The sequence below is a fragment of the Pleurodeles waltl genome, chromosome 10 (assembly GCF_031143425.1).
Source record: "Pleurodeles waltl isolate 20211129_DDA chromosome 10, aPleWal1.hap1.20221129, whole genome shotgun sequence".
NCBI classification, from domain to species: domain Eukaryota; kingdom Metazoa; phylum Chordata; class Amphibia; order Caudata; family Salamandridae; genus Pleurodeles; species Pleurodeles waltl.
Window position 1 is genome coordinate 6768038 of NC_090449.1, and position 576716 is coordinate 7344753.

At 48.4% G+C, this 576716-nt stretch overlaps 2 protein-coding genes and 1 pseudogene across 11 annotated transcripts in view; 1 reads left to right on the forward strand and 2 right to left on the reverse strand.

Moving 5' to 3' along the window:
* Positions 1–8136: 8136 nt before the first annotated feature.
* Positions 8137–249415, reverse strand: LOC138260684 (mucin-2-like). Its single transcript, XM_069209183.1, has 13 exons — positions 249159–249415; positions 227810–227975; positions 227320–227576; positions 222528–222667; positions 203050–207346; positions 175890–176058; positions 168310–168572; positions 164477–164607; positions 158524–158764; positions 145971–146136; positions 131104–131363; positions 122193–122341; positions 8137–8655 (listed from the first exon to the last, which is right to left on the reverse strand). The coding sequence occupies exons 1-13, from the start codon at positions 249208–249210 to the stop codon at positions 8368–8370; spliced, it is 6579 nt and encodes a 2192-aa protein (XP_069065284.1). The 5' UTR covers positions 249211–249415; the 3' UTR covers positions 8137–8367.
* Positions 249416–254099: 4684 nt separating this feature from the next.
* LOC138260685 (heat shock 70 kDa protein-like) lies at positions 254100–255779 on the forward strand (annotated as a pseudogene).
* A 79665-nt stretch (positions 255780–335444) lies between these two features.
* The window catches only part of HUWE1 (HECT, UBA and WWE domain containing E3 ubiquitin protein ligase 1), a 1403674-nt gene continuing 1162402 nt past the window's right edge, over positions 335445–576716 (reverse strand). For 8 of the 10 annotated variants that reach the window (XM_069209338.1, XM_069209335.1, XM_069209339.1 and 5 more), the window contains 17 exons: positions 571252–571768; positions 492380–492495; positions 447103–447259; positions 439776–439908; positions 422730–422962; positions 421626–421753; positions 420594–420690; positions 420238–420393; positions 404948–405193; positions 404479–404596; positions 404155–404295; positions 403520–403807; positions 387495–387600; positions 354999–355116; positions 349984–350165; positions 349666–349856; positions 335445–336859 (listed from right to left, as the gene is read on the reverse strand). In XM_069209338.1, coding sequence (XP_069065439.1) covers positions 336757–336859; positions 349666–349856; positions 349984–350165; positions 354999–355116; positions 387495–387600; positions 403520–403807; positions 404155–404295; positions 404479–404596; positions 404948–405193; positions 420238–420393; positions 420594–420690; positions 421626–421753; positions 422730–422962; positions 439776–439908; positions 447103–447259; positions 492380–492495; positions 571252–571768 — 3030 coding nt within the window. In that variant the 3' untranslated portion in view covers positions 335445–336756. The remainder of the gene's footprint in view (positions 336860–349665; positions 349857–349983; positions 350166–354998; positions 355117–387494; positions 387601–403519; positions 403808–404154; positions 404296–404478; positions 404597–404947; positions 405194–420237; positions 420394–420593; positions 420691–421625; positions 421754–422729; positions 422963–439775; positions 439909–447102; positions 447260–492379; positions 492496–571251; positions 571769–576716) is intronic. The other 2 variants (XM_069209342.1, XM_069209334.1) reach the window with 1 other exon arrangement.

Below are 576716 nucleotides of genomic sequence, written 5' to 3' on the forward strand. Positions count from 1 at the left end.
CTATGCAGCTCAGCTCAACCGGCTGCACCACTCCCTGTAGATATTCCAACAATTTTGACAGTAAGGGAATTTAATCCATCTACTCTCAGAAATCTTGCAGTCCCTTTTACCCTGCTTGGATCACCAAAAGAGATATGGGATCAGACTTTTTAAAAGAAGCAGCGTGTCCTGGGTAAATCAACAAAGCACTTCTGACACCCAAACAATCTGACTCCTCTTCCTGGGAAGAAGGCGAGAAGAGAAAGTTGGCAGAAAAATCTGCTGGGCCTTAGGTGCCAGAGAAGACACCTTGAGTAGAGTTTGGTGTCAGAACAACACCATCCTCCAACATTCTACAATACGGTGGTTTACACAAAACAGCCCGGCTCTCCTATTCTCCTCTCAGATTGTATTGCAATCGAAAATGTCACCTTCAGTGTAAAAAGCCATTTCTACTGACTTACGAGGTTGAAAAGGGATTCTCCTTATGGAGTTAAGAACCTCTGCTAAGTCCCAGGGAGGAAAGAAAGATCTAAAGATAGGTCTGGATAAGGAAAATCTCTTGGGTAATGTAAATCTCAGATATTCCTCAGCTTCAAATCCTCCCCAAGGCTCACAGAAAGCTCCAACAGGCCGCCATTGAGCTCCTAATGTGGAAACCACCAAACCTTTGTGGAATCCGTTGGACAAGAAGTCTAATACCATATTAATGTCACATTCAACACAAGACTGACTTCCCTCGCATCATCCTTGAAGAGTCTACCAATGCCTGGCATAGGCCTTTAAAGTAGAACAACACCTGGATTATTAGATGGCCACAACAACTGAGCAGAGATTCCCTTTTTATGAGCCCGACCCTCTTGTCCGCCAAGCTGAAAGGGCTGACTACTGAAGAAGACATCCCAGTGAGAACAAGGAGAAAAAGTCATAGCGAGCTTCAAATGCGAGAAAAAAGCCATTGGACGAAGCGGGAACTAGGATCCCGGAGGCGAGTATAGAATAACTACTGTTGCATCGGCTGCTTCCCTCTGAATGTTCACCACCGGACAAGAAATGAGAGCAAAGGGAGGAAAGGCATAGAGTGAAATAGAAGTCCAAAAAAAAGGTAAAACACCCACTCCTCAGCACGGGTAGTTCAAAACTGTAAACAGAAACCTTGTGCATTGAGTGCTCTCCTGGAAGATCAACAGGTCTATCATAGGAGCCCCAAATATCCGGCATAACCCCCTGAGTCTTATGGGAGATAGGCACAGTTCTCAAGAGGTTAGAAAGTTCTGACTCAAGTGTCTGCTGAGACGATGAGAAGCTCCTGCTATGACCACATTCCTATTTTCACTGCAATCAAAATGAGGGCTGACAATCTTATCCACCCTTGTCTGTTCACATAGGCCATAGCTACCTGATTGTCTGTTCTTACTAGAACACAGTGGCAACTGAGACAATCCTGCAAGTGAATGAATGTTTTAAAGATAGCTATCAGTTCTCTCCAGTCTGACGAGCTCCAACACAGACCACCTGCGCTTTCTGATACTTCAACAGATGAACTCTACAAGCTCTTAGATGTAGCCCCGGCCTTGTTACCGGGAAGACACATGAGGCCATACTGTCATCCAAACCTTGCTGTCACTTGGCTCTGAGGTGTCCGCTAAAAGAATGTTCCTCAATTTCTCTTCTTTGATGGTCACCATTCCCACATCAGCCTTGAAATGTGCTCCTAGGAAGATTATGTCCTGAGAATGGATGAGATGAACCTACCCCCTGGTCGCATATCCCGAAATCTGATTTCTTCTCCTTACACTTTGACATTTCTTTCTATAACAACGTGACGCAGAGTAGGAGACTTTTGTTGTGTTGGTCCTCACGAAACGCCATTAGATCCAAAGGGACTGGTTAGGTGTGAAACATGTTGACCCAGGATTTTGATAGAGGGTAATTCCCTTGTCACGCACTTTTTTTCCTTCGTTGGTTGAGTGCTGGAAAATTATTTCCATTTCACTCCTGTGTTTTCTTTTTTAATCTTGACCGAGACCCCGTCTACCCAATAAACTTTAGGCTGTTTGAAGATTTCAAGCCAATTTTATCACTTTTTTCTTCAGCTCCTCTCAGGATGTAGGTTTAGAGTCTTTTCCACGTCTACACTATCACGGCACACATCATTATTGAATATCTCCGGCAAAGAGCCCCATAGAGGGGCCCGTCAGATATTGCAGCACCAGTCTGATGAGGAGCAGACCCTATGATGAAGCATGGCATCCACTGGATGTGTGAGGGTTCTGGCTTCTACTTTGGTATGTGCCTAGTGGAGTTACGTTTTCCTTTTTCATTTTGGAACAGTGTACTTGTTTGATTTATATGACATTTGGGAGATTGTACACTGGACCACGTAACCTCCCTATCCCTCGTTTTGGTTATATAGAGGAAACCACATGACCAGGCATGGAGTCTCTGCTGGGTTGTTAACCATTCTGTTGACCATTCTCCAGACTGGGCCAAAGCCTGCAGAGTCACCTGTTTGCAGTGACCTGGGAGTCGAATAATTATCTCAGCAGTTTGTCATGGGGCTAGACGGTGCCTGCCAGGAGGAGCTGTCTTGATTCCCAGAAAGAACTGTACAAGGCCCAGCTGACTGGAAGCATCTGGTGAGTACGGCTGAGAGACACAAGGTCACCACAGACCAGCTACACAGGAGAGAAAGGAGAGTGCGACTGGAGCTAAGCCGTAGGGACTGGAGACTCTGTGTTGTTCTTCCACAGATTCCATTGGTGTAGGTGCCCATATGCCCCCTTGCTTTAGGCACAGCAGTACTAGGGGACATCATTCTTAATGCCCGCGTCATGAGGTTCAGTTCCACTCACTAGAGGACTTCATCCTAACTTCAGAACCATTGTCGCTAGTAACGCTAAGATATCTCTGCTGGCGTCTTACCTACTGCGGTTGCCCCAGTCTCTGTGACGGTAACACAGACTGGTGCCCCGCCATCGGAAAAACTCCATCGCAGCAGGTAGGTGAGGATACTGAGGCACATACGGCACTCTTAGCATCATACAGTGGTAACTGCAGCACTATAATCCATTGTACCAAAAGAAAAGGGACCACTTGGGCACTATCTGGTCCCTGAATCCAGTAGAATGGGCTTCGTAGGCATGTAGATACATATATGGTATTTTTATGGCATGAACCCAGCCAAAGGGCAGCAAAATACTGTATATACTTAAACACAGGCATAAAGTCAATGAGTAAAAGGAGGTGGAACTGGGTTGGGGATGATTAATGAATTGTGATGGGGAATTCTTAGAAGAGGTGAGTCTTTAATTGGACACCAGTCACCCTTTTTCACTGTGGGCACATAGAAAGTTTTTCTAAGGAGGAGAAACTTCTTTGAGTAGTAATTGTTTAATTAGAGGAAAGTACATCTTCTATCTAATCGCAGACTATTTTTCCTTCCAAGCCTTTCTCAGGCACCAAATTAGTACATCAAAATAGAGCTCCCATTTTAGTCTCCTTAACCATATCCCATCAATCATTCCCTCTACAAGCTGCAGAGACACACTTCCGAAGGTCCCAGGGATAACCCCATAGGATTCCATAGGGCCAATGCACCTGTCGCGGAAGAGCTACGGAAATCATTTGGGTCATTTACAGACAGCTGAAGGTAGTACTGCCTTTTAATTGTCTTGTATAGAACTTTCTTCTAGTCGCACACTACCCAGTAACCTTTGACTGTCACATGAAGAGGCCTCATTCATGGGGAACCGAGGAGATCTCTAGATTCCAGAGATCAAGAGACATTTAATACACCAGCTTTTGGACACTCTCAAAATAATGGGTCTGAGCCAGTCAGAGTCTGCTACAGCACATTTAGCCAGTCATACTTTGGAAGGGATTTCTTCCAGTTCCCCTCTATTAACCGTGGACACTCCTAGTATCCAATCTTGGATGGACCACTTTTTCATTCCGTTTAAATTTCTGATCAAGCCCCCTATCCCCTCATCCTCCACTACTAAGATAAATGATTTTTTTAACAATATGGAAATGAAACAAAATGATGACCAATTCCAATTTGACCAATCACTTATCTTACACTATCCTGTCTCTTACAGGAAGTTTGGAAGACGACCTTAATTCATTTAATCATTGTATTTCTAATGCTGCCAACCAGTTAGCCCTTCCCATTTGGCCCAAGAAACGCCAATCAAGACCCTACGCTTCCTTGTTCTCCACAACAGTGGCAGAGAAGAAGTTATGCTGCAAACAATTTGAACGTAAGTGACATCATGTCTATAAACCTGAGGACCTTGCCCCCTTTAAAACTGCTATCAAATCTTACCATAAGTTAATTAGAGCTACTAAGAAAACTTATTTTACTTCCCTTATTAAAGAAGCCCACCCGGACCCTAATACATTTTTTAAAATTGCACAATCTTTTCTAAAACCTTCCCCCGTTGCAAGACCTTTGTGATCGGATCTCTGTCTTTTTTGAGGGCACGCTCTTAAACATTCAGCAGGTGTTTCCAACACTTTCATATTTTGTTTTGAATTGTGACTCTACTGTCATGAATGCCAAAATGGACTCCTTCCAGGAAATCACATGAACACAGTCCCCTCAAGCGATTTTGCTATGCAAGTCTGGTTCTCCGTTTGACTCCTGTCCACCTAAGATTCTTCATAAGGCCTTTGAGATAGTCAATCCTGTCATCGATTATATTCTCAATGTATCCTTATCAACAGCAAAAGTCCCTAAAGCTTGCAAATTAGCAGTGGTGAAACCCTACAAAAGAAGCCTTTGGCAGATCCTACTACGCAATCCAATCAGTGGTTTATTTCACAACTGCTAACCAAACTGCTAGAAGGGATTGTCAATGGTCAATTTACTTTGTATTTGGAGAATTTCAACTTATTGAATCCTTAACAATCTGGTTTCAGACCAAAACATTCAACAGTCAGCCTTGTTGGAGGTATCGGAGATGATCGAAATGACTCTGGATGCGGGGAATATTGCTGTTCTGATCTTATTAGATCTCTCTGCAGCTTTCAACACCAGTTCCCACCCCATACTTCTCCAATGGATTCAAGATTGTGGGATCTCATATAAGGCACTTTCTTGGTTTACATATTTTTAGCAGACAGAAGACAAATTGTCTCCTTAGGCAATTTTCTCTCAGGTAAAAGAACTGTGGCTTCGGGAGTCCCACAGGGCTCTACTTTGAGCTCTGCATTGCTCACTATTTATTGGCTCCTCGTATTTCTCTGATTACTTCTTCTGGCACAGCCACCGCTTTCTACGCCGATGACACTCAGTTAATTTTAGCCCTAGGTAAAAACTCAGTTGGTTCCAAACAAAACTCTCAAAAGTGCCTCACTAGTGTCATTCTTTGGATGCAAAATAACCATCCGAAATGTAAGTCGGATAAAACCGAAATTCTCTTATTTGTTAAGTCCAATCTTTTTTCACCCATTCAATGGTGGCCCAATTCATTCCCTCCTTCCCGGCCAATGTGGAAGTTGCTAAGAATTTTGGGGTTAGGTTTTCCACCTGCAAGCTGTTTTCAGTTGGCACCTCTTTTCAGTTGATACGATCACTCAAGAACTTCATAGATTTCCTCCCTCTTACTCCAAGGGAAACGGTTGCCTTTCTTCTAATAACCTCTAGACTAGACTATTGCAACAGTCTAGTCCAGGCACGTCCACGCAGCTACTACACCAGCTTCAAGAGGTTCAACTCGCAGCTGCTAGACCGGCGCTGAAACTTCCAGAACGAAGCTCTGCCTCTACCCACTAAAGACCCTCCACTGGTTGCCTCTCCATAAGAGCGCCCCCCTTAGGATCCTTCTGTTGGCTTTTAGGGCTTTTAACTCTAGCGGACCTAAATATCTTACGGACCGCTTCACTCACCACAAAGCTCAAAGGTGTTGAGATCTTATATTGCAAATCTTTAAAAGCCCCCTTCTTTTGGATTAAAATCACGTGGGGCGAAATCTTTTACGGTTCTTAGGGCCAAAGCTTGGACTCAACTTCCGAACTTCCTCCGATTTATAGACAATGAAGCTCTCTATAAACAACACCTTCAAACTTGGCTTTTTGGTGCCTCCGACCCTCTCTGCCTCGCTTTGTTTAAACCTACCTTTACATTTTGGTCATAGTTTTTGTTAGCCCCATGCTCAGCTCCAGGATGCTCAACTGTTTGTGCTTTACAAGCTTCCATTCATTCACTTGATCACTAGTTCACTATCACAGGTGGAGACACAGTAAACAAGGCAGGTAAAGCTGGAAGTGTGGCTGAACTGAAACCCAGGCAGCAGATCACTGATAAGGACTTGTGTGTCCAGTGGTCTGGACTTGCACACCCTTCATTAGTCTCTATATGAAGATAGAAAGTCAGTGAAGCTTGAGCGTGTAGCAGTGTCTTACCAGCATAGTGCCAATCCTACACTCAATTGCTGTATTAACCACCTGTATAGAGGCCAGAGTAACCTTTAATCCAAGAAAATGCATTGCGGACAAGTGGGCAAAGGCTACTTATTCCTGCCTAAGGTTGCATCCATCTCCACCCACCCTCCAAGCCCAGGTGAACCATCAGGTAACATTTTGTCATCAGAGAACACTGGTTGACGGACCACCATGGTGTCCTAATCCCTTCCAGCCACCCATGGTTCTCACCGGTTGCACCGCACCAGCCGCCTAGCCTTATTCATCTTCCATAAATCAAATCCTCGACCCCCTTCAGCTTCTCTAAGACTTGTAAACACAGAGGTCAGGAAGTCTATGGACTCAGACTCTCACCCATGAAGTATAACGATCCCAGGCATGACACGCCATTACCACGCGTGAGAGATTGGGAAAGGGCGACTGCTGAATGAGGATATGGCTTAAGAGGTGTAAGAGGGAATGAGGCAGCGATGGAGATCGAAGGGACACAAATGACAAAATATGTCATTCAAACAATCAGACATTTCCCTCAGGAAAATGACACTTCCTCACTGTTCGGTGGAGAAAATTGGATTGCAATGAGAGAGGTGTGAGGGGCATCACTGAGAAATGTTTTTTGTGTTTATTAAGAAGTTGATAACAAGTTTACATAAAGTTTATAAATACACATACCATCCTAAAAAAACAAAAAAATGACAAACAATAATAACAAAATGTACATGGCTCCTAGCGTTTAACAGCCCTAACATAAGCTCACGTAGAAACATATCCATTCTTTCCCCCCCGCCCACTCTTCTGCGCTGACACAGAGGCAAGTGCAGCATTTGGGACTTGGAAGAGCAACTCCCTCTCACATCTCTAGTCTGATCCTAAGGTCCTTTCACCCTGCATGTGTACTCTGCAATGCTGAGCATCTCACAAGTAGCACTGAAGAGCCTGTGAGAAAACAAATCACTTAGGACACACTGACCAACACCCATCACCTACCCACATATCCAACAACTAAACATTAAACTAATTAACAGACACTGTCCACAGCTAATACCCAACTCCAGGGTGCTCGCTACCCCAGTTTACTGGTACCCACCCTCTGCAGTTCCTGGCTAACACCATATACCTAACACCTACGACAAACTGCAACCATCCACAGCCCACATGCAACACCAACCAACCACAACCAAATCAATTAACACTGGCTGCCAAGGCCACAACCAGCACCAACCAACCACAACTAATTACCAAATATGCATCATCCACAGCCCCCATCCAACACCAAGCACACATCTCAACCAATTAAAACATACCCAGCAACCATCAACAGCCCCAATCGACTACCAACTATAGGGCCAACCAATGAATCAAATCACACTAACTTCATAGCCACCGTTAGCACAACTCCAGGGAGACAGGATGCACCTTTGCTGCAACCAACTGTTCATCTCCAGCCAGGCCCCAGTGTTCCCATAGCTGCCATCCCACAAGAAGTGTTCTGGAAAGAACTACCCTTCTCATTTTAGAAGATGACTTTTATTACCCAAAATAAACTGTTTCATCTGGTTAAAGTGGCTAGGATCACTGGGGATACAGGGGTGAGAGCTGCCAGGGGGCACGGGGCATGAGAGACTGGGCAGGGCAGGATCTAGGTAACAAAGGGCATGGATCTGAACAGTGGGATCGAATGTCAGGTGATGAGATCCCCTCAGGATCGGATCTGGCACCCGTTTCTCTCTCCTTCTGTTAATGATGTACCAGACTTCAACTTTAGCTTCCAGTTGCTGTTGTCCGAAGGACCCGCGCAATGGGTCCTCAGCCTCGACAATGGGACCGAGCCTGCATTCGGGGGGCACAGGTGCCTGCCAGCCCATGCCACCCCAAGTGGATGCACTAGTTTCCACCCAAGACACGCCATGGACCAGAGAGGGCAGAACTAGGGAGTATTTTAAGGTTATGAAAATAAATGTGTTAACATGAGTCTTGGGTTGCTAAAGAGAGGAGGGCCAGGGCCAGAAGCAAGAGGGCATCTGGGAGGTCTGCAGAGCGCGCCAGGGTGGGCCGGGCTGAACTCAGCGGTGGCAAGTTCAGAGGCCTTCTGGCACTTCTGGACGTCTTGTTGATCCAGTGGGCATAGGCAGTGACCGTGGTACACATTGCTGACACGGGCACGCCTGGCAGAATATGCGCCAAGGTGCCCACTTGGGACCACTTTGCGGTGACCCGGTCCTGGCACAGAATAGGGCTTCCCTCAAGGACCTGGAAGACAAGGAGAGAAAAAACTACCTAAGCCAACAGTTCTTTGCAGGATCCACGCAGCACACCTTTCTGGTGGACAGCATGGTCTACAGGTGTTATCTTCAGACCTTACAACAATTTACAGACAGGTCACCCTCGCACCTTCTATCAGACCTTATAGCACTTACAGAGAGGTCATACAATGCACACTGCTCTTTCCAACAGGCCACGCAGAACATACAGAAAGGTCATACTTCATGTTGCTCCTTCCACAAGACCTCTCAGCACTTTACAGTAAGGTCACCAGATCTCACAGCACCTTACAGAACCGGTTACACATTACACTGCTCCTTCCATCAGACCCCACATCACTTACACAGAGGTCACAGTGCTCCTCCCATAAGGCCTCTCAGCACCTTACGGAACAGGTCACACAGTACACTGCTCCATCTATCCTACCTCACTGTGTTTTAGATAGGGCACATATTACGCTGCTTTTTCCATCAGACCTTTAATTGCCTCAGACAAGGTCACACATTACACACCTCTTTCTATCAGACCTCTCAGTTGTAGGAAAGTACCATCTTTCTTGGCATGTTACCCCCAATTTCTGCCTGTTTGTCAGTGTGTTTTGCCTGTGTCACTGGGATCCTGCTAGCCAGGACCCCAGTGCTCATAGTTTGTGGCCTACACGTCAGTATGCTTGACTGTGTCACTGGAGTTCTGCTAACCAGAACTCCAGTGTTTATGCTCTCTCTGTTTACCAAATTGGTCACTATAGATTAGTGATTCCATATTCCAATTCTGATTGGCACACTGGACCCCCCCCTTATAAGTCCCTAGTATATGGTTCCAGGAGATCGTTATGGGCTGCAGCATTTCTTTTGCCACCCATAAGGAGCTCATACAAACCATTTTTCAGGACTGCCACTGCAGCCTGAGTGAAATAGTGCACATACTATTTCACAGCCATTGTTCACTGCACCAGGTAACTTATAAGTCACCTATATGTCTAACCTTCATTTACTGAAGGCTAGGTGCAAAGTTACTGTGTGTGAGGGCACCCTTGCACTAGCAAAGGTGCCCCCACGTTGTCCAGGCCAGACTTCGTGAGTGCGGGGACAGCATTATAAGCGGGCATTACATATATGACAATACATATATGTAGCTTCACAATGGTAACTCCGAATATGGCCATGTGAGGTGTCTAAGATCATGGAATTGACCCCCCCAAATCCAAATCTGGTATAGGGGGGCCAATCCCATGCACCCTGGGGGCTCCACCATGGACCCCCAGTGCTGCCAAACCAGCTCTCTGAGCTTTCCACTGCAGCCCCAGCTGCTGCCACCTCACAGACAGGGTTCTGCCCTCCTGGGGATTGAGCAGCTCAGTCCCAGGAAGGCAGAACAATGCATTTCCTTTAGGAGAGGGGTGCTACTGTGACCTGCAACTTCAGCTCCAGCCAGCAATTGCAAACGTTTCCAAGGTGTGTACACTGAGGACTGCCTGTCTTCATCCCGCACCAGAAGAACCAAATGAATCTTTGGGACTCCTCTCCTGTCGACAAGCATGATCCCTAGAACACGGGTGGTGGACTGAAGTGACCCAGACTGTCCAAAGGTCCAGCTGTCCAAATTTGGTGGAGGTAAGAGCTTGCCTCCCCGTGCTGCGACAGTACAACTGTGCACTGCGTCTTCTGCAGCTTCCTGGGCTTCTGTGCACTTCTTCCAAACGTTCTTCATGCACATGGTAGCCCAGGTCCCCAGCACTCCATCCTGTGACGCTCAGCTCCCTGAGTTGTTCTCCAGCGGCGTGTGATCCTCCAGTGTAGTGCTGCGTTAACCGTACTTTGCATCTCCTTTGTCCCCGTGTTCTGGGACTCCTGTAGGCGCTGCCTGGTCTTCTGAAAGCTCTCTGAAGTGCTGAGAGCCCCCTCTGTCTTCTCAGTATGAGTTGAGACCCCCAGGTCCCTCCTGGGTCCAGGCAGCTTGTCTTTGACGCAAACTGCATACTTGCATGAACCAAGGCTTGTTGGCAGAATCCAGCGACGCAAACAGCCTGCATCCAACAACTGGACGTGGGAGATCTCTTGCACCAAGCAGGAACTTGCAGCTATCTTCTTTGGTGCATTTCTGTACTTTTCTTCCAACCGGAGAATCCACTTCTGCATCTTCTTCCAGGTTGGCAGGCGCTCCTGTTCTTCCTGGACTCTTCCTCGACTTCTGGACTTGGTCTCTTCTCTCCACAGGTCTTCAGGTCCAGGAATCCATTGTTTGTTGCTTGCAGTCTTGCTTGGTTCTTGCATGATTCTTCATCACGACTTGTAGTGTGTCCCGAGGAAACTTGCTGTACTTTACTCCTGCTTTCCTGGGCACTGGGGTGGGGTACTTTACTTACCTTTGGTGTTTTCTAACACTCCCAACGCCCTTCTACACACTACTCTTGCCTAGGTGGGAATTTGACATTTGCATTCCACTATTTCAGTATATGGCTTGTGTTACCCATAGGCCTATTGCAACCTATTGTGTTTTTCACTGCACTATTTTCTTACTGTGTACGTATCTGATTTTGTTACTAGTGTATATATTGTGTATAATAATTACCTCCAGAAGGAGTATTGCCTCTAAGATATTTTTGGCCGTGTGTCACTAAAATAAAGTACCTTTATTTTTGGTAACACTGAGTATTGTCTTTACTTGTGTATAAGTACTGTGTGACTATAGTGGTATTGCAAGAGCTTTGCATGTCTCCTAGTTCAGCCTACGCTGCTCTGCTACAGCTACCCCTAGACAGCCTAAGCTGCTAGAACACTACTACATTCACTAATAAGGGATAAGTGGACCTGGCGTAAAGTCTAAGTACCCGAGGTATCACTACAAACCAGGCCAGGCTCCTACAGTGCTCCTCAGACACGTCACACATTACACTCTTTCTATCAGACCTCTCGTCGCTCCTCAGACACGTCACACATTACACTCTTTCTATCAGACCTCTCGTCGCTCCTCAGACACGTCACACATTACACTCTTTCTATCAGACCTCTCGTCGCTCCTCAGACAGGTCACACATTACACTCTTTCTATCAGACCTCTCGTCGCTCCTCAGACAGGTCACACGTTACACTCTTTCTATCAGACCTCTCATCGCTCCCCAGACACGTCACACATTACACTCTTTCTATCAGACCTCTTGTCGCTCCTCAGACAGGTCACACATTACACTCTTCCTATCAGACCTCTCGTCGCTCCTCAGACACGTCACACATTACACTCTTTCTATCAGACCTCTCAGTGCTCCTCAGACAGGTCACACATTACACTCTTTCTATCAGACCTCTCAGTGCTCCTCAGACAGGTCACACATTACACTCTTTCTATCAGACCCCTCGTCGCTCCTCAGACAGGTCACACATTACACTCTTTCTATCAGACCTCTCGTCGCTCCTCAGACAGGTCACACATTACACTCTTTCTATCAGACCTCTCGTCGCTCCTCAGACAGGTCACACATTACACTCTTTCTATCAGACCCCTCAGTGCTCCTCACACAGGTCACACATTACACTCTTTCTATCAGAGCTCTCGTCGCTCCTCAGACACGTCACACATTACACTCTTTCTATCAGACCTCTCGTCGCTCCTCAGACAGGTCACACATTACACTCTTTCTATCAGACCCCTCGTCACTCCTCAGACAGGTCACACATTACACTCTTTCTATCAGACCTCTCGTCGCTCCTCAGACAGGTCACACATTACACTCTTGCTATCAGACCTCTCGTCGCTCCTCAGACAGGTCACACATTACACTCTTTCTATCAGACCTCTTGTCACTCCTCAGACAGGTCACACATTACACTCTTTCTATCAGACCTCTCGTCGCTCCTCAGACACGTCACACATTACACTCTTTCTATCAGACCTCTCGTCGCTCCTCAGACACGTCACACATTACACTCTTTCTATCAGACCCCTCGTCGCTCCTCAGACAGGTCACACATTACACTCTTTCTATCAGACCTCTCGTCCCTCCTCAGACAGGTCACACATTACACTCTTCCTATCAGACCTCTCAGTGCTCCTCAGACACGTCACACATTACACTCTTTCTATCAGACCTCTCGTCGCTCCTCAGACAGGTCACACATTACACTCTTTCTATCAGACCTCTCGTCGCTCCTCAGACAGGTCACACATTACACTCTTTCTATCAGACCTCTCGTCACTCCTCAGACACGTCACACATTACACTCTTTCTATCAGACCTCTCGTCGCTCCTCAGACAGGTCACACATTACACTCTTTCTATCAGACCTCTCGTCGCTCCTCAGACAGGTCACACATTACACTCTTTCTATCAGACCCCTCGTCACTCCTCAGACACGTCACACATTACACTCTTTCTATCAGACCCCTCGTCGCTCCTCAGACACGTCACACATTACACTCTTTCTATCAGACCTCTCGTCGCTCCTCAGACACGTCACACATTACACTCTTTCTATCAGACCTCTCGTCGCTCCTCAGACACGTCACACATTACACTCTTTCTATCAGACCTCTGGGCGCTCCTCAGACACGTCACACATTACACTCTTTCTATCAGACCTCTCAGTGCTCCTCAGACACGTCACACATTACACTCTTTCTATCAGACCTCTCGTCGCTCCTCAGACAGGTCACACATTACACTCTTTCTATCAGACCCCTCGTCGCTCCTCAGACAGGTCACACATTACACTCTTTCTATCAGACCTCTCGTCGCTCCTCAGACAGGTCACACATTACACTCTTTCTATCAGACCTCTCGTCGCTCCTCAGACAGGTCACACATTACACTCTTTCTATCAGACCTCTCGTCGCTCCTCAGACAGGTCACACATTACACTCTTTCTATCAGACCCCTCGTCGCTCCTCAGACAGGTCACACATTACACTCTTTCTATCAGACCTCTCGTCGCTCCTCAGACAGGTCACACATTACACTCTTTCTATCAGACCTCTCGTCGCTCCTCAGACAGGTCACACATTACACTCTTTCTATCAGACCTCTCAGTGCTCCTCAGACAGGTCACACATTACACTCTTTCTATCAGACCTCTCAGTGCTCCTCAGACAGGTCACACATTACACTCTTTCTATCAGACCCCTCGTCGCTCCTCAGACAGGTCACACATTACACTCTTTCTATCAGACCTCTCGTCGCTCCTCAGACAGGTTACACATTACACTCTTTCTATCAGACCTCTCGTCGCTCCTCAGACAGGTCACACATTACACTCTTTCTATCAGACCTCTCGTCGCTCCTCAGACACGTCACACATTACACTCTTTCTATCAGACCTCTCGTCGCTCCTCAGACAGGTCACACATTACACTCTTTCTATCAGACCTCTCGTCGCTCCTCAGACAGGTCACACATTACACTCTTTCTATCAGACCTCTCGTCGCTCCTCAGACAGGTCACACATTACACTCTTTCTATCAGACCCCTCGTCGCTCCTCAGACAGGTCACACATTACACTCTTTCTATCAGACCTCTCGTCGCTCCTCAGACAGGTCACACATTACACTCTTTCTATCAGACCTCTCGTCGCTCCTCAGACAGGTCACACATTACACTCTTTCTATCAGACCTCTCGTCGCTCCTCAGACAGGTCACACATTACACTCTTTCTATCAGACCCCTCGTCGCTCCTCAGACAGGTCACACATTACACTCTTTCTATCAGACCTCTCGTCGCTCCTCAGACAGGTCACACATTACACTCTTTCTATCAGACCTCTCGTCGCTCCTCAGACAGGTCACACATTACACTCTTTCTATCAGACCTCTCAGTGCTCCTCAGACAGGTCACACATTACACTCTTTCTATCAGACCTCTCAGTGCTCCTCAGACAGGTCACACATTACACTCTTTCTATCAGACCCCTCGTCGCTCCTCAGACAGGTCACACATTACACTCTTTCTATCAGACCTCTCGTCGCTCCTCAGACAGGTCACACATTACACTCTTTCTATCAGACCTCTCGTCGCTCCTCAGACACGTCACACATTACACTCTTTCTATCAGACCTCTCGTCGCTCCTCAGACAGGTCACACATTACACTCTTTCTATCAGACCTCTCGTCGCTCCTCAGACACGTCACACATTACACTCTTTCTATCAGACCTCTCGTCGCTCCTCAGACAGGTCACACATTACACTCTTTCTATCAGACCTCTGGGCGCTCGTCAGACAGGTCACATATTACACTCTTTCTATCAGACCTCTCGTCACTCCTCAGACAGGTCACACATTACACTCTTTCTATCAGACCTCTCGTCACTCCTCAGACAGGTCACACATTACACTCTTTCTATCAGACCTCTCGTCGCTTCTCAGACACGTCACACATTACACTCTTTCTATCAGACCTCTCGTCGCTCCTCAGACACGTCACACATTACACTCTTTCTATCAGACCCCTCGTCGCTCCTCAGACAGGTCACACATTACACTCTTTCTATCAGACCTCTCGTCCCTCCTCAGACAGGTCACACATTACACTCTTCCTATCAGACCTCTCAGTGCTCCTCAGACACGTCACACATTACACTCTTTCTATCAGACCTCTCGTCGCTCCTCAGACAGGTCACACATTACACTCTTTCTATCAGACCTCTCGTCGCTCCTCAGACAGGTCACACATTACACTCTTTCTATCAGACCCCTCGTCGCTCCTCAGACAGGTCACACATTACACTCTTTCTATCAGACCTCTCGTCGCTCCTCAGACAGGTCACACATTACACTCTTTCTATCAGACCTCTCGTCACTCCTCAGACACGTCACACATTACACTCTTTCTATCAGACCTCTCGTCGCTCCTCAGACAGGTCACACATTACACTCTTTCTATCAGACCTCTCATCGCTCCTCAGACAGGTCACACATTACACTCTTTCTATCAGACCCCTCGTCACTCCTCAGACACGTCACACATTACACTCTTTCTATCAGACCCCTCGTCGCTCCTCAGACACGTCACACATTACACTCTTTCTATCAGACCTCTCGTCGCTCCTCAGACACGTCACACATTACACTCTTTCTATCAGACCTCTCGTCGCTCCTCAGACACGTCACACATTACACTCTTTCTATCAGACCTCTGGGCGCTCCTCAGACACGTCACACATTACACTCTTTCTATCAGACCTCTCAGTGCTCCTCAGACACGTCACACATTACACTCTTTCTATCAGACCTCTCGTCGCTCCTCAGACAGGTCACACATTACACTCTTTCTATCAGACCTCTCGTCGCTCCTCAGACAGGTCACACATTACACTCTTTCTATCAGACCCCTCGTCGCTCCTCAGACAGGTCACACATTACACTCTTTCTATCAGACCTCTCGTCGCTCCTCAGACAGGTCACACATTACACTCTTTCTATCAGACCTCTCGTCGCTCCTCAGACAGGTCACACATTACACTCTTTCTATCAGACCTCTCGTCGCTCCTCAGACAGGTCACACATTACACTCTTTCTATCAGACCCCTCGTCGCTCCTCAGACAGGTCACACATTACACTCTTTCTATCAGACCTCTCGTCGCTCCTCAGACAGGTCACACATTACACTCTTTCTATCAGACCTCTCGTCGCTCCTCAGACAGGTCACACATTACACTCTTTCTATCAGACCTCTCGTCGCTCCTCAGACAGGTCACACATTACACTCTTTCTATCAGACCTCTCGTCGCTCCTCAGACAGGTCACACATTACACTCTTTCTATCAGACCCCTCAGTGCTCCTCAGACAGGTCACACATTACACTCTTTCTATCAGACCTCTCGTCGCTCCTCAGACAGGTCACACATTACACTCTTTCTATCAGACTTCTCGTCGCTCCTCAGACACGTCACACATTACACTCTTTCTATCAGACCCCTCAGTGCTCCTCAGACAGGTCACACGTTACACTCTTTCTATCAGACCCCTCAGTGCTCCTCAGACAGGTCACACATTACACTCTTTCTATCAGACCTCTCGTCGCTCCTCAGACAGGTCACACATTACACTCTTTCTATCAGACCTCTCGTCGCTCCTCAGACACGTCACACATTACACTCTTTCTATCAGACCTCTCAGTGCTCCTCAGACACGTCACACATTACACTCTTTATATCAGACCCCTCGTCGCTCCTCAGACAGGTCACACATTACACTCTTTCTATCAGACCTCTCGTCACTCCTCAGACAGGTCACACATTACACTCTTTCTATCAGACCTCTCGTCGCTCCTCAGACAGGTCACACATTACACTCTTTCTATCAGACCTCTCGTCGCTCCTCAGACACGTCACACATTACACTCTTTCTATCAGACCTCTCGTCGCTCCTCAGACAGGTCACACATTACACTCTTTCTATCAGACCTCTCGTCACTCCTCAGACAGGTCACACATTACACTCTTTCTATCAGACCCCTCAGTGCTCCTCAGACAGGTCACACATTACACTCTTTCTATCAGACCTCTCAGTGCTCCTCAGACAGGTCACACATTACACTCTTTCTATCAGACCTCTCGTCGCTCCTCAGACACGTCACACATTACACTCTTTATATCAGACCTCTCGTCACTCCTCAGACAGGTCACACATTACACTCTTTCTATCAGACCTCTCAGTGCTCCTCAGACAGGTCACACATTACACTCTTCTATCAGACCTCTCGTCGCTCCTCAGACAGGTCACACATTCACTCTTTCTATCAGACCTCTCGTCGCTCCTCAGACAGGTCACACATTACACTCTTTCTATCAGACCCCTCGTCGCTCCTCAGACAGGTCACACATTACACTCTTTCTATCAGACCCCTCGTCGCTCCTCAGACACGTCACAGATTACACTCTTTCTATCAGACCTCTCGTCACTCCTCAGACAGGTCACACATTACACTCTTTCTATCAGACCCCTCGTCGCTCCTCAGACAGGTCACACATTACACTCTTTCTATCAGACCCCTCAGTGCTCCTCAGACAGGTCACACATTACACTCTTTCTATCAGACCTCTCGTCGCTCCTCAGACAGGTCACACATTACACTCTTTCTATCAGACCTCTCGTCGCTCCTCAGACAGGTCACACATTACACTCTTTCTATCAGACCTCTCGTCGCTCCTCAGACAGGTCACACATTACACTCTTTCTATCAGACCTCTCGTCGCTCCTCAGACAGGTCACACATTACACTCTTTCTATCAGACCTCTCGTCGCTCCTCAGACAGGTCACACATTACACTCTTTCTATCAGACCCCTCGTCGCTCCTCAGACAGGTCACACATTACACTCTTTCTATCAGACCCCTCAGTGCTCCTCAGACAGGTCACACATTACACTCTTTCTATCAGACCCCTCAGTGCTCCTCAGACAGGTCACACGTTACACTCTTTCTATCAGACCCCTCAGTGCTCCTCAGACAGGTCACACATTACACTCTTTCTATCAGACCCCTCAGTGCTCCTCAGACAGGTCACACATTACACTCTTTCTATCAGACCTCTTGTCGCTCCTCAGACAGGTCACACATTACACTCTTTCTATCAGACCTCTCGTCGCTCCTCAGACAGGTCACATATTAAACTCTTTCTATCAGACCTCTCAGTGCTCCTCAGACAGGTCACACATTACACTCTTTCTATCAGACCTCTCGTGGCTCCTCAGACACGTCACACATTACACTCTTCCTATCAGACCTCTCGTCGCTCCTCAGACAGGTCACAAATTACACTCTTTCTATCAAACCCCTCGTCGCTCCTCAGACAGGTCACACATTACACTCTTTCTATCAAACCCCTCGTCGCTCCTCAGACACGTCACACATTACACTCTTTCTATCAGACCTCTCGTCGCTCCTCAGACACGTCACACATTACACTCTTTCTATCAGACCTCTTGTCGCTCCTCAGACACGTCACACATTACACTCTTTCTATCAGACCCCTCGTCACTCCTCAGACAGGTCACACATTACACTCTTTATATCAGACCTCTCGTCACTCCTCAGACACGTCACACATTACACTCTTTCTATCAGACCACTCGTCGCTCCTCAGACACGTCACACATTACACTCTTTCTATCAGACCTCGCGTCGCTCCTCAGACACGTCACACATTACACTCTTTCTATCAGACCTCTTGTCACTCCTCAGACAGGTCACACATTACACTCTTTCTATCAGACCTCTCGTCGCTCCTCAGACAGGTCACACATTACACTCTTTCTATCAGACCTCTTGTCACTCCTCAGACAGGTCACACATTACACTCTTTCTATCAGACCTCTCGTCACTCCTCAGACAGGTCACACATTACACTCTTTCTATCAGACCTCTCGTCGCTCCTCAGACAGGTCACACATTACACTCTTTCTATCAGACCTCTGGGCGCTCCTCAGACAGGTCACACATTAAACTCTTTCTATCAGACCCCTCGTCACTCCTCAGACAGGTCACACATTACACTCTTCCTATCAGACCTCTCGTCACTCCTCAGACAGGTCACACATTACACGCTTTCTATCAGACCTCTCGTCGCTCCTCAGACACGTCACACATTACACGTTTTCTATCAGACCTCTCGTCGCTCCTCAGACAGGTCACACATTACACTCTTTCTATCAGACCTCTCGTCGCTCCTCAGACAGGTCACACATTACACTCTTTCTATCAGACCTCTCGTCGCTCCTCAGACAGGTCACACATTACACTCTTTCTATCAGACCTCTCGTCGCTCCTCAGACAGGTCACACATTACACTCTTCCTATCAGACCTCTCGTCGCTCCTCAGACAGGTCACACATTACACTCTTTCTATCAGACCTCTCGTCAGTCCTCAGACAGGTCACACATTACACTCTTTCTATCAGACCTCTCGTCGCTCCTCAGACAGGTCACACATTACACTCTTTATATCAGACCCCTCGTCACTCCTCAGACACGTCACACATTACACTCTTTCTATCAGACCCCTCAGTGCTCCTCACACAGGTCACACATTACACTCTTTCTATCAGAGCTCTCGTCGCTCCTCAGACACGTCACACATTACACTCTTTCTATCAGACCTCTCGTCGCTCCTCAGACAGGTCACACATTACACTCTTTCTATCAGACCCCTCGTCACTCCTCAGACAGGTCACACATTACACTCTTTCTATCAGACCTCTCGTCGCTCCTCAGACAGGTCACACATTACACTCTTTCTATCAGACCTCTCGTCGCTCCTCAGACAGGTCACACATTACACTCTTTCTATCAGACCTCTTGTCACTCCTCAGACAGGTCACACATTACACTCTTTCTATCAGACCTCTCGTCGCTCCTCAGACACGTCACACATTACACTCTTTCTATCAGACCTCTCGTCGCTCCTCAGACAGGTCACACATTACACTCTTTCTATCAGACCTCTCGTCACTCCTCAGACAGGTCACACATTACACTCTTTCTATCAGACCCCTCAGTGCTCCTCAGACAGGTCACACATTACACTCTTTCTATCAGACCTCTCAGTGCTCCTCAGACAGGTCACACATTACACTCTTTCTATCAGACCTCTCGTCGCTCCTCAGACACGTCACACATTACACTCTTTATATCAGACCTCTCGTCACTCCTCAGACAGGTCACACATTACACTCTTTCTATCAGACCTCTCAGTGCTCCTCAGACAGGTCACACATTACACTCTTCTATCAGACCTCTCGTCGCTCCTCAGACAGGTCACACATTCACTCTTTCTATCAGACCTCTCGTCGCTCCTCAGACAGGTCACACATTACACTCTTTCTATCAGACCCCTCGTCGCTCCTCAGACAGGTCACACATTACACTCTTTCTATCAGACCCCTCGTCGCTCCTCAGACACGTCACAGATTACACTCTTTCTATCAGACCTCTCGTCACTCCTCAGACAGGTCACACATTACACTCTTTCTATCAGACCCCTCGTCGCTCCTCAGACAGGTCACACATTACACTCTTTCTATCAGACCCCTCAGTGCTCCTCAGACAGGTCACACATTACACTCTTTCTATCAGACCTCTCGTCGCTCCTCAGACAGGTCACACATTACACTCTTTCTATCAGACCTCTCGTCGCTCCTCAGACAGGTCACACATTACACTCTTTCTATCAGACCTCTCGTCGCTCCTCAGACAGGTCACACATTACACTCTTTCTATCAGACCTCTCGTCGCTCCTCAGACAGGTCACACATTACACTCTTTCTATCAGACCTCTCGTCGCTCCTCAGACAGGTCACACATTACACTCTTTCTATCAGACCCCTCGTCGCTCCTCAGACAGGTCACACATTACACTCTTTCTATCAGACCCCTCAGTGCTCCTCAGACAGGTCACACGTTACACTCTTTCTATCAGACCCCTCAGTGCTCCTCAGACAGGTCACACGTTACACTCTTTCTATCAGACCCCTCAGTGCTCCTCAGACAGGTCACACATTACACTCTTTCTATCAGACCCCTCAGTGCTCCTCAGACAGGTCACACATTACACTCTTTCTATCAGACCTCTTGTCGCTCCTCAGACAGGTCACACATTACACTCTTTCTATCAGACCTCTCGTCGCTCCTCAGACAGGTCACATATTAAACTCTTTCTATCAGACCTCTCAGTGCTCCTCAGACAGGTCACACATTACACTCTTTCTATCAGACCTCTCGTGGCTCCTCAGACACGTCACACATTACACTCTTCCTATCAGACCTCTCGTCGCTCCTCAGACAGGTCACAAATTACACTCTTTCTATCAAACCCCTCGTCGCTCCTCAGACAGGTCACACATTACACTCTTTCTATCAAACCCCTCGTCGCTCCTCAGACACGTCACACATTACACTCTTTCTATCAGACCTCTCGTCGCTCCTCAGACACGTCACACATTACACTCTTTCTATCAGACCTCTTGTCGCTCCTCAGACACGTCACACATTACACTCTTTCTATCAGACCCCTCGTCACTCCTCAGACAGGTCACACATTACACTCTTTATATCAGACCTCTCGTCACTCCTCAGACACGTCACACATTACACTCTTTCTATCAGACCACTCGTCGCTCCTCAGACACGTCACACATTACACTCTTTCTATCAGACCTCGCGTCGCTCCTCAGACACGTCACACATTACACTCTTTCTATCAGACCTCTTGTCACTCCTCAGACAGGTCACACATTACACTCTTTCTATCAGACCTCTCGTCGCTCCTCAGACAGGTCACACATTACACTCTTTCTATCAGACCTCTTGTCACTCCTCAGACAGGTCACACATTACACTCTTTCTATCAGACCTGTCGTCACTCCTCAGACAGGTCACACATTACACTCTTTCTATCAGACCTCTCGTCGCTCCTCAGACAGGTCACACATTATACTCTTTCTATCAGACCTCTGGGCGCTCCTCAGACAGGTCACACATTAAACTCTTTCTATCAGACCCCTCGTCACTCCTCAGACAGGTCACACATTACACTCTTCCTATCAGACCTCTCGTCACTCCTCAGACAGGTCACACATTACACGCTTTCTATCAGACCTCTCGTCGCTCCTCAGACACGTCACACATTACACGCTTTCTATCAGACCTCTCGTCGCTCCTCAGACAGGTCACACATTACACTCTTTCTATCAGACCTCTCGTCGCTCCTCAGACAGGTCACACATTACACTCTTTCTATCAGACCTCTCGTCGCTCCTCAGACAGGTCACACATTACACTCTTTCTATCAGACCTCTCGTCGCTCCTCAGACAGGTCACACATTACACTCTTCCTATCAGACCTCTCGTCGCTCCTCAGACAGGTCACACATTACACTCTTTCTATCAGACCTCTCGTCAGTCCTCAGACAGGTCACACATTACACTCTTTCTATCAGACCTCTCGTCGCTCCTCAGACAGGTCACACATTACACTCTTTATATCAGACCCCTCGTCACTCCTCAGACACGTCACACATTACACTCTTTCTATCAGACCCCTCAGTGCTCCTCACACAGGTCACACATTACACTCTTTCTATCAGAGCTCTCGTCGCTCCTCAGACACGTCACACATTACACTCTTTCTATCAGACCTCTCGTCGCTCCTCAGACAGGTCACACATTACACTCTTTCTATCAGACCCCTCGTCACTCCTCAGACAGGTCACACATTACACTCTTTCTATCAGACCTCTCGTCGCTCCTCAGACAGGTCACACATTACACTCTTGCTATCAGACCTCTCGTCGCTCCTCAGACAGGTCACACATTACACTCTTTCTATCAGACCTCTTGTCACTCCTCAGACAGGTCACACATTACACTCTTTCTATCAGACCTCTCGTCGCTCCTCAGACACGTCACACATTACACTCTTTCTATCAGACCTCTCGTCGCTCCTCAGACACGTCACACATTACACTCTTTCTATCAGACCTCTCGTCACTCCTCAGACAGGTCACACATTACACTCTTTCTATCAGACCCCTCAGTGCTCCTCAGACAGGTCACACATTACACTCTTTCTATCAGACCTCTCAGTGGACGTCAGACACGTCACACATTACACTCTTTCTATCAGACATCTCAGTGCTCCTCAGACACGTCACACATTACACTCTTTCTATCAGAGCTCTCGTCGCTCCTCAGACAGGTCACACATTACACTCTTTCTATCAGACATCTCAGTGCTCCTCAGACACGTCACACATTACACTCTTTCTATCAGACCTCTTGTCGCTCCTCAGACAGGTCACACATTACACTCTTTCTATCAGACCTCTCGTCACTCCTCAGACAGGTCACACATTACACTCTTTCTATCAGACCTCTGGGCGCTCCTCAGACACGTCACACATTACACTCTTTCTATCAGACCTCTCGTCACTCCTCAGACACGTCACACATTACACTCTTTCTATCAGACCTCTCGTCGCTCCTCAGACACGTCACACATTACACTCTTTCTATCAGACCTCTCGTCACTCCTCAGACACGTCACACATTACACTCTTTCTGTCAGACCTCTGGGCGCTCAGACAGGTCACACATTACTGTCGCGCCGCACCGCGCGGCGCGAGCCGAGCGTTCGGCACAAGCCGCGCTCCGCGTCTCTAAGACGCGGCGCGCCCCGAGCCTTTCTTGCACCCTGCGAGGCCCCAGGACTTACTAGGGGCCTCGCGCTGCGCTCTCCCTCCGTCTTGTTGGGGTCTCCTGACCCCTCTTACCTGTTTGGGGCTCCTTTTTCTTCTTTTCTGTCTTTCTTCCTTTTTGGGTCTGTTTTCTCCTCTGTCCTTTATGTCTTTTCCCCTTCCCAGGTTACCTCTGTCTTCCCAGCATTCCTCCTTCCCTATTCTCTATGGTTTCTGCTCCAGTCTATTCTATCTACTTTTCCCTATTCAAGATGGTGTCCTTTTTCTTCCTGTGGGTCACTTCCTGTTTTATGGTATTTAAGGGTGGTTTTTCTTTTCCTCTTTGCGCTGCAACACTCTCTGTTTCAGTTAGTGTCCTCGCTCCTGATTTCCTAGCCCTTGGCTCTGGATTTCGCCATTTCTGTGTTACGTCAGTTCCTTTGATTCCTGTTCCTCTGTTCTTGTTCCAGGAATCCCCTGCGAATCATCTGGGAGGTTTTTTCCTCTTCTTCTGAAGGTTTTTTTTTTCCCTCTGGCGCTACTTTCTCACGGTCACGGTCTGTCCTTGGCGTTTCCTCGCCTACAGCACCGTGGCTACCAGAAAGAGTCGCCCCTTTTTGGGCCAAAGTCGAACCCTCAAGATCCACGCCTCAAGATCTGCAAACTCCAGGCGCAAGCAGCACGTGAGTCGTGACAGATTGCAGCGCCCAACCATCCCGACGTCTTCTAACACCATGGAAGACACTGTGGTAGCTGCTGCGGATCCGGATCAAGCTCTGCTAACTACAATTCAGCAACAAGCTCAAGAATTACAGCAACTACGCAGTGAGAATGCTGCGCTGCGACAGGCCTTGGCTTTCCGCAGTGGTGATGTCCCAACGCTCTCCGCCTCTACCCATCGTTTTTCGGGTGAACCAACCAAGCTGCGAGAGTTCCTTGACTCCTTGACAGTGTACTTTGCCTTCCGACCCACCCAATTCTCCCATGACAGAACAAAGGTGGGTTATCTCATCAGTGCCTTATCTGGTCCTGCCTTGGCCTGGGCAACCCCGATGGTATCATCTAACGATCCGGTATTGTCGGATTATTCCGCCTTTGTGAACCGCTTCAAGCTGATGTTTAGTCGTCCGGGATTGGAGGCTTCAGCAGAAGAGGCCTTATGCGATATTCATCAAGGTTCACAAGATGTCCTTCAATACATTACACGCTTTCGTCAACTAGCGGCAGAGACCACGTGGGTGGAACGTACTTTGGTGACTTTGGTTCGTAGAGGACTCAAAGAAGAAATCAAAGACGATCTAGTACATTCCACCAGAGTGGAAGATCTTCGTGGCCTGATGGATCAAGCCCTCTCCATCGAGTATCGCCTTCAGGAACGGAGAGCAGAGAAGAGAAAGAGCAGAGGGTCTTTTCAACCAAGCACCTCACGAGTTTTTCCGCATCGTTCTGAGGAACCTCACCCTCCTGTCAGAGACACCGAAGGAGAACCCATGCAGGTGGATACAACTCGAGGCCCTCTCTCCCCTAGCGAACGAGAAGATAGACGAAAGAAGGGTTTGTGTTTATACTGCGGATCTGCCGGCCACATACTGCGTACCTGTCCAGTACGTCCATCAAGGCCATCGGGAAACGCCGCTTCCCGTCCTCTGTAAGAAGGGAGGGGACGGGATTAGCAGCTATACCTTCCATCAGTTCTTTCAACGACAATACCACATCCTTGTTCATTTTACCAGTAATGTTACAATTACCTGATGGCCGTCAAGAGAAGACTATGGCACTACTAGATTGTGGAGTTAGTGGCATTTATATGGATAAGAAGTGGGCCACCACTCAACAAGTTCCTATACAACCTAAGGAGGTTCCAGAACAAGTTCACACGGTGGATGGATCTTTGATATCATCGGGTCCAGTAGATACAACTACCCTGATGCTGAATCTACAGATCAGTAACCATCAGGAACACATTTCCTTTGATCTTATAACTTCCCCCAACCATACCATCATTCTTGGAATCCCGTGGTTCATCAGACATAATCCATATGTGAACTGGGCTACCCGGACGGTTTCCTTGTCTTCACAGTTCTGTCACGAGCACTGTTTTGCTTCAGACAAGTATTGGTCGCCTAAGAGGTCAATAATCACGGAGGGTACCACCGGTTCGACCATAAATACAGTCCAAGGAGTTCCTGAACACTATTTGGATTTTCAAGACGTCTTCCAAAAACCTTCCAAACCTGTGTTACCTCCACATCGAGATTACGATTGTGCTATTCCCTTGGAACCTGGCACTATCGTTCCTTTTGGCAGGATGTATTCCCTCACGGAAACTGAAAAGGAAGTACTAAAGGAGTATTTGGATGAAAATATTCAAAGTGGTCTTATTGTTCCATCGTCTTCTCCGGCCGGGGCTCCTCTCTTTTTCGTACCCAAGAAGACAAAGGACCTTCGCCCTTGCCTGGATTTTCGAGGCCTGAATAAAATAACTATTAAAGATCGTTATCCTTTGCCTCTCATAAGGGACATTTTAGAGGCAGTCAGAGGGGCCCAACGGTTTACCAAACTAGATCTACGGGGAGCCTATCACCTCTTACGCATTAAAGAAGGAGATGAGTGGAAAACGGCCTTTAGGACTCCATTTGGTCACTTTGAATACAGGGTAATGCCTTTCGGTCTTACTAATGCCCCGGCAATTTTTCAGAGATTTATGGACTCAGTATTCTCGGATCTCCTGAATCAGACAGTTGTAATCTACCTTGATGATATTCTTATTTATTCCAGAAATCCCGAACTCCATTCTTCCCATGTTAAACAAGTCCTTCAACGACTCCGGGCACATCAACTATTTTGCAAACCCGAAAAGTGTGAGTTTGACCAGACGGAAGTCAAATATCTAGGATATCATTTAAGTACCACCGGAGTAGCCATGGATCAAGAAAAGGTACAAGCTATCCTAGATTGGCCTTCTCCATCTTCCATTAAAGAAACACAATGCTTTCTAGGATTGGCGAACTTCTATCGACAATTCATCGCAGACTTTGCTAAACAAACTAGCCATATAACCCACACTTTAAAGAAGGAAAATCTTATTAAAGGGTTTGTCTGGACTAAAACTGCTGAAACAGCTTTTCAGGAATTAAAGAAGGCATTTACACAAGCTCCCATCTTAAGACATCCAGATACCAACAAACGATTTATTGTCGTCACCGATGCTTCTGAAAAAGCCATTGGTGCCGTTCTACTCCAACAACAAGAGGACGATGGTCTTGAACATCCTGTTTTCTATTTGTCTCATATACTCTCTATTGCAGAACAACATTACTCAGTATTGGAAAGAGAATTGTTGGCTCTGAAAACAGCTTGTATTGAATGGAGGCAGTTTCTGATGGGTTCCAAGGAACCTTTTGAAGTGAGAACAGACCATCGAAACTTACAATGTTTACGAAATTTCGTATGCCAAAATAGTCGTCAAGCTCGTTGGGCCTTCTTCTTCAGCCAGTATGATTTCTACATTACATATATTCCTGGCTCCCAAAACATTCTGGCTGATGCTCTATCGCGTCGTTATCCAGATTGTACTCCTGTCCCAGCTCAACCCCTACTGGAACCTAGTAAGATCATTGGGGTAGCCCAGTCTTTTCTGGAGGAGGTACAACTGGAGTACCCCAATCTATCTGATGATGAAATAGAGAACTTAAGGCCTCTTTTACATAAGAGACAAGGATACTATTATTATCACGATCTGTTATTCATCCCCACTAACAGAGTGAGAGAAAAGGCATTACAAATGTGTCATGATTCACCGGTTGCTGGTCATAGAGGCATCAAGGCCACACAAGAACTGTTATCACGATTTTTCTGGTGGCCTACTTGGAAAAAGGATATTGAAACATACGTTCAGGCTTGTCCCACATGCGCTCAAGTCAAGATTCCCCGAACCAGACCTGCGGGTTTACTCCAGCCCTTGCCGGTTCCGCCAACTCCATGGCACACCATCTCCACCGATTTCATGTGTTCGTTACCACTCTCAGCAGGAAACCGGGTAATCATGGTCACTGTGGACTCTTTTACTAAGATGGCTCACTTCACTGCCTTGAAAAAGCTACCTACATCCCAAGAATTAAGCCAGATATTCATTGAACATATCTTCCGTCTTCATGGACTTCCTCATACTCTTATATCTGATAGAGGACCTCAGTACATTTCCCGGTTTTGGAGGTATTTTTGTAAGACACTAAACATCGATAGAGCTCTGTCATCGGGCTTCCATCCTCAGACCAATGGACAGACCGAGCGTCTGAACCAAGGCTTAGAACAATACCTTCGTTGTTTTTGCAACTCAACTCAAAGCAACTGGAACACTTATCTCCCTATCGCTGAATTCTCTTATAATAACTCAGTCCATAGTGCCTCCAAGACCACTCCTTTTTTCTGTTCTTATGGTTTTCATCCTACCTCTTTTCCTACTTCTTCTCTGTCTCCCACTCCCTTACCCGCTATTACTCATTTTTCCAAACGTCTTCTACAAATCCATAGACTGATTCGTTCTAATCTCTTACACACCAAGAGATATATGAAGAAAGTAGCAGACAAGAAACGTAGGGCCACTCCGGACTACCATCCACAGGATAAAGTTTGGCTTTCTTCTAAATTCTTACCCTCACGTCTTTCTCAGAACAAATTCACACCTCGCTATTACGGGCCTTTCCGTATTCTCCAGTTGCTTAATCCTGTCACTGTCCGTCTTCACTTGCCTCACACATGGAAGATTCATCCAGTCTTCCATGTCTCCCAACTCAAACCTTATGTACCAGATCCGTACTCCCGTCAGTTTTCCTGTCCTCCTCCTGTCTTAGTGGATGATGTTCCTGAATATGAGGTTCAGGAGATTTGTGACTCTCGTCTTTTTCACACCCGTCTGCAGTATCTGATTCATTGGAAGGGTTATCCTCTCAGTGAGTGTTCTTGGGAAGATGCATCTTCGGTTCATGCTCCTCTTCTGACTCAGCGCTTTCACCGTTTATTTCCTTTCAAACCAGGGCCTTCGGGAGGGGGGCCTACTGTCGCGCCGCACCGCGCGGCGCGAGCCGAGCGTTCGGCACAAGCCGCGCGTTCGGCTCGGGCCGCGCTCCGCGTCTCTAAGACGCGGCGCGCCCCGAGCCTTTCTTGCACCCTGCGAGGCCCCAGGACTTACTAGGGGCCTCGCGCTGCGCTCTCCCTCCGTCTTGTTGGGGTCTCCTGACCCCTCTTACCTGTTTGGGGCTCCTTTTTCTTCTTTTCTGTCTTTCTTCCTTTTTGGGTCTGTTTTCTCCTCTGTTCTTTATGTCTTTTCCCCTTCCCAGGTTACCTCTGTCTTCCCAGCATTCCTCCTTCCCTATTCTCTATGGTTTCTGCTCCAGTCTATTCTATCTACTTTTCCCTATTCAAGATGGTGTCCTTTTTCTTCCTGTGGGTCACTTCCTGTTTTATGGTATTTAAGGGTGGTTTTTCTTTTCCTCTTTGCGCTGCAACACTCTCTGTTTCAGTTAGTGTCCTCGCTCCTGATTTCCTAGCCCTTGGCTCTGGATTTCCCCATTTCTGTGTTACGTCAGTTCCTTTGATTCCTGTTCCTCTGTTCTTGTTCCAGGAATCCCCTGCGAATCATCTGGGAGGTTTTTTCCTCTTCTTCTGAAGGGTTTTTTTTCCCTCTGGCGCTACTTTCTCACGGTCACGGTCTGTCCTTGGCGTTTCCTCGCCTACAGCACCGTGGCTACCAGAAAGAGTCGCTCCTTTTTGGGCCAAAGTCGAACCCTCAAGATCCACGCCTCAAGATCTGCAAACTCCAGGCGCAAGCAGCACGTGAGTCGTGACAATTACACTCTTTCTATCAGACCTCTGGGCGCTCGTCAGACAGGTCACACATTACACTCTTTCTATCAGACCTCTCGTCGCTCCTCAGACAGGTCACACATTACACTCTTTCTATCAGACCCCTCAGTGCTCCTCAGACAGGTCACACATTACACTCTTTCTATCAGACCCCTCGTCACTCCTCAGACAGGTCACACATTACACTCTTTCTATCAGACCTCTCGTCACTCCTCAGACAGGTCACACATTACACTCTTTCTATCAGACCTCTCGTCGCTCCTCAGACAGGTCACACATTACACTCTTTCTATCAGACCTCTCGTCACTCCTCAGACAGGTCACACATTACACTCTTTCTATCAGACCTCTCGTCGCTCCTCAGACAGGTCACACATTACACTCTTTCTATTAGACCTCTCGTCGCTCCTCAGACAGGTCACACATTACACTCTTTCTATCAGACCTCTCGTCGCTCCTCAGACATGTCACACATTACACTCTTTCTATCAGACCCCTCGTCGCTCCTCAGACAGGTCACACATTACACTCTTTCTATCAGACCTCTCAGTGCTCCTCAGACAGGTCACACATTACACTCTTTCTATCAGACCTCTGGGCGCTCCTCAGACAGGTCACACATTACACTCTTTCTATCAGACCTCTCGTCGCTCCTCAGACACGTCACATATTACACTCTTTCTATCAGACCTCTCGTCGCTCCTCAGACAGGTCACACATTACACTCTTTCTATCAGACCTCTCGTCGCTCCTCAGACAGGTCACACATTACACTCTTTCTATCAGACCTCTCGTCGCTCCTCAAACAGGTCACACATTACACTCTTCCTATCAGACCTCTCGTCGCTCCTCAGACACGTCACACATTACACTCTTCCTATCAGACCTCTGGGCGCTCGTCAGACACGTCACACATTACACTCTTTCTATCAGACCTCTCAGTGCTCCTCAGACAGGTCACACATTACACTCTTTCTATCAGACCTCTCGTCGCTCCTCAGAGAGGTCACACATTACACTCTTTCTATCAGACCTCTCGTCGCTCCTCAGACAGGTCACACATTACACTCTTTCTATCAGACCTCTCGTCGCTCCTCAGACAGGTCACACATTACACTCTTTATATCAGACCCCTCGTCACTCCTCAGACACGTCACACATTACACTCTTTCTATCAGACCTCTCAGTGCTCCTCAGACAGGTCACACATTACACTCTTTCTATCAGACCCCTCAGTGCTCCTCAGACACGTCACACATTACACTCTTTCTATCAGACCTCTCGTCGCTCCTCAGACACGTCACACATTACACTCTTTCTATCAGACCTCTCGTCGCTCCTCAGACACGTCACACATTACACTCTTTCTGTCAGACCTCTCGTCGCTCCTCAGACAGGTCACACATTACACTCTTTCTATCAGACCTCTCGTCACTCCTCAGACAGGTCACACATTACACTCTTTCTATCAGACCTCTCGTCACTCCTCAGACAGGTCACACATTACACTCTTTCTATCAGACCTCTCGTCGCTCCTCAGACAGGTCACACATTACACTCTTTCTATCAGACCTCTGGGCGCTCCTCAGACACGTCACACATTACACTCTTTCTATCAGACCTCTCGTCACTCCTCAGACAGGTCACACATTACACTCTTTCTATCAGACCTCTTGTCACTCCTCAGACAGGTCACACATTACACTCTTTCTATCAGACCTCTCGTCACTCCTCAGACACGTCACACATTACACTCTTTATATCAGACCCCTCGTCACTCCTCAGACACGTCACACATTACACTCTTTCTATCAGACCTCTCGTCGCTCCTCCGACAGGTCACACATTACGCTCTTTCTATCAGACCCCTCGTCGCTCCTCAGACAGGTCACACATTACACTCTTTCTATCAGACCTCTTGTTGCTCCTCAGACAGGTCACACATTACACTCTTTCTATCAGACCCCTCGTCGCTCCTCAGACAGGTCACACATTACACTCTTTCTATCAGACCTCTTGTCACTCCTCAGACAGGTCACACATTACACTCTTTCTATCAGACCTCTCGTCGCTCCTCAGACAGGTCACACATTACACTCTTTCTATCAGACCCCTCGTCGCTCCTCAGACAGGTCACACATTACACTCTTTCTATCAGACCTCTTGTTGCTCCTCAGACAGGTCACACATTACACTCTTTCTATCAGACCTCTCGTCGCTCCTCAGACAGGTCACACATTACACTCTTTCTATCAGACCTCTTGTCACTCCTCAGACAGGTCACACATTACACTCTTTCTATCAGACCTCTTGTTGCTCCTCAGACAGGTCACACATTACACTCTTTATATCAGACCTCTCGTCGCTCCTGAGACAGGTCACACATTACACTCTTTCTATCAGACCTCTCGTCACTCCTCAGACACATCACACATTACACTCTTTCTATCAGAGCTTTCGTCGCTCCTCAGACAGGTCACACATTACACTCTTTCTATCAGACCTCTCGTCGCTCCTCAGACAGGTCAGACATTACATTCTTTCTATCAGACCTCTTGTCACTCCTCAGACAGGTCACACATTACACTCTTTCTATCAGACCTCTCGTCACTCCTCAGACAGGTCACACATTACACTCTTTCTATCAGACCCCTCAGTGCTCCTCAGACAGGTCAGACATTACATTCTTTCTATCAGACCTCTTGTCACTCCTCAGACAGGTCACACATTACACTCTTTCTATCAGACCTCTCGTCGCTCCTCAGACAGGTCACACATTACACTCTTTCTATCAGACCCCTCAGTGCTCCTCAGACAGGTCACACATTACACTCTTTCTATCAGATCTCTCGTCACTCCTCAGACACGTCACACATTACACTCTTTCTATCAGACCTCTCGTCGCTCCTCAGACAGGTCACACATTACACTCTTTCTATCAGACCCCTCGTCACTCCTCAGACAGGTCACACATTACACTCTTTCTATCACACCTCTCAGTGCTCCTCAGACAGGTCACATATTACACTCTTTCTATCAGACCTCTCGTCACTCCTCAGACACGTCACACATTACACTCTTTCTATCAGACCTCTCGTCGCTCCTCAGACAGGTCACACATTACACTCTTTCTATCACACCTCTCAGTGCTCCTCAGACAGGTCACACATTACACTCTTTCTATCAGACCTCTCATCGCTCCTCAGACACGTCACACATTACACTCTTTCTATCAGACCTCTCGTCGCTCCTCAGACAGGTCACACATTACACTCTTTCTATCAGACCCCTCGTCACTCCTCAGACAGGTCACACATTACACTCTTTCTATCACACCTCTCAGTGCTCCTCAGACAGGTCACATATTACACTCTTTCTATCAGACCTCTCGTCACTCCTCAGACACGTCACACATTACACTCTTTCTATCAGACCTCTCGTCGCTCCTCAGACAGGTCACACATTACACTCTTTCTATCACACCTCTCAGTGCTCCTCAGACAGGTCACACATTACACTCTTTCTATCAGACCCCTCGTCACTCCTCAGACACGTCACACATTACACTCTTTCTATCAGACCTCTCGTCGCTCCTCAAACAGGTCACACATTACACTCTTTCTATCAGACCTCTCGTCACTCCTCAGACAGGTCACACGTTACACTCTTTCTATCAGACCTCTCGTCGCTCCTCAGACAGGTCACACATTACACTCTTTCTATCAGACCTCTCGTCACTCCTCAGACAGGTCACACATTACACTCTTTCTATCAGACCTCTCGTCGCTCCTCAGACAGGTCACACATTACACTCTTTCTATCAGACCTCTTGTCACTCCTCAGACAGGTCACACATTACACTCTTTCTATCAGACCTCTTGTCACTCCTCAGACAGGTCAAACATTACACTCTTTCTATCAGACCTCTCGTCGCTCCTCAGACACGTCACACATTACACTCTTTCTATCAGACCTCTCAGTGCTCCTCAGACAGGTCACACATTACACTCTTTCTATCAGACCTCTCGTCGCTCCTCAGACAGGTCACACATTACACTCTTTCTATCAGACCTCTCGTCGCTCCTCAGACACGTCACACATTACACTCTTTCTATCAGACCTCTCAGTGCTCCTCAGAGAGGTCACACATTACACTCTTTCTATCAGACCTCTCGTCGCTCCTCAGACACGTCACACATTACACTCTTTCTATCAGACCCCTCAGTGCTCCTCAGACAGGTCACACATTACACTCTTTCTATCAGACCTCTCGTCACTCCTCAGACAGGTCACACATTACACTCTTTCTATCAGACCTCTCGTCGCTCCTCAGACAGGTCACACATTACACTCTTTCTATCAGACCTCTTGTCGCTCCTCAGACAGGTCACACATTACACTCTTTCTATCAGACCCCTCGTCGCTCCTCAGACAGGTCACACATTACACTCTTTCTATCAGACCTCTCAGTGCTCCTCAGACAGGTCACACATTACACTCTTTCTATCAGACATCTCGTCGCTCCTCAGACAGGTCACACATTACACTCTTTCTATCAGACCTCTCAGTGCTCCTCAGACAGGTCACACATTACACTCTTTCTATCAGACATCTCGTCGCTCCTCAGACAGGTCACACATTACACTCTTTCTATCAGACCTCTTAGTGATCCTCAGACAGGTCACACATTACACTCTTTCTATCAGACCTCTCGTCCCTCCTCAGACAGGTCACACATTACACTCTTTCTATCAGACCTCTCAGCGCTCCTCAGACAGGTCACACATTACACTCTTTCTATCAGACCTCTTGTCACTCCTCAGACACGTCACACATTACACTCTTTCTATCAGACCTCTCAGTGCTCCTCAGACAGGTCACACATTACACTCTTTCTATCAGACCTCTCGCCGCTCCTCAGACAGGTCACACATTACACTCTTTCTATCAGACCTCTCGTCGCTCCTCAGACAGGTCACACATTACACTCTTTCTATCAGACCTCTCGTCACTCCTCAGATAGGTCACACATTACACTCTTTCTATCAGACCTCTTGTCGCTCCTCAGACAGGTCACACATTACACTCTTTCTATCAGACCTCTCAGTGCTCCTCAGACAGGTCACACATTACACTCTTTCCATCAGACCTCTCGTCACTCCTCAGACACGTCACACATTACACTCTTTCTATCAGACCTCTCGTCGCTCCTCAGACACGTCACACATTACACTCTTTCTATCAGACCTCTCGTCGCTCCTCAGACAGGTCACATATTACACTCTTTCTATCAGACCTCTCGTCGCTCCTCAGACAGGTCACACATTACACTCTTTCTATCAGACCTCTCGTCACTCCTCAGACACGTCACACATTACACTCTTTCTATCAGACCTCTCGTCGCTCCTCAGACAGGTCACACATTACACTCTTTCTATCAGACATCTCGTCGCTCCTGAGACAGGTCACACATTACACTCTTTCTATCAGACCTCTCGTCGCTCCTCAGACAGGTCACACATTACACTCTTTCTATCAGACCTCCCAGTGCTCCTCAGACAGGTCACACATTACACTCTTTCTATCAGACCTCTCGTCGCTCCTCAGACAGGTCACACATTACACTCTTTCTATCAGACCTCTCGTCACTCCTCAGACAGGTCACACATTACACTCTTTCTATCAGACCTCTCGTCGCTCCTCAGACAGGTCACACATTACACTCTTTCTATCAGACCCCTCGTCGCTCCTCAGACAGGTCACACATTACACTCTTTCTATCAGACCCCTCAGTGCTCCTCAGACAGGTCACACATTACACTCTTTCTATCAGACCCCTCAGTGCTCCTCAGACAGGTCACACGTTACACTCTTTCTATCAGACCCCTCAGTGCTCCTCAGACAGGTCACACATTACACTCTTTCTATCAGACCCCTCAGTGCTCCTCAGACAGGTCACACATTACACTCTTTCTATCAGACCTCTTGTCGCTCCTCAGACAGGTCACACATTACACTCTTTCTATCAGACCTCTCGTCGCTCCTCAGACAGGTCACATATTAAACTCTTTCTATCAGACCTCTCAGTGCTCCTCAGACAGGTCACACATTACACTCTTTCTATCAGACCTCTCGTGGCTCCTCAGACACGTCACACATTACACTCTTCCTATCAGACCTCTCGTCGCTCCTCAGACAGGTCACAAATTACACTCTTTCTATCAAACCCCTCGTCGCTCCTCAGACAGGTCACACATTACACTCTTTCTATCAAACCCCTCGTCGCTCCTCAGACACGTCACACATTACACTCTTTCTATCAGACCTCTCGTCGCTCCTCAGACACGTCACACATTACACTCTTTCTATCAGACCTCTTGTCGCTCCTCAGACACGTCACACATTACACTCTTTCTATCAGACCCCTCGTCACTCCTCAGACAGGTCACACATTACACTCTTTATATCAGACCTCTCGTCACTCCTCAGACACGTCACACATTACACTCTTTCTATCAGACCACTCGTCGCTCCTCAGACACGTCACACATTACACTCTTTCTATCAGACCTCGCGTCGCTCCTCAGACACGTCACACATTACACTCTTTCTATCAGACCTCTTGTCACTCCTCAGACAGGTCACACATTACACTCTTTCTATCAGACCTCTCGTCGCTCCTCAGACAGGTCACACATTACACTCTTTCTATCAGACCTCTCGTCACTCCTCAGACAGGTCACACATTACACTCTTTCTATCAGACCTCTCGTCACTCCTCAGACAGGTCACACATTACACTCTTTCTATCAGACCTCTCGTCGCTCCTCAGACTGGTCACACATTACACTCTTTCTATCAGACCTCTGGGCGCTCCTCAGACAGGTCACACATTAAACTCTTTCTATCAGACCCCTCGTCACTCCTCAGACAGGTCACACATTACACTCTTCCTATCAGACCTCTCGTCACTCCTCAGACAGGTCACACATTACACGCTTTCTATCAGACCTCTCGTCGCTCCTCAGACACGTCACACATTACACGCTTTCTATCAGACCTCTCGTCGCTCCTCAGACAGGTCACACATTACACTCTTTCTATCAGACCTCTCGTCGCTCCTCAGACAGGTCACACATTACACTCTTCCTATCAGACCTCTCGTCGCTCCTCAGACAGGTCACACATTACACTCTTTCTATCAGACCTCTCGTCAGTCCTCAGACAGGTCACACATTACACTCTTTCTATCAGACCTCTCGTCGCTCCTCAGACAGGTCACACATTACACTCTTTATATCAGACCCCTCGTCACTCCTCAGACACGTCACACATTACACTCTTTCTATCAGACCCCTCAGTGCTCCTCACACAGGTCACACATTACACTCTTTCTATCAGAGCTCTCGTCGCTCCTCAGACACGTCACACATTACACTCTTTCTATCAGACCTCTCGTCGCTCCTCAGAGAGGTCACACATTACACTCTTTCTATCAGACCCCTCGTCACTCCTCAGACAGGTCACACATTACACTCTTTCTATCAGACCTCTCGTCGCTCCTCAGACAGGTCACACATTACACTCTTTCTATCAGACCTCTCGTCGCTCCTCAGACAGGTCACACATTACACTCTTTCTATCAGACCTCTTGTCACTCCTCAGACAGGTCACACATTACACTCTTTCTATCAGACCTCTCGTCGCTCCTCAGACACGTCACACATTACACTCTTTCTATCAGACCTCTCGTCGCTCCTCAGACACGTCACACATTACACTCTTTCTATCAGACCTCTCGTCACTCCTCAGACAGGTCACACATTACACTCTTTCTATCAGACCCCTCAGTGCTCCTCAGACAGGTCACACATTACACTCTTTCTATCAGACCTCTCAGTGGTCCTCAGACACGTCACACATTACACTCTTTCTATCAGACATCTCAGTGCTCCTCAGACACGTCACACATTACACTCTTTCTATCAGAGCTCTCGTCGCTCCTCAGACAGGTCACACATTACACTCTTTCTATCAGACATCTCAGTGCTCCTCAGACACGTCACACATTACACTCTTTCTATCAGACCTCTTGTCGCTCCTCAGACAGGTCACACATTACACTCTTTCTATCAGACCTCTCGTCACTCCTCAGACAGGTCACACATTACACTCTTTCTATCAGACCTCTGGGCGCTCCTCAGACACGTCACACATTACACTCTTTCTATCAGACCTCTCGTCACTCCTCAGACACGTCACACATTACACTCTTTCTATCAGACCTCTCGTCGCTCCTCAGACACGTCACACATTACACTCTTTCTATCAGACCTCTCGTCACTCCTCAGACACGTCACACATTACACTCTTTCTGTCAGACCTCTGGGCGCTCCTCAGACAGGTCACACATTACTGTCGCGCCGCACCGTGCGGCGCGAGCCGAGTGTTCGGCACAAGCCGCGCTCCGCGTCTCTAAGACGCGGCGCGCCCCGAGCCTTTCTTGCACCCTGCGAGGCCCCAGGACTTACTAGGGGCCTCGCGCTGCGCTCTCCCTCCGTCTTGTTGGGGTCTCCTGACCCCTCTTACCTGTTTGGGGCTCCTTTTTCTTCTTTTCTGTCTTTCTTCCTTTTTGGGTCTGTTTTCTCCTCTGTCCTTTATGTCTTTTCCCCTTCCCAGGTTACCTCTGTCTTCCCAGCATTCCTCCTTCCCTATTCTCTATGGTTTCTGCTCCAGTCTATTCTATCTACTTTTCCCTATTCAAGATGGTGTCCTTTTTCTTCCTGTGGGTCACTTCCTGTTTTATGGTATTTAAGGGTGGTTTTTCTTTTCCTCTTTGCGCTGCAACACTCTCTGTTTCAGTTAGTGTCCTCGCTCCTGATTTCCTAGCCCTTGGCTCTGGATTTCGCCATTTCTGTGTTACGTCAGTTCCTTTGATTCCTGTTCCTCTGTTCTTGTTCCAGGAATCCCCTGCGAATCATCTGGGAGGTTTTTTCCTCTTCTTCTGAAGGTTTTTTTTTTCCCTCTGGCGCTACTTTCTCACGGTCACGGTCTGTCCTTGGCGTTTCCTCGCCTACAGCATCGTGGCTACCAGAAAGAGTCGCCCCTTTTTGGGCCAAAGTCGAACCCTCAAGATCCACGCCTCAAGATCTGCAAACTCCAGGCGCAAGCAGCACGTGAGTCGTGACAGATTGCAGCGCCCAACCATCCCGACGTCTTCTAACACCATGGAAGACACTGTGGTAGCTGCTGCGGATCCGGATCAAGCTCTGCTAACTACAATTCAGCAACAAGCTCAAGAATTACAGCAACTACGCAGTGAGAATGCTGCGCTGCGACAGGCCTTGGCTTTCCGCAGTGGTGATGTCCCGACGCTCTCCGCCTCTACCCATCGTTTTTCGGGTGAACCAACCAAGCTGCGAGAGTTCCTTGACTCCTTGACAGTGTACTTTGCCTTCCGACCCACCCAATTCTCCCATGACAGAACAAAGGTGGGTTATCTCATCAGTGCCTTATCTGGTCCTGCCTTGGCCTGGGCAACCCCGATGGTATCATCTAACGATCCGGTATTGTCGGATTATTCCGCCTTTGTGAACCGCTTCAAGCTGATGTTTAGTCGTCCGGGATTGGAGGCTTCAGCAGAAGAGGCCTTATGCGATATTCATCAAGGTTCACAAGATGTCCTTCAATACATTACACGCTTTCGTCAACTAGCGGCAGAGACCACCTGGGTGGAACGTACTTTGGTGACTTTGGTTCGTAGAGGACTCAAAGAAGAAATCAAAGACGATCTAGTACATTCCACCAGAGTGGAAGATCTTCGTGGCCTGATGGATCAAGCCCTCTCCATCGAGTATCGCCTTCAGGAACGGAGAGCAGAGAAGAGAAAGAGCAGAGGGTCTTTTCAACCAAGCACCTCACGAGTTTTTCCGCATCGTTCTGAGGAACCTCACCCTCCTGTCAGAGACACCGAAGGAGAACCCATGCAGGTGGATACAACTCGAGGCCCTCTCTCCCCTAGCGAACGAGAAGATAGACGAAAGAAGGGTTTGTGTTTATACTGCGGATCTGCCGGCCACATACTGCGTACCTGTCCAGTACGTCCATCAAGGCCATCGGGAAACGCCGCTTCCCGTCCTCTGTAAGAAGGGAGGGGACGGGATTAGCAGCTATACCTTCCATCAGTTCTTTCAACGACAATACCACATCCTTGTTCATTTTACCAGTAATGTTACAATTACCTGATGGCCGTCAAGAGAAGACTATGGCACTACTAGATTGTGGAGTTAGTGGCATTTATATGGATAAGAAGTGGGCCACCACTCAACAAGTTCCTATACAACCTAAGGAGGTTCCAGAACAAGTTCACACGGTGGATGGATCTTTGATATCATCGGGTCCAGTAGATACAACTACCCTGATGCTGAATCTACAGATCAGTAACCATCAGGAACACATTTCCTTTGATCTTATAACTTCCCCCAACCATACCATCATTCTTGGAATCCCGTGGTTCATCAGACATAATCCATATGTGAACTGGGCTACCCGGACGGTTTCCTTGTCTTCACAGTTCTGTCACGAGCACTGTTTTGCTTCAGACAAGTATTGGTCGCCTAAGAGGTCAATAATCACGGAGGGTACCACCGGTTCGACCATAAATACAGTCCAAGGAGTTCCTGAACACTATTTGGATTTTCAAGACGTCTTCCAAAAACCTTCCAAACCTGTGTTACCTCCACATCGAGATTACGATTGTGCTATTCCCTTGGAACCTGGCACTATCGTTCCTTTTGGCAGGATGTATTCCCTCACGGAAACTGAAAAGGAAGTACTAAAGGAGTATTTGGATGAAAATATTCAAAGTGGTCTTATTGTTCCATCGTCTTCTCCGGCCGGGGCTCCTCTCTTTTTCGTACCCAAGAAGACAAAGGACCTTCGCCCTTGCCTGGATTTTCGAGGCCTGAATAAAATAACTATTAAAGATCGTTATCCTTTGCCTCTCATAAGGGACATTTTAGAGGCAGTCAGAGGGGCCCAACGGTTTACCAAACTAGATCTACGGGGAGCCTATCACCTCTTACGCATTAAAGAAGGAGATGAGTGGAAAACGGCCTTTAGGACTCCATTTGGTCACTTTGAATACAGGGTAATGCCTTTCGGTCTTACTAATGCCCCGGCAATTTTTCAGAGATTTATGGACTCAGTATTCTCGGATCTCCTGAATCAGACAGTTGTAATCTACCTTGATGATATTCTTATTTATTCCAGAAATCCCGAACTCCATTCTTCCCATGTTAAACAAGTCCTTCAACGACTCCGGGCACATCAACTATTTTGCAAACCCGAAAAGTGTGAGTTTGACCAGACGGAAGTCAAATATCTAGGATATCATTTAAGTACCACCGGAGTAGCCATGGATCAAGAAAAGGTACAAGCTATCCTAGATTGGCCTTCTCCATCTTCCATTAAAGAAACACAATGCTTTCTAGGATTGGCGAACTTCTATCGACAATTCATCGCAGACTTTGCTAAACAAACTAGCCATATAACCCACACTTTAAAGAAGGAAAATCTTATTAAAGGGTTTGTCTGGACTAAAACTGCTGAAACAGCTTTTCAGGAATTAAAGAAGGCATTTACACAAGCTCCCATCTTAAGACATCCAGATACCAACAAACGATTTATTGTCGTCACCGATGCTTCTGAAAAAGCCATTGGTGCCGTTCTACTCCAACAACAAGAGGACGATGGTCTTGAACATCCTGTTTTCTATTTGTCTCATATACTCTCTATTGCAGAACAACATTACTCAGTATTGGAAAGAGAATTGTTGGCTCTGAAAACAGCTTGTATTGAATGGAGGCAGTTTCTGATGGGTTCCAAGGAACCTTTTGAAGTGAGAACAGACCATCGAAACTTACAATGTTTACGAAATTTCGTATGCCAAAATAGTCGTCAAGCTCGTTGGGCCTTCTTCTTCAGCCAGTATGATTTCTACATTACATATATTCCTGGCTCCCAAAACATTCTGGCTGATGCTCTATCGCGTCGTTATCCAGATTGTACTCCTGTCCCAGCTCAACCCCTACTGGAACCTAGTAAGATCATTGGGGTAGCCCAGTCTTTTCTGGAGGAGGTACAACTGGAGTACCCCAATCTATCTGATGATGAAATAGAGAACTTAAGGCCTCTTTTACATAAGAGACAAGGATACTATTATTATCACGATCTGTTATTCATCCCCACTAACAGAGTGAGAGAAAAGGCATTACAAATGTGTCATGATTCACCGGTTGCTGGTCATAGAGGCATCAAGGCCACACAAGAACTGTTATCACGATTTTTCTGGTGGCCTACTTGGAAAAAGGATATTGAAACATACGTTCAGGCTTGTCCCACATGCGCTCAAGTCAAGATTCCCCGAACCAGACCTGCGGGTTTACTCCAGCCCTTGCCGGTTCCGCCAACTCCATGGCACACCATCTCCACCGATTTCATGTGTTCGTTACCACTCTCAGCAGGAAACCGGGTAATCATTGTCACTGTGGACTCTTTTACTAAGATGGCTCACTTCACTGCCTTGAAAAAGCTACCTACATCCCAAGAATTAAGCCAGATATTCATTGAACATATCTTCCGTCTTCATGGACTTCCTCATACTCTTATATCTGATAGAGAACCTCAGTACATTTCCCGGTTTTGGAGGTATTTTTGTAAGACACTAAACATCGATAGAGCTCTGTCATCGGGCTTCCATCCTCAGACCAATGGACAGACCGAGCGTCTGAACCAAGGCTTAGAACAATACCTTTGTTGTTTTTGCAACTCAACTCAAAGCAACTGGAACACTTATCTCCCTATCGCTGAATTCTCTTATAATAACTCAGTCCATAGTGCCTCCAAGACCACTCCTTTTTTCTGTTCTTATGGTTTTCATCCTACCTCTTTTCCTACTTCTTCTCTGTCTCCCACTCCCTTACCCGCTATTACTCATTTTTCCAAACGTCTTCTACAAATCCATAGACTGATTCGTTCTAATCTCTTACACACCAAGAGATATATGAAGAAAGTAGCAGACAAGAAACGTAGGGCCACTCCGGACTACCATCCACAGGATAAAGTTTGGCTTTCTTCTAAATTCTTACCCTCACGTCTTTCTCAGAACAAATTCACACCTCGCTATTACGGGCCTTTCCGTATTCTCCAGTTGCTTAATCCTGTCACTGTCCGTCTTCACTTGCCTCACACATGGAAGATTCATCCAGTCTTCCATGTCTCCCAACTCAAACCTTATGTACCAGATCCGTACTCCCGTCAGTTTTCCTGTCCTCCTCCTGTCTTAGTGGATGATGTTCCTGAATATGAGGTTCAGGAGATTTGTGACTCTCGTCTTTTTCACACCCGTCTGCAGTATCTGATTCATTGGAAGGGTTATCCTCTCAGTGAGTGTTCTTGGGAAGATGCATCTTCGGTTCATGCTCCTCTTCTGACTCAGCGCTTTCACCGTTTATTTCCTTTCAAACCAGGGCCTTCGGGAGGGGGGCCTACTGTCGCGCCGCACCGCGCGGCGCGAGCCGAGCGTTCGGCACAAGCCGCGCGTTCGGCTCGGGCCGCGCTCCGCGTCTCTAAGACGCGGCACGCCCCGAGCCTTTCTTGCACCCTGCGAGGCCCCAGGACTTACTAGGGGCCTCGCGCTGCGCTCTCCCTCCGTCTTGTTGGGGTCTCCTGACCCCTCTTACCTGTTTGGGGCTCCTTTTTCTTCTTTTCTGTCTTTCTTCCTTTTTGGGTCTGTTTTCTCCTCTGTCCTTTATGTCTTTTCCCCTTCCCAGGTTACCTCTGTCTTCCCAGCATTCCTCCTTCCCTATTCTCTATGGTTTCTGCTCCAGTCTATTCTATCTACTTTTCCCTATTCAAGATGGTGTCCTTTTTCTTCCTGTGGGTCACTTCCTGTTTTATGGTATTTAAGGGTGGTTTTTCTTTTCCTCTTTGCGCTGCAACACTCTCTGTTTCAGTTAGTGTCCTCGCTCCTGATTTCCTAGCCCTTGGCTCTGGATTTCCCCATTTCTGTGTTACGTCAGTTCCTTTGATTCCTGTTCCTCTGTTCTTGTTCCAGGAATCCCCTGCGAATCATCTGGGAGGTTTTTTCCTCTTCTTCTGAAGGGTTTTTTTTCCCTCTGGCGCTACTTTCTCACGGTCACGGTCTGTCCTTGGCGTTTCCTCGCCTACAGCACCGTGGCTACCAGAAAGAGTCGCCCCTTTTTGGGCCAAAGTCGAACCCTCAAGATCCACGCCTCAAGATCTGCAAACTCCAGGCGCAAGCAGCACGTGAGTCGTGACAATTACACTCTTTCTATCAGACCTCTGGGCGCTCGTCAGACAGGTCACACATTACACTCTTTCTATCAGACCTCTCGTCGCTCCTCAGACAGGTCACACATTACACTCTTTCTATCAGACCCCTCAGTGCTCCTCAGACAGGTCACACATTACACTCTTTCTATCAGACCCCTCGTCACTCCTCAGACAGGTCACACATTACACTCTTTCTATCAGACCTCTCGTCACTCCTCAGACAGGTCACACATTACACTCTTTCTATCAGACCTCTCGTCGCTCCTCAGACAGGTCACACATTACACTCTTTCTATCAGACCTCTCGTCGCTCCTCAGACAGGTCACACATTACACTCTTTCTATCAGACCTCTCGTCGCTCCTCAGACAGGTCACACATTACACTCTTTCTATTAGACCTCTCGTCGCTCCTCAGACAGGTCACACATTACACTCTTTCTATCAGACCTCTCGTCGCTCCTCAGACATGTCACACATTACACTCTTTCTATCAGACCCCTCGTCGCTCCTCAGACAGGTCACACATTACACTCTTTCTATCAGACCTCTCAGTGCTCCTCAGACAGGTCACACATTACACTCTTTCTATCAGACCTCTGGGCGCTCCTCAGACAGGTCACACATTACACTCTTTCTATCAGACCTCTCGTCGCTCCTCAGACACGTCACATATTACACTCTTTCTATCAGACCTCTCGTCGCTCCTCAGACAGGTCACACATTACACTCTTTCTATCAGACCTCTCGTCGCTCCTCAGACAGGTCACACATTACACTCTTTCTATCAGACCTCTCGTCGCTCCTCAGACAGGTCACACATTACACTCTTCCTATCAGACCTCTCGTCGCTCCTCAGACACGTCACACATTACACTCTTCCTATCAGACCTCTGGGCGCTCGTCAGACACGTCACACATTACACTCTTTCTATCAGACCTCTCAGTGCTCCTCAGACAGGTCACACATTACACTCTTTCTATCAGACCTCTCGTCGCTCCTCAGACAGGTCACACATTACACTCTTTCTATCAGACCTCTCGTCGCTCCTCAGACAGGTCACACATTACACTCTTTCTATCAGACCTCTCGTCGCTCCTCAGACAGGTCACACATTACACTCTTTATATCAGACCCCTCGTCACTCCTCAGACACGTCACACATTACACTCTTTCTATCAGACCTCTCAGTGCTCCTCAGACAGGTCACACATTACACTCTTTCTATCAGACCCCTCAGTGCTCCTCAGACACGTCACACATTACACTCTTTCTATCAGACCTCTCGTCGCTCCTCAGACACGTCACACATTACACTCTTTCTATCAGACCTCTCGTCGCTCCTCAGACACGTCACACATTACACTCTTTCTGTCAGACCTCTCGTCGCTCCTCAGACAGGTCACACATTACACTCTTTCTATCAGACCTCTCGTCACTCCTCAGACAGGTCACACATTACACTCTTTCTATCAGACCTCTCGTCACTCCTCAGACAGGTCACACATTACACTCTTTCTTTCAGACCTCTCGCCGCTCCTCAGACAGGTCACACATTACACTCTTTCTATCAGACCTCTGGGCGCTCCTCAGACACGTCACACATTACACTCTTTCTATCAGACCTCTCGTCACTCCTCAGACAGGTCACACATTACACTCTTTCTATCAGACCTCTTGTCACTCCTCAGACAGGTCACACATTACACTCTTTCTATCAGACCTCTCGTCACTCCTCAGACACGTCACACATTACACTCTTTATATCAGACCCCTCGTCACTCCTCAGACACGTCACACATTACACTCTTTCTATCAGACCTCTCGTCGCTCCTCCGACAGGTCACACATTACGCTCTTTCTATCAGACCCCTCGTCGCTCCTCAGACAGGTCACACATTACACTCTTTCTATCAGACCTCTTGTTGCTCCTCAGACAGGTCACACATTACACTCTTTCTATCAGACCCCTCGTCGCTCCTCAGACAGGTCACACATTACACTCTTTCTATCAGACCTCTTGTCACTCCTCAGACAGGTCACACATTACACTCTTTCTATCAGACCTCTCGTCGCTCCTCAGACAGGTCACACATTACACTCTTTCTATCAGACCCCTCGTCGCTCCTCAGACAGGTCACACATTACACTCTTTCTATCAGACCTCTTGTTGCTCCTCAGACAGGTCACACATTACACTCTTTCTATCAGACCTCTCGTCGCTCCTCAGACAGGTCACACATTACACTCTTTCTATCAGACCTCTTGTCACTCCTCAGACAGGTCACACATTACACTCTTTCTATCAGACCTCTTGTTGCTCCTCAGACAGGTCACACATTACACTCTTTATATCAGACCTCTCGTCGCTCCTGAGACAGGTCACACATTACACTCTTTCTATCAGACCTCTCGTCACTCCTCAGACACATCACACATTACACTCTTTCTATCAGAGCTTTCGTCGCTCCTCAGACAGGTCACACATTACACTCTTTCTATCAGACCTCTCGTCGCTCCTCAGACAGGTCAGACATTACATTCTTTCTATCAGACCTCTTGTCACTCCTCAGACAGGTCACACATTACACTCTTTCTATCAGACCTCTCGTCACTCCTCAGACAGGTCACACATTACACTCTTTCTATCAGACCCCTCAGTGCTCCTCAGACAGGTCAGACATTACATTCTTTCTATCAGACCTCTTGTCACTCCTCAGACAGGTCACACATTACACTCTTTCTATCAGACCTCTCGTCGCTCCTCAGACAGGTCACACATTACACTCTTTCTATCAGACCCCTCAGTGCTCCTCAGACAGGTCACACATTACACTCTTTCTATCAGATCTCTCGTCACTCCTCAGACACGTCACACATTACACTCTTTCTATCAGACCTCTCGTCGCTCCTCAGACAGGTCACACATTACACTCTTTCTATCAGACCCCTCGTCACTCCTCAGACAGGTCACACATTACACTCTTTCTATCACACCTCTCAGTGCTCCTCAGACAGGTCACATATTACACTCTTTCTATCAGACCTCTCGTCACTCCTCAGACACGTCACACATTACACTCTTTCTATCAGACCTCTCGTCGCTCCTCAGACAGGTCACACATTACACTCTTTCTATCACACCTCTCAGTGCTCCTCAGACAGGTCACACATTACACTCTTTCTATCAGACCTCTCATCGCTCCTCAGACACGTCACACATTACACTCTTTCTATCAGACCTCTCGTCGCTCCTCAGACAGGTCACACATTACACTCTTTCTATCAGACCCCTCGTCACTCCTCAGACAGGTCACACATTACACTCTTTCTATCACACCTCTCAGTGCTCCTCAGACAGGTCACATATTACACTCTTTCTATCAGACCTCTCGTCACTCCTCAGACACGTCACACATTACACTCTTTCTATCAGACCTCTCGTCGCTCCTCAGACAGGTCACACATTACACTCTTTCTATCACACCTCTCAGTGCTCCTCAGACAGGTCACACATTACACTCTTTCTATCAGACCCCTCGTCACTCCTCAGACACGTCACACATTACACTCTTTCTATCAGACCTCTCGTCGCTCCTCAAACAGGTCACACATTACACTCTTTCTATCAGACCTCTCGTCGCTCCTCAGACAGGTCACACATTACACTCTTTCTATCAGACCTCTCGTCACTCCTCAGACAGGTCACACGTTACACTCTTTCTATCAGACCTCTCGTCGCTCCTCAGACAGGTCACACATTACACTCTTTCTATCAGACCTCTCGTCGCTCCTCAGACAGGTCACACATTACACTCTTTCTATCAGACCTCTCGTCGCTCCTCAGACAGGTCACACATTACACTCTTTCTATCAGACCTCTTGTCACTCCTCAGACAGGTCACACATTACACTCTTTCTATCAGACCTCTTGTCACTCCTCAGACAGGTCACACATTACACTCTTTCTATCAGACCTCTCGTCGCTCCTCAGACACGTCACACATTACACTCTTTCTATCAGACCTCTCAGTGCTCCTCAGACAGGTCACACATTACACTCTTTCTATCAGACCTCTCGTCGCTCCTCAGACAGGTCACACATTACACTCTTTCTATCAGACCTCTCGTCGCTCCTCAGACACGTCACACATTACACTCTTTCTATCAGACCTCTCAGTGCTCCTCAGAGACGTCACACATTACACTCTTTCTATCAGACCTCTCGTCGCTCCTCAGACACGTCACACATTACACTCTTTCTATCAGACCCCTCAGTGCTCCTCAGACAGGTCACACATTACACTCTTTCTATCAGACCTCTCGTCACTCCTCAAACAGGTCACACATTACACTCTTTCTATCAGACCTCTCGTCGCTCCTCAGACAGGTCACACATTACACTCTTTCTATCAGACCTCTTGTCGCTCCTCAGACAGGTCACACATTACACTCTTTCTATCAGACCCCTCGTCGCTCCTCAGACAGGTCACACATTACACTCTTTCTATCAGACCTCTCAGTGCTCCTCAGACAGGTCACACATTACACTCTTTCTATCAGACATCTCGTCGCTCCTCAGACAGGTCACACATTACACTCTTTCTATCAGACCTCTCAGTGCTCCTCAGACAGGTCACACATTACACTCTTTCTATCAGACATCTCGTCGCTCCTCAGACAGGTCACACATTACACTCTTTCTATCAGACCTCTTAGTGATCCTCAGACAGGTCACACATTACACTCTTTCTATCAGACCTCTCGTCCCTCCTCAGACAGGTCACACATTACACTCTTTCTATCAGACCCCTCGTCGCTCCTCAGACAGGTCACACATTACACTCTTTCTATCAGACCTCTCAGTGCTCCTCAGACAGGTCACACATTACACTCTTTCTATCAGACATCTCGTCGCTCCTCAGACAGGTCACACATTACACTCTTTCTATCAGACCTCTCAGTGCTCCTCAGACAGGTCACACATTACACTCTTTCTATCAGACATCTCGTCGCTCCTCCGACAGGTCACACATTACACTCTTTCTATCAGACCTCTTAGTGATCCTCAGACAGGTCACACATTACACTCTTTCTATCAGACCTCTCGTCCCTCCTCAGACAGGTCACACATTACACTCTTTCTATCAGACCTCTCAGCGCTCCTCAGACAGGTCACACATTACACTCTTTCTATCAGACCTCTCGTCGCTCCTCAGACAGGTCACACATTACACTCTTTCTATCACACCTCTCAGTGCTCCTCAGACAGGTCACACATTACACTCTTTCTATCAGACCTCTCATCGCTCCTCAGACACGTCACACATTACACTCTTTCTATCAGACCTCTCGTCGCTCCTCAGACAGGTCACACATTACACTCTTTCTATCAGACCCCTCGTCACTCCTCAGACAGGTCACACATTACACTCTTTCTATCACACCTCTCAGTGCTCCTCAGACAGGTCACATATTACACTCTTTCTATCAGACCTCTCGTCACTCCTCAGACACGTCACACATTACACTCTTTCTATCAGACCTCTCGTCGCTCCTCAGACAGGTCACACATTACACTCTTTCTATCACACCTCTCAGTGCTCCTCAGACAGGTCACACATTACACTCTTTCTATCAGACCCCTCGTCACTCCTCAGACACGTCACACATTACACTCTTTCTATCAGACCTCTCGTCGCTCCTCAAACAGGTCACACATTACACTCTTTCTATCAGACCTCTCGTCGCTCCTCAGACAGGTCACACATTACACTCTTTCTATCAGACCTCTCGTCACTCCTCAGACAGGTCACACGTTACACTCTTTCTATCAGACCTCTCGTCGCTCCTCAGACAGGTCACACATTACACTCTTTCTATCAGACCTCTCGTCGCTCCTCAGACAGGTCACACATTACACTCTTTCTATCAGACCTCTCGTCGCTCCTCAGACAGGTCACACATTACACTCTTTCTATCAGACCTCTTGTCACTCCTCAGACAGGTCACACATTACACTCTTTCTATCAGACCTCTTGTCACTCCTCAGACAGGTCACACATTACACTCTTTCTATCAGACCTCTCGTCGCTCCTCAGACACGTCACACATTACACTCTTTCTATCAGACCTCTCAGTGCTCCTCAGACAGGTCACACATTACACTCTTTCTATCAGACCTCTCGTCGCTCCTCAGACAGGTCACACATTACACTCTTTCTATCAGACCTCTCGTCGCTCCTCAGACACGTCACACATTACACTCTTTCTATCAGACCTCTCAGTGCTCCTCAGAGAGGTCACACATTACACTCTTTCTATCAGACCTCTCGTCGCTCCTCAGACACGTCACACATTACACTCTTTCTATCAGACCCCTCAGTGCTCCTCAGACAGGTCACACATTACACTCTTTCTATCAGACCTCTCGTCACTCCTCAAACAGGTCACACATTACACTCTTTCTATCAGACCTCTCGTCGCTCCTCAGACAGGTCACACATTACACTCTTTCTATCAGACCTCTTGTCGCTCCTCAGACAGGTCACACATTACACTCTTTCTATCAGACCCCTCGTCGCTCCTCAGACAGGTCACACATTACACTCTTTCTATCAGACCTCTCAGTGCTCCTCAGACAGGTCACACATTACACTCTTTCTATCAGACATCTCGTCGCTCCTCAGACAGGTCACACATTACACTCTTTCTATCAGACCTCTCAGTGCTCCTCAGACAGGTCACACATTACACTCTTTCTATCAGACATCTCGTCGCTCCTCAGACAGGTCACACATTACACTCTTTCTATCAGACCTCTTAGTGATCCTCAGACAGGTCACACATTACACTCTTTCTATCAGACCTCTCGTCCCTCCTCAGACAGGTCACACATTACACTCTTTCTATCAGACCTCTCAGCGCTCCTCAGACAGGTCACACATTACACTCTTTCTATCAGACCTCTCGTCACTCCTCAGACACGTCATACATTACACTCTTTCTATCAGACCTCTCAGTGCTCCTCAGACAGGTCACACATTACACTCTTTCTATCAGACCTCTCGCCGCTCCTCAGACAGGTCACACATTACACTCTTTCTATCAGACCTCTCGTCGCTCCTCAGACAGGTCACACATTACACTCTTTCTATCAGACCTCTCGTCACTCCTCAGATAGGTCACACATTACACTCTTTCTATCAGACCTCTTGTCGCTCCTCAGACAGGTCACACATTACACTCTTTCTATCAGACCTCTCAGTGCTCCTCAGACAGGTCACACATTACACTCTTTCCATCAGACCTCTCGTCACTCCTCAGACACGTCACACATTACACTCTTTCTATCAGACCTCTCGTCGCTCCTCAGACACGTCACACATTACACTCTTTCTATCAGACCTCTCGTCGCTCCTCAGACAGGTCACATATTACACTCTTTCTATCAGACCTCTCGTCGCTCCTCAGACAGGTCACACATTACACTCTTTCTATCAGACCTCTCGTCACTCCTCAGACACGTCACACATTACACTCTTTCTATCAGACCTCTCGTCGCTCCTCAGACAGGTCACACATTACACTCTTTCTATCAGACATCTCGTCGCTCCTGAGACAGGTCACACATTACACTCTTTCTATCAGACCTCTCGTCGCTCCTCAGACAGGTCACACATTACACTCTTTCTATCAGACCTCCCAGTGCTCCTCAGACAGGTCACACATTACACTCTTTCTATCAGACCTCTCGTCGCTCCTCAGACAGGTCACACATTACACTCTTTCTATCAGACCTCTCGTCACTCCTCAGACAGGTCACACATTACACTCTTTCTATCAGACCTCTCGTCGCTCCTCAGACAGGTCACACATTACACTCTTTCTATCAGACCTCTCGTCGCTCCTCAGACAAGTCACACATTACACTCTTTCTATCAGACCTCTCGTCGCTCCTCAGACAGGTCACACATTACACTCTTCCTATCAGACCTCTCGTCGCTCCTCAGACTGGTCACACATTACACTCTTTCTATCAAACCTCTTGTCGCTCCTCAGACAGGTCACACATTACACTCTTTCTATTAGACCTCTTAGTGCTCCTCAGACACGTCACACATTACACTCTTTCTATCAGACCTCTCGTCGCTCCTCAGACACGTCACACATTACACTCTTTCTATCAGACCTCTCGTCGCTCCTCAGACAGGTCACACATTACACTCTTTCTATCAGACCTCTCGTCGCTCCTCAGACAGGTCACACATTACACTCTTTCCATCAGACCTCTCGTCGCTCCTCAGACAGGTCACACATTACACTCTTTCTATCAGACCTCTTAGTGCTCCTCAGACACGTCACACATTACACTCTTCCTATCAGACCTCTCGTCACTCCTCAGACAGGTCACACATTACACTCTTTCTATCAGACCTCTTGTCGCTCCTCAGACACGTCACACATTACACTCTTTCTATCAGACCCCTCAGTGTTCCTCAGACAGGTCACACATTACACTCTTTCTATCAGACCTCTCGTCGCTCCTCAGACAGGTCACACATTACACTCTTTCTATCAGACCTCTCGTCGCTCCTCAGACAGGTCACACATTACACTCTTTCTATCAGACCTCTCGTCGCTCCTCAGACACGTCACACATTACACTCTTTCTATCAGACCTCCCAGTGCTCCTCAGACAGGTCACACATTACACTCTTTCTATCAGACCTCTCGTCGCTCCTCAGACACGTCACACATTACACTCTTTCTATCGGACCTCTCGTCACTCCTCAGACACGTCACACATTACACTCTTTCTATCAGACCTCTCGTCGCTCCTCAGACAGGTCACACATTACACTCTTTCTATCAGACCCCTCGTCGCTCCTCAGACAGGTCACACATTACACTCTTTCTATCAGACCTCTCGTCACTCCTCAGACAGGTCACACATTACACTCTTTCTATCAGACCTCTCGTCACTCCTCAGACACGTCACACATTACACTCTTTCTAGCAGACCTCTCGTCACTCCTCAGACAGGTCACACATTACACACTTTCTATCAGACCTCTCGTCGCTCCTCAGACACGTCACACATTACACTCTTTCTATCAAACCCCTCAGTGCTCCTCAGACAGGTCACACATTACACTCTTCCTATCAGACCCCTCGTCGCTCCTCAGACAGGTCACACATTACACTCTTTCTATCAGACCTCTCGTCACTCCTCAGACAGGTCACACATTACACTCTTTCTATCAGACCTCCCAGTGCTCCTCAGACAGGTCACACATTACACTCTTTCTATCAGACCTCTCAGTGCTCCTCAGACAGGTCACACATTACACTCTTTCTATCAGACCTCTTAGTGATCCTCAGACAGGTCACACATTACACTCTTTCTATCAGACCTCTCGTCGCTCCTCAGACACGTCACACATTACACTCTTTCTATCAGACCTCTCGTCACTCCTCAGACAGGTCACATATTACACTCTTTCTATCAGACCTCTCGTCCCTCCTCAGACAGGTCACACATTACACTCTTTCTATCAGACCTCTCGTCCCTCCTCAGACAGGTCACACATTACACTCTTTCTATCAGACCTCTGGGCGCTCCTCAGACACGTCACACATTACACTCTTTCCATCAGACCTCTCGTCGCTCCTCAGACAGGTCACACATTACACTCTTTCTATCAGACCTCTCGTCGCTCCTCAGACAGGTCACACATTACACTCTTTCTATCAGACCTCTCGTCGCTCCTCAGACACGTCACACATTACACTCTTTCTATCAGACCTCTCGTCACTCCTCAGACAGGTCACACATTACACTCTTTCTATCAGACCTCTCAGTGCTCCTCAGACACGTCACACATTACACTCTTTCTATCAGACCTCTCGTCGCTCCTCAGACACGTCACACATTACACTCTTTCTATCAGACCTCTCGTCGCTCCTCAGACAGGTCACACATTACACTCTTTCAATCAGACCTCTCGTCACTCCTCAGACACGTCAAACATTACACTCTTTCTATCAGACCCCTCAGTGCTCCTCAGACACGTCACACATTACACTCTTTCTATCAGACCTCTCGTCGCTCCTCAGACAGGTCACACATTACACTCTTTCTATCAGACCTCTCGTCGCTCCTCAGACAGGTCACACATTACACTCTTTCTATCAGACCTCTCGTCGCTCCTCAGACAGGTCACACATTACACTCTTTATATCAGACCTCTTGTCACTCCTCAGACATGTCACACATTACACTCTTTCTATCAGACCTCTCGTCACTCCTCAGACACATCACACATTACACTATTTCTATCAGAGCTTTCGTCGCTCCTCAGACAGGTCACACATTACACTCTTTCTATCAGACCTCTCGTCGCTCCTCAGACAGGTCAGACATTACATTCTTTCTATCAGACCTCTTGTCACTCCTCAGACAGGTCACACATTACACTCTTTCTATCAGAACTCTCGTCACTCCTCAGACAGGTCACACATTACACTCTTTCTATCAGACCCCTCGTCACTCCTCAGACACGTCACACATTACACTCTTTCTATCAGACCTCTCAGTGCTCCTCAGACAGGTCACACATTACACTCTTTATATCAGACCCCTCGTCACTCCTCAGACACGTCACACATTACACTCTTTCTATCAGACCCCTCAGTGCTCCTCAGACAGGTCACACATTACACTCTTTATATCAGACCCCTCGTCACTCCTCAGACACGTCACACATTACACTCTTTCTATCAGACCTCTCGTCGCTCCTCAGACAGGTCACACATTACACTCTTTCTATCAGACCTCTCGTCGCTCCTCAGACAGGTCACACATTACACTCTTTCTATCAGACCCCTCGTCACTCCTCAGACACGTCACACATTACACTCTTTCTATCAGACCCCTCAGTGCTCCTCAGACAGGTCACACATTACACTCTTTATATCAGACCCCTCGTCACTCCTCAGACACGTCACACATTACACTCTTTCTATCCGACCTCTCGTCGCACCTCAGACAGGTCACACATTACACTCTTTCTATCAGACCTCTCGTCGCTCCTCAGACAGGTCACACATTACACTCTTTCTATCAGACCCCTCGTCGCTCCTCAGACACGTCACACATTACACTCTTTCTATCAGACCTCTTGTTGCTCCTCAGACAGGTCACACGTTACACTCTTTCTATCAGACCTCTCAGTGCTCCTCAGAAAGGTCACACATTACACTCTTTCTATCAGACATCTCGTCGCTCCTCAGACAGGTCACACATTACACTCTTTCTATCAGACCTCTCGGCGCTCCTCAGACAGGTCACACATTACACTCTTTCTATCAGACTTCTCGTCGCTCCTCAGACAGGTCACACATTACACTCTTTCTATCAGACCTCTCGTCGCTCCTCAGACAGGTCACACATTACACTCTTTCTATCAGACCTCTCGTCGCTCCTCAGACAGGTCACACATTACACTCTTTCTATCAGACCTCTCGTCGCTCCTCAGACACGTCACACATTACACTCTTTCTATCAGACCTCTCGTCGCTCCTCAGACAGGTCACACATTACACTCTTTCTATCAGACCTCTCGTCACTCCTCAGACAGGTCACACATTACACTCTTTATATCAGACCTCTCGTCGCTCCTCAGACAGGTCACACATTACACTCTTTCTATCAGACCCCTCAGTGCTCCTCAGACAGGTCACACATTACACTCTTTCTATCAGACCTCTCAGTGCTCCTCAGACAGGTCACACATTACACTCTTTCTATCAGACCTCTCAGTGCTCCTCAGACAGGTCACACATTACACTCTTTCTATCAGACCTCTCGTCGCTCCTCAGACAGGTCACACATTACACTCTTTCTATCAGACCTCTCAGTGCTCCTCAGACAGGTCACACATTACACTCTTTCTATCAGACCCCTCGTCACTCCTCAGACAGGTCACACATTACACTCTTTCTATCAGACCTCTCAGTGCTCCTCAGACAGGTCACACATTACACTCTTTCTATCAGACCTCTCGTCGCTCCTCAGACAGGTCAGACATTACATTCTTTCTATCAGACCTCTTGTCACTCCTCAGACAGGTCACACATTACACTCTTTCTATCAGACCTCTCGTCACTCCTCAGACAGGTCACACATTACACTCTTTCTATCAGACCCCTCAGTGCTCCTCAGACAGGTCACACATTACACTCTTTCTATCAGACCCCTCGTCGCTCCTCAGACACGTCACACATTACACTCTTTCTATCAGACCTCTCGTCACTCCTCAGACACGTCACACATTACACTCTTTCTATCAGACCTCTCGTCACTCCTCAGACAGGTCACACATTACACTCTTTCTATCAGACCCCTCGTCGCTCCTCAGACACGTCACACATTACACTCTTTCTATCAGACCTCTCGTCGCTCCTCAGACAGGTCACACATTACACTCTTTCTATCAGACCTCTCAGTGCTCCTCAGACAGGTCACACATTACACTCTTTCTATCAGACCCCTCAGTGCTCCTCAGACACGTCACACATTACACTCTTTCTATCAGACCTCTCGTCACTCCTCAGACACGTCACACATTACACTCTTTCTATCAGACCTCTCGTCGCTCCTCAGACACGTCACACATTACACTCTTTCTGTCAGACCTCTCGTCGCTCCTCAGACAGGTCACACATTACACTCTTTCTATCAGACCTCTCGTCACTCCTCAGACAGGTCACACATTACACTCTTTCTATCAGACCTCTCGTCGCTCCTCAGACAGGTCACACATTACACTCTTTCTATCAGACCTCTCGTCGCTCCTCAGACAGGTCACACATTACACTCTTTCTATCAGACCCCTCAGTGCTCCTCAGACAGGTCACACATTACACTCTTTCTATCAGACCCCTCAGTGCTCCTCAGACACGTCACACATTACACTCTTTCTATCAGACCTCTCGTCACTCCTCAGACACGTCACACATTACACTCTTTCTATCAGACCTCTCGTCGCTCCTCAGACACGTCACACATTACACTCTTTCTGTCAGACCTCTCGTCGCTCCTCAGACAGGTCACACATTACACTCTTTCTATCAGACCTCTCGTCACTCCTCAGACAGGTCACACATTACACTCTTTCTATCAGACCTCTCGTCGCTCCTCAGACAGGTCACACATTACACTCTTTCTATCAGACCTCTCGTCGCTCCTCAGACAGGTCACACATTACACTCTTTCTATCAGACCCCTCAGTGCTCCTCAGACAGGTCACACATTACACTCTTTCTATCAGACCTCTCGTCGCTCCTCAGACAGGTCACACATTACACTCTTTCTATCAGACCTCTTGTCACTCCTCAGACAGGTCACACATTACACTCTTTCTATCAGACCTCTTGTTGCTCCTCAGACAGGTCACACATTACACTCTTTATATCAGACCTCTTGTCACTCCTCAGACACGTCACACATTACACTCTTTCTATCAGACCTCTCGTCGCTCCTCAGACAGGTCACACATTACACTCTTTCTATCAGACCTCTCGTCACTCCTCAGACAGGTCACACATTACACTCTTTCTATCAGACCTCTCGTCGCTCCTCAGACAGGTCACACATTACACTCTTTCTATCAGACCTCTCGTCGCTCCTCAGACAGGTCACACATTACACTCTTTCTATCAGACCTCTCGTCGCTCCTCAGACAGGTCACACATTACACTCTTTCTATCAGACCTCTTGTCACTCCTCAGACAGGTCACACATTACACTCTTTCTATCAGACCTCTTGTCACTCCTCAGACAGGTCACACATTACACTCTTTCTATCAGACCTCTTGTTGCTCCTCAGACAGGTCACACATTACACTCTTTCTATCAGACCTCTTGTCACTCCTCAGACAGGTCACACATTACACTCTTTCTATCAGACCTCTTGTCACTCCTCAGACAGGTCACACATTACACTCTTTCTATCAGACCTCTTGTTGCTCCTCAGACAGGTCACACATTACACTCTTCCTATCAGACCTCTTAGTGATCCTCAGACAGGTCACACATTACACTCTTTCTATCAGACCCCTCGTCACTCCTCAGACAGGTCACACATTACACTCTTTCTATCAAACCTCTTGTCGCTCCTCAGACAGGTCACACATTACACTCTTTCTATCAGACCTCTTGTTGCTCCTCAGACAGGTCACACATTACACTCTTTCTATCAGACCTCTCGTCACTCCTCAGACAGGTCACACATTACACTCTTTGATCAGACATCTCGTCGCTCCTCAGACAGGTCACACATTACACTCTTTCTATCAGACCTCTGGGTGCTCCTCAGACAGGTCACACATTACACTCTTTCTATCAGACCTCTCGTCACTCCTCAGACAGGTCACACATTACACTCTTTCTGTCAGATCACTCGTCGCTCCTCAGACACGTCACACGTTACACTCTTTCTATCAGACCTCTCGTCGCTCCTCAGACAGGTCACACATTACACTCTTTCTATCAGACCTCTCAGTGCTCCTCAGACACGTCACACATTACACTCTTCCTATCAGACCTCTCGTCACTCCTCAGACAGGTCACACATTACACTCTTCCTATCAGACCTCTCGTCGCTCCTCAGACAGGTCACACATTACACTCTTTCTATCAGACCTCTCGTCGCTCCTCAGACAGGTCACACATTACACTCTTTCTATCAAACCTCTTGTTGCTCCTCAGACAGGTCACACATTACACTCTTTCTGTCAGACCTCTCGTCGCTCCTCAGACAGGTCACACATTACACTCTTTCTATCAGACCTCTCGTCACTCCTCAGACACGTCACACATTACACTCTTTCTATCAGACCTCTCAGTGCTCCTCAGACACGTCACACATTACACTCTTTCTACCAGACCCCTCGTCGCTCCTCAGACAGGTCACACATTACACTCTTCCTATCAGACCTCTCAGTGCTCCTCAGACAGGTCACACATTACACTCTTTCTAGCAGACCTCTCGTCGCTCCTCAGACAGGTCACACATTACACTCTTTCTATCAGACCTCTCGTCACTCCTCAGACAGGTCACACATTACACTCTTTCTATCAGACCCCTCGTCACTCCTCAGACACGTCACACATTACACTCTTTCTATCAGACCTCTCGTCGCTCCTCAGACACGTCACACATTACACTCTTTCTATCAGACCTCTCGTCGCTCCTCAGACACGTCACACATTACACTCTTTCTATCAGACCCCTCGTCGCTCCTCAGACAGGTCACACATTACACTCTTTCTATCAGACCTCTTAGTGATCCTCAGACAGGTCACACATTACACTCTTTCTATCAGACCCCTCGTCACTCCTCAGACAGGTCACACATTACACTCTTCCTATCAGACCTCTCAGTGCTCCTCAGACACGTCACACATTACACTCTTTCTATCAGACCTCTCGTCGCTCCTCAGACAGGTCACACATTACACTCTTTCTATCAGACCTCTCGTCGCTCCTCAGACAGGTCACACATTACACTCTTTCTATCAGACCCCTCAGTGCTCCTCAGACACGTCACACATTACACTCTTTCTATCAGACCCCTCGTCGCTCCTCAGACAGGTCACACATTACACTCTTTCTATCAGACCTCTCGTCGCTCCTCAGACAGGTCACACATTACACTCTTTCTATCAGACCTCTCGTCACTCCTCAGACAGGTCACACATTACACTCTTTCTATCAGACCTCTTGTCGCTCCTCAGACAGGTCACACATTACACTCTTTCTATAAGACCTCTGGCGCTCCTCAGACAGGTCACACATTACACTCTTTCTATCAGACCTCTTGTCACTCCTCAGACAGGTCACACATTACACTCTTTATATCAGACCTCTCGTCGCTCCTCAGACAGGTCACACATTACACTCTTTCTGTCAGATCACTCGTCGCTCCTCAGACAGGTCACACATTACACTCTTTCTATCAGACCCCTCGTCGCTCCTCAGACACGTCACACATTACACTCTTTCTATCAGACCTCTCGTCGCTCCTCAGACAGGTCACACATTACACTCTTTATATCAGACCTCTCGTCACTCCTCAAACAGGTCACACATTACACTCTTTCTATCAGACCTCTCAGTGCTCCTCAGACAGGTCACACATTACACTCTTTCTATCAGACCCCTCAGTGCTCCTCAGACAGGTCACACATTACACTATTTCTATCAGACCTCTCAGTGCTCCTCAGACAGGTCACACATTACACTCTTTCTATCAGACCTCTCGTCGCTCCTCAGACAGGTCACACATTACACTCTTTCTATCAGACCTCTGGGCGCTCCTCAGACAGGTCACACATTACACTCTTTCTATCAGACCCCTCGTCGCTCCTCAGACAGGTCACACATTACACTCTTTCTATCAGACCTCTTGTCGCTCCTCAGACACGTCACACATTACACTCTTTCTATCAGACCCCTCAGTGCTCCTCAGACACGTCACACATTACACTCTTTCTATCAGACCCCTCGTCGCGCCTCAGACACGTCACACATTACACTCTTTCTATCAGACCTCTTGTCACTCCTCAGACAGGTCACACATTACACTCTTTCTATCAGACCTCTCGTCGCTCCTCAGACACGTCACACATTACACTCTTTCTATCAGACCTCTCAGTGCTCCTCAGACAGGTCACACATTACACTCTTTCTATCAGACCTCTCGTCGCTCCTCAGACAGGTCACACATTACACTCTTTCTATCAGACCTCTCGTCGCTCCTCAGACAGGTCACACATTACACTCTTTATATCAGACCTCTCGTCACTCCTCAAACAGGTCACACATTACACTCTTTCTATCAGACCTCTCAGTGCTCCTCAGACAGGTCACACATTACACTCTTTCTATCAGACCTCTCGTCACTCCTCAGACACGTCACACATTACACTCTTTCTATCAGACCTCTTGTTGCTCCTCAGACAGGTCACACATTACACTCTTTATATCAGACCCCTCGTCACTCCTCAGACAGGTCACATATTACACTCTTTCTATCAGACCTCTCAGTGCTCCTCAGACAGGTCACACATTACACTCTTTCTATCAGACCTCTCAGTGCTCCTCAGACAGGTCACATATTACACTCTTTCTATCAGACCTCTCAGTGCTCCTCAGACAGGTCACACATTACACTCTTTCTATCAGACCTCTCGTCGCTCCTCAGACAGGTCACATATTACACTCTTTCTATCAGACCTCTCGTCGCTCCTCAAACAGGTCACACATTACACTCTTTCTATCAGACCTCTCAGTGCTCCTCAGACAGGTCACACATTACACTCTTTCTATCAGACCTCTCGTCGCTCCTCAGACACGTCACACATTACACTCTTTCTATCAGACCTCTTGTTGCTCCTCAGACAGGTCACACATTACACTCTTTATATCAGACCCCTCGTCACTCCTCAGACAGGTCACACATTACACTCTTTCTATCAGACCTCTTGTCGCTCCTCAGACAGGTCACACATTACACTCTTTCTATCAGACCTCTCGTCACTCCTCAGACAGGTCACACATTACACTCTTTCTATCAGACCTCTCGTCGCTCCTCAGACAGGTCACACATTACACTCTTTCTATCAGACCTCTCGTCGCTCCTCAGACAGGTCACACATTACACTCTTTCTATCAGACCTCTCGTCGCTCCTCAGACAGGTCACACATTACACTCTTTCTATCAGACCTCTCGTCGCTCCTCAGACAGGTCACACATTACACTCTTTCTATCAGACCTCTCGTCCCTCCTCAGACAGGTCACACATTACACTCTTTCTGTCAGATCACTCGTCGCTCCTCAGACACGTCACACATTACACTCTTTCTATCAGACCTCTCAGTGCTCCTCAGACAGGTCACACATTACACTCTTTCTATCAGACCTCTCGTCGCTCCTCAGACACGTCACACATTACACTCTTTCTATCAGACCCCTCAGTGCTCCTCAGACAGGTCACACATTACACTCTTTCTATCAGAGCTCTTGTCGCTCCTCAGACAGGTCACACATTACACTCTTTCTGTCAGATCACTCGTCGCTCCTCAGACAGGTCACACATTACACTCTTTCTATCAGACCCCTCAGTGCTCCTCAGACAGGTCACACGTTACACTCTTTCTATCAGACCTCTCGTCGCTGCTCAGACAGGTCACATATTACACTCTTTCTATCAGACATCTCGTCGCTCCTCAGACAGGTCACACATTACACTCTTTCTATCAGACCTCCCAGTGCTCCTCAGACAGGTCACACATTACACTCTTTCTATCAGACCTCTCGTCGCTCCTCAGACACGTCACACATTACACTCTTTCTATCAGACCTCTTAGTGATCCTCAGACACGTCACACATTACACTCTTTCTATCAGACCTCTCGTCACTCCTCAGACAGGTCACATATTACACTCTTTCTATAAGACCTCTCGTCACTCCTCAGACAGGTCACACATTACACTCTTTCTATCAGACCTCTCGTCACTCCTCAGACAGGTCACACATTACACTCTTTCTATCAGACCTCTCGTCAGTCCTCAGACAGGTCACACATTACACTCTTTCTATCAGACCTCTCGTCACTCCTCAGACAGGTCACACATTACACTCTTTCTATAAGACCTCTCGTCACTCCTCAGACAGGTCACACATTACACTCTTTCTATCAGACCTCTCGTCGCTCCTCAGACAGGTCACACATTACACTCTTTCTATCAGACCTCTTAGTGATCCTCAGACAGGTCACACATTACACTCTTTCTATCAGACCTCTCGTCGCTCCTCAGACAGGTCACACATTACATTCTTTCTATCAGACCTCTCGTCGCTCCTCAGACAGGTCACACATTACACTCTTTCTATCAGACCCCTCAGTGCTCCTCAGACAGGTCACACATTACACTCTTTCTATCAGACCTCTCGTCGCTGCTCAGACAGGTCACATATTACACTCTTCTATCAGACCTCTTGTCACTCCTCAGACAGGTCACACATTACACTCTTTCTATCAGACCTCTCGTCTCTGCTCAGACAGGTCACATATTACACTCTTCTATCAGACCTCTTGTCACTCCTCAGACAGGTCACACATTACACTCTTTCTATCAGAGCTCTCGTCGCTCCTCAGACAGGTCACACATTACACTCTTTCTATCAGACCTCTCGTCCCTCCTCAGACACGTCACACATTACACTCTTTCTATCAGACCTCTCAGTGCTCCTCAGACACGTCACACATTACACTCTTTCTATCAGACCTCTCGCCGCTCCTCAGACAGGTCACACATTACACTCTTTCTATCAGACCTCTCGTCGCTCCTCAGACAGGTCACACATTACACTCTTTCTATCAGACCTCTCGTCACTCCTCAGACAGGTCACACATTACACTCTTTCTATCAGACCTCTCGTCCCTCCTCAGACACGTCACACATTACACTCTTTCTATCAGACCTCTCGTCGCTCCTCAGACAGGTCACACATTACACTCTTTCTATCAGAGCTCTCGTCGCTCCTCAGACAGGTCACATATTACACTCTTTATATTAGACCCCTCAGTGCTCCTCAGACACGTCACACATTACACTCTTTCTATCAGACCTCTCGTCGCTCCTCAGACAGGTCACACATTACACTCTTTCTATCAGACCTCTCGTCGCTCCTCAGACAGGTCACACATTACACTCTTTCTATCAGACCCCTCAGTGCTCCTCAGACAGGTCACACATTACACTCTTTCTATCAGACCTCTCGTCGCTCCTCAGACAGGTCACACATTACACTCTTTCTATCAGACCCCTCGTCGCTCCTCAGACACGTCACACATTACACTCTATCAGAGCTCTCGTCACTCCTCAGACACGTCACACATTACACTCTTTCTATCAGACCTCTCGTCGCTCCTCAGACAGGTCACACATTACACTCTTTCTATCAGACCTCTTAGTGCTCCTCAGACAGGTCAGACATTACACTCTTTCTATCAGACCTCCCAGTGCTCCTCAGACAGGTCACACATTACACTCTTTCTATCAGACCTCTCGTCGCTCCTCAGACACGTCACACATTACACTCTTCCTATCAGACCTCTCGTCGCTCCTCAGACAGGTCACATATTACACTCTTTCTATCAGACCTCTCGTCACTCCTCAGACAGGTCACACATTACACTCTTTCTATCAGACCTCTCGTCACTCCTCAGACACGTCACACATTACACTCTTTCTATCAGACCCCTCGTCGCTCCTCAGACACGTCACACATTACACTCTTTCTATCAGACCCCTCGTCGCTCCTCAGACACGTCACACATTACACTCTTTCTATCAGACCCCTCGTCGCTCCTCAGACACGTCACACATTACACTCTTTCTGTCAGACCCCTCGTCGCTCCTCAGACAGGTCACACATTACACTCTTTCTATCAGACCCCTCGTCACTCCTCAGACAGGTCACACATTACACTCTTTCTATCAGACCTCTCGTCACTCCTCAGACACGTCACACATTACACTCTTTCTATCAGACCTCTCGTCACTCCTCAGACACGTCACACATTACACTCTTTCTATCAGACCCCTCGTCGCTCCTCAGACAGGTCACACATTACACTCTTTCTATCAGACCCCTCGTCACTCCTCAGACAGGTCACACATTACACTCTTTCTATCAGACCTCTCGTCGCTCCTCAGACACGTCACACATTACACTCTTTCTATCAGACCCCTCGTCGCTCCTCAGACACGTCACACATTACACTCTTTCTATCAGACCCCTCAGTGCTCCTCAGACAGGTCACACATTACACTCTTTCTATCAGACCCCTCGTCGCTCCTCAGACAGGTCACACATTACACTCTTTCTATCAGACCTCTCGTCGCTCCTCAGACAGGTCACACATTACACTCTTTCTATCAGACCTCTCGTCGCTCCTCAGACAGGTCACACATTACACTCTTTCTATCAGACCTCTCGTCACTCCTCAGACAGGTCACACATTACACTCTTTCTATCAGACCTCTCGTCGCTCCTCAGACAGGTCACATATTACACTCTTTCTATCAGACCTCTCGTCGCTCCTCAGACACGTCACACATTACACTCTTTCTATCAGACCTCTCAGTGCTCCTCAGACAGGTCACACATTACACTCTTTCTATCAGACCTCTCGTCGCTCCTCAGACAGGTCACACATTACACTCTTTCTATCAGACCTCTTGTCGCTCCTCAGACAGGTCACACATTACACTCTTCCTATCAGACCTCTCGTCACTCCTCAGACACGTCACACATTACACTCTTTCTATCAGACCTCTCAGTGCTCCTCAGACAGGTCACACGTTACACTCTTTCTATAAGACCTCTCGTCGCTCCCCAGACACGTCACACATTACACTCTTTCCATCAGACCTCTCGTCGCTCCTCAGACACGTCACACATTACACTCTTTCTATCAGACCTCTCGTCGCTCCTCAGACAGGTCACACATTACACTCTTTCTATCAGACCTCTTGTCACTCCTCAGACAGGTCACACATTACACTCTTTCTATCTGACTTCTCGTTGCTCCTCAGACAGGTCACACATTACACTCTTTCTATCAGACCTCTTGTCGCTCCTCAGACACGTCACACATTACACTCTTTCTATCAGACCTCTCGTCGCTCCTCAGACAGGTCACACATTACACTCTTTCTATCAAACCTCTTGTCGCTCCTCAGACACGTCACACATTACACTCTTTCTATCAGACCTCTTGTCGCTCCTCAGACACGTCACACATTACACTCTTTCTATCAGACCTCTTGTCGCTCCTCAGACAGGTCACACATTACACTCTTTCTATCAGACCTCTCGTCGCTCCTGAGACAGGTCACACATTACACTCTTTCTATCAGACCTCTCGTCGCTCCTCAGACAGGTCACACATTACACTCTTTCTATCAGACCTCTCATCGCTCCTCAGACAGGTCACACATTACACTCTTTCTATCAGACCTCTCAGTGCTCCTCAGACAGGTCACACATTACACTCTTTCTATCAGACCTCTCGTCGCTCCTCAGACAGGTCACACATTACACTCTTTCTATCAGACCTCTCGTCGCTCCTCAGACAGGTCACACATTACACTCTTTCTATCAGACCTCTCAGTGCTCCTCAGACAGGTCACACGTTACACTCTTTCTATCAGACCTCTCAGTGCTCCTCAGACAGGTCACACATTACACTCTTTCTATCAGACCTCTTGTCGCTCCTCAGACACGTCACACATTACACTCTTTCTATCAGACCTCTCAGTGCTCCTCAGACAGGTCACACATTACACTCTTCCTATCAGACCTCTCGTCGCTCCTCAGACACGTCACACATTACACTCTTTCTATCAGACCTCTCGTCGCTCCTCAGACAGGTCACACATTACACTCTTTCTATCAGACCTCTCGTCGCTCCTCAGACAGGTCACACATTACACTCTTTCTATCAGAGCTCTCGTCGCTCCTCAGACAGGTCACACATTACACTCTTTCTATCAGACCTCTTAGTGCTCCTCAGACACGTCACACATTACACTCTTTCTATCAGACCTCTCGTCACTCCTCAGACAGGTCACACATTACACTCTTTCTATCAGACCTCTCGTCGCTCCTCAGACAGGTCACACATTACACTCTTTCTATCAGACCTCTCGTCGCTCCTCAGACAGGTCACACATTACACTCTTTCTATCAGACCCCTTGTCGCTCCTGAGACAGGTCACACATTACACTCTTTCTATCAGACCTCTCAGTGCTCCTCAGACACGTCACACATTACACTCTTTCTATCAGACCCCTTAGTGCTCCTCAGACAGGTCACACATTACACTCTTCCTATCAGACCTCTCGTCGCTCCTCAGACACGTCACACATTACACTCTTCCTATCAGACCTCTCGTCGCTCCTCAGACAGGTCACACATTACACTCTTTCTATCAGACCTCTCGTCACTCCTCAGACAGGTCACACATTACACTCTTTCTATCAGACCCCTCGTCGCTCCTCAGACATGTCACACGTTACACTCTTTCTATCAGACCTCTCAGTGCTCCTCAGACACGTCACACATTACACTCTTTCTATCAGACCCCTCGTCGCTCCTCAGACACGTCACACATTACACTCTTTCTATCAGACCTCTCGTCACTCCTCAGACAGGTCACACATTACACTCTTTCCATCAGACCCCTCGTCGCTCCTCAGACACGTCACACATTACACTCTTTCTATCAGACCTCTCGTCGCTCCTCAGACAGGTCACACATTACACTCTTTCTATCAGACCTCTCAGTGCTCCTCAGACAGGTCACACATTACACTCTTTCTATCAGACCTCTCGTCGCTCCTCAGACACGTCACACATTACACTCTTTCTATCAGACCCCTCAGTGCTCCTCAGACAGGTCACACATTACACTCTTTCTATCAGAGCTCTTGTCGCTCCTCAGACAGGTCACACATTACACTCTTTCTGTCAGATCACTCGTCGCTCCTCAGACAGGTCACACATTACACTCTTTCTATCAGACCCCTTGTCGCTCCTCAGACAGGTCACACATTACACTCTTTCTATCAGACCTCTCGTCGCTCCTCAGACACGTCACATATTACACTCTTTCTATCAGACCTCTCGTCGCTCCTCAGACAGGTCACACATTACACTCTTTCTATCAGACCCCTCGTCACTCCTCAGACAGGTCACACATTACACTCTTTCCATCAGACCCCTCGTCGCTCCTCAGACAGGTCACACATTACACTCTTTATATCAGACCTCTCGTCGCTCCTCAGACAGGTCACACATTACACTCTTTCTATCAGACCTCTCAGTGCTCCTCAGACAGTTCACACATTACACTCTTTCTATCAGACCTCTTGTCACTCCTCAGACAGGTCACAGATTACACTCTTTCTATCAGACCTCTCGTTGCTCCTCAGACAGGTCACACATTACACTCTTTATATCAGACCTCTCGTCGCTCTTCAGACAGGTCACACATTACACTCTTTCTAGCAGACCTCTCGTCGCTCCTCAGACAGGTCACACATTACACTCTTTCTATCAGACCTCTCGTCACTCCTCAGACACGTCACACATTACACTCTTTCTATCAGACCTCTCGTCACTCCTCAGACACGTCACACATTACACTCTTTCTATCAGACCTCTCGTCGCTGCTCAGACAGGTCACACATTACACTCTTTCTATCAGACCTCTCGTCACTCCTCAGACTGGTCACACATTACACTCTTTCTATCAGACCCCTCGTCGCTCCTCAGACACGTCACACATTACACTCTTTCTATCAGACCTCTCGTCACTCCTCAGACACGTCACACATTACACTCTTTCTATCAGACCCCTCGTCGCTCCTCAGACAGGTCACACATTACACTCTTTCTATCAGACCTCTCGTCACTCCTCAGACAGGTCACACATTACACTCTTTCTATCAGACCTCTCGTCGCTCCTCAGACAGGTCACACATTACACTCTTTCTATCAGACCTCTCGTCGCTCCTCAGACAGGTCACACATTACACTCTTTATATCAGACCCCTCGTCGCTCCTCAGACAGGTCACACATTACACTCTTTCTATCAGACCTCTCGTCACTCCTCAGACAGGTCACACATTACACTCTTTCTATCAGACCTCTCAGTGCTCCTCAGACACGTCACACATTACACTCTTTCTATCAGACCTCTCAGTGCTCCTCACACAGGTCACACATTACACTCTTTCTATCAGACCTCTCAGTGCTCCTCACACAGGTCACACATTACACTCTTTCTATCAGACCTCTGGGCGCTCCTCAGACAGGTCACACATTACACTCTTTCTATCAGACCTCTGGGCGCTCCTCAGACAGGTCACACATTACACTCTTTCTATCAGAGCTCTCGTCGCTCCTCAGACAGGTCACACATTACACTCTTTCTATCAGACCTCTTGTCGCTCCTCAGACAGGTCACACATTACACTCTTTCTATCAGACATCTCAGTGCTCCTCAGACAGGTCACACATTACACTCTTTCTATCAGACCTCTTGTTGCTCCTCAGACAGGTCACACATTACACTCTTTCTATCAGACCTCTTGTTGCTCCTCAGACAGGTCACACATTACACTCTTTCTATCAGACCCCTCAGTGCTCCTCAGACAGGTCACACATTACACTCTTTCTATCAGACCTCTCGTCGCTCCTCAGACAGGTCACACATTACACTCTTTCTATCAGAGCTCTCGTCACTCCTCAGACACGTCACACATTACACTCTTTCTATCAGACCTCTCAGTGCTCCTCAGACAGGTCACACATTACACTCTTTCTATCAGACCTCTTGTCGCTCCTCAGACAGGTCACATATTACACTCTTTCTATCAGACATCTCGTCGCTCCTTAGACAGGTCACACATTACACTCTTTCTATCAGACCTCTCGTCGCTCCTCAGACAGGTCACACATTACACTCTTTCTATCAGACATCTCGTCGCTCCTCAGACACGTCACACATTACACTCTTTCTATCAGAGCTCTTGTCGCTCCTCAGACAGGTCACATATTACACTCTTTCTATCAGACATCTCGTCGCTCCTCAGACAGGTCACACATTACACTCTTTCTATCAGACCTCTCGTCACTCCTCAGACAGGTCACACATTACACTCTTTCTATCAGATCCCTCTCAGTGCTCCTCAGACAGGTCACACATTACACTCTTTCTATCAGACCTCTCAGTGCTCCTCAGACAGGTCACACATTACACTCTTTCTATCAGACCCCTCGTCGCTCCTCAGACAGGTCACACATTACACTCTTTCTATCAGACCTCTCGTCGCTCCTCAGACAGGTCACACATTACACTCTTTCTATCAGACCTCTCAGTGCTCCTCAGACACGTCACACATTACACTCTTTCTATCAGACCTCTCGTCGCTCCTCAGACAGGTCACACATTACACTCTTTCTATCAGACCTCTCGTCGCTCCTCAGACACGTCACACATTACACTCTTTCTATCAGACCTCTCGTCGCTCCTCAGACAGGTCACACATTACACTCTTTCTATCAGAGCTCTCGTCGCTCCTCAGACACGTCACACATTACACTCTTTCTATCAGACCTCTCGTCGCTCCTCAGACACGTCACACATTACACTCTTTCTATCAGACCTCTCGTCGCTCCTCAGACAGGTCACACATTACACTCTTTCTATCAGACCCCTCAGTGCTCCTCAGACAGGTCACACATTACACTCTTTCTATCAGACCTCTCAGTGCTCCTCAGACAGGTCACACATTACACTCTTTCTATCAGACCTCTCGTCGCTCCTCAGACAGGTCACACATTACACTCTTTCTATCAGACCTCTCGTCACTCCTCAGACAGGTCACACATTACACTCTTTCTATCAGACCCCTCGTCACTCCTCAGACAGGTCACACATTACACTCTTTCTATCCGACCTCTCAGTGCTCCTCAGACAGGTTACACATTACACTCTTTCTATCAGACCTCTCAGTGCTCCTCAGACAGGTCACACATTACACTCTTTCTATCAGACCTCTCGTCGCTCCTCAGACAGGTCACACATTACACTCTTTCTATCAGACCTCTCAGTGCTCCTCAGACAGGTCACACATTACACTCTTTCTATCAGACCTCTTGTCGCTCCTCAGACAGGTCACATATTACACTCTTTCTATCAGACCTCTCGTCACTCCTCAGACAGGTCACATATTACACTCTTTCTATCAGACCTCTCGTCGCTCCTCAGACACGTCACACATTACACTCTTTCTATCAGACCTCTCGTCACTCCTCAGACAGGTCACACATTACACTCTTCTATCAGACCTCTTGTCACTCCTCAGACAGGTCACACATTACACTCTTTCTATCAGACCTCTCGTCACTCCTCAGACACGTCACACATTACACTCTTTCTATCAGACCTCTCGTCACTCCTCAGACACGTCACACATTACACTCTTTCTATCAGAGCTCTCGTCGTTCCTCAGACAGGTCACACATTACACTCTTTCTATCAGAGCTCTCGTCGCTCCTCAGACAGGTCACACATTACACTCTTTCTATCAGACCTCTCGTCGCTCCTCAGACACGTCACACATTACACTCTTTCTATCAGACCTCTTGTCGCTCCTCAGACAGGTCACACATTACACTCTTTCTATAAGACCTCTCGTCACTCCTCAGACAGGTCACACATTACACTCTTTCTATCAGACCTCTCGTCACTCCTCAGACAGGTCACACATTACACTCTTTCTATCAGACCTCTGGGCGCTCCTCAGACAGGTCACACATTACACTCTTTCTATCAGACCTCTCGTCACTCCTCAGACAGGTCACTCATTACACTCTTTCTATCAGACCTCTCAGTGCTCCTGAGACACGTCACACATTACACTCTTTCTATCAGACCTCTCGTCGCTCCTCAGACAGGTCACACATTACACTCTTTCTATCAGACCTCTCGTCCCTCCTCAGACAGGTCACACATTACACTCTTTCTGTCAGATCACTCGTCGCTCCTCAGACACGTCACACATTACACTCTTTCTATCAGACCCCTCAGTGCTCCTCAGACAGGTCACACATTACACTCTTTATATCAGACCTCTTGTCGCTCCTCAGACAGGTCACACGTTACACTCTTTCTATCAGACCTCTCAGTGCTCCTCAGACACGTCACACATTACACTCTTTCCATCAGACCTCTCGTCGCTCCTCAGACACGTCACACATTACACTCTTTCTATCAGACCTCTCGTCGCTCCTCAGACAGGTCACATATTACACTCTTTCTATCAGACCTCTTGTCACTCCTCAGACAGGTCACACATTACACTCTTTCTATCAGACCTCTCGTCGCTCCTCAGACAGGTCACACATTACACTCTTTCTATCAGACCTCTCGTCGCTCCTCAGACAGGTCACACATTACACTCTTTCTATCAGACCTCTCGTCGCTCCTCAGACAGGTCACACATTACACTCTTTCTATCAGACCTCTCGTCGCTCCTCAGACAGGTCACACATTACACTCTTTCTATCGGAGCTCTCGTCGCTCCTCAGACAGGTCACACATTACACTCTTTCTATCAGACCTCTCGTCGCTCCTCAGACAGGTCACACATTACACTCTTTCTATCCGACCTCTCGTCGCTCCTCAGACACGTCACACATTACACTCTTTCTATCAGACCTCTCGTCACTCCTCAGACAGGTCACACATTACACTCTTTATATCAGACCTCTCGTCACTCCTCAGACAGGTCACACATTACACTCTTTCTATCAGACCTCTTGTCGCTCCTCAGACAGGTCACACATTACACTCTTTCTATCAGACCTCTCGTCCCTCCTCAGACAGGTCACACATTACACTCTTTCTGTCAGATCACTCGTCGCTCCTCAGACACGTCACACATTACACTCTTTCTATCAGACCCCTCAGTGCTCCTCAGACAGGTCACACATTACACTCTTTATATCAGACCTCTTGTCGCTCCTCAGACAGGTCACACGTTACACTCTTTCTATCAGACCTCTCAGTGCTCCTCAGACACGTCACACATTACACTCTTTCCATCAGACCTCTCGTCGCTCCTCAGACACGTCACACATTACACTCTTTCTATCAGACCTCTCGTCGCTCCTCAGACAGGTCACATATTACACTCTTTCTATCAGACCTCTTGTCACTCCTCAGACAGGTCACACATTACACTCTTTCTATCAGACCTCTCGTCGCTCCTCAGACAGGTCACACATTACACTCTTTCTATCAGACCTCTCGTCGCTCCTCAGACAGGTCACACATTACACTCTTTCTATCAGACCTCTCGTCGCTCCTCAGACAGGTCACACATTACACTCTTTCTATCAGACCTCTCGTCGCTCCTCAGACAGGTCACACATTACACTCTTTCTATCGGAGCTCTCGTCGCTCCTCAGACAGGTCACACATTACACTCTTTCTATCAGACCTCTCGTCGCTCCTCAGACAGGTCACACATTACACTCTTTCTATCCGACCTCTCGTCGCTCCTCAGACACGTCACACATTACACTCTTTCTATCAGACCTCTCGTCACTCCTCAGACAGGTCACACATTACACTCTTTATATCAGACCTCTCGTTACTCCTCAGACAGGTCACACATTACACTCTTTCTATCAGACCTCTTGTCGCTCCTCAGACAGGTCACACATTACACTCTTTCTATCAGAGCTCTCGTCGCTCCTCAGACAGGTCACATATTACACTCTTTCTATCAGACCTCTCGTCGCTCCTCAGACAGGTCACACATTACACTCTTTCTATCAGACCTCTCGTCGCTCCTCAGACAGGTCACACATTACACTCTTTCTATCAGACCTCTCGTCGCTCCTCAGACAGGTCACACATTACACTCTTTCTATCAGACCCCTCGTCACTCCTCAGACTGGTCACACATTACACTCTTTCTATCAGACCTCTCGTCGCTCCTCAGACAGGTCACACATTACACTCTTTCTATCAGACCTCTCGTCACTCCTCAGACACGTCACACATTACACTCTTTCTATCAGACCCCTCAGTGCTCCTCAGACACGTCACACATTACACTCTTTCTATCAGACCTCTCGTCGCTCCTCAGACAGGTCACACATTACACTCTTTATATCAGACCCCTCGTCACTCCTCAGACAGGTCACACATTACACTCTTTCTATCAGACCCCTCGTCACTCCTCAGACAGGTCACACATTACACTCTTTCTATCAGACCTCTCAGTGCTCCTCAGACAGGTCACACATTACACTCTTTCTATCAGACCTCTGAGCGCTCCTCAGACAGGTCACACATTACACTCTTCCTATCAGACCTCTCGTCGCTCCTCAGACAGGTCACACATTATACTCTTCCTATCAGACCTCTCGTCGCTCCTCAGACAGGTCACACATTACACTCTTTCTATCAGACCTCTCGTCACTCCTCAGACAGGTCACACATTACACTCTTTCTATCAGACCTCTCGTCGCTCCTCAGACAGGTCACATATTACACTCTTTCTATCAGACCTCTCGTCGCTCCTCAGACACGTCACACATTACACTCTTTCTATCAGACCTCTCGTCGCTCCTCAGACAGGTCACACATTACACTCTTTCTATCAGACCTCTCGTCGCTCCTCAGACAGGTCACACATTACACTCTTTCCATCAGACCCCTCAGTGCTCCTCAGACAGGTCACACATTACACTCTTTCTATCAGACCTCTCAGTGCTCCTCAGACACGTCACACATTACACTCTTTCTATCAGACCTCTCGTCACTCCTCAGACAGGTCACACATTACACTCTTTCTATCAGACCCCTCGTCGCTCCTCAGACAGGTCACACATTACACTCTTTCTATCAGACCTCTCGTCGCTCCTCAGACAGGTCACACATTACACTCTTTATATCAGACCTCTCGTCGCTCCTCAGACAGGTCACACATTACACTCTTTCTATCAGACCTCTCGTGGCTCCTCAGACACGTCACACATTACACTCTTTCCATCAGACCCCTCGTCGCTCCTCAGACAGGTCACACATTACAATCTTTCTATCAGACCCCTCGTCGCTCCTCAGACAGGTCACACATTACACTCTTTCTATCAGACCTCTCGTCACTCCTCAGACAGGTCACACATTACACTCTTTCTATCAGACCTCTCGTCGCTCCTCAGACACGTCACACATTACACTCTTTCTATCAGACCTCTCGTCGCTCCTCAGACAGGTCACACATTACACTCTTTCTATCAGACCTCTCGTCGCTCCTCAGACACGTCACACATTACACTCTTTCTATCAGACCTCTCGTCGCTCCTCAGACAGGTCACACATTACACTCTTTCTATCAGACCTCTCAGTGCTCCTCAGACAGGTCACACATTACACTCTTTCTATCAGACCTCTCGTCGCTCCTCAGACAGGTCACACATTACACTCTTTCTATCAGACCTCTCAGTGCTCCTCAGACACGTCACACATTACACTCTTTCTATCAGACCTCTCGTCGCTCCTCAGACACGTCACACATTACACTCTTTCTATCAGACCTCCCAGTGCTCCTCAGACAGGTCACACATTACACTCTTTCTATCAGACCTCTCAGTGCTCCTCAGACAGGTCACACATTACACTCTTTCTATCAGACCTCTCGTCACTCCTCAGACAGGTCACACATTACACTCTTTCTATCAGACCTCTCGTCGCTCCCCAGACACGTCACACATTACACTCTTTCTATCAGACCTCTCAGTGCTCCTCAGACAGGTCACACATTACACTCTTTCTATCAGACCTCTCAGTGCTCCTCAGACAGGTCACACATTACACTCTTTCTATCAGACCTCTCGTCGCTCCTCAGACACGTCACACATTACACTCTTTCTATCAGACCTCTCGTCGCTCCTCAGACAGGTCACACATTACACTCTTTCTATCAGACCTCTCAGTGCTCCTCAGACAGGTCACACATTACACTCTTTCTATCAGACCTCTCGTCGCTCCTCAGACAGGTCACACATTACACTCTTTCTATCAGACCTCTCGTCGCTCCTCAGACAGGTCACACATTACACTCTTTCTGTCAGATCACTCGTCGCTCCTCAGACACGTCACACATTACACTCTTTCTATCAGACCCCTCAGTGCTCCTCAGACAGGTCACACATTACACTCTTTATATCAGACCTGTTGTCGCTCCTCAGACAGGTCACACGTTACACTCTTTCTATCAGACCTCTCAGTGCTCCTCAGACACGTCACACATTACACTCTTTCCATCAGACCTCTCGTCGCTCCTCAGACACGTCACACATTACACTCTTTCTATCAGACCTCTCGTCGCTCTTCAGACAGGTCACACATTACACTCTTTCTATCAGACCTCTCGTCACTCCTCAGACACGTCACACATTACACTCTTTCTATCAGACCTCTCGTCACTCCTCAGACACGTCACACATTACACTCTTTCTATCGGAGCTCTCGTCGCTCCTCAGACAGGTCACACATTACACTCTTTCTATCAGACCTCTCGTCGCTCCTCAGACAGGTCACACATTACACTCTTTCTATCCGACCTCTCGTCGCTCCTCAGACACGTCACACATTACACTCTTTCTATCAGACCTCTCGTCACTCCTCAGACAGGTCACACATTACACTCTTTCTATCAGAGCTCTCGTCGCTCCTCAGACAGGTCACACATTACACTCTTTCTATCAGACCTCTCGTCACTCCTCAGACAGGTCACACATTACACTCTTTCTATCAGACCTCTCAGTGCTCCTCAGACACGTCACACATTACACTCTTTCTATCAGACCCCTCGTCACTCCTCAGACAGGTCACATATTACACTCTTTCTATCAGACCTCTCAGTGCTCCTCAGACACGTCACACATTACACTCTTTCTATCAGACCCCTCGTCACTCCTCAGACAGGTCACACATTACACTCTTTCTATCAGACCTCTCGTTGCTCCTCAGACAGGTCACACATTACACTCTTTCTATCAGACCCCTCGTCGCTCCTCAGACAGGTCACACATTACACTCTTTCTATCAGACCTCTCGTCGCTCCTCAGACAGGTCACACATTACACTCTTTCTATCAGACCTCTCGTCACTCCTCAGACAGGTCACACATTACACTCTTTCTATCAGACCTCTCGTCGCTCCTCAGACAGGTCACACATTACACTCTTTCTATCAGACCTCTCGTCACTCCTCAGACAGGTCACATATTACACTCTTTCTATCAGACCTCTCGTCACTCCTCAAACAGGTCACACATTACACTCTTTCTATCAGACCTCTCGTCGCTCCTCAGACAGGTCACACATTACACTCTTTCTATCAGACCTCTCGTCACTCCTCAGACACGTCACACATTACACTCTTTCTATCAGACCCCTCAGTGCTCCTCAGACACGTCACACATTACACTCTTTCTATCAGACCTCTCGTCGCTCCTCAGACAGGTCACACATTACACTCTTTATATCAGACCCCTCGTCACTCCTCAGACAGGTCACACATTACACTCTTTCTATCAGACCCCTCGTCACTCCTCAGACAGGTCACACATTACACTCTTTCTATCAGACCTCTCAGTGCTCCTCAGACAGGTCACACATTACACTCTTTCTATCAGACCTCTGAGCGCTCCTCAGACAGGTCACACATTACACTCTTCCTATCAGACCTCTCGTCGCTCCTCAGACAGGTCACACATTACACTCTTCCTATCAGACCTCTCGTCGCTCCTCAGACAGGTCACACATTACACTCTTTCTATCAGACCTCTCGTCACTCCTCAGACAGGTCACACATTACACTCTTTCTATCAGACCTCTCGTCGCTCCTCAGACAGGTCACATATTACACTCTTTCTATCAGACCTCTCGTCGCTCCTCAGACACGTCACACATTACACTCTTTCTATCAGACCTCTCGTCGCTCCTCAGACAGGTCACACATTACACTCTTTCTATCAGACCTCTCGTCGCTCCTCAGACAGGTCACACATTACACTCTTTCCATCAGACCCCTCAGTGCTCCTCAGACACGTCACACATTACACTCTTTCCATCAGACCTCTCGTCGCTCCTCAGACACGTCACACATTACACTCTTTCTATCAGACCTCTCGTCGCTCTTCAGACACGTCACACATTACACTCTTTATATCAGACCTCTCGTCGCTCCTCAGACAGGTCACACATTACACTCTTTCTATCAGACCTCTCGTCGCTCCTCAGACACGTCACACATTACACTTTTTCTATCAGACCTCTCGTCGCTCCTCAGACAGGTCACACATTACACTCTTTCTATCAGACCTCTCGTCACTCCTCAGACACGTCACACATTACACTCTTTCTATCAGACCTCTCGTCACTCCTCAGACACGTCACACATTACACTCTTTCTATCAGACCCCTCGTCGCTCCTCAGACAGGTCACACATTACACTCTTTCTATCAGACCCCTCGTCACTCCTCAGACAGGTCACACATTACACTCTTTCTATCAGACCTCTCGTCGCTCCTCAGACACGTCACACATTACACTCTTTCTATCAGACCCCTCGTCGCTCCTCAGACACGTCACACATTACACTCTTTCTATCAGACCCCTCAGTGCTCCTCAGACACGTCACACATTACACTCTTTCTATCAGACCCCTCGTCGCTCCTCAGACAGGTCACACATTACACTCTTTCTATCAGACCTCTCGTCGCTCCTCAGACAGGTCACACATTACACTCTTTCTATCAGACCTCTCGTCGCTCCTCAGACAGGTCACACATTACACTCTTTCTATCAGACCTCTCGTCACTCCTCAGACAGGTCACACATTACACTCTTTCTATCAGACCTCTCGTCGCTCCTCAGACAGGTCACATATTACACTCTTTCTATCAGACCTCTCGTCGCTCCTCAGACACGTCACACATTACACTCTTTCTATCAGACCTCTCAGTGCTCCTCAGACAGGTCACACATTACACTCTTTCTATCAGACCTCTCGTCGCTCCTCAGACAGGTCACACATTACACTCTTTCTATCAGACCTCTTGTCGCTCCTCAGACAGGTCACACATTACACTCTTTCTATCAGACCTCTTGTCGCTCCTCAGACAGGTCACACATTACACTCTTCCTATCAGACCTCTCGTCACTCCTCAGACACGTCACACATTACACTCTTTCTATCAGACCTCTCGTCGCTCCCCAGACACGTCACACATTACACTCTTTCCATCAGACCTCTCGTCGCTCCTCAGACACGTCACACATTACACTCTTTCTATCAGACCTCTCGTCGCTCCTGAGACAGGTCACACATTACACTCTTTCTATCAGACCTCTCGTCGCTCCTCAGACAGGTCACACATTACACTCTTTCTATCAGACCTCTCATCGCTCCTCAGACAGGTCACACATTACACTCTTTCTATCAGACCTCTCAGTGCTCCTCAGACAGGTCACACATTACACTCTTTCTATCAGACCTCTCGTCGCTCCTCAGACAGGTCACACATTACACTCTTTCTATCAGACCTCTCGTCGCTCCTCAGACAGGTCACACATTACACTCTTTCTATCAGACCTCTCAGTGCTCCTCAGACAGGTCACACGTTACACTCTTTCTATCAGACCTCTCAGTGCTCCTCAGACAGGTCACACATTACACTCTTTCTATCAGACCTCTTGTCGCTCCTCAGACACGTCACACATTACACTCTTTCTATCAGACCTCTCAGTGCTCCTCAGACAGGTCACACATTACACTCTTCCTATCAGACCTCTCGTCGCTCCTCAGACACGTCACACATTACACTCTTTCTATCAGACCTCTCGTCGCTCCTCAGACAGGTCACACATTACACTCTTTCTATCAGACCTCTCGTCGCTCCTCAGACAGGTCACACATTACACTCTTTCTATCAGAGCTCTCGTCGCTCCTCAGACAGGTCACACATTACACTCTTTCTATCAGACCTCTTAGTGCTCCTCAGACACGTCACACATTACACTCTTTCTATCAGACCTCTCGTCACTCCTCAGACAGGTCACACATTACACTCTTTCTATCAGACCTCTCGTCGCTCCTCAGACAGGTCACACATTACACTCTTTCTATCAGACCTCTCGTCGCTCCTCAGACAGGTCACACATTACACTCTTTCTATCAGACCCCTTGTCGCTCCTGAGACAGGTCACACATTACACTCTTTCTATCAGACCTCTCAGTGCTCCTCAGACACGTCACACATTACACTCTTTCTATCAGACCCCTTAGTGCTCCTCAGACAGGTCACACATTACACTCTTCCTATCAGACCTCTCGTCGCTCCTCAGACACGTCACACATTACACTCTTCCTATCAGACCTCTCGTCGCTCCTCAGACAGGTCACACATTACACTCTTTCTATCAGACCTCTCGTCACTCCTCAGACAGGTCACACATTACACTCTTTCTATCAGACCCCTCGTCGCTCCTCAGACATGTCACACGTTACACTCTTTCTATCAGACCTCTCAGTGCTCCTCAGACACGTCACACATTACACTCTTTCTATCAGACCCCTCGTCGCTCCTCAGACACGTCACACATTACACTCTTTCTATCAGACCTCTCGTCACTCCTCAGACAGGTCACACATTACACTCTTTCCATCAGACCCCTCGTCGCTCCTCAGACACGTCACACATTACACTCTTTCTATCAGACCTCTCGTCGCTCCTCAGACAGGTCACACATTACACTCTTTCTATCAGACCTCTCAGTGCTCCTCAGACAGGTCACACATTACACTCTTTCTATCAGACCTCTCGTCGCTCCTCAGACACGTCACACATTACACTCTTTCTATCAGACCCCTCAGTGCTCCTCAGACAGGTCACACATTACACTCTTTCTATCAGAGCTCTTGTCGCTCCTCAGACAGGTCACACATTACACTCTTTCTGTCAGATCACTCGTCGCTCCTCAGACAGGTCACACATTACACTCTTTCTATCAGACCCCTTGTCGCTCCTCAGACAGGTCACACATTACACTCTTTCTATCAGACCTCTCGTCGCTCCTCAGACACGTCACATATTACACTCTTTCTATCAGACCTCTCGTCGCTCCTCAGACAGGTCACACATTACACTCTTTCTATCAGACCCCTCGTCACTCCTCAGACAGGTCACACATTACACTCTTTCCATCAGACCCCTCGTCGCTCCTCAGACAGGTCACACATTACACTCTTTATATCAGACCTCTCGTCGCTCCTCAGACAGGTCACACATTACACTCTTTCTATCAGACCTCTCAGTGCTCCTCAGACAGTTCACACATTACACTCTTTCTATCAGACCTCTTGTCACTCCTCAGACAGGTCACAGATTACACTCTTTCTATCAGACCTCTCGTTGCTCCTCAGACAGGTCACACATTACACTCTTTATATCAGACCTCTCGTCGCTCTTCAGACAGGTCACACATTACACTCTTTCTAGCAGACCTCTCGTCGCTCCTCAGACAGGTCACACATTACACTCTTTCTATCAGACCTCTCGTCACTCCTCAGACACGTCACACATTACACTCTTTCTATCAGACCTCTCGTCACTCCTCAGACACGTCACACATTACACTCTTTCTATCAGACCTCTCGTCGCTGCTCAGACAGGTCACACATTACACTCTTTCTATCAGACCTCTCGTCACTCCTCAGACTGGTCACACATTACACTCTTTCTATCAGACCCCTCGTCGCTCCTCAGACACGTCACACATTACACTCTTTCTATCAGACCTCTCGTCACTCCTCAGACACGTCACACATTACACTCTTTCTATCAGACCCCTCGTCGCTCCTCAGACAGGTCACACATTACACTCTTTCTATCAGACCTCTCGTCACTCCTCAGACAGGTCACACATTACACTCTTTCTATCAGACCTCTCGTCGCTCCTCAGACAGGTCACACATTACACTCTTTCTATCAGACCTCTCGTCGCTCCTCAGACAGGTCACACATTACACTCTTTATATCAGACCCCTCGTCGCTCCTCAGACAGGTCACACATTACACTCTTTCTATCAGACCTCTCGTCACTCCTCAGACAGGTCACACATTACACTCTTTCTATCAGACCTCTCAGTGCTCCTCAGACACGTCACACATTACACTCTTTCTATCAGACCTCTCAGTGCTCCTCACACAGGTCACACATTACACTCTTTCTATCAGACCTCTCAGTGCTCCTCACACAGGTCACACATTACACTCTTTCTATCAGACCTCTGGGCGCTCCTCAGACAGGTCACACATTACACTCTTTCTATCAGACCTCTGGGCGCTCCTCAGACAGGTCACACATTACACTCTTTCTATCAGAGCTCTCGTCGCTCCTCAGACAGGTCACACATTACACTCTTTCTATCAGACCTCTTGTCGCTCCTCAGACAGGTCACACATTACACTCTTTCTATCAGACATCTCAGTGCTCCTCAGACAGGTCACACATTACACTCTTTCTATCAGACCTCTTGTTGCTCCTCAGACAGGTCACACATTACACTCTTTCTATCAGACCTCTTGTTGCTCCTCAGACAGGTCACACATTACACTCTTTCTATCAGACCCCTCAGTGCTCCTCAGACAGGTCACACATTACACTCTTTCTATCAGACCTCTCGTCGCTCCTCAGACAGGTCACACATTACACTCTTTCTATCAGAGCTCTCGTCACTCCTCAGACACGTCACACATTACACTCTTTCTATCAGACCTCTCAGTGCTCCTCAGACAGGTCACACATTACACTCTTTCTATCAGACCTCTTGTCGCTCCTCAGACAGGTCACATATTACACTCTTTCTATCAGACATCTCGTCGCTCCTTAGACAGGTCACACATTACACTCTTTCTATCAGACCTCTCGTCGCTCCTCAGACAAGTCACACATTACACTCTTTCTATCAGACATCTCGTCGCTCCTCAGACACGTCACACATTACACTCTTTCTATCAGAGCTCTTGTCGCTCCTCAGACAGGTCACATATTACACTCTTTCTATCAGACATCTCGTCGCTCCTCAGACAGGTCACACATTACACTCTTTCTATCAGACCTCTCGTCACTCCTCAGACAGGTCACACATTACACTCTTTCTATCAGATCCCTCTCAGTGCTCCTCAGACAGGTCACACATTACACTCTTTCTATCAGACCTCTCAGTGCTCCTCAGACAGGTCACACATTACACTCTTTCTATCAGACCCCTCGTCGCTCCTCAGACAGGTCACACATTACACTCTTTCTATCAGACCTCTCGTCGCTCCTCAGACAGGTCACACATTACACTCTTTCTATCAGACCTCTCAGTGCTCCTCAGACACGTCACACATTACACTCTTTCTATCAGACCTCTCGTCGCTCCTCAGACAGGTCACACATTACACTCTTTCTATCAGACCTCTCGTCGCTCCTCAGACACGTCACACATTACACTCTTTCTATCAGACCTCTCGTCGCTCCTCAGACAGGTCACACATTACACTCTTTCTATCAGAGCTCTCGTCGCTCCTCAGACACGTCACACATTACACTCTTTCTATCAGACCTCTCGTCGCTCCTCAGACACGTCACACATTACACTCTTTCTATCAGACCTCTCGTCGCTCCTCAGACAGGTCACACATTACACTCTTTCTATCAGACCCCTCAGTGCTCCTCAGACAGGTCACACATTACACTCTTTCTATCAGACCTCTCAGTGCTCCTCAGACAGGTCACACATTACACTCTTTCTATCAGACCTCTCAGTGCTCCTCAGACAGGTTACACATTACACTCTTTCTATCAGACCTCTCAGTGCTCCTCAGACAGGTCACACATTACACTCTTTCTATCAGACCTCTCGTCGCTCCTCAGACAGGTCACACATTACACTCTTTCTATCAGACCTCTCAGTGCTCCTCAGACAGGTCACACATTACACTCTTTCTATCAGACCTCTTGTCGCTCCTCAGACAGGTCACATATTACACTCTTTCTATCAGACCTCTCGTCACTCCTCAGACAGGTCACATATTACACTCTTTCTATCAGACCTCTCGTCGCTCCTCAGACACGTCACACATTACACTCTTTCTATCAGACCTCTCGTCACTCCTCAGACAGGTCACACATTACACTCTTCTATCAGACCTCTTGTCACTCCTCAGACAGGTCACACATTACACTCTTTCTATCAGACCTCTCGTCACTCCTCAGACACGTCACACATTACACTCTTTCTATCAGACCTCTCGTCACTCCTCAGACACGTCACACATTACACTCTTTCTATCAGAGCTCTCGTCGTTCCTCAGACAGGTCACACATTACACTCTTTCTATCAGAGCTCTCGTCGCTCCTCAGACAGGTCACACATTACACTCTTTCTATCAGACCTCTCGTCGCTCCTCAGACACGTCACACATTACACTCTTTCTATCAGACCTCTTGTCGCTCCTCAGACAGGTCACACATTACACTCTTTCTATAAGACCTCTCGTCACTCCTCAGACAGGTCACACATTACACTCTTTCTATCAGACCTCTCGTCACTCCTCAGACAGGTCACACATTACACTCTTTCTATCAGACCTCTGGGCGCTCCTCAGACAGGTCACACATTACACTCTTTCTATCAGACCTCTCGTCACTCCTCAGACAGGTCACTCATTACACTCTTTCTATCAGACCTCTCAGTGCTCCTGAGACACGTCACACATTACACTCTTTCTATCAGACCTCTCGTCGCTCCTCAGACAGGTCACACATTACACTCTTTCTATCAGACCTCTCGTCCCTCCTCAGACAGGTCACACATTACACTCTTTCTGTCAGATCACTCGTCGCTCCTCAGACACGTCACACATTACACTCTTTCTATCAGACCCCTCAGTGCTCCTCAGACAGGTCACACATTACACTCTTTATATCAGACCTCTTGTCGCTCCTCAGACAGGTCACACGTTACACTCTTTCTATCAGACCTCTCAGTGCTCCTCAGACACGTCACACATTACACTCTTTCCATCAGACCTCTCGTCGCTCCTCAGACACGTCACACATTACACTCTTTCTATCAGACCTCTCGTCGCTCCTCAGACAGGTCACATATTACACTCTTTCTATCAGACCTCTTGTCACTCCTCAGACAGGTCACACATTACACTCTTTCTATCAGACCTCTCGTCGCTCCTCAGACAGGTCACACATTACACTCTTTCTATCAGACCTCTCGTCGCTCCTCAGACAGGTCACACATTACACTCTTTCTATCAGACCTCTCGTCGCTCCTCAGACAGGTCACACATTACACTCTTTCTATCAGACCTCTCGTCGCTCCTCAGACAGGTCACACATTACACTCTTTCTATCGGAGCTCTCGTCGCTCCTCAGACAGGTCACACATTACACTCTTTCTATCAGACCTCTCGTCGCTCCTCAGACAGGTCACACATTACACTCTTTCTATCCGACCTCTCGTCGCTCCTCAGACACGTCACACATTACACTCTTTCTATCAGACCTCTCGTCACTCCTCAGACAGGTCACACATTACACTCTTTATATCAGACCTCTCGTCACTCCTCAGACAGGTCACACATTACACTCTTTCTATCAGACCTCTTGTCGCTCCTCAGACAGGTCACACATTACACTCTTTCTATCAGACCTCTCGTCCCTCCTCAGACAGGTCACACATTACACTCTTTCTGTCAGATCACTCGTCGCTCCTCAGACACGTCACACATTACACTCTTTCTATCAGACCCCTCAGTGCTCCTCAGACAGGTCACACATTACACTCTTTATATCAGACCTCTTGTCGCTCCTCAGACAGGTCACACGTTACACTCTTTCTATCAGACCTCTCAGTGCTCCTCAGACACGTCACACATTACACTCTTTCCATCAGACCTCTCGTCGCTCCTCAGACACGTCACACATTACACTCTTTCTATCAGACCTCTCGTCGCTCCTCAGACAGGTCACATATTACACTCTTTCTATCAGACCTCTTGTCACTCCTCAGACAGGTCACACATTACACTCTTTCTATCAGACCTCTCGTCGCTCCTCAGACAGGTCACACATTACACTCTTTCTATCAGACCTCTCGTCGCTCCTCAGACAGGTCACACATTACACTCTTTCTATCAGACCTCTCGTCGCTCCTCAGACAGGTCACACATTACACTCTTTCTATCAGACCTCTCGTCGCTCCTCAGACAGGTCACACATTACACTCTTTCTATCGGAGCTCTCGTCGCTCCTCAGACAGGTCACACATTACACTCTTTCTATCAGACCTCTCGTCGCTCCTCAGACAGGTCACACATTACACTCTTTCTATCCGACCTCTCGTCGCTCCTCAGACACGTCACACATTACACTCTTTCTATCAGACCTCTCGTCACTCCTCAGACAGGTCACACATTACACTCTTTATATCAGACCTCTCGTTACTCCTCAGACAGGTCACACATTACACTCTTTCTATCAGACCTCTTGTCGCTCCTCAGACAGGTCACACATTACACTCTTTCTATCAGAGCTCTCGTCGCTCCTCAGACAGGTCACATATTACACTCTTTCTATCAGACCTCTCGTCGCTCCTCAGACAGGTCACACATTACACTCTTTCTATCAGAACTCTCGTCGCTCCTCAGACAGGTCACACATTACACTCTTTCTATCAGACCTCTCGTCGCTCCTCAGACAGGTCACACATTACACTCTTTCTATCAGACCCCTCGTCACTCCTCAGACTGGTCACACATTACACTCTTTCTATCAGACCTCTCGTCGCTCCTCAGACAGGTCACACATTACACTCTTTCTATCAGACCTCTCGTCACTCCTCAGACACGTCACACATTACACTCTTTCTATCAGACCCCTCAGTGCTCCTCAGACACGTCACACATTACACTCTTTCTATCAGACCTCTCGTCGCTCCTCAGACAGGTCACACATTACACTCTTTATATCAGACCCCTCGTCACTCCTCAGACAGGTCACACATTACACTCTTTCTATCAGACCCCTCGTCACTCCTCAGACAGGTCACACATTACACTCTTTCTATCAGACCTCTCAGTGCTCCTCAGACAGGTCACACATTACACTCTTTCTATCAGACCTCTGAGCGCTCCTCAGACAGGTCACACATTACACTCTTCCTATCAGACCTCTCGTCGCTCCTCAGACAGGTCACACATTACACTCTTCCTATCAGACCTCTTGTCGCTCCTCAGACAGGTCACACATTACACTCTTTCTATCAGACCTCTCGTCACTCCTCAGACAGGTCACACATTACACTCTTTCTATCAGACCTCTCGTCGCTCCTCAGACAGGTCACATATTACACTCTTTCTATCAGACCTCTCGTCGCTCCTCAGACACGTCACACATTACACTCTTTCTATCAGACCTCTCGTCGCTCCTCAGACAGGTCACACATTACACTCTTTCTATCAGACCTCTCGTCGCTCCTCAGACAGGTCACACATTACACTCTTTCCATCAGACCCCTCAGTGCTCCTCAGACAGGTCACACATTACACTCTTTCTATCAGACCTCTCAGTGCTCCTCAGACACGTCACACATTACACTCTTTCTATCAGACCTCTCGTCACTCCTCAGACAGGTCACACATTACACTCTTTCTATCAGACCCCTCGTCGCTCCTCAGACAGGTCACACATTACACTCTTTCTATCAGACCTCTCGTCGCTCCTCAGACAGGTCACACATTACACTCTTTATATCAGACCTCTCGTCGCTCCTCAGACAGGTCACACATTACACTCTTTCTATCAGACCTCTCGTGGCTCCTCAGACACGTCACACATTACACTCTTTCCATCAGACCCCTCGTCGCTCCTCAGACAGGTCACACATTACAATCTTTCTATCAGACCCCTCGTCGCTCCTCAGACAGGTCACACATTACACTCTTTCTATCAGACCTCTCGTCACTCCTCAGACAGGTCACACATTACACTCTTTCTATCAGACCTCTCGTCGCTCCTCAGACACGTCACACATTACACTCTTTCTATCAGACCTCTCGTCGCTCCTCAGACAGGTCACACATTACACTCTTTCTATCAGACCTCTCGTCGCTCCTCAGACACGTCACACATTACACTCTTTCTATCAGACCTCTCGTCGCTCCTCAGACAGGTCACACATTACACTCTTTCTATCAGACCTCTCAGTGCTCCTCAGACAGGTCACACATTACACTCTTTCTATCAGACCTCTCGTCGCTCCTCAGACAGGTCACACATTACACTCTTTCTATCAGACCTCTCAGTGCTCCTCAGACACGTCACACATTACACTCTTTCTATCAGACCTCTCGTCGCTCCTCAGACACGTCACACATTACACTCTTTCTATCAGACCTCTCAGTGCTCCTCAGACAGGTCACACATTACACTCTTTCTATCAGACCTCTCAGTGCTCCTCAGACAGGTCACACATTACACTCTTTCTATCAGACCTCTCGTCACTCCTCAGACAGGTCACACATTACACTCTTTCTATCAGACCTCTCGTCGCTCCCCAGACACGTCACACATTACACTCTTTCTATCAGACCTCTCAGTGCTCCTCAGACAGGTCACACATTACACTCTTTCTATCAGACCTCTCAGTGCTCCTCAGACAGGTCACACATTACACTCTTTCTATCAGACCTCTCGTCGCTCCTCAGACACGTCACACATTACACTCTTTCTATCAGACCTCTCGTCGCTCCTCAGACAGGTCACACATTACACTCTTTCTATCAGACCTCTCAGTGCTCCTCAGACAGGTCACACATTACACTCTTTCTATCAGACCTCTCGTCGCTCCTCAGACAGGTCACACATTACACTCTTTCTATCAGACCTCTCGTCGCTCCTCAGACAGGTCACACATTACACTCTTTCTGTCAGATCACTCGTCGCTCCTCAGACACGTCACACATTACACTCTTTCTATCAGACCCCTCAGTGCTCCTCAGACAGGTCACACATTACACTCTTTATATCAGACCTGTTGTCGCTCCTCAGACAGGTCACACGTTACACTCTTTCTATCAGACCTCTCAGTGCTCCTCAGACACGTCACACATTACACTCTTTCCATCAGACCTCTCGTCGCTCCTCAGACACGTCACACATTACACTCTTTCTATCAGACCTCTCGTCGCTCTTCAGACAGGTCACACATTACACTCTTTCTATCAGACCTCTCGTCACTCCTCAGACACGTCACACATTACACTCTTTCTATCAGACCTCTCGTCACTCCTCAGACACGTCACACATTACACTCTTTCTATCGGAGCTCTCGTCGCTCCTCAGACAGGTCACACATTACACTCTTTCTATCAGACCTCTCGTCGCTCCTCAGACAGGTCACACATTACACTCTTTCTATCCGACCTCTCGTCGCTCCTCAGACACGTCACACATTACACTCTTTCTATCAGACCTCTCGTCACTCCTCAGACAGGTCACACATTACACTCTTTCTATCAGAGCTCTCGTCGCTCCTCAGACAGGTCACACATTACACTCTTTCTATCAGACCTCTCGTCACTCCTCAGACAGGTCACACATTACACTCTTTCTATCAGACCTCTCAGTGCTCCTCAGACACGTCACACATTACACTCTTTCTATCAGACCCCTCGTCACTCCTCAGACAGGTCACATATTACACTCTTTCTATCAGACCTCTCAGTGCTCCTCAGACACGTCACACATTACACTCTTTCTATCAGACCCCTCGTCACTCCTCAGACAGGTCACACATTACACTCTTTCTATCAGACCTCTCGTTGCTCCTCAGACAGGTCACACATTACACTCTTTCTATCAGACCCCTCGTCGCTCCTCAGACAGGTCACACATTACACTCTTTCTATCAGACCTCTCGTCGCTCCTCAGACAGGTCACACATTACACTCTTTCTATCAGACCTCTCGTCACTCCTCAGACAGGTCACACATTACACTCTTTCTATCAGACCTCTCGTCGCTCCTCAGACAGGTCACACATTACACTCTTTCTATCAGACCTCTCGTCACTCCTCAGACAGGTCACATATTACACTCTTTCTATCAGACCTCTCGTCACTCCTCAGACAGGTCACACATTACACTCTTTCTATCAGACCTCTCAGTGCTCCTCAGACAGGTCACACATTACACTCTTTCTATCAGACCTCTGAGCGCTCCTCAGACAGGTCACACATTACACTCTTCCTATCAGACCTCTCGTCGCTCCTCAGACAGGTCACACATTACACTCTTCCTATCAGACCTCTCGTCGCTCCTCAGACAGGTCACACATTACACTCTTTCTATCAGACCTCTCGTCACTCCTCAGACAGGTCACACATTACACTCTTTCTATCAGACCTCTCGTCGCTCCTCAGACAGGTCACATATTACACTCTTTCTATCAGACCTCTCGTCGCTCCTCAGACACGTCACACATTACACTCTTTCTATCAGACCTCTCGTCGCTCCTCAGACAGGTCACACATTACACTCTTTCTATCAGACCTCTCGTCGCTCCTCAGACAGGTCACACATTACACTCTTTCCATCAGACCCCTCAGTGCTCCTCAGACACGTCACACATTACACTCTTTCCATCAGACCTCTCGTCGCTCCTCAGACACGTCACACATTACACTCTTTCTATCAGACCTCTCGTCGCTCTTCAGACACGTCACACATTACACTCTTTATATCAGACCTCTCGTCGCTCCTCAGACAGGTCACACATTACACTCTTTCTATCAGACCCCTCGTCGCTCCTCAGACAGGTCACACATTACACTCTTTCTATCAGACCTCTCGTCACTCCTCAGACAGGTCACACATTACACTCTTTCTATCAGACCTCTCGTCGCTCCTCAGACACGTCACACATTACACTCTTTCTATCAGACCCCTCGTCGCTCCTCAGACAGGTCACACATTACACTCTTTCTATCAGACCTCTCAGTGCTCCTCAGACAGGTCACACATTACACTCTTTCTATCAGACCTCTCGTCGCTCCTCAGACAGGTCACACATTACACTCTTTCTATCAGACCTCTCGTCACTCCTCAGACACGTCACACATTACACTCTTTCTATCAGACCTCTCAGTGCTCCTCAGACAGGTCACACGTTACACTCTTTCTATCAGACCTCTCGTCGCTCCTCAGACAGGTCACACATTACACTCTTTCTATCAGACCTCTCATCGCTCCTCAGACACGTCACACATTACACTCTTTCTATCAGACCTCTCGTCGCTCCTCAGACACGTCACACATTACACTCTTTCCATCAGACCCCTCGTCGCTCCTCAGACAGGTCACACATTACACTCTTTCTATCAGACCTCTTGTCACTCCTCAGACAGGTCACATATTACACTCTTTATATCAGACCTCTTAGTGCTCCTCAGACAGGTCACACATTACACTCTTTCTATCAGACCTCTTGTCACTCCTCAGACAGGTCACACATTACACTCTTTCTATCAGACCTCTCGTCGCTCCTCAGACAGGTCACATATTACACTCTTTCTATCAGAGCTTTCGTCGCTCCTCAGACAGGTCACACATTACACTCTTTCTATCAGACCTCTCGTCACTCCTCAGACAGGTCACACATTACACTCTTTCTATCAGACCTCTTGTCGCTCCTCAGACAGGTCACACATTACACTCTTTCTATCAGAGCTCTCGTCGCTCCTCAGACAGGTCACACATTACACTCTTTCTATCAGACCTCTCGTCACTCCTCAGACAGGTCACACATTACACTCTTTGATCAGACCTCTCGTCGCTCCTCAGACAGGTCAGACATTACACTCTTTCTATCAGACCTCTTGTCACTCCTCAGACAGGTCACACATTACACTCTTTCTATCAGACCCCTCAGTGCTCCTCAGACAGGTCACACGTTACACTCTTTCTATCAGACCTCCCAGTGCTCCTCAGACAGGTCACATATTACACTCTTTCTATCAGACCTCTCGTCGCTCCTCAGACAGGTCACACTTTACACTCTTTCTATCAGACCTCTCGTCGCTCCTCAGACAGGTCACACATTACACTCTTTCTATCAGACCTCTCGTCGCTCCTCAGACACATCACACATTACACTCTTTATATCAGACCTCTCGTCACTCCTCAGACAGGTCACACATTACACTCTTTCTATCAGAGCTTTCGTCGCTCCTCAGACAGGTCACACATTACACTCTTTCTATCAGACCTCTCGTCGCTCCTCAGACAGGTCACACATTACACTCTTTCTATCAGACCCCACGTAGCTCCTGAGACAGGTCACACATTACACTCTTTCTAGCAGACCTCTCGTCGCTCCTCAGACAGGTCACACATTACACTCTTTCTATCAGAGCTTTCGTCGCTCCTCAGACAGGTCACACATTACACTCTTTCTATCAGACACCACGTAGCTCCTGAGACAGGTCACACATTACACTCTTTCTAGCAGACCTCTCGTCGCTCCTCAGACAGGTCACACATTACACTCTTTCTATCAGACCTCTCGTCGCTGCTCAGACAGGTCACATATTACACTCTTTCTATCAGACCTCTCGTCGCTCCTCAGACAGGTCACACATTACACTCTTTCTATCAGACCTCTCGTCGCTGCTCAGACAGGTCACATATTACACTCTTTCTATCAGACCTCTCGTCGCTCCTCAGACAGGTCACACATTACACGCTTTCTATCAGACCTCTCGTCACTCCTCAGACACGTCACACATTACACTCTTTCTATCAGACCTCTCGTCACTCCTCAGACACGTCACACATTACACTCTTTCTATCAGACCTCTCGTCGCTCCTCAGACAGGTCACACATTACACTCTTTCTATCAGACCTCTCGTCACTCCTCAGACAGGTCACACATTACACTCTTTCTATCAGACCTCTCGTCGCTGCTCAGACAGGTCACATATTACACTCTTTCTATCAGACCTCTGGGCGCTCGTCAGACAGGTCACATATTACACTCTTTCTATCAGACCTCTCGTCGCTCCTCAGACAGGTCACACATTACACTCTTTCTATCAGACCCCACGTAGCTCCTGAGACAGGTCACACATTACACTCTTTCTAGCAGACCTCTCGTCGCTCCTCAGACAGGTCACACATTACACTCTTTCTATCAGAGCTTTCGTCGCTCCTCAGACAGGTCACACATTACACTCTTTCTATCAGACACCACGTAGCTCCTGAGACAGGTCACACATTACACTCTTTCTAGCAGACCTCTCGTCGCTCCTCAGACAGGTCACACATTACACTCTTTCTATCAGACCTCTCGTCGCTGCTCAGACAGGTCACATATTACACTCTTTCTATCAGACCTCTCGTCGCTCCTCAGACAGGTCACACATTACACGCTTTCTATCAGACCTCTCGTCACTCCTCAGACACGTCACACATTACACTCTTTCTATCAGACCTCTCGTCACTCCTCAGACACGTCACACATTACACTCTTTCTATCAGACCTCTCGTCGCTCCTCAGACAGGTCACACATTACACTCTTTCTATCAGACCTCTCGTCACTCCTCAGACACGTCACACATTACACTCTTTCTATCAGACCTCTCGCCGCTCCTCAGACAGGTCACACATTACACTCTTTATATCAGACCCCTCGTCACTCCTCAGACAGGTCACACATTACACTCTTTCTATCAGACCTCTCGTCGCTCCTCAGACACGTCACACATTACACTCTTTCTAGCAGACCTCTCGTCACTCCTCAGACAGGTCACATATTACACTCTTTCTATCAGACCTCTCGTCGCTCCTCAGACAGGTCACACATTACACTCTTTCTATCAGAGCTTTCGTCACTCCTCAGACACATCACACATTACACTCTTTCTATCAGACCTCTCGTCACTCCTCAGACAGGTCACACATTACACTCTTTCTATCAGACCTCTCGTCACTCCTCAGACAGGTCACACATTACACTCTTTCTATCAGACCTCTCGTCGCTGCTCAGACAGGTCACATATTACACTCTTTCTATCAGACCTCTGGGCGCTCGTCAGACAGGTCACATATTACACTCTTTCTATCAGACCTCTCGTCGCTCCTCAGACAGGTCACACATTACACTCTTTCTATCAGACCCCACGTAGCTCCTGAGACAGGTCACACATTACACTCTTTCTAGCAGACCTCTCGTCGCTCCTCAGACAGGTCACACATTACACTCTTTCTATCAGAGCTTTCGTCGCTCCTCAGACAGGTCACACATTACACTCTTTCTATCAGACACCACGTAGCTCCTGAGACAGGTCACACATTACACTCTTTCTAGCAGACCTCTCGTCGCTCCTCAGACAGGTCACACATTACACTCTTTCTATCAGACCTCTCGTCGCTGCTCAGACAGGTCACATATTACACTCTTTCTATCAGACCTCTCGTCGCTCCTCAGACAGGTCACACATTACACTCTTTCTATCAGACCTCTCGTCGCTGCTCAGACAGGTCACATATTACACTCTTTCTATCAGACCTCTCGTCGCTCCTCAGACAGGTCACACATTACACGCTTTCTATCAGACCTCTCGTCACTCCTCAGACACGTCACACATTACACTCTTTCTATCAGACCTCTCGTCACTCCTCAGACACGTCACACATTACACTCTTTCTATCAGACCTCTCGTCGCTCCTCAGACAGGTCACACATTACACTCTTTCTATCAGACCTCTCGTCACTCCTCAGACAGGTCACACATTACACTCTTTCTATCAGACCTCTCGTCGCTGCTCAGACAGGTCACATATTACACTCTTTCTATCAGACCTCTGGGTGCTCGTCAGACAGGTCACATATTACACTCTTTCTATCAGACCTCTCGTCGCTCCTCAGACAGGTCACACATTACACTCTTTCTATCAGACCCCACGTAGCTCCTGAGACAGGTCACACATTACACTCTTTCTAGCAGACCTCTCGTCGCTCCTCAGACAGGTCACACATTACACTCTTTCTATCAGAGCTTTCGTCGCTCCTCAGACAGGTCACACATTACACTCTTTCTATCAGACACCACGTAGCTCCTGAGACAGGTCACACATTACACTCTTTCTAGCAGACCTCTCGTCGCTCCTCAGACAGGTCACACATTACACTCTTTCTATCAGACCTCTCGTCGCTGCTCAGACAGGTCACATATTACACTCTTTCTATCAGACCTCTCGTCGCTCCTCAGACAGGTCACACATTACACGCTTTCTATCAGACCTCTCGTCACTCCTCAGACACGTCACACATTACACTCTTTCTATCAGACCTCTTGTCACTCCTCAGACACGTCACACATTACACTCTTTCTATCAGACCTCTCGTCGCTCCTCAGACAGGTCACACATTACACTCTTTCTATCAGACCTCTCGTCACTCCTCAGACACGTCACACATTACACTCTTTCTATCAGACCTCTCGCCGCTCCTCAGACACGTCACACATTACACTCTTTCTATCAGAGCTCTTGTCGCTCCTCAGACAGGTCACACATTACACTCTTTCTATCAAACCTCTTGTCGCTCCTCAGACAGGTCACACATTACACTCTTTCTATCAGACCTCTCGTCACTCCTCAGACAGGTCACACATTACACTCTTTCTATCAGACCTCTGGTCGCTCCTCAGACACGTCACACATTACACTCTTTCCATCAGACCCCTCGTCGCTCCTCAGACAGGTCACACATTACACTCTTTCCATCAGACCTCTCGTCGCTCCTCAGACAGGTCACACATTACACTCTTTCTATCAGACCTCTCGTCGCTCCTCAGACAGGTCACACATTACTCTCTTTCTATCAGACCTCTTGTTGCTCCTCAGACAGGTCACACATTACACTCTTTATATCAGACCCCTCGTCACTCCTCAGACAGGTCACACATTACACTCTTTCTATCAGACCTCTCGTCGTTCCTCAGACAGGTCACACATTACACTCTTTCTATCAGACCTCTTGTTGCTCCTCAGACAGGTCACACATTACACTCCTTATATCAGACCCCTCGTCACTCCTCAGACAGGTCACACATTACACTCTTTATATCAGACCCCTCGTCACTCCTCAGACAGGTCACACATTACACTCTTTCTATCAGACCTCTCGTCGCTCCTCAGACACGTCACACATTACACTCTTTCTAGCAGACCTCTCGTCACTCCTCAGACAGGTCACATATTACACTCTTTCTATCAGACCTCTCGTCGCTCCTCAGACAGGTCACACATTACACTCTTTCTATCAGAGCTTTCGTCACTCCTCAGACACATCACACATTACACTCTTTCTATCAGACCTCTCGTCACTCCTCAGACAGGTCACACATTACACTCTTTCTATCAGACCTCTCGTCACTCCTCAGACAGGTCACACATTACACTCTTTCTATCAGACCTCTCGTCGCTGCTCAGACAGGTCACATATTACACTCTTTCTATCAGACCTCTGGGCGCTCGTCAGACAGGTCACATATTACACTCTTTCTATCAGACCTCTCGTCGCTCCTCAGACAGGTCACACATTACACTCTTTCTATCAGACCCCACGTAGCTCCTGAGACAGGTCACACATTACACTCTTTCTAGCAGACCTCTCGTCGCTCCTCAGACAGGTCACACATTACACTCTTTCTATCAGAGCTTTCGTCGCTCCTCAGACAGGTCACACATTACACTCTTTCTATCAGACACCACGTAGCTCCTGAGACAGGTCACACATTACACTCTTTCTAGCAGACCTCTCGTCGCTCCTCAGACAGGTCACACATTACACTCTTTCTATCAGACCTCTCGTCGCTGCTCAGACAGGTCACATATTACACTCTTTCTATCAGACCTCTCGTCGCTCCTCAGACAGGTCACACATTACACTCTTTCTATCAGACCTCTCGTCGCTGCTCAGACAGGTCACATATTACACTCTTTCTATCAGACCTCTCGTCGCTCCTCAGACAGGTCACACATTACACGCTTTCTATCAGACCTCTCGTCACTCCTCAGACACGTCACACATTACACTCTTTCTATCAGACCTCTCGTCACTCCTCAGACACGTCACACATTACACTCTTTCTATCAGACCTCTCGTCGCTCCTCAGACAGGTCACACATTACACTCTTTCTATCAGACCTCTCGTCACTCCTCAGACAGGTCACACATTACACTCTTTCTATCAGACCTCTCGTCGCTGCTCAGACAGGTCACATATTACACTCTTTCTATCAGACCTCTGGGCGCTCGTCAGACAGGTCACATATTACACTCTTTCTATCAGACCTCTCGTCGCTCCTCAGACAGGTCACACATTACACTCTTTCTATCAGACCCCACGTAGCTCCTGAGACAGGTCACACATTACACTCTTTCTAGCAGACCTCTCGTCGCTCCTCAGACAGGTCACACATTACACTCTTTCTATCAGAGCTTTCGTCGCTCCTCAGACAGGTCACACATTACACTCTTTCTATCAGACACCACGTAGCTCCTGAGACAGGTCACACATTACACTCTTTCTAGCAGACCTCTCGTCGCTCCTCAGACAGGTCACACATTACACTCTTTCTATCAGACCTCTCGTCGCTGCTCAGACAGGTCACATATTACACTCTTTCTATCAGACCTCTCGTCGCTCCTCAGACAGGTCACACATTACACGCTTTCTATCAGACCTCTCGTCACTCCTCAGACACGTCACACATTACACTCTTTCTATCAGACCTCTCGTCACTCCTCAGACACGTCACACATTACACTCTTTCTATCAGACCTCTCGTCGCTCCTCAGACAGGTCACACATTACACTCTTTCTATCAGACCTCTCGTCACTCCTCAGACACGTCACACATTACACTCTTTCTATCAGACCTCTCGCCGCTCCTCAGACAGGTCACACATTACACTCTTTATATCAGACCCCTCGTCACTCCTCAGACAGGTCACACATTACACTCTTTCTATCAGACCTCTCGTCGCTCCTCAGACACGTCACACATTACACTCTTTCTAGCAGACCTCTCGTCACTCCTCAGACAGGTCACATATTACACTCTTTCTATCAGACCTCTCGTCGCTCCTCAGACAGGTCACACATTACACTCTTTCTATCAGAGCTTTCGTCACTCCTCAGACACATCACACATTACACTCTTTCTATCAGACCTCTCGTCACTCCTCAGACAGGTCACACATTACACTCTTTCTATCAGACCTCTCGTCACTCCTCAGACAGGTCACACATTACACTCTTTCTATCAGACCTCTCGTCGCTGCTCAGACAGGTCACATATTACACTCTTTCTATCAGACCTCTGGGCGCTCGTCAGACAGGTCACATATTACACTCTTTCTATCAGACCTCTCGTCGCTCCTCAGACAGGTCACACATTACACTCTTTCTATCAGACCCCACGTAGCTCCTGAGACAGGTCACACATTACACTCTTTCTAGCAGACCTCTCGTCGCTCCTCAGACAGGTCACACATTACACTCTTTCTATCAGAGCTTTCGTCGCTCCTCAGACAGGTCACACATTACACTCTTTCTATCAGACACCACGTAGCTCCTGAGACAGGTCACACATTACACTCTTTCTAGCAGACCTCTCGTCGCTCCTCAGACAGGTCACACATTACACTCTTTCTATCAGACCTCTCGTCGCTGCTCAGACAGGTCACATATTACACTCTTTCTATCAGACCTCTCGTCGCTCCTCAGACAGGTCACACATTACACTCTTTCTATCAGACCTCTCGTCGCTGCTCAGACAGGTCACATATTACACTCTTTCTATCAGACCTCTCGTCGCTCCTCAGACAGGTCACACATTACACGCTTTCTATCAGACCTCTCGTCACTCCTCAGACACGTCACACATTACACTCTTTCTATCAGACCTCTCGTCACTCCTCAGACACGTCACACATTACACTCTTTCTATCAGACCTCTCGTCGCTCCTCAGACAGGTCACACATTACACTCTTTCTATCAGACCTCTCGTCACTCCTCAGACAGGTCACACATTACACTCTTTCTATCAGACCTCTCGTCGCTGCTCAGACAGGTCACATATTACACTCTTTCTATCAGACCTCTGGGTGCTCGTCAGACAGGTCACATATTACACTCTTTCTATCAGACCTCTCGTCGCTCCTCAGACAGGTCACACATTACACTCTTTCTATCAGACCCCACGTAGCTCCTGAGACAGGTCACACATTACACTCTTTCTAGCAGACCTCTCGTCGCTCCTCAGACAGGTCACACATTACACTCTTTCTATCAGAGCTTTCGTCGCTCCTCAGACAGGTCACACATTACACTCTTTCTATCAGACACCACGTAGCTCCTGAGACAGGTCACACATTACACTCTTTCTAGCAGACCTCTCGTCGCTCCTCAGACAGGTCACACATTACACTCTTTCTATCAGACCTCTCGTCGCTGCTCAGACAGGTCACATATTACACTCTTTCTATCAGACCTCTCGTCGCTCCTCAGACAGGTCACACATTACACGCTTTCTATCAGACCTCTCGTCACTCCTCAGACACGTCACACATTACACTCTTTCTATCAGACCTCTTGTCACTCCTCAGACACGTCACACATTACACTCTTTCTATCAGACCTCTCGTCGCTCCTCAGACAGGTCACACATTACACTCTTTCTATCAGACCTCTCGTCACTCCTCAGACACGTCACACATTACACTCTTTCTATCAGACCTCTCGCCGCTCCTCAGACACGTCACACATTACACTCTTTCTATCAGAGCTCTCGTCGCTCCTCAGACACGTCACACATTACACTCTTTCTATCAGACCTCTCGTCGCTCCTCAGACAGGTCACACATTACACTCTTTCTATCAGACCTCTGGGCGCTCGTCAGACAGGTCACATATTACACTCTTTCTATCAGACCTCTCGTCACTCCTCAGACAGGTCACACATTACACTCTTTCTATCAGACCTCTCGTCACTCCTCAGACAGGTCACACATTACACTCTTTCTATCAGACCTCTCGTCGCTCCTCAGACACGTCACACATTACACTCTTTCTATCAGACCTCTCGTCGCTCCTCAGACACGTCACACATTACACTCTTTCTATCAGACCCCTCGTCGCTCCTCAGACAGGTCACACATTACACTCTTTCTATCAGACCTCTCGTCCCTCCTCAGACAGGTCACACATTACACTCTTTCTATCAGACCTCTCGTCGCTCCTCAGACAGGTCACACATTACACTCTTCCTATCAGACCTCTCGTCACTCCTCAGACACATCACACATTACACTCTTTCTATCACACCTCTCGTCGCTCCTCAGACAGGTCACACATTACACTCTTTCTATCAGACCTCTCGTCGCTCCTCAGACAGGTCACACATTACACTCTTTCTATCAGACCTCTCGTCACTTCTCAGACAGGTCACACATTACACTCTTTCTATCAGACCTCTCGTTGCTCCTCAGACACGTCACACATTACACTCTTTCTATCAGACCTCTCGTCACTCCTCAGACAGGTCACACATTACACTCTTTCTATCAGACCTCTCGTCGCTCCTCAGACAGGTCACACATTACACTCTTTCTATCAGACTTCTCGTCGCTCCTCAGACAGGTCACACATTACACTCTTTCTATCAGACCTCTCGTCACTCCTCAGACAGGTCACACATTACACTCTTTCTATCAGACCCCTCGTCACTCCTCAGACACGTCACACATTACATTCTTTCTATCAGACCTCTCGTCACTCCTCAGACACATCACACATTACACTCTTTATATCAGACCTCTCGTCACTCCTCAGACAGGTCACACATTACACTCTTTCTATCAGAGCTTTCGTCGCTCCTCAGACAGGTCACACATTACACTCTTTCTATCAGACCTCTCGTCGCTCCTCAGACAGGTCAGACATTACATTCTTTCTATCAGACCTCTTGTCACTCCTCAGACAGGTCACACATTACACTCTTTCTATCAGACCTCTTGTCACTCCTCAGACAGGTCACACATTACACTCTTTCTATCAGACCCCTTAGTGCTCCTCAGACAGGTCACACATTACACTCTTTCTATCAGACCTCTCGTCGCTCCTCAGACAGGTCACACATTACACTCTTTCTGTCAGATCACTCGTCGCTCCTCAGACAGGTCACACATTACACTCTTTCCATCAGACCTCTCGTCGCTCCTCAGACAGGTCACACATTACACTCTTTCTATCAGACCTCTTGTCACTCCTCAGACACGTCACACATTACACTCTTTCTATCAGACCTCTGGGCGCTCCTCAGACAGGTCACACATTACACTCTTTCTATCAGACCTCTCGTCGCTCCTCAGACACGTCACACATTACACTCTTTCCATCAGACCCCTCAGTGCTCCTCAGACAGGTCACACATTACACTCTTTCTATCAGACCTCTTGTCACTCCTCAGACAGGTCACACATTACACTCTTTCTATCAGACCCCTTAGTGCTCCTCAGACAGGTCACACATTACACTCTTTCTATCAGACCTCTCGTCGCTCCTCAGACAGGTCACACATTACACTCTTTCTGTCAGATCACTCGTCGCTCCTCAGACAGGTCACACATTACACTCTTTCTATCAGACCTCTCGTCGCTCCTCAGACAGGTCACACATTACACTCTTTCTATCAGACCTCTCGTCACTCCTCAGACACGTCACACATTACACTCTTTCTATCAGACCCCTCAGTGCTCCTCAGACACGTCACACATTACACTCTTTCTATCAGACCTCTCGTCGCTCCTCAGACAGGTCACACATTACACTCTTTATATCAGACCCCTCGTCACTCCTCAGACAGGTCACACATTACACTCTTTCTATCAGACCCCTCGTCACTCCTCAGACAGGTCACACATTACACTCTTTCTATCAGACCTCTCAGTGCTCCTCAGACAGGTCACACATTACACTCTTTCTATCAGACCTCTGAGCGCTCCTCAGACAGGTCACACATTACACTCTTCCTATCAGACCTCTCGTCGCTCCTCAGACAGGTCACACATTACACTCTTCCTATCAGACCTCTCGTCGCTCCTCAGACAGGTCACACATTACACTCTTTCTATCAGACCTCTCGTCACTCCTCAGACAGGTCACACATTACACTCTTTCTATCAGACCTCTCGTCGCTCCTCAGACAGGTCACATATTACACTCTTTCTATCAGACCTCTCGTCGCTCCTCAGACACGTCACACATTACACTCTTTCTATCAGACCTCTCGTCGCTCCTCAGACAGGTCACACATTACACTCTTTCTATCAGACCTCTCGTCGCTCCTCAGACAGGTCACACATTACACTCTTTCCATCAGACCCCTCAGTGCTCCTCAGACAGGTCACACATTACACTCTTTCTATCAGACCTCTCAGTGCTCCTCAGACACGTCACACATTACACTCTTTCTATCAGACCTCTCGTCACTCCTCAGACAGGTCACACATTACACTCTTTCTATCAGACCCCTCGTCGCTCCTCAGACAGGTCACACATTACACTCTTTCTATCAGACCTCTCGTCGCTCCTCAGACAGGTCACACATTACACTCTTTATATCAGACCTCTCGTCGCTCCTCAGACAGGTCACACATTACACTCTTTCTATCAGACCTCTCGTGGCTCCTCAGACACGTCACACATTACACTCTTTCCATCAGACCCCTCGTCGCTCCTCAGACAGGTCACACATTACAATCTTTCTATCAGACCCCTCGTCGCTCCTCAGACAGGTCACACATTACACTCTTTCTATCAGACCTCTCGTCACTCCTCAGACAGGTCACACATTACACTCTTTCTATCAGACCTCTCGTCGCTCCTCAGACACGTCACACATTACACTCTTTCTATCAGACCTCTCGTCGCTCCTCAGACAGGTCACACATTACACTCTTTCTATCAGACCTCTCGTCGCTCCTCAGACACGTCACACATTACACTCTTTCTATCAGACCTCTCGTCGCTCCTCAGACAGGTCACACATTACACTCTTTCTATCAGACCTCTCAGTGCTCCTCAGACAGGTCACACATTACACTCTTTCTATCAGACCTCTCGTCGCTCCTCAGACAGGTCACACATTACACTCTTTCTATCAGACCTCTCAGTGCTCCTCAGACACGTCACACATTACACTCTTTCTATCAGACCTCTCGTCGCTCCTCAGACACGTCACACATTACACTCTTTCTATCAGACCTCTCAGTGCTCCTCAGACAGGTCACACATTACACTCTTTCTATCAGACCTCTCAGTGCTCCTCAGACAGGTCACACATTACACTCTTTCTATCAGACCTCTCGTCACTCCTCAGACAGGTCACACATTACACTCTTTCTATCAGACCTCTCGTCGCTCCCCAGACACGTCACACATTACACTCTTTCTATCAGACCTCTCAGTGCTCCTCAGACAGGTCACACATTACACTCTTTCTATCAGACCTCTCAGTGCTCCTCAGACAGGTCACACATTACACTCTTTCTATCAGACCTCTCGTCGCTCCTCAGACACGTCACACATTACACTCTTTCTATCAGACCTCTCGTCGCTCCTCAGACAGGTCACACATTACACTCTTTCTATCAGACCTCTCAGTGCTCCTCAGACAGGTCACACATTACACTCTTTCTATCAGACCTCTCGTCGCTCCTCAGACAGGTCACACATTACACTCTTTCTATCAGACCTCTCGTCGCTCCTCAGACAGGTCACACATTACACTCTTTCTGTCAGATCACTCGTCGCTCCTCAGACACGTCACACATTACACTCTTTCTATCAGACCCCTCAGTGCTCCTCAGACAGGTCACACATTACACTCTTTATATCAGACCTGTTGTCGCTCCTCAGACAGGTCACACGTTACACTCTTTCTATCAGACCTCTCAGTGCTCCTCAGACACGTCACACATTACAGTCTTTCCATCAGACCTCTCGTCGCTCCTCAGACACGTCACACATTACACTCTTTCTATCAGACCTCTCGTCGCTCTTCAGACAGGTCACACATTACACTCTTTCTATCAGACCTCTCGTCACTCCTCAGACACGTCACACATTACACTCTTTCTATCAGACCTCTCGTCACTCCTCAGACACGTCACACATTACACTCTTTCTATCGGAGCTCTCGTCGCTCCTCAGACAGGTCACACATTACACTCTTTCTATCAGACCTCTCGTCGCTCCTCAGACAGGTCACACATTACACTCTTTCTATCCGACCTCTCGTCGCTCCTCAGACACGTCACACATTACACTCTTTCTATCAGACCTCTCGTCACTCCTCAGACAGGTCACACATTACACTCTTTCTATCAGAGCTCTCGTCGCTCCTCAGACAGGTCACACATTACACTCTTTCTATCAGACCTCTCGTCACTCCTCAGACAGGTCACACATTACACTCTTTCTATCAGACCTCTCAGTGCTCCTCAGACACGTCACACATTACACTCTTTCTATCAGACCCCTCGTCACTCCTCAGACAGGTCACATATTACACTCTTTCTATCAGACCTCTCAGTGCTCCTCAGACACGTCACACATTACACTCTTTCTATCAGACCCCTCGTCACTCCTCAGACAGGTCACACATTACACTCTTTCTATCAGACCTCTCGTTGCTCCTCAGACAGGTCACACATTACACTCTTTCTATCAGACCCCTCGTCGCTCCTCAGACAGGTCACACATTACACTCTTTCTATCAGACCTCTCGTCGCTCCTCAGACAGGTCACACATTACACTCTTTCTATCAGACCTCTCGTCACTCCTCAGACAGGTCACACATTACACTCTTTCTATCAGACCTCTCGTCGCTCCTCAGACAGGTCACACATTACACTCTTTCTATCAGACCTCTCGTCACTCCTCAGACAGGTCACATATTACACTCTTTCTATCAGACCTCTCGTCACTCCTCAGACAGGTCACACATTACACTCTTTCTATCAGACCTCTCAGTGCTCCTCAGACAGGTCACACATTACACTCTTTCTATCAGACCTCTGAGCGCTCCTCAGACAGGTCACACATTACACTCTTCCTATCAGACCTCTCGTCGCTCCTCAGACAGGTCACACATTACACTCTTCCTATCAGACCTCTCGTCGCTCCTCAGACAGGTCACACATTACACTCTTTCTATCAGACCTCTCGTCACTCCTCAGACAGGTCACACATTACACTCTTTCTATCAGACCTCTCGTCGCTCCTCAGACAGGTCACATATTACACTCTTTCTATCAGACCTCTCGTCGCTCCTCAGACACGTCACACATTACACTCTTTCTATCAGACCTCTCGTCGCTCCTCAGACAGGTCACACATTACACTCTTTCTATCAGACCTCTCGTCGCTCCTCAGACAGGTCACACATTACACTCTTTCCATCAGACCCCTCAGTGCTCCTCAGACACGTCACACATTACACTCTTTCCATCAGACCTCTCGTCGCTCCTCAGACACGTCACACATTACACTCTTTCTATCAGACCTCTCGTCGCTCTTCAGACACGTCACACATTACACTCTTTATATCAGACCTCTCGTCGCTCCTCAGACAGGTCACACATTACACTCTTTCTATCAGACCCCTCGTCGCTCCTCAGACAGGTCACACATTACACTCTTTCTATCAGACCTCTCGTCACTCCTCAGACAGGTCACACATTACACTCTTTCTATCAGACCTCTCGTCGCTCCTCAGACACGTCACACATTACACTCTTTCTATCAGACCCCTCGTCGCTCCTCAGACAGGTCACACATTACACTCTTTCTATCAGACCTCTCAGTGCTCCTCAGACAGGTCACACATTACACTCTTTCTATCAGACCTCTCGTCGCTCCTCAGACAGGTCACACATTACACTCTTTCTATCAGACCTCTCGTCACTCCTCAGACACGTCACACATTACACTCTTTCTATCAGACCTCTCAGTGCTCCTCAGACAGGTCACACGTTACACTCTTTCTATCAGACCTCTCGTCGCTCCTCAGACAGGTCACACATTACACTCTTTCTATCAGACCTCTCATCGCTCCTCAGACACGTCACACATTACACTCTTTCTATCAGACCTCTCGTCGCTCCTCAGACACGTCACACATTACACTCTTTCCATCAGACCCCTCGTCGCTCCTCAGACAGGTCACACATTACACTCTTTCTATCAGACCTCTTGTCACTCCTCAGACAGGTCACATATTACACTCTTTATATCAGACCTCTTAGTGCTCCTCAGACAGGTCACACATTACACTCTTTCTATCAGACCTCTTGTCACTCCTCAGACAGGTCACACATTACACTCTTTCTATCAGACCTCTCGTCGCTCCTCAGACAGGTCACATATTACACTCTTTCTATCAGAGCTTTCGTCGCTCCTCAGACAGGTCACACATTACACTCTTTCTATCAGACCTCTCGTCACTCCTCAGACAGGTCACACATTACACTCTTTCTATCAGACCTCTTGTCGCTCCTCAGACAGGTCACACATTACACTCTTTCTATCAGAGCTCTCGTCGCTCCTCAGACAGGTCACACATTACACTCTTTCTATCAGACCTCTCGTCACTCCTCAGACAGGTCACACATTACACTCTTTGATCAGACCTCTCGTCGCTCCTCAGACAGGTCAGACATTACACTCTTTCTATCAGACCTCTTGTCACTCCTCAGACAGGTCACACATTACACTCTTTCTATCAGACCCCTCAGTGCTCCTCAGACAGGTCACACGTTACACTCTTTCTATCAGACCTCCCAGTGCTCCTCAGACAGGTCACATATTACACTCTTTCTATCAGACCTCTCGTCGCTCCTCAGACAGGTCACACTTTACACTCTTTCTATCAGACCTCTCGTCGCTCCTCAGACAGGTCACACATTACACTCTTTCTATCAGACCTCTCGTCGCTCCTCAGACAGGTCACACATTCCACTCTTTCTAGCAGACCTCTCGTCGCTGCTCAGACAGGTCACATATTACACTCTTTCTATCAGACATCTCGTCGCTCCTCAGACAGGTCACACATTACACTCTTTCTATCAGACCTCCCAGTGCTCCTCAGACAGGTCACACATTACACTCTTTCTATCAGACCTCTCGTCGCTCCTCAGACACGTCACACATTACACTCTGTCTGTCAGACCTCTGGGCGCTCCTCAGACAGGTCACACATTACACTCTTTCTATCAGACCTCTTGTCGCTCCTCAGACAGGTCACACATTACACTCTTTCTATCAAACCTCTTGTCGCTCCTCAGACAGGTCACACATTACACTCTTTCTATCAGACCTCTCGTCACTCCTCAGACAGGTCACACATTACACTCTTTCTATCAGACCTCTGGTCGCTCCTCAGACACGTCACACATTACACTCTTTCCATCAGACCCCTCGTCGCTCCTCAGACAGGTCACACATTACACTCTTTCCATCAGACCTCTCGTCGCTCCTCAGACAGGTCACACATTACACTCTTTCTATCAGACCTCTCGTCGCTCCTCAGACAGGTCACACATTACTCTCTTTCTATCAGACCTCTTGTTGCTCCTCAGACAGGTCACACATTACACTCTTTATATCAGACCCCTCGTCACTCCTCAGACAGGTCACACATTACACTCTTTCTATCAGACCTCTCGTCGTTCCTCAGACAGGTCACACATTACACTCTTTCTATCAGACCTCTTGTTGCTCCTCAGACAGGTCACACATTACACTCCTTATATCAGACCCCTCGTCACTCCTCAGACAGGTCACACATTACACTCTTTATATCAGACCCCTCGTCACTCCTCAGACAGGTCACACATTACACTCTTTCTATCAGACCTCTCGTCGCTCCTCAGACACGTCACACATTACACTCTTTCTAGCAGACCTCTCGTCACTCCTCAGACAGGTCACATATTACACTCTTTCTATCAGACCTCTCGTCGCTCCTCAGACAGGTCACACATTACACTCTTTCTATCAGAGCTTTCGTCACTCCTCAGACACATCACACATTACACTCTTTCTATCAGACCTCTCGTCACTCCTCAGACAGGTCACACATTACACTCTTTCTATCAGACCTCTCGTCACTCCTCAGACAGGTCACACATTACACTCTTTCTATCAGACCTCTCGTCGCTGCTCAGACAGGTCACATATTACACTCTTTCTATCAGACCTCTGGGCGCTCGTCAGACAGGTCACATATTACACTCTTTCTATCAGACCTCTCGTCGCTCCTCAGACAGGTCACACATTACACTCTTTCTATCAGACCCCACGTAGCTCCTGAGACAGGTCACACATTACACTCTTTCTAGCAGACCTCTCGTCGCTCCTCAGACAGGTCACACATTACACTCTTTCTATCAGAGCTTTCGTCGCTCCTCAGACAGGTCACACATTACACTCTTTCTATCAGACACCACGTAGCTCCTGAGACAGGTCACACATTACACTCTTTCTAGCAGACCTCTCGTCGCTCCTCAGACAGGTCACACATTACACTCTTTCTATCAGACCTCTCGTCGCTGCTCAGACAGGTCACATATTACACTCTTTCTATCAGACCTCTCGTCGCTCCTCAGACAGGTCACACATTACACTCTTTCTATCAGACCTCTCGTCGCTGCTCAGACAGGTCACATATTACACTCTTTCTATCAGACCTCTCGTCGCTCCTCAGACAGGTCACACATTACACGCTTTCTATCAGACCTCTCGTCACTCCTCAGACACGTCACACATTACACTCTTTCTATCAGACCTCTCGTCACTCCTCAGACACGTCACACATTACACTCTTTCTATCAGACCTCTCGTCGCTCCTCAGACAGGTCACACATTACACTCTTTCTATCAGACCTCTCGTCACTCCTCAGACAGGTCACACATTACACTCTTTCTATCAGACCTCTCGTCGCTGCTCAGACAGGTCACATATTACACTCTTTCTATCAGACCTCTGGGCGCTCGTCAGACAGGTCACATATTACACTCTTTCTATCAGACCTCTCGTCGCTCCTCAGACAGGTCACACATTACACTCTTTCTATCAGACCCCACGTAGCTCCTGAGACAGGTCACACATTACACTCTTTCTAGCAGACCTCTCGTCGCTCCTCAGACAGGTCACACATTACACTCTTTCTATCAGAGCTTTCGTCGCTCCTCAGACAGGTCACACATTACACTCTTTCTATCAGACACCACGCAGCTCCTGAGACAGGTCACACATTACACTCTTTCTAGCAGACCTCTCGTCGCTCCTCAGACAGGTCACACATTACACTCTTTCTATCAGACCTCTCGTCGCTGCTCAGACAGGTCACATATTACACTCTTTCTATCAGACCTCTCGTCGCTCCTCAGACAGGTCACACATTACACGCTTTCTATCAGACCTCTCGTCACTCCTCAGACACGTCACACATTACACTCTTTCTATCAGACCTCTCGTCACTCCTCAGACACGTCACACATTACACTCTTTCTATCAGACCTCTCGTCGCTCCTCAGACAGGTCACACATTACACTCTTTCTATCAGACCTCTCGTCACTCCTCAGACACGTCACACATTACACTCTTTCTATCAGACCTCTCGCCGCTCCTCAGACAGGTCACACATTACACTCTTTATATCAGACCCCTCGTCACTCCTCAGACAGGTCACACATTACACTCTTTCTATCAGACCTCTCGTCGCTCCTCAGACACGTCACACATTACACTCTTTCTAGCAGACCTCTCGTCACTCCTCAGACAGGTCACATATTACACTCTTTCTATCAGACCTCTCGTCGCTCCTCAGACAGGTCACACATTACACTCTTTCTATCAGAGCTTTCGTCACTCCTCAGACACATCACACATTACACTCTTTCTATCAGACCTCTCGTCACTCCTCAGACAGGTCACACATTACACTCTTTCTATCAGACCTCTCGTCACTCCTCAGACAGGTCACACATTACACTCTTTCTATCAGACCTCTCGTCGCTGCTCAGACAGGTCACATATTACACTCTTTCTATCAGACCTCTGGGCGCTCGTCAGACAGGTCACATATTACACTCTTTCTATCAGACCTCTCGTCGCTCCTCAGACAGGTCACACATTACACTCTTTCTATCAGACCCCACGTAGCTCCTGAGACAGGTCACACATTACACTCTTTCTAGCAGACCTCTCGTCGCTCCTCAGACAGGTCACACATTACACTCTTTCTATCAGAGCTTTCGTCGCTCCTCAGACAGGTCACACATTACACTCTTTCTATCAGACACCACGTAGCTCCTGAGACAGGTCACACATTACACTCTTTCTAGCAGACCTCTCGTCGCTCCTCAGACAGGTCACACATTACACTCTTTCTATCAGACCTCTCGTCGCTGCTCAGACAGGTCACATATTACACTCTTTCTATCAGACCTCTCGTCGCTCCTCAGACAGGTCACACATTACACTCTTTCTATCAGACCTCTCGTCGCTGCTCAGACAGGTCACATATTACACTCTTTCTATCAGACCTCTCGTCGCTCCTCAGACAGGTCACACATTACACGCTTTCTATCAGACCTCTCGTCACTCCTCAGACACGTCACACATTACACTCTTTCTATCAGACCTCTCGTCACTCCTCAGACACGTCACACATTACACTCTTTCTATCAGACCTCTCGTCGCTCCTCAGACAGGTCACACATTACACTCTTTCTATCAGACCTCTCGTCACTCCTCAGACAGGTCACACATTACACTCTTTCTATCAGACCTCTCGTCGCTGCTCAGACAGGTCACATATTACACTCTTTCTATCAGACCTCTGGGTGCTCGTCAGACAGGTCACATATTACACTCTTTCTATCAGACCTCTCGTCGCTCCTCAGACAGGTCACACATTACACTCTTTCTATCAGACCCCACGTAGCTCCTGAGACAGGTCACACATTACACTCTTTCTAGCAGACCTCTCGTCGCTCCTCAGACAGGTCACACATTACACTCTTTCTATCAGAGCTTTCGTCGCTCCTCAGACAGGTCACACATTACACTCTTTCTATCAGACACCACGTAGCTCCTGAGACAGGTCACACATTACACTCTTTCTAGCAGACCTCTCGTCGCTCCTCAGACAGGTCACACATTACACTCTTTCTATCAGACCTCTCGTCGCTGCTCAGACAGGTCACATATTACACTCTTTCTATCAGACCTCTCGTCGCTCCTCAGACAGGTCACACATTACACGCTTTCTATCAGACCTCTCGTCACTCCTCAGACACGTCACACATTACACTCTTTCTATCAGACCTCTTGTCACTCCTCAGACACGTCACACATTACACTCTTTCTATCAGACCTCTCGTCGCTCCTCAGACAGGTCACACATTACACTCTTTCTATCAGACCTCTCGTCACTCCTCAGACACGTCACACATTACACTCTTTCTATCAGACCTCTCGCCGCTCCTCAGACACGTCACACATTACACTCTTTCTATCAGAGCTCTTGTCGCTCCTCAGACAGGTCACACATTACACTCTTTCTATCAAACCTCTTGTCGCTCCTCAGACAGGTCACACATTACACTCTTTCTATCAGACCTCTCGTCACTCCTCAGACAGGTCACACATTACACTCTTTCTATCAGACCTCTGGTCGCTCCTCAGACACGTCACACATTACACTCTTTCCATCAGACCCCTCGTCGCTCCTCAGACAGGTCACACATTACACTCTTTCCATCAGACCTCTCGTCGCTCCTCAGACAGGTCACACATTACACTCTTTCTATCAGACCTCTCGTCGCTCCTCAGACAGGTCACACATTACTCTCTTTCTATCAGACCTCTTGTTGCTCCTCAGACAGGTCACACATTACACTCTTTATATCAGACCCCTCGTCACTCCTCAGACAGGTCACACATTACACTCTTTCTATCAGACCTCTCGTCGTTCCTCAGACAGGTCACACATTACACTCTTTCTATCAGACCTCTTGTTGCTCCTCAGACAGGTCACACATTACACTCCTTATATCAGACCCCTCGTCACTCCTCAGACAGGTCACACATTACACTCTTTATATCAGACCCCTCGTCACTCCTCAGACAGGTCACACATTACACTCTTTCTATCAGACCTCTCGTCGCTCCTCAGACACGTCACACATTACACTCTTTCTAGCAGACCTCTCGTCACTCCTCAGACAGGTCACATATTACACTCTTTCTATCAGACCTCTCGTCGCTCCTCAGACAGGTCACACATTACACTCTTTCTATCAGAGCTTTCGTCACTCCTCAGACACATCACACATTACACTCTTTCTATCAGACCTCTCGTCACTCCTCAGACAGGTCACACATTACACTCTTTCTATCAGACCTCTCGTCACTCCTCAGACAGGTCACACATTACACTCTTTCTATCAGACCTCTCGTCGCTGCTCAGACAGGTCACATATTACACTCTTTCTATCAGACCTCTGGGCGCTCGTCAGACAGGTCACATATTACACTCTTTCTATCAGACCTCTCGTCGCTCCTCAGACAGGTCACACATTACACTCTTTCTATCAGACCCCACGTAGCTCCTGAGACAGGTCACACATTACACTCTTTCTAGCAGACCTCTCGTCGCTCCTCAGACAGGTCACACATTACACTCTTTCTATCAGAGCTTTCGTCGCTCCTCAGACAGGTCACACATTACACTCTTTCTATCAGACACCACGTAGCTCCTGAGACAGGTCACACATTACACTCTTTCTAGCAGACCTCTCGTCGCTCCTCAGACAGGTCACACATTACACTCTTTCTATCAGACCTCTCGTCGCTGCTCAGACAGGTCACATATTACACTCTTTCTATCAGACCTCTCGTCGCTCCTCAGACAGGTCACACATTACACTCTTTCTATCAGACCTCTCGTCGCTGCTCAGACAGGTCACATATTACACTCTTTCTATCAGACCTCTCGTCGCTCCTCAGACAGGTCACACATTACACGCTTTCTATCAGACCTCTCGTCACTCCTCAGACACGTCACACATTACACTCTTTCTATCAGACCTCTCGTCACTCCTCAGACACGTCACACATTACACTCTTTCTATCAGACCTCTCGTCGCTCCTCAGACAGGTCACACATTACACTCTTTCTATCAGACCTCTCGTCACTCCTCAGACAGGTCACACATTACACTCTTTCTATCAGACCTCTCGTCGCTGCTCAGACAGGTCACATATTACACTCTTTCTATCAGACCTCTGGGCGCTCGTCAGACAGGTCACATATTACACTCTTTCTATCAGACCTCTCGTCGCTCCTCAGACAGGTCACACATTACACTCTTTCTATCAGACCCCACGTAGCTCCTGAGACAGGTCACACATTACACTCTTTCTAGCAGACCTCTCGTCGCTCCTCAGACAGGTCACACATTACACTCTTTCTATCAGAGCTTTCGTCGCTCCTCAGACAGGTCACACATTACACTCTTTCTATCAGACACCACGTAGCTCCTGAGACAGGTCACACATTACACTCTTTCTAGCAGACCTCTCGTCGCTCCTCAGACAGGTCACACATTACACTCTTTCTATCAGACCTCTCGTCGCTGCTCAGACAGGTCACATATTACACTCTTTCTATCAGACCTCTCGTCGCTCCTCAGACAGGTCACACATTACACGCTTTCTATCAGACCTCTCGTCACTCCTCAGACACGTCACACATTACACTCTTTCTATCAGACCTCTCGTCACTCCTCAGACACGTCACACATTACACTCTTTCTATCAGACCTCTCGTCGCTCCTCAGACAGGTCACACATTACACTCTTTCTATCAGACCTCTCGTCACTCCTCAGACACGTCACACATTACACTCTTTCTATCAGACCTCTCGCCGCTCCTCAGACAGGTCACACATTACACTCTTTATATCAGACCCCTCGTCACTCCTCAGACAGGTCACACATTACACTCTTTCTATCAGACCTCTCGTCGCTCCTCAGACACGTCACACATTACACTCTTTCTAGCAGACCTCTCGTCACTCCTCAGACAGGTCACATATTACACTCTTTCTATCAGACCTCTCGTCGCTCCTCAGACAGGTCACACATTACACTCTTTCTATCAGAGCTTTCGTCACTCCTCAGACACATCACACATTACACTCTTTCTATCAGACCTCTCGTCACTCCTCAGACAGGTCACACATTACACTCTTTCTATCAGACCTCTCGTCACTCCTCAGACAGGTCACACATTACACTCTTTCTATCAGACCTCTCGTCGCTGCTCAGACAGGTCACATATTACACTCTTTCTATCAGACCTCTGGGCGCTCGTCAGACAGGTCACATATTACACTCTTTCTATCAGACCTCTCGTCGCTCCTCAGACAGGTCACACATTACACTCTTTCTATCAGACCCCACGTAGCTCCTGAGACAGGTCACACATTACACTCTTTCTAGCAGACCTCTCGTCGCTCCTCAGACAGGTCACACATTACACTCTTTCTATCAGAGCTTTCGTCGCTCCTCAGACAGGTCACACATTACACTCTTTCTATCAGACACCACGTAGCTCCTGAGACAGGTCACACATTACACTCTTTCTAGCAGACCTCTCGTCGCTCCTCAGACAGGTCACACATTACACTCTTTCTATCAGACCTCTCGTCGCTGCTCAGACAGGTCACATATTACACTCTTTCTATCAGACCTCTCGTCGCTCCTCAGACAGGTCACACATTACACTCTTTCTATCAGACCTCTCGTCGCTGCTCAGACAGGTCACATATTACACTCTTTCTATCAGACCTCTCGTCGCTCCTCAGACAGGTCACACATTACACGCTTTCTATCAGACCTCTCGTCACTCCTCAGACACGTCACACATTACACTCTTTCTATCAGACCTCTCGTCACTCCTCAGACACGTCACACATTACACTCTTTCTATCAGACCTCTCGTCGCTCCTCAGACAGGTCACACATTACACTCTTTCTATCAGACCTCTCGTCACTCCTCAGACAGGTCACACATTACACTCTTTCTATCAGACCTCTCGTCGCTGCTCAGACAGGTCACATATTACACTCTTTCTATCAGACCTCTGGGTGCTCGTCAGACAGGTCACATATTACACTCTTTCTATCAGACCTCTCGTCGCTCCTCAGACAGGTCACACATTACACTCTTTCTATCAGACCCCACGTAGCTCCTGAGACAGGTCACACATTACACTCTTTCTAGCAGACCTCTCGTCGCTCCTCAGACAGGTCACACATTACACTCTTTCTATCAGAGCTTTCGTCGCTCCTCAGACAGGTCACACATTACACTCTTTCTATCAGACACCACGTAGCTCCTGAGACAGGTCACACATTACACTCTTTCTAGCAGACCTCTCGTCGCTCCTCAGACAGGTCACACATTACACTCTTTCTATCAGACCTCTCGTCGCTGCTCAGACAGGTCACATATTACACTCTTTCTATCAGACCTCTCGTCGCTCCTCAGACAGGTCACACATTACACGCTTTCTATCAGACCTCTCGTCACTCCTCAGACACGTCACACATTACACTCTTTCTATCAGACCTCTTGTCACTCCTCAGACACGTCACACATTACACTCTTTCTATCAGACCTCTCGTCGCTCCTCAGACAGGTCACACATTACACTCTTTCTATCAGACCTCTCGTCACTCCTCAGACACGTCACACATTACACTCTTTCTATCAGACCTCTCGCCGCTCCTCAGACACGTCACACATTACACTCTTTCTATCAGAGCTCTCGTCGCTCCTCAGACACGTCACACATTACACTCTTTCTATCAGACCTCTCGTCGCTCCTCAGACAGGTCACACATTACACTCTTTCTATCAGACCTCTGGGCGCTCGTCAGACAGGTCACATATTACACTCTTTCTATCAGACCTCTCGTCACTCCTCAGACAGGTCACACATTACACTCTTTCTATCAGACCTCTCGTCACTCCTCAGACAGGTCACACATTACACTCTTTCTATCAGACCTCTCGTCGCTCCTCAGACACGTCACACATTACACTCTTTCTATCAGACCTCTCGTCGCTCCTCAGACACGTCACACATTACACTCTTTCTATCAGACCCCTCGTCGCTCCTCAGACAGGTCACACATTACACTCTTTCTATCAGACCTCTCGTCCCTCCTCAGACAGGTCACACATTACACTCTTTCTATCAGACCTCTCGTCGCTCCTCAGACAGGTCACACATTACACTCTTCCTATCAGACCTCTCGTCACTCCTCAGACACATCACACATTACACTCTTTCTATCACACCTCTCGTCGCTCCTCAGACAGGTCACACATTACACTCTTTCTATCAGACCTCTCGTCGCTCCTCAGACAGGTCACACATTACACTCTTTCTATCAGACCTCTCGTCACTTCTCAGACAGGTCACACATTACACTCTTTCTATCAGACCTCTCGTTGCTCCTCAGACACGTCACACATTACACTCTTTCTATCAGACCTCTCGTCACTCCTCAGACAGGTCACACATTACACTCTTTCTATCAGACCTCTCGTCGCTCCTCAGACAGGTCACACATTACACTCTTTCTATCAGACTTCTCGTCGCTCCTCAGACAGGTCACACATTACACTCTTTCTATCAGACCTCTCGTCACTCCTCAGACAGGTCACACATTACACTCTTTCTATCAGACCCCTCGTCACTCCTCAGACACGTCACACATTACATTCTTTCTATCAGACCTCTCGTCACTCCTCAGACACATCACACATTACACTCTTTATATCAGACCTCTCGTCACTCCTCAGACAGGTCACACATTACACTCTTTCTATCAGAGCTTTCGTCGCTCCTCAGACAGGTCACACATTACACTCTTTCTATCAGACCTCTCGTCGCTCCTCAGACAGGTCAGACATTACATTCTTTCTATCAGACCTCTTGTCACTCCTCAGACAGGTCACACATTACACTCTTTCTATCAGACCTCTTGTCACTCCTCAGACAGGTCACACATTACACTCTTTCTATCAGACCCCTTAGTGCTCCTCAGACAGGTCACACATTACACTCTTTCTATCAGACCTCTCGTCGCTCCTCAGACAGGTCACACATTACACTCTTTCTGTCAGATCACTCGTCGCTCCTCAGACAGGTCACACATTACACTCTTTCCATCAGACCTCTCGTCGCTCCTCAGACAGGTCACACATTACACTCTTTCTATCAGACCTCTTGTCACTCCTCAGACACGTCACACATTACACTCTTTCTATCAGACCTCTGGGCGCTCCTCAGACAGGTCACACATTACACTCTTTCTATCAGACCTCTCGTCGCTCCTCAGACACGTCACACATTACACTCTTTCCATCAGACCCCTCAGTGCTCCTCAGACAGGTCACACATTACACTCTTTCTATCAGACCCCTCGTCACTCCTCAGACACGTCACACATTACACTCTTTCTATCAGACCTCTCAGTGCTCCTCAGACAGGTCACACATTACACTCTTTCTATCAGACCCCTCGTCGCTCCTCAGACAGGTCACACATTACACTCTTTCTATCAGACCCCTCGTCGCTCCTCAGACACGTCACACATTACACTCTTTCTATCAGACCTCTCAGTGCTCCTCAGACACGTCACACATTACACTCTTTCTATCAGACCTCTCGTCGCTCCTCAGACACGTCACACATTACACTCTTTCCATCAGACCCCTCGTCGCTCCTCAGACACGTCACACATTACACTCTTTCCATCAGACCTCTCGTCGCTCCTCAGACAGGTCACACATTACACTCTTTCTATCAGACCTCTCGTCGCTCCTCAGACAGGTCACACATTACACTCTTTCTATCAGACCTCTTCTCGCTCCTCAGACACGTCACACATTACACTCTTTCTATCAGACCCCTCAGTGCTCCTCAGACAGGTCACACATTACACTCTTTCTATCAGACCTCTCGTCACTCCTCAGACAGGTCACACATTACACTCTTTCTATCAGACCTCTCGTCGCTCCTCAGACAGGTCACACATTACACTCTTTCTATCAGACCTCTCGTCGCTCCTCAGACAGGTCACACATTACACTCTTTCTATCAGACCTCTCGTCGCTCCTCAGACAGGTCACACATTACACTCTTTCTATCAGACCTCTCGTCGCTGCTCAGACAGGTCACACATTACACTCTTTCTATCAGACCCCTCGTCACTCCTCAGACAGGTCACACATTACACTCTTTCCATCAGACCTCTCGTCGCTGCTCAGACACGTCACACATTACACTCTTTCTATCAGACCTCTCGTCGCTCCTCAGACAGGTCACACATTACACTCTTTCTATCAGACCTCTGGGCGCTCCTCAGACACGTCACACATTACACTCTTTCTATCAGACCTCTCGTCACTCCTCAGACAGGTCACACATTACACTCTTTCTATCAGACCTCTCGTCGCTCCTCAGACAGGTCACACATTACACTCTTTCTATCAGACCTCTCGTCGCTCCTCAGACAGGTCACACATTACACTCTTTCTATCAGACCCCTCGTCGCTCCTCAGACAGGTCACACATTACACTCTTTCCATCAGACCTCTCGTCGCTGCTCAGACACGTCACACATTACACTCTTTCTATCAGACCTCTCGTCGCTCCTCAGACAGGTCACACATTACACTCTTTCTATCAGACCTCTTGTCGCTCCTCAGACACGTCACACATTACACTCTTTCTATCAGACCTCTCGTCACTCCTCAGGCACGTCACACATTACACTCTTTCTATCAGACCTCTCGTCACTCCTCAGACAGGTCACACATTACACTCTTTCTATCAGACCTCTCGTCGCTCCTCAGACACGTCACACATTACACTCTTTCTATCAGACCTCTCGTCGCTCCTCAGACAGGTCACACATTACACTCTTTCTATCAGACCTCTGGGCGCTCCTCAGACAGGTCACACATTACACTCTTTCTATCAGACCTCTCGTCACTCCTCAGACAGGTCACACATTACACTCTTTCTATCAGACCTCTCGTCGCTCCTCAGACACGTCACACATTACACACTTTCTATCAGACCTCTGGGCGCTCCTCAGACAGGTCACACATTACACTCTTTCTATCAGACCTCTCAGTGCTCCTCAGACACGTCACACATTACACTCTTTCTATCAGACCTCTCGTCACTTCTCAGACAGGTCACACATTACACTCTTTCTATCAGACCTCTCGTCGCTCCTCAGACAGGTCACACATTACACTCTTTCTATCAGAGCTCTCGTCGCTCCTCAGACAGGTCACAAATTACACTCTTTCTATCAGACCTCTCGTCGTTCCTCAGACAGGTCACACATTACACTCTTTCTATCAGACTTCTCGTCGCTCCTCAGACAGGTCACACATTACACTCTTTCTATCAGACCCCTCGTCGCTCCTCAGACAGGTCACACATTACACTCTTTCTATCAGACCTCTGGGCGCTCCTCAGACAGGTCACACATTACACTCTTTCTATCAGACCTCTCGTCACTCCTCAGACAGGTCACACATTACACTCTTTCTATCAGACCTCTCGTTACTCCTCATACAGGTCACACATTACACTCTTTCTATCAGACCTCTCGTCGCTCCTCAGACAGGTCACACATTACACTCTTTCTATCAGACCTCTCGTCGCTCCTCAGACAGGTCACACATTACACTCTTTCTATCAGACCTCTGGGCGCTCGTCAGACAGGTCACACATTACACTCTTTCTATCAGACCTCTCGTCACTCCTCAGACAGGTCACACATTACACTCTTTCTATCAGACCTCTCGTCGCTCCTCAGACACGTCACACATTACTCTCTTTCTATCAGACCTCTCGTCACTCCTCAGACAGGTCACACATTACACTCTTTCTATCAGACCCCTCGTCGCTCCTCAGACAGGTCACACATTACACTCTTTCTATCAGACCCCTCGTCGCTCCTCAGACAGGTCACACATTACACTCTTTCTATCAGACCTCTCGTCGCTCCTCAGACAGGTCACACATTACACTCTTTCTATCAGACCTCTCGTCACTCCTCAGACAGGTCACACATTACACTCTTTCTATCAGACCTCTCGTCGCTCCTCAGAAAGGTCACACATTACACTCTTTCTATCAGACCTCTCGTCGCTCCTCAGACACGTCACACATTACACTCTTTCTATCAGACCTCTCAGTGCTCCTCAGACAGGTCACACATTACACTCTTTCTATCAGACCTCTCGTCGCTCCTCAGACACGTCACACATTACACTCTTTCTATCAGACCTCTCGTCGCTCCTCAGACACGTCACACATTACAGTCTTTCTATCAGACCCCTCGTCGCTCCTCAGGCAGGTCACACATTACACTCTTTCTATCAGACCTCTCGTCACTCCTCAGACACGTCACACATTACACTCTTTCTATCAGACCTCTCGTCGCTCCTCAGACAGGTCACATATTACACTCTTTCTATCAGACCTCTCGTCGCTCCTCAGACACGTCACACATTACACTCTTTCTATCAGACCCCTCGTCGCTCCTCAGACACGTCACACATTACACTCTTTCTATCAGACCTCTCGTCGCTCCTCAGACACGTCACACATTACACTCTTTCTATCAGACCCCTCGTCGCTCCTCAGACAGGTCACACATTACACTCTTTCTATCAGACCTCTCGTCACTCCTCAGACAGGTCACACATTACACTCTTTATATCAGACCTCTCGTCGCTCCTCAGACAGGTCACACATTACACTCTTTCTATCAGACCTCTGGGCGCTCCTCAGACAGGTCACACATTACACTCTTTCTATCAGACCTCTCAGTGCTCCTCAGACACGTCACACATTACACTCTTTCTGTCAGACCTCTCGTCACTTCTCAGACAGGTCACACATTACACTCTTTCTATCAGACCTCTCGTCGCTCCTCAGACAGGTCACACATTACACTCTTTCTATCAGAGCTCTCGTCGCTCCTCAGACAGGTCACAAATTACACTCTTTCTATCAGACCTCTCGTCGTTCCTCAGACAGGTCACACATTACACTCTTTCTATCAGACTTCTCGTCGCTCCTCAGACAGGTCACACATTACACTCTTTCTATCAGACCCCTCGTCGCTCCTCAGACAGGTCACACATTACACTCTTTCTATCAGACCTCTGGGCGCTCCTCAGACAGGTCACACATTACACTCTTTCTATCAGACCTCTCGTCACTCCTCAGACAGGTCACACATTACACTCTTTCTATCAGACCTCTCGTTACTCCTCATACAGGTCACACATTACACTCTTTCTATCAGACCTCTCGTCGCTCCTCAGACAGGTCACACATTACACTCTTTCTATCAGACCTCTCGTCGCTCCTCAGACAGGTCACACATTACACTCTTTCTATCAGACCTCTGGGCGCTCGTCAGACAGGTCACACATTACACTCTTTCTATCAGACCTCTCGTCACTCCTCAGACAGGTCACACATTACACTCTTTCTATCAGACCTCTCGTCGCTCCTCAGACACGTCACACATTACTCTCTTTCTATCAGACCTCTCGTCACTCCTCAGACAGGTCACACATTACACTCTTTCTATCAGACCCCTCGTCGCTCCTCAGACAGGTCACACATTACACTCTTTCTATCAGACCCCTCGTCGCTCCTCAGACAGGTCACACATTACACTCTTTCTATCAGACCTCTCGTCACTCCTCAGACACGTCACACATTACACTCTTTCTATCAGACTTCTCGTCGCTCCTCAGACAGGTCACACATTACACTCTTTCTATCAGACCTCTCGTCGCTCCTCAGACAGGTCACACATTACACTCTTTATATCAGACCCCTCGTCACTCCTCAAACAGGTCACACATTACACTCTTTCTATCAGACCTCTCAGTGCTCCTCAGACAGGTCACACATTACACTCTTTCTATCAGACCTCTCAGTGGTCCTCAGACACGTCACACATTACACTCTTTCTATCAGACCTCTCGCCGCTCCTCAGATAGGTAGCTCCCATCAGGCTTCACAGCGCTTTGCAGACCGGGTCCATCATTCTTAAGTAATGCCTACCTTAGCCAGCTGCACTCCCGGGCTTGGCTCAGTGATGCAGAAGGAAGTGCGGTTTTGCACTGATGGCTCTTGGGGGCAGTGGGTGGCACTCTGCACATTAAGGTTAGTTTCCGCCACATCCGCTGCCCCTGTCTCCGACTCATCATCAACTGGTGAAAAAGACAGGTGTGGGTTAGACAAGCAGGCCCTAGGCAAAATCATTTTATTCATTTTGTGTTACACACATGTTGTTCGTGGGGTAGTGTCTCTTTGTTAAGATTTGTCACAAGTATTAATTCAGGTGGAAAAAGGGTGCTATATGGTCTCAAGTGGCCCAACACTCTAGGGCAGGTCACAAAGCCGTTTACAAGTATGTGTAATGATGCTCCTGTGGTACCAATGCAGGACTCACAAATGTCGATTCGGGCCTCTCCACAATGTGCAGAGTTCTCTGTGAATGGTGTGTAGACCTCTGCAAGGGTAGTCCTGTGTTTAGGTGTAAATGTGGGAGCAGCAAAGAGGAGAGGCTGGATAGTGGGGGTACCTACCACAAAGTGGGAGGAGGAAAGGGAAATCCAAGGAGGCCCGGGGAGGCATAAAAATACAACACTACACCCACAAAATGGTAAGTCAGTGGCAGTTCACAGAAGTTACGCCCACATCTACCCCTGTAGTGCTACAAGCAGGTTCAGATCTACTCTAGCCAAAGCTTGGAGTAGTTCACACACCAGGCCACCCTCAGGTACCGAAGAGAACCACACAGAATGACTGAAGTTATGGAATAACACCACCCACAGAAAGACCCTACTCCTAGAAAGATAAAGAATATCAATTAAAGGAAACATTGTAATATATACGTTTAGACATTGCATTGTTTTTAACTTTCTAGAAGGTAAATAAACTTAATTTAAGATGTAACTTTGGACACGTAGGGCCTGGTTTAGAGTTTGAAGGACGGGTTATTCCGTCACAACAGTGATGGATATCCCGTCTGCCGAAATATAAATCCCAGTTATACTGATCGAGTGACCCGTCCGGCACGCTCTAAACAGGCCCATAGTGTGCATTGTAAAAATGGGAACACATCAGATGCAGATAACATAGAAAATGACACATATGCAAATTGTTGATGACTTATAAATAAGAACATGTGACTCATCTTACATCTAACAATGCTCAACACACTCTGAAAGACTTATTATTAACCTCTTTATGTCATGTAACACACATGACGCACACAACTGTGGCCCGTGTCTAGCTGCATGTCTCGCAGCACAAGGGGAAGCGGGTGAGGCCAGGACATGGGCTGTATCTATGTGCTCCCAGTAATGTTTGTTAGGTATGCCTTTATTTCGTCAGGTCATGCCTGCTTCCCTAGTTGCAATGCCTAGTTCAATACACGTAGCCACAGAGCTCTGTCTACGCTGCATAGAACTACGCGTGGTGGATTTACAACTGAATGGTGTCCCTCATATTCTGAGTTCTGCATGTCCCCTGCGGAAGGCAGGGACACAAAGCCCTACTACTCAGTATGCACCTCCAGATGAGGTTTCAGAACTGCCTCCAGGTAGCGATTTATGTATTGATGGAAGCGTAAATTTACTCTTGTGGAGATCTCCTCCTGTAGATTGACCTTTGTGAACTGGACCCTGCATTTATTCATTTTTACCTGGTGCAAAAGCCTTTACGTAATGGAGAATGGTGCAGAATCTTTCCCCATTCAGTTTCACAGGAGTGGAGAATGGCTTTGCCCTTCTTGACGTGCCAGAGGAAAGGTTCTGTAATGGAGCTCCAGGAGGTCAGTAGGGCAGGAGGGCTGGACCATGAAGGGCTCAGTCTAAAGGAGCTGTGGTTTCACCTGTAGTTGTAAGGAGGCAGCCACAGGGACCTGAATAATTAACACATTTAGGGCCTGATTTCTATTTTGGCGGGCGTATTACTCGGTCACAACGGCGACGGATATCCTCTCCGCTGACATATAAACTCCATTATTTCCTATAGGATTTATATTTTGGTGGATGAAATATCCATCACCTCTGTGACGAAGTAACTCGTCCGCCAAAATATAAATCAGGCCCCTAGATTGAAATAACTGCTTAGTTCTGTTGCACCAAGTGTGTGATTATTGGTTGTGTCGAGGGGTAGAGTAGCCCTTCCCCCGCCCCGCCCCCCTCCTGTTCTGCTCCAATCCCTGCCCCATCCCCCGAGGCCACTCCTGGTTGCTGCTATTGGAGCCCAGGAACCTGCCTGAGTTCCTCAGTCTGACTAACCTCTTTCCCCAAAGGGGGGAGGTTGGGAAGCTTCAAGTCCTTCCCAACCCCTGCCACGTGGAGCCTTCCAACACTATGGCGCCTTTGAGGTGCTAGAGGGCTTTTTCCACTCTTTTACCTTTGTTTAGTTGTAGACTCATACATGAAAGAGGTGTGTGACTTAAGTATGAATGAAGTTAAAGTTTTTAACCTGCTGTTGAAGAGTCACACACAAGCCTCTTACAGGAGAACACCATTTCCAACTTTTATGTCTTCAGTTGGACTGAAGTTGGGCACTCTTGGGTATTTCTTGGCTTTGATTCTCTTGGATGTTTCAGGATTTCGGACAGATGGCTGCCGTGTGAGATGTGCTGAGATTGTGTTTTTCATTTGGTGGCAAAATAGCATTCCTCGTGGCAGGTTTCTGTATCCCTATAGGAATTCTTAGAAAGCCCCTTCAACATTCTCTTATTCAACTTCTAGAACCTGCAGCATTTTGGTTAGTGTCTTCATGAAAAGGCCAACATCTGACTTCACTTGCGGCCACATCTGCATCATCTTCCAATGGATTATTTGAAAAGATAAGTACGAGGCAAACCCCTTTCAATCAATCAATCAATTAATTTCTTAAGCGCACTACTCACCCAGTAGGGTTTCAAGGCGCTGGGAGGGATTGGGGGGGCAGTTACTGCTCGAAAAGCCATGTTTTTAGGTGCTTTCTGAAAGTTAGGAGGTCCTGGGTCTTGCATAGGTTGGTGGGGAGGGAGTTCCAGGTCTTGGCGGCGAGGTGGGAGAAGGATCTGTAGCAGCAGGTGGTGCGTTTGATGCGGGGGACTGTAGCGAGGGCGAGGTCTGCGGTTTGTGGAAGTTGACTCGTTTGTTGAGGTAGGCCAGTCCAGTGTCGTGGAGGGCTTTGTGAGCGTGGACAAGGACTTTTAAGATGATCCTTTTGTTGATGGGCAGCCAGTGTAGGGATCTGAGGTGAGCGGAGATGTGTTCGTGGCGAGGGAGGTTGAGGATGAGACGTGCAGCTGCGTTCTGGATTTGCTGGAGTTTTCTTTGAAACTTGGCTGTGGTCCCTGCATAGAGGGTGTTGCCGTAGTCAAGTCTGCTGCTTATGAGGGTGTGGGTGACTTGGAATGGTAAACCTTTGTCCATATACAGTTTGTGTGGGATCCCATGTAAAGCAACCATTTTTTTCAAACTTCAGGATTACCTCATTAGGTGATGTTGGTAATTTGTTTTCAGAAGATTTACTGTGATCACCCACCACCAAGACCAGATGCCGCCATCAGGCAGGCTTGAGAAAATTGTGCTACTTTGTGACCAGAGGAATCTCAGAATGTCTATTTTCAAAGTAGGAGAAGGCAGTTAATTTGACCTCATTGTTTGTCATCCGTATTAGGTTTTCAAGGAAATCAAAAGGGGCGAGAGGCATACATTTTATTCAGGAGGACAGTGGTTCTTGAGTCAGATTGAACACATGCGTCTTGTCAAGCGGACTGTCGTGCGGCGCATCCTCGGCCAGGAGAATCATGGGCCAGGGCTCAGCTGTGTGTCACCTAGAGACTAGAAGTATCATATGCCATCCAACAGGGACCTGAGGCGTGAGGCGCATCCTCAGCCAGGAGAATCATGGGCCAGGGCTCAGCTGTGTGTAACCTAGAGACTAGAGGTATCATACGCCAGACAACAGGGACATTAGGCGTGAGGTGCATCCTCGGCCAGGAGAATCGTGGGCCAGGGCTCAGCTGTGTGTAACCTAGAGACCAGAAGTATCAAACGCCAGACAACAGGGATATTAGGCGTGAGGCACATCCTCAGCCAGGAGAATCATGGGCCAGGGCTCAGCTGTGTGTAACTTAGAGGCTAGAAGTATCATATGCCAGGCAACAGGGACATCATGAGTCAGGGCTCCCCTGTGTGTAACCTAGGGACTAGAAGTATCATACGCCAGACAACAGGGACATTAGGCGTGAGGCACATCCTCAGCCAGGAGAATCATGGGCCAGTGCTCAGCTGTGTGTAACCTAGAGACTAGAGGTATCATATGCCAGACAACAGGGACATTAGGCGTGAGGTGCATCCTCGGCCAGGAGAATCATGGGCCAGGGCTCAGCTGTGTGTAACCTAGAGACTAGAGGTATCATACGCCAGACAACAGGGACATTAGGCGTGAGGCACATCCTCAGCCAGGAGAATCATGGGCCAGTGCTCAGCTGTGTGTAACCTAGAGACTAGAGGTATCATATGCCAGACAACAGGGACATTAGGCGTGAGGCACATCCTCAGCCAGGAGAATCATGGGCCAGGGCTCAGCTGTGTGTAACCTAGAGACTAGAGGTATCATACGCCAGACAACAGGGACATTAGGCGTGAGGTGCATCCTCGGCCAGGAGAATCGTGGGCCAGGGCTCAGCTGTGTGTAACCTAGAGACCAGAAGTATCAAACGCCAGACAACAGGGATATTAGGCGTGAGGCACATCCTCAGCCAGGAGAATCATGGGCCAGGGCTCAGCTGTGTGTAACTTAGAGGCTAGAAGTATCATATGCCAGGCAACAGGGACATCATGAGTCAGGGCTCCCCTGTGTGTAACCTAGGGACTAGAAGTATCATACGCCAGACAACAGGGACATTAGGCGTGAGGCACATCCTCAGCCAGGAGAATCATGGGCCAGTGCTCAGCTGTGTGTAACCTAGAGACTAGAGGTATCATATGCCAGACAACAGGGACATTAGGCGTGAGGCACATCCTCAGCCAGGAGAATCATGGGCCAGTGCTCAGCTGTGTGTAACCTAGAGACTAGAGGTATCATATGCCAGACAACAGGGACATTAGGCGTGAGGTGCATCCTCGGCCAGGAGAATCATGGGCCAGGGCTCAGCTGTGTGTAACCTAGAGACTAGAGGTATCATACGCCAGACAACAGGGACATTAGGCGTGAGGCACATCCTCAGCCAGGAGAATCATGGGCCAGTGCTCAGCTGTGTGTAACCTAGAGACTAGAGGTATCATATGCCAGACAACAGGGACATTAGGCGTGAGGCACATCCTCAGCCAGGAGAATCATGGGCCAGGGCTCAGCTGTGTGTAACCTAGAGACTAGAGGTATCATACGCCAGACAACAGGGACATTAGGCGTGAGGTGCATCCTCGGCCAGGAGAATCTTGGGCCAGGGCTCAGCTGTGTGTAACCTAGAGACCAGAAGTATCAAACGCCAGACAACAGGGATATTAGGCGTGAGGCACATCCTCAGCCAGGAGAATCATGGGCCAGGGCTCAGCTGTGTGTAACTTAGAGGCTAGAAGTATCATATGCCAGGCAACAGGGACATCATGAGTCAGGGCTCCCCTGTGTGTAACCTAGGGACTAGAAGTATCATACGCCAGACAACAGGGACATTAGGCGTGAGGCACATCCTCAGCCAGGAGAATCATGGGCCAGTGCTCAGCTGTGTGTAACCTAGAGACTAGAGGTATCATATGCCAGACAACAGGGACATTAGGCGTGAGGTGCATCCTCGGCCAGGAGAATCATGGGCCAGGGCTCAGCTGTGTGTAACCTAGAGACTAGAGGTATCATACGCCAGACAACAGGGACATTAGGCGTGAGGCACATCCTCAGCCAGGAGAATCATGAGTCAGGGCTCCCCTGTGTGTAACCTAGGGACTAGAAGTATCATACGCCAGACAACAGGGACATTAGGCGTGAGGCACATCCTCAGCCAGGAGAATCATGGGCCAGTGCTCAGCTGTGTGTAACCTAGAGACTAGAGGTATCATATGCCAGACAACAGGGACATTAGGCGTGAGGTGCATCCTCGGCCAGGAGAATCATGGGCCAGGGCTCAGCTGTGTGTAACCTAGAGACTAGAGGTATCATACGCCAGACAACAGGGACATTAGGCGTGAGGCACATCCTCAGCCAGGAGAATCATGGGCCAGTGCTCAGCTGTGTGTAACCTAGAGACTAGAGGTATCATATGCCAGACAACAGGGACATTAGGCGTGAGGCACATCCTCAGCCAGGAGAATCATGGGCCAGGGCTCAGCTGTGTGTAACCTAGAGACTAGAGGTATCATACGCCAGACAACAGGGACATTAGGCGTGAGGTGCATCCTCGGCCAGGAGAATCGTGGGCCAGGGCTCAGCTGTGTGTAACCTAGAGACCAGAAGTATCAAACGCCAGACAACAGGGATATTAGGCGTGAGGCACATCCTCAGCCAGGAGAATCATGGGCCAGGGCTCAGCTGTGTGTAACTTAGAGGCTAGAAGTATCATATGCCAGGCAACAGGGACATCATGAGTCAGGGCTCCCCTGTGTGTAACCTAGGGACTAGAAGTATCATACGCCAGACAACAGGGACATTAGGCGTGAGGCACATCCTCAGCCAGGAGAATCATGGGCCAGTGCTCAGCTGTGTGTAACCTAGAGACTAGAGGTATCATATGCCAGACAACAGGGACATTATGGTGGTCATTACGACCCTGGCGGATTACTTCCGCCAGGGCCGCGGGACGCGGTGGCACCGCCGACAGGCCGGCGGTGCCCCGCGGGGCATTCTGACCGCGGCGGCTTAGCCGCGGTCAGAGAAGGGAAACCGGCGGTCTCCCGCCGGTTTCCCGCTGCCCCCAAGGAATCCTCCAAGCCTGCGCAGCTTGCTGCGCCGGCTTGGGGATTCCGACTCCCCCTCCCGCCATCCAGTTCCTGGCGGTTCTCCCGGGAGGGGGAGTCGCGGGGCCCCTGCAGTAGCACCCGTCGCACCTTCCCACTCCGCCGGCTCGATTACGAGCCGGCTTCATGGTGGGAAGGTCGTTTTCCCCTGGGCTGGCGGGTGGCCTTTCAGCGGCCGCCCGCCAGCCCAGGGGAAAACTTGGAATACCCTCCGCGGTCTCTGGACCGCGGAGCGGTATTCCTGACGCGCAACGTTGACGGGCGGCCTCCGCCGCCCGTCAATGTTGGAATGAGGGCCTATGTGTGAGGCGCATCCAACGCCAGGTGAATTAAGAGTAAGGCTCCATGCTTTTCGTTTTTACTAGTTTTTATAGATTAATACAGACAGAAAAACATTTATTTTCCTGTCAGTATTTATTTTTAAGTGCAGATAAAAACTGAAAACGTTATTGTTTCTGTACCTGTGCTGTGAGAATCCTGACTGGCTACAGAGTACAAGGCAGGAGTACCAGGGCTATACTGAGGCTGTGCTCTGGGTGAAAGTACTGACTACAGAGTACAGGGCAGGAGTACCAGAGCTATGCTGAGGCTGTGCTCTGGGTGAAAGTACTGACTACAGAGTACAGGGCAGGAGTACCAGGGCTATGCTGAGGCTGTGCTGTGGGTGGCCTCACTGGCTACAGAGTACAGGGGAGGAGTACCAGAACAAGGGTTATGCTGAGGCTGCGCTGTGGGTGGCCTCACTGGCTACAGAGAACAGGGCAGGAGTACCAGGGCTATGCTGAGGCTGTGCTGTGGGTGAAAGTACTGACTACAGAGTACAGGGCAGGAGTACCAGGGCTATGCTGAGGCTGTGCTGTGGCTGAAAGTACTGACTACAGAGTACAGGGCAGGAGTACCAGGGCTATGCTGAGGCTGTGCTGTGGCTGAAAGTACTGACTACAGAGTACAGGGCAGGAGTACCAGGGCTATGCTGAGGCTGTGCTGTGGCTGAAAGTACTGACTACAGAGTACAGGGCAGGAGTACCAGGGCTATGCTGAGGCTGTGCTGTGGGTGAAAGTACTGACTACAGAGTACAGGGCAGTAGTACCAGGGCTATGCTGAGGCTGTGCTGTGGGTGAAAGTACTGACTACAGAGTACAGGGCAGGAGTACCAGGGCTATGCTGAGGCTGTGCTGTGGCTGAAAGTACTGACTACAGAGTACAGGGCAGGAGTACCAGGGCTATGCTGAGGCTGTGCTCTGGGTGAAAGTACTGACTACAGAGTACAGGGCAGTAGTACCAGGGCTATGCTGAGGCTGTGCTCTGGGTGAAAGTACTGACTACAGAGTACAGGGCAGGAGTACCAGGGCTATGCTGAGGCTGTGCTGTGGGTGAAAGTACTGACTACAGAGTACAGGGCAGGAGTACCAGGGCTATGCTGAGGCTGTGCTGTGGGTGGCCTCACTGGCTACAGAGAACAGGGCAGGAGTACCAGAACCAGGGCTATGCTGTGCCTGTGCTGTGGGTGGCCTCACTGGCTACAGAGTACAGGGCAGGAGTACCAGGGCTATGCTGAGGCTGTGCTGTGGGTGAAAGTACTGACTACAGAGTACAGGGCAGGAGTACCAGGGCTATGCTGAGGCTGTGCTTTGGGTGGCCTCACTGGCTACAGAGTACAGGGCAGGAGTACCAGGGCTATGCTGAGGCTGTGCTGTGGGTGGCCTCACTGGCTACAGAGTACAGGGCAGGAGTACCAGGGCTATGCTGAGGCTGTGCTGTGGGTGAAAGTACTGGCTACAGAGTACAGGGCAGGAGTACCAGAACCAGGGCTATGCTGCGCCTGTGATGCGCCTGTGCTGTCAGTGGCCTCACTGGCCACCCGAGGGCCCCGACATGCATGGGCCGCCAACTTCTCTATGCTCTCGTGGCCAATGGATTGCATTAACAGAAACTTGTATATAGTGCTGTGATGCCCTTCGTGTGCCCCCATGGCTCAGTGTGGTGCAGCGTAGATTCAGACCTGGTTGCAGGGAGCGCATTCCTGTCAATCCGCAGTTTTCCACGGTGGACATGTTGCTGCGGAGGTTCATCCAGAGGGACAGGATGCCGATGTCATCACGGAATATGATGGGGCCCCTCAGCAGGATGAGCGCTATGTTGTGGGCGCTGCTCGACTTGGGCCTGTACAGCTCATGCGGAAAGATGCGGTCTGCCCTCACATCCTCAGGTATGTGGTCGCCTCCCCTGAGGCCAACGTAGACCATGATGTCATCTGGCTCGCTGCAGAGGGACAGATGAGGAGGACAAAATGAGGGCTCTGGGCTAACTGCACCACACAACCACTTTAGAGGAACCAAGAGATGTGAGAATAGATCAAATACACCAACCAGTCACCTGCCGAGTGTGAGAAGAAACTTATGTGCCAAGCAACCACCTCAGAAGAAGCAAGAGAGGTACCCACCAGCCAAACATCTTGGAGAGTAAGGGAAACAAGAGTGAACCAACCATCATAGAAAGGGCAACAAAGAGGTATGGGATAGCCAACCACCTCAGGAATAGCAACTGAGGTAGGTGTACACCAACCAGCCACCTTCTGAGATAGTGGAAGGGTGTGAGAAGAAGCGTAAATGTCATGCAATCTCCTGAGAAAAAGCAAGAGAGGTACCCACCAACCAGACACCTTGGGAAGAGAGATAAACAAGTATGTACCAACCAACTACCTGAGAAAAGGCAACAAAGAGGTGTGCGCCAACCAACCACCTCAGAAGAAGCAAGAGAGGTAGGTATACATCAAATACATCAACCAGCCTTCTGCAGAGTATGAGAAGAAACGTATGCCATGCAACCACCGGAGAAAAAGCAAGACAGGTACCCACCAACCAAACACCTTGGAGAGAGAGATAAACAGTATGCACCAACCTACTACCTGAGAAAAGGCAACAAGGAGGTGTGCGCCAACCAACCACCTCAGAAGAAGCAAGAGAGGTAGGTATACATCAAATACATCAACCAGCCTCCTGCCGAGTATGAGAAGAAATATATGTGCCATGCAACCACCTCAGAAGAAGCAAGAGAGGTACCCACCAGTCAAACACCTTGGAGAGAGAATGAAACAAGTATGCACCAACCAACTACCACAGAAAGTGCAACAAAGAGGTATGGAACAGCCAACCACTTGGAAGAAGCAAGAGAGCTAGGTTTACACCAACCAGCCACCCTAGGAGAAGGTAGGTATAAACCAACCAGCAACCTACCGAGACGGCGGGTGATGTGTGAGAAGAAAAGTATATGTCATGGAACGACCTCAGAAAAAGCAGAGGAGATACCCACCAACCAAACACCTTGGGGAGAAACTGAAACAAGCACCAACCAACTACCACAGAGAAGGCAACAAAGAGGTATAGGACAGCCAACCACTTAGAAGAAGCAACAGAGCTAGGTCTACATCAACCAGTCACCTGCCGAGATGGCGGGAGGGTGTGAGAAGAAAAGTATTTGTTATGCAACCAACTTAGAAAAAACAAGGGAGGTACCCACCAGTCAAACACCCTGGGGAAAAAAGGCAAACAAGTATGCACCAACCAACTATCACACAAAAGGCAACAAAGAGGTGTGTGCCAACCAACCATCAGGAGAAGCAACAGAGGTATGTATACACCAACCAGCCACCTCCCGAGGTGGCGGGAGGGTGTGAGAAGTATAGTATGTGTCATACAACCACCTCAGAAGAAGCAACAGAGGTAGGTATAGATCAAATACATCAACCAGCCTCCTGCTCAGTATGAAAAGAAACATATGTGTCATGCAACCACCTCTGAAAAAGCAAACAAGGTACCCACCAGCCAAATACCTTGGAGAGAGAGTGAAACAAGTATGCACCAACCAACTATCACACAAAAGGCAACAAAGAGGTGTGTGCCAACCAACCACCTCTGGAGAAGCAACAAAGGTATGTATACACCAACCAGCCACCTCCGAGGTAGGGGGAGGGTGTTGGAAGTATAGTATGTGTCATGCAACCACCTCAGGAGAAGCAACAGAGGTAGGTATACATCAAATACATCAACCAGCCTCCTGCTGAGTATGAAAAGAAACATATGTGTCATGCAACCACCTCCGAAAAAGCAAACAAGGTGCCCACCAGCCAAACACCTTGGAGAGAGAGTGAAACAAGTATGCACCAACCAACTAACACAGAAAAAGCAACAAAGAGGTATGGGACAGCCAACCACTTAGAAGAAGCAAGAGAGCTAGGTATACACCAAGCAGCCACCCCAGGACAAGGTAGGTATACACCAACCAGCAACCTCCCGAGATGGCGGGTAGTGTGTGAGAAGAAAAGTATGTGTCATGCAACGACCTCAAAAAAAGCAGAGGATGTAACCACCAACCAAACACCATGGGGAGAAACTGAAACAAGCACCAACCAACTACCACAGAGAAGGCAGCGTGAGAGCAGGTGTACAGTGAATACAGAGAAGGCAACAAAGAGGTATGGGACAGCCAACCACTTAGAAGAAGCAAGAGAGGTGGTTGTACATCAACCAGCCTCCTGCTGAGTATGAGAAGAAATGTATGTGTCATGCAACCACCTCAGAAAAAACAAGAGAGGTATCCACCAGTCAAACACCTTAGAGAGAGACTGAAACAAGCAGGCACCAACCAACTACCACAGAAAAAGCAAGAAAGAGGTATGGGACAGCCAAACAATGAGAAGATGTAAGAGAGGTACTCACCAACCAAACACCTTGGGGAGAAAGAGGAACAATCATGCACGAACCAAGTAACACAGAAGAGGCAAAAAGAGGTGTGCACCAACCAACTACTCAGGTGCGAGAAAATTGTATGTACAAACCAAATAGACAGAGAGCAAGAAAGAGATATATGCCAAACAACCACCTCAGAAGGAGCGAGAAAGACATGTACATCAACCACCGAACATGGAGTCAAAGTGGTGTACATGAACTAACCACTCCAGAGGCAAATGTGTGAGCCTAGCAACCACTTCAAAAGGAGGGGCACAGATCCTCACATCAATCACCTTTGAAGGTGCAGGACAGAGAGGTGGACGTCAACCACATGAGAGAGAGAGTGAGGGAAAGAAAAACACTGACAGGTGAGGGAAATGCAAGAAAGAGGAGTGCATCAACTAGCACAGAGAAAGTAAGAGAGAGGTATCCACCAACGGAGGTCCTCCGAGCCAAGCAACCACATCAGAAGGAGCCACACAGACAAGTACCTCATGTGGAGTGAGACACCTGTGTGTGCCACCGACCACCCCAGAGAGGGAGACAAAGGTATGCACCATCCAACAACCTCAGAAGTAGCAAGAAAGATGTATGCCCCAAAAAGCCAGCTTGGATGGAGCGAGACAGACGTACATCAATCACTGGCCAGCACCTAGGCAGCCCATGTCGGGGTCCAGTGATCGCTAGGGATCGAGGTGGACAGTGAGAGCAGGTGTAAAGTGAGAGCAGTTGTAAAGTGAGAGCACAGTGAGAGCGGGTGTACAGTGAGTGCAGGAGTACAGTGAGAGCACCGTGAGAGCAGGTGCAAAGTGAGAGCACCATGAGAGCAGGTGTACAGTGAGTGCAGGTGTACACTGAGCGCAGGTGCAAAGTGAAAGCACCGTGAGAGCAGGTGTACAGTGAGTGCAGGTGCAAAGTGAGAGCACCGTAAGAGCAGGTGTACAGTTAGTGCAGGTGCATAGTGAGAGCACCATGAGAGCAGGTGTACAGTGAGTGCAGGTGCAAAGTGAGGGCACCGTGAGAGCAGGTGTACAGTGAGCACAGGTGCAAAGTGAGAGCACCGTGAGAGCAGGTGTACAGTGAGAGCACCGTGAGAGCAGATGCAAAGTGAGAGCACTGTGAGAGCAGGTGCAAAGTGAGAGTACCGTGAGAGGAGGTGTACAGTGAGTGCAAGTGCAAAGTGAGAGCACTGTGAGAGCAGGTGTACAGTTAGTGCAGGTGAAAAGTGAGAGCACCGTGGGAGCAGGTGTACAGTGAGTGCAAGTGCAAAGAGTGAGCACCATGAGAGCAGGTGCAAAGTGAGAGCACCGTGAGAGCAGGTGCAAAGTGAGAGCACTGTGAGAGCAAGTGTACAGTGAGTGCAGGTGTACAGTGAGTGCAAGTGCAAAGTGAGAGCACCATGAGAGGAGGTGTACAGTGAGAGCAGGTGCAAAGTGAGGGCACCGTGAGAGCAGGTGTACAGTGAGCACAGGTGCAAAGTGAGAGCATGTGTACAGTGAGTGCAAGTGCAAAGTGAGAGCACTGTGAGAACAGGTGTACAGTTAGTGCAGGTGCAAAGTGAGAGTACCGTGAGAGCAGGTTTACAGTGTGTGCACGTGCAAAGTGAGAGCACCATGAGAGCAGGTGTACAGTGAGTGCAGGTGCACAGTGAGAGCACCGTGAGAGCAGGTGTACAGTGAGTGCAAGTGCAAAGTGAGAGCACAGTGAGAGCAGGTGGACAGTGAGAGCAGGTGCAAAGTGAGAACACCGTGAGAGCAGGTGTACAGTGAGCGCACCGTGAGAGCAGGTGTACAGTGAGTGCAGGTGCAAAGCGAGAGCACCGTGAGAGCAGGTGTACAATGAGTGCAGGTGCAAAGTGAGAGCACCGTGAGAGGAGGTGTACAGTTAGTGCAGGTGCATAGTGAGAGCACCATGAGAGCAGGTGTACAGTGAGTGCAGGTGCAAAGTGAGGGCACCGTGAGAGCAGGTGTACAGTGAGCACAGGTGCAAAGTGAGAGCACTGTGAGAGCAGGTGTACAGTGAGAGCACCGTGACAGCAGGTGCAAAGTGAGAGCACTGTGAGAGCAGGTGAAAACTGAGAGTACCATGAGAGCAGGTGTACAGTGAGTGCAGGTGTACACTGAGCGCAGGTGCAAAGTGAAAGCACTGTGAGAGCAGGTGTACAGTGAGTGCAGGTGCAAAGTGAGAGCACCGTGAGAGCAGGTGTACAGTTAGTGCAGGTGCATAGTGAGAGCACCATGAGAGCAGGTGTACAGTGAGTGCAGGTGCAAAGTGAGAGCAGGTGTACAGTGAGCACAGGTGCAAAGTGAGAGCACCGTGAGAGCAGGTGTACAGTGAGAGCACCGTGAGAGCAGGTGCAAAGTGAGAGCACTGTGAGAGCAGGTGCAAAGTGAGAGTACCGTGAGAGCAGGTGTACAGTGAGTGCAAGTGCAAAGTGAGAGCACTGTGAGAGCAGGTGTACAGTTAGTGCAGGTGAAAAGTGAGAGCACCGTGAGAGCAGGTGTGCAGTGAGTGCAAGTGCAAAGAGAGAGCACCATGGGAGCAGGTAGACAGTGAGAGCAGGTGCAAAGTGAGAGCACCGTGAGAGCAGGTGCAAAGTGAGAGCACTTTGAGAGCAAGTGTACAGTGAGTGCAGGTGTATAGTGAGTGCAAGTGCAAAGTGAGAGCACCATGAGAGGAGGTGTACAGTGAGAGCAGGTGCAAAGTGAGGGCACCGTGAGAGCAGGTGTACAGTGAGCACAGGTGCAAAGTGAGAGCATGTGTACAGTGAGTGCAAGTGCAAAGTGAGAGCACTGTGAGAACAGGTGTACAGTTAGTGCAGGTGCAAAGTAAGAGTACCGTGAGAGCAGGTGTACAGTGTGTGCATGTGCAAAGTGAGAGCACCATGAGAGCAGGTGTACAGTGAGCACAGGTGCAAACTGAGAGCACTGTGACAGCAGGTGTACAGTGAGTGCAGGTGTACAGTGAGAGCAGGTGTAGAGTGAGAGCAGGTGTACAGTGAGAGCACTGTTAGAGCAGGTGTACAGTGAGTGCAGGTGCAAAGTGAGGGCACCGGGAGAGGAGGTGTACAGTGAGTGCAAGTGCAAACTGAGAGCACTGTGAGAGGAGGTGTACAGTGAGTGCAAGTGCAAAGTGAGAGCACCGTGAGAGCAGGTGTACAGTGAGTGCAGGTGCAAACAGAGTACCGTGAGAGCAGGTGTACAGTGAGTGCAGGTGCAAAGTGAGAGAACCGTGAGAGCAGGTGTACAGTGAGTGCAAGTGCAAAGTGAGAGCACCGTGAGAGCAGGTGGACAGTGAGAGCAGGTGCAAAGTGAGAACACCGTGAGAGCAGGTGTACAGTGAGCGCACCGTGAGAGCAGGTGTACAGTGAGTGCAGGTGCAAAGTGAGAGCACCGTGAGAGCAGGTGTACAATGAGTGCAGGTGCAAAGTGAGAGCACCGTGAGAGCAGGTGTACAGTGAGAGCACCGTGAGAGCAAGTGTACAGTGAGTGCAAGTGCAAAGTGAGAGCACCATGAGAGCACGTGTACAGTGAGTGCAAGTGCAAACTGAGAGTACCGTGAGAGCAGGTGTACCGTGAGAGCAGGTGTACAGTGAGTGCAGGTGTACAGTGAGTGCAAGTGCGAACTGAGAGTACCGTGAGAGCAGGTGTACAGTGAGTGCAGGTGTACAGTGAGTGCAGGTGTAAAGTGAGAGCACGTGTGCAGTGAGTGCAGGTGTACAGTGAGTGCAAGTGCAAAGTGAGAGCACCGTGAGAGCAGGTGGACAGTGAGTGCAAGTGCAAAGTAAGAGTACTGTGAGAGCACGTGTACAGTAAGCGCAGGTGCAAAGTGAGGGAACCGTGAGAGAAGGTGTAAAGTGAGTGCAAGTGCAAAGTGAGAGTACCATGAGAGCAGGTGTACAGTGAGCGCAGGTGCAAAGTAAGAGTACTGTGAGAGCACATGTACAGTGAGTGCAGGTGCAAAGTGAGGGAACCGTGAGATCAGGTGTAAAGTGAGAGTACCATGAGAGCAGGTGTACAGTGAGTGCCAAGTGAGAGCACCGTGAGAGCAAGTGTACAGTGAGTGCAGGTGTACAGTGAGTGCAGGTGCAAAGTGAGAGTACCATGAGAGCAGGTGTACAGTGAGTGCCAAGTGAGAGCACCGTGAGAGCAAGTGTACAGTGAGTGCAGGTGTACAGTGAGTGCAGGTGCAAAGTGAGAGCAGCGTGAGAGCAGGTGTACAGTGAGTGCAAGTGCAAAGTGAGAGTACCATGAGAGCAGGTGTACAGTGAGAGCAGGTGCAAAGTGAGAGCACCATGAGAGCAGGTGTACAGTGAGCGCACCGTGAGAGCAGGTGTACAGTTAGTGCAGGTGCAAAGTGAGAGCACTGTGAGAGCAGGTGTACAGTGAGTGCAGGTGCAAAGTGAGAGCACCGTGAGAGTAGGTGTATAGTGAGTGCAAGTGCAAAGTGAGAGCACTGTGAGAGCCGGTGTACAGTGAGTGCAGGTGTAGAGTGAGAGCAGGTGTACACTGAGCACAGGTGCAAACTGAGAGCACTGTGACAGCAGGTGTACAGTGAGTGCAGGTGTACAGTGAGAGCAGGTGTAGAGTGAGAGCAGGTGTACAGTGAGAGCACTGTTAGAGCAGGTGTACAGCGAGTGCAGGTGCAAAGTGAGGGCACCGGGAGAGGAGGTGTACAGTGAGTGCAAGTGCAACCTGAGAGCACTGTGAGAGGAGGTGTACAGTGAGTGCAAGTGCAAAGTGAGAGCACCGTGAGAGCAGGTGTACAGTGAGTGCAGGTGCAAACTGAGAGTACCGTGAGAGCAGGTGTACAGTGAGTGCAGGTGCAAAGTGAGAGCACCATGAGAGCAGGTGTACAGTGAGTGAAGGTGCAAAGTGAGAGCAGAGTGAGAGCAGGTGTACAGTGAGTGCAGGTGCAAAGTGAGGGTCCTGTGAGAGCAGGTGTACAGTGAGAGCACCATGAGAGCAGGTGTACAGTGAGTGCAGGTGCAAAGTGAGGGTACCGTGAGAGCAGGTGTACAGTGAGTGCAGGTGCATAGTGGGAGCACCATGAGAGCAGGTGTACAGTGAGTGCAGGTGCAAAGTGAGAGCACCGTGAGAGCAGGTGTACAGTGAGCGCATGTGCACAGTGGGAGCACCGTGAGAGCAGGTATACAATGAGTGCAGGTGTACAGTGAGTGCAGGCATACGGTGAGAGCAGGTGCAAAGTGAGGGCACCATGAGAGCAGGTGTACAGTGAGTGCAGGTGCAAAGTGAGAGCACCGTGAGAGCAGGTGTACAGTGAGTGCAGGTGCAAAGTGAGAGCACCGTAAGAGCAGGTGTACATTTAGTGCAAGTGCTAAGTGAGAGCACCGTGAGAGCAGCTGTACAGTGAGAGCAGGTGCAAAGTGAGAGTACAGTGAGAGCAGGGGTACAGTGAGCGCACCGTGAGAGCAGGTGTAAAGTGAGTGCAGGTGCAAAGTGAAAGTACCGTGAGAGCAGGTATACACTGAGCGCACCGTGAGAGCAGGTGTACAGTGAGCGCAGGTGCAAAGTGAGAGCACCATGAGAGCAGGTGTACAGTGAGCGCACCGTGAGAGCAGGTGTACAGTGAGTGCAGGTGCAAAGTGAGAGCACCGTGAGAGCAGGTGTACAGTGAGCACAGGTGCAAAGTGAGAGCACCGTGAGAGCAGGTGTACAGTGAGAGCACCGTGAGAGCAGGTGCAAAGTGAGAGCACTGCGAGAGCAGGTGCAAAGTCAGAGCACCGTGAGAGGAGGCGTACAGTGAGTCAAGTGCAAAGTCAGAGCACTGTGAGAGCAGGTGTACAGTGAGTGCAGTTGCAAAGTGAGAGGAGTCGTACAGTGAGTGCAGGTGCAAAGTGGGAGCACTGTGAGAGCAGGTGTACAGTGACTGCAAACTGAGAGTACCGTGAGAACAGGTGTACAGTGAGTGCAGGTGCAAAGTGAGAGCACCATGAGCGCAGGTGTACAGTGAGCGCAGGTGAAAAGTGAGAGCACCGTGAGAGCAGGTGTACAGTGAATGCAGGAGCAAAGTGAGAGCACCATGAGCGCAGGTGTACAGTGAGCGCAGGTGAAAAGTGAGAGCACCGTGAGAGCAGGTGTACAGTGAGTGCAGGTGCAAAGTGAGAGCACCGTGAGCACCGTGAGCGCAGGTGTACAGTGAGCGCAGGTGAAAAGTGAGAGCACCGTGAGAGCAGGTGTACAGTGAATGCAGGTGCAAACTTAGAGTACTGTGAGAGCAGGTGTACAGTGAGTGCAGGTGCAAACTGAGAGCACCGTGAGAGGAGGTGTACAGTGAGTGCAGGTGCATAGTGAGAGCACCATGAGAGCAGGTGTACAGTGAGTGCAGGTGCAAAGTGAGAGCACCGTGAGAGCAGGTGTACAGTGAGCACAGGTGCAAAGTGAGAGCACCGTGAGAGCAGGTGTACAGTGAGAGCACCGTGAGAGCAGGTGTACAGTGAGAGCACCGTGAGAGCAGGTGCAAAGTGAGAGCACTGTGAGAGCAGGTATACAGTGAGTGCAGGTGTACAGTGAGTGCAGGCATACGGTGAGAGCAGGTGCAAAGTGAGGGCACCATGAGAGCAGGTGTACAGTGAGTGCAGGTGCAAAGTGAGAGCACCGTGAGAGCAGGTGTACAGTGAGTGCAGGTGCAAAGTGAGAGCACCGTAAGAGCAGGTGTACATTTAGTGCAAGTGCTAAGTGAGAGCACCGTGAGAGCAGCTGTACAGTGAGAGCAGGTGCAAAGTGAGAGTACAGTGAGAGCAGGGGTACAGTGAGCGCACCGTGAGAGCAGGTGTAAAGTGAGTGCAGGTGCAAAGTGAAAGTACCGTGAGAGCAGGTATACACTGAGCGCACCGTGAGAGCAGGTGTACAGTGAGCGCAGGTGCAAAGTGAGAGCACCATGAGAGCAGGTGTACAGTGAGAGCACCGTGAGAGCAGGTGTACAGTTAGTGCAGGTGCATAGAGAGAGCACCGTGAGAGCAGGTGTACAGTGAGCACAGGTGCAAAGTGAGAGCACCGTGAGAGCAGGTGTACAGTGAGCACAGGTGCAAAGTGAGAGCACCGTGAGAGCAGGTGTACAGTGAGAGCACCGTGAGAGCAGGTGCAAAGTGAGAGCACTGCGAGAGCAGGTGCAAAGTCAGAGCACCGTGAGAGGAGGCGTACAGTGAGTCAAGTGCAAAGTCAGAGCACTGTGAGAGCAGGTGTACAGTGAGTGCAGTTGCAAAGTGAGAGGAGTCGTACAGTGAGTGCAGGTGCAAAGTGGGAGCACTGTGAGAGCAGGTGTACAGTGACTGCAAACTGAGAGTACCGTGAGAGCAGGTGTACAGTGAGTGCAGGTGCAAAGTGAGAGCACCGTGAGAGGAGGTGTACAGTGAGTGCAGGTGCAAAGTGAGAGCACCGTGAGCGCAGGTGTACAGTGAGCGCAGGTGCAAAGTGAGATCACCGTGAGAGCAGGTGTACAGTGAATGCAGGTGCAAACTGAGAGTACCGTGAGAGCAGGTGTACAGTGAGTGCAGGTGCAAAGTGAGAGCACCGTGAGCACCGTGAGTGCAGGTGTACAGTGAGCGCAGGTGAAAAGTGAGAGCACCGTGAGAGCAGGTGTACAGTGAATGCAGGTGCAAACTTACAGTACTGTGAGAGCAGGTGTACAGTGAGTGCAGGTGCAAAGTGAGAGCAACGTGAGCGCAGGTGTACAGTGAGTGCAGGTGCAAACTGAGAGCACCGTGAGAGGAGGTGTACAGTGAATGCAGGTGCAAACTTAGAGTACTGTGAGAGCAGGTGTACAGTGAGTGCAGGTGCAAAGTGAGAGCACCGTGAGAGCAGGTGTACAGTGAGAGCACCGTGAGAGCAGGTGTACAGTGAATGCAGGTGCAAACTTAGAGTACTGTGAGAGCAGGTGTACAGTGAGTGCAGGTGCAAAGTGAGAGCACCATGAGAGCAGGTGTACAGTTAGTGCAGGTGCATAGTGAGAGCACCATGAGAGCAGGTGTACAGTGAGTGCAGGTGCAAAGTGAGAGCAGGTGTACAGTGAGTGCAAGTGCAAAGTGAGTTCACTGTGAGAGCAGGTGTACAGTGAGCGCAGGTGTACAGTGAGTGCAAGTGCAAAGTGAGTGCACTGTGAGAGCAGGTGTACAGTGAGCGCAGGTGCAAAGTGAGGGCACCATGAGAGCAGGTGTACAGTGAGTGCAGGTGCAAAGTGAGGGCACCGTGAGAGGAGGTGTACAGTGAGTGCAGGTGCAAACTGAGAGCACCGTGAGAGGAGGTGTACAGTGAGTGCAAGTGCAAAGTGAGAGCACCGTGAGAGCAGGTGTACAGTGAGCACAGGTGCAAAGTGAGATTACCATGAGAGCAGGTGTACAGTGAGCGCAGGTGCAAGGTGAGAGCACCATGAGAGCAGGTGTACAGTGAGCGCAGGTGCAAACTGAGGACACTGTGAGAGCAGGTGTACAGTGAGTGCAGGTGCAAACAGAGAGCACTGTGAGAGGAGGTGTACAGTGAGTTCAGGTGCAATGTGAGAGCAGGTGTACAGTGACTGCAGGTGCAAAGTGAGGGCACCATGAGAGCAGGTGTACAGTGAGTGCAGGTGCAAAGTGAGAGCACTGTGAGAGCAGGTGTACACTGAGCACAGGTGCAAAGTGAGGGCACAGTGAGAGCAGGTGCAAAGTGAGAGTACCGTTAGAGCAGGTGTACAGTGAGCACACCGTGAGAGCAGGTGTACAGTGAGTGCAGGTGCAAAGTGAGAGCACCATGAGAGCAGGTGTACAGTGAGCGCACCGTGAGAGCAGGTGTACAGTGAGTGCAAGTGCAAAGTGAGAGTACCGTGAGAGCAGGTGTACAGTGAGCACAGGTGCAAAGTGAGAGCACCGTGAGAGCAGGTGTACAGGGAGAGCACCGTGAGAGCAGGTGCAAAGTGAGAGCACTGTGAGAGCAGGTGCAAAGTGAGAGCACCGTGAGAGGAGGCGTACAGTGAGTCAAGTGCAAAGTGAGTGCACTGTGAGAGCAGGTGTACAGTGAGTGCAGTTGCAAAGTGAGAGGAGTCGTACAGTGAGTTCAGGTGCAAAGTAGGAGCACCGTGAAAGCAGGTGTACAGTGAGTGCAGGTGCAAAGTGAGGGCACCGTGAGAGCAGGCATACAGTGAGTGCAGGTGTACAGTGAGAGCACTGTATTAACAGGTGTACAGTGAGAGCACCGTAAGAGCAGGTGTACAGTGAGTGCAGGTGCAAAGTGAGAGCACCGTGAGTGCAGGTGCAAAGTGAGGGCATCGTGAGCGCACGTGTACAGTGAGTGCAAGTGCAAAGTGAGTGCACCATGAGAGCAGGTGTACAGTGAGCGCAGGTGCGAAGTGAGGGCACCGTGAGAGCAGGTGTACAGTGAGTGCAGGTGCAAACTGAGAGCACCTTGAGAGGAGGTGTACAGTGAGTGCAAGTGCAAAGTGGGAGCACCGTGAGCGCAGGTGTACAGTGAGTGAAGGTGCAAACTGAGAGCACCGTGAGAGGAGGTGTACAGTGAGTGCAAGTGCAAAGTGAGAGTACCGTGAGAGCAGGTGTACAGTGAGTGCAGGTGCAAAGTGAGAGCACCTTGAGCGCAGGTGTACAGTGAGTGCAGGTGCAAACTGAGAGCACCGTGAGAGGAGGTGTACAGTGAGTGCAGGTGCAAAGTGAGAGCACCGTGAGCGCAGGTGTACAGTGAGCGCAGGTGCAAAGTGAGAGCACTCTTAGAGCAGGTGTACAGTGAGTGCAAGTGCAAAGTGAGATCACCGTGAGAGCAGGTGTACAGTGAGTGCAGGTGCAAAGTGAGGGCACCGTGAGAGGAGTTGTACAGTGAGTGCAGGTGCAAACTGAGAGCACCGTGAGAGCAGGTGTACAGTGAGTGCAAGTGCAAAGTGAGAGCACCGTGAGAGCAGGTGTACAGTGAGCACAGGTGCAAAGTGAGAGCACCATGAGAGCAGGTGTACAGTGAGCGCAGGTGCAAACTGAGGACACCGTGAGAGCAGGTGTACAGTGAGTGCAGGTGCAAAGTGAGAGCACCGTAAGAGCAGGTGTACAGTGAGCGCATGTGTACAGTGAGTGCAAGTGCAAAGTGAGAGCACCGTGAGAGCAGGTGTACAGTGAGTGCAGGTGTACAGTGAGTGCAGGCATACGATAAGAGCAGGTGCAAAGTGAGGGCACCATGAGAGCAGGTGTACATTGAGTGCACCGTGAGAGCAGGTGCAAAGTGAGAGCACTGTGAGAGCAGGTGCAAAGTGAGAGCACCGTGAGAGCAGGTGTACATTGAGTGCAAGTGCAAACTGAGAGCACCGTGAGAGCAGGTGTACAGTGAGCGCACCGTGAGAGCAGGTGTATAGTGAGAGCAGGTGCAAAGTGAGAGCACCGTGAGAGCAGGTGTACAGTGAGAGCAAGTGCAAAGTGAGTGCACCATGAGAGCAGGTGTACAGTGAGCGCAGGTGCAAAGTGAGCCCACCGTGAGAGCAGGCATATAGTGAGTGCAGGTGTACAGTGAGAGCAGGTGCAAAGTGAGAGCAGTGTGAGAACAGGTGTACAGTGAGAGCATCGTAAGAGCAGGTGTACAGTGAGTGCAGGTGCAAAGTGAGAGCACCGTGAGTGCAGGTGAACAGTGAGCGCAGGTGCAAAGTGAGGGCACCGTGAGCGCAGGTGTACAGAGAGTGCAAGTGCAAAGTGAGTGCACCATGAGAGCAGGTGTACAGTGAGCGCAGGTGCAAAGTGAGGGTACCGTGAGAGCAGGTGTACAGTGAGTGCATGTGCAAAAGTGAAAGTACTGTGAGGGCAGGTGTACAGTGAGTGCAGGTGTCAAGAGTGCAGGTGTACAGTGAGAGCAGGTGCAAACTGAGAGCACCTTGAGAGGAGGTGTACAGTGAGTGCAAGTGCAAAGTGAGAGCACTGTGAGCGCAGGTGTACAGTGAGCGCAGATGCAAACTGAGAGCACCGTGAGAGGAGGTGTACAGTGAGTGCAAGTGCAAAGTGAGAGTACCGTGAGAGCAGGTGTACAGTGACTGCAAACTGAGAGTACCGTGAGAGCAGGTGTACAGTGAGTGCAGGTGCAAAGTGAGAGCACGGGGAGCGCAGGTGCAAAGTAAGAGCACTGTTAGAGCAGGTGTACAGTGAGTGCAAGTGCAAAGTGAGAGCACCATGAGAGCAGGTGTACAGTGAGTGCAGGTGTACAGTGAGTACAGGTGCAAAGTGAGGGCACCGTGAGAGGAGGTGTACAGTGAGTGCAGGTGCAAACTGAGAGCACTGTGAGAGGAGGTGTACAGTGAGTGCAGGTGCAAAGTGAGAGCACCATGAGCGCAGGTGTACAGTGAGCGCAGGTGCAAAGTGAGAGCACTGTTAGTGCAGGTGTACAGTGAGTGCAAGTGAAAAGTGAGAGCACCGTGAGAGCAGGTGTACAGTGAGTAAAGGTGTACAGTGAGTGCAGGTGCAAAGTGAGGGCACCATGAGAGGAGATGTACAGTGAGTGCAGGTGCAAAGTGAGAGCACCGTGAGAGGAGGTGTACAGTGAGTGCAAGTGCAAAGTGAGAGCACCGTGAGAGCAGGTGTACAGTGAGCGCAGGTGCAAAGTGAGATTACCATGAGAGCAGGTGTACAGTGAGCGCAGGAGCAAAGTGAGAGCACCATGAGAGCAGGTGTACAGTGAGTGCAGGTGCAAAGTGAGGACACCATGAGAGCATGTGTACAGTGAGTGCAGGTGCAAAGTGAGAGCACCGTAAGAGCAGGTGTACAGTGAGTTCAGGTGCAATGTGAGAGCACCATGAGAGCAGGTGTACAGTGAGAGCAGGTGTGGAGAGTGCAGATGCATAGTGATTGCAGGTTCACAGTGAGAGTACAGTGAGTGCAGGTGAAGAGAGTGTAGATGTACAGTGAGTGCAGGTGTAGAGTGTGCATGTTTGCAGAGAACAGGTGCACAGTGAGTGCAGGTGTGGAGAGTGCAGGTGTATAGAGTGCAAGTGTAGAGAGTGCAGGTTCACAGTGAGAGCAGGTGTAGACAGTGCAGGTGTAAAGTGAGTGTAGGTGTGGAGAGTGCTGATGTACAGTGAGTGCAGATGCAAAGTGAAAGTAGTGTGAGTGCAAGTGTAGGGAGTGCAGATGCACAGAGAGTGCAGGTGTAGAGAGTGCAGCCCTTACATGTCCAGCACACAAGCAGCCGAGGTCAGTATCCAGTACTCGCTGACGATGGAGCCGCTGCAGGGGTTCCTCACGCAGGTGACCACCAGGGACTGCCAGGGCGCCTTCACATCCAGTGAGTTAGGGTCCTCGGAGGCCTCCACGCTCAGAGTGGGATTGTAGGGAGCTGATGAGCACCACAAATAGAAAAACAGAGAAAAAGCATCTGTGAGTGAATTGTCAGGACTGGAGGGAACAGAGGGGTGCCTGTGCCTCCGAGGACACCAGCACACTAAACACACACCGGGGCCTCGCTAGCTTGTGGAAGAAACACCCCAATACTCACCATAGGGGGAGCACGCCCCAATCCCACCATTCGTGCTCCACCTGCTCTTTGTATAGGGTCCTGAGCCAGTCCCTCCCTGCTGCTGTGGTCAGAGCTCTGCTGCCTCCTCGCTATATTTGTGCTATAAAACTTCCAGTGTCTACATACGAATAACTCAGATGCCTCAAGCCTCACTCATTGTGAGTGAGACTCACACATCTGGAATTTGGTTGAATTGTTAATTCCAAAAGAACTAAGGGCCTGATTTACAGTTTGGCAAAGAGGGGACTCCACCGACAGAGAACCGTCTCCGCCAAACTCAAGGTCCACCGCTTCATCTACAGACAGGCGGACCTTAAGTACGTTAGCGACGAAGACTACACCACCTCCATCACTGACATACTTCTCCGACGGCCTGATGCAGTAAGGGCTGGGGCAGGTCTGGCCATTCAACTGCCAGCTTTCACTGTCCGTCATCGACACCCCACACCGGAGCAGACATTTGTTATTGTATTTTCGAAAGTAATGCCAATGTTAGTAGATGTCTGTTCAGCCGGCGGACATCTCTAAATTTGACGGACGTAAGACCCTGGCAGGAGTAAAGTTCTCCGCCATACCGATGGTTTCACCTCTGTCCACAAAACTCTAAATCAATCCTTTAATGTGACAAGGTGAGAGGGGCTAGAAATGAAACTCTCTTGACCATATTTATGAGCCGGTTTGCGTTGCGTTTGCACCACGTACCGTAGCACATGCACGATGTAAGCCTTAAGTGAGATTTTTGAAGCCATGCAAACCTTGCGTAGCCCTGAGTGGGTTCATAAATCTCGTGTAATGAAAAGCATTGCAAATCACTGCGTTGCATTGCTCAGTGCCAGGCGGGCACTTCCACGAGTGTTGCAGTGGGTGTTCCCACGCCTCCACCTATGGATTCCGATGCTGCCCCAGATTCACCAGCAGTGGTAGGCCTGGGAATGCACCAAACGCCTCCGCCTCCCAGGAGAGGGGTACCGAAGAGAAATACCGTTCTTTCTTCTTCTTGTTTTCTCTTTGTATGTGCGCTGCGTTCTGCAGCACGCATAGAAAGAGGACAAAGCCCCTCAGGATCGTTTTTGTGCAGGAAGTTGCTCCTACCTGCACAAAAACAATCCCCCCTTACAATGCAGGCACCCTCGCACCAGGGTGCCTACGTTGGTGCTAGGCTGCCGAGAGGGTGCCACTGCAGGGGAAAGTACAGGAATTAACATATTGCCTTAAATATGGTGCATTCATGCCCTTTCTCCTTGTGACGCAGCGCGGCGACTAGTTGTGCTCCACCACAATTTCTTAACTATGCCCCTCAGTGCGACTGCGTGCAGTTCACCTCCCGAGAGCTGTGGCTGTTTTATGAAGTCATCTCAGTGGAGGAGAATCCCTCATTCAACCACTTCAGTTGACAGGAGAAGCTGAAGTGCCACCTTTTCCAGACAGGAGGCTACTTCACTGAGGCTCTGCTGTGTTTGTTTTCATTTTACATTATTTTGTTATCAGCTCAGTGATGTCACGTCTTATGTTCTCAATGATGTAAAAGCTTGTGTGACATCACTTCCTGTGATTCTATCGTTGCATCATGTGCTGCTGTAGATTCACATGCTGTGCACACTCCTGCCAGTGCTGCGCTTGGAATGTCACAAGTTGTTTTTCTCCGAAGAAAGGGTTTCTATCACAAGGCAACTTGGGATATCACCCTGAAATCCACAATGCACCAGGACCCAGATTCCACTTCAGACTGTATTTTCAGCCACTGGTTTCAGATTTGAGTGCTACATTATACAAGTATGCCTTGACAAAAGTTTCTCAATGCTGAAGGACCTGAAAATTGAACGTCCACAGTGATATGGAAAAGACTTTTCCACCATCAACTGCCTTGGGATGGCGCTGAAGGGTGTCAGGCCAGGTCTTAAGAGAATGACTCGTTATGAGGGAGACTCTGGTCAGACCAGGATAGGGTCTGCAGCCTCTGTCTAGTGAGGGAGCACAGTAAATTCTTTCCAAGAAGGCCATCTGGCACTGAAGGAACAGAAGGTGGGTGCGCTACGAAGTCATGAGGCACCAGGACTCTATAGAGGCCCCTTCTCGCGAGGTTATGGCGGGCGCTGAAAGTTTCGAGTCTGACAACAATTTAGGAGGGCTGTTTGTTATCTCAGAAGCTCAACAAGAGCAGAACCCAATCTGTGTCCCCGGGGGTCTCTGGGTCTTCAGCAACCCCAATGAAGCATGCACGCGGACTGCGGCTACACCTAGGATTTCAGGCTCCAGTGCTGTGGACGGTTTGCAACACCTCCAGCCTCAAAAGGACACCGTCCCTACAAACACTTAGGACACCGCCACACTTGAAGATCAGCCTCGAAAGAAGCCTCACTTTCATGGCAAGGATCAGTCTCAGGGAAAGAGCCATGCTGGACTAAGGGACCATTTCCACTGAATTCTCAACAGTTGGCAACACCCACGGTGGTGTAGACTTCTTGATGTCGAAAGTCATCTCAACGTTTAGAATGCCTTGCATTTCTTTCTGGGTCTGCAACACCCTGAAATAAATTCACAACATCCACGATAAGGCACAAACCTGGAGTTGGTTGGGGCAGCAAAGCTGGCGATAGAGGTGGTGAAGAAGAAGGGCCCAGCATTGATTTCCCACTGGTATGGCCGTTCAAAAGACAGTGTGGCAATGTCAGAAAAAAAACACACGCCTTTGAAAACGGTAGTCCCCCATAGGTGACTCCTTGTCATAAGCCCTCCCAAATACAATTTGACCGCCACAACTGAGGAACTTGAATATCTTTTAGCAACAATGGAAAGTGACTTTTTGCATGGAGACTCTGGAACACCTGCAGGTCTCCTATTAATGTGCACTGATGTCTATATTCTATGCCATATTGGTCGGGTGGGGGTATTCTGATTTGGGATTTCATGCTTTCAAGTTTTTTTAATCAAGTATCCAAAAATGCTCTCGTTGACAATCCAATTAGAGAACCCCATGGTTTTTGTTAATGTATGGGTACATGTCAATCTAAACTTCAATAAAAGCTTCTTTAAAAACAATACCTTCAACAACTTCATAATAAGCGTTTACTTGGAAGTGAACAAAGTCTTTGACGCCCTCTAGGGATCCAAGCTCCAGACCGAGACACAACACAAAGAGAGTTTTACCAACAGCACAGTCAGACATCAGAGAGAGCTCAATAGACATTGAACCAAACACAGGCAAATTGCTGCCTGTCTTCCTCACACTTCTCAGCCCACTCACTCGCCAGGAGTGAACACAGCCTGGAAAAGGCACTCCTACAACGTCGCTGGAAGACGCTCCCCCTCAAAAGGAAAGCAAGAAAACTGACCCCACTGGGAAGTGGTTGATGCTGGAAGCAGCGTCACTCTGGCACATTGTCATTTCCATGACCCTGTTATAACGGTACTACAGGTCTCAGTGTGAAAAGCTCTAGGAGCTGTTTAACACCTCCCTGATCTATGCAAGACGGAGGCACGGGAGATTGGGCAGGAGAGAAACATCATCTCCAGCGCCTGTATTAGGTAAGACCAGGGCACCGTGGGCATGGCCACCGGGCATAGTAACACAAGCATCCTTCTGCACATCCTGCCTGGCTCCGAGTTTGGGATTCCAATCAGAAGTTCTGCAGCATCTCATTGGTTTGTCTTCTAATGGTCAACATTTGTTTAGACCACACATGGATGAGATGCTAGAAAAGACTAAAAAAAGACACAAATATAGCGAAAGCAATGGGTGTCCTTCCTGTCCAACAATAAAATGTGCCTTTTCAGGGGTGACAAACCCACCTAGCACCAAAGATGGTCAGAGGCACTCCAAGGCAGCCATAATAACCATAGCTGTCCCCTCAGGAAAACAAGCAGCGATATCGAACGCTGTAAGGCCAGAGTTCCCAGGAAAGAGGCACCTCTGCCACCAACAGTGACCTCCACCGTATTCCCCCTCAACTATCCAACACTTGTTGGGGGAAGAAAGAGATGATACCTCCCTCAGGAGGAGACTGAAATAGTGTATCAATGGGTGCTCTCCGCCATTGACTTTGTTTATTTCCTGAAATCTCAAACAACTCCATAAAATGACCGGCATGGTCCCACAAACTCAACAAGGACCATCAGACGCTCTTGTTGAAAGACTTGCAGACACTACTTCTCAAAGAGACAATGGAGACAGTGCAAATGGATCAGTCAGGCCAAGGGATGTATCCCCTGTGTTTCCTAATTACCAAAAGGGATGAGACCTTGTGAACACTCGTAGATCAACGGGCCCTCAATCGCTACATCACACTGCTTCCAATTGACAACCCTTCAGGACAACTTACCACTTCTGAGGACAGGGGACAATATGGTGATCCTCAATCTGAAAGAAGGGTCTTTACATAACCTTTTACACATGACTCATTACTGGGACCTGTTGTTTGTGGTAGGTTAAACACATCATTATTTCTACAGCCCCATGTGTTCACAGAATGCCTGGCCCTAGGGGCAAGTCATTTTAGGGCACAGGCAAATATATGTGTTTTCCTACCTGGATGACCAGCACGAAAAGGGGATGAATCAAGCTCAGTGCTTCCCCGTCACTCGATAGATGATTCTACTTCTCCATCAACCAATGACAAAAAGCCCTCAACAGACCTAGGTTTTATCGGAAGCCACACTCAATACAGCCATAGTGAAAGCTCACTGTAGGAGGCTGGCCTGGCTTATAGCGGGTACCAGAGGTACGTACATCTTATACAGATCCAGTTATCCCTTATTAGTGAAATGTAGTCAGTGTCTAGAAGCCAGGCTGTCTATAGGTAGCTGTAGCAGAGCAGCCAAGGCTGAACTGGGAGACATGCAAGGCCCTTGCAATACCACTGTAGTCACAGTACTTATACACACAAAAGACAATACTCAGTGTTACAAAAATAAAGTTACTTTATTGTAGTCACATAGGCCCTGATTATGACCTTGGCGGACGGCGGAGGCCGTCCGCCAAGGTACCGCCGCCAAATGACCGCACCGCGGTCAGAAGACCGCGGCGGCCATTCAGACATTTCCTCTGGGCCGGCGGGCGCTCTCCAAAAGAGCGCCCGCCGGCCCAGAGGATATGCCCCTGCAACGAGGACGCCGGCTCAGAATTGAGCCGGGTTAGTTGCAGGGGTGCGACGGGTGCAGTTGCACCCGTCGCGTATTTCAGTGTCTGCTTTGCAGACACTGAAATACTTTGCGGGGCCCTCTTACGGGGGCCCCTGCAGTGCCCATGCCATGGGCATGGGCACTGCAGGGGCCCCCAGGGGCCCCGCGGCACCCCCTACCGCCATCCTGTTCCTGGCGGGAGACCCGCCAGGAACAGGATGGCGGTAGGGGGTGTCAGAATCCCCATGGCTGCGGAGCGCGCTCCGCAGCCATGGAGGATTCTGTAGGGCAGTGGTAAACCGGCGGGAGACCGCCGGTTTACCCTTTCTGACCGCGGCTGAACCGCCGCGGTCAGAATGCCCTCGGGAGCACCGCCAGCCTGTTGGCGGTGCTACCGTGGTCGGTGACCCTGGCGGTCACCGGCCGCCAGGGTCAGAATGACCCCCATAATGCCAAAAGTACTTTGTAGGCTATACTTCCTAGGAGGTAAGTAAATTACACAATATGTACACTAGTAACCAGAAACAGGTAAGTACACAGTAGGAAAACAGTGCAAATAGTGAAAAACACAATAGGTTGCAATGGGCCTAGGGGGAACACAAACCATATACTAAAATAGTGGAATGCGACAGTTGGTTTCCCACCTAGGCAAGTGTAGTGTGTAGAGAGGTGCTGGGAGTGTAAGAAAACACCAAAGGTAAGTACAGTACCCCACCACAGAGCCCAGGAAAGCAGGAGTAAAACCCAGCCAGTTTCCTAAAACACACTAGAAGTCGCGATAGAAGATAATGCAAGAACCAGAAGAGACTGCAAGACACCAACAATGGATTCCTGGACCTGAAGACCTGTGGAAGAAGGGGACCAAGTCCAAGGAGCATTGAAGAGTCCAGGGAGAACAGGAGCCCCTGCTAACCCAGCTGAAGGTGCAAAAGAAGAACCACCGACGTGAAGACAAAGTCAGTATTGCACCAAAGAAGACAGATCAGGCTCCTGGTTGGTGCAGAAGATGTCCCACGCCAGATGAATGAATGCAGTCTGGTTTGCATCACTGGATTCCGCCAACAAGCCTTGGCACACGCAAACCATGCGGTTGGCGGAAAATGGCGCTACCGGGGATCAGGAGGGACCTGGTGGCCTCTACCCAGAAGGGGGATGCAGAGAGGGCTCTCAGCAACTCAGAGAGCCCTCAGAAGACCAGGCAGCGTGCACAGGAGTCCCACAGCATGAGGACAAAGGAGATGCAAATGGAGGCCCACACAGCACGACACAAAGGGATCCCACACCGCCGGAGAACCACTCAGGAAGCTGTGCGTCACAGGATAGAGTGCTGGTAGCCTAAGCTGTGCTGTGCACGAAGAACTTCTTGGAGGGTCGCACACAAGCTTTAGCAACTGCAAGTCATGCGGTGCACGGGGGTACTGTCTTGCGTGGGGGGGTAAGCTCTTACCTCCACCAAAGTTGGACAGCTGGACGTTGGGACTGCCAGAGTCACTTTAGTCCACCTCTTGTGTTGCTGGATCCAAACCGGACATCTGGAGAGGAGACCCAAGCCACTGGCTGTCGCTGCAGAGAGGTGCCTGCTGAAGCAAGGAAGTGACTCTGTCACTCCATGGGAGATTCCTTCAGTTCTTCTGGTGCAGGATGAAGACAGGCAGTCCTCGGAGGATGCACGACCTGGAAACTGTTGCAGTTGCTGGCAGGAGCTGAAGATACAATGTTGCAGAAGTCATCTTAGCTTCTTTGTTGCAGATTTGAAGAGTTCCTGGAACAGTTTGCGGTTGATCCATCTGTAGAAGATGAAGTAAAGGATGCAAAGGATTCCCACCGGAGTCTTACAATCCGAATCTGAAGAAACACCCACAGGAGAGACCCTAAATAGCCCTGAGAGGGGTGATTGGTCACCTAACCAGGTAAGCTCCTATCAGGAGGGGTCTCTGATGTCACCTGCTGGCACTGGCCACTCAGATGCTCCCAGAGTTCCCTGACCATCCTGAAAACAAGATGGCACAACCCAGGGCCACTCTGGAGGAGCTCTGGGCGCCACCCCTGGGGTGGTGATGGACAGGGGAGTGGTCACTCCCCTTTCCTTTGTCCAGTTTCGCACCAGAGAAGGGACTTGGGGTCCCTGAATGGGTATAGACTGGATTATGCAAGGAGGGCACCATCTGTGTCCTTCAAAGCATTTCCAGAGGCTCTGGGAGGATACCCCTCCCAGCCTGTAACACCTATTTCCAATGGGAGAGGGTGTAACACCCCTCTCCTAAAGGAAATGCATTGTTCTACCTTCCTGGGATTGAGCTGCCCTTGCCCCAGGAGGGCAGAAGCCTGTCTGTGAGGTGGCAGCAGCTGGAGCTGCCGTGGAAACCTCAGAAGGCTGGTATGGCAGTACTGGGGGTCCACTGTGGAGCCCCCGGAGTGCATGGGATTGTGCACCCAATACTGGAATCAGTATTGGGGTACAATTCCCAGTTGTTAGACACCTTATTTGGCCATATTCAGAGTTACCATTGTGAAGCTGTGCATAGGTATTGACCTACGTACAGTACACACTTAAAATGGCATTCCCGCACTCACGAAGTCCGGGAAAATGGGCCTGGATGAAGTGGGGGCACCTCTGCTAGTGCAGGGGTGCTCTCACACACAGGGACTTTGCAACCAGCCTTCAGGGTTGGAAGACCTGATATATAGGTGACTTATAAGTGACCTGGTGCAGTGAAAATGGCTGTGAAATAGTGCATGCACTATTTCATACAGGCTGCAATGGCAGTCCTGAAGAAGTGTTTGTATTGTCTCCTTATGGGTGGCAAAATAAATGCTGCAGCCCATAAGGATTCCCTGGAACCCAAATTCCCTGGGTACCATATACTAGGAACTTATAAGGGAGGGTGCAGTGTGCGAATTTGGAGTGAAATACAGAGTCACTAGTATGTAGTGACAAATTTTAGAAACAGAGGGAGCATGAGCACTGGAGTTCTGATTAGCAGGACCCCAGTGACAATTTAGAAAACAGTGAAACACACTGCCATAAACCATAAGCCCTGGGGTCCTGACTAGAAGGATCCCAGTGACACAGTCAAAAACACACTGACATGCAGAAATTGGGTTGTAATATGACAAAAAGAGGGCACTTTCCTACACTCATTCCAGAAACGAGAGGCTGAAAGCCTTTCAGAAGGTGCTCTCCCTTTCCCAGACTTTGCATTTTCAGACAGTGAAAATCACAATGAATCCTGGGAATGATGGCTTTGTTCACTACTCTGGTCTCAAACACAAGGTTGCACAAGTGTCCTCCTTAGGAATATCTTGCCAGACCAGACAATGCTCACAAGTGAGTATAGTCTGGGAGGATCTAGTATTGGGAGATCCCAGTGTTCAGCACAAAAAACAAAAAAAATGTTTATTATTGGGAATATTGTTTCTTCACCCAGCACCACTAGTGACCATCAGCACAGATGCATCCCCCACAGACTGCGGTGCTCATGCGACCACACTCACCGTCAGTATTAATAGTCCCCACAGGAGTGCCCCTCCACACTTGATGCAGGTCTCCACAACAAAGCAGTGCTGAGCCAAAAAGACCAGGCCTCAGGTGGACCACAACTTTGCTGATCACTTCAGCAGACGGCAACAAGAGACTTGCAAATCGGAGATTGACTTCCAGGTTCTCAACCACTACTTTCGCTGATAGGGACTGCCATTCATGTATCTGTTCAATGCCCACGCAAACACAAAATGCCTCGACTTCACCTCCAGCTGCCCGAACCAGCAGTCCCCGGGCGATGCGCCACGGATGAGGTGGTCAGAGTTGTTCATATACGCTTTAATCCCAAGGCTATGGAGTCAATATTGAGTGGGCAAAAAGCATCAGGCACCAGAGACACTCTGCATCATCGCACCGACATGGGATGGTCAGCTCTCTCTCGTTGCAGATGCCCTTTCATCTACACGAGAAGCTGCTGAGGTTGTTTCGTCCAGGCTTGCTCAGTCAACAACCGAGTGAATGGCTGAATCCCAGTCTGAAGTTTCTCAACTTTGTGGTTTGGCCCCTGAATGTCCGGCTATTTGCATCTCTCTGAATAATAAATGCTATATATGAAAGAACCTACACAGCCCACCACATACACATCATGCACCTAAATGGGAAGACTTTCTGGCCTGTTGTACTAACCTCAGTTTACAGAATTAGAGGTTCCAGCACAAGGCACCGGCCCCACTACACGTTGTCTGGAGCGGTCCCTTGTGGGGTGATGCTCTGGCAGGTACAGCGTTACCAGAGACTGCAATCCTGGCATTATTAGTTCCACAAACTCAGGAACCAACGATGCTGGGTTTGAAGACCCGGCCCATTGTGCAGAGCTGCAGAGGATGGAGGTATCGGCTCCTGGCTCCCGTCTGCCCACATACTCAGCATGGGGAGCAGAAAGAGCTCTCCCAGCTGAATGGCACCTGCCATCCCACCATTCCCATCAACCAAATCCTCCCAGCCGAGGAAAAAACAAAACCCTCACACATTTACCACATCATCCAAGCAGGTGGTTACCATCTGTGGTGGATCCAGGTGCATTATTGCTCCAGAATGGGGGAAAACACAGAGACCTTTCCTGGTTATGCCTGGATCCATAGCATCAGATGGGGCGATACTGGGCAGACTCGTTAATTCCGGCCGTGGTATCTCCTCACAGATAACGGGACTCATACGTTGGGGCATCCGTGGCTACCTGTGCAGCTTGGTCTTCCATAGAGGTGCATCACGCAACAATAGCTGCATAGATTACACCGGCCTGTTGTCAGCATCCATGTCACTAAGGCCTTTATGGAAGGGCTAAAAAGAGTGATCCCTCTACCTTCTTGGATCTTAATCTTGTTCTCACTAGCCTTCTGTGGACCACCTTTGAGTCACTTCATCAATGTTCACTCCAATGTCCCTCTTGGAAGGCAGTTTTCCTTGTGGCTATCACCTCTCTCCGAAAAATAATGAACGCCAGGCTTCACCAGCTGAAGAACCTTTTATGCAGGTACACAGACTGAATTGTGGTGTGTGCACATCCTCATTTCCTGCCCAGTTGTCTCCTCATTCCATGTCAGTAATCTGCATATTTACTATTTTTTCCTGGGCCGCAATAAACCTGCAGAAAAACTTTCACACCCTTTAGATGTGCAAAGAACCGTCATTTACTATGTAGATCATGCTCAATCTATCAGGGAAACAAAACTATTTACTACGTTTGCCCAACTACACATAGTGGCTCATCTCAAAGCAGGCCTTGCCAGGAGGATTCTTCGGTGCATTCAGTGTTTTTACGCCTAAGCGAAGCCTACACTGCTTGCTGTACCTCAAGCACACTCCAAAAGAAACACACCACAAAGACGTTCCAGGGGGTATCTGACGTCTGTAAGGCTGCTTACTTGTTTAATCAATTCACATCTTTACTTAACAATGGGCCTGATTTAGATATTGGTGGGCGGGTTACTCTGTCACAATGGTGACGGATATCCAGTTCGCTGAAGTCTAAACCCCATTATATATCTTAAGGGGTTTAGATTTTCGCAGAAAGGATAACGCAGCCGCCAATACCTAAATCAGGCCCACTATTGTGCGGTGTTCATGCTCATCCAGAGGTGCAAGTCTGCCAAACTGTGCCTAAACATTGTTCCAGACGTCTTCCACTTCTGCTCGCGAGCCTACAGTTTTGGGATCTGGATACCGCTGCTTACCTGGACACTGCCGGTGGCCTACGCAGCGTATAATGCAAACAGAAGAGGTTGCTTACTTGTAACAATGTGTCACATCTACAAAGGCAATCGCTAGCAATGACTAAATAGCTAATGTTTGCGATTCCCTATGTGGGAAACGCAAACACCAATGTACAAACGTGTCTTGGACCCATTTTGCGATTCCCTGTGGGTTGCAAATGGCAAGAACTCATAAATATTAATGAGGTAGGTCCCAATTGGGATATATTGGGAATCATTAAAATCACCTGCTGGGCTTAGCAGAGAACCATGTCTGTGATTGCTTTTAAATAAAGCAATCTTCTTTGTTTAGAAATGCGCCCGTTTTCATTAAAGGGAAACGGTATGCGTTTCTAAAAGAAAAGTGAAAGGTTTTCTTTTCATTTTTTTTCAGAGTGAGCAGTGGTCCGTGGGACCTCCTGCTCTCAGTGGGGACCCTTCTCATTTGCAAATGGGTTATCACCAACCTGAAGTTGGAGGTAAAATGCAAACGTTTTGCAACCGCATTTCAGTCACAACAAATTCACACATACCACTACTATTCGGTATTAGGAAGCTACTCCCTAAACACGCCGCTTCCTAACAGGTTATCGAATCACAAATAAGGCTTTGTACATGCCAAAAAGCATTTTTTCTGGTCACAAATGGGCCACTTGTGTGCAGAAATATCTTTTGTATTTCTGGCCCAATTAGTTTGTGGCCTGTACTGTTGCAGATTCTCATGCCCCCCAACCACCTCCCTGCATGCGCGCAGACAAGAAGCTGCCTAGTTCACTGCAACCACCTTTTTCTACTCACTGGTAGTACAGTGTCCCCTGTACCAGCCCAGAAATCACATAATGCTTTGCACTTACCTCTGCACAGACACTTACCCTTCGGGAGGAAAACATACTCTGAGGAGGAATCTGTGTCTTGATGCGTTGTGGGTTTGGGGGGAAGGTTATTATAGGTCTCTGCCAAACCAAACGCCCTCTTCAGAGAAAAACAACTTGCTATGTTTTGAGCCCAACACTAGAAAGCTAGAATGTTCACAGCATGTGAATCTATAGCTCTATAGGCTGGAAAAATGTAGCTCTCTTAAGAACTGTCAAAACGTGAGTGCTGAGTTAAGAACTTCAATCCAACCCTACGGACATCTCTAGCTGGCCTGAGTGACCCTTTCCCCCAACAAACCCTCTTCTCTGCTAGTAGTGTTGCAATCTACAGACCTGTTTGCATTTAGGTAAATTAACTACACATGGTTTTGCTATCAGAGGTGGTAACCCCAGAGTTATTAATCACCAGAGGGAATAACACCTGTACCACTCATTAGATCCAACCTTTGGAAGCACTGTACGACACATCCGGCAACCCTACCTTTAGGCAGGTCCCATTCCTTGGGAAGAGGCTTGGGGAGGGGACTGATCCAGGGAGCATCCGGTGGTATGTAAGGCTTGCCCGCCTGTCGGGTGGTTCTCTCCACCCAGGTCATGTAGTGTGAGAGCTTCATGAACACAAAAGGCTTCCGGCAATTCACGTCAAAGTCACTCAGGACGCCAATCTGTAGCCAGGACTTGCTGTAGGGGTCTTCACACACCAGCGGTGACCCGATGTCTGCCTAGAGGGGATGGAAGGAGAGTATCAGTGTAAAATAGCCTTCAGTGACAGAAAATGGCCCTCTCATCCCCTCACCAAAGTGGGACTCAATGTCGTTCTAGAGGTTAATGGTCAGTGTCAGCCATGGTCCGTGTAAGAGGTTGGAGTATTAGCTGACAGGGTGAGAACCCACTTCAAATAATAATCCAAATCTTTGTCAGGGTGTGTAAGGAAATGCCTCCTTGGCATGGTTACCCCCTGACGTTTTGCCTTTGCTGATGCCAAGTTATGATTTGAAAGTGTGCTGAGGCCTGCCAACCAGGCCCCAGCACCAGTGTTCTTTCCCTAACCTGTACTTTTGTTTCCACAATTGGCACACCCTGGCATCCAGGTAAGTCCCTTGTAACTGGTACCCCTGGTACCAAGGGCCCTGATGCCAGGGAAGGTCTCTAAGGGCTGCAGCATGTCTTATGCCACCCTGGGGACCCCTCACTCAGCACAGACACACTGCTTGCCAGCTTGTGTGTGCTAGTGGGGATAAAAAGACTAAGTCGACATGGCACTCCCCTCAGGGTGCCATGCCAACCTCACACTGCCTAAAGGTATAGATAAGTCACCCCTCTAGCAGGCCTTACAGCCCTAAGGCAGGGTGCACTATACCATAGGTGAGGGCATAAGTGCATGAGCACTATGCCCCTACAGTGTCTAAGCAAAACCTTAGACATCGTAAGTGCAGGGTAGCCATAAGAGTATATGGTCTGGGAGTCTGTCATGCACGAACTCCACAGCACCATAATGGCTACACTGAAAACTGTGAAGTTTGGTATCAAACTTCTCAGCACAATAAATGCACACTGATGCCAGTGTACATTTTATTGTAACATACACCCCAGAGGGCACCTTAGAGGTGCCCCCTGAAACCTTAACCGACTACCCGTGTAGGCTGACTGGTTTTAGCAGCCTGCCACACACCAGATATGTTGCTGGCCACATGGGGAGAGTGCCTTTGTCACTCTGTGGCTAGTAACAAAGCCTGTACTGGGTGGAGGTGCTTCTCACCTCCCCCTGCAGGAACTGTAACACCTGGCGGTGAGCCTCAAAGGCTCACCCCCTTTGTTACAGCACCCCAGGGCACTCCAGCTAGTGGAGTTGCCCGCCCCCTCCGGCCACGGCCCCACTTTTGGCGGCAAGGCCGGAGGAGATAATGAGAAAAACAAAGAGGAGTCACTGGCCAGTCAGGACAGCCCCTAAGGTGTCCTGAGCTGAGGTGACTCTGACTTTTAGAAATCCTCCATCTTGCAGATGGAGGATTCCCCCAATAGGATTAGGGATGTGCCCCCCTCCCCTCAGGGAGGAGGCACAAAGAGTGTGTAGCCACCTTCAGGGCTAGTAGCCATTGGCTACTAACCCCCCCAGACCTAAAAAAACACACCCCTAAATTGAGTATTTAGGGGCTCCCAGAGCACAGCAAGATAGATTCCTGCAACCTAAGAAGAAGAGGACTGCTGAACTGAAAAACCTGCAGAGAAGACGGAGACACCAACTGCTTTGGCCCCAGCTCTACCGGCCTGTCTCCCCACTTCCAAAGACACTGCTCCAGCGACGCGTTCCCAGGGTCCAGCAACCTCTGAAGCCTCAGAGGACTACCCTGCATCTAGAAGGACCAAGAACTCCCGAGGACAGCGGCTCTGTTCCCCAAAGACTGAAAGTTTGCAACAAAGAAGCAACTTTGAAACAACACACGTTTCCCGCCAGAAGCGTGAGAGTTTGCACTCTGCACCCGATGCCCCCGGCTTGACTCGTGGAGAACAAACACCACAGGGAGGACTCCCCGGTGACTACGAGACCGTGAGTAGCCAGAGTTGACCCCCCTGAACCCCCACAGCGATGCCTGCAGAGGGAATCCCAAGGCTCCCCCTGACCGCGACTGTATGCTTCAAAGACCCAATGCCTGGTAAAGACTCTGTACCCGCAGCCCCCAGGACCTGAAGGATCCGACCTCCAGTGCAGGAGCGACCCCCAGGTGGCCCTCTCCCTTGCCCAGGTGGTTACCCCGAGGAGCCCGCCCTTGCCTGCCTGCATCGCTGAAGAGACCCCTTGGTATCCCATTGAATCCTATTGCGAACCCGACGCTTGTTTGCACACTGCATCCGGCCGCCCCCCTGCCGCTGAGGGTGTACTTTCTGTGCTGACTGGTGTCCCCCCCGGTGCCCTACAAAACCCCCCTGGTCTGCCCTCCGAAGACGCGGATACTTACCCGCTGGCAGACTGGAACCGGGGCACCCCCTTCTCCATTGAAGCCTATGCGTTTTGGGCACCACTTTGACCTCTGCACCTGACCGGCCCTGGTCCTGGCTAGCAGGATCCCAGTGAGACAGTAAAAACACACTGACAAACAGGTAGGAATGGGGAGTAACATGCCAAGAAGGGTGATTCTTTACTACATGGTCTTGAGATAAGCTGCTGTTAGCCACAAGTGATGCTAGAGTGATGGTTTCGAGATAAGCTGCTGGTGGACCCCACTGATGCTAGAGTGATAGTTTCGAGATAAGCTGCTGGTGGACCTCACTGATGCTAGAATGATGGTTTCGAGATAAGCTGCTGTTAGCCACAAGTGGTGCTAGAGTGATGGTTTTGAGATAAGCTGCTGTTAGACCCCAGTGATGCTACAGTCATGGTTTAGAGATAAGCTGCTGGTAGACCCCAGTGATGCTACAGTGATGGTCTTGCAGTTCTTTACTCCTGCTTTTTTGGGCTCTGAGGTAGGGTAATTTACTTACTTTTACTTTATTCTTACTCTCCCAGTAATTCTCCACACACTACACTTGTCTAGTGGGGAATTTGTGATTCACATTCCACTTTTTTAGTATATGGTTGGTGTTGCCCCTAGACCTATTTTCTCCCATTGCATTCTATAGGATTTCCTACTGTTTGCATTGTTCTTTGACTATTTACTTGTCTAATTTTGGTGTCTAGTGTATATATTGTGGATAATACTTACCCCCAGAAGGAGTATTGCCTCTAAGATATTTTTGGTACTGTGTCACCCAAATAAATACCTTTATTTTTGGTAACACTGAGTATTGTATTTACTTGTGTATAAGTACTGAGTAACTATATGTGGTATTGCATGAGCTTTGCATGTCTCCTAGTTCAGCCTAAGCTGCTCTGCTATAGCTACCTCTATCAGCCTAAGCTGCTAGAACACTGCTACTTCACAAATAAGGGATAATTGGACCTGGTATAAGGTGTAAGTACCCAAGGTACCCACCACAAACCAGGCCAGCCTCCTACAATAAGCTGCTGTTAGCCCCCAGTGATGCTACAGTGATGGTTTAGAGATAAGCTGCTTTTAGCCGCCAGTGATGCTAGAGTGATGGTTTAGAGGTAAACTGCTGTTAGTCCCCAGTGATGCTAGAGTGATGGTTTAGAGGTAAACTTCTGTTAGCCACAAGTGATGCTAGAGTGATGGTTTAGAGATAAGCTGCTGTTAGCCCCAAGTGATGCTACAGTGATGGTCTTGAGAGAGACGGCTGTTAGCCCCCAGTGATGCTAGAGTGATGGTTTAGAGATAGCTGCTGGTAGACCCCAATGATGCAACAGTGATGGTTTAGAGATAAGGTGCTGGTAGACCCCAGTGATGCTACAGTGATGGTGTAGAAGTAAGCTGCTGTTAGCCCCAGTGATGCTACAGTCATGGTTTAGAGATAAGCTGCTGTTAGCCTCCAGTGATGCTAGAGTGATGGGTTTAGAGGTAAGCTGGTGGTGGACCCCAGTGATGCTACAGTGATGGGTTTAGAGATAAGCTGGTGGTGGACCCCAGTGATGCTAGAGTGATGGGTTTAGAGATAAGGTGCTGGTAGACCCCAGTGATGCTACAGTGATGGTGTAGAAGTAAGCTGCTGTTAGCCTCCAGTGATGCTACAGTCATGGTTTAGAGATAAGCTGCTGTTAGCCTCCAGTGATGCTAGAGTGATGGGTTTAGAGATAAGCTGGTGGTGGACCCCAGTGATGCTAGAGTGATGGGTTTAGAGATAAGCTGCTGGTGAACCCCAGTGATGCTAGAGTGATGGTTTAGAGATAAGCTGCTGGTGGACCCCAGTGATGCTAGAGTGATGGTTTAGAGGTAAACTGCTGTTAGCCACAAGTGATGCTAGAGTGATGGTTTAGAGATAAGCTGCTGTTAGCCGCCAGTGATGCTAGAGTGATGATTTAGAGATAAGCTGCTGTTAGCCCCTAGTGATGGTCTTGAGATAAGCTGCTGTTAGTCCCCAGTGATGCTATAGTGATGGTTTAGAGATAAGCTGCTGTTAGCTCCCAGTGATGGTCTTGAGATAAGCTGCTGTTAGCCCCCAGTGATGCTAGAATGATGGTTTACAGATAAGCTGCTGTTAGCCACAAGTGGTGCTAGAGTGATGGTTTTGAGATAAGCTGCTGTTAGACCCCAGTGATGCTACAGTCATGGTTTAGAGATAAGCTGCTGTTAGCCACAAGTGATGCTAGAGTGATGGTTTAGCGATAAGCTGCTGTTAGCCCCCAGTGATGCCACAGTGATGGTCTTGAGATAAGCTGCTGTTAGCCCCCAGTGATGCTAGAGTGATGGTTTTGAGATAAGCTGTTGTTAGCCCCCAGTGATGCTACAGTCATGGTTTAGAAATAAGCTGCTGTTAGCCACCAGTGATGCTAGAGTGATGGTTTAGAGATAAGCTGCTGTTAGCCCCCAGTGATGCTACAGTGATGGTTTAGAGATAAGCTGCTGTTAGCCACAAGTGATGCTAGAGTGATGGTTTAGCGATAAGCTGCTGTTAGCCCCCAGTGATGCCACAGTGATGGTCTTGAGATAAGCTGCTGTTAGCCCCCAGTGATGCTAGAGTGATGGTTTAGGGATAAGCTGCTGTTAGCCCCCAGTGATGCTACAGTCATGGTTTAGAGATAAGCTGCTGTTAGCCTCCAGTGATGCTAGAGTGATGGTTTACAGATAAGCTGCTAGTAGACCCCAGTGATGCTACAGTGATGGTTTAGAGATAAGCTGCTGTTAGATACAAGTGATGCTAGAGTGATGGTCTAGAAGTAAGCTGCTGGTAGACCCCAGTGATGCTACAGTGATGGTCTTAATATAAACTGCTGGTAGACCCAGTGATGCTACCGTCATGGTTTAGAGATAAGCTGCTGTTAGCTCCCAGTGATACTCGAGTGATGGTTTAGATATAAGCTGCTGTTAGCCCCCAGTGATGTTACAGTGATGGTCTTGAGATAAGGCTGCTGGTAGACCCCAGTGATGCTACAGTCATAGTTTAGAGATAAGCTGCTGTTAGCCCCCAGTGATGCTGAAGTGATGGTTTAGAGATAAGCTGCTAGTAGACCCCAGTGATGCTACAGTGATGGCTTAGAGATAAGCTGCTGTTAGCTACAAGTGATGCTAGAGTGATGGTCTAGAAGTAAGCTGCTGGTAGACCCCAGTGATGTCACAGTGATGGTCTTGAGATAAGCTGCTGTTAGCCGCCAGTGATGCTACAGTCATCGTTCAGAGATAAGCTGCTGGTAGACCCCAATGATGCTACAGTGATGGTCTTGAGATAAGCTGCTGGCAGACCCCAGTGATGCTACAGTGATGGTTTAGAAGTAAGCTGCTGTTTGACCCCAGTGATGCTACAGTGATGGTTTAGAAGTACGTTGCTGTTAGACCCCAGTGTTGCAGAACTGTAAAGGTGTGGGCAGCCACCCATTGCCGTACCTTGCATGCGGTGTCGTGAGGCTCATCGATCGTCATGCAGAAGATGAACTCCGAGAAGCCGCTGTAGAAGCTGTTGCAGGCGGTCCGGAGTAGGGGGTCCATGCGGTGCTTCACCATGACTGTGGGGCCACCTGAACAAAAAGCAAGACATTAGTTTTAGGATGCAGAAGATCCCTGAATGTGCCGGGATAATGGGAGTTGGAATCGTTGATTCAAGCCAGAATCCTGCACTCAAACGCCTCAAAATGAGAAAAAATGTTGTGGAGCTGCAAATACCCATTCAAATTCCACATGTTCACCCATTTCCAAGACTATTCTTCTGACACTGGCCACCTGGCCTGTGCGAGTTGGGGCACAGAGGGGGTCATTCTGACCCCGGCCGGCGGCGGAAGCCGCCGCCCTGGCTGGGACCGGCAGAATACCGCTGTGCCAGCCCAGCGGGAAACACCCTTCCATGAGGATGCCAGCTCCGAATGGAGCCGGCGGAGTGGAAGGGGTGCGACGGGTGCAGTTGCACCCGTCGCGATTTTCAGTGTCTGCATGGCAGACACTGAAAATCTTGGTGGGGCCCTGTTACGGGGGCCCCTGCAGTGCCCATGCCATTGGCATGGGCACTGCAGGGGCCCCCAGGGGCCCCACGACACCCCATACCGCCATCCTGTTCCTGGCGGCCAAAACCACCAGGAACAGGATGGCGATATGGGGGTCGGAATCCCCATGGCGGCGCAGCAAGCTGCGCCACCATGGAGGATTCCCCAGGGCAGCGGAAAACCGGCGGTACACCGCCGGTTTTCCGTTTCTGACCGCGGCTGTACCGCCGCGGTCAGAATGCCCAAGGGAGCACCGCCAGCCTGTTGGCGGTGCTCCCGCGGTCGTTGGCCCTGGCGGATTTTACCGCCAGGGTCAGAATGACCCCCAGAGGGAGCACCAGTGGAAGTGTCAGTCTGTGCCCTTGCGGGGGTGGGGGGCACTGCCTGGTACACCCTTGGTGTTGGTCAAGACTGGATGTGCTTGTGCCCACAGTTCATACTCTGCAGCTGGTAGAACAGGGTTCTTTCATCTGGTGGTACAGTTTGCCCCAGGTACGCCAGTCTACTAATGAGCACCAGGGTGGGACCCGGACAGGAAATAGGCCCGGACACGAAAATAAAAGTGGCCCCAGTTGGCGAATCAGATAGCTGAAAACGTGGCCAATGTTTGCACACAGGGGCAGCTTTGAACTTGGAAAGGCATGCTGTGTTTTGCAAGCTATGGGAGACTGCATGCCTTCCTGCTTTCTCCAGACAATGATGGTGAAATGATTGGAGAAATCAACAGTATAACCCTGCCCACCAGGCCATAAAACAAGCCCTCAAACTGCAAAAAAACAGCCCACACACTGACATGTCAGAGCAGCCCTCCTAGCATTTCTAAAATCCACCCTAGGCCAGTCCAACCCTGAGGGGCACCTACGTCTTTACAGGCCTCCACTGAGTCCTTGAAACACACCCCTGAGTCCTGCAGCCCCTAAACACACTACTGAGTCCGTGAAACACACCCCTGAGTCCTGCAGCCCCTAAACACACCACTGAGTCCTGCAGCCTTGAAATGCACCCACTGAAACCTGCAGCCCCTAAACGATCCCCTTAGTCCTGCAGCCTTGCAACGCACCCATAAGTCATGCAGCCCCCAAAGAGACCACTGAGTCCTGCAGCCTTGAAATGCACCCCCTGAATCCTGCAGCCCCTAACCACACCGCTGAGTCCTTTAAACTCACCCGGAGTCCTGCAGCCCTAAACACACCCCTGAGTCCTTGAAACACACCCCTGAGTCCTGCAGCCCTTAAACAGACCACTGAGTCCTGCAGCCCTTAAACAGACCACTGAGTCCTGCAGCCTTGAAATGCACCCACTGAATCCAGCAGCCCCTAAACACACCCCTGAGTCCTTGAAACACACCCCTGAGTCCTGCAGCCCTTAAACAGACCACTGAGTCCTGCAGCCTTGAAATGCACTCCCTGAATCCTTCAGCCCCTAAACACACCCCTGAGTCCTTGAAACACACCCCTGAGTCCTGCAGCCCTTAAACAGACCACTGAGTCCTGCAGCCTTGAAATGCACTCCCTGAATCCTGCAGCCCCTAAACACACCCCTTAGTCCTGCAGCTTTGCAAAGCACCCATAAGTCGTGCAGCCCCCAAAGAGACCACTGAGTCCTACAGCCTTGAAATGCACCCCCTGAATCCTGCAGCCCCTAACCACACCCCTGAGTCCTTGAAACTCACCCAGAGTCCTGCAGCCCTTAAACAGACCACTGAGTCCTGCAGCCTTGAAATGCACTCCCTGAATCCTGCAGCCCCTAAACACACCCCTTAGTCCTGCAGCTTTGCAAAGCACCCATAAGTCGTGCAGCCCCCAAAGAGACCACTGAGTCCTACAGCCTTGAAATGCACCCCCTGAATCCTGCAGCCCCTAAACACACCCCTGAGTCCTGCAGCCTTGCAATGCACCCTGAGCCCTTCAGCCCCTTCTGACCCTACAAACTACTGCTGAGCATGCTCTGCTCCCAGTCACGTCCTTGCAGTCCACGACAGAGCACCTCCAGATCCCTGCTTAGTTACTATATCTACTGGTAACCCCTCAGAGCCCCCTGATGAACACATCCAGTGCCCACTAAGGGGGTGATTCTTACCTTGGTGGGCGGCGGAGGCCACCCGCCAAAGTACCCCCGCCAGAACACCGCACCGCGGTCGTCAGACCGCTGCGGTGATTCTGGGTTTTCCACTGGGCTGGCGGGCGACCGCCAAAAGGCCGCCCGCCAGCCCAGTGGAAAACAACCTTCCCACAAGGACGCCGGCTCTGAATGGAGCCGGCGGAGTGGGAAGGTGCGACGGGTGCAGTTGCACCCGTCGCGAATTTCACTGTCTGCAATGCAGACAGTGAAATTCAAAGTGGGGCCCCCAGGGGCCCCACGACACCCCATACCGCCATCCTGTTCCTGGCGGCAGAGCCGCCAGGAACAGGATGGCGGTATGGGGTGTCAGAATCCCCATGGCGGCGCAGCGAGCTGCGCCGCCATGGAGGATTCTTTTGGGCAGCGGAAAACCGGCGGGAGACCACCGGTTTTCCACTTCTGACCGCGGCCAAACCGCCGCGGTCAGAATGCCCTGCGGGGCACCGCCAGCCTGTTGGCGGTGCTCCCGCCAACCCTGGCCCCGGCGGTCCATGCCCGCCGGGGTCAGAATGACCCCCTAAGTTTCTTCATCACACTGCTGACCTCTGTCAGCTGCCCACTCGCGCTTTGCATTATATGCCAAGCATTATCAGCTCCCCAAGCTAACACAGCCCATAATCACAACCTGCAGTCCATGCTGAACACTTGCAGCACCCCGGTATGTCCCTGCAGCTCCTGCTGACCTCTTGCAGTCCATGCTGAACACTTGCAGCACCCGCTGTGTCCCTGCAGCTCCTGCTGACCCCTTGCAGTCCATGCTGAACACTGGCAGCACCCTGCTATGTCCCTGCAGCTCCTACTGACCCCTTGCAGTCCATGCTGAACACTTGCAGCACTCGCTGTGTCCCTGCAGCTCCTGCTGACCCCTTGCAGTCCATGCTGAACACTGGCAAGCACCCCCCTATGTCCCTGCAGCTCCTTCCGACGCCCTGCAGCCCATGCTGAACACGTGCAGCATCCACTCTGTCTCTGCAGCCACTGCTAACGCCTGAAGCTCCTGCTTTAGACTTGCAGCCCATGCATAGCTCACCCAAGCTCCTACTAAGCCCATGCATCCCTCCACAGAGTGGTGGCAGCCCCTTCTGAGTTCCTGTAACATGTCGCTGGCTCCTGTACTCTCACCTTGCAGGACGGTCCAGCCAGGCAGCCAGCAGTTGGTCAGGTTGAGCTGCTTCTCCTGGGACATGTTCTCAGCCACGCAGATGGCAGAGGACAGTGGCCGCATGTGCAGTGGCTCCTGCAGCAGCACGAGGCCCAGGTTGTGTGACTCGTGGTTCTCCTGGTAGTCCTGGTGGGTCAGCACCATCTGCACCCGCGCCGACATGGTCTCGGACTGCAGGTTCAGGATCCCAGCGTGCACCATGACCGATGACTCCTCGTTCTTTCTGAGCCAGGAGACAAAACCCAGAAAAACCCGCAATTTGATTCAGTAAAGTGACTTTGCTTGGCTCCCAAACCATTGCAACCAGAACACCTGACCATAAGTATGTATCTGGCCAAGCGGGTCATGGACCCATCACGTCTTGATGGGTTTATGTCTTCTACAGGCAGGTACAGGTGTGCCATAGTAAGTCACATGTCACAGTTGCAAGTGACAAGGGGCGTTCTACAGATACACCGTACAGTTAGTCAATCAATCAATCAAGAAAGATTTAACCAGTTATAATATAACAACCATAAACGCATACATCACAGTAAACTCATGAAAGGAATAAAACAGACATTAGTTAAGGAGAGTGTAGGAGGCTGGCCCTCTATGTAGTGTGCAAAGCTAGGTACACTGTGCAGGGGGTCCAGGCAACCACACGTTGGTGTGTCACTGGCTAGCAGGATCCCAGTGACACAGTAAAAACACACTGACATACATGCACAAACAGGCCAAAAGTGTGGGTAACCATGCTCGAAAAGGCTACTTTCTCACACATGCCCTGGGTACCTAAGTACCATTTACTAGGGACTTACATTGGCAGCTAAAGGTGTTGCCAACTGTGCCAATGCATGTCAACGGTTTTAGGGAAAGATCTGGCCCAGGGAACCTGGTTAGCAGGGGCCCTGGTGTGAGGAGGGGCCTCTTTTTGACATGGTTAGCCCCCACTTTTTGCCTGATGTAGCCTAGAAGTTGTAGTGCCCAGGCCCTGCCCCTTGAGTCCCTTGAAGGCACCACTGACTTTAAAAAGTTGGCAATATGGAAAACAACATCTTCTGAAAACATTTTCAGAAATAAAAGTGCAATTGTAACCTGTGTAAAACCTCGTTCTTTAAGAAGGGGAACTAAAGACGCTGTCCTCGGAACCTCATAGTATTTGCACAAGAGGGTAAAATGCATGGTATCCTGCGGAGACCTTTGGTTGCAGCCACAGGGTGCTGAAGAATGAAATTCATGCTACTGTCAGGGAAAAGCTAGTAACTGTGGCAACAAATTCAGCCTAAATCTGGCTAACGTATCCCGTGTGTGGCTAGAACTTACCAATGTAAGATAGGGCTCTATAAATAGGCTGGTTTTCAACAGTGCATATTTCTGCCCTGAGGTCTTCTGCTGGGCCTCTGCTTCCTCAGCTAACATTTTGTGTCTTAAGAAGTTATGTTTGACCCAAATCCGATCAGCCTTACAGTTAGTCAGATATGAGAGTCACAGGTGACAAGCAGCACTCTACAGATCCACCTTACTTTACATTACAGTAGATCTGCAGGACACTGCCCTCAACCCACCAACATCCTCAGTTCCAGTGGCCAACCCAGCCCTGGGCAGCTTGGAGCACTGTGTGTACTATCAGGCAGTCCCACAGGGCAGTTGCATCTGTAATCTACTCTCTGTCAGGCTGTAGTCTGACAGAGTCCCCTTGAGGGATGCATGAGAGTGGGGGAGGCGGGTGGTCACTTGCTAGGTCCCACGGTGACCCTAGTGAGGATGGAATGGCTCACACAGCTGTGTCTGAGTGATGCAGAGCTGCTGTAGCGTTTCTGCTTGGGGGTATGTGTTTTACTGCTTGTTAAGATCGCAACCTGTACGTATATGCAAGTGTCAGGCATGTGTACATTTTACAAATCTTATTCTGATGGATCCAAGCTGACTAAACATTGATAGTTCTGATTGGACATGGATGTATCTAGGTTCACAAATACTATCTGCTGAATGCCCGTTCCCCAAAAAGAATGGGTGTGCTTCATTTACAATGGGAGAAACCCCCATACCTTCTTTTTGCTTTTTATGTTCCCTTTCTTCTCTTGTTCGTTCCCTCACACCCTGAGTAATCTTCTCATCTTTACCTTCTGACCACATTTTTGTTTAATTGTAAGGTGGGAACACATACCACAGCAATTCCTCACACACTGCGTGTTTCCAGCCTTCCTTCTTGTCCCCTGCTCAGATCACTTCTTTTTATTTGCCTTTTTGTTGAGAGAGCAATATTTTTGTCTCTCCCAACTTCAGACCCATCTTTTTACATCTTTGCCCAGTGCTTTCTGTCCTGTTCCTCCTTACCTGTATTTCCTGACAACCTAAGCAAGCTCAAGCCCCTCTTTTTGGAAACCTGTCTATCCCCTCTTTGTTGATCAGCCCAGACTCTCCTTCGGCCATTGCCCTAATCAGATCAGCTACATGGCTCCTGATGCCACTGCTCCTGTGACTGTGGAGATGTGGAGTTAGTCGTAGGTTCAGCCTGTCTTCCATCAGCTCAGAAGAGAGCGCTGGTGCCTTACTCCTCTAAAAAGTATGATACGTTATACTAGCCAACTTATGTCTCATATTCTGGCCATTAATCCAAAATTCTTCCTTTTTTGTTTCTAATGGTGTTTTGGACCCATTTCAGCTGGGTTCAGGTGCTCAGTTTATGAGGACAGTTGGGATCTTGTTCTGCTTTGCTTTTTAATTACATTTCATGGGCATTGGGCTGTCTGTATTGGCCATCACTTGAGTATCCTGCTCCCTTGGCAGGAACTCTCAGAGGACAGCAAGCCTGAGTGGTGTGCTGTCCAATCAAAAATAACAGAGTGGGACAGAAGAGTCCTGACAATACACTGATAACTTTGACAATAGATAAAGGCCTTGGAAAATGCCAAGAGGCCAAAACATGTGCTGGCTGAGATCAAAGTGATGGATGTACTTCAATTATAGGACCTGGAGTCTAAACGTGAAATAATATTTAAAGAAAGAACTCGATTTATTTAAACTGTATAAATGAAGCAAAATCTGTAGCTCTTGATTCAATTTCACATATAGGGGGTCATTCTGACCCTGGCGGTCATGGACCGCCGGAGCCAGGGTTGGCGGGAGCACCGCCAACAGGCTGGCGGTGCCCCGCAGGGCATTCTGACCGTGGCGGTTTTCCGCGGTTTTCCGCTGCCCAAAAGAATCCTCCATGGCGGCGCAGCGCGCTGCGCCGCCATGGGGATTCTGACACCCCATACCGCCATCCTGTTCCTGGCGGCTCTGCCGCCAGGAACAGGATGGCAGTATGGGGTGTCGTGGGGCCCCTGGGGGCCCCTGCAGTGCCCATGCCAATGGCATGGGCACTGCAGGGGCCCCCGTAAGAGGGCCCCACTTTGAATTTCACTGTCTGCATTGCAGACAGTGAAATTTGCGACGGGTGCAACTGCACCCGTCGCACCTTCCCACTCCGCCGGCTCCATTCAGAGCCGGCGTCCTCGTGGGAAGGTTGTTTTGCACTGGGCTGGCGGGCGGCCTTTTGGCGGTCGCCTGTCAGCCCAGTGGAAAACCCAGAATCACCGCAGCGGTCTGACGACCGCGGTGCGGTGTTCTGGCGGGGGTACTTTGGCGGGCGGCCTCCGCCGCCCGCCAAGGTAAGAATCACCCCCATAGTCTGTCATACATTACAAATGTTCTGCTGTACGTTTTTTCAAGAAATATACTCTGATAATGTCTTCAGTTTAGTCTGTATTTTAGTGAACAAGGTAACTTAATAAATTCCAGGGTGACTTCAAATTGTGATAATATATAATGGATCCCAGGAAGGGATTGCCATGAGCTTTAGTGTCAAATTATTTCCAGGTCATTGCAATACTGGGATGTGATGAGCCATTCACCATAAAGACCAATTATACGATCAGTAACTAGTGATGAAGGATACAGCTTTATAAGTGCACATATTAAAATCATTGCCAGCTAGAACTATTGCTGTTTAGGTGCATTCTTTGTCCTGTTTTCTGAAAGAGAGATGCTGCTTGACTTTAGAAACTGAGTAATGATTACCCACAAGCTATCATCCACAGAATAATAGGCAAAGAGATTGAAAAAAGCACAGTCTAGAACACTGTCTTTGATATTATCAGAGAAGATCATTGAATGAAAGTATTGTCATGTAGTGCTTACAGTTGAATTCATATACCATACATCCATTTGTAGTAACTGTACTTTCTGAAAAATATTTACATCTTAAGTAGGCTGTCCTCTTTTCAGTGTTTATTTTGTTGATGATTTCAGTTCTGTTTACTCAGTGTTTTCCAAACCTTTTGAAATTAGTGTTTATCAGTGTTCATTTAGCTGAGACCTAACCCCAAAATAGATACAACTGTGCCTTCGCAGTGTTTACAAACGTGTTGTTTTTTGCAGTGATTGTTATAAATGTGCATATTTAATTTGAAGGAGAAGCAATGCAGGATATATAGGGGGTCATTCTGATCCTGGCGGCCTCGGACCGCCAGGGCGCAGAACGACGGAAGCACCGCCAACAGGCTGGCGGTGCTTCAATGCCCATTCCGACCGCGGCGGTAAAGCAGCGGTCGGAAAACCGGGGCCGGCGGTTTCCCGCAGTTTTTGCCCCGTCTGGGCGAATCCGCCAGGGCAGCGCTGCCCTGGGGATTCCGACCCCCTTCCCGCCAGCCTGTTTCTGGCGGTGTACACCGGCAGGAAGAGGCTGGCGGGAACGGGTGTCCAGGGGCCCCTGGGGGCCCCAGCAGTGAAAAGGGCGACGGGTGCAACTGCACCCGTCGCACACCTGCAACACCGCCAGCTCCATTCGGAGCCGGCTTCAGTGTTGCAGGCCGCCTTCCCGCTGGGCCGGCGGGCGCTAACAATGTTAGCACCCGCCGGCCCAGCGGGAAGGTCGGAATGGCCCCAGCGGTCTTTTGACCGCAGAGCGGCCAAATGGCGGTTCCCGCCTGGCGGGCGCCGCCCGCCAGAGTAGGAATGAGGGCCATAGTGTCTTCCTGTAGGCAGTGTGTCCAATGGACTTATTGTAGACAGGAGTAGAAAGCCTGTTTACTGTACTCTCACTCATATCTCATTACCTTCTCTCATCTCATTAGCTCTCACGCTCACTCTGTCAGGGTTCTGTCTGGCTTACAGGACACTTAGGCCCTCATTCTGACCCTGGCGGTCAAAGACCGCCAGGGCGGAGGACCGCGGGAGCACCGCCGACAGGCCGGCGGTGCTCCAATGGGGATTCCGACCGCGGCGGTAAAGCTGCGGTCGGACCGGCACCACTGGCGGGCTCCCGCCAGTGTACCGCCGCCCCATTGAATCCTCCACGGCGGCGCAGCTTGCTGCACCGCCGCGGGGATTCCGACCCCCCCTACCGCCATCCAGATCCCGGCGGTCCGACCGCCGGGATCCGGATGGCGGTAGGGGGGGTCGCGGGGCCCCTGGGGGCCCCTGCAGTGCCCATGCCACTGGCATGGGCATTGCAGGGGCCCCCGTAAGAGGGCCCCTACATGTATTTCACTGTCTGCTGCGCAGACAGTGAAATACGCGACGGGTGCAACTGCACCCGTCGCACAGCTTCCACTCCGCCGGCTCGATTCCGAGCCGGCTTCATCGTGGAAGCCTCTTTCCCGCTGGGCTGGCGGGCGGTCTGAAGGCGACCGCCCGCCAGCCCAGCGGGAAAGTCAGAATTACCGCCGCGGTCTTTCGACCGCGGAACGGTAACCTGACGGCGGGACTTTGGCGGGCGGCCTCCGCCGCCCGCCAAGGTCAGAATGAGGGCCTAAATGGGTTGGAAAAGTAACAGTGTTTTACTCAAATGTTTAATAAACACACAACTGGACAGAGTGAGGGGTCATTCATCTACTCCTTACTGAATACTGTGACATTGTAAAGGTGGTGAACACTGCAAAAACCGTAGTAATTTTAAATCCTTTAACATTTTAAATTACACCAGGTTAATTTGTAGCCTTGCTTCTTAATGCACCTGAAACGTGACGATTTAAGAATGCTTGCCACTGTTTTTTGCACTCTTGTCAAGCTACATTAAGGTGGTACTGCTGTTACCTGGACATGTGTTCCCATGGCAAGTGTCCCAGGTTAAGTCAGCCCTGACCGTTTAACAGACATCACATTGTATTTTGGGTCTTGAAATTTTGCTGTTAACCTTCCAACTATGGACTCAAAGTCAGCAACAATGAAGTACATTTGGGTAAAAAGCTAAGATTAGCTGAAGTGTCCCACAATATAATGGAGCGCCTTGCTGATATGAATCTTGCTGGTATGTGGATAATCTTGTGCCGTGTTCTCAGCATTATCCCATCTGTATGGTGACAGCTCTCTTTTCACATGCACCTGTCACTACACTTTGCATTTAATGTTCAAAGCCTGGGGTGTTTGACAAATTACCCGCTACCTTTACTGACTTATTAGAAAAGGGGGCTCATGTGTCAAAGAGGTTTACCCATTCTGTGCTGTGGATAACTGTGACAATACATGATGGACAAGCTTCATATGAACCACCCATTACACCAATCAGTGAAAGAGAAATAAACACTGTCAACAGATCAAGTAGGTTTTTAGTAGTCCCAGCTTCTCTGTAGTGTGTACAATAATTAGTTCAGATATAAAAGATGCTTCTGGACCTGCACCTTTATTCCACACAGACAATAAGCAGGCAAAAAAGGAAGAAGAAACAATATTTGAATGACATTAAAAATCAACTAAACTCAAGACTAGTCTTTCTTGTTCTTACATTGTATAAGAAAATTATATTGTGTTGACCTCTTGAGAAATAAATAAAAATGACTCATTCTCTTCCACATCCTTTCTTTGAAAGGCAGTATTGTTTGTGGTTGGGCAAGTGCTTATATGCTTACACAGATGGGTGCTGTTTCCCTTTCAGTGGGGTTTTATCAGTTAAAACACAATTAAACCTAGTACAGGACAGTCTGAGCTTAAAATATCAAGAGACCTAAATACAGGTGTCTCTCTTTGTTTGAGTGATACGCAGATTAAACAGAGTTTTTATGTGCATTGAATTCATCCTTTAGGCCCTTGTCACCAAGTGGGTGATAAAACATTACTAGCTCAGAGTCCTATAGGAAATGTACTCTGTGTTTGTAGATCCAGTGCTGGTCTACAACTGCTCACCCAAATAGACTTTTTGTGTGAATTTTCTATGCATTGATAAAGCCATTCAGCTTTTAACACTGTATCTCTAAACCTTGAAACTGCTGATTGAGGTAGGTTCCTCAACCATTATTTATAGACACTGTGAGACGGCCCAGCCAGCTACTTCAAGCATGTTGAGGCCCCACATGGTTTTGCCTGATAGTTATTCTTTGTTGACCTTTGTGTCCTTTGCTTTAAGTCGATGAATGTGAATGGACATCTGTGGACAGGACCACAGCATCCTCAGGGGCACCGTTTCCACCTCCAGAAGCATACCCCACATCTCTTGAGAGAAGTGCAGTGTGGCCGATTTCACTGTGTGTGCATCTCACCCCCTCCCCTCCAGTCAAAGTGAAATTGGGGGACTTACATGATGTTGGCACAGTTAGCCGTAGTCAGGATCCACCATCGGCTCAGGATGGATCCTGCGCAGAAGTGGTGGACGGACAGCTTCAGGGACACCACCCAGGGGAATTCTCCAGCCTGGGCCTCCAGACTGTCAGGGTCACTGAGGATATAGAAAGGCCGCTGACCACACGCTAGAAACAAAAGCAAGAAAATAATATATAAACATTGTTATTAAACACAGAAACACACATGCCCCTACTGATCACGAGGGGTAGAGGAAGAAACCTCCAAGACTTTAGGGATCTCACTCAAAGTTTTATTTTCATCTGGTGTACCTGGCTTAACTTTTTTTCTTCATAGAAATGCTGTGTGCAGGGTTCAGAACATGGGACATAAAAGGATGAAGGAGCATGAAAATTGCTGGTAAGGGAGCAACAAAACAGTAAAGAATTTTATACATAGAAGTTCAGGAGCTGGTGGTGGGTACGCATCTTGAATCCTTCGGTTTATAAAGCAATGGCTGGTGGTGACTGAGGACACCTTCCACTTAGAGGCTGGGGCCTTGGAAAGCTGTTGGAAGATGTTGATGGTGCAGTCTCAGGTTAAGACATGGGGCGTCGTAGTAAACCAGCGCCAGGGATGTACACCTGGACCTGGCACATGGGAGCTAAGGAGTTATGAGGAAGTCTCCAGGCCTTGGGAGTGAGGGGAAGGTGTAGCAGGAGATGTTTGGGGACAAGGAGAGTAGAGAAATAAGGACATGGCTAAATGTATACTGTATGGTTAGAAATTTGAGTAGGTGTCTGTTTCTGCACTGACAGCAGCTGTTTTTTGCAGGAAAAGAACAGAGCTGCATCTGTAGATCTTCTTGTGGCAAACCTTGGGCCTGGAATGCACAGGATTGAGTTGCAATTAAGATGCTGATGGAAAATCCTCCAATTTCTCCAAGTAGCAAGTACTACTTCCAGAAAAAGATTCCACGGGAGGAATACCCCCATCGGGAGAATAACTGAGCTCCCTGCAGAAAAAATAATTTGTGACACATCCTGAGCCATTAGGGATCTATAGAGAAAGTGAGATGCCGCATAAGTGGCCTTGACGGGTACATGGAGACAAACTTGCCTTACAAGATTATAGAGTGGGAACGCCACTATGCGCACCCAGGATATTACTAAACTAAATTGTCCTGATTTGAATGTGTAATCACTGAAGGCTCATAGAGTTGACATCCATCATTTTATATCTCGAAGATACCTCAATATTGGTACTCTTACTGAAACATGGTTAGAAGAAACTGCTGGTCCTAATTCTGTGCTGGCATTACCAAATGCATATTACATATTTAAAGCCAACAGCCAGGAGAGTAAAGAAGCAGGAAATGCAAATATCTTTAAGTAAAAATGAGAATTATTTATATGCAAAGCTGGCAAGATAAGTTCTTTAGAACACCTTATTGCCAAGGTGAAAATTAGCTGGACCTAAACTGTAATTATATCACAGATTTTTCAGTTTGAGATACTTGATCATCTTATCCCACTGCTGCTTTCACACAAATCTTAGTGATATGAAATGTAACTTGGGGTCAAAGGCGAGACGGATGGAAGGGCTGATAAGCCTTGGGCCACCTGCAGCCCCAGGGTTTGTCCCTGCCATGCAGCGCTCTCATCAGTAACGTCATTGCAAATGTTGCCCTGATATTATCAATGATGCAGTTGACATGTCATCTGTGATGTAATAGGTTGGATAATTAGCAGCGCATGGCGAGGGTGCGAGTTACAGTTACCAAAGGGCACGAGTCAGTTACTTGAGTTCAGTGTAACTGGTGAATTTCAGTGTTTTTGTACATTTAAAAAGTGACATTTTCGCTGAAATTTTAAACTAACTACCCAGTTACTTTGACCTTTGGTATCTTTCAGTGAATTTCTATTTTTGTACTGTAAAATAATACTTTATTACGATAGGTAACAGCAACCACCCCCCCCCCCCCCCACACCATCCTAATATCGATATGATTCACAAATCTAAAAAACTTTAAGTAGCTTGGTGTAGGAAAATGACCCTTATTGCAGTTACCCCCCCCCCCCCCCCCCACTTTTTGCCTGATATTGATGCTGACTTGACTGAGAGTGTGCTGGGATCCTGCTAACCAGGCCCCAGCACCAGTGTTCTTTCACCTAAAATGTACCATTGTTTCCACAATTGGCACAACCCTGGCACACAGATAAGTCCTTGTGAAAGGTACCAGTGGTACCAAGGGCCCTGTGACCAGGGAAGGTCCCTAAGGGCTGCAGCATGTGTTGTGCCACCCTAAGGGGCCCCTCACCTAGCACATACACACTGCCAGTGCAGATTGTGTGTTGGTGGGGAGAAAAAGGCAAAGTTGACATGGCATCCCCCTCAGGATGCCATGCACACAAAATACTGCCTGTGGCATAGGTAAGTCACCCCTCTAGCAGGCCTTGCAGTCCTAATGCAGGATGCACTATACCACAGGTGAGGGCATAGCTGCATGAGCAATATGCCCCTACAGTGTCTAACTCTATTCTTAGACATTGTAAGTACAGTTGTGGCCATATTAAGTATATGGTCTGGGAGTTTGTCAAAAACGAACTCCACAGCTCCATAATGGCTACACTGAATACTGGGAAGTTTGGTATCAAACTTCTCAGCACAATAAACCCCCACTGATGCCAGTGTGGGATTTATTAAAAAACTGCACACAGAGGGAATCTTAGAGATTCCCTGTATTTTACCCAATCCTTCAGTGCAGGACTGACTGGTCTGTGCCAGCCTGCCACAAACAAATGAGTTTCTGACCCCATGGGGTGAGAGCCTTTGTGCTCTCTGGGGCCAGAAACAAAGCCTGCACTGGGTGGAGGTGCTTCACACCTCCCCTCTGCAGGAACTGTAACACCTGGCGGTGAGCCTCAAAGGCTCAGGCCTCGTGTTACAATGCCCCATGGCACTCCAGCTAGTGGAGATGCCCGCCCCTGGACAAGCCCCCACTTTTGGTGGCAAGTCCAGAGTGATAATTAGGAAAAGGAAGGAGTCACCACCTCAGCCAGACCACCCCTAAGGTGTCCAGAGCTGAAGTGACCCCCTCCTTGCAGAATCCTCCATCTTGGTTTGGAGGACAGGGTCCAATAGGGAAAGGAATGTGCCCCCCTCCCCAAAGGAAGGGGACACAAGGAGGGTGTAGCCACCCTCAGGGACAGTAGCCATTGGCTACTGCCCTCTGACCCCTTAAACACCCCTAAATCTTGTATTTAAGGCCTCCCTGAACCAAGCTATTCAGATTCCTGATGACCTCACAAGAAGAAGAAGGAATGCTTAGCGGAAACCCCAGCATAGACGAAAAGGAGACAACTGACTTGTCCCCAGCCCTACCGGCCTGTCTCCTGCTTCAATGAACCTGCAGAAGAAAAGCGACGTGTCCTGCAGGTCCAGCGACCTCTGAAAAACCTCCAGAGAACTGCCTGCATCACTGAGGATCAAGAAACTCCCATAGACAGCGGTCCTGTCCAAAAGAAAAGAAGAAGAAACTGCTTCTAAAGGCTCTCACCTCACTCCAGAAGCGTGAGTCCTAACCACTCTGCACTCGACACCCACGGCCTGAGTCCAGGTGGCTCAACCACCAGAGAGGGCCCCCAGGCAACGGTGACCAAGTGCCCACCCTGGGTTGACCTCCCCACCCCTTTACGATGATGCCTGCAGAGGGAATCCCGAGGACCCCCTTGACCGCGACTGCCCTGGACAAAGATAACCGACACCAAATGACCAACTGCACCCGCAGCCCCCAGGCCTTGGAGAAATCGACACCCAGTGCAGCGACAATCAACAGGTGGCTCTCTTCCCTGTCTGACTGGTGGTGTGCCCGAGACACCACCCCTCCCACCCCCCAAGACCTTGCCTGCAGCTCCTGAGTGACCCCCGGGGTTCCCTCATAGAGTTTCATTGGACACCCTGTTTGCACCCTGCACCTGGCCTCCGCTGAAGGTGTAGGATTGGTGCCTACTTGGGGCCCCTCCACTGCTCCTCTAATCCCCCCTGCTCTGCCCTCCAAGCCGCGGGTACTTACCTGCTGATAGACCGAATTCTGAGTACCCTTGTCACCATAGGGGCCCAGGTTAAAATTTCTCAACTTTGACCTCTGCACCCGGCCACCCTGTGTTGCTGGTGGTGGGTGTTTGGGTTTAACTTGAACCCCCAACGGCGGACTACCTATAACCCGGAGACTGGAACTGTAAGTCGTGTACTTACATCTAAAACCGTACTTTATTTTCTTCCCCCAGGAACTGTTCAGAAAATGCAGTGTCCACTTTTAAAATAAATATTCTCTGTTTTCTTGAAAACTGTTTACTTGACTAAAGTGAAAGAAAGTGACATTGATGTCTAAGTTCCTACCAGCAACAGTATTTACTCCTGAACTGAGTCTTGTGGTTCTAGTAATAAAGTAACAAAAATATATTTTTCTATATAAACTCCTTTTGGTCTGGGGTTAAGTCATTGAGTGTGTGTTTCTTCTATTGCTTGTGCGTGTACAACAAATGCTTAACACTATCCTCTGATAAGCCTAACTGCTCAACCACCCTACCACAAATAGAGCATTAGTATTATCTATTGTTGCCTCTGTCAAGCCTCTTGGGAAACCCCTGGACTCTGTGCGCACTATATCTCATTTTGATATAGTATATACAGAGCCAGCTTCCTACACTTGGTATGACTGAGAAATCTGAACAAATATGAGGAACTCTGTATGACTGAGAAATCTAAAAAACTGTAGCTTGGTATGATTCAAAAATCTAAAAAACTGTATCTTGATATGCTTCAGAAATCTAAAAAACTGTAGCTTGGTATGATTCAAAAATCTAAAAAACTGTATCTTGATATGCTTCAGAAATCTAAAAAACTGTAACTTGGTATGATTCAGAAATGTAAAAAACTGTAACTTGATATGCTTCAGAAATCTAAAAAACTGTAACTTGGTATGATTCAGAAATCTAAAAAACTGTAACTTGATATGCTTCAGAAATCTAAAAAACTAACTTGGTATGATTTAGAAATCTGAAAAACGAACTTGGTATGATTTAGAAATCTAAAAAACTAACTTGGCGTGATTCAGAAATCTAAAAAACTAACTTGGTACGATTCAGAAATCTGAAAACTGTAACTTGGTATGATTCAGAAATCTTAAAAACTGTAACTTGGTATGATTCAGAAATCTTAAAAACTGTATGATTCAGAATTCTAAAAACTGTAAGTTGGTATGATTCAGACATCTGTAAGGAATTTGGAGGATTGCTGCATTAAAAAAGATGTTGCCTGGAGGTCTGATGTTCCATGACAACATTATTGTTACAGTAGAGCCACGATCACTCAGTCGCCCTCAGGTCTGGTAGCAGCTATACCTGAAGGAACAGATTAAAGGCAGATGTGTTCTGTGTGAATATGAAGCTTGTAATACAAGTAAAGCTAGTTACTGTTTCCCTGCAGGATTGATGCTTGTACATTCGATATGTCCAACCTCAGGAACACCATTTTCATGGATCTTGTGAATGATTTAACTGAGTGACCTACTTCATAAAGATCTTCCAATATATAGTTTGTTTTTTAATTTCTCCAACTTTGGATATTTTATATATGCACATGCTTGAATCAATTGCCGTAATCAGGTTGGGAAACCCTGGAACATTACTACTGCAGTAAACAGTGTAAGCGACCTCTGACCTGTTTTTGGTCCAGAGCTCGCCCCCCACGTCCGCAGCACCAACCTGCTGTCTCCTGCCTCTGACCCCCGCCCACGCTGCTGCTAGCGTGTTCGAGGCCCTCCTCCACCCGCAGGCATCCTCCTGCGCCTCATCCCTGGTGTCTAGTGGGCTCTAGTAAGCTTCACTTGACCCGTGTGCCGCTTTCCGCTGTCCAGTAAGTGTTTTCTATTTTTTCAGCGCCTTGCCTCCTTGCGCTTCTGCCCCCGTCGTGCCCCTTCTGATTGTGCCACTTTTCGCCGTCTTGTAAGTGCTTTCTATTGTTTTTTTCAAGCGCCTCGCTTCCTGCGCATCTGCCCCCGTTGTGCCCCTCTGATTGCTGTACCCCGACTGTATTTTGTGCCATTAGTGTATTTTTGTGACTGTTTTTTCAATTTGTGCCCGACTTGTTTCTGCCTTGTTTTTCTTGTTTTTGCCCCTTGTGCGCTCCCCCTTGCAGTCCTCTCCCTGCCACCCTGCGGCCCCGCCCCCCTCGTGCCCCCATTCGCCACTCCCTCCTGCCTCCCGCCTCCCAGCTGCTCCTCCCTCCTCCCTCCCTTCTTAATGGCTGGCGCTGCGCGTCGCGAGTGAGCGACCTCTGACCTGTTTTTGGTCCAGAGCTCGCCCCCCACGTCCGCAGCACCAACCTGCTGTCTCCTGCCTCTGACCCCCGCCCACGCTGCTGCTAGCGTGTTCGAGGCCCTCCTCCACCCGCAGGCATCCTCCTGCGCCTCATCCCTGGTGTCTAGTGGGCTCTAATAAGCTTCACTTGACCCGTGTGCCGCTTTCCGCCATCCAGTAAGTGTTTTCTATTTTTTCAGCGCCTTGCCTCCTTGCGCTTCTGCCCCCGTCGTGCCCCTTCTGATTGTGCCACTTTTCGCCGTCTTGTAAGTGCTTTCTATTGTTTTTTTCAAGCGCCTTGCTTCCTGCGCATCTGCCCCCGTTGTGCCCCTCTGATTGCTGTACCCCAACTGTATTTTGTGCCATTAGTGTATTTTTGTGACTGTTTTTTCAATTTGTGCCCGACTTGTTTCTGCCTTGTTTTTCTTGTTTTCGCCCCTTGTGCGCTCCTCCTTGCAGTCCTCTCCCTGCCGCTGCCTCCCTGCGGCCCCGCCCCCCTCGCGCCCCCATTCGCCGCTCCCTCCCGCCTCCCAGCTGCTCCTCCCTCCCCCCTTCCTTCTTAATGGCTGGCGCTGCGCGTCCGCGCCGCTGGCGTGCCGTAGTCGCGCCAGAGGCAAGCCCGTCTGCGCCCGTCCGTGCCTGGACCGCGCCCAGCGCCACCCCCCCTGGCCCTCACGCCCCCCACGCCCCATGCCTTCGCTACTCGCCCAGCGAACTCCTTGCCCTCAACCCTGGCCCCTCCTCAGAGTGCTTCCTGGCCACCCCGAAGCACACCAAAGGACCTTTTTCCTGCCGCACCTGCAACTTCACCTGCAACAAAACAACGAAACCAGCAACAACCAACACAAACCACCTGCACTGCATCCTCCTCAACACACGCTCCGCACGAAAGCACGCCATCGAACTCTGGGACCTGCTCGACACCACCGCCCCAGACGTAGCCTTCCTGACCGAAACCTGGTGGAACGACTCCTCGGCCCCTGACATCGCCATCGCCATCCCTGACGGCTACAAGATCACCAGAAGAGATCGCCCCAACGGAATCGGCGGAGGAATAGCCATCGCCCACAAATCTACCCTTAAGATCCACACCCACACGGACGACACCCTCAAGACAGCCGAACACCTCCACTTCCAGATTCACACAGACCCCAACACTACCCTCAGAGGAACCCTCATATACCGCCCTCCAGGACCTAGAGCCCTCTTCAGCGACGCTGTCTCCGACCTCGCAAGCACCCACGCCCTCGCCTCTCCAGACTACATCCTCCTGGGAGACCTAAACTTCCACCTGGAGAACAAGAATGACGTCAATACAGCATCGCTGACCACCAACCTCTCCAACCTCGGACTCCGTCAGCTGGTCAACACTCCCACCCACATCGCCGGCCACACCCTTGACCCACTCTTCACTTCAAGCAACCACATCTCTTTCAGCCACACCTCCGAACTCCACTGGACCAACCATCACTGCGTCCATTTCTCCTTCAAGAAAAACACCGAACACCACCGCACTCCTCTACCGCCGCACCGCCGCTGGGGAAAAGTCACCGAAGATCAACTTACCAACACCCTCGCCAAAAACCCACCACCCGACCCCACCGACCCGGACTCCGCCGCCATCAACCTCCAACAATGGATCCTCGACTGCGCCAACATCCTAGCCCCGCTCAAGAAACCCACCACCAACCAAGAAAAGAAAAAAACAGCCTGGTTCACAGGCGAACTAACCACCTCCAAACGCACCTGCCAGAAACTCAAGAAAAAATGGATCCTCGAGCGCACACCCGAGAACCTCGCTACCCTCAAGGAAGCCAACCGTGAACACCACCAACGGATCCGACTCGCGAAGCGCTCCCACTTCACAGAACGCCTCAACAACAACGCTCACGACTGCAAGGAACTCTTCGGCATCGTGAAGGAACTCGCCAACCCCAGCGCCATTGTCAACGACATCCCTCCATCCCAGAAACTCTGCGACGATCTCTCCACCTTCTTCTACCAGAAAATTGCAGCCATCCACGACAGCTTCAACACCTCACCTCCGCCAGACCCCACCCCCATCAACTCCTCCCACGCCGACCACATCACCACCTGGACCCAAGTAGACGACGCCGAAACCCTAAAGACCATGAACTCCATCCACTCAGGATCTCCCTCTGACCCCTGCCCACATCACGTGTTCAACAAAGCCGACGTCACCATCGCCCCCGCACTCCAAAAGATCATCAACCTCTCCTTCAACACCGCTACCTTCCCGGACAGCTGGAAGCACGCAGAAATCCAACCCCTCCTCAAGAAACCTAAGGCTGACCTCAACGATCTCAAAAACTTCCGACCGATCTCCCTCCTCCCTTTCCCAGCGAAAGTCATCGAGAAGATCGTCAACGCACAGCTCGCCCACTACCTAGAAGACAACTCCATCCTTGACCCCTCCCAATCTGGCTTCAGATGAAACCACAGCACAGAGACTGCACTCCTCGCCGCCACAGATGACATCAGACTACAAATGGACAACGGGGAAACCTCAGCCCTGATCCTCCTAGACCTATCAGCCGCCTTCGATACAGTCTGCCACCGCACCCTACTAACCCGCTTACACGAAGCCGGCATCCAAGAAAAGGCCCTCAAATGGATCTCCTCCTTTCTCTCCGGCAGAACCCAGAGGGTCCGACTCTCACCTTTCCGCTCCAATGCCACCAACCTCATCTGCGGCGTACCCCGAGGCTCCTCACTAAGCCCAACGCTGTTCAACGTCTACATGGCCCCCCTCGCACAACTGGCCCGCCAGCACAACCTCAGAATCCTCACCTACGCCGACGACACCCAACTCGTCCTCTCCCTGACCAAAGATCCTCTCACCGCCAAAGCCAACCTCCACGAGGGACTGAAATCCGTCGCCGAGTGGATGAACAACAGCCGTCTGAAACTCAACTCCGACAAGACGGAAGTCCTCATCCTCGGGCGCACCCCCTCGGCCTGGAACGACTCGTGGTGGCCCATCGCCCTGGCCCCCCACCCAACCCAGCCAGCCACGCACGAAATCTCGGCTTCATCCTCGACTCCACCCTCACCATGTCCAAACAGGTCAACGCAGTCTCATCCTCCTGTTTTAACACCCTCCGAATGCTCCGCAGGATCTTCAAGTGGATTCCAACAGGAACCAGAAAGACAGTGACCCAAGCCCTCGTCAGTAGCAGACTCGACTACGGCAACGCTCTCTACACAGGCATCCCAACAAAAGACATCAAACGACTCCAACGCATCCAGAACGCATCCGCCCGCCTGATCCTCGACATACCCCGCCGATGTCACATCTCCCCTCACCTGAAGGACCTCCACTGGCTCCCCGTGGACAAGAGGATCACCTTTAAACTCCTCACCCACGCACACAAGGCTCTACATGACACCGGACCCGCCTACCTGAACACCAAACTCAACTTCTACATTCCCCCACGTCAACTGCGCTCTGCCAACCTTGCCCTCGCCATCGTCCCCTGAATCCAGCGCAAGACCTCTGGCGGCAGATCCTTCTCCTACCTCGCCGCCAAAACCTGGAACTCACTCCCGACCTCACTGCGCCAGACCCAGGACCTCCTCACCTTCAGGAGACTCCTCAAGACATGGCTCTTCGAACGATAGCAGCAACCCCTCCCCTAGCGCCTCGAAACCCTAACGGGTACATAGCGCGCTTTATAAATTATTGATTGATTAATTGAAAAATACACAGCATACAATATACAATGCAAGATGACCATTGGCCTACAACTACATAGTTTCTTTAGTAACACTTTCACCTCATTTGAAAGAACCCAAACTTCAAGCAATGAGGTGTAAGCTTAAGAACTACTACTCCACGTAGAGGCCACCACAACTCATGTTCTATCGCACGTCATGTGTGAGGGAGTCCCCTATCAAAGCTCTGCCCTAACTTTTCAATGAACCTGAAATTGTTACATTTTGGTCTGAACGAGGATGCAAACCAGCCCTGTCTTCAGGACTGCGGTACTGAGAGTTGGTTTTAGGGTACCTTATTGTATTTTCTGGCAGCCACCTCCTCTGGTAACCAACCAGATAAGTATGACTCTCAGAGGATACAACTATAGTAAAGAAGACATTTTCAAAAGATTCAGCTTCAAAGGAAGCCTTGTCAACGATGAGACCGTCGTTGTTGAAGACATCACCTCTGCTGTCGACGATGATATCGTCAATGACAACCATCCCGTCAACTATACCGCTGATGGGGAGCATACCATTGATGGCGAATATATTGTCAACTGTGAACATACCATCAATGACAACCATACCGTCAACAACACTAATACAGTCAACAACAAAATCACCATCAAGAGCCACACAGTCAACAAAAAACATAGAAGGACATGTTGTTTCACCATTAATGCTGGCAAATTTACCTCCAGCTCAAACATTGCAGTCAGATCAAGAAGAAGAGGCTGGTGATTATGCTTCACTGACAGATACAGCACAACACAATTAGATGTAAGATGTGTCCCAGATTTCGAGAAGAAGAAATGGATGATGAGGGATCTCACAAGAAATATGTTTGCCAGCAGGAGTACATCTCTGAGAGTACCCGAAAAGATATGAGGCAGAGACCACCAAGATATCATAGAGAACCAGATGTTGTCCAAGTGCCAAAGGCATTTTATCAACATTTCAACATATGATGAATACTTTTAAGAAGTTATTACCACAGCCACCAACCAATATCAGTAACATGGGGTTTCTGCTACCCCCACTCTGCTTCCGCCTCAATCTGCTCCTTCACCCGTTTTGCCTCCTCGCCAGCCATTGTCGCTCTTTCCTCCTCCAACGCTGAGGGGATCTGTGCATGAAGATATGATGTTTACTCTAATGGCTCACTATGTTCTGATAGAGATGAGGAGGAAGGTAAGATTCCCCCAGATGGTGACAAACAGGATGATAGTTGAAGGGAATTCATTGCGTCAAGCGGAAATGATGACAGGCCAATTCCACAGGATTCTACAGACGATATCTCTAAATTAAATTAATTAATTGAAAGAGTTGTTAAGAAATTCAACCTACCAATGGCATCTGTAGCTCAACCAGGTTTTCTCTATGACTTTAAAGAGCAACCTCGGAAATCTTCTAAGTGCATACCCATTCTTAATTACGTCTGGTCGGAAGGTTTGAAATTAATGAAGACACCTGCTACTGTCCAGCAGTGGCACCTCACCCAGAGGGAAAAATATATGGCTCTGGATTCAGCTCCAGCTTGCCTCAATGGTCACAGTAAACCAAATTCAGTGATGTCTTCAGCAGCTTGGTGGAGAACCAAGAAATCAATAACACCATCCTCTAGTCCTCCCGACAAGGATAGCAAACGCATTGATAATGTGAGTTGAAGAATTTCACCTATGGCAGCCACTACAATTAAGACAGCCAATGTCCTTTCAATTTTAGGTCGTTATGATCACCAGATGTGGCATGACATCACTCCATTAGTGGAACTCATTCCTGAGAATACGAGGGAAGAGACAAGAGCTATCCTAAAGGAAAGAAAGCCAACTTCTTCCTTCATTATTGATGCAGCAAAGGATTCCTTGACAACAGTCTTTCGCCAATTGGCAGGAGGTACTGTACTAAGAAGACAAGGAGCCTGGCTAAAGTCTACAGTCTTCCTTAGATATCCAATCTAAGATCCTAGATGTGCTTTTTTATGACCTCACTCTTCTTGGTAAACATGTTGAAGAAGCTTTGGAAGGTTTTAAAACTGACACTGACACCAAAAAGGTGCCAGGACTTTTGCAGTATCACAGATTTGTGACTTCTAGTTTTTGTGCCCCAATTTCATAGCAGGATTCAATCAGATGGCAGGGGCATTCATATTGCCCTCAAAGACAGTCTGGGCACGATCAAGGATTCACCGCCAATTGGAACTAAAGACAGTCTTACAGGAGGTCTTCAGAATGGAAAAGAGGTACTTCACAAGCACAAAAGAATGACAATCGCAAAGGAGCTTGACTCCAGGCATGTAACCCCCTTTTCTGTCTGGTCCTCGGAAGTTGGAGGGAAAATTTCCCTTTTTGCTCTTGCATGGAAGAACATAGCATCGAACAATCAGGTCATATGATGGAGCTCATCGAGAGACCCACAGGAGCTATAGAAACTGTCCCCAGGTCACAAACAAACCAAGGATTTTACTCCAGGTTCTTCCTAATCAAAAAGAAGAAGGGTGAATGGAGACCAATACTAGATCTGAGGCATTTGAACAAGTTTCTAAATAAACAGTCATTTTGGAAGATTATTTTACAAAATGTCCTCCAGATGTTGCAGAAAGGAGAATGGACCTTTTGGATGCATTCTTCCACATACCTATTTATCAAAAACACAGGAAGTACCTTGAATTCTCAGTAGCAGGGCAACACTAGCAATTCAAGGCACTTCTTTTCAGGCTAAAATCAGTGCCTTGAATATTCACCAAATGGCTTGCCTCAGTTGCTGCTTTTCTCAGACGAGAAGGTCACCAGGTGTCTCCATAGATGAACGACTGCCTCATCAAAGTACCAACCAGTGAAGAAAAAAGTCTTCTACAAAGGCCTGCACCAGTCTTTTCTGACGAATGGGTCTCACCTTAAACAGAGAGAAATCTTCAATGGAGCCTTGGACAAAAGTCAATTACTAGGAGCAATACTCAACACGTAGTTGGGAAAAGCTTCTGCATCAGCGGAAAGCTGAGAAAGCTGCAGACTGTGTTAAGGATGATTGCTGTAAAACAATCAGTCCCAGTAAGGCAGTATAAGTCCCCGCTGGGCCTGAAGGCGTCACGGACAGGCCTCATTCCATTTTGTATGAAACCTGTCCAGCAAGATCTGGATTTGCAATGGAAACAGACAGAAGGCTCCTGGGAAGATACGCTTCGTGTCACAGGGCACCTGAAGCAAGCATCAATATGGCATAGGACCCCGGTGAATCTAAATGCAGGACTTTCTTTTCTGTTGGTTACAGAAACGATGATACTTACTAAAGGTGTATCCATGGAGGGTTGGGGAGGTCACCTGCAAGAACTTTCAACCAGAGATCTCTGGTCTGAAGTAGAGAAGAAACCTAACATCAATCTATAAGAACTCCATGCCACACAACTAGGTTTACAAGTATTCCTCCCCAGAATAGCAGATCTACCAGTTCTGGTCAGGACGGTTAACACAACGTCTTTTTTCTAAATAGCTAAGCAAGGAGGAACACGGTCCAGAGGATCAGCTGCTGTGGAACAGGGACATTTCTCACAGAATAGACATTGCTGTGGAACATCTGTCGGGCTGCCAGAATGACCAGGCGGATGCACTCAGTTGGCAAATGTCAGATTGTCACGAGTGGGAACTAGAACAGAAACAGGTGAATTGCATTTTCAATCAGTGAGGTTATGCCACAATCGATCTGTTTGGCTCTCCGACCAACAAGAAATGCCCATGCTTCACAAGCAGGTTTTGCCATCCTGGGATGATTGGCAATGGTCTTTCGATCAGTTGGTCCAAGATATTTGCGTATGCTTTCCTCCTTTTCCCCAGATCCCCGGGATGCTGATGAAGGTAAAGACAGATCAATGCCCTCTGATCGTTATTGCTCTGGCGTGGGCCTCACCAGTATTGGTAGAGCAAGCCAAAACAGTTATTGGCACATCCAGCCATTCCTCTGAAGGTGCATCCCAGGATACTTTTCAGATATCATGTAGAGATTCTCCTCCACGATCCCAGGTCGCTGAATTTTACAGCATGGTTCCTGAGCACTTAGAATTTAGCCATTTAGATCTTCCACAAGAATGCAAAGATATTGTGCTGCAGCCTCGAGCCCCAGCGACCAAAAACACTTACAACACTAAATGAAAGCCTTTCGGTGTCTAGTGCAGGAATATGGGTCATCATCCGCTTCAAGTAACTCCTATTCAAATCTTTCCATATTGTTAAATTTAGCCAGGAGTGGGCTCAAATATTCTTTAGGTAGTGTCCATCTTGCTGCAGTCTTGAGATTTAGGAGAACGGAGACGCCGGCGTCTACTCTGTTTTCTCAAAGAATCATTAAACAGTGTATGAAAGCGCTCTTCAGGGCTTTTCCACCTCTACGACATCGTCCAGTTCCATGGGAACTTATTACAGTCCTCGTCAGCTGATGTTACCTCCTTTTGAGCCTGTACATTGAACAGGCTCGACATTTATTTCCTGGAAAACAGCAGTAATTCTGGCTCTGGCATCCGCTAGGAGAGTGGGAGAGGTTCAAGCGTTCACCGTCAGAGAACCTTTTCTCCGGTTCACGAAGGACAAGGTAATTGGTAACCCTAAGTTCATTCCAAAGGTTCCTATTGACTTTCACTTAACTGAGCCTGTCACTGTTATTCATGGTTTAATATCCTGATTGGAGCATGCTGACCAATGCTCAGTGCGAAGACTGTAACTGGTTGAGAAATTATATTGGGGGTCATTACAACCTTGGTGGGTGGCTGAAGCTGCCCGCCAAGGTTGGAGCGCTGGGCGGCCGCCAATGCAGCCGCACTCCCGCCGCGGCCATAATGAGAAACCTGGTTCCCGCCCGCCGGCCCAGCGGGGATCTCGGCCGCAACACAGGAGCCGGCTCCAAATTCAGTTGCACCCGTCGCGCTTTTCACTGTCTGCATCTTGGAATGGTTTAGGCTATCTGATTCCCTTGGATATGGGACACCTTAAGGGTCAACTAGGAGAAAACACAGGTTGAGGCAGAAGAGAACACATTTACCTCTGTGAAGAAGGCATTATTGAAATCCATTAAAGCATTACACACTGGTCTTAAAACCAAACTGAAGAGTAATCTGACTGCGTGCCAGGCTACTGATGTGAAGCTGTAGGGTCTGATTGAGAGAAAAGCCGGGTTTGAGGAATCCTGAAGAGCAGCAGAATTGTCTCCTTAGAAAGTTGATCGGCGATACACCGGGTTTAGAAAGATAATCTGCAATGCAGAGTCGTGCGGCGTCCTAAGAATACCCAATACAAAATGAAGTCCACAAGCTCAGACTTTGCTTTGTTGACTGTGGGTTGCTCAGGGCACAGAAGATTTCTCTCTTACAAGGAATATTGTTAAATTCCCAGGGAAGGGCGAGGACCATCTGGGGCTAGTGGGAGCTACCGTCATGGTGATTTTTAAAGGTCACTGAAATGAGATTTTGAAATCGGCTACCCAGTTGGGGAGTATTTCTGGTGACAATCAAGTTGTCCTCTCTTTCTCTGACCTGAGCCGTGAGGCACTACAACGCAAGACTGCCCGGTCCGCAGTAAAGATGGAACTGAATGACCTGGAAGTTTGAGCTTCTCATTTGCACCCTGTGAGACTACGAGCAGACTATTGTGGGAAAAGCTACTCTCCCACACAGACAGAGAAGTCTAGGGTGTTCCTCTAGAAGATAAGGGACGGAGCGGAAAATTTGTCGGCCAAGTCCAGTGTTTTTTTGCTCCTTTGGTAAATGCCTTGAGCAGGGCGTGGTTTTGTGGGTCGAGTCATTCTCCATCACCACTGATTCTCGGTGTGGGGGGAGCACAAGGGTAAACGTCAATCTTTCTTGGGTACTCTTTTTATACATTTAATTTTTCGGTTTTATCTTCTCCTCTCTTTGAATAATGGTTGCCCAGCAGAATCTGCTTAATTGTTTGTGTTGTTTATGTGCCAGTTAATCAAAATTATGTGATTTTACACTGTAGCTTGTTACTTGCTGACTCTCAAGTGATTTCAATGAAAAGTATTTAACCCATAAATTATCCTTGGTTCCAGTGGCTTCTGTGCAAGGCAGGACATATGTGCATGGCTTGATGAATCTGTGTTCCCACTGCTTAAAGGCAAAATAGGTATGAAGAAATTTGCGGCTAGACGTAAACGATCTTCACCTAATTTTATGCACCAAAAGATCAGGACAGTGTATCTTGTTTTAGGATTTTTCCAGAAAAGTGAACGCTTGCTTTATTGATTCATACCAGTTCAGAACATGTGAAGTCTGGGTGCAGTAAAGTTACCGCTTAACTCTTGGTGTGGTAGAGCAAGGAGAGTGGCTCCGTCAGTATCCTAAGAGTTGCGAATGAGCATCCTCCCATGACGCATGCACACTTGGAGATGCTCCTACTTCCTTAAGAACCATACAATCATGGATGTGCAAGGGAGCAGGCCTTCGCCGCAGATGCCTCCATTCAAGTGTGTGAGAAGTTCACTGCTTCAGGTAAAATATCAAACTGAGCACTTCTTGATTTGGGGGTCGCCTGAAGTGATGTTGTAAACAACAAGAAACACATTGTCTTCAAGAGGGTTCATTAGTTATACCACAGCAGAGCTTCTATCTTGGTGTTCCATGCAATATTTTCCTGTTGCAGCTATTTATGTTCCAGAGCGGGTGCAATATTTAATTGCTCGTGGGTGCACATCTTGGTGAATCAGAATCTGCTCAAAAGCCTCACAGATACCATACTTCTGCTCTTGAAAGACATCCTACAGACTGCAGCATGTCTCATATAGAAGACATTCAACCGCCTCACGGCAACGCAATAGGAAATACACCGGCCTCCCCTGCAAGCCCACATCCTCTTTGAGGACAGCCTCATCACCTACAAGCACATTGGAAATGACACCCGCAATGTACAAGGCCAAGGAACTAACCACCTTTGGCTGACAGTGCCACGCCAGGATGCAGGACATTACCAGACTGGAGACCAAAGGATATAAGATGGAAAAAAACAGAAGACCGATCTTCTCCATTGACGTACCAAAGGTCTCTAGCAGAGCCTTCTCTGACATCAGAACTGCTCTGACCTTCCTGCAATTTACGAAGAAACTCAAGACTTATTTCTTCAAAGAATATTATTCCCAAAACTTGTTTCCTACCTCCCATAACAAATGTAGCCTTCCCGGGGCGTCCAGCCTTGTTCTTGGATTCCTTGATTCCCCGTTAGGTTTGTACTGTGTAAGTACCAGCACATATGTACACACCGTCTGCTCTGTTGTCTTGATGTGTCTCCGGTGAAGGTGTTAATGGTGGACTTGTTAGTAACCGGCCTCTATTTCCTTGCAGGTCCTTGTAGAATGGCCTCTGTTTTGTAGCTCTCATGCTGGATCCTTATATTTAAGGAGTCTGGGTTGAGGGGAATTCCTGATTCAGGTTGAGGTGTTCATGTCACATCTATGAGTCTTGTTCTGGTCTGATCTTGACACATTATTTCTGAATTCAGCTATATTATGTTTTTTATTCCAAGTTGATTGCAAACTTTTCATTCACCTAAATCGGATTAAAGAACCAGGAGGTTGTCTGGCGATTCTCATTAAAACTATTCAGTGCAAAAGTTTGAAACAGACAATTCTCTCCTCCTCGCAGTGCTGTGCATCTCGAAAAAAGCAGAGGGAATCCCCATCAACTTCCGCTTTTTTCCCCTTGAAAAAGACCCTCAAATTTCTGTTGAACAGATCATTAGACTTATTTTGTAAAAATAACCGTCTTCATCAAATCACATCTTTACTGTGGACTTCACCCTACACCGGAGAGACCAACATGGCTGTCATGTTTTGCCACAATCTACATTCTTGCTTGCTCAGCAAAGCCCTTCCACAATGAGTGGCCATCCATGTACTCAAATGGTGGCCAATTCCAGACCCTTCAGAACCAACAAAAACTCAACGAAGGCTGACGCGAGATCCGTTGACTGGTCAGATCCCATCCAGGTACTGATCTCCACAACATAATCTAGGGCGATAGTCAAAGATCAACAGAGGAAAACAAAGCAATGCGCAAGACATCAACACTGATCCGCTTTTGACTAGAAAGTCATTCCTGCAACGACAGAAAGTGTCACTAAAATACAGAGGACTTGAGCACGAGCCTGCCCCTCTGAAAATGAAGTGATAGACATCTCAGACTTTCTCTTGTTGGAGACAAATCAACTAAGACTGAAAAGCCTCAGGATGGTAGAACAAAGACAGCAGCTTGAGGTAGCTCAGTGGGCCCTAGCTTTACCGCACATACAGGCATATTACCGCCCACATTAGTTAATGCTCTGGTTTTATTACCAGCAGCTTCCCCAGACAATGACAATTTTTATTTGTTCGTATGATCACAGAAAGCGCTTAAATCACCGGTTTACTTGCGAACAGCTAAATGTCCCAAGAAAACTCGCCACAAAGTGGTATCGCCCTAGCTTCTCGTATCCAGGTGTGTTCCACAAAGTGGAGCGTGCCGGCCTGCCATAGCTACACCCCAATACAAGGCTGTGAAAGTTGGGGTCTGAGTCTATCCAGAGGAAGGCGTTGGGTGTGGGAGAATAGGCAGCTTTGATAATGCTGCTGATTTAGTTCATGGGATTCCACAGGTACAGTTTGGCTCTCAGTGCTGGATGTTTGGTTCAATTTTCATCAAAGGTGCAGTTTTCTCAAGAATAGTTATGTGATAGAGAGGGACGATGCCCGCGTGTTGGGTCAGGTATTAGTGGCACTAAGCTGCCAGGGATGGGAAACGGGTATCATCGGCTCCATCAGCATCTTCATCAGAAATTGCTACCAGATCTGCTCCAAAGGATTTTCCAGAAAACTGGGTGTACCTTTAACACCAAAGATTGGCAGTATCTCAGTGAATAAAATCATAAGCCCTTAAGAGCTGCACATGTTAAAAGAATGCCATTTCTCTCAAGGTGGTTAGCCTATTACACACCACAGACTACATAAGAGGTTCCCCACATGTCCGCATTGTTGCTTTACATGTAAGGTTAATGGGGGGGGCTTGGGTACACACCTTCGATTCCCCCAATGTACACTCATTTTGGGATGAAGCTTTTCACGTGTTCTCCACTGAGGTTTCCAAATATTGCCCTGCAGAATATCTAGGTCTGTCCAAACTGGGGCATGGCCAGAAATCAAAATTCAGCCAAGTTCCGAATTCACCAAACGTCGAACCATACATTTATTTGTAAATAAATAGATTAAGAGCGGCAGAGTAAACAGAGACCTCTTGGAGATCTGGGTTAAACAGTCTCTAGGAGTCACATAGGAGCTCTGTGAAATGCCATTTTAAATGCCTTCTGAGCACTGCAAGGAACAACCCTAGCTGAGGAACGCCCATCAAGAAGGGGGTCCATTCATCCATTACAATCCCCACCTAGTCGAAAGTCATCACCAGAGTGTTCAACTCTTTTCTGTTGAATGAGTTCAAAAAGTTGACCAGGATGAGTAGGGCCAGATACATTCATTAGTGGAAGGATGTTATCCTTTATTTTGAGTTTAACCGAAATCCACCACTTTCCTTGTGAAATAAGAGAAGTGGACAAATCCTTCTGACGCCGTGTAGCAGCAGCAGCGTTTGTATTAGGGCTAGAGGAGACACATGCCTCCCCGACCCTCTGCTTCTGAAGCTCAACAGCCTCAATGTCAGGAAGATGTGTTTCTTCTAATGAAACCATCCGACCCTTGAGACAAGCCAGGTGCAACGAGACTCCTTGGGCCGAACTTAAGAAAAGTGGTGCTGCACCCATTGCAGCGCCCCCGTAATGCCACCATGTGTGCGGCGTATTTAAGATATGGCGCATCATGGCGGTAGTGAGGGAACCAGCACCAGAATTTTTGACGCTAGGTTGGCCCTTTGCAGGATTAGCGTTAAAGATGTTGACACTAATCCTGCAAAGCCCATTGAGGCCACTTGTAACCAATGGAAACCTCCTTTTAACGCCTGCTCTGAGCAAGGGGTTACAATGCATGCGTTACGCCACTTCGTAAATATGGCGCAGTGTTTTTGCCATAATATCGCCACATTAGCGTCAAAAACATGATGCTAATGTGGCAATATATGGCGCTATCGGCTCTTAAGTCAGGTCTTTGCCTCTTAATAGGAGTTTTTAAGCCCTTTACAGTCCACGTAACAATTCTACAATTCTCTCCAAATAATATGACTGTGAAAGACAGAAGGGGGCAGGGGAGGCAAGAAAACAACGCAGAAGAGAGCAGCACAGACATGACTGACGCCAACGAGAAGAAACTCCCCAGTCGCAGCTGAAACAACCCAGATGTGAACTGAACACACCAAAGGCGCGAGAGTGAGACTCACACGGACGGAGAAGGAAAGAGAAAACATGTACCAGAGTGACGAATTAATGGGAAAATAAAAAACAGAGGCAGGGCAAGGGAAACAGGCGACGCACGACTCAGTACTGAACAGTAGGCACAGAGAAAATCAGCAACATGACAATTTTACAAAAGTCTTAGCAGCAATGACACGAGGATGAGTGAAAAACAAACCAACACCAACAACAACAAGAGACCACTCAACAGCCCGGCCTGAAATACAAGAGCCGCGCTCCATCCTGCAAGCAAGTCCTTTACTTACAAGTGGAGCATCGGCGCGGAGACCTCCCGCAGGTTGAAGGGACGTGCAACATCCCTGGCATGGAGTTTCATCAGTCACTCTCCTGATCGCGGCCTGTTCTCCCCGCCTGCGCCTCAGGACCAATGGGTGGTCTTTGTGGCTCCTGTGCGCTCAGTCCTCCGCACTCAGTCACTTGAAGCGTCTTCCAGCGGCTTGGAGTACAGTCAGGGCATGGGTGATGCCTACAAACCGCCCTACTCATTTACTGCAACTGCGACATTCATTCTGCATAGTGCTTCACGTTTGGCAGGTGTGATCATGTGGACGGGACTGTAAAAACTGATCTATAAAAACCCCAGGTGAGGGCTGGTTTCTAAGCGCCTCCTGATCGCAGATTCCTCCCCTTAGGATCATCTCCCAAGCATCAGACTGGGTTCGGAAACCCTTGGGCAGCACCTCTGCGCAGTGAGTGGTTTCCGCACTGATGCCACCCGCCCCAGAAGTGAGCCACAGAGCCAGTATCAGTGCCATCGCCACACACTGACATCAGATCCTTTGTTTCTGCGTCACCAGACATGATCCCGAGCTACCTCCTGCCTCGTCAAGACCACTTTACTTCAAAACAATCTGAACAAAACCGGTGTGTGAGAGAAAATGTCACCTCCCGGGGCAGCAGGGTCCAAAACATGCAGGGACTGTTGCAAACAAATGCCTGTGACGGATCCCCATCAGCCTTGCCAGGGGTCGGCTCATGACTCTAAGAGCTGCAGTGACTGCGCATCAATGAATCCAGAGCTCCTTCAGGACTGCAAAGTGAAACTCCACATCCCTAAGCATCAGAAGCCCCGTGTCGGGCCCACTCCAAAGGTCATCTCAATCCTGGTCCTCGCCCAGACGTGGGTCCTGAACTCCGTCATCATCATACTAGAAATCATGAGATCAGTCAAAGAAAAGCACAAGAAAATCAATCAGTGCTCAGCGCCTTACCACCACTCTTGCTGTCCAGAGAAGCCACGAGGGCATCTTCGTGCCTCTGGATCTCGCTCCCAAAGTCTGTCGACATCAGAGAACTTGTCCCCACACAATCGGCGTTTCCCGGGCCATGAGGCAAATCCAAGAGCTCTGCAAGGCCATGCTTCGACTCTTGGATCCCTTCTGATTTCCCACAGAGCCGAGCACACTCCATCTGGGATCCCGCCACTGTGTTCGTCCCGTGCTAGATGGAGACTGGCACCGTTTTTAACACCATGTTCCACGCCAGTCCCCTAGACATCAACGCTGCTGTGGAATTTATTGCTCAAGGAGGACAAGCCACTACCCGTTGTGCTCTCTGATCCAGAGTTGGTAATATCCAGACCTCGATGGAGTCACGCTTCATGTCCATCGAGCCGCAGCCCTTGCCTGCTCCGCCTGAGCCTCTCAGCGCCCCAGTTCCACGGACAGACCCCATGCACTGCATTCCCCATTCGGGACAGACGCTGACAATGAGTGTCATGCAAGAGACAAGTTTGGGTAACCCTACCATGAACACTACTGGTATGAGGTCCTCTAGTTTGCCAGTGGCCTCAACACCTCTCCAATTACTGGCCTAATCCCCCTCCAGGCCCTACCAGTGAGGAGACTGACTTCTTGGCAATGGTCATGCAGAGGGCAGCTGACAGTCTTGACCACCAGGTCTCCACCTAGGATGTGAAAGCTAACCTGCTAAGGGAAGTTCTCCAACGAGAGCAGACCAGTATTGCACCGTGTTACCCTTTAGTAGGACCCTCAATGACACTATTTTAGCGGCCTGGGCCAAGCCTTGCTCTGGTCCCAAGAGAACTGCCAGATTGCGTGGCTACCTCACCGCCCCCCGCGACTCCACCTTTCTGACTCAGCAATATACTCCAGAGAGTTTGGTGGTGCAAGCCTCCACCAGCAGGAGAAACCCAAGTACCTTCTCGACTGCTCCTCCAGATAGGGAGCGTAAGAGGGAGAGACCTTTAGGAAGAGGGTATTTTAGCTCTCAGGTAGGTCAATCCAGCTGCCTTTTAGGCTGCTATTTCCAGGCTCTATGGGACTCTGTAGCTCAAGTTCTCCCAGTGGTCCAGAATGCGTTCCGCTGCTGATCGAAGCCATACAAGATGCTTAGATGTCCCACTGTTTATTACCCACTGTGGCCTGGATACCATGGATTCCATTAGTCGAGCCACTGGCACTAGCAGCACCATTCCTCAACATGCCTTTGATGGGACTCATCGTTTTGGGGGCAAAGCAGATTCTGCCCTGGTGCATTTCAAAGAAAGTAGGGCCACCCACAGCACGCTCCTTTCAGGGGTGTATTTTCAGAGCGGTGTTTGGGGTGTTACACCCCGCCAATAAATGTATTTTCTGTTAAATAGGTGGGTACGAGTGCTTTCAGTCGGGTACAATGGGGTGTCAGCAGTCGCAGCTCGTGGGTCTTACATAGGGTGGGGCGGCGAGGGGATACTAATACAATAAAAAAAAATAATAATAAACTTACCTGCACGCAGGCGATTGCGCTCCTCTGTATCTGCTGCAGCCGGCTGCATGCACAGGCTCCTAGCCTGCCCTGCGGCCAATCCTGACGCAGCTCAGAGCAGAATCAGGATAGATTGGCTGGGACCGTCTAGCCAGGGCGCTACCAGGCAGACTGGGGGCCAGTGTAGGATCTCTCCAGCCCGGGACAGCATACCAGCCTACTGATCCCCCACCCCCTTGGAGCCCCACCTGTCAGACCCATATAGCATGTCCTTAGTGGAGCATAGCCACCCAGCTGAAGGCACGATTCAGAGACTTTTAGCAGGAGGGCAGGCCTTAACATTGGACAGGTGGGTCCTGCTAATTCTACATGAGGGAGATGGCGTACCCTTCTGGCTGTTCCGGAGTACTTTCCACCATCCTCGGATTGGCTAACGGATGACCATATGTCCACCTTAGGGCAGGAAGTGCAAGCTCTTTTGGCTAATGGGGTTATGGAGAGGGTGCCTGCATCAGAGGTGGGTGATGGTATTTACTCCTGCAACTGTCTGGTGCCAAAGAATGAAGGAGGATTTAATTTAATTTTAGACCTGCATCCTCTCAACACCTTCCTTTGGAAGGACAAATTCAGGATGCTCACCCAGGTCCTGTCTGCCTCGACCCTGCAGACTGGATAGTAAAGATGGACCTGCAGTGTGCTTATTTTGATATCCCCGTCCTTCGGGCCTAGAGGCGCTAACTGCAGTTCATAGTGGGACCGGAGCATTTTCAGTTCACTGCTCTTCTCTTTGGTCTCACCTGCCCCCCCTCGGGTGTTGAGGGCGGTGGTGGCAGCTCAGCTTCAGTGGTCCGGGATCCCAGTCTTACCCTGCCTTGACGACTGGCTGCTAAAGGTGGGCTAACCCAAAGCAGTCATCACTGACCTCCATACTACGGCGGACCACCTAACATCCTTGAGGTTCACTATCAACATGCTGAAGTGCCACTCAGCGCCCTCTCAGACACTCTCTTTAGCAGAGCCATTCTGGACTCTGTCTGGTTTCGTGCCTATCCCCTGGAAAGGGAGTCCAGCACATTCAGCCTATGATCCTGATGTTTCAGCCTCGGTCCTGGATGTCAGTGAGGTCGACTCTGACGCTGCTGGGACTGATGGCCTGCATCCTGCTAGTCAAGCACGCCAGGTGGCATATGGGGGGGACTGCAGTGGGAACTGAAACCTCAGTGGGCCAAACATCAAGGGGGCCTCTCCAACCATGTCCAGAACTTAGAGGAGACAGCACAAGACCTGCAGAGATGGTTGCTCCACCACAATTGGGTCAGCAGCAGACCTCTCCCCTTCCCCATTGAGAGCAGTGGTGACAGCCCTATTGCCTCTGGGTTGTGGTGGCCACGGGAAGAGATGGAGATCAGAGGTCTCTGGTCTCGGTGGATGCCCAGCTCCAAATCAACCTTCTAGAACTGAAAGCCATTTGCTTGACATTGAAAGCCTTCCTACCCTCCATCAAGCAAAGGCTGGTGCAGGTGCTCTCAGATAACATCACCACCATGTGGTATTGCAGCACATGGGGTGTGGTGGATTCGTGGATCCTGTGCGAGGAAGCTCTGCACCTCTGGGAATGGCTGGACCACCAAGGAATCTTGCTGGAGGTGAACCACCAATCGTTGAATGCTAGAGCAGGAAAATCAGCTGTGGACCCCTAGCATGTCACGAGTGGCAGTTACACCTGGAGTTGGTGCAAGATCTCCTCCATGCATGCGGAGAACCTTGCTCGATCTCCTCACCACTTCAGCACCTCATGTCAGCATTTCGGCAGATTGGAATATCCTAAGCATCTCTCTCACGCATTCTGCCTATTTTGGGACTCAGAACTCCTGTATGCCTTCCCACCGATACCTCTCCTGTCCAGAGTTTGGAAGAAGATCAGGAAAGACTGGGTCCAAGGCATTCTAGTGGCCTTGGATTAACCATGGAGTGTATGGTATCCACAACTTCTGTGCATTAGCATCTGTCCTCATTCAGGCTGCCCCTCCGGGAGCATCTGCTGTCGCAGCAACAGGGCAGGGTTTTACAACCGGGCCCACACAATCTCCATCTTCATGCTTGGAGATTGACCTTTGGCCTTCCTCCTTAGGTGGCTAATGTCATCTTGGCAGCTAGATGTATCTAAAAAAAAAAACTAAACTATCATTGAGACACATTTGTGCAACAGATAGGCCCCCTCCAGGACAAGTTGTATGATGTTTTGTTGTTTTTTCTCTGCCTCGCCTGGCAGGGCTTTGCTTTCGGCACAGCGAAAGGGTACCTTTCGGCTCTTTGAGTCTTTTTACAGCAGGTGGACCAGCCCTCTTTATTTAAATCACCTGTTGTGATGCATGTTTTTTAAAAATTACTCCAGTATTTGTTTCCTTCTTCTTCCTTTATTACGCTGCAGAGGGAACATAACCTGGTCCGCACATATTTGATGGGCACTCCTTTTGGGCATTTACACAGCTGTCCTCTGGACTCCCACTTTCAAGAAAGTGTTCCTCGCTGCTGTAACATTAGCACAGTGGGTGAGTAAGCTGCAAGCTCTTTGTGTCAACCTGCCGAATACCACCCTCTACTTAGACAAACTGGTTCTGTGGACCACGGCATCCTTTTCTGCACAAATGAGTAATGTCATTCCACATCGGACAAACCATCACCTTACTGGCATACCATGCTCCACCTTACTCTTCTAAGGAGGAGGAGAGTCTCCATTGTCTAGACCCAAAAGAGCGCTGAGCTTTTATGTCGAATGAACCAGACAACACCGAGTGGACGATTAGCTCTTTGTGGTGTTCGCTGGAGTGAAGAAGGGAAAAGCCGTGCAGAAAAACACCGCCTCTCGCTGGATTATACTCTGCATAAAGAAGAAGCAGCCTCAGAAGGTTTAAGGGCTCATTTCACCAGAGCTAAGGCTGCAACCACTGCTTTGGCACCTGGAGTTCTTATCCTGGACATCTGCCAGGCAGCTATGTAGGCGCCAGACAGAAGTTCATAAAGCACTACTGTCTGGGCACCCAGGTTCGCCAAGAGGGATAGTTGACCTGCTCAGTCCTAGAGGACTTTTTGGTTTGAGTTCATTTGCAGACCCACCTCTAATTGGGTATTGCTTTGGCATTTGTTCAAAAAGTTAGAAATCTGCAGTTAGAAGTCTCCATCAGAAGAACAAGTTACTTTTGGTAATGCTCCTTCTGGTAGGGACTCTATCTAACCATGGAAAACTCACCAACTCTGTTATTTGGACTCTGTAACTAAAAAGAGCAAACATCTATGAATCCACACAGTGGTTGATGCCAATTTATGGTTGTGGCTCTGCATCCAGGGACATGGACTGTCTCAAAAGCAACTGATGTCTGCACACAGGAGTGGCACTTTTATTGGTTCAGACATCATTTCCAGAGTGGAATGGCTTTAGTAGAGAGACGCATGGCACCAAATACCAGCGTGCAGATGTACTATACAAATGTTTCCAGATCCAGTCTGACAACGGGAAATATTCAAAAGGTTAAGAACCTGTGGTTCGCTGGAATCTTTATCAGAAAGAGCTTTATCAGAGGTAAGTAACTGGTTTGTCTGCGGCTTGAGTAGGGGTTCACAAAGGTCTCACTCAGGTCAGAATTGGACTCCTATCACATACATTGCCCAAAAGAAAGTCCTAAGCCTTTTCTTATTTTGGGAACAAATATTCGGCACAGTCATTCCACATTCCTAATGCCAATTTACAACCAATCATCCTGGCGAAGTCACCCAATCATGCGTTGCACTGCGATTGGATGCCACAGATAGTAGCATCTTGGCTTCAGCACAAGTACAACCCTGAGAGGAAAAACTAACGGCACTAGAGCACTATACAAATCTTTGTTAAAATAATATAGCTAAAGGCCTGTGGAAGGTGTCAATCCTACTGACACAAGTGGTGGATGTATTAGGAGAAAACACATTTCCACAACGCCCAATCCAATTAAAAATAGAGTCTGCTTACCCATGACATCATCGGGAGCTTGCAAGGTACTGCGAGAGAGGTGGAAGGCTTGTGTATAGATGTTCCACTCCAGGGACACCCCACAGTGAGACAGGATCACTGTCATATCATCACCGTGGGCCATGTCAGTTGCACTATAGGTCTTGGATGGGGCAAATCTGGTCCAGGATGTTGGTATTCTGGTTGATTCAGAGGTGATCTGGGTGGTGGGCCTCACAGTTGAATCGGAGGAGGTTGAGATCTCGGGGATTCCTGTCGTTTCAGGGCTGGTCAGCATTGTTGAGATGTCTGTTGAAGCAGGGTTGGTTGAGATCCATGGGATGCTGGTTGTTTCCAATCTGGTCAAGGCAGTGGGGATTCCTGTAGGTTCAGAGCTGGTCCAGCTCGAGGGGACTGCAGTTGTTTCTGAGCTGGTCCAGATGGTGGACACTCCTGATGAATCAGAGCCAGCCCAGAGGACGGGAAATCCTGATGAATCAGAGCTAATCCAGATTGTGGACATCCCTGGTGAATCAGAGTTTGTCAAGACTGTCGGGAATTCTGTTGAATCTGAATTGATCCCTGTGACAATGCCGCTGGTTGGACCAGAGGAGGGCTGGGTTTTGGGGATGCTGGTCTCTTCAGAAACGGTTAAGATTGTGGGGATGCTGGTCACAGCCGAGCTGGGTAGAGTTGTGGTGGTGCTGGTCTCAGTTGTGGGCACATTGATCCAGGTGGTAGCAATGCGCATTGGAGAGGGTGTGCTATTCACAGTGGGGCTTGGACTGACCTCTGTGGCACTGTCAAAAGTGTAAGGATTGCCCACTGTGATCACAGGAGGACTGACCAATATTGCAGGGAATCTGACCATGTTAGGGGGAGGGCTGGCCATGTTGGCCAAAGTTCTAGTTTGATTCGGAGGAAGGCTTGCTTGGGTCCCAGGAGTGCCGCCCAAGATTACAGAAGGGCTTTTCCAGGTGATGAGAGGAAATGTCCACATTATGGGATGGCCTGCCCAGGTCGCAGCTGGGTTGGCCAAAGTCACAGGAGGGATGATCCAGGTCAAGGGCGCACTAGCTAAGCTCTCAGTAGGCCTGGTCGAGGTTACCGGCAGACCAGCCCAGGTTGTCAAAGGGATAGTCACAGAAGGGCTAGCTAAGGTTGCAGGAGGGCTGACTGAAAATGCAGTAGGGTTGGCCCAGTTAAAAAAAGGGATAGGGTTTGGCCAGGTAGCAGGAGGAATGAGCCATGTCACCGGAGGGATGGCAGAGATCGTGGCAGAACTGGTTGTAGAACGTCTGCCCAGGGTCATCGGTAGGCTGGCCAGGATCAAGGGAGGTCTGGTCCAGGTCATGGGCGAAGACGGATTTGCAGAGGCAGCTACAGTTGCAGTTGCAATAACAGATCTCTTGGCACCTCGAAAAAACCTGTTAGTCTGAGGTCCTACACCAGAAGGGGATGCTGCTGGGGATACAGAAGGCGGGCCCAGTCCTGGGACCCTCAGATATGATTGCAGCGGCTTGAGATAGGGCAGCTGTGACACTTCGTACATAAGGGGCTGGAAAGACCCAGGCATCATATATGAGGCAAATGATACAGACTGTCTGTTTGCTGGAAAAGTTATAGTTTGGACATGCTGCAAGTAGGCTGATGGAGGTGTGTTTTCCTCAAACTGAGAATAGCCAGGAGGCGGAATACCATGGTCATCGGGATGGAATACAATATTTGGTATTCCAGAGCCATATGGAGCTTTCACGGGAGGTGGCATGCCTTTTTCAAGAGGAGGGTGTACTGGAAGTGGCATGCTTCTGTCAAATGGAGGGTATGTAGGAGAAGGTATGTGGTGGAAATGTGGAGAGTCCACAGCAAGTGGCACACCTCTGTCGAATGGAGGGTATACAGGATGTGGCACACCTATGTCTAATGGAGGGTATACAGGAAGTGGCACACCTCTGTCTAATGGAGGGTATACAGGATGTGGCACACCTCTGTCTAATTGAGGGTATACAGGAAGTGGCACACCTCTGTCTAATGGCGGGTATACAGGAAGTGGCACACCTCTTAACGGAGGGTATACAGGAAGTGGCACACCTCTGTCTAATGGAAGGTATACAGGAAGTTGCATGCCTCTGTCAGATGGAGGGTATTCAGGAGGTGGCATGCCTTGCTCATATGAAGATGGTGGTATGTGGTGGTCAGGTGACGGGTGTACAAGAGGTTGTATTCCTCTGTCTGGTGGAGGGTATTCAGGAGGTGGCATGCCTCGCTCAGATGAAGATGGTGGTATGTGGTGGTCAGGTGACGGGTGTACAAGAGGTTGTATTCCTCGGTCTGGTGGAGGGTATACAGGAGGTGGCATGCCTTGCTCAGATGAAGATGGTGGTATGTGGTGCTCAGGTGACGGGTGTACAAGAGGTTGTATTCCTAGGTCTGGTGGAGGGTATACAGGAGGTGGCATGCCTCGGTCAGATGAAGGAGGTTGTATGTGGTGGTCAAGTGAAAGGTGTACAAGAGTTTGTATGCCTCGGTCTGGTGGATGGTTTCCTGGAGGTGACATGCCTTGGTCAGATGGTGAGTGCACTGGTGGTGGCATACCTTGGTCAGATGGCGAGTGTGCTAAAGGTGACATGCCTCGGTCAGATGGAATATATCCTGGAGGCGGCATGCCTTGGTCAGATAGAAAGACTTCGGGAGGTGGCATCCTTTGGTCAGACGGAGGGTGTATAGGAGGTGGGATGGCTCTACCATACTCAAGATATCCGGGGTGTGGTAAACTTTTGCCTGACAAAGGGTTTGTAAAAAGTGGCTTGTTTTTGCCAAACGGAGAATATACAAGAAGAGGCATGTTTCTGCCAAATGGAGGAGATGCAGAAGGTGGCATGCCAGTGATATACAGGGGGTATGCATTAGGTGGCATGATGATGAATGGTGGCATTACAGGATTGGGCAACACATATGGAGGGATGTGCATACTAGTGGAAGGTGGCTTGGTGTAGGGCAGCAATCTAGGAGAAGGCGGAGGGCCTGCAGAATGTGCCAGTAATGCAGACGCTGGTAAGACCTGGGAAGGTTGCTTTGCTGAAGCAAGCAGCTGGTTGCTGGAGGCTGGTCGGATGGTTGACACTACCAGAGCAGATCGATTATATAAAAAGGTTGGCAAGATTGCCAAGATGGGTGTGCCAACTGTTAAGGTAGAAAGAATTGGCCATCGAGTCTTAATCCAAACTGATTGTATTTGGGGAGACGTTTTGATGGTGGTGGTTTTGGTGGAAACTGTGGTGCTGATGGTGGTGGGGCTGTGTGTGCTGCTGTTGGTGGTGCTAGCAGCTGTGATTTCAGATGTGGGATTGCTCATGAATGTTATTTTTTCACCCAGTACTGAAGATTTGATTAGCTCTTCCGAAAGAGTGGGGTTCAGCAGAACACTTGTACTGCTGCTTGTGCCTGCCGCAGAAGGTGGCATTAGAGTGGAAAGGCTTATCGTAGAGATCGTGTTAGATTCTGTGGATAAAAAGTAAGTCCTGGCTGGAAGGGTGTGTAGATTCTGAGATGTTTGTGGTGGTATCCTTTGCTTGGTGCTGCCCACCTGGCTTTCAAAGGTTAGCACTGCAGAACGCCTCCTTCTAAGAAGCGAGACTCGCATGAACCTGGAAGGTTTTACCCACACAGATGGTGGAGGGTGGGGAGAACGTGGTACTTTAGAAGGCGGGGTTGCCTCAATGGGCGCTGGAGTAATGTGTGTGTGTGTAGATAATGGCAGCACTGTGGCCGTTTTTCTGGTCTTTTGGTTCAGCAGAGAATTGACCACAGGAATCCCTTGCCGCCTTGCACTACCCTCAGAAGTGAACATGGCTGAATTGTACCGTCTGAAGTCTAGGCGGACAGCTAACAAACGGAGCTTGTTAAAAATAAGTTTCATAAGTGGGCTCAAGAGTCTGCCTCTTTGTAACTTGGTCCTCTTAGATCGGGGCAGTTGGTCACCATCCAGAGGCCATCCCGACCAAAGGCGCGCCTTGCAGGATCTGCTTCCAGGATATGTACAACGTGCAGCTGAAAAGAGATTCACACCCTGTGACACCCATTCCTCAGCACCAGAGAACTTCAGCTGAGTTCGGTGTTTAGAAGCCAGCATAAGAGTTGTAGGGTAGAATGGATGTCTAGCTGTTTTTGTCTCTCGGGTGATCCACTCGGTGAAGGTTGATGCTCTGGTGGCTAGGGCAGGCCCGTGGCAGTCTTTCAACGCCCGCCCTACTAAACCAACTAAGAACCATTTGGTGTGGAAAATGTCAAAGCAAACGAGTGGGCTTCCACGACGGATCTAAAGTAAAAAGAGAGAAAAAGCACTGTTAGACAGGTCTTTACATGCAGGAATTCAGTCAACCTAAACACCGCCATTCAGCCACCCACTCCTGTATTCCCTTTTCCTGAAGAATACCTTAGTACAGTCAACGACTCTACATCTATCTTTTTGTTTTTGATAGTCAGGAGGACTTAGCAGGGGCAGCCTCTCTATTTCTAAAACCTGCTCCTTGGTTGTCAGAGGCATGGATATCTTCTCCCACTTTACTGTGCTTCACGCAACAGATGAAGGAATATTTTATGGATGCCTTATTGGTCCACTTTTGCCACAGGAAATAGAGAATACAGCCACTTGTTACATTTCTTTCTCCTCAGTGGTCAAGTATCTCTAGATCTCTAACTCTTTGTTTGTTGGCCAAAGGATTGGCACAGTCAATCTCCATCTCTACTAACGGCATTGTACAGCCATTATCTCGGTCTCTCTTACTTTGTCCTCAATGGTAGGTCTACTCTCTCACTCTACCAGGCGTTCCTCAATGGTCAAGAATCTACGAGTCCAACCTCCATCTCTACTAATGGCATTGTACAGCCATTATCTCTGTCTCTGCTACTTTGTCCTCGATGGTAGGTCCACTCTCTCACTCTACCATGCGTTCCTCAAAGATCAAGAATCTGCGAGTCCAACCTCCATCTCTACTTATGGCATTATACAGCCATTATCTCTGTCTCTGCTACTTTGTCCTCGATGGTAGGTCCACTCTCTCACTCTACCATGCGTTCCTCAAAGATCAAGAATCTGCGAGTCCAACCTCCATCTCTACTTATGGCATTATACAGCCATTATCTCTGTCTCTCTTACTTTGTCCTCGATTGTAGATCCACTCTCTCACTCTACCAGTGGTCCCTCAATGATCAAGAATCAATGAGTCCAGGGGGCGCTGTCTGGCCGTGCTTGCCGTAGCATGCAGATATCAGAGCTTCAGGAAGGGACGGAAGCTCAAGGCTCATAAATCCTGTAAATATGGATGAGTAGACCAAAGACACATAGATTTGGTCTCCTGAAAACACGTTGCCTGGACAGAGATGCAATGGTGCCTGGAGAACGGTAGAAAACGGAGTGTGAGATCCGGAGGCGAGCGGCGTGGCCGAAAACAAAATGGTGGCCGCCCAGAGCCACTGATACAGAGACAGACGGAGCAGATGTGGACGAAGATGAAAACGGTCACAATTGTGAGCAGAAAGGCAACTGGAGGTGAGACACCGAAAGAGGATGGTGAGATAGGCTTGCAGGGTGAAGAGCCACAGAGTGGAACGGATCGACTCCAGAGGTGAGGAGAGCGCAGAGAAGGCGCGCTCAGTAGACATTGGCAACCGAGGAGTGATCCCTTCTCCCCTGCACATTCCCGAGTCATGGAGGGAAAAGTGGGAGTCCTGGAATTGGGTAAAAGGACAGAGGCGGAAGCACCACAATGAGGCAGGCAGGGGGCACCCCAGAGGGGAAACACAGAGAATCGATTGCCCATCAACCGTGCAGAGGCATCAGAGCCTTCATACGGAGGAAGCGCAGAATTAATCAGTGCTCCAGACGTTCTGTGGGAAGACCACAGGACGAAAAAGCCTGACAAACACCGGCGTTAAAGGAAAGAGGGCCTTTGGCGGGCAGAGCACAACATAGCGATGTGGCCTAAGCAGGAAAATGGTGAATAAACAGATGAGAAATCCCCCCCCCACGGATCCGATAGGCACGAATAGCCTGTGCCAAGACACCTAATGAAATGGTGAGACCCCCGCATATCAGGGAAAAGCATCCCGCCGGGGGCGGACGAGACGGACAAAGAGAAGAACCCGGGAGTAATGGAAACCCACACAGCGACTATCTTACAGGCCATCAAAGACACAAAACAGTCCTTGGAGACCCAACTAGCAGTGGTGGCGAGTGAAGTGGGACTGCTACGAGACGACCACCAGGAATTAACGGACTGTGTCAAAGAAATGGAGGAGCAGATAGAGACGACAATACCCAAAGTAGCGGCTCTTATAAAGAAATGCAAGGAACTGGAATTGGGGCTACAACAGGGGATAACTAGACTGAAAGACGCAGAGGGGAGGTCAAGACGCCCCAATGTGAAGCTAGTGGGGGTGCCAGAAAAAGCAGAAGGACATAATACCGAGCTAGATGGGGAAGACTGGCTAATAAACAAAGTACTACAATGCAAGCATCTAAATTCTTTTCCGTAGAAAGACCCACAGAATCTCAACCAGGGCTGTGCTATCAGGAGCTCCCCTAGACCAATAATAGTAAGACTGATGAATTTCAGGGACAGAGACATCATCCTACAGACGGCAAGAAAACACGGCCCTTGGCTAATTGAAAACGCCGAAATCCACATATATCCAGACTACACAAACCTGGTACAACGCCAAAGAGGGGTGTACGTACCAATAAAGAAAGTACTGCGACAACACGGCATAAAATATTCACTTATCTACTCAGCAAAACTATGAGTGGAACTAAAAGAGAAAACATATTTTCTGCAAACTGCACAGGACACTTGGACATGGCTAGAATACCAGGGCTTAGGAACGGGTCCACCACTGAGGACAAAAAGGGGAGAAAGGAGAAATCACGCATCAGTCAAATGCTGGGACACAGAAAACAGGAAGAGCGCCGCAACACCAAATAAAGAACATATAAAAGAGACACAGAATAAGGGTATCAAAGAACTGCAGCTACACGTGCTCACCCAAATGGATAAGAAATGGAGAGTACTACCAGCTGAGAGCAACAAAAGCGACTCTGACTGCACGGGAATAGGCCAGAAAACAGAAGAGGAACAACTAACAGTAGTAATGCCTAAGACATTAGAACACTTGGGGTAAAAAGAGACGAGAGCTGGAAAGGGACAGATCAGGCCTTGGGCTCCGATCCCCCCACCAGCAGATTGGTTGGAACACATAGATGTTTGATACAAAATGGGGGAGATGAGATCTACCTCTTATGGACATGTCGTCAATGGGGGGCCATCACGCCCAGGTGATGAAAGCACAAAATGTTTGTTTGGTTTTAAGGTTGGGGACAACACATGCCGTAAGTTGAGTAAGTGGTTAGTTCAGGAATCACCGTACAGTAAGGTAGGGAGGGGGGTAAGTTACAAGGGGGTTCAGTGAACCAAGTCTCACAACAAAACTAAACATGGTCCCTCACCAAAACACAGAGGAGGCTGCGCAAACACACACAGAACACATCCACCATGATGCAGCTACAAAGTGTATCGATACAAACATGGAATGTTAACGGACTGGGAAACAGAGTAAAGCGGAGCCCCGTTCAAAGAGTGCTCAACAGACAAAAAAACGGATATAGGGCCTCATTACAACCCTGGCGGCCGGCGGTAAGCTGACGGTAACACCGCCAACAGGCTGCCAGTGTTCCGCCAGCTATTATGACCGTGGCGCTATAGCCACGGCCATACCGCCGGCTGCTCCACTATACCGCCAGGCTTTCGCCCGGTGGTCATAATCCCCGACCGCCAGGCTGGCCATGGCGATAAACACCGCCATGGAACAGCTGGCGGTAAGGGGGACTTGGGGTGCCCCTGGGGGTGCCTGCACTGCCCATGCACTTGGCAGGGGCCCCCAGGCATAGCCCCATCGTTAATTTCACTGCCCGAAATTCGGGCACTGAAATGCGCAACGGGTACCACTGCACCCGCTGCACATCAGCATTGCCGCCGGCTCTATTACGAGCCGGCAGCAATGTTGATGTGACTTTTCCGCTGGGCCAGTGGACGGTAACACTGTAACCGTCAATTTACGAAATAGTAGAGCACACCATATGTAACATAGAGCACATATAACTTGTAACAAACTAAAAAAATTAAATCTAGAAAAATAACATTAGTGGATCCACTAATAGTGGGATAGTTAATCAAAAAACAAAAAAGGGTGTTCATTCTTCTATCTTTCTAAACAACAAAAAAACTAATTTGTTGGTACAAAACCAGACTTTTTAATATATCCATATCAAGAATAAAAATTCTAACAATCATACAGACTTATAGCACACGTAATATAAATGTACAGGACAATAAAGCAACATAGACACATAAGACGAAATGTATATACAGATCACTTAGATCCCAAATGTTTGGAAAGAGGGCCAAAGAATGTATAATTCGACCCCTTCGTAGTAGAACTTCAGCCTAGTAGAACTTCAGCCAACACATGTTTCGTCCACAAATGGACTTTTTCAAGGCTGATAAATCACAATGAGGAAACAACATATTAGTTACAACAAACTACACAATACTGTAATTCATTTCCATTTTTAAAATTCATTATTATGACCAATTTGCAATGGCAAAGGTCTTCAAAGGTATAACCCTGATACAACACTGCGAACCATAAAAGAAAGAACACCCAGTACCCCATACCAAAACACAACTAACATAGTGCATATTATGTGGTGCACAACCTATAAAGTCTTGTAACAAAGCATGCACCCAGAGTGTGTAAAAGAAAATCAAACTTGTGGGAAGCAAAACATGCACAATTTTATTCACAAAGACTCTTTTGAGAGCAAACCTCCAATAGACTAATGGAAGACAAAGCCCAAAAAGACAAGAGTAATTGTACCCTAAGGGCCATGCACAATGAGTACCTAGTATATTAGAACTGACCTTAATTCATAAGAAGAGACCTACAATGTATAAAAACATAATTAGGTTCAATGCCACAACCATGGCTGATATTATTCAAAATAGTGACCTAGAGCAATTCTACATACCGGTCTTTCCCAGAACGTCCACTTATTAATTAATGGCAGTATCATCTCAGCCAGATGGAACTTAATAGTCTTTCCAATCGCCCCGTCCAAAATGCGGTATAGAAGCTGGCATATAGTAAGCTTAACATCAACCTCTTGGGCAAAGCCAACAACAAGTCAATCCCTTTTATATCTGAAAACAAAAGCACTTATGAGCCAAATAATGTACACCAAGATTCCCATTTTAGACTGTAAGCGCACTTTAAACCAGTTTCTTTCTTTGGAATCCAAGACTAATTGAAACTAATTTCTTTTTAAAGTATCCCAACTGTATTATCGATTCTGACCAAGACAACACTGTTACCGTCCACTGGCCCAGCGGAAAAGTCGAAATAGGGAGCCAGGAATACCGCCAGCACTGGCGGTATTCTGGTGCCCGCTGCCTTGGCGGTCTTCTCAGAAGACCGCCGAGGTTGTAATGAGGGCCATAGTGTTCCTTCAGGAGACACACCTGATGGATCAACAACATCCGTGCATGGATAGAGGGAGATACAGACTGGGCAGCTGAGCACAATCCACCTCTGGGTCAAGAGGAGCGGCAACTTTGATCAAGAGGTCACTGGCATTTCACGAAAAACAAACCTGGACAGACAGACAGGGAACATAAACAGCTATAGTGGTGGGACTGGAAGGAAAGGATATACTGTTAGTGAATGTGTTTGCCCCACCAGGTCTTCAAAACGGGCTGATTAAAAAGGTGGGAGAAACACCAGTAGAGGCCCCATGTGCCCTGGTGGTACTGGGAGGCGATTTTAACCTTGTAATGGACACCAGTAGAGATAGAAATAGCTCCTGTCAAGAGGGAAGTGGGACAAGAGGGAGGCTAGAAGGGTTTATGCAACAACAGGTTTATGTGACATATGGAGAAGTCGACACCCAGAGGAAACATGCTACTCCTTCTGCTCAGGGGCATACTCAATGCACTTACGATTAGACTGCTTCTTCACCACAGGCAGCACACTCAGCAGATTTAGGGAGGCAAAATATTTGGCTAGAGGAATAAGCGATCACTCCCCATTATGGACGTCGCTCGACCTCCAAACCGAAAGGCCCAAACAGCCATGGAGAATGGATGTATGGCGACTTACTAACAAACAAGAGGTCAAACATTTGACCACAGCCTCGGAGCTCTACTTTACTGAAAATAGAAATCTGGTGCAAAGTGAAATGATACTAAGGGAGGCATATAAGGCAACCATAAGAGGTACAATTATTTCTGGAGGGAAACAGGATAGACAGGAGAGGAGGGCAGCACTAAATAAACTAGAGGAAGAAATAATACGCCTAGATGAGACATATGCGGAGAAGGGGGATCCCATTAATAAGAGTGCGCCTGGCTAGAAAAGAGTTGAATACCAAGCACTCGCAAAAAATGAGACAAAAACCTCCTACACAGCAAAACAAAAAATAATTTATGAAGGAGGGAATAAGACAGGGAAGCTTCTGGCGTGGCTGGGAAGAAAGGAAAGGGACAAAATGAAGATTAAAGAAATTAGGCAAACATCAGGGAATCTGATATAGCTGAAGAATTTTCCACATATTTGGAACGCTTTTATGACTCCCACATAACAGCCCCCGAAATAGAAATTTGAGCGTTCATTGAAGACAGCCCAATAACGAAACTGAGTGAAAAGTAGCTTTAGACGAAGATATTACAGTGGAGGAAATCACACAAGCTTTGGGGTGGATGCAAATAGGTAGAGCTCCCGGACCGAACAGACTCCCAATCGAATTACTGAAAAGACTACGAACACAAGTGAAGGTTCCACTTCATAAGGCTCTGATGGAAGCGTACAGAACAGGTAAACTGCCAGAGGACATGGACACAGCGACGGTGACATTAATCCCAAAGGCAGGGAAACTGCTGGACAGATGTGACTCAGATAGGAGCATATCAGTAATTAATGGGGACATAAAAATACTGGCTAAGGTATCGGCGAATAAGTTAAAAACTGTGATCTTAGAATTAGTACACCAGGACCAAAATGGATTCATGCCAGGGCGATCAACCAGGCTGAACCTCTGGTGCCTACACAAGAACATGGCTCTTGCACGAGAGGCACCGGTGGGTAAAGCAATTGTACCCCTAGATGCAAACAAAGCTTTTGATTCGGTGGAGTGGAGCTATCTGTTTGGTGTTTTAGCCAGGATGTTTTAGGTCGAATTATATAAGCTGGGTCAGACTCCTCTATGACCGCCCTATCGCTAGGGTGCGGGTCAACAGCCATCTTTCTCAGAAGTTTGCTATCATGAGGGGCACCAGACAGGGGTGCCCACTATCTCCAATGTTGTTTGCATTGAATCTGAAGCTCTGGTGGCTTGGATAAGAGTGGACCCACTAATTTGGTGCTGGCTGGGTAGTCAGGGGCCAAAGGACTGCATGTTGTTGTACGCCGACGATATCCTACTATACTTATCCAACATGATGCAAACAATGGATAGGCTCCAACAAATATTCACCAAATTTGGCAGACATTCAGGCTTTGCAGTTAACTGGGATGAATTGCTAGTGTTCCCCTTGGAAGATGATGATAAGTACACACCTTAGATTGCCACTCCGGATGGAGCAAACCAAATTTAAATACCTAGCGATATGGATAACGCACTCTCAGGTTGAGTACTATGAGGCGAATATGAGACCCCTACTGCAATGACTAGAGCTAGACGCAGAACATTGGCAGACGTTGCCACTATCCCTATTAGGGAAAGCAGCCATATATAAAATGATGGCTGAATCATGCTGTATGTTATACAAAATACACCATATAAAATACCAGATAGGTTTTTCACTAAGATAGATAGCCTGGTAAGACAGTTGCTATGGGTGGGTTGGAAACCCAGAATATCACTGAAAACTCTGCAAAGATCTTGCTTTGAAGGGGTAATTGCACTGCCTAATGTGCGGAAATACTACGAAGCAGCGCAAGTCAGTGTAGTCAATGATCGGGCATATACAGAGGCTGATAATCCGGAATGGGGACACAGTTATCTGCATGCACTATATGGAGGAAGAACTCCTGCGAGTGTGTACCCGGCAACACAAAGAGTGATTGATGTTTGGAGGATACTGACGAAGGAGATGGGATGGGCTGGGCTGGGAGACTAACTCCCAAAACCCCATTATGAGAAGGTACAAGGCTACCAGAGGTCTAATCACTGCAGGGATTCAGAGGATGGAACGACATTGGCATATCCACGATAGCGGAAGTATGGGATGCAAATGGGATAGTCCAATTCTCATACCTACAGACAGAATATAAGATGACCGGGTCCCATTGGCTCAAATACAGACAACTATCCCACGCCCTGAAAAACAGCATCCCTCCAGATGAAGAGACGCAATAAAATTCCCCATTAGAAAATAGGTTGCTGAGAGGAAAAGTTGACAAAAAACTGGTATCAATAACATATGAAGAACACACAGGATACATTGAGGAAACTACAGCATAGGTGGGAAATAGACGCAGGGAACCTAGAAGACGACGATTGGGCAGAGGCATTATAATTCCCCAAAAAGTGGCAATAAAAGCTAGCTTTCAACTTATCCAGCTTAAAATACTACACAGGGGCCTTTTCATACAAGATAGGATGGATAGACAGTGAGAATGCTCGAGAGACTGCGGAATGGAAGGCTCTTTTCTGCACAATATATGGAGCTGCCCACGCCTTCGAGGGCACTGGGGGAAGGAGGAAAGTACGCTGGCGACTGCAATCATCAAGGACCTCTGCCTGACACCAAGGACAGTGTTACTGGGCACATGGGAAACCTCGGACTATACATGCCATCAAAACCACTCATCAAGATAGGTTGCGTGGTAGCCAAGGGAGATATAGCCCTGAGATGGGGCTCGACAACGCCCCCTACACATCCGAACTGGGAAATAGGAATGGAATATTGTAGAATTATAGAAAAAGAAGTGTACAAGAGTAGAGGATGTATGAAGAAATATGAAAAAATATGGGGAGGATGGGAAACTGAATTATGAAGGAAACAGAAGTGGAACGGTGATGCGCCTCTAATGATAACATGTACAGAACCAGACAGAAAAAGCACGGCAAAAATGGCAATAGAGGAATCCTATAACTCTGGATTAAATACATTTGTGAGTGGGACCAGAAGCAGAAGGTGAGACGAACTGTTAGAGATGTTGATTATATGCATGAATGTACTAACTGCTAATAACTGGCAATAAAATAATAAAAGTATAAATTAAAAAAAATCTATGAGTCCAACCTGCATCTCTACTAATGGCATTGTACAGCCGTTATCTCTGTCTCTGTTACTTTGCCCTCGATGGTAGGTCCACTCTCTCACTCTACCAGGGGTTCCTCAATGGTCAAGAATCTATGAGTCCAAGCTTCATCTCTACTAATGGCATTATACAGCCATTATCTCTGTCTCTCTTACTTTGCCCTCGATGGTAGGTCCACTCTCTCACTCTACCAGGGGTTCCTCAATGGTCAAGAATCTACAAGTTCGACTTTCATCCTACCTGGTGAACTCAGCTTCCATCTCGATGATCAAAAAGATCCCCACTACATGGACCTCTTCGAGAGCATCAAGATCCTAGGACTCATCCAGGTCATCCAGGGCACCACTCAAGGCACGACACACCCTTTGCCCCATTTTTACAGCCAGCAACAAGGTCAAGTTCAGCCACCTCACTACGCTGACCTGGACATACCACTCTATCGTTCCCTTCTTCATTGACGCACCCCAACTCTCCTCCGCCAAGACTACCGATAACCTCAGATGTAGCTGGAAGAAGATAGAGGACACAGACTTGACCACCATTCTTACTGCCCTCCAACCAAACCTCACTGGCAACATGCAAGCCAACATCAAAGCCTTCAACAATTGGATTGCTTACAGTGCAGACACCCTAGCCACCTGAAGAAAGTCAGACTCTCGCGAACGAACACACGAACCCGCTTGTGCACCGAAGACCTTAGGAACTTCAAATGACTCTGCAAACAGATGGAAAGAAAATGAAGAACCAGTCAGGACACCACCCCAAAAAACTCTTACAAATCCGCGTTCAGGTAGTACCACACCCAACTCAGCGAGGCAAGAAAAACAGCATAGCTCTCAGACTGGGAAACAGCTCCAACAACTGCAACGAGCTCTTCAACATCATCAAAGAATTCTCCAACACCTCAGCTGCTGCCAACTCAATCACCCCTTCTCAAGACCTCTGAAACAACCTCTCTGATTTCTTCCACAACAAAATCCTCAACATCTACACCAACTTCGACCCCAACGCATGACACAAGAACTCATCAAACATCTGCCCACCACCACAACCTGGAAACCCCTCACACTAGAACACACCACTGAAATCATGAGAATAATCCATTCAGGGGCCCCAGTGACCCCACCATATCTTCAACTTTGGAGGAACTCTGATCAGGTCCCCACTCATTAGCAGCTCCATCCAAAGTGGAACCTTCCTGGACAACTGGAAATACGCATAAATCACAGCTCTCCTGAAAAAACATCCACGGCAGACCCAAAGGAGCTCTGTAACTACAGACCCATCTCACTCCGGCCCTTCCTATCCAAAGTCATGGAGAAAGCCATCAACACACTAACCCAAAAAGAAGGAGAAATGAGCTCGCTCAACTTCCCCAAACAATATAGATAACAAACAAGAGCGAGTACACTACCACAAACATTGGTAACTAAGTTACCCTCCTATTCTATCCACAATACTGTAAGTACCTTTTACTTAGTAAAAGACCCCTCTCCCACCAACCTAGTTGGTGGCATGCTTTATCATGGGAGTCCCACCACTGACACCTAGTGCCTCAGGGGTGTGCTTTAATGCTCGATTTCAACAGATCAGGTATTAGTATTGTGAAGGATCAACACCAAAGAAAATAGTGAATCAAAATTGCCTAAAGGATACCCACCGGCAGTCTGTTGACAAGATTAAACAATAGTGGATGTACTCTAAAGATCAATGCCCGAACACATCCTCAATCTTTATCGGTTGACATGTTTCAGCCAAATCCTCTCAGCTGCCCCTAAGGGTCAGTTTGGCTTTCTTCAGGACCTGGGTTGCATGCACCCTAAGGGATGTGCATAAATTCTCAATCCATCACTCACTGGTTAACTGGTCTTCACTCCATTCGAGTATACTTACCTGTCAGTAATTTAGCGGCTCAAGGAGCCTCCAGCAGGGTGTGCCCTGTAGTCACACATTCATCAAGGTGGATGCCCGCCAATGCATTTACTCACATCCCAGGAGCTCCTCCCACCCTTGGTGAATGCGTGACTACAGGGGTTTTACTCAAGATTTTTCCAACTACACAAAAATAACGGACAATGGAGGCCCATTCTGGACCTCAGAGGTTTGAACACATTTCTGAAAAGCAAGGACTTTGTTGGGTTAGCCAACATGTAACCTCCCAATTCTACTGAAAGATGAGTTTGTGGCCTCGATACACCTGGAGGACGCATACTTCAATATCCAAGAACATTTGAAGTGCAGTCAGTTCCTGAGGTTTCTCAGGGATGGAGAAGTTATCAATTCAAGACCCTTCCATTCGGCTGAAAGGGATCTGCAGTCAAGCTGGTCATCCCAGTGGAGCATGTGTCAAGGATACACAACCCATGTGCTGATAGGCTTCGCAGACTGCAAACAGTTACGAGAGGGAAGTAAGTAAAGGATAAATGAGGTCACTGTCTTGGCAAAGGAGTAGGCCAGAGTCAGATCTATTTGCAGCATACTCCAACAAGCGAAGCCCATTATTTACACGATGGCGGCAATGTCCAGGCTCTCAAGGAGATGATTTTTTGACACCGTAGGTAGGGAAATTTCCTTCAGACCTTCTAGCCATTTCCAGTGATACCCAGGCTGCTGCGCAACATGAGGAAAGAGCCTTGTCTAGTGAATCTGGTAGCCCCATCACGGTAAAGGCAGCAGCAGCATCCAGAACAGGTTAGTTCGCAGAGCGATCAGTTCCATCTGATGCCGACACTGCTATCTAGGAGTAAAGGACAGGTTTTCCATCCAAACACAGACTCGCTCCATTGAACAGCTTGGCTGCTGAGGACTTCGAATTTTGGGTCTTCACAAATCCTCTCTGATTGTCAAAGAATCTTGAAAGCGGCCAGAGTGTGCCGACACTTAAAACAAATGCTTGTAAGTGGATATGTTTTTTTTATTGGGCTCAGGAAAGCAACCTAAACCCACAGTCTATGGCGCCAAATGAGTTCCTTCCTTATGCACTATATGCTGCTGCATCAGCCCTCAAATATTCATCTGTCAGGGTCCATGTGTTAGAGATTTCTGAGGACTTGAGAAACTAAGGAAGGGATCATTAATCTCAGTTAAAACGAGGAAGGCGTCTAACAGTGGTCTGCTCCGGTGCATGCAGCAGCCCTGATCCGTTCTAGCTGCTTAGATGAAGGAACCTTTTATTATCGATTAATTAGCACTCATCATGAAGGTCAATGTGATAACTCCTAGGAAAGTAAGTGAAACTCAGGCTTGTTCTATTCCAGAACCACATCCACATCAGAAAAGGTAACATTATCTGTAAAACTAACCCAAACATTGTGGCTAAAGGTCCTAGGGACAGACATTTTCACCTAATTCTTTTCCATAACCTACAGCTCAACCATTCTCTTGATGTCAAACAATGTCTCAAGTTTCCTCAGAAAAGAACGAAAACTTTCTGTAAATCTGGCCAATTACTTGTAGCCTCCTGAAATGCAAACAAGGATATCTCTTTGTCACAAGGTGTCCCCAGGTGGATCGTCTCTTGCATCTCAACACCATGTTCCTGAGAAGGGAGACAGTCATTCCTCACTCCTCCAGAGTAACAGCAGCCACAACAGCCCTGTTCACACTGGTTTCGAGCTCCCAAAAAGACATTTCCACAGAATACAAGATACCGGAGTGTCACCGTTATTTGTTTGTAGAAGATTGAATAAGCTTAGGATAGTTGGTCCCAAGTACAGAGATTAGTAGATGAAAGAATTTGGGATATTATAGGATTGCTAACAGAAGATTGGCTGAGGTCGTAAGGATTGGCATCAGTTAGGGGGGCCTCCAGATGGTGATGGAAGGGTAAGGGTTTGACTTATTAACATTTGGAAAATTCCTCATCAATTTTCCACCAGCAATAGAGATCTCCCTGATGACATTTTGCAAAGGCTATTGAAACCAAATGTGATAGGGGTAGGGTGCTGGTTCAGGGTTCTTGGCTTCAGTAAGCAAACCTTTCTCTTACCATCACATCTGGATAGAGTTGAAAAGGAGACAAGGCTACGACTGACTTTAAGAGAATGTGGTAGGATCTCACAATTTAGTTATAAAGTGTTTAGAGCAGCAAATCTGAGAAGGATGGAGTTTTTCTCTAGGTGACTACTTTATAATACCCCCTACATGTATTAATAAGTATTATCCGCCTTCTCCTAACAGCTGTTTTAGATATCAGTAAATGAGGAGGGGGCAGTGACATATAATAGCCACCTGTCCACGACTTCTGGCTTTCCGGGATCAAATTTTCCTGTTTTGCGTGATAAACGGAATAATGTTTTTTGTACTGATGTTCATAATATCTTCTTTAGTCATCTTAGGAACAAGACAGTTCTCTCGGGGACAGAGCACATGTACATCTCTGTACCAATGGCTACAGCTTGTTCACTGATATTGTAATTGCGGAGACCGGCGGACACTGTTGTTTAGGAAACTGGACTCTATGGAGTATTTTGTGACAGTCTATGCATAAAGGAATAATCAAATAGATTAATATTGGGGAATTTGGCAACATTTGGTTTTGTAAACTTACTGTTTTGACTTCACTTTATTTAATTTATTTATTCAAAGCTAGAGACTCACGGATTTATTAATATATGAAAGCATTTTAGGGCTTTAGTATTGATTCTTTAATTTCTCATTCTATACAATATATCTCTCTGAGGAGATTGGTGTTTCCAATAATCAACAGAATTTATTTGTATGTATTTTTGAATGACTTTGGCATATAAATACTAAATAAAAACATACAAAAGAGAGATAAAGGATATTGCAGAGCAGCAGCACTCCCTCTAAAATGAAAAAACTGACCAAACTGCAGCTATAGTTTTTCAGCGTTGGTATCGTTCATAGATTCACTTGCAGCCCACGTGCCTCTCCTAATCGTGAGGCATATTATAAATGTGCACAGCGCTAGCTTTGAGACTTAGGAGGAGATGTAGGGGGCGCTCTCTCTCTCCAACTCACTGGCCAGAGTTAGGGGCACATAATGAGGCGGAGAGGATGTATATGTTGTATGATGTTGTTCAATGTTATTGAAGGTAATAGAAAGACTGCAGTTTATCATTAGGGCACTGAGTGCGCCCAGCCTGGCGACCGGGAAGTATTCAAGAATTCTGGTATCATTCAATAAATCTGCATTATATACTGAAGTTTTCTAAATATGTTTCATCTAGTTTGGTATGGAAGGTTTCATTCAGATGTGGCACATATATATATATATACATATATATATATACACTGCACACACACACACTCACAGGGCTAACTTGTCAACCAACTCCTTCATCTCTAAAACTTTTTTCTCATGACCAACGTCTCCTGCCACTCCCTCTCAGTGGCTACCGGTATTAACGTGTTCAACCTCTTCATCTCTACCCCTCTCAGTTCAATGCTAAAAGGTTTTATGGGGCCCATCTCTATAGACGTACTGCTGTCTCCTCAGTGCCAACACAGCCAACCTCCCTATCGCCACCATCAAGGGTTCTGCAAGGCCAGCCTCAACTCTAATCAGTGGGTGAAGGTGCTAACACAGACAGCACTCTATCCCAGAACTCACTCTGTTCCTACCATTTCCAGCTTCAAGATGATCCCATCACTGTGACTGTAGTCATAGGGTGCTGTTGGCAGGATCCTCACCCTTCACGAGGCCAGTGTGTCCAGCCCCACCGCTCCCTCCTCCAATACTGAAGAGTTACCCACTCTAGCTCTCCCATGCTCTTCTCAAGGGGTGAGGGTTTTACAAGGCCACTCTGTGCTCTACCATTCCCTACTGATAGCACGTGTGTTTAAAAACAGCCAACCTTGTCATCGCTACCACTCTCTTCTCAGCCGTTGATGGTGCATCTATAGCCAAAGGGGCTTCCAAATAAAGGCTTTGCCAGACCAGCTTTTCCAACTCTGTGATGTCACTTGACAGGAGGGAGTCGCGTCTGACCGTCCCTCGCTACCTCATTAGAGGCGAGTGAATTGCAAACTCTCTTAACTGGAACCTTCCCATCTACAGAGCTTAGGCTCATCCTCCTCCCTCTGGAAAGCAGTGCCAGTGGTGGACAAACTAGCTGTGTTCTTAAAAAATGGTGCAGTCCAGCGGTCTCAAACTTTACCTGGCAGTGCCCTCTAGTCGTTGCTTTATTCCTGGCACACAGGTCCTGTTGAGTTATGTCAGGCCAGTACCAGAGGCATTCCGACGGCTCCACCAGCTGCACCTGGATGCGGCTGACACCCCCACTCCAGCGCCATGGCTCTGGGAAACAGAAAGGGAGAGACTTTTTTGAAACATCACAGCGCCCTGGGCATTAAGAAAAGGAGAAAGGTATCTTACAGAGCTTACTTTTACACATAAGTTATTCCTGTGGGTACAAGAACAAATCTGCAAGTGCTGGACCGCCTCTCTGTATGCGATGTTAGCATCGTTTCTCATTAGACTGTGCGAACGCATCAGCACCTGCTCAAACATTTAAACAAGATTCCTCAATGCAGAAGCTGGCGATCATGGGCTCTGTACAGAGACGAATCAGAAAGCATATGATCCTTCAGTTAGGGGTCATGTGTGCACATCAAGGGCAGAGAGGGCTGTGGAGCCATCTATAAGCCCCCTCGCCTGAATGCTGCAACTCCCTACTCTGTACCTAATGGACAGATTGGCTTTGGTCACCCTATCCATGCCCCACACCCATTCCTCCTTCGGATTTCGACCCCATCATCCTAGTATAAGTAGTTGTTACCACTGTAAGAGGAAGTCCATGGAAGATGAAACTGACACTTCTGGGAGAAACACAGCTTAGACGAATGCACCAGCAATGGCGCTGATCTAAAGATGGGTCTTCAGAAGATACTTTTAGGTGACATCTATCACTCTCCTTCAGCGCCACTGGAAACAAGGCTGAAGCTCCTGCTCCCTGTTCTTGAAGCTCTTTTTCAGGTGAGTGGTGGTTGACAGATGTCCTTCCTTCGGACAGCCTTCCAGGTAACGGTCTTCTCATGAGCACTGGGTGATGCTCCTTGTGTCGGTGACCTTGGGAGTGGTTCTTTGTGCTGTTTCATACAACTTTTATCTGCCCTGTAGGGTAGACTTGGGGTGTGAATTAGGCATTGGTGGAAGGGAATTATCCATCACAAATTTTATGGATATGCCACCCACTTTATCACGATTCTGTGATATTCTATGGAGATGGTAATAAAGCAGACAGGATATCTGTCAAGTTTGTGACAGAGTATTCCCTCCACCAAGATCGAAATCAGGCGCTTGGTCTTTCCTCATGTTCAGGGTTCACCCCAGATTACTTGTGGAGTATGCTTCCTTTCGATTCTCCTTAATTCTTGCATTTTGTTGCATATTTCTCAGCCCACCATAGACATGTCTCCTGCTGTCTTGAGTACAGACCTTCTAGATTGTAAGTAGCTCTAATCATTTTTTTCATTTTTCATGTTCAAATTATTACCCATACCACCATACTGATCTTGTGCGTATCACCTGGTCCAGCACTGTTAAACAGTTTGGGGAGGATATGGACTTAAGAAAAAACATCATAGTAAAGTCCAGGCAAAGAAATACACAATAAGCCAACTTTCTTTAAGTCTTCAATGATGATGACACTGAAATAGTCAAACTGTGCATATACTCAGAGGGGCTTCGCTGTCTCGCTCTTAAATGCACAGAAGTAGCAGCTGATGAAAAGTGATCTTCAGAATTATGCAGAAGAAATAAGCAAATGGAAAAACCAGCTATGCCATGCAGACTGGATATTCAGGGCTTTCAGAATTCCCCAGGACAGAGGAAGCCCCTCATACCTAACCAGAGAAAGACCCCAATATAAACCCTCAAGCTAGTGTGGTTGTGCCATGAAAGGGAAGCCTGGAGTGACCTCCATGGGAAGAGTCAAAATCAAGTGTTAGTACAGAGGATGACCAAGAAACCCCTTCACACTCAACCCTTCAAGGAAGAAAAAAGGAAGGTGCCGAAGGGTTTCTGCTGTTGCTCCGGCCAAAATCCTGAAGACGACAACAGAGGGGTAGGGCTGGCATGGTCTACGCTCCCTTCAGAGGGGTTAATGCACAGCTGTGATGCGTGGTTTCCTCACTGTGTCACGGCCAACTGTTGGACCTCCTGTGTCACTGTGGACCTTCTGGATTCGGAAGGTGAGAGAGAAGCTCTGGGGCAGGTTGGTCGATGCACCTTCTGCTCCAGCATCAGTCCAGTGCAGATGTATTTGGGAGGCAGCACACAAAAGGTGATGGGAAGAATGCTTGCAATCTGTCTAACCACCGCCCACGTCTGGGCATACCCATGCTACTAAGGGCAGTACATGAAACACAGAAAAGGTGATGGGAGGAATGCTTGCAATCTGTCTAACCCCGCCCACGTCTGGGCATACCCATGCTACTTAGGGCAGTACATGAAACAGAAAAGGTGATGGGAGGAATGCTTGCAATCTGTCTAACCACTGCCCACGTCTGGGCATACCCAAGCTACTTAGGGCAGTACATGAAACACAGAAAAGGTGATGGGAGGAATGCTTGCAATCTGTCTAACCCCGCCCACGTCTGGGCATACCCATGCTACTAAGGGCAGTACATGAAACACAGAAAAGCTGATGGGAGGAATGCTAGCTTTTGTGAGTTCCATGTATCGCCCTAGGTGGCGTGGCTGTGCCCAGACGTGGGTCCTGTGCACACTGTGTCACTGGGATCAAGCTGCACCTGACTGAGGAGCCCTAACTAGGGTGAAACTGGACCTGGGTTGCTTGTGTTCCAGTTCAGGGAGGACCTGGCCGGGCAGTTAACGTTGGAGCATTCCCACTGGAGCAGCGTCAAGGCTGATTTGCGTATGGCTGGGTCTGATCTGAGGTGGCGTGGTGGGCAAAAGAACAATGGGTTGGGATGCGACCCGAGCGATTGCCAGTGGTTTCACCTGTTGCAAGCATCATCCCATCACCTTCTGTGTGTTTCATGTATTTGGGATGCAGCACATAAAAGAGAAGAGCATTTGCAGCCGTGTGCTGTACAACGATTGTTCATCCTGAAAACACTGAGTAGCCCTCACTTAATTTGTTGCAGCAGGCGTTCAGATTCTGTAAGGATTCTTTAGGGTAAAGCTTAGGATCCCTCTGGGGATTTCAATACAATACTTAAGGAAATCTGTGGGGTTTCCAGGTATTCAAGACTGTGTTAGGAGTTAAGGATTTAGAATTGATTTAGAGACTGAGGGGGTGATTTATATGTTGGCGGTATGTATACCCGGTTGCAACAACGAGTATACACACCACCGACATGACAGGCTGCCCGCCCGATTTAAATGCAGACCTTAAGTTTGGACACGGTGGAGATGACACTGCTTCTGCTGTGGCCAAACTTCTCCGACAGCCCTGAGAGTAAGAGCTGTTGGAGAAATGGCTACCTTTCCACCTGCCCAATTTAGAAGGGCAGACATGTAGCCAGCATAAAAACATTACAATGCTCCCCATGCCAAGGGAGAATATTCCCATGGCGGGGAAGTACCATATTTTTCCTTTGCAAAAAGATAATCCAGTTTTGGGATTTTCTTTTTGTAAAGATAAAAAGTACTCTGTGCTACAGGGCTGTGTCCTGCTGACGCAGCTCTAAAGCAAACTGAAAAACGCACAGGCAGGAGCAGCCATGCGAGTGTTTGCTGCCAATGCTTTTATAAATGACTGGCTGCTTGGTGGTCATGTATGAATTAGATAGGTGGTCCCTCGTCCCTCCGTCAGGGGACGGCGTAATTTACTCTGTCCACATGGTGGAACGGCAGGCCATCTGCCTATATATAAATCGCCCCCTAAGGGTTGACAACAGCCAACCCTGCTCAAGAGAAAGTCTGACTGAACTGCAGCCCTGTGCCCACATCTGCCCGCTGCTAGCTCACCTCTGCTCATGAGGCCTTTGTCTGCCCAAATCCATTTGCCCTTGGCCTTTGCATTCCTTTTTGCACAGGATACCAGTTTTTCAGCAGTGGGTCCTCGCCTCACTCCTGCCTTTCTTGAGGGAGCAGGCAGTTCTTCACCAGCTGTCCACACCGCAGCAGGCCTGTCTTGGGCACTGCTGGTCCACTGACAGCAGACAATGAGGGTTCCCAAGGCTTGACTGTCCCTGGCATCCAGCACACCCCTGGAAGCAGGAGGGGAGGTGGGACACTGCAGGCAAACAGACTAAAGTCTCCAGAAGACCCTGGCCTCCAAGATGTTGTGTTTGCCATCATACCCAGAATAAACATCCAAACCTGAACGCTGTTTGTGTGTGGAGCAAGGAGCAGCCTGGGGTGTGGGCAGATACAAAGGTGTGCATGGGGGCACCTTATGCCCAGGTCTATTTGGGAAGCAACGGTGCACTGAACATAGAAGTAGGAACCGCGCATCCATTTACACCGCATGCATTTACGACACAGTCACTACTTAGTCTGCAGTCTTTACTACGCAGCTACTACCCCGACTGCGACATTACCACGCAAGCCGTTACAGCAACTCGCCTTAGGGGGCGCTAGACTTTGGAATAGTATAAATTACTCCAGTCTGCGCAACAGTAGGGAGGGTGCTGGATTTAAAAATTCTACAACAGTCCAACAACGCGCCGCTGAAAACAAGTCATTGTAACGACTTGCAGGTTAAAGGAACACGTGTTAACGTCGCTGTCGGGGTAGGACTGTGTTGTAAAGGAAGGTCATTGTGACTGCCGGCAAAGGACGTTTCCCTGGCAGGACAGAGTATGAGTAAGCAGCTTGGAGGTTTATGCTCAGCTTCCTGAACAAATACTTTACAGCTACTCTACTTGGCATCCTACATTTGTCAGTAAATGAAATCCCCTTCTTTGACAGAGTCAGGCAGGCTGTTCTTGGCTCCAGACTGAATTCAGAGCTGTGATCAGTGCACGGTGGTCACCTACCTTCGTCTAGGGCCTGTACTCCCAGGATCCAGCAGGTGTGTGTGGCTCCCAGCAGGTTGTGGTCATCTGCAGGCCAACAGGCTGGCCATAGGTTCTGGTGGAAGGCCAGCGGCTCCCTCAGAAGAATGAGGCCAATGTCAAACATTGATGGTCTGTCCCCAGGGCCGGAGGTGTATTCCAGGTGGATGATGGCGCGGTCCACCTGCATGCCCGGCACACCACTTAGGATTCTGCTTCCCGACACTCGACTCTGCTTCCTGGTAGAGAGAATACAGCACAGTGTGAGGATACAAGCTCTCAAAGACTAGATGCAGTGCCAGGACCACAGTAAGAAAGCCTTCTTCCCCAGAAGATATCTGACACCTGAGCTCTGTCTCAGAGACCTTGAGAACTGGTGGTTGCCAAGGACCCTGTGAGTTCATGCCCATCCTCCCTCCTACCCCAGGCCATGTCAGACCCTGCCAACTGTTGACAACTGACTTGTACTCACGTCATGACAAGGCAGCTGGCAGCTGTTATTATCCACCACTTGTCAATGATGGAGCCTTCACAGATCTGCCCGTTTCCAGCCACTGAGACCAGCCAGGGGATGTCCGAAGCTGCTGGGTACTTCCTGCCGGAGAAAGCCCTTCCCCGGTGGTTACGGATGCCGCAGTCTGAAAGGAACAAGGAAGTGATCACATGACTCAGAAGTGCTTGCTCTCCTCTTAAAATTTCAGATGGCACGAGGCACCATATCTTCATTTAGTCGAATCTGATGAAAATGTAGGCGTAAGCTCTGCCTAGTATCATGTGAAGTCCATCTCTGTCAAAACCTGAGCTCTGGGGGCAGCAGCCCTGAAGCATCTGAGGCCTTCCGACACCAGCTCTCCCAAGGCCGCAATCCTTCAGACACCAACTATGCCAACATCTCAGGTCTTCGGACACCAAGAGCCTGATTTAGAGTTTGGCGGAGGAGTTACTCCACAAACGTGACGGATATCCTGTTCGTCGTATTACAATTTCGATAGGCTATAATGGAATCGTAATACGACGGACGGGATATCCGTCACATTTGTGATGGAGTTACCCCTGCTGACAAACTCTAAACCAGACCCCAACTCTGCAGACAACTGAGGTCTTCAAGAAGACAATCTTCTTACATCTTCAGACACCAAAGTCTGTCAATAACTGGTCTGTACCAGACACCACTTGTGGCCCCACAGCAAGACTTCATACATCAGAATAAGAAGTGTACAAAAGGAAAAAAACAAACAAGGTGGCACGCCTTTTCCATCTACGCAACCGGGATCTGGCACAACATCCCTTTATCTATCTGGACCGGCCCAACGCTACCTCAATCTAGAAAGAGTTGAAGACACCTCTTTAAAGAACAGAACATCACAATGCATCACCCATCCACGACCCAGCTTCCTCTCCTCTAACGCTCGTGGGCTTCATGCTTGTCTCTAACGAGGTATAGTGCTCCCTACCTTTTGGCTTGGGTCTCTATCGCAATCCTATATACATACGCCAGCTGAGCCCTTATCGATGCTCTTCATCTTGATTCAAACTTTGCACAGACAATAGCTCTGCCAGCAGTGGCTCAACCCGGAGCTCTTCAGACACCACCTGTGCCTGCCTTTGAGTTCTTCAACTAGAGCTGGTCACACAGTAACTACACCGCTATCTCACTTCTTCACCCAGACACCTAATCATCAGCACCGGAAAACCTGTTCAGACACCAGCTCTGCAAATCCACAACTCTTCAGTCCCCGACGCTGCTGTGTTTTTTACCCATTCACTAAGTCTAGTGAGTCCTCAGATTTTTACACACCAACCCTGACAACACGTGAGCTCATCATCCACAACCCAGCTCTATCCATTAATCAGCGCTTTAGTCAGACACAAACTCTCCTAAATCTTCAGATCTTCAGAAACCTTCCCTGTCAATACCTGGTCTCATCACCCTGAAACCAGCTCTATCCAGGACCCACCTCTTCATCCAGGCACAAACTCTACATAATCCTCAACTATTACTCCACCAAAGCTCAATTCTTCACACTTCATCCGTTCGAAAACATCAGCCCTTCAGTAAACACCTCTTCCAATGAACGGGACCTTCACTGTGCCCAGAGCTCAGCCCCTAGCTGAGAAATTACATCCAGCAAACTTCACCCAACTCAACCCATGAAACGGTCCCCTCGCCTCACCTGTCATTCCATGCGGCAGCCCCAGGTTTTAATTTTGTTTGGGCTCACCTGCACACTTGAACCTTAACACTGGGACACTGCTGTCAATACAAAATGTAGGGGCTCTGACCCCTAAAACATGTTGAAATTTGCTTAAAGCTTGAGTGTTACATTTAATTTTCATATAAGGCCTTAGTGTATGGGGCAAAAATACACCCGAGGCATGCAAAGTTAAAGGACTATAGCACCTATTGTGCCATCAACTACAACTGCAGTGAAAACGTGGCTTCAGGCCAGCTCTGTGCAGCCTGACAACAGCAGCTGAAACACTGCTGCCTACACCTGTCAAAACACCCTTTCAACTAATAGGAAATCTTATTTTAAATATTAAATAAATCTCCCCTAATCGCACCATGCTGCCCACAAGGCAGGTATTACCTACTGGCGGTCGCCACTAGGTAATGATATATATATATATATATATAAATATATATGTGTGTGTATATATATATATATATAAAATCTCCATCCCTGCAGGCGATCACCACTAGGTATAGTTACAACCATGTTTCCATTGAAAAAGCGCTTTTTGACTTGCCTATATTTTTGGCACCGTTTGACAAATCTCAATTAAATGTTCCCCAAAAAAGTGCCCCAGTGATTCTTGTTGCGCAGGGAAAGTTTTGAAGTGATCCGTCAAGTGAGGGGCGGGATAAAGGGTGGTAAAAAAGGTGCATTTCTCATGTTAAATCCCATAGGAGCTTTGAACACCACTACAGCCCGAACCACTGACCGTAATTACACCATATTTGGCAGAAAGCTCTAGCTGTTGGTGCACAGATTATACCTTTTGGTATTTGGTGTAAATCCGTTCAGTAGTTTTTGAGATATTAAAGGAAATCCAAATTTGTATATATATGGCAATGACAAGTTTGTGAATAATGACAAGCTGGTGCAGGGAAATGCAGAGCTCTGATTGGCTGCCAACACTTCAACCAGGAAGTGTTGGCAGCAGTCTTGGGACTCGGCTTCAGCTGAGTCCCAGAAAAGAAAAAACCCACAAAAAACAAAAAGGGACCAGGATAGGTACACCCTGACCCCTTAGCTCTGGTGTTAGAATCCCATAGGGACCCCACCGGAGCAAAAAAGCACTTTGAAAAAATAGTTTGACCCCAATTCGCAGTGAATCTGTGAATTTGCTGCAAAAATGTAAGAAAAAAACAAGCCCAGGCTCCTGTGCTTGTTTTTTTTGTTTTTTTTAAGCCCCTGAGTGGCGCAGATCCCTGGGGCATGTTAAAAATAAGGAGGGGGTGCACGGGGCCACCTCCTGGACTTATTGTTGCCCCGGGGATTGCAACCTCCCCAATGCTTTATTGAAATGTGATTGAGGGTGCTACGCGCCCCCCCAGGGACCGTCACCTCCTCTGGGCTACAATAAAAAAATTGAAGGGGATCCGTTGCGGACCCCCAAGCACCAGGGACCACCACTTCCTCAGGGCAAATAGAATGGTGGAAGGGGGCCATGCAGCATCCCTTTAGGAGCCATTGATGGCCCTGGGAGTTGCCAATCCCCAGGGCCGGCTCCTGCTATGTCCTGGCATGCCCACCCCCGTGACATAGCTGTTTGCTTTTGCTTGGTGGGAGCTTTGACACATCCTGCCAAGCAAAAGCAAAGAATGTCTGCTTTCTCACCACGGGAGCTGTCAAACAGCTCCCGCTAGCAGAAAGCAGAGTTTTCATCTCTTTCCCTGCTCGAATATGTGTGTGCAGGGAAACAGATTAAAACATTGCTTCCACAAGCAGGCATGTGGGAACCCGGCTAGGACCGTGGGGGCCTTGAGGCTCCTCCCGTGGTCCTATCACTCTCTCTCTCTCTCTTCCATCCCAGAAGATCGTCATTGCAATGGTCTCTCCATGAAATGAATTCAGGGAGTCAGAGTAGCAAAATGTTTGGTACAAATGTTATAGTTACATTTGTATGCAGAGCAGAACATAGTCACTTCTGGCCTAATGGTCAAGGTCTTGTGCTGTCACTCAGTAGGCTGAAGGTTCTAATCCTAGCATCGCTTGGCAGCGTGCTTGTTTATTTACCAGTGTTTTGACTGTTAAACCTTCTAAGTGATAAAACATTCACGTTTCTTTCCAATCACATGTGTGGGTTGACTGTCATAGGTGTGTCTGGAAGCATGATAGTAAGGACTCACCTATGGCCTAAAAGTTAAGGTGGCAGACCCTCACGCTGAAAATTGAGGGTTCTACTCCAGGTGTGCCCGTGGTTGTTTCCCTTCTTTAATTTCTTTTAAACTTCAAAAGTTTAAGGTTCATTCTGAAAGGTGATCTGACTCTTTAATTGACAAATACATTTTTCTTTTCAATGTTTCAATGTGTTCAAAAATATCTCATTCTAAGTATATCATTCATCAAAGCCTAAAAAACTCTCTATCTCTCTCCCTCTCGTGCTCAGAAGCTGTTGAGGCCCTTTTACCTCCGCTAGATCTGCTTTCGCCAAGACGAATGCACAAAGTGCATTCCCTGTTTGGCACAAAGTCTATAAATTACTACGATGCAGGTGATGAGATTGGCCAACCATATCACAAGGACAGTTCGTATGACAATCTGCAGAAGGCTAGCAGCCTTAACCCCTCTTCTGAGTCAGGGCTCCTCTCACTCTCTGGTCTTGCCACAGAGGAGAGCGGTTCTTACACTGTGGTAATGCATAGGGCGGTCAAAGCCCTTGACTCCCAGCTCCCCGCATTGGAGGTCAAGATTGCTGTCCTCACAGAAGTCCTTCAGCCAGTGCAAGCATCCACTAAGCTCCTCTTACCTATTAACGATGCCCTCATGGATACTTTGTTGGGAGCATGGACCAAACCTTGTTTATTTCCCCTGCAGTCAACCACCAGATTGCACAATGCCTATGCCTGGCCATGGGCGACCTTGTGTTTTAGTCTCAGCATCCCTCTCCTGAAAGCTTGGTGATGCAGGTGAGTGCAAGCATGACTAACCCAAATAAGTTACCTACTTCTATGACTAATAGGGGGTTAAAGCAGTTGAGACGTTTGGGAAAAGAGTCTTCTCATACACCAGCTTGGCTCTTTGATCACTGCATGCCAAATGCCCTTTGGAATGCTATTCCCATGTCCTTTGGGATTTGGTGGCTCAATTCCTCCCAGATGTCTCTCAAGATCTTCAACCTGTCCTCATCCCGACCGTACAGGATGGTTGTTTAATTCTCTGTGGCCTGGACACCACTGAATCCACTGGGCAGACCATTGGCAAGTGTCACCATTCTCCACCATGCTTGGCTGCTGTCGACCAGGCAATGTACAGTCGTCCCTCATAGACATGTTGTTCAACTGGACTGGCATGTTTGGGGACAAGGCAGACTCTGCTCTCGAGTGGTTCAAGGAGAGCAAGGCCACAGCACAGTCCCTCAACTTGTCTGCCCCACTTCACCAAGTGCATCAGCCATAATGCTCATTTTCTGGCATTCGCAGAGGTGCCCCATACCACCAACCAATCCAACCTCCACAAGGTGCCCAGCAGTTTCGTGGTTAAGGCCATGGTGCCCACTCACCCCTGCAGTCAAGGTCAATGGATCACCTAGTCCACTACACCCCTACAGCTCTAACTGCCAAACCCTTTTTGCACTTAAGGGAGGACTGTTTCCCTGTGGGAACCAGGAATCAGATCAGATGATTCTTGCTGGGTTGGCAGGTCATAACATCGGACAGGTGGGTCCTGCAAGTTGTTTGGAAGGGCTATGCCCTACCCTACCTTTCAATGCTACTGCACCTTCCACCAACCTGCCAGCGACTGATGGAGGACCATGGCTCTGTTTTGTGGCAAGAAGTACAAGCTTTTGGTCAAAGGGGCTATCAAGTGGGTGCCCATGTCAAAAGTAGGACATAGTTGTAATTCCCACTACTTTCTGGTGTTCAAGAAGGAAGGAGGCCTACGCCTGATTTTAGACTTGCGCCCTGTCAATGCATTCAACCAGTCAATCAATATTTGTAAAGCTACTCATCTGTGAGGGTCCCAAGGCGTTGGGGGGGGAAGGGAGGGGCTTCATCCGATGAGCCACATCTTGAGGTTCTTCCTCAAGATGGTGAACGACGTGCTTTGTCTGAGGTGCAGGGGGAGGTTATTCCAGCTCTTTGCTGCAGTGTAGGTGAAAGATCGTCCTCCAGCGATTGTTCTGCGGATGTGAGGGACGGTGGCCAAGGCCATCTGGGCAGAGCAGAGGGATCTGGCGGGGTGTAGAAGGAGACGTAGTAGTTCAGGTAGTCTGGTCCTGCATTGTGTATGGCCGTGAACGTGTGGGTGAGAAGCTTGAAGGTGATTTGTTTCTCGACAGTAGCCAGTGGAGGGTCCTTAGGTCTTGGGAGATGTGTTGTCTGCGAGGAAGGTCCAGAATGAATCTGGTGGTGGCGTTCTGGATGAGTTGAAGTTTTCTTGATGTTCCTAAATGAGATGCCGGTGTAGAGGGCATTGCCGTAGTCAAGCTTGCTTGTGACTAAGGCGTGGGTGACTGTCCTGCGACAGTCTGCTGGTATCCATCTGAAGAACATCAGAAGTTTGCGAAGTGTGTGCCAGCAGCAGGAGGCGACTGAGTTTACCTGGCGGGTCATGGATTGGTGAGGAATCGAAAATGATTCCTAAGTTGCGGCCTTGCTCGGTCGGCGCAGGGGGATGGGGGTGCTTAGGGATGTGGGCCACCAGGAGTCGTCCCAAGCTGAGGTGGAGTTTCCGAAGATGATGCGCTCCGTCTTGTCAGAGTTGAGCTTTAGGCCGCTTTCTCTCATCCAGGTGGCGACGGCTTCCATTCCTGAGTGAAAGTTCCTTTTGGCCGTGTCCGGGTCTTGGTGAGGGAAATGATGATTTGTGTGTCATCGGCCTATGACGCAATGTTCATACAGTGGCTCCTGATGATGGCAGCAAGAGGGGCCATGTATAAGTTGAACAATGTGGGACTCAGTGAGGACCCTTGGGGTACTCTGCAGTTGACTCCTATGGGTCTGGAAGTGTAGGATGGGAGTCTGACCCTCTGTGTCCTCCCAGAGACGAATGAGTGGATCCGTTTTCTGTGGATTCCTATGTCGTGGAGTCTGGTGCGCAGAGTGCTGTGGGAGACCATGTCAAATGCTGCTGAGAGGTCGAGGAGTATGAGTGCTACGGTGTGGCCACGGTTTAGGAGTAATCGGACGTCATCAGTGGCTGCCAGGAGTGTTGTCTCCTTGCTGTGATTACTGCGGAAGCCAGATTGGGAGCTGTCCAGGGAGTTGTTGGCCTCAATGAAATTCCGTAGTTGTGCGTTGATTGCTTTCTCAAGTACTTTGGTGGGATAGGGAAGCAGCGAGATGGGCCAAAGGTTTCTTTAGGAGAGGGTGTATTTCGGTGTGTTGCCAGTCCTCTGGGAAGGAGAAATTTAAAATGCTTATGGTGGCTCGGGTCTCGTCCACTCCGACTCTGGAGACTAGATGATGGCTTTGGACCTGCAGATTGTCTATTTCCATATACCAGTCTTGTAGGCCCATTGTCGCTACCTGCAATGCATGGTGGGGCAGGAGGACCTTTAGTTTGCTGTGAACCCCTTTGGTCTTACTAATACCCATGGGGTGTTCACAAAAGTGATGGCGGTGGGACCAGCACATCTTGAGCGGTTACAGGTCATGGTCTTTCACTATCTCAACGACTCGGTTTTTAAGGAGGCCTTAACTACTTCCAGACGACAGTGAATCACCTGGCATCTTTGGGGTTCACTATCAGTCACACCTGACTCCTGCTCAGACACTCACCTTCACGGGAGCCATTCTAGACACAGTTGTGTTTCATTCTTTTCCCTGTGAACGTGAGCCCAGGACATTCTGGCTATGATCCCAATCTTTCGGCCTTGGACCTGGATGTCATTGAGGTCAACTCCGAAGCTGCTCGAAATAATGGCCTCCTGCATCATGCTAGTCAATTATGCCAGGAGGCATACAGGGGCTGTGCAGTGGGATCTGAAGTCTCAATGGACCCAACCTCAAGGGGACCTCTCAGACCATATTCAGATTTCAGAGGAGACTGCAAAAGATCTGCAGTGGTGGTTACTGGACCAGGATTGAGTCAGAAGCAGGCCCTCCCTTTTCCATACCCAAAGCCGACAGTGGTGACAGGTGCATTGCTTCTGGGCTGTGGTGGCCATCTGAGAGAGGTAGAGATAAGACGCCTCTGCTCTCCAGCAACGGCCCGGCTCCCTATCAAACTTCTGAAGTTGAGGGCCATCCACCTGGCCTTGAAAGCCTTCCTTCCATCCATCAAGGGAAGGCTCGTACGGGTACTCACGTACAGCACCACTGCCATGTGGCACTGCAACAAACAGGGAGGAGTGGTATCCTGGGCCCTGTGCCAGGAGGCCTTGTGCCTCTGAAGCTGGCTGGACCACCAAGGAACCTTCCTAGTTGTGAACCACCTGACAGGATCTTTGAATGCCGGGGTGCATGAGCTCAGAAATCAGCGTCTAGTGGATCACAAGTGGCAGTGATACCCGTAGGCGGCGCAAGGCCTCTTCTGCGAATGGGGCGAAGCCTTACTCGATCTGTTCACCATTGATGAGAACGCACAATGTCAGCAGTCATGCACGTTGGAGTTTCCATGGTGTTTCTCACCCAGAGATGCATTCCACCTTGAGTGGACTATATGCCTTCCCATTGATATCACTACTACCACGAGTTCTTGAGAAGATCAGGACCGGATTAGCCAACTAGATCCTAGTGGCCCTGTGTTAGAAATTGGTTTCTGGTTGGCTATGGTATGCACCTCAACCAGGCAGAACCCACCACTCTAGTCAGGGCAAGTGAGTTAAACACCAAAGATAATCTAATCTGTGCTCACCCCATGGTAGCTTGGCACAGAGCGGTCAGGTTTATCCCCAGAGGCAATGTGACAAGCATTTGTGCAACACACCCACACCTCTGACACAGTAAATACACGACAAAAGAGACTCCATGCAGGATTGTATCTCAAAATATGCTTCTATATCGTATATCTCCTTAGATAGAAAATGACATAAACCATAAATGCATGAATCATAAATACTTTGCATCGAATGCCATTCAGATTATGAAAAAGTAGGTGAATTACCATAAGTCATTATCAAATCATAAATACTGTGCAGATTACATAAATACTGAAGTTGTATTCGTTAGCCTGACAGGGGTAAGACAAAAATGGCATTCATTATGCCATTAATGCAGGGGATGCACGCTAGCTTGGGGAAAATCACATAACTTGCAGCGAGGGCTGTTGGAGGCTGGCCATCTATGTAGTGCACAAAATCGAGTACACTATGCAGAGGGTCACGTTGGCTTCCAGAGGTAAACATTAGACCACCTAATAAAAAATAAAAATAAAAATAAAAATTTGCACTTGTATAGCGCACTACTCACCCGTTAGGGTCTCAAGGCGCTGTACTCATACCGCTATGGAACCCCTCCTGGCTTTTCCCTGTGAGGTGCCCACTCCTGGGCACCCCCAGGGTGAAGCCAGGCATCCAAGCGCTGTTGGGGCCGTTGTGGAGATTAAGCAAGCTATTGCCCAGAGTTGCAGAGTGGGACCCATTAATTAGATTAGGCACCGAGGCGAGAATTATCTGGTCCAAGGGAATTGAGCCCAAGACCTGCCGAAGCGGGACTTGAACCCTGGTCTTGAGCCAGATCTCTGCTTCAGGGTCTGCCGCTCTAACCATTGTGCCACACTTCTCCACTAATGCTCCAATTGTTAAGGTAGCTGGTCGAGCAGTTAGGCTAATCAAGGGACTGTACGACGAAACAACGACTTCAAAAACAACTACTGCCTTAACAACGAGGTCGGAACACCGACCTCGTTGCTACTACTAATGATTTTACCACGAATGCCTTAACAACGATATTTCGTTGTAAAGGCATTCCTGATAAAATCATTAGCAATAGGCACCATTCACCCTACATCCCTCACCCCACCCCGCCCAACCCCACCCCAAAACCTAAAACCCTCTGACCCCCCACCCACTTCCCAAAACCAAAAACGCCCCACCCCCCCAACCCCACCCCAAAACTTAAAACCCCCTGACCCCCACCCACTCCCCAAAACCAAAAATGCCCCACCCCCCCAACCCCACCCCAAAACCTAAAACCCCCTAACCCCCACCCACTCCCCAAAACCAAAAACGCCCCACCCCCCCAACCCCACCCTAAAACCTAAAACCCCCTGACCCCCCACCCACTCCCCAAAACCAAAAACGCCCCACCCCCCCAACCCCACCCTAAAACCTAAAACCCCCTGACCCCCCACCCACTCCCCAAAACCAAAAACGCCCCACCCCCCCAACCCCACCCCAAAACCTAAAACACCCTGAGCCCCCACCCCCTCCCCAAAACCTAAACCCACCACTTACCTTCGCCAACTCACTTCTTTGTACCTTAACCACGCATGTTCGTTGTTCAGAACATACGTAGTTAAGGCACAAAAAACCGGAGTCGTGGTTAAAAAAAGCATTGTTGCGCTTTCGTTAACCATGACTTTCGGAGAAAAAAAAGTCGTAAAAAAGGATGTTCCCCTAATCAAGGAGATGTGCTGAGCATTTGCTGTACTCACAAATCCAAACATGCACCACACACACTCAATGAATAACTCAAGACCAGAATTTATAGAAATACTTCAGACTTTTATATAAATTTTAAGATCAACATCTTTAGAATACGTTAAGTACTTTTCAAGTTATGACTTTTTGACGTTTTAGCAACATTTGTCTTTCTGTGCGTAATTACACACATTGGAATCAATGCACAGTCACCTTTAAAAATGCAGTAAACATCACACAGTTGAGTTACCAATCTCTTTTCTTGCAGGGTGGCCGGAGTGGTCGGTGGGCACACTGTGCCAGCTGGAGAGTCTCGGGGAGTTCCTGGTTCCGGCAGGAGCAGCATTGGAGAAGTTCTTGGCACAGGGCCACCTGGAGAGGCCACTTGGAAAAGGAGCTTGTTTGCAGAGTTAAAGATGGTACCTTGGGGTCCACTTGGGCTGTCGAGGTTGCACAGGGTTGGGGACCCGGGGCACACAGTAGATCCTGCGATGCAAGGCCCAGGGCGGCCAGGTGCAGGGCGTTTTGGAGGTCTTGGGTGCTGTGCGCAACTGAGTCCTCTGGAGCTGGAGGTGAGTCTCTTTGAGGGCGGCTTACAGGTCAACGAGGGCACTCTGGTTGGAGGTCCAGGATGTTCCTGAATTCCCTCGACTGGGGCTTCCTCCTGATCCCTTTTCAGCTCTGGGGGAGCTGGTTTTCTGCTTGTCCGACGTCAGCTGACCAGTACCCAGGGTATTACTGTAACTCGGACACTAGAGGGTGCAGTGTCACCAAACTTGGCACAGCTGTGGGTCACATCTGGGCAGTCATCGGGGTGTCATCGGGTCTGGCTGTGACTTCCAGTCGCGGAGATATCAGCCGGTCAGTGAAGTGACCCTCACTGGTTTGTTGGTCCTTTGCAGTTTTCTTGATTTTCTTGAGTGGTGCCTCCACTCAGGAGGGAGATTTAGGCTATTTGCAAAGCCTGGAGGTCCTCTGGGGCTTTTCAGGTTGGTCCAGTGATCAGCTGCTCCGCATTGAGGATTGTTGGGCTCTGATGCAGCAAGCAGGGATCTTGGAGCAGCAGGTCCTCGGTTCTCGTCCTGGCGAGTTTTTTGGTGCGGTCTTCTTTCTTCCTGTTCAAACTACATATTTGGTCTAGGGGAGCCCGCTAAATACTGAATTTAGTGGGCGTTTTAGGGGGACCTGGGTAGTGTCCAATGGGACACTTACCATTGGGTGGCTACACCCACAGCAGTGACCACTTCCTGTGGGACGGGTCACTTCCCTAAACCTCATTGGCTACTTTCCTCCATTCCAACATGGATATAAATGAAACAGAGGGTCCACTTCGCATGCAAGCCCTTAGGGTTCGTGCATGCTCAGTGATGCCACTCCTCCTACCCTTTGTCTGGTTTCCCACCTTTGCTCCCGCCCAAAGTGGGGGGGTTCAAAGGGGGAAGCTTTCTGCTGCTAGCAGCAGGCCTGGGGGCTCGATTTTCAGGGAAATTAGCCCTTTGAAGCTCACTGCCAGGGTGTTGCACGTTCCTGAGGAAGTGGGGTTAGCTCCTCCACCCAGGAAGGGCATTGTCTTACAAACCAGAGAGCCAGGGCTCTCCCCCAGGATGGAACCAGTCAGCAACTATGCCAGTTAGGGTTAGCTTTTGTAGGGGGCACCTCTAAGGTGACCCCTGGGTACATTTAGGGTTAAATCCAACACTGGTACCAGTTTGGATTTAATATTCTGATTTGTTTGATAGCAAACAACCCAGGGTGCAGAATAGCCATCACGTAACTGGGAAACTCGTGTTTGACCAGTGTCCAGTACATATATTTAAAATGGCTGCTCTGTTCACTTACAATGTCTTGGGTTTGTCAAGGACACAGTGGGAGCATATTGGCCATGCAGCTATGCCCTCACACATAATATGGAGCACCCGTCTTTAGGGCTGGAAAGCCTGCCAGAGGGGTGACTTATCCATAGTAAATGCAGTGGAAGGTGGACAGGGCACACAGAGGGTGTGGCATGTCGAGTATGTATTTTGGGTTTGCCCCAGAACACTCAGCCTGCACTGGCAGTGCTGGGTGCATCTGGATGCAGGGCCCTAGAGGGTGGCACAGTCAGTGCTGCTGCCCTCAGGGGCCTACTCCTGATACCCCATGCCTCGGGTACTGGGTACCCATTACTAGGGTCTTACAGTGATAGGTAAGAGTGTATCCAACTGTGCCAAGCATCACAACCGATTTCGGGAAAGAGCTCTGGCCCCGCGGACTTGGTTAGCAGGGGCCCTGGGCACTACCACCTTCTAGAACACATCAACATCAGGCAAAAGTGGGGGATAACCATGCAAAAAGAGGCTTCCTGTCACAAGAGCCTAGGACAAAGAGGACCTGCACTCCTATTACACTTTATAGGGTAACTTCAGTAGTAATGTTCCAACATTCCACTAAAAGGCCAGGCTTTTCAAGTCATGCACATTGTAAGTAATAAGGCTGCACCATCAGGAATGCACTCAGCGCTATTTAAACATGAGGCACAGGACCCACTGTGCTCCTCTTAGGTTTTCTACAGAAAGTAGGCACCACGATTCCCCCAGGATTAGAGATGTGGGTGCTCCCTTCAGGGATATTACGCTAAAGCTCCTCAGATAAGTGCTGGAAAAGCACTTGAGGTTTTGACTCCGGTGCGGTCCTCCAGCCAGTCAGGACCTAGCCAGTCCTTGTAAAATGGCCCCGGGGCTGGCCAGAGCAGATCTCACCATGCACAATCCAATACATCTGGGAGGGCCTTTGTAAATAGGTGTTTACAAAGGCCTTGCAGGTACCAACTTAGAGGCACAATGCCTTGTGTGGCCGGGATGCCCATGGCGACACTGGGGATCCCCTCAGCCCCTCCACACAGGGCAACGCTGAGCCGAGTGAGGATCAGCTGCAACTCTACTAGACTCCTCCCTGCGGCAGAAGCACGGCTCCGTTAATTGAGGCATAAAAGAAAGGCCCAGTTGCCACAACAAGGTGGGGATGAGTTCAGGGAGAGCTTCCCTCCCATCGGTGGTACTCTTCTCTACAGTGAGGCACACACGCTGACTTAAGGGAACCACAAAGCGATATGCACGCGCAGAACATTGAGAGGTGAGGGCACGCTTCAGCATGCACTGGGCAGGCACAATGATTAGTTTGGCAGTTTACAAAGCTCTGGTGTGGGGGGGTGTAATACAACCACACAGCTGCAGGAAAACAGCACTCATCACATGCTGAATGTTTCAAGAGACCAGTAGCAGGAAAATGAAAAATGAACTGCTCACCAGGTGCTGATCAAAAGACTGGGACAAATGAAGCGTGCACCATGCATTGGATAAAAAGTAACTGCGGGGCCGGAACCAGAGTCCCACGGCCAGTTCTGCAGCAGCCACGAGTCCCAGGAGGACATTTGGGAGGGACACAAAGCAGGAGGCAGCAGGAAGGCAGGCCAGCATAACAAAACCAGAAGTTCCAATGCCGATCTCTCCTGGTAACCGTGCCTAGTAGAGCCAAAGTCAGGGAACAGCTGGCAGCAGGACAGCAAACATAAAAGCAATCCAGTGAGTCCCTTAGGCTACCAAAGAGGTAACAGGCAGCAGGGCAACAGCAGCAGAGCAGTCCAGATGAGTCCTTTGTGCAGCGCAGCAGTCCTTCTGGCAGAGGTTCAGTCTCCGTTCCAAAAGTGCTCTAACATAATGGGGTCAGGGCCTCTTTACTTATACTCTAAAATGTCTTTGTCTGGGGAATGACTTCAAAGGAACCCTTTCAAGTGTAACACAACCCCTTTCAACCCAGCTCTGGCTCCAGACATCAGTATGGGGTAAAGCAGCCCTTTGTGTGAGGGCAGGACACAGCCAATGGACATGTGAGTGCGTCCCACCTCCCGCTCCCAGCCCAGGAAGACTGTCAGTATGTAGATGGAAGCAGATCCCTCGCCTGTCACATCCAGCCCCTCCTGTGTTGTGGCTGTCTGGAGAGTATGCACAAAGTGCAGCTGTCACTCTGCCCTAGATGTGGATTGGAGTCAGGCTGCAAAATTGTAGTTATATGTAAAGAGAAATGCCCACATTCCAAAAGTGGCATTTCTAAAATAGTATTGGAAAATCTGACTACACCAGTATGTAGGATTTCTCACTACCATTCCAAACATACCAAACCTGGCAACGCTACTCCTTTCAGATCAGGAATTCCCAGTGCTGACCTATGAGATGAGCAACCCTCACAGTAGTGAAAAACAAAATAGTCTGTTTGTCACTAATAGAACATGTAAAACAAAGGTAGATGATCTACCTGTTACATACACAGCACACTGTCCAGAGGGCTACCTAGGGCTTACATTAGGGGTGACGTAGGTGTAGTAAAATGGGAGTTAAGGCCTTGGCAAGTAGTTTGAAATGCCAAGTCAAGTTGGCAGTAAACTGCACACGCAGGTCCTGCAGTGGCAGGCCTGAGACAAGTTTTAAAGGCTACTTCTATGGGTGGCGCTATCAGAGCTGCAGGTCCACTAGTAGCATTTAATTTACAGGCCCTGGGTATATGGTATACCACTTTACAAGGGAAGGGATTTACCAGTAAAATAAATATGCCAGACAGGTGTAAGCCAATCATACCAAGTTTTAGAGGAGACTGCACCTGCACTTTGGCACAGATTAGCACTGGTAAAGTGCACAGTCACAAAGCCAACAAAAAGAGGGCCAGAAAAATAGAAGGAGTAAGGCAAACATTACATACAATATTATAATGTTAGACTTTTTCCAACACTGCCATCCGACCTTTATGCCAAATGTTACATTTATTATGTTGGGGACAGCATGTTGACATGGATGCCATCCTGACATATGCTACGGTTCGCCATCCTTATGCCAAGAATTTCTGCCAATGCGCCAGTGCAAACATTTTGTACATTCAGGCGCCATCTATGGCAAGAGGTTCCTCCACTATGCCAGTGCCTGCATTTTGTACATTCAGGCGCCATCTATGGCAAGAGGTTCCTCCACTATGCCAGTGCCTGCATGTTGTACATTCAGGCGCCATCTATGGCAAGAGGTTCCTCCACTATGCCAGTGCCTGCATGTTGTACATTCAGGCGCCATCTATGGCAAGAGGTTCCTCCACTATGCCAGTGCCTGCATGTTGTACATTCAGGCGCCATCTATGGCAAGAGGTTCCTCCACTATGCCAGTGCCTGCATTTTGTACATTCAGGCGCCATCTATGGCAAGAGGTTCCTCCACTATGCCAGTGCCTGCATGTTGTACATTCAGGCGCCATCTATGGCAAGAGGTTCCTCCACTATGCCAGTGCCAGCATGTTGTACATTCAGGCGCCATCTATGGCAAGAGGTTCCTCCACTATGCCAGTGCCAGCATGTTGTACATTCAGGCGCCATCTATGGCAAGAGGTTCCTCCACTATGCCAGTGCCTGCATGTTGTACATTCAGGCGCCATCTATGGCAAGAGGTTCCTCCACTATGCCAGTGCCAGCATTTTGTACATTCAGGCGCCATCTATGGCAAGAGGTTCCTCCACTATGCCAGTGCCAGCATTTTGTACATTCAGGCGCCATCTATGGCAAGAGGTTCCTCCACTATGCCAGTGCCTGCATTTTGTACATTCAGGCATTTTTTCCACAGCCGCCACTTGCCAAGATTTTCCTCCAATATGCCAGTGTTTTTCCACAGGTGCCACATGCCAAACTTGTAGGAGGCTGGCCTGGTTTGTAGTGGGCACCTAAGGTACTTACACCTTGTGCCAGGTCCAGTTATCCCTTATTAGTAGAGTGTAGTAGTGTTCTAGCAGCTTAGGCTGATAGAGGTAGCTATAGCAGAGCAGCTTAGGCTGATAGAGGAAGCTAGAGCAGAGCAGCTTAGGCTGATAGAGGAAGCTAGAGCAGAGCAGCTTAGGCTGATAGAGGAAGCTAGAGCAGAGCAGCTTAGGCAGATAGAGGAAGCTATAGCAGAGCAGCTTAGGCTGAACTAGGAGACCAGCAAAGCTAATGCAATACCACTTATAGTAACACAGTACTTATACACAAGTAAAGACAATACTCAGTTTTACCAAAAATAAAGGTACTTTATTTTAGTGACACAAGGCCAAAAATATATTAGAGGCAATACTCCCTCTGGACATAAGTATTATACACAATATATACACTAGTATCCCAAATCAGGTAAGTAATAGAATAGTGCAAACAGTAGAAAATACAATAGATTGCAATGGGCCTAGGAGCAACACAAAGCATATACTAAAATAGTGGAATGCAAATGTCGAATTCCCCCCTAGGCAAGTGTAATGTGTAGTGGGGCGCTGGGAGTGTAGGAAAACACCAAAGGTAAGTAAAGTACCCCACCCCAGAGCCCAGGAAAACAGGAGTAATTTACAGCAAGTTTCCTCTGGACACACTACAAGTCGTAATGAAGAATTATGCAAGAACCAAGCAAGACTGCAAGCAACCAACAATGGATTCCTGGACCTGATGACCTGTGGAGAGAGGAGATCAAGTCCAGAAGTCGAGGAAGAGTCCAGGAAGGACAGGAGCGCCTGCCAACCTGGAAGAAGATGCAAAAGTGGATTCTCTGGTTGGAAGAAGACTACAGAAATGCACCAAAGAAGAGAGCTGCGGGTTCCTGCTTGGTGCAAGAGATGGTACACGTCGAGTTGTTGGATGCAGACTGTTTGCGTCGCTGGATTCCGCCAACAAGCCTTGGCTCAAGCAAGTATGCGGTTTGCATCAAAGACGAGCTGCCTGCACCCAGGAGGGACCTGGGGGTCTCAGTTCAAACTGATGAGCCAGAAGGGGCTCTCAGCACTTCAGAGAGCCCTCAGAAGACAAGGCAGCGCCCACGGGAGTCGCATAACACAGGGACAAAGAAGATGCAAAGTGAAGTCATCGCAGCACTACACAGGAAGGTCCCACACCGCCGGAGAACAACTCAGAGAGCTGTGTGTCGCAGGATGGAGTGCTGGGGACCTGGGCTACGCTGTGCACAAAGAACTTTTGGAAGAAGTGCACAGAAGCCCAAGGAGCTGCAGAAGACACAGTGCACAGGGGGACTGTCGCAGCATGGGGAGGCAAGCTCTTACCTCCACCAAATTTGGACAGCTGGACCTCTGGACAGTCTGGGTCACTTTGGTCCACCGCCCGTGTTCCAGGGATCATGCTCATCGACAGGAGAGGAGTACCGGTTGTCATCGCAGAAGGGTGCTTGCAGAAGCAGGTAAGTGACTCCGTCACTCCACGGGAGATTCCTTCAGTCCTTCTGGTGCAGGGTGAAGACAGGGAGTCCTCAGAGTGTGCACACCATGGAAACTGTTGCAAAGCTGGCTGGAGCCGAAGTTGCAGTCACAGGAGTCGTCCTGGATACTTTGTTGCAGTTTCAGCGGTTCCTGGAGCAGTCTGCAGTTGATCTGACAGTCAGAAGCTGAAGCAGAGGATGCAGAGGAGTCCTGGAGGAATCTTGCAAACCGAATCCGAGGAAACACCCAGAGGAGAGACCCTAAATAGCCCTGAGAGGGGGATTGGCTACCTACCCAGATATGCACCTATCAGGAGGGGTCCCTGACATCGCCTGCTGGCACTGGCCACTCAGAGGTCTCCAGAGGGTCCCCACACACTCTGGAGGAGCTCTGGGCACCACGCCTGGGGTGGTGATGGACAGGGGAGTGGTTACTTGTCCAGATTTGCGCCAGAGACGGGACTGGGGGGTCCCTGAACAGGTGTAGACTGGATTATACGAGGAGGGCACCGTTTGTGCCCTTCAAAGCATTTCCAGAGGCACTGGGAGGCTACCCCTCCCCAGCCTGTAAAACATATTTCCAATGGGAGAGGGTGTAACACCCTCCTCCCAAAGGAAATGCATTGTTCTGCCTTCCTGGGACTGAGCTGCTCAGACCCCAGGAGGGCAGACCCCTGTCTGTGAGGTGGCAGAAGCTGGGACTGTAGTGGAAACCTCAGAGAGCAGGTTTGGCAGTACTGGGGGTCCATGGTCACTCATCCTAACCTAACCCAGGGTGCATGGGATTGGCCCCCAAATACCAGATTTAGATTGGGGTTCAATTCCATGATCTTAGACACCTCACATGACCATATTCGGAGTTACCATTGTGAAGCTACATATATGTATAGACATATATGTAGTGCACGCTTATAATGGTGTCCCTGCACTCACAAAGTCCGGGGAATCGGCCCTGGCTAGTGCAAGGGTGCCCTCACACACAGTAACTTTGCACCTAGCCTTCAGTAAATGAAGGTTAGACATATAGGTGACTTATAAGTTACTTAGTGCAGTGAAAATGGCTGTGAAATAGTGTGTGCACTATTTCACTCAGGCTGCGGTGGCGGGACCGAAGAGAGGTTTGTCTGAGCTCCTTATGGGTGGCAAAAGAAATGCTGCAGCCCATATGGATCTCCTGGAATCCCAATGTCCTGGGTACCTAGGTACCATATACTAGGGACTTATAAAGGGGGTCCAGTGTGCCAATCAGAATTGGAATATGGAGTCACTAAACTGTAGTGACAAATTTGGTAAGTAAAGAGAACTTCAGTGACACAGCCAAGCATACTGACAACACATACAGGCCACAAACTATGAGCACTGGGGTCCTGGCTAGCAGGTTCCCAGTGGGACAATAAAAACACACTGACAAACACTGACAAACAAGCCAAAAATGGGGGTAACCATGCTAGAAAGAAGCTACTTCCCCACAAAGTTTTACCTCCATTATGGCAGTGCCAGCCTTTTGACATGGGTGCCTCTATAAACCGAGAAGCATGCCAGGACCAACAGCAGACTTACAAACATAACAACACATTCTCACTCATGCTCACGTACACTCACTTATTCACACTCACACTCATTCATGTTCACTCACTCATCCTAACCAGGGCTGGCTTTAGGGGAGTGCGACTGGTGCGGCCGCACTGGGCACTGACCTGGAAGGGAGGCACCGACCTCAAAAGGGGGGGAGGGCGTTTCTGGCCTCTCTAGTGAAGCATATATTTAAATACAATATGAAAGTAAAACATTTTCTGCACAACATTTTCCGAGTGAAAGTTATGCACTTTGAAAAGCCCCACTGCGCCTGCGTGAGTATGTGGCTGAAAGCTGCACAGTAGGGCTGACAGGGCTTACCCACGCAAAGCCCTTACGTTTTCTCAGAACGCAGTGACGTCCCTGGCTTATCTCCTCCTCCACCAGAAGCCCTGATAGTAAACAGCCTGGAGCGTTTTTTGTTCAGCCTGGGTTTCTAAAAACTTCATGTTACTCCAATATTATTCTCCACCCTTTCCTATTCACTCAAATGGTGGGGTGTGACCAGAAGGCCTTGCTGACCACGCCCCACTCTATGACGCAATGGTTAAGGGTGGTTGAGTAGCATGTTACCAGAGGTCACATTATATTAAAAGAATATGGCATTGCGCAAAAGAAATCCCCTTTTCCTGCATTACAAGGAGTCTGTGGCAGAGAAAAGGAATAAGTACAATAAATAACTCCACCCAGGGCTCTCTGTGAGACAGGAGTGTGACCTGAAGACCTCAAGTCATAAATATGCCAAAGACAACCCTGCACACAAGTAAGTTGGAGCTCAATCTTTTTTACAGACAATAAGAAAAGAATCTGTTCTCTCTCTCAGCTCTCCTCTCCCTTCACTGCCTCTGTAGGTGATTTCCTCTCTCAAGGGCAGTAATGGTTCCAGTAATGTATCATGGCTAGTTATGCTTGTTTCATTTCTTCTGCAGACTAATGACGTCATATGTCATATTAAACATGTAATCTGCAGCTCAAATAAAAGCGCAGCTTTTATCACTGAAACTGCTGGATACTGGATGGTGAGGCAATGTTTGTTTGAATGTGTTTGCAGGGCTGGAGTGAGTGGCTGAGAAAATGTGGGTGTCTGTATAAGAGTTGTGTGAATGGCAGTGATTCACAATGTGGATGAGTAAATGGGTAGGTGACCAAAGGCCGTGGGTGAGTAGGTGAATGGAAATACGTGGGTTGTGAGGCTCACAAGGTGCAATTCCGTCTTGTATTTGTGCCCCACCACTGCTTTCAGCCACCAGCCACCACTGCTCTGTAGTCCTCGTTTTGTCGACCTCAGAAGGTTCAAAAGGCCGCATTGGCCCTGCTGGAACTCAAACCGAAGTCCTGCAGTTAGAATGCAGGCCGGAGCATCAAGTGTTTAACTGGCTGAGTTACCGCAGACCCTCCCTGTGCCACGGAGGCACCTGTGACAGTGTGGGGCGGATCCACCAGGAGGCAGTAGAGCTGGCCCTCACACTCAACACCGAAGAGGGAGTTACTTGTGAGGTAGTGGGAGTGAGGGTCCCCAGCCCACCTCTCACCACCAGAGGGGTCTGTCCCTGGCAGGACTGAGGTCAGACTTCCTCTCGTCCCACCACCAGAGGGGTCTGTCCCTGGCAGGACTGAGGTCAGACTTCCTGTCGTCGCACCACCAGAGGGGTCTATCCCTGGCAGGTCTGAGGTCAGACTTCCTGTCTCACCACGAGAGGGGTCTTTCCCTAGCAGGTCTGAGGCCAGACTTCCTATCTCACCGCCAGAGATGTCTGCTCCTGGGAGGCCTGAGGTCAGACCCCACTGTCAACCTGTTCCTGCTGTCCCTCACAGCCATAGGTGTCTGCTCCTGGCAGGTCTGAGGTCTCAAGAGGACTGAGGTCAGACTTCCTGTCTCACCACCAGAGGTGTCTGTCCTTGGCAGGACTGAGGTCAGACTTCCTGTCTCACCACCAGAGGGGTCTGTCCCTGGCAGTTCTGGGGGCAGACATCCTGTGTCACCGCCAGAGGTGTCTGTCCCCGGCATGCCTCAAGTCAGACCTCACTGTCCCTACCAGCCGTGTCTGTCCCTGGCAGGACTGGGGAGCTTCAGAGGCCTGAGGTCAGACATTCTATGTCACCGCCAGAGGTGTCTGTCCCCGGCAGGCCTGAGGTCAGACCTCACTGTCCCCACCACAGGGTTCACCCCCTGTCATACCAGGGCTCTTGGACAGTCTGTGCCCTCCCTTGGAGCCTGCAGGAGTCCCCCCAACCCGCAGGGGGTCCCCCTACTCACAGGCCTGGCAGCGGTGCAGTCCCAGGATGAGCAGCAGCAGCATCAGTCTCATCCTCCTCCAGGGAAGAAGGGGGCGGCCAGGGCCTCTGCTGGGGCTGCATCCAGGAAGCAGCCATTGGTCCTCGGCGCCTCCCAGAGGGACGTCACCGCCCCATTGTGAGGTCACACAGGTCCTGCAGACATCACCGTGACGTCACACTCCGGAAGAGGCCGCCCTCACCCGACTGAGAACATCTACACAAGACCACAAGAGGTCAGCGCTCTAGATGGTGTCCGCCCTGTGACGTCACCGCCCCATTGTGAGGTCACACAGGGTCTGCAGACATCACCGTGACGTCACACTCCGGAAGAGAGGCCGCCCTCACCCGACTGAGAACATCTACACAAGACCACAAGAGGTCAGCGCTCTAGATGGTGTCCGCCCTGTGACGTCACCACCCCATTGTGCGGTCACACAGGTTTAGAAAGGCATCACAGTGACGTCATACTCCGGAACACAGGTCTGAATCCTCCCCACTAAAGAGTATCTACACAAGACCACACGAGGTCAGCGCTCTAGATGGTGTCCGCCCTGTGACGTCACCGCCCCATTGGGAGGTCACACAGGGTCTGCAGACATCACAGTGACGTCACACTCCGGAAGACAGGTCTGACTCCTCACTGAAGAGCACCTACACACGACCACAAAAGGTTAGCGTTGCAGATGCTGTCTGCCCTGTGACATCACCGCCCCACTGGGAGGTCACACTGGGCTTAGCCAGGTCACAGGGTCCACACACATAAGTGAGGTCACACTGGGCTCAGGGGGCCATAGGGCCTGGACACATTAGTGATGTCACTCTAGGCCCATCAGGCTACAGGTTCTGGACACATCAGTGATGTCACACTGGGCTTAGCAGGGCACAGGGGGTGGGAGGCTGGCCTGGTTTGTAATAGGTACCTTGGATACTTCCACTTATCCCTGGTTAGTGAAGTAGCAGTGTTCTATCAGCTTAGGCTGATACAGGTAGCTATAGCAGAACAGCGTAGGCTGAACTAGGAGACAAGCAAAGCTAATGCAATACCATTTATAGTTACACAGTACTTATACACAATAAAAGACAATACCCAGTGTTACGAAAAATAAAGGTATTTATTTGGGTGACACAAGGACAAAAATATCTTAGAGACAATACTCCTTCTGAAGGTAAGTATTACACACAATATATACACTAGACACCAAAATAAGGTAAGTACTTAGACATAGGATAGTGCAAACAATAGGAAATGCAATAGGAGAAAATAGGTCTAGGTGCAACACAAACCATATACTAAGAAAGTGAAATGCAAATCACAAATTCCCTCCTAGACAACTGTAGTGTGTAGAGAATCGCTGGGAGAGTAAGAGTACAGTAAAGTTAAGTAAATTACCCCACCCCAGAGCCCAGGAAAGTAGGAGTAAAGTACTGCAAGTTTCCTTAGGACACACTACAAGTCGTGATTAGAGTTATTGCAAGAACCAAGCAAGACTGCAAACAACAAATGGTGGATTCCTGGACCTGAGGACCTACAAAGGAAGGAGACCAAGTCCAGAAGTCAGAAGAAGTTCCAGGAAGGACAGGGGCCCCTGCCAAACCAGAAGAGGGTGCAGAAATGCACCCAAGGAAGATGTCAGAGGGTTCCTGCGTGATGCAAAAGATGTCCCACAAAGAGAAGTTGGATGCAGGCGAGGTTTGGCGCTGGATTTGTCCAACAAGCCTTGGTTCCGGAAAAGTTGCGTTTTGTGTCAAGATGGCGCTGTCTGGACCCAGGAGAGACCTGGGGCCTCAACTCTGTGTGAGGAGGAAGAGGGGGCTCTCAGCACTTCAGTGCGCCCTCAGAGCACCAGATAGCACCCACAGGAGTCCCAGGACAGGGAACAAAGGAGGTGCAAAATGCGGTTGGTGCAGCACTACACAGGAAGGTCCCACGCCGCTGGAATACAACTCTGCGAGTTGAGCGTCAGAGTGCTGGGGACCTGGGCCAGGCTGTGCACAAAGGAATTTTGCAAAGAGTGCACAGAAGCCTTAGGAGGTGAAGAAGACGCAGTGTACAGGGGTACTGTCGTACTCAGGGAAGGCAAGGTCTTACCTTCTCCAAATTGGGACAGCAGGACCTCAGGACAGTCTGTGTCGATGGGGTCCACCACCTGTGTTCCAGGGAGCACGCTCGTTGCCAGGAGAGGAGTCCAAGAGAACCGGTTGTCGACTTAGAAGGTGCTTGCGTGAGCAGGGGAGTGACTCCGTCACCCCACAGGAGATTTCCTCGGTCCTTCTGGTGCAGGGTGTAGACAGGGAGTCCTCAGAGCGTGCACACTGTAGAAACTGTTACAGTTGCTGGCTGGAGCTGAAGTTGCAGAGGAAAAGTATCCCTTCTGGATACCTTGTTGCTGTTACAGCGGTTCCTGGAGCAGTCTGTGGTCGATCCGAGGTCAGAGGATGAAGAAGTAGTTGCAGAGGATTCCTGCTGGAAATGTGCAAGTAGAATCTGAAGAGAACGCACAGGAGAGACCCTCAATTGCCCTGAGAGGGGGATTGGCTACCTCATCAGGTATGGACCTATCAGGAGGGGTCTCTGACGTCACCTGCTGGCACTAGCCACTCAGAGCCCTCCAGAGTGCCCCCACACCTTGGAAAGCAAGATGGCTGATGTCTGGGACACACTGGAGGAGCTCTGGGCACCACCCGTAGGGTGGTGATGGACAGGGGAGTGGTCACTCCCCTTTCCTTCGTGCAGTTTCGCACCAGTGCAGGGACTGGGGGTCCCTGAACCGGTGTAGACTGACTTATGCAAGGAGGGCACCATCTGGGCCATTCAAAGCATTTCCAGAGGCTGGGGGAGGCTACACCTCCCCAGCCTGTTACACCCTCTTCCTTTGAAAACAGGTGTAACACCCTCCTCCCAAAGGAAATGCTTTGTTCTGCCTTCCTGGGACTGAGCTGCTCAGACCCCAGAAGGGCAGAACCCTGTCTGTGAGGTGGCAGTAGCTGTAGCAGCAGTGCAAGCCTCTGGGAGCTGGTTTGGCAGTACTGGTGGTCCATGGTGGAGCCCCCAGGATGCATGGAATTGGCTCCCCAACATCAGATTTGGAATGGGGAGACAATTCCATGATCTTAGACACCTTACATGGCCATATTCGGAGTTACCATTGTGAAGCTACATAAAGGTATTGACCTATATGTAGTGCACTCGTATGATGGCGTCCCTGCACTCACAAAGTCCCGCCAATTGTCCCTGAACTATGAGGGGGCACCTTTGCTAGTACAAGGGTGCCCTCACACATAGTAACTTTACAGCTAACCTTCAGCAAGTGAAGGTTACACATATAGGTGACTTATAAGTTACTTAAGTGCAGTGAAAATGGCTGTGAAGTAGTGTGTGCGCTATTTCACGCAGGCTGCAACGGCATGTCTGTCGCAGGGTTTTAAGGAGCTCCTTATGGGTGGCAAAAGAAATGCTGCAGCCCATAAGGATCCCCTGGAACCCCAATGCCCTGTGTACCTATTTACCATATACTAGGGACTTATAAGGGGGGACCAGTAGGCCAATTTTGGGTGAAATACTGGTTTACCAGTAGGCAGTGACAAAATTTAGAGGAGAGAGAGAGCATAATCACTGGGGTCCTGGTTAGCAGGATCCCAGTGAACAGTTAAACACACTGACATCAGGCAGAAATCGGGACTAACATGCCAAAAATGAGGGTACTTTCCTGTAGTCTTGACAACTGCGCCAGGCACGGTCTAATCCCTTCTTTGGATCCTTAGCGAATTTCCTCAAGAAGATCTTCATATTTACATCCAGTTCTGGCGTATCTGCCACCTTCCCCAGGAGGGAAGGGCGAGGGCATTGAGATCTTAAGGTGCTGCTCACATCCTTGTAGCTTTGCGCAGGTGATCCTGCACGTAGTTTGTGACCTCCACACAAGGGGCCCACTCCATGGATCTTGGATGAACAATGTTCTCCGGCTCAAACAGGAGATTCGGACTCTAGGCCCCGGGATATCAGAAGACAGATAGTGCTCTTTGTGCTTTTTCTTTGAGAGTGGAAAGTCTTTCTGTGACCCCTTAATTGTTTTTTCTGAGTTAGACGAGGAAGAAGGGTCGTAAGATACCCCCTGAGGTTGGAGAGGTCTTCGGAAAAAAGCATCTGTGACTCCCAGAGGAGGTGAGTCCTCGTATTCATGGTTGCACGGTACTGAGGTAGACATTTGCGCCAATATATCTGCTGAGGAAGAGCCACCTGCACGTTGTCTCTGGGAGGGGGCCGAGGAGGCAGACATCATTTGAGGGATCAAGCTTGATTGGCTGGGATCACCCAGCAAGTCACGCCTGCCATAGTTAGCCAGAGGCTGGGTAAATGGGTTAAGGACTTTGATCAGGGCCCGGTTCATGGAGTCTTGCACATGGTAACCCAGTGCCTCCATCTGGTGCATAATGGGCTCTTCAGCTTCCTCCTGGTATTGGTCATCTTCATCATTGGTGTAGTACGCTATTGCCACTTGGCTAATGAAAGGAAGAGGTTTGGGGTAGGGGCAGTGCTTAATTTGTGCTTGTTGTTTCCAGTGCTGAGCACCGGCACTTTTTTTTTTAGGTCCGGCGCTTAGACTTCTGCCTCAAGCATTTGCTGCGAGCAAAGGACACATATGGGAAAGCCGAAGGAAGAGAAAAATGAAAAAGCGCAACAATGAGAGAAAGCAGAAAGCTGCAAGAGTGAGCTGAAGGGGCAGGGAGTGACTTTATATGGATTGAAGAGGCCCGAGATGGCTTTGGGATTACGCTGCCTCAGTATTCCGTGTTCGCACTGCAGAAAATGAGTGCACCCAAAGGAGTCGCCATTGGCCTCGACCTGGGCACCACCTACTCCTGTTTGGTTTTTTTTCCAGCATGGCAAGGTGAAGATCATTGCCAACGACTAGGGCAACCGCACCACCCCAGCTACGTGGCCTTCACAGACACTGAGAGGCTCATTGGGGACACTGCCATGAACCAGGTGGCCCTTAAACCCCCGAAAAACCGTCTTTGATGTTAAGAGACTGATTGGCAGAAAGTTTGATGACACAGTTGTGCAGGCTGACATGAAGCACTGGCCCTTCAAGGTGGTGAGTGATGGTGGGAAGCCCAAGGTGCAGGTGGAGTACAAAGGGGAGAACAAGACGTTCTCCCCCGAGGAGGTGTCTTCCATGGTATTGATCAAGATGAAGGAGACTGCTGAAGCATACCTGGGCCACCCAGTCTCCAATGCTGTCATCTCTGTGGCTGCGTACTTCAACGACTCCCAGAGGAGGCCACTAAAGATGCCGGGGTTATCGCTGGTCTGAGTGTGCTGAGGATCATCAATGGGCCCACAGCAGCTGCCATCGCCTATGGACTGGACAAAAGCAGCAGGGGAGAGCGCAATGTCCTGATCTTTGACCTCGGTGGAGGTACCTTCGCTGTCTCCATTCTAACAATTGATGTTGGCATCTTTGAAGTCAAGGCTACACCTGGAGACACCCACCTGGGAGGCAAACACTTTGACAACCGAATGGTCAATCATTTCATTGAGGAATTCAAGAGAAAGCACAGGAGGACACCAGCCAGAACATGAGGGCAGTCTGGAGTCTGAGAACTGCTTGTGAGCGAGCCAAGAGAACCCTGTATTCCAGCACTCAGGCCAGCATCGAGATTGACTCCCTGTTCGAAGGCATTGATTTCTACACTTCCATCACAAGAGCACGCTTTGAGGAGCTGGGTGCTGACCTCTTCAGAGGGACCCTTGATCCTGTGGAAAAGGCCTTGAGAGATGCTAAGTTGGACAAATCTCAGATCCATGACATTGTGCTTGTTGGAGGGTCCACTCGCATCCCCAAAACACAAACAATGCTGCAGAAAGTATCAATCCAGACAAAGATGTGGCCTACGGTGCAGCAGTGCGGGCTGGTATACTGATGGGGGACAAGTCTGAGACTGTTTAGGACCTGCTCCTCCTGGATGTAGCACCTCTCTCACTGGGGCTTGAGACAGCAGGGGGTGTGATGACTGTTCTCAGCAAATGCAACTCTACCATCCCAACCAAGCAAACCCAGATCATCGCCACCTACTCTGATAGCAAACAAGGTGTCCTCATTCAGGTGTATGAGGGTGAAAGATCCATGACCAAGGACAACAATCTCCTGGGGAAATTTTATTTGAGTGGAATCCCACCTGCCTCTCAAGGTGTGCACAGATCGAGGTGAGTTTTGACATCAATGGAAATGGTATCTTGAGCATCTGTGCTGTAGACAAGAGTTCTGGCAAAAAGAACAAGATCACGATCTCCAACGACAATGGCTGGTTGAGCAAAGAGGAGATCGAGAGGATGGTGCAGGAGGCCGAGAGGTACAAAGCAGGCGATGAAGCCCAGAGAGAGAAGGTACTGGAGTCATACACCTTCAACATGAAGAGCACAGTGGAGGATGACAACCTTAAAGACAAGATCAGGGAGGACGACCGGAAGAAGATTGTGGACAAAAGTAATCAGACCGTCTTCTGGCTGGAGAACCACCAGCGGGCAGAGAAGGAGGCGTGTGAGCACCAGCAGAAGGCGCTGGAGAAGGTCTGTGATCCCATCATCACCAAACTTTAACAGGGCGGGATGCCAGGTGGGAGCTGTGGAGCTCAGGCTCGCCAAGGAGGCTCCAGCGCTGGGCCCACCACTGCGGAGGTAGGTTAAGGATGGCCAATAATGGATTATTTTCATGGACTCCCACCTGTGGTTTAATTACTGAATGGACAGAAGATTACGGGGGTGATTCTCCGCCGCCCGCCAAAGTACCCCCGCCAGAACACCGCACCGCGGTCGTCAGACCGCTGCGGTGGTTCTGGCTTTTCCACTGGGCTGGCGGGCGACCGCCAAAAGGCCGCCCGCCAGCCCAGTGGAAAACAACCTTCCCACGAGGACGCCGGCTCTGAATGGAGCCGGCGGAGTGGGAAGGCGCGACGGGTGCAGTTGCACCCGTCGCGAATTTCACTGTCTGCAATGCAGACAGTGAAATTCAAAGTGGGGCCCTCTTACGGGGGCCCCTGCAGTGCCCACGCCAGGAACAGGATGGCGGTATGGGGTGTCAGAATCCCCATGGCGGCGCAGCGAGCTGCGCCGCCATGGAGGATTCTTTTGGGCAGCGGAAAACCGGCGGGAGACCGCCGGTTTTCCACTTCTGACCGCGGCCAAACCGCCGCGGTCAGAATGCCCTGCGGGGCACCGCCAGCCTGTTGGCGGTGCTCCCGCCAACCCTGGCCCCGGCGGTCCATGACCGCCGGGGTCAGAATGACCCCCTACATTTTTAATTGAACGTGTGCTGCTAAATGAAGATCCCAATCTTTACATAAAGATATATATATATATATATATATATATTTTTTTTTTCTAACTTTGTCTGGTATTGTGAGAGGTGATATGTTGTTAACAATTTAAAAGATGTTACCTGATTGGGTGTAACATTTCAAAGCTGGTATTTTGGATGTGTGAAATAAAATGCTGTTTTAACTTTATCTTCAAATGTGTTCGTTTCTTCCTTGTGAATAAATTGCCCTCTGTTGTGGAAACGTCTATGGCTGAACATGTGCACATTTTGACATAATAGATATTTTCATGAATTCCACCTCTGATTTTCAATTGTTTTCTTGATGCTGTTTCCTGTCCAAGTGTTGTTCTGTAACTCGTCAGCATGGATCTGGCCGCCTCTGATCCGAGGGGGGGATCCTTATTAAAGGTGCTTGTGATGGGGAAGCGTAACGTCAAAAAAATGTATATCTGGGGAGAGCTAGCACAGTTCTTCCACTCTCACCTCAGAGCACATCTCCCGTCCAGCTCCGTGTCTCAGCAATCCAGCTCAATCCAGCTCTCATTCTAGGATTGTATCCCCCCCCAGCTCCCACAGCAGTGCAGGGCCTCTGTCCTTCTAGTACCTCACTGTCTGTCCCCATTTCACTGAAGCATCCCACCGAAAACCAGCCCCTTTACTCAACTCCCAAACTGCCTGCATCTAATATCCCAGAGGAGGATATTCCTTCAACTCCTGACCACTGTCCAGGGTGTGCCATACATCCTCTGTTCAAGTGCAGAATGTTCCATTAAGTCCTGACCACTCTGTGCCATACATCCTCTTTCCCTGTGCAGAATCTCTCAGTAGTTTATCTTTCTTGCAGTCTCACCACAGTCCAAGATATCTCTGAGGCGCTCTATAACCCATCTCAGTACAGTAATCCCCCCTAGGGTAAGATTTTTCTTCCAAATTACTCGAGAGAAACATTCCCAGTTGCACCCACGTGCAATTTCGGAAGCCAATTGCAACCAGTTTTATATTTAGTAGATGTAGCCCTTCCTATGTAACTCCTACCCTGTGGCTAATATTCACTCCAGCACCCCAACCCAATAATCACTCTGTTCATGCTAGAAGGATGTCTCCCTTGCACATGACCTGGAGCTCCTACCTCAACGATGGTGTCTCTCAGAGCTCTTGGAGAGGCTTGAATGGTGTTTTCCCAGATCTAGAGCCCTGGGTGAGATCCAAATGTGGACCCCAAAGAAAGACGGTTCTGAGTCACAGAGACATGTGAGGGGGAGAGGACTGCAGGACAGGACTCTGAAAGTCCAGGTGAAACTCAGACACTCCCCCAAGGAATAGTTTTGGGGCCCCTGAGGAAAATACTTTGGATGTGACCCCTGGTTCGAGCTCATAGACACCACAAGTAATCGGATGTTAGGAGAGATTCAGAGCTAAGTAGCACTCAATCACTCTAAAGGGGCCCAAGGTGATGATTCTGAGATTTCTGCGTGAAGGCCCTGGGGACCCCCAGGTGATGGAGCCCAGAAGACTCCACAAGTGACGGCTGTGGCACCCACATACATAATCCTTGGGAGAAATCCCAAGGTATCAGAGACAGACACCATCAAGAGGGAGGAAGCACTTTAGAGGATTATAACTGCAACAGACATGCATGATGGTGAGAGACCACTCTGGAAGTGACTGAATGAGAGTTCTGTGACACCCAGGGTAGACAGACCCCGATAAACAGGTCCTTAAGAAATATCCTCCACGTGTGCGATGAGGGGCCACCTAGTATAGAACTCTGAGAGACACCTTGTGTGAGGATCGGGAGACTGTAGAGAGGGGTCCCTAGGTGCTACAACCCAGGTGAATGAACCATAGAGATAGGAATCAGAGAAAGACCCAAGGGAAGGTTTGGAAGACAACTATGGAGAAGACTGAGTGGGACACAACATGTGATGGGGCAGAGAGACCACATGTATGTGCTGTGGGAACTCCTGGGATAGGCCTGTGGCTCTCCCCCTGTGGTCTACAGGAAAAACCACAGGGGAGAACTCAGATACCTAAGTGAGGAGCTCAAAACATTCTGTGCTAGGACGTTCAGTGAGGCCCGAAGGCAGAGGAGAGACATGCCCAGTCACAGAACTCTTGGAAGAACCCCCGGAGAGGCCTGAGGGACACTGAGGGACTGAGTTTACTGGCAAGTTCCTAGTTGTGAGCTCAGGACCCTCTTGGGAAAGGGAAGTTCCCTGCGTGGTTTGCAAGAGTACACCTCTGCTCTAAGATACCCAACTGCAAACATCCACTGTATTTATAATTGTTGGTGCCCAGTATAATCAGCAGTCATTCATGAGTGTTGAGGCCTTTTATGTGTAAAGAAACTGAAGGCCCAGATTAGTGCTCCGTGGTCTGTAGGATGCTGGCCCTCTATGTAGTGTGCAAAGCTAGACACACTGTGCAGGCGGTCCAGGCAGCCACACGTTGGTTTTCAGAGGTAAAAATCAGATCACCTAATGCTCAAATTTTTGAGGTAGCTGGTCGAGCAGTTAGACTAACCCAAGAGATGTGCTAAGCATTTGTTGTACTCACAAATCCAAACATGCACCACACACACTCAATGAATAACTCGAGACCAGAATTTATAAAAATACTTCATACTTTTATATAATTTTTACGACCAAAATGGTTAAGATACGTTAAGTACTTTTTGAGTTATAATTTTTCAAAGTTTTAATAAAGTTACCTTTTCTGTGCATAATTACGCACCAACGGAATCAATAGGCAGTCACTTTTAAAAATGCATAAAAAAAATCGTACACTTGGGTGACCAGTCTCTTCTTTTGCAGGATGGTTAAAGCAGTCAGTGGGCACACTGTGCCAGCTGGAGAGCCTCAGGTAGCTCCCGGTTCCGGCGGGAGCTCAGCTGGAAAGTCTCTTGGCGCAGGGCCACTTGGTGGGGCAACCTGGAAAAGGAGATGGTTTGCAGGTTTGAAGATGGTGCCTTGGGGTCCCCTTGGGCTGTTGAAGTCACAAGGGGTTAGGGAACCATGGCACTTTGCTGGCTCCTTGATGAAGGGCTCAGGGCGGCCAGATGCAGGGCGAGTTAGAGGTCTTTGAGGCTGAGCAATGGAACCCTTTGGAGCTGGAGGTAAGTCTTCCTTCGGGGGCCTAGCAGGATGACGAGGGTGCTCTGGTGGGAGGTCCAGGGTGTTCCTTAAGTCCCTTGACTGGGGCTTCCTCCTGGTCCAGTTGAAGCTCTGTGAGAGCTGTTTTTGCTGGGGTCTGACGTGCACTGACCAGTACCTGGGGTATTGGCACAACTCGGCCACGGGAAGGCGCAGTGCACCAAAGTTGCCACACTTGTAGGTATCGTTCGGGCTGTTGGTGTGTCATCGGGTCCGGCTGCGACTTCCAGTTGCGGAGATATCATCTGGTCAGTGAAGTGACCATCACCGGTTTGCTGGTTCTTTGAAGGTTACTTTGGTTTCTTGAGTGGTGCTTCCACTCAGGAGGGAGATCTTCAGCTATTTGCAAAGCCTGGAAGTCCTCTGGTCTTTTGAGGTAGGTCCAGGGATCAGCTCCTCCGTATCGGCAATTGTCAGAACTCTGGTGCGGCAAGCAGGGGTCTTAGAGCCTCTTCTGGTGCAACAGGTCCGCTGTTCTTGTGCTTTCAGGTTCTTTGGTGCGGTCTTGTTTTCTTCCTGATGAATCTGATTTCTAGGTCTAGGGGAGCCCACTAAATACTGAACTTAGTGGGTGTTTTAGGGGGAACTTGGTAGTGTTCAATGGGGCACTTACCCTTGGGTGGCTACACCCATTACAGTGACCACTTCCTGTGGGAAGGGTCACTGCCCTAAACCTCATTGGCTATTTTCCTGCCATCCAACATGGAGTAAAATTAAATGGAGGGTTAATTTCACCTGCAAGCCCCTATGCGTGGTGCATGCTCAGTGAGACGCCTCCTCCTACCCTTTGTGTGGTTTCCCACCTTTACTCCCACCAAAAGTGGAGGTTTGCAAGGGGGGAAGCCCTCTGCTGCTAGCAACAGGCTTGAGGGTTGAGTTTCAATGGCGGTAGCCCTTTGAAGCTCACTGCCAGGGGAATGCACATTCCTGAGGGAAGGGGTGTTAGCTCCTCCACCCAGGAAGGGCTTTGTTTCACAAACCAGAGGCAGGGCGCTCCCCTGAGTTTTGTGCATTGGCTGTCAGGAGGTGGCATGCTGGATGGAACCAGCCAGCAACCATGCCAGTTAGGTTAGCTTTTTAGGGGGCGCCTCTAATGTGACCCCTGGGTACATTTAGGGATACATCCAACACTGGTACCAGTTTGGATTTATCATTCTTAGCTGTTTGATACCAAACAACCCAGGGTTCAGAGTGTCTGTCATGTAGCTGGGAAACTTGTGTTGACCAGTGTCCAGCACATGTATTAAAATAGCTGCTCTGTTCACTCTCTATGTCCCAGGTTTGGCAAGGTCACAGTGGGGGCCTATTGCTCATGCAGCTATGCCCTAACTTATAGTAAGGTGCACCCTGCCTTAGGGCTGAAAGGCCTGCCAGAGGGGTGACTTACCCATAACATATGCAGTGTAGGGTAGGCAGGGCACACAGGAGGTGTGCAGTGTCCAATTTGTCGTTTTAGGTTTGCACCAGAACACTCAGCCTGCAATGGCAGTGCTGGGTGCATCTGGGTGCAGGGCCATAGAGGGTGGCACAATCAGTGCTGCTGCCCTCAGGGGCCTACGCCTAATATCCCATGCCCTGGGTATAAGTGTACCCATTTACTAGAGATTTACAGTGATATTTAAGTGTATCTAATTGTGCCAAGCATCACAACAGATTTAGGGAAAGAGATCTGACCCAGGGAACCTGGTTAGCAGGGGCTGTGGGCACTACAACTTCTAGGACACATCAACATCAGGCAAAAAGTGGGGAATAACCCTGCAAAAAGAGGCCTCCTCTCACAAGGAGCTCACACAATAGTTTTACATGGGACTAATGTCTCTAGGACCTAATGGACCATCTTCCTGTCCCTGATACTGAGTAATAATCCTACTGGCCTCACACTCTAATCTTCCACTAAAGTGCTGTGACAACGGGCCCTTCGCTGACATTGAGAATACACTGCAGGTGTGCAAGACGTAACAGGTGACTGGTATTAGGAATCTGTACGTCAAGCAGGTGCATGGGATCAGTGAGATTCTTGTTGGCGTTCCCCTAGTAGAGCATGGTATAAAATGGAGGCTGTGTTACCACCTCCCACACAAGCGAAGTTTATTGCTGGCATTCCTGAAGCACCATGCACTAAGGGGTGGAGGTGGAGACAGTGCTCCCTGTAGACATGTAGCAGTGGCTTTTCAACACCGGCTTGTCTGATTATTCCTTCCTTAGCACTCACGTTACTATAGATGGATAGTGTTGAGAACGTGGTCTCCTATGTAAGTACAGGGTGGACCCTTTTGTCGAAGCCTGCGTTTTGTCTCTCCCAGGGGAGCTACTTCAAAAGGCTTATGGCTGTCAGGTTCCCTCATTGCATTCTTGTTTGGGGGGGGGGGGGTGCTCTCCCTTGAGACACCCCTCAACATTGGATGCTGTGGAACTGTAAGACAAAGACTGTGTGTGCTCTTAGAAGATGGATGCGTAAACTGAGTGACCTGGCACAAACCAGTTCCAGACCCGTGACAGTGGAACCAGCGTTTCCTGTCTGGCAAAGGACTATGAGAGAAAACTTGAAAAATCCAAGAATTTCTCATTGACAGAAGAGTGATGTAGCATGTCATGGAAACTCTTGATATTTATGAGTCTACTTAGCATGCTGAGAGAGGGGAGTGATGGCCCACTACAGGAGAAAATCTACCCAGAAGAGGTGCTCATCTGCAGTGACCTGGAAGAGGGAGCCAGCCAGCGCAGTGGACTGGTTGGAGGTACATTGCGTAACTGCAATGCAACCACACTGTGCCCCCTATTTGAGCCTGGCGCACTGTGCTGACAGTGTCAAGTGAGACAGCCGCCCGTGGTCGCCCACAACCTTGAGGTATTTTTAAATCTACCTGCCTCTGAGTCTTTCTTGTGCTGTACCTCAGAGAAGTGTGATGTGTGCTGGCTACTGTAGGAGGCAGGCCTGGCGTGTAGTGGGTACCTTGTGGTACGTACACCCTGTGCCAGGTCCAGTTATCCCTTATTAGTACAATAGAGGTGTTTCCAGCAGCTTAGGCTGAACTAGGAGACATGCAAAGCTCCTACTATACCACTTACCACTGCATGTCTCCTAGTTCAGCCTAACTAATAAGGGATAACTGGACCTGGCACAGAGTGTAAGTACCACGAGGTACCCACTATAAGCCAGGCCGCATCCTTCAAGGATGCAGAGTTGCTTCCACGCAGAAAACTGCAAACAAGCCTTGCTAGCTGCAAGAGTCGCGGTTGAAGATTATGGGTGCTGCCAGGGCTCAGGAAGGAGCAGGAGGTCGCCCCTTGGAGGAGGAGACAGAGGGGGCACTCAGCAACACAGAGAGCCCACGCAGAAGCAGGCAGCACCCAGAGAAGCACTTGAACAGGCGTTCAAGAATCTGAGCACAGTGGTCGTCTCAACACAACAAAAGAGGGTCCCACAAAGCCGGAGGTCAACTCAGAGAGTTTGGCAATGCAGGACAGCTGTGCTGTGCACGATGGAAGTCTTTCAAAAGTGCACAGAAACCCTACCAGCTGCAGGTCACGCAGTACACAGGATTACTGTCTGGCGTGGGGAGGCAAGGACTTACCTCCACCAAATCTGAACAGAAGGACCACTGGACTGTTGGGGTCAATTAGATCCAGCTCCTGTGTTCCAGGGACCACGCTCGTCAAGATGAGAGAGGACCCAGAGGACCGGTGATGGAAAAGTTTGTTGCCTGCGTTAGCAGGGGGAAGATTCCGTCGACCCACGGGAGATTTCTTCTTTGCTTCCAGAGCAGGGTGAAGGCAGACAGCCCTCAGAGCATGCACCACAAGGAAACATTCGAGAAAGCCGGCAGGATTAGGCGCTACAATGTAGCTGGTAGTCGAATTGCTACTTTGTTGCGGTTTTGCAGGTGTCCTGGAGCAGTCAGCGGTCGATCTCTGGCAGAAGTTGAAGAGAGAGATGCAGAGGAACTCTGGTGAGCGCTTCCATTCATTATATGAAGAGAAACCCACAGGAGAGACCCTAAATAGCCCACAGAGGAGGATTGGCTACCTAACCAGGTAACAGCCTATCAGGAGGGATCTCTGACGTCACCTGCTGGCACTGGCCACTCAGAGGTCTCCATTGTGCCCTCACACCTCTGTATTCAAGATGGCAGAGGTCTGGGACACACTGGAGGAGCTCTGGGCACCACCCCTGGGGTGGTGATGGACAGGGGAGTAGTCACTCTCCTTTCCTTTGTCCAGTTTTGCGCCAGTTTCGCACCAGAGCAGGGTCTGGGGGATCCCTGAACCGATGTAGACTGACTTATGCAAGGAAGGCATCATCTGTGCCCTTCAAAGCATTTCCAGAGGCTGGGGGAGGCTACTCCTCCCCAGCCCTTAACACCTATTTCCAAAGGGAGAGGGTGTAACACCATCTCAGAGGAAATCCTTTGTTCTGCCTTCCTGGGACTGGGCTGCCCAGACCCCAGGAGGGCAGAAACCTGCCTGAGGGTTGGCGGCAGCTGCAGAGAAAACCCCAGAGAGATAGTTTGGCAGTACGCGGAGTCCATGGTAGAGCCCCGGGGATGCATGGGATTGGCACCCCAATACCAGATTTGGAATGGGGGGACAATTCCATCATCTTAGACATGTTACATGGCCATATTCGGAGTTACAATTGTGAAGCTACACATAGGTATTGACCTATATGTAGCGCACGCGTGTAATAGTGTCCCCGCACTCACAAAGTACGGGGAAATTGCCCTGAACAATGTGGGGGCACCTTGGCTAGTGCCAGGGTGCCCTCACACTTAGTAACCTTGCACCTAACCTTCAGCAAGTGAAGGTTAGACATATAGGTGACTTATAAGTTAGGTAAGTGCAGTGAAAATGGCTGTGAAATAATGTGTGAGTTATTTCACCCAGGCTGCAAGGTTTGTCTGAGCTCCCTATGGGTGGCAAAAGAAATGCTGCAGCCCATATGTATCTCCTGGAACCCCAATACCCTGGGTACCTAGGTACAATGTACTAGGGAATTATAAGGGTGTGCTAGTATGGCAATTGAAATTGGTAAAAGTGGTCACTAGCCTATAGTGACAAATTTAAAGGCATGAGCACTGAGGTTCTGATTAGCAGAGCCTCAGTGACACAGTTAGGCACTATACAGGTATACACATTCAGGCCACTACACAGGTATACACATTCAGGGCACAAACTATGAGCAGTGGGGTCCTGGCTAGCAGGATCCCTGTGTGACAGGCAAAAACATACTGACATACATGTAAAATTGGGGGTAACATGCCAAGAAAGATGGTACTTTCCTACAGCCATGTCCACAAACCACTTTGTGTGGCATAGGTAAGTCCCCCCTCTAGCAGGCCTTACAGCCCTAAGGCAGGTAGTACTATACCACAGGTGAGGGCATAGCTGCATGAGCAATATGCCCCTTCGGTGTCTAAGTCCATTCTTAGACATTGTAAGTTCAGTGTGGCCATATAAAGTACATGGGCTGGGAGTTTGTCATTACGAACTCCACAGCTCCATGACGACTTCACTGAAGGCTGGAAAGTTTGATATCGAACATCTCAGCACAATAAACCCACACTCATGCCAGTGTTGGATTTATTGTACAATTCACCCAGAGTGCATCTTACCCTTTAGTGTAAGGCTGACCAGTCTGTGCCAGCCTGCCACTAAAAGACATGTTTCTGACCACATGGGGTGAGAGCCTTTGTACTCTCTTGGGTCAGAAACAAAGCCTGCACTGGGTGGAGTTGCTTCACACCTCCCCCTGCAGGAAATGCAACACTTGGTGGTGAGCCTCAAAGGCTCAGGCCTCCTGTTGCAGTGCCCCAGGGCACTTCAGCTGGTGGAGATGCCCCACCCCTCCCCCGCAGACAAAGCCCCACTTTTGCCAGAAGGTCCGGTGGGAAGAATTAGGAAAAACAGGGAGGAGTGACCACTCCACCTAGGACCACCCTTAAGGTGTCCAGACCTGAAGTGACCCCCTCCCTGCAGAATCCTTCATCTTGGGTTGGAGGACAGGGACCAATAGGGTTAGAATGGGCCCCCCTCCTCAAAGGGAGTGGGTACAGGAAGAGTCATTGGCTACTGTCCTCTGACCCATGCAAAACCCCTAAATCTATTGTTTAGGGGCACCCCGGAACCTTACTCACCAGGTTCCTGGCGACCTCAGAAGAAAGAAGCACTGCTAAGCTGACCTCAGCAGTGAAGACTCCAGACGACAACTGACTTGGCCCCAGCACTACCGGCCTGTCTGCAGCGTCAAAGAACCCTGCTCCAAGAATACAGCACATCCTGCAGGACCAGAGACCTCTCCAAACCCCCAGAGGACTGCCTGCGAAGCGAAGGATCAAGAACTCCTGAGGACAGAGGTCCTGTCCACAAGAAACTCCAACAAGGACTTTAGAACCATTCCGGATCCGTGAGGCCTGCCCACTCTACACCCGACGCCCACAGCCTGTGTCTAGGTTGCCTATTAGTCCAGAGCAGAACCTAGGTGATTATGACCTTGTGTCCAACCTGGGTTTACCCCTCCTAGCCAACACAACAACGCCTGCAGCCTTAAACCCAAGGACCCCCCCTGACCGCTACGGGATCTGACGAAGATTCCAGAAGCCTAAAGGTACCCCTGCACCAGCAGCCCCCAGGGCTTTGAGGAATCCAACCGATGGTCCAGCGATGTTCAGCAGGTGGCCCTACTCCTTGCTCAGCCTGTGCTTTTCTGGGACTGACCCCCTGAGCCCAGCCTGAAGAATCTTTTGTGACCCCGGGGTCCCCCTATTGAAAAGCATTGAGAGCCCAGCACTGTGTTTGCACCCTGCCGCCCCTGTGCCGCTGAGGGTGTGTGTTTGGTGTGATCCTGTGGTCCCCCCGGTGCTGACCTAAACCTCCCAGGCCTGTCTTCTTACCTGCAATCTGCTTTCTAATGAGCACCCCCAGTCCTGATAGGATTCCATTGAAAACCTGACACCAACTTTCACCTCTGCACCTAGCCGGCCTGTGTTGCTGGTGGTGCACTTTTGGGGTCAGTCTGAACTTTGACCTGTGGCCATCCTAAATCCCAAAGACTGGAATCGTAAGTCGTGAACTTACTTGTTTTCTGTGCTAACACTGCTCCCCCCACCCCTCCATTACCCCGGCCTCTATCGACTCCTTTGAAAAATTGCACTTTGTCAACTTGAAATAGAAAATTGCTACTCGTAAACTGTTTTATTTGCGAAAACCAAAGTACATTTGATACATACACGTAATACATACTTACAACTGTACTTACCTGCAACAAATTTCCTCTGGTTCTAGTAATAAAGTATCAAAATATATTTTTGCTATATAACAACAATTGGCCTTGTCTGTGTGTGCACAAGTGCTTTGCACTACCCTGTGATAAGCTTAACTGCTCGACGGCACTACCACAAATAGAGCATTAGTATTATCTATTATTGCCTCCTTCAAGCCTCTTGGGGAACCCCTGGACTCTGTGCACACTATCTCACTTTGATATAGTATATACCAAGCCCGCTTCCTACAGTTAGTAGGTGGTTAATAGTTGTCTTGGCACTGTCATTGGCAGTGGCCTCCTAACAAGAGCCCTGGCACTTATTTATTTACAAATTAGGCACTGGTGACTGCATAACCATACGCCTCTTCTAGCCTGGTGTGAGGGCACGCATCCCCATCACATACAATGCTCCGTACACACAGCCATCCTACACAACACGACTGAGGTGGATGGCTTGAAATAGCAAAGGCACTTCATGCACAGAGCCATTCTATATGACATGACCGTGAGGAAGTTAGCTTGCAACAGCGCTGGCCTTTTAAAAAAATCTGTAGCTTACGCCACTGGAAGGGCCTTTTGGATCTGACGCTTGCAGAATGGCTAACAGAGATGGTTGGGAAGCCTCACGCAATAAAGGCACTGACACCACGAAAGACCAGCTAGCTTACGCCACTGCAAGGGCCTTTTGGATCTGACACTTGCAGAATGGCTAACAGAGATGGTTGGGAAGCCTCACGTAATAAAGTCACTGACACCACGAAAGACCAGCTAGCTTACGCCACTGCAAGGGCCTTTTGGATCTGACGCTTGCAGAACGGCTAACAGAGATGGTTGGGAAGCCTCACGCAATAAAGGCACAGACACCATGAAAGACCAGCTAGCTTACGCCACTGCAAGGGCCTTTTGGATCTGACGCTTGCAGAATGGCTAACAGAGATGGTTGGGAAGCCTCACGCAATAAAGGCACTGACACCACGAAAGACCAGCTAGCTTGTATTTATAAGATATGGCTGCCTTTCTTAAAATAAGCAGATAGTGATACCTGGTACCTGTGTTGAGATGATATAATCCCACAGAGAGCAACAGAAGATTTCAGCCACATGGCAGTACAAACGCTTATGGTAGCTTCGTAGTTGATGGTACTACTACACTGATAACTGATTGCATTTAATAAACATAACACAAAGTCAAACCATGTACGAGACTGGCCTGGTGTGTGGTGGGTACCTGTGGTACTTACACCTTATACCAGGTCCAGGTATCCCCTCTCAGTGAAGTACAGGCAATGTCTAGGAAGCCAGGGCTCTCTAGAGGTAGCTTTGGATGAGCAGCCAAGGCTTATCCAGGAGACATGCAAAGCTCATGCAATACCACTGTAGTCACGCAGCACTTACACACATGAAAGAAAATACTTAGTGTTACAAAAATAAAGGTACTTTATTTTGGTGACACAATTACCAAAAATACCATAGAGTCTATACTCCCTTAGGAGGTAAGTAATACACAAATTATATACACTAGTATGCAGAAATAAGCATAAAAACAGTTAGAAAACAGCGCAAATAGTGAAAATCACAATAGTTAGAAATGGGCCTAGGGCAAGTGCAGTGGGTAGGGGGGAGCTGGGACTACTAGAAAATCCCAAAGGTAAGTACCACAACCCACCCCAGCGACCAGGAAAAAAAGGAGTAAATCACAGTAAGTTTCCCAGGACACACACACAGAAGAAAAGAATACTACTGCAAAACCCAGAAGAGACTGCAAGACACCAACAGTGGATTTCTGGACAAGAAGACCTGTGGAGAAGGGGGCCAAGTCCAAGAAGCACAGCAGAGGCCAGGAAGGGTAGGAGCCCCTACCCACCTGGATGAAGGTGCAAAAGGAGAACCAGCAGTGAAGAAGAAGAGTCAGCACTGCACCCAAGAAGATGAAGTCTGGTTCCTGGGGGGTGCAGGTGATGGCAGATTGCATTCGGGTTGCTGTCATCAGAATCCGCCAACAAGCCTTGGCACACGCAAAGCTTGCAGTTAGCGGAAAATGGCGCTGCTGGGGACAAGGAAGGACCAGGTGGACACTACCAAGGAGGCAGAGTCAAAGGGGGTCCTCAGCGACACAGAGAGCCCACAGGACGGGGACAGGAGAGTCGCAGAAGAGCCTAACGCAGCACTACGGCAAAGGCTCCCACGCCGCCAGAGAACCACTCAGGGAGCTGTGCGTCGCAAGATGGAGTGCTGGAGCTTCAAGATGCACGAAGATCTTGAAGGAAGGATTCCAGCAAGCCTAGGCAGCTGCAAAGGACGCGGGTCATGTGGGTACTGTCTTGCATGGGAAGGCAAGGTCTTACCTCCACCAAAGTTGGATAGATGGAAGAGAGGACTGTTGGGATCACTTCAGTCCAACACCTGTGATGCAGGATCCACGCAGCTCAGCAGGAGAGGGGATCCACCCAGCCAGTCATCGTTGCAGCTGGTGCCTGCAGATGCAGGGGAGCGACTACTTCACTCCAAGGGATATTCCTTCTTTCTTCTGATGCAGGCTGAAGACCGACTGTCCTCAGAGTACGCACAATAGGGGAAATGTTGCAGTTGCTGGAAGGAGCCAAGATACAATGTTGCAGAAGGCATCTTGCTTCTTTGTTGCAGCTTGTAGGGTTCTGAAGAGTCCAGGTGCAATTCTTTAGTCAGAAGTCAAATTGGAGGGTGTAGAGGTTTCCTGCTGGAGTCTTGCAATCCAAATCTGAGGAACCACGCAAGGGAGGGACCCTAAATAACCCTGAAAGGGGGATTGGTTACACAGCTGGGTGACCACCTATCAGGAGGGGGCTCTGACATCACCTGCTGGCCACTCAGATGCTCCCAGAGTTCCCTGCCAACCTTGAATCCAAGATGGCAAAACCCAGGAACTCTCTGGAGGAGCTCTGAGCACCATACCTGGGGTGGTGATGAACAGGAGACTAGTCACTCCCCTTTCCTTTGTCCAGTTTCACGCCAGAGCAGGGACGGGGGGTCCCTGCACTGGTGTAGACTGGTTCATGGAAGGAGGACACCAAATGTGCCCTTCAAAGCATTTACAGTGGCTTGGAGAGGCTACCTCTCCCAAGCCTGTAACGCCTATTTCCAAAGGGAGAGGATGTACCACCTCTCTCCCAAAAGAAATCCTTTATTCTGCCTTCCTGGGCTAGAGCTTCTCAAGCAACAGGAGGGCACAAACCCTTTCTGGGAGGTGGCAGCAGCTTGGGCTGCCTAGAAACCCTCATAAGTCTGTAATGGCAACACTGGGGGTCCTCTAAGGAGGCCCCCAGAGTGCATGAAATCATACAACCGATGCTTGCAAAAACCTTGGGGTATGATTCCAACATGTATGATACCAAACATGCCTATGTTCGGAGTTACAATTATGTAGCTGGGCATAGGTAGTGATCTATGTCCAGTACACGAGTAAAATGGCGTCCCCGCACTCACAAAGTCCGAGAAAATTGGCCTGGAGTTCATGGGGGCACCTCTGCTAGTGCAGGGGTGCCCTCACACACAGGTACTTTGCACCCTCCCGTCTGGGCTAGAAGGCCTGCCATAGGGGTGACTTATAAGTATCCTGGTGTAGTGAAAAATGGCAGTGAAAGGGTGTTTGAACCTTTTCACACAGGCTGCAATGGCAGTCCTGCAGAAGCCTTTGTTTGGCTCCCTATGGGTGGCAAAATATATGCTGCAGTCCATAGGGATCCCCTGGAGCCCCATGGACCTGGTACCTAGGTACCATATAATAGGGATGTAGGAAGTTGGCTCTGTATGTACTATTTCAAAGTAAGAAATAGCATGCACAGAGTCCAAGGGTTCCCCTTAGAGGTAAGATAGTGGCAAAAAGAGGTAATTCTAATGCTCTATTTTGTGGTAGTGTGGTCGAGCAATAGGCTTATCAGAGGGTAGTGTTAAGCATTTGTTGTACACACACAGGCAATAAATGGGGAACACACACTCAATGACAATTCCAGGCCAATAGGTTTTTATATAGAAAAATATATTTTCTTAGTTTATTTTAAGAACCACAGGTTCAAGATTTACAAACAATACTTTAAATGAAAGGTATTTCACTTAGGAACTTTAGGAACTTTGAATTAGCAAAATAGCATATATAGTTTTCACACAAATGGCAATAAGCTATTTTAAAACTGGACACAGTGCAATTTTCAACAGTTCCTGGGGGAGGTTAGTTTTGCAGGTAAGTAAACCACCTACAGGGATCAAAGTTGGGTCCAAGGTAGCCCACCGTTGGGGGTTCAGAGCAACCCCAAAGTTACCACACCAGCAGCTCAGGACCGGTCAGGTGCAGAGGTCAAAGGGGTGCCCAAAACACATAGGCTTCAATGGAGAAGGGGTGCCCCGGTTCCAGTCTGCCAGCAGGTAAGTACCCGCGTCTTCGGGAGTTCTTGGTCCTTTTAGATGCATGGTAGTCCTCTCAGGCTTCAGAGGTCACTGGACCCTGTGGAACGCGTCGCTGGAGCAGTTCTTTTGAAGTGGGGAGACAGGCCGGTAGAGCTGGGGCCAAGGCAGTTGGTGTCTCCGTCTTCTCTGCAGGTTTTTCAGCTCAGCAGTCCTTCTTCATCTTAGGTTGCAGGAATCTGATTTCCTAGGTTCTGGGGAGCCCCTAAATACTGAATTTAGGGGTGTGTTTAGGTCTGGGAGGGCAGTAGCCAATGGCTACTGTCCTTGAGGGTGGCCACACCCTCTTTGTGCCTCCTCCCTGAGGGGAGGGGAGCACATCCCTATTCTTATTGAGGGAATCCTCCAAAATCAAGATGGAGGATTTCTAAAGGCAGGGGTCCCCTCAGCTCAGGACACCTTAGGGGCTGTCCTGACTGGTGGGTGACTCCTCCTTGTTTTTCTCATTATCTGCTCTGGACTTGCTGACAAAAGTGGGGGCTGTGTCCAGGGGCGGGCATCTCCACTAGCTGGAGTGCCCTGGGGCATTGTAACACGAAGCCTGAGCCTTTGAGGCTCACTGCTAGGTGTTACAGTTCCTGCAGGGGGGAGGTGTGAAGCACCTCCACCTAGAGCAGGCAGGCTTTGTTTCTGTCCTCAGAGAGCACAAAGGCTCTCACCACATGGGGTCAAAAACCAGTCAGTCCTGCACTGAACAATTGAGTAAAATATAGGGGGCATCTCTAAGATGCCCTCTGTGTGCATCTTTTAATAAATCCAACACTGGCATCAGTGTGGGTTTATTATTCTGAGAAGTTTGATACCAAACTTCCCAGTTTTCAGTGTAGCCATTATGGTGCTGTGGAGTTCGTTTTTGACAGACTCCCAGACCATATACTCTTATGGCTACCCTGCACTTACAATGTCTAATGTTTTGCTTAGACACTGTAGGGGCATAGTGCTCATGCACCTATGCCCTCACCTGTGGTATAGTGCACCCTGCCTTAGGGCTGTAAGGCCTGCTAGAGGGGTGACTTACATATGCCACAGGTAGTGGGAGGTTGGCATGGCGCCCTGAGGGGAGTGCCATGTCGACTTACTCATTTTCTCCCCATCAGCACACACAAGCTGGCAAGCAGTGTTTCTGTGCTGAGTGAGGGGTCCCTAGGGTGGCATAAGACATGCTGCAGCCCTTTGAGACCTTCCCTGGCATTAGGGCCCTTGGTACCAGGGGTACCAGTTACAAGGGACTTACCTGGGTGCCAGGGTTGTGCCAATTGTGGAGACAATGGTACATTTTAGGTGAAAGAACACTGGTGCTTGGGGCCTGGTTAGCAGGGTCCCAGCACACTTCTCAGTCGTCCGCATCAGTATCAGGCAAAAAGTGGGGGGTAACTGCAACAGGGAGGCATTTCTTTACAAGGGACTTATAAGGGGGCACCAGTGAGCCAATTTTGGGTGAAATACGGTGATAACAGTTACCAACAACTAAAGTTAAGGGAGAGAGCATCACTACTGGGGTCCTGGTTAGCAGGATCGCAGTAGAGACTGTCAAACACACTGACAAACAGGCCAAAAGTGGGGGTAACCAAGCTAGAAAGAGGCTACCTTCCTACAATCCATAGTTTTCCTTTTTATGTGTTTTCAGACAAAACTACCTTTTCTGTTAGACTAGTATGTAATTTTTTAGAACCTGTCATTGTGACCTTCCCCAGAAGAGCTTGCTTGTCTCGTCCATCCAAGTGTCTATCCATTCATCTTTTCATCCACCATTTCATCTTTACATTCTGTCATCTGTTCAGTCTTTGATTCAACAATCTGCCAATATTCAGCCCATTGGTCCACCCATCCAGATCCAAACCTCTCCATCTATCTTTAAACCTATCCATTACACACATCCATCTTTCCACTCATTCATCCATCTTTTCACGTTTCAATCCCCTTTTATTTATTCATCTATCCTCCCTTTCACTCAGCCATCCACCCTTTGACCATCCATCAATTAGTTTATCCTTTCACTCATCCATCCTTTCACATCCTCATCTATCTACCCTTTTACTAACTTGTCCATCCATTCACCCTTTCACTCATCCATCATCCAGCCATTTATCTACCCTCCCATTCACTCATTCATCCATCCATGGCCGCGTGGGCTCTCATTATCCTAATGAGGCTGCTGGATTCGGGTGGCACTAGCAATTACTCTGATGACCAAATGCGTTTTTTTGTCCCTTGTGTGTGTTTAGCTGCAAGCCTGTCTTGTTGCAATGCTTTGAGAATGCATGTATGTTTGACTGTCCAATATTTGCTTGAAACGTCAGAACATATTAAGTCATATAATGGTTTAATGTGTTGTGCATAATCAGGAAAGTATGTCCTGCCAAAGTTTAAAAAGCCCAACAGTGATTCTAGCTCGAGATGGTGTGTGGGGATTGCAGTTGTGCACATTTTTCTAGAAATTGGGTGATAGGCTCTAGCCTTCATCTGATAGTTCATATGCTAAAAATAGGACACTACGGAAGCCTATTTAAAAAAAATTTAATTTGTAGCCTAATTCGGCAAACCCCACAGCAATGCAGCTGACCCGTCTTACATGTTGAACGAGATCATCATCCGTAAGGTAGATGTCATCTACGTAGGACAATGCCTCAGGGTCAATGCTATGTAAAATTGAAGTAACACAAGCTGAAAACAATCCTGGACTGCTTTTATACACTTATGGGAGGTGGCATTTTTTTTTCCTGTGAGCCTAAAGCGCTAAAACTTGTTAAATCCCTACTTTGAGGTGCTATATTTTGGTAGAAAAACCCATTGGAAATATCCATGGTCGTTTTGTATCTTTGGCGCACTATACTGTTTATAAGTGCTGTGCTATGTTCACGTTGTATGGCAAATGTGCGTGTATGATTGTTTAAATGTCTGCAGTCTAAGACTATTCTGTATGAATGGTTTGATTTAGCTACAGGGAACACAGGCTTGCTCATTGGCAAGACACAGGGTTCAATTACGCTCCGGTACTCTAGTTGTGTGAGGATTTCCCTTACAGGTGCCCTCGCTTCATACTTGACTGGGGTTGGTGTCTGATTGGTATTACGTGATAGGGGAAATCTTTATCCTACCCTATATGGTTGTAATGTAATGCGGGTGCCTGTGCCTTTGCCCAATTAATGGAGCAAGCTTCCCCAAGCTCTCGGGGAAGAAGGGGCAAGAAAGAGGGTTCAATTACCGCTTCCACATAGTGAAGATTACAGACAAATTCTGGTGGCTAGCCCTTTTTGGCCAATAAAATATCATAAATGGTAACTATGGGATCCCAAAAGATAGCGTCTATTGTGCACTCAATGTCTCCTTCTAATTGTATTTTTAGTTTATACACCCTATCGGATGTGGAGACGTGCATGTCCGCAGTCTCGACTTTAAGAATTTGTCCGTTGTTTTCACCTCCAGATGCTCTTGAAGATTCCGGCAAGCTATTGTAACCTCTACCACGCTATCTAGCAGGACCAGTGCCCACTTCCTGTTCTTCAGTAAAGCTCTCATCTTGAGTGGCATTTCATATAGAAATTGCTGCCACTTTTTTCTTTCTGAATTCGGGTTTTTGTTGGGAAAGTTTCTCTTCTTTCTTAACAGAAACTTCTGACTAACTTTGTGTCTCCTTTCTTGGTTTCACAAACTCAGATTGCTGCTCGGACAACCCACCTCTCATTGCATTTATCTGGTGAATCCTGAACAGAACAACATTGGCGTGTATCAGTATAGAGATATCTATCAGGTGTTTTTATATTATCTTTATTTTGAAGATTATAGCGGTTTTGAGGGGGTCTCCGAATGCTGAGATTCTCCCCTTTCTTTTTCAGGTGTTTGTTTATCCCAGCATTTTGTAGAACCCTCAGGTGATTGCTTGGTAGAATCCTTGTTGGATTTACCCTGTAATTGTGGTTTGATAGGTCTGGCTCCCAGACTATCCTGACCTACACTATAGAAGGTATAGGCGATAATCTTTGGCAGCTCAAGTTTTTGATCCTGTACAGGAACGTCCCGCAGCCACATGCGCACTGTTAGTGCAACTGCTTCCCCTTCAAGAATGCTTATTATTATTGACGATACAGTGGCAAAATTGCCCAATAATTGCATGCCCAAATCCATGAACAGGGCAGCCCGTATTCATCTTGAATTTGTTTTAACAATTTTGGAAGATTGGCAAGTGTTGGTGTACTGTGTGCGGTAGTATAGAGCGTGGCAAATACCGTGCCCAAGTATTGCAGTTGTCTACTGTGGGAACCATCCCAAAGGGCAAGCACATAGTGAGAATTCTATGTTTATCTTGAGGTCCTGTATGGGGAAATACTGCTTCCAGTACGTTAATTTCTTTGAGCTAACCAAAACAACATTTCTTCTCGTTTGGCGGGTACTTTACCAATGATTGAATGTACAGTCGCAGGGTTAATGCCTGTTGTGACTGCATGCAGCTGCGCTGGGGCAGCACGTGCTGGATTAGTGGTTAATGTTTGCATTACAAACTGCATTAAGAGTCTATATATTGTTGTAAGCTCAACATATAAGCGGCGGACCTCAGCTACCACTAAGGTGCCTACATCAGGATGCGGTGAATATGTGGCCAGTAAAGGCCAGGTAAGACCATCACTGCTCAGAGGACCTAACCGAACATGTAATATTGTGTGTGGTGGAGCGTCATCAAGCCAGTTATTGTGGTCTTGAATAGATAGATGTATCTCTAAATATGCATAAGCATGTTTTGTGCAGGTACGTTGGCAGGTGTGTAGTAATGAAATGTATTAGTGTTCCCATCGACTGCTGGAAAGGTGACCCAAGAGTAGAATATTTCTGTTCTGAAGGCTGGATGAGTCAACTACAAATATTACAGCACCCCCCCCCGGGATGTAAAGCCATTAGCTAGCAAATGAGCAGTTAGGGGAGGTCGCATGTTTACTGCAATTGCTACGCGTTGTGGGTTCACCATAATAGGTATAGTTGTTCAGAGATAAGGACACCAAATGGGGATCGATCCTTTTAAGGTTCAAGCTTGAACAACCTACAGCATCGGATAGGTACTACATACCTAGCTGAGGGGGAAATCCTCAATACCACGGATGTTTCAGTTTAGAGTATAGTCTTGAGGTACCTTTATCACGTAGTGAGACAGAGGTACTCAGGAGGATCACAAAATCAGTGCCTGACCAAACGCTGGCGGCGCCATGTCGTGTGGGCTCTCATTATCCTACTGAGGTTGCTGGATTTGGGCCGCAGCAGCACCTGAACTGTGGGAAACCGAGTTCAATCCCACACCATGTGACAACTGTCAGCCTAATCTGTTTCCGTCCAACTAGCAGCACCTCATCCCTGTCAAAGAGCAGCTCCACTTTTGCTCCACTGCGACTTTTGCCTTTGCCAAGGTTTGTTGGTGGCTTTTCCACACTGCTGATCAACTGTAATCATCCATCCGGCATGGGACATCAACTGCATCCTCCAGGAACTCTTCACCTGTTCCGGGCTGCATTCCTGACTGTCTTCGTCCTATCGTCAACCAACTCCTGCAAACACAGCTGGTCCCCCTTTTGCACACACGTCTCCGTCTTCAGGAATCCACCGCTGGTTTCTTTCAGTCTTGTCAGGGTGTTGCAATATCTTTTTTCTGTCTTTTAGGTGGTTTGAGGAAAAACCAGTAACTTACTCCTTTCTTCCTGGTCGCAGGGAGGAGGGGGGGGGGGCACTGTGGTACCTACCTTTGGGGTTTCTTAGTTCCTCCAGCTCCCCTCTAAACTTCCACTTACCTAGGTGGGAGTCCTCCATTCACATTCCATTTTTATTTTATTTTAGTATATGGTTTGGGCTTCTCCCTAGGGTCCCTATTGTCTATTTGCATTTGCATTGTTTTCTATGGTTGTCTATGCCTATTTCTGATTAGTAGAGTACATATCTAGTGTGTTACTTACCTCCTATCGGAAGGTTGCCTCTCTAGTACTTTTTGCTAATTGTAGGAAAGTAGCCTCTTTCTAGCTTGGTTACCACCCACTTTTTGCCTGTTTGTAAGTGTGTTTGACTGTGTTCACTGGGTTCCAGCTAACCAGGACCCCAGTTGATTATGATCTCTCCTTTTAAACTTGGTTGCTGGAACCTTTTTCACCCCACATTTGGCATACTGGTATCCCCATTTAAGTCCCTAGTATAAAGTACATAGGTACCCAGGTGTAAAGAAATGGCTCCCTGTTGCAGTTACCCCCCCACGTTTTGCCTGATACTGATGCTGACTTGACTGAGAAGTGTGCTGGGACCCTGCTAACCAGGCCCCAGCACCAGTGTTCCTTCACCTAAAATGTACCATTGTATCCACAATTGGCACACCCTGGCATTCAGATAAGTCCCTTGTAACTGGTACTTCTAGTACCAAGGGCCCTGATGCCAAGGAAGGTCTCTAAGGGCTGCAGCATGTCTTATGCCACCCTAGAGACCCCTCACTCAGCACAGACACACTGCTTACAAGCCTGTGTGTGCTAGTGAGAACAAAATGAGTAAGTCGACATGGCACTCCCCTCAGGGTGCCATGCCAGCCTCTCACTGCCTGTGCAGTATAGGTAAGACACCCCTCTAGCAGGCCTTACAGCCCCAAGGCAGGGTGCACTATACCATAGGTGAGGGTACCAGTGCATGAGCACTGTACCCCTACAGTGTCTAAGCAAGACCTTAGACATTGTAAGTGCAGGGTAGCCATAAGAGTATATGGTCTGGGAGTCTGTTTTACACGAACTCCACAGCACCATAATGGCTACACTGAAAACTGGGAAGTTTGGTATCAAACTTCTCAGCACAATAAATGCACACTGATGCCAGTGTACATTTTATTGCAAAACACACCCCAGAGGGCACCTTAGAGGTGCCCCCTGAAACTTAACCGACTGTCTGTGTAGGCTGACTAGTTTTAGCAGCCTGCCACAAACCGAGACATGTTGCTGGCCCCATGGGGAGAGTGCCTTTGTCACTCTGAGGCCAGTAACAAAGCCTGCACTGGGTGGAGATGCTAACACCTCCCCCAGGCAGGAGCTGTGACACCTGGCGGTGAGCCTCAAAGGCTCACCCCTTTGTCACAGCCCAGCAGGGCACTCCAGCTTAGTGGAGTTGCCCGCCCCCTCCGGCCACGGCCCCCACTTTTGGCGGCAAGGCTGGAGGGAACAAAGAAAGCAACAAGGAGGAGTCACTGGCCAGTCAGGACAGCCCCTAAGGTGTCCTGAGCTGAGGTGACTCTAACTTTTAGAAATCCTCCATCTTGCAGATGGAGGATTCCCCCAATAGGGTTAGGATTGTGACCCCCTCCCCTTGGGAGGAGGCACAAAGAGGGTGTACCCACCCTCAGGGCTAGTAGCCATTGGCTACTAACCCCCCAGACCTAAACACGCCCTTAAATTTAGTATTTAAGGGCTACCCTGAACCCTAGAAAATTAGATTCCTGCGACTACAAGAAGAAGGACTGCCTAGCTGAAAACCCCTGCAGAGGAAGACCAGAAGACGACAACTGCCTTGGCTCCAGAAACTCACCGGCCTGTCTCCTGCCTTCCAAAGATCCTGCTCCAGCGACGCCTTCCAAAGGGACCAGCGACCTCGACATCCTCTGAGGACTGCCCCTGCTTCGAAAAGACAAGAAACTCCCGAGGACAGCGGACCTGCTCCAAGAAAAGCTGCAACTTTGTTTCCAGCAGCTTTAAAGAACCCTGCAAGCTCCCCGCAAGAAGCGTGAGACTTGCAACACTGCACCCGGCGACCCCGACTCGGCTGGTGGCGATCCAACACCTCAGGAGGGACCCCAGGACTACTCTGATACTGTGAGTACCAAAACCTGTCCCCCCTGAGCCCCCACAGCGCCGCCTGCAGAGGGAATCCCGAGGCTTCCCCTGACCGCGACTCTTTGAACCTAAAGTCCCGACGCCTGGGAGAGACCCTGCACCCGCAGCCCCCAGGACCTGAAGGACCGGACTTTCACTGGAGAAGTGACCCCCAGGAGTCCCTCTCCCTTGCCCAAGTGGAGGTTTCCCCGAGGAATCCCCCCCTTGCCCGCCTGCAGCGCTGAAGAGATCCCGAGATCTCTCATAGACTAACATTGCGAACCCGACGCCTGTTCCTACACTGCACCCGGCCGCCCCCGCGCTGCTGAGGGTGAAATTTCTGTGTGGACTTGTGTCCCCCCCGGTGCCCTACAAAACCCCCCTGGTCTGCCCTCCGAAAACGCGGGTACTTACCTGCAAGCAGACCGGAACCGGGGCACCCCCTTCTCTCCATTCTAGCCTATGTGTTTTGGGGCACCACTTTGAACTCTGCACCTGACCGGCCCTGAGCTGCTGGTGTGGTGACTTTGGGGTTGCTCTGAACCCCCAACGGTGGGCTACCTTGGACCAAGAACTAAGCCCTGTAAGTGTCTTACTTACCTGGTTAACCTAACAAATACTTACCTCCCCTAGGAACTGTGAAAATTGCACTAAGTGTCCACTTTTAAAACAGCTATTTGTGAATAACTTGAAAAGTATACATGCAATTTTGATGATTTGAAGTTCCTAAAGTACTTACCTGCAATACCTTTCGAATGAGATATTACATGTAGAATTTGAACCTGTGGTTCTTAAAATAAACTAAGAAAAGATATTTTTCTATATAAAAACCTATTGGCTGGATTTGTCTCTGAGTGTGTGTACCTCATTTATTGTCTATGTGTATGTACAACAAATGCTTAACACTACTCCTTGGATAAGCCTACTGCTCGACCACACTACCACAAAATAGAGCATTAGTATTATCTATTTTTACCACTATTTTACCTCTAAGGGGAACCCTTGGACTCTGTGCATGCTATTCCTTACTTTGAAATAGCACATACAGAGCCAACTTCCTACATTGGTGGATCAGCGGTGGGGTACAAGACTTTGCATTTGCTGGACTACTCAGCCAATACCTGATCACACGACAAATTCCAAAATTGTCATTAGAAATTGATTTTTGCAATTTGAAAAGTTTTCTAAATTCTTAAAAGACCTGCTAGGGCCTTGTGTTAGATCCTGTTTAGCATTTCTTTTAGAGTTTAAAAGTTTGTAAAAGTTTGAATTAGAACCTAGAACTAGTTGTAGATTCTTAAAAAGTATTCCAACTTTTAGAAGCAAAATGTCTAGCACAGATGTGACTGTGGTGGAACTCGACACCACACCTTACCTCCATCTTAAGATGAGGGAGCTCAGGTCACTCTGTAAAATAAAGAAAATAACAATGGGCCCCAAACCTACCAAAATACAGCTCCAGGAGCTTTTGGCAGAGTTTGAAAAGGCCAACCCCTCTGAGGGTGGCAACTCAGAGGAAGAGGATAGTGACTTGGAGGAAAATTCCCCCCTACCAGTCCTATCTAGGGAGAACAGGGTCCCTCAAACCCTGACTCCAAAAATAATAGTCAGAGATGCTGGTTCCCTCACAGGAGAGACCAACACCTCTGAAATCACTGAGGATAACTCCAGTGAAGATGACCCCCTGTTAGCCAGGATGGTCAAAAGATTGGCTTTGGAAAAGCAGCTCCTAGCCATAGAAAGGGAAAGAAAAGAGATGGGCCTAGGTCCCATCGATGGTGGCAGCAACTTAAATAGGGTCAGAGATTCTCCTGACATCCTAAAAATCCCCAAAGGGATTGTAACAAAATATGAAGATGGTGATGACATCACCAAATGGTTCACAGCTTTTGAGAGGGCTTGTGTAACCAGAAAAGTAAACAGATCTCACTGGGGTGCTCTCCTTTGGGAAATGTTCACTGGAAAGTGTAGGGATAGACTCCTCACACTCTCTGGAAAAGATGCAGAATCCTATGACCTCATGAAGGGTACCCTGATTGAGGGCTTTGGATTCTCCACTGAGGAGTATAGAATTAGATTCAGGGGGGCTCAAAAATCCTCGAGCCAGACCTGGGTTGATTATGTTGACTACTCAGTGAAAACACTGGATGGTTGGGTAACTGGAAATGAAGTGTATGACTATGTGGGGCTTTATAATTTGTTTATGAAAGAACACATTTTAAGTAACTGCTTCAATGAAAAGTTGCATCAGTATCTGGTAGACCTAGGTCCAATTTCTCCCCAAGAATTGGGAAAGAAGGCAGACCACTGGGTCAAGACTAGGGTAACCAAAACTTCCACTGGGGGTGACCAAAAGAAAGGGGTTACAAAAACTCCCCAGGAGAAAGTGGGTGACACTAGAAACAAAGAAAAAGAGTCCTCTGTAGGCCCCCAAAAACCAGAACAGGTGGGTGGGCCCCAAGACACAACCCAAAACAAAGGTGGGTACCAGGGTAAGAACTGGGATGCCACTAAGGCATGGTGCCACAACTGTAAACAGTCTGGGCACCACACCAAGGACACTTCTTGTCCCAAAAACAAACCCCAGAACAAAATTTCAGGGGTAACCAGTGTAGCCATTGGAGATGACTCCTCAGATGAGGAGGTCTTCATAGCTTTCAACTGGAAAATGGGCCCAACAGGTGAGTTGGAGATTCCAGAGGGAAGTAGACACTTCCACCACCTACAGGTGAATGGAATCCCAGCCACTGCCCTGAGAGACACTTGTGCCAGTCACACTATTGTGCATGACAGGCTGGTGCTCTCAAACCAGTACATCCCAGGTGAGATGGCCAGAGTAAGAGTTAGCCCAGACAGGGTCACTAATAGGCCTGTGGCTCTTGTGCCCATAGAAGTGGGTGGAACTTTTAGCTGGAGAAGGGTGGTAGTCAGTACAGACCTCCCCCTTGATTGTCTCCTTGGAAATGACTACCCAGAGGTTAGTCAGAGCCTAAGAGAAGAACTGGTCCAGGGCCAGTCCTCTCCCAAGGATTCTGGAGTGCCTGCCTCTGCAGTAAATGCAAGTAGGCCCCAGAGGAAAAAGAAAAGGAAACAGAGTAGGAAAGGTGGACAACCTTTAGCCAAGGTTCCAGCAAGCCAAGGAGATTCTGCTCCAGTAGGGGAGAACTCCAAAAATGGCCCTGATAAAGTCCAACCTGACCCACAAGAAGTCCTGGCTAGTCAGGCAACTGTTAAACCTGAGTGGGTGGCTCCTCAGCTAACAGAAGAAAGAGTGGAAGAAGGGTGTTTACTACAAGATGTGGTAACCCCCCACTCCAATACAGCAGACAGGCAACCTGAACCCAAAGAAGCCTGTAACTTAGCCCCTTCCCTTTTAGGTGAAGAGCTAAAGGTGTGGTTCTGGGCACTGACAGCTGTCAGTGGCCTCTGCTGGGTGTTAGCCTTTGTGGCTGCACTATCCTTGGCATGGTGGTCAGACCCCATGCCAAATAGCAAGTTAGGCCCCCTGACCCTGTTGGTCATGGTGGGGTTACTCCAGCTCTGGGTAACCTCTTTGGGTAAGCTAGGGATGACCCTGGCTAAGATAAGATTAGCAGAGGTGGATACCTCTAAACCCAAAATAAAAAGAATGGGTGGAGACATTGAAGAAGCAGACAAGAGGCAATTCAGACTAGGTCCTATCACTGTGGAAGTGGGTCAGTTCCCCAAAGGGAATGACCTGAACAGAAGGATGTAAGGCAGAGTAGGCCCTGCAACTAACCAGCCTATTTCTCCTACTCTTCCTCGCCTGACAGACTAGGAAGACTCTCCCAGCTTGGGCTGAGTCTCCTGGCCTGTGGGCTGGGGGGGGCTTGTGTAAAGAAATGGCTCCCTGTTGCAGTTACCCCCCCACGTTTTGCCTGATACTGATGCTGACTTGACTGAGAAGTGTGCTGGGACCCTGCTAACCAGGCCCCAGCACCAGTGTTCCTTCACCTAAAATGTACCATTGTATCCACAATTGGCACACCCTGGCATTCAGATAAGTCCCTTGTAACTGGTACTTCTAGTACCAAGGGCCCTGATGCCAAGGAAGGTCTCTAAGGGCTGCAGCATGTCTTATGCCACCCTAGAGACCCCTCACTCAGCACAGACACACTGCTTACAAGCCTGTGTGTGCTAGTGAGAACAAAATGAGTAAGTCGACATGGCACTCCCCTCAGGGTGCCATGCCAGCCTCTCACTGCCTATGCAGTATAGGTAAGACACCCCTCTAGCAGGCCTTACAGCCCTAAGGCAGGGCACTGTGCCCCTACAGTGTCTAAACAAAACCTTAGACATTGTAAAGTGCAGGGTAGCCATAAGAGTATATGGTCTGGGAGTCTGTTTTACACGAACTCCACAGCACCATAATGGCTACACTGAAAACTGGGAAGTTTGGTATCAAACTTCTCAGCACAATAAATGCACACTGATGCCAGTGTACATTTTAGTGTAAAATACACCACAGAGGGCACCTTAGAGGTGCCCCCTGAAACTTAACCAACTAGCTGTGTAGGCTGACTGGTTCCAGCAGCCTGCCACACTAGAGACATGTTGCTGGCCCCATGGGGAGAGTGCCTTTGTCACTCTGAGGCCAGTAACAAAGCCTGCACTGGGTGGAGATGCTAACACCTCCCCCAGGCAGGAGCTGTGACACCTGGCGGTGAGCCTCAAAGGCTCACCCCTTTGTCACAGCCCAGCAGGGCACTCCAGCTTAGTGGAGTTGCCCGCCCCCTCCGGCCACGGCCCCCACTTTTGGCGGAAAGGCTGGAGGGAACAAAGAAAGCAACAAGGAGGAGTCACTGGCCAGTCAGGACAGCCCCTAAGGTGTCCTGAGCTGAGGTGACTCTAACTTTTAGAAATCCTCCATCTTGCAGATGGAGGATTCCCCCAATAGGGTTAGGATTGTGACCCCCTCCCCTTGGGAGGAGGCACAAAGAGGGTGTACCCACCCTCAGGGCTAGTAGCCATTGGCTACTAACCCCCCAGACCTAAACACGCCCTTAAATTTAGTATTTAAGGGCTACCCTGAACCCTAGAAAATTAGATTCCTGCGACTACAAGAAGAAGGACTGCCTAGCTGAAAACCCCTGCAGAGGAAGACCAGAAGACGACAACTGCCTTGGCTCCAGAAACTCACCGGCCTGTCTCCTGCCTTCCAAAGATCCTGCTCCAGCGACGCCTTCCAAAGGGACCAGCGACCTCGACATCCTCTGAGGACTGCCCCTGCTTCGAAAAGACAAGAAACTCCCGAGGACAGCGGACCTGCTCCAAGAAAAGCTGCAACTTTGTTTCCAGCAGCTTTAAAGAACCCTGCAAGCTCCCCGCAAGAAGCGTGAGACTTGCAACACTGCACCCGGCGACCCCGACTCGGCTGGTGGCGATCCAACACCTCAGGAGGGACCCCAGGACTACTCTGATACTGTGAGTACCAAAACCTGTCCCCCCTGAGCCCCCACAGCGCCGCCTGCAGAGGGAATCCCGAGGCTTCCCCTGACCGCGACTCTTTGAACCTAAAGTCCCGATGCCTGGGAGAGACCCTGCACCCGCAGCCCCCAGGACCTGAAGGACCGGACTTTCACTGGAGAAGTGACCCCCAGGAGTCCCTCTCCCTTGCCCAAGTGGAGGTTTCCCCGAGGAATCCCCCCCTTGCCCGCCTGCAGCGCTGAAGAGATCCCGAGATCTCTCATAGACTAACATTGCGAACCCGACGCCTGTTCCTACACTGCACCCGGCCGCCCCCGCGCTGCTGAGGGTGAAATTTCTGTGTGGACTTGTGTCCCCCCCGGTGCCCTACAAAACCCCCCTGGTCTGCCCTCCGAAAACGCGGGTACTTACCTGCAAGCAGACCGGAACCGGGGCACCCCCTTCTCTCCATTCTAGCCTATGTGTTTTGGGGCACCACTTTGAACTCTGCACCTGACCGGCCCTGAGCTGCTGGTGTGGTGACTTTGGGGTTGCTCTGAACCCCCAACGGTGGGCTACCTTGGACCAAGAACTAAGCCCTGTAAGTGTCTTACTTACCTGGTTAACCTAACAAATACTTACCTCCCCTAGGAACTGTGAAAATTGCACTAAGTGTCCACTTTTAAAACAGCTATTTGTGAATAACTTGAAAAGTATACATGCAATTTTGATGATTTGAAGTTCCTAAAGTACTTACCTGCAATACCTTTCGAATGAGATATTACATGTAGAATTTGAACCTGTGGTTCTTAAAATAAACTAAGAAAAGATATTTTTCTATATAAAAACCTATTGGCTGGATTTGTCTCTGAGTGTGTGTACCTCATTTATTGTCTATGTGTATGTACAACAAATGCTTAACACTACTCCTTGGATAAGCCTACTGCTCGACCACACTACCACAAAATAGAGCATTAGTATTATCTATTTTTACCACTATTTTACCTCTAAGGGGAACCCTTGGACTCTGTGCATGCTATTCCTTACTTTGAAATAGCACATACAGAGCCAACTTCCTACACCAGGGCTTTGGGGTACCAGGGGATCCCATGCAAAGGGTTCTGCAGGCTTGCCATTGTAGTCTGCGTAAAACAGGTGCATGCACCCTTTTTCACTACAGGTCAATGTAAGTCACCCCTATGGTAGGCTCTCTCAGCCCAGAGGGCAGGGTGCAGGTACCTGCGAGTGAAGGCACCCCTGCAGTAGTAGAGGTGCCCCCACAAACTCCAGATCCATTTTCCTGGACTTTATGAGTGTGGGGACGCCATTATACGTGTGTACTGGACATAGCCTATGTCCAGCTACATAATGGTAACTCTGAACCTGGGCATGTTTGGTATCAAACATTTCGGAATCATACCCCAATACTGTTGCATGTATTGGATGTATGATTCCATACACTCTGGGGGCTCCTTACAGGACCCCTAGCATTGCTACCACCAGTCTTACAGGGTTTTACGGGCAGCCCAAGCTGCTGCCACCCCTCATACAGGTTTCTGCCCTTCTGCTGCATGATGTGATCAAGCCCAGGAAGGCAGAACAAAGCATTTTCTTTGGGGGGGACGGGGGGAGGAGTAACACCCTTTGGAAATAGGTGTGATTGGCTTGGGAGGGGTAGCCTCCTAAGCCACTGGTATGCTCTGAAGGGCACATTTGGTGCCCTCCATGCATAAACCAGTCTACATCTGCTCTAGAGTGAAACTGGACAATGGAAAGAGGAGTGCCCACTCCCCTGTCCATCACCACCCCATGGGTGATGCTCAGAGCTCTTCCAGAGGGTCCCTGGGTTCTGCCATCTTGTTTCCAAAGTAGGCAGGGAACTCTGGGCGCATCTGAGTGGCCAGTTCAGACAGGGGACGTCAGAGCCCCCTCCTGATAGGTGCTTACCTGGCTAGGTGACCAATCCCCTTTCAGGGCTATTTGGGTCTCTCTCTCTTTGGTGGGTCCTCAGATTCGGCTTCCAAGATTCCAGCAGGACTCCTTTGAAGCCTCCACTTCGAATTCTGGCCACTGGGACTTCGACTGGTCCCTCCAGGAACTGACAACGCTTCAAGCCACAAAGAAGTCTCTTCTGCAATTTTGTTTCCAAGGCTCCTTCCAGCTTTGCAACATTTCCCTGGCTGTGCATCCGCTGAAGATAGCAACTCTTCAGCCTGCACAAGAATGAGTCTCCCTTGGAATGAAGGAGTCATTCCCCCGTATCCGCACATAGCTGCTGCAACGATGACCGGCTGCATGGATCTCCTCATCAAGAGCTGCTTGGATCCTGCATCATTGATGGTGGTCTGGAGTAGTCCTCTTGGTCCTCTCTGCCAGCTGTCCAACTTTGGTGGAGATAAGCCTTTGCCTTCCCAGGCAGGATAGTACCCCTGTGCACCGCATCTCTTGCAACTACCAAGGTATGTTTGCATCCCCTCCAAGGGATCTTGAGGCGACGTATAGCTCCAGTCCACAGCACTCCTTCCTGCTGCGCCCAGCCCTCTACGTGGTTGCGGCAGTGTGGGATCCCTTTCGGTAGTGCTGCATGGGCTTCTTCTGCGACTCCTGTGTCCCTGTCCTGTGGGACTCATGTGGGTGCTGCCTCTGCTCTTGAGGACTCTCTGCGACACTGAGAGTCCCCTGTGCCTCCCCCTCCAGGGTTGAGTCCTCCTGGGCCTTGCTGGTCTCCGGCAGAATCACTTTTTCACTAACTGAGAGTTTGCCTTTGCCAAGGATTGTTGGTGGAATTCCTGCACCAACACCCGTCTGCAATCTTCACTCCAGCAAGGGACATCTTCTGCATCCATCAGGAACTCTTCTCCGGCTTCAGGGCTGCAGTGCTGACCTGTTCTTCCTCACCGTCGACCAACTCCTGCAAATACAACTGGGTGGTAGTAGCTTCTACTCCTCCTGGACTCCACTGTGACTTTTGGACTTGTTCCTCTCTCTCTCCACAGGTATTCTTCAGGAATTTTCCGCTGGTTTCTTGCAGTCTTGTCCAGGTGTCTTCTTTTCCTTCCTTTTGGGTGGCTTGGGGAAATTTCAGTGATTTACTCCTGCTTTCCTAGTCGCTGGGAGGTACTATGATGCTTACCTCTGTGGTTTTCTAGTACTTCCAGCTCCCCTCTACACATTCCACTTACCTAGGTGGGGGTCCTGTGTTCATATTCCATTTTTTTTTTTAGTATATGGTTAGGGCTCTCCTAAGGTCACTATTGGTTACTGGTATTTGCGCTGTTTTCTAACCTTTTCTATGCCTACTTCTGACTACTAGTGTATATAATTAGTGTATTACTTACCTCCTACTGGAGTGTTGCCCTTCTAGTATTTTGTGGTATTGTGTTACAAATATAACATTACTTTAAACTGAGTTTCATATGTGTAAGTGCTGTGTGACTACAGTGGTATTGCATGAGCTTTGCAGGTCTCCTAGATAAGCCTTGGTTGATCATCCACAGCTACCTGTAGAGCCTGGCTTCTAGAGACTGCCTACACTTCACTAAGAGGGGATACCTGGAGCTGGTATAAGGTGTAAGTACCTTGGGTACCCACCACACACTAGGCCAGCTTCCTACAGTAATTGTGTCACTAAAATAAAGTACCTTTATTTTTGTAACACTGAGTGTTTTCTTTCATGTGTGTAAGTGCTGTGTGACTACAGTGGTATTCCATGAGCTTTGCATGTCTCCTAGATAAGTCTTGGCTGCTCATCCACAGCTACCTCTAGAGAGCCTGGCTTCTAGACACTGCCTACATTTCACTAAGAGGGAATACCTGGACCTGGTATAAGGTGTAAGTACCTTAGGTACACACCATTTCACTACCGGTATAAGGCTTACCTCATATCGCGATCACTGCACTTAAGCACTGCAAGTCACTCCTCTGGAAGGTCCTTCAGGCCAAGGTGCATGTCCCTAAGTGTAAGCCTTACCGGTGCATGAGCAGGGTAGTCCTTTAAGCCCCAGACTCCATTCCCTGGGCTTCGTAAGTGCAGGGAAGCCATCTTAAAGTATGTAGTGGACACTGGTCAACACAAGGGGTCGAACTACATAATGGCTTCTTCGAACCTAGGCATGTTTGGTATCAAACGTATTGAAATCATGCAGCTACACCGATTCCAGTGCTAGCCGCATGATCCCCTGTACTCTGGGGGTTCCTTAGAGAATTCCCCAGTTCTGCCTGTGCAGTACGGGATCTGGTTGCCGATCCCAGACACTGTTCTGCCCTCCTGGTGATGAACTTCTCAAGCAGAGGAAGGCATAACACAAGATTACCAGCTCGGGAGAAGTGTGACCACCTTTCCCTCTGAAATGGGTGCCTCTGGGAGGGGTGACCTCTGAGCACCACCAGACTGCTTTGAAGGGCATATCCGGTGCATCATCTGGTGTGCACCAGGTCAGGAACCCCTGGTTCCTGCTCAGGTGCAAAACCACACAAAGGACAGGGGAGTGATCACCCCCCTGTTCAACTCCTCCCCTAGGGAGGTGCACAGAGCTCTGACAGGGGGACACTTGATTCTGCCATCTTAGAAATAAGATGTGCAGAGGCCCCTGAAAACATCTGACTGGCTAGGCCAAGTAGATAACGTCCCCTGACCCTCTCTGATACGTGGGTCAATTCAGAGAGTGACCATCCCCCTTTAAGGGTTACTTGAGGGCTCCCTCGAGGGTGGGTCCTTAGATTTGTCGAGCAATACTCTACAACGAACTCTGCAAGACATCTTCTGCTCCTGGCCTCGGGAACCACTGCTGGACTTCTTTTGGAACTGAGACAAGACTATATCCAGTTGGGAGGGCTCCCATTGCAACATTGTTTCTCCACCGCCTGCAAGACGTCTGCAAACTCCATGGCTGTGCATCCTCCAGGGTCACAAGGCATCTGTCTGCATTCACGAAGCAAGAAGGAATCTCCCTTGGAGTGAAGGAGTCACTCCCCTGCATCCGCAGGCACCTGAAGACAACGACTAGCTGGTGGATCCTGCTGTCGCCAGGACAACATAAAGGCTCTGCGAAAAGGTGGTGGCCCTGTGGTCCTCGCAGGCTCCAACTTGTCTTCTGACCAGCTTAGGAGATGGTGGACCCCTGCTGCAGCCACTGGAACAGAACCCCTGTGCACCTCTTCCTCCAGGAGATCTTCAGGCTCCAAGAAGCTCCAGCACTCTGAAACTCCTCTCTGCAACTCCTGCAATGTGGGACTCCTGTTTTGTTGTGCTGTGGAGGCCTCCCTGTGACTCCCTGTGCCTGCTGCCAGTGGGTCACTCACAGGGGCTCCTCCGACTCCAGCTGGATTTTCTTGCTGCTGAAGGCCTGCCCCGACTCCCTTCCAAGACTCGAGTCACCAGGACCTTGCTGGTCCTTCAAAATATGCTAACCTCCTTGCACCAGTTTTCTGCATTTTCCAAGGATTGTTGGAGGTCCTCCTGACCGCTGACCCTCCTGCAATCTGGCGACCGATGTGGGAGAGCTTGTGCGCATTCCAAGGATCTCCTGCATCCTCCTGGACTTCGCAGTTAGACTTCTCCTGCACCGCTCTGCAGGAACTTCACCTCCAAGAGGGTAGGTATTGCCTACTTGCACCCCTATACACCTGGTACTCCAGTCTTTTGGGTATCCAAGGGTGGGCGCACTCTCCAACCTTCCTTCTGCCAACTGGTTTCCTCGGGGTTCACTGAGAAGGGCCCTGAATACACAAAAATCTAACTGCGACGTTCCTGTGTTAGTCTATGTCAATCAATCAGTATTTATAAAGCGCGGCTACTCACCCATGAGGGTCCCAAGGTGCTAGGGTGGGTGGGTAGGTGAGGGGGAGAAAGGGGGAGGAATGGGAGAGGCCTCATCCGAAGAGCCACGTCTTGAGGTTCTTCCTGAAGATGGTGAGTGACAGGCTTTGTCTGAGGTGCAGGGGGAGGTTGTTTCAGCTCTTTGCTGCAGTGTAGGTAAAAGATTGTCCTCCGGCTGTGGTTTTGCAAATGCGAGGGACGGTGGCCAAGGAGTGGAGAGATCTGGTATGCTGGTCCTGTGTTGTGTATGGCCTTGGATGTGTGGGTGAGAAGCTTGAAGGTGAATCGCTTCTCAACCGGTAGCCAGTGGAGGGTCCCCAGGTATTGGGAGATGTGTTCTTGGCAAGGGAGGTCCAGAATGAGTCTGGTGGCGGCGTTCTGGATGAGTTGAAGTTTCTTGATGTTCCTAGTTGAGGTGCCGGTGTAGAGGGCGTTGCCATAGTCAAGCTTGCTTGTGACTAAGGCGTGGGTGAGTGTCCTGCGACAGTCTGCTGGGATCCATCCGAAGATCTTCTGAAGATTGCGGAGTGTGTGCCAGCAGGAGGAGGTGACAGAGTTTACCTGGCGGGTCAGAGATAAGGAGTCATCGAGGATGATTCAAAAGTTGTGGCCTTGCTTGGTCGGTGCAGGGGGGGGGGTGCTTAGGGATGTGGGCCACCATGAGTCATGAGCCAAGCTGAGGTGGCGTATCTGAAGATGATGCGCTCAGTCTTGTCAGAGTTGTGTTTGAGGCAGCTTTCCCTCATCGAAGTGGCGACAGCTTCCATTCCTGCATGAAAGTTCCTTTTGGCAATGCCCGGGTCTTCGGTGAGGGAAATGATGAGTTGTGTGTTATCGGTATATGACATGATGTTCATACCGTGGTTGCTGACGAAGGCAGCAAGAGGGGTCATGTAAACGTTGAACAGCGTGGGACTCCGTGAGGATCCTTGGGAGACTCCATAGTTGACTCCTGTGGGTCTGGAGGTGTAGGCGGGAGTCTGACCCTCTGCATCCTCCCGGAAAGGAAGGAGTGGATCCGTTCCAGGGCTCTTCTGCGGATTCCTATGTTGTGAAGTCTGGTGCGCAGAGTGCTGTGGAAGACCGTGTCGAAAGCTGCTGTGAGATCGAGGAGTAGGAGTTCTGCGGTGTGGCCTGTAGGAGGCTGGCCTGGTGTGTAGTGGGTACCTAAGGTACTTATACCTTATACCAGGTCCAGTTATCCCTTATTAGTGAAATGTAGTCAGTGTCTAGAAGCCAGGCTGTTTGGAAGTAGCTGTAGGCAGAGCAGCCAAGGCTGAACTAGGAGACATGCAAAGCTCTTGCAATACCACTGTACTCACACAGTATTCACACATAAAGACAATACTCAGTGTTACCGAAAATAAAGGTACTTTATTTTAGTGACACAAGGCCAAAAATATGTTAGAGCCTATACTCCCTTAGGCGGTAAGTATTATACACAAACTATACACTAGTAACCAAAATCAGGTAAGTAAACAGTCATAAAATAGTGCAAACGGTGAAAATCACCATAGGCTAGATTGGGCCTAGGGGCAACACAAACCATTTACTAAAATAGTGGAATGCGAAAGTCTGTTTCCCACCTAGGCAAGAGTAGTGTGTAGAAGGGCGCTGGGAGTGTTAGAAAACACCAAAGGTAAGTAAAGTACCCCACCCCAGAGCCCAGGAAAGCAGGAGTAAAGTACAGCAAGTTTCTTCCGAACACACTAGGAGTTGTGATAAAGGATTATGCAAAAACCAAGCAAGACTGCAAGACACCAACGATGGATTCCTGGACCTGAAGACCTGTGGAGAGAGGAGACAAAGCCCAAGTACAGCTGAAGAGTCCAGGAGTAACAGGAGCCCCTGCTAACCCAGATGAAGGTGCAAAAGTGGATTCTCTAGTTAGAAAAAGTCAGAGATGCACCAAACAAGACAGCTGCGGGCTCCTGCTTGGTGCAAGAAATGTCCCACGTCGAGTAGAAGGATGCAGGCTGGTTTTCATTGCTGGATTCCGCCAACAAGCCTTGGTTCACGCAAAAGATGCATTTGGCAGGAAAAGGCGCTACCTGGACCCAGGAGGGACCTGGGGGTCTCAACTTGGACTGAGGAGACAGAGGGGGCTCTCAGGTCTTCAGAGAGCCGCCAGAAGACCCGGCAGCGCCCACAGGAGTCCAGGACACGGGGACAAAGGAGTTGGAAATCGCGGTTGTCGCAGAGCTACACAGAGGGATCCCGCGCCGCCGGAGAAGAACTAAGGGAGCTGCGCGTCACAGGATAGAGTGCTGGAGACTGGAGAAGCGCACAGAAGCCCAAGGAGCTGCAAAACACGCGGTGCACACGGATGCTGTCTAGCTCAGGGAGACAAGCTCTTACCTCCACCAAATTTTGAAAGTTGGACCTTTGGACAGTCTGGGTCATTCGATCCACCACCTGTGTTCCAGGATCCACGCTCGTCGCCAGGAGAGGGGGACCCAGAGTACCGGTCATCGCTGACAAGAGGTGCCTGCTGAAGCAGGGAAGTGACTCCGTCACTCCATTGGAGATTCCTTCTGTCCTTCTGGTGCAGGATGAAGACAAGCAGTCCTCGGAGCGTGCACAACCTGGAAACTGTTGCAGTTGCTAGCAGAAGGCGAAGTTAGAGTTGCAGTAGCCTTCTCGGATACTTTGTTATAGAGTTCCTGGAGCAGTTCTGCAGTTGATCAGACAGTAGAAGTTGAAGCAGAGGTTGCAAAGGAGTCCTGCTGGAATCTTGCAAAACTGAATCTGAGGAAACACCCAGAGGAGAGACCCTAAATAGCCCTGAGACGGGGATTGGTAATCTAACCAGGTAAGGACCTATCAAGAGGGGTCTCTGACGTCACCTGCTGGCACTGGCCACTCAGATGCTCCCAGAGTTCCCCGATCATCCTGAAAACAAGATGGTAGAACCCAGGGACACTCTGAAGGAGCTCTGGGCACAACCCCTGGGATGGTAACAGACAGAGGAGTGGTCACTCCCCTTTCCTTTGTCCAGTTTCACACCAGAGCAGAAACTGGGGGGTCCCTGAACCGGTGTAGACAGGATTATGCAAGGAGGGCACCGTCTGTGCCCTTCAAAGCATTTCCACAGTCTCTAGGTGGATACCCCTCCCATGCCTGTAACACCTATTTCCAAAGGGAGAGGGTGTAACTCCCCTCTCCTAAAGGAAATGCATTGTTCTGCCTTCCTGGGATTGAGTTGCTCAAGCCCCAGGAGGGCTGTAGCCTGTCGTGAGGTAGCAGCAGCTGTGGCTGCAGTGAAAACCTCAGAAGACTGGTTTGGCAGTACTGAGGGGCCATGGTGGAGCCCCCAGGGTGCATGGAATTGCCCCGCCAATACCAGAATCAGATTGGGGGTACAAATCTCCAGTTCCTCACATGACCATATTCGGAGTTACCATTGTGAAGCTACATATATGTATAGACCTATATGTAGTGCACACTTATAATGGCGTTCCAGCACTTACGAAGTTTGGGACTGCCAAACTAGCTCTCTGAGGTTTTCTCTGCAGCTACCGATGCTGCTAACCCTCAGACATGTTTCTGCCCTCCTGGGGTCTGGGCAGCCCAGTTCCAGGAAAGCAGAACAAAGGATTTCCTCTGAGAGAGGGTGTTACACCCCAGGGGTGGTGCCCAGAGCTCCTCCAGTGAGTCCCAGACCTCTGCTATCTTGAAGGCAGAGGTGTGAGGGCACAGTGGAGGCCTTTGAGTGGCCAGTGCCAGCAGGCGATGTCAGAGACCCCTCCTGATAGGTGCTTACCTGGTTAGGTAGCCAATCCTCCTCCGAGGGTTATTTAGGGTCTCTCCTGTGGGTTTCTCTTCAGATAACGAATGCAAGAGCTCACCAGAGTTCCTCTGCATCTCCCTCTTCGACTTCTGCCAAAGATCAACTGCTGACTGCTCTAGGATGACTGCAAAACTGCAACAAAGTAGCAACATTTTAGCGCCTAATCCTGCCGGCTTTCTCGACGGTTTCCTGGTGGTGCATGCTCCGAGGGCTGTCTGCCTTCACCCTGCACTGGAAGCCAAGGAGAAATCTCCCGTGGGTCGACGGAATCTTCCCCCTGCTAACGCAGGCACCAAACATCTGCATCACTGGTCCTATGGGTCCCCTCTCATCTTGACGAGTGTGGTCCCTGGAACACAGGAGCTGGATCCAAGTGACCCTGACAGTCCAGTGGTCTTTCTGTTCAAACTTGGTGGAGGTAAGTCCTTGCCTCCCCACGCCAGACAATAATCCTGCGTGATCTGCAGCTGCTAGGGCTTCTGTGCACTTTTGCAAGGATTCCTTCGTGCACAGCACAGCCCATGTCCCCAACACTCCGTCCTGCATTGCTCAACTCACTGAATTGACCACCGGCTTCGTGGGACCCTCTTTTGTTGTGTTGAGACGACCGCCATGCTCAGATTTCTTGAACGCCTGTTCAGGTGCTTCTGCGGGTGCTGCCTGCTTCTGCGTGGGCTCTCTGTTGCTGAGCGCCCCCTCTATCTCCTTCTCCAAGGGGCGACCTTCTGATCCTGGGCAGCACCCATTATCTTCAACCAGGACTGTTGCAGCTAGCAAGGCTTGTTTGCGGTCTTTCTTCCTGGAAACAACTCTGCATCCTCCAGCACGCCGTGGAACATCTTCTGACCAAAGGAGAAGTTCCTGGCACCTTCCGTCATTGCAGAATCTTTGGCTTCTTCCACCTAGAGGCAGCCCTTTTGCACCTTCATCTGGGGTTAAGCGGGCCCCTGCCCATCCCCCCCTTCTCCTCCACCCCCTCCCCCCCTTCCTCTCCCCCCCTTCCCTGTCCCCTCACCTCCCCCTCCCTGGATACTTGGGTGACTCAAGCTTGGTCCCCTTCCTTCGCAGGTCCTCAGGGCCAGGAATCCGTCTTCAGTGCTTTCCAGTCGGTTGTTGCCTTTGCAGAACCCTCTATCTCGACTTTACTGTCTTTCTGGGGTAGTAGGGTAACTTTACTCCTACTTTTCAGGGTCTTGGGGTGGGGTATCTTGGACACCCTTAGTGTTTTCTTACACTCCCAGCAACCCTCTACACACTACACTAGGACTGGGGTCCATTTGTGGTTCGCATTCCACTTTGAGTCTATGGTTTGTGTTGCCCCTAGGCGTATTGTGTCCTATTGCATCCTATTGTATTCTACAGTGTTTGCACTACTTTTCTAACTGCTTACTTACCTGATTTTGGTTTGTGTGTGTATATTTTGTGTGTTTTACTTACCTCCTAAGGGAGTATATCCTCTGAGATACTTTTGGCATATTGTCACTAAAATAAAGTACCTTTATTTTTAGTAACTCGGAGTATTGTGATTCTTATGATATAGTGCTATATGATATAAGTGGTATAGTTGGAGCTTTGCATGTCTCCTAGTTCAGCCTAAGCTGCTCTGCTATAGCTACCTCTATCAGCCTAAGCTGCTAGAAAACTACTAATTTACTAATAAGGGATAGCCCGACCTGGCACAAGGTGTAAGTACCAGCAGGTACCCACTATAAGCCAGGCCAGCCTCCTACAGGGGCACCTCTGCTAGCGCAGGGGTGCCCTCACACACAGGTACTATGCACCTAGCGTTCAGGGTCTGAGGGTTAGTCATATAGGTGACTTATAAGTGACCTGGTGCAGTGAAAATGGCTGTGAAATAGAGCTTACACTATTGCAACTCAGGCTGCAATGACAGTCTTGAAGAAGTGGTTGTATGAGCTCCTTAAGGGTGGCAAAAGAAATGCTGCAGCCCATAAAGATCTGCTGGAACCTCAATGCCCTGGGTACCTAGGTACCATATGTTAGGGACTTGTAAAGGGTGCTCCAGTATGCCAATTTGGAGTGGAATACTGGGTTACCAGTATGTAAGTACAAATTTGGAATCAGAGAGCGTATAAGCACTGGGGTCCAGGTTAGCAGGACTCCAGTGACAGTCAAGCATACGGACAAAACAGAAACATACTGACATGTGGGCCACAAACTATGAGCACTGGGGTCCAGATTAGCAGGATTCCAGTGAGACAGTCAAACACACACTGACAAACATGCCAAAAATGGGGGTAACCATGCTAGAAAGAGGATACCTTCTCACATGGCCACAGTCTAGGAGTAATCGGATGTCATCGGTCGCTGCCAGGAGTGCTGTCTCCGTGCTGTGATTGCTACGGACGCTGGACTGGGAGCTACCAGGGAGTTGTTGGCCTTGATGAAATTCCGTAGTTGTGCATTGATGGGGACACCTGGCTCGATAACTCTGCACCCGGTTGCCTGTGGGATTACAGTTACTTACCTCCGGTATTTTCTTACTCCCGCAGCCCTGAGATCCTAACACCCTTACCCTGGTTGGCCACATCCATTCATATACCAGTTTCTTAGTATACGGTTTGGTTCCTCTATAGGGCCCCATGTAATTCTATGCTGTTTCTGAATGCTTTTAAGTATATATTTTTGTGTGCAGATATCTCTAGGTGGAGACATACCAATGTTAGTATAGTTATAGTGTAATAAAGAAACCTTTATTTTTGCAACACCAGGTGTGTTTTTTTCTTGATTGGTTACTGGCTGACTAGTGTGGTATTGCAAGTGCTTTACACTCCTCCTACCCCTAGAGAGCTTCTACTATGTGGACACCTATTCACTATCACTAAGGATAGCCTGGACTCAGTTTATGGTGCCACATCATAGGTATGCACCATAAACCGCGCTAGCCTCCTACACAGGTCAAGACAGCAGATGGACAACCGAGGTCACCAATTACTGCAATGGGCGGTGCCAACAAATTAATCCTTATGCACCTGGGCTTCCTGGTGCAGGTACTCCACTGTTCAGGGTATCCACGTGTGGGGTCACTATCCAACCCCCTTGTCACACCTGGTTTTCTCGGGGTCCTCTGGAAAGGGCCCTAAAATGCGAAAACTTGCGACTTCCCGATGTTAGCCTATGGACAATGGCCCAAGATTACTACTCTGCACACGGGCGCCTGGGGAATCCTACCTATATACCTTTGGGGTTGAAGTACTTCCCCAGTCCTAAGGGTCCTTGGGTGGTAGTGTGGGTTCGGAGTGATTTTTGCATCCTATTTTTTTTAGTATATGGTTTGGCTCAATAGAGCTCCATGTTATTTTATGCCTTCACTGACCTGTTGCCAAGTATATTTTTGTATGTCCATATCTTGGGTCAGGAGATTTACCAAAGTTAGTTCTAGAGTGTCAGTCAGTCAGTCAAAATAACTTTATTCGGCGGTTAGCCACAAAAGTAAACATGCATACATAAAGATCATCATAAAATACAGTACTTATAACATTCATTAAAATAAGTCTATTAAATCTAAATTTGCCACGCAAGCTTACTAAAACAGTAAAAAAATAAATAAGTGCTTATAAAAACATATATAACAATGAGACAATATAGTAAAAAGGGCAATGCCTAATTTCTCTTAATAAATGATCACATTACCAATTCATATCGATTTCTAATAGTGATAGCGGATTTAATAAAACTAAGAATAGAAATACAAATTTGTTTGGTTGAGAGGCTTTGAATGCCAATCAGTCCTTCTTTGTAGGAAGAAGTGTGCAAATTACGCAAAATGGGTAATAAAAAGGATTTCCTGGGAGCTGAGTAAAGTTCACAAAACAAAATAAAGTGGCAAGTACTTTGTTTTGAAAAGTTATCACAAGGGCATGGAGGTAGTGTTTTTTCCCACACACATTTTATCGGAAACGCCACTCTAAAATGGATCAGATTAAGTCTAAAAGATACAAGTAAAGAATATAAAGAAGGGGTCTGGAACCAAACAAAATAAGGTTCTAATAAGTCTGATGATAAAATTTTTGTATACGAATTAAAAGAGCTCAATTTCTCTGCCATTTGGTATCTAAGATTCATGACATACTCTTTATGTCGAAGTTTAACAATTTCTTTCGCATTAGCTGGCATAAGCTCTGGTTTAAAATACATGAACTCCAAATCCAAGTTTCGGAAGCCTTTGTGAACAAAGTTTAGCCATGGAATTTTGTTACAGTTTGATAATGAGAGACAGTCTTTTACACAATCATGTGTTAAAGTAGCCACCGGATTTGACCATACTTTTATCCATAGCAAAAGTGGGGCAATATCTATCAGATCTGTAATATAGCGGATTCCTAATTCCTCATGGCATAAAATGTTCGCTATGTTCTTAGGTACCATAAGTAGCCGATGAAGGAATTTATTCTCTGCAAGCTGCAAAGTATTTGGACTAATATACCCCCAAAGGCCACCCCCATAGATCGCCGCCGAAACACATTTAGAATTGTAGAGCGTGAGGATCTGATGGACCGGTCTAGGCCCTAATCTGCGGGCAAAGCGAAAGATTGCCTCAACATTTCTTATCAATTGTTGAAGCTTAAAATTCAAATGGAATTTCCAAGACAGAGTGGAACTTAAATACAGACCTAGATAGCAAAAGTCTTTTACCTTTGTCAGGGTATTCCCCCCCCATTCTAAAACATCTGGTACGAGTGTTTTTAGGACCGCAGGTCATAACATGTGATTTTTTTAAATTGACTTTCAAATCCAGCTCTCGTGTGTGTTAAAAAAAGATCCAAGTCTGTAGACCATTGGCCGTGCGGGCGATTAAAACAGCATCATCGGCATACAGTAAAATTGGCAATTGTCTAAAACTCATCCTTGGGAAATCCTTGCCATTTTGGACCAAACAATTGTGCAAGCCATTTATGTACAGTAAAAACAGGAAAGGTGCCAGTGTGCAGCCCTGTCTAACACCTTGAGTAGAAGCAAGGGGATGGGACCTTTCACCGTGTTGACCAAACTGGATTAAAATATGGAGGTCGGAGTATAAGCGTTTGATCAAAATTAGCAAATCTTGCTCAATCCCCATTTTATCCATTATAACCCACAATTTTGCTCTATTTACCATATCAAATGCACTAGACAGGTCTATGAATGCTAAATGGATAGATTCCCTTTTGGCAATTACATATTTACTGAGGATGAGATGTAAATTTAGTGCCTGGTCCACTGTACCTAATCCAGGCCTAAACCCATATTGAGTTGGTGATAAAATGTTTGACCTTACAACCCAATCCTCAAGCCGGGTCAGGATGACACTCCCCAGAATCTTTGCAGTAGAGTCTATTAAAGAAATGGGTCTATAACAAAAGGGGTCAAGCCTGTTGCCCTTTTTGAAAATTGGAACGATAATTGCCGTTAACCATGAAGAGGGAATAGCGCTTTGAATAGCACTGTTCAGAACGTTTGTGATTAGTGGAACCCACAGATCAGGTAGAGATTTAAATAGATCAACCGGTATCCCATCAGGGCCAGGGGCTTTCCTTAGTTTCATTTTAGTTATTGCTGCACTAATCTCGTGTGCCTCAAGTAAAATGGCGCTCTTAGCTGGATTTGGAGTAGCCAATCGTGGGAGGCCACATCCCTCCCCTCCATCATTGGGATTATCCGCAGATTGAAATACAGATGAAAAATGGTCTACCCAAACCCCCTCTGGTATCAAACAGTCATCTTCCCTGTTTTCCTTTCCTGAGAAATATGGGTGATTAACCACCTTCCAAAATTGAGAGGGATCCTGTAGTTCTGTCGCTGCCATAAGATCATCCCAAGCGCTAGTGCGTACTTCATTCTTTCTTTCTTCTAGGACTGATTTATATCGGCCCCTGGCCTGCTTAATTAAATCCTGATTACGTGGAATGGTTTTGATCGCTAACTTTAAGTCTCTATGGGCAGCCGTAGAGGCAGAGTTAAACCACCGTTGAGGTTTTGCACCTTTAGGATGTTGGGCACACAACAATGCCTGAGAAATAGCACAACTTAAAGATTCAAAGGCATTCATAAGGTGGAGTGGGGTGGGTTGCAGGGACAAGCAAGTGTTTATGTCAGCCTTATTGTCAGTGATAAGGTTCGTATGAAAAGTGTTGGAGTTTACTCTCTCCCACCTTATACGAGGGCCGGAATTTCTTTTAAACACCTCTTTCCCTTTATATGCAATCCTAGGTAATGTTACTCTAGTTTTAAAGGATAGTTTTATGCTCAAGGGGTTATGATCACTAGCACAATGAGAATTAATTTTAAAGTCCACTATTGAACGTGAAAGTGAAGAGTTAATCAGGATAAAATCAATAACGCTACCGTTAATACTTCCAGTATAAGTGGGTGTTTCTCTTGTCTGACTGTTTGCAATATCCCTTGCAAAGGCAAGATCAAATTTATAAATAAGAGTGTTCAAGGCATTTCCTAAATTAGAATGAATAAAATGAGTGAGTGACTCTCTGCCTTCTATTGCGGTGCCACATAAATGAGGTAATTCATACTTACATAACTGAACATTAAAATCACCAACCCAAATCGTGTCAAATTCCCTATCCGAGAAGTTTCCCAGCTGAGTCTAATTGGTCTATAAGCTCTTCAAAAGTTCCTGACAAAGCAGCACTTGGAATGTTATTATAAAAGTTTAAAGGTACAATATCTTTCCGTCCGGATATTGATAATAAAACTACCAGAAAAAAAGCAGAAGACCAAATCAATGAAACCTCAATTTTTGGGAGTAATAATGACACAAGTACCAAAAGGCCACCCCACTTGCTCTGCCTGCTCTAGATGGAGTAGCTGGCTGAGATACAGAGTAGTATCCGTCTAAGAAGAAGGGTGTCGTAAGCCAAGTTTCTTGAAGACAAATAATGTCAAACGTGGATATAAATTCCAGCCATTCCAAATTTTCAACTTTAGAACGCAACCCAGCAATGTTCCAACTAATTAAAGATAACAGTGCGTTACTCTGCTGGGGCTTTTTCCCCAGACTCCTCGATTATGGCCGTATCTGTTGTAAGATGTGGAAAGCTAACTAACTCATCAGGCCCTATGGATGATTGCAAGTTCTAGAGTGTGTGTTACAATAAATTTAAAAAAAATATTTCTAACAATGGCATGTTTTTTTCATGTGTGTACATCACTGACTGACCAGAGTAGTATTTGCAACCGCTTTACACCCTTCTGGATAAACCTTGGCTGCTCTCCCACAGCTACCCTTATGAGAGCACTGGTTATCTATAACCTCCAACACTATTACCAAGGGTTACTTTGTCTCAGTGCAGGGTGCCTCACCTATCTGTGTACACCATCTACTGAGCCAACCTCCTATATCTCCCATCAGCGAAAGCCTGGAACAGAATAGCCCGGGCCTTCTCTGGGACCTGTGTACCCTCAATGACGTTGTACCCATAGAAATAAGGGTCAACCTCCGATCTCTGGACCAAAGTCCCCGCCTAAGTCTGACTCTGCATAGGGTGACGCTGCTCCGGCTCAGAGTCGGAGACTAGTATGGGAATCAACCCCACCCGCGAGCCCAGGTGATGTTAGGAGCATCGACGCCCGAATCGTTGTTGGGGAACATTGCAAGGGTACGACCGATGCCAGTCCAGAAGCGGATTCTTGGGTGCCCCTCGGAGCCAAAGCTGCAGCGCAGAACCCAAAGGGATCCCTCCCAAGTCTGCGTGGCCCTAAGGCTGCCTGACAGGGCTGGTCTGCCTAACGATGAGGCGCATATCCTCACACTTGGGCTTTTTCGACTTCTTGTTCTTACCCGAGTCACCTGGTGATTTGGAGTGGACGAGGAGGAGTGGTGATGGCTCCGCAAACAGTCTTGGGACCTTCCTCTCAACTGACAGCAATGTGGAGCCAGACGCCGAGCCACAAGCAGCTTTAGGGAACCCCAAATGCCTTCGGGGTCATGGCTTGGCAGTCAGAGCACGACTTCAGGTTGTGGTCGCACTCCAAGCACCATAAACACCACATGCGGATTTGTCACCAACATCATGCGGTGACAGGAGTCACAGGGTGTAGGAAGTTGGCTCTGTATATACTATTTCAAAGTAAGAAATAGCATGCACAGAGTCCAAGGGTTCCCCTTAGAGGTAAGATAGTGGCAAAAAGAGATAATTCTAATGCTCTATTTTGTGGTAGTGTGGTCGAGCAGTAGGCTTATCAAAGGAGTAGTGTTAAGCATTTGTTGTACATACACACAGGCAATAAATGAGGAACACACGCACACAAATTCTACATGTAATATCTCATTTGAAAGGTATTGCAGGTAAGTACTTTAGGAACTTTGAATAATCACAATAGCATATATACTTTTTACATAAAACACATATAGCTATTTTAAAAGTGGACACACTGCAATTTTCACAGTTCCTGGGGGAGGTAAGTTATTGTTATTTCTTGCAGGTAAGTAAACCACCTACGGGGTTCAAATTGGGGTCCAAGGTAGCCCACCGTTGGGGGTTCAGAGCAACCCCAAAGTCACCACACCAGCAACTCAGGGCCGGTCAGGTGCAGAGTTCAAAGTGGTGTCCAAAACACATAGGCTTCAATGGAGAAGGGGGTGCCCCGGTTCCAGTCTGCCAGCAGGTAAGTACCCGCGTCTTCGGAGGGCAGACCAGGGGGGTTTTGTAGGGCACCGGGGGGGACACAAGTCCAAACAAAAATTACACCCTCAGCAGCGCGGGGGCGGCCGGGTGCAGTGTGCAAACACGCGTCGGGTTTTCAATAGGTTTCAATGAGAGACCAAGGGGTCTCTTCAGCGATGCAGGCAGGCAAGGGGGGGCTCCTCGGGGTAGCCACCACCTGGGCAAGGGAGAGGGCCTCCTGGGGGTCACTTCTGCACTGGAGTTCCGATCCTTCAGGTCCTGGGGGCTGCGGGTGCAGGGTCTTTTCCAGGCGTCGGGATCTGGGAGTCAGGCATTCGCGGTCAGGGGGAGCCTCGGGATTCCCTCTGCAGACGCCGCTGTGGGGGATCAGGGGGGACAACTTGGGTTACTCACAGTCTCGGAGTCGCCGGGGGGTCCTCCCTGTAGCGTTGTTTCTCCACCAGTCGAGTCAGGGTCGCCGGGTGCAGTGTTGCAAGTCTCACACTTCTGGCGGGAATTGAAGGGGTCTTTAAATCTGCTCCTCTGGAAACAAAGTTGCAGTCTTTGTTGAACAGGGCCGCTGTTCTCGGGAGTTTCTTGGTCTTTTGGAAGCAGGGCAGTCCTCTGAGGATTCAGAGGTCGCTGGTCCTGGGGAAAGCGTCGCTGGAGCAGTTTTCTTCCGAAGGGAGGAGACAGGCCGGTAGGGCTGGGGCCAAAGCAGTTGGTGTCTCCGTCTTCTCTGCAGGGTTTTTCAGCTCAGCAGTCCTCTTCTTAAGATGCAGGAATCTGATTTCCTAGGTTCTGGGGAGCCCCTAAATACTGAATTTAGGGGTGTGTTTAGGTCTGGGAGGGCAGTAGCCAATGGCTACTGTCCTTGGAGGTGGCTACACCCTCCTTGTGCCTCCTCCCTGAGGGGAGGGGGGCACATCCTTATTCCTATTGGGGGAATCCTCCATCTGCAAGATGGAGGATTTCTAAAAGTCAGAGTCATCTCAGCTCAGGACACCTTAGGGGCTGTCCTGACTGGCCAGTGACTCCTCCTTGTTTTTCTCATTATCTCTCCTGGACTTGCCGCCAAAAGTGTGGGCTGTGTCCAGGGGGCGGGCATCTCCACTAGCTGGAATGCTCTGGGGCATCGTAACACGAAGCCTGAGCCTTTGAGGCTCATTGCTAGGTGTTACAGTTCCTGCAGGGGGGAGGTGTGAAGCATCTCCACCCAGAGCAGGCTTTTGTTTCTGTCCCCAGAGAGCACAAAGGCCCTCACCACATGGGGTCAGAAACTTGTCTCTCAGCAGCAGGCTGACACAGACCAGTCAGTCCTGCACTGAACAATTGGGTAAAATACAGGGGGCATCTCTAAGATGACCTCTGTGTGCATTTTTTAATAAATCCAACACTGGCATCAGTGTGGGTTTATTATTCTGAGAAGTTTGATACTAAACTTCCCAGTATTCAGTGTAGCCATTATTGAGCTGTGGAGTTCGTTTTTGACAGACTCCCAGCCCATATACTCTTATGGCTACCCTGCACTTACAATGTCTAAGGTTTTACTTAGACACTGTAGGGGCATAGTGCTCATGCACCTATGCCCTCACCTGTGGTATAGTGCACCCTGCCTTAGGGCTGTAAGGCCTGTTAGAGGGGTGACTTACCTATGCCATAGGCAGTGTGAGGTTGGCATGGCACCCTGAGGGGAGTGCCATGTCGACTTAGTCATTTTCTCCCTACCAGCACACACAAGCTGGCAAGCAGCGTGTCTGTGCTGAGTGAGTGGTCCCTAGGGTGGCATAAGACATGCTGCAGCCCTTAGAGACCTTCCCTGGCATCAGGGCCCTTGGTACCAGGGGTACCAGTTACAAGGGACTTACCTAGGTGCCAGGGTTGTGCCAATTGTGGAAACAATGGTACATTTTAGGTGAAAGAACACTGGTTCTGGGGCCTGGTTAGCAGGGTCCCAGCACACTTCTCAGTCAAGTCATCATCAGTATCAGGCAAAAAGTGGGGGGGTAACTGCAACAGGGAGGCATTTCTTTACACAGGGATTGAAGCCGGTCTTACAGGACGACATCATCTCGACGTACCAGAAGTGTAAAAAAAAAAAAAAAAAACTTACATAAAGTGGATCTGCGCAGAGGGTGGCGCGGAAAGAAAAGAACTGACGTCAGTATGATGGGGTGGCACCTATATATGACCAGCAACGTCCTATCTGGCGAACACAACACCAACGAGAAATGCGGAGTCAACCGACATCACCTAACGGCGCGTAAGGGTAGAGCTAGAAGAAAAATCTCCAGATCCAGACTGACGTCTGGAGAAAATTCGAAGGTAAGGAATCTGCAACTAGAAATCTCTATCAGATACTCCTTTACATTCTGGGAATTACCTGGTCAGACGTGGGCGACTAACCTACTCCAAGTTTTAGTCTGGCCAAGATGCCGAGCTAGGGGATGTCATATGCTAAGGTGAGTAAGAACTCTTTGTTCTGCCGGGGTACTACCACTCTGCTAGTGGCACCAGGTTTGGGGGTCTCAAAAGGTTTTGTGGGGGCCACTGACATCTCCCTTTTCCTGGTCAGCAGCTTGCTGTCTCAGGCTTTCAAGAGAGGGACAGCTCCTCTGTTCCTGGAAAAGCCTTACCTAGAGGGTTCCCCTTGGCCTAGGAGCTTTGCCGTGTAAGGACCAAGTTCCCAGGGCTCAGTCCCTCAAGGGCCGACAAGTCGCATTCCTAAGGAGAGGGGACCTGACCTTGTCCCTCATCAGCAGTTGGTTTCCCAGTCTTCTTGCCTTTTCACTTGGAGGACTTTGCCTTTATTCCAGATTACAATGCCTCTTTTTCACCCTGAGCTTTGCTTTATGCTCTTGTTTTCACACACACCCATTCAGGTATTTCCAGCATGGCTTCTCATCTCTACCCCAGCACATGCTGAGGAAACCAGATAATTACCTATCAGACATTATCAGCACTGATAACTGAATGTGTCTGTCCAGTTGAGTACTATTCTGGGGTTATACGTTTTTCAGTCACCATGGTGACACTTGCATCTGTATACCTTTGTGCTTCTACTTCATCCCCACTGATATGTGGCTTTTTTTTTTTTTTTTCCCTCCAGGTTCCTGGGCCAGAGAGCCAGGGTAGCCATGTCCACCCCACCCTCTGAAATTAAACTAGCTTCAGTGTGCTCTCTGACCTGGTCAGGGCACACCAAGGATCCCATCTGGAAACTAACAACCCCTGAAGGTGTTTGACTAGTGGAAGCTTTTCTGGGGAAGGAAGAGTTCCCAGTTCAGTGACCATTGTGATTGCAGAGATAGCACCAAGCCTTCTTGGGATCCCAGTTTTTACCCTGGTAACCACCCTTGGATTTGGAGTAGGCGTGGGGCCCACCCTCCTGAACATGTTTTTGGGGGCCTTTGGAAAACGTTTTTTCCCCTTTGTGTCCTGCATCTTTCTCTTAGGGGTTTGTAACCTCTTTCTTTGGTCACCCCCACCATGAGTGTTTCTGGACACCACTGTTTTGAGCTAGTGGTCAGCCTTTTCCCATAACTCCTGAAGCAAGACTAACCCTAAGTCCAAGTATTGATGCAATTTTTCTGAATGACTCAACAGATGCTTTTTCATTATAAAATTATAGAGCTCTTCTTAGTCTTGCACCTTACTACCTTTTAACCAGCCTCCTAGTGTTTTGACTGAGAAGTCCACAAAATCTACCCAGGACTAACTCAAGGTTTTGGGAGTCTCTCTGAATTTAACCCTGCACTCCTCAGTGGTGAGTCCAAAGCCCGCAATCAGGGTATCCTTCATGAAGTCATAAGACTCTGGCTTTTCCGAACTCAATGTCAGGAGTCTATTACTGCATCTTCCGGAGATTAACTCCCACAGTAGAGAGCCCCAGTGTCCCTGGTGAACCTTTTTTTATTTTACAAGCCCTCTCAAAGGCTGTAAACCAATTTGATGTCATCAGCCTCAACATTTGGGGAAGAATCCCTTTTGTGATCAAAGGTCTCTCCTCTCCCAATATTTTTGTTGTTGCTTCTACCACTTATGGGTTCCAGAATCATCTCAGCCCTTTCCTGCTCTATAGCCATGACTTTGGCTGCTCTTCTGACTAGACTCAAGAATTGCTTCATCGTCTACCTTGTCTCTGTGCCTTGAGTGGCATGATGTACCCTCAAGCGGGGGAAGGCACTCTAGGTACAGTCCTAGGGTAGATGTGAGGAGGTGCCTCATCATCTTCCCTAGTACGTTTAGGGGGATAGTCTCCTGGAGAACTGTCCCCACTTTCATGGTTGCTGTCCAACTCCTCTTGAGGGGGTGTCAAGGCTCTGTTAAATGGGTGGCATCAACTCTGAAGGAGCTCCTGAGCTGCACTTTTTGTGGTTTTGAGCCAGTTTTGATTTTTTTTCTGGCTGTACAGAGGTTCCTTAACTGCTTCATACTAAGTTGCAGATAACAGGGTCAGGGTGAGTTCCTGCATTATATCCTCTGAGCCAGACATATTTATAATAGTTGGGATATTTCTGAAGAATTGAGAAACATCTTTAAAAACGTTTTAAGGCCTAACTGACTAATATAATTTTGAAAGCTCTAATGCAATTGACTGGGGGATTTAATATAAGGCCCTAACAATTCGCATTTAGAAGATTTGGGGAAATGTGGAGAAAAAAATAAATAAATTAAAAAAAAAAAAAAAAAAAAAAAAAAAAAAAAATCGGCAAAAATATTTTTGACTAAAGTCAATGGAAAATTTCTTAGTGGAATCAACTAGAGACAGAGTGGTATCAGCAAATGCAAAGACTTGTATCCCCCCGCTGAACCGCCAATGTAGGAAGCTGGCATTTTATGTAGTATACCAATGTACCAGTACACCATTCAAAACGCTCAAATGACCCTTATTGATTTACCGGGTCTTAATTAATAATACCAAGTGCTCTATTTGTGGTAGTGTGGTCAAGTGTACACAGTCAAATATGAGTGAAAAAAAAAAAATCAGAGACCAATTTAGAAAAAATAAATATTGGGTGAGAACTTTAGGAGTCAGATTTTTAACGAGAAAACAGTAAAAATAGCAAAGTTGTCATATTTGAGGCGTGATCCTTGAATGCGGTAATATCATCCAATTGGAGAAACACACACTGCATAGGTATACTTGCAAACGGTTGTAGAGGGTATTCTTTAGGACTTAAGGTGTTTGGGGGTGGATAAGGTTCAAAGTTTGGTTTGGGTTTGCCTACCCTGGTGTGTCTGGCCACAATGGTAGCCTTGAGCTCTACAGCGGTAAAAGTTTGAAGGGACCTGCCAAAACAACAGAGTCTGCAAAGCGGACCTTGGGGGTAAGTCCTGCAGAACCCAATGTGGGGCTCAGCTTGTGGGGGCTCCTGGGGCCAATGGGACACAGGCAAAAGTCTTGTACTTTGCCTGGGGGGCTTGGGTGCAGAGTGCCTGGATGGCAGTTTGTAGGAAGTTGGCTCTGTATGTGCTATTTCAAAGTAAGGAATAGCATGCACAGAGTCCAAGGGTTCCCCTTAGAGGTAAAATAGTGGTAAAAAGAGATAATACTAATGCTCTATTTTGTGGTAGTGTGGTCGAGCAGTAGGCTTATCCAAGGAGTAGTGTTAAGCATTTGTTGTACATACACATAGACAATAAATGAGGTACACACACTCAGAGACAAATCCAGCCAATAGGTTTTTATATAGAAAAATATCTTTTCTTAGTTTATTTTAAGAACCACAGGTTCAAATTTAACATGTAATATCTTGTTTGAAAGGTATTGCAGGTAAGTACATTAGGAACTTTGAATCATTTCAATTGCATGTATACTTTTCAAGTTATTCACAAATAGCTACTTTAAAAGTGGACACAGTGCAATTTTCACAGTTCCTGGGGGAGGTAAGTTTTTGTTAGTTTTACCAGGTAAGTAAGACACTTACAGGGTTCAGTTCTTGGTCCAAGGTAGCCCACCGTTGGGGGTTCAGAGCAACCCCAAAGTTACCACACCAGCAGCTCAGGGCCGGTCAGGTGCAGAGGTCAAAGTGGTGCCCAAAACGCATAGGCTTCAATGGAGAGAAGGGGGTGCCCCGGTTCCGGTCTGCTTGCAGGTAAGTACCCGCGTCTTCGGAGGGCAGACCAGGGGGGTTTTGTAGGGCACCGGGGGGGACACAAGCCCACACAGAAATTTCACCCTCAGCGGCGCGGGGGCGGCCGGGTGCAGTGTTAGAACAAGCGTCGGGTTCGCAATGTAAGTCAATGAGAGATCAAGGGATCTCTTTAGCGCTGCAGGCAGGCAAGGGGGGGCTTCCTCGGGGAAACCTCCACTTGGGCAAGGGAGAGGGACTCCTGGGGGTCACTTCTGCAGTGAAAGTCCGGTCCTTCAGGTCCTGGGGGCTGCGGGTGCAGGGTCTTTTCCAGGCGTCGGGACTTAGGTTTCAGAGAGTCGTGGTCAGGGGAAGCCTCGGGATTCCCTCTGCAGGCGGCGCTGTGGGGGCTCAGGGGGGACAGGTTTTGGTACTCACAGTCATAGAGTAGTCCGGGGGTCCTCCCTGAGGTGTTGGTTCTCCACCAGCCGAGTCGGGGTCGCCGGGTGCAGTGTTGCAAGTCTCACGCTTCTTGCGGGGAGTTGCAGGGTTCTTTAAAGCTGCTTCTTGAAACAAAGTTGCAGTCTTTTTGGAGCAGGTCCGCTGTCCTCGGGAGTTTCTTGTCGTCGTCGAAGCAGGGCAGTCCTCAGAGGATGCAGAGGTCGCTGGTCCCTTTGGAAAGCGTCGCTGGAGCAGAGTTCTTTGGAAGGCAGGAGACAGGCCGGTGAGTTTCTGGAGCCAAGGCAGTTGTTGTCTTCTGGTCTTCCTCTGCAGGGGGTTTTCAGCTGGGCAGTCCTTCTTCTTGTTGTTGCAGGAATCTAATTTTCTAGGGTTCAGGGTAGCCCTTAAATACTAAATTTAAGGGCGTGTTTACGTCTGGGGGGTTAGTAGCCAATGGCTACTAGCCCTGAGGGTGGGTACACCCTCTTTGTGCCTCCTCCCAAGGGGAGGGGGTCACAATCCTAACCCTATTGGGGGAATCCTCCATCTGCAAGATGGAGGATTTCTAAAAGTTAGAGTCACCTCAGCTCAGGACACCTTAGGGGCTGTCCTGACTGGCCAGTGACTCCTCCTTGTTGCTTTCTTTGTTCCCTCCAGCCTTGCCGCCAAAAGTGGGGGCCGTGGCCGGAGGGGGCGGGCAACTCCACTAGCTGGAGTGTCCTGCGGTGCTGTGACAAAGGGGTGAGCCTTTGAGGCTCACCGCCAGGTGTTACAGCTCCTGCCTGGGGGAGGTGTTAGCATCTCCACCCAGTGCAGGCTTTGTTACTGGCCTCAGAGTGACAAAGGCACTCTCCTCATGGGGCCAGCAACATGTCTCTAGTGTGGCAGGCTGCTGGAACTAGTCAGCCTACACAGACAGTCGGTTAAGTTTCAGGGGGCACCTCTAAGGTGCCCTCTGGGGTGTATTTTGCAATTAAATGTACACTGGCATCAGTGTGCATTTATTGTGCTGAGAAGTTTGATACCAAACTTCCCAGTTTTCAGTGTAGCCATGATGGTGCTGTGGAGTTCGTGTTTGACAAACTCCCATACCATATACTCTTATGGCTACCCTGCACTTACAATGTCTAAGGTTTTGTTTAGACACTGTAGGGGTACCATGCTCATGCACTGGTACCCTCACCTATGGTATAGTGCACCCTGCCTTAGGGCTGTAAGGCCTGCTAGAGGGGTGACTGACCTATACTTGCATAGGCAGTGAGAGGCTGGCATGGCACCCTGAGGGGAGTGCCATGTCGACTTACTCGTTTTGTTCTCACTAGCACACACAAGCTGGCAAGCAGTGTGTCTGTGCTGAGTGAGAGGTCTCCAGGGTGGCATAAGACATGCTGCAGCCCTTAGAGACCTTCCTTGGCATCAGGGCCCTTGGTACTAGAAGTACCAGTTACAAGGGACTTATCTGGATGCCAGGGTCTGCCAATTGTGGATACAAAAGTACAGGTTAGGGAAAGAACACTGGTGCTGGGGCCTGGTTAGCAGGCCTCAGCACACTTTCAATTGTAAACATAGCATCAGCAAAGGCAAAAAGTCAGGGGGCAACCATGCCAAGGAGGCATTTCCTTACACAGTTATAGTTGGAGGCTCTCACAGTTCTCAGTCAACCTGCAGAGGGAGGAAAAACAAAACAGCAGGTTCCCTCTGGATGTGGAGCGCTACTCTCATGAAGCCCCTTGATGTGCAGGTAATTTCTGGCGGCGTGTCTAGGCTGGATACAAGCATTGGTGTGAGTATGCGGCCTGGTAGTCAGGGGTTTGCTTCGTTTTTTTTGGGTTGGGGGGGGGGGGGGCATTGTGTCTCCTTGAGGGGCTAGCGTCTCCGAACTTGCCAGACAGCGCGGACGTCCTAGAGTCTCAAGATCCTCCTCCTGTTGTGCTGCTCCTTTGGTGGGCTTGATGGCCAACAACAGTGGTTCCTGGACAGGTGCAGTCAGGGCCTGAAGATGCTGCAGGGGGATGGCTCCTCCACACCAGGGGAGATGCTGCCTGGGTGCTGAAGCACTGTACAGTCCTCCACAGCTGCAATTGTCAAGGTCCCCCCAGCAGGGCAGGGTTTGGCACCAAGTGGTGGTTAAGTCCTCTTGCCGTGACATCTTTTATCCTTCTTTGGTTCCCAGCAGATGAATCTGAAGTCCTGGTGTAAGGGGGATCCTAAAACACTGAATTTAGGTGGATTTAGGATAGTAGTCAATGCGTTACTTACCTAATGGGTGACTACACCTCCTGCATATGACTACTTCCTGTGGAGAGTGGGCATATTCCTGACCTAGAATTCCTAGGTAGGTAGAACGACAATGCTTGTTTGAAGCCCAGACCATGGAGATGCTCCTCATTTTTGGAAGGGTGATGTGGAGTGTACAAAGTAGGCAAGATGATGGACTGACCTATATGAAAGGGCGTGACCACCTTTGGAAGAAAGGAAGCCCACATGCAAAGCACTAGTTTGTCAAGATGAATAGAAAGATAGAGCGGCTAAGATAAGGCCTGTAGCTCACTAATTTGTCAAGCAGATGTTATAGTCATGAGGAAACCAGTTTTGATGGTGCGCAACCACAGGGGACAATTGTGAAGCAGCTCAGAAGGAGCACACATCAAGAATGTGATAACCAGATTCAAGTCCCACTGAGGAATGATAAAGGGAGAAAGGGGAAAAAGATGAGCTCCACCTTTCAAGTACAGTAGGCGAATTGAAAAAAGAGGGTTGGTCAGATAATCTGAGGAACAGAGATAGCAGAAAGATGACTTAAGAATATGCAGAGCAGAGCCCTGCTGGGCAAGAGACAGAATGAAGAGAAGAACCTGAGAAAGGGGTAAAAAGAAAGGGGAATCAACTCCATCAGAACCACAGGAAATTTTATTTTTCTAACAGCAGGCGTTTAGCGTCTTGGTGGAGGAATGCCAAGGAGGAGTCCAAAGCTACCATCCGGTCGCCTGGGTTCAATGCAGACAAAGCATGAACCAATGTGAGCATCTTGAATTTCTCCTTCTTCAGGAAGTATTTGAGGGGCCACAGGTCTAGGACAAGACCAAGGCCTTTGTCCTTCAGCACCAGAAAGTAGTGGGAATAGCAACCACAACCTACTTCTAGCATCAGGACCCTCTCCATGGCTCCCTTGTCCAAGAGAGCTACAACTTCCTTGTGGAAAAGAGAAAGCTGATCCTCTGTCAGCCTGTCTGGAGATGGCTACATGAGCGGAGGGTAGAAAGGAAGGGGAGGGAGGAGCCGATTTAGGCTGTCTGCAAACCCATCTGTCTAATGTTACGGACTGCCAGTGGGGCCGGTGGTGACTTATCCTGCCAACTGGATGCCCGTGATCATTTAAGGGTAGATTAGGAGGCTGCACCTGTGTAGGAGGGTTGACTGACCTGACTTCTGGCTCACTGAACCACAAGGTTTCTGGATGCCACTCAGAGGCTGGGGAGCATGTGCGGCCCAGTGGCTGGGTAGGAACAGACTTCGAAGCCCCTTCTATAGCCATGAAAGGAGCTACAAGCAGACCTGAGATGGTGCAGGGTGAAGTTAAGTACAAGGGCTGGACTGTAGACCGAGTGTCATTAAATCTTGAGTGCCAAGTCCGCTTTGTCTTCAAAGAGACTGAAGCCATCAAAGAAGATGTGACAACCCTCACAAAACCTGTAGTACATAGCCAGACGTGGAACATAAGGGCCACAGTCGTAGAAAGCGCTCTTAGCCAGTCGGTCATGTCGATGTTGAATCCACATCGATAAGTAAACTTTGCTGCATCTCTCCTGTCTGCTACTGCTTGGGAGAGCACAGTCCAGGCCTCCTCCGGAGCCTTACACAGCATTTGTGCAACTGTGTCCCACAGAGCATGGGAGTAGGGGGTCTAAAAGACAAGTGGTGTTCACAGACCGCAATACCAGGCTGGAGGAAGAAAACATCTTCCCAAGTGACACTTAGGATAATTCTAAGGTAAGGAATCTGCATGAACTCCACAACACTATAATGGCTACACTGAAAACTGGGAAGTTTGGTATCAAACTTCTTAGCACAATAAAGGCACACTGATGCCAGTGTGCACTTTATTGTAAAGTACACCCAGAGGGCATCTTAGAGATGCCCCCTGAAAACATACCTGACTTCCAGTGTGGGATGACTAGTTTTTGCCAGCCTGCCACACACCAGACATGTTGCTGGCCACATGGGGAGCGTGCCTTTGTCACTCTGTGGCCAGGAACAAAGCCTGTACTGGGTGGAGGTGCTTCTCACCTCCCCCCTGCAGAACTGTAACACCTGGCGGTGAGCCTCAAAGGCTCACCCCCTTTGTTACAGCGCCACAGGGCATCCCAGCTAGTGTAGATGCCTGCCCCTCCTGCCACTGCCCCCACCTTTGGCAGCAAGGCTGGAGGAGATCATGAGGAAAAGAAGGAGTCACTTCCCAGTCAGGACAGCCCCTAAGGTGTCCTGAGCTGAGGTGACTCTGACTTTTAGAAATCCTCCATCTTGTAGAAGGAGCTTTCCCCCCCAATAGGATTAGGTATGTCCCCCCCCTCCCCACAGGGAGGAGGCACAAAGAGGGTGTAGCCAGCCTCAGGGCCAGTAGCCATTGGCTACAGCTCTCCCAGACCTAAACACACCCCTAAATTCAGTATTTAGGGGCTCCCAGAACCAAAGAAGACAGATTCCTGCAACCTAAAAGAAGGACTGCTGACCTGAAGCCCTTCAGTGAAGATGGAGACGACAACTGATTTGGCCCCAGCCCCACCAGCCTGTCTCCCTACTTCGACGAAAACTGCAACAGCGACAAATCCAACAGGGACAAGCGACCTCTGAAGCCTCAGAGGACTACCCTGCATCTAAAGGACCACGAAGCTCCAGAGAACAGAGGCCCTGTTCAACAAACTGCAACTTTCTGCAACAAAGAAGCAACTTTAAAGACTCCACGTTTCCTGCCGGAAGCGTGAGACTTTCCACTCTGCACTCGACGCCTCCGGTTCGACCTGCGTAAAACTAACACTACAGGGAGGGCTCCCCGGCGACTGGGAGCCCATGAGTAGCAGAGTTGACCCCCCTGACCTCCCACAGCAACGCCTGCAGGGGAAATCCAGAGGCTCTCCCTGCCCGCAACTGCCTGTAACAAGGGACCCGACGCCTGGAACCAACCATGCACCCGCATCTCCCAGGACCTGAAGGAACTGAACTCAAGTGCAGGAGTGACCCCCAGGTGACCCTCTGCCCAGCCCAGGTGGTGGCTACCCCAAGGAGCCCCCCCTGTGCCTGCCTGCATCGTTGAAGAGACCCCTGGGTCTCCCCATTGATTCCTATCTGAAACCCAACACCTGTTTGCACTCTGCACCAGGCCGCCCCTGTTCCGCTGAGGGTGCACTTTCTGTGCCTGCTTGTGTCCCCCCCCAGTGCCCTACAAAACCCCCCTGTTCTGCCCTCAGAGGACGCGGATACTTACCTGCTGGCAGACTGGAACTGGAAGCCTGTGTGTTTTGGGCACCTCTTTGACCTCTGCACCGGACTGGCCCTTAGCTGCTGGTGTGGTAACTTTGGGGTTGCCTTGAACCCCCAACGGTGGCATACCTTGGACTCAACTTTGAACCCTGTAAGTGTTTTACTTACCTGTGAACTTAACCTTTACTTACCTCCCCCAGGAGCTGTTGATTTTTGCAGTGTCCACTTTTAAAATAGCTTATTGCCATTTTTGCCAAAACTGTACATGCTATTGTGATTATTCAAAGTTCCTAAAGTACCTAAGTGAAATACCTTTCATTTGAAGTATTACTTGTAAATCTGCAACCTGTGGTTCTTAAAATAAAGATATTTTTCTATATAAAAACTTATTGGCCTGGAGTAAGTCTGAGTGTGTGTTTCTCATTTATTGCCTGTGTGTGTACAACAAATGCTTAACACTACCCTCTGATAAGCCTACTGCTCGACCACACTACTACAAAATAGAGCATTAGAATTATCTCTTTTTGTCACTATCTTACTTCTAAGGTGAACCCTTGGACTCTGTGCATGCTATTTCTTACTTTGAAATAGTATATACACAGAGCCAACTTCCTACAAGATGTCCATGCTAATGGAATATATGGAAAATGTCACTTACCCAGTGTACATCTGTTTGTGGCATTAGTCGCTGCAGATTCACATGCTGTGCACATCCCGCCATCTGGTGTTGGGCTCGGAGTGTTACAAGTTGTTTTTCTTCGAAGAAGTCTTTTCGAGTCACGAGATCGAGGGACTCCTCCCATTTCGACTCCATTGCGCATGGGCGTCGACTCCATCTTAGATTGTTTTCCCCGCAGAGGGTGAGGTAGGAGTTGTGTATGTTAGTAATAGTGCCCATGCAATGGAGTGAGTACGTATGTACATAATGTAGTTTAAAGTAATATATTTACAAATGTACAAATGTTTAAGATCTACTTCTAAACGGCTACAGGCTTCCCGGGGAGGTGGGAGGTACATGTGAATCTGCAGCGACTCATGCCACGAACAGATGTACACTGGGTAAGTGACATTTTCCATTCGATGGCATGTGTAGCTGCAGATACACATGCTGTGCATAGACTAGTAAGCAGTTATCTCCCCAAAAGCAGTGGTTCAGCCTGTAGGAGTTTAAGTAGTTTGGAATAATGTTCTTAGTACAGCTTGACCTACTGTGGCTTGTTGTGCAGTTAACACATCTACACAGTAGTGCTTGGTAAATGTATGAGGCGTAGACCATGTTGCTGCCTTACATATTTCGTTCATTGGAATATTTCCTAGAAAGGCCATGGTAGCACCTTTTTTTCTGGTTGAGTGTGCCTTTGGTGTAATAGGCAGCTCTCTTTTAGCTTTGAGATAGCAGGTTTGAATGCACTTAACTATCCATCAAGCAATGCCTTGTTTTGAAATTGGATTTCCTGTATGAGGTTTTTGAAAGGCAATAAATAGTTGTTTTGTCTTTCGAATTAGTTTGGTTCTGTCAATGTAATACATTAGTGCTCTTTTGATGTCTAATGTATGTAGTGCTCTTTCAGCTACAGAATCTGGCTGTGGGAAGAACACTGGTAATTGTACCGTTTGATTCAAGTGGAACGGTGAGATTACTTTTGGTAAAAATTGAGGATTTGTCCGTAGGACTACTTTATTTTTGTGTATTTGAATAAATGGTTCTTGAATGGTAAATGCTTGAATTTCACTCACTCTTCTTAGAGATGTGATGGCAATTAAAAATGCAACTTTCCACGTTAAGTATTGCATTTCACAAGAGTGCATGGGCTCAAATGGTGGATCCATGAGTCGTGTTAAGACAATGTTGAGGTTCCACGAAGGAACTGGTGGTGTTCTTGGTGGTATAATTCTTTTTAGGCCTTCCATAAATGATTTTATGACTGGTATCCTAAATAATGAAGTTGAGTGCGTAATTTGCAGGTAAGCTGAAATTGCAGTAAGATGTATTTTTATGAAAGAGAAAGCTAGTTTTGACTTTTGCAAATGTAGTAAGTATCCTACTATATCTTTTGCAGATGCGTGTAAGGGTTGAATTAGATTATGGCAGTAATAAACAAATCTTTTCCACTTATTTGCATAGCAGTGTCTAGTGGTAGGCTTCCTAGCCTGTCTTATGACCTCCATACATTCCTGTGTGAGGTGCAAGTGCCCGAATTCTAGGATTTCAGGAGCCAAATTGCTAGATTCAGCGATGCTGGATTTGGATGTCTGATCTGTTGTTTGTGTTGTGTTAGCAGATCTGGTTTGTTTGGTAGTTTGACATGAGGTACTACTGAAAGGTCCAGTAGTGTTGTGTACCAAGGTTGTCTTGCCCATGTTGGTGCTATTAGTATGAGTTTGAGTTTGTTTTGACTCAACTTGTGTACTAGATATGGAAGGAGTGGGAGAGGGGGAAAAGCGTACGCAAATATCCCTGACCAGTTCATCCATAGCGCATTGCCCTGAGACGGATGTTGGGGGTGCCTGGATGCAAAGTTTTGGCATTTTGAGTTTTCCTTTGTTGCAAATAGATCTATTTGTGGTGTTCCCCAAATTTGGAAGTAAGTGTTTAGTATTTGGGGGTGAATTTCCCATTCGTGGATCTGTTGGTGATCCCGAGAGAGATTGTCTGCTAACTGATTCTGAATCCCTGGAATAAATTGTGCTATTAGGCGAATGTGGTTGTGAATCGCCCAATGCCATATTCTTTGTGTCAGGAGACACAACTGTGTCGAGTGTGTTCCTCCCTGTTTGTTTAGGTAATACATTGTTGTCATGTTGTCTGTTTTGACAAGAATGTATTTGTGGGTTATTATGGGTTGAAATGCTTTCAGCGCTAGGAATACCGCTAACAGTTCTAAGTGATTTATATGAAACTGTCTTTGCTGTAAGCCCCATTTTCCTTGGATGCTGTGCTGATTGAGGTGTGCTCCCCACCCTGTCATGGATGCATCTGTCGTTATCACAAATTGTGGCACTGGGTCTTGAAAAGGCCGCCCATGGTTTAAATTTATACTGTTCCACCATTGAAGTGAGATGTATGTTTGGCGGTCTATCAACACCAGATCTAGAAGTTGACCCTGTGCTTGTGACCATTGTGATGCTAGGCACTGTTGTAAAGGCCGCATGTGCAGCCTTGCATTTGGGACAATGGCTATGCATGAAGACATCATGCCTAGCAGTTTCATTACCATTTTGACCTGTATCTTTTGTTTTGGATACATGGCTTGTATTACATTGTGAAATGTTTGAACTCTTTGTGGACTTGGAGTGGCAATCCCTTTTACTGTGTTGATTGTTGCCCCTAGGTATTGCTGTGTTTGACACGGCAGAAGGTGTGACTTCTTGTAATGTGACCATGTGAAAGTGGTCTGATTTGATGTATGTATTTAATATTCTGAGATCTAGTATAGGTCTTAGAGTCTTGTCTTTTTGGGGTATTAGAAAATACAGTGAGTAAACTCCTGTGTTTATTTCTTGTTTTGGTACTAATTCTATTGCTTCTTTTTGGAGCAATGCTTGAACTTCTAATCCTAGAAGATCTATATGTTGTTTTGACATACTGTGTGTTTTCGGTGGGACTGTTGGAGGGAATTTGAGAAATTCTATGCAATAACCATGCTGGATAATTGCTAGTACCCAAGTATCTGTTGTTATCTCTTTCCAATGTTTGTAAAATTGGCTTAGTCTCCCCCCCCACAGGTGTTATGTGGTGGGGATGTGTGACTAGTAAGTCACTGTTTATTTTGAGGAGTTTTGGGGCTTTGGAACTTTCCTCTATTTTTCTGGAATTGTCCCCCTCTATATTGCCCCCGAAAACCTCCCCGCTGATATTGGCTTTGGTAAGTGGGCCTCGTTTGTGATGTTGTGGTTTCTGTAGGTTGCCCTCGAAACCCTCCCCTAAAAGGTGTTTTGCGAAAAGTGCCTCTGCTCTGTGGGGAGTAGAGTGCGCCCATGGCTTTTGCTGTATCAGTGTCTTTCTTGAGTTTATCAATAGCAGTGTCGACTTCCGGCCCAAACAACTGCTGTTCATTAAATGGCATATTTAGCACGGCTTGTTGGATTTCCGGCTTGAACCCTGAAGTGCGCAGCCATGCGTGCCTTCTTATTGTTATTGCAGTATTTACTGTCCTTGCAGCCGTATCTGCTGCATCCATCGAAGAACGTATCTGATTATTAGAGATACTTTGTCCTTCTTCCACCACTTGCTGTGCTCTTTTTTGGAACTCTTTGGGTAAGTGTTCTATGAAATGTTGCATCTCATCCCAGTGAGCTCTATCGTATCTTGCCAAAAGTGCTTGTGAATTGGCAATGCGCCATTGGTTTGCTGCTTGTGCTGCAACCCTTTTGCCCGCAGCATCAAATTTGCGACTCTGCTTGTCTGGAGGTGGTACGTCCCCTGAGGTATGAGAGTTCGCTCTCTTACGAGCTGCCCCGACTACTACCGAGTCTGGTGTTAACTGCGTTGTAATATAAACTGGATCTGTTGGCGGTGGCTTGTACTTTTTCTCCACCCTTGGAGTTATGGCTCGGCCTTTAACAGGATCCTGAAAGATTTGTTTTGAATGTTTTAGCATTCCTGGTAGCATAGGTAGGCTTTGGTATTGGCTATGAGTGGAGGATAGCGTGTTAAACAAAGTCCTCCTCAATTGGTTCGGAATGCAAGGTGACGTTATGGAAAGCAGCTACCCTTGCGACCACCTGTGTGTAAGATGTACTGTCCTCAGGTGGGGACGGTCTGGTAGGGTACGAGTCTGGGCTGTTGTCTGATACTGGAGCGTCGTACAGGTCCCATGCATCGGGATCATCTTGACTCATTGTAGTATGAGTCGGGGAGTGCATCAGTGGAGGAGTTGCTACCGGTGATGTGTGCACTGACGGTGGTGGAGTTGTTTTCCTTGCTACCTTTGCCTGTGGCTGCTTGTCCTTTTCTTGAAAGGCAAGTTTTCTTTTTATTTTAATAGGGGGAAGAGTGGTTATCTTCCCTGTGTCTTCTTGAATGTGAAGCCTCCTTTGAGTATAGTCTGGCTCGACTGCTTCAAGTTCCTCTCCGAATCTATGCTTTTGCATTTGGGAGGACAGTCCTTGTTCCTCTGTATAGGAACTTGTTTTCGGCTCCGAGGCTGGATGTTTCGGAACCGAAACTTTTTCGGACGTCTTTTTAGGCTCCGAAGAAACCTTTTTAATTTTCGGCGTGGTGGTGTCTCTGTGCCGAAATTGTTCGGTGCCGCTGTCCCGATGCCGAAATGTTTCTGAGCCGATGTCTCGGCTCCGAGATTGCTGTTTGGCGGTACCTCGACCGGAGTCGGATGACTTCGACACAAGCGTGCCCTTTTTCGGTGCCTTGGGTCGGTCACCTAATTTTTGGGTTAAGCCATGGCCTGTTGGCGGTGGCGTCCCCTGGGCTTTTGTTGACTTCTCGTGAGTCTTATGTTTTGACGTCTTACTCACGGTTTTCGGCATTTCTTCGGTAGAGAAAGCTTCCTCTTCCTCCTCGAAACGCTCTTGTCCTGTCGGCGTCGACGCCATCTGCAGTCTTCTGGCTCTTCGGTCTCTTAATGTCTTCCTCGACCGAAACGCTCGACAGGCTTCACAAGTATCTTAATTGTGCTCTGGAGAGAAGCACAAGTTACAGACCAGATGCTGATCCGTATACGGATACTTGTTTTGGCATTTTGGACAGAAGCAGAATGGGGTCCGTTCCATCAGCCTTGAAGTCACACGTGGCCGGGCCGACCAGGCCCCGACGGGGGATCGAAAAAAAACCCGAAGGGCCACCGGAGCTCTTCAAAATTCGGTGTCGATCTGTTGTAACTAACCCGATACTGAACGCAAACAATACCGACGTTTTTTCCGAGATTCTAACTAACTTTCAGACCCGAAACACGGAGCGAAAAGGAACACGTCCGAACCAGATGCCGGAAAAAAAACAATCTAAGATGGAGTCGACGCCCATGCGCAATGGAGTCGAAATGGGAGGAGTCCCTCGGTCTCGTGACTCGAAAAGACTTCTTCGAAGAAAAACAACTTGTAACACTCCGAGCCCAACACCAGATGGCGGGATGTGCACAGCATGTGTATCTGCAGCTACACATGCCATCGAACATATATATATATAGATAGATATGTACAAGTGAATGTTGAACTTAAACGGCTTCAGGCTCCCGGGGAGGGTGCATGTGAATCTGCAGCGGAACATGCCACAAACAGATGTACACTGGGTAAGTGACATTTTCCGTTCGATGGCATGTGTAGCTGCAGATACACATGCTATGCATAGACTGCAAAGCAGTTTTACCTCCCATAAGCGGTGGTCAGCCTGTAGGAGTTGAAGTTGTTTGAAATAGTGTTCTTAGCACAGCCTGTCCTACTGTGGCCTGTTGTGTTGCTAACACATCTAAACAGTAATGTTTAGTAAATGTATGAGGTGTTGACCAAGTGGCTGCTTTACAGATTTCGGCCATTGGTATGTTTCCTAAGAAAGCCATTGTAGCCCCTTTTTTCTGGGTGGAATGTGCTTTAAGTGTAACTAATACCCAGTTGTCTGTTGTAATGGGTAGCCAATTGTTGTGGAACCTTTGCAGTCTTCCCCCCACAGGTGAGGTGTGAGTTGGAAAGAGATGGAGTAAGTCACTATTTTGGCTGTGAGGCTTGTTTTGTTGGCTGATATTTTCCCCTGCCTCTGGGGAATTGGCCTCTGTAATTACCTTTAAACCCACCTCGGTGGTATTGAGGTTGGTAGGTTGACTTTGATTGTGAGGTGGATGCCTCAGGTGTTTGTGCTCTAAAACCACCTCTCTATTGAGGTTTCCGAAAGGATCCCCTATATTGTGTCATATACAAAGCACCCTTGGCCTTAGCAGTGTATCTGAGTCTTTTTTCATTTTCTCAATAGCCGTATCTACTTCAGGGCCAAAAAGCGGTTTTTGATTGAACGGCATATTAAGGACTGCCTGTTGAATTTCAGGCTTAAACCCTGACGACCGAAGCCATGCGTGTTTCCGTATAGTAACAGCAGTATTCATTGTTCTAGCTGCTGTGTCTGCTGAATCTAGGGCTGATCTAATTTGGTAATAGCCTGCTCTTCCTCGACTATTTGTTGTGCCCTTTTTTGTTGGTCTTTACGGAGATGTATGATATCCTTCATCTCGTCCCAGTGGGCCCCATCATATCTAGCCACTAGTGCTTGGGAGTTGGCTATCCTCCACTGGTTGGCTGCCTGCGATGCTACCCTTTTGCCAGCAGCATCAAATTTTCTGCCCTCCTTGTCTGGTGGTGGTGCATCACCAGATGACTGAGTTGGCTCTCTTTCTGGCCGCGCTTACAACTACAGAATCAGGAGGCAGTTGTTGTGTAATGAATGCCGGATCAGAGGGAGGAGGTTTATACTTTTTCTCCACTCTGGGAGTAATTATACTGGCTTTGACTGGCGTGCGTGCTTTAACATGCCTGGAAGCATGGGAAGGGACTGGTAGGTAATGTGTGGAGGATAATGTGTTAAAGAGAAAATCATCCTCTAAGGGCTCGTGTGCATGGCGACATTGTGGTAGGATGCCACCCTAGCCAGAAGGGGGAAAAGCGTAAGCAAATATCCCTGACCAGCTGATCCATAGCGCATTGCCCTTGGACTGAGGGTGTGGGTACCTGGACGCGAAGTTTTGGCATTTTGTGTTTTCTTTTGTTGCAAATAGATCTATGTTTGGTGTCCCCCAGTGGTAGAAGTGATCTTGTAGAATCTGGGGATGTATTTCCCATTCGTGAGTATGCTGTTGATCTCGACTTGGATTGACGGCCAACTGATTTTGAATGCCTGGTATGTATTGTGCTATCAGGCGAATATTGTTGTGAATTGCCCAATGCCAAATTTTTTGAGCTAAGAGACACAGCTGTGACGAGTGTGTCCCCCCATTTGTTTAGATAATACATTGTTGTCATATTGTCCGTCTTGAGAAGAATGTGTTTGTGGGCTAGAAGTGGCTGAAACGCTTTTAATGCTAGAAATACCGCTAGCAGTTCCAAGTGATTTATGTGAAGTAGTTTTTGTTGATTGTCCCATTGACCTTGTATGCTGTGATTGTTGAGGTGTGCTCCCCACCCAATCATGGAAGCGTCTGTTGTGATAATGGCGTGAGGCACTGGGTCTTGAAAAGGCCACCCTTTGTTTAAATTTACAGGGTTCCACCATTGAAGCGAAGAGTGTGTTTGGCGGTCTATCAACACCAGATCTTGGAGTTGACCCGGTGCCTGCGTCCATTGTTTTGCTAGGCACTGCTGGAAGTCTTGCGTTTGGGACAATAGCCATGCATGAGGACATCATGCCTAGTAGTTTCATCACAAACCTTACCGTGTATTGTTGGTTTGGTTGTATGCTTGGTTTTACATTTTGGAACGACTGAACTCTTTGTGGACTTGGAGTGGCAATTGCTCTGTGTGTGTTGAGTGTTGCTCCCAAGTATTGTTGTATTTGGGATGGTTGTAGATGTGATTTTTGGTAATTTATAGAAAACCCTAGTTTGTGTAGAGTATCTATGACATATTGCGTGTGAAATTGACATTGTTGCTGATTGTTGGCTTTTATTAGCCAATCGTCCAAATATGGGAATACGTGCATGTGCTGTCTCCTTATATGAGCTGCTACTACGGTTAGGCATTTTGTAAATACTCTGGGGGCTGTTATTCCAAACGGTAGCACTTTGAATTGATAATGTTTGCCTTGTATTATAAACCGGAGGTATTTCATGTGAGACGGATGGATGGGTATGTGAAAATACGCATCCTTGAGATCCAGTGTTGTCATGTATTCCCCTTTTATTAATAAGGGAACTACGTCCTGAAGTGTTACCATGTGGAAATGATCGGATTTGATGAAGAGATTCAGTGTTCTGAGATCTAAAATAGGCCTTAGTGTTTTGTCCTTTTTAGGGAGAAGGAAACACAGGGAGTAACCGCCTGTTCCCTTCTGGTGATAGGGTACTAGCTCTATGGCTTGTTTTTGTAGCAGTGCTTGGACCTCTATTTGTAATAGGTCTAAATTGTGGAGACAATCTGTGCGGTTTTGGTGGAATATCTGGAGGGAATGTTGTGAATTCTATGCAATAACCATGTTGGATAATTGATAGGACCCATGTTTCTGTGGTAATGTGTGTCCAATTGTGGTAGTATTTGGTTAGGCACCCCCGCCACCCCCACTGGTGATAAGTGTTGGGATAGTGTGACATTGAAGTCACTGTTTGCTAGGGCTTGGTTTGGAGGGCTGGAATTTCCCTCTTCCTCTTGGGAATTGTCCTCTGTAGGAACCACAAAACCCCCCTCTTTGGTATTGCGACTGGTAGGTGGGTTTTGTTTGGGAGGTGGATGGTTCAGGTGTCTGTTGTCGAAACCACCCCCTAAACTGTGGTTTCCTAAATGTGCCTCTGTACTGTGAAGAATAGAGCGCGCCCATGGCTTTGGCCGTGTCTTTTTTCATTTTCTCGATCGCGGCATCAATCTCCGGCCCAAACAACTGATGTTGATTAAACTGCATATTTAGTACCGCCTGTTGTATTTATGGTTTAAATCCAGAACTTCGCAGCCATGCATGCCTTCGAATTGTTACAGCTGTGTTGACAGTCCGTGCTGCTGTATCTGCAGAGTCTAAGGCAGACCGTATTTGATTGTTCGATATAGCCTGTCCCTCTTTAACTACTTGTTGAGCACGTTTTTGGTGTTCCTTGGGCAAATGCTGGATGATGTCTTGCATTTCGTCCCAGTGTGCCTTGTCGTAGTGTGCAAGTAGGGCTTGCGAGTTTGCAATTCGCCATCGATTGGCTGCTTGTGATGCCGCTCTTGCCCTCTGCGTCGAACTTTTGACTCTCTTTATCAGGTGGTGGGGCATCCCCTGATGACTGCGAGTTCGCCCTTTTCCTTGCAGCCCCCCACAACCACTGAGTCCGGAGGGAGCTGTTGAGTTATAAACACTGGGTCTGACGGGGGCGGTTTATATTTCTTTTCGACCCTTGGCGTGATAGCTCTCCCCTTTACAGGCTCTTGGAAGACCTGTTGTACGTGTTTGAGCGTGCCCAGTAGCATTGGCAGGCTTTAATAGGATGCGTGAGTGGATGCCAGAGTGTTGAAAAGGAAGTCATCCTCCACTGGTTCCAAGTGCATTATTACGTTGTGGAACGTAGCTGCCCTGGCTAGTACTTGCGTATATGCTCTACTGTCCTCTGGTGATGAAGGCTTGGTTGGATAACACTCAGGGCTGTTGTCTGATATAGGTGGGTCGTATAGATCCCAGGTATCCACATCATCTTGGGTCATCCCAGTATGTGTGGGTGACTGCGCCATCGGTGTACCCACTGGTGACAAGTGTGGTGATTGCAGTGGGGATGGTTGTGGTGAGAACTGTGGTGGTGGTGACTTGTCTCTAACCACTTTGGCTTTTGGTTGCATTTCAGTTTCTTGGAAGGCTAGTTTTCGTTTCGATTTGAGTGGAGGGATGGTTTGTATCCTCCCTATATCCTTCTGGATGTGTAACCTTTTTTGCGTTTGGTCATGTTCTTCCACATACAGATCTTGCTCAAATCTGTGCCTTTCCTTGAGCTGCATAGAAAGCCCTTGCTCCTCAGTGTAGGAAGAGCGTTTAGGCTCCGAAGCCGTATTTTTCGGTACCGAAATTCCTAATGTAATTTTCGGTTCCGAGGAGCTTTTTCGAGGCTTGCTTGACTCAATGCCGAATTTTTTCGGTGCCGGAATCTCGACCGGAGTCGGATGTCTTCGGCAAATCTTTGGCCTTTTTCATTGCCAATGTTATTTGGTCACCTTACTTTCTGTGGGTTGAGCCATGGCCTGCTGGAGGTGGCGTCCCCGTGGCCTTGAATTTCTTGGTGTGACCCTGTGTGTGGGACGGGGCAGGTTTACTCAATTTGTTGCGCCGTCGAGGATCGTTCACCTTCAGATTCATCAGAGTCTGTTCCTTGGATGGAATTTCTCCCTTCCTCTTCGACGTCGAGATCTTGTTTCAGCTTCGACGCCATTTGTAGTCTTCTTGCGAGTCGATCTCTTAAGGTTTTCTTCGATTGAAACATTCAGCAAGCTTCACAAGTATCCTCTCTGTGTTCGGGCGACAAACACAGGTCACAGACCCGATGCTGGTTTGTATAAGGATACTTTGCGTGACACTTGGGACAGAAACAGAAGGGGGTCGTGTCCATTAGTCTTGGACGATGGGTGTGGTCGGGCCGATCAGGCCTTGATGAAGAGCGGAAGCCCCGAAGGGATGCCAAAAGGGGCTTGATGTCGGTGCCAATACACTACAGCTAAACTGGTACCGAACAAGAACAATACCGACGATTTTTCGATTCTTTTCTAACTTTCCCAATTCGAAATACGGAGCGAAGAGGAACACGTCCGAATCCGATGGCGGAAAGAAAACAATCTAAGATGGAGTTGATGCCCATGCGCAATGGAGCCGAAAGGGAGGAGTCACACTGTCCTGTGCCTCGAAAAGACTTCTCCGAAGAACAACAACTTGCAACACTCCGAGCCCCACACTAGATGGCAGGAACAGTGCACAGCATGTGTATCTGCAGCTACAGATGCCATCAAATATATATATATATATATATATATGGAAAATGTCACTTACCCAGTGTACATCTGTTTGTGGCATTAGTCGCTGCAGATTCACATGCTGTGCACATCCCGCCACCTTGTGTTGGGCTCGGAGTGTTACAAGTTGTTTTTCTTCGAAGAAGTCTTTTCGAGACACGAGATCGAGGGACTCCTCCCATTTCGGCTCCATTGCGCATGGGCATCGACTCCATCTTAGATTGTTTTCCCCGCAGAGGGTGAGGTAGGAGTTGTGTATGCTAGTAATAGTGCAATGCAACGGAGTGAATATGTAAGTACATAATGTAGTTAAAAGTAATATATTTACAAATTTACAAATGTTCAAGATCAACTTCTAAACGGCTACAGGCTCCCGGGGAGGCGGGTGGGCACATGTGAATCTGCAGCGACTAATGCCACGAACAGATGTACACTGGGTAAGTGACATTTTCCGTTCAATGGCATGTGTAGCTGCAGATACACAAGCTGTGCATAGACTAGTAAGAAGTTATCTCCCCAAAAGCGTTCAGCCTGTAGGAGTTGAAGTTGTTTGAAACAATGTCCGTAGTACTGCTTGACCTACTGTGGCTTGTGCTGTTAACACATCTACACAGTAGTGTTTGGTAAATGTATGAGTCGTAGACCATGTAGCTGCCTTACATATTTCAGTCATTGGAATATTTCCTAGAAAGGCCATGGTAGCACCTTTCTTTCTAGTTGTGTGCCCTTGGTGTAATAGGCAGTTCTCTTTTTGCTTTAAGATAACAGGTTTGAATGCATTTAACTATCCATTTAGCAATGCCTTGTTTAGAAATTGGATTTCCTGTATGAGGTTTTTGGAAAGCAATAAATAATAGTTTTGTTTTTCGAATTAGTTTTGTTCTGTCAATGCAGTACATTAATTCTCTTTTGACGTCTAATGTATGTAGTGCTCTTTCAGCTACAGAATCTGGCTGTGGGAAGAACACTGGTAATTCTACTGTTTGATTCAAGTGGAACGGTGATATGACTTTTGCCAAAAATTTAGGATTTGTTCGTAGAACTACTTTATGCTTGTGTATTTGAATAAATGGTTCTTGTATGGTGAATGCTTGAATCTCACTTACTCTTCTTAGAGATGTGATGGCAATAAAAAAATGCAACTTTCCATGTTAAGTATTGCATTTCACAAGAGTGCATGGGCTCAAAAGGTGGGCCCATGAGTCGTGTTAAGACAATGTTGAGGTTCCATGAAGGAACTGGTGGTGTTCTTGGTGGTATAATTCTCTTTAGGCCTTCCATAAACGCTTTTATGACTGGTATCCTAAATAATGAAGTTGAGTGCGTAATTTGCAGGTAAGCTGAAATTGCAGTAAGATGTATCTTAATGGAAGAAAAAGCTAGCTTTGACTTTTGCAAATGTAGTAAGTATCTTACGATGTCTTTGGCAGATGCATGTAAGGGTTGAATTTGATTATTATGGCAGTAATAAACAAATCTTTTCCACTTATTTGCATAGCAATGTCTAGTGGTAGGTTTTCTAGCTTGTTTTAAGACCTCCATACATTCCTGTGTAAGGTCTAAGTGTCTGAACTCTTGGACTTCAGGAGCCAAATTGCTAGATTCAGCGATGCTGGATTTGGATGTCTGATCTGTTGTCTGTGTTGCGTTAACAGATCTGGTCTGTTTGGTAGTTTGACATGAGGCACTACTGAGAGGTCTAGTAGTGTTGTGTACCAAGGTTGTCTTGCCCATGTTGGCGCTATAAGTATGAGTTTGTTTTGACTCAACTTGTTTACCAGATATGGAGGGAGTGGGAGAGGGGGAAAAGCATAAGCAAATATCCCTGACCAACTCATCCATAACGCATTGCCCCGAGACTGATCTTGTGGGTACCTGGATGCGAAGTTTCTGCATTTTGCGTTTTCCTTCGTTGCAAATAGATCTATTTGTGGTGTTCCCCAATTGTGGAAGTAAGTGTTCAGGATTTGGGGGTGAATCTCCCATTCGTGGATCTGTTGGAGATCCCGAGAGACATTGTCTGCTAACTGATTCTGAATTCCTGGAATAAATTGTGCTATTAGGCGAATGTGGTTGTGAATCGCCCAATGCCAAATTCTCTGCGCTAGGAGACACAACTGTGTTGCGTGTGTCCCTCCCTGTTTGTTTAGGTAATACATCGTTGTCATGTTGTCTGTTTTGACAAGAATGTGTTTGTGGCTTATTATGGGTTGAAAAGCTTTCAGCTCTAGAAATACTGCCAATAGTTCTAAGTGATTTATGTGAAACTGTTTTTGCCGAGTGTCCCATTGTCCTTGGATGCTGTGTTGATTGAGGTGTGCTCCCCACCCTATCATGGAAGCATCTGTCGTTATTACATATTGTGGCACTGGGTCTTGGAAAGGCTGCCCTTGGTTTAAATTTATACTGTTCCACCACTGAAGCGAGATGTATGTTTGGCGGTCTACCAACACCAGATCTAGAAGTTGACCCTGTGCCTGTGACCATTGTGATGCTAGGCACTGTTGTAAGGGCCGCATGTGTAACCTTGCGTTTGGGACAATGGCTATGCATGAGGACATCATGCCTAGGAGTTTCATCACCATTTTGACTTGTATCTTTTGTTTTGGATACATGGCCTGTAGTACATTGTGAAATGCGTGAACCCTTTGTGGGCTTGGAGTGGCAATCCCTTTTGCTGTGTTGATTGTCACCCCTAAGTATTGCTGTGTTTGACAAGGCAGAAGGTGTGACTTTGTGTAGTTGATTGAGAAACCTAGATTGTGGAGGGTTTCTATGACATCATTTGTGTGTTGTGAACACCGTTTTAGCGTGTTGGTTTTGATTAACCAATCGTCTAGGTACGGGAATACATGTATTTGCTGCCTTCTGATATGTGCAGCTACGACTGCCAGGCATTTTGTAAAAACTCTTGGCGCAGTTGTTATTCCGAATGGCAACACCCTGAATTGGTAATGTACTCCTTGGAATACAAACCTTAAATACTTTCTGTGTGAAGGATGTATTGGTATATGGAAATATGCATCCTTTAGGTCTAGTGTTGTCATGTAGTCTTGTTGTTTGAGCAGTGGGATTACGTCCTGCAATGTCACCATGTGAAAGTGATCTTATTTGATGTAGGTATTTAATGTTCTGAGATCTAGTATAGGTCTCAGACGCTTGTCTTTTTTGGGTATGAGAAAGTACAAAGAGTAAACTCCTGTCCCTTTCTGTTGGTTTGGTACTGATTCTATTGCCTCTTTCTGTATCAATGCCTGAACTTCTAGTCCTAGAAGATCTATATGTTGTTTTGACATATTGTGTGTTTTCGGTGGGACGTTCGGAGGGAATTTGAGAAATTCTATGCCAGTGGTTCCCAAACATTTTCGACCCACGGCTCCCTTGATCTATTGGCCACTGGCTGCGGCTCCCCATTATGTTACTTTTTGTTGGCGGGTGGGGGATGTAAGCCTGGCCTAGGGAGAACATCCATTTTTCTCCCTGAAAAGAATTGGGATGACGCCAATGAAGGTATTGTAATTCTATATAGAACTGTAAAAAATAAAAATGTAACAGTTGTTTAATTACAGCATGCATAGGGTTTTTTAGTAAGGGGAAAATATTGGTTGACGGTAACCCTAGTAAAATGGGCAGGTCTCATTTTTATGTAGTTCTAACATAACTGTTTAAATAGTGTGAAATGTAGAATCACTTTAGTTGTGTTTAACCACCTGAGGGCCTTCAAGGACAAAATTAAAAAAGAGCTGCTACAACTGAGTAGTTTTATTTTGTACGAACTGGCCCAAGGGCAATAAATAGCTCAGTGATTCCCAAACAGTGTGCGGCGCCCCTGGCTCGTTTTGATGGCGCACCAGGGAGCCGCGGCGCACAGATTGGGAACCACTGTTCTATGCAATAACCATGCTGGATAATTGCCAGTACCCAAGTGTCTGTCGTTATCTCCTCCCAATGTTTGTAAAATTTGCTTAGTCTCCCCCCCCACAGGTGTTATGTGTTGGGGATGTGTGACTTGGAAGTCACTGCTTATTCTGAGGAGTTTTGGGACTTTGGAACTTCCTTCTACTTTTTTGGAACTGTCCCCCTCTATATTGTCCCCGAAAACTTCCCCGCAGATATTGACTCTGATAAGTGGGCCTTGTTTGTGAGGTTGTGGGTTCTGTGCTTTGCCCTCGAAACCCCCCTCGAAACTTTGTTTTTCAAAATGTGCCTCTGCTCTGTGGGGAGTAGAGAGCGCCCATGGCTTTGGCCGTGTCAGTGTCTTTTTTAAGTTTCTCGATAGCAGTGTCCACCTCCGGCCCAAACAACTGCTGTCCGTTAAATGGCATATTTAGCATAGCTTGCTGTATTTCTGGTTTAAATCCTGATGTATGCAGCCATGCATGTCTCCTTATCGTCACTGCTGTGTTGACAGTTCTAGCAGCTGTGTCTGCAGCATCCATTGCTGACCGTATCTGATTGTTGGAGATACTTTGTCCTCCTTCTACTACCTGCTGTACTCTCTTTTGGAACTCCTTGGGCAAATGTTCTTTAAAGTGTTGCATTTCTTCCCAATGAACCCTATCGTATCTGGCCAACAAAGCCTGTGAATTTGCAATACGCCACTGGTTTGCTGCCTGTGCCGCCACCCTTTTGCCTGCTGCGTCAAATTTTCTACTTTCTTTATCTGGAGGTGGTGCATCTCCTGAAGTATGTGAGTTCGCTCTCTTGCGAGCTGCCCCTACTACAACTGAGTCCTGTGTTAGCTGTTGTGTGATGTACACGGGGTCTGTTGGTGGCGGTTTATATTTTTTCTCCACTCTTGGAGTAATGGCCCTTCCTTTTACAGGCTCCTCAAACACTTGTTTGGAGTGTTTTAGCATTCCGGGTAGCATGGGAAGACTCTGGTACTGGCTGTGTGTGGACGACAGTGTGCTAAATAAAAAGTCGTCTTCAATGGGCTCTGCATGCAGGCTGACATTATGAAATGCCGCTGCTCTGGACACCACCTGTGCGTAGGCTGTACTATCCTCTGGTGGCGAAGGTCTAGCTGGATAACAGTCTGGACTATTATCTGACACTGGTGCGTCATAAAGGTCCCACGAGTCAGGGTCGTCTTGACTCATCCCTGTATGGGTCGGGGATTGCATCATAGGTGGAGTAGCTACCGGTGATGTTTGCGGCGAGCGTTGTGGAGACTGTGGCGGGGTTACTTGTTCAGCCACCTTTGCCTGTGGCTGCTTGTCTTTCTCCTGGAATGCAAGTTTGCGTTTCATTCTAATAGGAGGAAGAGTGATGATCTTCCCAGTTTCTTTTTGGATGTGGAGCCTTCTTTGGGTGTAGTCTGGCTCCATTGTCTCCAATTCCTGTCCAAATCTATGTATTTTCATTTGTGAGGACAGTCCTTGTTCCTCTGTGTAGGAACTTGATTTCGGCTCCGAGGCCGGATGTTTCGGAATCGAAACCTTTTCGGCTACTTTTTTCAGTTCTGACGAAACCTTTTTTGCTTTCGGTGTTGTTGTTTCTCGGTGCCGCTGTCTCGGTGCCGAACATGCTCGGAGCCGCTATCTCGGGCCCGAGATTGCTGTGTGCCGGTATCTCGACCGGAGTCGGATGACTTCGACACCAGTGTGCCCTTTTTCGGTACCGATGGTCGGTCACCTATTTTTCGGGTTAAGCCATGGCCTGTTGGCGGTGGCGTCCCCTGGGCTTTTGCGGTTTTTTCGTGAGTCTTGTGTTTCGACGTCTTACTCACGGTTTTCGGCGTTTCTTCGGGATCGCTCTCCTCCGAGTCCGATGCCTGGATGGAGAAGGTTTCTTCCTCCTCTTCGAAACGCCCTTGTCCTGTCAGCGCCGACGCCATTTGCAGTCTTCTTGCTCTTCGGTCTCTTAGGGGGTCATTCTGACTCCCGCCGGGCGCGGTCACCGCGCGCCCGGCGGGAGCCGCCAAAATACCGTACCGCGGTCGGAAGACCGCGGTGGGTATTTTGAGGTTTCCCCTGGGCTTGCGGGCGGCCTCCAAAAGGCAGGCCGCCCGCCAGCCCAGGGGAAACCGTCCTTCCCACGATGAAGCCAGCTCGTAATCGAGCCGGCGGAGTGGGAAGGTGCGACGGGTGCTGTTGCACCCGTCGCGTATTTCACTGTCTGCCAAGCAGACAGTGAAATACTCGTAGGGGCCCTCTTACGGGGGCCCCTGCAGTGCCCATGCCAGTGGCATGGGCACTGCAGGGGCCCCGCGACCCCCCCTACCGCCATCCGGTTCCCGGCGGATGGACCGCCGGGAACTGGATGGCGGTAGGGGGGGTCAGAATCCACTCGCCGGCGCAGCTAGCTGCGCCGCCTTGGAGGATTCAAAAGGGCGGAGGTACACTGGCGGGAGACCGCCAGTGTTGCCGGTCTGACCGCGGCTTTACCGCCGCGGTCAGAATGCCCTGCGGGGCACCGCCGGCCTGTCGGCGGTGCTCCCGCCGACCCTGGCCCCGGCGGTCTAAGACCGCCGGGGTCAGAATGACCCCCTTAGTGTCTTCCTTGACCGAAACGCTTGACAGGCTTCACAGGTATCCTCCTTGTGCTCTGGAGACAGACACGAGTTACAGACCAGATGCTGATCTGTATATGGATACTTGTTATGGCATTTTGGGCAGAAGCGGAATGGGGTCCGTTCCATCAGCCTTGAAGAGACACGTGACCGGGCCGACCAGGCCCCGATGGGGGATCGAAAAAACCCCGAAGGGCCACCGGAGCTCTTCAAAAGTCAGTGTCGATATGTTGTAACTAACCCGATACCGAACGCAAACAATACCGACGATTTTTCCGAGATTCTAACTAACTTTCCGACCCGAAACACGGAGCGAAAAGGAACACGTCCGAACCCGATGGCGGAAAAAAACCAATCTAAGATGGAGTTGACGCCCATGCGCAATGGAGTCGAAATGGGAGGAGTCCCTCGGTCTCGTGACTCGAAAAGACTTCTCCGAAGAAAAACAACTTGTAACACTCCGAGCCCAACACCAGATGGCGGGATGTGCACAGCATGTGTATCTGCAGCTACACATGCCATCGAACATATATATATATATATACACACATACACACACGTTACTTTTTTTTAAGGCTATGGCACGTCTTCTTTTGTATATTTTGTTTTGATATGTATCAAGCCTTTAGGTGTTTCATATCCTAGTAATTTAAAAGCATGGATTTCCCACTTCAATTAGCTAAATCCCTACATGTTGACTACACCCATTATGTCACATTCAGACGTATAAGGAAGGGATGATGTAACGTTTTAAGGACTGACTATTTTACAAAGGTCCTGAATCCATCTTAGGTAATGGCACTTACCATTTTTCCTCTAATGATGCAGAATCACTGGCCAGTCTACAATCGGACTCATATGTTGTCTGACCTTGAACTGTGTAACTGCCAAGTCATTCAGCTACTGACAGATTTAACGCCTGAGGCGACATCAGTTGGGGAAAAGTGTCTACTTGTCACCATTTCAAGGTCAAATAAAAACAAATACAGGCATATAACAAAAAAAGTGTTGCTTGAATTTACATCCTTTCACCCTAAATATTCATAAGGAAACATCTGAGTTGCACACCTTGAGGTACATAATTTATGTCAGACATTCCAATCTCTGATAAGATTATACACGGATTGCCACTTGTCAGGAGAGGTCCTTTGCCCAGAGTATTGCATGAGGTTCAGCCAGAGACAGTCACCTACTGCCAGCACATTTCAAAGATGCTACATCTCACCTGTTGCCGATAAAGCAAAGTGCTGGAGGAAGCCTGCTCTTGCAGTGCTTGTTTGCTCTTTGCAGGTAATACTGCCTTCAAGCATCCCCTGATAACAGGTGTTGCTGCAACAAGGTATGCAGTGAATCCCTTCTCCCTAATAAACTCTAGACTGCAATTTGCTCTGCTTTCCATGCTGTCCTAGTGTACTAGATAGATGTAGGTTTTAGGGTGTTAGGTTTTAGAAGACATTCCAACCATGTCAGAAATGTTTATTTTATTCTGGTTTCTTTCAATGTGACTTCTTGCTGTTTTTATGATACCCTGTGTAACTATTTTAGATGTACTGAGAAATGGATTCACTCCTCTTAGTGCAGGGTGTGTGATATTGTGAATAACTAAATTGTTTTTTTCCGTTACAACGGTGCCCATAATCCCTTTTATGGGATTTCTAGTAACCCCAAAAAATCAAATCGACTTAAAAAATGGGTGGAGTTCTGTGGGGCTACAGTAACCAGTCTATCATATTCTGCGCTGGTGCTTTGAACACAGTTCACTTGTGTTACCTGTGGGTGGGAAAGCAAAGTCGAAGTTTACACAACAGTGTGCCTTGACAGGGTGGTAGCTAGTTTCACTAAGAAAAAGGGTAAACACTGTGGGCTCAGTGAAAAAAGGACAGGACTTTCGAGAAAAACAAAAGCAGGGCATCACAGCTCTAGAAAGCTATGCAGAAGAATTTGGTCCCTACAGAGTGTAAGCACAGAAGTACATGTTCACACACACTGCTTGAAATAGCTTTAAAGAGACATTTCAAAGCTTGCTTTCATCCTACCTGCAGGCCCAAAAGATTGCAATCTAGCTGTGGAATGGGATCAATGACTAAGAGGGCCACTGGGTCATCCTTTCACTATTTGGTGTTTAGGTATTCACTTAAATAAGGTATTTAGGTCTACAAAAACAGGAATAAAATGCTGAGTAGAGCAGTCAAAATTCTTTGCAGCTCTCTCCAGGCCCTACATGCCACCTGTTGGAAACAATTTAAACTGCCAGACCATTAGTGGCACGAAGTGTATTATTTCAGTATTAGTAAAGCAAAGAGACACGTATGAATCTGCACTGCCATGTAGTCTTAAGCCGGCAGCACTGTTGTATGCCCCATGTTAGTGTGTTGCCGGAGGCCCTCAGACGTGTTCTGAACCATTGGCTGCACATATGTAGGAAGCAAGATAGGGTAGCATGATTCAAACTGCCAAATACCTCTAGCAACATTCAAGAGCGCTGAAATAACTATGTAGTGCACAGCATAGAAGGCAAAACACTTTAATATGGGCAGAAGCACTACTTGGAAAGGAGGAATGTACACTTCCAATACCTGAATGTTGTTGTACATGTACAAAAGTACAAAAATGACAATCTCCTTATCTTTCAAACTAAACCTTTATTGAATTGCTTGTTTCATTTCTCCTCTGAAATGGCTAAAATTGACATGAGTGTGCTGGCCGCTCTCTGCTCTTATCCAAAGTAGGAACAAGAGCAATGAGTAGCCGCATCCCACTGAAAGTGTGCGTCCACACAGAGAACTTTAGCAGAAAGGACCCTTTAATGGCAAACCTGCAAAGAAAATGCCTGTCACTTATTCCATCTGGTTTTTTCTCTCCCCCACTTTAAGAATGAAATTCAAACAACAAAGCATTATCTGATTAATCCAAACCTTTGTAAATTAAAAAAAATATATCGCACTAAATAAATATGTTGGGGGGAGGAGGGAAAAAACTTGGATAACTGTCTACCAATGTACACATTTCTTTTATACATACAGGCTTTCAATAGGCCCTTTCCCGCCCCTTTCCGGATGCGCACCACAACAGCGCCTTAAACTTCTGCTGCTAGAAAACCCACACAAAGATCGTCAGCATCGGTCTGGTGTTCGGTGCCCTGTTGACGTCCCATGATTCCTGCTTTTCTTCTTGACACCCTCTATATAACCCCTCACAACCTCTCGCCTAGGAAGAAAAAAACCTCAAGTCTGCCGCAGGAATAGGGCGGGGGGGCAAGGGAAGTGTTCCCATTTAGATAATCATTTTCTGAGTTTTTATTTATTTACAGGAAAAGTGATCTGCATATGCGTTCTAGAAAATAAAACCCAAAAAATGTCATAGTGAGAAGTGACCGCTCAGCAACAGCGCTTTTTATTGGTGTTCACTTTCCCTCATCTTGTCGACAGGACAAGAGAGCAAGCCCCCGCTTGTCCCGCAAAAAAAAAAAAAAAAAAAAAGTATCTTTTGTTAATCATTAAATGTGCACAGCAACACATTCCAAGCAAAAATTAAGAAATGCAAACAGAACAAAAAATATATATATATTTATATATAATTTTGTTTCTCCCCTCCCCTCATCCCTATCAAAGGTTGAGTCCTTTAGTGGACAGTCCTTCCAAGATCTGGATTCTTGTTGCACGCAGGTAGTTTCAGGCAGGCCCAAGTGACACCTGCCTCCTCCTCGCTCTTGGGCAGCCAGGCAGTGTCGGCGGGACACACAGGCTTTTCATTTCTTGGTTTGGAATTTTTCTCCCCCAGAGTCCAACAGTAGATTATTTAACGATGGCAAGATTCCTCCTTAAGCTAGACCAAAGCCCTCGGAGCACTCCTGGATAGCCATCAGCAGCATGTGGCGAAGTTTTTCATAACTCTCGTAGGCTGGAAGATCCAGCTGGTTAAAGCTAAGAGAGAAGGAGAACAAGAGAAAAACATATTAGTCAGCACCACTAAGTATGGATTCAGCAACAGCCCAAAATCATCTAGCTTGAGGAAACATCAGAGAGGGTGGCTATCTTAACGAGGTCTATGGCTGCTGAATTAGAAGCTAAGGCATTTTATGTCCAAGGAAAGACAGGTAATTTGTCTACAAGAATCAACCATGTGTTTAAGTTCAGAAACATTATTAATTTGTGCCTTCCCCATTCTTTTTCCAGCACTATTGGACATCTAGAGGCTTGGTACTGAAGGTGTCTTGAAAAATTTGATCTCACAATGTACAAGTTACTTACCTTCTGGAATGCTCTTTCCACTAAGCTGCAAATTGCCCACCTTTTGAATATTCCCCAGGCATCAGGCTGGATCTGGAAACTTTTTTCTTAGTACCTCTGTGCAATAGAAGGTGGCAGCATGCAGCCCTGCACGAACACTGTTCTGCTCCAGAAATGAAGTGCAGTCCCTCAAAGGCACCACTTCTGCACACTAACATTTTGCTTGCTTTCGAGACAGTCTGTCCCGCACCTTTTTAAAAGATACCAAAGCAATACCTATTTGGAGGAGGATCTGTAAACTGACTGAAACCAGAAAATACTGCAAGACCAAGCAGGCAAAAAGCCCCTCTCGTCAAACCAGACTGTCCAGACAATAATGCTCCATTGGAAGGCCACCCATGTGGCTGCCTGGCAAATGTCCAGAATAGGGACTTCACCTGCTAATGCAGTGGTAGGAGGTTTGGCCCAGGTACAATGAGCCTGCAGTTCTTCTGGAGGCTGCTTCTTCGCAAGTGTATAGCACATTTTAATGCGGAGCAGAATCCAGTGTGAGATGGTCCCCTTCTGCAGTCTTGCCTTCTTTTGCTTTTCTGAACCCAACAAAGAGCTGTTTGCCCACCCAATGTTCTATGGTACGATTTACGTACAAGCTCAGTGCTCTTGGGGTCTGAGTGGTGGAGTCTCTCCTCCTCCTTAGAGGGGTGAGGTGGAGCACAGAATGCAGACAGGCGACTGACATGGAATGGCTCCACAATTTTCAGCAGAAAGGATGCCCTAGTTCACAGAACCAGCATGTCTGGGAAGAAAGTTCTGTAGAGAGGATTAACAACCTGAAGCTCACTTGCACAGCGTGCCCAGGTTATAGCAAAGGGGAACACAGTATTGATGATAAAGACTCAATTTGACCAGCTATGGATCTGCTTGAATCTAGTGCACATCAGATAAGTAAGGACTGGATTGAGTTTTAGCACAAAATGAGAAAGGGAACGTGGGGTGTAGAACATATGCGGCAGCCCTTTAAAAAACCGCATCACAACTGGTGACAAACAATGAAGGCTGAGCAGGCAAACATAAAAAAGCTGAAAGGGGCGTAAGACAACCTTTAACTGTGCCCAAAGAAAGACCTTCCAGCGCAAGAGATAACACAAATAACATGATCTCAATCAGTTTCGGGTGGAGGTGATAAATCTGGTAGGTGCTGTACCACAAACTAAAAACGTATCTCAACGACCTGAGTATACCATTTTTGTCAAGAGACACCAGGCTGCCAATATGACATTAACTGCCTCTGTAGGAAGGTCAAGCGTGAAGGTAGAGATTGCGAGGGCTCAGGTGCATGGCCTGGCTGCTGCGACAGCAGACCCGCCAAGAGGGGCAGCCTGATCGGAGGACAAATGCACAAGCCCAGGAGTTCAGGATACCATTCTCAGTGCTCAACCCGGAAGAATTAGGATGATTTGGGCTTGGTCTGCCCTGATCTTCTGGAGAACTCAGGGCAGGAATTTAATCAGTGGAAAGGCATACAGGAGTCCAGAGTTTCACTCAAGGTAGAACGTGTCTCAGAGCGAGATACAACTTGGAAACTCACAAGTGCAGAAGTGCTGACATTGCACATTCTTGTCAGGGGCGAACACATCTAACCAAAGTTGTCTTCATTCGCAAAAGGGACCCTGCGCCATCTCTGGGTGTTAACTTCCACTTATGATCCACAAGACACCAAACACTGAGCTCCTCCACCTTGGCATTCAATGAGCCAGCCAGGTGGTTCACCACCTGGAAGATTACCCAGTGGTTCAGTCATTTCCAAGGCAAAAGGCCTTCAGGCACAGGGTCTGTTTCTTCACCCTGCTCAGTCTGTTGCAGTACCACAGGGTAGTGGGTTTGCCCGTGTGCATCTGTATCAGACTCCACTTGATGGATATAAGCAAGGCTTTCAACACCAAGCGGATAGCCCTCAGCTCCAAAGAGACGATTTGGAGTCAGGACTCTGGCAGACACCAGAGGCATATGGTCTCCAACTCTCCCAGATGGCCACACAAACTGATGCATCAGTCACCACTGATAACTTAGTAGGAAATGGAGAGGGTCTGGTGCTGACCCAATCACGGTCCAGCAACCACTACTGCAGACCTTCTGCAGTTTGTCAAAATCTGGACGTGATCTGAGAGGACCCCTTGACGTTGGGTCCACGGAGACTACAGAGCCCGCATATACCACCTGCAGCCAGCAGGAAGCAGGTCTTTAGTCTCATAGCCTGAATGCCCTATAAAGTTGACCCGGCCCCACCCACCCAAAGCGAGCTGAAAACGCTCCTGTTCCATCATGACCTGGAGTTAGTTCTACAGGGCAGGCAGGAAGATGAAGGTTGACGCTACCATCCAGAGAAGACAAGACCATGGCTGAGGTGAATTTTTCGAACGTTTCCTACCTGAGGAAGGTGCAGAAAGGGAGCATGTCTTAAATAGGACTCCATAATTTTTAGGCACCAGAAAGTAGCGGGATTAACAATCACAATCTATTTCTGCCACTGACACTCTCGACAGCCCCTTTTAACAAAAAGGGCTGCCATTCCTGCTGCAAAATGGAGAGATGTGCCCCCGTCGGTTGTTGTGTGAACAGTGGAAGGTGCAGCAGGGAAGAAAGAAAGGGTAAAGCCTATACTTTGAAACTATTTGTAGGACCCACCTGTCCGCTGTGATTGCTTGCCAACCTAGATAGAATTAGTGGCTTTTGCCTCCCACCAAGTAGCTGTGGCCCCAAGAGGTCTGGCAGGTAAGACTACAGGGGGTGGGAGTGGACTGGGTAGCATGCGTGGTCACGGAAACCCAGTATGTGAAACTGCTGGGTTCCCTGAGGGGGCTGGACAGGCTGGCAGTAAGGAAAGCCCCTGCCAAAGCCACGAACGGTACGCTGGAAATGTTGCAGTTCGTGGGGTGAAAAAAGGCCCAGACAGCGAGCAGTGGCTCTACTCTTTTAAATGTTTGAAGGAGGAGTCAGGCTTGTCCCTGAACAGGCGCGTCCCATCAAAGGGCATGTCCATCACAAAAGGCTGAACATTGCCACAGAATCCAGTTGAGCGCATCCATACAAGGTGGTGAACGGCTATGCTAGGCCTATGGCCCGCAAGATTCTGTCGGTGGTGTCCAAGGCAGACTTCGAGAGCAGGATCGGGATGGTTGGCACAGCCCTCAAGCTTACTCAGGTGAGTGCAAGTGGCCCAAATGAGCAGAACACCACTTCAGTTTTTTTTCCCCGTTTCGTGTTCTTACCTGTGGACTGAGCACAAGGAAGACCAGACTCTGGAGCGGTTTTGTCAACTCTGGGAACAGGTCAAGCTCGGAATCGAACCTTGACATGGAGCGGGCCTGGAGCTGTCCTTACATTAGGTTTGCTTATGCTTGGCAATGTTAAGTTTCCCTTTGTGTTCCTTGATGGCCTTTATCGATGCTCAGTGTCCACAGGTCTTCGAGTCCTGCCTAGACCCCAGATACGCAGGCATACCAGGTGGGGATATGTGTCAGACATCTGTTTGCAGGAGTCCCTACAGGGTTTGAAACCTGTTGTTTTAGTTGGTGACTGTAGGAGGCTGGCTCAGTATATGATGTACACCTACAGATGATGCACCCTGCACTGAGTCCATGCAACCCTTAGTGATAGTGTTAGGGATTTCTAATAACCACAGCCCTTAAAGGGTAGCCGTAGAGAGCGCAGAGGCTTAACAGAGAGGTTGTAAAGCAACTGCAATAACCAAAGAGTCAGCCAATGATTGACACACAAAAAAGAACCACACCAAGTGTTAAAAAATAAAGTATTTATTGACACACAGGCAATAACCTAACTTGGGTATATCTTCTAACCAGAGATATAAATGCACAAAAATATACTTAACAGGTAGGAAGAAGCATAAATTAACATGGGCCCCTATTTGGGGGTGGGGGGTGAAGGGGGAAGGAGGGGAACCATGTACTAAAAAAAGGATTAATACAAGTTAATAGAAATACTAGAACACCAGAGGTAAGTAGCAGGTATTTGCAAAGAGCCTCTGTGCAGAGGTGTTACCTAGCTTCACATGTCCATAGAATGAAAATTGGGTTGTCGTGGTTAAAAATAGGTTGGAGACGGACCCTTCCCTGAGGACCCCGAGGAAACCTGTTGGGACAAGGAAGGTTCCAGAGCACCTCCACCTGTGGATACCGAGAGAAGTGGAGTACTTACACCAGGGAACCCAGGTGCATAGAGGTGAAATTGAGTCAGAACCTCCAGTTGAAGTCAATGGGACGTCGGCTGTCCAGCTGCTAGGGTGGCCTGTGGATTCAGGAGCCAACCTAAGTGCAAGGATTTGGAATCTGCGTGCAGTACTTGGCTCTAGCTCGTCAGCAGAGGGGGGAAGTGGTTAGAGTTGGATGTGCTTTCACTCTGAGATGCGTAACTCTGTGAACCAGTGTTGGTGTGGCCATTTCAGAGCTGACATTGATTCTCAGGCTTTCGCTTTCACCTTTCATGAGAACTTTTGGTAAGAGAGGAATCTGAGGGAAAGCTTAGGCAAGGATTCCAGACCATGTGATCGTAAACGCATTCCACCTCGATCCCGGTTGCAACGTTGTGTAGAACCAGCATTTTCGGTTCTGGGATGCTGCAAACAAGTCTAGGTTCGGTTTGCCCCATTGGTGAAATATGTTCTCCAGGACTTTGACTCATCTCCCACTCAGGGTAAACTGTTCTCATTCTGCTCCAGAGTGTCTGCTAAGACGTTCTGCTTCCCAGGGACAAGTTCAGCTCTCAGATGCACTTTGTGATGGATCGACCATTTCCAAATCTTTTGAGATTCTTGGGAAAACAGGTGAGATCTTGTGCCATCCTGTTTGTTGTTGAAGTACATGGTTGTGGTGTTGTCCGGGCAGATGAGCTACACCATATTTTGTATTGTGGGAAGAACGGCTTTCAAGGCTACCTGTACTGCCTTGAGTTCGAGTAGACTGATGTGTAGAAGTAGCTGAGAGGGTTACCATTTGCCACTGACTAGCAGATCCTGCAGATGAGCTCCCCAACCCTCTAAGGAGGCTTTTGTGGTGATAACCAGTGGAGAAGCCTGGGGCATGAAGGTCAGACCTACTGAAATGTTTTTTTTTTTTTAGTCCACCAGGATAAAGCAGCATTCATGCCCGGGATCACTTGGATTAGATCGTCGAAAGAGCCTGTTTGTATCCACTGTCTACCCAATTCTATGTCAGGACCGGAGGCGAGGATTATGCTTCACTTTTCTTCCTTTATTTCACCAGCAGCTTTAAAGACTAACTTTCCCAGAAATCCACGGGAAAGAACTACAACTAACAACCAATCAAGAACTACTGATACAGTTCACATAACATGCTCTCTCCGTCGACACATCCTCTTTCTTTCCTGCTCCAGCGAAGAAAGAAGTGTCTGAGCGTTCATGCATGTTTTCTTTACCGACATTCTGTACCTTGTTTGCAGGGTCTGCGATGTCCTTGGCAAAGGGAGCATGCCCACTGCTTCATTCGTGGCGTTTTTTCCACTCTCAATAACCTGATTGGGGATCTGCTGAGGCTCATTGTCTCTAAAGGGCGGGGAGCTTCTAACACACGTGTCTCAGTATGCCACTGGGAAAGCACGTCTATTTCAAGAACATTACTAGAGAGACGCCTTCCCCGCTGACAATTTCTGTCTGCCTCCAAGAGCACCTGGAAGCCTATACGTCCCGGGTTTGGGGTCAGTAATTCACAAGCGGTGACACCCAGCATAAGGGTCTGTAATACACTGTATCCATCAGAAGACACTGCAAGGGCTCTGCATCTCAGCCACTTCTGGGGCTGGGCCTAGGCATGCTTTCCCATATTGTCAAAGGGAGTTTGCCCTGGGGCTTGACCCCTCATGCATTAGTGCCTTAGGCATGGTAAAAGTTTCTAATTGGGTTTTACCCTTTAAATGCCGGTGATTGTGCCATTCTCTCATAAGGGGGGGTTCTCTACTGTTTTTTCCTGCGTCCATCCCAGCACCCCTAGGGGCCCAAAATCGACTTTGTAAGTGCCTTTCAATGCCCACCTTGGGTCCTGTATATTGTGAGCTCTGCCTAAGGCTATACTTCCTCAATGGTACGCTCCAGCACCATGCAGGCAGCAGATGACTGACGAGGAGGCAACCATTTTAGTCCTCCCCATCGACAATGAATTTTGCGAAGCGATGGACGTCTCTATCCACCATGCTGTGGCTTCAGCCATAGAACCCCTTGAGAGGAGACTCCTGCAATAAGCCTACACCAGCCTGATGCCTTTGAACCTCTCGGGGATTCAGTCCCTATCTAAGGTCACACTAAGGGGCTCAGAGCAACAAGCGCTCCATGCCCCTAAGCCCAGAATGGAGTCTTGCATTGACATGATGACATTTGACAGGATAAAGCAAGCGTTTTTAGAGCGATCCACTTCCACACTTCTGGCTGCCTCTGCAGATGCCTTATGCAACCCGGCAGAGGTTTCGGGAGTCCTGCCTTCCAGGGATGCGGGCAATGACTCTCCTGGTGACTCCACTGATGAAGCTGGGCCCTCTAAACCTTGGTGCCCATCATCAGTGGTGGCCTCTTTAGGCTCAGACTCCCTGCTGGGACAGAGTGAACCTTTGGATATGCTAGGCCCAGAGGTCTTGGTCCATACCCATTTCGCCGAATGGTTTCCCTCAGATAAGGTAGGGTCATATGTAGCTAGTCGTCTCAGGAAGCCCACAGAGAAGAAGGTTAGAGCAAAGCTCCAGGCGGAGTGCCCCCACCCCTCTTTGTCAGACAATGTTGCCTTGACCTCAGAAAGTAATGCATGCATGGCCACGTTCCTCCAAATACATGCTCGGGATCACAAAAAGGGAATAGATAGGTTTTGGAAATCCTGCCAAGACAAACTCTTGGATGTAGTGGGCCCTCTCACCAAAATCCTAGAACTAGCAGAAGGGGCAAAATATTTGGGTGCCACGCTCTCTCCTGAGGTAATGTGAGGTTGGGCTCAGTGTGCGGTCATCTTTTTGGGGAATGCTAACTGGGCACTCTCCACTGCTCATTAAGGTGCACAGATTTGCATTTGCCAAGGCTTGTTGGTGGTCCTCCTGACCCAATTGTGACCTTGCAACCGTCATGGGACAGCTTCTGCATGACCTCAGGGTCTCCTCTTCAGCTCCTGGGCTCCACAGTTGGCCTTCATCATCCATCGTCAGCCCGGATCTTCATACTCAGAAGGGTGGGTAGTGGCCCCTGCACCACCTGGACACTCCTGCATGGACTGGACTCTGTCCCCTTCCTTTGCAGGTCCTCTTTTACCGGAATCCATTGTTTGGTTCCACTGGACTAGTCCTGTTCTTGCAATCTTCCTTTTCCAAGTCCCCTTGTTAGTCTTTGGGAAGACCAGGTGACTTACCTCTGTTCTCCTGGTCACTGGGGGGCATCTAGGTACTCACCTTTCGGGGGTCCGAAGTTCTCCCTGCTCCCTAACTATTCCACATCCTTGGATGGGGGACCTAACTTCACATTCCACTATTTTAGTAAATGGTTTAGCTCCCCTTATAGGGCCCTAACTATTTCCTGCTATTTCTTGCCAATGCTGGTTATTTTCGATGCTATTTCTCATACTTACTGTGTATAAAGTGTGTACTTACCTTCAGTTGGGGGTCTGCCTTTAAGCAATCTAGTTTAGTGTTACTGTAATAAAGTACCTTTATTTTTGCAACATTGTGTGGTTCCTTTCATGTGTGATAAGTTGCTGGGTGACTACAGTGGTACTGCAAGTGCCATACACTCTTCCTGGATAAGTTTTGGCTGCTCATCCACAGCTACTCTTACAGAGCTCTGGCTTCCTAGACATAAGGTGCAAACACCAAAGGTGTTCACAACACAGCAGGCCAGCTTCCTTCAACTAGTCCTCGGACTCTATGTTTAAACAGTTTTATTTTAAACCGGGGATTGATATAGCGACATTGGCGGTGGACAAGCTTTAAACAAGCATAATCCTCGCTTCTGGTCCAGACATAGAATGAAAGTTTTCCTTGCTATTATAACGGAAAGATTCAATTCTATTAAGGACATGGAGGCGAGGATTATTTCTACCCTGAAACATGGGTGCCCGTTCCATCTCAACAAGGAACCAGCACTCTTGTCATCTGTCAGTTCTCTATGGATGTGCGGTTTGATGCAAGTTATTTTCTTTCAAGCTTCAGTAAAATTGCTGGTATACTGACATGGAGTTGCAATGTTTTTTCTTCTGATTGCTGACCTTTGTCAAGAACTGTCTAGATGAAGTTAAGAGTTTGAATGAGGATTTTTTTCCAGTTGATTGTGGTCACGTTACATTTGTTCTTATTTTTTGTTTTTCAGGCAATGACTCCTCCAAGAGCGAATAATGTGTGAGGATTCTCCTATTGCGTCAAGAAAGAGGAATTGTTGACGGAGGGAGCGTATTATATGGACTGTACCTGTAGTTCTTGATTGGTTGGTTGTTGTAGTTCTTTCCTGTGGATTTCTGGGAAAGTTAGTTTGCCTTTAAAGCTGCTGGAGAAATAAAAGGAAGGAAAGTAAAGCCTAATCTGCGCCCTGTGTCCTTAAAAAAAATGAAACTTTTGCTTACGATAGTAAGGGAATTATTAATTCTTCCTGTAGCCGACATGCTCAGGGAAAAGAATGAAACGAGAGAGATGCAAGATGACATCATCCCTAGCAGGGACTTGTAGAGGCCAATGGAAAGTGACTTTTTTGCACTGGTTGTGCCAGAGTTATCAATCTCATTTAACTTTCTGGAGTGGGATATGCTCTGCTGAGCATTGTATCCAGGGTAGCCCCTGGGAATGTTATCCTTTTGGCTGGCTAGAGAGCGGATTGTCCGGATTTAATGTAAGGCCCAGCTTATTGAGCAGGTGGACACAGGTAGTGGTTAACCTCTCTGCGGCCTGGCAGGGAGATGCTTTGACTAGCCAGTCGTTGAGGCAAGGAAATACTTGATGTTTCTTTTGCCTCAGGAAAGCCGCTACTGGTGCCAAGCAATTTGTGGAAAAGCAAGGGGTAGATCTGAGGTCAAATGGAGGACCTTTAACTTAGAAAATTTCTCAGATGCACAGTAGCCGACAGCCATTATGTGTTGTGGGTGAATGGGGACATGAAAATATGCACCCTGGAGATCTAAGATTGTCACAATCTCCCTAGCTTAGAAGTTGCAGGATATCCTGAAGGGTCACCATGCAGAATGTTTGCTTCCTGAGGCAGGTGTTTAGGTTTCTCAGATCCTGGATTGATTGCCATCCCCCCTAACTTCTTATGGATCAAGAAGAAACCGGAATAGAAACCTCTCTTTCTGACCTCGAGGAACTTGTTCTATGGCCCCTTTTCTAAGTATGGTCTCAACTTCCAACTTGAGCAACTGTATATGTTTTATGTGGACTTTAGGGGCAGGGTCGGGGTGTTTTTTTTTTTTAATGAATTCCAATGTATGGCCAAATTCAGTGCAATTTAATGCCCATTGGTCAGTTGTTATTTTCTTCCACTGTTGGAAATGTTTGAATATCCTCCCTACAAAATATGCTGTAGGAGACAGGGGAGAAGCCGGTGCTTGTAGTTAGTCATGGACAATGGCATGTGTCTTTTTCTTGCCGGCCCAACTTTCCCTTCTGGAGTGGTCTAGTACAGGCTGTCTGCGGGAGTTGCCTCTTGTGAGCCAAATAGTTGCGACTCCGCTAAGTACATTGGGTACCAATTTTGTTGGTAATCTCCTCTCTAGGAGGATTGCCCTCTCCCACTTGCGTCTCAAAAGGAAAATGTTAGTTACCCAGTAGACATCTGTTCGTGGCAGGTAGTGCTGTAGATTCACATGCTTTTACATAAGTCCACCATCTAGTCTTGGGCTCAGAGTTTTTCTAGATGTTTTTGTTTGAAGAATCTTTTTGAGTCACAAGAGTAAGTGACTCCTCGGTGATATTGCGCATGGTGTAGGAAGTTGGCTCTGTATATACTATCTCAAAGTAAGAGATAGTGTGCACAGAGTCCAGGGGTTCCCCTTAGAGGTAAGGTAGTGGCAAAAGTAGATAATTCTAATGCTCTATTTTGTGGTAGTGTGGTCGAGCAGTAGGCTTTTCAGAGGGTAGTGTTAAGCATTTGTTGTACACACACAGGCAATAAATGAGGAACACACACTCAAAGACTTACTCCAGGCCAACAGACTTGTCCTCAAATCCCTCCTTGTAGCCTCATCACCAACTGTGCGGCGAGCAAGACAACCAACTCGACTAGCATCACTGCACCTGGACACCCCAGGACAGGTAAAAATTATTGTTCTTGCTTGTGACCTTGCTCTCCTAGCACTCTAGAATCCACAGGGTATCCCCAAGAACTGTCGGCAAGGACTAGTTTGCAGTAAAAGATCTTACAAGTCTTTACCGCATAAAAACATTTGAGTAAAAGTGTTACTTACTAAATCCAATAAATGCAACAGTACTTATCTTCTTTGAAGTTTTTTGGTGTTGAAACATTATATAAAAGTATCAATATTTTTCAAAACATTGGTCTCAAGTTCCTCCTTGAGTGCGTCTCATTTATTGACTGTTCAACAAATACTTAGCACTGCCCTCTGATAAGCGTAACTGCTCGCCCACACTACCACAAAAAAAGAGCATTTAAGATTATCACTTTAACCTCTGTAAACCAATAAGGGTCGCCTGTTGTCTACCTGCACAGTGCACCCCCCCATTTGGTACACTACATAGATAGCCGGCTTCCTACACTCGTTATAGTCTACTAATGCAACACATTTGCCCTTCCAATGTAACATTTCAAGAATGTTTTGTCCTGTAATCAAGTCATATCGAACAAGTCTTAGAAATTTAAAGCAAAAAAACAAAACAAAAAATTTCGACCCACCGGCAGATTCTTCACCTGTAGAACATTACCAGGTGTCAGACTAGATCTGGAAACTTCAAAGCTCACATCGCCGGTAGGGGGCGCTGGCTTCAGTCAACACCAGAAGTGACGTCAGCTGATGACCCTGAACCTATATGGCGTTCCTTCCCAGTGCAACGATGTTCGCCTGCATAAATTTTTTTTCCCAAGCCTTAGGACTCATCCATCAAATGGGGACGCAGGTGGGCCGGTGAGGAATCTGAAGGTTAGATAAAGTATCCATCACCAGAAAGTCCTCTGATGGATATGTCTTCCAGCAGATTCATACCACTAGAACAGATTTTGGAGCAGAACTCCACCCCTGGAAGAGGGTTTATGGATAGTTAAATGAGGAAATCCTGCAAAACAGATCAGGTAAAGCGTCACCTCTGCATTCCTCAGAGTTTAGGCTGTAATGGTTGGCAAAAGTGTGCAGGGATGTCCATGCTGCCCCTTGCAGGTCTCTGCGATGGGGATGCCTCTGGCAGGAGGCAGAAATCGTACATCTGGCTCTGATGGAATGAGCGCCTATACGTTCTGGAGGATCTTTCTAGGCAAAGCATAGCAGGTTTTGATATACAGAGGATGCTCCATCTTGAGAGCCCTTTTCTGCACTGTCATATCTGACAAAGAGCTAGACATCCAGATGTACAGAAAGAATGCGACCACCTAAGACTGAACCGATGCAACGGCTCCACCTCCTCCGAGGTTAGCACATGTGGTAAAGGGTTGGGAGGGTTATTAATTGGATCCAACAGGGACATCTCTGGACATCTGCAACAAGGCTTCAATCCTAAAGGTTTTGGAGGAGGGATTAACCTCAGCTGCTGTCTAAATGTTGAGGAATTTCACCAGTGGGGCACAAAGAGTGTTCAGGCAGCTAAACTCCAGTGCCATGAAGTGGCTGAAGCTGCTTGGCACCACCAGGCAAGAGCTCTTGGCAGGGAAGAGTTATTTTGAGATCACCCTGAATTCCAGAAGCATAATTCATAAGGTGACAAATGAGCAGGAAGAGGTATCCAGCAGAACTTGACGTCTACTTAAGGTGGGTGTGGCCTGAGGACTTCTGAGCAAGACCCAAGAAAAAGCAAGCTCCAAGAAGTTTGGAGACTTTTTAGAGAGAACTCCAGATTCAGCACATATGTTACAGTTTCGTAACAGAAGATATATGAGGGCTTTGTGACGTTAATTAAGGTTCTACAAACTAAGGAACTAGGAAGATGATAGATGAACACAAACTGTTCTAATTATTGGCTGTGGAACATAGGTCTGAATGTGGTTTACAAGACAGAGGGCCTGATTACAACTTTGGCGGAGGGGGTTAATCTGTCCCAAATGTGACATATCCCACCCGCTGTATTACGAGTTCCATAGGGTACAATGGACTCCTAATACGGCTGGCGGGATATCTGTTACATTTGGGACAGATTAACCCCCTCCGCCAAAGTTGTAATCAGGCCCAGAATGTGAGCAGATCTGAAAATAGACAACATACAATGGAGGAGATGCAGGAGTGACAGCAAAAGTCATGAGGGACACATTATAATTGAGATGCAGAAAACGTCCGAATGGAGTCAATTCTTACCAGGTGTGAGCAGAAGGCAATCTATCTGTTGACCGGTCATCTCTGTGAATCTGGAACTTCTGGATGCCGTTCATTCCTTCAAGCGCTGCAAAGCCCTGTAGGGGGACCTTAGACGTTCCAGTCACAAACTGAAGAAACTTCGCCCGGTCTGCCTGGTCAAAGGAGCGCAAAGCTCTCCAGAACCACTGGATCTGTTGGGACATGTAAAGAACAGGCATGAGTAAGGGGCCCACCTCCACAACCAAGACGCGACCCATTCTTTCCCTACTAGCGGCCTTTCCACCCACAATACCAAGATGCTTGGCAGTTTCCTCTCACCTGAATGGAGTTGGACTGATACTTGTGGTACTCTGTGTTTGACTTCAGATCATCTATGTCTATAGTCGGAAGGCCAGAGATGAGCAGCTCCAGCTCCTGCTCCGTGAAAATGGAGATCAGGCGCTTGGGAATGATTTCATAGAAGCCTTCCAGGAAGGCCGCCAGCTGCTTCCGTATAGCTCCTGTGAGGATATGGGAACGATGAAACACCATAAACATTTCAGGTATGCTTAAAATTTTACTCCAAGAAACATGTAAAAAAATCCAATTACCTGCCTTTCCTATAAATAGGAAAGGAGGAAATGGGCTGTGGAATAATAAGTTGCTGACCGGTGGTTTTAGACACCGACTTGTTCTGCATTTGAATATTTCCCCACACCAAGCTGGAAATAACTGGAAGCAAAAAACCATGGAAACAGGATATTTCAGCACCCAGCAATTCTGCCATTTTCTATTCTCAGCGCATGCACACATTTATACATGAATATCCCTCCAACATCACACTGCCGAGGAAGTTGCCTGGAAGGGGCAGACAGCCCCAGGAAACGCATTGCGGCATTCCTTTTCTTAAATCAGTCCAGGGATGAGTCCACTTTCTCACCAAAGAGGCAAGAGCCATCAAATGGCATGTCCATTAAAAATACCAGGACACCCTGGAAAAGCCTGTAACCCTCATCTAGAGGGAGCCAATGCACCGCCCTCATTCCCATTGGCCGGCCCAAGCAGCCAGCTGAGTCACAGTCAGATCTAAAAGAATTTTGCCACATCCCTGCAGGCCTGGGTGGTGTGGGCTGAAGGTGCCTGTAGTAGGTCCACCACAACCAAAGGCAGGTTTTGACCAACTACATGTTGTGCACAGCGGTTTGAAGTGTAGAATAGATTAGAGTGACATACAGTGGCTTGGGATAGAGTGCTCTGAATTTGCGTAGAGCGGGGTGTTACGGACTAGAGTACATTGGCATAGAGTGCAGTGTTGCAGAAGAGAGTGGCGCAGAATGGAGTGCTGTAGAGTGCAGGGGTGAAGAGTGCAGTGGTGCATAGTAGAGTAGTGTGGGATAGAGTGCAATAATATAGAGGAGACAGGCGGAGTAAAATGGCGTAGTGTGGGGTTGTGCAGAGAAAAGTGGAGAGGCGTAGAGTGGAGTATGCATGGTGTGGTAGTGCACCGCCATAACAGAGACCACATCTTCAATTGAAATGACCATTACATCTGCACGGACAGTTTTACTGAAAAAAGTACAAATGAAATGTGGAAATTGCATCTCCTAATGTACTGATTTGTTTTGGTCGTATTAAAATATTTGTTTCCACACTTCTGAATGACCAACAAATGTGCTATATTTGTGCTATTCAAATTCTGAGATATTCTGAGCTATCTGCACAGTCCATAATCCAGCTAAGAGACAGCTAGGGTAATCAACAAATAGCTTTCTTTTGTGACCACTTAAGCACTTCCCCAATGTAGAAAAGTGCCTCTTTTGACATGGTCACCTCCCACCACATACTTTTTGTCTTGTTTCTGGTGTAATTTTGTAAATTTGCACTAGGTTCCTGCTAACCAGGTCCGCAGTGCCAGATCTCTCTCGCCAAAACTGCACAGTTGGTTTTCTCCAATTGGCAAAACCTTTAGCACCCACCATTAGTCTCTAGCAAAGAGAAACCCTGGTACCGAAGGCCTGGGGTACTAAAGAGGGCCACTAAGGGCTGCAGCACGAATTGTGCCACCCTAACAGACCCTCGCACCAAGCCCATGACCAGCTGCCCGTGCAGGCTGCATGTCTTGGTGCACACAAAAGTGAAAACGCGACATGGCACATAGCCTGTGTCCCATGTTCTCTAACACTGCATGCAATATATGTATGTTATCCCTATAGCAGGCCTTACAGCCCTAAAGGGAGGGTGCATTCTAGTACATGTAAGGGCACAGCAGCAAGAGCAGATATGCCCCTGTGTCTTTGTCGATTCTCAGACATAATAAGTTGACAGGGAAACTATTTTAGTACATGAACTGGACACTGATCAATACGAGTTCCCCGGATACATGATGACTTCTCTGAATAATACGGATGTTTGGTACTACACATCTGGTATTGGTGAGCCCACACTGATGCCAGCATTTGATTTATCAATACCTACACCCTAGAGGGGGCCCCCCTGAAAACCACCCAGCTACTGGTGTGTTCACTGACCAGTCAAAACCAGTGCAGCCACCCCAGACTGAGTTCTGGTCCTTTGAGGTGAGAGTCAACGCTCTCAGAGGCCCAGAACAAAGGCCTGCTCAGGGCGGAGGTGCTAACATCTAGTCCAGAGCAGGAAGGACATTCAAGACAGAGCTTCAAAGGACTAGCCATCTTTGAAATGCAACCCAGGTCACTCCAAGTGGCAGAGATGAGTGCAACCCCCCCCCCCCCCCCAATCCTGACCCCACTTTTGGCAGCAGCACAGGTGGGAAATTAGGCAGATTAGAAGATGTGCCCACTTCATGCTAGTCCCACCCCTAAGGTGAAAAGGATACTACTTTTTAAATTTCTCCATCTTGTTTGGAAAGAATTAGGCCACCAGGGTTATGGTTATGCCCACTTCCCAGCAGAAGAGTTCATGAGAAGGGAGTAGTCATCCTAAAAGTGGTCAGCCCATTGGCTACCACCTCGCACCCTCTGTAATGCCCCTAAATTCAGTATTTAGGTGGCACGCCTGAACCCTAGAACTCAGATCTTGACGACCTATGAAGCAAGGACAAAGAGCTGCACCCCTGCAGACGAGGAAAAGAAGCAGCTGGCCCGATACCAGCCCTACCTCTGCCTGCTGACCTCACTGGACTCTGCCCAAGAAGACAACTCATCCTGCGGCTGTGCCTCCAAGAAAACCCAGGAAGACTGCCTGCCTTGTAAAAGGACTCAAGACTTACGTGAGCAGTGGACCTACTCAGCAACAAAGTAACAAGAAAGGACCCTGCACCCTCAAGATCAGCAAAGACCCGACACCCGAAGTGACCTCTGCACCCAACGTCCATGACCCGAGGCAAAGCGAACCAATAGTGCCAGCAAGGTTCCCCCGCTGTCCAGAGTCCGGGTCACTCGAGTTTTACCTCTCCTGGACTCCCCCAGGATGCCTCTGCACGCAGGACCCCCTTTCCTTCAGCCTGGTGATGAGGAAACCAGACACCTCCAGAAACCAAAGCACCCATCGCAATCTGAGGTGGGTCACTTGTGCCAACGATGTCTCCCAGCTCCCCTGAGCTCGAGTCCACCCTGTGCCACCCCTGGACTCCGCTACGACACCTGCAGACCCAACACACCGGACCCTCTGACCAAGAGTACTCCTGGACCGAAAAACCTAATGCATAAGGACAAACCTGCATCCGTCGCCCCTGGGCACGGGAGAAAAGGACCAAAGGTGCACATAGGTCCCCAAGCACCCCAAGTCTACTACCAATCTGTTTGTGTCCCCGACTGGCTTCCTAGCCAGAGCCTGTAGCCTGTCTTCACAAGGTACAACTCCCTTGCTGTACATCTGCATCCAGCCGCCCCAGTGCTACTGGGTGTGGCCTGCTGGTGTGGTTCTGATCAGAGCCCAGTACTTACCTTAACCCTCAGACTGCCCTAGTAAGTCGTTAACCCTGTGCTCGCTGAACATTATTTTCCTCCATAGGTTAACATTGAAGAACTCTTAGAATTTCACTGTGTTGATTTTTGAATCTGAAAAGTATTTATGCTTGAAAAAGTACTTATGTGATGACAAAGTTCTTGGGTTTGAAACCTATATAAACAAAAGGAATATTTTTCTAAATTGGTCTCGGCTTTATTCTTTGAGCGTGTCTCATTTATTGCCTCTGTGAGTACAAGTGCTTAACACGACTCCTTGATAAGCCAAGCTGCTCGCCCACACTACCACAAATAAAGCTCTAGCCCTATCTATTTCTGCCTCTGCACATCTTTGGGGATCCACTGGACTCTGCACAGTGTACTTCATTTTAGTGTAGTATATAGAGCCAGCTCCCTACACCCAACACAAACAATTATGAGAAATCATCCTTGGTTGGTTCCTCCAGCTGTGATTCGGAAGAGACGACCAAGGATGAGTTCTCAGAATTGTTTATAGTGGGGAAGTGCTTAACTGGTCACAAAAGGAAGCTATTGGCTCCCCTGGCTACCTCTTAGGTGGATTATATTGTGGTTTAAAAAAAATATATTTTTGTTTGGTAAATCAATTGTTGTCGGACGTTTGGTCCTGCGCCTCTCTTTCTCATGTTCAATTTGTTAGGCCTAGAGTAGCAGTGATTAAAGGGCACCCTCTTTTTTTTTTATTAAAGTGGGATCACTGCAAGAACAGGAATGTGTGGAAGTAAGGAAGGGCAATTGCATTTAGAAAGTAGACCTGAATGCACGGCTCTGTTTAAAGACCCATATATTCAGATAGTACAGGAATCAATAAGTTATGATCCAATCACACTTACTTTGTGAAGAGCAATTTTAAGGCACAGACAAAGTGGGCAATTCCACAGTCCCACTCTCTAAGCCCCATTCCCCCCCCCCCCCCCCGGGTATGGTGATAACAATGGCAATAAGATTGGTTTTTGATTTGAAAACTGGACATATTCTATTTGCTCATCCTTAACACCTGAGCTTTCAGGTGATAGAAATTAAATTAGAAAAATCTCTCTCCCTTCCCTTACCTCACCCTCTCTTTACATTGCTCTACAACTCGTGTGCCTGCCGCCCTCCCTGCTGACCTCTCTAACTTTCACACTGGACATCGGGAGCTTTAGCTGTTTTGGTACCTACATTTCTGAGAATGTGGACACCAAATGTAATGCATAATTCAATACTGTATGTCATAACGAAGTCTTGCTTGATTGGATAATGGGTCATGAGTTCCAAGTTGCTCTCAAAGGGGCTTCAAAGTATGTTTTGCCCAGGGCCTCGGAAATTCTTCAGATGGCAATGACTTTGGGCCCAGCCTCTGAGCTTCAACTGCACTGCCCCTACTAGGTGGGTGGAACACAGGATACTCACCAGTCATCTTCATCTGGCAGACAAGGTGAACATACTCCTTCTTGTTTTCCTCGGTCACAAGAATGTTGGCACCATTGGGTTTCAGATCGCGTACCTCACAGACTCCAAACTCCTGGACCTGTGAAATCAAAGATTAAAAGGGACACAAATCGATGGTGACTTATTATTGGTTAAACATTATGTGGTATTTACTTCAAGTATGAGCAACTATGGGCATGCCATACTGGAGACAAAGAATGAAAATGTCACTTACCCAGTGTACATCTGTTCGTGGCATCAGTCGCTGAGATTCACATGGTATGCATGAGCTCGCCATCTGGTGTTGGGTCGGAGTGTTACAAGTTGTTTTTCTTCGAAGAAGTGTTTTCGAGTCACGGGACCGAGTGACTCCTCCTTCTGTGCTCATTGCGCATGGGCGTCGACTCCATCTTCGATTGTTTTCCCCGCAGAGGGTGAGGTAGGAGTTGTACTATAGTAATAGTGCCCGCGCAATGAAAAATGTAAGTATGTACCTATTAAAGGATTAAGTAATATATATACAAATGTACAAAATTGAAGGTAACTTCTGAACTGCTACAGGCTTCCGGGGAGGTGGGTGGGTCCATGTGAATCTCAGCGACTGATGCCACGAACAGATGTACACTGGGTAAGTGACATTTTCAGTTCGATGGCATCTGTCGCTGTAGATACACATGGTATGCATAGACTAGTAAGCAGTTAGTTCCCCATAAGCGGTGGTTTAGCCTGTAGGAGTAGAAGTTGTCTGAAATAGAGTTCTTAATACAGCTTGACCTACTGTAGCTTGTTGTGCGGATAGCACATCTATACAGTAGTGTTTGGTGAATGTGTGAGGCGTAGACCAAGTGGCTGCCTTACATATTTCCTGCATTGGGATGTTTCCTAAAAAGGCCATTGAAGCACCTTTTTTCCTTGTTGAATGTGCCCTGGGAGTAATGGGCAGTTGTCTTTTTGCTTTAAGGTAGCAGATTTGGATGCATTTAACTATCCATCTGGCTATACCTTGTTTTGATATTGGGTTACCTGCATGAGGTTTTTGGAATGCAATAAATAGCTGTTTAGTTTTTCTGATGTTCTTTGTTCTGTCAATGTAGTACATTAATGCTCTTTTGACATCTAATGTATGTAGTGCTCTTTCAGCCACAGAATCTGGCTGTGGGAAAAAAACTGGTAGTTCTACCGTTTGATTTAGATGGAATGGTGAAATAACTTTTGGTAAAAATTTTGGATTAGGTCGTAGGACGACCTTATTTTTATGTATTTGTATAAAAGGCTCTTGTGTTGTGAACGCTTGAATTTCACTTACTCTCCTTAGAGATGTAATGGCGATGAGAAAGGCAACTTTCCAGGTTAGGAATTGTATTCCGCAAGAGTGCATGGGTTCGAAAGGTGGGCCCATGAGTCTTGTTAGAACCACGTTTAGGTTCCATGAAGGAACAGGTGGTGTTCTTGGTGGTATAATTCTTTTAAGCCCTTCTATGAATGCTTTGATAACTGGTATCCTATACAAGGAAGTTGAATATGTAGTTTGCAGGTATGCAGATATTGCTGCAAGGTGTATTTTAATAGAAGAGAAGGCTAGCTTTGCTTTTTGTAAATGGAGCAAGTAATTTACTATATGTTTTGGAGTTGCGTCTAGTGGTTGTATCTGATTATGATGGCAGTACCAAACAAATCTTTTCCACTTACTTGCGTAGCAGTGTCTAGTGGATGGCCTTCTGGCCTGCTTTATGACTTCCATACACTCTTGGCTAAGTTGTAAGTGTCCGAATTCTAGGATTTCAGGAGCCAGATTGCTAGATTCAGCGATGCTGGGTCTGGGTGTCTGATCTGTTGGTTGTGTTGCGTTAACAGATCTGGTTTGTTGGGCAGTTTGATGTGTGGTACTACAGACAGATCTAGCAGTGTTGTGTACCAGGGTTGTCTTACCCACGTTGGTGCTATTAAAATGAGTTTGAGTTTGTTTTGACTCAATTTGTTTACTAGGTAAGGAAGGAGAGGGAGAGGAGGAAAAGCGTAAGCAAATATTCCTGACCAGTTCATCCATAGGGCATTGCCTTGGGATTGCTTGTGTGGGTATCTGGACGCGAAGTTTTGGCATTTTGCGTTCTCTTTTGTTGCAAATAAGTCTATTTGTGGTGTTCCCCAGAGTGTGAAGTAGGTGTTCAGAATCTGTGGGTGGATTTCCCATTCGTGGACTTGCTGGTGATCTCGAGAGAGATTGTCTGCCAGCTGATTCTGGATCCCCGGAATAAACTGTGCTATTAGACCAATTTGATGGTGGATTGCCCACTTCCATATTTTTGGAGCTAACAAGCTTAACTGCGTTGAATGTGTTCCTCCTTGTTTGTTTAGATAATACATCGTTGTCATGTTGTCTGTTTTGACAAGGATGTATTTGTGGGTTATGATTGGTTGGAAAGCTTTTAGTGCTTGAAAAACTGCTAATAATTCTAGATGATTTATATGCAGTTTTGTTTGATGTATGTTCCATTGTCCTCTTATGTTGTGTTGATTGAGATGTGCTCCCCACCCTGTCATGGAAGCATCTGTTGTTATTACGTACTGTGGCACTGGGTCTTGGAAAGGCCGCCCTATGTTTAAATTTATACTGTTCCACCATAGAAGCGAGAGGTAAGTTTGGCGGTCTAGCAACACCAGATCTAGAAGGTGACCCTGTGCTTGAGACCACTGTGAGGCTAGGCACTGTTGTAAGGGCCTCATGTGCAGTCTTGCGTTTGGGACAATGGCTATGCATGAGGACATCATGCCTAGGAGCTGTAGTATTGTTCTTGCTTGTATTGTTTGGTTTGGAGACATGTGTTGAATGACCCTGTTGAAATTGTGGATCCTTTGTGGAGTTGGCGTTGCTACTCCTTTTGTCGTGTCTATTATGGCTCCTAGATATTGCTGTACTTTGCTTGGCAGAATGTTTGATTTTGCAAAGTTGACGGTGAACCCTAGTTTGTAGAGGGTTTGTATGACTTGATTTGTGTGGTTTGAGCATTGTGTGAGCGAACTGGTTTTGATTAGCCAGTCGTCTAGATACGGGAACACATGTATTTGCTGCCTTCTGATGTGTGCAGCGACTACTGCTAGGCATTTTGTGAATACTCTTGGAGCGGTTGTTAAACCAAAAGGCAATACTTTGAATTGGTAATGTATTCCTTTGAATACAAACCTTAGATATTTCCTGTGTGATTGATGTATTGGTATATGGAAATATGCGTCCTTGAGGTCTAGGGTTGTCATGTAGTCGTGTTTTTTGAGCAATGGTAACACTTCTTGTGGTGTGACCATGTGAAAGTGGTCTGATTTGATGAATGTGTTTACTACCCTGAGGTCTAGAATTGGTCTCAGTGTTTCGTCCTTTTTTGGTATCAAGAAGTACAGTGAATAAACTCCTGTGTTTATTTGTGTGCTTGGTACTAATTCTATTGCATTTTTTTGCAGTAGTGCTTGAACTTCTATCTCTAGAAGCTGTGAATGGTATTTTGATAAATTTTGTGATTTTGGTGGTATGTCTGGAGGGAATTGCATGAATTCTATGCAATAACCATGTTGGATAATTGCTAGGACCCATGTGTCTGTAGTTATTTTGTCCCATGCTTCGTAATATTGACGTATCCTCCCCCCCACTGGTGTTGTGTGGGAGGGGTGAGTGACGTGTGAGTCACTGCTTGTTGGTAGTGGTTTTGGGGCTTTGAAATCTTCCTCTATTCCTAGGGAATTGCCCCCCTCTATACTGGCCCCGAAAACCTCCCCTGTACTGTCCCTGGTAGGTGGGCGGTGCGGACTGTGAGGTGCTAGCTTGTGTGGCCTGACCCCGAAACCCTCCTCTAAAAGGTGTTTTGCGGAAGGTGTTATAAGATCCTCTGCTCTGCGGGGAGTACAGTGCGCCCATGGCCTTGGCAGTGTCAGTGTCCTTCTTGAGCTTTTCTATGGCTGTGTCGACCTCCGGACCGAACAGAAGTTTTTCGTTTACTGGCATGTTAAGCACTGCCTGCTGAATTTCTGGCTTGAATCCAGACGTTCTGAGCCATGCGTGCCTACGGATGGTAACCGACGTATTAATGGTCCTTGCGGCCGTGTCTGCTGCATCCATGGAGGAGCGTATTTGATTGTTGGAAATGTTTTGACCCTCCTCAACAACCTGTTTTGCTCTTTTTTGCAGATCTTTTGGGAGATGTTCAATGAGATGCTGCATCTCATCCCAGTGGGCTCTGTCGTATCGCGCTAGCAGCGCTTGTGAATTTGCGATGCGCCACTGGTTTGCTGCTTGGACAGCAACCCTCTTCCCGGCTGCATCGAACTTCCTGCTTTCTTTATCTGGGGGAGGTGCATCCCCAGAAGTGTGTGAATTTGCCCGTTTTCTGGCAGCCCCTACCACCACAGAATCTGGTGGCAGCTGAGAGGTGATGAATACAGGGTCCGTAGGAGGCGCCTTATACTTTTTGTCCACCCTAGGCGTCACTGCCCTACTTTTAACTGGCTCCTTGAAAATGTCCTTTGCATGGCGTAGCATGCCTGGGAGCATCAGCAGGCTTTGGTAGGAGCTGTGGGTTGAAGAGAGGGTGTTAAATAAAAAATCATCCTCTACTTGTTCTGAGTGTAGTTCCACATTATGGAATAGTGCTGCTCTAGCCACCACTTGTGAGTAGGCTGTGCTGTCTTCCGGTGGTGATGGCCTAGTTGGGTATGTGTCTGGGCTGTTATCAGACACTGGTGCGTCGTACAAGTCCCACGCATCCTGATCTTGGTCATCGTGGCTCATGGCGGTGTGAGCTGGCGAATGTGACGGGGTGTAAGTTGGCGAAGCCGGAGTTACAGGTGGAGGCGAGGGAGGAGGTGTTACCTTTTGGGCTGTTTGTTGCTGAGGAGTAAACTGAAGCGTTCTCTTTCGTTTGACAGGTGGAAGGGTACTGATCTTCCCAGTCCCCTGCTGAATAAAGATACGCTTTTGCGTGTGATCCACGTCAGTGGATTGCAGTTCTTGTTCAAATCTATGTTTCTTCATTTGTGAAGACATAGAATGCTCTTCAGTATAGGAGCCTGAAACAGGGTCTGATGTCGCTTTTTTCGGCTCCGAAAACCCTGTTGATTGTTTTTTCGGCTCCGAGGTAACCTTCCTTTTTTTCTGTGCCGAAAATTCTTGGCCTCTATGGTCTTCGGCGCCACTGTCTCGGCGTCGATCCGTGTCGACACCGAACTCTCGGTGTCGATGCTTCTGTTTAGCACTCTCTCGGTCTCGAGGAGGCTGCGTGCCGGTGTCTCGACCGAAGTCGGACGATCTCGACACTGAATGGGCCTTTTTCGGTGCCGATTGTTGGTCACCGAGAATTTGGGTGGAGCCATGGCCGGTTGGCAGTGGCGTCCCCTGGGCCTTCTTTCCTTTTTTAAGTTCTGATCTCGACGTCTTACTCACAGTTTTTGTAGAGTCTAGCTCGTCGGAGTCTGAATCCTGGATGGAAAAGGATTCCTCCTGTTCCTCTTCTGTCTCGAACTGTCGACGCTCCTTTGGCGTGGACGCCATCTGCAGTCTTCTCGCTCGACGGTCGCGCAGAGTTTTTCGGGACCGGAACGCCCGACAGGCCTCACAGGATTCTTCGCTGTGCTCGGGTGACAGGCACAGGTTACAGACCGAGTGTAGGTCCGTATAAGGATATTTGTTGTGGCATTCGGGGCAGAATCGAAACGGGGTCCGTTCCATCGGCGTTGTTCTCCACGCGGTCGGGCCGACTAGGCCCCGACGGGGTGCCAAAATCTACCCCGAAGGGCACCGAAGCGCTTCGATGTTCAACGCGTCGTCGTATGTGTCTATCTCGAACCGGATCGCAACGATACCGTCGAAAATCTTCTGGTTTCAGCTATCTTTCCGTTCCGAAACTCGGAGCGACAGGAACACGTCCGAACCCGATGGCGGAAAGAAAACAATCGAAGATGGAGTCGACGCCCATGCGCAATGAGCACAGAAGGAGGAGTCACTCGGTCCCGTGACTCGAAAACACTTCTTCGAAGAAAAACAACTTGTAACACTCCGACCCAACACCAGATGGCGAGCTCATGCATACCATGTGTATCTACAGCGACAGATGCCATCGAACAGTACATTTTACTTGTATCATAGTTCTAAATCGTAGGTATGTTCATTAAAGTCACAAATGTAGACTATACCTACTTTAATGCTGGAACACTTAAGTTTCAAACTTAACATATACATTTCTAGAAGATTGAGCCAGTTCTCAAAAGCAGACAAAATTTCTATAGATTTAAAAGGCTTGTTTTATTTCCAAATTATTCTATTTCAAATAATACATAACGTACAGCATTTTGGGAACATCTGGTGTATTAAAAGGTGTGGCTATGTGACCTCACTGTGAAGTACACTCCCAACCCTTTTAGGATTCATTCAGCTTCGCTTGTTAAACCTTAGATCAACTCAGGGTAGCGGTGCATTTGAGCATTCAGGCTCACACAAAGAAACAAGTGTAAGGCATTTAAACAGTACCAAAACAACTGAGGAAGAAAGAAACAAGACACTCAAATAATCCGTCACCAATTTATAACAAGCATTTGCAATGCACTAGGGTCTCGTATTTCTCAGAGTTACAGCTATTAGCAGTTGTAAACTCCCAACCGGATTTTTCTTTCCACATTGAAAGAAAAAAACAGTGCCATTGTGCTGCTACAGTTCACTCGTAATGAAACCTATCGGCAAAAGTGCAATTATCTACGCAACCGGCAAAAGTGCAATTAACTATGTAACATTGTCGATGTTATGCAAAGTGCTCGACTTCTGCCAAGTGAGATCGCGCTGCGAACAAAAGATAAAAAGTAGTCCACAAACCAGACCGGAAACAGCAAGCCTCGTATGTTTTCAGTACTTGGTCGCTGCGCTCGAGGAGGGCTAACCACAGGAAAAGGCATGACGTATGCGTGCCTTCCACTAATGAAAGCAAGCAAACTTTAACAGACAAGCCGATGAACCAATTAAAGACAACTGACGTGACGTGAACGGGGATCCGAGCCCTTTTCTGACTCCTAAAGCGTCTCGCAAGCGAAACGCATGCGCAAGCAATGCAAGCTCGACCCTAAAAACAGCTTAGATTTTTATGCATGTTTACACACCAAAATGCCCCAGAGGGCTCAGAAGATACAGAATGTACATGGTACAGTAAATCAAGACTTAACTGCAGACAAGTATTGGCTTATTCAACAAATTTGACACTCAGATGCCCAAGGATGTTAAAGATGGAATGCAGTCGCGACTGGTGTCTTCCTGGAACTACTCCTCGGTTCACAGATTTGGTGACATGATCCTGGCGACATGGGTTGACGTCCCTCGAAGCCCCGTCGAGCTTGCACAAGTCCAGTTGCCAGATGTTTCAGCGGCTCCCTTCTTTTGGTGGTAACTTGCCTTCTGGGTGACCAAACTGCACTACGACTCTCCCAGGCCCACCAGACTCTGAGCAACTTTGGAGCATTGGGTCCCAGTCCTTTGGATAAAACAGAGATGAGGAGCAACAATTTGAAGACCTCAGCTACCAACTTTCCAGACAGGCTATCTTCAGTATTTCTGGCCCTGTGCTGCGAACAGAAGGTCAGCCAACTGACCATTGGAGCCTCTTGCTTTTGGCTGGGCTTAGAAGTCAACTACTCCTCGAGCAGGGCACAGCTGGCGCAGTTCAACTTTGGTGCAGCCTCTCTTCGCCATGTCTGTGGTACAGAAGGTGTAGGAAAGGGACACTGCTGGCATGGTTACCCCCCCACATTTTGCCTGGTGTTGATGCCAACTTTGATTGAAAGTGTGCTGGGACCCTGCTAACCAGGCCCCAGCACCAGTGTTCCTTCCCTAAAACTGTACCTTTGTTTCTACAATTGGCAGAGCCCTGGCACACAGTTAAGTCCCTTGTAAAAGGCACCCATGGTGTAAGGGCCCAGTGGCCAGGTAAGGTCTCCAAGGGCTGCAGCATGTATTATGCCACCCTGGGGACCCCTCACTCAGCACATGCACACTGCCTCACAGCTTGTGTGTGCTAGTGGGGAGAAAAAGACGAAGTCGACATGGCACTCCCCTGGTGCCATTCCCACAAACTACTGCCTATGGCATAGGTAAGTCACCCCTCTAGCAGGCCTTAAAGCCCTAAGGCAGGGTGCACTATACCACAGGTGAGGGCATAGCTGCATGAGCAATATGCCCCTGCAGTGCAAGTCTATTCTTAGACATTGTAAGTGCAGTGTAACCATACTGAGTATACGGTCTGGAAGTTTGTCACCACGACAGAACCTGCAAAAAGAACAGCGACGTGTCCAGTGGGCCCAGCGACCTCTGACAACTCCAGAGGACTGCCCTGCACCCAAAAGGACCAAGAACTCCAGAAGACAGTGGCTCTGTCTAAAAGAAACCTACCACTAAGGACCCACAACCTCACTCCAGATGTGTGAGTCATGACCCATGTGCACCAGACACCCATGGCCCGTGTCCAGGTGGTCCACCCAGCAAGAAAGGTTCCCCAGGCAATTGGGAGCAAGAGCCCACCCTGAGTTGACCCCTCCAAATCTCCACGACGACACCTGCAGAGGGAATCCTGATGACCCCCCCCCTGACTGCGAGCTCCGGATGAACATATCCAATGCCTAAAGGACACACTGCACCCGCAGCCCCCAGGCCCTGGAGAACCTGACCCCAGGTACAGCTTCGACCCACAGGCTGCCCTCCTCCCAGTACAGCCGGTGGTTTGCCCGCAAAGCCCCCCTGGACCTCGTCTGCAGCCTCAGAGTGACCCCCTGTGGGCTCCTCAGAGTTGCATTGAAAACCAGACGCCCTGTTTGCACCCTGCCGCCCCAGTGCCCCTGAGGGTGCGTACTTGGGGCCCCTCCAGTGCTCTCTAACACCCCTGGTCTACCTTCCGAGTCGCAGGTACTTGCCTGCTGGCTGACCAGATTGCGAGTACCCCCTCTCTCCATAGGAGCCCACGTTAATTTGGTTCCTCTTAGACCTCTGCACCCAACCGGCCCGTGTTGCTGGTGGTGGGTGTTTGGGGGTAACTTGAACCTCCGACTGACTACCTAAAACCCAGGAATAGGAACTGTAAGTTGAATACCTACCTGTAAAACTGTACTATCTTTTCCTCCCCCAGGAACTGTTGAAAATTGCAGTGTCCACTTTAAAAAAAAAAAGCTTTTTGCCATTTGAAAGAAAACTGTATACATTGTCTATTCTGTTCAAAGTCCTGTCAAGCCTCTGGGGAACCCCTGGACTCTCGGCACACTATATCTTTGTTGATATAGTATATAGAGGCAGCTTTTCACAGAAGTGAAGTGCAATCCTCCTTTGGTCCTCTTGTCCAGTCCAATGAGATCTGAGTGCTGGGTGCCAGAGATGCACCTTTTATGCTCAGAAAGTGCCTCTTAGGGGAGGTCTTGTTCACTAACCAATGGGCTACGAGGCTTTCTCCTGATGGATAACTTTCTGTGAAAAGTGGCATCTAGCTATCCTAGAGTGCTCTATTCTGCCCACTCTCAAGATGGCAGAACCCCTCTCTCTCTTTCTCTAGAAAGAGAGAGAGAAAGGGGGCTTGGAAGCCCACCCCTGGGTGTGACTACCAACTGATTTTTCAACTGGTTTCCCACCTCTGTCTCAACTTCCAGGCTGTCTACCTACGCAATAGGGCAGCCCCTCCCATGTGTGCTTGCTACTTGCCCTTCAAAGGCCCTTTCTCTGCTGAAGTTCGCATTTAGGACTAACACCCCATCTGGCTTCCTGCCACGAAGAGGTAACACCACCTCCAGTGTCAGGCCTCTATTGTTACCTTTCTTGGGAGTCATTCAAATGTTTCCCCAAAAGTGCAGAAGGCGGCCTCGTGGCCTGCCTCAGCAAATGGATACTGGAAAACTGGGCAACAAGTGAAACTAGCCCAATGGCGAACACCCACATTCCCTACCCAAAGCATCTGTTGATGGGCAATGGCATACACTGGAGAGGGTTACAAAAGGATCCTCCAAAAGGGCTGGGGTGACGGAGAAATGGAAACTCGTGGTTTCTGGCCCTACTGCACTACTCGCCAACCACGTGGGCCCTCTTTTTAACAAAAATAAAGAAAAAAAGAAAAATAAAGAAAAGAAAAGGTTTTCTAGGTGAGGGTGGAGGGGTTTTCTCCATAATACACTAAACAAAAAAGACATAATAAAGACAGCGTTACACTTCACCCTGCACATACCCAATACCACAGTATACTCTTGTCATGTCTTGTGCAAACCTTAATTGTTGGGGGACCTGCTGGGCCAATACCAGTATAAAAGTAATTTCCTGAAACCAAAAATCTACCTTTGTCAAACCACACATTCACGCAGTAGCCCCGGCAACTTAGTGCACAAGCGTGCTTCTTGTGAAAACTCCTAGTCCTGTCACCAGGTTCACTGGAATTATGCGGTGGAAGAGCAGCAAATTTTGCGACAGAATTTACTAAATTATGTGGCAAGAAAAGCCAAGTTATGCAACAATACTGCATACTTTTTTGACAGGATTCAATTTTTGTGATTGGAAAACATAATGCACTTTGAACAAAGATTTTACCTCAAAAGCACGAGTATAGCAACCAAACACAAATAAGCAAGTGAATGATGACCAGTCAACCTTTGTGAATGGTGTTCCACTGAGTGTGAACATGTTGCCACATTTTTGTACTCACTTTTGACCCATTTGAGCTACAAACGTTTTATATAAATCTGCAGATTATGCAAGGATGACAGATTATATGGCCGCCCTCTAATTTAGATCAGCCCTAAATTTCACCTTTCACTGGCGATGCTAGATGTAAAGGCGATATGGCCAATTTTTTTTCAATTAACTAAGTCTATCTATGTGTACAGCTTGAAAGTGCACACAGGGACGGACTCCCCACTAAACCCAGTAGGCTGCCCTCCAACGCTAGGCTTCACAGCCACTCCTTCACCTTTATGTGGCAACATCTGTATGGGAATAGACCGGTTCAATGAGCTGAACAAAGCTGGCACTGAGGCATGTGGTACAATAAGTTGTTGCTGCAAAGGAGCTGTAGGAAGCTCCAAAAATCCAGAACACTGCATTGCGTTCAGGTTCACAGACAGGAGTGATGTGCACATGCTCACTACAATGCATGAGAGCACCTACCTCACAGATTGGGGGCAGATGGCCTAACTTCACAAGCCCACCTGTATCCTTGATTACAACAAGTACATGGCAGAGTGGATAAGAATGAACAGGTTCTGCTGAGAATCACGCAAGTCACCCCAAACTGGATTCTCCAGGTGTCTAGTTTTCAAAAACGTGCAAGCTTGCTAGGTTTCCCCGAGTGCTGGCTGAGCTAAGGTCCGAAGTCCACAACTACTCACTTTGTACAGAAAGGGGACAGTTTTGAGTGGAAAAATGTGATGTACCTGCGGTTTTGCCCTTTACCTTCTGTGAGAACCAGGCCTACCCACACCAGTGAGGTACCATTTTTATCTGAAGACTTGGGGCAATGCTGGGTAGAAGGAAGTTTGTGGCTTCCCGCAGATTCCAGAAGTTTCCATCACAGAAATGTGAGGAAAATGTGCTTTTTGTCAAAGTTTGAGGTTTGCAAAGGATTCTAGGTTACAAAAACGTGTTGAGAGCCCCACAAGTCTCTCCACCCTGGATTCCTGCAATTGCCTAGTTTTTAAAAATGTGGAAGTTTGCTAGGTTTCCATAGCTGCTGGCTAAGCCAAGGCCCAAACCCTGCAGCTCCCCACACTAGAAAAAGGGGCATTTTTCCAGTGGAAAGGTGACACATCCATGTAGTCATCGGTCTGCTTCCTGTCACTTGCACTCAGGTAGTTCGGCTATGCCAACTCAATATCAGCCATTCACCCACGCACCTTTCCAAATGTCCGGGAACAGGGCATTTCAGAGGCATTACACCAGTGGGGTGAAACCTGCAAAAATCCTGTTTTCTCATAGGCATGAAAGCTGCGCAGAGTGCTGCAACTCTAAGCTCACAGGTGAAAGGAAGTCCATGGAAAAACAGCCTCAATGGCTAAACACGCAGAGAAGTAAGAATATGACTCTTCCTCGAAGGATCCTGCAAGCTTCCATATGCCAGCATGCCTTGCACTTGCCTCAAAGGCTCAATTCTGTCCGAGGAGGCCATGCAGAGTTTTAAGTTAAACTCCATACGTACTGCTATGCAAAAATGGAAACACCGAGACGGTTGTATTGAATTATGACTTCAGCGAAGATTCCTACTACAGAGGATTACACAGCATCTTCCTCTGGGTCACAGGGTCCTACCTGATTGTCATAAGTATAGAATATAACAGCTAGCTCATGCCGAATAAAAATCTGGTCTCCAGTTCTGATGAGAAAAAAATCATCAAAAGAGATTCCTTAGAGGAGTCTGGCCAATCACTGTACCTGCTCTAGAGTATGTGTAGACAGTAATGCTCAAGAGAAGACTTTCAAGTAGCTGCTCTACAAATATGTAACAGATTGGCATTTCTTAACCAAGCTGCAATAGCTCATTTCCTTTATATACAAAGAGAAAAGTTTACTTACTTGCAACTGTGGTTGTCCAGTTTAGGAGCCATTCATAGACCCACATGCTTGCATAATAATGTAACACCAGTCTGAGAACATTGGTGATCAATGTTAACACAGCACTGCACACTTACAAAACAAACGCCATCGACTACATACGGCCTGCACACATCTTTACATGTGACATGAACTTCAGCAATCAGCTGCCAGAACCTGCAGCTCTTTTGCCGACAGAGGTTTCCAACTGCCTGATTTTCTAGCCTCTACAGTGTACCGCTGTTCACACTAGAGTCTCATGAAGGGGGCGGTGAGCAGGTCATATGCGCATCTATGAAAGCTACCAATAGAGCAAAAATTCAGTTACATGTAAGTAACTCTTTCGCCAGAACTGGACTCTCCATCGATTCACGATTGTGAATTATTCTCAAAGTAATACCCTGAATGGTGGAAGGCTGGAATGAGGCTTACCCCTACGAGAAGAGGTTTCTAAGCCCCACTTGCCCCACTTGCCCCACTGCCACTTGCTTCAATATTAATGCAGCAATGTGAACAATTGTGCTTTTCTCCAAGACATTGCTTTGCAAATTTCTTTAACTGGGTTTGAAGGAGAACAAGCACATCTTGCTGCCATACTTCGCGTTAAACGAGCACTGACTGTTGCAGAAGGCAGTCTCTTAAGGGATGAGACCGTGTGATACATGACAGTATCCACATGGTAGAGGTTGCTTCGTATAGGCATACACCCTACTGGAAGGGCCAAAAGCTATGAATAGCCGGTCGGGTTTAAGAAAATCCTTAGTACTCTGAAGATACAATTAAGGCATCTTCTGATGGACACCGTGTGCAGCACTCTTCATGCTGCTGTACTGGAGTCTAAAAGAAAGGATATTTTACATTAAAGGCCTCCACAACCTTGGGAATGAACCTAGGCTTGTAATCATATCAACTTGTCGCTGGAGAAATGCAAATAAAATTCCTTACAAGATAAAGCCTGTAATTCAATTACTTTTCTAGCTTATGTTATCACTAGTAGGAACGTAGCATTCAAAGAAAGGAGTTGAAAACAAACTGTGTATAGGTTGGACGGGGTCTTATTTGTAGGAAGCCGGTAGACACCTATGGGGTTTGCCCTTATACCAGGCCCAGCCAACCCCTATTCGTGAGTGAGACAGTGCCTAGGAAGCCAGGGCTCTCTAGTGGTAGCTGTGGTGAGCAGACCAGACTTGTCTAGGAGGAGTGTAAAGCCTTCCCATACCACCGTAATCACACAGCAACTTATCTCACATGAGAGGAGCCACACAGTGTTAAAAAATAAAGGCACTTTATTAAGGTAGCACTGAACTAGATTACTTACAGGCAGACCCCCAAGTGGAGTAAACTATACAATATATGTAGGTGTAAGTACATAGGAAAAAAACAATTGTCGTTGTGAAATAGCAGAAAATAGCTTGGGCCCTATAGCGGGGCCAAACCATATACTAAAATAGTGGAATGCGAAGTCAGGTCCCACATCCAAGGATGTGGTTAGTAGGGAGCCGGGAGTACTTGGAACCTCGAGAGGTGGCCCCCAGCGACCAGGAGAGGTAAGTTACCTGGTTTTCCCAGGGACTAACAAGGGGACTTTGAAAATGAAGTATGCAAGAACAGGACCAGCTGAGTGGAACCAAACGGTGGACTCTGGATGAACAGGACCTGCAGAAGAAGGGGACAGAGTCCATTCCACGTAAGAGTGTCCAGGTGGGTCAGGAGCCACTGCCCACCTTTCTGTGGGTGAAGATCTGGGTTGACGGTGGAAGATGAAGGTCAGCTGTGGAGCCCAGGAGCTGCACAGGAGTCCCTGAAGTCATGCAGAAGCTGCCCCCACACCGGTCGCACGCAGGTCAATGGTCAGAAGGACCACCAACAAGCTTTGGCAAGTGCAAATCTGCAAAGAAGAGGATTAGCAGGGCTGAAGCGGACGAGCAAGGTCCAAGGGACTCATAACCCCCCCCCCCCCCAAACCTGGAGAGGAGTCCCACGTCGCTGGAGCAGCAGAGAGGAGACTGTCTTTGCAAGGATGAAGTGCTGGAGGCCGGGGTTACTTGGAGCCTGAAGATCCCTCGGACCAGGAGTCAATAAGCCTTGGTTGCTGCAAGAGTCGAAGAGCACACAGATTCTATCCTGCAGGGACAGGCAAGGGCTCACCATCTCCCAAGTTGGATAGAAGGCAGAAAGGACCAAAAGGACAACTCAGAATCACCATCTGTGTTGGGGGATCCACAAAGTTCCAGCAGAGTGTAGATCCCAGCTGTAGGATGTCATTGCCCTAGGTGCCTGTAGATGCAGGGGAGTCACTCCTTCCCTCCAAGAGAGATTCCTTCTTGTTTCTTTGGTGCAGCTGAAGTCTTGCCGACCACAGAGAAGACAGCCATGGAAATGTTGCAAGTGCTGGAAGGAGCTGGAAAAACGAAGGCTTGTTTGGTTCCTGAGAAGTCCAGCAGCCGTTCCAGTGGCCACGAGCAGAAGAGGTCAATGCTGAGGAGACCTGGTGGAGTCTTACACGCTGAATCTGGAGACCCACCCACAAGGGAGTCCCTAAATAGTCCTAACAGGGGGCTTGGTCACTCTGTAGGGTGATCACTAATGTCAGTTACCTGTTCTGACCAACTAGATGCTCCAAGGGGCCTCTACACATCTTGTTTTCAAGATGGCAGAATCAAGTGGCCACCTGGAGGTGGTGATGAACAGGGGAGTGGTCACTCCGCTTTCCTTTGTGTAGTTTTGCACCAGAGCAGCTGGTGGCATGGAGAGGCTACCCCTCTCCAGCTCAGTAACACCTATTTCCAAATGAAATGAGGGTGTTGCATTCCCCACTTCCACAGGAAATTCTTTGTTCTGCCTTCCCCTGCATGAGTTGGTCAAGCAGTAAGAGGACAGAAACCTGTCTGAGGGACTGCAGCAGCGTGGACTGCTCGCAAACCCAGGAAGGCTAGTAGGAGCAATACTGGGAGATCCTTCTAAGAGCCCCCAAAGTGCATGGAATTATGTCACCAATACTGGCATTAGTATTGGGGTATGATTCCGGCATGTTTGATACCAAAAGTGGCTAGGTTCTGAGTTACCATTATGGAGCTGGACCACAGGTAGTGAGTGACCTGTGGCCAGTGCATGGGTAAAATGGCTTCCCCGCACTTACCAAGTGCATTGTAATGAAAATGTCACTTACCCAGTGTACATCTGTTCGTGGCATCAGTCGCTGAAGATTCACATGTTGTGCATAGCCCGCCATCTGGTGTTGGGTCGGAGTGTTACAAGTTGTTTTTCTTCGATGAAGTCTTTCGAGTCACGGGACCGAGGGACTCCTCCTCTTTGTCTCCATTGCGCATGGGCGTCGACTCCATCTTCGATTGTTTTCCCCGCAGAGGGTGAGGTGGGAGTTGTTTGTTAGTAATAGTGCCCATGCAATGGAGTGAATAAGTATGTACCTATTTAAGATTTAATATATTTACAAATGTACAAAGTTGAAGCTAACTTCCAAACGGCTACAGGCTCCCGGGGAGGTGGGTGGGCACATGTGAATCTTCAGCGACTGATGCCACGAACAGATGTACACTGGGTAAGTGACATTTTCAGTTCGATGGCATCTGTCGCTGTAGATACACATGTTGTGCATAGACTAGTAAGCAGTTATCTCCCCAAAAGCGGTGGGTCAGCCTGTAGGAGTGGAAGTAGTCTGAAATAAGGTTCTTAGTACGGCTTGACCTACTGTGGCTTGTTGTGCGGATAGCACGTCTACACAGTAGTGCTTGGTAAATGTGTGAGGCATAGACCATGTGGCTGCCTTACATATTTCGTGCATTGGAATATTCCCTAGGAAGGCCATGGTAGCGCCTTTCTTTCTGGTTGAGTGTGCCCTTGGTGTAATGGGCAGTTGTCTTTTTGCTTTAAGGTAGCAGATTTGGATGCACTTAACTATCCATCTGGCTATACCCTGTTTCGAGATTGGGTTTCCTGCGTGAGGTTTTTGAAATGCAATAAACAGTTGTTTAGTTTTCCTGATGTTTTTAGTTCTGTCGATGTAGTACATTAGTGCTCTTTTGACGTCTAATGTATGTAGTGCCCTTTCAGCTATGGAATCTGGCTGTGGGAAGAACACTGGTAGCTCTACCGTTTGATTTAGGTGGAACGGTGAAATAACCTTTGGCAAAAATTTAGGATTGGTTCTTAGGACTACTTTATTTTTGTGTAGTTGGATAAAAGGTTCTTGTATTGTAAACGCCTGAATTTCACTTACTCTTCTTAGAGATGCGATGGCGATGAGAAATGCAACTTTCCAGGTTAGGAATTGTATTTCGCAAGAGTGCATAGGTTCAAAGGGTGGACCCATGAGTCTTGTTAAGACGATGTTGAGGTTCCATGAAGGAACGGGTGGTGTCCTTGGTGGTATAATTCTTCTGAGGCCTTCCATAAACGCTTTAATGACAGGTATCCTAAATAGTGAAGTTGAATGGGTAATCTGCAGGTATGCAGATATTGCTGCGAGGTGTATTTTAATGGAAGAGAAGGGCAGGTTCGATTTTTGTAAGTGTAGTAAGTAACCCACTACATCCTTTGGAGATGCGTGTAATGGTTGAATTTGATTATGATGGCAGTAGCAAACAAACCTTTTCCATTTGCTTGCATAGCAGTGTCTAGTGGATGGTCTTCTAGCTTGCTTTATGACTTCCATACATTCTTGTGTGAGGTTTAAGTGTCCGAATTCTAGGATTTCAGGAGCCAGATTGCTAGATTCAGCGATGCTGGGTCTGGATGCCTGATCTGCTGTTTGTGTTGTGTTAACAGATCTGGCCTGTTGGGCAACTTGACGTGGGGTACTACTGATAGGTCTAGCAGTGTTGTGTACCATGGTTGCCTTGCCCATGTTGGTGCTATCAGTATGAGTTTGAGTTTGTTTTGACTCCATTTGTTTACTAGATATGGAAGGAGAGGGAGAGGGGGAAAAGCGTACGCAAATATCCCTGACCAGTTCATCCATAGGGCATTGCCTTGAGACTGCCTGTGTGGGTATCTGGATGCGAAGTTTTGGCATTTTGGGTTCTCCTTTGTTGCAAATAAGTCTATTTGAGGTGTTCCCCAACGTTTGAAGTAAATGTTTAGAATTTGGGGGTGAATTTCCCATTTGTGGACCTGTTGGTGATCTCGAGAGAGATTGTCTGCAAGTTGATTCTGGATCCCCGGAATAAACTGTGCTATTAGACTAATGTGGTTGTGAATTGCCCATTGCCATATTTGTTGTGCCAGAAGGCACAGCTGTGTCGAGTGTCCCCCCCCCCCTGTTTGTTTAGATAATACATTGTTGTCATGTTGTCCGTTTTGACAAGAATGTATTTGTGAGTTATGATTGGTTGAAATGCTTTTAATGCTTTGAAAACTGCTAGTAGTTCGAGGTGATTTATATGCAGCTTTCTTTGATGTACATCCCATTGTCCTTGTATGCTGTGTTGATTGAGGTGTGCTCCCCACCCTGTCATGGAAGCATCTGTTATCACGTATTGTGGCACTGGGTCTTGGAAAGGCCGCCCTTTGTTTAAATTTATATTGTTCCACCATAGAAGCGAGAGGTATGTTAGGCGGTCTATTAACACCAGATCTAGAAGGCGACCCTATGCTTGTGACCATTGTGATGCTAGGCACTGTTGTAAGGGCCTCATGTGTAATCTTGCGTTCGGGACAATGGCTATGCATGAGGACATCATGCCTAGGAGTTGTAATACCATCTTCGCCTGTATTTTTTGTGTTGGATACATGCGTTGTATAATCTTTTGGAAATTTTGAACCCTTTGTGGACTTGGAGTGGCTATTCCCCTCGTTGTGTCTATTGTCGCTCCTAGGTATTGTTGTACTTTGCACGGCAGAATGTGCGATTTCGCATAGTTGATGGTGAAACCGAGTTTGTAGAGGGTTTGTATGACCTGATCTGTGTGGTGTGAGCACCCTGTCAGTGAGTTGGTCTTGATTAGCCAGTCGTCTAGATACGGGAATACGTGTATTTGCTGCCTTCTGTTGTGTGCAGCCACTACTGCTAGGCATTTTGTGAAGACTCTTGGTGCAGTTGTTAAACGAACGGCAATACTTTGAATTGGTAATGTATTCCTTTGAATACGAACCTTAGGTATTTCCTGTGCGACGGATGTATTGGTATGTGGAAATACGCATCTTTGAGATCTAAGGTTGTCATGTAATCTTGTTGCTTTAGCAATGGCAACACTTCCTGTAGCGTGACCATGTGAAAGTGATCTGATTTGATGTATGTGTTTAGTGTTCTGAGGTCTAGGATTGGTCTCAGTGTTTTGTCCTTCTTTGGTATTAGAAAGTACAGTGAGTAAACCCCTGTATTTGTTTGTGTATCTGGTACCAGTTCTATTGCGTTCTTTTGCAGTAATGCTTGAACTTCTATTTCTAGGAGGTCCGAATGTTGTTTTGATATATTCTGTGTTTTTGGTGTTATGTTTGGAGGGATTTTTAGAAATTCTATGCAATAACCATGTTGGATAATTGCTAAGACCCAAGTGTCTGTTGTTATTTTCTCCCACTCTTGGTAATACTGACTTATTCTTCCCCCCACTGGTGTTGTGTGGAGGGGATGAGTGACGTGTGAGTCACTGCTTGGTTGTAGGTGTCTTGGGGCCTTGACATTTTCCCCTGCTTCTAGGGAATTGTCCCCCTCTGTATTGGCCCCGAAAGCCTCCCCTTTGGTACTGTCCCTGGTAGGTGGACGGTGTTGAATGTGAGGTACTGGCTTGTGTGGCTTGACCCCGAAACCCCCCTCTAAAGGTTGTCTTGCGGAAGGTGTTGAAAGTGCCTCCGCTCTGCGGGGAGTAGAGCGCGCCCATGGCTTTTGCAGTGTCAGTGTCCTTTTTTAGCTTCTCAATTGCCGTGTCCACTTCAGGTCCGAACAATTGTTGCTCATTGAATGGCATATTGAGCACCGCCTGCTGTATCTCTGGTTTAAAACCAGATGTTCGTAGCCACGCGTGCCTTCGTATGGTTACTGCCGTGTTAATTGTTCTTGCAGCTGTGTCAGCTGCGTCCATAGAGGAGCGTATCTGGTTATTAGAGATGTTTTGGCCCTCCTCAACCACTTGTTTCGCCCTCTTTTGTAGTTCTGTGGGTAGATGCTCAATGAGGTGTTGCATCTCATCCCAGTGGGCTCTATCATATCGCGCTAGGAGCGCTTGGGAGTTAGCGATGCGCCACTGGTTTGCAGCCTGTACTGCGACCCTTTTACCGGCTGCATCGAACTTGCGGCTCTCCTTATCTGGGGGTGGTGCATCGCCCGATGTGTGAGAGTTTGCTCTCTTGCGAGCTGCCCCTACCACAACCGAATCTGGTGGCAGTTGTGAGGTAACGAAAGCTGGGTCTGTGGGAGGTGCTTTATATTTCTTTTCCACCCTCGGTGTTATTGCCCTACTCTTGACAGGCTCTTTGAATATGTCCTTTGCGTGCCTTAGCATTCCTGGGAGCATAGGCAGGCTTTGGTAGGTGCTATGTGTGGAAGAGAGGGTGTTGAAGAGGAAGTCATCCTCGACAGGCTCCGAGTGTAGAGACACGTTGTGGAACTCTGCTGCTCTAGCCACCACTTGTGAATATGCTGTGCTGTCTTCTGGTGGTGAGGGCTTTGTAGGATACGCCTCTGGACTGTTGTCCGACACTGGGGCGTCGTATAAGTCCCAAGCATCTTGGTCCTGGTCACCTTGGCTTAAGGTGGTGTGAGCCGGTGAATGTGACGGAGTCTGCGCCGGTGAAATGTGAGCTACAGGTGGAGGAGAGGGTGGCGGAGTTACCTTCTTCACCAGTTTTGTTTGTGGTGCTTGTTCTTGTTGGAATTCAAGTCTCCTCTTCCTCCTAATAGGGGGAAGGGTGCTTATTTTCCCTGTTCCAACCTGTATAAAAATCCTTTTTTGAGTGTGGTCCACCTCGGTGGATTGTAATTCCTCCTCGAATCTATGCTTTCGCATTTGAGAGGACAGTGATTGTTCCTCTGAATAGGAACCGGTAGTTGGCTCGGTTGCGGGTCGTTTTGGCACCGAAACTATGTCCACGCTCTTTTTCGGCTCCGAGGCGATTTTTCTTTTTTTCGGAGTCGAACCCTCTCGGCGTCGATCCTCCTCGGTGCCGCTGTCTCTGCGTCGAGCAGCTTCGGCTCCGCTATCTCGGCGTCGATCTTTGTCGGCAGCACTATCTCGGTCCCGAGATGGCTGGGTGCCTGTGTCTCGACCCGAGTCGGACGATCTCGGCACTATTTTGGCCTTCTTCGGTGCCGTTGGTTGGTCACCGATTTTATGGGTTGAGCCATGGCCTGAAGGCAGTGGCGTCCCCTGGGCCTTGTCAGTTTTCTTATGTGCTATCTTCGACGTCTTACTCACTGTTTCGTGGTCGTCGAATTCGTCCGAGTCCGATTCATGGATCGAGAAGGCTTCTTCTTGTTCCTCGAAATCTCTGTGTCCTGTCGGCGTGGACGCCATCTGCAGTCTTCTGGCTCGGCGGTCACGGAGCGTTTTTCGGGACCGGAACGCACGACAGGCCTCACAAGTTTCTTCCATGTGCTCGGGCGACAGGCACAGGTTACAGACCGAATGTTGGTCTGTATACGGGTATTTGTTGTGGCATTTAGGACAGAATCGGAACGGGGTCCGTTCCATCAGCGTCGATGTCACACGCGGTCGGGCCGACCAGGCCCCGACGGGGGATCGAAAACTACCCCGAAGGGCAACGGAGATGTTATCGTATCGATTCGGTGTCGATGCTATCTAACCCGATCCCGAACGCAACAATACCGACGTAATTTTCCGATTTTAGAGCTAACTTTCTGTTCCGAAACCCGGAGCGAAAGGAACACGTCCGAACCCGATGGCGGAAAGAAAACAATCGAAGATGGAGTCGACGCCCATGCGCAATGGAGACAAAGAGGAGGAGTCCCTCGGTCCCGTGACTCGAAAGACTTCTTCGAAGAAAAACAACTTGTAACACTCCGACCCAACACCAGATGGCGGGCTATGCACAACATGTGTATCTACAGCGACAGATGCCATCGAACCTGGAGTTCGTAGGGGCATCTCTGCTCATGCTGGGGTGCCCCCACACACAGGTACCTGCAACCTTCCCTTTGGGCTGAAAGGGACCATCATAGGGGTGACTTACAGTGACTTGATGCAGTGACCAGCAGTGAAAGAGTGCATGCACCTTGTCACGCAGGCTGCAATGGCAGGCCTGCAGACAGTTTGCACGGGCTCCCCATGGATAGCATAATACATTCTGCAGCCCATGGGGGACCCCTGGTGTACCAATGCCCTGGGTACCTAAGTACTATCTACCAGGGACTTACAGGGGGCACCAGTATGCCAACTGTCGGGTGTAAAGAGTACCAAAGCAACCACATTCGGAGGAGAGAGAACAATCACTGGGGTTCTGGTTAGAAGGATCCCAGTGAAAACAGTGTAAGCACACGGACAACAGGCAAAAAGTGGGGGTGACCATGCCAGAAAGAGTGATTTTCCTACATTATTAAAACAGTATTTACCTTCCAAACTGGAAACAAATTTGTTTTAGGGAAAGATCTAAATAAACCTCTCATGAAGGCCTTACAGAGCCTTTGAGAACAGAGCAGTCAGGTGTTATATGGAACATTGAAATTGCCGCAATATATACTGTATTTGTTTGAGACCTAAGTGAGTCCTGGATTGGCCAATTTCAGGAGTTAAGACAGAAACACACATGGAGACATATTGGAAGTGTTAGCTTTCTTTTCTTGTCCATAAAACAAAATGTTTTACTTTTAGATAGCATATTTTAATAGTTGATGCTGCTCCAGCCACTCCAAGAATAAATATAAATATGACACCCACAGAGATTATCAAATGTCCAAATTCTAAATCTTGGTGAACCAGGGTGATGACTGAATGGATTGCGAGTTGTGGTGAAGTATTTGTCCCCTGTTCCTTTAAAGCAGTTGAACGTCTGGCTTGAACTGTATTGGAGTTTGGGCGGACATGCTCCACAATTCTGAATTACAAGGTTGATGTGACCATGCTGTAACCACTAAGATCACCCTGCAGTGCTCCCTTCTGATCTTGCACAACAGCGTGGGAACTAAAGAAATAGGTGGGAATGTGTATACACATTTTCCATCCCAATTCACTGTGAAAGCATTTCGTTGTGGACCCACTCAAAACACGCCCAGACTGGGGGCATTTGGAGTTCTGGCTTCTCCCATCAATGCCCTCCTGGTGAGTACCTCAGCATTACAACTCTTCTTTGAACAGCTTGCTGTCTGCCTCCCATTTACGGCTGCTCTAGAAGTACCTATTCAGATGATCTGTCACATCGCTGTGAACACCCGGAACATATTCTGCTCAGAGACCTACAATGTGCTCGATAGACTATAACTCTGCAGTGAGGCCCTGTTGGACCTAGGTTGGTTATCCATTTTAGCTCTGTTTTATATTTGACACGCTGCACTGCTGACATCGCTTTAAGCAGTGACATTTCACAAACTTGAACTTGCACAATATTATTCTAAGAATAAATTGTATAAGTTGCTTGTCTTAGTTAGCCTTTCTCAACAGTATAAGGTATCCTAGTGCTTGCGTTGCTTGTTCAGAGACAGCTTCTGACTTCTAGACATATCACTGCATCAGAGATGTGACTAACAGTGAGGCTTTGATTATATAAACAATGCGCTGACCCAGGGCAGGTCAGAAGGGCACTCCAGCCACGACTGTCTCGGGATGAATGCTGTGCTCGACATGCAGCACTGCTGGCTCGGAATCTACAGTCTGCAGAAAGGATTGCCATTCAGACTACAGACCGAACTAGAATTCAGTTCATCAGGTATGGGAACTAGGGCTACCCTCTTAGACTGGGCAAAGGCAGAAGGCCGTATCATCTCCCTGCTTCCTCACCCTCCGCATGCTCCGAAAGATCCTCCGTTGGATCCCCACCAACACCAGAAAGACTGTGACCCACACCCTCGTCACGAGCCGCCTGGACTACGGAAACATCCTATACGCAGGAATCACCGCCAAACTCCAGAAACGTCTGCAGCGAATACAAAACGCCTACGCCCGCCTCGTCCTTGACATACCCCGCAACAGCCACATCTCCGCCCACCTGAGACACCTGCACTGGATTCCCGTCAACAAAAGGATCACCTTCCGGCTCCTCACCCACGCACAGAAAGCCCTCCACAACAAGGGACCCGAATACCTCAACCTTCACCTCAGTTTCTACACGCCCACCCGTCAACTTTGCTCCGCCAACCTCGCACTCGCCGCCGTCCCTCGCATCCGCCGCACCACGGCAGGTGGGAAATCCTTCTCCTACCTGGCGGCCAAGACATGGAATTCCCTCCCTGCCAACCTCAGGACCACCTCGCATTCCAGAGGCAGCTCAAGACCTGGCTCTTCGAGCAGCAGTGACCCCCCCCCCCCCCCCCCACCCCCCCAGCGCCTTGAGACCCTCACGGGTGAGTAGCGCGCTTTATAAATGTTTTTGATTGATTCATTCATTATGCTCTCAGTATAGGGTTAGTGTAGGAAGCTGGCTCTGTATATACTATATCAAAATGAGGTATAGTGTGCACAGAGTCCAGGGGTTTCCCAGAGACTTAACAGATGCTAAAGGAGATAATACTAATGCTCTCTTGTGTGGTAGTGTGGTCGAGCAGTAGGCTTATCAGAGAATAGTGCAAAGCATTTGTTGTACACACACAGTCAAGAAATGAGGCGCACACTCAACGACTAACTCCAGGCCAATGGTTTTTATAAAGCAAACATATATTTTGTTACTTTATTTCTAGAACCACAAGATTCAAGTTGCAGGTAAGTACATTTGCAAGTAAGTATCCAACATATGTATCAATACCACTTTGTTTCAATTTGGCAAGTTATACTGTTTTTGAATAAATAGCAAATATCGGTTTTAAAAGTTGACTGCAATTTTCAGAACAGTTCTATGGTAGAAGAAAGGTTAGCACAGTTTTGAGGTAAGCAAAAGACATACAGGTCCAGTCTCTGGGGGTTAGGATGTACACAGGTTGGGGTTCAAGTTAACACCAAACACCCACCACCAACAACACAGGGCCGTCCGGGAACAGAGATTCAATTTGAGGTTGATCTAACATGGGCTCTTATGGAGACTGGGGGCACTCTGAATCAGGCCTGCTTGCAGGTAAGTGCCCGTGTCTTCGAAGGGCAGACCAGGGGGGTTAGAGGAGCAACAGGTGGACCACAGGTTAGCACCAAACACACCCCTTCAGTGGCGCAGGAGCGGCTGGGTGCAGGGTGCGAACAAAGCGTCTGGCTCCCAATGCTTTCCATTAGGGGGACCCCAGGGGTAACAAAAGATGCTGCAGGTTAGATCCAGGGGCTCAGTTCCGGAAAACCATAGGCTGGACAAGGAGGAGGGCTGCGGGTGCAGGGGTACCTTTTGGTGTTGGGAATCTTCGTCAGGTTCTCTCACGGCCAGTGGGGTCCTCCGGATTTAGGCAGCAGGCGTTGTCAACCCAGGAGGACACTAGGTCAGAATTGCCTGGGGACCGGCTCCAGTCAGTCGGGCCACCTGGACATGAGCTGTGGGCACCTGGTGCAGAGTGGGCAGGACTCGCAGATCCGGGGCGGTTCTGGAGTCCTTGGTTGGTGTTTCTTTCTGGAGTCCTTTGTTGATGTTTCTTTCAGGTCCACGGGAGATCTTGGTCCTCTGTGGTGCAGGCAGTCCTCTTGAGATTTAAGAGGTTGCTGGTCCTGAAGGATGCGTCACCTTTTTGTTGCAGGGCTTCAGAAGCTGGAGACAGGCCTGTAGGGCTGAGGCCAAGTCAGTTGGTGTCTTTAGGCTTCTCTGCTGGGGGTCAGCTTAGCAGTCCTCCTTTCTTCTTCTCGAGGTTGCCAGGAATCTGGTGAGCTGGGTTTAGGGAGGCCCTTAGATCCTGGATTTAGGGGTGTTGCAGGGGTCAGTAGCCAATGGCTACTGTCCCTGAGGGTGACCACACCCTTCCGGTGTCCACACACTTTGGGGGGGGGGGCGCTTTGAAACGACACACAAACCTAACCGTATTGGCCCCTGTCCTCCAAAGCAAGATTGAGGATTCTGAAGGGAGGGGTCACTTCAGCTCTGGACACCTTAGAGGTGGTCCTAGCTGAAGTAGTCACTCCTTGTTTTTCTTAAGTTTCCTGCCAGACGTGCTGCCAAAAGTGGGGCTTTGTCCGGTGGCTGGGCATCTCCACTAGCTGGAGTGCCCTGGGGCATTGTAACAGGAGGCATGAGCCTTTGACAGGTGTTACAGTTCCTGCAGGGGGGAGGTGTGTAGCACTTCCACCCAGTGCAGGCTTTTTTTTCTGGCTACAGAGAGCACAAAGGCCCTCACCCCATGAGGTCAGAAACGTGTCCAGAAGTGGCAGGCTGGCAGTCCTGGACTAGAAGTTGGTTAAAATACACCGGGGCATCTCTAAGATGCCCTTTTGGTGCATTTTACAATAAATCACACACTGGCATCAGTGTGGGTTTATTGTGCAGAGAGGTTTGATACCAAACTTCCCAGACTTTAGTGAAGCCATCATGGAGCTGTGGAGTTCTTAATGGCAAACTCCCAGCTCATTTACTCAATATGGCCACTCTGCACTTACAATGTCTAAGAATGCACTTAGACACAGCTAAAGTGAAACTGTTGTAGGAAAGTGCCCCTTTTTGGCATGATACCCATTACACCGCCCCCCCCCACACACACACGTGTTCTTTCCCCTAAACTGTACCATTGATGCCACAATTGGCACACCCCTGGTACACAGCTAAGTCTCTTGTAAGGGCCCTGTGGCCAGTGAAGGTCCCCAAGGGCTGCAGCATGAACACTGCCATTGCAGCTTGTGTATGTTGGTTGGGAGAAAAAGGCAAAGTCAAAGTCGACATGACACCCCCCTCAGGGTGCCATGCCCACAGACCACTGCCTGTGGCATAGGTAAGTCACCCCTCTAGCAAGCCTTACAGCCCTAAGGCAGGGTGCACTATACCACAGGTGAGGGCATAGGTGCATGAGCACTATGCCCCTACAGTGTCTAAGCAAAACCTTAGACATTGTAAGTGCAGGGTAGCCATAAGAGTATATGGTCTGGGAGTCTGTCAAAAACGAACTCCACAGCTCCATAATGGCTACACTGAATAGTGGGAGGATTGGTATCAAACTTCTCAGAATAATAAATCCACACTGATGCCAGTGTTGGATTTATTAAAAAATGCACACAGAGGGCATCTTAGAGATGCCCCTTGTATTTTACCCAATTGTTCAGTGCAGGACTGACTGGTCTGTGCCAGCCTGCTGCTGAGAGACTAGTTTCTGACCTCACGGGGTGCGGGCCTTTGTGCCCTCTGAGGATAGAAACAAAAGCCTGCTCTGGGTGGAGGTGCTTAACACCTCCCCCCTGCAGGAACTGTAACACCTAGCAGTGAGCCTCAAATGCTCAGGCTTCGTGTTACAATGCCCCAGGGCACTCCAGCTAGTGGAGATGCCCGCCCCCTGGACACAGCCCCCACTTTTGGCGGCAAGACCAGGGGAGATAATGACAAAAACAAGGAGGAGTCACTGGCCAGTCAGGACAGCCCCTAAGGTGTCCTGAGCTGAGGTAACTGACTTTTAGAAATCCTCCATCTTGCAGATGGAGGATTCCCCCAATAGGATTAGGGATGTGTCCCCCTCCCCTCAGGGAGGAGGCACAAAGAGGGTGTAGCCACCCTCAGGGCTAGTAGCCATTGGCTACTAACACCCCCAGACCTAAACACACCCCTAAATTGAGTATTTAGGGGCCCCCAGAACCAAGCAAGATAGATTCCTGCAACCTAAGACGAAGGACTGCTGAACTGACAAACCTGCAGAGAAGACGGAGACACCAACTGCTTTGGCCCCAGCTCTACCGGCCTGTCTCCCCACTTCACAAGAACTGCTCCAGCGAAGCGTTCCACAGGGTCCAGCGACCTCTGAAGCCTCAGAGGACTACCCTGCATCTAAAAGGACCAAGAACTCCCGAGGACAGCGGCTCTGCTCCAAGAAAGAAGCATCTTTGCAACAAAGAAGCAACTTTGAAAGAATACACGTTTCCCGCCGGAAGCGTGAGACTTTGCACTCTGCACCCGACGCCCCCGGATCGACTTGTGGAGAACCAACACTACAGGGAGGACTCCTGCAGAGGGAATCCAGAGGCTCCCCCTGACCGCGACTGCCTGCTTCTAAGAACCCGACGCCTGGTAAGGACACTGCACCCGCAGCCCCCAGGACCTGAAGGATCCGACCTCCAGTGCAGGAGCGACCCCCAGGTGGCCCTGTCCCTTGCCCAGGTGGTGGCTACCCCGAGTAGTCCCCCCCCCCCCCCTCCTTGCCTGCATCGCTGAAGAGACCCCTAGGTCTCCCATTGAACTACATTGCAAACCCGATGCCTGTTTGCACACTGCACCCGGCCGCCCCCATGCCGCTGAGGGTGTACTTTTTGTGCTGACTTGTGTCCCCCCCCGGTGCCCTACAAAAACCCCCTGGTCTGCCCTCCGAAGACGCGGGTACTTACCTGCTGGCAGACTGGAACCGGGGCACCCCCTTCTCCATTGAAGCCTATGTGTTTTGGGCACCACTTTGACCTCTGCACCTGACCGGCCCTGAGCTGCTGGTGTTGTAACTTTGGGGTTGCTCTGAACCCCCAACGGTGGGCTACCTTGGACCCAACTTTGAACCCTGTAGGTGGTTTAATTACCTGCAAAACTAACAAACACTTACTTCCCCTAGGAACTGTTGAAAATTGCACTGTGTCCAGTTTTAAAATAGCTTTTTGCCATTTGTGTGAAAACTATATATACTATTTTGCTAATTCAAAGTTCCTAAAGTTCCTAAGTGAAATACCTTTCATTTAAAGTATTGTTTGTAAATCTTGAACCTGTAGTTCTTAAAATAAACTAAGGAAAGATATTTTTCTATATTTATATTTCGATATTTATATATAAAAACCTATTGGCCTGGAATTGTCTTTGAGTGTGTGTTCCCCATTTATTGCCTCTGTGTACAACAAATGCTTAACACTACCCTCTGATAGGCCTACTGCTCGACCACACTACCACAAAATAGAGCATTAGAATTATCTTTTTGCCACTACCTTATCTATAAGGGGAACCCTTGGACTCTGTGCATGATATTTCTTACTTTGAAATAGTGCATACAGAGCCAGCTTCCTACATGTGGTTTTCGAAAGGAACCCCGAAATAGTGTGGTATAAGGAGCTCCCATGGCTTTTGCTGTGTCTGAATCTTTGAGTTTGTTTATGGTTTCGTTCACATCTAGTCCAAAAAACTGTTTAAATGTCATATTACGGACCGCCTGATGTATCTCAGGTTTGCAACCGGAGGACCTCAACCACGCATGTCGTCTAATAGTAATGCTGGAATTAATTCCTCTAGCTGCAGTGTCAGCTGCATCTAGAGCAGACATAATTTGATTATTTGTGATGGCCTGACCTTCTGCCACAATTTTCTGCACCCTTTTTTGGTGGTGTTTAGGCAGATATTGCAAGAATTCTTGCATCTCATACCAATGTGCCCTGTCGTATCTTGCTTACAGGGCCTGGAAATTGGCATTACGCCATTGGTCAGTCGCTTGTGTTGCCACCCTTTTCCCTGCTGCATCAAATTTACGTGTGTGTGTGTGTGTGTGTGGCGGGGCGGGTCAGGTCCCCATAAGGCTGACTATTGGCACGCTTCCTGGCTGCACTGACCACAATAGAATCTGGTGGTAATTGTTGTGTGATGTAAATTGGGTTTGTTGGTGCAGGCTTATATTTTGTCAATCCTTGGAGTTAGACCCTAGCTTTAACTGTTTTTTTTAAAATTCCGCCTGCATGTTTAATCATACCAGGAAGCACTGGTAGACACTGGTATTGCTTACGAGTTGAGGACAGGGTATGGAAAAGAAAGTCCTCCTCTAAAGGTTCTGCATGCAATTGTACTCCATGTAAGCAGCTGCTCTAGATATAACTTGGTTATATACTGTACTATCCTCTGGTGGAGATGTCTGTTGGGATACAAACCCGGATCGTTAGATGGGATAGGATCTGAATCGTACATGGCCCATGGTGTAACAAGAATCACCCCTTACATCTTCTTGCGAGGAAGTGTGAGAATGAGATGGTGAAGGTGGTGGAGTCGGAGGTTGTGGTGAAAAGGAATGTTGGGGTGAATGTGGTGGAGAAAGCTAGAGTTTTCGGCTTTTCTTTTTGCTTATAGATTTTTGCCTGTGGTGGGGCAGTATCCAGAGTTTCCTGGAATGCTTCTGTGGAGGCTGAGAAGTAATGTTTCCAGTCTCCTTCTGGATTTGTTTTTTCCTTTGTTTGCTGTCCATAACCTCTAAAATGGGATGAATGTCTGATTTCTCCATTTGATGTTCTGAAGCATGTTTTGTGCTTTTAGAGGATTGTTCGGTAAATGTCTTGGGCACATGCCTCATTCGAGTCGAAAGCCCTGTCTCTTCTGTGTAAGATGTTTTTTTTGGCTCCGAATTTGGACTGAGATGTTTAGAGTCCGAAGTTGTTAGCAGATGTTTTGGGTCCAAAGCAGAGCGTACTTTTTTCGGATCCAATGATGTTGGGCGTCGACCCGGTTCGGAGGTGGAGGCTTGTATTTTTCGGCTCAACCCCGACACCGAAACAGGCGTGGTAGCCTGTTGAGGTAGTGCCCTGACCTTTTTGGGCGCCGAACCAAAGGGCGGGTCGTCGATTAATTTCTTCTGGGTGGAACCATGGCTTAAAGACAGTGGTGCCCTCAAGGCTTTGCATGATTTTCTTTTCCCATTGCTGGTGTTGGGGCAGGTGTACTCACGTACTGCACCGCTGATATTGGCTGGCTCTGGTCCTCTGAATCCTGCTCGGAGTCTGAGAATGGGATCGAAACTGCTGTTTGTGCCTGATCTTTGCCAAGGACGTCGGTGGTGGACTAAGTTTGGACGCCATCTCCAATCTTCTTGCCCTTTGATTGCGTAGTGCTTTTTTCGATAGAAAAGACCGACACCTCACAGATTTCTTCTCGATGTTCTGGGGAAAGGCAAAGATTACATACCAAGTGCTGGTCAGTATAAGGGAATTTTTCGTGGCATTGTCGACAGAATCGGAATAAAGTCCAATCCATCAGGCTATGGCGTGGTAGGCCCGAACAGGCCCAAGAAGGGTGCGGGCACCCGAAAGGGTGTTTACTTGATCCCGACAGTACTATTGGATCGAGTGCAGAAGGAAACTACGTTCGAAACAATACAGACGGTATGAGAAAAGTTTGAAAGATTAAAGAATTTCTGAATCAAAAGTCTTGGAGCGTCTGAACCTGATGGCAGAAAGAAAACAATCTAACAAAGGAGTCGATGCCCATGCGCACTACCACCGAGAGGAGTCACCACTCGATCCCGTGACTTGAAAAAAGACTTCTTCAAAGAAAAACAACTTGCAACACTCTGGGCCCAACACTAGATGGCAGGATATGCACAGGATGTGACTCTGAAAAGACTTCAAAGAAAAACAACTTGTAACACTCCGAGCCCAACACTAGATGTCAGAAGATACGCATGGCAAGTGTATCTGCAGCTACACATGCCATCGAACACGAACACACACACACACACACTATTTTCCTCCAGTTGGGGACTGCCTATAAGTAAGCATAATCTAGTTCAGTGCTACTGTAATAAAGTGCCTTTATTTATTTTTTTAACACGGTGTGGTTCCTTCCATGTGTGATAAGTTGCTGTGTGACTGCTGTGGTATTGCAAGTGCTTTACACTCCTTCTAGGTAAGTCTTGTCTGCTCTTCCACAGCTACCACTAGAGAGCCCTGGCTTCCTAGGCACTGTCTCACTAACTAATCGGGGTTGTCTGGACCTGGTATAAGGTGCAAAACCATAGGTGTCCACCACGCACCAGGCCAGCTACTTACAAGGATTATCTCCAAAGATGGCATATTTGGATGATTCATGCTCTGGACTCCCCCTGGGTCCCCTTACAGTGTGTGTGTTTATTGGTATAGGAGAGCCAAGACGCTGTAATCAATAATTTGCTCAACACCTTTCCATTTGGGATTTGGGTGGCCTTTTTCTGCATCTAAAAGCTGACAGGCAGTGCAGTCAGAGTCCTTGTGGTCCCTTGAAAAGAGGTTAGAGACTCGATGCTGCTCTGACACCAGGAACTTAGGATTTGTAAAGGGGGTAGAAAGGGATCATTGTACTCTCTATAGCCTCCATCTCTCATGAGTCATTCTCATTTACCCCGGCCTTGGAAAAAAGTCCTGACCAAATCAGCTCCACAGTGGTCTGATGTTTCTATGAGGGTAGCAACTCCAGAGATTCAATGTTAAAGATTTTATTTGAGTTGGACAGCAGTTCCGGGCCTATCCAAAATACTTCCAAACCAAATGGCAGAAAAAAAAAAAAATTTTTTTACTGTCTACTCTATGGCCTATTGCACCGAGGGTATTGGGAAATTATCACAAATCATTTCAAAACTAAAACATCTACTTCTAACAACAACAATTTACAACATTTGCATTGCAGCAAATGGCAATATAGTGCAAAATATGTGAACTACAGCAGGACATATATGCAAACCATGTCACACATGGAAACCGGTTGCTTTCAGCAAAGAGGGCTACCCCAGGCTAACAAAGCAAGCAGAATCATGTGCTCAAGCTGCATTTCACAGTAAGAAAATACACACAACGCATGATAAAAGACAACAGGCTGATGTGGCCATTGTTGGCAAAGGAAAAGCCTAGTAATAACACACACACACACACACACACACACACACACACCCTTGGGACTGTGTTCATGCTGGGGAAAGCCATGCTTGCATCTTTCGCTCTCTGTTGAACTGGCAATTCACGCCTTGCCTGGGGCAATAGTGTTACCTCAGTGCTAAAGGTGAGGTCGTAGCCAAGAGTGGAGACATCATTCTCTAGGAGGTAGACCAGGCCTTGGTAGAAGTGGTAGTCCTCGCTCTCCATGTCTGTATACCTAAAAAAAAAAAGAAAATATCACAGGTCTTAGCAACTCCTGTCTCCCACCAGCCAATCGCTGCGTCTGTGCGGCGATGGTGTTCAGAATATTTCAATTCATACTAAACAAAGTATGTCATGCTCTGTTGATGTCTGCCTCTGTCCAAAGAATAAGCTTCTATTTGAAAACCTTTCTCCACTTCTGGAGTACTAACATTTTCAATGTCATTACAATTGGTACAATACATTGACAAAGTAAAAGTCTTCTCATTACTCTATATTTGGGTTACAAAAGGAAGGTCATAATAGAACTTATTACTAGGAGCCTTTACTTTGGTTGCCCAGAGGTGCTCAAAGGTTCAGAAAACAGGGCATGGGATTTAGAAACCAAAGTATACAGAGTCCAGACAGGTTACAGTGCGAAATATAAGGAGTCACTGGGGAAGCTTACAGTTTGGTGGATGAAAGACATCCACCAAATTTGGCAGATTTACAGCGTATATGGCTATACGCTATCTAAATAGGGCAGATGGACATCTCCCTATTTGTGGCTCATGTATCACACCTGCAGTAGTCTAAATAAGGAAATGTTACTTTGAAATTTCAGTTCTGCATTGCAGGGTGCGTAGAACAACTCCAATACATATAGGAGGGTGTACATTTAAAAGGTGTGAGATATGGCACCTTTGGTAATGCCTTATCCGGTAGGGACTACATCTAGCTGTAGATTCCTTACCTCTGAATTCTCTCCCAGGCGTCAGACTGGATCTGGAAGGTGTTTCATGACGTCAATCAGCTCCATGTCAGTCTCCATCATCAGCACCAAAAATGACATTGCGGTTCCTACATGGGCACCACACAGATGCGCTGTCAGTTTCTTTCCACAAATTTCCATGCCAGAAGCAGAGCCATGAAGAACACCAACCACAGATGTGGCAAAACTAAGCCCCTGAAAGAGGTCACCCCTGTCCCTAGACTCCGTTCACAAAGCAGGGTGAATAGGTGAGTTGGTAAGGAACCCGCAGCTAGATTTAGTCTCAACTATATAAGGCGTTACCAAAGATAAGTAACTTTTTCATCTGATAGAGACTTCTAGCTGCAGATTACTTACCTTTGAATAGATACTCAAGCAATACCATGCCTGGAGGTGGGTCTGCGAACAAATTTCAAACAAGAAAGTCCGGCAAGACCGAATGGGCAAAGTGCCCATCTATACGGATCTGAATGCATAGACTTTAATTTTTGGTAAATGTGGGAAGATATGCCCATGTTGCTGCCAGGCAGATGTCCAGGATCCGTACCCTGTGTGTTAACGGTGTGGTCGCCGCTTTAGCTCTGGTGGAATGAGCATGCAACCTCTCCGGAGGCTCCTTCTTGGCCAGCGCGTATTAGATCTTGTAGAAAGATGGCTATGTAGTGTGCCAATGTAGGGGTACACTATGCAGATAGGTCTAACGACCCTTACTGTTTGACAGAGGCTTTCAGTACTAACCCTAAATACTCTCTTCTGTGGTAGTATCAACAAGTAGTTTAGGCTTAGAGGGCAGTGCTAAGAATTTGCTGAGCACAATCAATAAATGAGACACTCGAGAAGAAACCCAAGACAAATTTTAGAAAAAATATACAACAATTTTATATTATGTTTCAACACCAGAAAATCCTCAAATTAGGCAAGTACTGTTGCAGTGTTAGAATTCACAGTGGAGTAAGTAAAATACACCAACACGCTTCTATGCCGTAATGTCTTCCAATGGGTAAAGTGCTTGTACTGCACAGGCTGGCTCCAGGAATATCACAGGGGCCCCCTTTAGGTCGTAGGGTGCTAAGGAAAAAAGGTCACAGAAAACACCAGCAGTTCAGTTTTACCAGCCGAGGAGTCCGGGTGCAGAGGTGCTTGATTTGTCAGGTGCCTTGCGCACTGCTCAGTTGGCGAAGAGGAGGGGCCACCTGGGAACAGGCTGCTGAGGTGGACTTGGGGACAAGTTTGGGAGCTCCCAACAGGGGGCTCGGTCAGTGGGGGTCCTGGGAACAGGGGAGCACCGACATCGGTTGCTGTGGCGCTCGGGTGCAGAGAGTTTTGGTCGGCAAGTGATACTGCGTCAAAGGACCCTACGGTTCTCAGTCAGACCTGCAAGAGGGGGACAAACCAGGACAGCTGGGCCACTCTCGGTGATGGCCTCTATGTTGCTGACATCGCTCAATGGCTGGTTGGTCCTTGAGGCGTTGGGAGTTCGGATTGTTCTCAAACAAGTGTTGGTTGCTACAAGCGGTCCAGCACCTCAGATATTGGAACAGGACGACTCTGATGGATCCTAGCATCTTTTCACTTGGTGGAAAGATGGGTCTGTCTTCCTGGGGCACGGTGACCTCCTCCTGGGCAGCTGCTGTATCGGTGGACCCAGTTATCAGCAGAACAATGAGCCGGACGTTGCAGTTCATGCCTGCAAGCTGCAGGAAAGTGGGTCTCCACTCTAAGTGAGATGCTGACAGCTTAGTAAAGTGCTAGAGGCCCTTCAAGGCTTTTGGAGGATGCAGAGCTGCAGGAACAGTCTGGTTTTTGGGACTGTCTGGGCAGGAGCAGGGAGGCAGGCAGGGTTTGGCACCAAAAATCCATCAGCGGTCCGCAGTTCTCGCTTCTTAGTCCTCCTCTTCCTTCTGTCAGTCAAATCTGTTCTTCTGATGTCGGGGGGGGGGGTTTGTGGGTGTCACCCAAATACTCATTCTAGGGGCGTTAAGGGGACTATAGAATAGTAGCCAATGGGCTACTTACCCCTGGGGCGACTACAACTCCTATATGACCACTTACTGAAGAGTGTGGGCATAACCTTGAACCAGAATTCCTTATTCCACCAAAAATAAGATGGTGGAACCCTTCTTTCATGGTGCACATCTGGCAACCCAACTTAGGGGTGTGGCTAGCCTGGGAGTGCAACACACTTACTGCATATCCAATTTCCTACCTGTCCTCGTGCCAAATGGGACTCAGGGCAGGGAGTGGCATCTCCCACGTCAGGGGAAAGCCGGTTTCGCATACGAAAGGTGCCAGGGACTTTGAAGTCCCTGACCTTGGCAAGCAGATTCACTAGCACTCCTGCTGGAGGTGATTAACACCTTCCTTCGGACAAGGCATTGTTTCTGGCCTCAGAGCACGGGCTCAACTCCAGGGGTCAGAACCATATCTGTGGTAGCAGGCTGGTTGAGGCCAGTCAGCCAGCACAGTAAACGACTAATAGGTTTCAGGTGTGTGTCATAATAAACCCAATACTGGCACCATTAGGGATTTATTAAGATGAGGTGTTTGATACCAAACACCATAGGTTTCAGTCAAGTCACTATGGAGCTGGGTAACTCATATTGACCAGTGCCTGGCACATACCTTAAGATGGCTTCCCTGTTCACTTGCAATACCTTGTAACTTACTAGACATTACAGGGACACATCTGTTCATGCAGATATGTCCTCACATCAAATTGAAGGCACCCTGCCTTAGGGGTCTAAGGACTGCTGTAGGGGGGACTTACATATATTAGATGTAGTGACTGAAGCATGGCACACAATGTGTGTGCCATGTTGTGTTTTCACTATTGGCTTGCACCATGACACGCAGTCTGTGATGGCAGGCTGTGTGTCATTTTGAGGGGGGTCCCTTAGGGTGTCACAACACATGCTGCAACCCCTATGGACCCTCTCTAGTACCCAGGCCCTAGGTGCCAGGGGTACCATTTACTAGGGACCACAGAGAGACCTCAACACCACACATTCACTCTGGAAAAAGCAATAATCACTACTGGTGTGGTGGAGTAAAGCTAAGAGTAGGGCAATTTGTCTACTCTGATTAGCAAGATTCGTTACTGAGTACCAAAGTCTTTGGAGAACGTAGTATTTATCCAACAAGTGGGGTGGTCCTTAATGGAAGAGGTGTCACACACGTTTCGTGTCATGCTTCATCCTTGAACACCTCTTCCCACCCTGGAAGGACAATGCCACCAGGGCGGAGTCAACCTCTCGGTAAGACCTACACCAGAGGGAGTGTGTGTGTGTGTATATGTATGTATGTATGTATCTGTGTGTGTGTGTATTGCAGTGTTAGAATTCACAGTGGAGTAAGTAAAATACACCAACACGCTTCTATGCCGTAATGTCTTCCAATGGGTAAAGTGCATGTACTGCACAGGCTGGCTGCAGGAATATCACTGGGGCCCCTTTAGGTCGTAGGGTGCTAGGGAAAAAAGGTCACAGAAAACACCAGCAGTTCAGTTTTACCAGCCGAGTGTATATATACACACACTTAAAAAAAAAAAAAACACATCCCTGTCGGATAAGGACCAAGTATACACATGGGAACATGCAAAAGTGATAATCATTGCAAACCGCAGCAAACACTTGTGTCACAAAGGTACAGGAAAAAACTAACATTCTCCAGGAGACCATATCCACTAGATATCTCAACATATCATGGCATGCCACTATTATGGGTCTAACCACTATGGAATACCTCCGGCCTTAATTACTATGGGATTAACCTAAATTTAGGGGGTACAAGCTTCCGGTCTGCAGTAAAGGTGATGTCCTTTGTAGTCACAAACAGAGGAATTAAAACTCTCTGTGTATCATTGATATGAACCCGATGCCTATTCCTATTATTTTTTCCCCCACTGTGTGAGTAGGAGGGGTCAACCTGGGATGGGCTCGAGGTCAGAATCGCCTGCGGATTCTCTCTAGTCAGGTGGGCCACCTGGACCTGGGCCGTGGGTGTCGGGTGCAGAGTGGACAGGACTGGCAGATCCAGAGGGCTCTGGACTCTTTGTTGGATGTTTCTTTGCGCAGCGGGCCACTGTCCTCAGGAGATCCCGTCTTAGGGAAGGCAGGCAGTCCTCTGAGGGTTTGTAGAGGCCACTGGTCCTGCAGGACGAGTCGTCGTCTTGTAGCAGGAGCCTTGAAGCTGCAGACAGGCCAGTAGAGCTGGGGCCAAGTCAGTTGTCATTTGGAGTCTTAACTGCTGGTGCGGGTCTGCAGTCCTCCTTTAGGTCATCAGGAATCTGAAGAGCACAGTCAGGGGTACCCTAAATACTAGATTTAGGGGCCAGAGGGCAGTAGCCAATGGCTACTGTCCTTGAGAGTTGCTACCCTCTTCCTGTGCCCACTTCCTTTGGGGAGGTGGGCACATTACTATCCCTAATTGCTACTCTCCTCCAAATCAAGATGGAGGATTCTGCAAGGAGGGAGTCATTTAAGCTCTGGACACCTTAGGGGTGGTCCCAGCAGCAGTGGTCACTCCTCCTCGTTTTTCCTAATTTTCCTGCTGGACCTACTGCCAAAAGTGGGGCTTACTCCGGGAGTGGGCATCTCCACTAGCTGGAGTGCCCTGGGGCACTGTACCAGAAGGCCTGAGCCTTTGAGGCTCACCACCAAGTGTTGCAATTCCTGCAGGGGGAGGTGTGAAGCACCTCCACTAGAGCAGGCTTTGTTTCTGACCCCAGAGATCACAAAAGCTCTCACCCCATGGGGGTCAGAAACGTGTGTTAGTGGTAGGCTGGCACAGACTGGTCAGCCTTACACTAAAGGGTTGGGTGACCCTCTGTGTGCATTTTTCAATAAATCCAACACTGCCATCAGAGTAGCTTTACTGAGCTGAGAAGTTTGATACAAAACTTCCCAGTCTTCAGTGAAGCCATCATGGAGCTGTGGAGTTTGCAATGACAAACTCCCAGACCATATACTCGGTATGGCTACCCTGCACTTACAATGTCTAAGAATAGACTTAGACACTGTAGGGGGATATTGCTCATGCAGCTATGCCCTCACCTGTGGTATAGTGCACCCTGCCTTAGGGCTGTAAGGCCTACTAGAGGGGTGACTTACCTATGCCGCAGGAAGTGGTCGGTTGGCATGGCACCCTGAGAGGGATGCCATGTTGACTTTACCATTGTTATCCCCACCAGTGCACACAATCCCCAGTGTGCATGTGCTTGCTGAGGGGTCCTGTAAGGTGGCACAATACATGTTGCGGCCCTTAGGGACCCTCCCTGGCCACAGAGTCCTTGGTACCTTTTACAAGGGACATAGCTGGGTGCCTGGGGTGTGCCTATTGTGGCAACAATGATACAGTTTAGAGAAAGAACACTGGTGCTGGGCCTGAGACGACCACCCTGGACCTCCACAGCGACGCCTTCAGAGAGAACCCAGAGGCTCCCCTGACCGCGACTGCCTGTAACAAGGGACCTGACGCCTGGACCAAGCACTGCACCCGCAGCCCCCAGGACCAGAAGGAACCAAACTTCAGAGCAGGAGTGACCCCCAGGCGACCCTCTGCCTAGCCCAGGTGGTGGCTGGCCAGAGTAGCCCCCATGTGCCCTGCCTGCACCACTAAGAGTGACCTCCGGGTCCCTCCACTGATTTCTATCACAAACCCGATGCCTGCTTTCCACACTGCACCTGGCCGCCCCTGTGCCGCTGAGGGTGTGTTTTGTGTGCCTACTTGTGTCACCCCCCCAGTGCTCTACAAAACCCCCCTGGTCTGCCCCGCCCCCTCCCCCCCTCCCGAGGACGCGGGTACTTACCTGCTGGCAGGCTGGAACCGGAGCATCCCTGTTCTCCATAGGTGCCTATGTGTTTTGGGCACCTCTTTGGCCTCTGCACCTGACCAGCCCTGAGCTGCTGGTGTGTTAACTTTGGGGTTGCTTTGATCCCCCTGTGGGTTGCCTATGCCCAGGAACTTAGACTTGTAAGTGTCTTACTTACCTCACAATCTAACCAATACTTACCCCCCCCCCCCGGAACTGTTGATTTTTGCACTGTCTACTTTTAAAATAGCTTATTGCCATTTTAACAAAACTGTATGATATTGCTCTATTTCAAAGTTCCTACCTTACCTGTGTGGAGTACCTTGCATTTTATGTATTTACTTCAAATCTTGAACCTGTGGTTCTTAAAATAAACTAAGAAAATATATTTTATTCTATATAAAAACCTATTGGGCTGGAATAGGTCTGAGTGTGTGTTTCTCATTTATTGCCTGTGTGTGTGTACAACAAATGCTTAACACTACTGTAGGAAGTTGGCTCTGTATGTGCTATTTCAAAGTAAGGAATAGCATGCACAGAGTCCAAGGGTTCCCCTTAGAGGTAAAATAGTGGTAAAAAGAGATAATACTAATGCTCTATTTTGTGGTAGTGTGGTCGAGCAGTAGGCTTATCCAAGGAGTAGTGTTAAGCATTTGTTGTACATACACATAGACAATAAATGAGGTACACACACTCAGAGACAAATCCAGCCAATAGGTTTTGTTATAGAAAAATATCTTTTCTTAGTTTATTTTAAGAACCACAGGTTCAAATTGAACATGTAATATCTTGTTTGAAAGGTATTGCAGGTAAGTACATTAGGGACTTTGAATCATTTCAATTGCATGTATACTTTTCAAGTTATTCACAAATAGCTATTTTAAAAGTGGACACTTAGTGCAATTTTCACAGTTCCTGGGGGAGGTAAGTTGTTGTTAGTTTTACCAGGTAAGTAAGACACTTACAGGGTTCAGTTCTTGGTCCAAGGTAGCCCACCGTTGGGGGTTCAGAGCAACCCCAAAGTCACCACACCAGCAGCTCAGGGCCGGTCAGGTGCAGAGTTCAAAGTGGTGCCCAAAACGCATAGGCTTCAATGGAGAGAAGGGGGTGCCCCGGTTCCAGTCTGCCAGCAGGTAAGTACCCGCGTCTTCGGAGGGCAGACCAGGGGGGTTTTGTAGGGCACCGGGGGGGACACAAGCCCACACAGAAATTTCACCCTCAGCGGCGCGGGGGCGGCCGGGTGCAGTGTTAGAACAGGCGTCGGGTTCGCAATGTAAGTCAATGAGAGATCAAGGGATCTCTTCAGCGCTGCAGGCAGGCAAGGGGGGGCTTCCTCGGGGAAACCTCCACTTGGGCAAGGGAGAGGGACTCCTGGGGGGTCACTTCTGCAGTGAAAGTCCGGTCCTTCAGGTCCTGGGGGCTGCGGGTGCAGGGTCTTTTCCAGGCGTCGGGACTTAGGTTTCAGAGAGTCGCGGTCAGGGGAAGCCTCGGGATTCCCTCTGCAGGCGGCGCTGTGGAGGCTCAGGGGGGACAGGTTTTGGTGCTCACAGTCGTAGAGTAGTCCGGGGGTCCTCCCTGGGGTGTTGGTTCTCCACCAGCCGAGTCGGGGTCGCCGGGTGCAGTGTTGCAAGTCTCACGCTTCTTGCGGGGAGTTGCAGGGTTCTTTAAAGCTGCTTCTTGAAACAAAGTCGCAGTCTTTTTGGAGCAGGTCCGCTGTCCTCTGGAGTTTCTTGTCGTCGTCGAAGCAGGGCAGTCCTCAGAGGATTCAGAGGTCGCTGGTCCCTTTGGAAGGCGTCGCTGGAGCAGAGTTCTTTGGAAGGCAGGAGACAGGCCGGTGAGTTTCTGGAGCCAAGGCAGTTGTTGTCTTCTGGTCTTCCTCTGCAGGGGTTTTCAGCTAGGCAGTCCTTCTTGTAGTTGCAGGAATCTAATTTTCTAGGGTTCAGGGTAGCCCTTAAATACTAAATTTAAGGGCGTGTTTAGGTCTGGGGGGTTAGTAGCCAATGGCTACTAGCCCTGAGGGTGGGTACACCCTCTTTGTGCCTCCTCCCAAGGGGAGGGGGTCACAATCCTAACCCTATTGGGGGAATCCTCCATCTGCAAGATGGAGGATTTCTAAAAGTTAGAGTCACTTCAGCTCAGGACACCTTAGGGGCTGTCCTGACTGGCCAGTGACGACTCCTTGTTTTTCTCATTATTTTCTCCGGCCTTGCCGCCAAAAGTGGGGCCTGGCCGGAGGGGGCGGGCAACTCCACTAGCTGGAGTGTCCTGCTGGGTTGGCACAAAGGAGGTGAGCCTTTGAGGCTCACCGCCAGGTGTGACAATTTCTGCCTGGGGGAGGTGTTAGCATCTCCACCCAGTGCAGGCTTTGTTACTGGCCTCAGAGTGACAAAGGCACTCTCCCCATGGGGCCAGCAACATGTCTCGGTTTGTGGCAGGCTGCTAAAACTAGTCAGCCTACACAGATAGTCGGTTAAGTTTCAGGGGGCACCTCTAAGGTGCCCTCTGGGGTGTATTTTACAATAAAATGTACACTGGCATCAGAGTGCATTTATTGTGCTGAGAAGTTTGATACCAAACTTCCCAGTTTTCAGTGTAGCCATTATGGTGCTGTGGAGTTCGTGTTTGACAAACTCCCAGACCATATACTCTTATGGCTACCCTGCACTTACAATGTCTAAGGTTTTGTTTAGACCCTGTAGGGGTACCATGCTCATGCACTGGTACCCTCACCTATGGTATAGTGCACCCTGCCTTAGGGCTGTAAGGCCTGCTAGAGGGGTGTCTTACCTATACTGCATAGGCAGTGAGAGGCTGGCATGGCACCCTGAGGGGAGTGCCATGTCGACTTACTCGTTTTGTCCTCACTAGCACACACAAGCTGGCAAGCAGGGTGTCTGTGCTGAGTGAGAGGTCTCCAGGGTGGCATAAGACATGCTGCAGCCCTTAGAGACCTTCCTTGGCATCAGGGCCCTTGGTACTAGAAGTACCAGTTACAAGGGACTTATCTGGATGCCAGGGTCTGCCAATTGTGGATACAAAAGTACAGGTTAGGGAAAGAACACTGGTGCTGGGGCCTGGTTAGCAGGCCACAGCACACTTTCAATTGTAAACATAGCATCAGCACAGGCAAAAAGTCAGGGGGCAACCATGCCAAGGAGGCATTTCCTTACACACCTCAGCTCAGGACACCTTAGGGGCTGTCCTGACTGGCCAGTGACTCCTCCTTGTTGCTTTCTTTGTTCCCTCCAACCTTGCCGCCAAAAGTGGGGGCTGTGGCCGGAGGGGGCGGGCAACTCCACTAAGCTGGAGTGCCCTGCTGGGCTGTGACAAAGGGGTGAGCCTTTGAGGCTCACCGCCAGGTGTTACAGCTCCTGCCTGGGGGAGGTGTTAGCATCTCCACCCAGTGCAGGCTTTGTTACTGGCCTCAGAGTGACAAAGGCACTCTCCCCATGGGGCCAGCAACATGTCTCTAGTGTGGCAGGCTGCTGGAACCAGTCAGCCTACACAGATAGTCGGTTAAGTTTCAGGGGGCACCTCTAAGGTGCCCTCTGCGGTGTATTTTACAATAAAATGTACACTGGCATCAGTGTGCATTTATTGTGCTGAGAAGTTTGATACCAAACTTCCCAGTTTTCAGTGTAGCCATTATGGTGCTGTGGAGTTCGTGTAAAACAGACTCCCAGACCATATACTCTTATGGCTACCCTGCACTTACAATGTCTAAGGTCTTGCTTAGACACTGTAGGGGTACAGTGCTCATGCACTGGTACCCTCACCTATGGTATAGTGCACCCTGCCTTGGGGCTGTAAGGCCTGCTAGAGGGGTGTCTTACCTATACTGCACAGGCAGTGAGAGGCTGGCATGGCACCCTGAGGGGAGTGCCATGTCGACTTACTCATTTTGTTCTCACTAGCACACACAGGCTTGTAAGCAGTGTGTCTGTGGTGAGTGAGGGGTCTCTAGGGTGGCATAATACATGCTGCAGCCCTTAGAGACCTTCCCTGGCATCAGGGCCCTTGGTACCAGAGGTACCAGTTACAAGGGACTTATCTGGATGCCAGGGTGTGCCAATTGTGGAAACAATGGTACATTTTAGGTGAAAGAACACTGGTGCTGGGGCCTGGTTAGCAGGGTCCCAGCACACTTCTCAGTCAAGTCAGCATCAGGCAAAAAGTGGGGGGTAACTGCAACAGGGAGCCATTTCTTTACAACTACCCTCTGATAAGCCTACTGCTCGACCACACTACCACAAAATAGAGCATTAGAACTATATAATTTTGCCACTATCTTACCTCTAAGGGGAACCCTTGGACTCTGTGCACACTATCTCTTACTTTGAGATAGTATATACAGAGCCAACTTCCTACAGTTTGCATATAAAAGTTAACAAGTAACACTTTTTAATTTCAAAAGTAGACAGTGCAATTTCTCAGAGGAACCAATGCAGTTCTAGGGGAAGAAAAGTGTTAACACAGTTTACAGGTAAGTACTCGACTTATGGTGCCAGTCTTTGGAGGGTAGGATGTACACAGGTCAGGGTTAAAGTTGACCACAAAAGTGCACCACCAACAACAGAGGGCCAGCCGTGTGCAGAGGTCAAAGTTGGGGTTGGGTTTTCAATGGAATCCCATGAGGACTGGGGGCACACTGAAGAAAACATGTTGCAGGTAAGTACTCTGGACTTCAGGACACAGACCTGGGACAAACAGCGTTGAATGTCCAATGCTTTTCAATATGGGAACTCTGGAGGTCACAAAAATGCTGAAGGCTGGGTCCAGGGGGGGTTGGCTGTGGGAAGCCAAAGGCTTGACAAGTAGGAGAGGAGCCTGCTGGATGTTGCCGCAAGGCAGGGGGCTACGGATGCAGGGGTACCTTTGGGCGTCGTGAATCGTCAGATCTGGTCGCAGTCAGGGGGATCTTCCGGATTTAGGCTGCAAGCGTCGTCATGTTGGCAAGGTGTCAACCAAGGGTGGACTCAAGGTCGGAATCGCTTGGGGACCTTCTCTGGACCGGTGGACCACCTGCACTTGGGTCGTGAGTGTCAGGTGCAGAGTGGGCAGGGCTCATGGATCTGGGGCGGTTCTGGAGTCCTTCTTGTATGTTTCTTGTGGACAGGGCTGTAGTCCTCGGGAGTTCTTGATCCTCTGGCGGACAGGCAGTCCACTGGGGGTTTGTAGAGGTCACTGGCCCTACATGATGCGTTGCCTTTTTGCAGCTGGAGTCTTGAAGCTGCAGACAGGCTGGTAGGGCCTGGGGAAAGTCAGTTGTTTTCTGGAGTCTTTACTGCTGGGGTCAGTTCTTCAGTACTCATTCTTCTTGCATTGCCCGAAATCTGAAGAGCAGTTTAGGGAAAGAACACTGATGCTGGGGCCTGGTTCGCAGGATCCCAGCACACACTCAGTCACGTTAGCATCAACATCAGGCAAAAAGTGTGGGGTAACATGCCAAAAGTGGCACTTTCCTACAGTCAGGCTCACTGAAATCAGAAATCCAAGCTAGAGACTGAAACATCAATATAGCTCACTTGGGAGGATAAGCCTGACACTGCACCTTGCCCAGAATAGCTCTGATAAAAGGGAGCATCAGAGTGTCTCAGGGGTGACTTTGGAAGGTATAAAGTGAACCCCAGCAAATGCAGGAGACTCACCCTAGACTGGAGGTGGGAGACAGCCGTGGGCAAGGCCACCTTCCACAACCAGTCGTCGAAATAGGGGAAGACTGACACCCTGATCTCCACCTTGGTGAACACCTGAGGGGAGTTGGTAAGGCCAAATGGGAGCACTGTGAATTCACAGTGCTGGAGGCCTACTGTGAAGTGCAAGTAACATCTGTGGGCAGGGAGGACGGGAATATGGAAGTAAGCGTCCTGCAAATTCAACGCTACCACCCAGTCTCCTGGGTCCAGGGCAGATAAGACCTGAGCCAATGTGAGCATTATGAATTTCTTGAAAAAGAGCTTGAAGGCTCGAAGGTCTAAAATGGGATGAAGACCTTTGTCATTTTTGGGGATCAAAAAGTAGTGGTAATAACTACAGCTCACTTCTGGCTCAGAAACCATCCCTATAGCTCCCTTGGGCGAGAGAGCTGCAATTTCCTTGTGCAGACAAGACCGCTGATCCTTCAGTCCTGAGATGGTGGCATGGAGGGAGGAACATTCTTAGAGGAAGTAGTAGTCCCTTCCAACTTTCAGCAAAACCCACCTGTCTGAAGTTATGGACTGTAAGCAGGGCAGGTAACAGCGAATTCAGCCGCAAATCTGCACCAAGTGAACCTGTCTCGTCTCCGAAGAGACTGTTGCCATCTAAGGGCATGTCCTTAAGGGTAGCTTGGACATCCACCGAAAAGCCAGACGTTCTCAGCCAGGCGTAGCGCCTGTCAACGAAACTGTTCTTTCTAGTGAGTCGGGTGTGTCAAGTCCACAACGAATTGTCAACTTTGCGTCTCTCCCGTCAGCAAAAGCCTGACCGAGTACAGCCCAGGCCTCCTCCGGAGCCTGTAACAGCACTTGTGCAATCGTATCTCACAGAGTGTGGGAATAATGGCCCAAAAGGCATGCAATGTTCACGGACCACAATGCAAGTCTGGTGGAAGAAAACCTCTTCCTAAATGACTCCAGCCTCTTGGATTCCCTGTCAGGGGGAGCAGTAAGGAAAGCACCTTGGTAAGTGGAGACTTGGACCACCAAGCGCTACGGTGTTGCGTGAGGAAACCGAGTGGGGCGATGGAGGCAGGCAATCATTCAATTTACAGGAGCCCGTGCTGGGTTTGGACCAGGTACCCAAAAGGAGGTCTGCAAGTGCATCATTAAATGGATGTGGAGACTCCTGGCTATAGCACTTCTGTCAAGATGTTATTCTTGACTGCCACTGAGGTTAGCTGAAGGTCAAGGACCTCAACTGCCCTTCTGCACCACCACAGTGTAGGAAGCGCCTTCCTCTGCAGCCTCGGTATGGGGAAAAAGCATATCACTATCAGGGCTCGACAAATCATAAAAATGTTACTAGATCTGCAGGTCGTGCAGCTTGAATAATCTACCTGACCTAACTGTATTGTACTTGACGTGGAAACGGGTCTCAACTTGTGTGATCCTAGGCAAATTATTTATTTTACAGTCGCCTTTTTCTTCATTCTCACATACGAGTGCAGCTTCAAATAGGAGTTCAGCATTTCTGCTGTAAAAAAAAGTCCTTTTTTTAATTAAATACACTAAACATTTGTTCCATGTATAGTAAATCTAGCACACATATGGGGTACACATGTTCCATGCATGACTTGCCTCTTAGTGTACTAACAGCTTTGCCATCAGGGCAGGGTTGTTTCTCAGTTTGTTTAAACATTCACTTTTAATAAATATATTACTTACCATGATGTGGTAGCGCACTGTCACTTCCTAAGTTTCCAAGGAATGTCCAAAAACCTTCCCACTTGCAGCTTTACTGATCAAACTATATAGTGTATTAACAATTTGTGCTCATTTGCACATAACTAAATAAAATGTTCTGACTTTTTTTCATCCTATTAAAATATTTTTTTCATCACACAGAAGTAAAAAAAATGGTCTTTCAAAGCAACTGAAATATATTTTGAAATGTTTGTAAAGTTGACTTAGTTATATAAATGTTGTGTTAGGAAAAACCTGATATCAAAAGTCTTTCATTTCATACAGGTCGGACAGTTCACCTTACAAAACACTGGAAGTTTGCAGTCACAAGAAAAAGTATTTGCATTGCAAAAAGACAAACTGACTTTTGACCTCGGTCACTGAACACAGAGACAATGTGACAAGAACAAGATTTAAATGCATCTTAACTGCTAATCCAGTTTCTGACTGAACAGAACACCTGTTCTTTGTCCACTCGCCAGAAGGGGCGAGTGGGATCTAAAAATAGCTTGACCTCATAAAATAAAACTCGCCATAGCGAGTGGTCGAATCGCTTTTCGAGCCCTGTGTATCGGATGAGGTGTCCAGTCCTGTGGTTTCACCGATCCTCACGCAGCCCATCTCCTTCATAAGGCTGGTATTCTAAAAGGTCCAGAAATCCCTCCCAGTCCTCCCCGAGGCCTAGCCAAGGGGAATAGAGGTCAGGATCTGATCTAGGAGTCAAAGCTCCTGTTTACGCTCGAATTTGTGGGTCAGAGTCAGGGAAGATGCTGCCAGTGGGTGCTGGCGACACCGGGAGCATCAACATCAGGACCGGCGCAGGGGAAGGTCAAGATGGTACAACCAGTGCCAGTCTGGATCTATGACTGGATCCTTCGGAACCTTTAGGCTTTAAAGTCACCGGTGCGGAGCAGGATGGGGCCCCCACTGACCCCAGGGGCCCAAAGGAGCACCACCAGGGTCAGACTGCCCAAAAATAAGGCACATTGTCTTATAAAATTCTTTTAGCTGGGCAGGGATTGCTTTGGCTCCCAGAAACTCAGAATGGAACAGAGTCGGCCAGGTGTAGATTCTGAAGAACGAGGCCTAGAATGAGAATGTTTCATCATTGCGGTGGCTGAGGAGAAATTGAAAGCCAATTCAAGCTTTTTACTTTTTTTCTTGTCTCTTGATTTACCCGATCCCCCTTAGGACTTGGAATGGGACGGCGATGACTGGATTCTGCGGCCGGTCCCGGGGACCTTCCACGCCACCAGGAACTCGACCTGCACAGAGTCTTGTGCCAGGCTGCCATCAACTTTAGGGACCGCTCCTCTCAAAGCCTTTGGATGCATGGCCTGGCTCTTGGAGCACAACTTTGGGTTGTGGTTGCGCTCAAAACACCACAAACAGACAAGTTAAGAGGCACAGCAGGGCTTAAAACACATCTTATGTGATGACATCCTTAACACACCAGGAGTAATCTTAATGTTTTGGACAAAGCCGAAAAAGACCAGTCAAAAAATGACTGAGGGTAGCTCTTCTCCAGATCAGCGTGAGCTCTGTCGTGTAAAGTAAAGAACTGATGTCTGCACGTCTGGGTGGCACCTATATAGTAACCACAACATTTGTGGCACGCACAATGGACACGGAGCCAATTGACACCACCTACCAACGTGCAGGAAGTACTGCTCACAAAAAATCTTCCAGATCCAGTCTGACACTTGGGGAGAATTCAAAGATAAGGATTCTACAAGTTAGAAGTCTTTATCAGGTACTCAGAGTCCGTGTGACAGTGAACCACAATTATTAACATCACATCAATAATTACAAAAAAGTAAAGGACTCCAACAAGCAAATAAATAGAACTAAAGTTGAGCTAAGTTCAAACAAGAAGGTGACAAGGGATTCTCAGTTTTTATTGCTCAGAACAGCAAGCTTTATTTTTCCAGAAATCCAGGAAACCAACCTGCTTATAAAGAGAATCTTACATCAAATCATGTTGTACCCTTACCTGACAGATTTGCCCAGGATATGCTTGTAGAAGGAGCGTGTGAAGTAGCACTCAAGCAACCGGTTGTCATACACCGCCTTTGCCACAATGCGGCCTACAAACTTGAAGTAGCTGAGGTGGTTGGGGTTGCAATGTGATGATGGGTTTATTGTATAGGTGACACGATCACCAGGAGAGGTACGAAACAAGGCATACATGGGATTAAACATCTCCCGGGATATGATCATGTACCACTCTCGCAGCAGGCCTCCAGCATCTTGCCCTTCCTCGCCTTCAAACACGATGTACCTGCAAACAACAAGAAGGGGGATATCAGACTACTGCTAGTGAGGGTAGATGCACCCATGAGCTACAGTACGCAAAGGAGAGAAGGCAGTCTCAGTCCTTGAAGCCTTATCAATGCTAGGCCTCGTAGCCTTGAAACTGCACCATACCAAGGAATTTTCATAAGAGAAAGATTATTAACCGCTGCAGATATTTCACTCAAACATTGTTAAAGCCTACTTTGTGCCACTTGGTTTTTTAACCACAACTAGTTCTCTTTCTAAAAGCTGCAATTTGCTCACTTGACACTTATCAACCCAACAGTGCTCAGTTGGTCACAGCTGAAATTAAAGGGAAGCTTAAAATCTTACAATCTGTTTTTCATCTCCTCCGGGGACTTTCGGTGTAGTTCACGGTAAGAGTCTTCAAACACGTGGTCTCTGCGGACATGGACAGCCATGTCCTCTTTCCGCAGGCCTTCATCTAAACGTTCAAGTTCCTGACGGAAGTACCTGTAGGCAAAGTACATGATAGATCATGCATTAATTCACAATTCTGAGGCTGACAGTATGGGGGTTGTGTACTTGGTCAAAATAAGTTTGAATCTTAAGGTTTGAACAAAGCGTGATCTCTGGCTCACAAGCATCACACAGCTCTCAAAAACACATAGAAGTGACAATGTAAGTTTAACTTACTTGCGTTTGACATCAAAGTCCAGAACCCGAATGTAGTCCACAAGAACAGCAAAGGGCCCGTCAGCCAGGTGAGTTGTGGACTGACGGAGGATCTGGTTTAATACAGTACGATGAGTCTCTGGTGAGGAGAAAGGTGTAAACATTAAGAGTGACATTAACTCCTGAGAAAGGGAGCACTTTGTGGATTTCCCACGTCACACACACACATAATATAATCACACCAATATTTGAACAAACACTGCACACAATCTGCCTCTTGAGGCTACTGTTATCAAACATGTGACAATCCCTGGCCTTGAAGCAGCTGAAAAAATCTCTCCAATTTCTCTTTCACCAAAGTGTTAACAATAAATATCTGCTACTCACTAAATTGTAACAGGAGTATCGATTCTTATGGCGGACTTCGAGCCAACAAAGCAATCCACTAAAAGACTTTACATAATAAAGTAAGTGGTCCTGTGGAACTAACCTGCGAATCGGAGAAACTTCTGTGTGTCATGAGGCAAGCTGGACGAGATGTGCATAGATGAAGGCTCTCTCGAGAAGAATGGGTCTAGAGAGGAAGGTGTGGCAGGAGTGAGGGGAGCTGGAGAGAGGGGAGGAGGTTCATCTTTGATGTGAGAGAGCTGACTTTCCCGGGTATCCCGAACAGCCGGCTTGCTCTCCCGCTCTGTGGCATGAACTAGGAAGAAAGCCTCAACCGCAGGCTGTAGCACTAGTGGGGGAAAAAAGAAAATACTTATTCGAAAGGATTCCACTTTTAACTTAACACAGACTTTTCAACACAACTTCTGATTTAACAAGAAACTTTGAATGAGTTAAAAGAAGGAAGAAGGAATACTCCTAAATTCATCCCCGTTTTTTAAGTTAATTTCTTATTATTGTCATTAACCTTGTTCAATCGACCATTTCCTATTTTATATGCTTCAGGTTATTTCTCATCCTTTCATCCCAATTTGTCATAGTGTCTGTGTGTAGGACAAGTTACTTACCTTCGTGTAAGTTCAAGTGGATACTTTCAACCTGCAGATTCCTTCCCTTTTCAATCCCTTCAGACACCACACTTCACCTGGGTGGGTAACATCATAGCTCCTCCTTAGCTCCGGGAATCAGCCCGGAGTTGATGCCAGTTTCTTTGGTTTTTCTATGTCCTCGGAGACGGAGACTCGGCAGAAAAGATTAGCAGTAATCGGCAGGTACAGTATTCATCAGAAAGATTTGTTACAGCAGATAAAGTAACTTGTTTTTTGATGGATACCTTTAACTGCAGTCTTGTCACCTCTTAAATCAATACCCAACCAGTACCTTCAAGGTGTCGGTTCTGAGAAGATGGCCAAATCAGAAATTCCTGCAACACAAATCTGACAAAAAGGCCATCCCAGTGGGCCAATGAAGTAACGAGATGAGCAGGAATATTAATGTCTGTTAAGACTTCGATTTCTTCCCCTCGCCTCATTTTATGTAGGAGTAAAGCACCACGGTTTTGCTGGGCGCACGAGGCGGCTTGCACCACAGGGCTTTTTGGCAACAGATGAACAGAGAGGAATGTCAAGTCTCCAACTGTAGTTCTATACAGTCTAGCTATGAGGTGGTTTTACGACTGGTGGTAAGGCAGGCTTATTCCAAGTCACCTTCACAGGGCCAAGCAGTGCCTCATCAAATAGTAGGAAGGACTCTGACATAGCGGCATCCAGCAGAAGGACCTGTCATGATGCTTGACTGAGTATCCACTGTTGGCATGGGCAACTAACATTTGCAGCCCACCTCAATACTGTGCATAAGGATGTTACTTCTAGAGGGCCTGGCCCTGAGAGATACCCCCATTTCAAACAACATTTAACTTTTGCCGCTCAGTCTCCAATCATGGAGGTATAAAGCTGCAGAGATTCGAATGCAGGACCATGCCCCGTTGCTGAGACAGGAGGTCTTAGAAGAGGAATTGTGATCGGAGGGAAGATGTTCCAGTTCAGAAGAGCTGGGTAACACTCTCTTGAGCCAGTCTGGGGCAATCAACATGACATGGGCACAGACTTTCCTGATCTGTTATCAGAACCCAGGGCAAGAGAGGGAGTGGTGAGAACATGTACAGAAATCCTGCACTCCATTTCAGCCAGAATGTGTCCCACAGCGAAAGCATTGGAGGCAATTCCAGTGCACAAAACTATAAACAGCAATTTCTCAGAAGTAGCAATTAGATTCAGCCAGGGATCTCTCCTTTCGATGAAGACACCCTGCATCATCTTCAGGTGGAGAAGGCATTTATAGTCCGCCAGGCAATGCCTGCTGAACATTTACTTTGGCATTTAAGTGCCGTGCTAGGTGGTTGGCAACTAGGAAGACACTCGGTTGTTCCTGCTAAATCCAGTGATGTACCTCCTCCTGGCACAGAGCCCAGAACCCCATTCCACTCTAGTCTGACGCAGTACCACATGGAGTCTACGAGGACTGTAGCTCCCCACCCTTGACGGATGGCAGGAAGGTTATCATGCTTAAGCAGATTACCTGCTGCTCTAGGAGGTGGATATGGAGCTGGCTTTGTGTGGGAGACAAGCATTCTCCAACCTCATCCCTTGCCTGACCGCTACCAATCTAACCGAGAAGTGATGCATCTATCACCACCATGAGCTCTGGGAAGGTAGACGGGAAAGTGGCCTGTTTGCTGGTCAAGTGAACATCTACCAGCCACTGCTACAGTCCTTCAGTCGTCTCCTTTGAGATCAGTATGGTTCTGAGATTCGGCAGTGATTGTGGGGTTTTTATGTCCAGTAGTGCCCTAATGAAGGGAACCCTCTGACTGGGTTACAGGTGGGACTGGCTCATTGATGGAAAACACCACGGATATCAGAAGGTGGCTGTCAGGAGATGGAGCACAACTGATCATGGTGAGCCCGCCATCAGCCAGTCGTCGAGGCAAGGCAATACATGTACTCCTGACCTCGGAAGATGGATAGCAGGCATCTCCATCACTTTTGTGAACATCTGATTGACTGAGTGTAGGAAGCTGGCTTGGTGTGTGGTGGGTACCTAAGGTACTTACACCAGGTCTGGGTGTCCCCTATTAGTGTAGTGTAGGCAGTGTCTAGAAGCCGGGCTCTCTAGAGGTAGCTGTGGATGAGCAGCCAAGGCTTATCTAGGAGACATGCAAAGCTCATGCAATACCACACAGCACTTAAGCACATGAAAGAAAACAGTGTTACAAAAATAAAGGTAATTTATTTTAGTGACAATACCAAAAGGTACTATAGAGGCAACCCTCCAATCGGAGGTAACACCAAATATATACACTAATAGTGACCCTAGGGGGATCCTAAACCATATACTACAAAAAACGGAATGCGATCACAGGACCCCCACCTAGGTAAGTGGAATGTGTAGAGGGGAGCTGGTGGTACTAGGAAACCCCAAAGGTAAGTACCACAGTGCCCCCTAGCGACCAGGAGAAAAGGAGTAAGTTGGTGGATTTTCCCCAAACCACCCAAAAGGAAGGAAATGAAGAAAATGCAACACCCAGACAAGGCTGGAAGAAACCAGCGGTGGATCCCTGAAGAGGAAGACCTGTGGAAGAAGAGGACCAAGTCCAGAAGTCACAGAGGAGTCCAGGAGGGGTAGGAGCTACTACCCAGCCAGCTCTGGATGCAGGAGGTGGTCAACGGTGAACTGAAGGTGGTCAGCACTGCAGCTCTGGAGTCGGTAAAGAGTTCCTGAGGGATGCAGACTACGTCCCACGCCGGAAGAATTGCAGTCGGGTACTGGTGCAGAAATTCCACCAACAAGCCTTGGCAAAGTCAAATGTTGTGGTTGGTGAAAAGTGGAGCTGCCAGGGACCAGCAAGGCAAAGGAGGACTCAACCCAGGAGGAGGAGTCGGCGGTGACCCTCAGCGACACAGAGCACACAGAAGCAAAGGCAGCACCCACAGGAGTCCCACAGGATGGGGACACAGGAGTCGCAGAAGAGCCCATGCAGCATGACAGAAGAAGGGTCCCACACCGCAGGAGGACCACGCAGAGGGTTGTGCGTCGCAGCAATGGGTGCTTGGGACTGGAGCTACACGTTGCCTGAAGATCCCTTGGAGGGGATGCAAACACGCCTTGGCAGCTGCAAGAGACGTGATGCAGGATCCACCCAGCTCAGGATGAGAGGAGATCCATGCAGCTGGTTGTCGTTGCAGTAGGTGCCTGCAGATACAAGGGAGTGACTCCGTCACTCCAAGGGAGATAACTTCTCCTTCTCATGCAGGCTGAAGACTTGTTGTCCTCAGAGGATGCACAGCTGGAGAAATATTGCAAAACCTGGAAAGAGCTGTGGAAACAATGTTGCAGGAAGAGACTTCTTCGTGGACGCAGATTGTCGGTTCCTGGAGGGTCCAGTCACGGTTCCAGTGGCTAGAAGTTGATGTAAGGTTGCAGAGGAGACCTGCTGGAATCTTGCAAGCAAGTCTGAGGACCCATCCAAGAGAGAGAACCTAAATAGCCCTGAAAGGAGGGATTGGTCACCTAGCCAGGTGACCACCTATCAGGAAGGTACTCTGGCGTTTGCTGGCTGGCAACTCAGATGTTCCCAGAGGTCCCTGCCAACCTTGGATTCAAGATGGCAGAACACAGGGACCCTTTGGGCACCACCCCTGGGGTGGTGATTGGGGTGGAAGTGGTCACTCCACTTTCCATTGTCCAGTTTTCACGCCAGAACAGGGACTGGAGGTCCCACTGAACCAGTGTAGACTGGTGTGTGCCCTTTAAAGCATACCAGTGGCTTGGGAAGGCTATCCCTCCGGAGCCATGTAGCACCTATTTACCTAGAGAGAGGGTGTTGCCCTCCTCTCCCAAAGGAAATCCTTTGCTCTGACTTCCTGGGATTGAGCTGTTCAAGCAGCAGGAGGGCAGAAACGTGTCTGAGTGGTGACAGCAGCTGGGCTGCCCGGAAAACCCTGGATGACTGGTAGGAGCAATGCTGGGGGTCATCTAAGGATCCCCCAGAGTGCATGGAATCATGCTTCAAATACTAGCAACAGTATTGGGGTATGACTCCGACATGTTAAGTACTCGCCTAGGTTAGGATTTACCATTATGCAGCTGGACATAGGTAGTGACCTATGTCCAGTACACGCATAAAATGGCATCCTCGCACTCACGAAGTCCATGAAAATGGAACTGTAGTTTGTGGGGGCACCTCTGCTAGTGCAGAGGTGCCCCCACCAACAGGTACTCGCACCCTGCCTTCTGGGTTAGGAGGACCTGTCATAGGGGTGACTTACAGTGACCTGGTGCAGTGACCTAAGGTAAAAAAAAAAAAGGGTGAATGCACCCTTTCACGCAGGCTGCAATGGCAGGCCTGCTGAACTCTTTGCACGGGCTCCCCATGGGTGGCATAATACATGCTGCAGCCCATGGGGATCCGCTGCTACCCCAATGCCCATGGTACCTGTGTCCCATATACTAGGGACTTGCATGGGGCACCAGTATGCCAAATGTGGGGTGAAAATGGTACAAATTACCAAGTTAGAAGGGAGAGATCTTACCCCTACAGGAGTGATGTGTTTTAGTGTTGTGTCTGATAAGTCATTGTTTAGTGACTGATGAGGAACCTCTAGATGTAGATGGTTTCCTCTACCTCTATTAGTTTCCTCTATATGATCCTCTAAAGTAACCTCTGGTGTACTGAGAGCTGGGTTTAGTTTGATTTGTAGCTTGTTCTTGAAATGATGACCTAAATTCTCTGCTTAACCCTGCACAATGAAAATTACTCCTATGTGTGCTAGCTTCTAAAGCTCCCATAGCTCAGGCAGTTTGATTGTCCTTCAAGTGTGGTGTCCACTTGTGGACCAAATAAGTTCTCCTTATCAAAGGGCATATTTAGAACAGCCTGTTGTACTTCCTGTTTGAAGCCTGAACATCTAAGCCATGCATGACCTTTTATGATGACACTTGTATTAATACTAGGTGCTGCTGTATCAGCAGCATCAAGTGCACATCTAATGGAGTTATTGGATATTGTTTGTCCCTCATTTACAATCTCTAACCCTCTATTAACAGGTTCTCCTGGTAGGTATTGTAAAAGTTCTTCCATAGCATCCCAGTGAGGTCAGTCATATATGGAAAGAAAAGCCTGAGCATTAGCGATTCACCAGTGATTGGCTGCTTGAGCTGCCACTCTCTTCCCCGCCGCATCTAGTTTTTTATTTTCCTTGTCAGGAGGAGGTCTCTTTCCTGTTGATTGGCTATTAGCTCTTTTTCGTGCAGTAGATGCCCGTAGGAAGTTGGCTCTGTATGCACTATTTCAAAGTAAGGAATGGTATGCACAGAGTCCAACTTGTTGGGATGATGTGGAATCCTCAGGGGGTGGAGGCCTAGCTGGGTAAAGATCCAGATCATTTGGTGTAATAGAATCCAGATCGTACTCATCCCATGGGTCTTGTTCTTCTAATGCATCCTCTATATCCTGCGACCCACTAGGTGGTGTGAACCCTAAAAGAGTGGGAGATGTTGGTGGAGTATGTTGTGGAAAAGTAGGTAAAGGTGGAGATGTATAAGTATGAGAAGAAGTCTTTTTTTTTTGGTAGTCTTCCTTGGAGGTGCAGAGAAATCAATACTTTCTTCAAAAGTTAATTTCCTCTTTAGAGGTGTCAGAGGTGATGTTATAATCCGCCCTGTTCCTTGCTGAATTTGAAGTTGGTGCTGCCTAGCGTCCATAACTTCCAAAATTGGTTCCACCTGTGATGTAGGGTATGTTATAGACTGTCCAGAGTCACTGAAAATCTTTTGATATTTTTTCAGTTCCGAAGGTTTTTTTGGATAGAAAATATTCGGTGCCTAAATCACAGCTGCCTGTTTGTCAGTGCTGAAGTGGTTGGTACCGAAGCACCATATAGTTTTTGTTTTGTCGGTGCCGAAATGGAGGTACTAGAGGTCGATGCTGAAGACTTCTCTTTGGGTTTTTTTCGGGGCTGAGCTGGTATGCGGGGCATCCGAATAAGTTTCTTGGCTCCGACCATATCTGGAAGGCAATGGTGGACCACTCTTGTTTTATTTGATGGGAAAGGGGGCATTTTACTTACAGTTTGTGCTGGTTGTAATGGTTGACTCTCAATGCCTGACTACACATCAGAGTCTCAATCTTGAACGAAGACCCCCTCTTGTTCCAAATCTTCTTGTGCGTGCTCATCTCCAAAGATGTCCAGTGTATCTTCTGTCTGTCGAGACGACATTTCCATTCACGAGACGACATTTCCATTCAACGAGTCCTTCAGTCTCTAAGCGTCTTCTTCTACCGAAAAGAATGGCACGCTTCACAGGTCTGGTCGTTGCGGTCTGGTAAAAGACACAAATTACACACCTGTGTTGGTTGGTGTGTGGAAACTTTGAATGGCATCGAGGGTAGAATCGGAATGGAGTACATTCCGTCAGGGCTGCAATGTTCGATACCACGTAGAAGAGGTAGGCCCAAGGAGGGCCCGAATGGGCCTTTCTCTCCTCTAAAGGCTCGAAAAAAAATTGATTCAGAGTGTAGAAAAAGGAACTGAGAGCTGAATATTAAGGAATACGCATTCAGGAACAATACCAACGATGATAGAAGGACGGAAAGAACCTGAGCAGGAGGAACACACATCTGAACCAGACGGTGGAGAAAAACAATCTAACAAGGGACTCGATGCCCATGCGTAGAATTAACGAGAGGAGTCACTCCATCCCGTGACTTGAAAACTTTCTTCAAATAAAAACAAGTTGCATTGCTCTGAAACCAACACTAGATGGCAAGCTTATGCAAATAATGTGTATCTCCAGCTACACATGCCATCGAACAGTCACTTTCTGCACTGCCTTAACTTTCTTTGTCCTGGAGGACCCCAGCAAGAACTGACCATCCACCCGATGGTCTTTAGTATGATTGATGTCCAGGCTGAGCACTATTTTGGGGTCCAAACAATGGAGTCATACCTCCTTCGCGGGAGGAGATGGGACAAAGAACATACGAAGACTGATGGGTTGTCCGATGCGAAAGAGTCCATTAATGGTATAAAGTCTGCACTAGTCCTCAGCGACACTTTCAAAAAAGGTGTTGGTGTATGGTGGCTGGAGCTTGAAAGCTCACTCCTGGGACTATCTAAAGTGATTGCAATGAGAAAAAATCATCAGGGTCAAGAGACATAGGGAACGGCTGTGAAATCCCTCAAAAGGGGCACAATGGGTCCCCACTGTGGCTACACAGAAATGTTATGAAGTTACATTTGGACCAAAACTTTGAGAAAAGGCATCACAACAGGTGATGTGAACAAAGATGGTTGGTCCGGTAAATCTACAAAGGCTTTTAACAGTGCCCACTAAACGTCTTGCTGGGCCAAAGGCAGAACAAACAGTAACATTCAATAGTTTACCTTGAAACATCTTACATGTGCCACATCAAGTCATAAACCTCGTACCAGCATTCAGCAAAAACAGATACTGTAGAAGGCCACCTGACTTCCAGCAAGGCAAAGCACTACTTCGGGAAGTAGATTGAGTGCAGTCAGCTGCCACTTCTCAAGGTTTAGGATTGGAGGTGCATGGTGCACAGGTCTGGGGAAAGACCCTACTTTGCTGTTGCACGCACCAGCCTCTTCAGTGGACAGATGCAGGGTACCACACTCTCCAGCCCAGTCTGGAGCCACTAGGATGTCTTTGGTCTGGTTTTCTTCAGAACTTGGGACAGGATAGGCACTGACAGGAGCAGTCCCATGTATAGGAAAGTAGGAGCTTTCTGACATGGTTACCTCTACATTCTGTCTGGTGTCAGTGTTTTTTTGTTTGAAGTTCACTGGGATCCTGCTAACCATGACCCCAGTGTCAGTCTTCTCTCCCCTAAATTTTGTTGGTAAGTCTAGGAATGTGCCTTCTTCTTGGCATGGTTACCCCCATTTTCTTTCTGTTGTCAGTATGTGACTGTGTTCACTGGGATCCTGCTAACCAGGACCCCAGTGATTATGCTCTCTCCCTTCTAACTTGTACCATTTTCACCTCGCATATGGCATACTGGTGCCCCCATGCAAGTCCCTAGTATATGGCGCACAGGTACCCAGGGCATTGGGGTACCAGGGGATCCGCATTGGGCTGCAGCATGTATTATGCCACCCATGGGGAGCCCATCCAAAGTGTTCTGCAGGCCTGCCACTGCAGCCTGAGTGAAAGGGTGCATGCACCTTTATACACCATAGGTCACTGCACCAGGCCACTATAAGTCACCCCTATGGCAGGCCCTCCTAGCCCAAAGGGCAGGTTGCAAGTACCTGTGTGTGAGGGCACCCTTGCATGAGCAGAGGTGCTCCTACAAACTCCAGCTCCATTTTCCTGGACTTCGTGAGTGTGGGAAAGCAATTTTACCAGTGTACTGGACACAGGTCCTGTGTCCAGCTACATAACTGTAACTCCAACGTGGGCATGTTTGGTATCAAACATGTCTGAATTATACCCCAATACTGTGCTGCTAAGGCCTGCTTGCAACTCCCTGTGCCAGATCATAGCCTAAAAATCTGGACTGGTTCATCCAGAGGGAAGGCCTGAAAATGTACTGTATGAGTGAGGTGTGATTTTGGCACGTTGATCGTGAACACCAGCTGTAAGGAAATGGCTCCCTGTTGCAATTACCCCCCACTTTTTGCCTGCTACTGATGCTGACTTGACTGAGAAGTGTGCTGGGACCCTGCTAACCTGGCCCCAGCACCAGTGTTCTTTCACCTAAAATGTACCATTGTCCCCACAATTGGCACAACCCTGGCATCCAGGGCCCTGATGCCAGGGAAGGTCTCTAAGGGCTGCAGCATGTCTTATGCCACCCTAGGGACCCCTCACTCAGCACAGACACACTGCTTGCCAGCTTGTGTGTGCTGGTGGGGAGAAAATGACTAAGTCGACATGGCACTCCCCTCAGGGTGCCATGCCAACCTCACACTGCCTATGGCATAGGTAAGTCACCCCTCTAGCAGGCCTTACAGCCCTAAGGCAGGGTGCACTATACCACAGGTGAGGGCATAGGTGCATGAGCACTATGCCCCTACAGTGTCTAAGCAAAACCTTAGACATTGTAAGTGCAGGGTAGCCATAAGAGTATATGGTCTGGGAGTTTGTCAAAAACGAACTCCACAGCACCATAATGGCTACACTGAATACTGGGAAGTTTGGTATCAAACTTCTCAGAATAATAAACCCACACTGATGCCAGTGTTGGATTTATAAAAAAATGCACACAGAGGGCATCTTAGAGATGCCCCCTGTATTTTACTCAATTGTTCAGTGCAGGACTGACTGGTCTGTGCCAGCCTGCTGCTGAGAGACGAGTTTCTGACCCCATGTGGTGAGAGCCTTTGTGCTCTCTGAGGACAGAAACAAAGCCTGCTCTGGGTGGAGGTGCTTCACACCTCCCCCCTGCAGGAACTGTAACACCTAGCAGTGAGCATCAAAGGCTCAGGCTTCGTGTTACAATGCCCTAGGGCACTCCAGCTGGTGGAGATGCCCACCCCCTGGATACAGCCCCCACTTTTGGCGGCAAGTCCAGGAGAGATAATGAGAAAAACAAGGAGGAGTCAACCACCAGTCAGGACAGCCCCTAAGGTGTCCTGAGCTGAGGTGACCCCTGCCTTTAGAAATCCTCCATCTTGATTTTGGAGGATTCCCCCAATAGGAATAGGGATGTGCCCCCCTCCCCTTAGGGAGGAGGCACAAAGAGGGTGTAGCCACCCTCAAGGAGAGTAGCCATTGGCTACTGCCCTCCCAGACCTAAACACACCCCTTGTAGGAAGTTGGCTCTGTATGTGCTATTTCAAAGTAAGGAATAGTATGCAGAGTCCAAGGGTTCCCCTTAGAGGTAAGATAGTGGCAAAAAGAGAATACTAAGGCTCTATTTTTGTGGTAGTGTGGTCGAGCAGTAGGCTTATCAAAGAAGTAGTGTTAAGCATTTGTTGTACACACACAGGCAATAAATGAGGAACACACACTCAGACAATTCCAGGCCAATAGGTTTTTGTATAGAAAAATATCTTTTCTTAGTTTATTTTAAGAACCACAGGTTCAAATTTTACATGTAATATCTCAAACGAAAGGTATTGCAGGTAAGTACTTTAGGAACTTTGAATAATCACAATAGCATATATACTTTTTACATAAAACACATATAGCTATTTTAAAACTAGACACTTAGTGCAATTTTCAACAGTTCCTGGGGGAGGTAAGTATTTGTTAGTTTTTGTAGGTAAGTAAACCACCTACGGGATTCAAGTTTGGGTCCAAGGTAGCCCACCGTTGGGGGTTCAGAGCAACCCCAAAGTTACCACACCAGCAGCTCAGGGCCGGTCAGGTGCAGAGTTCAAAGTGGTGCCCAAAACACATAGGCTTCAATGGAGAAGGGGGTGCCCCGGTTTCAGTCTGCCAGCAGGTAAGTACCCGCGTCTTCGGAGGGCAGACCAGGGGGGTTTTGTAGGGCACCGGGGGGTACACAAGTTAGCACAGAAAGTCCTTTCAGGTCCTGGGGGCTGCGGGTGCAGAGTCTTTTCCAGGCGTCGGGATCTGGGAGTCAGGCAGTCGCGGTCAGGGGGAGCCTCGGGATTCCCTCTGCAGGCGTCGCTGTGGGGGCTCGGGGGGGGCAACTCTGCCAACTCACGGTCTCGTAGTCGCCAGGGAGTCCTCCCTGAAGTGTTGTTTCTCCACAAGTCGAGCCGGGGGCGTCGGGTGCAGAGTTGCAAAGTCTCACGCTTCCGGCGGGAAACGGAGTTGTCTTGAAGTTGCTTCTTTGGAAACAAAGTTGCAGTCTTTGGTGAACAGGGCCGCTGTTCTCTGGAGTTTCTTGGTCCTTCTGGAGCATGGCAGTCCTCTGAGGATTCAGAGGTCGCTGGTCCTGGGGAAAGCGTCGCTGGAGCAGTTTCTTCAGAAGGGGGGAGACAGGCCGGAAGAACTGGGGCCAAAGCAGTTGGTGTCTCCGTCTTCTCTGCAGGGTTTTTCAGATTAGCAGTCCTCTTCTTCTTAGGTTGCAGGAATCTGAGTTCCTAGGTTCAGGGGAGCCCCTAAATACAGAATTTAGGGGTGTGTTTAGGTCAGGGAGGGCAGTAGCCAATGGCTACTAGCCCTGAGGGTGGCTACACCCTCTTTGTGCCTCCTCCCAAGGGGAGGGGGTCACATTCCTATCCCTATTGGGGGGGGGGATCCTCCATCTGCAAGATGGAGTATTCCTAAAAGTCAGAGTCACTTCAGCTCAGGTTGCCTTAGGGGCTGTCCTGACTGGTCATTGACTCCTCCTTGTTTTTCTCATTATCTCCTCCGTCCTTACCGCCAAAAGTGGTGGCGTGGCCGGAGGGGGCGGGCAACTCCACTAGCTGGAGTGCCCTGTGGTGCTGTAACAAAGGGGGTGAGCCTTTGAGGCTCACAGCCAGGTGTTACAGCTCCTGCAAGGGGGAGGTGATCAGCATCTCCACCCAGTGCAGGCTTTGTTACTAGCCACAGAGTGACAAAGGCACTCTCCCCCCATGTGGCCAGCAACATGTCTCGAGTGTGGCAGGCTGCTAAAACCAGTCAGCCTACACGGGTAGTTGGTTAAGGTTTCAGGGGGCACCTCTAAGGTGCCCTCTGGGGTGTATTTTACAATAAAATGTACACTGGCATCAGTGTGCATTTATTGTGCTGAGAGGTTTGATACCAAACTTCCCAGTTTTCAGTGTAGCCATTATGGTGCTGTGGAGTTCGTGTTTGATAGACTCCCGGACCATATACTCTTATGGCTACCCTGCACTTACAATGTCTAAGGTTTTGCTTAGACACTGTAGGGGCACAGTGCTCATGGCACTGGTGCCCTCACCTATGGTATAGTGCACCCTGCCTTAGGGCTGTAAGGCCTGCTAGAGGGGTGACTTATCTATACTGCATAGGCAGTGTGAGGTTGGCATGGCACCCCGAGGGGAGTGCCATGTCGACTTACTCGCTTTGTCCTCACCAGCACACACAAGCTGGCAAGCAGTGTGTCTGTGCTGAGTGAGGGGTCCCCAGGGTGGCATAAGATATGCTGCAGCCCTTAGAGACCTTCCCTGGCATCAGGGCCCTTGGTACCAGGGGTACCAGTTACAAGGGACTTATCTGGATGCCAGGGTGTGCCAATTGTGTAAACAAAAGTACAGGTTAGGGAAAGAACACTGGTGCTGGGGCCTGGTTAGTAGGCCTCAGCACACTTTCAAATAAAAACATAGCATCAGCAAAGGCAAAAAGTCAGGGGGTAACCATGCCAAGGAGGCATTTCCTTACACCCCTAAATTCAGTATTTAGGGGCACCCCAGAACCTAGGAAACTAGATTCCTGCAACCTAAGACGAATAAGGACTGCTGAGCTGAAAAACCTGCAGAGAAGACGGAGACACCAACTGCATTGACCCCAGCTCTACCGGCCTGTCTCCCCACTTCAAAAGAACTGCTCCAGCGATGCGTTCCCCAGGGTCCAGCGACCTCTGAAGCCTCAGAGGACTACCCTGCATCTAAAAGGACCAAGAACTCCAGAGGACAGCAGCTCTGCTCCAAATAAGAAACAACTTTGCAACAAAGAAACAACTTTTAAAGGACTGCACGTTTCCCGCCGGAAGCGTGAGACTTTCCACTCTGCACCCGACGCCCCCGGTTCGACCTGCAAAGAAGCAACACTACAGGGAGGACTCCCTGGCGACTGCGACCCTGTGAGTAGCCACAGTTGACCCCCCTGAACCCCCCCCCCCCCCAACACCCCCCCGTGACGCCTGCAGAGGGAATCCAGGGGCTCCCCCTGACCGCAACTGCCGGCTTCTAAGAACCTGACGCCTGGTAAGGACACTGCACCCGCAGCCCCCAGGACCTGAAGGACCCGACCTCCAGTGCAGGAGCGACCCCCAAGTGGCCCTCTCCCTTGCCCAGGTGGTGGCTACCCCGAGGAGCCCCCCCCCCCGCATCACTGAAGAGACCCCTGGGTCTCCCATTGAACTACACTGCAAACCCGACGCCTGTTTGCAAACTGCACCCGGCCACCCCCGTGCCGCTGAGGGTGTACTTTTTGTGCTGACTTGTGTAACCCCCGGTGCCCTACAAAACCCCCCTGGTCTGCCCTCCGAAGACGCGGGTACTTACCTGCTGGCAGACTGGAACCGGGGCACCCCCTTCTAAATTGAAGCCTATGCGTTTTGGGCACCACTTTGACCTCTGCACCTGACCGGCTCAGAGCTGCAACCACGATCAGCACCCCTTTGTCAGTACTGGAGAGGCACAGGTGAGGCCGAAAGTGAGCACGGCAAAATGAAAATGCTTACAACCCACCTCACGCACATAGAGCTTGGAAAAGGCTCAGATTTATAGAGTTTGGGGGGCTGGATATGTAGGAACTGAGCCAAAACACAGCTTCTCAAGGTCAAGAACAGGTTGGGCATGGAGTTGCTCCAGAGTCAAAGCTGAACCCAAAGCTAATCTAGGAGATACAGATGACACCAAAAGACTGCCAAAGATGTAGAGCATGGCCTCCTTAAACACCTCAATTTATTGCGGCACCACACATGGTCCCTGAAATTCCAGGCGCATTGGAATCCGCTTCAGAACTGGCTTCTCAATAGGGGACCAGGAGTAAGACAGCAGGGCACACCTTGCCATCTGCAGGAATTCTCAGATGGAGAGTAGGGAGGCCTGCTTGGACTTCTTTTTACATTATGACTTGCTGAAGACCTGGATAGTGATGACAACCTGTCATAGGACTGGACTAGAGAATGGGTCAGTGTCCTTGACTTTGAGCAAGAACGGCCATCATGTGAATTCCTGCATTGCTCAGGGACATACAGCTTGGCTTTGCGTTCCCAAATCACCTTTGGGTACATCAGGGGACACCTCTCGCATGATTTGGAGTCATGAACTGACCCTAAACACCAGAGACCCCTCATGGGCATCTGTCACAGATATCAGTTTGAGACAGTTCCTACAAAGCTTAAACCCTATAGTTTTGAGAGGGAACATGTTCCCACAGTGGATATAATTTGAGAAGAAAAAACTCATCCACTCTGAGTTACACATAGGATCTAGCTCCGGACTGGTGTTCAAAGGCAAGTAAAGAAAGAAAGCGACGTCAGCACACTTGGGTGGCATCTATATGCAGTCCAAGCTGTCCCTTCCGAGGTGGAGCGAAGTTGACATGGAGCCACACAACGCCATCGAGAGATACAAGTCTGGCATCTGGGTATGTTCTAAAGGTGAGAAATCTGCAGTTAGAGCCATCGGGAAGAGTTTTACATTGTTCTATCGTATGATGCAGACAGTGGCACACAAAATAATAAACAAAACAAAAAAACAAAAAAAACAAAAACACACACTTGATGTCAAATGCTCGAACTGAATTCTTGGACCCTCAAAGTCAATTATGTCTGTGATATCTACATCACTGGACCCACAACTGGCATAAAAAACTCTGGTGCCAGTCTGCTGCCTGGAGACATTGATGAGAGATCTGTAGGAAGGTGTTGCCATAAGAAGTACATATTACGATAAGACAGCGAGAATTCTCATCCTTCCAACTTAGACAAGGGCATGGAAACAACTTGAAAGCTACACGGAACACACCTCTCTCCAAAAACAGTCTCCTCCCAAGACAGGCCATCTTCTACACCACTTACCATCCCTTAAGAAGTAATCAGTGAATAACTAATGAGTCATGCCCTCCCGAGAGCCTCTTCCCTACAAGTCTCATCACAGCAGCCACAGTACAGCTTAATAAGACCCTACAGACTACATTAACGTTGGCGGTTAGACCTACCTAGAACTGCGTGCTGGTCGTGTGACTCCTCCAGTTCCTTCAGGCACTCGCCTAGCATGTCCCACAGCTCATCTAGGCTCAGCTGCTCACTCAACAATGGAAGCTCTGGCAAGCGCTCCTCCTTCTCTGCTTCTACTGGTTGAGATCCTTCAGCAACTAGAGGACAAAAAGAAAACCAGCAATAGGCATGCGATCCTGCCACCCTACTGACATTATTGAAACCACCTCATTGTGTCTTTTGTGGTTAGTGCTTGTAGCAGCTCATCTAACAAGCTATGTGTGATTAAATGCTACAACTCCTGTCCAACCCCTGCTCAATACCATTAATGTACAACAGAGCAGCACTGAATACTGACCGACAGACGGGGTTTCCTGGGCTGCTGGAGAGGGCTGGTCCACATCCATGGGGGACTCGTCCCGCCTAGTAGAAACTTCTGCTTGACTGGGCTCCGACTGAATAAGAGACAGTTTTATAGAGAGATGAGAGGATGCTTGTATGGTTACTGAAAGAATACTAATTTAACAAACCATGAAAAGAAAATGGAATTAAAAACTACAAACATACAAATAGAAAAACACAAAGCTATTCAGGCTCTCACTTTCCTATGATTAGTCAGGCTGAGCTAAGATGAATAGGATGATGGTCAGCAAGAGGGCAGGCTAGGCCCACTGCACGTGTTACGCTGAGGAACGGCAAATGGAACCCACAGTGAGCTGTACAACTGTTCCATGCTATATGCAATAAAACACAAACTGTGGCATATAGAGCAGAGAGAAGTGGTGGGTCAACCTATGAAAGGATGCAGAAAATTACCTTTCAGCACTAAATTATTTAAAATCCAGAGGTGGGCCTGCATGTATGCGTGCTGACAGGAAGGTACGCTCCTTGTACGAAAGAAAATGACTGTTTATACTTGAACAACATCCCTCTTCGAGAAGATTGTGGACAGAAGGTAAAAGACACCAAGAAGAATTACAGATGGAGAGACCGAGACCTTTAGCTTGCTTTTTTTTGTTTCCACATCAACACAAACAAGACCATTTGTGCACCACATCTGCAAGGCCAGTTAACACAGACATGGCAGGTAGGGCACTCTGCACAGGTTGGTAAGAGCATGCGCTTTATCTAAAAGCACGTTTAGTGAGGCCACGGAACTTGCGCTTTGACAAGGCAACACTGTATTACAACTGCCATATTAATATGGTATATCCACAGAGGCACCAGCTCAATCTCACAGACAAAGATCCCAGACACATGCAGACAAAAGAGCAAAAGACTCACAAAGCGGTCTACGCAGGAAAGAAATGGGTAGCATGAAGGGACGAGAACAGAAAAGCCAAAATAAAAATAATGGATGGCCTGCAAGCGCCACAGGCATCATGCTAACCGTTGCTGTTTGCTGTTGTCTCCGCGCCCTTTGACCCTCACGTACCATTTGTATAATGGCATCAGCTTCAGCCTCCAGCTGCCGCACAGCTGCTTGGATGCTGCTAGCCGAGCCCAGACTGGAAGCACCTGAGAAAGAGAAAGAGTATGAGAATATATTTTGCCAGGAAAACTCCAGTTAGTGGCAGACTTTTTTTTTCTTTTCTTAAAGTAGTAGCTGTTGAGAGCTAAATATTCTTGGAGTCATGGATTTTCTATTTTGTTCTTTGAACACCTTTAAAATATATGAATGCCAAAGTACAGGGGCACAACGCGGCCCCTGCACTGCAGGGGTGGCCATCTCTCTACTGGAGGCTTGGTGCCCATCATTTACTGTTGAGTCACTGTCAAAGTCTAGTTTCTGGGGATCTAAGGCACGTAATTGAACCAGGATAAAGAGGAATACAAATTAATTTGGGATGAGTGTCCGAGCACGTGGGAGCCTTGTAAACACAAGGAGTTCCATAATGCCAAAAAGAGAGGCTTTGCTCAGGGTTCAGGAGGCAATATATGTATATGAGGGAAGGGAAAGCAGACCTGTGGAATTTACCTACAGCCAAAGAGGCTGGTATGACCACAAGGAAAAGCCACAGGCTGTGCTGGTGACAGCCATACTGATAGGTAATCTGGAGTAAGAGAAAGCAGGTGTCTGTGGAAGGGAGACATTCATAGCGTACCAAGGAAAGAGCACACACATGTGGGAGGGAAAGCGTAAATCTAAGGGCAACCATGAAACAGGTTTCATTTTTAGGAGAAAGAGTGAACATTGTCATGCAGGAGTGAGCGCTGTGCACTAAGCGCACTGCCCAGAGCCAAGGAATCATGTGGCTGCAACAGAGAGAGGCTGCCTTAGGACATCACTCTTGGTCAGAAGGATGTGTGTCTATAGGGTGGGGTTGGGAGAAGGAGGGAACTATATTAATCTAATGCAATAAAGAAAGACAAAGGAAATGGAACAAGCAAAGGATGATACTGTTACTGGGAACACAAAGTAGCTCGAGGCATCCTTGATGTGTCGAGGACAGATTTCAATTCTGTACCTACAACAAGGCTTAGATTAACATACCTAGCCTGCCAGTCTGTTTTGCCTTCTTGTTGGCACGCCGTGTATCATCTCGAAGCTGGATGATCACCTGCAGCACCCTTAGGAAGAACTTCTGAGTGGATGTCTTGGACGTCAGCATGGACATGGAAGGCAGCTGCAGCTCCCGGCCACCTAGTGGCCTTTTCTGCGAGGCCACGATCACCACATTCTCAGCGACGTCAAACCTGGAACGCATAGGGGAGACATGCACAAACCTGACATTTTAACTCACACCTGGCCTAGGACTCAAGGGCATAACACACTCACCTGAGGGAAAACGTATTTACCTTTACAACAGTTGAATTTAACTCATTACGTATGCACACAAAGTATTCATCAAAAGCCAATTTATCAGTACAAAAATTGAATAAGGTAGAATAATCAGAATGCTACAGTAAATAACCATCAAGGAAATTGAAAAGTACCAAAGAGTAATATCATGGGAAGGTGAATTTTTTAAAAGAAATACAAAAGGATAAGATAGCAGGAGAGGAATATAAAGCAGCAGAGTAATGGATGAGATTGATTTCTCGGGTTTCTGAATGCTGAAAAAGGCAGGAGGGCGGAGAGTTGGATAAAAGGTCAGAAGTTGAAGGGATAAGGGTCACACACACACACACACACACACACACACACACACACACACACACACAAACAGAAAAACACAATAAAAAAAATAATAAAAAAAAGACAGCCAACAAAGAGAAAACAAGAGCAGTGGCGTGAAGATAATAATAATGTAGGTGTAATGAAGAATTAAATGCACAAACAGGGAAATCAAAGAGTAGACAACTGAATTAATATTAGAAAAAAACTAAGTTTTGTTGGCCAGAAAGAAGCATAGATAAACCCATTTTCTGACCAGAAAGTTAAAAGCAACAAGAGAAAATGTTCTATAGTGCTATTCACTGGAGTCCAAGCTCAGCAACCCAATAGCTACCATGTGAGAACAAATGTTGGTTGTGATGAAATGGGGTGCATTATATGGGGTCTTTGTGTTGCCTCACTGTGTAATACACTACCAACCCTTTTGGACCAGTCAGGTTTTGTTTCTGAAACTCTTCACTCAACTACAAAAATAGCTTAGATTTGTATATTATTGACACTAAAAGGAAAACGACCCACCAGAGGATTCCAGAGATACAGATTTTACAAGGTGAAGTAAATCAGCACATTTTACTAAACCACAAAAGTCAACAAATTTGACACTAAAAAACTTTAAGAAAAACTTTAAGTATCAATACAGTTACTTAGAGTTACTTTAAGCGATCAACTTCGGCAGAAAGGTCTACGAAAACAGTTAGCTCGTCAAGAAAAGCAGTCTTCAGTCCAGTTCCAGCGACAGTGTTTGTAAAGAAATGGCTCCCTGTTGCAGTTACCCCCCACTTTTTGCCTGATACTGATGCTGACTTGACTGAGAAGTGTGCTGGGACCCTGCTAACCAGGCCCCAGCACCAGTGTTCTTTCACCTAAAATGTACCATTGTTTCCACAATTGGCACACCCTGGCATCCAGATAAGTCCCTTGTAACTGGTACCTCTGGTACCAAGGGCCCTGATGCCAGGGAAGGTCTCTAAGGGCTGTAGCATGTATTATGCCACCCTAGAGACCCCTCACTCAGCACAGACACACTGCTTACAAGCCTGTGTGTGCTGGTGAGAACAAAATGAGTAAGTCGACATGGCACTCCCCTCAGGGTGCCATGCCAGCCTCTCACTGCCTATGCAGTATAGGTAAGACACCCCTCTAGCAGGCCTTACAGCCCTAAGGCAGGGTGCACTATACCATAGGTGAGGGTACCAGTGCATGAGCACTGTGCCCCTACAGTGTCTAAGCAAAACCTTAGACATTGTAAGTGCAGGGTAGCCATAAGAGTATATGGTTTGGGAGTCTGTTTTACACGAACTCCACAGCACCATAATGGCTACACTGAAAACTGGGAAGTTTGGTATCAAACTTCTCAGCACAATAAATGCACACTGATGCCAGTGTACATTTTATTGTAAAATACACCACAGAGGGCACCTTAGAGGTGCCCCCTGAAACTTAACCGACTGTCTGTGTAGGCTGACTAGTTCCAGCAGCCTGCCACACCAGAGACATGTTGCTGGCCCCATGGGGAGAGTGCCTTTGTCACTCTGAGGCCAGTAACAAAGCCTGCACTGGGTGGAGATGCTAACACCTCCCCCAGGCAGGAGCTGTGACACCTGGCGGTGAGCCTCAAAGGCTCACCCCTTTGTCACAGCCCAGCAGGGCACTCCAGCTTAGTGGAGTTGCCCGCCCCCTCCGGCCACGGCCCCCACTTTTGGCGGCAAGGCTGGAGGGAACAAAGAAAGCAGCAAGGAGGAGTCACTGGCCAGTCAGGACAGCCCCTAAGGTGTCCTGAGCTGAGGTGACTCTGACTTTTAGAAATCCTCCATCTTGCAGATGGAGGATTCCCCCAATAGGGTTAGGATTGTGACCCCCTCCCCTTGGGAGGAGGCACAAAGAGGGTGTACCCACCCTCAGGGCTAGTAGCCATTGGCCACTAACCCCCCAGACCTAAACACGCCCTTAAATTTAGTATTTAAGGGCTACCCTGAACCCTAGAAAATTAGATTCCTGCAACTACAAGAAGAAGGACTGCCCAGCTGAAAACCCCTGCAGCGGAAGACCAGAAGACGACAACTGCCTTGGCTCCAGAAACTCACCGGCCTGTCTCCTGCCTTCCAAAGATCCTGCTCCAGCGACGCCTTCCAAAGGGACCAGCGACCTCGACATCCTCTGAGGACTGCCCCCGCTTCGAAAAGACAAGAAACTCCCGAGGACAGCGGACCTGCTCCAAGAAAAGCTGCAACTTTGTTTCCAGCAGCTCCAAAGAACCCTGCAAGCTCCCCGCAAGAAGCGTGAGACTTGCAACACTGCACCCGGCGACCCCGACTCGGCTGGTGGCGATCCAACACCTCAGGAGGGACCCCAGGACTACTCTGATACTGTGAGTACCAAAACCTGTCCCCCCTGAGCCCCCACAGCGCCGCCTGCAGAGGGAATCCCGAGGCTTCCCCTGACCGCGACTCTTTGAATCCAAAGTCCCGACGCCTGGGAGAGACCCTGCACCCGCAGCCCCCAGGACCTGAAGGACCGGACTTTCACTGGAGAAGTGACCCCCAGGAGTCCCTCTCCCTTGCCCAAGTGGAGGTTTCCCCGAGGAACCCCCCCCTTGCCTGCCTGCAGCGCTGAAGAGATCCCGAGATCTCTCATAGACTAACATTGCGAACCCGACGCTTGTTTCGACACTGCACCCGGCCGCCCCCGCGCTGCTGAGGGTGAAATTTCTGTGTGGACTTGTGTCCCCCCCGGTGCCCTACAAAACCCCCCTGGTCTGCCCTCCGAAGACGCGGGTACTTACCTGCAAGCAGACCGGAACCGGGGCACCCCCTTCTCTCCATTCTAGCCTATGTGTTTTGGGCACCACTTGGAACTCTGCACCTGACCGGCCCTGAGCTGCTGGTGTGGTGACTTTGGGGTTGCTCTGAACCCCCAACGGTGGGCTACCTTGGACCAAGAACTAAGCCCTGTAAGTGTCTTACTTACCTGGTTAACCTAACAAATACTTACCTCCCCTAGGAACTGTGAAAATTGCACTAAGTGTCCACTTTTAAAACAGCTATTTGCGAATAACTTGAAAAGTATACATGCAATTTTGATGATTTGAAGTTCCTAAAGTACTTACCTGCAATACCTTTCGAATGAGATATTACATGTAGAATTTGAACCTGGGGTTCTTAAAATAAACTAAGAAAAGATATTTTTCTATATAAAAACCTATTGGCTGGATTTGTCTCTGAGTGTGTGTACCTCATTTATTGTCTATGTGTATGTACAACAAATGCTTAACACTACTCCTTGGATAAGCCTACTGCTCGACCACACTACCACAAAATAGAGCATTAGTATTATCTATTTTTACCACTATTTTACCTCTAAGGGGAACCCTTGGACTCTGTGCATGCTATTCCTTACTTTGAAATAGCACATACAGAGCCAACTTCCTACAGTGTTCCTTGCCATGGACTTCTATGTAGTGGTCAACTCTTCGGCCCACAGGCTTGGTGAGGGGGAAAATCCTGCCCACAGAAGTCAACGTCCCATGAAGTCCTCTCAAGCTTACCAAACGTCCAGTTGCAACTGGGCTACCAGATGCCCAAACATCCGTTTTCTTCTTTGGTGGTTAACGTGTCTTCTGGGCAACCCAGCTGCACATTTTGGAATATCGGGTCTTGTTCCCTTGGGTTGCACGGAGGCGAGCAGCGGAGATCCATGAATAAGGGTCTCCAACTCCCCCCAGCAGGCTTCCTCAGCTGTTGTGACCCTGTGCGGAGAACAGATGGTCAGCCAACTAATCCTTGAAGTCTCTTGCTACGGACGGGCTCAGGAGTCAACCTCTGCCCAAGCAGGACAGTAACTTTTCCTTTGCTAGCCACCAGGTGCAGTCCATGTCAGTGCAGCCTTTCTTTGTTGGGTCCTTAGTGCAGCAGGGCAGTCCTTTGGTCTCTCATAATATTTCCTCAGGGGTGGTGGCGGTCACTAGCCAACTGGCTCTTAGGGTCCCTCCCCCGATTACTACATGTGAAGTGTGGCATATAGATATCCCAGAAGGATAAGTTACTTACCTGTAAATCCTAGTTCTCTTCCAGGGGTATCCTCAAAGTCATAAACATTGAATATTCCCGCCCTCGTGCGGGGACCCCGGAGCATACATAAAATACACACATGTATAAGTATGAAAAATATGCGAAAAATATTTAGCATTTTTAGTAGACAATTTTCATACCAGCTTTATTTCTATGGAGTTTTTTTTTTTCTTTTTTAAAACAGTCCCTTTCAAATTTACAAGAAGAAAAAAAAACAAAAAAAACTTTCCAAAGCCCCATAGCTGGGCCCAGGGAAAGAAGCAGTAACAACACCAGTGAAAAAAGAGAAGAAAAAAAACTTACATTGAAAACAATGGAGCATTATTTGCCAATAGGCTGCATGCAGGTTAACACAGCAGAACCACAAAATTTGGCACCGTGCCTTTAAGACCCTGAGCACCTCCAGTATCCCACCATGCCTCAGGGGTGAAGGAGAGGTGACAGTTGGTTCACAATTAGGTCAGTACTTTTTTACGGTGACAACGTATTCAACAGATTAGAGAGATAGTCTGTCCTGCACTTCTAGGAGACTTGCGTCCAGGGAGGAGGGTGGGTTGTTTATGACTTTGATGAGGATACCCCTGGGAGAGAATTAGGATTTACAGGTAAGTAACTTATCCTTCCTTGACTGGATTAGCAAGCCCATCCCTTATCTCTGCAGACTGTCTAATAGAAGTGCAGTAAAAGATATACACTATACAAACAAATTTCTCAGAGACGCTTGCCCAACTTGAGCGTCCGCTCTGGCATCTGAGTCCAAACAGTAATGCCTAGTAAATGTATGTACAGACTTCATGTAGCAGCCTTACAGATTTCAGAGATTGGAACATTATTAAGGAGGGCAGCAGTAGCCACTTTTCCTCTTGTCGAATGAGCCTTAGGCCTAGCCAATAACTGTTTGTTAGCCAACTGATATTCAGTAACAATACATGAAACTATCCATCTAGATATGGTTCGTTTCAAGGCTGTATCGCCTGTTCTCATATGACCGTAATTTACAAATAGGTGGTGAGATCGTCTAATCAATTTGGTCTTATCCAAGTAAAATTTTAGCACTCTTTTCAAATCCAGAGAGCGCAGAGCTTTCTCCGCCGGAGTATCCGGATTGGGGAAAAAAGTTGGTAGTGAAATAGTCTGATTAATGTGAAAATCCGACACCACCTTCGGTAAGAATGATGGATGAGTTCGTAGAACCACTCTATTTTCATGGAAAACTGTGTACGGTTCCTTGGAGGACAAAGACTGAATTTCACTGACCCTCCTCGCCGAAGTAATTGCTACGAGAAAAGTTGTCTTCCACGTAAGGTGTTGTCAAGAAGCTTTGTGGATAGGCTCGAAAGGGGGGCCCATGAGTCTAGATAATACTATGTTTAGTTCCCATGGAGGCGAGGGTTTTCAAATGGGTGGAAAAATCTTCTTCAAACCTTCTAAGAAATCCTTGACTACTGGTCTTGTAAAAAAAGGATTCCTGAGAAGGTGACTTACGACAGGCTGTAATGGCAGATAAATGTACGTTAATAGAGGACACTTGCAAACCCAATTTCGGTAAGACAATATGACCTCCTCCTGAGCCAGAATAGGATTCTGACCCTGCTGACGACACCATATGTAGAATCTCTTCCACTTGAACGCGTAAGAGCGCCGCGTGGAGGGCCGTCTGGACTCCTTTAAGATGTTCATGCATTCCTGCGAGAGCCCTAGATGCCCATACTGCAGGAATTTAGGAGCCATGCCGTCAAGCTCAGAAAGGGAAGCTTGGGGTGAAGTATCCTGCCTCCCAGCCTGCAAAGGAGATCCGGTCTGCACAGCAGCCTCCTGTGCGGTTGTTCTGCTAGGTTGAGGAGATCCGTGTACCAGAACTGACGAGGCCATTGCGGGGCTATGAGAATCATTCTGGTGCTGGATCTGTAGAGTTTGTTTATCACAGCTGGTATGAGAGGAATCGGTGGAAAGGCGTAGAGAAATATCCCTGACCAGTCGATCAACAGGGCATTCCCTCGAGACCCCGGACCGTAGAACCTGGACGCAAAATCTGGGCATTTCTTGTTTATCTCGTCTGCGAAGAGATCTAACTGAGGCCGACCCCACTCAACGAAGAGGTCTTCGACGACCTCGTCGTGAAGAACCCAATTGTGGGTGTCCTCGAGGATTCTGCTTAGAAAGTCCACCTCCACGTTTTGCTGCCCTGGGAGGTGAATTGCTGTAAGAGACATTCCCCTCGCTATGAGCCAATGCCAAATGGACTGAGATTCTTGAGACAGGGGGAGGGATCTTGTCCCTCCTTGCTTGTTCAGATAATACATTGTCGTCGTATTGTCCGTTTGTACCAGAAGAGATTTTCCCTGAATCAATGGAGCAAATGACTTGAGAGCCAGATGAACCGCTCTGAGCTCCAGCAGGTTGATATGGTACGCCCTTTCTTTGTTGGACCACAAGCCCTGGGCCTGAAGGGAACCCAGATGAGCTCCCCAGCCCTGAAGCGACGCATCCGTTACCAGAGTGCCGGACGGGAATGGCTGATGAACAGGAACTCCCACTGACAGGTGATGTCTGTGCATCCACCATCGTAATGATTGTCACGCTCCTACTGGAAGAAGCATTCGGTCCTCCCAGTGGCCTGTGTGTTGATTCCAGTTTTCCTCCAGAGCCTCTTAGAGAGGCCTCATATGCAATCTGGCGTTCAGGACAATGAAAATGCAAGAGGCCATGGAGCCCAACAGAGATGTCACCTGACAGGCCGTAAGCGAGGGGGAACCCATAAGGTCTTGACACTTCCACCTTATTGATAACAGTCGCTCCTCCGAAGGATACACTCTTTCGAGCTCTGTATTCAGTATTGCTCCCAGGTAGTGGAGGGTTTGTGTTGGGATGAGGGTGGACTTTTGGTAGTTGACTTGTAGCCCTAGAGATCGGAAAACTCTGAGCACAATGTCCAGATGGTTTTTCGCCTGTTACGGAGAGGAGGCTTTCAGTAGCCAGTCGTCTAGGTATGGATAAATGAAGATTTTCTGCTTCCTTAAATGCGCTGCTAACGTTGCTACGCATTTGGAGACTGTGCGAGGGGCAGATTTTAGGCCGAAAGGGAGCACCTTGAACTGATAGTGTTGGGAGGCTATCACAAATCGTAGGAATTTCCGATGTTTGGGAATGATCAGGATATGAAAATACGCATCTTGCAGATCTATGGAGCACATCCAGTCTCCTCGATGCAGTTGAGGGAAAATCTGGTGGAGAGCCAGCATCCTGACCTTTAGTTTCTTTATGTATTTGTTCAGCAGCCTCAAGTCTAGAATCGGTCTATAAACTCCTTCCCGACCCTTCTTTGCTACTAGAAAATAGCGGGAGTACACCCCCTTTCTTCTTTGTGTGACTGAAACCTTTTCTATTGCTTTTTTCTGTAACAGAGTATGAACCTCTTTGCGTAATAAGCTCATGTGAGCAGGACTGGATTTGGTTGGTGGCAAGTGGAGGAGGAGGTTGCCGGAAAAGAAGAGAGTATCCACTCTCTACAATGCTCAGCACCCATTTATCTTTTGTTATGCCATGCCACTCGTGAACGAAGGCTGTGATACTTCCCCCAACCGGAGTGGTGTACGGTGTTAAGGGAAGCGAATCCTCATTGTTTTGCAGGGGCTTTGGGGGTTGACTACTGAGGTCTGCTTGAACCTCGGTCTCTTGTGGCTTTACGAGACTGGAAGAGGGGACGCCCTTGTTTCTGTTGTGGTCTCTGGGACCAATGAGGGGTTTGAACCCTCTGTTGGAACGGGCGCCTGTCGTAAGGCCTGTACCTTCGCCTGAAGTCTTTCCTCCTCTCGAGGCCCACTGCCCTCATGGTGTCAACATCCGCCTTCATACGCGCCATCTCCTCATCCGTGTGGGTCCCAAATAGCGAGTTTCCGTTAAACGGAAGATTCAAGATACGCTGCTGCGCTTCCTGTTTTAATCCTGTGAGTCTTAGCCAGGAAGATCTTCTCGCACAAACCCCATGCGTGTAACCATGTGCTGCCAAGTCTGCACCATCTGCTGCCGCACTGATGATCTGATTGGACACCAGACTTCCCTCCTGAAGGATCTCCTGAAAATCCTGTCTGTTCTCTCTAGGCAGCTTTTCTGCAAACCTGCTCAGTGAGTCCCAGAGTGACCGATCGTATCTACCTAGAAGTGCGGAGGCGCTGGAGACCTTCATTATTGACGCCGCCGTGCCACACATCTTCCTCCCCAGAGAGTCCAGGTGTCTACTCTCCTTGTCCGGTGGAACAGTAGAGGATGACGCCACTGAATGTGTCTTACGGGCTGCGGCCAATAGGACTGAGTATGGTGGTGGATCAACCCTGAGGAACAAGGGATCTTGATCAGGTGCCTTGTATTTCTTTAAGATCCTAGCGGGAGCTGAATGGAGATTTGCTGGTGTAAAAAAAGTCTCCATGGTTGGTTGTTGAAGACCAGGCACCAGCGGTAACAATTTCTTTGAAACCGCCCTGTGTTGCAGGGTTTCAAAGATTACAGACGAGGAGGTTAAAGGCTCTGGGACCTCAATATTCAGCTTTTGTGCTCCTCTGAGAAGCACCTCGTTGAAAGTCGTGATGTCGTCCACCGGGGAAACTCTAGCTTGTGGCGAATCAGTTAGAGTCGGGGAGTACCCTCTTACTGAAGACCCCGACAATGTGGAGCAAGAAGGAGACCTGTGACGGCGATCTTGATCTTCTCTGGGAGCGTGACCTGCTCCTAGATCTTGTTGTAGTGCGCCGAGGCCTAGTGGCAGACTGGCAAGACACAGAACGAGCCCGTTCAGTATGTGCTGTTGGCGATGGTGTCCTTGGGAGAGAAGCCGACGGTGAGTACATTCGAGAGTATTGAGAGTCTGGAGAAGTAGGTGTTTAAGACTCTCCAACCACCTTGGCGATAGGTTTATAGGTGAGACGTGCCCAGACGATGCGACTCTCGACCGCCTCGACGATCCACTCCTTATGGAGAGCACTGGACTAGTTGGAGTGATGTCCTTATCAGCCGGTGGTAACCGATGCTCTTCTCCTTGCGAGATTTACCGCACCTGTGTCGACGTCGAAAGATGTACTGACGTTGAAGGGAGTACCGAGGACTGCTCAGGTCTCGCCGTCGAGCACCTCGACGGTCCCTTGAACGCGATATGCTCAATGTCGTGTGCCTCGCCGTCGAGTGATGGGCCGCTGACGGCGAAGTCTCTGCTCTCGCCGTTGAGGGGATCTCGATGTCGTCTTCCGTGCCGTCGAGGGATGTGAGGCCTTTGATGGCGAATGAGCACAGTGGTGCTGGCTCGACGATCGGTGGGTTGCCGTCGACGGAGATCTGCCTTTATGACGGCGATGTACCTTCGAGGTCGTATCCATCGACGTTCGGTCGGGTCGCCGTAGATGGCGATGTGTGACGAGACGATGAGACTGTGGCAGCGATGACGTCGACGGGGAAAAGACAGGCACCTTCCTACCATCTGACGTTGATCTAGCCTGTCTCTCCTGAGAATGGCTTGTTGGCTGCCTGGGAAGTGAAGAGGACGATGTCTTCTGCCTCTCATGAAGACCATGAAGCCTGATTTTCTCTCTGTCTTCTTGCAGTGTCTGCAGGTGTCAGGGCAGTGGCTCTGAGGCAAACACACAATACAGAGAGAGTGTGGATCAGACTGGGCCTTCTTCCCACAGGAAGGGCACTTCACAAAAAGAGAAGGCATTTTCCAGTCAGGAAAAAAATCCCTTGACTCAGACAAAGGTGTAAAACATTGAGTGAAGGTAGAAAAAATGCTGTTTTTAAATATTTTTCTGTGAATAACTCAGAACAATTGAGAGCTCAATGCTCCAGGATCCTCTCAGAAGAAGCCGGAAAAAAGAACTGACTTAACTGTGAACCAACGGTCACCTCTCCTTCACCCCTGAGGCATGGTGGGATACTGGAGGTGCTCATGGTCTTAAAGGCACGGTGCCACATTTTGTGGTTCTGCTGTGTTAACCTGCCAGCAGCCTATTGGCTAATAATGCTCCATTGTTTTCAATGTAGTTTTCACTGGTGTTGCTACTGATTCTTTCCCTGGGCCCAGCTATGGGGCTTTGGAAAGTTTTTTTTTTTCTTTCTTCTTGTAAATTTGAGAGGGACCGTTAAAAATAAATAAATAATAAAAACAAAATAACCCACTCCATTGAAATAAAGCATTTTAGCCTGTTTATCAATATAATCTGCATTGCTGTTGTACACATGTATACATGAGTTTGGTATGAAAATTGTCTACTAAAAATGCTATATATATTTAGTGTATTTTTCATACTTATACATGTGTGTATTTTATGTATGCTCCGGGGTCCGCGCACGAGGGCGGGAATATTCAATGTTTATGACTATTGATGAGGATCCCCTGGAAGAGAAGTCTCTATTCTTCCCACTTTCAACATGGCAGATCCCCTCTCGGTGTGCAGAGCTCCCTAGCCCAACCCAGAGGTGTGGCTATCAAGGGGGTTACAAGTTCCTGGAAAAGAGGTTTCACAACTAGTTTTCCCTCTCTGTACAGAGTGCCGGCCAGTCTCCCTCAACAATAGAACAGCCCCTTTCCCAAGTGTTTCCCATTTGCCCTTCAAAGGCGGCTTCCCCGTTGAAGGTCGCTTTTTGGGCCAACAACTGTGTGGCTTCCTGCCAAGGAGATGCAACACCTCACTTCCACGCAGGCTTTTATTGTGACTTTTCCTGGGAGCCGTTTACATGTCTCCCAAGGACAGCAGGAAGTTGTCTTGGGGACAGATTCTATGTGCAACAATGAAAGGCACAGGAGACTTTGGGCAACAAAGTGGCAACTTTGTAAAAGTTGCACACTGCAACAAGTTACATTAATCTCGACTTGAGTTATCCCTTCTTAGTAAAGTGTAGGCAGTGTCTAGAAGCCAGGCTCTCTAGAAGTAGCTGTGGATGAGCAGCCAAGGCTGATCTAGGAGACATGCAAAGCTCATGCAATACAACTGTAGTCACACAGTACTTTCACACAAGAAAGAAAACACTTGGTTGTACAAAAATAAAGGTACTTTCTTTATGGAACACAATACCACAAAATACTCAAAGGGCAACCCTCCAACAGGAGGTAATATACTAAATATATACACTAGCAATCAGAAATAGGCATAAAAAAAGGTTAGAAAACGGTGCAAATGTAGCTAACCAATAGTGACCCTAGGGGGAGCCCGAACCATATACTAAAAAATATGGAATGCGAACACAGGACCCCGTCCTAGGTAAGTGGAATGTGTAGAGGGGTGCTGGGAGTACTAGAAAACAAAAGAGGTAAGTAACACAATACCCCCCAGCGACCAGGAAAGCAGGAGTAAATCACTGGAATTTCCCCAAACCACCCAAAAGGAAAAGACGACACCCAGACAAGACTGCAAGAAACCAGTGGTGGATTCCTGAAGAGAGAGGGGACCAAGTCCAAAAGTGTCAGTGGAGTCCAGGAAGAGAAGGAGCTACTACCCACCCAGCTGTACTTGCAGGAATTGGTGGACGGTGAGGTCAGCAGTGCAGCCTAGGAGCCGGAGAAGAGTTCCTGAAGGATCCACATGATGTCCCACACTAGAATGAAGATTGCAGACTGGTGTCGGTGCAGGATTTACACAAATAAGCCTTGGCAAAGGCAAATTCACTGTTAGTGGAAAAGTGGTGCTGCCGGGGACCAGCAAGGCCCAGGAGGACTCAACTCAAAAGGGGGAGTCACAGTGGATTCTCAGCGACAGAGGACCCACAGGAGTGGAGATAGTACCCACAGGAGTCCCACAAGACAGGGACACACGTTGCAGAAGGAGCCCACACAGCACTACAGAAGGGGATCCCATGCCGCAGGAGAACCACAGAGGGATGTGCATCGCAGGAATGGGTGCTTGGGACTGGAGCTACATGTTGCCTGAAGATCCCTTGGAGGAGACGCAAACAAGCCTTGGTAGCTGCAAGAAATGTGGTGCACGGGGTACTGTCCTGTGTGGAAAGGCAAAGGCTTACCTCCACCAAAGTTGGACAGCTGGCAGAGAGAACCAAAAGGACTACTCTGGACCACCACCTGTGATGCAAGATCCTCGCAGCTCAGGATGAGAGGGGATCCACGCAGCCGGTCATCACTGCAGCAGGTGCCTGCGGATGTAGGTGAGTGACTCCTCCACTCCAAGGGAGATTTCTCCTTGTGCAGGCTGAAGAGTTGCAGTCTTCTGTGGATGCACAGCCGGGGTAATGTTGCAATGCTGGCAGGAGCCATGGAAACAAAGTTGCAGGAGAAGTCTTATTTGTGGATTGCAGGGTTGTCTGTTCCTGGAGGGTCCAGTGGCCAGAAGTCGAAGTAGAGGTTGCAGAGGAATCCTCCTGGAGTCTTGCAAGCCGAATCTGAGGACTCACCCAAGAGAGAGACCCTAAATAGCCCTGAAAGGGGGATTGGTCACCTAGCCAGGTAGGCACCTATCAGGAGCGGACTCTGACATCAGCTATCTGGCCTGGCCACTCAGATGCTCCCAGAGTTCCCAGCCAACCTTGGAAACAAGATAACAGAACCCAGGGACCCTCTGGAGGAGCTCTGAGCACCACCCTGGGGTGGTGATGGACAGGAGAGTGGTCACTCCCCTTTCCATTGTCCAGTTTCACACCGGAGTGTGGACTGGGGTCCCTGAAAAGGTGTTGACTAGTTTATGCACCGAGAGCACCAAATGTGCCCTTCAAAGCATACCAGTGGCTTGGGGATGAGACCCCTCCCAAGCCATTCACACCTATTTCAAAAGGGTGAGGGTGTTGCCTCCCTCTCCGAAAGGAAATCCTTTGTTCTGCCTTCCTGGGCTTGATCAGATCAAGCAGCAGGAGGGCAGAAACCTATCTGAGGGGTGGCAAGAGCTAGGCTGCCCGGAAAACCCTGTATGACTGGTGGTAGCAATGCTGGGGGTCCTCTAAAGAGGCCCCAGAGAGCATGGGATCATACTTCCAATACTTTCAACGGTATTGGGGTATGATTCCAACATGTTTGATACCAAACATGCCCAGGTTCAGAATTACCATAATGTAGCTGGACATAGGTAGTGACCAACATCCAGTACATGCATAAAATGGAGCCCCGCACTCACGAAAGTTCAAGAAAATGGAATTTGTCAGGGCATGTTTGCTAGTGCAGGCGCGCCCTCACGCACAGGTACCTGCCCCCTGGGCTGAGAGGGCCTACCATAAAGGTGACTTACAGTAACCTGTAGTGAAACCAGGTATGTGAACCCCGTTCACGCAGACAGCAATGGCAGGCCTGCAGAGTCCTTTGCATGGGCCCCCAATGGGTGGCGGAATAACTGCTGCCACCCATAGGGATCCCCTGGTACCCCAATGCCCTGGGTACCTAGGTAGCATATACTAGACACTTATATGGGGGGACCAGTATTCCAATTGTGGGAAGAAAAAGGTACAGTTACCAAGTTAGTAGAGAGACCGTAATCACTGGGGTCCTCGTTAGCAGGATCCCAGTGGACACAGTCAAACACACTGACAACAGGCAGAAAATGGGGGTAACCATGCCAAGAAAGAGGGCACTTTCCTACAACGGGGCTGACCGAGTGTAGGAAGTTGGCTCTGTATGTGCTATTTCAAAGTAAGGAATAGCATGCACAGAGTCCAAGGGTTCCCCTTAGAGGTAAAATAGTGGTAAAAAATAGATAATACTAATGCTCTATTTTGTGGTAGTGTGGTCGAGCAGTAGGCTTATCCAAGGAGTAGTGTTAAGCATTTGTTGTACATACACATAGACAATAAATGAGGTACACACACTCAGAGACAAATCCAGCCAATAGGTTTTTATATAGAAAAATATCTTTTCTTAGTTTATTTTAAGAACCACAGGTTCAAATTCTACATGTAATATCTCATTCGAAAGGTATTGCAGGTAAGTACTTTAGGAACTTCAAATCATCAAAATTGCATGTATACTTTTCGAGTTATTCACAAATAGCTGTTTTAAAAGTGGACACTTAGTGCAATTTTCACAGTTCCTAGGGGAGGTAAGTATTTGTTAGGTTAACCAGGTAAGTAAGACACTTACAGGGCTTAGTTCTTGGTCCAAGGTAGCCCACCGTTGGGGGTTCAGAGCAACCCCAAAGTCACCACACCAGCAGCTCAGGGCCGGTCAGGTGCAGAGTTCAAAGTGGTGCCCAAAACACATAGGCTAGAATGGATAGAAGGGGGTGCCCCGGTTCCGGTCTGTTTGCAGGTAAGTACCCGCGTCTTCGGAGGGCAGACCAGGGGGGTTTTGTAGGGCACCGGGGGGGACACAAGTCCACACAGAAATTTCACCCTCAGCAGCGCGGGGGCGGCCGGGTGCAGTGCAGGAACAGGCGTCGGGTTCGCAATGTTAGTCTATGAGAGATCTCGGGATCTCTTCAGCGCTGCAGGCAGGCAAGGGGGGGGTTCCTCGGGGAAACCTCCACTTGGGCAAGGGAGAGGGACTCCTGGGGGTCACTTCTCCAGTGAAAGTCCGGTCCTTCAGGTCCTGGGGGCTGCGGGTGCAGGGTCTCTCCCAGGCGTCGGGACTTTAGGTTCAAAGAGTCGCGGTCAGGGGAAGCCTCGGGATTCCCTCTGCAGGCGGCGCTGTGGGGGCTCAGGTGGGACAGGTTTTGGTACTCACAGTATCAGAGTAGTCCTGGGGTCCCTCCTGAGGTGTTGGATCGCCACCAGCCGAGTCGGGGTCGCCGGGTGCAGTGTTGCAAGTCTCACGCTTCTTGCGGGGAGCTTGCAGGGTTCTTTAAAGCTGCTGGAAACAAAGTTGCAGCTTTTCTTGGAGCAGGTCCGCTGTCCTCGGGAGTTTCTTGTCTTTTCGAAGCAGGGGCAGTCCTCAGAGGATGTCGAGGTCGCTGGTCCCTTTGGAAGGCGTCGCTGGAGCAGGATCTTTGGAAGGCAGGAGACAGGCCGGTGAGTTTCTGGAGCCAAGGCAGTTGTCGTCTTCTGGTCTTCCTCTGCAGGGGTTTTCAGCTAGGCAGTCCTTCTTCTTGTAGTTGCAGGAATCTAATTTTCTAGGGTTCAGGGTAGCCCTTAAATACTAAATTTAAGGGCGTGTTTAGGTCTGGGGGGTTAGTAGCCAATGGCTACTAGCCCTGAGGGTGGGTACACCCTCTTTGTGCCTCCTCCCAAGGGGAGGGGGTCACAATCCTAACCCTATTGGGGGAATCCTCCATCTGCAAGATGGAGGATTTCTAAAAGTTAGAGTCACTTCAGCTCAGGACACCTTAGGGGCTGTCCTGACTGGCCAGTGACTCCTCCTTGTTTTTCTCATTATTTTCTCTGGCCTTGCCGCCAAAAGTGGGGCCTGGCCGGAGGGGGCGGGCAACTCCACTAGCTGGAGTGTCCTGCTGGGTTGGCACAAAGGAGGTGAGCCTTTGAGGCTCACCGCCAGGTGTGACAATTCCTGCCTGGGGGAGGTGTTAGCATCTCCACCCAGTGCAGGCTTTGTTACTGGCCTCAGAGTGACAAAGGCACTCTCCCCATGGGGCCAGCAACATGTCTCGGTTTGTGGCAGGCTGCTAAAACTAGTCAGCCTACACAGATAGTCGGTTAAGTTTCAGGGGGCACCTCTAAGGTGCCCTCTGGGGTGTATTTTACAATAAAATGTACACTGGCCTCAGTGTGCATTTATTGTGCTGAGAAGTTTGATACCAAACTTCCCAGTTTTCAGTGTAGCCATTATGGTGCTGTGGAGTTCGTGTTTGACAAACTCCCAGACCACATACTCTTATGGCTACCCTGCACTTACAATGTCTAAGGTTTTGTTTAGACACTGTAGGGGTACCATGCTCATGCACTGGTACCCTCACCTATGGTATAGTGCACCCTGCCTTAGGGCTGTAAGGCCTGCTAGAGGGGTGTCTTACCTATACTGCATAGGCAGTGAGAGGCTGGCATGGCACCCTGAGGGGAGTGCCATGTCGACTTACTCGTTTTGTCCTCACTAGCACACACAAGCTGGCAAGCAGGGTGTCTGTGCTGAGTGAGAGGTCTCCAGGGTGGCATAAGACATGCTGCAGCCCTTAGAGACCTTCCTTGGCATCAGGGCCCTTGGTACTAGAAGTACCAGTTACAAGGGACTTATCTGGATGCCAGGGTCTGCCAATTGTGGATACAAAAGTACAGGTTAGGGAAAGAACACTGGTGCTGGGGCCTGGTTAGCAGGCCTCAGCACACTTTCAATTGTAAACATAGCATCAGCAAAGGCAAAAAGTCAGGGGGCAACCATGCCAAGGAGGCATTTCCTTACACCGAGTAAACCCTAGAACTGCTGATTTTGCAATACATATCTCAATTTCATATTGCTAATGCAGAATATGGGGACTCATGCGGGAGCACATACCTGCTTTGCATTTTGCCTTTTAATTTGGTAGTTTGGGGCTGGTCCTCAGGAAGGCAATCAGGTGAGATGGCTTCACACTGTAGCCGCCTCTGCTGTTCCAAGTTGTACTCCCGCAGCTCGGCCAACAGGGTACCTGTAAGGAAAAAACAATTACATTAGCTTTTATTTCTGCACTATGTTCTATCTACTTCCTCAATTTTTAACAGTCAAAGACACTGGAAGTGGTTTACCTTTTGGACAGTTTTAGCGTTCAGAGGGACATGGCCGTCCCCATGCACCCTGCACCCACTTTTCCCCCTAAACGCTCCCTATTTTGATGCAGAAGTGGAGGGTTGGCGTATTGAAGCGGCGGCTAAGTGTTCAGCAAGACTACAGATGTTACTCTTGCACTAGTAACCATAACCTTACCCTTCCTTCATATAATCTCATATCATCCACAGAACCCTAACACAGAACAGATGTAGGACCTTTCTAGTCCCCCTTAAGTCATACTTATGAGAAACCTACATAAAAATGGTGATAGTCCAAGAAGAGGCAGTTTCAAGACCAAGCAGACCAAACAGAAGGCCTGGCCAAAGAGATTCTTCAGCAGGCCTGCGCTAACAATTCACCTACTAGTATTAATGTTCTCTAGGTACATGTAAGTTTGCAAATACTGGATGCAAAAATCAACACAAACTGCTGTGACCTTTGTTGTCTGAGCACAGAGGTCTTCAAAAGACAAAAAGACCTTCTGCCAAACAATACTTCAGGATACAGTGTTTGACCTTAAAGGCTACGGATGTGGATTTGTTTGTTAAGATCTCCATATCATGTCAGAGCTCACGTCTTAGAGGAACAACTTACTTTCCTTTGATAACACCTTTTTCTGGTGGATACTGTAGGAAAGTCACTATTTTTGGCATGGTTACTGTAGGAAGTTACCCTCTTTTTGGCATGGTTATCCCCCACTTTTTGCCTGCTGACTGTGTTCACTGGGATCCTGCTAACCAGGACCCCAGTGACTGTCCTCTCTCCCTCTAAATTTGGTATTTCCTGACTTTGTGCACACCACAATTAGCATACAGGTGCCCCCATGTAAGTCCCTAGTATATAGTACCTTGGTACCCAGGGCATTGAGGCACCAGGGGTTCCCATGGGCTGCAGCATATATTATGCCACCCATGGGAGCCTATACAAACTGTGTCGGCAGGCCTGCCATTGCAGCCTGCGTGAAAAGGGGCATGCACGCTTTCACTATAGGTCACTGTAAGTCACCCCTTTGGTAGCCCCTCCTAGCCCAGAGGACAGGGTGCAAGTGCCAGTGTGTGAGGGCACCCCTGCATGAGCAGAGGTGCCCCTACAAACTCCAGGTCCAACACACTGGACTTTGTAAGTGCTGGGAAGCCATTTTACCCGTGTACTGGACACAGGTCACTACCTATTTCCAGCTACATAATGGGAACTCTGAACCTGGGCATGTTTGGTATCAAACTTGTCGGAACAATATCCCAATACCAATGCCAGTATTGGTAGTATGATTCCATGCACTCTGGGGGCTCCTTAGAGGACCCTCAAGTATTGTTCCTACCAGTCTTCCAGGGTTGGTGGGCAGCTCACACAGCTGCCACCCCCCAGGGTTCTACCCTCCTGCTGCTTGACCAGCTCAAGCAGGGGAAGGCAGAAGAAAGGATTTCCTGTGGGATAGGGGATGCAACACCCTCTTCCTTGGAAATAGGTGTTACAAGGCTTGAGAGGGGTAGCCTCCTCAAGCCACTGGTATGCTTTGAAGGGCAAATTTGGTGCCCTCCTTGCATGAATCAGTTTGCACCAGTCCAGTGACCCCAAGTCCTTGCTCTGGCGCGAAACTAGACGAAAGGAAAGGGGACCGACCACTCCCCTATCCATCACGACCCCAGAGGTGGTGCCAAGAGCTCCTCCAGGTGGCCACTCAATTCTGCCATCTTGGAAACAAGATGTGCAGAGGCCCCCAGGAGCACCTATGTGGCCAGGTCAGGCAGGTGATGTCAGTGACCCCCCTCCGATAGGTGGTCACCGTGCAAAGTGCCCAAACCCCCTTTTAGGGCTATTTAGAGACTCCCTTGCAGGTGGGTCCCCAGACTCGACCTCAAGACTCCACAACGTCTCCTCGGCATCGTTTAATTCTACTTCTGGCCACAGGAACTGCAACTGTACTCTTCAGGAACCAACAAGACTGCAACTCCCGCAACGACCTTGCCTTGCAACACAGTTTCTCTGGCTCCATCCAGCAACTGCAACATTTCGCCAGCGGTGCATCTTCTTATGTAGGCAAGACTTCAGCTGCACCAAGGAGCAAGAAGGAATCTCCCTTGGAGTGAAAGTCACTCCCACGCATCTGCAGGCACCTACAGTGACGACATCCGGCTGCGTGGATCTGCTCTCCTCTGGAACCACATGAATCCTGCATCACAGGTGGTGGTCTGGAGTGGTCCTGCCTGCCTGCTGTCCAACTTGGGACACGGTGAGCCCTTGCCTCTCCTTGCAGGACAGTACCCCTGTGTACCGCGACTCTTGAAGCTACCAAGACTTGTTGTCTCTTGTTCCAAGGAATCTTCATGCCCCAAGTAGCCATGGCCCCCAGCACTTTATCCTGCCAAGCACAATCTTATCTTTGGTGCTCCAGAGACGTCTGACTTCTCTCCAAGTGTGCTGATTAGGCCTCACTGCAACTTACTGTGCCAGCGAGTTAGCTGTGGGGGCTGTAACTGCTTCTGCTGTGTCTCCCGACTGCTGAGGGTCAGCCTGAAATCCCCTCCCATTGTGGAGTCCCCTGGATCTTGCTGGTCGTCTTCAGCCTTGCAACTCTTCTTTTGACTCTTCTTGCATTTGCGAAGGCTTGTTGGTGGTTCTCCTAGGCCACTGATCATCTGTGACCAGACAACCAACGTGGGGCACCATCTGCACTGCTCCAAGAACTTCTCTTCAGCTTCTGGGCTACACAGCTGATCTTCTCTTTGCCCCGTCAACCCAGATCTTCATCCACAGAAGGGTGGGTAGTGGTTCCTGTCCCCGCTGGACACTCCATCCTGGACTGGACTCTGTCCCCTTCTTTTGCAGGTCCTCTTCTTCCAGAATCCACCTTTGTTTTTTTTCTAGGGTATTTCTGTTCTTGCACAATCCAATTTCCAAGTCCTCTTGTTAGTACTTGGAAAGACAAGGTGTAGGAAGTTGGCTCTGTATGTACTATTTCAAAGTAAGAAATAGCATGCACAGAGTCCAAGGGTTCCCCTTAGAGGTAAGATAGTGGCAAAAAGAGATAATTCTAATGCTCTATTTTGTGGTAGTGTGGTCGAGCAGTAGGCTTATCAGAGGGTAGTGTTAAGCATTTGTTGTACACACACAGACAATAAATGAGGAACACACTCAAAAGATAATTCCAGGCCAATAGGTTTTTATATAGAAAAATATATTTTCTTAGTTTATTTTAAGAACCACAGGTTCAAGATTTACAAACAATACTTTAAATGAAAGGTATTTCACTTAGGAACTTTGAATTAGCAAAATAGCATATACAGTTTTCACACAAATGGCAATAAGCTATTTTAAAACTGGACACAGTGCAATTTTCAACAGTTCCTGGGGGAGGTAAGTGTTTGTTTGTTTTGCAGGTAAGTAAACCACCTACAGGGTTCAAAGTTGGGTCCAAGGTAGCCCACCGTTGAACCCCAAAGTTACCACACCAGCAGCTCAGGGCCGGTCAGGTGCAGAGGTCAAAGTGGTGTCCAAAACGCATAGGCTTCAATGGAGAAGGGGGTGCCCCGGTTCCAGTCTGCCAGCAGGTAAGTACCCGCGTCTTAAGAGGGCAGACCAGGGGGGTTTTGTAGGGCACCGGGGGACACAGAAGTTAACACAAAAAGTACACCCTCAGCGGCACGGGGGCGGCCGGGTGCAGTGTGCAAAGAGGCGTCGGGTTTGCAATGGAGTTCAATGGGAGACCAAGGGGTTTCTTCAGCGATGCAGGCAGGCAAAGGGGGGGGGTCTGGCTCCCCTGGGTAGCCACAGCCTGGGCAAGGGAGAGGGCCACCTGGGGGTCGCTCCTCCACTGGAGGTTGGATCCTTCAGGTCCTGGGGGCTGCGGGTGCAGTGTCCTTACCAGGCGTCGGGTCTTTGAAGCAGGCAGTCGCAGTCAGGGGGAGCCTCTGGATTCCCTCTGCAGGTGTCGCTGTGGGGCCTCAGGGGGGTCAACTCTGGCTACTCATGGGCTCGCAGTTGCCGGGGAGTCTCCCTGTAGCGTTGTTTCTCCACAAGTCGAGCCGGGGGCGTCAGGTGCAGAGTGCAAAGTCTCACGCTTCCGGCGGGAAACGTGTATTCTTTCAAAGTTGCTTCTTTGTTGCAAAGATGCTTCTTTCTTGGAGTAGAGCCGCTGTCCACGGGAGTTCTTGATCCTTTTAGATGCAGGGTAGTCCTCTGAGACTTCAGAGGTCGCTGGACCCTGGGGAACACGTCACTGTTGCAGTTTTTCTTGAAGTGGGGAGACAGGCTGGTAGGGCTGGGGCCAAAGCAGTTGGTGTCTCCGTCTTCTCTGCAGGGCTCTCAGGTCAGCAGTCCTTCTTCGTCTTAGGTTGCAGGAATCTAGTTTCCTAGGTTCTGGGGAGCCCCTAAATACTGAATTTAGGGGTGTGTTTAGGTCTGGGAGGGCAGTAGCCAATGGCTACTGTCCTTGAGGGTGGCTACACCCTCTTTGTGCCTCCTCCCTGAGGGGAGGGGGGCACATCCCTATTCCTATTGGGGGAATCCTCCAAAATCAAGATGGAGGATTGCTAAAGGCAGGGGTCACATCAGCTCGGGACACCTTAGGGGCTGTCCTGACTGGTGGGTGACTCCTCCTTGTTTTTCTCATTATCTCCTCCGGCCTTGCTGCCAAAAGTGGGGCCGTGGCCGGAGGGGGCGGGCAACTCCACTAGCTGGAGTACCCTGGGGTGCTGTAACAAAGGGGGCAAGCCTTTGAGGCTCACCGCCAGGTGTTACAGTTCCTGCAGGGGGAGGTGAGAAGCACCTCCACCCAGTACAGGCTTTGTTACTAGCCACAGAGTGACAAAGGCACTCTCCCCATGTGGCCAGCAACATGTCTGGTGTGTGGCCAGCAACATGTCTGGTGTGTGGCCAGCAACATGTCTGGTGTGTGGCAGGCTGCTAAAACTAGTCAGCCCACACTGGTAGTCGGTATGGTTTCAGGGGGCATCTCTAAGATGCCCTCTGGGGTCTATTTCACAATAAAATGTACACTGGCATCAGTGTGCATTTATTGTGCTGAGAAATTCAATACCAAACTTCCCAGTTTTCAGTGTAGCCATTATGGTGCTATGGAGTTCGTGTTTGACAGACTCCCAGACCATATATTCTTATGGCTACCCTGAACTTACGTCTAAGGTTTTGCTTACACACTGTAGGGGCATAGTGCTCATGCACTTATGCCCTCACCTGTGGTATAGTGCACCCTCCCTAAGGGCTGTAAGGCCTGCTAGAGGGGTGACTTATCTATGCCATAGGCAGTATGAGGTTGGCATGGTACACTGAGGGGAGTGCCATGTCGACTTAGTCATTTTCTCCCCACCAGCACACACAAGCTGGCAAGCAGTGTGTCTGCTGAGTGAGGGGTCTCCAGGGTGGCATAAGACATGCTGCAGCCCTTAGAGACCTTCCCTGGCATCAGGGCCCTTGGAACCAGGGGTACCAGTTACAAGGGACTTACCTGGATGCCAGGGTGTGCCAATTGTGGAAACAAAGGTACAGGTTAGGGAAAGAAGACTGGTGCTGGGGCCTGGTTAGCAGGGTCCCAGCACACTTCTCAGTCAAGTCAGCATCAGTATAAGGCAAAAAGTGGGGGGTAACTGGAACAGGGAGCCATTTCTTTACACCTTCCTATATTGAGACTGCAACATGACCTTTGTCTTAGACATACGTTCTTGTGGAGAGGCAACCAGCTGCAGTTAACGTGGCAGTGTGGCTATAGCTGCTGTCGGAGGAAGGCTCCTAGGGGACAGACGAAGCCCCCTGGCACCAGAGAGGAGCCCGCTGATGGAATCCCCATATGAGCCCTCAGTCAGTTCCATGTGGCCCAAGAGCACAACCAAAGGAACTGTGGCGCAATGAAAGAGCACCTAAAGGCCTGTGTTAAGGTGATGGCTGGTGCTGGAAACCACAGGGGAAACAGAGGCAGGGTCGGTTTTAGCACCAGAGCCGGGTTGGCTTGTTTGTCTAATGCTGTATACCCAGCTCTGAAAAAGAATCCGCACAAGGAGAGGAGTGACGAGGAGACCAAATCCCAGAGAGGGAATGATTTTTGTGTGTGGAGACCTCCCATCTACTCCTTATTCTTCCTCTTGTCCATGGATGTCAGAGGGAGACAACTGATCTGGTGCATGATCGACACTGGGCCATAGCTGATCATGTGCCATGAACAGCACCTCATGCCACTCCTCTATGGTCTTAAGGTGCATGAGGCTATACTGGTCGCAGTGCATGGAATCATGCTTGGGCACAAAGCACAACATGCAGACCCAGTAAGGATCTGAAATAGACATTTTCCCACGTTTGGAGCCACATTGCTTAAATCCTGGCTTTTTAGGCAACATCCTTCTAAGCACTGCAAAAGTAGACTTTTAACAATCTTTTGGGAAAAATGCTCCACGGAGAGACACTTTGGCTCCAGTTAGGTCATGTCAGAGCAATAACCAAGGTCAAGTGCTGGCTGATGTAGCCTATTGGCTCAGAAAAGCCATTGTTAAGATTTTGGATCCAGACTGGATAGTCAGTAGTGCGGAATCTGCAGGTAGAAGTATCAAACGAAACAAAAGGAACTGACGCTGTGCATACAGTGGCGCCCTGCAAGGTTCTGCGTCGTCATGTCTGGGGGAGGACAGGAGTTGCATGGTCCCTCACAGCGCTGTGGGAGCTGCAAAGTTTACGGATTCAGTCAGTTACGTGGAGAAATTCAAAACATGAATAATCTGCAGGTACAAGTATCCACCAGAAATTGATAGAGAGGCAGGCAACACCTACATGGACGCTTGACAGCTGAGGGGAGTAACATATGAATTTGTAGAGTAAGTGAGAGCAGGCATCCCTTGCATGGAGGATAGAAAGTGTGGTATCACACCACTGCAGTCTTCTAGCACGGATTGGTGAAGGCCTGGCAGCTAGGTGCATACAAAATGATTAACTGCAACCTCTGATGTTCGTAAATGAGGTGACGGCTCTGACTGGGAGGTGAACAGACAGTGAGAAGTAACAGCCTTTGAACAGGGCTGGCAGCAAAAACACAGAAGGGTGCACAAGGAGTGCCAGAGGCAGTCACCTAACTTACCTATCTGTTTGCAAAGTGTGTAACCTAGGTGCCGGCCGCCACTCAGAAGCAGTTTTAAGACGGTGTCTCGTGTTGTCGGATCTCCACGGGATAGCTGCAGTAAGACATTGGCAGCATCTTCCAAGCCTTCTTCAGAACAAGAGTGTGACGTAAGCACCTGAGGTAAAAAGAACATGTAAAGCATGAGCTGGCAAGCAAATCACATTGATAAGGAAGGCAAAGACAGAAAACAGGTGCCCCTACGTGCATCAACAGCGACGGCAGTAAGATTCTTTCACCCTTTTGCTTTCTTGTGGAAGCTTGCTTTGAATGCCAAGACAGCATTTTAATATCATTGATCATGATCGAGAAAGAAGACGCCCATGGCAACTCCAACATGTCAGCATAATGAAGACGAACAACTTACTTACTTTCGATAATGTTCTTTCTGGTAGAGACTCAGTCTAGCTGCAGAATCCTCACCTTTTGAAGATTCCCCAGGCATCAGACTGAATCCAGAAACAGTTTTCATGGTACCTGTGTGTACCAGAAGTTACCACTGTGAGGCTTCATACAGACAGCGTTCTCAAAGTGACGTGCAGGAACTATAAAGGTACCACTCCGGTGTGGTGACATCAGTTTAGTTCGACACTGTCCGCCATGCCAGACATGGAGCCCCAAAAGCAAATGGTTTCTTTAGTGTGAGGGTCTGTAGTTCACTAATACGCCTGGGAGACATTAGGTCCACTAGAAACACAACCTTCTAGGAGAGAAAACGTAAAGTGCATGAATGCAGTTGCTCGAAGGAGGTGGGGGACATAACCGTGTGAGAACAACCTTAAGATTCCAGAATGGAGTTGGGGGTAACCTTGGCGGATTTACACGTTTAAAGGCCCTCCCATAATAGCTCTAATTACAGGAATTTTGAAAAGCTAACAATGTTCCTCATTTTGAATATATTCAGAAATGGCAGCTAAATGTAGCTGGACCGATGTATAGGCTATCCCAGAATTTAGTAAGTGTAGGAGGTAGCAAATAAGGTCTTGCACTGTAGGCATAGGAGGGTTTGTGTGTTTTGGAGTACAGTACTGTACAAAATGCTTCAGTTTAGCTGCACAACAGGTGCATGCAGTGGGCCTACATGCTTCAATGAGTATGTCCATGCACTCTTGGGGTAGGTTATGGTAACCAAACTCTTAAGCCTTCAGGACTCAAACTGCCACATTGAGCTTTTGGTTTGAGTGTTTGACTTTGCCTTGGTTTTCTGTGAGAAGGTCTGGTCTGTTGGGGAGCTTCTCGTGTGGGATGATGACATTTCTACAGAGGAACCACAGCTGTCTGGTCATGTAGTAGACACCAGGATATTTGTGTGAGCTTCCTGAACCCATAAGTGGGAGAGGAGGAAAGGCTTCTACAAAGATCCCTGACCTACTTAATAACAGAAGATTGTCCCTGGTCTTTTAGGGTGGGGGGGAATGGGAGGGTGTAGAAACCTGGTGGTAAAGTTTGGGCGTTTTGTGTTTTCGTGTGTGACAAAAAGGTCTATGCTTGGGGTGCCCCTTCTTTGGAAGGGAGTAGAACTTGAGGTTCGGGTGCCCACTCATCGATTTACTGCTGTATCCTGCAGGTTTTTAAAGTCGTTGTCCACTCCCAGAAAATACTCTGCCAGGAGACTAACACGATGGCTCGCCCTGTGCCATATTTGCCATAACTGCTTCCTTGTTTCTGTGGGTAAAACATGGTGGTCATGTTGTCTGTCCGCACAAGGATTACCTTGCCTTGAATCTCTTGAACAAAGACTAAGAGCAGAGCTAGATTAATGGCTGACAATTCAAAGTGGCTGATGTGGAGACCTCTCTGAGGAGGTGGCCACAGACCTTTGTCACGTTGTTGAGGTGTGCACCCAGTCGAAAAGGGATACTTCTGTGGTGATGGTCACTTATGGAACTGGGCCTGCAAAGGACCTGCTGTGCTAATGATTGTTGTTCTACCGCTTCAGAGAATGAGGAGTGCTGGTCCTTAGCAACACTAGATTCTTCAAATAACCCTCCACTTGTGACCACTGGTTTGACAGGCATTCCTGAAGCGGGTGCATATGAAGGCTGGTATGGGGGCACTCTGGCAATGCAAAAAGCCATCAGTCACAGAAAGTGCAGTACTGTGAAACCTGGAAGTGGAGTGGCTGAAAAAAGGAAGAAGCTGCTGGAATGCTTGCACCCTTTAGAAAAATGGGGAGGGGGGGGGGATCCAGGGGGGGGTCAGAATGCTGTAGGAAAGTTCGCTCTTTCTTGGCATGGTTATCCCCATTTTCTGCCTGTTGTCAGTGTGTTCGGCTGTGTCCACTGGGATCCTGCTAACCAGGCCCAAGTGGATATACTCTCTCCCTTCTAACTTGGTAACTGTACCTTTTTCTTTTTCTTCCCACAATTGGCATACTGGTCCCCCCATGTAAGTCCCTAGTATATGGTACCTTGGTAGCCAGGACACTGGGGTTCCACGGGATCCCTATGGGTTGCAGCAGTTTTTCTGCTAAACATAGGGAGCCCATGCAAAGGGTTCTGCGGACCTGCCATTGCAGTCTGCGTGAAATGGAGGAATGCACCCTTTTTCACTACAGGTCACTGCACCAGGTCACTATAAGTCACCCATATGGCAGGCCCTCTCAGTCCAGAGGGCAGGTACCCGTGTGTGAGGGCACCCCTGCACTAGCAGAGGTGCCCCCACAAACACCAGATCCATTCTCCTGGACTTTGAGAATGTGGTGACGCCATTTTACGTGTGTTCTGGACATAGGTCACTACCTACTTCCAGTTACATAATGGAAACTCCGAACATGGACATGTTCGATATCAAACATGTCGGAATCGTACGTCAATACTGTTGCAAGTATTGGAAGTATGATTCCATGCACTCTGTGGGGCTCCTTAGAGGACCCCAGTATTGCTACCACCAGGGTTTTCTGGGCAGCCCAAGCTGCTGCCACCCTCAGACAGGTTTCTGCCCTCCTGTGGGTTGATCTGCTCAAGTCCAGGAAGGCAGAACAAAGGATTTTCTTTGGGAAAGGGAGGTAACAACCTCTCCCTTTGGAAATAGGTGTGACTAGCTTGGGAGGGGTAGCTTCCCCAAGCCACTGGTATGCTTTGAATGGCACCTTTGGTGCCCTCCTTGCATAAACCAGTCCACACCATTTCAGGGACCCCGCCCCGCAGTCCCTGCTCTGGCACAAAACTGGACAATGGAAAGGGGAGTGACCACTCCCCTGTCCATCACCACCCCAGGGGTGGTGCTCTGAACTCCTCCAGAGGGTTTATGGGTTCTGCCATTTTGTTTCCAACGTTGGCAGGGATCTCTGGGAGCATCTGAGCGGTCAGTCCAGGCAGGTGACATCAGAGCCCCCTCCTGATAAGTGCTTACCTGGTTAGGTCACCAATCCCCCTTTCAGGGCTATTTAGGGTCTCTCTCTTGGGTGGGTCTTAGGATTCGGCTTGCAGGACTCCAGCAGGATTCCTCTGCAACTTCCACTTTGACTTCTGGCCATTGGAACTGCGAATGGACCCTACAGGAACAGACAACGCTGCAATGAACACTGCAACTTTGTTTCCACAGCTCCTGCCAGCTTTGCAACATTTCCCCGGCTGTGCATCCTCAGAAGACAGCACCTCTTCAGCCTGCACAAAAAGAAGGAATCTCCCTTGGAGTGAAGGAATCACACCCCTTCATCTGCTGGCACCTGCTGCAAATGACAACCGGCTGCGTGGATTTCCCCTCATCTTAAGCTGCGTGGATCCTGCATCATGGGTTGTGGTCCGGAGTAGTCTTCCTGGTCCTCTCCAGCAGCTGTCCAACTTTGGTGGAGGTAAGCCCTGGACTCCCCAGGCAGGGTAGCATCCCCGTGCAGCGCACCTCTTGCAGCTGCCAAGGCTTGTTTGCATCTCATCCAAGGGATCTTCAGGCAGTGTGTAGCTCCAATCCTCAGCACTCCTTTCTGCGGAGCTCAGCTCTCTGCAGGGTTCTCCTTTTTGTAGTGCTGTGTGGGCTCCTTCTGCGACTTCTGTGTGCACGGCCAGTGGGACTCTTGTGGGGGCTGCCTCTGCTCCTGTGGAGTCTCTGCGATGCTGAGACCAGGGTTGAATCCTCCTGGGCCTTGCTGGTCCCCGGCAGCACCACTTTTCCACTAGCTGCAAGTTTGCCTTTGCCAAGGCATGTTGGTCGAATTCCTGCACCAACACCCATCTGCAACCTCAACTCTAGCGTGGAACATCTGCATTCATCAGCAACTCCAGGGCTGCAGTGCTGACCTGTTCTTCCTCATTGTCAACCAACTCCTGCATCCACAGCTGGGTGGGTAGCAGCTCCTACTCCTCCTGGACTCCACTGTGACTCTTGGACTTGGTCCCCCTCTCTCCACAGGTCGTCTTTCTTCAGGAATCCACGGTTGGTTTCTTGCAGTCTTGTCTGGGTGTCTTCTTTTTAGGGTCGAGCCTGCGTTGCATGCGCTCACGCATGCGTATCGCAGCGAGACGCTTTTGTATTTATAAAAGGGCTCGTAGCGCTGACAACTTCACGTCAGTGTTTTTTATTGGTTCGTGGGCTTGCCTAATAAAATCTGCTTGCTTTCATTAGTCGAAGGCATGCATACGTCATGCCTTTTCCGGTGGCTAGCCCTCCTCGAACACAGCGACCAAGTACAGAAAACATACGAGGCTCGCTGTTTTCTGTCTGGCTCGTGGACTTCTTTTTCTCTAATTTACGAGCGCGATCTCGCTTGGCAGAAGTAGAGAGCTTTACATAGTTAATTTCACTTTTTCAGGTTATGTACATAAATGCACTTTTGCCCGGTAGGTGAAAAGTCGGGTTAGGAGTTTACAACGCGATCAGCTCTAACATGAGCAAACGCGAGACCCGTTGCATTATAAATGCTTGTTCTTCTTTTCCTCCTTTTAGGTGGTTTGGGGAAGATCCAGTTTTACCCCTACTTTCCTGGTCGCTGGAGGGCGTTGTGTTACCTACCTCTGATTTTCTAATACCCCCATTCATTTACCTAGGTGGGGGGTCCTGTGTTCCTTTTTTTTAAGTAACTATGGTTTGGGCTCCCCTTAGGGTCACTATTGGTTATTGCTGTTTGCACTGTTACCTAACCTTTTCTATATCTATTTCTGATTGCTAGTGTATATATTTAGTGTATTTCCTCCTATTGGAGGATTGCCCTTCTAGTATTTTGTGGCATTGTGTTCCAAAAATAAAGTACCTTTGTATTTGTACAACTGAGTGTTTTCTTTCATGTGTATAAGTGCTGTGTGACTACAGTGGTACTGCATGAGCTTTGCATGTCTCCTAGGCTGAGCCTTGGCTGCTCATCCACAGCTACCGCTAAAGAGCCTGGCTTCTAGGCACTGCCTGCGCTTCAGTAAGAGGGAATACCTGGAGCTGGTATAAGTTGTAACTACCTTAGGTATCCACCATACACCAGGCCAGCTTCCTACATTGGTAGAGCAGCAGTGGGATGGATAAGCACTTGCAATTGCCTTACCACTGTGTCACTTGGTACTTTCCACAGGAAAGACCACTTACTAGCTAGGGCTCTGCACTTATAGCTAGTTTCAAGACCTAGGCCCTCATTTTAACCCTGGAGGTCTTTTGACCGCCAGGGTTAATGTAGCGGTATCACCGCCAACAGGCTGGCAGTGTATGCTGCCACATTATGAGTGTGGCAGATTGGCTGTTGCCAACCAGCCATATTACCACTCATACCGCCATGGCAGTATGATCTGCCGCGCGGGAGATCTTCATCTCCGGACTGAAGGCCCACAGAGTACCTCTGGCGGCATTATGAGCGAGCCAGCCTACCACCATGTTTTCTGCAGAGTTAGCAACACCATGAAAACCGAAGCGGTAGGATCTACCGGTTGAAAGGGAATTCCTTCCATGTCACCGGTAGACGGCACCCCCAACCCTCCAGCAATCACTTAATCCCCCCCCCACCCAAACTCACCCCCCCACACACGCAGACACACCATTCATGCACACGCAGACACACACCCGCCACATTACCCCCATATTTCACTGTATATGTTGTTTTAGGCTGTGTCACTGGGACCCTGCCAGGCAGGGCCCCAGTGCTCATAAGTATGTGCCCTGTATGTGTTCCCTGTGTGATGCCTAATTGTCTCACTGAGGCTCTGCTAACCAGAACCTCAGTGGTTATGCTCTCTCTGCTTTCCAAATTTGTCACTAACAGGCTAGTGACCAATTCACAGTGGCATACTGTGTAGGAAGTTGGCTCTGTATGCACTATTTCAAAGTAAGAAATAGTGTGCACAGAGTCCAAGGGTTCCCCTTAGAGGTAAGATAGTGGCAAAAAGAGATAATTCTAATGCTCTATTTTGTGGTAGTGTGGTCGTGCAGTAGGCTTATCAGAGGGTAGTGTTAAGCATTTGTTGCACACACACAGGCAATAAATTAGGAACACACACTCAGACTTACTCCAGGCCAAAAGGTTTTTATATAGAAAAATATATTTTCTTAGTTTATTTTAAGAACCACAGGTTCAAGATTTACAAGTAATACTTCAAATGAAAGGTATTTCACTTAGCTACTCTAGGAACTTTGAATAATCATAATATCATGTACAGTCTTTGTATAAATGGAAATAAGCTATTTTAAAAGTGGACAGTTTAGTGCAAAAATCAACAGTTGCTGGGGGAGGTAAGTAAAGGTTAAGTTCCCAGGTAAGTAAAACACTTACAGGGTTCAAAGTTGGGTCCAAGGTAGCCCACCATTGGGGGTTCAAGGCAACCCCAAAGTTACCACACCAGCAGCTCAGGGCCGGTCAGGTGCAGAGGTCAAAGAGGTGCCCAAAACACACAGGCTTCAATGGAGAACAGGGGTGCACCGGTTCCAGTCTGCCAGCAGATAAGTACCCACGTCCTCGGGGTCAGACCAGGAGGGTTTTGTAGGGCACCAGGGGGTAGGGGGCGGGGGGGGGTGGGGGGGGGGGGGGGGGGGCGGGGGGGGAGGACACAAGCAGGCACAGAAAGCACACCCTCAGCGGCACAGGGACAGCCGGGTGCAGAGTGCAAACAGGTGTCGGGTTTCAGACAGGAAGTAATGGGGAGACCCGGGGGTCTCTTCAACGATGCAGGCAGGCACAGGGGGGGCTCCTCAGGCTAGCCACCACCTGGGCTAGGCAGAGGGTCGCCTGGGGGTCACTCCTGCACTGGAGTTCGGTTCCTTCAGGTCCTGGGGGCTGCGGGTGCAGTGTTGGTTCCAGGCGTCGGGTTCCTTGTTACAGGCAGCCGCGGTCAGGGGGAGCCTCTGGATTTCCTCTGCAGGCATTGCTGTGGGGGCTCAGGGGGGTTGACTCTGGCTACTCACAGGCTCGCAGTCACCGGGGAGTCCTCCTTGTAGAGTAGGTTTTCCGCAGGTCAAGCCGGGGGCGTTGGGTGCAGAGTGGAAAGTCTTGCGCTCCCGGCAGGAAACGTGAAGTCTTCAAAGTCGTTTCTTTGTTGCAAGAAAGTTGCAGATTGTTGAACAGGGCCGCTGTTCTCGGGAGTTTCTTGGTCCTTGATTGAAGGGCAGTCCTCTGAGGCTTCAGAGGTCGCTGGTCCCTGTTGGATGCGTCGCTGTTGCAGTTTTCTTCGATGTTGAGAGACAGGCCGGTAGAGATGGGGCCAAAGCAGTTGTCGTCTCCGTCTTCACTGCAGGGCTTCAGGTCAGCAGTTCTTCTTCGTCAGGTTGCAGGAATCTATCTTCCTCGGTTCTGGGAGCCCCTAAATACTGAATTTAGGGGTGTGTTTAGGTCTGGGAGGGCAGTGGCCAATGGCTACTAGCCCTGAGGCTGGCTACACCCTCTGTGTCTCCTCCCTGTGGGGAGGGCACATCCTTAATTCTATTGGGGTAATCCTCCATCGACAAGATGGAGGATTTCTAAAAGTAAGGGTCACCTCAGCTCATGACACCTTAGGGGCTGTCCTGACTGGTGGGTGGTGACTCCTTGTTTTTCTAATTATCTCCTCCAGCCTTGCTGCCAAAAGTGGGGGCAGTGGCCGGAGGGGCGGGCATCTCCACCAGCTGGGATGCCCTGTGGCGCTGTAACAAAGGGGGTGAGCCTTTGAGGCTCACCGCCAGGTGTTACAGTTCCTGCAGGGGGAGGTGAGAAGCACCTCCACCCAGTACAGGCTTTGTTCCTGGCCACAGAGTGACAAAGGCACTCTCCCCATGTGGCCAGCAACATGTCTGGTGTGTGGCAGGCTGGCAAAAACTACTCAGCCTACACGGGAAGTCAGGTATGTTTTCAGGGGCATCTCTAAGATGCCCTCTGGGTGTATTTTACAATAAATTGCACACTGGCGTCAGTGTGCATTTATTGTGCTGAGAAGTTTGATACCAAACTTCCCAGTTTTCAGCGTAGCCATTATGGAACTGTGTAGTTTGTGTTTGACAAACTCCCAGACCATATACTCTTATGGCTACCCTGCACTTACAATGTCTAAGGTTTTGCTTAGACACTGTAGGGGCATAGTGCTCATGCACATATGCACTCACCTGTGGTATAGTGCACCCTGCCTTAGGGCTGTAAGGCCTGCTAGAGGGGTGACTTACCTATGCCACAGGCAGTGTGAGGTTGGCATGGCACTCTGAGGGGCGTGCCATGTCGACGTAGTCATTTTTTTCCCCACCAGCACACACAAGCTGCGAGGCAGTGTGCATGTGCTGAGTGAGGGGTCCCCAGGGTGGCATAAGACATGCAGCAGCCCTTAAAGACATTCCCTGGCATCAGGGCTCTTGGTACCAGGGGTACCAGTTACAAGGGACTTATCTGAGTGCCAGGGTTGTGCCAATTGTGGAGACAAAGATACAGATTAGGGAAAGAACACTGGTGCTGGGGCCTGGTTAGCAGGGTCCCAGCGCACTTTCAAGTCACAACTTAGCATCAGCAAAGGCAAAAAGTCAGGGGGTAACCATGCCAAGGAGGCATTTCCTTACACTGTGACATGACCAGAAGGCTGTCCTAGCTGTTTACCAGCCAGGGCAGAAAGTGTGGGTCATGGACCCTGTGGCTCTCAGGGCACTCCAAGACAAGTGGAGAGGTCCCCATACTTTAGTGGAGAAGGGTGAGGTCACCTGTAAAGAAATGGCTCCCTGTTGCAGTTACCCCCCACTTTTTGCCTGATACTGATGCTGACTTGACTGAGAAGTGTGCTGGGACCCTGCTAACCAGGCCCCAGCACCAGTGTTCTTTCACCTAAAATGTACCATTGTTTCCACAATTGGCACAACCCTGGCACCTAGGTAAGTCCCTTGTAACTGGTACCCCTGGTACCAAGGGCCCTGATGCCAGGGAGGGTCTCTAAGGGCTGCAGCATGTCTTATGCCACCCTAGGGACCCCTCACTCAGCACAGACACACTGCTTGCCAGCTTGTGTGTGCTGATGGGGAGAAAATGACTAAGTCGACATGGCACTCCCCTCAGGGTGCCATGCCAACCTCCCACTGCCTGTGGCATAGGTAAGTCACCCCTCTAGTAGGCCTTACAGCCCTAAGGCAGGGTGCACTATACCACAGGTGAGGGCATATGTGCATGAGCACTATGCCCCTACAGTGTCTAAGCAAAACTTTAGACATTGTAAGTGCAGAGTAGCCATAAGAGTATATGGGCTGGGAGTCTGTCAAAAACGAACTCCACAGCTCCATAATGGCTACACTGAATACTGGGAAGTTTAGTATCAAACTTCTCAGAATAATAAACCCACACTGATGCCAGTGTTGGATTTATTAAAAAATGCACACAGAGGGCATCTTAGAGATACCCCCTGTATTTTACCCAATTGTTCAGTGCAGGACTGACTGGTCTGTGCCAGCCTGCTGCTGAGAGACGAGTGTCTGACCTCATGCGGTGAGAGCCTTTGTGCTCTCTGAGGACAGAAACAAAGCCTGCTCTGGGTGGAGGTGCTTCACACCTCCCCCCTGCAGGAACTGTAACACCTAGCAGTGAGCTTCAAAGGCTCAAGCTTCGTGTTACAATGCCCCAGGGCACTCCAGCTAGTGGAGATGCCCGCCTCCTGGACCCAGCCCCCACTTTTGGCGGCAAGTCCAGGAGAGATAATGAGAAAAACAAGGAGGAGTCACTGGCCAGTCAGGACAGCCCCTAAGGTGTCCTGAGCTGAGGTGACTAACTTTTAGAAATCCTCCATCTTGCAGATGGAGGATTCCCCCAATAGGATTAGGGATGTGACCCCCTCCCCTTGGGAGGAGACACAAAGAGGGTGTACCCACCCTCAGGGCTAGTAGCCATTGGCTACTAACCCCCCAGACCTAAACACGCCCTTAAATTTAGTATTTAAGGGCTACCCTGAACCCTAGAAAATTAGATTCCTGCGACAACAAGAAGAAGGACTGCCCAGCTGAAAACCCCTGCAGAGGAAGACCAGAAGACAACTGCCTTGGCTACAGAAACTCACCGGCCTGTCTCCTGCCTTCCAAAGAACTCTGCTCCAGCGACGCCTTCCAAAGGGACCAGCGACCTCTGAATCCTCTGAGGACTGCCCTGCTTCGACGACGACAAGAAACTCCCGAGGACAGCGGACCTGCTCCAAAAAGACTGCAACTTTGTTTCAAGAAGCAGCTTTAAAGAACCCTGCAACTCCCCGCAAGAAGCGTGAGACTTGCAACACTGCACCCGGCGACCCCGACTCGGCTGGTGGAAAACCAACACCTCAGGGAGGACCCCCGGACTACTCCACGACTTAGTACCAAAACCTGTCCCCCCTGAGCCCCCACAGCGCCGCCTGCAGAGGGAATCCTGAGGCTTCCCCTGACCGCGACTCTCTGAAACCTAAGTCCCGACGCCTGGAAAAGACCCTGCACCCGCAGCCCCCAGGACCTGAAGGACCGGACTTTCACTGCAGAAGTGACCCCCAGGAGTCCCTCTCCCTTGCCCAAGTGGAGGTTTCCCCGAGGAAGCCCCCCCTTGCCTGCCTGCAGCGCTGAAGAGATCCCTTGATCTCTCATTGACTTACATTGCGAACCCGACGCTTGTTCTAACACTGCACCCGGCCGCCCCCGCGCCGCTGAGGGTGAAATTTCTGTGTGGGCTTGTGTCCCCCCCGGTGCCCTACAAAACCCCCCCTGGTCTGCCCTCCGAAGACGCGGGTACTTACCTGCAAGCAGACCGGAACCGGGGCACCCCCTTCTCTCCATTGAAGCCTATGCGTTTTGGGCACCACTTTGAACTCTGCACCTGACCGGCCCTGAGCTGCTGGTGTGGTAACTTTGGGGTTGCTCTGAACCCCCAACGGTGGGCTACCTTGGACCAAGAACTGAACCCTGTAAGTGTCTTACTTACCTGGTAAAACTAACAAAAACTTACCTCCCCCAGGAACTGTGAAAATTGCACTAAGTGTCCACTTTTAAAGTAGCTATTTGTGAATAACTTGAAAAGTATACATGCAATTGAAATGATTCAAAGTTCCTAATGTACTTACCTGCAATACCTTTCAAACAAGATATTACATGTTAAATTTGAACCTGTGGTTCTTAAAATAAACTAAGAAAAGATATTTTTCTATAACAAAACCTATTGGCTGGATTTGTCTCTGAGTGTGTGTACCTCATTTATTGTCTATGTGTATGTACAACAAATGCTTAACACTACTCCTTGGATAAGCCTACTGCTCGACCACACTACCACAAAATAGAGCATTAGTATATCTCTTTTTACCACTATTTTACCTCTAAGGGGAACCCTTGGACTCTGTGCATGCTATTCCTTACTTTGAAATAGCACATACAGAGCCAACGTCCTACATTGGTGGATCAGCGGTGGGGTACAAGACTTTGCATTTGCTGGACCACTCAGCCAATACCTGATCACACGACAAATTCCAAAATTGTCATTAGAAATTGATTTTTGCAATTTGAAAAGTTTACTAAATTCTTAAAAGTCCTGCTAGGGCCTTGTGTTAGTCCCTGTTAGCATTTCTTTTAGAGTTTAAAAGTTTGTTAAAAGTTTGAATTAGATTCTAGAACTAGTTTTAGTTTCTTAAAAAGTATTCCAACTTTTAGAAGCATAATGTCTAGTACAGATGTGAATGTGGTGGAACTCGACACCACACCTTACCTCCATCTTAAGATGAGGGAGCTAAGGTCACTCTGTAAAATAAAGAAAATAACAATGGGCCCCAGACCTTCCAAACTACAGCTCCAGGAGCTGTTGGCAGAGTTTGCAAAGGCCAACCCCTCTGAGGATGGCAACACAGAGGATGAAGATAGTGACTTGGAGGAAAATTCCCCCCTACCAGTCCTATTTAGGGAGAGCAGGGCCTCTCAAGCCCTGACTCCACAAATAATAGTCAGAGATGCTGGTTCCCTGACAGGGGGGACCAACAACTCTGAAATCACTGAGGATAACTCCAGTGAAGAGGACATCCAGTTAGCCAGGATGGCCAAAAGATTGGCTTTGGAAAGACAGATCCTAGCCATAGAAAGGGAAAGAAAAGAGATGGGCCTAGGACCCATCAATGGTGGCAGCAACATAAATAGGGTCAGAGATTCTCCTGACATGTTGAAAATCCCCAAAGGGATTGTAACAAAATATGAAGATGGTGATGACATCATCAAATGGTTCACAGCGTTTGAGAGGGCTTGTGTAACCAGAAAAGTGAACAAATCTCACTGGGGTGCTCTCCTTTGGGAAATGTTCACAGGAAAGTGTAGGGATAGACTCCTCACACTCTCTGGAAAAGATGCAGAATCTTATGACCTCATGAAGGGTACCCTGATTGAGGGCTTTGGATTCTCCACTGAGGAGTATAGAATTAGATTCAGGGGGGCTCAAAAATCCTCGAGCCAGACCTGGGTTGATTATGTTGACTACTCAGTGAAAACACTGGATGGTTGGGTAACTGGAAATGAAGTGTATGACTATGTTGGGCTTTATAATTTGTTTATGAAAGAACACATTTTAAGTAACTGCTTCAATGAAAAGTTGCATCAGTATCTGGTAGACCTAGGTCCAATTTCTCCCCAAGAATTGGGAAAGAAGGCAGACCACTGGGTCAAGACTAGGGTAACCAAAACTTCCACTGGGGGTGACCAAAAGAAAGGGGTTACAAAGCCTCCCCAGGAGAAAGTGGGTGACACTAGAAACAAAGAAAAAGAGTCCCCTGTAGACCCCCAAAAACCAGACCAGGTGGGTGGGCCCAGAGACACAAACTAAAACAAAGGTGGGTACCAGGGTAAGAGCTGGGATGCCACTAAGGCATGGTGCCATAACTGTAAACAGACAGGGCACCACACCAAGGACACTTCTTGTCCCAAAAACAAACCCGCTAGCAAAATCCCAGGGGTGACCAGTGTAGCCATTGGGGATGACTCCTCAGATGAGGAGGTCTTCATAGCCTTCAACTGGAAAAAGGGCCCAACAGGTGAGTTGGAGATTCCAGAGGGAAGTAGACACTTCCACCACCTACTGGTGAATGGAATCCCAGCCACTGCCCTGAGAGACACTTGTGCCAGTCACACTATTGTGCATGACAGGCTGGTGTTCTCAAACCAGTACATCCCAGGTGAGATGGGCAGAGTAAGAGTTAGCCCAGACAGGGTCACTGATAGGCCTGTGGCTTTTGTGCCCATAGAAGTGGGTGGGACTTTTAGCTGGAGAAGGGTGGTAGTCAGTACAGACCTCCCCCTTGATTGTCTCCTTGGAAATGACTACCCAGAGGTTAGTCAGAGCCCAAGAGAGGAACTGGTCCAGTGCCAGTCCTCTCCCAAGGATTCTGGAGTGCCTGCCTCTGCAGTAAATGCAAGTAGGCCCCAGAAGAAAAAGAAAAGGAAACGGAGTAGGAAAGGTGGACAACCTTCAGCCAAGGTTCCAGCAAGCCAAGGAGATTCTGCTCCAGTAGGGGAGAACTCCAAAAGTGGCTCTGATAAAGTCCAACCTGACCCACAAGAAGTCCTGGCTAGTCAGGCAACTGTTAAGCCTGAGTGGGTGGCTCCTCAGCTAACAGAAGAAAGAGTGGAAGAAGGGTGTTTACTACAAGATGTGGTAACCCCCCACTCTAATACAGCAGACAGGCACCCTGAACCCAAAGAAGCCTGTAACTTAGCCCCTTCCCTTGTAGGTGAAGAGCTAAAGGTGTGGTTCTGGGCACTGACAGCTGTCAGTGGCCTCTGCTGGGTGTTAGCCTTTATGGCTGCACTATCCTTGGCATGGTGGTCTGACCCCATGCCAAATAGCAAGTTAGGCCCCCTGACCCTGTTGGTCATGGTGGGGTTACTCCAGCTCTGGGTAACCTCTTTGGGTAAGCTAGGGGTGACCCTGGCTAAGATAAGATTAGCAGAGGTGGATACCTCTAACCCCAAAATAGAGAGAATGGGTGAAGACATAAAAAGCACAGACAAGAGGCAGTTCAGACTAGGTCCTATCACTGTGGAAGTGGGTCAGTTCCCCAGAGGGAATGACCTGAACAGGAGGATGTAAGGCAGAGTAGGCCCTGCAACAAACCAGCCTATTTCCTCTACTCTTCCTCGCCTGACAGACTAGGAAGACTCTCCCAGCTTTGGCTGAGTCTCCTGGCCTGTGGGCTGGGGGGGGGGGGCTTGTGTAAAGAAATGGCTCCCTGTTGCAGTTACCCCCCACTTTTTGCCTGATACTGATGCTGACTTGACTGAGAAGTGTGCTGGGACCCTGCTAACCAGGCCCCAGCACCAGTGTTCTTTCACCTAAAATGTACCATTGTTTCCACAATTGGCACAACCCTGGCACCTAGGTAAGTCCCTTGTAACTGGTACCCCTGGTACCAAGGGCCCTGATGCCAGGGAGGGTCTCTAAGGGCTGCAGCATGTCTTATGCCACCCTAGGGACCCCTCACTCAGCACAGACACACTGCTTGCCAGCTTGTGTGTGCTGATGGGGAGAAAATGACTAAGTCGACATGGCACTCCCCTCAGGGTGCCATGCCAACCTCCCACTGCCTGTGGCATAGGTAAGTCACCCCTCTAGTAGGCCTTACAGCCCTAAGGCAGGGTGCACTATACCACAGGTGAGGGCATATGTGCATGAGCACTATGCCCCTACAGTGTCTAAGCAAAACCTTAGACATTGTAAGTGCAGAGTAGCCATAAGAGTATATGGGCTGGGAGTCTGTCAAAAACGAACTCCACAGCTCCATAATGGCTACACTGAATACTGGGAAGTTTAGTATCAAACTTCTCAGAATAATAAACCCACACTGATGCCAGTGTTGGATTTATTAAAAAATGCACACAGAGGGCATCTTAGAGATACCCCCTGTATTTTACCCAATTGTTCAGTGCAGGACTGACTGGTCTGTGCCAGCCTGCTGCTGAGAGACGAGTGTCTGACCTCATGCGGTGAGAGCCTTTGCGCTCTCTGAGGACAGAAACAAAGCCTGCTCTGGGTGGAGGTGCTTCACACCTCCCCCCTGCAGGAACTGTAACACCTAGCAGTGAGCTTCAAAGGCTCAAGCTTCGTGTTACAATGCCCCAGGGCACTCCAGCTAGTGGAGATGCCCGCCTCCTGGACCCAGCCCCCACTTTTGGCGGCAAGTCCAGGAGAGATAATGAGAAAAACAAGGAGGAGTCACTGGCCAGTCAGGACAGCCCCTAAGGTGTCCTGAGCTGAGGTGACTAACTTTTAGAAATCCTCCATCTTGCAGATGGAGGATTCCCCCAATAGGATTAGGGATGTGACCCCCTCCCCTTGGGAGGAGACACAAAGAGGGTGTACCCACCCTCAGGGCTAGTAGCCATTGGCTACTAACCCCCCAGACCTAAACACGCCCTTAAATTTAGTATTTAAGGGCTACCCTGAACCCTAGAAAATTAGATTCCTGCGACAACAAGAAGAAGGACTGCCCAGCTGAAAACCCCTGCAGAGGAAGACCAGAAGACAACTGCCTTGGCTACAGAAACTCACCGGCCTGTCTCCTGCCTTCCAAAGAACTCTGCTCCAGCGACGCCTTCCAAAGGGACCAGCGACCTCTGAATCCTCTGAGGACTGCCCTGCTTCGACGACGACAAGAAACTCCCGAGGACAGCGGACCTGCTCCAAAAAGACTGCAACTTTGTTTCAAGAAGCAGCTTTAAAGAACCCTGCAACTCCCCGCAAGAAGCGTGAGACTTGCAACACTGCACCCGGCGACGCCGACTCGGCTTATGGAGAACCAACACCTCAGGGAGGACCCCCGGACTACTCTACGACTGTGAGTACCAAAACCTGTCTCCCCTGAGCCCCCACAGCGCCGCCTGCAGAGGGAATCCCGAGGCTTCCCCTGACCGCGACTCTCTGAAACCTAAGTCCCGACGCCTGGAAAAGACCCTGCACCCGCAGCCCCCAGGACCTGAAGGACCGGACTTTCACTGCAGAAGTGACCCCCAGGAGTCCCTCTCCCTTGCCTAAGTGGAGGTTTCCCCGAGGAAGCCCCCCCTTGCCTGCCTGCAGCGCTGAAGAGATCCCTTGATCTCTCATTGACTTACATTGCGAACCCGACGCTTGTTCCAACACTGCACCCGGCCGCCCCCGCGCCGCTGAGGGTGAAATTTCTGTGTGGGCTTGTGTCCCCCCCGGTGCCCTACAAAACCCCCCTGGTCTGCCCTCCGAAGACGTGGGTACTTACTTGCAAGCAGACCGGAACCGGGGCACCCCCTTCTCTCCATTGAAGCCTATGCGTTTTGGGCACCACTTTGAACTCTGCACCTGACCGGCCCCGAGCTGCTGGTGTGGTAACTTTGGGGTTGCTCTGAACCCCCAACGGTGGGCTACCTTGGACCAAGAACTGAACCCTGTAAGTGTCTTACTTACCTGGTAAAACTAACAAAAACTTACCTCCCCCAGGAACTGTGAAAATTGCACTAAGTGTCCACTTTTAAAGTAGCTATTTGTGAATAACTTGAAAAGTATACATGCAATTGAAATGATTCAAAGTTCCTAATGTACTTACCTGCAATACCTTTCAAACAAGATATTACATGTTAAATTTGAACCTGTGGTTCTTAAAATAAACTAAGAAAATATATTTTTCTATAACAAAACCTATTGGCTGGATTTGTCTCTGAGTTTGTGTACCTCATTTATTGTCTATGTGTATGTACAACAAATGCTTAACACTACTCCTTGGATAAGCCTACTGCTCGACCACACTACCACAAAATAGAGCATTAGTATTATCTCTTTTTACCACTATTTTACCTCTAAGGGGAACCCTTGGACTCTGTGCATGCTATTCCTTACTTTGAAATAGCACATACAGAGCCAAATTCCTACATCACCTATTTGGTTGACATAGGTGCTCAATGAAGCCCCCTCAGTGTGCTTCATGTGAACCTCCTTGTAAGGAAATGCCTCCTTGGCATGGTTACTGTAGGAAGTTGGCTCTGTATGTGCTATTTCAAAGTAAGGAATAGCATGCACAGAGTCCAAGGGTTCCCCTTAGAGGTAAAATAGTGGTAAAAAGAGAATACTAATGCTCTATTTTGTGGTAGTGTGGTCGAGCAGTAGGCTTATCCAAGGAGTAGTGTTAAGCATTTGTTGTACATACACATAGACAATAAATGAGGTACACACACTCAGAGACAAATCCAGCCAATAGGTTTTTGTATAGAAAAATATATTTTCTTAGTTTATTTTAAGAACCACAGGTTCAAATTCTACATGTAATATCTCATTTGAAAGGTATTGCAGGTAAGTACTTTAGGAACTTTAAATCATAAAAATTGCATGTATACTTTTCAAGTTATTGACAAATAGCTGTTTTAAAAGTGGACACTTAGTGCAATTTTCACAGTTCCTAGGGGAGGTAAGTTTTTGTTAGTTTTACCAGGTAAGTAAGACACTTACAGGGTTCAGTTCTTGGTCCAAGGTAGCCCACCGTTGGGGGTTCAGAGCAACCCCAAAGTCACCACACCAGCAGATCAGGGCCGGTCAGGTGCAGAGTTCAAAGTGGTGCACAAAACACATAGGCTAGAATGGAGAGAAGGGGGTGCCCCGGTTCCGGTCTGCTTGCAGGTAAGTACCCGCGTCTTCGGAGGGCAGACCAGGGGGGTTTTGTAGGGCACCGGGGGGGACACAAGTCCACACAGAAATTTCACCCTCAGCAGCGCGGGGGCGGCCGGGTGCAGTGTAGAAACAGGCGTCTGGTTCGCAATGTTAGTCTATGAGAGATCTCGGGATCTCTTCAGCGCTGCAGGCAGGCAAGGGGGGGATTCCTCGGGGAAACCTCCACTTGGGCAAGGGAGAGGGACTCCTGGGGGTCACTTCTCCAGTGAAAGTCCGGTCCTTCAGGTCCTGGGGGCTGCGGGTGCAGGGTCTCTCCCAGGCGTCGGGACTTTGGATTCAAAGAGTCGCGGTCAGGGGAAGCCTCGGGATTCCCTCTGCAGGCGGCGCTGTGGGGGCTCAGGGGGGACAGATTTTGGTACTCTCAGTATCAGAATAGTCCTGGGGTCCCTCCTGAGGTGTTGGATCTCCACCAGCCGAGTCGGGGTCGCCGGGTGCAGTGTTGCAAGTCTCACGCTTCTTGCGGGGGGCTTGCAGGGTTCTTTCAAGGCTGCTGGAAACAAAGTTGCAGCCTTTCTTGGAGCAGGTCCGCTGTCCTCGGGAGTTTCTTGTCTTTTTGAAGCAGGGGCAGTCCTCAGAGGATGTCGAGGTCGCTGGTCCCTTTGGAAGGCGTCGCTGGAGCAGGATCTTTGGAAGGCAGGAGACAGGCCGGTGAGTTTCTGGAGACAAGGCAGTTGTCGTCTTCTGGTCTTCCTCTGCAGGGGTTTTCAGCTAGGCAGTCCTTCTTGTAGTTGCAGGAATCTAATTTTCTAGGATTCAGGGTAGCCCTTAAATACTACATTTAAGGGCGTGTTTAGGTCTGGGGGGTTAGTAGCCAATGGCTACTAGCCCTGAGGGTGGGTACACCCTCTTTGTGCCTCCTCCCAAGGGGAGGGGGTCACAATCCTAACCCTATTGGGGGAATCCTCCATCTGCAAGATGGAGGATTTCTAAAAGTTAGAGTCACCTCAGGACACCTTAGGGGCTGTCCTGACTGGCCAGTGACTCCTCCTTGTTGCTTTCTTTGTTCCCTCCAGCCTTGCCGCCAAAAGTGGGGGCCGTGGCCGGAGGGGGCGGGCAACTCCACTAAGCTGGAGTGCCCTGCTGGGCTGTGACAAAGGGGTGAGCCTTTGAGGCTCACCGCCAGGTGTTACAGCTCCTGCCTGGGGGAGGTGTTAGCATCTCCACCCAGTGCAGGCTTTGTTACTGGCCTCAGAGTGACAAAGGCACTCTCCCCATGGGGCCAGCAACATGTCTCTGGTGTGGCAGGCTGCTGGAACTAGTCAGCCTACACAGACAGTCGGTTAAGTTTCAGGGGGCACCTCTAAGGTGCCCTCTGTGGTATATTTTACAATAAAATGTACACTGGCATCAGTGTGCATTTATTGTGCTGAGAAGTTTGATACCAAACTTCCCAGTTTTCAGTGTAGCCATTATGGTGCTGTGGAGTTCGTGTTTGACAGACTCCCAGACCATATACTCTTATGGCTACCCTGCACTTACAATGTCTAAGGTTTTGTTTAGACACTGTAGGGGTACCATGCTCATGCACTGGTACCCTCACCTATGGTATAGTGCACCCTGCCTTAGGGCTGTAAGGCCTGCTAGAGGGGTGTCTTACCTATACTGCATAGGCAGTGAGAGGCTGGCATGGCACCCTGAGGGGAGTGCCATGTCGACTTACGCGTTTTGTCCTCACTAGCACACACAAGCTGGCAAGCAGTGTGTCTGTGCTGAGTGAGAGGTCTCCAGGGTGGCATAAGACATGCTGCAGCCCTTAGAGACCTTCCTTGGCATCAGGGCCCTTGGTACTAGAAGTACCAGTTACAAGGGACTTATCTGGATGCCAGGGTCTGCCAATTGTGGATACAAAAGTACAGGTTAGGGAAAGAACACTGGTGCTGGGGCCTGGTTGGCAGGCCTCAGCACACTTTCAATTGTAAACATAGCATCAGCAAAGGCAAAAAGTCAGGGGGCAACCATGCCAAGGAGGCATTTCCTTACACAACCCCCCCCCAACCGAAAGAGGATGAGACTAACCTTTCCCAAGAGAGTCTTCATTTTCTAAGTGGAAGAACCTGGAAAGGCCATCTGCATTGGCATGGGCAGTCCCAGGTCTGTGTTCCACTATAAAGTCCATTCCCTGTAGGGAGATGGACCACCTCAACAGTTTAGGATTTTCACCTTTCATTTGCATCAGCCATTTGAGAGGTCTGTGGTCAGTTTGAACTAGGAAGTGAGTCCCAAAGAGGTATGGTCTCAGCTTCTTCAGGGACCAAACCACAGCAAAGGCCTCCCTCTCAATGGCACTCCAACGCTGCTCCCTGGGGAGTAACCTCCTGCTAATGAAAGCAACAGGCTGGTCAAGGCCATCATCATTTGTTTGGGACAAAACTGCCCCTATCCCATGTTCAGAGGCATCAGTCTGCACAATGAACTGCTTAGAATAATCTGGAGCTTTTAGAACTGGTGCTGAGCACATTGCTTGTTTCAGGGTGTCAAAGGCCTGTTGGCATTCCACAGTCCAGTTCACTTTCTTGGGCATTTTCTTGGAGGTGAGTTCAGTGAGGGCTGTCACAATGGATCCATATCCCTTCACAAACCTCCTGTAATACCCAGTCAAGCCAAGGAATGCCCTGACTTGAGTCTGGGTTTTTGGAGCTACCCAGTCCAGAATATTCTGGATCTTGGGTTGGAGTGGCTGAACTTGGCCTCCACCTACAAGGTGGCCCAAGTAAACCACAGTTCCCTGCCCTATCTGGCATTTGGATGCCTTGATAGAGAGGCCTGCAGATTGCAGAGCCTTCAAAACCTTCTTCAGGTGGACCAGGTGATCCTGCCAGGTGGAGCTAAAGACAGCAATATCATCAAGATAAGCTGTGCTAAAGGACTCCAAGCCAGCAAGGACTTGATTCACCAACCTTTGGAAGGTGGCAGGGGCATTCTTTAAACCAAAGGGCATAACAGTAAACTGATAATGCCCATCAGGTGTGGAGAATGCTGTTTTCTCTTTTGCTCCAGGTGCCATTTTTATTTGCCAGTACCCTGCTGTCAATTCAAAGGTACTTAAGAATTTGGCAGCACCTAATTTATCTATGAGCTCATCAGCTCTTGGAATTGGATGAGCATCTGTCTTGGTGACAGAATTGAGCCCTCTGTAGTCCACACAAAACCTCATCTCTTTCTTTCCATCTTAGGTGTGAGGTTTGGGGACTAAGACCACTGGGCTAGCCCAGGGGCTGTCAGAGCGCTCAATTACTCCCAATTCCAGCATCTTGTGGACTTCCACCTTGATGCTTTCCTTAACATGGTCAGACTGTCTAAAGATTTTGTTTTTGACAGGCATGCTGTCTCCTGTGTCCACATCATGGGTACACAGGTGTGTCTGACCAGGGGTTAAGGAGAAGAGTTCAGGAAACTGTTGTAGGACTCTCCTACAATCAGCTTGCTGTTGGCCAGAGAGGGTGTCTGAGTAGATCACTCCATCTACTGTGCCATCTTTTGGGTCTGATGACAGAAGATCAGGGAGAGGTTCACTCTCTGCCTCCTGATCCTCATCTGTTACCATCAACAGATTCACATCAGCCCGGTCATGGAAGAGCTTAAGGCGGTTCACATGGATCACCCTCTTGGGGCTCCTGCTTGTGCCCAGGTCCACCAGGTAGGTGACCTGACTCTTCCTTTCTAGCACTGGGTAAGGGCCACTCCATTTGTCCTGGAGTGCCCTGGGAGCCACAGGCTCCAGAACCCAGACTTTCTGCCCTGGTTGTAACTCAACCAGTGCAGCCTTTTGGTCATACCAAAACTTCTGGAGCTGTTGGCTGGCCTCAAGGTTTTTGGTTGCCTTTTCCATGTACTCTGCCATTCTAGAGCGAAGGCCAAGTACATAGTCCACTATGTCTGGTTTAGGCTCATGAAGAGGTCTCTCCCAGCCTTCTTTAACAAGAGCAAGTGGTCCCCTTACAGGATGACCAAACAGAAGTTCAAAGGGTGAGAATCCTACTCCCTTCTGTGGCACCTCTCTGTAAGCGAAAAGCAGACATGGCAAGAGGACATCCCATCTCCTTTTGAGCTTTTCTGGGAGCCCCATGATCATGCCCTTTAATGTCTTGTTGAATCTCTCAACTAAGCCATTAGTTTGTGGATGGTATGGTGTAGTGAATTTGTAAGTCACTCCACACTCATTCCACATGTGTTTTAGGTATGCTGACATGAAGTTGGTACCTCTGTCAGACACCACCTCCTTAGGGAAACCCACTCTGGTAAAGATACCAATGAGGGCCTTGGCTACTGCAGGGGCAGTAGTCGACCTAAGGGGAATAGCTTCAGGATACCTGGTAGCATGATCCACTACTACCAGGATATACATATTTCCTGAGGCTGTGGGAGGTTCTAGTGGACCAACTATGTCCACACCCACTCTTTCAAAGGTAACCCCCACCACTGGAAGTGGAATGAGGGGGGCCTTTGGATGCCCACCTGTCTTACCACTGGCTTGACAGGTGGGGCAGGAGAGGCAAAACTCCTTAACCATGTTGGACATATTGGGCCAGTAGAAGTGGTTGACTAACCTCTCCCACGTCTTGGTTTGTCCCAAATGTCCAGCAAGGGGAATGTCATGGGCCAATGTTAGGATGAACTCTCTGAACAGCTGAGGCACTACCACTCTCCTAGTGGCACCAGGTTTGGGGTCTCTGGCCTCAGTGTACAGGAGTCCATCTTCCCAATAGACCCTATGTGTTCCATTTTTCTTGCCTTTGGACTCTTCAGCAGCTTGCTGCCTAAGGCCTTCAAGAGAGGGACAGGTTTCTTGCCCCTTACACAGCTCCTCCCTTGAGGGTCCCCCTGGGCCTAAGAGCTCAACCTGATAAGGTTCAAGCTCCAAAGGCTCAGTTCCCTCAGAGGGCAGAACTTCTTCCTGAGAAGAGAGGTTCCCTTTCTTTTGCTGTGTTGCAGTTGGTTTCCCAACTGACTTTCCTGTTCTCTTGGTAGGCTGGGCCATTTTTCCAGACTCCAGCTCTACTTTTTCACCCTGTGCCTTGCATTGTGCTCTTGTTTTCACACATACCAGTTCAGGGATACCCAGCATTGTTGCATGGGTTTTTAGTTCTACCTCAGCCCATGCTGAGGACTCCAGGTCATTTCCAAGCAGACAGTCCACTGGGATATTTGAGGAGACCACCACCTGTTTCAGGCCATTGACCCCTCCCCATTCTAAAGTAACCATTGCCATGGGATGTACTTTTCTCTGATTGTCAGCGTTGGTGACTGTGTAAGTTTTTCCAGTCAGGTATTGGCCAGGGGAAACCAGTTTCTCTGTCACCATGGTGACACTGGCACCTGTATCCCTCAGGCCCTCTATTCTAGTCCCATTAATTAAGAGTTGCTGTCTGTATTTTTGCATGTTAGGCGGCCAGACAGCTAGTGTGGCTAAATCCACCCCACCCTCAGAAACTAGAGTAGCTTCAGTGTGGACCCTGATTTGCTCTGGGCACACTGTTGATCCCACTTGGAGACTAGCCATACCAGTGTTACCTGGATGGGAGTTTGGAGTGGAACCTTTCTTGGGACAGGCCTTGTCTCCAGTTTGGTGTCCATGCTGTTTACAGCTATGACACCAGGCCTTTTTGGGATCAACGTTTTTACCCTTGTACCCATTGTTTTGTGAAGAGGCTCTGGGCCCACCCTCCTGTGCAGGTTTTTGGGGGCCTGTAGAAGACTCTTTACTATTTTTAGTTTTGGTTGTCTCATCACTCTTCCCCTGGGGAGTCTTTGTGACCCCTTTCTTTTGGTCACCCCCTGTTGAAGTCTTGGACACCCTTGTCTTGACCCAATGGTCCGCCTTCTTTCCCAATTCTTGGGGAGAAATTGGTCCTAGGTCTACCAGATGCTGATGCAGTTTATCATTGAAACAATTACTTAACAGGTGTTCTTTCACAAATAAATTGTACAGCCCATCATAATTACTTACACCACTGCCTTGAATCCAACCATCTAGTGTTTTCACTGAGTAGTCTACAAAGTCAACCCAGGTCTGGCTCGAGGATTTTTGAGCCCCCCTGAATCTAATCCTATACTCCTCAGTGGAGAATCCAAAGCCCTCAATCAGGGTACCCTTCATGAGGTCATAAAATTCTGCATCTTGTCCAGAGAGTGTGAGGAGTCTATCCCTACACTTTCCTGTGAACATTTCCCAAAGGAGAGCACCCCAGTGAGATTTGTTCACTTTTCTGGTTACACAAGCCCTCTCAAAAGCTGTGAACCATTTGGTGATGTCATCACCATCTTCATATTTAGTTACAATCCCGTTAGGGATTTTCAACATGTCAGGAGAATCTCTGACCCTATTTATGTTGCTGCCACCATTGATGGGTCCTAGGCCCATCTCTTGTCTTTCCCTCTCTATGGCTAGGATCTGTCTTTCCAAAGCCAATCTTTTGGCCATCCTGGCTAACTGGATGTCCTCTTCACTGGGGCTATCCTCAGTGATTTCAGAGGTGTTGGTCTCTCCTGTGAGGGAACCAGCATCTCTGACTATTATTTTTGGAGTCAGGGTTTGAGGGACCCTGTTCTCCCTAGATAGGATTGGTAGGGGGGAATTTTCCTCCAAGTCACTATCCTCTTCCTCTGAGTTGCCACCCTCAGAGGGGTTGGCCTTTTCAAACTCTGCCAAAAGCTCCTGGAGCTGTATTTTGGTAGGTTTGGGGCCCATTGTTATTTTCTTTATTTTACAGAGTGACCTTAGCTCCCTCATCTTAAGATGGAGGTAAGGTGTGGTGTCGAGTTCCACCACAGTCACATCTGTGCTAGACATTTTGCTTCTAAAAGTTGAAATACTTTTTAAGAATCTACAACTGGTTCTAGAATCTAATTCAAACTTTTACAAACTTTTAAACTCCAAAAGAAATGCTAAACAGGATCTAACACAAGGCCCTAGCAGGTCTTTTAAGAATTTAGAAAACTTTTCAAATTGCAAAAATCAATTTCGAATGACAATTTTGGAATTTTGAGTAGTCCAGCAAATGCAAAGTCTTGTACCCCACCGCTGATCCACCAAAGTAGGAAGTTGGCTCTGTATGTGCTATTTCAAAGTAAGGAATAGCATGCACAGAGTCCAAGGGTTCCCCTTAGAGGTAAAATAGCGGTAAAAAGAGATAATACTAATGCTCTATTTTGTGGTAGTGTGGTCGAGCAGTAGGCTTATCCAAGGAGTAGTGTTAAGCATTTATTGTACATACACATAGACAATAAATGAGGTACACACACTCAGACAAATCCAGCCAATAGGTTTTTGTATAGAAAAATATCTTTTCTTAGTTTATTTTAAGAACCACAGGTTCAAATTCTACATGTAATATCTCATTTGAAAGGTATTGCAGGTAAGTACTTTAGGAACTTTAAAACATAAAAATTGCATGTATACTTTTCAAGTTATTGACAAATAGCTGTTTTAAAAGAGGACACTTAGTGCAATTTTCACAGTTCCTAGGGGAGGTAAGTTTTTGTTAGTTTTACCAGGTAAGTAAGACACTTACAGGGTTCAGTTCTTGGTCCAAGGTAGCCCACCGTTGGGGGTTCAGAGCAACCCCAAAGTCACCACACCAGCAGCTCAGGGCCGGTCAGGTGCAGAGTTCAAAGTGGTGCCCAAAACACATAGGCTAGAATGGAGAGAAGGGGGTGCCCCGGTTCCGGTCTGCTTGCAGGTAAGTACCCGCGTCTTCGGAGGGCAGACCAGGGGGGTTTTGTAGGGCACCGGGGGGGACACAAGTCCACACAGAAATTTCACCCTCAGCAGCGCGGGTGCGGCCGGGTGCAGTGTAGAAACAGGCGTCGGGTTCGCAATGTTAGTCTATGAGAGATCTCGGGATCTCTTCAGCGCTGCAGGCAGGCAAGGGGGGGATTCCTCGGGGAAACCTCCACTTGGGCAAGGGAGAGGGACTCCTGGGGGTCACTTCTCCAGTGAAAGTCCGGTCCTTCAGGTCCTGGGGGCTGCGGGTGCAGGGTCTCTCCCAGGCGTCGGGACTTTGGATTCAAAGAGTCGCGGTCAGGGGAAGCCTCGGGATTCCCTCTGCAGGCGGCGCTGTGGGGGCTCAGGGGGGACAGATTTTGGTACTCACAGTATCAGAGTAGTCCTGGGGTCCCTCCTGAGGTGTTGGATCTCCACCAGCCGAGTCGGGGTCGCCGGGTGCAGTGTTGCAAGTCTCACGCTTCTTGCGGGGGGCTTGCAGGGTTCTTTCAAGGCTGCTGGAAACAAAGTTGCAGCCTTTCTTGGAGCAGGTCCGCTGTCCTCGGGAGTTTCTTGTCTTTTCGAAGCAGGGGCAGTCCTCAGAGGATGTCGAGGTCGCTGGTCCCTTTGGAAGGCGTCGCTGGAGCAGGATCTTTGGAAGGCAGGAGACAGGCCGGTGAGTTTCTGGAGCCAAGGCAGTTGTCGTCTTCTGGTCTTCCTCTGCAGGGGTTTTCAGCTAGGCAGTCCTTCTTCTTGTAGTTGCAGGAATCTAATTTTCTAGGGTTCAGGGTAGCCCTTAAATACTAAATTTAAGGGCGTGTTTAGGTCTGGGGGGTTAGTAGCCAATGGCTACTAGCCCTGAGGGTGGGTACACCCTCTTTGTGCCTCCTCCCAAGGGGAGGGGGTCACAATCCTAACCCTATAGGGGGAATCCTCCATCTGCAAGATGGAGGATTTCTAAAAGTTAGAGTCACTTCAGCTCAGGACACCTTAGGGGCTGTCCTGACTGGCCAGTGACTCCTCCTTGTTGCTTTCTTTGTTCCCTCCAGCCTTGCCGCCAAAAGTGGGGGCCGTGGCCGGAGGGGGCGGGCAACTCCACTAAGCTGGAGTGCCCTGCTGGGCTGTGACAAAGGGGTGAGCCTTTGAGGCTCACCGCCAGGTGTTACAGCTCCTGCCTGGGGGAGGTGTTAGCATCTCCACCCAGTGCAGGCTTTGTTACTGGCCTCAGAGTGACAAAGGCACTCTCCCCATGGGGCCAGCAACATGTCTCTGGTGTGGCAGGCTGCTGGAACTAGTCAGCCTACACAGACAGTCGGTTAAGTTTCAGGGGGCACCTCTAAGGTGCCCTCTGTGGTATATTTTACAATAAAATGTACACTGGCATCAGTGTGCATTTATTGTGCTGAGAAGTTTGATACCAAACTTCCCAGTTTTCAGTGTAGCCATCATGGTGCTGTGGAGTTCGTGTTTGACAGACTCCCAGACCATATACTCTTATGGCTACCCTGCACTTACAATGTCTAAGGTTTTGTTTAGACACTGTAGGGGTACCATGCTCATGCACTGGTACCCTCACCTATGGTATAGTGCACCCTGCCTTAGGGCTGTAAGGCCTGCTAGAGGGGTGTCTTACCTATACTGCATAGGCAGTGAGAGGCTGGCATGGCACCCTGAGGGGAGTGCCATGTCGACTTACGCGTTTTGTCCTCACTAGCACACACAAGCTGGCAAGCAGTGTGTCTGTGCTGAGTGAGAGGTCTCCAGGGTGGCATAAGACATGCTGCAGCCCTTAGAGACCTTCCTTGGCATCAGGGCCCTTGGTACTAGAAGTACCAGTTACAAGGGACTTATCTGGATGCCAGGGTCTGCCAATTGTGGATACAAAAGTACAGGTTAGGGAAAGAACACTGGTGCTGGGGCCTGGTTAGCAGGCCTCAGCACACTTTCAATTGTAAACATAGCATCAGCAAAGGCAAAAAGTCAGGGGGCAACCATGCCAAGGAGGCATTTCCTTACAGTTACCCCCTGACTTTTTGCCTTTGCTGATGCTATGTTTTGAATTGAAAGTGTGCTGAGGCCTGCTAACCAGGCCCCAGCACCAGTGTTCTTTCCCTAACCTGTACTTTTGATTCCACAATTGGCACACCCTGGCATCCAGATAAGTCCCTTGTAACTGGTACCTCTGGTACCAAGGGCCCTGATGCCAGGGAAGGTCTCTAAGGGCTGCAGCATGTATTATGCCACCCTGGAGACCCCTCACTCAGCACAGACACACTGCTTACCAGCTTGTGTGTGCTAGTGAGAACAAAATGAGTAAGTCGACATGGCACTCCCCTCAGGGTGCCATGCCAGCCTCTCACTGCCTATGCAGTATAGGTAAGACACCCCTCTAGCAGGCCTTACAGCCCTAAGGCAGGGTGCACTATACCATAGGTGAGGGTACCAGTGCATGAGCACTGTGCCCCTACAGTGTCTAAGCAAAACCTTAGACATTGTAAGTGCAGGGTAGCCATAAGAGTATATGGTCTGGGAGTCTGTTTTACACGAACTCCACAGCACCATAATGGCTACACTGAAAACTGGGAAGTTTGGTATCAAACTTCTCAGCACAATAAATGCACACTGATGCCAGTGTACATTTTATTGTAAAATACACCACAGAGGGCACCTTAGAGGTGCCCCCTGAAACCTAACCGACTATCTGTGTAGGCTGACTGGTTCCAGCAGCCTGCCACACTAGAGACATGTTGCTGGCCCCATGGGGAGAGTGCCTTTGTCACTCTGAGGCCAGTAACAAAGCCTGCACTGGGTGGAGATGCTAACACCTCCCCCAGGCAGGAGCTGTAACACCTGGCGGTGAGCCTCAAAGGCTCACCCCTTTGTCACAGCACAGCAGGGCACTCCAGCTTAGTGGAGTTGCCCGCCCCCTCCGGCCACGGCCCCCACTTTTGGCGGCAAGGCTGGAGGGAACAAAGAAAGCAACAAGGAGGAGTCACTGGCCAGTCAGGACAGCCCCTAAGGTGTCCTGAGCTGAAGTGACTAACTTTTAGAAATCCTCCATCTTGCAGATGGAGGATTCCCCCAATAGGATTAGGGATGTGACCCCCTCCCCTTGGGAGGAGGCACAAAGAGGGTGTACTCACCCTCAGGGCTAGTAGCCATTGGCTACTAACCCCCCAGACCTAAACACGCCCTTAAATTTAGTATTTAAGGGCTCTCCCTGAACCTAGAAATTAGATTCCTGCAACTACAAGAAGAAGGACTGCTGAGCTGAAAGACCCCTGCAGAGGAAGACCAGAAGGCACCAACTGCCTTGGCCCCAGACTTACCGGCCTGTCTCCTGCCTTCCCAAGAACCCTGCTCCAGCGACGCTTTCCAAGGGACCAGCGACCTCTGAATCCTCCGAGGACTGCCCTGCTTCGAAAAAGACAAGAAACTCCCGAGGACAGCGACACTGCTCCAAAAGAACTGCAACTTTGTTACAAGGAGCAGATTTAAAGGCCCCTGCAACTCCCCGCAAGTAGCGTGAGACTTGCAACACTGCACCCGGTGACCCCGACTCGACTGGTGGAGAACAACCAACTCAGGGAGGACCCTCCGGCGACTCTACGACTGAGTAACCAAAGTTGTCCCCCCTGAGCCCCCACAGTGACGCCTGCAGAGGGAATCCCCAGGCTCCCCCTGACCACGACTGTCTGAACTCCATTTCCCGACGGCTAGAAAAGACCCTGCACCCGCAGCCCCTAAAGAAACGGAACTTCTGTGCAGGAGTGACCCCCAGGAGGCCCTCTCCCTTGCCCAGGTGGTGGCTACCCCAAGGAGCCCCCCCCTTGCCTGCATCGCTGAAGAGACCCCTTGATCTCTCATTGACTTCCATTGAAAACCTGACGCGTGTTTGCACACTGCACCCGGCCGCCCCCACGCTGCTGAGGGTGTACTTTCTGTGCTGACCTGTGTCCCCCCGGTGCCCTACAAAACCCCCCTGGTCTGCCCTCCGAAGACGCAGGTACTTACCTGCTGGCAGACTGGAACCGGGGCACCCCCTTCTCTCCATTGAAGCCTATGTGTTTTGGGCACCTCTTTGACCTTTGCACCTGCCCGGCCCTGAGCTGCTGGTGTGATAACTTTGGGGTTGCTCTGAACCCCCAATGGTGGGCTACCTTGGACCAAAAACTGAAACCTGTAAGTGACTTACTTACCTGTGAAACCTAACAATACTTTACCTCCCCCAGGAACTGTGAAAATTGCACTGTGTCCACTTTTAAAACAGCTTATTGTGTTTTATGTGAAAAGTATACATGCTAAAGTAATGATTCAAAGTTCCTAGAGTACTTACCTGCAATACCTTTCAAATGAGCTATTAAATGTAAAATTTGAACCTGTGGTTCTTAAAATAAACTAAGAAATGAAAATGTCACTTACCCAGTGTACATCTGTTCGTGGCATTAGTCGCTGCAGATTCACATGTTTGGCACAGTCCGCTGCCTGGTGTTGGGCTCGGAGTATTACAAGTTGTTTTTCTTCGAAGAAGTCTTTTTGGTCACGGGACCGAAGGACTCCTCCCTCCTCGGCTCCATTGCGCATGGGCGTCGACTCCATCTTAGATTGTTTTCCCCGCAGAGGGTGAGGATGGAGTTGTTTGGTATAAATAGTGCCCATGCAATGGAGTGAATATGTATGTACGATAAGAGTTTCTAATAATTATTTACAAATGTTCAGATGTTTAAGATTTATGATCTACTTCTAAACGGCTACAGGCTTCCCGGGGAGGTGGGAGGGTACATGTGAATCTGCAGCGACTAATGCCACGAACAGATGTACACTGGGTAAGTGACATTTTCAGTTCGATGGCATATGTTGCTGCAGATACACATGTTTGGCATAGACTATAAAGCAGTTACCTCCCCTAAAAGCGGTGGTTTAGCCTGTAGGAGTTGAAGTAGTTTGGAATAATGTTCTTAGTACAGCTTGGCCCACTGTAGCTTGTTGTGCATTTAGTACGTCTACACAGTAGTGTTTAGTAAACGTATGAGGCGTAGACCAGGTTGCAGCCTTACATATTTCGCTCATAGGAATGTTTCCTAGAAAGGCCATTGTAGCACCTTTCTTTCTGGTTGAGTGTGCCTTTGGTGTAATAGGCAATTCTCTTTTGGCTTTAAGATAGCATGTTTGAATGCATCTGACTATCCATCTAGCAATGCCTTGTTTAGAGATTGGATTTCCTATGTGTGGTTTTTGAAAAGCTATGAACAGTTGTTTTGTTTTCCTGATTAGCTTTGTTCTGTCAATGTAATACATTAGTGCTCTTTTGATGTCTAATGTATGTAGTGCCCTTTCAGCCACAGAATTTGGTTGTGGGAAGAACACTGGCAATTCTACTGTTTGATTTAAATGGAATGGTGAGATTACTTTTGGCAGAAATTTTGGATTTGTTCTTAGAACTATTTTATTGTTGTGTATTTGAATAAATGGTTCTTGTATGGTAAATGCCTGTATTTCACTTACTCTTCTGAGGGATGTGATTGCAATGAGAAATGCGACCTTCCAGGTTAGATATTGCATTTCACAGGAATGCATGGGTTCGAAAGGTGGACCCATGAGTCTTGTTAAGACGATGTTAAGATTCCATGAAGGAACTGGTGGTGTTCTTGGTGGTATAATTCTTTTTAGCCCTTCCATGAATGCTTTAATAACTGGTATTCTAAATAGAGACGATGAATGAGTAGTTTGTAGGTAAGCAGATATTGCTGCGAGGTGTATTTTTATAGATGAAAAAGCGAGATTTGCTTTTTGCAAATGTAGTAAGTATCCTACTATGTCTTTAGTAGAGGCATGTAATGGTTGTATTTGATTAGCATGGCAGTAGTAAACAAGTCTTTTCCACTTAGATGCATAGCAGTGTCTAGTGGAAGGTTTTCTAGCTTGTTTTATGACCTCCATGCATTCTTGTGTGAGGTCTAAGTGTCCGAATTCTAGGATTTCAGGAGCCAAATTGCCAGATTCAATGATGCTGGGTTTGGATGCCTGATCTGTTGTTTGTGTTGTGTTAACAGATCTGGCCTGTTGGGTAGTTTGACATGCGGTACTAGTGAAAGGTCTAGTAGAGTTGTATACCAAGGTTGTCTTGCCCATGTGGGTGCTATCAGTATGAGTTTGAGTTGGTTTTGACTCAACTTGTTTACTAGATATGGAAGGAGAGGGAGAGGGGGAAAAGCGTACGCAAATATCCCTGACCAACTCATCCATAGAGCATTGCCTTGTGATTCGCGGTGTGGGTACCTGGATGCAAAGTTTTGGCATTTTGAGTTTTCTTTTGTTGCGAACAAATCTATCTGGGGTGTTCCCCAAATTTGAAAGTACTTGTTCAGAACTTGGGGGTGAATTTCCCATTCGTGGACTTGTTGGTGGTCTCGCGAAAGGTTGTCTGCTAGTTGGTTTTGTATTCCTGGAATAAATTGTGCTATTAGGCGAATGTTGTTGTGAATCGCCCACTGCCAAATTTTTTGTGTTAGGAGGCACAATTGTGTTGAGTGTGTTCCTCCTTGTTTGTTTAAATAATACATTGTTGTCATGTTGTCTGTTTTGACAAGAATGTATTTGTGTGTTATTATGGGTTGGAAGGCTTTTAACGCTAGAAATACTGCTAACAGTTCTAGGTAATTGATATGAAATTTTGTTTCGTGTATATCCCATTGTCCTTGAATGCTGTGGTGATTGAGGTGTGCTCCCCACCCTGTCATGGAAGCATCTGTTATAACGTATTGAGGCACTGGGTCCTGAAATGTCCGCCCTTTGTTTAAATTTTTGCTGTTCCACCATAGAAGTGAGAGGTATGTTTGGCGGTCTACCAACACCAGATTTTGAAGTTGACCCTGTGCCTGTGACCATTGTGATGCTAGACACTGTTGTAAGGGTCGCATGTGTAGTCTTGCGTTTGGGACAATGGCTATGCATGATGACATCATGCCTAGAAGTTTTAGCGCAAATTTTGCTTGTATCTTTTGGTTTGGAAACATAGCACTTATTACCTTGTGGAATGCCTGCACTCTTTGTGGACTTGGAGTGGCAATTCCTTTTGATGTGTTGATGGTTGTTCCTAGATATTGTTGTGTTTGACACGGTTCTAGGTGTGATTTTGTATAGTTGATGGAAAACCCCAGTTTGTGAAGGGTTTGTATGACAAATGTGGTGTCGTTTGCGCATTTTTTTTACTGTGTTGGTCTTGATTAGCCAATCGTCTAGGTAAGGGAACACATGTATCTGTTGTCTCCTGATGTGTGCTGCTACTACTGCTAGACATTTTGTGAACACTCTTGGTGCAGTTGTTATTCCGAATGGCAACACCTTGAATTGGTAATGTATTCCTTTGAATACGAACCGTAGGTACTTTCTGTGAGAAGGGTGTATTGGTATATGAAAGTACGCATCCTTTAGGTCTAATGTGGTCATGTAATCTTGCTGTTTGAGCAGTGGAATGATGTCTTGTAGTGCGACCATGTGAAAATGGTCCGATATGATGTAGGTATTTAGTGTCCTGAGATCTAATATTGGTCTTAATGTTTTGTCGTTTTTTGGAATTAGAAAGTACAGGGAGTAAACTCCTGTGTTTTTTTGTTGTACTGGTACTAACTCTATTGCATCCTTTTGCAGTAGTGCTTGAACTTCTAGTCCTAAAAGTTCTAAATGTTGTGGTGACATTTTGCGTGTTTTGGGGGGGGATGTTTGGTGGGAAGTTGTGGAATTCTATGCAATAGCCATGTTGGATTATTGCTAATACCCAATTGTCTGTTGTAATCTGTTGCCAAGATTGGTAGAATTGGCTTAGTCTTCCCCCCACTGGTGTTGAGTGAAGGGGTTGCGTGACTTGAAAGTCACTGTTTAGGTGGAGGTGTTTTTGGAGTCTGGAATCTTCCCCTACTCCTTGGGAATTGACCCCCCCGATATCCCCTGAAACCTCCCCTTTGGAAGGAACCCTGATATGGTGTGGTTCTTGTTTGTTGGCTGGTGGTGTCTGTGGGTTGGCCACGAAACCCCCCTCTAAATGGAGTTTCTCTGAAAGAGCCTCTGCTCTGCGGGGAGTAGAGTGCGCCCATGGCCTTGGCCGTGTCTGTGTCCTTTTTAAGTTTTTCAATGGCTGTATCCACTTCAGAGCCAAACAGTTGTTTCTCGTTGAAGGGCATATTAAGGACAGCCTGCTGGATTTCAGGTTTGAAGCCTGAAGTGCGTAGCCAAGCGTGTCTCCTTATGGTGACAGCAGTGTTGACTGTTCTTGCTGCAGTATCGGCTGCGTCTAGTGAAGAGCGGATTTGATTGTTTGAGATCGTTTGTCCCTCTTCCACTATTTGCTGCGCCCTTTTTTGGTATTCCTGGGGAAGATGGTCTACGAGAAGTTGCATCTCGTCCCAGTGTGCGCGGTCATATCTGGCCAGCAGCGCTTGTGAATTTGCGATGCGCCACTGGTTGGCTGCCTGTGATGCTACTCTTTTCCCTGCCGCATCAAATTTTCGGCTTTCTTTGTCCGGAGGTGGGGCGTCGCCAGATGTATGTGAATTTGCTCTCTTGCGAGCTGCCCCTACTACCACGGAGTCAGGTGGTAACTGCGAAGTAATAAACACTGGGTCTGTGGGTGGTGGTTTGTATTTCTTATCCACCCTTGGGGTGATGGCTCTTGATTTTACGGGCTCTTCAAAAATTTGTTTTGCGTGCCGTAACATCCCTGGTAGCATTGGGAGACATTGATATTGGCTGTGTGTAGCCGAGAGGGTGTTAAATAAAAAATCATCCTCTATAGGATCGGAATGCAGTTGGACATTGTGGAATTCTGCTGCCCTAGCCACCAGTTGCGAGTATGAGGTACTGTCCTCTGGCGGTGACGGCTTTGTGGGGTATGACTCGGGATCATTGTCCGGCACTGGGGTGTCATACAGGTCCCAAGCGTCTTGATCCTGATCATCATGACTTATGGTAGTTTGCGCTGGTGAGTGCATTTGTGGCGGTGTTTGTGCCGGCGATGCCTGTGGTGGAGAGGGCGGAGGCGTGACTTTTTTAACCACTTTGGCTTGTGGTTGTGCGTCATCCTTTGGAAGTCCGATCCTTCTTTTCCTCATGATTGGGGGAAGGGTTGATATCTTCCCTGTGTCTTGCTGGATGTACAGTCTCTTTTGTGTGTAGTCCGATTCTACACTTTGGAGCTCTTGTCCAAATCTGTGCATTTGGCCACTTATTCCTTGTTCCTCTGAGTAGGATGAAGGTGTGGTATTTTTCGGCGCCGAGAGAGAATCTTTTTTCGGTTTCGGCACCGACAGAATTTTTGTTCCTTTCGGCATGGATTCTCGGTGCCGATGTTTTTCGGTGCCGGTATCTTGTTTTTGTCTCTCGGAGCCGCTTTCTCGGCTCCGAGGTTGCTCCATGGCGGTCCCTCGACCGGAGTCGGTGTCTTCGCTATGGGCGTGCCCTTTTTCGGCGCCTTCGACGGGTCGCCTGCTTTATGGGTCGAGCCATGGCCTGTTGGCAGTGGCGTCCCCTGGGCTTTCGGTTTGTCGATGGATTTACTTTTCGACGTCTTACTCACAGTTTGTTGCTGTTGTTCGACGTCGGAGTCTCCGGATTCTGATTCCGGAACCGAGAATGTTTCCTCTTCCTCGTCGAAACGTTGTTTTGTCGACGTGGACGCCATTTGTTGATGCCTGGCTCTTCGGTCCCGGAGTGTTTTTCTGGACCGGAAGGCTCAACAGGCTTCACAGGTATCCTCCTTGTGCTCGGGGGACAAGCACAAGTTACAGACCAAGTGCTGATCTGTATAAGGATACTTACTGTGACATTTTGGGCAGAAACGAAACGGGGTCCGTTCCATCGGCTTCGATGTCGCACGCGGTCGGGCCGACCAGGCCCCGATGGGGGATCGAAACTACCCCAAAGTCTTCCGATGATCGGTGTCGATGTACCTAACTATCCCGATACCGAACGGAACAATACCGACGCTTTCTTCCGAGATTCTGACTAACTTTCCGAACCGAAACACGGAGCGAAAAGGAATACGTCCGAACCCGACAGCGGAAAAAAACAATCTAAGATGGAGTCGACGCCCATGCGCAATGGAGCCGAGGAGGGAGGAGTCCTTCGGTCCCGTGACCAAAAAGACTTCTTCGAAGAAAAACAACTTGTAATACTCCGAGCCCAACACCAGGCAGCGGACTGTGCCAAACATGTGTATCTGCAGCAACATATGCCATCGAACATATATTTTTCTATAACAAAACCTATTGGCTGGATTTGTCTCTGAGTGTGTGTACCTCATTTATTGCCTATGTGTATGTACAACAAATGCTTAACTACTCCTTGGATAAGCCTACTGCTCGACCACACTGCCACAAAATAGAGCATTAGTATTATCTCTTTTTACCACTATTTTACCTCTAAGGGGAACCCTTGGACTCTGTGCATGCCATTCCTTACTTTGAAATAGCACATACAGAGCCAACTTCCTACACACCTTAAGCCCTAATATGACCGGGCTGACATGACCCTGCTCATGGCCACTGATGAGGGACAGAAAGAAGAGAGTGACCCTCTCCCTGACCTCTTCTCCACCTCTCTAGCTGATGGCAGAGTGGATGGAGTTGTCCTGGCACACTGTCTTTCTGAATCACAGAAAGAGGACTGCAGGAATCTCCTAGGGCAGTTCTCAGAACGTTTTTCTCGGACACCTGGTCAGACAACATGGTGTGAGCACACCACTGACACAGGGAACAGTTCGCCTATTAAAGGTAAAATTTACAGGCAACCTGATCATGCTAGAGACTGCATCAAAGCAGAATTGCAAACGATGTTAGACCTAGGAGTGATTGAGCACTCTGACAGCCCCTGGGCTAGTCCAGTGGTGCTGGTTCCAAAACCTCACTCCCAAAATGGGGAAAAGGAGATGAGGTTCTGTGTTGATTACAGAGGGCTCAACACAGTCACAAAGACTGATGCTCACCCTATTCCTAGGGCAGATGAGCTAATATATACACTGGCATCTGCCAAGTATCTAAGCACACTTGACTGCAGTGTACTGGCAGGTGAAATTGTCTGATAATGCAAAACCAAAGACTGCATTTTCAACCACTGGAGGGTATTATCAATTCACTGTTACGCACTTTGGTTTGAAAAATGCACCTGCCACTTTTCAGAGGTTGGAGAATACAGTCCTCCAAGGTTTGGAAGCCAGCTATCTCGACGACGTAGCTGACTTTAGCTCCATCTGGGATGACCACCTGGTCCACCTCTGGAATGTTTTGGAGGCTCTGCAAAAAGCAGGCCTCACTATTGAGGCCTTTAAGTGCCAGACAGGGCAGGGGAAGGTTGTATTCTGGGCCACATGGTAGGTGGAGGCCAGATTCAGCCACTACAGGTGAAGATCCAAACCATTTTGGATAGGGCACCCCCTACACTCAGAACCAGGTTAGAGCGTTTTTAGGCATCACTGGGTACTACAGGAGGATCATTAAGAACTATAGCTCTGTTGTAGCCTCTCTTAATGACCTCACATCTAAAAGGATGCCAAGGATAGTTTTAGCTTTTGAAGATCTTAAATAGGCCATGTGCTCTGAACCTATTTTAAGAAGCCCTGACTACTCCAGGCAGTTCAGAGGTAGGGGTTGAGTCAGTGTTATCACAACTTAATACTGAGGGCCAGGACCAACCTGAAGCTTTTATAATCAGAAGGTTGACTCCCGCAGGAAAAGCGTGGGTCAGCCATAGAGAGGGAGGCCTTTGCTGTGGTTTGGGCTTTGAAAAAGCTGAGGACATACTTGTTTAGCATTCACTTCCTTGTTCAAACCGACCACAAGCCCCTTCTATGGTTAAAACACCAAATTGTTGAGGTGGTCCATATCCCTACAGGGAATAAACTATACAGTGGAACATAGACCTGGGAGTCACCATTCCAATGCAAATGGACTCCCCAGATAGTTCCACTTAGACAATGAAGACTACAGTTAGCCTTATTGTCCTTCGTTTGGGGGTGGGTGGGTGAGGTTGTGTAGGAAAGTACGCTTTTTTTTGGCATGGTTACCCCCACCTTTTGCCTGTTGTCACTCTGTTTTGACTGTGCTCAATGAGATCCTGCTAACCAGGACCCCAGTGATTGTGCACTCTCCCTTTACATTTGGTTACTTGGACCACACATTTGGTACACTGGTGCCCCCTTATAAGCCCCTAGTATATGGTACCCAGGGCTTTGGGGCACCAGGGGTTCCCCGTGGGCTGCAGCATATATTATGGCACCCATGGAAGTCCATACAAAATGTGTCTGCAAGTCTGCCATTGCAGCCTGCGCGAAAAGCTGCATGCACCCTTTCACTTCAGGTCTCTGTAAGTCACCCCTATGGTAGGCACTCCTAGCCCAGAGGGCAGGTACTTGTGTGAGGGCACACCTACATGATCAGAGGTGCCCCCACAAACTCTAGTTCCATTTTCCTGGACTTTTTGAGTGTGGGAATACCATTTTACACGTGTACTGGACAGAGGTCAGTACCTATTGTCCAGCTACATATAGGTAACTCCGAACCTGGGCATGTTTGGTATCAAAGATGTTGGAATCATACCTCAATTCTGTTGCCAGTATTGGTTGCATGGTTACATGTACTCTCAGGACCCCCAGCATTGCTTCTACCATCTTTCTGGGGTTTTCTGCATCACCCACGCTTCTGCCACCCCTCAGACAGGTTTCTGCCCTCCTGCTGCTTCAGCAGCTCAATCCCAGAAAAGCAGAATGTTACAAGGCTTGGGAGGGGTAGCCTCCCCAAGCCACTGGTGTGCTTTGAAGGGTACATTTGGAGCCCTCCTTGCATAACCCAGTCCGTACCACTTTAGGGACCTCCAGTCCGTGCTCTGGCGTGAAACTGGACAATGGAAAGGGAGAGTAACGACTCCCCTGTCCATCACCACTCCAGAGCTGGTGCCCAGAGCTCCTCCAGTTGGCCACTTGTTTGTGTCATCTTGAATCGTAGGTGGGCAGAGACTTCTGGGAGCATCTGAGTGGCCAGGTCAGGCATGTGACGTCACAACCCCTCGCTAGGTGACTAATCCCCCTTCCAGAGCTATTTAGGGTCTCCCGCTTGAGTTGGTTCTCAGATTCGACATGCAATAATCCAGCAGGACTGCTCTGCAAAGTTTACTTCTACTTCTGGCCACTGGAACCACAACTGGACTTCACAGAAAACTACAATCTGCAGCTCCAGCGATGACTTCGCCCTGCAAGATTGTTTCTCGGGGTCCTTCCAGCAACTGCAGCATTTACCCAGCTGTGCATCCTCTGAGGACAGAAAGTCTTCAGTCTGCACAAAGAAGCAAGAAGGAATCTTCCTTGGGGTGAAGTAGTAACTCCCCTGCATCCACAGGCACCAGCTACAACGATGACCAGCAGTGTGGATCCTCTTTCCTGCAACTCTGCGTGGATCCTGCAACACACTTGGTGGTCCTGATTGGTCCCCTTGGTCCCCCTGTACCTGATTTCCGACTTTGGAGGTGGTGAGTCTTTGCCTCTCCATGCAGGACAGTAACCTGTGCACGGGGACTCTTGTAGCTACTTAGGCTTGTTGACTCTTCTTTCAAGGCATCTTCAGGCTCTGTGTAGCCCTGCCCTCCAGCACTCTTCCTTGCAATGCGTGGTCTCGTGCTTGCTGTCCAGTGACATGGGACTTCTTTTCAGGTGTGCTGAGTGGGCCTCATTGCGACTACTGTGCCTGCAAGTTGCCTATGGGGGCTGCATCCACGACTTCTTGCTCTCCTGACTGCGGGGGGATGCTTGGGACTCCCCTCCTTGGACTGAGTCACCTCAGAACTTCCTGGTCCCCAGCAGCTCTGCAAGTCTTCTTCTGCAACTTTTGACTTTGCCAAGGCTTGTTGGTGCTTTTTCCACAACACCGATGGACTGCAACTCTTCTTCCGATGTGGGACAGCAACTGCATTGCTTCTGGAACTCTTCCTCTGCTCCTGTGCTGCATAGCAGACTCTTAGTCTTCACCGTCGACCTGGTCCTGCATCTCCAGAAGGGTGGGTAGTGGTTCCTGCCCTAAACAGACACTCCAACTGGAACTGGACTTGGTCCCCTTCACTTGCAGGTCCTCTTCTGTCTGGATCCATCTTCTGTTTCTTGGAGTCCTGCACAGGCCTTTTCCAAAGTTTCTCTGTGGGTTTGGGAAAAAAAACAAATACTTTCCTCTTCTTTCCTGGTAGCTGGGGGTCACTCTTGTACTTACCTTTTGGGGTTCCTAGCTTCTCCAGCTCCCCTCTACAGATTCCTCTTACCTGGGTGGGAGTCCAGCATTCGCATTCAATTTTTATAGGGTATGGTTTGGGCTCCCCCTAGGGTCACTATTGTCTATTACTGCACTGTTTTCTACTGCTTTTTATGCTCTTTCTTGACAACTAAGCTGTATATAGTAGTGTGTTTACTCACCTGCTAACAGAGTATTGCCAATATAGTATTTTAGTATGTGTCACTGTAGGAAGCTTGTTCTGTATATACTATATCAAAGTGTGATATAGTGTGCACAGAACCCAGGGGTTCCCCAGAGGCTTGACAGAGGCAATAATAGATAATACCAATGCTCTCTTTTATGGTAGTGTGGTCGGAGCAGTTAGACTTATCAGAGGGTAGTGCTAAGCATTTGTTGTACACACACGACACACTCAATGATTTAACTCCAGAACAATAGGTTTTTATATTGAAAAATATCTTTTGTTAATTTATTTCTAGAACCAAAAGATTCAGTTTGCACGTAAGTACATAAAATGTGAGGTACTTTGCATAGTAATACTTACAACTCTGAATGAAATCAACAATGTATACAGTTTTCTTTAAAAAAATTTAAAAAGCTATTTTAAAAGTAGTGCAATTTTCAATTGTTCTTGGGGGAAGAAAAGAGTGAACAATGAAACAGGTAAGTAGACGACTTACAGTTCTTATCTCCGGGTTTTAGGTAGTCAGGCCATTGGGGGTTCACGTTAACCCCAAACACCCACCACCAGCAACACCGGGCCAGTCGGGTGCAGAGTTCAAAGAGGAACCAAATTAACATTGGCTCCTATGGAGGCAGGGGGGTATTCTGATCTTGGTCAGCCAGCAAGTAAGTACCCGCAAATCGGAGGGCAGAGCAGAGGGGGTTTAGAAGAGCACTGGAGGGGTTCCAAGTAGGCATCAAAAACACCCTCAGCTGCACAGGGGCGGTCGGGTGCAGGGTGCAAACAGGATGTCTAGTTTTCAACAGAGATCAATGGGAGACCCCGTAGATCACTCAGATGCTGCAGGTGAGATCTGTGTGCGTGTGTGGGGGGGGGGGAGAGATGGGGGGTGTCTCCGGCACACCACTGGTCAGAAAGTGCAGAGGGCCACCTGCTGGTCGATGCTGCACCGGGGGTCAGGTTCTCCAAGGTCTGGGGGCTGCGGGTGCAGTGTGTCCTTTAGGCGTTGGATATCTTCGTCCAGAGCACGCAGTCAGGGGGGGGTCCTCTGGAATCTCTCTGTGGGCATCGGGTGCACAGGGGTCAGGACTCGCGCATCCTGAATGAGGTGGGAGTCCTTGGTAGGAAGTTTCTTTGGGACAGAGCGACTGTCCTCAGTAATTTTGTCCTTTTGGGGGTGCACAGCAGACCTCTGGAGTTGGCAGAGGTTGCTAGGCCCACTGGATGGGTCGCTGTTCTTTTGGCAGGTTCTTTGAAGCTTGAGACAGGCCGGTAGGGCTGGGGCCAAAGCAGTTGTATTCCTTCTTCTCTGGGGGAGTACTTGCAAGCTCTTAAATTACTTCACCGAACTTATGGGATACATAATTCAAAGTGATCAGCTTAAGTGTATTAAGCCTCCTCAAAAGAAAGTAAAGCGATCTGTCCTATTGTTGAATAGAGAAATTAATAAATTGGTAAGGCAACAGTATGAATGGGAGTCTCAGGATAGGAGTAGGAAAATATCCCTATTAAAAAGAAGAGCGTGAATGATGTTGGGTATATGGAAGGAGGAGGCTGAACAGAAGTGGGTCGCATTGAGGGAAGCCGCTGTGACTAAAAACTCCCGTAAATTTTGGGCTATTTCTGAAGGTTGTGGGAATTGTAAATCTTCTACTGCCCCTCCGATAGCCGAAGCAGATTGGAGGGAGTATATACTCTCCCTATATGCAGAAAATCAGGATATGGAGCCATGGGGGGGTGGACCAGAATACAAGTAATAGAACTGAATTGGACAGATTCGGTCCCCCCCCCCCCCCGTGACTGAGATCGAGGGGTTCATAAGGTCAATGCAGGCATCCGTTACAATGTGTCCTGATGAGATCCCGATGGCAATAATTAAACAGGAACCCCAGCTCTGGGCAAGAATTCTCCACCCGGTCGTCTACGTCTGCTATTACAAGGTTCAAGTCCCGGACTCCTAAACTGGGAGTGTTATAGTCCCCCTATATAAAAAGGGAGATAAGTCTCTCCCCAAAATTATCGTCAGATAGCACTACTGGACGCAACTGGCAAGATATTTGCAAAAAGTATTGTAAAGCATTTAACTTCTTGGGTTGAGGAAAACGCAATACTCCATTTGGAACAAGCAGGTTTCAGAAAGGAACACAATACTTTTGATAATATTTTATTAATGCAAATTATAAATGAAAAATATGTTCAGATCAGGGGCGTAGTAGTATAAGCTGCATCTGTAGATTTCTCAACAGCTTTGGACAGGGTAGTTAGGAAGATCTTATGGAAGAAATTATATGAGCGGGATGTCACGCCAGACTTGTTTCGTTTGGTTATAGCTTTGCACTCTTCGACCTGGTGCAAAGTTCGTTTAGGAGGAGAGCAGGGCCTGTCTTCTGAACTCCCTACAAAAATGGATTGAGGCAAGGTTGTCTATTCGCACCACTGCTCTTTTCTATATATATTTATGACCTGCCTGGTTCCTAATGGAATGCTGACGGCTCTGCGCCCAAAATCAGAGGGCGTTCAATCTCCTGCCTTTTATACCCTGACGATATAGTCAAGATTGACCTTACCCCAAAAGGTCTAAATCAGCGTCTGGCCGTTTTAAATCGCTACTCTATGCAGCATAATTTGAAAATTAATATATCTAAGGCTCAAGTAGTATGCTTTCTAGGGAATAAAATCTGATTAAAAAAAAAAGATTCTTGGTCCCCTAGGTCAACTTAAGATAGGGGAAAATGTTTATCCTGCTCACTCAGAGACCAAGATCATATTCGTATTAACATTAGTAAGGCTCTCTCTCTCAAGCACAAGGTTTAGTGGCCTTCTTTAATGCAGTTGGCCGGCGACATTTTCTCCATCTATTTACCAAACAGATTCCGGCCACCCTTTTGTATGCTACAGAATGAACAGAGATCTCTAAATGGGATTTCCTTGATAAGTTAGAAAGACAGATTCTAAGACCCCTGTCTTTTTGTAACAACTCTGCCTCAGTGGCAGCTCTAAGGCCTGAATTTGGTGTTAAGAATGCCTTTGTACAGGGCCTTGCGGTGGTCCGGAAGGCTTACTGCCTAGCCCATAGTATGGAATCTACCCTAAAACATTTAGCTTTCACCGAAATCTTCAGCAGATTAAGAGAAAAATCCAAGTTTTTTTTTTTTTTTAAAGAAACTATTAGCTTGCTGTGCAATTGCTGGAGCTTGACACTGACCTTATCCCATCGACACTGCCCACTGTTTTTAAAAAGACCTTGAAAGAGGCGACATGGCCCAAAGGTTTTTCCCTGGGTTTTGAAACCTGTCTTTTAAAGAGGAGACTCGTTATATTAACCAAATCAGTGATTTATAAACATTCTCAGCCATCCCTTGCCTGGAATCTCCCACATGGAGTGAGGCGCTTTTTAATTCTATTGAGATAAGATACAGCGCCACCTAGAGAACTAACCTCAAAATGGGATGAACATCTGTTATCTTTGCCAATTGGGGACGCAGATTCTTAAGCATGTATTATTTGTTTGTTCTGCTTTAGCTACATTCAGGAACAAATGGCTGAAACCCTTCTATTTGAATTTTAATATTCTTAATGCCCAAGAGGCCTTGGAATTTTTGTATAATTCACCTAATGAAATATTTTGTTTTAGGATTTTAAACATTTTCAAGTCATTTTTAAACCCTTTACTGAGTTTTCTTGGTATTGGAGATGAATTTAAGTGAACTACATTAGTATTTTAGAGGCATTTTGTACGCAATAAGGAAGAGGGGTCTTCTACTGAGTAGCAGAGCATGATAATGCTTTGTAATACATGTCTGACGGGCAGAGGGCTGGTTGTTTCGTATCTTACAGATCACCTTTTATTCTGGATTTTATGTATGTGCTTTGTATTTGTCCTAATGGAAGCCAATATTACTATACGTTGAGGAATGTAATAAGTGTGGCCTCTCCACTGGTACTCTTTTAGGAAGTACGTTTTAAAGAGTAGAGTGATTAAGTTTAATTTATTTTCATACAGAAGCTAAATCTTCTGGTATAATGCACTTTATAAATCTATAGTACTGTTTGAGATTGATTGTGGACTATAAGTTTAATGGGAAGTATTGTGAATGTATCACATTTTACAGATAACGTGATATTATCCAGTTTTCTATAGGAATTTAATGTTTGTCGTATGATTTTTTATGTATTATCTATGCACGTAGACCTCCTCGGAGTTCCAATTCATGAAATAAATCAAATTGAAATTGATGGCCACTGGAAGTCAGCCTGATATTGATGTGTCAAGGGAGCTGAGAGCATCTGATAAGGTAATCCATTTGTGTGCAAGGCATGTGATTCCTAGAGAGAGTGGAGGGAAGACAGCAGCGAAGGAAGGTAAACAGTCTGAAGGTAGCAGATAAACAAGATTAAAAGAAGCAGTGGTCAACAAGTTGGATGTGTGTGAAAATGCCGTTTGTTGTGTGGAGGAGGCAGAAACCAGACTAGAGGGAATGAAGCAGGATGCTAGAAGACAGAGCGCAATATGGTTGAAGAACAGACTTAACTATCCTGGAGAAAATGGTGAGTTGGGACACTGGGCGATAACTGGAGAGAAAATAAGGGATGAGTGTTTACATTTTTATTTTTTTTGGTAATAAAGGAGCACCGTGAAAGATTTCAAACATGCTGAGCAGTGGCAGGATGTGAAGAAATATCTGAAATGAGGCCAGACAAAAGAATGCTGGAAGAGAGGCTTTCTGGACTGGCTGCTAAATCGATCAAAGGGTGCTAAAGGTGGTGTGCCCTTCTTTGGATGAGTTCAGTGGGTGATTTTGTGAGAAAGTGTTAAATTGTAGATGAAAGAGGCAAGGTTTTTGTGGTGGTGTAAGAGTGGAGTTGAGACATCAGGTAGTTGGAGGGTTTTGTAATGTATTGATATCTTGCAAGTATACTGCAAAATCATTAGCAGATAAAAATAGGGCAGTAATTAGTTAGCATGGTGGCGAGAAGGGACCCATTACAGACAATACTGTAATGTTTATGGAATGCACTACTGAGCCCTGAACCTCAGCTGAAGTATATCTCCAAACAATGCCATGACTCACCTCTACAGAAAGCTGCAGTTGCTTTTCTGTTAATCCAGAGACAGCTGTCTTATCAGTGGTGCTGCTGGAGGTACAGTCACTGGCTTTAGCAGGGGATTTGCAGCTTTTGGCAACAGCTATTTCAAGAAAAAGATGTGCTTCACTTTAGGACAGCAGAAATAGCTAACAAGGAGCAATTCCTAATTTAAACACATTTTGGGCATGCAGCCCATTCATTAGGACGTCATTCTGTGATCAACAAACAAAGCACAACACATACTTAAAACCATAAACCTAGCTACCAAATGGACAAACCTCATGAACATACACGAAGGCTGATCTCAAGCTGTAAAAAAAGGGAATCCTCAGGAAGAGCAACAATACACAACTGCTATGTAAAGTGAAGAAAAAGGGACCGAAGGGCAATGAGTGGGGCTGGATGGCTAACAGGGAGAGACAGGAGTGGAAGAAGGTTGGCTGAGCAGAATTGCTATCAGTGGCACCACTCAAAGACCATTTTCACAATTTCTTTAACACCCACCCCAACACAAAAGTGCACCTTTCATCACAGTGAAAACATTACATACTTACCAGAGAAATGTAGCTAAACCCTCGAGACAAGAATAAGGGAATGTTAGTTGTAATTCTAGTACTGCATCATTGATACCCTCGTTTAAATCAAACAGTATATTCCTGCCCACATGCAGGACCCTTGAACACTTCTTCTGAACGTAATTCAACCTTAGTCGGATGAAGGCACCTCAAAGTTCACATCTGGTGATGTGCCCATGAAGAGAAAAAGAGGCTAGCTTGTAATGCATTTTTCTAATGTTAAAAACTTCCTCTATAGGTTTAAGACTATATTGCACCATTAAGGATACTACGACATAGAACCAAAAAAGTGTGGGAACAAATTTGTGGGTGCCAACATATATCAGAATGAACATTCCCAAGATGCATTAGTTTCATGGATGGATGCTTCTGCAGTTTCATTACATGACCATTTCTAAAGCATTCCTCCCAGAGGTAGGCTGAGAATATCAATTAAGCTGTGTAAGCCAAGAAAGAATGAAACTTTGCCCTAGTAAATCGTGCAGTCTCTCTTCCATACTTTTCCAAACAATAGGTTTTGGTGATAGGATGCAAACAAGAATAGTTAGATACATCATGATACCCTGAAGCAAGGCTGCTATAGCAATCTACCAAGCCCCTTGTACATTGGGTATGGAAACCTTCTGAAAGTGTCCTGCTTGTCAACCTGTGTAATATATCTTATAGTGTAAGATCTTCATCTAAAAGAACAAGATGCTTTAGCTTCAGTAACGCTCTTTCTGTTAATACTATCTAATGCTGGCAGATTCCTCAGCTGTACAATATCCCCAAGCGCCAGACTGGGTCCAGAAGATTTTTTTAGCACAGCCCCAGCTCACCAGTGGAAGCATTATGCAGCTCCGCACAGACTCTGCTCCATCCCAGAAGAGACGGTTGGAGCCTCAGATAGGTGCCATCCAAGTGCACTGATGTCCTTTCTGTACAGCGTCCGCTCCCTCAGGTGCGGTGCTTAAAGATCAACTGTTCACACCAGTGTGAAGATCTCTAATGTAGGACCTTATTAGATATGGGAGGTGAGGTAACTGATCAGATAGAGTATCCACTAGAATAAGCATTATTGAAGGTAAGTAACTTGCACTGCTGATGGATACATCTAATAGCAGATTCCTCATCTTTAGATTAGATCCCAAAACAGTACCCCCACCAGTGGTGGGTCTATGGAATGACTCGGACTGAACAGTCCAGCAGGATCAAATGCCATTCGCGTGAGACCGGGCTCTCAAGGCAGTAGTGCTCTGTGAAAGTGTGCACTGATCCCAACTTTGCAGCATAAATATATCCATGACCAGCATTTTGAATTCCAGTGCGCGTGGTAACAGTATAGGCCCTGGATGAATGGGCCCTGAATCCTTCAGAAGGCTGCTTCTTTGCCAGCACACAGCAAGTTTTGATATAGAGGACTATCCAACTGGATAAGGTCCTCTTCCGCACTAACTCGCCTTTCTCTGGCCCAGAAAATGCCACAAATAACTTTCTCCACCAGATGGTTTTTGGTATGATTGATGTAAAAGCGGACTGTCCTTTTGGGGGTATAAACAATGGAGCCTCTCCTCTTTCGAGGGGTGAGAACGTCAGAACAGTGAGGGAGTAGCAGACATGAAAGTATTCACAAATTTCGGTAGAAAGGCTGTTTTAGTACTCAGCACCAAGTTGTCCTGATAGAAGATGGTGTAGGGAACAAGGTCTGAAAAAGAACGAAGCTGAGGTAACGATGAGAAAGACCGTCTTCAGGATCAGGAGACACAGGGAACAGCTGTGCTACGGCTTTAAAGGTGTACACATAAGCAAAGCACTGAGGTATCACAAAAGGCCCAGTACCTAATACATGGACCAAACCTTTGAGACAATACATCACAACAGGAGTAGGAAGCTGGCTCTCTGCGTGGTGCACAAACATGAAGTACACTGCAGAGTCCAGAGGATCCCCAGTTGGTATTGCAGAGGCAAAAGTAGATATGACTAATGCGCTATTTGTGGTAGTGTGGGCGAGCAGCTAGGTTTATCAGAGGAGGAATGTAAAGCACTCACAATACCACAGTAGTCAGACAGCAAGTCACTCACAAGAAAGAACCACACAAGTGTTGCAAAAATAAAGGATTCTTTATTACAACACTAACTACTAGGCTAGCATTTGTATATCTCCCCTTGGAGATAGCTACAACAATATATACACCACATAATCAGTAATAGCATCAAATGTACGGGTCCTACAGGTGGCCAAACCATAAAGTAAGTGGAATGCGAAACGGTGAACCCAACCAAAGTAAGTGTGGTAGTTAGCTAGGTGCTGGGGAAAGACTAAAACACTAAATGTAGGAAGTTGGCTCTGTATGTGCTATTTCAAAGTAAGGAATAGCATGCACAGAGTCCAAGGGTTCCCCTTAGAGGTAAAATAGTGGTAAAAAGAGATAATACTAATGCTCTATTTTGTGGTAGTGTGGTCGAGCAGTAGGCTTATCCAAGGAGTAGTGTTAAGCATTTGTTGTACATACACATAGACAATAAATGAGGTACACACACTCAGAGACAAATCCAGCCAATAGGTTTTGTATAGAAAAATATCTTTTCTTAGTTTATTTTAAGAACCACAGGTTCAAATTTAACATGTAATATCTTGTTTGAAAGGTATTGCAGGTAAGTACATTAGGAACTCTGAATCATTTCAATTGCATGTATACTTTTCAAGTTATTCACAAATAGCTATTTTAAAAGTGGACACTTCGTGCAATTTTCACAGTTCCTGGGGGAGGTAAGTTTTTGTTAGTTTTACCAGGTAAGTAAGACACTTACAGGGTTCAGTTCTTGGTCCAAGGTAGCCCACCGTTGGGGGTTCAGAGCAACCACAAAGTCACCACACCAGCAGCTCAGGGCCGGTTAGGTGCAGAGTTCAAAGTGGTGCCCAAAACGCATAGGCTAGAATGGAGAGAAGGGGGTGCCCCGGTTCCGGTCTGCTTGCAGGTAAGTACCCGCGTCTTCGGAGGGCAGACCAGGGGGGTTTTGTAGGGCACCGGGGGGGACACAAGCCCACACAGAAATTTCACCCTCAGCAGCGCGGGGGCGGCCGGGTGCAGTGTAGAAACAAGCGTCGGGTTTGCAATGTTAGTCTATGAGAGATCAACGGATCTCTTCAGCGCTGCAGGCAGGCAAGGGGGGGCTTCCTCGGGGAAACCTCCACTTGGGCAAGGGAGAGGGACTCCTGGGGGTCACTTCTCTAGTGAAAGTCCGGTCCTTCAGGTCCTGGGGGCTGCGGGTGCAGGGTCTTTTCCAGGCGTCGGGACTTAGGTTTCAGAGAGTCGCGGTCAGGGGAAGCCTCGGGATTCCCTCTGCAGGCGGCGCTGTGGGGGCTCAGGGGGGACAGGTTTTGGTACTCACAGTCGTAGAGTAGTCCGGGGGTCCTCCCTGAGGTGTTGGTTCTCCACCAGCCGAGTCGGGGTCGCCGGGTGCAGTGTTGCAAGTCTCACGCTTCTTGCGGGGAGTTGCAGGGTTCTTTAAAGCTGCTTCTTGAAACAAAGTTGCAGTCTTTTTGGAGCAGGTCCGCTGTCCTCGGGAGTTTCTTGTCGCCGTCGAAGCAGGGCAGTCCTCAGAGGATTCAGAGGTCGCTGGTCCCTTTGGAAGGCGTCGCTGGAGCAGAGTTCTTTGGAAGGCAGGAGACAGGCCGGTGAGTTTCTGGAGCACAGGCAGTTGTTGTCTTCTGGTCTTCCTCTGCAGGGGTTTTCAGCTGGGCAGTCCTTCTTGTTGTTGCAGGAATCTAATTTTCTAGGGTTCAGGGTAGCCCTTAAATACTAAATTTAAGGGCGTGTTTAGGTCTGGGGGGTTAGTAGCCAATGGCTACTAGCCCTGAGGGTGGGTACACCCTCTTTGTGCCTCCTCCCAAGGGGAGGGGGTCACATTCCTATCCCTATTGGGGGAATCCTCCTTCTACAAGATGGAGGATTTCTAAAAGTCAGAGTCACCTCAGCTCAGGACACCTTAGGGGCTGTCCTGACTGGCCAGTGACTCCTCCTTGTTTTTCTCATTATCTCTCCTGGACTTGCCGCCAAAAGTGGGGGCTGGGTCCAGGAGGCGGGCATCTCCACTAGCTGGAGTGCCCTGGGGCATTGTAACACGAAGCTTGAGCCTTTGAAGCTCACTGCTAGGTGTTACAGTTCCTGCAGGGGGGAGGTGTGAAGCACCTCCACCCAGAGCAGGCTTTGTTTCTGTCCTCAGAGAGCACAAAGGCTCTCACCGCATGAGGTCAGACACTCGTCTCTCAGCAGCAGGCTGGCACAGACCAGTCAGTCCTGCACTGAACAATTGGGTAAAATACAGGGGGTATCTCTAAGATGCCCTCTGTGTGCATTTTTTAATAAATCCAACACTGGCATCAGTGTGGGTTTATTATTCTGAGAAGTTTGATACTAAACTTCCCAGTATTCAGTGTAGCCATTATGGAGCTGTGGAGTTTGTTTTTGACAGACTCTCAGCCCATATACTCTTATGGCTACCCTGCACTTACAATGTCTAAGGTTTTGCTTAGACACTGTAGGGGCATAGTGCTCATGCACATATGCCCTCACCTGTGGTATAGTGCACCCTGCCTTAGGGCTGTAAGGCCTACTAGAGGGGTGACTTACCTATGCCACAGGCAGTGGGAGGTTGGCATGGCACCCTGAGGGGAGTGCCATGTCGACTTAGTCATTTTCTCCCCATCAGCACACACAAGCTGGCAAGCAGTGTGTCTGTGCCGAGTGAGGGGTCCCTAGGGTGGCATAAGACATGCTGCAGCCCTTAGAGACCTTCCCTGGCATCAGGGCCCTTGGTACCAGGGGTACCAGTTACAAGGGACTTACCTAGGTGCCAGGGTTGTGCCAATTGTGGAAACAATGGTACATTTTAGGTGAAAGAACACTGGTGCTGGGGCCTGGTTAGCAGGGTCCCAGCGCACTTCTCAGTCAAGTCAGCATCAGTATCGGGCAAAAAGTGGGGGGTATCTGCAACAGGGAGCCATTTCTTTACACTAAAGGTAAGTACAGCAAGTGCCCCCAGCGACTGGGTGCAGAGTGGTTACCTACCTGGTCGTCCTATAGACTAACAGGGCAATTGGAGAGCATCCCCACCCAAGGATACCCAGAAGACCGGAGTACCTACACCAGGGGACCCAGATGTATAGGGGTGAAAGGACGCTGAAACCCTATTTGAAGTCAATGGAGGCCTCTATTGTACAGCTGCTGTCATGACCCATGGACAAGACCAGTGCAACCCAAGAACTGATTCTGGAAGTGGAAGACCTGAAAAGGAACGGGACAGAGTCCAGCACTCTCTAGGGAGTCCAAGTGGTGCAGGTGGCAATTCCCACCCTCCTAGAGGTGAAGTTCCTGCAGGTTGGTGAAGGAAGAAGTCCAGCTGCGGGTTTCAGGAGCTGCAAAATACCCTAGTAATCACCTATGAGCTGTCCCCATTTCAGTTGCCAGATTGCAGGAGGGTCAGTGGTCAGCAAGGCCACCAACAAGCACTGGCAAATGCAAGCAGATGCTGAAGATGAATTTGCAAGGTTCTGGGGACTAGCCTAGTCCAGGAGACTCTCCCATTGAGGAGGAGTCAGGGCTGGCCCTCAGCTCACAGGGAGGCCAGCAAAAGCTGTTGGAGCCGCCATGAGTGACCCACAGACAACGGACCGGAGTCACAAGGAGGCCTCAGCAGCACAACAAAACCGATGTCCCACAATGCTGGAGCTGCAGAAAGGCAGATCTTCGAGTTGCAGAGTAATGGAGGCTGGGGCTTCTTGATGCTTTAAGCTCTCCTGGTGGAAGAGTAGACAAGCCTTGGCAAGAGAGAGGGTCTTGGTGAACAGGGGTTCCAGTCCAGTGGTAGAGTTAGGGTTCCACCGTCTCCCAGGTTGGTCAGAAGACAAGCAGGACCCACAGGAGGCGACAGAACCGCCACCTGAGATGCAGAGCCATTTGATGTCCGTGGGACAGCAGACCCCACCAGCCAGTCGACGTCCCGAGGTGTCTGTGGATGCAGGGGAGTGACTCCTTCACTCCAAGGGAGATTCCTTCCTGCTTCAAAGTGCAAACAGAGTCCTTGTGACCCTGGAGGATGCACAGGTTTGAATGTTGCAGAATTCTTGCAGGAGCCGGAGAAACAATGTTGCAGGGGTAGACTTCCCACCAGAAGCAGACTTGTTTCGGTTCAAAAGCAGACAAACAGTAGTTCCAGAGGCCTGGGGCAAACAATGTCTTGCAGAGAGTTCCTTGTAGAGGTCTTCCTTGACGAATCTGGGAGCCCACCCTCAGGGGAGCCATTAAATAACCCAAAAAGGAGGGATGGGGAAAAACCCGTCACTCTCAATCAGAGGGGGTCAAAGACACAATCTACCTGGCTTAACCATACAGATGCTCTCAGGGGCCTCTATACATCTTGTTCCCAACATGGCAGAATACACCTGTCACCTGGCAGAGCTCTGTGCTAGGCACTTACAGGGGTACACCAGTATGCCAAATATGGGGTGTAAAGGGTACAAAAGCAACCAAATTTGGAGAAGAGTGTAGGAAAGTACCCTCTTTTTGGCATGGTTACCCCCACCTTTTGCCTGCTGTCAGTATCTTTTGACTGTGTTCACTGGGATCCTGCTAACCAGGACCCCAGTGGGTGTGCTATTTCTCTAAATGTGGTTGACTGGGACTTAGCACACCCCACAATTAGCATACTGGTGCACTCATATAAGTCCCTAGTATATGGTACCTAGGTACCCAGGACATTGGGGCACCAGGGGTTTCCCATGGGCTGCAGCATGTATTATGCCATCCATGGGAGCACATGCAAAATGTGTCTGCAGGCCTGCCATTGCAGCCTGCGTGAAAAGGTGCATTCACCTTAACTACAGGTCACTAAGTCACCCCTTCAGGCTCTGTGTAGCCAGACTCCAGCTCTCTTCCCTGCAAAGCACAGTCACTTCCCTGCTGCTCCAGGGATGTGAGACTCCTCTCAGGTGTGCTGAGTGGGCCTCCCAGCCACTCCTGTGCCTGATGCCTGTGAGTTGCCTGTGGGGGCTGCATCCTCGTCTTCAGTCTAACCTCACTGCTGAGGGTCACCTGGGATTCCCCTCCTTGGGTTGGGTTCCTTTGGACCTTGCAGGTCCCCGGCAGCTCTGCAACTCTTCATCTGCGACTTTTGCCTTTGCCAAGGCTTGTTGGTGGTTTTTCCACACCACTGACTGACTGCAACTCTTCTTCTGTTGTAGGACATCATCTGCATCCCCTCTGGAACTCTTCTGCTCCAGTGCTGCACTGTCTGGTACCCTTTTGGAGTTGGTACTGCAACTCCAGAAGGGTGAATACTGGCTCCTGGCCCAACTGAACGCTTCAGCTCAAACTGGACTTGGTCCCCTTCATTTGCAGGTCCTCTTAGGTCAGGATCCATCTTTGGTTTCTTCCAGTCTTGCTTGGGTCTTGCACAGTCCTTTTCCAAAGTTTACCTGTGGGTTTGGGGAAAACCAGGACTTACTTCTCTCCTGGTTGCTTTGGGGGGGGGGGGGGAAGAGATGGGGGGGGGGGGGGGGTTGGGGAAGGAACCCTGGTACTTGACTTTTGGGGTTCCTAGCTCCTCCAGCTCCCCTCTAAAGATTCCACTCCCTTGGGTGGGGAGCTGCCTTTTGCATTCCACTTACTTAGTATATGGTTTGGTCTCCCCCTAGGGTCTCAATTTTTTAAAATTATTTTACTGTTAACTATTGCTTTCTAATGTGAATATAATAGCTGGTTTACTCACCTACTAGTGGAGTATTGTGTATACAGTATCCTACAGCTTGTGGGAATACCAGCCCAAAAGGCATGCTGTGTTCACGGACTGCAACGCAAGGCTTGCGGAAGAAAACATCTTCCCAAGTGTGTGCAACCTTTTGGATTCCCAGTCTGGGGAATGGAACGTGCCATGAGAGGTAGAAGCTTGGACCACAAAGCTCTGAGGGGTGGGGTGTTTGTAAGGAAATGCCTTCCTTGACATGGTTACCACCCTGACTTTTTGCCTTTTGTTGATGCCAGTTATGATTGAAAGTGTGCTGGGACCCTGCTAACCAGGCCCTAGCACCAGTGTTCTTTCCCTAAAATGTACATTTGTTCCCAAAATTGGCACAGCTCTGGCACACAGCTAAGCCCCTTGTAAATGGTACCCCTGGTACCAAGGGCCCTGTTGGCAGGGAAGGCCTCTAAGGGCTGCAGCATGTCTTATGCCACCCTGGCGACCGCCCACCCATCACATGCACACTGCCTCACAGCTTGTGTGTGTGCGGGTGAGGAGAAAATGATTAAGTCGACATGGCACTCCCCTCAGAGTGCCATGCCCACCTCTCACTCCCTGTGGCATAGGTAAGTCACCCCTCTAGCAGGCCTTACAGCCCTAAGGCAGGGTGCACTATACCACAGGTGAGGGCATAGCTGCATGAGCAATATGCCCCTACAGTGTCTAAGTCCATTGTTAGACATTGTAAGTACAGTGTGGCCATATTAAGTATATGGTCTGGGACTGTCAAAAACAAACTCCACGGTTCCATAATGGCTACACTGAATACTGGGAAGTTTGGTATCAAACTTCTCAGAAGAATAAACCCACACTGATGCCAGTGTTGAATTTATTTTTAAAAAATGCACACAGAGGGCATCTTAGAGATGCCCCCTGTATTTTACCCAATTGTTCAGTGCAGGACTGACTGGTCTGTGCCAGCCTGCTGCTGAGAGACTAGTTTCTGACCTCACGGGGTGCGGGCCTTTGTGCCCTCTGAGGCCAGAAACAAACCCTGCCCTGGTGGAGGTGCTTCACACCTCCCCCCTGCAGGAACTGTAACACCTATCAGTGAGCCTCAAAGGCTCAGGCTTTGTGTTACAATGTCCCAGGGCACTCCAACTAGAGGTGACCCCTGCCTTTAGAAATCCTCCATCTTGGTTTTGGAGGAATCCCCCAATAGGAATAGGGATGTGCCCCCCTCCCCTCAGGGAGGAGGGGCAAAGAGGGTGTAGCCACCCTCAAGGACAGTAAGCCATTGGCTACTGCCCTCCCAGACCTAAACACACCCCTAAATTCAGTATTTAGGGGCACCTCAGAACCTGGGAAACTAGATTCCTGCAACCTGAAGAAACAAGAAAGACTGCTGACCTACAAGCCTGCAGAGAAGGAGGAAGACAGCTGCTTTGGCCCCAGCCCTACCGGCCTGTCTCCAACTTCAAAAACCTGCAACCAGCAAAGCATCCGACAGGGACCAGCGACCTCTGAAGCCTCAGAGGACTGCCCTGGACTAAAGGACCAAGAAACTCCCGTGAACAGCGGCCCTGTTCAAAACCAGCTACTTCTTTGCAACAAAGAAGCAACCTCCAAAGACTGCACTTTTCCCGCCGGAAGCGTGAGACCTCTCACTCTGCACCCGACGCCCCCGGCTCGAGATTCAGAGAACCAACACCTCAGGGAGGAGACCCCGGCGACTGCAAGCCCGTGAGTAACCAGAGACGACCCCCCCTCCCCTCCAGCCCCCACAGCGACGCCTGCAGAGAGAATCCAGAGGCTCCCCCTGACCGCGACTGCCTGTAACAAGGGACCCGACGCCTGGAACCACTGCACCCGCAGGTACAAAGGGGAGGGGCTTCTTGGGTAGTCACCACCTGGGCTAGGCAGAGGATCGCCTGGGGGTCATTCCTGCACTGAGGTTCGGTTCCTTCAGGTCCTGGGGGCTGCGGGTGCAGTGCTGGTTCCAGGCGTCGGGTCCTTGTTACAGGTAGTCTGGGTCAGTGGGAGCCTCTGGATTCTCTCTGCAGGCGTCGCTGTGGGGGTTCAGGGGGGTCGTCTCGGGCTACTCACGGGCCCGCAGTCGCTGGGGAGTCCTCCCTGGGGTGTTTGTTCTCTGGATCTTGAGCCGGGGGCGTCGGGTGCAGAGTGGGAAGTCTCACGCTTCCGGCAGGAAACAAGAGTTCTTTTAAAAGTGGCTTCTTTGTTGCAAAGAAGTTGCTGGTGTTGAGCAGGTGACTCATCCTTGTTTCTCTCATTATCTCCTCCAGCCTTGCCGCCAAAAGTGGGGGCAGTGGCCGGGCGAGCATCTCCACTAGCTAGGATGCCCCAGGTGTTAGTTCCTGCAGGGGGAGGTGAGAAGCACCTCCACCCAGTACAGGCTTTGTTCCTGGCCACAGAGTGATAAAGGCACTCTCCGCATGTGTCCAGAAACTCGTCTGGTTGTGGAAGGCTGGCAGAAATTGGTCAGCCTAGCACTAGGAGTTGGACTGGTATTCAGGGGGCATCACTAAGATGCCCTCTGGGTGCATTTTACAATAAATCCCACACTGGCATCAGTGTGCATTTATTGTGCTGAGAAGTTTGCTATCAAACTTCCCAGATTTCAGTGTAGCCATTATGGAACTGTGAAGTTCGTGTTTGACAAACTCCCAGACCATATACTTTTTATGGCTACCCTGCACTTACAATGTCTAAGTATTTTGTGTGCATGGCATCCTGAGGGGGATGCCATGTCGAATGCCTTTTTCTCCCCACCAACAGGGAGCCATTTTCTTACAGTGTTGCATTAAGTACCTTGGGTCCCCAGGTGCGGGTGATGGCAGTAGGCAATTGTCCTGTTCACAGGTGTCCCTATGCTGGGTTTGGAACACGTACATCTAGTAAGACATCCGTGAAGACATAATTGAACGGAAGCAGGGGTTTTGAGGAGGAAGCTTCTGGTTACAGCAAATATGTTGAGACAATGGGGATGGCACCGTCTGTGGACAGCGCAGAGAGCATCTGTCGAGATGGTACGACTAGCACCTGTCCAAATCCTGGACTGGATCCCTGGGAGCCCCTTGGAGCACAGGCCGGAGCCACCAGCGCAGAACCCAAATTGGCCACCTGGGACTCAGCAGAGCCCGAAAACGCTCCAGCAGGATTGGGCTGCCAAAAAATTAGGCGCATGGTCTCATAGAACTCTGGGAGTTGGGCAGGGTGTCTTGTCCGGATCCCGGAAACTCAAGGAGGGGTGGAGTTGGCCCAGGCACAGGTTCTGCAGAACGAGGCCTAGTGCGTCAACACGCTCTCTTCTGGTCATCCTGCAGACGAGAAGAAATCTGAGAGCGCTTCAACTTCTTAGTTTTTGTTTCTTGTGCCTGGACTTACCCAATCGTCCCAAGGACTTGGAATGGGACGATTACTACTTCAGACTCTGCAACCAATCCCGAATCGTTACTCTCGAATGGGACCTTGACTTGTGGAGTTGAGCGTCGGGCCGTCATCAGCGTCAGGGACCACTTCCTCAAAGCTTTCGGATGCATGACCTGGAACTAGAGAGCACGACTTCAGGTCATACCCGCACTCTAGAAACCAAAGACATGAGGTGCAGATCCATCACAGACAGATTGTTACCATGAACCGGAGGGCTTGAATCATATCTTCCTAGAAGACATCCCTCAATGCACCAGGAGTAAAACTCAAAAAATACTTAGCCAAAAAATCGAAAAAAGCCAGTCAAAAACTGACTGAGGGGTAGCTCTCTTTGAATCAGTGATTAGCTACCACATAAAGAAAAGAACTGACAATGCATCTGGGTGGCACCTACATAGGATCCACGTCGTCATACCTGCCGCGGATGATGCAGAGCCGATCAACGCCACTAAACGGGGCGCAGGGGTACTGCTCACGAAAATCTTCCAGATCTAGTCAGGCACCTGGGAGAATTCAAAGGTAAGGAATCTGCAGCTAGAAGTCCCCATCAGAAGCCTATGTTAGTTTTGTGCTCCGAGGGTAATTGCTGTGAAATGGCACCCATGATATCTATTCAGATTCTGAATAATTGTGAATTTTCCCAAAAATTTTTTTTTTTGCTGAAGAGACTTGGTTTGTGCATCTTCTCAGAGGTGCAGACTGGTTGAAAACCACTGCAAATCTTCTGACACCTACATCAGATTGAACCTCCTACATGCTTCCAAGACAGTCTCCTTTGCAAGAAAACATGCATTATAGCATGATGGTGGGGAGTAGGTGGTTCGAGGGCTGTGTGTGTATCACCACTGACACCTCTGACAAAACCTACTAGAATAAGGTCCTTGAGAAAATGCATTTTCATACCTGCATTTTTCTTGCTGATCTATCGGTTTTATCTGTTCTGTACTTTCTTTTAATCCTGCAGCTCTGATGCATTTATCTACATCCAAAGGTGGAACATAATTACAAGAGAGTCTTCCTGAAGAGTTAAGGGTGACCCTCATAACTTTAAACATTTAAGAAAAATTACTTACAATGCAAGATGATGTACTTCAAATAACAAAAATGAAAGCTTCAACTCCTGTTGAAAAAAAAAAAAAAAAATGTTACTTACCTGCAATCCTAGTTCTCTTCCAGGGGAATCCTCAAAGTCATAAGCATGAATATTCTCACCCACGTGCAGGGACCCGGGAGCACATATTAAATATATATATGGAAAATGTCACTTACCCAGTGTACATCTGTTCGTGGCATTAGTCGCTGCAGATTCACATGCTGTGCACATCCCGCCATCTGGTGTTGGGCTCGGAGTGTTACAAGTTGTTTTTCTTCGAAGAAGTCTTTTCGAGTCACGAGACCGAGGGACTCCTCCCATTTCGACTCCATTGCGCATGGGCGTCGACTCCATCTTAGATTGTTTTCCCCGCAGAGGGTGAGGTAGGAGTTGTGTATGCTAGTAATAGTGCCCATGCAATGGAGTGAATGCGTATGTACATAATAAAGTTTCAAGTAATCTATTTACAAATGTACAAATGTTTAAGATCTACTTCTAAACGGCTACAGGCTCCCGGGGAGGTGGGTGGGTGCATGTGAATCTGCAGCGACAAATGCCACGAACAGATGTACACTGGGTAAGTGACATTTTCCGTTCAATGGCATGTGTAGCTGCAGATACACATGCTGTGCATAGACTAGTAAGCAGTTATCTGCCCAAAAGCGGTGGTTCAGCCTGTAGGAGTTGAAGTAGTTTGAAATAATGTTCTTAGTACAGCTTGACCTACTGTTGCTTGTTGTGCAGTTAGCACATCTACACAGTAGTGCTTGGTAAATGTATGAGGCGTAGACCATGTTGCTGCCTTACATATTTCGTTCATTGGAATATTTCCTAGAAAGGCCATGGTAGCACCTTTCTTTCTGGTTGAGTGTGACTTTGGTGTAATAGGCAGTTCTCTTTTAGCTTTAAGATAGCAGGTTTGAATGCACCTAACTATCCATCGAGCAATGCCTTGTTTTGAAATTGGATTTCCTGTATGAGGTTTTTGAAAGGCGATAAATAGTTGTTTTGTCTTTCGAATTAGTTTTGTTCTGTCAATGTAGTACATTAGTGCTCTTTTGATGTCTAATGTATGTAGTGCTCTTTCAGCTACAGAATCTGGCTGTGGGAAGAACACTGGTAATTCTACCGTTTGATTCAAGTGGAACGGTGAGATTACTTTTGGTAAAAATTTGGGATTTGTTCGTAGAACAACTTTATTTTTGTGTATTTGAATAAATGGTTCTTGAATGGTAAACGCTTGAATTTCACTCACTCTTCTTAGAGATGTGATGGCAATTAAAAATGCAACTTTCCACGTTAAGTATTGCATTTCACAAGAGTGCATGGGCTCAAAAGGTGGGCCCATGAGTCGTGTTAAGACAATGTTGAGGTTCCATGAAGGAACTGGTGGCGTTCTTGGTGGTATAATTCTATTTAGGCCTTCCATAAACGCTTTTATGACTGGTATCCTAAATAATGAAGTTGAGTGCGTAATTTACAGGTAAGCTGAAATTGCAGCCAGATGTATTTTTATGGAAGAGAAAGCTAGTTTTGCTTTTTGCAAATGTAGTAAGTATCCTACTATATCTTTTGTAGATGCGTGTAAGGGTTGAATTTGATTATTATGGCAGTAATAGACAAATCTTTTCCATTTATTTGCATAGCAGTGTCTAGTGGTAGGCTTTCTAGCCTGTTTTAGGACCTCCATACATTCTTGTGTGAGGTCTAAGTGTCCGAATTCTAGGATTTCAGGAGCCAAATTGCTAGATTCAGCGATGCTGGATTTGGATGCCTGATCTGTTGTTTGTGTTGTGTTAACAGATCTGGTCTGTTTGGTAGTTTGACATGAGGTACTACTGACAGGTCTAGTAGTGTTGTGTACCAAGGTTGCCTTGCCCATGTTGGTGCTATTAGTATGAGTTTGAGTTTGTTTTGACTCAACTTGTTTACTAGATATGGAAGGAGTGGGAGAGGGGGAAAAGCGTAAGCAAATATCCCTGACCAGTTCATCCATAGCGCATTGCCCTGAGACTGATGTTGTGGGTACCTGGATGCGAAGTTTTGGCATTTTGAGTTTTCCTTCGTTGCAAATAGATCTATTTGTGGTGTTCCCCAAATTTGGAAGTAAGTGTTCAGTATTTGGGGGTGAATTTCCCATTCGTGGGTTTGTTGGTGATCTCGAGAGAGATTGTCTGCCAACTGGTTCTGAATCCCTAGAATAAATTGTGCTATTAGGCGAATGTGGTTGTGAATCGCCCAATGCCATATTTTTTGTGTTAGGAGGCACAACTGTGTCGAGTGTGTCCCTCCTTGTTTGTTTAGATAATACATTGTTGTCATGTTGTCTGTTTTGACAAGAATGTATTTTTGGGTTATTATGGGTTGAAAAGCTTTCAGCGCCAGAAATACTGCTAACAGTTCTAAGTGATTTATGTGAAACTGCCTCTGATGTATGTCCCATTGTCCTTGGATGCTGTGTTGATTGAGGTGTGCTCCCCACCCTATCATGGAAGCATCCGTCGTTATGACGTATTGTGGCACTGGGTCTTGGAAAGGCCACCCTTGGTTTAAATTTGTACTGTTCCACCATAGAAGCGAGATGTAGGTTTGGCGGTCTATCAACACCAGATCTAGAAGTTGACCCTGTGCTTGTGACCATTGTGATGCTAGGCACTGTTGTAAGGACCGCATGTGCAATCTTGCGTTTGGGACAATGGCTATGCATGAAGACATCATGCCTAGGAGTTTCATTACCATTTTGACTTGTATCTTTTGTGTTGGATACATGGCCTGTATTACCTTGTGAAATGTTTGAACCCTTTGTGGACTTGGAGTGGCAATCCCTTTTGCTGTGTTGATTGTCGCTCCTAAGTATTGCTGTGTTTGACACGGCAAAAGGTGTGACTTCGCGTAGTTGATGGAGAAACCTAGCCTGTGAAGGGTCTGTATGACATATTTTGTGTGCTGTGAACACTGTCTTAGCGTGTTGGTTTTGATTAACCAGTCGTCTAAGTACGGGAACACATGTATTTGCTGCCTTCTGATATGTGCAGCTACTACTGCCAGGCATTTTGTAAAAACTCTTGGCGCAGTTGTTATTCCGAATGGCAACACTTTGAATTGGTAATGTATTCCTTGGAATACGAACCTTAGGTATTACCTGTGTGAAGGATGTATTGGTATATGGAAATACGCATCTTTTAGGTCTAGTGTTGTCATGTAGTCTTGCTGTTTGAGCAGTGGGATTACATCTTGTAATGTGACCATGTGAAAGTGGTCTGATTTGATGTAGGTATTTAGTGTTCTGAGATCTAGTATTGGTCTCAGAGTTTTGTCCTTTTTGGGTATTAGAAAGTACAGTGAGTAAACTCCTGTGTTTTTTTGTAGATTTGGTACTAATTCTATTGCGTCCTTTTGTAGCAATGCTTGAACTTCTAGTCCTAGAAGATCTATTGAAAATGTCACTTACCCAGTGTACATCTGTTCGTGGCATTGGTCGCTGCAGATTCACATGTTGTGCACAGTCCGCCATCTGGTGTTGGGTCGGAGTGTTACAAGTTGTTTTTCTTCGAAGAAGTCTTTCGAGTCACGAGACCTCTTTGCTTCTATTGCGCATGGGCGTCGGCTCCATCTTAGATTGTTTTCCCCGCAGAGGGTGAGTGTAAGGAAATGCCTCCTTGGCATGGTTGCCCCCTGACTTTTTGCCTTTGCTGATGCTATGTTTACAATTGAAAGTGTGCTGAGGCCTGCTAACCAGGCCCCAGCACCAGTGTTCTTTCCCTAACCTGTACTTTTGTATCCACAATTGGCAGACCCTGGCATCCAGATAAGTCCCTTGTAACTGGTACTTCTAGTACCAAGGGCCCTGATGCCAAGGAAGGTCTCTAAGGGCTGCAGCATGTCTTATGCCACCCTGGAGACCTCTCACTCAGCACAGACACACTGCTTACCAGCTTGTGTGTGCTAGTGAGGACAAAACGAGTAAGTCGACATGGCACTCCCCTCAGGGTGCCATGCCAGCCTCTCACTGCCTATGCAGTATAGGTAAGACACCCCTCTAGCAGGCCTTACAGCCCTAAGGCAGGGTGCACTATACCATAGGTGAGGGTACCAGTGCATGAGCATGGTACCCCTACAGTGTCTAAACAAAACCTTAGACATTGTAAGTGCAGGGTAGCCATAAGAGTATATGGTCTGGGAGTCTGTCAAACACGAACTCCACAGCACCATAATGGCTACACTGAAAACTGGGAAGTTTGGTATCAAACTTCTCAGCACAATAAATGCACACTGATGCCAGTGTACATTTTATTGTAAAATACACCACAGAGGGCACCTTAGAGGTGCCCCCTGAAACTTAACCGACTATCTGTGTAGGCTGACTAGTTTTAGCAGCCTGCCACAAACCGAGACATGTTGCTGGCCCCATGGGGAGAGTGCCTTTGTCACTCTGAGGCCAGTAACAAAGCCTGCACTGGGTGGAGATGCTAACACCTCTCCCAGGCAGGAATTGTCACACCTGGCGGTGAGCCTCAAAGGCTCACCTCCTTTGTGCCAACCCAGCAGGACACTCCAGCTAGTGGAGTTGCCCGCCCCCTCCGGCCAGGCCCCACTTTTGGCGGCAAGGCCGGAGAAAATAATGAGAAAAACAAGGAGGAGTCACTGGCCAGTCAGGACAGCCCCTAAGGTGTCCTGAGCTGAGGTGACTCTAACTTTTAGAAATCCTCCATCTTGCAGATGGAGAATTCCCCCAATAGGGTTAGGATTGTGACCCCCTCCCCTTGGGAGGAGGCACAAAGAGGGTGTACCCACCCTCAGGGCTAGTAGCCATTGGCTACTAACCCCCCAGACCTAAACACGCCCTTAAATTTAGTATTTAAGGGCTACCCTGAACCCTAGAAAATTAGATTCCTGCAACTACAAGAAGAAGGACTGCCCAGCTGAAAACCCCTGCAGCGGAAGACCAGAAGACGACAACTGCCTTGGCTCCAGAAACTCACCGGCCTGTCTCCTGCCTTCCAAAGATCCTGCTCCAGCGACGCCTTCCAAAGGGACCAGCGACCTCGACATCCTCTGAGGACTGCCCCTGCTTCGAAAAGACAAGAAACTCCCGAGGACAGCGGACCTGCTCCAAGAAAAGCTGCAACTTTGTTTCCAGCAACTTTAAAGAACCCTGCAAGCTCCCCGCAAGAAGCGTGAGACTTGCAACACTGCACCCGGCGACCCCGACTCGGCTGGTGGCGATCCAACACCTCAGGAGGGACCCCAGGACTACTCTGATACTGTGAGTACCAAAACCTGTCCCCCCTGAGCCCCCACAGCGCCGCCTGCAGAGGGAATCCCGAGGCTTCCCCTGACCGCGACTCTTTGAACCTAAAGTCCCGACGCCTGGGAGAGACCCTGCACCCGCAGCCCCCAGGACCTGAAGGACCGGACTTTCACTGGAGAAGTGACCCCCAGGAGTCCCTCTCCCTTGCCCAAGTGGAGGTTTCCCCGAGGAACCCCCCCCTTGCCTGCCTGCAGCGCTGAAGAGATCCCGAGATCTCTCATAGACTAACATTGCGAACCCGACGCTTGTTTCTACACTGCACCCGGCCGCCCCCGCGCCGCTGAGGGTGAAATTTCTGTGTGGACTTGTGTCCCCCCCGGTGCCCTACAAAACCCCCCTGGTCTGCCCTCCGAAGACGCGGGTACTTACCTGCAAGCAGACCGGAACCGGGGCACCCCCTTCTCTCCATTCTAGCCTATGTGTTTTGGGCACCACTTTGAACTCTGCACCTGACCGGCCCTGAGCTGCTGGTGTGGTGACTTTGGGGTTGCTCTGAACCCCCAACGGTGGGCTACCTTGGACCAAGAACTGAACCCTGTAAGTGTCTTACTTACCTGGTAAAACTAACAAATACTTACCTCCCCTAGGAACTGTGAAAATTGCACTAAGTGTCCACTTTTAAAACAGCTATTTGTGAATAACTTGAAAAGTATACATGCAATTTTGATGATTTGAAGTTCCTAAAGTACTTACCTGCAATACCTTTCGAATGAGCTATTACATGTAGAATTTGAACCTGTGGTTCTTAAAATAAACTAAGAAAAGATATTTTTCTATATAAAAACCTATTGGCTGGATTTGTCTCTGAGTGTGTGTACCTCATTTATTGTCTATGTGTATGTACAACAAATGCTTAACACTACTCCTTGGATAAGCCTACTGCTCGACCACACTACCACAAAATAGAGCATTAGTATTATCTATTTTTACCACTATTTTACCTCTAAGGGGAACCCTTGGACTCTGTGCATGCTATTCCTTACTTTGAAATAGCACATACAGAGCCAACTTCCTACAGTGAGGTAGGAGTTGTGTGTGTTAGTAATAGTGCCCATGCAATGGAATGAATAAGTATGTACAAATTAAGGTTAAGTAATATATATATATACAAATTTACAAATGTTGAAGATAACTTCCAACGGCTACAGGCTCCCGGGGAGGCGGGTGGGCACATGTGAATCTGCAGCGTCTCATGTCACAAACAGATGTACACTGGGTAAGTGGCATTTTCAGTTCGATGGCATCTGTTGCTGCAGATACACATGTTGTGCATAGACTAGTAAGCAGTTATCTCCCCAAAAGCGGTGGCTCAGCCTGTAGGAGTGGAAGTAGTCTGAAATAAAGTTCTTAGTACGGCTTGACCTACTGTGGCTTGTTGTGCAGATAGCACGTCTACACAGTAGTGTTTAGTAAATGTGTGAGGCGTGGACCATGTGGCTGCCTTACATATTTCGTGCATTGGAATATTTCCTAGGAATGCCATGGTAGCACCTTTTTTTCTGGTTGAGTGTGCCCTTGGTGTAATGGGCAGCTGTCTCTTTGCTTTAAGATAGCAGGTTTGGATGCACCTAACTATCCATCTAGCAATGCCTTGTTTTGATATTGGGTTTCCTGTATGAGGTTTTTGAAATGCAATAAACAGTTGTTTTGTTTTCCTAACCTCCTTTGTTCTGTCGATGTAGTACATTAGTGCTCTTTTGACATCTAATGTATGTAGTGCCCTTTCAGCTACTGAGTCTGGCTGTGGGAAGAACACTGGTAACTCTACCGTTTGATTTAAGTGGAACGGTGAAATAACCTTCGGTAGGAATTTAGGATTGGTTCTAAGTACAACCTTATTTTTGTGTATTTGGATAAAAGGTTCTTGTATTGTAAACGCCGGAATTTCACTTACTCTTCTTAGAGATGTGATGGCAATGAGAAATGCAACTTTCCAGGATAAGAATTGTATTTCGCAAGAATGCATGGGTTCAAAAGGTGGTCCCATGAGTCTTGTCAAGACGATGTTAAGGTTCCATGAAGGAACAGGTGGTGTTCTTGGTGGTATTATTCTTCTTAGGCCTTCCATAAATGCTTTAATGACAGGTATCCTAAACAGTGAAGTTGAATGGGTAATCTGCAGGTATGCAGATATTGCTGCAAGGTGTATTTTAATGGAAGAGAAGGCTAGATTTGACTTTTGTAAGTGTAGTAAGTATCCCACTACATCTTTTGGGGATGCGTGTAATGGATGAACTTGATTATTATGGCAGTAGAAAACAAACCTTTTCCATTTGCTTGCATAGCAGTGTCTAGTGGATGGTCTTCTAGCTTGTTTTATGACTTCCATACATTCTTGAGTGAGGTTTAAATGTCCGAATTCTAGGATTTCAGGAGCCAGATTGCTAGATTGAGCGATGCTGGGTTTGGATGCCTGATCTGCTGTTTGTGTTGTGTTAACAGATCTGGCCTGTTGGGTAACTTGACGTGTGGTACTACTGACAGGTCTAGTAGTGTTGTGTACCAAGGTTGTCTTGCCCATGTTGGTGCTATTAATATGAGTTTGAGTTTGTTTTGACTCAATTTGTTTACTAGATATGGAAGGAGAGGGAGAGGGGGAAAAGCGTATGCAAATTTCCCTGACCAGTTCTTCCATAGGGCATTGCCTTGAGACTGTCTGTGTGGGTACCTGGATGCGAAGTTTTGGCATTTTGCGTTCTCTTTTGTTGCAAATAGGTCTATTTGCGGAGTACCCCAAATTTTGAAGTAAGTGTTTAGGATTTGGGGGTGAATCTCCCATTCGTGGACCTGTTGGTGATCTCGAGAGAGATTGTCTGCTAGTTGATTTTGGATCCCTGGAATAAACTGTTGTAAGGAAATGCCTCCTTGGCATGGTTGCCCCCTGACTTTTTGCCTTTGCTGATGCTATGTTTACAATTGAAAGTGTGCTGAGGCCTGCTAACCAGGCCCCAGCACCAGTGTTCTTTCCCTAACCTGTACTTTTGTATCCACAATTGGCAGACCCTGGCATCCAGATAAGTCCCTTGTAACGGGTACTTCTAGTACCAAGGGCCCTGATGCCAAGGAAGGTCTCTAAGGGCTGCAGCATGTCTTGTGCCACCCTGGAGACCTCTCACTCAGCACAGACACACTGCTTGCCAGCTTGTGTGTGCTAGTGAAGACAAAACGAGTAAGTCGACATGGCACTCCCCTCAGGGTGCCATGCCAGCCTCTCACTGCCTATGCAGTATAGGTAAGACACCCCTCTAGCAGGCCTTACAGCCCTAAGGCAGGGTGCACTATACCATAGGTGAGGGTACCAGTGCATGAGCATGGTACCCCTACAGTGTCTAAACAAAACCTTAGACATTGTAAGTGCAGGGTAGCCATAAGAGTATATGGTCTGGGAGTTTGTCAAACACGAACTCCACAGCACCATAATGGCTACACTGAAAACTGGGAAGTTTGGTATCAAACTTCTCAGCACAATAAATGCACACTGATGCCAGTGTACATTTTATTGCAAAATACACCCCAGAGGGCACCTTAGAGGTGCCCCCTGAAACTTAACCGACTGTCTGTGTAGGCTGACTAGTTCCAGCAGCCTGCCACACCAGAGACATGTTGCTGGCCCCATGGGGAGAGTGCCTTTGTCACTCTGAGGCCAGTAACAAAGCCTGCACTGGGTGGAGATGCTAACACCTCCCCCAGGCAGGAGCTGTGACACCTGGCGGTGAGCCTCAAAGGCTGACCCCTTTGTCACAGCCCAGCAGGGCACTCCAGCTTAGTGGAGTTGCCCGCCCCCTCCGGCCACGGCCCCCACTTTTGGCGGCAAGGCTGGAGGGAACAAAGAAAGCAACAAGGAGGAGTCACTGGCCAGTCAGGACAGCCCCTAAGGTGTCCTGAGCTGAAGTGACTCTAACTTTTAGAAATCCTACATCTTGCAGATGGAGGATTCCCCCAATAGGGTTAGGATTGTGAACCCCTCCCCTTGGGAGGAGGCACAAAGAGGGTGTACCCACCCTCAGGGTTAGTAGCCATTGGCTACTAACCCCCCAGACCTAAACACGCCCTTAAATTTAGTATTTAAGGGCTACCCTGAACCCTAGAAAATTAGATTCCTGCAACTACAAGAAGAAGGACTGCCTAGCTGAAAACCCCTGCAGAGGAAGACCAGAAGACGACAACTGCCTTGGCTCCAGAAACTCACCGGCCTGTCTCCTGCCTTCCAAAGATCCTGCTCCAGCGACGCCTTCCAAAGGGACCAGCGACCTCGACATCCTCTGAGGACTGCCCCTGCTTCGAAAAGACAAGAAACTCCCGAGGACAGCGGACCTGCTCCAAGAAAAGCTGCAACTTTGTTTCCAGCAGCTTTAAAGAACCCTGCAAGCTCCCCGCAAAAGGCGTGAGACTTGCAACACTGCACCCGGCGACCCCGATTCGGCTGGTGGCGATCCAACACCTCAGGAGGGACCCCAGGACTACTCATACTGTGAGTACCAAAACCTGTCCCCCCTGAGCCCCCACAGCGCCGCCTGCAGAGGGAATCCCGAGGCTTCCCCTGACCGCGACTCTTTGAATCCTAAGTCCCGACACCTGGGAGAGACCCTGCACCCGCAGCCCCCAGGACCTGAAGGACCGGACTTTCACTGGAGGAGTGACCCCCAGGAGTCCCTCTCCCTTGACCAAGTGGAGGTCTCCCCGAGGAACCCCCCCCTTGCCTGCCTGCAGCGCTGAAGAGATCCCTAGATCTCCCATTGACTTCCATTACAAACCCGACGCTTGTTTCTACACTGCACCCGGCCGCCCCCCGCGCTGCTGAGGGTGAAATTTCTGTGTGGGCTTGTGTCCCCCCCGGTGCCCTACAAAACCCCCCTGGTCTGCCCTCCGAAGACGCGGGTACTTACCTGCAAGCAGACCGGAACCGGGGCACCCCCTTCTCTCCATTCTAGCCTATGTGTTTTGGGCACCACTTTGAACTCTGCACCTGACCGGCCCTGAGCTGCTGGTGTGGTGACTTTGGGGTTGCTCTGAACCCCCAACGGTGGGCTACCTTAGACCAAGAACTAAGCCCTGTAAGTGTCTTACTTACCTGGTTAACCTAACAAATACTTACCTCCCCTAGGAACTGGGAAAATTGCACTAAGTGTCCACTTTTAAAACAGCTATTTGTGAATACCTGGAAAAGTATACATGCAATTTTTATGATTTGAAGTTCCTAAAGTACTTACCTGCAATACCTTTCGAATGAGATATTACATGTAGAATTTGAACCTGTGGTTCTTAAAATAAACTAAGAAAAGATATTTTTCTATATAAAAACCTATTGGCTGGATTTGTCTCTGAGTGTGTGTACCTCATTTATTGTCTATGTGTATGTACAACAAATGCTTAACACTACTCCTTGGATAAGCCTACTGCTCGACCACACTACCACAAAATAGAGCATTGGTATTATCTCTTTTTGCCACTATCTTACCTCTAAGGGGAACCCTTGGACTCTGTGCATACTATTCCTTACTTTGAAATAGTGCATACAGAGCCAACTTCCTACATTGGTGGATCAGCGGTGGGGTACAAGACTTTGCATTTGCTGGACTACTCAGCCAATACCTGATCACACGACAAATTCCAAAATTGTCATTAGAAATTGATTTTTGCAATTTGAAAAGTTTTCTAAATTCTTAAAAGACCTGCTAGGGCCTTGTGTTAGATCCTGTTTAGCATTTCTTTTAGAGTTTAAAAGTTTGTAAAAGTTTGAATTAGATTCTAGAACCAGTTGTAGATTCTTAAAAAGTATTCCAACTTTTAGAAGCAAAATGTCTAGCACAGATGTGACTGTGGTGGAACTAGACACCACACCTTACCTCCATCTTAAGATGAGGGAGCTAAGGTCACTCTGTAAAATAAAGAAAATAACAAAGGGCCCCAAACCTACCAAAATACAGCTCCAGGAGCTTTTGGCAGAGTTTGAAAAGGCCAACCCCTCTGAGGGTGGCAACTCAGAGGAAGAGGATAGTGACTTGGAGGACAATTCCCCCCTACCAGTCCTATCTAAGGAGAACAGGGTCCCTCAAACCCTGACTCCAAAAATAATAGTCAGAGATGCTGGTTCCCTCACAGGAGAGACCAACACCTCTGAAATCACTGAGGATAGCCCCAGTGAAGAGGACATCCAGTTAGCCAGTGTAGGAAGTTGGCTCTGTATGTGCTATTTCAAAGTAAGGAATAGCATGCACAGAGTCCAAGGGTTCCCCTTAGAGGTAAAATAGTGGTAAAAAGAGATAATACTAATGCTCTATTTTGTGGTAGTGTGGTCGAGCAGTAGGCTTATCCAAGGAGTAGTGTTAAGCATTTGTTGTACATACACATAGACAATAAATGAGGTACACACACTCAGAGACAAATCCAGCCAATAGGTTTTTGTATAGAAAAATATCTTTTCTTAGTTTATTTTACGAACCACAGGTTCAAATTCTGCATGTAATATCTCATTCGAAAGGTATTGCAGGTAAGTACTTTTGGAACTTCAAATCATCAAAATTGCATGTATACTTTTCAAGTTATTCGCAAATAGCTGTTTTAAAAGTGGACACTTAGTGCAATTTTCACAGTTCCTAGGGGAGGTAAGTAGTTGTTAGGTTAACCAGGTAAGTAAGACACTTACAGGGCTTAGTTCTTGGTCCAAGGTAGCCCACCGTTGGGGGTTCAGAGCAACCCCAAAGTCACCACACCAGCAGCTCAGGGCCGGTCAGGTGCAGAGTTCAAAGTGGTGCCCAAAACACATAGGCTAGAATGGAGAGAAGGGGGTGCCCCGGTTCCGGTCTGCTTGCAGGTAAGTACCCGCGTCTTCGGAGGGCAGACCAGGGGGGTTTTGTAGGGCACCGGGGGGGACACAAGCCCACACAGAAATTTCACCCTCAGCAGCGCGGGGGCGGCCGGGTGCAGTGTAGAAACAAGCGTCGGGTTTGCAATGTTAGTCTATGAGAGATCTCGGGATCTCTTCAGCGCTGCAGGCAGGCAAGGGGGGGATTCCTCGGGGAAACCTCCACTTGGGTAAGGGAGAGGGACTCCTGGGGGTCACTTCTCCAGTGAAAGTCCGGTCCTTCGGGTCCTGGGGGCTGCGGGTGCAGGGTCTCTCCCAGGCGTCGGGACTTTAGGTTCAAGGAGTCGCGGTCAGGGGAAGCCTCGGGATTCCCTCTGCAGGCGGCGCTGTGGGGGCTCAGGGGGGACAGGTTTTGGTACTCACAGTATCAGAGTAGTCCTGGGGTCCCTCCTGAGGCGTCGGATCTCCACCAGCCGAGTCGGGGTCGCCGGGTGCAGTGTTGCAAGTCTCACGCTTCTTGCGGGGAGCTTGCAGGGTTCTTTAAAGCTGCTGGAAACAAAGTTGCAGCTTTTCTTGGAGCAGGTCCGCTGTCCTCGGGAGTTTCTTGTCTTTTCGAAGCAGGGGCAGTCCTCAGAGGATGTCGAGGTCGCTGGTCCCTTTGGAAGGCGTCGCTGGAGCAGGATCTTTGGAAGGCAGGAGACAGGCCGGTGAGTTTCTGGAGCCAAGGCAGTTGTCGTCTTCTGGTCTTCCGCTGCAGGGATTTTCAGCTAGGCAGTCCTTCTTCTTGTAGTTGCAGGAATCTAATTTTCTAGGGTTCAGGGTAGCCCTTAAATACTAAATTTAAGGGCGTGTTTAGGTCTGGGGGGTTAGTAGCCAATGGCTACTAGCCCTGAGGGTGGGTACACCCTCTTTGTGCCTCCTCCCAAGGGGAGGGGGTCACAATCCTAACCCTATTGGGGGAATCCTCCATCTGCAAGATGGAGGATTTCTAAAAGTTAGAGTCACCTCAGCTCAGGACACCTTAGGGGCTGTCCTGACTGGCCAGTGACTCCTCCTTGTTGCTTTCTTTGTTCCCTCCAGCCTTGCCGCCAAAAGTGGGGGCCGTGGCCGGAGGGGGCGGGCAACTCCACTAAGCTGGAGTGCCCTGCTGGGCTGTGACAAAGGGGTGAGCCTTTGAGGCTCACCGCCAGGTGTTACAGCTCCTGCCTGGGGGAGGTGTTAGCATCTCCACCCAGTGCAGGCTTTGTTACTGGCCTCAGAGTGACAAAGGCACTCTCCCCATGGGGCCAGCAACATGTCTCTAGTGTGGCAGGCTGCTGGAACTAGTCAGTCTACACAGACAGTTGGTTAAGTTTCAGGGGGCACCTCTAAGGTGCCCTCTGGGGTGTATTTTGCAATAAAATGTACACTGGCATCAGTGTGCATTTATTGTGCTGAGAAGTTTGATACCAAACTTCCCAGTTTTCAGTGTAGCCATTATGGTGCTGTGGAGTTTGTGTTTGACAGACTCCCAGACCATATACTCTTATGGCTACCCTGCACTTACAATGTCTAAGGTTTTGCTTAGACACTGTAGGGGCACAGTGCTCATGCACTGGTACCCTCACCTATGGTATAGGGCACCCTGCCTTAGGGCTGTAAGGCCTGCTAGAGGGGTGTCTTACCTATACTGCATAGGCAGTGAGAGGCTGGCATGGCACCCTGAGGGGAGTGCCATGTCGACTTACTCATTTTGTTCTCACTAGCACACACAAGCTGGTAAGCAGTGTGTCTGTGCTGGGTGAGGGGTCTCTAGGGTGGCATAATACATGCTGCAGCCCTTAGAGACCTTCCCTGGCATCAGGGCCCTTGGTACCAGAGGTACCAGTTACAAGGGACTTATCTGGGTGCCAGGGTGTGCCAATTGTGGAATCAATGGTACATTTTAGGTGAAAGAACACTGGTGCTGGGGCCTGATTAGCAGGGTCCCAGCACACTTCTCAGTCAAGTCAGCATCAGTATCAGGCAAAAAGTGGGGGGTAACTGCAACAGGGAGCCATTTCTTTACACAAGCCCCCCCCAGCCCACAGGCCAGGAGACTCAGCCAAAGCTGGGAGAGTCTTCCTAGTCTGTTAGGCGAGGAAGAGTAGAGGAAATAGGCTGGTTTGTTGCAGGGCCTACTCTGCCTTACATCCTCCTGTTCAGGTCATTCCCTCTGGGGAACTGACCCACTTCCACAGTGATAGGACCTAGTCTGAACTGCCTCTTGTCTGTGCTTTTTATGTCTTCACCCATTCTCTCTATTTTGGGGTTCGAGGTATCCACCTCTGCTAATCTTATCTTAGCCAGGGTCACCCCTAGCTTACCCAAAGAGGTTACCCAGAGCTGGAGTAACCCCACCATGACCAACAGGGTCAGGGGGCCTAACTTGCTATTTGGCATGGGGTCAGACCACCATGCCAAGGATAGTGCAGCCATAAAGGCTAACACCCAGCAGAGGCCACTGACAGCTGTCAGTGCCCAGAACCACACCTTTAGCTCTTTTCCTACAAGGGAAGGGGCTAAGTTACAGGCTTCTTTGGGTTCAGGGTGCCTGTCTGCTGTATTAGAGTGGGGGGTTACCACATCTTGTAGTAAACACCCTTCTTCCACTCTTTCTTCTGTTAGCTGAGGAGCCACCCACTCAGGCTTAACAGTTGCCTGACTAGCCAGGACTTCTTGTGGGTCAGGTTGGACTTTATCAGAGCCACTTTTGGAGTTCTCCCCTACTGGAGCAGAATCTCCTTGGCTTGCTGGAACCTTGGCTAAAGGTTGTCCACCTTTCCTACTCTGTTTCCTTTTCTTTTTCTTCTGGGGCCTACTTGCATTTACTGCAGAGGTAGGCTCTCCAGAATCCTTGGGAGAGGACTGGCACTGGACCAGTTCCTCTCTTGGGCTCTGACTAACCTCTGGGTAGTCATTTCCAAGGAGACAATCAAGGGGGAGGTCTGTACTGACTACCACCCTTCTCCAGCTAAAAGTCCCACCCACTTCTATGGGCACAAAAGCCACTGGCCTACAAGTGACCCTGTCTGGGCTAACTCTTTCTCTGGCAGTCTCACCTGGGATGTACTGGTTTGAGAACACCAGCCTGTCATGCACAATAGTGTGACTGGCACAAGTGTCTCTCAGGGCAGTGGCTGGGATTCCATTCACCAGTAGGTGGTGGAAGTGTCTACTTCCCTCTGGAATCTCCAACTCACCTGTTGGGCCCTTTTTCCAGTTGAAGGCTATGAAGACCTCCTCCTCTGAGGAGGCATCCCCCATGGCTACACTGGTCACCCCTGGAATTTTGCTAGGGGGTTTGTTTTTGGGACAAGAAGTGTCCTTGGTGTGGTGCCCTGTCTGTTTACAGTTATGGCACCATGCCTTAGTGGCATCCCAGCTCTTACCCTGGTACCCACCTTTGTTTTGGGTTGTGTCTCTGGGCCCACCCACCTGGTCTGGTTTTTGGGGGCCTACACGGGACTCTTTTTCTTTGTTTCTAGTGTCACCCACTTTCTCCTGGGGAGGCTTTGTAACCCCTTTCTTTTGGTCACCCCCAGTGGAAGATTTGGTTACCCTAGTCTTGACCCAGTGGTCTGCCTTCTTTCCCAATTCTTGGGGAGAAATTGGACCTAGGTCTACCAGATACTGATGCAACTTTTCATTGAAGCAGTTACTTAAAATGTGTTCTTTCATAAACAAATTATAAAGCCCAACATAGTCATACACTTCATTTCCAGTTACCCAACCATCCAGTGTTTTCACTGAGTAGTCAACATAATCAACCCAGGTCTGGCTCGAGGATTTTTGAGCCCCCCTGAATCTAATTCTATACTCCTCAGTGGAGAATCCAAAGCCCTCAATCAGGGTACCCTTCATGAGGTCATAAGATTCTGCATCTTTTTTAGAGAGTGTGAGGAGTCTATCCCTACACTTTCCTGTGAACATTTCCCAAAGGAGAGCACCCCAGTGAGATTTGTTCACTTTTCTGGTTTCACAAGCCCTCTCAAAAGCTGTGAACCATTTGGTGATGTCATCACCATCTTCATATTTAGTTACAATCCCTTTGGGGATTTTCAACATGTCAGGAGAATCTCTGACCCTATTTATGTTGCTGCCACCATTGATGGGTCCTAGGCCCATCTCTTGTCTTTCCCTTTCTATGGCTAGGATCTGTCTTTCCAAAGCCACTCTTTTGGCCATCCTGGCTAACTGGATGTCCTCTTCACTGGAGTTATCCTCAGTGATTTCAGAGTTGTTGGTCCCTCCTGTGAGGGAGCCAGCATCTCTGACTATTTGTGGAGTCAGGGCTTGAGAAGCCCTGTTCTCCCTAGATAGGACTGGTGGGGGGGAATCACCCTCCAAGTCACTATCATCATCCTCTGTGTTGCCATCCTCAGAGGGGTTGGCTCTTTCAAACTCTGCCAACAGCTCCTGGAGCTGTAGTTTGGAAGGTCTGGAGCCCATTGCTATTTTCTTTAGTTTACAGAGTGACCTTAGCTCTCTCATCTGTAGATGGAGGTAAGGTGTGTTGTCGAGTTCCACCACATTCACATCTGTATTAGACATTATGCTTCTAAAAGTTGGAAAACTTTTTAAGAAACTAAAACTAGTTCTAGAATCTAATTCAAACTTTTACCAAACTTTTAAACTCTAAAAGAAAATGCTAACAGGGACTAACACAAGGCCCTAGCAGGACTTTTAAGAATTTAGAAAACTTTTCAAATTGCAAAAATCAATTTCTAATGACAATTTTGGAATTTGTCGTGTGATCAGGTATTGGCTGAGTAGTCCAGCAAATGCAAAGTCTTGTACCCCACCGCTGATCCACCAATGTAGGAAGTTGGCTCTGTATGTGCTATTTCAAAGTAAGGAATAGCATGCACAGAGTCCAAGGGTTCCCCTTAGAGGTAAAATAGTGGTAAAAAGAGATAATACTAATGCTCTATTTTGTGGTAGTGTGGTCGAGCAGTAGGCTTATCCAAGGAGTAGTGTTAAGCATTTGTTGTACATACACATAGACAATAAATGAGGTACACACACTCAGAGACAAATCCAGCCAATAGGTTTTTGTATAGAAAAATATCTTTTCTTAGTTTATTTTACGAACCACAGGTTCAAATTCTGCATGTAATATCTCATTCGAAAGGTATTGCAGGTAAGTACTTTTGGAACTTCAAATCATCAAAATTGCATGTATACTTTTCAAGTTATTCGCAAATAGCTGTTTTAAAAGTGGACACTTAGTGCAATTTTCACAGTTCCTAGGGGAGGTAAGTAGTTGTTAGGTTAACCAGGTAAGTAAGACACTTACAGGGCTTAGTTCTTGGTCCAAGGTAGCCCACCGTTGGGGGTTCAGAGCAACCCCAAAGTCACCACACCAGCAGCTCAGGGCCGGTCAGGTGCAGAGTTCAAAGTGGTGCCCAAAACACATAGGCTAGAATGGAGAGAAGGGGGTGCCCCGGTTCCGGTCTGCTTGCAGGTAAGTACCCGCGTCTTCGGAGGGCAGACCAGGGGGGTTTTGTAGGGCACCGGGGGGGACACAAGCCCACACAGAAATTTCACCCTCAGCAGCGCGGGGGCGGCCGGGTGCAGTGTAGAAACAAGCGTCGGGTTTGCAATGTTAGTCTATGAGAGATCTCGGGATCTCTTCAGCGCTGCAGGCAGGCAAGGGGGGGATTCCTCGGGGAAACCTCCACTTGGGTAAGGGAGAGGGACTCCTGGGGGTCACTTCTCCAGTGAAAGTCCGGTCCTTCGGGTCCTGGGGGCTGCGGGTGCAGGGTCTCTCCCAGGCGTCGGGACTTTAGGTTCAAGGAGTCGCGGTCAGGGGAAGCCTCGGGATTCCCTCTGCAGGCGGCGCTGTGGGGGCTCAGGGGGGACAGGTTTTGGTACTCACAGTATCAGAGTAGTCCTGGGATCCCTCCTGAGGCGTCGGATCTCCACCAGCCGAGTCGGGGTCGCCGGGTGCAGTGTTGCAAGTCTCACGCTTCTTGCGGGGAGCTTGCAGGGTTCTTTAAAGCTGCTGGAAACAAAGTTGCAGCTTTTCTTGGAGCAGGTCCGCTGTCCTCGGGAGTTTCTTGTCTTTTCGAAGCAGGGGCAGTCCTCAGAGGATGTCGAGGTCGCTGGTCCCTTTGGAAGGCGTCGCTGGAGCAGGATCTTTGGAAGGCAGGAGACAGGCCGGTGAGTTTCTGGAACCAAGGCAGTTGTCGTCTTCTGGTCTTCCGCTGCAGGGATTTTCAGCGAGGCAGTCCTTCTTCTTGTAGTTGCAGGAATCTAATTTTCTAGGGTTCAGGGTAGCCCTTAAATACTAAATTTAAGGGCGTGTTTAGGTCTGGGGGGTTAGTAGCCAATGGCTACTAGCCCTGAGGGTGGGTACACCCTCTTTGTGCCTCCTCCCAAGGGGAGGGGGTCACAATCCTAACCCTATTGGGGGAATCCTCCATCTGCAAGATGGAGGATTTCTAAAAGTTAGAGTCACCTCAGCTCAGGACACCTTAGGGGCTGTCCTGACTGGCCAGTGACTCCTCCTTGTTGCTTTCTTTGTTCCCTCCAGCCTTGCCGCCAAAAGTGGGGGCCGTGGCCGGAGGGGGCGGGCAACTCCACTAAGCTGGAGTGCCCTGCTGGGCTGTGACAAAGGGGTGAGCCTTTGAGGCTCACCGCCAGGTGTTACAGCTCCTGCCTGGGGGAGGTGTTAGCATCTCCACCCAGTGCAGGCTTTGTTACTGGCCTCAGAGTGACAAAGGCACTCTCCCCATGGGGCCAGCAACATGTCTCTAGTGTGGCAGGCTGCTGGAACTAGTCAGTCTACACAGACAGTTGGTTAAGTTTCAGGGGGCACCTCTAAGGTGCCCTCTGGGGTGTATTTTGCAATAAAATGTACACTGGCATCAGTGTGCATTTATTGTGCTGAGAAGTTTGATACCAAACTTCCCAGTTTTCAGTGTAGCCATTATGGTGCTGTGGAGTTTGTGTTTGACAGACTCCCAGACCATATACTCTTATGGCTACCCTGCACTTACAATGTCTAAGGTTTTGCTTAGACACTGTAGGGGCACAGTGCTCATGCACTGGTACCCTCACCTATGGTATAGGGCACCCTGCCTTAGGGCTGTAAGGCCTGCTAGAGGGGTGTCTTACCTATACTGCATAGGCAGTGAGAGGCTGGCATGGCACCCTGAGGGGAGTGCCATGTCGACTTACTCATTTTGTTCTCACTAGCACACACAAGCTGGTAAGCAGTGTGTCTGTGCTGGGTGAGGGGTCTCTAGGGTGGCATAATACATGCTGCAGCCCTTAGAGACCTTCCCTGGCATCAGGGCCCTTGGTACCAGAGGTACCAGTTACAAGGGACTTATCTGGGTGCCAGGGTGTGCCAATTGTGGAATCAATGGTACATTTTAGGTGAAAGAACACTGGTGCTGGGGCCTGATTAGCAGGGTCCCAGCACACTTCTCAGTCAAGTCAGCATCAGTATCAGGCAAAAAGTGGGGGGTAACTGCAACAGGGAGCCATTTCTTTACAGCCAGGATGGCCAAAAGATTGGCTTTGGAAAGACAGATCCTAGCCATAGAGAGGGAAAGACAAGAGATGGGCCTAGGACCCATCAATGGTGGCAGCAACATAAATAGGGTCAGAGATTCTCCTGACATGTTGAAAATCCCTAAAGGGATTGTAACTAAATATGAAGATGGTGATGACATCACCAAATGGTTCACAGCTTTTGAGAGGGCTTGTGTAACCAGAAAAGTGAACAGATCTCACTGGGGTGCTCTCCTTTGGGAAATGTTCACAGGAAAGTGTAGGGATAGACTCCTCACACTCTCTGGACAAGATGCAGAATCTTATGACCTCATGAAGGGTACCCTGATTGAGGGCTTTGGATTCTCCACTGAGGAGTATAGGATTAGATTCAGGGGGGCTCAAAAATCCTCGAGCCAGACCTGGGTTGACTTTGTAGACTACTCAGTGAAAACACTAGATGGTTGGATTCAAGGCAGTGGTGTAAGTAATTATGATGGGCTGTACAATTTATTTGTGAAAGAACACCTGTTAAGTAATTGTTTCAATGATAAACTGCATCAGCATCTGGTAGACCTAGGACCAATTTCTCCCCAAGAATTGGGAAAGAAGGCGGACCATTGGGTCAAGACAAGGGTGTCCAAGACTTCAACAGGGGGTGACCAAAAGAAAGGGGTCACAAAGACGCCCCAGGGGAAGGGTGATGAGACAGCCAAAACTAAAAATAGTAAAGAGTCTTCTACAGGCCCCCAAAAACCTGCACAGGAGGGTGGGCCCAGAGCCTCTTCACAAAACAATGGGTACAAGGGTAAAAACTTTGATCCCAAAAAGGCCTGGTGTCATAGCTGTAAACAGCATGGACACCAAACTGGAGACAAGGCCTGTCCCAAGAAAGGTTCCACTCCAAACTCCCATCCAGGTAACACTGGTATGGCTAGTCTCCAAGTGGGATCAACAGTGTGCCCAGAGCAAATCAGGGTCCACACTGAAGCTACTCTAGTTTCTGAGGGTGGGGTGGATTTAGCCACACTAGCTGTCTGGCCGCCTAACATGCAAAAATACAGACAGCAACTCTTAATTAATGGGACTAGAATAGAGGGCCTGAGGGATACAGGTGCCAGTGTCACCATGGTGACAGAGAAACTGGTTTCCCCTGGCCAATACCTGACTGGAAAAACTTACACAGTCACCAACGCTGACAATCAGAGAAAAGTACATCCCATGGCAATGGTTACTTTAGAATGGGGAGGGGTCAATGGCCTGAAACAGGTGGTGGTCTCCTCAAATATCCCAGTGGACTGTCTGCTTGGAAATGACCTGGAGTCCTCAGCATGGGCTGAGGTAGAACTAAAAACCCATGCAGCAATGCTGGGTATCCCTGAACTGGTGTGTGTGAAAACAAGAGCACAATGCAAGGCACAGGGTGAACAAGTAGAGCTGGAGTCTGGAAGAATGGCCCAGCCTACCAAGAGGAAAGGAAAGTCAGTTGGGAAACCAACTGCAACACAGCAAAAGAAAGGGAACCTCTCTTCTCAGGAAGAAGTTCTGCCCTCTGAGGGAACTGAGCCTTTGGAGCTTGAACCTTACCAGGTTGAGCTCTTAGGCCCAGGGGGACCCGCAAGGGAGGAGCTGTGTAAGGGACAAGAAACCTGTCCCTCTCTTGAAGGCCTTAGGCAGCAAGCTGCTGAAGAGTCCAAAGGCAAGAAAAATGGAACACATAGGGTCTATTGGGAAGATGGGCTCCTGTACACTGAGGCCAGAGACCCCAAACCTGGTGCCACTAGGAGAGTGGTAGTGCCTCAGCTGTTCAGGAAGTTCATCCTAACATTGGCCCATGACATTCCCCTTGCTGGACATTTGGGACAAACCAAGACGTGGGAGAGGTTAGTCAACCACTTCTACTGGCCCAATATGTCCAACATGGTTAAGGAGTTTTGCCTCTCCTGCCCCACCTGTCAAGCCAGTGGTAAGACAGGTGGGCACCCAAAGGCCCCCCTCATTCCACTTCCAGTGGTGGGGGTCCCCTTTGAAAGAGTGGGTGTGGACATAGTTGGTCCACTGGAACCTCCCACAGCCTCAGGAAATATGTATATCCTGGTAGTAGTGGATCATGCTACCAGGTATCCTGAAGCTATTCCCCTTAGGTCGACTACTGCCCCTGCAGTAGCCAAGGCCCTCATTGGTATCTTTACCAGAGTGGGTTTCCCTAAGGAGGTGGTGTCTGACAGAGGTACCAACTTCATGTCAGCATACCTAAAACACATGTGGAATGAGTGTGGAGTGACTTACAAATTCACTACACCATACCATCCACAAACTAATGGCTTGGTTGAGAGATTCAACAAGACATTAAAAGGCATGATCATGGGGCTCCCAGAAAAACTCAAAAGGAGATGGGATGTCCTCTTGCCATGTCTGCTTTTCGCTTACAGAGAGGTGCCACAGAAGGGAGTAGGATTCTCACCCTTTGAACTTCTGTTTGGTCATCCTGTAAGGGGACCACTTGCCCTTGTTAAAGAAGGCTGGGAGAGACCTCTCCATGAGCCTAAACAGGACATAGTGGACTATGTACTTGGCCTTCGCTCTAGAATGGCAGAGTACATGGAAAAGGCAACCAAAAACCTTGAGGCCAGCCAACAGCTCCAGAAGTTTTGGTATGACCAAAAGGCTGCACTGGTTGAGTTCCAACCAGGGCAGAAAGTCTGGGTTCTGGAGCCTGTGGCTCCCAGGGCACTCCAGGACAAATGGAGTGGCCCTTACCCAGTGCTAGAAAGGAAGAGTCAGGTCACCTACCTGGTGGACCTGGGCACAAGCAGGAGCCCCAAGAGGGTGATCCATGTGAACCGCCTTAAGCTCTTCCATGACAGGGCTGATGTGAATCTGTTGATGGTAACAGATGAGGATCAGGAGGCAGAGAGTGAACCTCTCCCTGATCTTCTGTCATCAGACCCAAAAGATGGCACAGTAGATGGAGTGATCTACTCAGACACCCTCTCTGGCCAACAGCAAGCTGATTGTAGGAGAGTCCTACAACAGTTTCCTGAACTCTTCTCCCTAACCCCTGGTCAGACACACCTGTGTACCCATGATGTGGACACAGGAGACAGCATGCCTGTCAAGAACAAAATCTTTAGACAATCTGACCATGTTAAGGAAAGCATCAAGGTGGAAGTCCACAAGATGCTGGAATTGGGAGTAATTGAGCGCTCTGACAGCCCCTGGGCTAGCCCAGTGGTCTTAGTCCCCCAAACCTCACACCAAAGATGGAAAGAAAGAGATGAGGTTTTGTGTGGACTACAGAGGGCTCAATTCTGTCACCAAGACAGATGCTCATCCAATTCCAAGAGCTGATGAGCTCATAGATAAATTAGGTGCTGCCAAATTCTTAAGTACCTTTGACTTGACAGCAGGGTACTGGCAAATAAAAATGGCACCTGGAGCAAAAGAGAAAACAGCATTCTCCACACCTGATGGGCATTATCAGTTTACTGTTATGCCCTTTGGTTTAAAGAATGCCCCTGCCACCTTCCAAAGGTTGGTGAATCAAGTCCTTGCTGGCTTGGAGTCCTTTAGCACAGCTTATCTTGATGATATTGCTGTCTTTAGCTCCACCTGGCAGGATCACCTGGTCCACCTGAAGAAGGTTTTGAAGGCTCTGCAATCTGCAGGCCTCTCTATCAAGGCATCCAAATGCCAGATAGGGCAGGGAACTGTGGTTTACTTGGGCCACCTTGTAGGTGGAGGCCAAGTTCAGCCACTCCAACCCAAGATCCAGACTATTCTGGACTGGGTAGCTCCAAAAACCCAGACTCAAGTCAGGGCATTCCTTGGCTTGACTGGGTATTACAGGAGGTTTGTGAAGGGATATGGATCCATTGTGACAGCCCTCACTGAACTCACCTCCAAGAAAATGCCCAAGAAAGTGAACTGGACTGTGGAATGCCAACAGGCCTTTGACACCCTGAAACAGGCAATGTGCTCAGCACCAGTTCTAAAAGCTCCAGATTATTCTAAGCAGTTCATTGTGCAGACTGATGCCTCTGAACATGGGATAGGGGCAGTTTTGTCCCAAACAAATGATGATGGCCTTGACCAGCCTGTTGCTTTCATTAGCAGGAGGTTACTCCCCAGGGAGCAGCGTTGGAGTGCCATTGAGAGGGAGGCCTTTGCTGTGGTTTGGTCCCTGAAGAAGCTGAGACCATACCTCTTTGGGACTCACTTCCTAGTTCAAACTGACCAGCGACCTCTCAAATGGCTGATGCAAATGAAAGGTGAAAATCCTAAACTGTTGAGGTGGTCCATCTCCCTACAGGGAATGGACTTTATAGTGGAACACAGACCTGGGACTGCCCATGCCAATGCAGATGGCCTTTCCAGGTTCTTCCACTTAGAAAATGAAGACTCTCTTGGGAAAGGTTAGTCTCATCCTCTTTCGTTTGGGGGGGGGTTGTGTAAGGAAATGCCTCCTTGGCATGGTTGCCCCCTGACTTTTTGCCTTTGCTGATGCTATGTTTACAATTGAAAGTGTGCTGAGGCCTGCTAACCAGGCCCCAGCACCAGTGTTCTTTCCCTAACCTGTACTTTTGTATCCACAATTGGCAGACCCTGGCATCCAGATAAGTCCCTTGTAACGGGTACTTCTAGTACCAAGGGCCCTGATGCCAAGGAAGGTCTCTAAGGGCTGCAGCATGTCTTGTGCCACCCTGGAGACCTCTCACTCAGCACAGACACACTGCTTGCCAGCTTGTGTGTGCTAGTGAAGACAAAACGAGTAAGTCGACATGGCACTCCCCTCAGGGTGCCATGCCAGCCTCTCACTGCCTATGCAGTATAGGTAAGACACCCCTCTAGCAGGCCTTACAGCCCTAAGGCAGGGTGCACTATACCATAGGTGAGGGTACCAGTGCATGAGCATGGTACCCCTACAGTGTCTAAACAAAACCTTAGACATTGTAAGTGCAGGGTAGCCATAAGAGTATATGGTCTGGGAGTTTGTCAAACACGAACTCCACAGCACCATAATGGCTACACTGAAAACTGGGAAGTTTGGTATCAAACTTCTCAGCACAATAAATGCACACTGATGCCAGTGTACATTTTATTGCAAAATACACCCCAGAGGGAACCTTAGAGGTGCCCCCTGAAACTTAACCGACTGTCTGTGTAGGCTGACTAGTTCCAGCAGCCTGCCACACCAGAGACATGTTGCTGGCCCCATGGGGAGAGTGCCTTTGTCACTCTGAGGCCAGTAACAAAGCCTGCACTGGGTGGAGATGCTAACACCTCCCCCAGGCAGGAGCTGTGACACCTGGCGGTGAGCCTCAAAGGCTCACCCCTTTGTCACAGCCCAGCAGGGCACTCCAGCTTAGTGGAGTTGCCCGCCCCCTCCGGCCACGGCCCCCACTTTTGGCGGCAAGGCTGGAGGGAACAAAGAAAGCAACAAGGAGGAGTCACTGGCCAGTCAGGACAGCCCCTAAGGTGTCCTGAGCTGAGGTGACTCTGACTTTTAGAAATCCTCCATCTTGCAGATGGAGGATTCCCCCAATAGGGTTAGGATTGTGACCCCCTCCCCTTGGGAGGAGGCACAAAGAGGGTGTACCCACCCTCAGGGTTAGTAGCCATTGGCTACTAACCCCCCAGACCTAAACACGCCCTTAAATTTAGTATTTAAGGGCTACCCTGAACCCTAGAAAATTAGATTCCTGCAACTACAAGAAGAAGGACTGCCTAGCTGAAAACCCCTGCAGAGGAAGACCAGAAGACGACAACTGCCTTGGCTCCAGAAACTCACCGGCCTGTCTCCTGCCTTCCAAAGATCCTGCTCCAGCGACGCCTTCCAAAGGGACCAGCGACCTCGACATCCTCTGAGGACTGCCCCTGCTTCGAAAAGACAAGAAACTCCCGAGGACAGCGGACCTGCTCCAAGAAAAGCTGCAACTTTGTTTCCAGCAGCTTTAAAGAACCCTGCAAGCTCCCCGCAAAAGGCGTGAGACTTGCAACACTGCACCCGGCGACCCCGACTCGGCTGGTGGCGATCCAACACCTCAGGAGGGACCCCAGGACTACTCTGATACTGTGAGTACCAAAACCTGTCCCCCCTGAGCCCCCACAGCGCCGCCTGCAGAGGGAATCCCGAGGCTTCCCCTGACAGCGACTCTTTGAATCCTAAGTCCCGACACCTGGGAGAGACCCTGCACCCGCAGCCCCCAGGACCTGAAGGACCGGACTTTCACTGGAGGAGTGACCCCCAGGAGTCCCTCTCCCTTGACCAAGTGGAGGTCTCCCCGAGGAACCCCCCCCCTTGCCTGCCTGCAGCGCTGAAGAGATCCCTAGATCTCCCATTGACTTCCATTACAAACCCGACGCTTGTTTCTACACTGCACCCGGCCGCCCCGCGCTGCTGAGGGTGAAATTTCTGTGTGGGCTTGTGTCCCCCCCGGTGCCCTACAAAACCCCCCTGGTCTGCCCTCCGAAGACGCGGGTACTTACCTGCAAGCAGACCGGAACCGGGGCACCCCCTTCTCTCCATTCTAGCCTATGTGTTTTGGGCACCACTTTGAACTCTGCACCTGACCGGCCCTGAGCTGCTGGTGTGGTGACTTTGGGGTTGCTCTGAACCCCCAACGGTGGGCTACCTTAGACCAAGAACTAAGCCCTGTAAGTGTCTTACTTACCTGGTTAACCTAACAAATACTTACCTCCCCTAGGAACTGTGAAAATTGCACTAAGTGTCCACTTTTAAAACAGCTATTTGTGAATACCTGGAAAAGTATACATGCAATTTTTATGATTTGAAGTTCCTAAAGTACTTACCTGCAATACCTTTCGAATGAGATATTACATGTAGAATTTGAACCTGTGGTTCTTAAAATAAACTAAGAAAATATATTTTTCTATATAAAAACCTATTGGCTGGATTTGTCTCTGAGTGTGTGTACCTCATTTATTGTCTATGTGTATGTACAACAAATGCTTAACACTACTCCTTGGATAAGCCTACTGCTCGACCACACTACCACAAAATAGAGCATTGGTATTATCTCTTTTTGCCACTATCTTACCTCTAAGGGGAACCCTTGGACTCTGTGCATACTATTCCTTACTTTGAAATAGTGCATACAGAGCCAACTTCCTACAACTGTGCTATTAGGCGAATGTGGTTGTGAATTGCCCATTGCCATATCTTTTGTGCTAGGAGACATAGCTGTGTCGAGTGTGTTCCCCCTTGCTTGTTTAGGTAATACATTGTTGTCATGTTGTCTGTTTTGACAAGAATGTATTTGTGGGTTATGATGGGTTGAAATGCTTTTAGCGCCAGGAATACTGCTAGTAATTCGAGGTGATTTATATGCAGTTTTGTTTGATGTACGTCCCATTGTCCTTGGATGCTGTGGTGATCGAGGTGTGCTCCCCACCCTGTCATGGAAGCATCTGTTGTTATTACGTATTGTGGCACTGGGTCTTGGAACGGCCGCACTTTGTTTAAATTTGTACTGTTCCACCATAGAAGCGAGATGTGTGTTTGGCGGTCTATCAACACCAGATCTAGAAGGTGACCCTGTGCATGTGACCATTGTGATGCTAGGCACTGTTGTAAGGGCCTCATGTGCAGTCTTGCGTTTGGGACAATGCCTATGCATGAGGACATCATGCCTAGGAGTTTTAAAACCACTTTTGCCTGTATTCTTAGTGTTGGATACATGGCCTGTATGACCTTGTGAAAATTTTGAACCCTTTGTGGACTCGGAGTGGCTAATCCTTTTGTTGTGTTGATTACCGCTCCTAAGTAGTGCTGTATTTTGCACGGCACAATGTGTGATTTTGTGTAGTTGAGGGAGAACCAGAGTTTGTAGAGGGTTTGTATGACATACTCTGTGTGTTGTGAACACTTTGTTAGCGAGTTGGTCTTGATTAGCCAATCGTCTAGATACAGGAATACGTGTATTTGCTGCCTTCTGATGTGTGCGGCTACTACTGCTAGGCATTTGGTAAATACTCTTGGTGCGGTTGTTATACCGAACGGTAAGACTTTGAATTGATAGTGTATTCCCTTGAATACAAACCTTAGGTATTTCCTGTGCGAAGGATGTATCGGTATGTGGAAATACGCGTCTTTGAGATCCAAGGTTGTCATGTAATCTTGTTGCTTTAGCAGTGGTAACACCTCCTGTAGCGTGACCATGTGAAAGTGGTCTGATTTGATGTAGGTGTTTAGTATTCTGAGATCTAAGATTGGCCTCAGTGTTTTGTCCTTTTTGGGTATTAGAAAGTACAGTGAATAGACTCCTGTGTTTATTTCTGTACATGGTACCAGTTCTATTGCTTCTTTTAGCAGTAGTGCTTGAACTTCTATTTCTAGGAGGTCTAAATGCTGTTTTGACATTTTTTGTGTTTTTGGTGGGATATTTGGAGGGATCTGTAGAAATTCTATGCAATAACCATGTTGGATAATTGCTAAGACCCAAGTGTCTGTTGTTATATCCACCCACGATTGATAAAACTGACTTAGTCTTCCCCCCACTGGTGTTATGTGGAGGGGTTGAGTGACTTGTAAGTCACTGTTTGGTTGTTGGGGTTTTGGGGCTTTGAAATTTTCCCCGGTTTCTCGGGAATTGTCCCCCTCTGTACTGGCCGCGAAAAACCTCCCCTTTGGTACTGTCCCTGGTAGGTAGACGGTGTTGATTGTGAGGTGCTGGCTTGTGTGGCCTGCCCCCGAAACCCCCCTCTGAAGGTTGTTTTACGGAAGGTGCCGAAAGTGCCTCTGCTTTGCGGGGAGTAGAGCGCGCCCATGGCCTTGGCTGTGTCAGTGTCCTTTTTCAGCTTCTCAATCGCCGTGTCAACCTCTGGTCCGAACAATTGTTGTTCGTTGAACGGCATATTGAGTACTGCCTGCTGTATTTCTGGTTTAAAGCCAGATGTGCGTAACCATGCGTGCCTTCTGATGGTTACTGCAGTGTTTATTGTTCTTGCAGCTGTGTCCGCTGCATCCATAGAGGAGCGTATTTGGTTATTGGAGATGTTTTGTCCCTCCTCAACCACTTGTTTTGCCCGCTTTTGAAATTCTTTGGGTAGATGCTCGATGAGATGCTGCATCTCGTCCCAATGGGCTCTGTCATAACACGCTAGGAGCGCCTGAGAGTTTGCGATGCGCCACTGGCTTGCAGCTTGTACAGCGACTCTTTTCCCAGCTGCGTCAAATTTTCGGCTTTCCTTATCTGGGGGTGGTGCATCGCCCGATGTGTGTGAACTGGCTCTTTTGCGAGCTGCTCCTACCACGACTGAGTCTGGTGGCAGTTGAGAGGTGATAAAAGCAGGGTCTGTGGGAGGTGCTTTATATTTTTTCTCTACCCTTGGAGTGATCGCTCTACTCTTGACAGGGTCTTTGAAGATTTGCTTCGCGTGCCTTAGCATTCCCGGAAGCATAGGCAGGCTTTGGTAGTTGCTATGGGTGGAGGAGAGGGTGTTAAAAAGGAAGTCATCCTCGACAGGTTCTGTGTGTAACGACACGTTGTGGAATTCTGCTGCCCTAGCTACCACCTGCGCATACGCTGTGCTGTCCTCGGGTGGTGAGGGCTTGGTAGGGTATGACTCTGGACTATTGTCTGACACTGGGGCGTCGTATAGGTCCCAAGCATCTTGATCATCTTGGCTCATGGTGGTGTGAGCCGGTGAATGTGACGGAGTTTGTGCCGGTGATATCCGAGTTACAGGTGGAGGAGAGGGTGGCGGAGTTGCTTTCTTTGCCACCTTTGCTTGTGGTGTTAGTTGTTCAGTTTGGAACTCTAGTCTCCTTTTTCTCCTGATTGGTGGAAGAGTGCTAATCTTCCCTGTTCCACTCTGGATGAAGATCCTCTTTTGTGTATGGTCTACATCAGTAGTTTGTAACTCCTCTTCAAACCTGTGTTTACACATTTGAGAGGACAATGAATGTTCCTCTGAATATGAGCCGGTAGTGGGTTCGGTTGCTGGTTGTTTTGGCACCGAAACTGTGTCTTTTTTTGTTTTCGGCTCCGAGGCGAATCTCTTCTTTTTCGGAGTCGAGCCTTCTCGGCGTCGATCATCCTCGGTGCCGCTGTCTCTGCGTCGAGCATCGTCGGCTCTGCTTTCTCGGCGTCAATCTTTTTCGGCAACACTTTCTCGGTCCCGAGAATGTTGCGTGCCTGTGTCTCGACCCGAGTCGGACGATCTGGGCACCAGTTCGGCCTTTTTCGGTGCCGATGGACGGTCACCTTTATGGGTTGAGCCATGGCCAGTTGGCAGTGGCGTCCCCTGGGCCTTGTCTGTTTTCTTGTGCTGTGTGCTTTTCGACGTCTTACTCACAGTTTCCTCGACGTCAAATTAATCCGAGTCCGACTCCTGGATGGAGAAGGCTTCCTCCTCTTCTCCTTGTTCCTCGAACTCTCGGTGTTCTGTCGGCGTGGACGCCATCTGTAGTCTTCTGGCTCGACGGTCACGGAGCGTTTTTCGGGACCGGAACGCACGACAGGCCTCACAAGTTTCTTCTTTGTGCTCGGGTGACCGGCACAAGTTACAGACCAAATGTTGGTCCGTATATGGATATTTATTGTGCGATTTAGGACAGAATCGGAACGGGGTCCGTTCCATCGGTGTCGACGTTACACGCGGTCGGGCCGACCAGGCCCCGACGGGGGATCGAAATTACCCCGAAGGGCTACCGGAGCTCTTCATGATTCGGTGTCGATTCCAACTATCCCGAGCGAAACAATACCGACGTATTTTTTCGAAGTTTTGACTATCTTTCCGTCCCAAAACCCGGAGCGAAAAGGAACACGTCCGAACCCGAGGGCGGAAAAAAAACAATCTAAGATGGAGCCAACGCCCATGCGCAATAGAAGCAAAGAGGAGGAGTCCCTCGGTCTCGTGACTGGAAAGACTTCTTCGAAGAAAAACAACTTGTAACACTCCGACCCAACACCAGATGGCAGACTGTGCACAACATGTGTATCTGCAGCAACAGATGCCATCGAACATGTTGTTTTGACATATTGTGTGTTTTCGGTGGGACGTTTGGAGGGAATTGGAGAAATTCTATGTAATAACCATGCTGGATAATTGCTAAGACCCAAGTGTCTGTTGTTATTTCCTCCCAAAGTTTGTAAAATTGGCTTAGTCTTCCCCCCACAGGTGTTATGTGATGGGGGTGTGTGACTTGTGAGTCACTGTTTATTTTGAGGAGTTTTGGGGCCTTGGAATTTTCCTCGATTTTTTGGGAATTGGCCCCCTCTATATTGCCCCCGAAAACCTCCCCTCTGATATTGACCCTGGTAAGTAGGCCTTGTTTGTGAGGTTGTGGTTTCTGTGGGTTGACCTCGAAACCTTCCCCTAAAAGGTGTTTTTCGAAATGTGCCTCTGCTCTGCGGGGAGTAGAGTGCGCCCATGGCTTTGGCTGTATCGGTGTCTTTTTTGAGTTTCTCAATGGCAGTGTCCACCTCCGGCCCAAACAATTGCTGTTCATTAAATGGCATATTGAGCACAGCTTGTTGGATTTCCGGCTTGAACCCTGAAGTGCGCAGCCATGCGTGCCTTCGTATCGTGATTGCAGTGTTTATTGTCCTTGCAGCTGTATCTGCTGCATCCATGGAAGACCGTATCGGATTATTTGAGATACTTTGTCCTTCTTCCACCACCTGTTGCACTCTTTTTTGGAACTCCTTGGGTAAGTGTTCGATGAAATGTTGCATTTCATCCCAATGAGCTCTGTCGTATCTTGCCAAAAGTGCTTGTGAATTGGCAATACACCATTGATTTGCTGCTTGTGCTGCAACCCTTTTTCCCGCAGCATCAAATTTGCAGCTCTCCTTGTCTGGAGGTGGTGCGTCTCCTGAGGTATGAGAGTTGGCTCTCTTACGAGCTGCCCCGACAACTACTGAGCCTGGTGTTAGTTGTGTTGTAATATAGATTGGATCTGTTGGCGGTGGCTTGTACTTTTTCTCCACCCTTGGAGTTATGGCTCTGCCTTGAACTGGAGCCTGAAATATTTGTTTTGAATGTCTTAGCATTCCTGGGAGCATGGGAAGGCTTTGGTACTGGCTATGGGTGGAGGATAGGGTGTTAAACAGAAAGTCATCCTCAATTGGTTCAGAATGTAAGGCGACGTTGTGAAATTCGGCTGCCCTTGCGACCACAAGTGTGTAGGATGTACTGTCCTCAGGTGGTGACGGTTTTGTAGTATAGGAGTCTGGGCTGTTGTCAGACACTGGAGCATCGTAAAGGTCCCATGCATCGGGATCATCCTCACTCATTGTCGTATGAGCTGGTGAGTGCATCAGTGGTGGAGTTGTTGCTGGTGATGCATGTATTGATGGTGGTGGAGACAGTGGTGGGGTTGTTTTCCTTGCCACCTTTGCCTGTGGTTGCTTGTCCTTTTGTTGAAAGGCAAGTTTCCTTTTTATTTTGATTGGGGGAAGAGTAGTTATCTTCCCTGTGTCCTCATGAATATGAAGCCTTCTTTGCGTGTAGTCAGGCTCTACAGCTTGAAGCTCCTCTCCAAATCTATGTAATTGGGAGGTTAATCCTTGTTCCTCTGTATAGGAACTAGTTTTCGGCTCCGAGGCTGGATGTTTCGGAACCGAAACCTTTTCGGAATTTTTTTTAGGCTCCGAAGAAACCTTCTTTGTTTTCGGCATGGTGTCTCGGTGCCGCTGTCTCTGTGCCGAAGTTTCTCGGAGCCGCTGTCTCGGCTCCGAGGTTGCTGTGTGGCGGTATCTCGACCGGAGTCGGATGACTTCGACACCAGCATGCCCATGCCCTTTTTCGGTGCCTTGGATCGGTCACCTAGTTTTCGGATTAAGCCATGGCCTGTTGGCGGTGGCGTCCCCTGGGCTTTTGTGGACTTCTCGTGAGTCTTGATTTTCGACGTCTTACTCACGGTTTTGGATGTTTCTTCGGCGTCGAGTTCTTCAGAATCCGACTCGTGGACGGAGAAAGCTTCTTCTTCCTCCTCGAAACGATCTTGACCTGTCGGCGTGGACGCCATTTGTAGTCTCCTGGCTCTTCGGTCTCTCAGCGTCTTCCTCGACCGAAACGCTCGACAGGCTTCACAAGTATCCTCCTTGTGCTCTGGGTACAAGCACAAGTTACAGACCAGATGGTGATCTGTATACGGATACTTGTGATGGCATTTTGGGCAGAAGCGGAATGGGGTCCGTTCCATCAGCCTTGAAGTCGCACGTGGCCAGGCCGACCAGGCCCCGACGGGGGATCGAAAAAACCCTGAAGGGCCACCGGAGCTCTTCAAAATTCGGTGTCGATTTGTTCTAACTAACCCGATACCGAACGCAAACAATACTGACGTTTTTTTCCGAGATTCTAACTAACTTTCCGACCCGAAACACGGAGCGAAAAGGAACACTTCCGAACCCGATGGCGGAAAAAAAACAATCTAAGATGGAGTCGACGCCCATGCGCAATGGAGTTGAAATGGGAGGAGTCCCTAGGTCTCGTGACTCGAAAAGACTTCTTCGAAGAAAAACAACTTGTAACACTCCGAGCCCAACACCAGATGGCGGGATGTGCACAGCATGTGTATCTGCAGCTACACATGCCATCGAACATATATATATATATATATATATATATATGGAAATTGTCACTTACCCAGTGTACATCTGTTCGTGGCATTAGTCGCTGCAAATTCACATGCTGTGCACAGTCCGCCATCTGGTGTTGGGCTCGGAGTGTTACAAGTTGTTTTTCTTCGAAGAAGTCTTTTTGAGTCACGAGACCGAGGGACTCCTCCCATTTCGACTCCATTGCGCATGGGCGTCGACTCCATCTTAGATTGTTTTCCCCGCAGAGGGTGAGGTAGGAGTTGTGTATGCTAGTAATAGTGCCCATGCAATGGAGTGAATACGTATGTACATAATGAAGCTTAAAGTAATATATTTACAAATGTACAAATGTTCAAGATCTACTTCTAAACGGCTACAGGCTGCCGGGTGGGCGCATGTGAATCTGCAGCGACTAATGCCACGAACAGATGTACACTGGGTAAGTGACATTTTCCGTTCAATGGCATGTGTAGCTGCAGATACACATGCTGTGCATAGACTAGTAAGCAGTTATCTCCCCAAAAGCGGTGGTTCAGCCTGTAGGAGTTGAAGTTGTTTGAAATAATGTTCTTAGTACAGCTTGACCTACTGTGGCCTGTTGTGCAGTTAACACATCCACACAGTAGTGCTTGGTAAATGTATGAGGCATAGACCATGTTGCTGCCTTACATATTTCGTTCATTGGAATATTTCCTAGAAAGGCCATGGTAGCACCTTTCTTTCTGGTTGAGTGTGCCTTTGGTGTAATAGGCAGCTCTCTCTTTGCTTTAATATAGCAGGTTTGAATGCATTTAACTATCCATCTAGCAATTCCTTGTTTTGAAATTGGATTTCCTGTATGAGGTTTTTGAAAAGCAATAAATAGTTGTTTTGTTTTTCGAATTAGTTTTGTTCTGTCAATGTAATACATTAGCGCTCTTTTGATGTCTAATGTATGTAGTGCTCTTTCAGCTATAGAATCTGGATGTGGGAAGAACACTGGTAATTCTACCGTTTGATTCAAGTGGAACGGTGAGATTACCTTTGGTAAAAAATTTTGATTTGTTTGTAGGACTATTTTATTTTTGTGTATTTGAATAAATGGTTCTTGTATGGTAAAAGCTTGAATTTCACTCACTCTTCTTAGAGATGTGATGGCAATTAAAAACGCAACTTTCCACGTTAAGTATTGCATTTCACAAGAATGCATGGGTTCAAACGGTGGACCCATGAGTCGTGTTAAGACAATATTGAGGTTCCATGAAGGAACAGGTGGCGTTCTTGGTGGTATAATTCTCTTTAGGCCTTCCATAAACGCTTTTATGACTGGTATTCTGAATAATGAAGTTGAATGAGTAATTTGCAGGTAAGCTGATATTGCGGTAAGATGTATCGTTATGGAAGAGAAAGCTAGATTTGATTTTTGTAAATGTAGTAAATTTCCTACTATATACTTTCGGAGATGCGTTTAATGGCTGGATTTGATTATTTTGGCAGTAATAAACACATCTTTTCCACTTATTTGCATAGCAGTGTCTAGTGGTAGGTTTCCTAGCTTGTCTTATGACCTCCATACATTCTTGTGTGAGGTCTAAGTGTCCGAATTCTAGGATTTCAGGAGCCAAATTGCTAGATTCAGAGATGCTGGATTTGGATGTCTGATCGGTTGTTTGTGTTGTGTTAACAGATCTGGTCTGTTGGGTAGTTTGACATGAGGTACTACCGAAAGGTCTAGTAGTGTTGTGTACCAAGGTTGCCTCGCCCATGTTGGTGCTATTAGTATGAGTTTGAGTTTGTTTTGACTCAACCTGTTTACCAGATATGGAAGGAGCGGGAGAGGGGGAAAAGCGTACGCAAATATCCCTGACCAGTTCATCCATAGAGCATTGCCTTGGGATTGGTCCTGTGGGTACCTGGATGCGAAGTTTTGGCATTTTGAGTTTTCTTTTGTTGCAAATAGATCTATTTGAGGTGTTCCCCAAATTTGAAAGTAATTTTTTATTATTTGGGGGTGAATCTCCCATTCGTGGATTTGTTGGTGATCCCGAGAGAGATTGTCCGCTAACTGGTTCTGAATTCCTGGAATAAATTGTGCTATTAGGTGAATGTGGTTGTGAATCGCCCAATGCCATATTTTTTGTGTAAGGAGACACAACTGTGTTGAGTGCGTCCCTCCCTGTTTAAGTAATACATTGTTGTCATGTTGTCTGTTTTGACTAGAGTGTATTTTTGGGTTATTATGGGCTGAAATGCTTTCAGCGCTAGAAATACCGCTAACAGTTCTAAGTGATTTATGTGAAACTGTCTTTGATGTATGTCCCATTGTCCTTGGATGCTGTGTTGATTGAGGTGTGCTCCCCACCCTGTCATGGAAGCATCTGTCGTTATGACGTATTGTGGCACTGGGTCTTGGAAAGGCCGCCCTTGGTTTAAATTTATACTGTTCCACCATAGAAGCGAGATGTATGTTTGGCGGTCTATCAACACCAGATCTAGAAGCTGACCCTGTGCTTGTGACCATTGTGATGCTAGGCACTGTTGTAAGGGCCGCATGTGCAACCTTGCGTTTGGGACAATGGCTATGCATGAAGACATCATGCCTAGCAGTTTCATTACCATTTTGACTTGTACCCTTTGATTTGGGTACATGGCCTGTATTACATTGTGAAATGATTGAACCCTTTGTGGACTTGGAGTGGCAATCCCTTTTGCTGTGTTGATTGTCGCTCCTAAGTATTGCTGTGTTTGACACAGCATAAGGTGTGACTTTGTGTAGTTGATCGAGAAACCTAGTTTGTGGAGGATTTGTATGACATTTTGTGTACTGTGAACACTGTTTTAGCGTGTTGGTTTTGATTAACCAGTCGTCTAAGTACGGGAACACATGTATTTGCTGCCTTCTGATATGTGCCGCTACTACCGCTAGGCATTTTGTAAAAACTCTTGGCGCAGTTGTTATTCCGAATGGCAACACTTTGAATTGGTAATGTATTCCTTGGAATACGAACCTTAGGTACTTTCTGTGTGAAGGATGTATTGGTATATGGAAATACGCATCCTTTAGGTCTAGTGTTGTCATGTAGTCTTGTTGTTTGAGCAGTGGGATTACGTCTTGTAATGTAACCATGTGAAAGTGGTCTGATTTGATGTAGGTATTTAGTGTTCTGAGATCTAGTATTGGTCTCAGACTGCCGTCCTTTTTGGGTATTAGAAAGTACAGTGAGTAAACTCCTGTGTTTATTTGTAGATTTGGTACTAATTCTATTGCTTCTTTTTGTAACAATGCTTGAACTTCTAGTCCTAGAAGGTCTATATGTTGTTTTGATATACTGTGTGTTTTCGGTGGGATGTTTGGAGGGAATTTGAGAAATTCTATGCAATAACCATGCTGGATAATTGCTAAGACCCAAGTGTCTGTTGTTATTTCCTCCCAATGTTTGTAAAATTGGCTTAGTCTCCCCCCCACAGGTGTTATGTGATGGGGTTGTGTGACTTGTAAGTCACTGTTTATTTTGAGGAGTTTTGGGGCTTTGGAACTTTCCCCTATTCTTCTGGAATTGGCCTCCTCTATATTGCCCCCAAAAAACTCCCCGCTGATATTGGCTCTGGTAAGTGGGCCTTGCTTGTGATGTTGTGGTTTCTGTTGGTTGACCTCGAAACCCTCCCCTAAAAGGTGTTTTGCGAAAAGTGCCTCTGCTCTGCGGGGAGTAGAGTGCGCCCATGGCTTTGGCTGTATCAGTGTCTTTCTTGAGTTTTTCAATAGCAGTTTCGACTTCCGGACCAAATAACTGCTGTTCATTAAAGGGCATATTTAGCACGGCTTGTTGAATTTCCGGCTTGAACCCCGAAGTACGCAGCCATGCATGCCTTCTTATTGTTATTGCAGTGTTTACTGTCCTTGCAGCCGTATCTGCTGCATCCATTGAAGACCGTATCTGATTATTTGAGATACTTTGTCCTTCTTCCACCACCTGTTGCGCCCTTTTCTGGAACTCTTTGGGTAAGTGTTCTATGAAATGTTGCATCTCATCCCAATGAGCTCTATCATATCTTGCCAAAAGTGCTTGTGAATTGGCAATGCGCCATTGGTTTGCTGCTTGTGCTGCCACCCTTTTGCCCGCTGCATCAAATTTGCGACTTTCCTTGTCTGGAGGTGGTGCGTCCCCTGAGGTATGAGAGTTTGCTCTCTTACGAGCTGCCCCGACAACTACGGAGTCTGGTGTCAATTGCGTTGTAATATAAACGGGATCTGTTGGCGGTGGCTTGTATTTTTTCTCTACCCTTGGAGTTATGGCTCTGCCTTTAACAGGATCTTGAAAGATCTGTTTTGAATGTTTTAGCATTCCTGGGAGCATAGGTAGGCTTTGGTACTGGCTATGGGTGGATGATAGGGTGTTAAACAAAAAATCATCCTCAAATGGTTCGGAATGCAAGTTGACGTTGTGAAAAGCAGCTGCTCTTGCGACCACCTGTGTGTAAGATGTACTGTCCTCAGGTGGCGACGGTCTTGCAGGGTACGAGTCTGGGCTGTTGTCTGATACTGGGGCGTCGTAAAGGTCCCATGCATCGGGATCATCCTGACTCATTGTAGTATGAGCTGGGGAGTGCATCAGTGGTGGAGTTGTTTTCCTTGCCACTTTTGCCTGTGGCTGCTTGTCCTTTTGTTGAAAGGCAAGTTTTCTTTTTATTTTAATTGGGGGAAGAGTGGTTATTTTCCCTGTGTCCTCATGAATGTGGAGCCTTCTTTGTGTATAGTCTGGCTCTACAGCTTCAAGTTCCTCTCCGAATCTATGCTTTTGCATTTGGGAGGTTAATCCTTGTTCCTCTGTGTAGGAACCTGTTTTCGGCTCCGAGGCTGGATGTTTCGGAACCGAAACTTTTTCGGATGTCTTTTTAGGCTCCGAAGAAACCTTTTTTTATTTTCGGCGTGGTGTCTCGGTGCCGAACTTCTTCGGTGCCGCTGTCTCGGTGCCGAATTTTTTCAGAGCCGCTGTCTCGGGTCCGAGGTTGCTGTGTGGCGGTATCTCGACCTGAGTCGGATGACTTCGCCACAAGCGTGCCCTTTTTCGGTGCCGATGATCGGTCACCTATTTTTCGGGTTAAGCCATGGCCTGTTGGCGGTGGCGTCCCCTGGGCTTTTGTTGACTTCTCGTGAGTCTTATGTTTCGACGTCTTACTCACGGTTTTTGGCGTTTCTTCGGCCTCGACTCTTCCGAGTCCGACTCGTGGATGGAGAAAGCTTCAACTTCCTCCTCGAAACGCTCTTGTCCTGTCGACGCCATTTGCAATCTTCTGGCTCTTCGGTCTCTTAACGTCTTTCTCGACCGAAACGCTCGACAGGCTTCACAAGTATCTTCCTTGTGCTCGGGAGATAAGCACAAGTTACAGACCAGATGCTGATCCGTATACAGATACTTGTTATGGCATTTTGGGCAGAAGCGGAATGGGGTCCGTTCCATCAGCCTTGAAGTCACGTGTGGCCGGGCCGACCAGGCCCCGACGGGGGAAATCGAAAAAACCCCGAAGGGCCACCGGAGCTCTTCAGAATTCGGTGTCGATTTGTTCTAACTAACCCGATACCGAACGCAAACAATACCGATGTTTTTTTCAGAGATTCTAACTAACTTTCCGACCCGAAACACGGAGCGAAAAGGAACACGTCCGAACCCGATGGCGGAAAAAAAAACAATCTAAGATGGAGTCAACGCCCATGCGCAATGGAGTCGAAATGGGAGGAGTCCCTCGGTCTCGTGACTCGAAAAGACTTCTTCGAAGAAAAACAACTTGTAACACTCCGAGCCCAACACCAGATGGCGGACTGTGCACAGCATGTGTATCTGCAGCTACACATGCCATCGAACATATATATATATGGAAAATGTCACTTACCCAGCGTACATCTGTTCGTGGCATGAGACGCTGCAGATTCCCATGCTGTGCATTATCCTGCCATCTAGTGTTGGGCTCGGAGTGTTACAAGTTATTTTTCTTCAAAGAAGTCTTTTTGAGTCACAAGACCGAGGGACTCCTCCCTTTCGACTCCATTGCGCATGGGCGTCGACTCCATCTTAGATTGTTTTCCCCGCAGAGGGTGAGGTAGGAGTTGTGTATATAGTAAAGGTGCCCATGCAACGGAGTGAGTATGTATGTACATAACTTAAACGGCTACAGGCTCCCGGGGAGGTGGGAGGGCACATGTGAATCTGCAGCGTCTCATGCCACGAACAGATGTACACTGGGTAAGTGACATTTTCCGTTCAATGGCATGTGTAGTTGCAGATACACATGCTGTGCATAGACTAGTAAGCAGTTATCTCCCCAAAAGCGGTGGCTTAGCCTGTAGGAGATGAAGTTGTCTGGAATAATGTTCTTAATACAGCCTGCCCTACTGTGGCTTGTTGTGTTGCTAACACATCTACACAGTAATGTTTTTTTGAATGTATGAGGCGTAGACCATGTGGCTGCCTTACAGATTTCTGACATAGGTATATTCCCTAAAAAGGCCATTGTGGCGCCTTTCTTTCTAGTAGAGTGCGTCTTTGGTGTAATAGGCAGATCTCTTTTTGCTTTGATATAGCAGGTCTGAATACATTTCACTATCCATCTGGCAATGCCTTGTTTGGATATTGGATTTCCTCCATAAGGTTTTTGGAAGGCTACAAACAATTGTTTTGTCTTGCAAAATTGGTTTGTTCTATCGATGTAATACATTAGTGCTCTTTTGATGTCTAACGTATGTAAGGCTCTTTCGGCTACTGAGTCTGGTTGTAGAAAAAAGACTGGGAGTTCCACTGTTTGGTTTAGGTGGAACGGTGATATAACTTTTGGCAAGAATTTTGGATTTGTACGGAGAACCACTTTATGTTTATGTATTTGTATAAATGGTTCTTGTATAGTGAATGCTTGTATTTCACTTACTCTTCTAAGAGATGTGATAGCTATTAGGAAGGCTACTTTCCAGGTTAAGTATTGCATCTCACAAGAGTGCATGGGTTCAAATGGTGGACCCATGAGTCGTGTTAGTACAATATTGAGGTTCCACGAGGGAACTGGTGGTGTTCTCGGGGGTAGGATTCTTTTTAAACCTTCCATAAATGCTTTGATGACTGGGATTCTAAAGAGTGATGTTGAATGTGTAATCTGCAGATAAGCAGATATTGCTGTGAGATGTATTTTGATAAAAGAAAATGCTAGTTTTGATTTTTGTAAGTGTAATAAATAGCTTACAATGTTTTTTGCAGAAGCATGTAGCGGTTGAATTTGATTATTAAGGCAGTAATAAACAAATATTTTCCATTTGTTTGCGTAACAATGTCTTGTAGTAGGTTTCCTGGATTGTTTAATGACTTCCATACATTCTTGTGTAAGGTCTAAATGACCAAACTCTAAGACTTCAGGAGCCAGATTGCTAGATTGAGCGATGCTGGATTCGGGTGTCTGATCTGCTGTTTGTGTTGAGTTAACAGATCTGGTGTGTCTGGTAGTTTGATACGAGGTACTACTGACAGGTCTAGTAATTTTGTATACCATGGCTGGCGAGCCCAGGTTGGTGCTATTAGTATTAGTTTGAGTTTGTTTTGACTCAATTGGTTTACTAGATAAGGAAGGAGAGGGGGGAAAAGCGTATCCCTGACCAACTCATCCATAGCGCATTACCCTTGGACTGAGGGTGTGGATACCTGGATGCAAAGTTTTGGCATTTTGCGTTTGTTTGTTGCGAATAGGTCTATTTCTGGTGTTCCCCGGCGTAGAAAGTAAGTTTGTAGTATCTGGGGATGAATTTCCCATTCATGTGTCTGTTGGTGATCTCGACTGAGATTGTCGGCTAACTGGTTTTGAATGCCTGGGATGTATTGTGCTATTAGGCGAATATGATTGTGAATTGCCCAATGCCAAATTTTCTGTGCTAAGAGACACAATTGTGACGAGTGTGTCCCTCCTTGTTTGTTTAAGTAATACATTGTTGTCATGTTGTCGGTTTTGACAAGAATATGTTTGTGGGCTATCAGTGGTTGAAATGCTTTTAATGCTAGAAAACTAGAAACACTGCCAACAGTTGTAAATGATTTATGTGCAGTTGTTTTTGTTGATTGTCCCATTGACCCTGTATGCTGTGCTGGCTGAGGTGTGCTCCCCACCCAATCATGGAAGCATCTGTTGTGATCACGTCTTGAGGCACTGGGTCTTGGAATGGCCGCCCTTGGTTTACATTTATAGGGTTCCACCACTGAAGCGAGAAGTGTGTCTGGCGGTCTACCAACACTAGATCTTGGAGTTGACCCTGTGCTTGTTTCCATTGTTTTGCTAGGCATTGTTGTAAGGGTCGCATGTGTAATCTTGCGTTGGGGACAATGGCTATGCATGAAGACATCATGCCTAGGAGTTTCATTACAAACCTTACTTGATAGTGTTGGTTTGGGTACATGTTTAGTATTACATTTTGGAAGGATTGTACCCTTTGTGGACTTGGAGTGGCAATCCCCTTTTGTGTGTTGATTGTTGCTCCTAAGTATTGTTGTATTTGACACGGTTGTAGATGTGATTTTTGGAAGTTTATAGAGAACCCTAGTTTGTGAAGGGTTTCTATAACTTATTGCGTGTGAAGAAGACACTGTTGTTGAGTGCTGGTCTTTATTAACCAATCGTCTAAGTATGGGAATACGTGTATGTGCTGTCTCCTTATATGAGCGGCTACTACTGCAAGGCATTTTGTGAATACCCTTGGGGCTGTTATCCCGAACTGTAACACCTTGAATTGATAATGCACGCCTTACATTACAAACCTTAAGTATTTTCTGTGCGAAGGATGTATGGGTATGTGAAAATATGCATCCTTGAGATCTAACGTTGACATGTAGTCCTCTTTTTTTGAGCAACGGAATCACGTCTTGCAGTGTTACCATATGGAAGTGATCTCATTTGATGTGGAGATTTAGCGTTCTAAGGTCTAATATGGGTCTCAACGTTTTATCCTTCTTTGGAATTAGGAAATGTAGTGAGTAGACACCTGTTCCTTTTTGATGGTTGGGTACTAATTCTATTGCTTGTTTTTGTAACAATGCTTGGACTTCTAGTTGTAACAGGTCTAAGGGGGTCATTCTGACCCTGGCGGTCACCGACCGCCAGGGCCAACGACCGCGGAAGCACCGCCAACAGGCTGGCAGTGCTTCCATGGGCATTCTGACCGCGGCGGTACAGCCGCGGTCAGAAACGGGAAACCGGCGGTGTCCCGCTGGCCCAGGGAATCCTCCACGGCGGTGCTGCTTGCAGCGCCGCCAGGGGGATTCCGACCCCCTTACCGCCATCCTGTTCCTGACGGTTTTCACCGCCAGGAACAGGATGGCGGTAACGGGTGTCGTGGGGCCCCTGCAGTGCCCATGCCAATGGCATGGGCACTGCAGGGGCCCCCTAACAGGGCCCCACATTGATTTTCAGTGTCTGCCAAGCAGACACTGAAAATCGCGACGGGTGCCACTGCACCCGTCGCACGCCTTCAACTCCGCCGGCTCCATTCGGAGCCGGCTTCCTCGTTGAAGGCGCTTTCCCGCTGGGCCGGCGAGCGGCCTTCTGGCGGTCGCCCGCCAGCCCAGCGGGAAAGCCAGAATGGCCGCCGCGGTCATTTGACCGCAGTGCGGTCATCCGGCAGCTCCCGCCGGACGTGCAGTTACCGCCGCCGGCGGGAGTCGGAATGACCCCCTAAGTGTTGTTTGGACATATTGTGTGCTCTTGGGGGGCACATCTGGTGGGAAATTTATGAATTCTATGCAATAACCATGTTGGATAATGGCGAGGACCCATGCGTCCGTAGTTATGTTTGTCCAGTTTTTGTAGTATGCAGTGAGTCTCCCCCCCACTGGTGTTAAGTGTTGGGGGTTTGTGACATTGAAGTTCCTGTTTGGTTCGACTTGTTTTAGGGCTTTGGAATTTTCCCCTTGCTCTTGGGAATTTTCCACCCCTGTATGATCCTCGAAACCCTCCTCTCTGGTATTGCCCCCGATAGGTGGGTCTGGTTTGTGAGGTGGAAGGCTCTGGTGTTAGCGTACGAAACCCCCCTCTAAATTGTGGCTTTCTAAATGTGCCTCTGCTTTGTGGGGAGTAGAGCGCGCCCATGGCTTTGGCCGTGTCTGTGTCCTTCTTTAATTTCTCAATTGCTGTGTCCACCTCCGGCCCAAACAATTGTTCCTGGTTAAAAGGCATGTTTAACACAGCTTGCTGGATTTCTGGTTTGAACACTGAGCTCTGTAACCATGCATGCCTGCGAATGGTTACCGCAGTGTTGACTGTCTGTGCTGCTGTGTCTGCCGAGTCCAATGCGGATCTTATCTGGTTGTTGGAAATTGCTTATCCTTCAACAACCTGTTGGGCACGTTTCTGGTGTTCTTTGGGCAAGTGCTGTATAAAGTGTTGCATCTCGTCCCAGTGTGCCCTGTCGTAGCGAGCCAGTAGGGCCTGCGAGTTTGCGATCCGCCATTGATTGGCTGCATGTGCTGCCACTCGTTTGCCCGCTGCATCGAACTTCCTACTCTCTTTGTCAGGCGGTGGGGCGTCTCCTGATGATTGAGAGTTTGCCCTCTTTCTTGCTGCTCCCACAACCACCGAATCTGGTGTCAGTTGTTGTGTTATAAACACAGGGTCCGTTGGGGGAGGTTTGTATTTTTTTCCACCCTAGGCGTGATAGCCCTTCCTTTCACTGGCTCCTGGAAGACTTGTTTTGCGTGCTTGAGCATGCCTGGGAGCATTGGCAGACTTTGGTAGGAACTGTGGGTGGATGCCAAGGTGTTAAATAGGAAATCATCCTCTATTGGCGCTGTCTCCTCTTCCTGTTTCAACACCCTCCGCATGCTCCGCAGGATCTTCAAGGGGATTCCAACAGGAACTAGAAAGACGGTGACCCAAGCCCTCGTCAGTAGCAAACTCGACTACGGCAACGCACTCTACACAGGCATCCCAACGAAAGACATCAAACGACTCCAACGCATCCAGAACGCATCCGCCCGCCTGATCCTCGACGTACCCCGCCGGTGCCACATCTCCCACACCTGAAGAACCTCAACTGGCTCCCCATGGACAAGAGGATCACCTTCAAACTCCTCACCCACACAAGGCACTGCACAACACCGGACCCACCTACCTGAACTCCAGACTCAACTTCTACATTCCCTCACGTCAACTACGCTCTGCCAACCTTGCCCTCGCCATCGTCCCCCGAATCCAGCGCAAGACCTCTGGCGGCAGATTCTTCTCCTACCTCGCTGCCAAGACCTGGAACTCTCTCCCCACCTCACTACGCCAGCCCCAGGACCTCCTCACCTTTAGGAGACTCCTCAAGACATGGCTCTTCGAACGATAGCAGCACCCCAAGCCCCCCCCCCCCCCCCCCAGCGCCTCGAAACCCTAACGGGTACATAGCGCGCTTTATAAATCTATTGATTGATTGATTGAATGAATGAATTGCTACATTGTGGAATGTAGCTGCCCTTGATAGTACCTGCGTGTATGCAGTACTGTCCTCTGGAGGTGACGGCCTTGTTGGGTAACAATCTGGACTGTTGTCGGATACAAGTGCATCATATAAGTCCCATGCATCCGGGTCATCCTGTGTCATCCCTGTATGTGTCGGTGACTGCATTGGGGGTGTTGTTACCGGGGACAGCTGTGGAGAAGGCTGTGGCGAAAACCTTGGTGGTGGTGTTTTATCTCTTGCCACACCTTTGCCTTTATTTCTGACTCCTGAAATGCCAGCTTTCTTTTGATTTTAATTGGAGGAAGAGTTTGTATTTTTCCAGTCTCTTTCTGGATATGCAGCCTCCTTTGGGTATGGTCTGGTTCCCCCATACTTATTTCCTGCTCAAATCTATGTTCATGCATTTGGCCGGAAAGTCCTTGCTCTTCCGTGTAAGAACCTAATTTCAGCTCCGAGGCTGCTTTTTTCGGTACCGAAGGTTTCGAAGCAGTCTTTTTCGGTTCCGAGGTAACTTTTTTAATCTTGGGTGTGTCGAACTCTCGGTGCAGAGATCGTTCGGAGCCTGAATCTCGACCGGAGTCGGATGTCTTCGGCAGTTGTGTGGCCTTTTTCAGGGCCGATGTTTGGTCACCCTCTTATTGATGGGTTAAGCCATGGCCTGCTGGCGGTGGCATCCCCTTGGCCTTTACTATCTTGGTGTGAGTCTTGGACGGGGCAGTTTTACTCACAGTTTTCTGTGTTGTCGCCGGTTGCTCACTTTCGGAGTCGTCTGAGTCCGTTCCCTGGATGGAGATTCTTTCCTCCTCTTCGACGTCAATCTGTTCCCTTGGTGTCAATGCCATTTGTAGTCTTCTGGCTCATCGATCACGTAGGGTCTTTTTCGATCGAAATGCCCGACAGGCCTCGCAAGTATCCTCCCTGTGTTCCGGTGATAGACACAGATTACAGACCAAGGGTTGGTCTGTATAAGGATACTTTGCATGGCACTTCGGACAGAAGCGGAAGGGGGTCCGTTCCATTAGTTTCGATGATGGACGCGGTCGGGCCGACCAGGCCCCGATAAAAAGTGGAAGCCCCGAAGGGCCGCCGGAGCGCTTTTACTATCGGTGTCGATATACTAACACTAAACCGGTACTGAGCTCGAACAATACCGTCGAATTTTCGATGTTTAGCTAACTTTCCCGATTCGAAATACGGAGCGAAGAGGAACACGTCCGAACCCGATGGCGGAAAGAAAACAATCTAAGATGGAGTCGACGACCATGCGCAATGGAGCCGAAAGGGAGGAGTCCCTCGGTCTCGTGACTCGAAAAGACTTCTTCGAAGAAAAACAACTTGCAACACTCTGAGCTCAACACTAGATGGCAGGATAATGCACAGCATGTATATCTGCAGCTACACATGCCATCGAATATATATATATATATATATATATATATATCATACATCTATGCAGCCTATATTAAGAGGCTAAACATAACCAACTTACAAGGAGTTTTCCTTGAATAAATCAATTACCAGAATCGAGAATTTCTGCAAATCAGAAATAGAATAAAGGTTCAAAAACACAGCCCTTACTGAAGAGAAAACTGCAAGGGAATACAAAGGCATAGTTAGCCAATAGACTGCATTACAAACATAAGAAAATACTATCCCAGTGCATTTAGAACCTCTTGAACTTCCTGTATCCATTCATGCCCCAAAGTTGATTGTTGGGTGACAGTTAGGCCAGTACTTTTTTACGGTGACATCAAGAACAAACTACAGACCGGTATAGACTGCGGCTTGCAAGATTCATCCAGAGGTGGGCGGGATGCTTATGACTCTGGTGAAGATTCCCCTGGAAGAGAACTAGGATTACAAATAAGTGACTTATCCTTCTCTTTCAGGGGATCCTCATCAATAGTCCTAAGCACTGAATAGAGTAGGAATTCCAACCCACACCCCTGGGACTAATCAAAAGCCAGCACAAACAGCTATCATTATCGTTGAAATATTATACTTAAGGAGGCCTGCCCTACTTGGCTATCTGCCTTAGAGTCTTAATGTAGACAGTAATGCCTGGTGAAAGTATGCACCGATCTCCAGGTAGCAGCTTTGCAGATTTTGGAGATGGGAACATTCTTTAGTAGGGCTGCTGTTGGTGCCTTGTCCCTTGGTGAGTGAGCTTTGGGCCTGGCATGTTTTGTTGGCTAACTGGTAAGTGAACAGTATACAAGAAATTATCCAACTAGAAATGGTCTGCTTAGATGAAGCAATGCCTGTCCCTATAGGGCCATAGTTAAACAGATGGTCACAGTGATAGTGTTGGTCTTGTCCAAATAAAAATTCAATACCCTCTTAAAATCTAAAGCTTGTAATGCTCTTTCCGCTGGTGTGGAGGGTGTAAGAAAATGCCTCCTTGGCATGGTTACCCACTGACTTTTTGCCTTTGCTGATGCCAAGTTATGATTTGAAAGTGTGCTGAGGCCTGCTAACTAGGCCCCAGCACCAGTGTTCTTTCCCTAACCTGTACTTTTGTTTCTTTTGTTTCCACAATTGGCACACCCTGGCATCCAGGTAAGTCCCTTGTAACTGGTACCCCTGGTACCAAGGGCCCTGATGCCAGGGAAGGTCTCTAAGGGCTGCAGCACGTCTTATGCCACCTTGGGGACCCCTCACTCAGCACATGCACACTGCCTCACAGCTTGTGTGTGCTGGTGGGGAGAAAAAGACTAAGTCGACATGGCACTCCCCTCAGGGTGCCATGCCAACCTAACACTGCCTTTGGCATAGATAAGTCACCCCTCTAGCAGGCCTTACAGCCCTAAGAAAGGGTGCACTATACCATAGGTGAGGGCATAGGTGCATGAGCACTATGCTCCTACAGTGTCTAAGCAAAACCTTAGACATTGTAAGTGCAGGGTAGCCATAAGAGTATATGGTCCGGAAGTCTGTCATACACGAACTCCACAGCACCATAATGGCTACACTGAAAACTGGGAAGTTTGGTATCAAACTTCTCAGCACAATAAATGCACACTGATGCCAGTGTACATTTGATTGTAAAATACACCCCAGAGGGCATCTTAGAGATGCCCCTTGAAACCATACCCGACTACCAGTCTGGGGTGACTAGTTTTACCAGCCTGCCACACACCAGACATGTTGCTGGCCACATGGGGAGAGTGCCTTTGTCACTCTGTGGCTGGTAAAGCCTGTACTGGGTGGAGGTGCTTTTCACCTCCACCTACAGGAACTGTAAAACCTGGCGGTGAGCCTCAAAGGCTCACCCCCTTTGTTACAGCACCCCAGGGCACTCCAGCTAGTGGAGTTGCCTGCCCCCTCTGGCCACGGCCCCACTTTTGGCGGCAAGGCCGGAGGAGATAATGAGAAAAACAAGGAGGAGTCACTGGCCAGTCAGTACAGCCCCTGAGGTGACTGACTTTTAGAATTCCCCCAATACGATTAGGGATGTGCCCCCCTCCCCTCAGGGAGGAGGCACAAAGAGGGTGTAGCCACCCGCAGGGCTAGTAGCCATTGGCTACTAACCCCCCAGACCTAAACACACCCCTAAATCGAGTATTTAGGGGCTCCTAGAACCTGGGTAACTAGATTCCTGCAACCTAAGACGAAGAAGGACTGCTGAGCTGACAAACCTGCAGAGAAGACTGAGACACCAACTGCTTTGGCCCCAGCTCTACCGGCCTGTCTCCCCACTTCAAAAGAACTGCTACAGCGATGCGTTCCACACGGTCCATCGATCGCTGAAGCTTTAGAGGACTACCCTGCATCTAAAAGGACCAAGAACTCCAGAGGAAAGCAGCTCTGCTCCAAAGAAGAAACATCTTTGCAACAAAGAAGCAAGTTTGAAAGAACACACGTTTCCCGCCAGAAGCGTGAGACTTTGCACTCTGCACCCGACGCCCGCAGCTCGACTTGTGGAGAACCAACACTACAGGGAGGACTCCCCGGCGACTGTGAGCCTGTGAGTAGCTAGAGTTTACCCTGAGCCCCCACAGCGACGCCTGCAGAGGGAATCCAGAGGCTGCTCCTGACCGCGACTGCCTGCTTCTAAGAACCAGACACCTGGTAAGGACACTGCACCCGCAGCCTCCAGGACATGAAGGATCCGACCTCCAGTGCAGAAGCGACCCCCAGGTGGCCCTCTCCCTTGCCCAGGTGGTGGCTACCCCAAGGAGCCCACCCCCCCCTTGCCTGCATCGCTGAAGAGACCCCTAGGTCTCCCATTGAACTACACTGCAAACCCGAAGCCTGTTTGCACACTGCACTCGGCCGCCCCCGTGCCGCTGAGGGTGTACTTTTTGTGCTGACTTGTGTCCCCCCCGGTGCCCTACAAAACCCCCCTGGTTTGCCCTCCGAAGACGCGGGTACTTACCTGCTGGCAGACTGGAACCAGGGCACCCCCTTCTCCATTGAAGCCTATGCGTTTTGGGCACCACTTTGACCTCTGCACCTGACCGCCCGAGTTGCGGGTGTGGTAACTTTGGGGTTGCTCTGAACCCCCAACGGTGGGCTACCTTGGACTCAACTTTGAACCCTGTAGGTGGTTTACTTACCTGCAAAACTAACACACACTTACCTCCCCCAAGAACTGTTGAAATTTGCACTGTCTAGTTTTAAAATAGCTTATTGCCATTTGTGTGAAAACTGTATATGCTATTTTGCTAATTCAAAGTTCCTAAAGTTCCTAAGTTCCTAAGTGAAGTAAGTTTCATTTAAAGTATTGTTTGTAAATCTTGAACCCGTGGTTCTTAAAATAAACTAAGAAAATATATTTTTCTATAATAAAAACCTATTGGCCTGGAATTGTCTTTGAGTGTGTGTTCCCCATTTATTGCCTGTGTGTGTACAAAAAATGCTTAACACTACCCTCTGATAAGCCTACTGCTCGACCACACTACCACAAAATAGAGCATTAGAATTATCTCTTTTTGCCACTATCTTACCTCTAAGGGGAACCCTTGCACTCTGTGCATGCTATTTCTTACTTTGAAATAGTACATACAGAGCCAACTTCCTACATACAGTCTTTGTAAAAATGGCAATAAGCTATTTTAAAAGTGGACAGTGCAAAAATCAACAGTTCCCTGGGGGAGGTAAATAAAGGTTAGTTTTGCAGGTAAGTATAACACTTACAAGTCTCAAAGTTGGGGCATTGGTAGCCCACCGTTGGGGGTTCAAAGCAACCCCAAAGTTACCACAGCAGCAGCTCAGGGCCGGTCAGGTGCAGAGGTCAAAGAGGTGCCCAAAACACATAGGCTTCAATGGAGAACAGGGGTGCCCCGGCTCCAGTCTGGCAGGAGGTAAGTACCTGCGTCCTCGGGGGGGCAGACCAGGGGGGTTTTGTAGGGCACTGTGGGGGGGGGGGGAGGAGAAAACGCGCAGAACAGAAAGTACACCCTCAGCGGCACAGGGGCGACCAGGTGCAGTGTGCAAACATGCGTCTGGTTTTAGATAGGAAGTAATGGAGGGACCCGGGGGTCACTTCAACGATGCAGGCAGGCACAGGGTGGGCTCCTCTGGGTAGCCACCACCTGGGCTAGGCAAAGGGTCGCTCCTGCACTGGAGTTCGGTTCCTTCAGTTCATGGGGGCTGCGGGTGCAGTGTTGGTTCCAGGTGTCGGGTCCCTTGTTACAGGCAGTTGTGGTCATGGGGAGCCTCTAGATTTCCTTGGCAGGCATCGCTGTATGGCCTCAGGGGGGTCGTCTCTGGCTACTCACGGGCTCGCAGTCGCCGGGGAGTCCTCCCTGAAGTGTTGGTTTTCCGCAGGTCGAGCCAGGGTCGTCGGGTGCAGAGTGGAAAGTCTTACGCTTCCGGCGGGAAACGTGAAGTCTTTAAAGTTGTTTCTTTGTTGCAAGAAAGTTGCAGGTTGTTGAACAGGGCTGCTGTTCACAGGAGTTTCTTGGTCCTTGGTTGCAGATCAGTCCTCTGAGGCTTCAGAGGTCGCTGGTCCCTGTTTGATGCGTCGCTGTTGCAGTTTTCTTTGAAGTAGGGAGACAGGCCGGTGGGGCTGGGGCCAAATCAGTTGTCTCCGTCTTCACTGCAGGGCTTCAGGTCAGCAGTCCTTCTTCTTTAGGTTGCAGGAATGAAAATGTCACTTACCCAGTGTACATCTGTTCGTGGCATCAGTCGCTGAAGATTCACATGTTGTGCATAGCCCGCCATCTGGTGTTGGGTCGGAGTGTTACAAGTTGTTTTTCTTCGAAGAAGTCTTTCGAGTCACGGGACCGAGGGACTCCTCCTTGTCTCCATTGCGCATGGGCGTCGACTCCATCTTCGATTGTTTTCCCCGCAGAGGGTGAGGTAGGAGTTGTGTTGTAGTAATAGTGCCCATGCAATGGAGTGAATAAGTATGTACCTATTTAAGGTTTAAATAATATATTTACAAATGTACAAAGCTTAAGCTAACTTCCGAACGGCTACAGGCTCCCGGGGAGGCGGGTGGGCACAGGTGAATCTTCAGCGACTGATGCCACGAACAGATGTACACTGGGTAAGTGACATTTTCAGTTCGATGGCATCTGTCGCTGTAGATACACATGTTGTGCATAGACTAGTAAGCAGTTATCTCCCCAAAAGCGGTGGCTCAGCCTGTAGGAGTGGAAGTATTTTGAAATAAGGTTCTTAACACGGCTTGACCTACTGTGGCTTGTTGTGCGGATAGCACGTCTACACAGTAGTGCTTGGTGAACGTGTGAGGCGTAGACCATGTGGCTGCCTTACATATTTCGTGCATTGGAATATTTCCTAGAAAGGCCATGGTAGCGCCTTTCTTTCTGGTTGAGTGTGCCCTTGGTGTAATGGGCAGCTGTCTTTTTGCTTTAAGGTAGCAGATTTGGATGCACTTAACTATCCATCTGGCTATACCTTGTTTTGATATTGGGTTTCCTGCATGAGGTTTTTGGAATGCAATAAATAGTTGCTTAGTCTTTCTGATGTTTTTTGTTCTGTCAATGTAGTACATTAGTGCTCTTTTGACATCTAATGTATGTAGTGCCCTCTCAGCTACGGAATCTGGCTGTGGGAAGAACACTGGTAGTTCTACAGTTTGATTTAGGTGGAACGGTGAAATAACCTTTGGTAAAAATGTAGGATTGGTCCTTAGGACTACCTTATTTTTGTGTATTTGGATAAAAGGTTCTTGTATTGTAAACGCTTGAATTTCGCTTACTCTCCGTAGAGATGTGATGGCGATGAGAAATGCAACTTTCCAGGTTAGGACTCTGTATTGCGCAAGAGTGCATGGGTTCAAAAGGTGGACCCATGAGTCTTGTTAAGACAACATTGAGGTTCCACGAAGGAACGGGTGGTGTCCTTGGTGGTATAATTCTTTTAAGGCCTTCCATAAATGCTTTAATGACCGGTATCCTAAATAGTGAAGTTGAATAGGTAATCTGCAGGTATGCAGATATTGCTGCGAGGTGTATTTTAATGGAAGAGAAGGCCAGGTTCGATTTTTGTAAGTGTAGTAAGTAGCCCACTACATCCTTTGGAGATGCGTGTAATGGTTGAATTTGATTCTGATGGCAGTAGCAAACAAACCTTTTCCATTTGCTTGCATAGCAGTGTCTAGTGGATGGTCTTCTAGCTTGCTTTATGACTTCCATACATTCTTGTGTGAGGTTTAAGTGTCCGAATTCTAGGATTTCAGGAGCCAGATTGCTAGATTCAGCGATGCTGGGTTTGGATGCCCGATCTGTTGTTTGTGTTGTGTTAACAGATCTGGCCTGTTGGGCAACTTGACGTGGGGTACTACTGATAGGTCTAGCAGTGTTGTGTACCAAGGTTGCCTTGCCCATGTTGGTGCTATCAGTATGAGTTTGAGTTTGTTTTGACTCAATTTGTTTACTAGATATGGAAGGACAGGGAGAGGGGGAAAAGCGTACGCAAATATCCCTGACCAGTTCATCCATAGGGCATTGCCTTGAGACTGCCTGTGTGGGTATCTGGATGCGAAGTTTTGGCATTTTGCGTTCTCCTTTGTTGCAAATAAGTCTATTTGAGGTGTTCCCCAAAGTTTGAAGTAAGTGTTTAGAATTTGGGGGTGAATTTCCCATTCGTGGACCTGTTGGTGATCGAGAGAGAGATTGTATGCAAGTTGATTCTGGATCCCTGGAATAAACTGTGCTATTAGGCGAACGTGGTTGTGAATTGCCCAGCGCCATATCTTTTGTGCTAGAAGGCTCAGCTGCGGTGAGTGTGTCCCCCCCTGTTTGTTTAGATAATACATTGTTGTCATGTTGTCTGTTTTGACAAGAATGTACTTGTGAGCTATGATTGGTTGGAATACTTTTAGTGCTTGAAAAACTGCTAGCAGTTCCAGGTGATTTATGTGCAGTTTTGTTTGATGTACGTCCCATTGTCCTTGTATGCTGTGTTGATCGAGGTGTGCTCCCCACCCCGTCATGGAAGCATCTGTCGTTATTACGTATTGTGGCACTGGGTCTTGGAAAGGCCGCCCTTTGTTTAAATTTATACTGTTCCACCATAGAAGCGAGAGGTATGTTTGGCGGTCTATCAACACCAGATCTAGAAGGTGACCCTGTGCTTGTGACCATTGTGATGCTAGGCACTGTTGTAAGGGCCTCATGTGCAGTCTTGCGTTCGGGACAATGGCTATGCATGAGGACATAATGCCTAGGAGTTGTAATATCATTTTTGCTTGTATTCTCTGTGTTGGGTACATGCGTTGTATGATCTTGTTGAAATTTTGAATTCTCTGTGGACTTGGAGTGGCTAATCCTTTTGTTGTGTCTATTATGGCTCCTAGGTATTGTTGTACTTTGCACGGCAGAATGTGTGATTTTGCATAGTTGATGGTGAAACCGAGTTTGTAGAGGTTTTGTATGACCTGATTTGTGTGGTGTGAGCACCTTGTCAGTGAGTTGGTCTTGATTAGCCAGTCGTCTAGATACGGGAATACGTGTATTTGCTGCCTTCCGATGTGTGCAGCCACTACTGCTAGACATTTTGTAAAGACTCTTGGCGCGGTTGTTAAACCAAACGGCAATACTTTGAATTGGTAATGTATTCCTTTGAATACAAACCTGAGGTATTTCCTGTGCGACTGATGTATTGGTATGTGGAAATACGCGTCTTTGAGATCTAAGGTTGTCATGTAGTCCTGTTGCTTTAGCAATGGTAACACCTCTTGTAGCGTGACCATGTGAAAGTGTTCTGATTTGATGTAGGTGTTTAGTGTTCTGAGGTCTAGGATTGGTCTCAGTGTTTTGTCCTTTTTTGGTATTAGTAAGTACAGTGAATAAACTCCTGTGTTTATTTGTGTTTCTGGTACTAGTTCTATTGCGTTCTTTTGCAATAATGCTTGAACTTCTGTTTCCAGAAGGTCTGAATGTTGTTTTGATAAATTCTGTGCTTTTGGTGGTATGTTTGGAGGGATTTGTAGAAATTCTATGCAATAACCATGTTGGATAACTGCTAAGACCCAAGTGTCTGTAGTTATTTCCTCCCATGCTTGGTAATACTGACCTATTCTTCCCCCCACTGGTGTTGTGTGGAGGGGATGAGTGACATGTGAGTCACTGCTTGGTTGTAGGGGTTTTGGGGCTTTGAAATTTTCCCCTATTCCTAGGGAATTGTCCTCTGTATTGGCCCCGAAAGCCTCCCCTCTGGTACTGTCCCTGGTAGCTGGACGGTGTTGTCTGTGAGGTGCTGGCTTGTGTGGCCTGACCCCGAAACCCCCCTCTAAAGGTTGTCTTGCGGAAGGTGCTGTAAGTGCCTCTGCTCTGCGGGGAGTAGAGTGCGCCCATGGCTTTAGCAGTGTCAGTGTCCTTTTTCAGTTTCTCAATTGCCGTGTCCACCTCTGGTCCGAACAGTTGTTTTTTATTGAATGGCATATTGAGCACTGCCTGCTGTATCTCTGGTTTAAAACCAGACGTTCGTAGCCATGCGTGCCTTCTTATAATCACAGATGTGTTAATTGTTCTCGCAGCTGTGTCCGCTGCGTCCATAGAGGAGCGTATCTGATTATTAATGTTCTGTCCTTCCTCAACCACCTGCTTCGCCCTCTTTTGCAGTTCCTTGGGTAGATGCTCAATGAGGTATTGCATCTCGTCCCAATGGGCTCTGTCATAGCGCGCAAGTAGTGCTTGGGAGTTAGCGATGCGCCACTGGTTTGCAGCCTGTACTGCGACTCTCTTTCCGGCTGCATCGAACTTGCGGCTCTCTTTATCTGGGGGTGGAGCATCCCCAGACGTGTGGGAGTTGGCTCTCTTGCGAGCTGCTCCTACTACGACGGAATCTGGTGGCAGCTGTGTGGTGATGAAAACAGGGTCTGTGGGAGGTGCTTTATATTTATTTTCCACCCTTGGTGTTATTGCCCTACTCTTGACCGGCTCCTTGAAGATTTCATTTGCGTGCCGAAGCATTCCTGGGAGCATAGGCAAGCTTTGGTAGGAGCTGTGGGTGGAGGAGAGGGTGTTGAATAAGAAGTCATCCTCGACTGGTTCTGAGTGGAGGTTTACGTTGTGGAACTCTGCCGCTCTAGCCACCACTTGTGAATAAGCCGTGCTGTCTTCTGGTGGTGAGGGCTTTGTGGGATACACCTCTGGACTGTTGTCCGACACTGGGGCGTCGTATAAGTCCCAAGCGTCTTGGTCCTGGTCACCTTGGCTCGCGGTGGTGTGAGCCAGGGAATGTGATGGAGTTTGTGCTGGTGAAACGTTAGTTACAGGTGGAGGATAGGGTGGCGGAGTTACCTTTTTCACCATTTTTGTTTGTGGTGCTTGGTCTGTTTGAAACTCCAGTCTCCTTTTTCTCCTAATTGGGGGAAGGGTGCTTATTTTCCCTGTTCCTTCCTGTATGAAAATACGTTTCTGCGTATGGTCCACTTCGGTGGATTGCAACTCTTCCTCAAATCTATGCTTTCGCATCTGAGAGGACAGTGATTGCTCCTCTGAATAGGAACCGGTAACTGGGTCGGTTGCGGCTCGTTTTGGCACCGAAACCCTGTCTGTACTCTTTTTCGGCTCTGAGGTGACTTTTTTCTTTTTTGGAGTCGAAACCTCTCGGCGTCGATCTTCCTCGGTGCCAGTTTCTCGGCGTCGAGCCGTTTCGGCACCGCTATCTCGGCGTCGATTTTTTTCAGCAGCACTTTCTCGGTCCCGAGCAGGCTGCGTGCCGGTGTCTCGACCGGAGTCGGACGATCTCGGCACTGTTTCGGCCTTTTTCGGTGCCGACGGTCGGTCACCGAATTTATGGGTCGAGCCATGGCCTGGTGGCAGTGGCGTCCCCTGGGCCTTGTCACTTTTCTTGTGTGTTGTCTTCGACGTCTTACTCTCAGTTCTTTGATCGTCGAATTCCTCGGAGTCCGATTCGTGGATCGAGAAGGTTTCTTCTTCCTCTTGTTCCTCGAACTCTCGGTGAGCTGTCGGCGTGGACGCCATCTGCAGTCTTCTGGCTCGACGGTCACGGAGTGTTTTTCGGGACCGGAACGCACGACAGGCCTCGCAAGTCTCTTCACTGTGCTCAGGCGACAGGCACAGGTTACAGACCAAATGTTGGTCTGAATACGGGTATTTGTTGTGGCATTTGGGACAGAACCGAAACGGGGTCCGTTCCATCTGCATCGTTTGACACGCGGTCGGGCCGACCAGGCCCCGACGGGGGATCGAAAGCTACCCCGAAGGGCACCGGAGCTCTTCAAACTTCGATGCGGTGTCGATTCTATCTAAGCCGATCCCGAACGCAACAATACCGACGTAATCTTCCGATAGTTAGCTAACTTTCCGTTCCGAAACTCTGAGCGACAGGAACACGTCCGAACCCGATGGCGGAAAGAAAACAATCGAAGATGGAGTCGACACCCATGCGCAATGGAGACAAAAGGAGGAGTCACTCGGTCTTGTGACTCGAAAGACTTCTTCGAAGAAAAACAACTTGTAACACTCCGACCCAACACCAGATGGCGGGCTATGCACAACATGTGTATCTACAGCGACAGATGCCATCGAACCAGTTGTTTCTCATTGAATGGCATATTGAGCACTGCCTGCTGTATCTCTGGTTTAAAACCAGACGTTCGTAGCCATGCGTGCCTTCTTATAGTCACAGATGTGTGAATTGTTCTTGCAGCTGTGTCCGCTGCATCCATAGAGGAGCGTATCTGATTATTAGATATGTTCTGTCCTTCCTCAACCACCTGTTTCGCCCTTTTTCGTAGCTCTTTGGGTAGATGCTCAATGAGGTGTTGCATCTCGTCCCAATGGGCTCTGTCATAGCGCGCAAGTAGTGCTTGAGAGTTAGCGATGCGCCACTGGTTTGCAGCTTGTACTGCGACTCTCTTTCCGGCTGCATCGAACTTGCGGCTCTCTTTATCTGGGGGTGGTGCATCCCCAGATGTGTGGGAGTTGGCTCTCTTGCGAGCTGCTCCTACTACGACGGAATCTGGTGGCAGCTGTGAGGTGATGAAAACAGGGTCTGTGGGAGGTGCTTTATATTTCTTTTCCACTCTTGGTGTTATTGCTCTTCTCTTGACCGGCTCCTTGAAGATTTCCTTTGCGTGCCGAAGCATTCCTGGGAGCATAGGCAGGCTTTGGTAGGAGCTATGGGTGGAGGAGAGGGTGTTGAATAAGAAGTCATCCTCGACTGGTTCCGAGTGTAGGGACACGTTGTGGAACTCTGCTGCTCTAGCCACCACTTGTGAATATGCTGTGCTATCTTCCGGTGGTGAGGGCTTTGTAGGATACGCCTCTGGACTGTTGTCCGACACTGGGGCGTCGTATAAGTCCCAAGCGTCTTGGTCCTGGTCACCTTGGCTCATGGTGGTGTGAGCCGGGGAATGTGATGGAGTTTGTGCCGGTGAAACGTTAGTTACAGGTGGAGGAGAGGGTGGCGGAGTTACCTTTTTCACCATTTTTGTTTGTGGTGCTTGGTCTGACTGAAACTCCAGTCTCCTTTTTCTCCTAATAGGGGGAAGGGTGCTTATTTTCCCTGTTCCTTCCTGTATAAAAATACGTTTCTGAGTGTGGTCCACTTCGGTGGATTGCAACTCTTCCTCAAATCTATGCTTTCGCATCTGAGAGGACAGTGATTGCTCCTCTGAATAGGAACCGGTAGTTGGGTCGGTTGCGGGTCGTTTTGGCACCGAAACCCTGTCTGTACTCTTTTTCGGCTCCGAGGTGACCTCTTTCGGAGTCGAACCCTCTCGGCGTCGATCTTCCTCGGTGCCGCTGTCTCTGCGTCGAGCAGTTTCGGCTCCGCTTTCTCGGCGTCGATCTTTTTCAGCAGCACTTTCTCGGTCCCGAGAAGGCTGCGTGCCGGTGTCTCGACCGGAGTCGGACGATCTCTGCACTATTTCGGCCTTTTTTGGTGCCGACGGTCGGTCACCGAATTTACGGGTCGAGCCATGGCCTGGTGGCAGTGGCGTCCCCTGGGCCTTGTCACTTTTCTTGTGTGTTGGCTTCGACGTCTTACTCACAGTTCTTTGGTCGTCGAATTCCTCGGAGTCCGATTCATGGATCGAGAAGGTTTCTTCTTCCTCTTGTTCCTCGAACTCTCGGTGAGCTGTCGGCGTGGACGCCATCTGCAGTCTTCTGGCTCGACGGTCACGGAGTGTTTTTCGGGACCGGAACGCACGACAGGCCTCGCAAGTCTCTTCACTGTGCTCAGGCGACAGGCACAGGTTACAGACCAAATGTTGGTCTGTATACGGGTATTTGTTGTGGCAGTTAGGACAGAAACGGAACGGGGTCCGTTCCATCAGCGTTGTTTTATACGCGGTCGGCCGACCAGGCCCCGACGGGGGATCGAAAACTACCCCGAAGGGTACCGGAGCTCTTCACTCTTCGATTCGGTGTCGATTCTATTTAAGCCGATCCCGAACGCAACAATACTGACGTAATTTTTCCGATATTTAGCTAACTTTCCGTTCCGAAACCCGGAGCGAAAGGAACACGTCCGAACCCGATGGCGGAAAGAAAACAATCGAAGATGGAGTCGACGCCCATGCGCAATGGAGACAAGGAGGAGGAGTCCCTCGGTCCCGTGACTCGAAAGACTTCTTCGAAGAAAAACAACTTGTAACACTCCGACCCAACACCAGATGGCAGGCTATGCACAACATGTGTATCTACAGCGACAGATGCCATCGAACTCTATCTTCCTCTGTTCTGGGAGCCCTTAAATACTGAATTTAGGGGTGGGTTTAGGTCTGGGGGGCAGCAGCCAATGGCTACTGGCCCTGAGGGTGGCTACACCCTCTTTGTGCCTCCTCCCTGTGGGGAGGGGGGGACACATCCCTAATCCTATTGGGGGAATCCTCCAAAATTAAGATGGAGGATTTCTAAAGGCAGGGTGTCACCTCAGCTCAGGGTACCTTAGGGGCTGTCCTGACTAGTGAGTGACTCCTCCTTGTTTCTCATTATCTCCCCTGGACTTGCCGCTAAAAGTGGGGCCTGTATCCAGGGGGCGGGCATCTCCACTAGCTGGAGTGCCCTGTGGCACTGTAACGAAGGGGGTGAGCCCTTGAGGCTCACCACCAGGTGTTAAAGTACCTGCAGGGGGAAGTGAGAAGCACCTCCACCCAGTACAGGCTTTGTTCCTGGCCACAGAGTGACAAAGGCACCCTCCCCATGTGGCCAGCAACATGTCTGGTGTGTGGCAGGCTAGCAAAAACTAGTCAGCCCACACTGGAAGTCGGGTATGTTTTCAGGGGGCATCTCTAAGATGCCCTCTGGGTGTATTTTACAATACAGTGCACACTGGCATCAGTGTGCATTTATTGTGCTGAGAAATTTGATACCAAACTTCCCAGTTTTCAGTGTAGCCATTATGGTGCTGTGGAGTTCGTGTATGACAGACTCCCAGACCATATACTCTTATGGCTACCCTGCACTTACATTGTCTAAGATTTTACTTAGACACTGTAGGGGCATAGTGCTCATGCACCTATGCCCTCACCTATGGTATAGTGCACCCTGCCTTAGGGCTGTAAGGCCTGCTAGAGGGTTGACTTACCTATGCCACAGGCAGTGTGAGGTTGGCCTGGTGCCCTGAGGGGAGTGCCATGTCGACTGTCTTTTTCTCCCCACCAGCACACACAAGCTGACAAGCAGTGTGGATGTGCTGAGTGAGGGGTCCCTAGGGTGGCATAAGACATGCTGCAGCCCTTAGAGACCTTCCCTGGCATCAGGGCCCAGGGTGGCAGGGTTGTGCCAATTGTGGAGACAAAAGTACAGTTTAGGGAAAGAACACTGGTGCTTCAGAAGCCAATGAAGTTTGGCATTGTGGGCCCAAGCAGCCTCAGCCAGTTCGCCCCATAATCTCGCCTCATGCTCGAGTTTGCACATCATGCATGTGGAGGCATAAATTCTTCTTGCCCTCACAATAGCTTCCCGATCTTTGGATCTCAACGCTTTAATCAAAAAGCTTTTAGCTTCTCTGCACCTCTTATCAAACCACTTACTAAGAGATGGAGAGGAGGGGTTACTTCGGTTTGTGACAGTTTTGGAAAACAACTCCTTGAGGGGGGCAAAGATGTCCACATGAGAGGACAAAACTTCCAACGAAGTTAATAAAAAATGGTCGTCAAAGAGATGATGTCTGGAAACTAAGAGACAAAGTTTATCCCGTAACTTATTTGACTTGTGAAAAGAATCCCATCTCACAGCACGCCTGTTGCTAGATAGCTTCAAGGCGCCATGAGCTTTGGAAACAGGAAAAGACACAGCTCCTGATAAAAGGGTTCTGTCATATACAATTTGGAGAGGCGTGTGGTCACTAGTGTGCCGTGGGCCCACCTTCACATTTATTATAGAGTGCCATACCCTTAAATCGAAGATAACATAATCCAGGGTACTACTATATGAGCCCCTAAAAAAAAGTTGATCTAGCGGGGATGTCAGCTGGAAAGCGCCCATTGCTAAGGCGAAGACCATGAAGTGTTATAAGATCTGTTATCGGCAGCACCCTACTACAAACAGTAGATAACACTGGCTGAGTTAGAAGAGAAGGAATATTCCACACTTCATCTTCAATCTGCGTAGCCTCAATGAAGGCAGAATTGAATTCAATTGACGCATTAAAATCGGCCACAATAATGATACGATATTTAGGGCGAAAGTCTGAAATTAGGGTATTCAGGAGATCTCTGGTAGCAGACAGATGGTTAGAAGGGCCTGGCCTGTTGTAAATGTTGATACATAAAACTGGAGTACCTGAGTTTGGCAGTATTACTATTGCCAGAATATCAGGGGAATCTACAAAGATCTTTACTTCACCCACCCCGGTCGTCTTAACCCAGGTACATAGTCCCCCCTATTGCCCTAACTATAGAAGACTGCGTAGTGTTTTTAGTATAAGAACAGAACCTCTGCCTATACACGCTTTCCGTAGCTCACGTTTCCTGAAACATACAGATACCAAAAGTTTCAACATAAGCCCCCCATTAAGAGTCAACTAATTTACTTTTAATGCCAGCCACATTACAGTACAGCAAATAGGTTCACTAGTTAAAACATCTGGGAAATAGGTGTCAATGTACTCGTTGTGCGGTGCAAGATTAGGATTCGTAGTAGAAACAATTTGAGGATCCCGTAGGGTGTCAACTCCTAGACTTGACTTTTCTTTTTAATATGATGGAGTCTGTAATTCAAATCTAATACTAGGGTTGCAAAAACTGGAAAAAACAGTCAGTCAACATCTGAAGTAGCCCCCTGAAGCTCAGAATCACATACAATGATAAGTTTTGAAGTGGGACCCATGTCAGTCTCAGCGGCTAGGCTGAATGTCGGACCAGTAAGAGCATGGTGGCCTGTGGCATTATTTGATACCGGCATAGTCATGCTTGATGGAGAAGACGGTCTCATGCTTCCCAAAGCAGAACTGCTGTTGCTGAAAAATATATCATATTCCTTCCTCGTGTAATTGCGTGCTTCCATCTGCAGTAGCCTGTGGCCAGATGGGAACATATGAGGTTGAGTTTTATAATATCCCACCCACCGGATCGGCCACTTAACCGTTTGGCCGATACGATGTCGGCATGAATAATTGAGCCACAGCCTCTGACATGGCGAATCCAATGTGAAACCTTGTTCATTAAAGAAAATTTGTCTTCCTGCGATTGTGCTAAAAGCAGAGGGGCATTGCACATATAAGTGCAATTTTCATTGGACATGTAAGAGAACTGACCAGATACTGATATAGTGTCCTGGTTCGAGTCAAAATAAGAAAGAGAGGGTATGGATTTTGCAGAAGGTGACACAGCAACTACTGTGATAAGTCCTTTGTTTGGGACCCTGAACAGCCTCGGAATTCAACGGCAAATCTGTTGACAAGGACACAGGAGCCGAAGAATGGGTACTTGACAAAGGCGATGGCTTCGGTTCACGAGGAAGAGGTAGGTCAGACTTCTTAAGAAGCTGAAGAACTTCAAACAATAAATGCTTCAACTCACCTACTTCACTCTTTAAGCTAGAAACCAATGCTAAGAGATCTTCTCTAGGGGAATCGCAATTGGAAAGCAATGGAACCAAGGGGATCTGTTGGACACTATCCAAGTCTTGTAGTTCCAGTATGGAGAAACGGTTTGAGCAAGAGATCCCATGGATAATTGCATCGGTGTCTGAGGCTTCCGACTTGGAGTTGGGTACAGAGAGTAAGGGAGAATTAGCATTTCGAGAGGGGCTTTTGGGAACAGGTACTTGAGGCAGGACACTAGTAAGCTGGGTGTCAGTGGAAGAATGATTTCCAGCTGTTAAAAACTGTATTAGAGTCCCTGATTTCTGCCTCTTCTGGACATTCCTCTCTTTTTTTATTAAGAATCAGCTCCACTTCTTCTATTAAATTATCAATCTCTTTGGACACGCAATTGGTGTGAGGTTGCGTGACTATTAGGTTTTGAAATTTTTGATTTGGCAGGGCCCAGTTCAGGACTAGCTCTCGCCATGGGTTTCCCAATTCTGTGCAAGGATCTCTGCGCCAGTATAGAAGCAATTTGAAAAAGAAAACACAGATGTACCAAAAAACCCAAACCGTACCTTGGGGCCCAGAGGGGTAGCCGGGCCAGGCCGGGCACAGACGGGCCAGGCCGGGCACAGACGGGCCAGGCCGGGCCCGCCCTTGAACTACGTGCATCCCGCGCGACACGTTATGCAGCACGCTTAAAAGCGCCTGCGTTCGGGAAATGCGACAAAGCAGCAGGAATCCTAGTGGATGGAGTCCCTCTCCTCCCCCGGCAGCAGGAAAGATGCGTCCGCGTTCGGGAAATGAGGCAAAGCAGCAGGAATCCTGGGGGATGGAGTCCCTCTCCTCCCCCGGCAGCAGGAAAGACTTGCCCGCGTTGCGCGGCACGATTAAAAGCATCCGCGTTCAGGAAATGCGGCAAAGCAGCAGGAATCCTGGGGGATGGAGTCCCTCTCCTCCCCGGCAGCAGGAAAGACTTTGCTTCTATAGGAACCTCTAAAATAACATCTGGAGATGATGACCGAAAGGCCCTTGCAAATCCTGTGAGATGGAAAGTGCCCCGGAGTGTGCTCCCATTGCTTTGGCAGTTTGATTGTCTTTAGTTCATTTTTCAAGTGTGGTATCCACTTGTGACCCTAATAAATGCTCTTTATCAAAGGGCATTTTCAAAACTTCCTATTGTATCTCTGGTTTAAAGTCTGAGCATCTGAGCCAGGCATGTCGCCTAATGAGGTCGCTGGTATTAACACTGCGTGGTGCTGCATCAGCATCAAGCACACATCTAATTGAATTGTTTGAAATTGTTTGCCCCTCAGTTACAATTTCTAGCCCTCTTTTACGATTTTACTCCGGGAGGTATTGTAAAAGCTCCTCCACGGCATCCCAGTGAGCTCTATCATACAGGGATATCAATGCCTATGCATTAGCAATCCGCCAGTGATTGGCTGCTTGAACTGCCACATCTAATTTTTTGCTTTATCAGGAGGTGGTGTGTCTTGTTGATTGGCTATAAGCCCTTTTGCAAGCAGCGGAGGCAACGATAGAGCCTGGAGGCATGTGTGCTTTTATAAATAAAGGGTCAGTGGGTGAACCTTTGTATTGTTTTTCTATCCACACAGAGTAATATTCCTTGATCTAACAGGCTCTTTAAATATTTTGTCTGCATGCCTGAGCAAGCCTTGAAGCACTGAAGGGAACGGACTCCTTATGTATTACGCCAAGGGTGTCAAATAAAAATTCCTCTTCTACTGGATCTGTGTACATATGTACATTTTGACACGCTGCTGCCCTAACTATAACCTGTTGATAGGCGGTGAAATCCTCAGCTGGTGACGGTCTAGCTGGGTAGAGATTGGGATCATTAGGTGTAATAGGATCCGGATCATATGTATACCACAGGTCTTGATCATCTAATGTATCCCCTAAACCATTAGCCCCACCATGCAGTGAACTGGTTGGTGTGAACCCCAAAGGAGGGGGAGGGAGATGTTGGTGGAGGAGTATGTTGTAGAGAAGTAGGTGGAGGTGGAGAGGGCTGAGTAAGAAAAGGAGTCTTCTTTTGTGGTCTTTTTTTGGAGGCAGAGAGGAATCAAGAGCCTCTTGGAAAGTCAGTTTAATCTTTAAAGGGGGAGGAGGTGATGTTATAATCTGCCCTGTTCCCTCTTGAATTTGAAGTCTGTGCTGACAAGCACCCATAACTTCCAAAATTGGTTCCGCCGGTGAAGAGACGGTAGTTAGAGACTGTCCAGGATTGCTGAAAGTCTAAGATTTTCGGCTCTGAAGTCTTTTGTATTTGGGATATTTTTGGTGCGGAAACTGTGGATGGATGTTTTTTCTTTTTCGGTGCTGAAGTTGTTGGTACCAAAGTAGTCGGCACCGAAGCACCATGTATCTTCGGTCATGTCAGAGCCTCTTTTGATGTTGCTTTGGTCGATGGTGAAGGGGTCTTTTTACTCATGGTTCGCGCTGACTGCAACTGTTGACTCGCAATGTCCGATTGTACATCAGAGTCCGGGTCTTAAATGGAGAAGGCCTCCTCTTGATCTAACTCTTCTTGTGCATGCTCGTCGCCGAAGACGTCCAGTGTGTCATGTAGAGTTCGAGACACCATTTCCATCCGATGAGCTCTTCGATCTCCAAGTGTCTGTTTTGATCTAAAGGAACAGCACGTTTCACAGGTCTGCTAGTTGTGGTCGGGAAAAGACACAAATTACACACCTGGTGGTGGTCGGTGTGTGGAAATTTTGAGTGGCACCGAGGGCAAAACCCAAATGGAGTCCGTTCCGTTAGGGCCACATAGTTAAATGGCACATGGAAGATGTGGGCCCCGAGAGGGCTGCATCTGCCCTAAGGGCTGAAATTTGATTCCAGGTGCAAAGTGGAACTGAAAGATAAAGTATGGAAGAACACGCGATCAAAACAATACCGACGATAAAAAAAAACGGAAAGAATACAGTTTTGGACTTTATCGAGCCGAGAACTCGGGGCGAGGGGAACACATGTCCGAACCAGATGGTGGAGGGAAACAATCTAACAAAGGACTCGATGCCCATGCAGAGAATTACCAAGAGGAGGAGTCATTTGATCCCGTGACTCTAAAAGGTTATTCGAAGAAAAACACGTTGGACTATTCCGAACCCAACACTAGATGGCGAGCTTATGCACAGCATGTGTATCTACAGCTACACTTGCCATCGATCAAGTATTTTCCAATCAGAAAAAGCAGACAATGTACTTTAAAACCGTTGTTTCTGAGGGGATTTTTTTTTTACCAAGTGAATCAACTGTAGAGCCAATGCTCTGGGACCCTCACTGAAAGAGCAGGACAAAAAACTGACCTGTCACTGGGGCATGATAGAATACAGGAGGTACTGGAGGTCTTAAAGCACAGTGCCAGCATTTTCTTGTTATGCTTTTAATGCAGTCTATTGGCTAACAATGCCTTTGTTTTCCCTTGCAGGTTTCTCTTCAATAAAGGCTGTGTTTTTGCACCTTATGCTCTTTCTGATTTGCAGAAATGCCCAAGTCTGGCAAGAGGTTTATTAAAGGAAAACAATGCAAATTGGCCGTTTTTAGCCTTTAATATAGGCTGCATAGATGTAGGCTATACATATATATGTTTAATATGTGCTCTGGATAACTGCACGTGGACGAGACTATCCAGCACTTACGACCATTGATGAGGAGCCCCTGGAAGAGAATCTTAGTTTTCTGCTTTAAAGCCAAGGCATTTACATAAGCATTCACAGCTGCACAGAACCCATCACCACAAGGCCTCTATATAAAAAAACACTTAGGAGATAGCAGGTGACGTGTCTGACTGGCCTCTGAAGTCTCTTTACATGCAAGCGACTCTAGATCTTAAGACCTACTTGCACCTTCAAAACATTCATTACTAGATACCTGCTTCAAAGAAATAAGAGAATATAACAAAACAACTGTACCTGACACGGTCATAGTGGGTGTCGTAGTGGCCACTGTGGAAGTGGTTGTTGTGGTGGTAAGACCGGCAACTGAGGTGGGGACAGGAGCAGCTGCTGGGGTTGGGGCAGGGACTGGTGTTGTGTTGCTCTGGTTTGCTGCTGCTTCTGTCTTGTTTTCAGGCAAGGCAATGGATATGAGGGAAAGGAGTCTTAGCAGTTTCTCTGTTAGCAGAGAGCTGCGCCGAATAACTGGATGACACAACATGTTCATGAGTTGGCCCAGAGGAGAGGCTTCTAGACTGCCCTGAGAAGTCTCTCCCTCGTTGCCTGAGCTCATCGGCACAGATTTAATTGACGTTTTGCCTTTCCGGCTGACGTTCATGTTGTCCAGTTTTACTAACAAATCCCAAAAGTCTGTAGAGATGCTGCTACCAGACTGCCCTGGGCACGGGCTACAGGAGAGTTTGATAGTCCTTTCACGATCACAGTCTGAACTGGGCTCTTTGGTCCGTTGCTGGGTAAAATGGCTTGGAAATACCTAGTGAAAGGAAAGAAATTAAGATATTCAAATGGTCTGCAACTAAGGCTGGTTAATAAAGAATAAAGTACTTACCATCAGCATCCCTCTTTCTGGTGGACACTAACACCTCGTGAATACCCCAAGGTGCCAAACTAAACCCAGAGATTCTTCTCAGCAGTGCTATGGTAGGTGGGGTTGTGAAGCTCTGTGTTTGGTCTATCTTGCCCCAGAAGAAACATCAGGGCGACATATAAACAGCACCCCTGTGCTTCAATATCAGTTTCTTTCTGATATCTGTGGGTTTGTGGGCAGAACCTTGCATTAATCAGATGTGACCTTTGTAAATGGAGTTAAGAGCACATTCCACAGAATGAGGATGAGGGACATTCAGTGAGGAATCTGCAGTTCCAGTATCCACCAGAAAGGGTATTACCAAGTAATTCTTCTGATGGATATTTCTAACTGCAGATTCCTCTCCTTGGGAATAGATACCAAACCAGTACCTCCAAAGTTGGTCGGTCTGTAAAATGTCTCAGACCAAAAATTGTGCACTACCAAACTGGCAATGTGCCCTTCCCAGCAGACCTGGCTATCAAGGCCGTGGTGCACTGTGAACATGTGGACTGACACCCACATCGCGGTCTGAGAAATGTCCAGAAAAAAGGCACTCCATGCACCAATGCAGCGGTGGCAACCTTGGCTCTGGTTGGATGAGCTCTCAGACTATCAGGGGCAGCTGCTTAGCCAATGTGTAGTAGATTTTCATAAAAAAAAGTCTGACATGAAATGATTAACAACGTTTGACAAGAACGCCGCTCTACTGCCTAGCTCCAATTTGCACAGGAAAAAAGTGGTGTACAGGGGGTGAACGGACTAAGCTAGTAGCTCAATCATGTAGTGACCTCAAGTTATCACTATGGGAAATTTTGCTCAGAGTCAGCAGGCACAAACGATAGCTGTGCATCAGCTCAAATGGGGTACATATAAAGGATAGTGAGAACCAAATTTAGGTCCCACTGCAGAATCACAAAAGACTTGAGGAAACAAACCAGACCTTTAAGAAAACACATGCCAACAGGTGATTTAAAGAAGTATGGCTGGTCCGGTAAAAACAAAAAGGCTGAAAGGGCCAACAAACAGGGACCACGGAAAAGCCTTGCTGGGCTAAAGATAGCACAAAAGAAGAACAGCTAACAATTTATCCTGTAATGGGTCTATTCCGTGGGAATTGCACTAGACCACAAATTTATACCACCACCTGACATATAGTTTTTGAAAATGGAAGCGTGGTCGCCTAATTCATCATCAACGACCTCAAGGCTGAAGTAAATCAACTGTTGATGCTCAATCTCCTCCCATGATGGTGTAGATGGTCCAGGCCCAGGTGTAGTACCCTGCCATGCTTCTGCAACAAAATATCCACCAGAACAATAACCTGATAGGAGAATGGATGCTCATGGCTTGAAATTCTGAATATCACACTCTCCTGGCCCAATGTGGAGCCAATGGGATGACTTAGGCCCGGTTGTTCCAGATCTTAAGGCACGCTGTGCAGGAGAGGCAGCGGGTGGGAAGGTATGTAGAAGTCCCTTGCTCCACCTGATGCAGAATCTGTCCCAAAGAGAACCTTCTTGAAAACTCCAGTGTGCAAAAGTGTTGAGATTGCGTGTTCTCATCAGTGGCGAAGAGATCAAGTCAGGGTTCTCCTTATTGCTGGAGGAGGCGGTGTGTAACCTCCACGTGCAACTGTGATTTGTGCGCAGCTAGGCATTATCAGGTGAATTTGTCTGCTCTCATTTAGTGATCCCGCCAGGTGGTTCATGATCAGGGGAAAGCCATGATGATCCTGCCATTGACAGAATATGCACCAGACCGTACCCTATTTGCTTTAATACCACATGGCTGTGGTGTTGACTGAGCACCTGAACCAGCCTCCCCCTGGTGGATGGCAGGAAGGCATTCAACACCCATCAAATCCAAAGGTCCACTCGAGATCAGAGACCTCTGTCATATCTCATTAATCCATAAGTGATGCATCCATTCCTAATGCCAGTTCTGCGCAGGGAAGGGAGAGGCACTGGTCTGATGGCAGTCGAGCAGCTGCCTCTGCAGATCTTCTACAGTCTGCTCTGAAATCTGGATGGAATCTGACATTCCCTTGGTGCTGGGCCCACAGACTTGAGATCCCACTGCAAGGCCAGCATACACCACCTCGAAAGGCAGACTAATAGGATGCAGGCTGTCAATACTCCAAAATTCCTCCGAGCCACCCTCACTGAGACCCAGGACTAAAGCTCAACCGCCAGGACCATAGCCCAAATGTCCTCTACTCTCTGACCCAGAGCTCAGGATCAGTAAAGTACTGTATCCAGTTTAGAGGAAAGGGAGACTCTGGGACAAAGTCTGGTGTGGCCCTGGCATGCTGATAGTGAACCCCAACTATGTCAGCAGGCTTGCCACCATCTAGAGGTGGTCTACGAGTGACTGGTGAGCCTGCCTTCAACAGCCTGTCATTGAGGTAGGGCAAGACTGTTAGCCCCTTCCAGTCCTCTTAAGATGGGCAGCAACCACTGCACTCACTTTTGTGAACACCAGAGAGGCCATCACAGATCATGGCAAACTGAAAATGTTTATGGTCCACCTTGAACCAGGAGGTAGCTCCTGTGATTTTGCAGGACAGGAATATGGATATAGAAGTCCTTTAAGTTAAACGCCATCACATCTTTGGGGCTCGGGCAGACAGAACCTGGACCAGAGTGAGTATCTTGAATTTGTTCTTCTGCAGGAAGAATTTCAAGGGTTGTGTCGAAGGTCTAGGATGGGATTGAGGGCTCTGTGGCTCCTTTGTCCAAAAGTAAAATGGACTAATGTTCCCCCGAAAGCCACTCTATAGAGGGTGGAAGATGTGGCAAAATGAAAAGGAATGGTGGAAAATAGCCCTGTTAGACTATCGGCAGGACCCACCTGTGATATGTAACTGTTTGTCATCCATGGAAAAATGTCTGATCCAATGGCCTGTAGTAATGCATCTCTAAGGGTAAACTAACACACCCTTAAGGCTGCTGCCTCAGAGGCTACAGGTGGGGAGGTTTGCAATCACTGAGGGCCTGGTTATTTGTCTATTGAATTCCCTCCCCTAGAAGGATTAGGGCCTTTGTTGTTGGAGTGAAGCTTATTGGAACCTTGACATCCTTGTGACTTCTCAGAGGAAGAGTGGTGAGGCTAAGATGAGGCTCGCTTGAACTTCTTGTGCTTCTTTTTGGACTTACCTGAAGACTTGGATCGCATCTAAGACCTGTTGCGGGACTGCAACCCCCCTCACCCCCCCCCCCCCAACCCCCACCCAGAAGAGAGAATGAGTGTTTCCTCCACTTTGAGTGGGAACAGCCCTTATGCGATTTCCTGCAGTGTTCAGCAATGTACGGCTTGGAATGAAAATGTCACTTACCCAGTGTACATCTGTTCGTGGCATCAGTCGCTGAAGATTCACATGTTGTGCATAGCCCGCCATCTGGTGTTGGGTCGGAGTGTTACAAGTTGTTTTTCTTCGAAGAAGTCTTTTCGAGTCACGAGACCGAGGGACTCCTCCCTTTCGGCTCCATTGCGCATGGTCGTCGACTCCATCTTAGATTGTTTTCCCCGCAAAGGGTGAGGTAGGAGTTGTTTGTTAGTAATAGTGCCCATGCAATGGAGTGAATAAGTATGTACCTTTTTAAGTTTTAATATATTTACAAATGTACAAAGTTGAAGCTAACTTCCAAACGGCTACAGGCTCCCGGGGAGGTGGGTGGGCACATGTGAATCTTCAGCGACTGATGCCACGAACAGATGTACACTGGGTAAGTGACATTTTCAGTTCGATGGCATCTGTCGCTGTAGATACACATGTTGTGCATAGACTAGTAAGCAGTTATCTCCCCAAAAGCGGTGGCTCAGCCTGTAGGAGTGGAAGTATTTTGAAATAAGGTTCTTAACACGGCTTGACCTACTGTGGCTTGTTGTGCAGATAGCACGTCTACACAGTAGTGCTTGGTAAATGTGTGAGGCGTAGACCATGTGGCTGCCTTACATATTTCGTGCATTGGAATATTCCCTAGGAAGGCCATGGTAGCGCCTTTCTTTCTGGTTGAGTGTGCCCTTGGTGTAATGGGCAGTTGTCTTTTTGCTTTAAGGTAGCAGATTTGGATGCACTTAACTATCCATCTGGCTATACCCTGTTTCGATATTGGGTTTCCTGCGTGAGGTTTTTGAAATGCAATAAACAGTTGTTTAGTTTTTCTGATGTTTTTAGTTCTGTCGATGTAGTACATTAGTGCCCTTTTGACATCTAATGTATGTAGTGCCCTTTCAGCTATGGAATCTGGCTGTGGGAAGAACATTGGTAGCTCTACCGTTTGATTTAGGTGGAACGGTGAAATACCTTTGGCAAAAATTTAGGATTGGTCCTTAGGACTACTTTATTTTTGTGTAGTTGGATAAAAGGTTCTTGTATTGTAAACGCCTGAATTTCACTTACTCTTCTTAGAGATGTGATGGCGATGAGAAATGCAACTTTCCAGGTTAGGAATTGTATTTTGCAAGAATGCATAGGTTCAAAGGGTGGACCCATGAGTCTTGTTAAGACGATGTTGAGGTTCCATGAAGGAACGGGTGGTATCCTTGGTGGTATAATTCTTTTGAGGCCTTCCATAAACGCTTTAATGACAGGTATCCTAAATAGTGAAGTTGAATGGGTAATCTGCAGGTATGCAGATATTGCTGCGAGGTGTATTTTAATGGAAGAGAAGGCCAGGTTCGATTTTTGTAAGTGAAGTAAGTAACCCACTACATCCTTTGGAGATGCGTGTAATGGTTGAATTTGATTATGATGGCAGTAGCAAACAAACCTTTTCCATTTGCTTGCATAGCAGTGTCTAGTGGATGGTCTTCTAGCTTGCTTTATGACTTCCATACATTCTTGTGTGAG

Excerpts from the sequence above, each read along its gene's own strand:
- LOC138260684 (XM_069209183.1), bottom strand. The coding sequence starts at position 249,210 with ATGAGACTGATGCTGCTGCTGCTCATCCTGGGACTGCACCGCTGCCAG. Across the intron at positions 222,668-227,319 it reads AGTACAGGCCCTAGACGAAG|AGCCATGGCGCTGGAGTGGG; the intron begins GTAGGTGACCAC and ends TCTGTTTCCCAG. Across the intron at positions 168,573-175,889 it reads GCTAACTGTGCCAACATCAT|AAAGAACGAGGAGTCATCGG; the intron begins GTAAGTCCCCCA and ends CTCCTGGCTCAG.